Raw genomic sequence first — 506,930 nt, 5'->3', positions numbered from 1 at the left:
TACATTCTGTCTCTCCCTGGCCACTTTTAAGATTCTTACCTTGTCATTGGAGTTTGCCAGTTTAATTATTGTGTGCCTTTGGGTCGGCCTTTTGTGGTTCATTTTGTTTTGGACTCTGTGAGCTTCTTGGATTTGTTTGAGTTTTTTATTCCCTGTATGAGGGAAGTTTTCTGTCATTATTTCTTCAAACAGGTTTTCTATTCCTTGCTCAGTTTCCTCTCCTTCTGCCACCCCTATTATGTGGATGTTTTTTGTTTCGTGTTGTCCTGAAGTTCCTTAGGCCAGTGGTTGGCAAACTTTTTAGTCAACAAAGCGGCAAACCGTGTATCACGAGTCACATGTGGCTCCGAGCCGCGTTTTGCCGACCACTGCCATAGGCTCTCCTCCTGCTCTTTAGTATTTTCTCTAGAAGCTGCTCTGCTTGCGTACTTTTTCCTTCCTGTCTTCTAGCTCACTGATGTGGTCCTCTGCTTCTTCTAGTCTACTGTTGATGCTTCCTGTTGAGTTCTTTATAGCAGTGATGTCATTTTTCATTTCTTCTTGGTACTTCTTCATTTTCTCTTGGTTCTTACACATATTGTTGAATTTGTCTTCCATTCTTTTCAGGGACCTTATAACCATTTCTCTGAATTCTTTTTTGACAGGTTGCTTGCCTCCATTTTGTTTACTTTCTTTTCTGATGATGCCAGCTTTTCTTTCATATGCGGGCTGTTTCTTTGTCTCTCCATGATTGATCTTCTCTGGGTGTTTGGTTATGTAGTTCTCTCTCTCCTTATCCCAGGCAAAATCTGACCTCTCTGTGAGGAGGCACAGAGCTCCTCTGAATCCACGTGCTCGCGCCACTTGGGGACCAGTGTTCTAGGGTTTGCTGCTCTTCACTTGGTGCTGGTATTGTAGATCTCAGTGTTTTCAGCCTTCTGACAACATCCACTTTCCTCTTCAATATGGCACAGTCTCCGCCTCAGAGTTGGTCCCTCTAATGTTATTATTGATAGGTCCTTGTTTGTAGCCCTTTTTTGTATTTTATGCCTCTGTTCCTTCCTGCCTTTATATTTCTTCTTTTTACAGCATTCCCTTTAGCTTTTCTTGCCATGCTGGTTTGGTAGTGGTAAATACCCTTAACAATTTTTAGTCTGTGAAGCTCCTGATTTCTCCTTCAATTTTGATTGATACTCTTGCTGGATATAGTATTCTTGCATTCACTCCTTTGCTTTGCATAACTTTGTATACCTCCTTCCATTCCCTCCTAGTTTGATGTGTTTCTGTTGAGAAATTATTTGATAATCTGATGGGGGATCCTTTGTAGGTAACTCTCTGTCTCTCTCTTGCAGCCTTTAAAATTCTCTCTTTGTTGTTAACATTTGCCATTGTTATTATGATGTGTCTTGGTGGGGGTCTTTTGGGATTCATCTTTCTTGGGACTCTGTACTTGTGTAACTTTTTTCGTTCCCATATCAGGGAAGTTTTCTGTCATTATTTCTTCAAATAGATTTTCTAATCTTTGTTGCTCTTCTTGTCCTTCTGGCACCCCTATTATACGTATGTTACTTCATTTTCCCCTTTCCCAAACTACCTTAGGCTCTCCTCCTTGGTTTTTTTATTTTTTTTTCTCCAGTTGCTGTTCAGATTCGGCTTGTTTCAGTACCTTATCTTCTAACTCACTAATTCAGTCCTCTGCTTGTTCTACTCTACAGTGGAAACCATCCATGGTGTTTTTGGTTGTAGCTATATCACTTTTGATTTCTTACTGATTTTTGCATAGTTTGTTGATTTTCTCCTCCATCCAGTATATGAACTGTAAGAGCATTACTTTGAATTTTTTTCTATCATGTTGCATGCCTTGGTTTCACTTATTTTCTTTTTTGGCAATGCCTCCTTTTCTTTCCTCTGGGGATTGTTTTTCTTTCTCCCCATTCTAACTATCACCAGAAGGTGCAAATGTTGAGTTGCAGGGGCCTGGGCTGTGTGCAGTGGAAGCTTCGCACCCCCCAAGTGTTAGTATAGAGCTCCAACCCCAAGACATGTGGCTGCTGTGGGCTGGTTGGAACCACATAGCCCAGCATCAGAATCACTGGCGCTTAGTGTGGCCTCGAGTGTGCACTTAGAATTAGTGATCCCGGGAAAAACCAAGATGGTGGCATAGGTAAAAACCTAAACTGCTGCCTTGGACAACAATTTCAAAACTACAACTAAAAGACAAAATGGATATCATCCAGAACCACAGGAAGGCTGGCTGAGTGGAAATTCTACAACTAGAAGGAAAGATAAAAGCACACTGAGACTCAGAGGAGCTGCAGGAGGAAGAGGTACGGAGACGCACAAGCGGAGAAGACTGGCAACTGAGTGTGTGGCTGGCTTTCTCAAGCGGGAGGGAGACAAAAACTCCTGACTGCACTGAACTCCAGTTCCGGTTGAGACTCTGAAGACCCAGACTCATTCGGGGAGAAACTGGACTGTCAGGAAAGAGAAAAGCACACTGAGACTCAGAGCAACTGCGGAAGGCAGAGGTACTGAGGCGTGCGCGTGGAGAGGGCGGGCAACTGAGTACGCGGCTGGCTTTCTCAAGTGGGAGGGAGACAAAAGCTCCCGACTGCACTGACTTTCAGTTCCGGTTGAGATTCTGAGGACCCAGACTCATTTGGGGAGAAACTGGACTGTCTGACAGCGGGCAGAACTTGAGGGCAGCTTTCTCTCAGAGGTGCTTGCAGCGATTACCATGGGACACTGAGACACAGGGCTCTATTAGGTCAGGGCTGACAGGAAACCAATGTTGTCTGGTCTGCCCTGAGACTCCGCCCCATCCAAGCTGAGTGCAGAGGCTTTTGCAAGTCTTGTCTCATAAGGCTGTCTCCAGCACAGAAGTTCTCCCAGCATAGACACTGCTGATCCTCACAGCCAATTAGCCTGGAGGTCAATTCCTCCCAGTGATACCAACAACAATCAAGGCTTAACTACAACAAGACTGTGCACACAGCCCACAAAGGGGTGCACCAAGAGTGTCCACCTCAGGTAACTGGGGAGGCTGAGCCATTGGGCCCTATAGGACACCTAGCACACAAAGCCACTCTATCAACTCAGGGAAGCAGCCAAAATGCGGAGACAAAGAAACAGATCACAAATGAAAGAAATGGAGGAAAGCAAATGACTGGATATAGAGTTGAAAACTATGGTTATAAGGTTTTTCAAGAATTTTCTAGAAAAGGCTGATAAATTTAGTGAGACCCTGGAGGATATGAAAAAGGACCAACTAGAAATTAAACATACACTGACTGAAATAAAAAATATTATACAGAGATCTAACAGCAGCCTAGAGAATCACAAGAATCAAGTGAAATATTTGAAATGCAAAGAAGCAAAAATCACTCAACTGGAAAAGCAAAAAGAATCCAAAAATATGGAGATAGTGTAAGGAGCCTCTGGGACAACTTCAAACATGCCAACATTCGAACTATTGGGGTGCCAGAAGAAGAGAGAGAGCAAGATACTGAAAACCTATTTGAAGAAATAATGACCAAAAACTTCCCCCACCTGGTGTAAGAAATAGACTGACAAGTCCAGGAAGTGCAGAAAACCCCAAGCAAGAGGGATCCAAAGAGGACCACACCATGACACATCATAATTAAAATTCCAAGTACAAAAGAGAAGAGAGAATATTAAAAGCAACAAGAGAAAAACAGTTAGTTACCTACAAGGGAGCACCCATATGACTGTTAGCAGATTTCTCAACAGAAACTATGCAGGCCAGATGGTAGTGGTAAGAAATATTCAAAGTGATGAATAACTAGAACGTACAACCAAGATTACTCTACCCAGCAAAGCTATCATTCAGAATTGAAGGGCAGATAAAGAGCTTCACAGATAAGAAAAAGCTAAAGGAGTTCATCACCACCAAACCAGTATTATATGAAATGCTGAAAGGTATTCTTTAAGAAGAGGAAGAAGAAGAAAAAGGTAAAGATAAAAATTATGAACAACAAATACATATCTATCAACAAGTGAATCTAAATATCAAGTGAATAAAAAAATCTGATGAACAGAATCAACTGGTGAATATAATAGAATCAGGGGCATAGAAAGGGAGTGGACTGACAATTCTTGGGGGGAAAGGGGTGTGGGGGGTGCGGGCAGAGACTGGACAAAAAACGTACCCCTATGGATGAGGACAGTTTGGAGGCGGTAAGGGCAGAGGGTGGGGTGGGAACTGGGTGGAGGGGAGCTATGGGGGAAAAAAGAAGAACAATTGTAATAATCTGAACAATAAAGATTTATTAAATTACAAAGAAAAGAATCAGTGATCCTGCCTGTGCCACACTGAAACAGAGACCCCGCTTGCGTGTGCCAAAAATCGGAGTCCCCTAGTGTGTGTCAGGGGTCAGAGACGCACTGTGCTCGCGCCGAGAATCGAGTATCAGAGTTTCTGTTGTTTGATGTGGCCTCGTGCCAAGAATCAGGGTCCCTATGTGTGCATGTGCCAAGAATTGGAGCCACTGGCTCTTAGTGTGAATGCACTAGGAATCAGGGATCCCAGGTCTGCACGATGAGAAACCGAGTCTAGTCACTGGTTCTCAGTGCTGCCTGTCATGCATAGAATCAGGGTCTCTGGTCTGCTTGGGGGACCGGGTTGCACAGTTGCCCTGTGTCAGCAGGAGGTCCACTCTTGCACTGTGCAAAACAGCCTTCCGTGTGCACTTGACCTGAATCAAAGTCAGGTGGCACTTCCACCCTGTGTGGGCATGGGGTCTGGTTGCAGGAAACAAACTCCCTGAGTTCACACAGCTAGGCTCAAATTCAGTGCAGCCTCCTTGTGTGGGTGCGGGGTCTGTTCGTGGGAAACAAACTCCCTGAGTTTGTGTGCCCAGGCTTAAATTCAGCGCAGCCTCCCTGTGTGGGCGTGGGGTCAGGTTGCGGGAAACAAAAACTCCCAAAGATCACATGTCCAGGCTCAAATTCAGCACAGCCTCCCTGTGTGGGCGTGGGGTCAGGTTGCGGGAAACAAAAACTCCCAAAGATCACATGTCCAGGCTCAAATTCAGCACAGCCTCCCTGTGTGGGCATGGGGTCTGGTCACGGTTAACAAACTCTCCTAGCTTGCACACCCAGGCTCAAATTCAGTGCAGCCTTCCTGTGTGTGCGCAAGGTCTAGTTGCAGGAAACAAACTCCCTGAGTTCACACACCCAGGCTGAAATTCAGCTCAGCCACTCTGTGTGGACATGGGGTCTGGTCACGGGAAACAACTTCCCGTGTCCGCGCACCCAGGCTCAAATTCAGGTAGAGCCACCGCTGCTGTGCATGGGCAGGAGGCCTTTTTGAACAAAGCGTGTCTGGCAGTTCCTATGCCACTGCCGTGGTCCGGCAGGGAGGAGGATTGGCTCTGTGACTCACAGAAATCTGTGGCCAGGGTACCTGGGGTCTTGGTGTCCTTGGGTCTGCAGCTGTGGTTGTAGGTCTTTTACCCGAGTGACTGTAGGGTACCAATTTGCGACTGAGACCAAAATTTTTCTTTTTTTCTTATCAATATATGGCTAAGACTTCTAGTACTATGCTGAATAGGAGTGATGAAAGTGGACATCCCTGTCTTTTTCCCATTCTTAGGGGAAACGGTTTTAATAAACAACTATATGCCAACAAATTGGACAAACTTGGTGAAATTGACAAATTCCTAGAAACATACAATTGTCCAAAATTGAATCAGGAAGAATCAGAAAACCTGACTACGCCAATGAGAACTAATAAAATTGAAGCAGTAAAAAAAAATCCAGTAAAAAAAAAAAAGTCTAGATCTGATGGTTTCACAGGGTAGTATTATCAAACATTTAAAGAACAGCTAACACGTATCCTCCTCAAACTATTAAAAAAATTCAAGAGGAGGCAAGATTTCCAAGCTCTTTTTATGAGGCCAGCATTTTAATAATTCCAAAATTACAGGCCAATATACCTGATGAATATAGATACTAAAATTCTCCTCAACAAAACATTGACAAATCCGATCCATCAATAGTTTATAAAGATCATTCATCATAAACAAGTGGGATTTATCCCAGGGATGTAAGGTTGGTACAATATTCACCAATTAATAAATGTGATACATCACATAAGCAAAATGAAAGATAAAACTTGGTGAAATTGACAAATTCCTAGAAACATACAAATGTCCAAAATTGAATCAGGAAGAATCAGAAAACCTGACTACACCAATGAGAACTAATAAAATTGAAGCAGTAAAAAAAAGGTGGCTTAGGCCAAGAGGCCACCCAAAATCCAGTGGTGTGCACCTTCCCTTGACCTAGCGTTTTTCTCTTCGGGGGTACAGAAGTCCTGCACATGTCCCCAGATTGTTAGAAATGGCTCATCTATTTAAATTTCCAATGACGGACCGGGAAACAAAAGGATGGAGAAAATAGACTTTTAATAACACTCCTGAGAGCAGACGTCTATTTTACAGGATCACCAAGAGACCTAGTAATTAATGGGCTGGGCCTTTTTTACTCACCTCTACCTCCCTTTGTCTAGGGGAATCTTTCTAGGACCTATGCTATTGGCCACGTGTACCACTCATATTCTTTCTCCCCTCCCCCACATCCTGTTTGATCTGGGGAAATTCAGTAATGGCCTGGTCACCTACTATTTCTTTTCTATGAAGATAAATCGAAGGCATGCTTAATAGACTAATAATAAACAAATTAAACCAAACAAAGACAGATAAAACAACAATCAGCAGACAAGTGCACATAACACATAGACAAGACTTAATAAATCAGCGTTCTTTTCATGGATCTTTCAGATGATGTACAATGCCTGGGACTTACAGCCAGATGTGACCCAGAGGGCTCCCAGATAGGGTCCCAGTAAATACCCACAAACAGCCTATTTACAGGTTTTATCATATTTCGCTCTCCATAGCATTGACTAGCATCTAAAGTCATTTTAGCTAAAATCCGCCAGTCCCAAGATGTCATGTGGTAATTTTAAGACAAAGCATTAAAGAGTCCTTTTTTAAATGGACTGTTAGCCCCATTTTCTCTAGTTGATGAGCCTTCCCACACCAGTGGCAGAGGATCGGGAGGCTTTACATGCTCTACCTTAGGAGGAGGAGGAGGAGGAGGAGGAGGGGTGGTGATAAATCCTCCTGTCATTCTATAGGCTATTGATCCTCAATATGAAGTGGGCAATATATAGCTCGAACAAGAGCCCACGTAGTTAAAGATGACAAGGGCACTCATTTTCCTTGAACCTGATTTCTCCTTAACAGTCCATTTAAAAAAGGACTCTTTAATAGTGATGCTGAAGAAATCTCCTGTAAGTAGACTACAGCAAGCCTTAATTACCTTACATTTTTTCACTTGTAATGCTGATGGCAAGACATCAATGAAATTACACTGGTGTCATAATAAGCCAAAGGAAAAAGGTTTGGTTAGATGGAAAAATCCTGAGTCTGGTTTATGGAAGGGTCCCAATCCTTTATTAACCTTTAGTTGAGAATATGCTTATGTATTTCCAGAAAACTCCTCCAAGCCCATGTGGATGCCTGCAAAGAACATCAAACTCCAACATGAAGCCATGGAAGGGAGTGACCAAACTAATGAGGAACTTGCAACTGAAGCCACATCCTGTACCTGTGGCCACAGACAGATGACTACTCCAGCCCCAAAAATCAGAAGCCCCAAGCAAACATACAGACTAATTCCTTAGATGGCTGACAAAAATTTTAAAAGGACATTAAAGAACTCAATCTTTTTCATTGGATCTCCCTACATTTGACTCTTAGCATAACCACTTATTGTCTATCTCATTCTTGGACTTATATGCTTATTTCTAGTCTGCAGATGCAGAATAAAGAGTCTTAAAAAGACTTGAGCCCTACGGAAGGCATACACTTTTTAAGATTTATTAAGAAAATAAAAAGGGGGAAATGCCGGAGGCTACAGCAAACAGCAATTAGCATAAAAGTGCAAAAGAGACATTGGAAGGCCAATAGACTTTGATATTCAGCGGGGCTGAATATCAGCACAAGACCTGCTGTGATTGCAATGGCTCGAGGCAATTTCCCGAGCTGTTAATCTTTACATTGTATACCAAACTTTACTTTTGATCTGCCTGTATGCATTGATAAAGGGCAAATTTGTATTCAGAGTGAATAAAAAGCAGTCGGGACACAGTCTCGGTGAGCCTCTTCATGAAAGAGGTTTCTACCTGGCCCCCCATGCCTTCCAAATTCATATTTCTTGTATAGCATTTTCATGTGTGCAAAGGCCCCTCCTTCAGATCCTGAACCTCGCCATGCAAGTCATAGCAGTCTGGCATCCCAAGGAACACTCACCCAGGTCTACCCAATGCAAAGCAAGGAGCAGGTGGGGCACATTGTGCCTCTGCTGGCACCTAAAATTGGTCTGGGTCTGCAAGGTGGGTCTGGGTGGAATCCTGCCACACTATGCCATAAGAATATCCAACTCATGATTTGAGTCACTGCCCTATTATGTTGGTTGAGGCAAGTATGGCACCAGGAGTTATACCAGTGAGGTCAGACTGGACCTTGGTTCAGCTATCTTGGTATTTGAGTTCTGGATAGGAAACAATTCAGAGCCAAGACTCATACTATACGAGAAAGTTTATTTATAAAGTCACAGAGGAAGAAGAAGTAAGTGGTAACATAAATGGGCACAGGAAACAAGTTATAGAGGCAAAAGAAGGGGCCCTTGGAGCTTAGGAGAGAGAAGGGTAAAAGTAACATGCCTGGGGGGTGTGAGAAATGGCTCACCTGTCCAAATTTCAAATGACAGAATAGGAAAAAGAAGCATGGTGAAAGTCAGACTTTCAATAACACTCTCGAGAGTGGGCATTCATTTTACAGTATCACATGTAGGGCAAGGAACATAGCCTATTTACTTAGGCCCTTCTTCAGTTCCTCATTGGCTGAGTACTGTTTGATAACCTATTTCCTAATAGGTCACCTAGGTCTTGCTGTCTCCCATTGGGTTATTTTTAAAAATGGGCTGGGGCCTTCTCTAGTTGCCTCCACCTCCCTTTGTCTAGGGCCGTGGTCGGCAAACTGTGGCTCACGAGCCACATGCGGCTCTTTGGCCCCTTGAGTGTGGCTCTTCCACAAAATACCACGGCCTGGGTGAGTCTATTTTGAAGAAGTGGTGTTAGAAGAAATTTAAGTTAAAAAAATTTGGCTCTCAAAAGAAATTTCAATCGTTGTACTGTTGATATTTGGCTCTGTTGACTAATGAGTTTGCCGACCACTGGTAGGGGAATCTTCTTAGGACATGTGCTATCAGCCACGTGTACAGCTCTCATCGTCTCTCCCCACCCCCACATCCTGTTTGCTCTGGGGAAATTCAGCAGCAGCCTCCTGGTCACATGCTGTTTCTTTTTTTGTGAAGATAAATCAGAGGCATATTTCTTACAGGGGTGACAGAGGAGGGAGAGGGGAAATGTGCAAGCACACTCCCATGAGAGAGAGTGTGCTGGGTCCTCCATCCTAAGGGTTTTTAAGGGTGGAGATTTTAGTGGAGGTCCCAAGGGAAGGATCTCAATAGAATATTCATCAGCTTTCCAGGTGTGACCTTTCAGGGTCACAGTCTCTAATGATTTGTTGGCACCAGGGCAGGGTGTAATTAGTCAATGCAGCTACTCCTGAGGTTAGCTGTGGCATTGCTGGTTTTGTTGCTTTTTTGGGTCTGGAGCTGAAACATAACTGAAGCATATATGTATTTGATGCGGTCAGAACCTTATTGTCCTGGAGGCTGTTTTCTGTCCCCCTTACTCCTTTGACCTCTAAGAGGGTCTAACCCTCATATTTTAGGGGAGGTCACCTTGGCCATGAGATCATTGTTTTTCCAGTTCTGCCCAATGCAAAGCACCCTGGGCATTCTACCCTAATGATTTTCTGTACCAGGTCCATCATCCTTGGTCTGCTCATGTTTGTCTAACTGCTTATCACAATTGTAGAGCTTCCATTCATCCATACTTCAGGCAGTTCTGATTGATTATTGTTTTACTAGTGGCCCAGTGGCCAAATTAATGCATGGGTGGGGTCCCTCGGGGTGGCCTGTGGAAATCGGGCTGAAACCTGCAGTCCAATACTGCCTGCTGCTCCAGCCTACCACTCCTGCTCATCCTGGCCCCGCTGCACCTGCCATGGGCTCGTGCCCAGTCAGTCCTGATCAGGAGAGCCTTGCAATGCCTCAGTGGTGCTCATGGGCTGTGAGCCCTGGGGCTGTCGCCCATCCCAAGGGAAATGGGGGGGGGATGGGATGTTACTGGCCTTCTGGGCAGGCGGTGGACACCCTTGCTGGCCTGGGATCCAGATACATCCCTCTGATGTTCCCGCTGGTTATTGGGAGCCACCTGGCGGCTGCTTTTATATCGTTTCTTCCTTGCGGAGTGTTTAGGGAGAGTAAGCAGCCTCGGTGCCTGAGGCCAACTTCCAGGAGGCTGGTGGTGCTGTCAGGATTATGCCTGTGGAGCCAGTCCAGCAGTGCCTGGCCCAAACTCTGGAGATTGGACCTGCAGGACTACTGAGGGAGTGAGTGGCTGCTGCCAGGCTGGTGGGCTACTGGGCTGGTGGGCAGCTCTAGCATTGAGCGTCTGACCCTGGTGGTCAGTGTGCATCATAGTGACCAATCGACTAGTTGTTTGGTTGCTTAGACTTTTATATATATAGACTAGGGGCCCAGTGGACGAATTCGTGCACCTTGAAAGGAACTGTGGGCCGCGAGGCTGCGGTGGGCACAGGAGCAGGTCTCAGCCCATCCTCTTTGCCCCCACCCAGTCCCTCTTGCCCTGGGCCCTGGTCTGCTCCACTCCCGCTGCCGCTGCTCCCATGCACTGATTGTGCCAGCCCCTCTCACACCCGCTGACAGTGTGAAATGATTGGGGCTGGTGCCAGCGGTGGATGTGAGTGGGGCTGACACTGTCAGTGGGTGCAAGCACCGGGTGGGACCGTGGCACACGGGAGCAAAGAATTTTCAGTAACCACCAGAGGCTTGCCCCGGTGACAGTGACCGCCTTGGTCTGGCGCCTCCGCTCACCTACTCCACCATCCTGCGGCGGCCAATGCCTTCCATGTTCTGCACGCGCCCCCTGGTGGTCAGTGCACATCATAGCGACCGGTTGTTCGGTTGTTCCACTGTTCGGTCTATTTGCATATTAGCCTTTTATTATATAGGGTAGTTTTGTTGTAATTTTGATGTCTCATAAGTATTGTTTTTAAGCTTTGTTGAACAGGTTGAGAGCACACTTTATTCTAGACATATTTTCCCCCACTACTCACTACATAAAACCCTGTGAACATTTTAGCCCATTGTCTATGAATTACCAGATGTTTCTATGTTGGGAGTATGCAAAATGAATTGTTTCTGGCCCTGAGATCCAGAAATTGTTTCCATTGTTCCTTTCCTTTCCTTTCCTTTCCTTTCCTTTCCTTTCCTTTCCTTTCCTTTCCTTTCCTTTCCTTTCCTTTCCTTTCCTTTCCTTTCCTTTCCTTTCCTTTCCTTTCCTTCCCTTCCCTTCCCTTCCCTTCCCTTCCCTTCCCTTCCCTTCCCTTCCCTTCCCTTCTTTTCCTTTCCTTTCCTTTCTCTTTATATTTTTATATTACTTTTTATTTTCTTATTGTACTTTAAAGGATTACATATGACTTCTTTTTCCCCTGATTGAACCCCCCAGCCACTCCCACCCCCAAGGGCAAGCCACCACTGCCCCAGTGTCTATTGGTTATGCTAATATGCATGCATACAAGTCCTTTGGTTGGTCTCTAACCTCCCTCCTCCCCTGCCTTCTCTCTGAAGTTGGATGGTCTATTTGGTGCTACCTTGTCTCTGGATCTATTTTTGTTCATCAGTTTATATTAATCATTATATAGCACATATTAATGACATCATGTGATATTTATCTTTCTCCAACAGGCTTATTTCTCTTAGCATAATTCTTTTCAGTTCCATCCATGCTGTTAAAAATGGTAAAAGTTCCTTCTTTTTTATAGCAGCATAGTATTCTATTGTGTACATGTACCACAGTTTTCTAATCCACTCATTTGCTGATGGGTACTTAGGCTGTTTCCAAATCTTAGCTATTGTAAATTGTGCTGCTATAAACATAGGGGTGCATATAGCCTTTCTTATTGGTGTTTCTGGTTTCTTGGGATATAGTCCTTGAAGTGGGATTACAGGGTCAAATGGGAGTTCCATTTTTAATTTTTTGAGGAAACTCCATACTGTTCTTCACAGTGGTTGCACCAGTCTCCATTCCCACCAGCAGTGTATGAGGGTTCCTTTTTCTCCACATCCTTGCCAGCACTTTGTTTCTTTTGGATAGTTCTTTAGGGTCTCCATTTTGAGAACCACTGCCATGTAGCATTAACTCATACACAAATAAAAGAGCTATTAAAACTTTAGTCATGCAACTTACAATATACAATAAATGACAAAGCGTTTGAGAACAAAAAGATGCATAATGCTTATAATAGAAAAATCTCTTTAAAAACTGATTTCTGACATTTCAAAACCAATACCAGTGTCAATAAAATAACACTTATGGAGAGATCCTGTAAAATGGCAGCATAGGTAAATGCCTGTACTTGCCGCCTCCCACAACCACATCAAAATTACTACTACAATACAGAACAACCATCATCCAGAACCGCTGGAAAGCTGGATGAACAGAAGTCCTACAACTAGAGGGTAAAGAAGAAAGCACACTGAGACTGGTAGGAGGTATAGAGGTGCGGAATGGGCTGGTCCAGCACCCACAGGTGCCACTTTTTTAATCAGGAGGGAGATTGTCTCTGCAGAGGCCACCTGGAGGATCAAGGGGTCCCAGCCCCACACCAGATCCCCAGCCCAGGGTCCCAGAGCTGGGAAAAGAAGTTCTTACAGGCAGTAATAACTACAGGTTGTAAAAACCAGTGTGGATTAGGGCTCAGTGACACAGAGGCTGCTCAGTGACACAGAGGCTCTTAAAAGGCCTGCACTATGAACTGAACTTACAAGGTCCTGCTTCCTCTGAGATCCAGCACCAGGGAGATGCTTTTGGGAACACAAACATATACGAAGAAGAACTGGATTGTTTGGCATCAGGACAGGAACTGAGGAGCAGCTTTCTCCCAGATGCAGGTGCTCATAGGGATCATTGTTCCTATGCTGTGACCTCCCTAGTCTGATTCCCTAAGAACCCGCCTCATCCAATTTACAACCCCACCCAAGCTATGGAAAGCAGCTTTTGCATATAAATGGCTGGTCCTTGCTCAGGCTAAAATCTCTCAAACAAGCTGCAGCTGGGTTAGGGACCCCCAAACCTATCAATAAAAGGCCCAAGACCCAGCGCCAGCACCAGATGCCTTGCTTCATAGCTGGGCCTCATCTGGGCACTTCCAAACCAAATACAAAGAGGAGGAATCTACAGATCTCTATGTAGCTCCTGCTGGATGGCTCCATGCAGTGGCTGACTTTATACCTCCCTGGAGACCCAGGAACCAGTGAATGCAGTAGTCAGTGTCAGACCATACCAGGTTACAACTCTGCACATCCATAAGTGACACACTCAAGGGGCAGACTCAGTAAGCGCCAAGGCCCCACTGAAGCAAGTCCTGCTCCATAGAGGTGTCTCCTGCATAGCAGCTCTCCCACTGTAGTCACAGCTGGTCCTCACAGCCAATTGGCCTGGAGGTCAATTCCTCCCAGTGACACGAACAACAATCAAGGCTCAACTACAACAAGACTGTGCACACAGCCCACAAAGGGGTACACCTAGAGCTCCCAGCTCAGATGACTGGGGAGACTGAGCCACTGGGCCCTATAGGACATATATTACACAAGGCCACTCTACCAACTCAAGGAGACATCACAGCTCTACCCAATACATAGAAACAAACATAGGGAAGCAGCCAAAATGCAGAGACAAAGAAACATGTCACAAATGAAAGAAATGGACAAAAAAGCAAACTATTGGATATAGAGTTCAAAACCATGGTTATAAGGTTACTCAAGAATATTTTAGAAACCTCAAAAATGGAAATTAAGTATATACTGACTGAAATAAAGAACAATATACAGGGATCCAACAGCAGAGTAGAGGTTTCTGCTAATCAAATCAATGATTTGAATTTGAGGAAGCAGAAAACACCCAACCAGAAGAGCAAAAAGGAAAAAGAATCTAAAAATCTGAAGATAGTGTAAGGAGCATCTGGGACAACTTTAAGTATATCAACATTCGCATTATGGGTGTGCCAGAAGAAGAAGAAGAAGAAGAAGAAGAAGAAGAAGAAGAAGAAGAAGAAGAAGAAGAAGAGAGAGAGAGAGAGAGAGAGAGAGAGAGAGAGAGAGAGAGAGAGAGATTGAAAACCTATTTGAAGAAATAAGGACAGAAAACTTCCCCTACCTGGTGAAAGAAATAGACTTACAAGTCTAGGAAGCACAGAGAGTTCCAAACAAGAGGAACCCAAAGAGGACCACAACAAGACACATCATTATTAAGATGCCAAGGGCAAAAGACAAAGAGAGAATCTTAAAAGCAGCAGGAAAAAAAGCAGTTAGTTACCTCCAAGGGAATGCCCATATGACTGTCAGCTGATTTCTCAACAGAAACTATGCAGGCCAGAAGGGAGTGACAAGAAATATTCAAAGTGATGAATAGCAAGGACCTACAACCAAGCTTATTCTACCCAGCAAAGCTATCATTTAGAATTGAAGGTCAGATAAAGAGCTTCACAGACAAAAAAAAGCTAACGCAATTCTTCACCACCAAACCAGTATTATATGAAATGTTGAAGTGTATTGTTTAAGAGGAAGAAGAAGAAAAAGATAAAAAATATGAACAACAAAATGGCAACAAATCCATACCTATCAACATTTGAATCTAAAAATCAAAATAAATGAATAAGAAATCTAATGAACAGAATAAACTGGTGAATAAAATAGAATCAGAGCCATGGAAATGGAACAGATTGATGATTCTCAGAGGGAAGGGGGGTCAAGAAGAGATTAAGCAAAGATCTTATATGCATATATGCATTACCTATAGAAACAGACAATAGGGTGTCGAAGGCCTGGAGTGGGGCGGGAACTGAGTGGAGAGGGGCAATGGGGGGAAAAAAGAGGAACATCTGTAATAATCCCAATAATAAAGATTATAAAAAATAACGCTAACATGAGCTAAATATCCCAACAGTCGTCATCTTAAAATTTACTTAATTTGATGAGAAACAGTTGGTCCCCTGTTGTCTAAAGAAAGTATTTCATATAGTACCTGTAATCTATACAGCCCATCTCTCTGATTTTCTTAACAACAACCATTCTGTTGCACACCCAACTGCTCCAAATATTAAAGTAACAGCGTGGAAGATTATGCATATTGCAAATTCTGAAAATATAATAAACTGAATAATAGACTTTGCATTAATTGATAACCTGTATCCTAATTTGATAATGTAACACAGTATCACATACAGATTCGCTTATTTGATTTGATGATTCTATAAAAGTGGGACACAATTTAAGGTAGGATTTTTTAAATTTAAATTTTTGTTGTTGAAAGTATTACATATGTTTTCCCCCCATTGACCCATTGTAGCTTGCCCCCAGGCCTCCACCACCCTATTGTCTGTGTCCATGCATTATGTATATACACATACAAGTTCTGCATACAAGTTCCTACCCACCCACCTTCCCCCGCCTTCCCTCTGAGATTCCACAGTCAAGGTAGGAATTATTAACTAGGGCATATGAATATAATTCCGAGTCTCTGGGAACCCTCTGAAATTGTAAAATTCTCTGTGTGTATTTATGTATTTGTATGTGGGAGTGTTGATATCTTTTTTTAGATTTCAAAGGAGTACAATAATGAAAATAAGGCTTAGGGTCCCTGGTTTAAGGCTACCTCAAATGAGTTCAACAACATCCCTGTCCCCCCTTCTCCCTAGTATCCCCTTCTCCCCATTTTCTTTTTTAACAATAGTGTCCACAAAGATGATAAATGAAGCAGTAAAAATTATAATTGTGAGGAAATAGATTTAAAAGCTAGATTGCATAGCAATAGAAAGATTCCAAGGGGGATATCCTATATAATAAATGCCTAATATGCAAATTGTCCCCTTGGGTGGTCGTTTGACTGGGAGACCGTGAGTTTGACCCCTCGCTATGACCACCAGGGAGCGGTGTAGAACATGGCAGGTGTCAGCAATGCGGTGCTGGCAACGGGCAGCAGTGGAGGTGCTGCCAGCCCCTATGGGCCCTGACCAGAGCGGGACTGCAGCAGGATGGTGGAGCAGGTGAGCAGTCAGTGCCAGGCCAAGGCAGGTGTGAGCAGGGACCAATTGCCCTGCTGATCACCCTGCAGATGGCAACCAGCAGTGGCGGCAGGGAGCAGGGCCGCCACCTGGCTCCCAAGCACTGAGGGAGCTGGGTGGTGGGGCCCTGCTCTGATTGATCAACCCTCAGGTGGGATGGTGGAGCTGGTGAGGGGGCAGCACCAAGCCAAGGTGGGGTGCCAGGCGAAGTTGTGAGGTTGGGAGCACGAGTGTGGGCCCGATCTCTACAGGCCACCCCGAGGGACCCCATCTGTGCACAAATTCATGCACCAGACCTCTAGTATTCAATAATAGTGTGATAACTTTGCATGGTGACAGATGGCTACTTGACTTAGTGTGGCGATCACATTATAAGATACAGAAATGTTGAATTGCTATGTTGTACACATAAAAGTAATATAACATTATATGCCAACTACATTTTAATAAAAATAATACAATGAGATATCACCCATTAGGTTGGCTATAATAAAGAAGACAAATAATTTTGAAATGTTTGCAAAGATGTGTAAGGATTAGAATCCTCATACATGACTAGTGGGAATGTAAAACGATGCTGCTGCTTTAGAAAACAGTTCTCTGGAACAGACAGCAAAAAGGATAGACATAGAAGAGGTAAATTAATTTTACCCTTAACAACATTACAATTTTAATAGATTGAAAATAGAAGGCTTCAAAATTTAAGGGAAATTATAATCATGTGGAAAGGGGTTTAAAATGCCAATGTGTTTTACCTTATCTTGGCTTATTATACACACTATCCTTCCTCAATATTTTACATCTCACAGAACTTTTAACCATCAACACCCAGTAGCCCTGACACACAGACTCTTGTGATTCAGAAGCAACTTTAGATTTGCATTTCTTTTGGGTTCTTCTGGGCCACATTAATAAGTGCTTTTTAATTGTCCAAGGTAATTTATGAATGGTATGACAGCGGATTGGTAAGTATAATTTAATGACATTTTTTTACTAATTAGTAACCTACATTCTTTAATGTTCTAAGAACAAAACTCTCCCCCCTTGTGCAAAAGGTTTATTGAACTTTAGAAGCATGTAATCATTAAATAGGACTGGACATGAGATACAGGCCCTGGGGGAGCTGGAGTGACCTGCCTGAGCTCCTTCCTAGGACTTCCACATGCTCCTGGGAGTGGCCAGTGTGCTCACTGGTATTTCTGCTTTGACATTTCTCTGGTCGAAAGGCTGCTCTGGCCTTTTGGCCCAGGGTCCCTTATCACAATTGATGTTCAGGATCCTCCAGATGGATACCTCGAGCGCTCAGTGGGAGATGCTGGGTGGGGAGTCACTGCTGCTCCCTCAGGTACAGCTGGACATTTCCATAGTAATCATTCCAAAGTACAAGTCTCAGAGTCACTTAAACCTACCCTTGAGTGCTATGGAGACCATATAAACCACAGTCAGGGATACCCTACAAAATCAAACAGCTATATTTTCTAAAATAGTTTTTACAGCCCTTTGAATAATTTTTTTAAAAGCTACAAAAATTGTATTTACCAGGACACATGTTAAATAAGGGCATTGTTTCCCATTATTGTACACATGTACAGAGTGGATACAGTGTCTTCCATAAGAACAAAACTTTTATTTTCTCTGTAGAGTGAATTGTATTTCATTTTCATTGAAATATTTTTTTGTAGTCGTCACATGCTTATTTATTTAAGTACTAGAGGCCTGGTGCATGAAATTTGTGCACAGGAGGGGTGTCCCTCAGCCCAGGCTGCACCCTCTCCAATCTGGGACCCCTCGGGCGATGTCTGACTACTGGTTTAGGCTCCTAATCACTCACCTGCCTGCCAGCCTGATCACCCCCTAACCCAGCCGTGGGCAAACTATGGCCCGCGGGCCAGATTCGGCTGTTCTATCCGGTTCTCTTGCTCTCCCCTCTGCTCCTTTACTTTGAATTTATATTAATTCACACAAACACTCCATCCATGCTTTTGTTCCGACCCTCCGGTCCAGTTTAAGAACCCATTGTGGCCCTCGAGTCAAAAAGTTTGCCCACCCCTGCCCTAACCACTCCCCTGCTGGCCTGATTGACGCCTAACTGCTCCCCTGCCAGACTGATCGCCCACAACTGCCCTCCCCTGCCAGCCCAATCGCCCCCAACTGCCCTTCCCTGCCAACCCGGTAACCCCTAACTGCCCTCCTTTGCCAGTCTGGTGGCCCCTAACTGCCCTCCCCTGCCAACATGGTTGCCCCCAACTGCCCTTCCCTGAAGGCCTGGTCACCCCTAACTGCCCTCTCCTGCTGGCCTAATTGCCCACAACTACCCTCCCCTGCCTGCCATCTTGTGGTGGCTATCTTTGACCACATGGGGGTGGCCATCTTGTGTGAGGGCATGAGGGTCAATTTGCATATTACCTCTTTATTATATAGGATATTCAACATACAATATTATACTAGTTACAGGTATACAACATAGTGATTCAACATTTCTATATCTTACAATGTGATCACCACACTAAGCCTAGTAACCATCTGTCACCATACAAAATTATCACACTATTATTGACTATATCCCTCTTTATCTTTTCCACCCACCTTCTCCCTTATGGTGGGATTTTGTCCTTTCTTTCTGTGAGTCTGTTTTTGTTTTGTTTATTTGTTTTGATTTTTTAAAAAATTCACTTAGAAGTGAAATCATGTCTTTCTCTGTCTGACTTATTTTGCATAACACAGTACCTTCTGGGTCCATCCATGTTGTCACAAATGACATTGAAATTCTTACATGCAACAGCCAGATTTATTTTGGAGTTTACCAACATTGTCAGGGTCTGGGTCTGATATTGTCCTAATTTGCACAATTAATTTAAATATTTCAGTTAAGTTTCATGAGGGAAGTTTCTTTCAAAAACCACAAACATATTCAAATACCTTTGAAAAAGCTTGCTTAAAATGTAGTTTTTACTATCATAAAATTTTCACCCCTGTAAAGTTGGAAGTATAACCATTAAAACATTATGCTACTGTGTGAGAATGAATATTTTAATATTCAAACAGAAACTGACTAGTTTTTGAATGCCCCTGTATATGGTGAGAAAATTAATTTGAAAATTTTATTGTTTATAACATGAAGAAATGCATGTCAATATGTTTATACATTCCTGTATAAACCATTATACATTCCTGTATAAACCATTATACATATACTAGTGGCCCAGTGCATGAAATTTGTGCATTGGGCGGGGGGGGGGGCGTGGTTCCTCAGCCCAGCCTGCACCCTCTCCAATCTGGGACCGCTCGAAGGATGTCCTACTGCCGGTTTACAGGGATCAGGCCTAAACCAGCAGTCAGACATCCCTCCACCCAGAGTTGCACGAGCCAGAGAATACCAAGCATAAGGAGCTAAGAATGCTTCAGAAATGTTATTCATAAGTTCTCCTGTAAAAAGGAGCTGCTGGACCATTCTGAACCATGCTCTCATGCAAGGCCTTCATCATTTTAAAGTCAAATTTTTCATGGTGTCTTATTATATGATCCGGGAGCTGTGGGTCAGCTGCCTGTATAATAGGAAAAGCAAGTCTTTCCATCACCGATATGTCCTTTAATCCTTCTTGGATAGTTCTTTGCATAGGTGATTCTATTAACCGTGAATTAAATGTTTCAGGATTAGGTCATGGAGGTGGGGGGGCCATGAAGGCCATTCTTCCAATTTTTTTTGCTCCTCTTTAGGAGTGGAGGGTGCAAGGGGAGGGGGTTTATCCTCCTTAGCCTCTCTAAAAGGCTCTAGCAAATGCAATACCATGTTCCACAAGGAGAAACAATTTGGAGGTAAGTTTTTCCCCTGCTGCTGAGCTTTTTTCAAGTTTTGACCAACTCTTTCCCAACATTAAAGATCTAATGTACCTTCTTCAGGAAACCAAGGGTTATGTTCTATAATAACATGCAAAAACTGTAAGAGAATACCTTCTGACATTTTATTTCCTTTATCCTTAAGCATGCAAACCAAAAGTCTACTTACTTTTTAAACAAATTCTGCCCCATTAGCCTGGCTAAAAAAAGACCTTCCCACCCTACTTACAGACCATGACTTCTGCAGCTGGCCCTGAGCTTTGCATGTGGTGAATTTCCTCACCTATCCAGTGAATTTTCCCCACCTTTCTGGTGAAACTTCGTTTTTCTGCTCTAGGCAAAATTTTCTCCTTCAGATGTCCCTCGTCGAGGCACCAGATGTGCAAACCACGTCCTGCATGGTTTAGGGTTTGGGATCTGGAGAAGGGCCACGCGCAAATGACAGAGACGAGACAAGAAATAATAATTTGGAAATATTGGGGGCCAGGCAGAAAGTCCAATGCAAGGGGAAGGACTTCCACTGATACCTGGGCCTTGCCAACCTTTTATTCAATTTTGGATACACATATAGCCCTTAGTTAGGCAGGCAATTCTGGTAACAGACAGACTATCTTAAAGGTCAGTAAATATTAGTAAAGATTTACTCTGAGACTATTTGGTTAGGAAATTGCTTGAGCTACCATTGTCTAGCCAGCCATGGGCAAACTACGGCCCGTGGGCCGGATCTGGCCCGTTCGGCTGTTCTATCCGGCCTGCGGAACCGAAAGAGCAGAGGGTTCTCTTGCTCTCCCCTCCTCTCCTTTACTTTGAATTTATATTAGTTCACACAAACACTCCATCCATGCTTTTGTTCCGGTCCTCCGGTCCAGTTTAAGAACCCATTGTGGCCCTCGAGTCAAAAAGTTTGCCCACCCCTGGTCTAGACTAAACAATTTGTGTATAGCTCTGGCCCTTGCCAGAGCTCAAGGTTCACCAGCATTCCAGGATCCTTGTTTACACTTCTCTGATAGTGAAGACAATGGGTAGCTTTCAACAGTTGAGAAGCAGTCCCTAATAGATTTAGTCATGTCTAGTATTCTTTCAAATGATATGCTTGCCACAATCCATTTAATTTATGATAAAAGTCTTATCCTGACCAAAATTACCTAGAGGATCAAAATAATCAGGAATTTTGTTCTATAAGTAGCTGGATTGATCATTTTTTCAACTCCACTGGAACCTGAACACTGAATTGTTTGTGGCAGGCAACTCTTTCTACTCAATAAGGTTTTAGGGAAAATAATTTAGTAAACCTAACATCCCTCTAGGAACTCAACTCCTTGATATCATAAGATGCCCATAACACTCACTGATCGCTGTAAGAATTGGGACTTCTATTGTGAACAGCTGGGCACTAGAGCACAGCTTGAGAAATAAAAATCATTAGTACTCTTAGGTATCCTATATAATAAAAGCCTAATATGCTAAGTGTCCAGTGACCGGTCGACTGTTCAACCAATCAAAGTGTAATATGCTAATGATATGCTAAGGCCGCTCAACCGCCAGCTATGACATGCACTGACCACCAGGGGGTAGACAGTTGACCAATCGACCAGTTGTTATGATGTGCACTGACCACTAGGGGGCAGACACTCCAACTGGTAGGTTAGCTTGCTGCTGGGGTCCAGCAGATCAGGATGAGCAAGATGGGACCAGACACGTCCTAGAGCCCTCCCTGGTCACTCCCTGGTCCCGATCATGCATCGGTGGGGTCCCTTGGCCTGGCCTGTTCCATCTCGCTATCCAGGACCCCTCAGGGGATGTTGGAAAGCTGGTTTCATCCTAATCCTGCAGGCCACTTCTCTCGGGAGGGCGCCAGAAGCAGGGAGGCTTGAGCCTCATCCGATTGGGACTGATTAGGTGCGAGCTTGTGGCAGGCGCAGTGGGGCCGGGATGAGTAGGAGCCTGGCAGGTAGGAGCTACAGTCTGCGTTGGACTGTGGGTTTTGGCCTGAGCCCTGCAGGCCACCCAGAGGAACCCCACCCGTGCATGAATTCTTGCACTGGGCTTCTAGTTATTACTATAAATAAGCAGCATTAGTGTCCATACTCATTGATTCAGGCACTAGGACTAAAAGAAAGAATGATTATAAATAAATTGGGAAATAGATGTAGACTATATTAATGGCAGAATTACCATTAAAACAAAAAAAGGAAAAAAATACAAAAAAGGAATGTCATCTTACCATTAGATAGATTATCACTATCTGTATACTAACCTTGCTGTGAAAACACAGATCTTTAGTGCTAATCCTTATGCCAATTTCAACTATGAAATTTTATCCTGATGAATATTATTGAAATTAAACTTGAAATCATTATTAAAACCCTTAACAAAATCTATGGCCCATAACTTATGCTTATAGTTTTTTTTATCATGACAATAACTCATAAAGGCTAAAATAAAGCTAGATGGCAAAGAAAATAAAAGTAATTAGATAATTTTACCCCAAGTTGGCATTGAAAGTCTGTAAAACACTATTATATTTAGTAGAGTGGAAATCTGATCTGAACTTACTTTCAGGAACACCACACATCTATGAGAGAGATCAGGTTTTACATTTACATTGCTGTTCAATTCCCAATTTGATTACATAGTCTGTTGAATCTTGAATTTTAGATACCTGATATAGGGGTGGTATTCACAGCTCAGCATATATTTAAATTGTTATTTAGGAAAAAAAACATGATTGAATAAAAACCTCAGATTTTTAAAAACTTGATTTTCACAACACCACAGCAGAATTGTGTGCAAATGTACTGCACGTATGCATGCTTGTAAATGCACATGCACACAAATAGCACATGTAGTCTGAAGTTTGACTACCCTCAATACCACAAAGACCCTATAGAAATGATTAATGGACTTTCCAGGGAAGTTAAAGACTCCATGAAAGTCTTTTTAATTCCACTTTACCTTAGAGAAGAATGAAAAGAGTCTTTGGAAAGATATATATGCATTTAGGCTTTCACAGATTAGGGGAGGGAAAAGGAATAAATATAGAGAGAAAGACCATATTTAATTAACTGCTATGGGATTGATGAAGTCAGTCAGTAAATTAAATTACTTGTAAAGTCCTGAAACACCTATCTGCACAGCAAGTATTTGATAAAATGCTTTTATATTGTGAAGCTTTCAATCCGCCATGGTCACTTATTTTGAAGATTCGAATGGTTCCCAATATTGAACTCTGTAAGCTTCATGGGAGATAGTGGGTCCTGGGAATAAAAAGAAGAAATCTACATGTGAGATGAACAAAAATATATACATGGTAACAACTACTGACAATAATGTGCAATTTTTAAAAATTATGTTTATAAAGAATATGGATCAGCATTAAAAGTATTAAGTAATAAACACAGAATGCAAAATTAAATATGCAATATTATAATTATTTTACCCCAGAAATTGTATCTGGAACAAAAGCCTAAGAAAGTACACTAAATTGTTGCAAGTGGTGAATTCATGAGTAATTTATTTTCTCTACTTTCTACTTGTATTTTTCACATTTTCTACAGTAAATATATAATAATTTCATAAGGCAAAACATTTTTTTGAAATCCATATGGAAATAACATGAGCTTTGGAATTGGGCAATTCTAAATTTGAATTCCAGCTTGGCTACTTGTTATTTCTGTGACTCTGTTTAAATAATATAAATGAACTTTAGTTTCTTCATCTGAAAAATAGGCATAATAAAATCTATCTAAAATAATATTTGGCATGTAACAGGCACTCAGGTAGCTTTTATTAGTATCAGCTTTTTTGGAAAACAATTTGGCATATACAGTATATTGACTCTTTTAAAAATTTATGCCAGTAATTTTTCTTTTAGGATTTCATCCTAAGAAAATGATTATAAACAAGGAAAGAGATTTATGCCCAATGATATTATTATTATTTTTTTAAATATACTTTATTGATTTTTTACAGAGAGGAAGGGAGAGGGATAGAGAGTTAGAAACATCAATGAGAGAGAAAAATCAATCAGCTGCCTCCTGCACTCTTCCTACTGGGTATGTGCCCGCAACCAAGGTACATGCTCTTGACCAGAATCGAACCTGGGACCCTTGAGTTTGCAGGCCGAAGCTCTATCCACTGAGCCAAACTGGTTAGGGCTGCCCAATGATATTATTGACAGCTTTATTCATAATAGTGAAAATTAGATGAAATCTTAATGTTGTAAGCAGTGAGTTGGTTAAATAAACAACAGTGCCTTGGTATAATGGGAAATTACTTTCAGCATTAGTGAAAAAAAGCAGAATTCAAAACTGAATCCAGCCGAAACCGGTTTGGCTCAGTGGATAGAGCGTCAGCCTGCGGACTGAAGGGTCCCGGGTTCGATTCCGGTCAAGGGCATGTACCTTGGTTGCGGGCACATCTCCAGTGGGAGGTGTGCAGGAGGCAGCTGATCGATGTTTCTCTCTCATCGATGTTTCTAACTCTCTATCCCTCTCCCTTCCTCTCTGTAAAAAAATCAAGAAAATATATATTTTTAAAAAAACTGAATCCAATATTGTCTCAATGTTTAAAATATATATTCATAGAAAACATTGGAGAGGATATGACAAAATGTTAATGTGAGTAACCTTTTAGTGGTAGATTATGGGTGATTTTAATTTTCTTCAAAATTTTTAATCTTTTCTATTATATGTATGTTTAATGTACTTTTATTTTTTATTGTTAAAAGTATTACAAAGGGTAGTGCATATGTCTCCTTTTTTTCCCCCCAATTGACCTTCCCCAGCCTCCCCTACACCCTGGCACATGCCCTCACCCCCCTCCCAGTGCCTTGTCTCCATTGGTTATGCTTATATGCATGCATACAAGTCCTTTGGTTGATCTCTTACCTCCCCCACTTCCCCCAACCATCCCCAGCCTTCCTGCTGTCATTTGACATTCTGTTTGATGCTTGTCTGCCTCTGTATCTATTTTGGTTCATCAGTTTATAATGTTCTTTATTATCCATAAATGAGTGAGATCATGTGGTATTTTTCTTTCACTGACTGGCTTATTTCGCCTAGCATAATGCTCTCCAGTTCCATTCATGCTATTGCAAATGGTAGGAATTCCTTCTTTTTTATAGCAGCGGAGTATTCCATTGTGTAGATGTACCATAGTTTTCTAATCCACTCATCTGCTGATGGGTATTCAGGCTGTTTCCAAATCTTAGGTATTGTAAACTATGCTGCTATGAACATAGGGGTGCATATATCCTTTGTGATTGGTGTTTATAGCTTCTTGGGATATATTCCTAGAAGTGGTATTACTGAGTCAAATGGCAGTTCCATTTTTAGTTTTTTGAAGAAACGCCATACTGTTTGTCACAGTGGCTGCACCAGTCTACATTCCAACCATCAGTGAAGGAGGAGTCCTTTTTCTCAGCATCCTTTCCAGCACTTGTGTTTGTTCATTTGTTGATGATAGCCATTCTGACAGGTGTGAGGTGGTAGCTCATTGTTGTTTTGATTTGCATCTCTTGGATGATTAGTGACTTTGAGCATGTTTTCATATGTCTCTTGGCCTTCCTTCTGTCTTCTTTTGAAAAGATGCTATTTAGGTCATGTGCCCATTTTTTGATTGGGTTGTTTATCTTCCCTTTGCTAGGTTGTATGAGTTCCCTGTAAATGTTGGAGATTAAACCCTTATTGGAGATAACATTGGCAAATATGTTCTCCCATGCAGTGGGCTTTTTTGTTGTTTTGTTGATGGTTTCTTTTGCTGTGAAAAAGCTTTTTATTTTGATGTAGTCCCATTTGTTTATTTTCTCTTTAGTTTCCATTACCCTAGGAGCAGTATCAGTGAAGATATTGCTGCTGGGGATGTGCCTGCAACCCAGTGACATCCCTGTCTTGTTCCTGTTCTTAGGGGAAATGGTTTTAGTTTCTGCCCATTGAGTATGATGTTGGCTGTGGGTTTGTCATATATGGCTTTTATTATGTTGAGGTATGATCCTTCTATTCACACCTTGCTGAGAGTGTTTATCAAGAAAGGGTGTTGCCCTGACTGGTTTGGCTCAGTGGATAGAGCGTCGGCCTGTGGACTGAAGGGTCCCAGGTTCGATTCCGGTCAAGGGCATGTACCTGGGTTGCAGGCACATCCCCAGTGGGAGGTGTGCAGGAGGCAGCTGTTCGATGTTTCTCTCTCATCGATGTTTCTAACTCTCTATCCCTCTCCCTTTCTCTCTGTAAAAAATCAATAAAATATTTTTTTTAAAAAAAGGGTGTTGGATTTTGTCAAATGCTTTTTCTGCATCAATTGATATGACTATGTGATTTTTATCTCTCAATTTGTTTATGTGATGTATCACATTTATTGATTTGTGGATATTGTACCATCCTTGCATCCACAGGACAAATCCTACTTGGTCAGTGTGTGTGATATTTCTGATGTACTGCTGGATCCGATTTGTTAGAATTTTGTTGAGGATTTTGGCATCTATGTTCATGAGGGATATTGGCCTGTAAATCTCTTTCATTGTGTTGTTTTTATCTGGTTTTGGTATTAGGGTGATGCTGGCTTCATAGAATGAACTTAGAAGTGTTCTTTCCTCTTGAATTTTTTGGAATAATCTTAGGAGAATAGGTTTTTAGTTCTTGTTTGAATGTTTGGTAAAACTCCCTTGTGAAACCGTTTGGCCCTGGGCTTTTCTTTTCTGGAAGATTTTTGATGAGTGCTTCAATTTCTGTCATAGTTATCAGTCTATTTAGATTTTTAGAATCTACCTGATTGAGTTTTGGAAGGTTGTATTTTTCTAGGAATATGTCCATTTCCTCCAGGTTGTCTAGTTTGTTAGAATAGAGTTGTTCATAGTATTTTTTTTTAAACAATCCTTTGTATTTCTGTGGGGTCTGTTGTTGTTTCGTCTCTTTTATTTCTGATTTTGTTTATTTGGGTCCTCTCTCTTTAATTCTTGGTAAGCCTGGCTAGAGGTTCATCAATCTTGTTTATTATTTCAAGGAACCAGCTCTTGGTTTCATTGATCTTTTGTATTTTTTTTGTCTCTATGTCATTCATTTCTGTTCTGATCTTCATTATTTCCTTTTTTCTGCTCACTCTGGGCTTTCCTTCCTGCTCTCTTTCTAATTCTTTGAGTTGTAGAGTTAGATGATTTATTATCATTTTTTCTTGTTTTTTGAGGTAGGCCTGTAGAGCTATAAACTTCTCTCTCAGGACTGCTTTCATTGTGTCCCATAGATTTTGGATTGTTGTGTTTTTATTGTTATTAGTTTCCAGGATATTTTTAATTTCTTCTTTTATCTCTTTGGTAACCCAATCATTGTTTAATAGCATGCTATTCAGCTTCCAAGTGTTTGAATTTTTTGGAATGTTTTTATTGTAGTTTATTTGTAATATTATGCCATTGTGGTCTGAGAAAATGCTTGATATGATTTCAATCTTTTTGAATTTGGGGAGACTTTGCTTGTGACCCAATATGTGGTCTATTTTTGAAAATGTCTCATGTGCACTTGAGAAGAACGTATATTCCATGGCTTTAGGGAGAAATGTTCTGAAGATGTCAATTAAGTCCATCTGATCTAGTGAGTCATTTAGGATTGCTGTTTCTTTGCTGATTTTTTTTCTCTAGAGGATTTATCCAGTGATGTCAGTGGTGTATTAAAGTCCCCTACTATGATTGTATTATTGTTGATCTCTCCCTTGATATCTTCCAGGAGTTGTTTTTTTTTTAATGTATTTGGGTGCTCCTGCATTGGGTGCATATATGTTTATCAGGGTTATATCCTCTTGTTGTATCAATCTCTTTAGTATTATGAAATGGCCTTCCATATCTGTTGTTATGGCCTTCACTTTGAAGTCTATTTTGTCAGATATAATTATTGCTACCCCAGCTTTTTTTTTCATTTCCATTTGCTTGAAAGATATTTTTCCATTCCTTCACTTTCAGTCTATATGAGTCCCTTGTTCTGAGATGGGTCTCTTGTAGGCAGCATATATATGGGTCATGTTTTCTTATCCATTAATTCATTCGATGTCATTTGATTGGATCATTTAATTCATTTATGTTTAATGTTATTATTGATAGGTACTTGTTTGTAGCCATTTCTGTATTTTATGACTGTGTTCCTTCTTCCCTTTCTATTTCTTCTTTTTACACCAGTCCCTTTAGCATTTCTTCCATTGCTGGCTTGTTAGTGATAAACTCCCTTAGCCTTTTTTTTTTTTTTTCTCTCTGAAGCTTCTGATTTCCCCTTCAATTTTTATTGATAGTCTTGCTGGATAGAATATTCTTGGATTCACTCCTTTGATTTGCATCTCTTTTTATACCTCCTTCCATTCCCTTCTAGCTTGATGTGTTTCTGTTGAGAAATCATTTGATAATCTGATGGGGATCCTTTGTAGATAACTCTCTGTCTCTCTCTCGCAGCCTTAAGATTCTCTCTTTGTTGTTAACATTTGCCATTGTAATTATGCTGTGTCTTGGTGTGGGTCTTTTGGGATTCATCTTGCTTGGGACTCTCTGTACTTGTATAACTTTTTTCTTCCCCATATCAGGGAAGTTTTCTGTCATTATTTCTTCAAATAGATTTTCTAATCCTTGCTGCTCTTCTTGTCCTAGTGGCAGCCCTATTATATGTATGTTATTTCATTTTGTGTTGTCCTAAAGCTCCCTTAGGCTCTCCTCCTGCTTTTTATTTATTTTTTCTCCAGTTGCTGTTCAGATTGGGCTTGTTTCTGTACCTTATCTGCTAACTCACTAATTCAGTCCTCTGATTCTTCTAGTCTACTGTTGAAACCTTCTATGGTGTTTTTGATTGTAGTTATATCACTTTTGATTTCTTTCTGGTTTTTATATAGGTTGTTGATTTTTCTCATCCATCCAGTGTATGAACTGTATGACCATTACTCTGTATTCTTTTTCTGTCATGTTGCATGCTTCCTTTTCACTTATTTCCTTTCTTGGTGATTCCTCATTTTCTTTCCTCTGGGAATTGTTTTATTGTTGCCCCATTCTGTCACCAGAAGCTTCAAATGTTGAGTTGCAAGGGCCTGGGCCGTGTGCAGTGGGAGCTTCGCACCCCCCGAATGTCACTAAATAGCTCCAACCCCAAGACTTGTGGCTGCTGTGGGTTGGTGGGAGCCATGCTCACCCAGGACCAGTCACAGGCACTTAGTGTGGCATCTTGTGCACACCTATTATCAGGGACCCTGCCTGTGCCGCACTGAAACAGAGACCCCGCAGGCATGTGCTGAAAATCAGAGTCCCCTAGTGAGTGTCAGGAGTCAGAGACCCCCTGTGCCCGCGCCGAGAATCGAGTATTAGAGTCTCTGTTGCTTGGGGCAGCCTTGCACAATCAGGGTCCCTGTGTGCGTGTGTGCCAACAATTGGAGTCACTGACTCCTAGTGTGAATGCACTGGGAATCAGGGATCCCAGGAGCACGCGTTGAGAAACAGAGTCAAGTCACTGGTGCACAGTGCTGCCTCTTATGCAGGGAATCAGGGTCCCTGGTCTGCTTGGTGGACCAGGTTCCACAGCCGCACTGTGTTGGCAGGAGGTCCACTCCTGTCCTGCGGAAAACAGCCTTCCATGTGCGCTTGCCCTGAATCAAAGTCAGGTGGCTCTACCATCCTTTGTAGGCTTGGGTTCTGTTTCTGCAGGTGTGCACTGTGGGAAACAAACTCCCCGTGCCCGTGTACCCAGGCTCAAATTCAGTGCATCCTCCCTGCATGGGCAGGGCTCTGGCCGCAGGAAACAAACTTTCTTTGTTGGCACACCCAGGCTCAAATTCAGTGCAGCCTCCCTGAGTGGGCGCAGGGTCTGGCCACAGGAAACAAGCTTCCCGTGTCTGCACATCCCGGCTCAAATTCAGGTAGAGCCGCCACTGCTGTGTGTGGGCAGGAGGCCTGTTTGAGCGTAGAGGGTCTGGCAGTTCCTATGCCACTGCCACGGGGCCGGTGGGGAGGGGGGTTGTCTCTGTGACTCACAGAAATCTGCAGCCAAGGTGCCTGGGGTCTTGGTATCCGTGGGTCTGCAGCTTTGGTCGCAGGTCTTTTACCCGAGTGGCTGTAGCATCCTGATTGTGTCTGAGACCAGATTGGGTAGTGGCGAGGTTAGGATCCTAGTCTCAAGCAACTCTGTTTTTCAAGATGGCGTGATCTCTGTGCCTGTGCTAGCTGCCCCCAGAGTGTCCGTCATGGCAGTGAGGCTCCACTGTCTAAGACTGCCCGGTTTGGCAGCCCCTTGGAAGACCTGCAGGATCTAACTGTCCCTAGCTCTCACTCACACACACACCACACACGTCCACACACTTCTTTTATCGCTCCCTCACTCTCTCACACACTCTCCCTCCATACCTTCTTGCTGGTCACCATCTAATACTCTCATTTAATGTACTTTTAAAATGGATTCTAGGTTAGAGGAATGGCAGCAAGAGAGATCTCCTTGGTCTCTCCTCTTGAAGTTTTGACAATTTGAACAGCTATAGTTAAACAAAGGATTTCCTGACCAACACACAAACACATCTAACAGATCAGTGCATTGAAACTTATGGTGGCCAAATGGGAGAGATCTGGGGAAGCGAGAAGCGAGAAAAGCTGATATGAGCAATTGATGCAGCCTTGCAGCAAGGAGCATACTGTGTGACTCAGTCCAGAGAGGGGAGGAATCAGGTTGCCTCTGGTACTCGCTTCACCTGGAGGAGCAAAGAAATTCAGTGAGCATTCCTGCAGGAGTGGGCAGTGAACTGTGGCTGAGCCCAGGGACCTGGGCAGGGATGAAGCACAGAGGTGAGGCCACAGTTGTCTAGCAATCTGCATTCCAGATGGAGAAACAAAGCCACAAAGCCTGACTGTTTCCCCCAGACATCCAAGAACTCTCCTCCGCTCACCCTTTGTGTTGGGTTAAAGAGCACATCTTTTTCAAACCCAAGAAGTAGTGTAACCCACCCCACTATTCTCTTAACATTGTTTCTCTGATGACTGGTAAATTCACATGTAAGCTACAGATGAACTACCTGTTTGCTTAAAGGATTCCAGGAGCTAATCTCAAAGGAAGCAGACTCCAGCCTCCAGAAATCTTGGCTTCAAGAGATTTTCTCACCTTCCACCATAAAAACAAAATGGCAAACACCAGACCAACAGTTGACCCGTGGTTATCAGGGAATACTGTGCTGACTCGCACACAGCACCCTCAATGGAGATCGGATAACCCCCTCCCTCCCATCATTTTCTTTTGTTCTACTTTCCTTGTACCACCTCATAAAAACCACAGCCTGCATTGAGATGTTAAGATGGTCATTGTGACATTAGTGTGCCCTCTTCTCAGGCTGCTGGCTCTCAAATAAACTGACTTTCCTTGTACCAGCCTTTGCCTATTGATAACTGGCTTTGGGTGGCAGGAAGCTAAACCTAGGTTTGGTGTCACTGGTACTACAGAAACACTTTTTCCTTGAATGACAAGTGAACTCTGCCCGCAGGCTTCAGGGCCAGTGGGTCTCCGCCCTGCTCTCTGGGGGCATTGGGGGTCCTTGCAGGGGACCTGGGCGTGGCCATGCTGCAAGTCGATGGCTTCAGTTTGGATTTTCACAGACACCGAGATGAGGACATAGGACAAGTCCTTTGTTTGGGAGGTAAAGAAGCACATGTGTGGGGGAGCAGGGCCCTGAGACCGGAAAGGAAGGCACCACTGCAGCCCATGACACTTGCTCCCATTTGGGGAACTCGGGGAACCAGTGTAACACACACCTCCACTGGTTGTCCCATTGGAGACACGACAGAGCTGTGGTGTGTGCATATCACCCCCCCCCCCCCGTCATCGGTGGGGACACAGCAACTCCCAGCCCTCAGACCTGCCCCTGGGGACAGAGTGGGCTCCAGTGGTAAGAGGGTGGCCTCCATCTTTATGCAGAGACACCCAGGCGCTGGAAGTCTGAATGCAGGGGACATGGGTAGGGCGTGCACAGTGTTCATAGCCCATTATAATATGGGAAGCAGGGAAAGGCTTTGGAATCCGACCATGTGGCTGGAAATTCCAGCATTGCCCTTCCGCAGAGGACTGCCCTTAGCCAAGTTACCTAATCTTTTATATCTGATTTCTTCATGTGAACACACACACACACACACACACACACACACACACACACACACACACACACACAGAGAGAGAGAGAGAGAAATGGCAGTGCATGGACATGTCTGGAAGGGCTGAGGTAATGCCTGAAAGAACAGAATGAGATCATCCATGCGATGCCCTGAACGTTTGCCAAACGCTCAATAAATGCTAGTTATTAGTATTGTTAGCCACTCACATGATCAGGGCCAATACATTAATATGTCAGAGAGGAGTGCGTTTCTGAATGTAGGGGGCCTAGAACAGGTATGTGGTACAGCCTGCCCGGCAACGAGCAGTCAGGCCCCAGTAACTGTTCAGGAGCATTTGGGGAACTTTCTCGAATGCCTATCTTCTTCATGATTCACGTGGTTGGTCCCAAAGTCCATCTACCATTGCATAAAAGGTGACTACTGAAAAGCTAGTCAGATCTTAAGGACACGACATCCTCTAGATTTTAAAGAAACACCCTCCTCTAGTTCCTTGAGTATGTGGCTATAAAACAACATGTAGCTTTCATCTTAGCCAATTCTCACCTGACTGTACCACTGGGAAAGATAAGAAATGGGGGTGCACAAATACTTGGATCATTCAAAATTCTGTACAATTAGCCTGTAGGTGCTTTTAGGCACAGTGGATTATCTGGGGCCAATGTGACAATGGGGCTCTCTCTACCGGTATTCCCTAGTGCATACACCCCCTGGTGTTTGGACAAGGCAGGTCAGAGCCTTCTGTATGGTGAAGGATGCCATCTGGGAGTTACAGCTCTGCCATTGATGCAGAACCACAACACAGGAGCATCAGGCAAAGCCTGTGGGCCCCAGGAAAGAATAAGAGTCCTGGGTGTCTGGTTAAGACCTTTCTGAGGTGACTGTGTTGGAATTTCCAGCGCACGCTTCCCACAACTCAACAGCAGTGGAGTATGTGTTCATTCCTTTACCCAGAATGAAAAAATTATTATTTTTTCCCCCAAAGTTAAAAGTCTTGAATGGGGAAATGGCCCAGTTAGTTTATACAGCAAACACTAATATTAAAAGTTCAAAAGCCATTTACAATCCATTTATTAAGTCCATAGGACATGATGAATGTAATGTAATTGGGGATCTGTCATCTCGGCCTTTACATTGTGCATGGTGCAGCCCAAGAGCAGAGAAGTAAATGGAGTTGGAGAACAATGTGATAATCACTGAAGTAAAAGCAGAGGCAGAGATCTCTCGAAGGAAAGGAAGGCACTTAATACATGGCAGCAAAGAGAAGTCTCCCCTGAGTTGATGATGCTTGAACCAAATTATGAAGCAAAAGACTTTTTTTAGGAGGAAAGTTGGGTAGGGGCAATAGTGGGCCCCTTTTCCTAAATTTAAAAAATATATATTTTTATTGATTTCAGAGAGAGATAGAAACATCAATAATAAGAGAGTATCATTGATCGGCTGCCTCCTGCATGCCTCACATGGGATGGAGCCTGCAACCTGGGCATGTGTCCTGTCCAGAAATCGAACCATGATCTCCTGGTTCATAGGGAGATGCTTAACCACTGAGCCATGCTGGCTGGGCAATAATGAGTACCTTTTTAGAGCTAAGGAAGCAGCCTGTGCAAAGAAGAGAAGTGTGAGAATGCCCGAGGGCCTGTGAGTAGCCGTCCAGGGTGAGGTGGGGACAGAGGGCAGCAACAGAGCAGATAAATGACTGCTGAACCAGAATGCCACGAAGTGTTCTCTATTTCTTACAGAAAGTACTTAGCAACCTTTCAGTGTGTTCTTATTGCCAATGTTTCAAAGCAAGAAGTTATATATTGCTACAGAAAAACATTTGATGTCACTATAGAAAATAAATTGGTGGTGGCAAGTTTGGAGACAGAGGGACCTACTGAAAATTATTTTTCAAGCTAGAAATTATGATTGTAACAGTGGGGATGGTCAGGAGAGGACAAATTAAAAGCCTGTAGAATTGCCAGGGGTGGTGGCAGCAATGACACGGAGAACAAGAATAGGGAGTAAATGAAAGTGACACCCAGGCCTTGGACTTTGGCATGGCACATTATGCCGACAGCCATGATCTGGACTGTAAGACAGAACTAGAATGAAGATAAAAGAGAGATAATGACATCAGCTTTTGTAGAAATGAATTTAAGATTTCTGTAGAAACGCAAAAGAAACCATCACGTGCAAAACTGGGTAAATAAATCTAAAGCTTAGGAGAGAGTTAGCACCTAAAACTACAGCCACAGAACAGACTGTATAAGCAAATGATTAAAAATGAGAAGAGAGGCTAAAGGATGCCCTGAACAACAACACCGTATGAAGGGTAAGCTAGAAGCGAAATTGAAAACCCTGAGCACTAATCTGTTTTCTCTCCCAGTATTTTTGTCTTTCTAAAAAATGTCATACAAATTGAATCATACAGTATGCAGACTTTTTGAGACTGGGTTTTCATGCAGCATAATGCATTTAGCTTCATCTATGTTGCTGCAAGTATCTTCAATTTGATTGTTAAGTAGTATAGTTGGTCCAGGTGTCCTCAAACTACATGCGGCCCGCCGAGGACATTTATCTGGCCTGCCGGGTGCCGCTGCCTGTCCTGCTTAGCGCCGACTCGTCCCGGGCCCACAGTGCGCATAGGAATTTGTTCAGTTTTTTTTTTTTTAAACTATAGTCCGGCCCTCCAATGGTCTGAGGGACAGTGAACTGGCCCTCTGTTTAAAAAGTCTGAGGACCCCTGGTAACCATTGGCCCATTGAAGAACATTTGTTTTGTTTTTCAGTTTGGGGTTATAAACATTCAAACAAATTTGTATGTGAGCACCGGTTTTACCTTTGGGGAAAAATAATCAGGACTGGGATTACAGGGTCATGTGGTAAGTTTATGTTTAGTAATTTTATAAAAAAGCTAGAGGCCCGGTGCATGAAATTCATGCACAGGTAGGGTCCCTAGGCCTGGCTGGCTATCAGGGCCAATAAGGTTCCCCACCTCCTTGCCTCCCCGCCTCCCCATTCCCTCATCACCTGTGCACCACCAACACGTGTTTCCTGCCCCCCTGCCTCCTCCTTCCCGTACTCCCTCAGTGCCCCACCATGTTCTGCGCTACCCCCTGGTGGTCAGTGCACACCATAGCGAGTGATCAAACTCCTGGTCTCCTGGTTGAACTCCCAAGAGGACACTTTGCATACTAGCCTTTTATATATATATATATATATATATATATATATATATATATATATATATATATATATATATTTATAAGAGATTGCCAATTGTTTTTCAGAGTACCCATGGTATTTTGCATGCCCACCAGAAATATATGAGAATTGCAATTGTTCTACATCCTTGCCAGCACTTGGAATTATGACTGTTTTTAAACATTTTACCCACTCCAGTATGGGTGCAAAGGAATCTCCTTGTGGTTTTAATGTAAATTTTCCTAGTAGCTAATGATGTTTAGCATTTTCTCTTGTGCTTATGTACACTTTTTTGGTGAAGTGTCTACTCAAACCTTGAGTCCATTTTTTATTATGGTGATTGTTTTCTTATTTTTTTAGCTTCTAGAATATTTTCTATATTCTGGAGAAAAGTCCTTTACCAAATACTAGAGGCCTGATGCATGAATTCATGCACAGGTGGGGTCTGGTGGCCCACCCTGAATGGGCCCATTCGGGCCAGGCCGGCAACGGGGAGGGGACGTGGGAGGTTGGCAGGCCAGTCCTGCCCCCAACCAGGGTGGGGAGGCGATCGGGGTGGGGCTGTCCAGGGGGAGGGGCCATGGGCGGTTGGCAGCCCGGGCTGGCCCCCTGGTCGAATTCCTGGTCGAGGGGACAATTTGTATATTAGCTTTTTATTATATAGGATGTGTTTTGCGAATATTTTGTCCTGGTCAGTGGTTTTATTTTTTATTCTCTTAACAGTGGTCTCCTTAGAGGAAATATTTTAAATTCAAGTCCAATTTGTAAATTTTTCTTTTATGTCTCTTCCTTTTGATGCTATATCTAAAAACTCTTTGCCTAACTTAAAGTGATAAAGATTGTTCCTGTGTTTTCTTCTAAGAGCTTTATAGTTTTACATTTTATAAGTAGGTTTATAGTTCACTTTGAGTTAAACTTTGTATATGTTGAGAGGTGTACTAGTACATGGTATAGGGATGTCCAATTGTATTAACATCATTGATTGAAAAGATTGTTTGCTTCATTGGATTGCCATTACATCCTTGTGTTAAATTAGTTGACCATCTTTATGTGGGTCTACTTCTGTATTTTTTTTTGTTCCCTTTTATTTCTGGTTCATGGGTCTGTCCTTTTGCCAATACTACACAATCTTTACTACTGTACCAATATAATATGTATTTTTAAATGAACAGTTTGGGTCTTCCAGCTTTGGTTTTCTTTTTCAGAATTGTTTTGGCCATTCTAGTTCCCTTATTCCATATAAATTTTGGAATCAGCTGCCTAGATTTAAATAAAATCTGTTAGATTTTTAAAATTTTATTTTTTTTATTGGCAGTATCACAAATGTGTCCCATTTTCTCCAAATTTTTCCCCTCCACCTAAAGTCCACCCCACTCCAGGCCATCCCCATGCTATTGCCTGTGTCCATGGGTTATGCATAGAAGCATACACGTATGTTCTTTGGTTAATATCTTCCTGACCCCTCCCCCCTAAGCCCCCCTCCCAACTGAAATCTGTAATTTTATTACATGAGTCACACCTCTGGACATATTTTGTTCTTTAGATTCCACTTAGAAGTGAGATCATGTGATATTTATCTGTCTCTGACTAGCTAATTTCATTTAACATAATAGCCCCCAGGTCCATCTATGCTGTCTCAAAGGGTAAGAGATCCTTCTTTTTTATAGCTGCATAGTATTTTATGGTGTAAATGTATCATAGCGCTTTTATCCACTCTTCCACTGATGGGCACTTGGGCTATTTCCATATCTTAGCTATTGTAAAGAATGCTGCTATGAACACAGGGGTGCATATATTCTTTCTAATTGGTGTTTAGGGATTCTTAGGATATATTCCCAGAAATGGGATCATAGGGTCAAACAGAAGATCCATTTTTTATTTTTTGAGGCATTACCATACTGTTTTCCACTTTTACAGTTTGCATTCCCACCAACAGTGTAGTAGGGTTCCCTTTTCTCTACATCTTTGCCAGCACTTGTTGCTTGTTGCATTATTGATGGTAGCCATTCTGGCAGGTATGAGGTGATATACCTTATTGTCATTTTAATTTGCATCTCTCCGATGATTTGTGCTGTTGATCATTTTTTTCATGTGTCTATTGGCTATCTGTATGTCTTCTTTGGAAAAGTGCCTATTCAGATCCTTTGCCTATCTTTTAATTTAGAATGTTTGTCTTCCTTTTATTAAGTTGTATGAGTTCTTTGTATATTTTCAAAATTAAACCCTTGTCTGATGTATCATAGCCAAACACATTCTTCCATACAGGTAGGTTCCTTTTCATTTTTATGTAGCCCCATTTGTTAAATTTTTTCTTTGTTTCCCTTGCCCTCGGTGATGTATCAGTGAAAATACTGCTACATGAAATGTCTGAGATTTTACTGCTAATGTTTACCTCTAAGATTTTTATGGTTGCATGATTTACATTTAAGTCTTTTATCCATTTTGAGTTTATTCTTGTATATGGTGTAAGCTGGTGGTCTACTTTCATTTTTTTACATGAAAATGTCCAATTTTCCTAGCAACATTTATTGAAGACACTATCTTTACTCCATTCTATGCTCTTACTTAGTTTGTCAATATTGGCCTGGGTCAATATCTGAGGTCTTTGTTCTGTTCCATTGGTCTATATGGCTGTTCTTGTGCCAGGTGCAGGCTGTTTTGATTACAATGGCTTTGTAGTATAGTTTGATATCTGGTATTGTGATCCCCCCAACATTGTTCTTCTTTGTCAAGATTGCAGTTGGTATTCAGGGTCTTTTTTGGTTCCATATAAATTTTGGGATTTTTTTTCTAGATCTGTGAAATGTGCAATTGGTATTTTAACAGGGATTGCATTGAACCTGTAGATTGTTCTGGGTAGTATGGACATTTTATTGATGCTAATTCTTCCATTTTGTGAACATGGTATATGTTTCTATTTCCTTTATGTTTTCCACTATTTCTTTTTTCAGTGTCCCATAGTTTTATGAGTACAGGTCTTTCACCTCCTTTGTTAACGTTATTCCCAGTTATCTTTTTGTGGTTGTTGCAATGGTAAATGGGATTGTTTTACTATTTTCTCTTTCTGAGGGTTCATTATTGGTGTTTTAAAAATGTTGTTTTCTATCCTGTCACTTTCCTAAATTCATTTTTAAAACTTTTTAAAAAAAATTCTTTATTGTTTAAAGTATTACGTAAGTATCTTTTTCCCCCCATTGACCTCACCCTGGCCGACCCCATCCCCCAGCATATGCCCTCACCCCCCCTACTGTCTATGTCCATTGGTTAGGCTCATATGGATGCATACAATTGACCTTTTACTCTCTCACCCCCTGCCTTCCCTCATAGGTTGGACAGTCTGCTCGATGCTTCCATGAATATAGTTATATTTTTTTATTTTATTTTCAATAAATCTTTATTCAGATTATTACAATTATTTCTCCTTTTTCCCCCCATAGCTCCCCTCCACCCATTTCCCACCCCACCTTCTGCCCTTACCTCCCCGCCACTGTCCTCATCCATAGGTGTATGATTTTTGTCCAGTCTCTTCATGAACCCCCCATACCCCCTTCCCCCTGAGAATTATCAGTCCACTCCCTTACTATGCCCCTGATTCTATTATATTCACCAGATTATTCTGTTCCTCAGGTTTTTAATTCACTTGATTTTTAGGTTCACTTGTTGATAGATATGTGTTTGTTGTTCATAATTTTTCTCTTTACTTTTTTCTTCTTCCTCTTCTTTAAGAATACCTTTCAGCATTTCATATAATACTGGTTTGGTGGTGATGAACTCCTTTAGCTTTTTCTTGTCTGTGAAACTCTTTATCTGCCCTTCAATTCTGAATGATAGCTTTGCTGGGTAGAGTAATCTTGGTTGTAGGTTCTTGCTATTCATCACATTGAAAATTTCTTGCCACTCCCGTCTGGCCTGCATAGTTTCTGTTGAAAAGTCAGCTGACAGTCGTATGGGTGCTCCCTTGTAGGTAACTAACTGTTTTTCTCTTGCTGCTTTTAAGATTCTCTCTTTGTCTTTTGCTCTTGGCATTTTAATTATGATGTGTCTTGGTGTGGTCCTCTTTGGATTCCTTTTGTTTGGAGTTCTGTGCGCTTCCTGGACTTGTAAGTCTATTTCTTTCACCAGGTGGGGGAAGTTTTCTCTCATTATTTCTTCAAATAGGTTTTCAGTATCTTGCTCTCACATTTCTTCTGGCACCCCCAGAATTCTGATGTTGGTATGCTTGAAGTTGTCCCAGAGTCTTCTTACATTATCTTCAACTTTTTGGATTTTTTTTTTTTGCTTTTTGCTTTTTCAGTTGAGTGTTTTTTGCTTCTTTGTATTTCAATTCTTTGACTTGATTTTTGTGTTCCTCTTGTCTGTTTTTGGGTCTCTGTATAATATTTTTTATTTCAGTCAGTGTATGTTTAATTTCTAGTTGGTCCTTTTTCATATCTTCGAGGGTCTCGTTATATTTATTGGCCTTTTCTAGGATATTCTTAAAAAGCCTTATAACCGTGGTTTTGAATTCTATATCTAGTCGTTTGTTTTCCTCCATTTCTTTCATTTGTGATCTGATTCTTTGACGCCGCATTTTCACTGCTTCCCTGAGTTGGTAAGGTAGATTTGTGTGCTAGGTTTCCTATATGACCCAGTGGGTCTGCCTCCCCAGTTAACCTGAGGTGGACACTCTTGGTGCACCCCTTTGTGGACTGTGTGTACAGCCTTGTTGTAATTAAGTCTTTATTGTTGTTGGTATCACTGGGAAGAATTGACCTCCAGGCCAGTTGGCTGTAAGGATCAGCTGTGTCTATGTTGGGAGAAGTTCGGTGCTGGAGACAGCCTTATAGGATTAGACTTGCCAAATTGCAATAGCCTCTGTGCTCAGCTTGGATGGGGTGGGGTCTCAGTCTTGGTTTCCCGTCAGCCTTGCCCTTGGGCGCATTTGCGCGCCTTCAGACCTCTGCCTTTCCCAGCTCGAGTTTCCACCTGAGAGTCCAGACTCCCCCGACAAGAGCGTGGGTCTCCAGGGGCTCGCCTGGAACTGGGGTTCACTGCAGTCAGAACTGGGGCTTAGTGCAGTCAGGAGCCTCTGACTCCCTTCCACTAGGGAAAGCCTGTGGCAACCTCCACAGCCTTTGTGCGCACTGGCACGTGCGTGCGCGCTTTCAGTCCTCCGCCTTCCCAGGCTCCCGAGTCTCTGCCCGAGAGTCCAGACTCCCCCCGTAAGAGCGTGGGTCCCCAGGGGCTCGCCCGGAACTGGGGTTCAGTGCAGTCAGAACTGGGGTTCAGTGCGGTCCAGGGCTTCCTTCCCCCTTCCGCCAGAGAAAGTCAGCCAGGCTCTCAGCCGCCCTTCCCTCTGCAAGCACAAAGACCCTTTGCCGTATCTCCAATTCTCTGTGAGCTTTTCTCTTTCCTTCTAGTTGTAGAATTTTCACTCAGCCAGCTTTCCTGTGGTTCTGGATGGTGTCCGTTCTGTCTTTTAGTTGTAGCTTTGAAATTGTTGTGCGAGGCAGCAGTTTAGGTGTTTACTTATGCCACCATCTTGGTTTCCTCTATAGTTATATTTTTTGTTCATCAGTTTATGTTGTTCATTATAGTCCACAAATGAGTGAGATCATGTGATATTTATCTTTCTCTGATTGGCTTATTTCACTTAGCATAATGCTCTCTAGTTCCATCCATGCTGTTGCCAATGGTAAGAATTCCTTCTTTTTTACAGCAGCGTAGTATTGGTTGTGTAGATGTACCATAGTTTTCTAATCCACTCATCCACTGATGGGCACCTAGGGTGTTTCCAAATCATAGCTATAGTAAATTGTGCAGCTATGAACATAGAGGTGCATATATCCTTTCTGATTGGTGTTTCTGTTTTCTTGGGATATATTCCTAGAAGTGGGATTACTGGGTCAAATGGGAGTAATTTTCTGAGGAAATGCCATACTGTTTTCCACAGTGGCTGCACCAGTCTGCATTCCCACCAGCAGTACAAGAGTGTTCCTTTTTATTCTTATCCTCACCAGCACTTGTCGTTTGTTGAATTGTTGATGATAGCCAATCTGACAGGTGTGAGTTGGTACCTCATTGTTGTTTTCATTTGCATCTCTCAGATGATTAGTGACTTTGAGCATGTTTTCATATGTCTCTTGGCCTTCCATATGTCCTCTTTCAAAAAGTGTCTATTTAGGTCCTTTGCCCATTTTTTTATTGGATTATCTACCTTTTAAGTTGTATGAGTTCCCTATAAATTTTGGAGATTAAACCCTTATTGGAGATAACATTGGCAAAAATGTTCTCCCATACAGTGAGCTTTCTTGTTGTTCTGTTGATGGTTTCTTTTGATGTGCAGAAGCCTTTTATTTTGATGTATTCCAATTTAAAAATTTTTCTCCTTAGTTTCCATTGCACTAGGAGTGTGTCGGTAAAGATATTGCTATGGCAAATGTCTGCTACTTTGCTGCCTATAGCTTCTTCTAAGAATTCTATGGTTTCCTGTCTTACGTTTAAGTTCTTTATCCATTTTGAGTTTATTTTTGTGTATGGTGTAAGTTGGTGGTCTAGTTTCATTTTTTTGCATGTATCTGTCCAATTTTCCCAACACCATTTATTTAAGAGACTGTCTTGACTCTATTGTATTATCTTGTCTCCTTTGTCAAATATTAATTGAGCATAATGGCTTGGGTCAATTTCTGGGTTCTATGTTCTGTTTCATTGCTCTATATGTCTGGTCTTGTGCCAGTACCAGGCAGTTTTGAGAACAGTGGCTTTGTAGTACAGCTTAATATCTGGTATTGTAATTCCTCCAACTTTGATCTTTTTTCTCAAGATTGCTGCAGCTATTTGGGGTCTTTTTATTACAGATGAATATTTTGGAGAGTTTGCTCAAGGTCTTTGAAGTATGCATTGACATTTTAATGGAGATTGCATTGAATCTATAGATTGCTTTGGGTAGTATGGGCATTTTAATGATGTTGATTTTACCAATCTATGAACATGGTATATTCTTTCATTTGTTAATGTCTTCCTCTATCTCTTTTTTCAGTGGCCTGTAATATTCTGAGTACAGGTTCTTTACCTCCTTGGTTAAATTTATTCCTAGGTATCTTAATTTTTTTGTTGCAATGGTAAATGGGATTTGTTTTTTTGTTTTTTTTTTTGTTTTTAGTTTCTCTTTCTGTGAGTTCATTATTGGTGTATAAAAAAGCCATAGATTTCTGGGTGTTAATATTATATCTTGCTAAATTGCTGAATCCTTTTATTAAGTCTAGTAGTTTTTTCATGGCGTCTTTAGGGTTTTCAATGTACAGTATCATGTCATCTGCGAATAAGGACAGTTTTACTTCTTCCTTTCCAATTTGGATGCCTTTTATTTCTTCTTCTTGTCTGATTGCTATGACTAGCACTTGCAGTACTATGTTGAACAGGAGTATGGAAAGTGGGCATCCCTGTTTTCTTCCTGTTCTTAGGGGAAATGATTTTAGTTTTTGCCCAATGAGTATGATGTTGGCTGTAGGTTTGTCATATAAGGCTTTTAATAAGTTGATATATAATCCCTGTATTCCCATTTTGCTGAGAATTTTTATCAGGAAAGGGTGTTGGATTTCGTCAAATGCCTTTTTGGCATCAATTGGTATAATTATGTGATTTTTATCTCTCAATTTGTTTATGTGATGTATCACGCTTATTGATTTGTGGATATTGTATCAGCCTTGCATCCCTGGAATAAATCCTACTTGGTCATGGTGTATGATCTTTCTAATGTAATCCTGGATCCAATTTGCTAGTATTTTGTTGAGGATTTTAACATCTATGTTTATCAGTGATATTGGTCTGTAATTCTCTTTCATTGTTTTATCTTTATCTGGTTTTGGTATTAGGGTGATGCTGGCTTCATAGAAAGAGCTTGGAAATGAGCCTTCCTCTTAAATTTTTTGGAATAGTCTGAGGAGGATAGGTTTTAGTTCTTCTTTGAATGTTTGGTAAAACTCGCCTATGAAACCAATCAGTCCAGGGCTTTTGCTTGCTAGAAGTTTTTTGATTACTGTTTCAATTTCATCCTGAGCTATCAACCTATTCAGGTTTTTTTATTTTTCCTGATTCAGTTTTGGAAGCTTGTATTTTTCTAGGAATATGTCCATTTCATCAAGGTTATCCAGTTTATTGGAGTAGAGCTGTCCATAGTATTTTTTTTTACAATCCTTTGTATGTCTGTGGGGTTGGTTGTGACTTCACCTCTTTCATTTCTGATTTTATTTATTTGGGTCCTTTCTCTTTGTTTCTTGTTGAGCCTGGATAGAAGATTATCAATCTTGGTTATCCCTTCAAAGAACCAGTTCTTGGTTTCATAGATCTTTTATATATATACTGGTAGCCCAGTGCATGAAATTCATGCACGGGGGAGTGGGGGTCCCTCAGCCTGGCCTGCACGCTCTCCTATATGGGATCCCTCTCGCAATCCAGAACCACTGGCTCCTAAGTGCTCACCTGCCTGCCTGCCTGATGCCCCTAATTGCTCCCCTGCCAGCCTGATGGCCCTAACTGCTCTCCCCTCCTGGCCTAAACCCTCTAACTGCCTATGTGCTCTCCCTTCCTCTCTGTGCCTTCAGAGCCCGGCCCAGGAGTGCTGAGAGCTCTCCACCGAGGCACTGCCCCATCCTGACACCTCCCTCAGTGCTGGGCGGCACCGCCGGGAGCCTGCGAACACCTCTGCCAGGGGGGGCCACCCCCAGTGGCATCCTCATGTCCTGGTGGTACAAGTCCCCGACCAGCAGCTCCTGCCTGCAAGTGCCTCCATAGGGAGCGGCTTCTGCCTCCTGCCTCGAGTCAGCATTGCATTAGCACTGGGCAGGCCTGTGCATGCCTGCACGGGGGGCGGGGGGGGGGGGGGCAGAAGTCCCTGCCCCCGTCCCCGCCCACCAGCTTCTGCCTGTTGACCGGTTCTGACTGGGACACCATTAGGACCAATTAGCATACTCTCTCTCTCTCATATATATATATATATATATATATATATATATATATATATATATATGTATGTATGTATATATATACATACATATATATATGTGTGTGTGTGTGTGTATATATATATATATATATATATATATATATATATATATATGTATGTATTTCGTCTCTATATAATTTATTTCCACTCTGACTTTTATTATTTCCTTCCTTCTGTCACTCTGGGCTTTTCTTATTGATCTCTTTCTAATTCTTTAAGTTGTAGGGTTAGATAACTTATTACCATATTTTGTTTTTGTGTTTTGAGGTAGGCCTGTGGAACTATGAACTTCCCTCTCAGGACTGCTTTTATGGTGTCTCACAAATTTTGGATTGTTGTGTTTTCATCGTCATTTGTTTTCAGGATGTTTTTAATTTCTTCTTGATCTCTTTGATAACTCAATCATTGTTTAATAGCATGCTATTCAGCTTCCAAGTGTTTGAATTTTAAAATTGTTTTTATTGCAGTTTATTTCTAATATTATGCCATTGTGATCTCAGAAGATGCTTGATATGATTTCAATCTTTTTGAATTTGGAGAAACTTTGCTTATAAACCAATATGTGGTCTATCTTTGAAAATACCCAATGTGCAGTTGAGAAGAACGTGTATTCCGTGGCTTTGGGGTGAAATGTTCTGAAGATGTCAGTTAAATCCATCTCATCTAGTGAGTCATTTACGATTGCTGTTTCTTTGCTGATTTTTTGTCTAGAAGATTTATTCAGTGATGTCTATGGGGTATTAAAGTCCTCTACTATGATTGTATTGTTGTCAATCTCTCCCTTTTTTCTTCCAGAAGTTTTTTTTTTTTTAATGTATTTGGGTGCCCCTGTGTTGGGTGCATATATGTTTACCAGAGTTATATCTTCTTGTTGTATTGATCCCTTTAGTATTATGAAGTGGCCTTTCTTATCTCTTGTTATAGCCTTTACTTTGAGGTCTATTTTGTCAGATATAAGTATTGCTACCCCAGCTTTTTTTTTTTTCATTTCCATTTGCCTGAAAGTTATTTTTCTATCCCTTCACTCTTAGTCTGTGTGCATCCCTTGTTCAGAGGTGGGTCTCCTGCAGACAGCATATATATGGATCATGTTTTCTTATTGATTCAGCCACTTGATGTCTTTTGAATGGAGCAGTCATTCCATTTACATTCAAGGTTATTATTGATATGTACTCGTTTGTAGCGATCTTCATTTTTTATGCCTGTGTTCCTTCTTCACTTTTTATTTCTTTTCACAACAGTCCCTTTAGGATTTCTTGCATTACTGGCTTGGTAGTGATAAACTCCCTTAGGCTTATGTTGTCTGTGAAGCTCTTGATTTCCCTTTCAATTTTGAATGATAACCTTGCTGGATTGAGTATCCTTGGACTCAGTCCCCTGACCTGCATCACCTTGTATATTTTCTTCCATTCCTTTCTAGCCTGATGTGTTTCTGTTGAGAAATCTTTTGATAAACTAATGGGAGATTCCTTATAGATAACTCTCTTGCAGCCTTTAAGATCCTCTTTGTCATTAATGTTTGCCATCATAATTATGATGTGTCTTGGTGTGGGTCTTTTGGGTTCATCTTGCTTGGGCCTCTCTGTGCTTTTGTGACTTTCTTCTTCCACAAATCAGGGAAGTTTTCTGACTGTTTCTTCAAGTAGTTTTTCTAACCCTTGCTCTTTTTCTTGTAATTCTGGCACTCCTATTATACTTACGTTGCTTTGTTTCATGTTGTCCCAAAGCTCCCTTATGCTCTACTCCTGTCTTTTAATTTTTCTCTCCAATTGCAGTTCAGATTGGATGTGTTTTGTTGCCCTGTCTTCTAATTCACTAATTTGGTCCTCCACTTATTCTAGTCTACTGTTGAAAACTTCCACAGTGTTTTTTATTGTGGCTATATCACTCTTTGTTTCCTCTTGATTCTTACATAAGTTGTTGATTTTCTCATCCATCTGGTTTATGAACTGTATGATCCTTATTCTGAATTTTTTTCTGATAGACTACATGCCTCCTTTTCATTTAGTTCTTTATCTGGTGATTCCTTATTTTCTTTCTTTTGGGGGTTGTTTCTTTTTCTCCCCATTTTTGCTCTCACCAAAGGATCTTGGTGTCGAGTCGCACTGGGCCTGTGACTGCAGCGGCAGGCTTGGTGGCAGGTCACATGGTCTCCAGGCCTGGGGTCGATGTGTTGGGCTTGGCAGCGATTCACATGGTTGCAGCATCCAGATTGCTGTGTGAGACATGCATTGTTGCTGTGCAGGGCTTGACTTCTCATATTCGGTTGTGGTGCCTGGGGTTGCTGCATTGGGCTTGGTGGTGGCCTGCGTCTGGGCTTGCTCCATGAGGCATCTGGGTTTCTGTGTATGGCTTGGCTTTTCACTCATGGACATAGTGCCTGAGTTAGCTGCATAAGGCTTGGCTGTTCACGTATGTCCATGGTGCCCAGGGCTAAATCATCTGGCCAGCTGGAGGAGAGTGATCTGGAACTCACAGGAGCCCACAGCTGAAGAGGCTGGAGTCTCGGTGTTTGTGGGTCCATAGCCGAAGCAGTAGGTCCCTGGCCAGAGTGGCTTTAGGGTCCTGGGTGTTGTGCAAGGGCACCCTAGGTAGAGGTGAGGCTGGGCTCCCAGTCACAGATCTCTCCCCTTCAAGATGGTGTGGCCTCTGCTCTGAATTCACTTATTAACTCTAGCATTCTTTTCTAGAACCTTTAGGATTTTCTATGTACAAATCATGTCATCTTCAAATAATGACAGTTTTACTTCATCCTATCCAATTTGGATGCCTTTTATTTCTTCTTCTTGTCTGATCACTGTGGCTAGGACATCCAGCACCATGTTGAATAAGAGTGGTGAAAGCTGAAATCCCTGTTTTATTTCTGATCTTAAGAGAAATGCTTTTAGTTTTAGCCCATTGAGTATGATGTTGGCTATAGGTTTTTCATATATGTCCTTTATTATGTTGAGGTATGACCTCTCTATTCCCACTTTGCTGAGAGTTTTTATCAAAAATGGGTGCTGGACTTTGTTGAATGCTATTTCTGCATCTATTTATATAATCATATGATTTTATCCTTTATTTTGTTTATGTGGTGTAAAACATTTATTGATTTGAAAATATTGAACCACCCTTGCATCCCCAAAATAAATACCACTTGATCACGGTGTACTTTACCGTATTGATTGATTCACTTTGATGATATTTTGTTGATGATTTTAGCATCTATGTTTATCAGTGATATTGGTCTATAATTTTCTTTCTTTGTAGTGCCTTTATTCTGGTTTTGGAATAAGAATAATGCTGGCTTGTAAAGAGAGCTTGAAAGTATTTCTTCCTCTTAAATGTTTTGGAAAAGTTTGAGGCAAATTTGTGTTAATTCTTATGTGGATGTTTGGTAAAACTCACCTGTGATGCCATTGGATCCAATACTTTTGTTTGCTGGGAGTCTAATGACTACTGCTTCAATTTCATCACTTATTTTGAGCCTATTCAGCTTTTCTGATTCTTCCTGATTGAGTTTTGGCAGATTGTATGTTTCTAGGAATTTTTCCATCCTTCCCAGGTTGTCCATTTTGCTGGCATATAGATGTTCAAAGTGTTTCCTTGCAATCCTTTGTATTTCTGTGATGTCAGTTGTTACTTCACCTCTTTCATTTCTGATTTTATTTATTTTAATCCTCTCTCTTTGTTTCTCAATAAGTCTGCCTAAATAAAGTTTCATCAATCCTGTTTATCTTTTCAAAGAACCAATTCTTGGCTTCATTGATCTTTTGTATAGTTTTTTTTTTTAATCTCTATGTCATTCATTTCCATTCTGATATTTATTATTTCTCTCCTTTTACTTACTCTGGAATTTTCTTGTTATCTTTCTAATCACTTTGTTTGTAATATTAGATAATGTAGGACTCTAATGCTATGAACTTTCCTCTCAGAACTGTGTTCTCTATGTGCCATAGATTTTGGGTTGTTGTGTGTTCATTTTCATTTGTTTCCAGGAAGCTCTTTATTTATGCCTTGCTTTCATTGGTATTTCATTTATCCTATCTAATAAAAGAATAATATGCAAATTGACCATACCTCTGCTACACCCACAAGCCACCAGCCAATCAGGAGGGAGTATGCAAATTAACCCAACCAAGATGGCTGTGGCCACAGAGTGAGCAGGAGGCTTGGGTTTCCCCGGCAACGGAGGAAGCCAAGCTTCCTGCACACCCTGGCCAGCCCAGGCCTCTGCTCAAGGCTACAAAGTTTCAATTATAGAAGATAAATAAATCCCAACAAAAATGGCTGCGGCCATGGAGCAAGCAGGAGGCTTGGGTTTCCCTGGCGATGGAGGAAGCCAAACTTCCTGGCCAGCCCTGGCCTCCGCTCAAGGCTACAAAATTTAAATTATAGAAGATAAATAAATCCCAGATACCAGGGCCTCCCCTTGGGTCGCGGGGGGGGGGGGGGGGAGGGCGTGGCCGGCCTGCAAACCACCACAGGCCCCTCTCCTAGGCTGCCCCATGCTCCAAGGGAACTCCCACCCTGATCCAGGACACCCTTCAGGGCAAACCAGCTGGCCCCCACCTGTGCACCAGGCCTCTATCCTATCTAATAAAAGAGTAATGTGCAAATTGACCATCACTCCAACACACAAGATGGCTGCCCCCATGTGATCAAAGATGGCTGGCCCCATGTGGACACAAGATGGCCACCACAAGATGGCCAACAGGGGAGGGCATTTGGGAGGGACCAGGCCTGCAAGGAAGGGCAGTTAGGGGTGACCAGGCCAGCAGAGGAGGGAAGTTGGGGGTGACCGGGCCTGCAGGGAAGGGCAGTTGGGGGGGGGGGGACCTAGGCCTGCAGGGGAGAGCAGTTGGGGGGGACCAGGCCTGCAGGGGAGGGCAGTTAGGGGTGACCAGGTCTGTAGGGGAGGGCAGTTAGGGGTGACCAGGCCTGCAGGGGAGGGCAGTTAGGGGCAATCAGGCCCCCACCCAACATTGAGGTATGTCAGTTGGTTCAATGCCTCCACGCTTTGGGTCTTATTTTTTTGGCCAATTCATATTGTTCATTAGATTCCATAAATCAGTGAGATCATGTGATATTTATCTTTTTCAAATTAGCTTATTTCATTTAGCATAATATTTTCCAGGTCCATCCATGCTGTCCCAAAGGGAAGAGATACCTCTTTTTTACAGCTGCACAGTATTCCATTGTGTAAACGTCATAAAGCTTTTTTATGCATTCATTTACTGATTGGCACTTGGGCTGTTTCCAAATCTTAGCTACTGTAAATAACATTGCTATGAACACAGAGGTGCATGTATTCTTTCTGATTGGTGTTTTGGGACTTTTAGAATATATTCCCAGAAGTGGGATCACTGGGTCAAATGCCAGTTTCATTTTTAATTTTTTGAGGAAATTTCATACTGTTTTCCATAGTGGCTGAACCTATCTGCATTCCAACCAGTAGTGAACTCGTGTTCCCTTTTCTCCACATCCTTGCCAGCATTTGTTTTTGTTGATTTTTTGATGATACCCATTTTGACAGGTGTGAGGTAATATCTCATTGTGGTTTTAATTTGCATTTCTCTGATAATTAGTGACTTCAAGCATTTTCCATATATCTCTTGGCCATTTGTAAGTCCTCTTTGGAGAAATGTCTATTCAGATATTCTGCCCATTTTTAAATTGGATTGTTTGTCTTTCTTTTGTTGAGTTGTATGAGTACTTTAATATTTTGGATACTAATCCCTTATCAGATGTATCATTGGCAAATAAGTTCTCCCATAGAGTGGGTTCCTGTTTCATTTTGATGGTAGTTTCTTTTGCTGTGCAGAAGCCTTTTATTTTGATTTAGTCCCATTTGTTTATTTTCTCCTTAGTTTCCTTTGCCCTATGTATCCATAAACATATTGCTACATGAGATGTCTGAGATTTTACTGCCTAAGTTCTCCTCTGATATTTTTATGGTTTCATGCCTTATATTTAAGTCTTTAATCCATCTTGAGTTTATTCTTTTGCTCACCTGTCTCTTTATATAGCCTTTGTTTTGAAGTCTATTTTGTAAGATATATGTATTACTACACCAGCTTTTTTTCAAAACCATGAAATAACTTATAATTTATTTTTCTGAAAGCTTTAAAACAAAGAATTTATACCTAGGTGTTTAACACCTTTCCGTTTTCAGATGAGCTACTATATCCAGATAGATTGAACACATATGTAGCTTTAGACATCTATTGAAGGTATTTTAAAATTTCTATCACAGCATTGAAAATCAGAGATCATAAAGAATAATATCGAAAAAGGAGGGAATAATGGCGGCGGAATAGACAGACGTGTTCTGAGCCTTGTCCCGGAGCAGAAAGAAAGAACAGCTGAGGGTCGCACAAGGAGTGTTTGTTGGCTGGTTGGGAGACAGCTGAATTCCAGAAGGAGGCGGGGGACTGCTGAACGGGGTTCCCCTGACCTGGCAGCACCCACTGCGGCTGGGTCCCCTCCCGGAGCTGCGGGCTTGGACGCGGAGTCTGCGCCATCTTGATCCGGAAAGTGGAGCTTATCTGAAGCCTGAGAATCCACAACTGCGGCACCCCAGGAACAGCTGCGAGCCCCAGAACAACGCTCCCCAACTGGCGCAAGCACACGGGTTCAGAGGAGCTCTACACTCCACCACGGAAAGGTCAGATTTCGCCTGAGATAAGGTGAGGTCTCTGGTCCCGGCAGGAGAGAGGAACGCGCGTTTCGCGGGAGCTGGAGGACCAGGGAAGTCTGTGCCTAGAAAAATCCGTGGCTGTAGGGGCTGGCGTGATCTGTGAATGTGGAAAGGGGTCCTCAGAGCTGCTAAGAGAAGGGCACTCTAAAAAGCAACCCATTTTGATCTGAAGTGCAGGGACACCCTAAGAATTTCAGGCAGTCCAGACTTACGCGCAGCCCCTGCGTTCCCTGGGTGCCTGGGTTTACGCGCAGCCACGGAGTGCGCACACTTGGGCTTTTTCCTCTTGAAATTCTGGCTTCTGATTACTAAGCCCAATACATAGGATCACCCAGTTGGGGACACCCTGGGAGACTGCAGGGGAAGGTTGTTTTTCTGGAACCCGGGGATCGGAGCGGGGAGTGAACATCAGAGAGTCAGCTCTGAGGCAGACCACTCCCACAGGCCGGTGGGAAAGAGTGCCACAGGGAAAGAAGGCTCTAACACTGCCTAGAGAGGCCATAGATAGACCCGGAAGTCAATCCAGAAACACTGCCACCCAGGGGCTGAATCACAAATTGACTCTTGTGTAATCAAAAATAAAGGAATACGAGAAATTAAGACACACCGCCTGCTTAAAATCAGGACTGGCTTACAACACCGAAGAGCAGTGGATCGCAGGGAACTGCAATACTGTCTGGACTGAGAAACAGGCGTGCCAAACAGAAAAACAGAGGAAGTGAATGACCTTCACTACTTCACATTTTATTTTTACCTTTTATTTTTTTATTATTTTTATTTATTTTTTTTATTTTCATTTTTTGCATCTTTTAATCAAGAAACTTTTTTTTTCTTTTTTCATCACTTGATTTTACCTTTTTAATGATTACATTTTTATTTTCAATCCGTATTATTACTACTGCTATTTTATTTTATTTTATTTTATTTTTTTAAGTGTCATTTTACTTTCTCTTCATTTTATTTTGGGATTAGGGTTCTACATTCTATTTTTATCTTTCCTTTAGCATCGTTTTACTCTATCTCAACTCTACCTTTAGGCCATCACTCTCTTCCTAACCTCCCCCTTTTCAGTGTCCTGTTTATCTTACCCTTTTACTGCTTTAGATTTTCCCTATTCTTTCTGTTTACCCCTTGTTAAAATTTCACCCTACTTACATATCTAATCTCCAATCCCCTGCTCCAAGTCCACATACACCTCTCCCTTCACTGTCTGAGCTATCCATAAACTTGTGCTTCTCTCTGTCCTTTTGTTGTTGTTTGCTTGAATGTAGATTATACCCAATTTTTATGCTTTTTTGTGAGATTGTTTTGCTTATTCTTCTTTTGTTTATTTTTTTGTTTGTTTTATGCTTCAGCTTTCCCTTGCCTCACTCCGTATTAGTTGGTGTTGTAGTTTGTACTAATCCCCAGGCACTTGTTGCTGGCATTTGCTGGGATTAGTGATTGTTCTATTGGAGTTTTATCCCCAATATATATAGTCTGTTCCCCTTTCTCTCTTAGTCACTTCCTTGTCTCTCTTACTTTTTTTTTTCTTTTTCTCTTTACTTTCCCTTTTCCCAATTTCATTTTCACACTCCTTTTTTCTTTTTTTCTTTCTTTCTTTCTTTTTTCCTCTTCTTCTTTCTCTCCTATCACCTAATTTGCCTTTCTCTGGTGGTCACCGTTATTGGAGGTTATTAATATCGTGAATACATTCCTGTTCAGTGCCTTGTGAGTTGTACCTGGTAGTGCTGTATTTGTGCCTTTAAATCAACCCAGGAGAGAGAGAACTACATAACCAGACACCCAGAGAAGAGAGACCATGGGGAGACAAAGAAGCAGCCTGCATATGAAAGAAAAACAGGCATCACCAGAAAAGGAAGTAAACGAAATGGAGGCAAGCAACCTTCCAGAAAAAGAATTCAGAGAAATGGTCATAAGGTGGCTGAAAAGAATGGAAGACAAATTCGACAATATGAGCAAGAACCAAGAGGAAATGAAGAAGAACCAAGAAGAAATGAAAAATGACATCGCTGCTGTAAAGAACTCAATAGAAAGCATCAAGAGTAGACTAGAAGAAGCAGAGGACCGTATCAGTGAGCTAGAAGACAAGATGGAAAAAAATACCCAAGAAAAGCAACTTCTAGAAAAAAAAATTAAAAGGCAGGAGGAGAGTCTAAGGGAACTTTGGGACAACACGAAACAAAACAACATCCGCATAATAGGGGTTCCAGAAGGAAAGGAAGCTGAGCAAGGAATAGAAAACCTCTTTGAAGAAATAATGACAGAAAATTTCCCAGATATAGGGAAGAAAAAACACACACAAATCCAAGAAGCTCACAGAGTCCCAAGCAAAATGAACCCCAAAAGACCGACGCCAAGGCACATTATAATTAAATTGGCAAACACCAACGACAAAGTAAGAATCTTAAAAGCAGCAAGAGAGAGACAGAAAGTTACATACAAAGGAACCCCCATCAGACTAACAACTGATTTCTCAACAGAAACTCATCAGGCCAGAAGGGAATGGAATGAAATATACAAAGTCATGCAAAGGAAGGGTCTGAATCCAAGAATACTGTACCCAGCAAGGCTATCAATCAAAATTGAAGGTGAAATCAGGAGCTTCACAGACAAAAAAGGACTAAGGGAATTTATTACCACCAAACCAGCAATGCAAGAAATGCTAAAGGGTCTGCTGTAAAAAAAAAAAGAAAGAAAGAAAGAGGAAGCGAAGAAATAACACAGGGGTAAAGAATAGGAATGGCGACAAATAAGTACCTATCAATAATAACTTTAAATGTAAATGGATTAAATGCCCCAATCAAAAGACATAGGGTAACGGATTGGATAAGAAAACACGATCCATATATCTGCTGTCTACAAGAAACCCACCTCAGAAAAAAAGACGCACACAGACTGAGGGTGAAGGGATGGAAAAAGGTTTTCCAGGCAAATGGAACTGAAAAAAAAGCTGGGGTAGCAATACTTATTTCTGACAAATTAGATCTCAAACTGAAGGACATAACAAGAGATAAGGAAGGCCATTTCATAATACTAAAGGGAGCAATCAAACAAGAAGAAATAACTCTGGTAAACATATATGCACCCAATACAGGAGCACCGAAATACATAAAAAAACTCCTGGAGGATATCAAGGGAGAGATTGACAGCAATACAATCATAGTAGGAGACTTTAATACCCCACTATCACCACTAGACAAATCCTCTAAACAAAACATCAGCAAAGAAACATCAATCCTAAATGACTCACTAGACCAGATGGAATTAATTGACATCTTCAGAACATTTCACCCCAAAGCCACAGAATATACATTCTTCTCAAGTGCACATGGGTCATTTTCAAAGATAGACCATATGTTGGGACATAGGCAAAGTCTCTTCAAATTCAAGAAGATAGAAATCATATCAAGCATCTTCTCAGACCACAGTGGCATAAAACTGGAAATCAACTACAATAAAAACAACCCAAAGAAATCAAACACATGGAGACTAAACAGCATGCTATTAAACCATGACTGGGTTACCAGAGAGATCAAAGAAGAAATAAAAAACATCATGACAACAAATGACAATGAAAACACTACAATCCAAAATCTATGGGACACAGCGAAAGCAGTCTTGAGAGGGAAGTTCATAGCTCTACAAGCCTACTGCAAAAAACAAGAAACAGGGGTAATAAATTACCTAACCCAACAACTCAAAGAGTTAGAAAAAGAGCAACAAGAAAAGCCCAGTGTAAGCAGAAGGAAGGAAATAATAAAGATCAGAGCACAGATAAACGACATAGAGATCAAAGAAACAATACAAAAGATCAACAAAACCAAGAGCTGGTTCTTTGAAAGGATAAACAAGATTGATGAACCTCTTGCCAGGCTCACCAAGAAGCAAAGAGAGAGGTCCCAAATAAACAAGATCAGAAATGAAAGAGGTGAAATAACAACAGATCCCACCGAAATACAAAGGATTGTTAAAAAATACTACGAACAACTCTATTCCAACAAACTGGACAACCTGGAGGAAATGGACAGATTCCTAGAAAAATATAACCTTCCAAAACTCAATCAGGAAGAATCTAAACAGCTCAACATGCCAGTAACTATGGAAGAAATTGAAGCAGTCATCAAAGAGCTTCCGGCAAACAAAAGCCCGGGGCCAGACGGCTTCACAGGAGAGTTCTACCAAACATTCAAGGAAGAACTAAAACCTATCCTCCTCAGACTATTCCAAAAAATTCAAGAGGAAGGAACACTTCCAAGCTCCTTCTATGAAGCCAGCATCACCCTCATACCAAAACCAGATAAAGACAACACAATGAAGGAGAATTACAGGCCAATATCCCTCATGAATGTAGATGCCAAAATCCTCAATAAAATTCTAGCAAATCGGATCCAGCAGTACATCAGAAAGATCATACACCATGACCAAGTAGGATTTATCCCAGGAATGCAAGGATGGTTCAATATCCGCAAATCAATAAATGTGATACATCACATAAACAAATTGAGAGATAAAAATCACATAGTCATATCAATTGATGCAGAAAAAGCATTTGACAAAATCCAACACCCTTTCTTGATAAAAACTCTCAACAAGGTGGGAATAGAAGGATCATACCTCAACATAATAAAAGCTATATATGATAAACCCACAGCTAACATCATACTCAATGGGCAAAAACTAAAACCATTTCCCCTAAGAACAGGAACAAGACAGGGATGCCCACTCTCACCACTCCTGTTTGACATAGTACTGGAAGTATTAGCCACTGCAATTAGACAAGAAGAAGAAATAAAAGGCATCCAAATTGGAAAAGAAGAAGTAAAGCTGTCCTTATTTGCAGATGACATGATATTGTACATAAAAAACCCGAAAGACTCCATCAAAAAACTAACAGACTTAATAAATGAATTCGGCAATGTAGCAGGATACAAAATTAACGCCAAGAAATCTATGGCATTTCTATACACCAACAATGAACTTACAGAAAGAGAGACTAAAAAAGCAATCCCATTTTCCATCGCACCAAAAAAATTAAGATACTTAGGAATAAACCTAACCAAGGAGGTAAAAGACCTATATGCGGAAAACTACAGGACCCTGAAAAAAGAGATAGAGGAAGATATAAACAGATGGAAGAACATACCATGTTCATGGATTGGTAGAATCAACATCATTAAAATGTCCATACTACCCAAAGCAATCTATAGATTCAATGCACTCCCCATTAAAATACCAACGGCGTATTTCACAGACCTAGAAAGAACTCTCCAAAAATTCATCTGGAATAAAAAAAGACCCCGAATAGCCACAGCAATCCTGAGAAAGAAGAATAAAGTAGGAGGGATCTCAATACCAGATTTCAAGCTGTATTACAAAGCCACTGTCCTCAAAACAGCCTGGTACTGGCACAAGAACAGACATATAGATCAATGGAACAGAATAGAGAATCCAGATATCGACCCAAACCAATATGCGCATTTAATATTTGACAAAGGAGGCATGAGCATACAATGGAGTCAAGACAGTCTCTTCAATAAATGGTGTTGGGAAAATTGGACAGATACATGCAAAAAAATGAAACTAGATCACCAACTTACACCATACACAAAAATAAACTCAAAATGGGTACAGGACTTAAATATAAGACGGGAAACCATAAAAATACTAGAGGAATCCACAGGCAGCAAAATCTCAGACATATGCCAAAAGAACTTTTTCAGTGATACTGCCCCTAGGGCAATGGAAGCCAAACAGAAAATAAACAAATGGGACTACATCAAAATAAAAAGCTTTTGCACAGCAAAAGAAACCATCAACAAAACAACAAGAAACCCCACTGTATGGGAGAACATATTTGCAAATGGTATCACTGATAAAGGTTTAATTTCCAACATCTACAGGCAGCTTATACAACTTAATAAAAGGAAGATAAAGGATCCAATAAAAAAATGGGCAACGGACCTAAATAGAATCTTCTCGAAAGAAGACAGAAGGAAGGCCAAGAGACACATGAAAACATGCTCAAAGTCACTAATTATCCGAGAGATGCAAATCAAAACAACAATGCGATACCATCTCACACCTGTCAGAATGGCTATCATCAACAAATCAACAAACGACAAGTGTTGGCGAGGATGCGGAGAAAAAGGAACCCTCGTGCACTGCTGGTGGGAATGCAGACTGGTGCAGCCACTGTGGAGAACAGTATGGAGTTTCCTCAAAAAACTGAAAATGGAACTCCCATTTGACCCAGTAATCCCACTCCTAGGAATATATCCTAAGAAACCAGAAACACCAATCAGAAAGGATATATGCACCCCTATGTTCATAGCAGCACAATTTACAATAGCTAAGATTTGGAAACAGCCTAGGTGCCCATCAGCAGATGACTGGATCAGAAAACTATGGTACATCTACACAATGGAATACTATGCTGCCGTAAAAAAGAAGGAATTACTACCATTTGTAGGCACTTGGATGGAATTAGAGAACATTATGCTAAGTGAAATAAGCCAGTCAATGAAAGAAAAATACCACATGATCCCACTCATTTGGGGATAATGAAAAACATTATAAACTGATGAACAAAAAGATAGTTACAGAGGCAGTAAAGCATCAAACAGACTGTCAAATTACAGTGGTAAGGTTAGGGAGAGGTGGGGGAAATAAGAGATCAACTGAAGGACTTATATGCATGTATATAAGACTAACCAACGGATGCAAAACATTGGGGGGTGAGGGCATGTATGGGAGTGGGGTGGGGGGGGCAATGGTAAGATATGTACACATATAATACCTTAATAAAAATTTGAAAAAAAAAATAAATCAGCAGAAAAAAAAGAGAAGATATTCTCTTTATGTAGAACAATCATACATTCCAAATAAATCTAAGACAATTGTGGTTTATACATAAAAAAAAACAAAAAAAAAAGAATAATATCAAGGAAATTCAACAAAAGTGATTTTGCTTTTAGTCGTTGCTTGCATGTCATCTTCTAAATGAGGCCTCTGTTGAAATTCTTTTAAAAATTCCAATACCCCCTCAGCACACCTCATTTCCTTATGTGCTCAAATGCCAACATCAGTGGCATGGTCTCTCTTACACTTCCCGGTATTTCTTCTAATGTATCATATATTTCAATGATTTATTATGTTTATTTACTGATGGATCCCTGGCACCTAGAACTATACTTGGCACATAATAGGTGATCAATAAATATTTGTTTAATCAATTAAATTGTTATATCATTTTTAAAAAGGAAATTGGATTCTTTTGAAGAACAGGGAAACAGTAGGCATCCAGATGTTTATAAATTGTATATTTACAAATACAAGCATGCCTGCATATCTATACCAGTGCATTTATTTTTTTATTTATCATTGAAATTATGACAGATGTCTCATTTGTTAGTTTGTATTTTTTTCCATTGAACACATACAATCCATAACTTCCCCTCTTAGCCCTTCACCACTCTATTGTCTGGGTCCATGTGCTATGCATATATGCATATAAGTTCCCTGGTTAATCACTCCCCTCCACACATACGTTCCCTCTGAAATTTGTCTGTATGTTCCATGCTTCTATGTCTCTGGTTCTATTTTATTTATGAGTTTATTTTGTTCATTAGATTTCACATATGCCTGAGTTCATGTGATACTTGATCTTTCTCTGACTGGCTAATTTCGCTTACAATAATACTCTCCAGGTCCATCCATGCTGTTGCAAATGGTAAGAGTTCTTTTTTACTACTGTGTAGTATTCCATTGTTTAAATGTATCAGAGGTTTTTATCCAACTATCTACTCATGAGTACTTGGACTGTTTCCAAATCTTAACTATTGTAAATTGCACTGCAATGAACGTAGGGGTTTCTGGTTTCTTAGGATATATATATATATATATATATATATATATATATATATATATATATATATGAACAGAGGGTCAAATGGGAGTTCCATTTTTGTTTTTTGTTTTTGAGGAAAGTCTATACTGTTTTCAACAGTGGCTGCACCAGTATGCATTCCCACAAGCAATGTACCATGATTTCTTTTTCTCCAAATCCTCACTAACATGTCGTTTATAGATTGTTTATGACAGCCATTCTGACAAGTGTGAGATGATACCTCATTGTTGTTTAATTTGCATCTCTCCAATGATTAGTGACTTTGAACATTTTTTCATATGTCTCTTGGACTTCAATATGTTCATTTTGGAGAATTGCCTATTTAGGTCCTTCGCTTATTTTTTAATTGGATTGTTTGTCTTCCTTTTGTAAAGTTGAATGAGTACCCTATATATTTGGGAAATTAACCCCTATTGGATGTGTCATTGGTAACAAAGTTCTCCCATGCAGTGGACTCTTTATGAACACAGAGGTGCATATATTCATTTTGTTTATGGTTTCTTTTGTTGTGCAGAAGTTTTATATTTTTATGTAGTCCCATTTGTTTATTTTCTCCTTTGTTTCCTTTGCCCTAGGAGATATATAAGTAAACATATTGCTAGGAGAGATGTCTGATATTTTGGTCCCTATGGTTTCTTCTAAGGTTTTTATGCTTTCAAATCTTACATTTAAGTCCTTTATCCGTTTTGAGTTTATTCTTGTGTCTGGTGTAATTTGGTGTTCTAGTTTCATTCCTTTGCATGTGCCTGTCCAATTTACCCAGCACCATTTATTGAAGACACTGTCTTGAGTCCATTGTATGTTCTTGCCTCCTTTGTCAAATATTAAATGAACATAATGGCTTGGGTTGATTTCTGGGATCTATGTTCTATTCCATTGGTTTATATGCCTGTTCTTGTGCCAGTACCAGGCTGTTTTGAGTACAGTGGATTTGTAGTATAACTTGATATATGGTATTGTGATTCCTCCAACTTAGTTCTTCTTTCTCAAAATTGCTGTAGCTATGCAGGGTCTTTTTTTGTTCCATATAAATTTTTGGAGTGATTGTTCTAGATTGATGAAATATGCCATTGGTATTTTTTCTTTTCTTCACTTTTTTATTGTTTAAAGTATTACATTTGTCTCCTTTTTCTTCGATTGACCCCCCCCTGGCCACTACCACCCCTGAGAGCAAGCCACCAACACCCCAGTGTCTGTGTCCATTGGTTATGCTAATATACATGCATGTAAGTCCTTTGATCTCTAATCCCCCTCCCCTGCCTTCTCTCTAAGGTTGAATGGTGTGTTTGGTGCTACCTTGTCTCTGAATCTATTTTTGTTTATCAGTTTATGCTGATCATTATATCCCACATGTGAGTGAGATCACGTGATATTTATCTTTCTCTGACTGGCTTATATCACTTAGCATAATGCTCTCAAGTTCCATCCATGCTGTTGCAAATGGTAAAAGATCCTTTTTTTATAGCAGCATGGTATTCCATTGTGTAGATGTACCATAGTTTTCTAATCCAGTCATCTGCTGATGGGCACTTAGGCTTTTTTCAAATCTTAGCTATTGTAAATTGTGCTGCTATGAACATAGGGGTGCATATATCTTTCTGATTGGTGTTTCTGGTTTCTTGGGATATATTCCTAGAAGTGGGATTACTGGGTCAAATGGGAGTTCCATTTTAAACTTTTTGACGAAACATCATGCTGTTTTCCACAGTGGCTGCACCAGTCTGCATTCCCACTAGCAGTGTAAGAGGGTTCCTTTTCCTCCACATCCTTGCCAGCACTTGTCATTTGTTGATGATAACATTTCTGACAGGTGTGAGATGGTACCTCATTGTTGTTTTGATTTGCATCTCTTAGATGATTAGTGACTTTGAGCATGTTTTTATATGTCTTTCGGCCTTCTGTATGTCCTCTTTCAAAAAGTGTCTATTTAGGTCTTTTGCCCATTTTTTTGATTGGATTGTTTATCTTCCTTTTGTTAAGTTGTATGAGTTCCCTATAAGTTTTGGAGATTAGACCCTTATTTGATATAACATTGGCAATATAAGTTCTACCATGTAGTGGGCTTTCTTGTTGTTTTGTTGATGGTTTCTTTTCCTGTGCAGAAGCTTTTTTTTTTAAATAAAAGGTATTTTTATTTATTTCAGAGAGGAAGGGAGAGCAAGAGAGAGATAGAAACATTAATGATGAGAGGGAATTATTGATTGGCTGCCTCCTGCACATTGGACCGAGCCCGCAACCCAGGCATGTGCCCTTGACCAGAATTGAACCTGGGACCCTTTGGTCCACAGGCCAACACTTTATCCACTGAGACAAACCAGCTAGGGCTACAGAAGCTTTTTATTTTGATGTAGTCCCATTTGTTTCTTTTCTCCTTAGTTTCCATTGCCCTAGGAATTGTATCGGTAAAGATATTGCTACGACAAATGTCTGCTATTTTGGTGCCTATGGCTTCTTCTAAGATTTTTATGGTTTCTCATTTTATGTTTAAGTCCTTTATCCATTTTGAGTTTATTTTTGTGTATGGTGTAAATTGGTGGTCTAGTTTCATTTTTTTGCATGTATCTGTCTAATTTGCTCAACATCATTTATTGAAGAGATTGTCTAAGCTCTTGCCTCCCATGTCAAATATTAATTGAGCATAATGGCTTGTGTCAATTTCTGGGCTCTCTGTTCTGTTCCACTTCTCTGTGTGCCTATTCTTATGCCATTACCAGGCAGTTTTGAGAACAATGGCTTTGTAGTATAGCTTGATATCTAGTATTGTGATCCCTCCAACTTTGTCCTTCTTTTTAAAGATTGCTGCAGCTATTAGGGGTCCTTTTTATTCCAGATGAATTTTTGGAGAGTTCTATCTAGGCCTGTGAAATATGCCATTGGTATTTTAATGGGGAGTGCATTGAATCTGTAGATTGCTTTGGGTAGTATAGACATTTTAATGATGTTGATTCTACCAATCCATGAACATGGTATGTTCTTCCATTTGTTTATGTCTTCCTCTATCTCTTTTTTCAGTGTCCTGTAGTTTTCCAAGTACAGGTCTTTTACCTCCTTAGTTACATTTATTTCTAGGTATCTTAATTTTTTTTTGTTGCAATGGTAAATGGGATTTGATTTTTAGTTTCTCTACTGTGAGTTCATTATTAGTGTATAGAAAAGCCATAGACTTCTGGGTGTTAATTTTGTATCGTGCTACATTGCTGAATTCATTTCTTAAGTCTAGTATTTATTTATTTTTTTTTTTGTTGGAGCCTTTGGGGTTTGCTATGTACAGTATCATGTCATCTGTGAATAATGAGTTTTACTTCTTTTCCAGTTTGGATGCCTTTTATTTCTTATTCTTGTCTGATCACTATGGCTAGTACTTCCAGTACCATATTGAACAGGAGTGGTGAAAGTAGGCATCCCTGTCTTGTTCCTTTTCTCAGAGGAAATGGATTTAGTTTTTGCCCATTGAGTATGATGTTGGCTGTAGGTTTGTCACATAAGGCTTTTATTATATTGATGTATGATCCCTCTATTCCCACTTTGCTGAGAGTTTTTATCAAGAAAGGATGTTGGATTTTGTCAAATGCTTTTTCTGCATCGATTGATATTATTATGTGATTTTTGTCTCAATTTGTTTATGTGATGTATCACATTTATTGATTTGCAGATATTGTACCATTCTTGCATCCCCAGAATAAATCCCACTTGGTCATGGTGTATGATCTTTCTAATATAATGCTGGGTCAGATTTGCTAGAGTTTTGCTGACGATTTTAGCATCTATGTTCATTGAGGATATTGACCTGTAGTTCCCTTTTTTTTTTTTTGTATCTTCATCTGGTTTTGGTATTAGGGTAATGCTGGCTTCATAGAAAGATGGGAAGTGTGCTTTCCTCTTCAATTTTTTTGGAACAGTCTGAGGAGGATTGGTTTTAGTTCTTCTTTGAATGCTTGGTAGAATTCCCCTGCAAAGCCCTCTGGACCAGAACTTCCGTTTGCTGGAAGATTTTTGATTACTGCTTCAATTTCTTCAGTAGTTATTGGCCTATTCAGGTTTTTTTTATTCTTCCTGATTGAGTTTTGGAAGCTTGTATTTTTCTAAGAATATGTCCAGTTTATCTAGGTTGTCCAGTTTGTTGGAAAAGTGTTGTTCATAGTATTTTTTTCATAATACTTTGTATTTCTGTGGGGCCAGTTGTTACTTCACCTATTATATTTCTGATTTTGTTTATTTGGGTTCTCTCTTTGCTTCTTGGTGAGCCTGGCTAGAGGTTCATTAATCCTGTCTATCCTTTCTAAGAATCAGCTCTTGGTTTTGTTGATCTTTTGTATTTTTTGTTGTCTCTGTGTCATTTATTTCCACTCTGATCTTCATTATTTCCCTCCTTCTGCTTACTCTGGGCTTTTCTTATTTCACTCTATCTAATACTTTGAGTTGTAGGGTGAGATAATATATTACCATTTTTTTGTTTTGTTTTGTTTTTAATGTTTTTCTTTTAAAAAAATATATTTTATTGGTTAAAGTATTACAAATAGTAGTACATATGTCTCCTTTTTTTTACCCCATTGACCTTCCCCTGGCCTCCCCTAACACCCAGCACATGCTGTCGCCCCCCACACTGCAGTGTCTTTCGTCCATTGGTTATGCTTGTATGCATGCATACAAGTCCTTCGGTTAATCTTCTACCTGCCCCGCCACCAAACCTCCCCAGCCTTCCCGCTGTAGTTTGACAGTCTGTTTGATGCTTTTCTGTCTCTGTATCTATCTTTTGTTCATCAGGTTACAATGTTCTTTATTATCCATAAATGAGTGAGATAATGTGGTATTTTTCTTTCACTGACTGGCTTATTTCACTTAGCATAATGCTCTCCAGTTCCATCCATGCTGTTGCAAATGGTAAGAATTCCTTCTTTTTATAGCAGCATAGTATTCCACTACGTAGATGTACCATAGTTTTCTAATCCACTCATCTGCTCATGGGCATTTAGGCTGTTTCCATATCCTTTCTGATTGGTGTTTCCATTTTCTTGGGATATATTCCTAGGAGTGGGATTACTGGGTCAAATGGCAGTTCCATTTTTAAATTTTTGAGGAAACGCCATGTTGTTTTCCACAATGGCTGCACCAGTCTGCATTCTGACCAGCAGTGAAGGAGGGTTTCTTTTTCTAGGCATCCTCTCCAGCACTTGTCGTTTATTGATTTGTTGATGATAGCCATTCTGACAGGTGTGAGGTGGTACATCATTGTTGTTTTGATTTGCATGTCTCTGATGATTAGTGACTTTGAGCATGTTTTCATATGTCTCCTGGCTTTCTGAATGCCCTCTTTTAAAAAGTGTCTATTTAGGTCCTTTGCCCATTTTTTGATTGGATTGTGTATCTTCCTTTTTGTTAATTTGTATGAAGTTCCCTGTAAATGTTGGAGATTAAACCCTTATTGGAGATAACTTTGGCAAATACATTGTCCCATGCAGTGGGCTTTCTTGTTGTTTTGTTGATGGCTTCTTTTGCTATGCAGAGCTTTTTATTTTGATGTAGTCCCATTGTTTATTTTCTCCTTAGTTTCCATTGCCTTAGGAGATGTATTTTTAAATATATTGCAAGACAAATATCTGCTATTTTGCTGCCTATGGTTTCTTCTAACATTTTTATGGTTTCCCATCTTAAGTTTAAGTCCTTTATCCATTTTGTGTTTATTTTTGTGTATGGTGTAAGTTGGTGATGTAGTTTCATTTTTTTGCAAGTATCTGTCCAGTTTTCCCAACACCATTTATTGAAGAGACTGTCTTGACTCCATTGTATGGTCTTGTCTCCTTTGTCAAATAATAATTGAGCATAATGACTTGTGTCAATTTGTGGGTTCTCTGTTATATTCTACTGGTCTATATGTCTGTTCTTGCACCAGTACCAGGCAGTTTTGAGAACAATGGCTTTGTAGTATAGCTTAATATCTGGTATTGTGATCCCTCCCACATTGTTCTTTTTTCTCATGATTGCTTCAGCAATCGGGGTCTTTTTTATTCCAGATGAATTTTTGGATAAGTTTTTCCAGGTCTTTGAAGTATGCTGTTGGTATTTTAATGGGGAGTGCATTGAATTTATAGATTGCTTTGGGTATTATGTACATTTTAATGATGTTGATTCTACCAACCATGAACTTGGTGTGTTCTTCCATTTGTTAATATTTTCCTCTATCTCTTTTTTCAGAGTCCTGAAATTTTCTGAGTACAGGTCCTTTATCTCCTTGGTTAAATTTATTCCTTGGTATCTTAATTTTTTGTTGCAATGGTAAATGGGATTGCTTTTTAAATTTCTCTTTCTGTGAGTTCATTATTGGAATACAGAAAAGCCAAAGATTTCTGGGTGTTAATATTGTGTCCTGCTACATATCCAAATTCATTTATTAAGTCTAGTAGTTTTTTGATGGAGTCTTTGGGGTTTTCTATGGACAATACAATGTCATCTGCAAATATGGATAGTTTTACTTCTTCTTTTCCAATTTGGATGCCTTTTATTTCTTCTTCTTGTCTGATCGCAATGTCTAGTACTTCCAGTACTACGATGAACAGGAGTGGTGAAAGTGGGCATTTCTTTCTTGTTCCTGTTCTTAGGGGAAATGGTTTTAGTTTTTGCCCAATGTGTATGATGTTGGCTGTGGGTTTGTAATAATGGCTTTTATTTTGTTGAGGTATGATCCTTCTATTCCCACCTTGCTGAGAGTTTTTATCGGGAAAGTTTGTTGGAAAGCTTATTCTGCATCAATGGACATGATTATATGTTTTTTATCTCTCAGTTTGTTTATATGGTGTATCACATTTATTCATTTGCAGATATTGTACCTTCCTTGAATCCCCGGAATAAATCCCACTTGGTCATGGTGTGTGATCTTTCTAATGTAATGCTAGATTGCATTTGCTAGAATTTTGTTGTGAATTTTTGCATCTATATTCATGAGGAATATTGGCCTGTATTTCTCTTTCCCTTTATTGTCTTTGTCTGGTTTTGGTATTAGGGTGATGCTGGCTTCATAGAAAGAGCTTGGAAGTACTCCTTCCTCTTGAATTTTTTGAAATAGTCTGAGGACAATAGGTTTCATTTCTTCTTTAAATGTTTGCTAAATCTCCCCTGTGAAGCCGTCTGGTCCAGGGTTTTTGTTTGTTGGCAGTTTTTTGATTACTGCTTTAATTTCCTCCATAGTTATCAGCCTATTCAGATTTTTTGATTCCTCCTGGTTGAGTTTTGGAAGGTCGTATTTTTCTAGGAATATGTCCATTTCTTCTAGGTTCACCAGTTCATTGGAATAGAGTTGCTCATAGTATTTTTAAATGATTCTTCATATTTCTGTGGGGTCTGTTGTTATTTCACCTCTTTCATTTCTGATATTGTTTATTTGGGTCCTCCCTCTTTGCTTCTTGGTGAGCCTGTCTAGAGGTTCATCAATCTTGTTCATCCTTTCAAAGAACCAGCTCTTGGTTTCATTGATTTTTTTTTTGTTGTTGTTGTTGTTTGTTTTTGTTTTTGTTTTTTTTTTTTTTGTCTCTATGTCATTTATTTCCATTCTGATCTTTATTATTTATTTCCTCCTGCTCACACTGGGCTTTTCTTGTTGCTCTCTTTCTAATACTTCAAATTGCATAGTTAGATGATTTATTACCAGTTTTTCTTGGTTTTTGAGGTTGGCTTGTAATGCTATGAACTTGACTCTCAGGATTGCTTTCACTGTATCCCAAAGACTTTGGGTTGTTTTGTTTTCATTGTCATTCGTTTCCAGGATGTTTTTTTTTATTTCTTCTTTGTTCTCTTTGGTAACCTACTCATTGTTTAATAGTATGCTATTCACCCCTCAAGTGTTTGAATTTTTTTATTGTTTTTACTTTAGTTGATTTCTAATTTCATGTCATTGTGATCTGAGAAATTGCTTGATATGATTTCAATCCTCTTGAATTTGGAGAGACTTTGCCTGTGTCCCACTATGTGGTCTATCTTTGAAAATGTCCCACGCGCACTTGAGAAGAATATATATTCAATAATTTTGGGGTTGAATGTTCTGAAGATCTTGATTAAGTCTCTGATCTAGTGAGTCATTTAGGATTGAAGTTTCTTTGCTAAATTTTTGTCTAGAGGATTTATCCAGTGATGGTAATGGGGTATTAAAATGTCCTATTATGATTGTGTTGCTGTCAATCTCTTTCCTGATAACTTCCAAAGTTGTTTTTATGTATTTGGGTGGTCCTACATTTGGTGCATAAATGTTTACCAGGGTTATATCCTCTTGCTGTGTTGATCCCTTTAGAATTATGAAGTGGCCTTATTTGCCTCTTTTTATGGCCTTCACTTTTAGGTATATTTTGTCAGATATAGGTATTGCTACCCCTGTTTTTTTTCATTTCCATTTGCCTGATAGATATTTTTCCATCCCTTCACTTTCAGGCTGTGTGAGTCCCTCGTTCTGAGGTGAGTCTCCTGTAGACAGCATACATATGGGTCATGTTTTGTTATCCATTCAGTCACTCAATATCTTTTGATTGAAGCATTTAATCCATTTACATTTAATATTATTATTGATAGGTACTTGTTTGTAGCCATTTCTGTACTTTATGCTTGTGTTCCTTCCTCCCTTTATATTTCTTCTTTTTACAGCATTCTCTTTAGCATTTCTCACAGCACTGGCATGATAGTGATAAACTCCCTTAGCCTTTTTTTGTCCCTGAACCTCCTGATTTCTCCTTCAATTTTGATTGATAGTCTTGCTGGATAGAGTATTGGATTCAGACCTTTGCTTTGCATCACTATGTAAACTTCATTCCCTTCCCTTCTAGCTTGATGTGTTTCTGTTGAGAAATCATTTGATAATCTGATGGGGGATCTTTTGTCCCTCTCTTGCAGCATTGAAGATTCTCTCTTTGTCGTTAACATTTGCCATTTGTAGAAGAGAAAACCAAGATGGCAGCATAGGTAAACACCTGAACTTGCTGCCTTGCACAACAACTTCAAAACTATAACTAAAAGACAAAACAGACATAATCCAGAACCACAGGAAGGCTGGCTAAGTGGAAATTCTAAAACTATAAGGGAAGAGAAACGCACACTGAGACTCAGAGGAGCTGTGGAAGTAAAGTGCAGAGTTACAGAGGCTCGCATGCAGAGAGGGCGGGCAACTGAGTACGTGGCTGGCTTTTTCAAGCTGGAGGGAGACAAAAGCTCCTGACTGCTCTGAACTCCAGTTCCAAGCAAAACTCTGGGGACCGACACTCATACAGGGAGAAACTGGACTGTCTGGCAGTGGGCGGAACTCGAGGGCAGCTTTCTCTCAGAGGTTCTTGCAGTGATTACTGAGGGACACTGAGACCTGGGGGCCTCTTAGGGCAGGGCTGACGGGAAGCCATTGCTTTTTGCTAAGCCCTGAGACTCTGCCCCATTCAAGCTGTGTGCAGAGGCTTTTGCATATGAATGGCCTGGTCCTTTGAAATCTAAACTTACCTAGCAAACTGCAGTTGAGTCAGAGAGACCCAGAACATCCAAAAGAAGGCCCAAGGCCCCACAGCAGTTTGCATTGCTTCACAACTGGGCCTCATCTGGCCACCTCCAAAACCCAAACAAAGAAGAGGAATAGCCAAAACTGGTTTGGCTCAGTGGATAGAGCGTCAGCCTGCGGACTGAAGGTTCCCGGGTTCGATTCTGGTCAAGGGCATGTACCTTGGTTGCGGGCACATCCCCAGTGGGAGGTGTGCAGGAGGCAGCTGATCGATGTCTCTCTCTCATCGATGTTTCTAGCTCTCTATCCCTCTCCCTTCCTCTCTGTAAAATATCAATAAAATATATTTAAAAAAAAAAGAAGAGGAATATGCAGATCTCTCCATACCTCCTGCTGGGTGGCCTCAAGCGGAGGCTAAAGTAGCATCTCTTTGGATATCCAAAATCCAGTGTACCCAAGGGCCACAGTAGGACCATCTGATTACAACTCCTCAGATCCATAAGGGACACACTCAGGGGGCAGACTCAGTGAGCACCAAAGCCCCACTGAAGCAAATCTTGCCCCATAAGGGTGTCTCCAGCACAGAAGTTCTCCCATCATAGACACAGCTGATCCTCACAGCCAATTCGCCTGGAGGTCAACTCCTCCCAGTGATACCAACAACAATCAAGGCTTAACTACAACAAGACTGTGCACACAGCCCACAAAGGGGTGCACCAAGAGTGTCCACCTAAGGTAACTGGGGAGGCTGAGCTACTGGGCCCTATAGGACACCTAGCACACAAAGCCACTCTATCAACTCAGGGAAGCAGCCAAAATGCGGAGACAAAGAAACAGGTTATGAATGAAAGAAATGGAGGAAAGCAAACTACAGGATAGAGTTCAAAACCACGGTTATAAGGTTTTTCAAGAATTTTCTAGAAAAGGCTGATAAATTTAGTGAGACCCTCAAGGATATGAAAAAGGACCAACTAGAAATTAAGCACACACTGACTGAAATAAAAAATAATATACAGATATCTAACAACAGACTAGAGGATTACAAGAATCAAGTCAAAGGTTTGAAATACCAAAAAGCAAAAAACACCCAACCAGAAAAACAAAAAGAAAAAAGAATCCAAAAATATGAAGATAGTGTAAGGAGCCTCTGGGACAACTTCAAACATACCAACATCCAAATTATGGGGGTGCCAGAAGAAGAGAGAGAGCAAGATACTGAAAACCTATTTGAAGAAATAATGATAGAAAACTTCTCCCACCTGGTGAAAGAAATAGACTTATAAGCCCAGGAAGCAGAGAGAACCCCAAACAAAAGGAATACAAAGAGGACCACACCAAGACACATCATAATTAAAATGCCAAGAGCAAAAGACAAAGAGAGAATATTAAAAGCAGCAAGACAAAAACAGTTAGTTACCTACAAAGGAGCAGCCATACGACTGTCAGCTGATTTCTCAACAGAAACTATGCAGGCCAGATGGGAGTGGCAAGAAATATTCAAAATGATGAATAGCAAGAACCTACAACCAAGATTAATCTACCCAGCAAAGCTATCATTCAGAATTGAAGGGCAGATAAAGAGCTTCACCGATAAGAAAAAGCTAAAGGAGTTCATCACCGCCTAACCAGTATCATATGAAATGCTGAAAGGTATTCTTTAAGAAGAGGAAGAAGAAGAAAAAGGTAAAGATAAAAATTATGAACAACAAATACATATATATCAGCAAGTGAATCTAAAAATCAAGTGAATAAGAAAATCTGATGAACAGAATAAACTGGTGAATTTAATAGAATCAGGGGCATAGAAAGGGAGTGGACTGACAATTCTCAGGGGAAAGGTGTGTGGGGGGTGCGTGAAGAGACTGGACAAAAATTGTACACCTATGGATGAGGACAGTGGGGGGGAGCGCGTAAGGGCAGAAGGTGGGTGGGAACCAGGTGGAGAGGAGCCATAGGGGGGAAAAAAGAGGAACAATTGTAATAATATGAACAATAAAAATTTATTTAAAAAAACACACAAAAAAGAAAATTTGCCATTGTAATTATGACATGTCTTGGTGTGGGTCTTTTGGGATTCATCCTGGTTGGGACTCTCTGTACTTGTGTAACTGTTTTCTTCCCCATATCAGGGAAGTTTTCTGTCATTATTTCTTTAGATTCTCTCAACCTTGCTTCTCTACTTGTCTGTGTGGCATCCCTATTACATGTATGTTACTTCGTTTCAAGTTGTCCCAAAACTCCCTTAGGCTCTCCTCTTGCTTTTTAATTTTTTTTCTCCAGTTGCTGTTCAGATTGGGCTTGTTTCTGCACCTTATCTTCTAACTAACTAATTCGGTCCTCAGCTTCTTCTGTCTACTGTTGAAACCTTCCATGGCATTTTTTGATTGTAGCTATATCACTTTTGATTTCTTCCTGATTCTTGCATAGTTGTTGATTTTCTTGTCCATCTGGTTTATGAACTGTACGACCATTACTCTGAATTCTTTTTCTCTCATGTTGCATGCCTCAGTTTCACTTATTTCCTTTCTAGGCAATTCCTCTCTTTCCTCTGAAGATTGTTTCATTGTCTCCCCATTCTAGCTATCACCAGAAGGTCCAATCACCAAGTTGTAGTGGCCTGGGCCATGTGCTCTGGGATCTTTGCTCCATCTAAGTGTCACTGAAGAGCTCTGACTCCCATATGTGTGGCTGCTGTGAGGCTTTGGAAGCCCCACTTGCCCAGTATCAGAGTCACTGGTGCTCATTTTGGCCTTGATGGGTACATGTAGAATCAGTGACCCCGCCTGCACCATTCTAAAAAAGAGACCCCACTGTTGTATACTGAAAATCAGAGTCCTCTAGCATTTTCCAGGAGTCAGTGTCCCCCTGTGCCCGTGCTGAGAATCGAGTATTTGAGTCTCTGTCACTTGCTGCAGCCTTATGCTGAGAATCAGGTCCCTGTGTGAGCATGTGCCAGGTATTGGAGTCACTGGGTCTTAGTGTGCATGTACTCAGAATCAGGGATCCCATGCACGGGTGATGAGAAAAGAAGTCAAGTCACTGGTGCTTAGTGCTGCCTCTTGTGTGGAGAATGAGGGTCCCCGGTCTGCTTGAGGAACTGGGTTGCACAGCTGCCCTAGGCTGCAGGAGACAGACTTCCATGTGCCCTCACCCAGAATCAAAGTCAGGTGGCACAGCTGCCCTGATTGGGCCTGGGGTCTAGTTGCAGGAGTGCGCACTGTGGGAAACAAACTCTCCATGTCTGCATGCCCAGGCTCAAACCCAATGCAGCCTCCCTGTTTGGGCGTGGAGTCTGTTCACGGGAGTGCAAGCTCCAAGAAACAAACTTTCCATGTATGCGTGCCCAGGCTCAAATTCAGCCTCCCTGTGTGGGCAGGAGGCCTGCCTATTCAGAGAGGGTCTAGCAGTTCCTATGCTGCTACAGTGGGCCGGCTGGTAGGGGAATGGGCTCTGTGACTCACAGAAATCCACAGCCGGGGTGCCTGAAGTTTTGGTGTCCCTGGGTCTTTTACCCGAGTGGCTGTAGGGTCCTGGTTTGCATCTGAGACCAGATGGTGTGGTGGCGAGGCTAGGTTCCTAGTCTCAGGTAGCTCTGTTCTTCAAGATGGCATGGTTTCTGTGCCAGCAGTGTCCTCCCCTGATTGTTTGTGGTGGCAGTGGGGTTTTGCCGTCCAGTACTGCCCAGTTTGGCAGCCCCCTGGAAGACCCGCAAGATATGACTGTCCCTATCTCTCTCTCTCTCTCTCTCTCTCTCTCTCTCTCTCTCTCTCTCTCACACACACACACACACACACACACACACCGCTTGCACACACTCCTCTATTGCTCCCTCACTCTCTCAGACACTCTCCCTTCCTACCTTTTTGCTGGTCACCATCTTTTCTCTCTTCTGTTTTGTTTTTTGAGGTAGGCCTGTAGAACTATGAACGTCCCGCTCAAAACTGCTTTTGCTTTGTCCCATAATTTTTGAATTGTTGTGTTTTTATTTTTGTTTGTTACCAGGATGATTTTTATTTCTTCTTTGATCTCTTTGGTAACCCACTCATTGTTTAATAGCATCCTATTTAGCCTCCAAGTGTTTGATTTTTTCATTGTTTTTATTGTATTTGATTTCTAATTTTATGCCTTTGTGATCTGAGAAGATGCTTGATATGATTTCTATCTTCTTTAATTTAAAGAGACTTTGCTTGTGTCCCAATATGTGGTCTATCTTTGAAAATTTCTGATGCGCAGTTGAGAAGAATGTATATTCTGTAGCTGTGAGGTGAGATGTTCGGATGATGTCAATTCCATCTGATCTAGTGAGTCATTTAGGATTGATGTTTCTTTGCTGATTTTTTGTTTAGAGGATTTATCCAGTGGTGTCTATGGGGTATTAAAGTCTCCTACTATCACTGTATTGCTGTCTTTCTCTCCCTTGATATCTTCCAGAAGGTTTTTTATGTATTTGGGTGCTCCTATATTTGGTTCATATATGTTTACCAGAGTTATATATTCTTGTTGAATTACTCCGTTTAGTATTATGAAGTGGCCTTCCTTATCTCTTGTTATGGCCTTCACTTTGAGGTCTAATTTGTCATATATAAGTATTGGTACCCCAGCTTTAATTTTCATTTCCATTTGCCTGAAAAAATTTTTTTCCATACCTTCACTATCAGTCTGTGTGAGTCCTTTGTTCTGAGGTGGTTCTCTTATAGACAGCAGATATATGGGTCATGTTTTCTTATTTATTCAGCTAACCTATGTCTTTCTATTGGAGCATTTAATCCATTTACGTTTAAGGTTATTATTGATTAGAGGCCCAGTGCATGAGATTCATGCACTCAGGGGGTAGTGCAGGGTCTCTCAGCCTGGCCTGCACCATCTCACAGTCTGGGAGCCCTTGGGGGGATATCCGACTGATGACTTAGTCCTGCTCCCCATGCAGAGTGGTCAGTGCACATCATAGCGACTAGTCATCCCACCGTTCAGTTGGTTTGCTTATTAGAGTTTTATTACATAGGATAGGTACTTGTTTGTTGTCATTTTAATTCTTTGTGCCTGTGTTCCTTCTTCCTTTCCTATTCTTCTTTTTACAGCAGTCCCTTTAGCATTTCTTGCATTGCTGGCTTGTTGGTATTAAACTCCCTTAGCTCTTTTTTGTCTGTGAAGCTCCTGATTTCACCTTCAATTTTGAATGATTGCCTTGCTGGGTATAGTATTTTTTGATTCAGTCCCTTGCTTTGCATCACTTTCTATACTTCATTCCATTCCCTTTTGGCCTTATGTGTTTCTGTTGAGAAATCAGTTGAGAGTCTAATGGGAGATCCCTTATAGGTAACTTTCTGTCTGTGTCTGGCAGCCTTTAAGATTCTTACTTTGTCATTGGTGTTTGCCAATTTAATTATGATGTGTCTTGGTGTCAGTCTTTTTGGGTTCATCTTGTTTTGGACTCTGAGCTTCTTGGACTTGTGTGTTTTTTTTCCCCAATATCAGGGAAGTTTTCTGTCATTATTTTTTCAAACTGGTTTTCTATTTCTTGCTCTGTTTCCTCTCCTTCTGGCACCCCTATTATGCAGATGTTGTTTCATTTCTTGTTGTCCCAAAACTTCCTTAGGCTCTCCTCCTGTTTTTCAAGTTTTTTTTTCCAGTTGCTGTTCTGCTTGGGTGTTTTTTCCTATCTTGCCTCCTAGCTCACTGATGTGGTTCTCAGCTTCTTCTCATCTACTGTTGATGCTTTCTATTGTGTTCTTTATTGAAGCTATGTCATTCTTCATTTCTTCCTGGTTCTTCTTCATTTCACCTTGGTTCTTACACATGTTGTTGAATTTGTCTTCCATCCTTTTCAGAGTCCTTATGACCATTGCTCTGATTTCTTTCTTTGAGAAATTGCTTGCCTCCATTTCATTTACATCCTTTTCCTATGATTCCTCCTTTTCTCTCATATGGAGACTGTTTCTTTGTCTCCCCATTTTTGCTCCTCTCAGTTTGTCTGGTTATGTGGCTCACTGTCTACTACGTTGACCAAAAGGCACAAAATAGAACTCGACAAGACACAACACAGCAGGAACACAACACAAATGTATTCACGACACCAGTATCTTCAAATAAAGGTGACCACCAGAGAAAAGAGAATTATAGGAGAGAAAAGAGTGCAAAAATGATATTGAGAAAAGAAAAAAGGTAAGAGAGAAAATAAAAAGAAGAAAAAAGAAGGGGAAAAATACGTATATGGGGAGAATACTCTGCAAAACCACAACAAAGGAAAATATGCAAACAACAAACACCCTGTAAAAGAGGAGGTGAGCTAAATCTGAAGAGGCAGAGCTTATTTCCAGAAGGTAAGTTCAAGGAATTGAATGAATGGGGGAATGGCCACGATTCAGTATAGAGGAGGTAGAAAGAGAATGAGTGTATAAGAAGAAAAGTAAATACAGAATACTCATTTAAAAGATAAAAAAATAAAATATATATTACAATATATATAAATATATATAAACAATAAAAAATAATAAAAATTTCTGCTTTCTTTAATCTATCTATATATTCATCTATTTTTGTAAAAGGAGAATAGAGAGCAAATAGGAGTGAGTTTGGTGAGTGAAACTAATTAAGCTATTAGTAGAAGAAGAGAACAGGCAATAAGAGGAAAAACAAAAGGATAAAATAAAAAACAAAAACAAACTAATACACAACAACAATAACAAGAAAAATTGGCTATTAAAGAAACAAAAGAGAAGGGTGCATGGACTTGGAGCAGGGGAGAGGAACTTAGATATATGAGTAAGCCAATAGAGACTACTATAATAGTAATACATCAATAAAGCAGATAAAGAAGATCAATTTTTAACAAGGAGTAAAAAGAAAGGAGAGGGAAAAACTAAAGCAGGAACAGAAGAGAAACAGGATGAAAAAAGGTAGAAGTGAGGAAGAAAGGGTTAGTATAAAGGTAAAATGTGATAGAGTAAAATAATGATAAAAAATAAAAATAGAATGTAGAACATTAATCCAAAAAAAGGTGAAAGGTTAAAAAATAAAAAAATAAATAATAAAAAATAAAAATACTAATAAAAAAAGAAAAGAGAAAAAATTTAGTTTCCTAAGAAAAAGATAAAAAATAAAAAAGTGAAGTAGTGAAGTTTGTTCGCTTCAGCTGACTTTTAATGTCTCATGGGGGCTGGTTTAAGACCCCTCTCTACTGTTCTGTCTATCACGTCTCAGTATCCTGTTATATATTTAGCACTGTGTTGAAGTTCCCAGTGATTCCCTGCTCCTCTGTGTCAGATACCACAGCCTTGCTTTCAGGCAGGTGGGATAAATCTGCCTGCTTTGTTTTTCTGTCTGCTTTCAGTCATATTCACACAAGTGTCTATTTCTGACATGGCTTCTAGGTGGTGGTGTTTCTGTATTAATTTCCAGGACCAAATGGCCCCTCAACCCAGTCTGTGAGGGCTCCCTGGGGGTATTTCGAATCTTTGTTTCCCTACCAAGCTGAAGGCTGGGTGCCACTTTGCTGCTAGGAGGGATCTGGTCTTTCCAGACATGGATTGTTTCACCAGCTGTGTTTAATTTGCCAACTCTGGGTGGATGTTATTAGATTCAGCTGTTCCTTCTACCTGCTCTGTGAGAAGGCACCAGACCCATCTATTTGGCCACAATTTTGTCTCCCCCTGGACAAACTTTTTAGGAGCCCGCGGCTGGGGAGGCTGGAGTCTCAGTGTTCGTAGGTTTGCAGCCGAGGCAGCTGGTACCTGGCTGGTGTGGCTGTAGTGTCCTGAGTGGTGTCTGAGGTCTCCCCGGGTGTAGGTGAGGCTGGTCTCCTAGTCACAGCCACTCTCCCCTTCAAGATGGCAAGGTCTCTGGGGCAGAGCTGGCTGCCCTGAAGAGATTTCAGCAGTAGCAGAGGCTGCCTGGCTAGGGGAGCCTGGTCTGCTAGTCCCCAATGGTCCTGTGGAATATAACTGTCCCTCACTCACACATACACACACGCCCCACACATCCATGCACTCCCCTTTCCCTCTCTCACTCACACTCTCACCTCACTGCAGTCCTGTTGGCTGCCATCTTGGATCTCTGCCATTGGTATTTTAATAGGGAGTGCATTGAATATATAAGATTGCTTTAGTATGGGCATTTTAATGATGTTGATTTTACCAATCTATGAATACGGTATATTCTTCCACTTGTTTATATCTTCCTATATCTATTTTTTTGTCCTGTAGTTTCTGAGTACAGGTCTTTTACCTCCTTGGTTAAGTTTATTTCTAAGCATCTCAATTTTTTTGTTGCAATAAGCAATGGTATTTATTTTTAGTTTATCTTTCTGAGAGTTCAGTATTGGTATGTAAAAATGCCCATCAATTTCTGGGTGTTAATTTTGTATCCTCTGTTGCTGATTTCATTTATTAAACCTAGTGAATATAATATATTTAAAAAATATATTTTATTGATTTTTTACAGAGAGGAAGGGAGAGGGATAGAGAGTTAGAAACATCAATGGGAGAGAAACATCGATCAGCTGCCTCCTGCACACCTCCTACTGGAGATGTGCCCACAACCAAGGTACATGCCCTTGACCAGAATCGAACCTGGGACCTTTTAGTCCACAGGCTGACGCTCTATCCACTGAGCCAAACCAGTTAGGGCCTAGTATTTTTTGATGGAGTCATTAGGATTTTCTATGTAGAATATAATGTCATCTGCAAAAAAGGAGAAGTTTTACTTTCTATTTTCCACTTTGGATCCTTTAATTTTTTCATCTGATCGCCATGGATAGGACTTACTGTATTATGTTGAACAAGAATGATGAACAAAAGTGTTGTCTTCTTAGAGGAAATTGTTTCAGTTTTGGTGCATTAGGTATGATGTGGTGTAGGTTTTTCATATATGGCCTTTTTATCGTGAGGTCTGATCACTCTGTTCCAACTTTGCTGAGGGTTTTATTAAAACAGTGTTGGATTATGTCAAATGCTTTTTCTGCATCTATAGAAATGACAATGGAATTTTTGTCTTGCAATCTGTTTATGTGATGTATCACATTCATTGATTTGCAAATATTGTACCAGCCTTGCATCCCTGAAATAAATTCCACTTGGTTGTGGTGTATGATGTTTTTAACTGCTAATCTGATCTGATCTGCTAATATTTTGTTGAGGATTTTAGCACCAGGAATATTGGCTTGTAATTTGCTTTCTTTGTAGTGTCTTTATTGGGTTTGGGAAGTAGGGTGACCCACAGGTTGAGAACCGCTAGCAGTGACCCACAGGTTGAGAACTGCTAGCAGGGTCGCCTAAGACCATCGTAAAACACAGATATTTACATTATGATTCATAACAGTAGCAAAATTACAGTTATGAAGTAGCAACGAAAATAATTTTATGGTTGGGGGTCACCACAACATGAGGAACTATATTAAAGGGTTGCGGCATTAGAAAGGTTGAGAACCACTGGTCTAGAAGATCTATCCAGTGATGTCAGTTGGGTTTTAAAATCCCCTACTATGATTGTACTGCTGTCAATATTACCTTTAATATTCCCCAGTTTTTTTTTATATATATTCAGATGCTCCTGTATTACATGCCTATATGTTTACCACAGTTATATCCTCTTGATCCCTTTAGTATTATGAAGTGGCCTTCATTACCTCTTGTCATGGCCTTCACTTTGCAGTCTATTTTGTCAGATATGAGCAGTGCTACACCAGCTTTTTTTAAAATTCTGTTTGCTGGAAAAATATTTCCATCCCTTCACTTTCATTCTGTGTGAGTCCTTTGTTCTGAGGTGAGTTTCTTGTAGACAGGGTATATATGGGTCATATTTTCTTATCCATTCAGCTAACCTGTCTTTTGATGGGAGCATTTCAGCCATTTATATTTCAGGTTATTATCGATAGTTACTTTTTCTAATTGCCATTCTTATTCTTTATGCCTGTGTTCTCTTCCTTTCTATTTCTTCTTCTTTCTACAGTACTTTTAGCATTTCTTGCAGTGGTGATTTGTGGTAATAAACACTTTTATCCTTTTTTTTCTGTCTGTGAAGCTCTTCATTTAAGATTCAATTTTGAATGATAGCCTTGTTTGAGAGAATAGTCTTGGTTTCAGTCCCTTGTTTTTTTTTTTTAATTTAATAAATCTTTATTGTTCAGATTATTACAATTGTTCCTCTTTTTCCCCCATAGCTCCCCTCCACCCGGTTCCCACACCACCTTCTGCCCTTACGACCCCCACCCCACTGTCCTCATCCATTGGTGTATGATTTCTGTCCAGGCTCTTCCTGCACCCTCCACACCGTTTTCCCCCCGAGAATTGTCAGTCCACTCCCTATCTATGCCCCTGATTCTATTATATTCACCAGTTTATTCTGTTCATCAGATTTTTTTATTTACTTGATTTTTAGATTCACTTGTTGATAGATATGTATTTGTTGTTCATAATTTTTATCTTTACCTTGTTCTTCTTCTTCCTCTTCTTAAAGAATACCTTTCAGCATTTCATATAATACTGGTTTGGTGGTGATGAACTCCTTTAGCTTTTTCTTATCGGTGAAGCTCTTTATCTGCCCTTCAATTCTGAATGATAGCTTTGCTGGGTAGATTAATCTTGGTTGTAGGTTCTTGCTATTCATCATTTTGAATATTTCTTGCCACTCCCATCTGGCCTGCATAGTTTCTGTTGAGAAATCAGCTGACAGTCATATGGGTGCTCCCTTGTAGGTAACTGTTTTTGTCTTGCTGCTTTTAATATTCTCTCTTTGTCTTTTGCTCTTGGCATTTTAATTATGATGTGTCTTGGTGTGGTTCTCTTTGGATTCCTTTAGTTTGGGATTCTCTGCACTTCCTGGACTTGTAAGTCTATTTCTTTCACCAGGTAGGGGAAGTTTTCTATCATTATTTCTTCAAATAGGTTTTCAGTATCTTGCTCTCTCTCTTCTTCTGGCACCCCCATAATTCAGATGTTGGTATGTTTGAAGTTGTCCCAGAGGCTCCTTACACTATCTTCATATTTTTGGATTCTTTTTTCTTTTTGTTTTTCTGGTTGGGTGTTTTTTGCTTTTTTGTATTTCAAACCTTTGACTTGATTCTTGCAATCCTCTAGTCTGCTGTTGGATATCTGTATATTATTTTTTTATTTCAGTCAGTGTATGCTTAATTTCTAGTTGGTCCTTTTTCATATCCTTGAGGGTCTCGCTAAATTTATCAGCCTTTTCTAGAAAATTCTTGAAAAACCTTATAACCGTGGTTTTGAACTCTATATCCCATAGTTTGCTTTCCTACATTTCTTTCATTCATGACCTGTTTCTTTGTCTCTGCATTTTGGCTGCTTCCCTGAGTTGATAGAGTGGCTTTGTGTGCTAGGTGTTTTATAGGGTCCAGTGGCTCAGCCTCCCCAGTTACCTGAGGTGGACACTCTTGGTGCACCCCTTTGTGGGCTGTGTGCACAGTCTTGTTATAGTTAAGCCTTGATTGTTGTTGGTATCACTGGGAGGAGTTGACCTCCAGGCGAATTGGCTGTGAGGATCAGCTGTGTCTATGATGGGAGAACTTCTGTGCTGGAGACACCCTTATGAGACAAGACTTGCAAAAGCCTCTGTGCTCAGCTTGAGTGGGGCAGAGTCTCTGGGCGGAGCAGACAGCATTGGTTTCCCGTCAGCCCTGCCCTAATAGGCCCCTGTGTCTCAGTGTCCCATGGTAAACGCTTCAAGCACCTCTGAGAGAAAGCCGCCCTTGAGTTCTGCCCTCTGCCAGACAGTCCAGTTTCTCCCCGAATGAATCTGGGTCCCCAGAGTCTCACCCGGAACTGGAGTTCAGTGCAGTTGGGAGCTTTTGTCTCCCTCCCGCTTGAGAAAGCCAGCCGTGTACTCAGTTTCCCACCCTCTCCACGCGCACGCTTCAGTACCTCTGTCTTCCACAGTTCCTCTGAGTCTCAATGTGCTTTTCTCTTTCCTGATAGTCCAGTTTCACCCCGTATGAGTCTGGGTCCCCAGAGTCTCGCCCAGAACTGGAGTTCAGCACAGTCAGGAGCTTTTGTCTCCCTCCAGCTTGAGAAAGCCAGCCGCACACTCAGTTGCTAGTCTTCTCCACGTGCGCATCTCAGTACCTCTGCCTCCTGCAGCTCCTCTGAGTCTCAGTGTGCTTTTCTCTTTCCTTCTAGTTGTAGAATTTCCACTCAGCCAGCCTTCCTGTGGTTCTGGATGATGTCCGTTTTGTCTTTTAGTTGTAGTTTTGAAATTGTTGTGCGAGGCAGCAGTTTAGGTGTTTACCCATGCCACCATCTTGGTTTCTCCAGTCCCTTGGTTTTCATTACTTTGTATACTTCATGCCATTGCCTTCTGGCTTGAAATGTTTCTATTGAGAAGTCAACTGACAGTGTAATGGGAGCTCCCTTGTAGGTAACTTTCTGTCTCTGTCTTGTGGCCTTTAAGATTCTTTCTTTGTCTTTAATATTTGCCATTTGAATTAATATGTGCCTATGTGTGGGTCTTTTGGGGTTCATTTTGATTTGGACTCTGTGTTTCCTGAGCTTCAGTGACTTTTTCCTTCACCAGGTTAGGGATATTTTCTGCCATTATTTTTTTCAAACAGGTTCTCTATGCCTTTCTCAGATTCTGTTCCTTCTGGTACACCTTCAATAAGAATGTTGTTATGATTCATATTGTCCCAAAGCTTTCTTACACTCTCCTGTTCCTTCCCCCCTGCTTTTTTTTTGTTCTGAATGGGTGTTTTTTTCTACCTTCCTTTCTAATCAGCAAATGCAGTCCTCATCTACTTCTAGTCTTCTGTTGAATATTTCCAGGGTGTTCTTTATTTCAACTATGTCATTCCTCATTTCCAATTGGTTCTTATTTATTGTTTCAATCTCTCTTTTCATGTTGGTGTAGCTCTCATTAAGGCCCTTATACTTTTCACTAAGTTGCTTGTAGTTCTCACTGAATTGTTTGTGTACCCTTGTTACCATTACTCTGAATTCTTTATTTGACAAATTGTTTACCTCCATTTCATTTAGTTCCTTCTCTGGTGATTCCTCCTTTTCATTCATTTGGGGTGTGTTTCTTTGTCTCCCCATTTTTGATGTCCTTTTGTTTTTGTTTCTATACATTAGATCAAACTGTTATGCCTCCCAGATTTTGTGGGGTGATCTTATACAGTAGGTGTTTTGTGGGACCCAGAGGTGCAGTCTCTTAGATCTCCTGAGCTGGGTGCTCTAGTAAAGCCCCTTACTAGAGTTATTTGGATTATCCTATTATAGTTGGTTCTTGAATATTACTGTCCCATTCATGAATGGAGTCTCTCCTCAGGTTGGCTGGCTATGTGGATCACCCCCAACCACATCATGTGAGCTGTTGTGGAGGTCCTGACCAGACATAACAAAATACAACACAAAATACAAAACAGAAGAAACAAAACAAAAATGTACACAAGACCCCTGCTGCACCAACAAAAGCAACCACCAGAGTAGAGAGAATTAGGAATGAGAAAAGAGAGTAAGAATGATAGGAAAAATATGAGAAAACAGAATAAAGCAAACAAACAAAGCACAAACAAAAAAAAAAACACACCAAAAGGGGGGCAGAATATGTAGATGCAGAGCTGAAATAAAGAAAATAAGAATAATGAATTAGGGCAATCATGAAAGGAAAATGGTTTAATATAGAGGGAATAAATAAAAAAATAAAATGAAAGGACAGGTAAAAATCTGAAAAGGAAAATAGAGGAGAAAGCAAATAGACCTAAAATAAGAAAAGGAAAAGAGATGAGAAAGCAGGAGAAAAGGAAAACAGAGACAGGAAAGAGAAAAAAAATTTTGAGTAGTGAAAAAAAAGTGAGTAGGAAAGGGGAAGAGGAAATTTTGATATATGAATGAAAAACAGAGACTATAATAATTATAAATTAATACAGCAGACAGATAAAGAAGATAAAATTTAAAAGGTATAAAAAGAAAGGAAAGAGAAAACATTATAAAAGAAAAGAGAAGAAAAAGGGAGGAAAAAAGAAAAAGGAGGAAAAAAGTAAAGAAAAAGTAAGTGGCTTTTGTTTCAGCCAAGTTTAGTGTCCCATAAGAACTCACTTAGAATCCCACTCTTCTATCTACCAATTCTGGGTTTCCTGTGGGGTATGCAATTGCTTACCACTTTCAGGAACCAAACTCCTTTGATTTTCAGCAACCTGCTTGAGTCTCTAAGTGATCCCCTGATCCAACGTTTTTGTCTGTCTCCATAGGACTTGGCTGCAAGCAGGAGGGGCCAGACTGCCTTCTCAAGTAGATTTGGTGGCAGTATTGGGCCCAGGGCTAAGTCAGGAAACTTCCTGTGTTCCTCGTGCTCCACCTCTGTCCACCTTTGCCTGCTAGCCAGCTGTTAATCTTAATCACTCCAAAGTCTGTTTGTGAAAAGGCTTTAGGTGGGGGAGGTACTGATCAGCTTTCAGGAAATATGATGGATTTTTTTTCCTGTCTCAGAGCTACTTCTCCACGAGTGGCCCAAAATATTACTCTGCCCTTGGCTGGACAGAGATCCTTGTATGGAGACAAGCAGGGTCAGCTGGAAACCTGGAGCTTTTATCAGCTCATCTGTGCAGGAAAAGTAACAGTCAGGTTTCCAGCAAAGTGGGGTGGATGGCCCCTCCCCCAATCCAGTCACTGAGGGTTCCTGAGACTGTTCAAACCTGTGGGCTTGGCCCTGCTTTTGTTTCCTCTGGAAACATCAAATTGCAGAATGTGACAGGCAGGGCTCAGAAGGGTGATGCAGGCTGTATTACCTAGGGCGAGTTATTTTCTTTTCCTGCCCTGAAGCTACTGGGATTGACTAGCCCCTTTCAGAAAAAAATGGCTGTTTCAGTTTGGGGGCCCACAACTAAATGCTCATGGCTGCTACTTTTCCACATCTCCCCACAATGCTTCCCACCCCAGCCTCTCCTTAGGCACCTCAAGTTCACGCCTCCCTCCCTGCACCAAAACCTCGAGTGAGTAGCTGCAAATGAAAACTCCTGTGCTCTGGGTAAAACAACAACAACAACAACAACAACAACAACAACAACAACAACAACAGAAAAATGAAATGAAACTGCAGCTTTCTCTCTGACTGGCTCTGGTCTACAGGCTCCAGACTCCGCTGTGGCCATCAGCCCTGTCACCTTTCATAGCTGTATGTTACATGGGCCACCAGACTCTGCTCTAGTGCTCTGGGCTGTGGAGCCCAGCCTGGGTTCTGGGCCTCTATCTTTTGCAGGAACAGACCCTCCAGTAGACAAGAGCTCCCTCCTCACTCTTGGCCTGCCAGCCTTCTGCTCCTGGGAGCTGAGTCAGCTCCTCTCACAACCTCGCCCCCTACCTACTGGTCTCCGGGTGTTTTCTGTCCTTTCTTGATATAAGTTTCCTCCTCATATGGACCTCAGTTGCTAATTCCAGGTGAATGTTCTCCAATTTAGTTGTATTTCCAGTCTTGCCCTAGTGCATGATAGGGCTGCCTGTTCAGCCACCATCTTTTTTTTTTTTTCCATTTCCATTTGCATGAAATATCTGTTCCATTCCTTCACTTTCGGTCTGAGTGAATCTTTTGTTCTGATGTGGGTCTCTTATGGACAGCATACGCCTGGGTCATGTTTTCTTTTCCATTCAACTACCCTATGTCTTTTTATTGGAGCATTTAGTATATTTACATTTAGGATTATTATTCATAGGTACTTAGTTACTGCCATTTTTTTTTCTTTATGCTATGTTCCCCTCTATCTTTATTTCTTCTTCTTAAAGCACTCACTTTAATATTTCTTGCAATGCTGATTTGGTTTTAATGTACTCCTTTAATTTTTTTTTCTGGGAAACTATTTATTTCACCTTCAATTTTAAAGGATAGCCTTGCTGGTTAGAGTAGTCTTGGGTTCAGGTCCTTGCTTTTCATTACTTTGAATACTTCATGTTAATCCCTTCTGGTATGATGTGTTTCTATTGAGAAATCAGGTGAAATTCTAGTGGGTATTCCCTGGTATATAACTTTCTGTCTTTCTCCTGCTTCCTTTAAGATTCTTTCTTTGTCTTTAACATTTGTCATTTTGATTATGATGTATCTTGGAGTTGGTCTCCTTGTGTTCATCCTGATTGGAACTCTCTATGCTTCCTGAACTTGTGTGAATTTTTCCTTCACCTGGTTAGGGAAGTTTTCTGTCATTATTTCTTTAAATAGGTTCTCTATTACTTGCTCACTTTCTTCTACTTCTGGCATCCTTATGATATGGATGTTGTTGTACTTCATGTTGCAAAGTTCCCTTCAACTATCCTCCTTCTTTTTAATCCTTTTTTCCTTTTTGTTACTCTAATTGGGTGTTTTTAGACCTTGTCTTCCAAATCACTGATTTTATATTTGCCTCATTCAATCTAATTTTGATTCCTTCCAGTGTATTCTTGATGTGAGATGTGCTATTCTTCACTTCCAACTGGTTCTTATTCATGGTTTCTATTTCTTTTTTCATGGTGTTTGGGTTCCAATTCAGTTGATTAAAATTTATACTATTATACTAAGTTCCTTTAGCATCCTTATAACCGTTAGTTTGAACTCTACATCTGATAAATTTCATTTAGCTCTTTTTCTGGAGTTTCCTCCTTTTCTTTCATTTCAGTTTTTTTTTAAAATTTTGTCTCTGTATTTTTGTTCTCCCTTTGTTTTTGTTTCTATGTATTAGATCAAACTTATATGCCTTCCAGTCTTTGTGGGTTGGCCATATTTAATAAGTGTTTTATGTGACCCAGTGCTGCAGTCTCTTGGATATTCTGAGTTTGGTGCTCTAGGAATGTTCCTCATGTGTGTTATTTGGGCTCTCCTGTTGTAATCAGGTCTTGAATGTTGTTGTCCCATTCATGGGTGGGATCTTGTCTCAGGTTGGCTGACTGTGTGGCTCACCCATGACCATGCCATTCAAGCTGTTGTGCAGTGCTGACAGGACAAAATAAAACACAGAAAAACAAAACAAGGAACAACATAAAAACATACAAAAGATCCCTACAACAACAAAAGCAACCACAAGTAATGAGGGAATTAAGAAAAAGGAAAGAAAACAAGAATAATAAAAGAAAAGGAAAAAATACAAGGAAAACAAGGGGAAGAAAAAGGAATATGAAAGGGCAGATGTGAAAGGAAGAAAATAAAATGAAGAATAGGGGAAAGAAACTAAATAAAAGAAAAGTGGAAGAAAAATATAATGAACAGGAAAATAGAGGAGAAAACAGAAAGAAAAAATAAAAGGAAAAAAGAAGAGAAAGCAGGTGAAAGAAGAAAAACAGAGTAAGAGGAATTAAGAGAAAAAATCAGATATATGAAAGAAAAAAGACTAAAATAATAAATCAATAAAGAAGATAATGCAAAAAAGAAAAGAAAAGAAAAATGAAGTGGCATTCATTGCAGCTGAGTTTAGTACCTCCTGGGAGCTAACTTTGGATCCTGCTCTTTTGATTACTGAGGCCGACTGTTTTACCTGCCAATACTGGTCCTCCCAGGAGGTACTTAGGAACTATCCATGGTCAGAAACTGTCCTTGTTTGGCTCGCAGCAACCTGTTCAAGCTTCAAGTGATCCACAGTTTGTGTCTTTCTCCACAGGGCTTGGCTGCACATGAGCGGGGCCAAGCTTCACTCTATGGCTGGCTTAATAGCAGCATGGAGCACATGGATGGGTCATCAAACTTCCCCTGGCTCCCTGGGCTCTACCTCTGCCCGCCTTTTCCTGCTAGTCAGCTGTCGATCTTAATCACTGAAAAGTCTGTTTCTGAAAGGGCTTTAGGCAGAATGGGGAGTATAAGACCTCTGGGTTTCCCATGATGGCTAGGTGCCATTCACATTTCAGGGAGAGTGATGGGTATATTTCCCCATTCCTGAGATACTCCTCTGAGAGTGTCCTAGAATATTTCACTGCTGTTTACTGGGCAGAGATCCTCATATGCAGTCCACTGGGTTCAGTTGGAAACTGGGTTTCTAGCAGCTCTCCTGTGATAGGGAAGCACCAGTTAGGTTCCCAGGTCAGTGGGGCGGATTGCCCTACCCCCAAGCTAGTCACTGAAGCTCCCTGAGACTGTTCAAACTTCTAGGCTTGGCCTCTACTTCTGTATCCTCTGCAGTGTATAATAGGCAGGGTTCCTGAGGGTATAGCAAGCTGTATCCCCTAGGGTGGGCTATTTTCCCTTTCCTGTGCTGTGGATTCTGGGAGGGGCCTATGCCTCTCAGGGAAAATGGTTGCTTTAGTTTGGGGGGGGGGGGTACAGCCAAATACAGGTCTCCAAGCCACCACTTTTTCATGTCTCACCCAATGCTTTATACTCCAGCCTCTCCTCAGGCACCTCCAGTCCACACTGCCCTCCCTCTACTGAATCCTTAGGTGAGTAGCTACAACAGAAAATCCTGTGCTCTGGATTGTTTTATTAAAACACACACACACACACACACACACACACACACACACACACACACTCACACAAGACCCGTGGCTTTATCTCCAACAAACTTCAGTCTCCTTAGAGGCCTAGGGAAGTCAGTCATTCAGAGAAAGAAAAATGTTGCATGATTTCACTTATATGCAGAATCTAAAAAACAAAACAAGTGAACAAATATTGACATATTTGCTATATTGAGTCTTCTGACCCATGAGCATAGTATGTCTCTCCATTTATTTAGGTCTTATTTGGGCCTTTTCATCAGTGTTTTGTAGGTTTCCACATACAAATCTTGTATATGATTTATCCTATATAATAAAACCCTAATATGCAAATCGACTGAACGGCCGAACAACTGGTCGCTATGATGCACAATGACCACCAGGGGGCAGACACTCAATGCAGGGAATACCCCCTGGTGGTGAGTGCACTCCCACAGGGGGAGCACTGCTCAGCCAGAAGCTGGGCTCACAGCTGCCGAGTGCAGTGGTGGTGGTGGGACCCTCTCCCACCTCCATTGCAGGAGGGCGGTAAGGAGCGAGGGTCCCAAAATGCAAGAGCCCTGGACTGTGAGAGGGATGTCTGAATGCTGGCTTAGGCCTGATCCCCCCGGTAGGTGGACATCCCTCGAGGGGTCCCGGACTGTGAGAGGGTGCAGGCCGGGCTGAGGGACCCCCCAGGACACAATTTTCATGCACTGGGTCTCTAGTTAGATTTATATATAACTAAAATTTTGGAGTTATTGTAAATGGTATTGCAGTTTTTTTAAAAAAAATTCAGTTTCCTAATGGTGCATTGCTAGTGTATAGAAACACAATAGATGTTTGTGTGTTGACTATTGGTGCTGTTAACTTTTTAAACTCACTTATTAGTTCCAGGAAATTTTGTATTTTTTTTTTTGGATTATTTATGGAGACAATTGTGTCATCTGCAAATAAGGATATATTTTTTTTCTTTTCAAACAGAATGCCTTTTAGTTATTTTTAGCCCTATTGAATATGTTAGTATTCTCATTATGATATGGGATAGGAGTGTATAAGTGACTGTAAGAAGTTGTGGTTAATAGAGGAAAGAACTACTGTTAAGTAGGTAAGTAGTGAAGACTTATCAGACCAGTTTAAGATTGAGACCATGAATGTGTAATATCAGTTTTGTTATTTGTAATCAGTTCCTATCAGTATTTATAATCAGTTGTGTAATTTTGGGACTAGTTCTCAATAGCCTGAGTATAGGAATGGAGAATCTAAGATGGCTGGATTGAACCTGAAATTTGGGTTTTGCAGGCTACATAGCAAAGGAGTTATGGAGATAGGAATATTGGCAAGAGAGAGTTTGGAGTCAAGGCTGAATAGCAAAGAAAGAAATCCATGTAAAAATGTCTTTACTTATACTTTTGGTATATTTCCTTTTAGCATTTCCTTACATATGAGGATATATTTTTTCCTTTGTTATTGAATGTATCAGGGAGACATTAGATAATAGAATTATGTAGGTTTAAGGTGATACAATTCTATAATATATCTCCTGTATATTGTATTGTGTGTTTCCCACCTCAAGTCAAATCTCCTTCCATCATCATTTATATTCCCCTATACCCTCTTCTCCCAATGCCACCCCCTTTCCCTATGGTAATCACTATGTGAGAGTGAACCAGTGATCTTTTCTGTCAATGAAAGGAGCTCACAGCCATCTTAGGTTCTGCTATTTTGATAAGCTCTTCAGATTCTCAGGGGGCTGCCATCTTAGACCCTGTCTTACGCCTCCTCTTCCTCTGAATTAGCCAATCATGCAATAATGGGAACCCAAGCTCTGAGCCATAACCAATCAAGTCAGAGTTCAGAATGAGGGGCAGGGCAGACCTGCATTAGGAAATAAAACCCAAACAGACTTCCCATTCGATGTGCTTTGCCCATGGTTTCCAGCTGGCAAGAGCACCCTTCTGCACAGGAGTAAATTTGCCTTGCTGATCCAGTTTTGAGTGTTTGTCTCATTCCTGCAACATAGTTGAGAGAATTTCTAACAATTTGGAGGCTTATGTCTGGGATTTAACCACTTGAGAGGGTCATTTGGACCCCCCTGCCTAGAGGAGGTGTGCCCCAACATCTTGTTACAGTGGCCTCTGAGAGAGGGAAACCTACAACACTCTGAGCTGGCAACAGACTCTGGATTGAAAGTTGATTGGCAATGCAGAGGAGGGGGCCCAGGAAACCACAGCCACCAGGCCATTCTGTGCACAGACCAAGTAATGAAAGTCTTTGGAGAGAAGTAAATAGTGCCTCGGTGGTTGGGACATTCCTGAGGTTGTGTGTGTGAATGAGACGCATCCCAGACATGAAGCAAGTGTGGAGTCCCGATCCGCAGTCCCGTGCATATCCTGTGGTGACCTCATATAGCATAAGGTAGTCCTTTTGGATCTGGGGGGAGGGGGTTATACCGACCTACCAGTAGCTACGATGCACTCGCAATAAGATATATTACTGCAAGGGACACAGCTGGAGATGGATGAAGCGACTCTGGAGAGGAGTGTAAGAAACCTCCAAATTGGGGGAATTGAGCCTCTAGTAGACACACAGTAGAGTGTGAGAAATCTCTAACTGCAAAGGGGGTTTGAGCCTCTGGAATACACACAGTTAAACCATAAGGATGGACAACAAAATTACTCCAGAAGTAAGATCAGAGACAGGGGAAGAATCATCAGATTCTCCCAGATGTTCTGGGCTGCAAACATTGCACAGCTCCTCCATTGCCTGGGGCAGGATGCCTTAAGACAGAGGGAGATGGAGTAGGTCACCGAACAATGGGTCGGTTGGAGTTTGGAAGGAGGTAGTGGTTCACGCTCCGGTCAAGTGTGCCCAGGTGTTGCACCTGTGCCCTGAGTTTCTTAGAAACGGCTGAAATAGCTTTTGTAACCTTTGGGTTGTCATTGTAACTATCCTAACTCCCTCTTGTGGTTCCCGAGTATAAATTTGCTGTAACACCTGTGGTCTGCACTGCAGTTTGGCCTTTACCGCGGTGAAGTGCTGCAACTGTAGTTGCTGGCCAGCTTAATAAAGGCTCATAAATTTTGATCTCAGTCACTGGTGGTCATCTCTTGCGGGTCGCCCCATAACATTTGGAGGCCCCAGTGAGATACACACTGGCCATGTTGCCGGTGGATGCCCCAGGTGAGGACACTCCAGTCTGTGTCCCAGGTTCCAGGGAGGCGGAGTGTCTCCTCCAAAATTCGCAATCTGAAAGTGAGAGCCACCTGGACCTCCAGTGGGGAGGTAAGCACCTGGTTTCTGTTTGTGGAACGTTCCCCTGGTGGACTACAGGAGGGCTGGATGCAGCGGAGCCTCCGAGTCCGGACACCCAGCGCGACGGCGTCTGGGGTCCTTGTTACGTGTGACCTTAGGGTGCACGTGTCTGGTTTGTCTTGTCTTTGTTGTCCTTGTCTTTGTTAAAGTGGGTCAGGGCCAGTCATCTACGTCTACCCCCTTACAATGTTTTCTTAAGAATTTTCAGGACTTCAAACGGCGTGGAGAGGACTACAGGACGTCGGTTAATGGTTTTGATTTGCAAAAATTGTGTGAATTAGAATGGCCCACATTTGGGGTTGGGTGGCCGTCCACCGGGACCTGTGACTTAGGAATGGCTTATAGGGTTCATCATATTGTTTATGGCCGTCCAGGTCATCCTGACCAAATCCCTTATATTCAAATTTGGATTGACATCCTCACTGAAAAACCCTGGTAGCTGAAAAATTGCCAGGGCCGAGAAAGGAAATTGGGACAGAGACAGACCGTTTTATTGGCTCGTCCCCCAAAAGGAGACAAGAAGGTAGACCCTAATGATCCAGAGGATGGGGCCCCTGACCGCCGGCCTCCCCTTTTGTTCCCCCTCCGAAGCCCCAACTGGAGGTGGGCCCCTAGGCCTCGCGAGAGGCCCCATTGCCCTCACAAATGCCTACTATTTCCGTTGCCCTGCCGCCTTCAGCACCAACATTATCAACGGGACAGACAGGAGGAGCCCCTGGTAACCCGACCCCGGCGACACCCCTCTACCCGGTGCTCCCGCAGGCGCCTCCACCCGGAGTGAGAGAAAATCCGGACCCAAGTCCATGGCCCCTGGGGGGCCCAGACAATTGACCTCCCACTCAGACTCTGTCCGCGAACAACCCTTTCAGTCCGCCCCACACCCGGACCGGGACCCCTTATGGCCCACCGGACATGACCAGCAGAAGAGAGAGAGAGACAGGTCTTGGTGGCCCTGCTCCTATATTCCCTCTACGCCAGGCGAGTCCCCCTGATTTAGGACCTGATGGTCACCCTTTTATGGTCTATGTCTCATTTTCAACCAGTGACCTATACAACTGGAAGAACCAAAACCCATCGTTCTCCCAGAATCCCCAAGGTTTGATTTCGCTCCTAGAGTCGGTCTTTTTCACCCACCAGCCGACCTGGGACGACTGCCAGCAGCTACTTCAGACCCTTTTTACCTCAGAAGAAAGAGAGAGAGTAAAAGGGGAAGGGAGGAAGTTAGTCCTTGAGCCAGATGGCCAACCCACCACAGACCCAGGGAGGATCGAGGCTGTTTTTCCATCTGGAAGGCCACAATGGGATCACAACACTGATCGGGGAAGGGAGGCTCTCGACAGGTATCGCCAGACTCTCCTGAGGGGCATCCGAGCGGCAACTCGGAAGCCCACCAACCTTTCCAAGGTAACAGAAACAGTCCAGGGACCAAACGAGAGCCCCACCACCTTCCTCGAGAGGCTCTGTGAGGCATATCGGGTGTACACCACAATAGACCCTGATGCCCCAGAGAATCAGCGGGCTATCAATATAGTGTTTGTGTCCCAGTCAGCCCCAGATATTAGAAAAAAATTACAGAAGTTAGAAGGCTTTGAGGGGAAGTCACTTTCAGAACTGGTCGAGGTTGCCCAGAAGGTCTTTAACAACCAAGAAGATCAGACTGCTAACCTAAAATGGCAAAGGTCCTTCTAGCCATGAATGAAGTGAAAGGACAGCAAAGAGGGATGGGAAGAAAAGAATGGGAGAAGAGAGGACAGAACCAAAAGACCTGGCTGGGGGAAAACCAGTGTGCCTACTGTAAGAAAGAAGGACACTGGAAGCGGGAGTGTCCTGAGCGGCCAGGGAATAAGGCAGTCCCGGTGTTAGTGGAAGAAGTGGACTGAAGGTGTCAGGGCTCTGTGGGCTCCCAGGAGCCCTGGGTAACACTAAATGTGGCGGGGGCAAGCCAGTAGATTTTCTGATAGACACCGGAGCCACCTTCTCTGTACTGCAACACACGGCCGGGCCAGTTTCTAAGGACAGAACTCCCATCCAGGGAGCCACAGGACGAGTAAAGTCTTACCCCTGGACACAAGCCCGGATTGCTAACCTCGGGAAAAAGACTGTTACCCATTCCTTCCTCTTTATTCCTGAATGCCCCATCCCCTCTTAGGGAGGGATCTGCTCAGCAAACTCCAAGCCACAATTTCCTTTGAAAAAGGGGAGCCTCAGGTGCTTCTTTGGGCACCTGCAGACCAGGAAAAAATGATCCTCCTCCTCACTTGCCCCTAGAAGAGGAATACAGGCTGCATGAAGGACCTTTGGAGGCCCCTCTGCAAGATCCCTACCTCGGGAGGCTCCGAGAGGAAATACCGGGGGTCTGGGCGGAAGGGAACCCACCTGGATTAGCAGCTCACAGACCCCCTATAGTGATCCAACTAACCAGTATGGCCACCCCAGTTAGTGTGCGGCAGTACCCTATGAGCCAGAAGGCGAAAATAGGGATAGCAAAGCATATCCTAAGATTAAGGGAGGCCGGGATCCTGATTCCCTGCCAGTCGGCATGGAACACCCCTTTACTCCCCATCCAGAAGCCTGGGACAGAGGACTTTAGGCCAGTCCAGGACTTACGAGAAGTTAATAAAAGAGTAGAGACTATCCACCCAACGGTGCCCAACCCATACACCCTCCTGAGCCTGCTCCGGCCTGAGCACCGATATTATACGATCTTAGACTTAAAGGATGCCCTTTTCTCCCTCCCATTGGCGCTGCAGAGCCAGCCAATCTTTGCTTTTGAATGGACAGATCCAGAAGAGGGGGAATCAGGACAGTTAACCTGGACAAGGCTTCCCCAGGGATTCAAGAACTCCCCTACCTTGTTTGATGAGGCTCTGAACCAGGACTTAAAGGAGTACCGTCATAGTTACCCAGGCGTCACCCTACTCCAGTATGTTGATGACCTCCTACTTGCTACTGGGGACCGGGAGAAATGTTAACAGGCAACCCGGGACCTGCTGGTGACGCTGGATCAACTTGGGTGCCAAGAAGGCTCAGCTCTGCTCAACCAAGGTAACGTACCTAGGATACATCGAAGAAGGTAAGCGGACCCTCTCGAATAGTAGAGTTCAGGCCATCCTCTCAATACCCACTCCAAAGACGAAGCGGCAGGTACGGGAATTCCTGGAAGCCGTAGGGTACTGCAGACTTTGGATCCTGGGTTTTGCTGAAATAGCCAAGCCCCTATATTCAGCTACAGGGGGTAAAAACCCAAGCCTCTCCTGGACGGATGTAGAGGAAAAGGCGTTCCAAAAGTTAAAGCAGGCCCTCGTGAGTGCTCCAGCTCTGGCACTGCCTGACCTCACCAAACCCTTCTAGCTTTATGTGGCAGAATCTCAGGGGGTTGCCAAAGGGGTACTAACACAAACTCTGGGGCCCTGGAAGAGGCCAGTTGCCTACTTGTATAAGAGGTTGGACCTAGTGGCCGCAGGATGGCCGAGCTGTCTGAAGGCTATAGCAGCCACGGCCATACTGGTTAAAGAAGCCTTTAAACTGACTTTTGGCCAAGACTTACAAGTGGTTGCGCCCCACGCAGTAGAAACCCTACTGCACAGCCCACCTGAGCACTGCTTATCAAATGCTCCTATTACCCAGTACCAGGTGCTCCTGCTAGACCCCCCGAGGGTAAGCTTCTTGAAGACTACAGCCCTAAACCCGGCCACTCTCCTCCCCGATGAGGGAGCTGAAACTCATTTCCATGACTGTTAAGAGACCCTGACTACCCTAACCTCCTTGAGGGCTGACCTAACAGAACAGCCCATCTCCAACCCTGAGGAGACCCTGTTCACTGACGGGAGCAGCGTTGCGGAGGACGGTATCAGGTATGCCGGGGCAGCTGTAGTTACACAAGAAAGAGTCATATGGGCACAATCCCTAGGACATGGGACTTCAGCACAGAAGGCAGAACTCATAGCCCTCACCCAGGCCTTACGGTGGGGAAAGGACAAGAGAATCAATATCTACACGGACAGTAGATATGCCTTTGCCACAGAGCATATACATGGAGCCTTATATCAGGAGAGGGGCCTCCTTACTTCAGGGAGGAAGGATATTAAAAATGCTCCAGAGATACTAAACCTCCTTTCAGCCATTTGGGGCCCTAAAGAAGTTGCAGTCATCACTGCAAAGGGCATCAAAAGGACAATTCCCCTGTGACGAAGGGAAACCAATTTGCTGACAAAACGGCTAAAGAGACTGCAAAAAGACCAGTAGGGCCCCTAGAAGTACTGGCAGCCATACCTACTCAGAATCTGGAGCCCAACCCCAGGGACACCCCTGAGGAAGAGGATACATCCAGGAGGTTACAGGCGAAGGAAGCCACCAATGGGTGGCTACAGTTACCAGATGGGAGACCATTAGTCCCAGAAGCCCTTGGACGGACTATCGCCTCCCAAATGCACAGGAGCACACATTTGGGAGGAACTAAGTTAGGTGAGCTTTTAGGAAGAGAATACTATATCCCTGGGTTGCATAAAATGGCCCAGGATATAGCCAGGAGATGCCAGATCTGTGCACAAGTGAACCCAAGACCTCCGATTTCGAGGTTCAAGCCCTGGTGAACACTGGGAAGTCGACTTCGAGGTTCAAGCCCTGGTGAACACTGGGAAGTCTACTTTACTGAATTGCCCAGTGGATTGGGAGGATACCGATATCTCCTAGAATTTGTGGACACTTTCTCCAGTTGGCCAGAGGCATACCCGACCAGGGCTGAAACAGCACAGGTAGTAGTTAAGAAACTCCTCTCTGAAATTCTCCCCCAGTTTGGCCTACCTTTATTCATGGGGTCCGACAATGGCCAGGCGTTCATCGCTAAGGTAACCCAATCTTTAGTTAAGGCCCTTAATGTCACATGGAAATTACATTGTGTTTATAGACCTCAGAGTTCTGGACAGGTAGAGACAATGAATCAGACACTTAAGGAAACCCTAACTAAACTAAAATTAGAGACTGGCGAGAACTGGGTAAGTTTCCTCCCCTTTGCCCTACTCAGGGCTCACTGCACTCCATATGTAAAAGGGCTGACTCCTTTTGAAATCATGTTTGGCCGTCTGCCACCTCTTCTCCCGTGGCTGAGGGAGGAAGAGCTAGCTGTGTTATTTAATAGAAATCTCCTCAAGTCTTTGCAGGTGCTCCAGAGCAGTACAGCGGCTGCAAGGCGAATCATCAGGGCAGCACACCAGGAAGCCCATCCACTGGACCCGGATAGCCCACCTGTGTGTGCTCCTGGCGACCTAGTCTGGGTGAAGAGGCACGACCCAGGTACTCTTGAGCCACGGTGGGAAAGCCATTCCAGGTCATCCTGAGCACCCCAACTGCCGTTAAGGTTGGGGGAAAGAAGCGTTGGATCCATCGGACTCAGGTCAAGAGACTGCTGAAAGATGGACAGCAAGGCGCACCGAGAATCCCCTCAAGGTCAGACTAACGCGGGATCCCACATAAGTACCCTTCTTTTATGCCTCCTTGCCTATGCAGAGAATACCCAAGCAACTGGAAACCCCCACCAAGCTCCAGTTTATACGTGTTAAGTCACCCCCACCCTCGATAGAAAAACCATCGGTAGGGTAACCACTTCTGGAGTCCCCACAATTGGGGCTGACCTATGTAAGATATTCGGAGAAGGATGGAATCGCCCCCCTACAGTAAGGGGTATGGGGATATCTAGAGGAAATACCGGGTATGTTGCTACAGAAACCTATGGGTGCGGGACGCTAGACCTTGAAAGGGGACTTTGGAGAACCCAACATTATATATGTCCTCGAGAAGGACCCCCCGGGTGTGGAAGTGAAGAGGACTATTTTTGTGCCTCGTGGGGATGTGAGACATTAGCCCTGTGGAAGACAGTTGACCCGATACTCCGGCTCACCCGGGTAGTAAGGCCAGGGGCCCCCACCGCTAATTGCACAATCGGGAACTGTAACCCGATTATAATCCAACCCTTAAACTGGAGGGCAGACTATTGGGAGAGAGGTAAGACCTGGGGTAGCCGGCTATATGTCTCAGGCCGAGACCCTGGAGCACTTTTTTCCGTCCAGAGACGGACCCTACCCCGGGCCCGAAACCCTGTAGGTCCCTTACGTCCCATTCTTCAACCCGAACCTCCGAGACCCCCTAAGGGGGTCCTCCCAATGGACTATACCCCTTGAGAGAGGTACCCTTGGGAGGAGGGGAAATAGGCTTTGTAAATGCTCCGCTCACCACTTCAGAGGTGAGGGGACTTAAGAAAGAGTTAAAGCCTCTACTGGAAGACACACATGATGTAGCTGACCAATTAGATAAATTTCTAGGCCCACAAGTATATATGTGGACTGAATTAATGTCCATTTTAAGAATCCTATTCTTGGGAGAAGAGAGAGGAATAATTAGAAGGTCAGCTATGGCAGTCTGGGAATGAGAACAACCAACTAGCCCTGGAGCACTTCCAGCAGATGTAAAATTTCTAAACCAGGAGCTTCAGTGGGACCATAACAACCTGGACCATAGAGGGCACATGAGAGACCTTGGGGAGCTAATCATTAAAGGAATTAGGGAAGCAGTTCCCAGGTCTCAGACCTAAATAAAGCCTTTAATATTCAGCAAGGCAAAGAAAGAGGGCCTTCCAAACTTTTATCAAGACTAAAAGATCAAATGAGAAAATACTCCGGGTTAGACCCCGAGGACCCCTTGGGTCAAGGATTGTTAAAATTACATTTATTTCATTAATAGTTGGCCTGACATTCAAGAAAATTACAGAAATTAGACAATTGGAAGGACAAAGGCTTAGAGCAGCCGTGGGCAAACTACGGCCCGCGGGCCGGATCCAGCCCGTTCGGCTGTTCTATCCGGCCTGCGGAGCTGAAAGAGAGGAGGGTTCTCTTGCTCTCCCCTCCGCTCCTTCGCCAGCAGCAGTGCTAACATGGCAATGTTGGGAAACACGGCCGCAGCTCCTTCTTCTGAGTGGGCGGATTTATATCCGCCCATTCAGTAGAAGGAACAACCTCTCAATCTTCCAGAGGCTCCTTGTAATGCCCGTGGACGCGTCCCCCGACATCACCCTGGGAATGCGTAGACACGTTATCGTGGTGATGTAGGGAGACACGCCCCTGGAGAGCACAGTATCAGAGCATTAGCTAAAAAGGAGACCAACAACACTGTTCCCACTGAAGTTGATGTTTTAAAGACCAAAAACCTTTCAACCCAGTCTACATTGCCATCTACATCTACATCCCGGGCATAATTTGGAAGTTGCACTAAAGAAAATGTTTAATTTACTGTTTACACATTTTGTTCTTTTCTATTTGTTTTAGTTTTAAATTATTTTATTATATTTAAGTTTAATTTGAAAGGCTTTTGTACCTTTCCTTTGTTAGGCAATTTTCTTTTGCCTTTGCCATCTTCAATATAAGGTATGTTATTGTGCTATGATTCCTCCATTTTTTGAAGTTTCAAATTATAATAATTAGTGTTTACATTCTTCTTGTTAAAATGTTTGAAATGAATAAAACTATTGAAATAATAAAAAAAGACTGTACCCTTTTATGTAATGATGTTTGCTTTGAATTTATATTAGTTCACACAAACACTCCATCCATGCTTTTGTTCCGGCCCTCCGGTCCAGTTTAAGAACCCATTGTGGCCCTCGAGTCAAAAAGTTTGCCCACCCCTGGCTTAGAGGAACTATTAAGAGAAGCCCAAAAGACATATGTACATAGAGATGAGGAGAAACAGAAACAAAAGGCTAAAATAATGCTCACCACTATAGAACAAGATCCCCAGAAAAGGACTGGCCCTGAGCCAAAAACAGAGACCACCAAAATGGGGGCTCCCTAAGGGAAGAGAAGCACCAGAGCTACAGAAGGGAAAAGGAAAGAATAAATGCTATAGATATGGGAAGGAGGGACACTTCAAGAGGTGATGCCCAGAACTAAAGAGAGAGGAGAGGGTAGTACCTCTCATGACTTTTAATGAAGACTAGGAAAGTTAGGGGCTATTTTATGTTGAAGGGTCCTACCAGGAGCCCTTGATAAATTTAGAAGTGGGACCCAATATGGAGGAAATAATATTTCTGGTCAACTCAGGGCAGCCCTTTACTCTCTAGCATATCACCCACAGCCCTGAGCCTATCCAATGAACATTTATTTATTTCAGGAGTGAAGGGTGAAGGCTTTTTAATGTGCCCATCTTCAAGGAAACACAAGTCATATACAAAGCCCAACAGGCCCAGACAGAATTCCTTTTTGTGCCTGAGCCTGGGACCAATCTCTTAGGTAGGGATTTAATGACAAAATTAGGAATTGGACTAACAATTGGACACAAGAAAATTCAGGTCTCCCTTAAGCTCTTGTCTACCAAAGAGGAGGAGAAGATCTTCACTGAAGTCTGGACCAGGGAACGAAACCTGGGAGGGTTAGATATTCCCCTGATTCAAATTGAGTTAAAGAACAAAGGGGAGTCAGGAGGAGACAATACCCAAACCCATTAGAAGATAGAATGGGGTTGCAACCAATTATAAAAGGCTTGTTATGGGATGGCCTCCTTGAATCCTGTAGGTTCCCTTTCAACACCCCTATACTGCCAGTAAAGAAACCAGATGGATCTTACAGACTAGTTCAAGACTTAAAGGAAATCAATCAGATTGCTCAGAGTAGACACCGTGTAGCTCTAAACCCATACACTCTTCTCAGCAAAATACCTCACGATCATACTTGGTTCAGTGTAACTGATTTAAAAGACACTTCCTGGGCTTGTCCTCTGGCAAAGGAAAATAGAGATATTTTTGCTTTTGAATGGGAAAATCCTATTACTTGGAGAAAACAACAGTATCACTGGACAGTTTTGCCTCAAGGGTTTACAGAATCATCCAGTTGGTTTGGGCAGATTCTTGAGCAAGTCCTGGATAAATTTGAGACTCCCCTTTCATTTAGACTACTCCAATATGTATATGATCTATTACTCTCAGGAATTAACAAAGACAAAGTTACTGATACTATTATAGGCTTATGTAACTTCCTAGGTCAATGTGGTTTAAGGGTCTCAAAAACAAAGCCACAATTTGTGTGAAAAAAAGTAAAATATTTGGGACATTTAATAAGTGAAGGGAAGAGGAGATTAAGTCTGGAAAGAATCTCAGGGATTACTAGCATGCCACTCCCAAATACTAAAAAGGAACTTAGAAATATTTTAGCACTAGTGGGATACTGTAGGTTTTTAGATGAGGAACCGGATCCCCTTCTTTGGAAACCTAAGATCAGTTAATGGAAGCTCTCAAACAGGCCTTAGTTACTGCCCCAGTGCTGGTGTTACCCTCATTGGAGAAATCATTCCATTTATATGTTAATATGGATAAGGGAACTGTCCTAAGAGTTCTAACTCAAGAGCATGGGGGAGGAAAGAGACAAAATGGCAGCAGAATAGGTACATGTGTCCCGAGCCTTGTCCTGGAGCAGATACAAGGAGCAACTAAATCAAATAACATCCACCCTGAATTGGTGAAGTAGACACAGCTGGTGAGACAATTCACAGCCGGGAAGGGCAGAGGATGCCTGGAGAATGGTAAAATCAGGGATCTGGGCTGTAGAGAATTATGAGACCTCCAAGCCCAGAGGGTCAAAAGGAAGCTGCATGGCACCAAGGCTGCATCCCTTGGGACAGGCGTAACATCTGACTGTGGAAAGGAAGTCCACAGGGTTGCTGGCAGCAGGGGATTCTAGATCTAAGCCCATAACCACGAGAGGCTGAGCCTGGAGGTGGCAGCCCGAACAACAAGCCATGCCTTGCCGGGGGGAGAGGGGTTTGCAGTGGCACAGTTTTTTCCCCTCTTTGGTCTTTGCTTTTATTCACTAAACCCAGTTCATAGGACCTTTTAAATATAAACACTCACGCTGGCTGAGGTGCTAACTTGTGGAGTCTGGGGAGCAAAGCAGGTCGGGGAGAGGTGGCCAGGACTCTGTCACTGAGACATACCTGACATGCTGGACCTAAGCAGCCATTTTCCCCTGAAGAGACAGCCCCTCCCTGCAGTCGCCAGGCAACCAATACAACCACACCCAGAATACACCCTGAGTGCTACAAAGGATACAAAAAAATCTGAATAGTCCCTGAGAGCCCTCAGTCCCGGAAAGCCATATGACAACCTCCCCAACTATAGCCCTGTCAGAAACAGCCACTTGAGAGATTAAGATTGAAAGTGGGTAGACAGGAGGGGTGGACCGCTTGTAACTTCAACAATCTAACAGGAAACTGAGAAATGGCAGACAGTGTAGAAGAAAGGGATCTTAAACCAGCCCCCATGGGGCATTAAAACTTGGCAGACACTTCACTTTTTCATTTTCATTTTATTTTATTACTAGAGGCCTGGTGCAAAATAATTTGTGCACTTGAAGGGGTGGTCCCTCAGCCTGGCCTGTGCCCTCTCACAGTCCAGGAGCTCTCAGGGTAAAACATACTGACTCCTTAGGCCTGTTTCCCAGGAGGAGCAGGCCTAAGCTGCAGTCTGACCTCCCTCTGTGGGAGGTGACCAGGTGGGCCAATCAGGGAACAGTGCTGACACCATCACCCTGCCAGTGCTGCTGCTGGCCTCCCTTTGTGGATGGCCACTGGGTGGGCGATCAGGGGACAGTGTTGCCCCCATCACTCCACTGCTGCTGCTGCAGCTGCCCTCCTTCTGTGGGAGGCAACTGGGGCAATCAGGGGAAGGTGCCACCCCATCACCCTGCCACTTCCGCTGCCACCAGCCTCCCTCCGCTGCCACCAGCCTCCCTCTGAGGGAGGTGACTAGGCAGCCAATCAGGGGATGGCACCGGCTGGCACAGCCCTGCCCCACCCTCCATTGCCCCTCCACTGCTGCCTCCCACCCATTGCCTTCCCATCCCTCTACCCACTAGCACATGCCTTGGCTGGACTGGTGCCACCTGCTTGCCAGCCCTGCCCCCCCACCAACTGATCGCTCCACTGTTTGGTTGATTTGCATATTACACTTTTATTATATAGGATTAATTTATTATCCCTCTTTTCTTTTTCCTATATTTTCTTTTTGTAGTTTCTTTATTTTTATTTCTTCTCACATTATTTGTTCGTCATTCTATTTTTATTTTTTCAATTTTTAATTTTTATTTTATCCTATTTTAAAATTAATTTTTAAAATTTTTTCTTTCTTTCTCTTTCTCTTTATTCTTATCCACTCATCCTCTTTCCACTTCCTCTATACTGAACTGAGTACCTCCCCATATTTATCCAATTCCTTAATCTTATTTTCTGTATATAAGCTTGGTCTCTACAGATTCTACCCCCACCCTCTTTTCTGGGTGTTTGGTGTTTGCATTTTTTTGGTTTATCTGTTTGTTCTGTGGTGTTTTCACACACACACACACACACACACATATATATATATAGTGTGTGTATATATATATATATACTCTCTCTCTCTCTCTCTCTCTCTCTCTCTCTCTCTATATATATATATATATATATATATATATATATTATATATAAAATCTTTCTTCCTTTTCCTTCTTTTTCTTTTCTCTCTTACCATTTTTTCTCTCTCCTTGATATCATTTGTGCTCTCATTTCTCTCCCTTAATTCTCTTTTCTCTGGTGGTCACTTATATTGGGGTTATCGGTGTCATGAGTACATTCGTGTTTTGTTCCCTTTCTGTTGAGTCTTGTCAAGTTGCATGTTGTCCTGTTTGGCCAATGTAGTAGAGAGCAAGCCATATAACCAGACACCTGGAGAGGAGGCTACATCCACGAATGGGTCAATAACACTCCAGACCCAAATATAGAGGCAGGAAGATGGCAGTAGTGAGGGAGAGAGAATGAGTGAGTGAGTGAGGGGGCCAACGGGGAGTGTGTGGATGGGTGGGCTATGTGTGTGTGTACATGAGTGAGGGACAGTTATATCCCACAGGACCTTCGGGGGCAGGCAGACCAGGATTGTCTAGCCAGGCAGCCTCTGCTACTGTTGCAAACAGTCCCTGGGTGGCTGGATCTACTGCAAAGGCTGTAATTTCTTGAAGGGTAGAGCTGCTGTGACTGGGAGCCCAGCATCACCTCCACCCAGGGTGCCCTCAGACACCACCTGGGACTCTACAGCTACACCTTCCAGGGATCTGCTGCCTTGGCTATGGTCCCACAGACACTGAGACTCCAGCCACTCTGACCACAGGCTCCTGTGAGTACCAAAGAGTGCTCCCCTCTAGTTGGCCCAAGCCACTTCACAATACTAGAGATAAATACAACAAGAGGATATAACTCTGGTAAACATATATGCACAAAATACAGGAGCACCCAAATACATAAAAAAACTCCTCGACAATATCAAGGGAGATATAAACAATAATACAATCATAGTAGGGGACTTTAATACCCTACTGCCATCAATGGATCAATCCCCTGCACAAAAAAATCAGCAAAGAAACAGTAATCCTAAATGCGTAACTAGATAAGATGGACTTAATTGACATCTTCAGAATATTTCAGCCCAAAGCCACAGAATATACGGTCTTCTCAAGTGCACATGGGACATTTTCAAATATAGATCACATATTGGGTCACAGGCAAAGTCTCTCCAAATTCAAGAAGATTGAAATTATATCAAGCATCTTCTCAGACCACAATGGCACAATATTAGAAATAAACTACAATAAAAACAATAAAAAATTCAAACACTTGGAAGTGGAATAACAAGCTATTAAACAATGATTGGGTTACCATATAGATCAAAGAAGAAATTAAAAACATCCTGGAAACGAATGACAATGAAAACAAAACAATCCAAAATCTATGGGACACAGTGAAAGAACTCCTGAGAGGGAAGTTTATAGCTCTACAGGCCTACCTTAAAAAAATAAGAAAAAATGGTAATAAATCAGGTAACTCTACAACTTAAAGAATTAGAAAAAGAGCAATAGGAAAAGCCCCAAGTGAGCAGAAGGAGGGAGATATTAAAGATCAGAGAAGAAATAAATGACATAGAGACAAAAAAGACAAATGAAACCAAGAGGTGATTCTTTGAAAGGATAAACAAGAGTGATGAACCTCTTGTCAGGCTCACCAGGACACAAAGAGAGAGGACCCAAATAAACCAAATCAGAAATGAAAAAGGCTAAATAACAACAACCTCACAGAAATATAAAGGATTGTAAAAAAAAAAAATACTATGAACAACTCTATTCCAACAAACTAGACAACCTGGAGGAAATGGACATATTCCTAGAAAAATACAACCTTCCAAAACTCAATCAGGAAGAATATAAAAATCTCAATAGGCTGACAACTACGGCAGAAATTGAAACAGTTATCAAAAACTTCCAGCAAACAAAAGCCCGGGGCCATACGGCTTCACAGGGGAGTTTTACCAAACATTCAAAGAAGAACTAAAACCTATCTTCCTCAGACTATTTTAAAAAATTCAAGAGGCAGCAACACTTCTAAGCTCATTCTTTGAAGCCAACATTACCCTAATAACAAAACCGATAAAGACAACATAAAGAAAGAGAATTATAGGCCAATATTCCTCATGAACATAGATGCCAAAATCCTCAACAAAATTTTAGCAAATTGGATCCAGCAGTACATCAGAAAGATTATACACCATGATCAAGTAAGATTTATCCTGGGGATGCAAGGATGCTACAACGTCCGCAAATGAATAAACGTGATACATCACATAAACAAATTGAGAGCTAAAAATCACATAGTCATATCAATTGATGCAGAGAAAAACATTTGACATAATCCAACACCCTTTCTTGATAAAAACCCTCAGCAAAGTGGGAATAGAGGGATCATACCTCAACATAATAAAATCCTTATATGACAAACCTACAGCCCACATCATACTCAATGGGCAAACACTAAAACCATTTCACCTAAGATCAGGAAAAGGCCCCACTTTCACCACTCCTATTCGACATAGTATTGAAAGTGATAGTCATGGAGAAACCAAGATGGCGGCATAGGTAAACACCTAAACTGCTGCCTCGCACAACAATTTCAAAACTACAACTAAAAGACAGAACGGACACCATCCAGAACCGCAGGAAAGCTGACTGAGTGAAAATTCTACAACTAGAAGGAAGGAGAAAAGCTCACAGAGAATTGGAGGTACGGCAAAGGGTCTTTGTGCGCGCAGAGAGGAAGGGCGGCGGAGTGCCTGGCTGGCTTTCTCTGGCGGAAGGGGGAAGGGAGCCCCCGACCGCATTGAACCCCAGTTCTGACTGCAGCGAACCCCAGTTCCAGGCGAGCCCCCGGGGACCCACGCTCTTGTGGGGGGAGTCTGGACTCTCGGGCGGAGACTCGGGAGCCGGGGAAGGCGGAAGACTGAAAGTCCGCTCGCGCCAGTGCGCACAAAGGCTGCGGGGGCTGCCGCAGGCTTTCCCTAGCGGAAGGGAGTGAGAGGCTCCTGACGGCACCGAACACCAGTTCTGACTGAAGTGAGCCCCAGTTCTGACTGCAGTGAACCCCAGTTCCAGGCGAGCCCCTGGAGACCCACGCTCTTGTGGGGGGAGTCTGGACTCTCGGGCGGAGACTCGGGAGCCGGGGAAGGCGGAAGACTGAAAGTCCGCTCGCGCCAGTGCGCACAAAGGCTGCGGGGGCTGCCACAGGCTTTCCCTAGCAGAAGGGAGTCAGAGGCTCCTGACGGCACTGAACACCAGTTCTGACTGAAGTGAGCCCCAGTTCTGACTGCAGTGAACCCCAGTTCCAGGCGAGCCCCCGGGGACCCACGCTCTTGTGGGGGGAGTCTGGACTCTCGGGCGGAGACTCGGGAGCCGGGGAAGGCGGAAGACTGAAAGTCCGCTCGCGCCAGTGCGCACAAAGGCTGCGGGGGCTGCCGCAGGCTTTCCCTAGCGGAAGGGAGTGAGAGGCTCCTGATGGCACAAAACCCCAGTTCTGACTGAAGTGAGCCCCAGTTCTGACTGCAGTGAACCCCAGTTCCAGGCGAGCCCCCGGGGACCCACGCTCTTGTGGGGGGAGTCTGGACTCTCGGGCGGAGACTCGGGAGCCGGGGAAGGCGGAAGACTGAAAGTCCGCTCGCGCCAGTGCGCACAAAGGCTGCGGGGGCAGCCACAGGCTTTCTCTAACAGAAGGGAGTCAGAGGCTTCTGACGGCACTGAACACCAGTTCTGACTGAAGTGAGCCCCAGTTCTGACTGCAGTGAACCCCAGTTCCAGGCGAGCCCCCGGAGACCCACGCTCTTCTGGGGGGAGTCTGGACTTTCGGGCGGAGAATCGGGAGCCGGGAAGGCAGAGGACTGAAGGCACACACGTGCTAGCAAGGGCAAGGCTGATGGGAAGCCAAGACTGAGACTCCACCCCATCCAAGCTGAGCACAGAGGCTATTGCAATTTGGCAAGTCTAATCCTATAAGGCTGTCTCCAGCACCGGACTTCTCCCAGCATAGACACAGCTGATCCTTACAGCCAACTGGCCTGGAGGTCAATTCTTCCCAGTGATACCAACAACAATAAAGACTTAATTACAACAAGGCTGTACACACAGTCCACAAAGGTGTGAACCAAGAGTGTCCACCTCAGGTTAACTGGGGAGGCAGACCCACTGGGCCAAATTGGAAACCTAGCACACAAATCTACCCTACCAACTCAGGGAAGCAGTGAAAATGCGGCGTCTAAGAATCAGATCACAAACGAAAGAAATGGAGGAAAACAAACGACTGGATATAGAATTCAAAACCACGGTTATAAGGCTTTTTAAGAATATCCTAGAAAAGGCCGATAAATATAACGAGACCCTCGAAGAGATGAAAAAGGACCAACTAGAAATTAAACATACACTGACTGAAATAAAAAATATTATACAGAGACCCAAAAACAGACAAGAAGAACACAAAAATCAAGTCAAAGAATTGAAATACAAAGAAGCAAAAAACACTCAACCGAAAAAGCAAAAAGCAAAAAAAAAAATCCAAAAAGTTGAAGATAATGTAAGAAGACTCTGGGACAACTTCAAGCGTACCAACATCAGAATTATGGGGGTGCCAGAAGAAGAGAGAGAGCAAAATACTGAAAACCTATTTGAAGAAATAATGACCGAAAACTTCCCCCACCTGGTGAAAGAAATGGACTTACAAGTCCAGGAAGCCCACAGAACCCCAAACAAAAGGAATCCAAAGAGGACTACACCAAGACACATCATAATTAAAATGCCAAGAGCAAAAGACAAAGAGAGAATATTAAAAGCAGCAAGAGAAAAACAGTTAGTTACCTACAAGGGAGCACCCATACGACTGTCAGCTGACTTTTCAACAGAAACTATGCAGGCCAGACTGGAGTGGCAAGAAATTTTCAATGTGATGAATAGCAAGAACCTACAACCAAGATTACTCTACCCAGCAAAGCTATCATTCAGAATTGAAGGGCAGATAAAGAGTTTCACAGACAAGAAAAAGCTAAAGGAGTTCATCACCACCAAACCAGTATTATATGAAATGCTGAAAGGTATTCTTAAAGAAGAGGAAGAAGAAAAAAGGAAAGATAAAAATTGTGAACAACAAATACATATCTATCAACAAGTGAACCTAAAAATCAAGTGAATTAAAAACCTGAGGAACAGAATAATCTGGTGAATACAGTAGAATCGGGGGCATAGAAGGGGAGTGGACTGATAATTCTCAGGGGGAAAGGGGTATGGGGGGGTTCATGAAGAGACTGGACAAAAATCATACACCTATGGATGAGGACAGTGGGGGGTAGATAAGGGCAGAAGGTGGGGTGGGAAATGGCTGGAGGGGAGCTATGGGGGAAAAAGGAGAAATAATTGTAATAATCTGAATAAAGATTTATTAAAAAAAAAAAAAAAAGAAAGTGATAGTCATAGCAATTAGACATGAAGAAGTAAAACTGTCATTATTCACAGATGACATGATACTGTATATAGAAAACCCTTAAGACTCCATAAAAAAATATTAGTCTTAATAAATGAATTTGGCAATGTAGCAGGATACAAAATTAATGCCAGAAAAATCTATGGCATTTTTATACACCAATAGTGAACTTACAGAAAGAGATTAAAAAGATAATTCCAGGTACCATTGCACTAAAAAAATTTAGATACCTATGAATAAACTTAACTAAGGAGGCAAAAGACCTGCACTCAGAAAACTGCAGGACACTGCAAAAGAAGTAGACGAAGACATAAACAGATGGAAGAACATATCACGTTCATGGATTGGTATAATCAACATCATTAAAATTTCCGTACTACCTAAAGCAATCTGTAGATTCAATGCACTCCTCATTAAAATACCAATGGCATATTTCACAGACATAGAAAGAACAGTCCAAAAATTCATCTGGAATAAAAAAAGACCCAAAATAGCTGCAGCAATCCTGAGAAAGAAGAACAAAGTAGGAGGGATCTCACTACCAGATATCAAGCTGTATTACAAAGCCACTGTTCTCAAAACTGTCTGGTACTGGCACAAGACCAGACATATAGACCAATGAAATAAAATAGAGAACCCAGAAATTGACCCAAACCACTATGCTCAATCAATATTTGACAAAGGATGCAAAAATATGCAATGGAGTCAAGACGGTCTCTTCAGTAAATGATGTTGAGAAAATTGTTAAGATACATGTAATAAAATGAAACTAGACCACCAACTTACACCATACACAAAAATAAACTCAAAATGGATAAAGACATAAATGTAAGACGGGAAACCATAAAAAGCTTAGAGGAAACCACAGGCAGCATAATATCAGACATATGCCGAAGCAATATCTTCACTGATACAGCTCCTTGGGCAACGGAAACTAAAGAGGAAATAAACAAACAGGACTACATCAAAATAAAAAGCTTCCACACAGCACAAGAAACCTTCAATAAAGCCCACTGCATGAAAGAACATATTTGCCAATGTTATCTCAATAAGGGTTTAATCTCCAACATTTACAGGGAACTCACACAACTTAACAAAAGGAAGATAAACAACCCACTCAAAAAAAATGGGCAATGGACCTAAATATATACTTTTCAAAAGAGGACATAAGTAAGGCCAAGAGACATATGAAAACATGCTCAAAGTCACTAATAATCCAAGATATGCAAATCAAAATGACAATGAGGTACCATCTCACACCTGTCAGAATGGCTATCAACAACAAATCAACAAATGACAAGTGCTGGCGATGATGCAGAGAAAAAGGAACCCCCGTGCACTGCTGGTGGGAATGCAGACTGGTGCAGCCACTTGGAGAACATTATGGAATTTCCTCAAAAAAAAAAAAAAAAAAAAAAACCCAAAAACTAGAAATGGAACTCCCATTTGACCCAGTGTTCCCACTTCTAGGAATATATCCCAAGAAACTAGAAATACCAATCAGAAAGGATATATGCACCTCTATGTTCATAGCAGCACAATTTACCATAGCTAAGATTTGGAAACAGCCTAAGTGCCCATGAGCAGATTAGTGGAGTAAAAAACGTTGGTACATCCACACAATAGAATACTAAGCTGCTATAAAAAGGAAGGAAGTCTTACCATTTGCAATAGCATGGATGGTCCTTGAGAGCCTTATGCTAAGCGAAATAAGTCAGTCAGAAAGATAAATATCTCATGATCTCACTCATTTGTGGAATATAATGAACAACATAAAGTGATGAACAAAAACAGATCAAGCATTGATCAGATGCTCAAACCTCAAACAGAAGGTAGGGGAGGGTGGGGGTAAGGGGGAGAGATCAACCAAAGGACATGTATGCATGCATATAAGCATAACCAATGGACACAGACACCAGGGGGCTGAGGGCATGAGGCGGGCAATGGGGGGCTAAGGACACCTATGTAATACCTTAATCAATAAAGAAAGAAAAAAAAAGAGCATCGGGGAAAAAAAGCAACTGGTTGCATACTTTTCTAAACTACTGGATCCAGTTACTAGAGGATGGCCTGAGTGCCTTCAGTTTCTAGCGGCAAGGGCCCTATTAACTGAAGAATGCAGAAAGCTGACCTTTGAGGGAGCAATAGTTGTCAGCACTCCACATCAAGTTAGAATCATTCTCAATCAAATGTATGCAGGTGGCTAACTAACTCCCGGATATTAATATATGAGGCCATTTTATTAGAAAAAGATGATCCAGTACTTACTACTGACAGCTGTCTAAATCCCGCTGAATTTCTAACTGGAGGAGGGACACTGGGTCCTGTTGAACATGATTGTGTGGGTCTCATAGACTACCAAACAAACGCGAGACCTGACCTCAGGGAAACCCCTTTCTCCACAGGGCTTAAATATGTTGTAGATGGTTCCTTCTGAGTGTTTGAGGTAAAAATTGAATCATGGTTTTGATTTGCATTTCCCTAATGGCTAATGATGTTAAGAATCTTTTCATGTGCTTATTTATTTTTTGTATATGAAGAAGTTTTCTTTATAATACAGAATTGCAGAAGTTATTTTTATATTCTGCATATAGTTCACTTATCAGATACTTCATATTCAAATACTTTCTCGTAAAAGACCACAAATTGTATGATGCCATGGAATCATGGATTATATGAAATGTACTAGTACAGAATAGGCAAATCCATAAAGAAAATAGACTAGTGGTTGCCTAGAGCTGAGAGTAGAGGAATGTGGAGTGGATGCTCATAAGTATGGGGCTTCTTTTTTGGGTAATAAATATATTCTAAAATAGGTTTTAGTGATGGGTGTACAACTTTGTGACTATTCTTTTTAAAAATTCTTTATTGTTTAAAATGTTACCTATGTCTCTCAACCGCCCCCCATTGACCTCTCCCTTGCCACTCCCACCCCCCAACATATGCCCTCAAACCTCTAGCATCTGAGTCCATTGCTTATGCTCATATGCATGCATACAAGTCCTTTGGTTGATTTCTTATTCCCCCCGCCTCCACTGATTTGCCTTTGAGGTATGAAGGTCTGTTTGATGCTTCTCTGTCTCTGGATCTATTTTTGGTCATCAGTTTATGTTGTTCATTATATTCCACAAATGAGTGAGATCATGTGATATTTATCTTTCTCCAGCTGGCTTATTTCACTTAACATAATGCTCTCCAGTCCATCAATGTTGTTGCAAATGGCAAGAATTCCTTCTTTTTTACATCAGTGTAGTATCCATTGTATAGATGTACCACAGGTGTTTAATCCACTCATCTTCTAATGGACACTTAGGCTGTTTCCAAATCTTAGCTATTATAAATTATGCTGCTATGAACATGGGGGTACATATAACCTTTCTGATTGGTGTTTCTGATTTCTTGGGATATATACCTAGAAGTGGGATTACTGGGACAAATGGGAGTTCCATTTTTAATTTTTTTGAGTAAACGCCATACTGTTTTCTACAGTGGCTGCACCAGTCTTTAATCCCACCAGCACTGCAAGAGGGTTCCTTTTTCTCCACATCCTCACCAGCACTTGCATTTGTTGATTTGTTGATGATAGCCATTCTGACAGGTGTGAGATGATACCTCATTATTGTTTTGATTTGCATCTCTCAGATGGTTAGTGACTTTGAGCTTGTTTTCATGTGTCTCTTGGCCTTCTGTATGTCCTCTTTCAAAAAGTGTCTATTTAGGTCCTTTGCCCATTTATTGATTAGATTATTTATCTTCCTTTTGTTAAGATGTATGAGTTCCCTATAAATTTTGAAGATTAGACCCTTATTGGATATAACATTGGCAATATATGTTCTCCCAATTAGTGGGCTTTCTTGTTGTTTTGTTGACGGTTTCTTTTGCTGTACAGAAGCTTTTTATTTTGATGTAGACCCATTTCTTTATTTTCTCCTTAGTTTCCTTTGCCCTAGGAGCTGTATCAGTAAAGATATTGCTATGACATATGTCTGATATTTTGCTACCTGTGGATTCTTCTAAGATTTTTATGGTTTCCCATCTTACGTTTAAGTCTTTTATCTATTTTGAGTTTATTTTTGTGTATGGTGTAATTTGGTGGTATAGTTGCATTGATTTGCATTTACCTGTCCAATTTTCCCAACACCATTTATTGAAGAGACTGTCTTGACTCCATTGTATGGTCTTGCCTCCTTTGTCAAATATTAATTGGGCATAAAGACTTGGGTCTATTTCTGGGTTCTCTGTTCTGTTCCATTGGTCTATATGTCTGTTCTTGTGCCAGTACCAGGCAGTTTTGAGAATAGTGACTTTGTATTATAGATTGATATCTTGTATTGTAATCCCTCCAACTTTGTTCTTCTTTCTCGGAATTGCCTTGGCTATTTGGGGTCTATATTCTAGTAAACTAGATAACCTGGGTGAAATGGACAAATTCCTAGAAATATTCAACCTTTCAAAACTCAATCAGGAAGAATAGAAAAATGTGAATAGGCTGATAACTATGGAAGAAACTGAAGCAGTAATAATAAAAAAAAAGCTTCCAGCAAACAAAAGCTGTGGGCTGCAACTTAACAAAAGGAAGATGAACAATCCAATCAAAAAATGGGCAAAGGACCTAAATAGACACTTTTCAAAAGAAGACATACAGAAGGCCAAGATACATATGAAAACATGCTCAAAGTTACTAATCATCTGAGATATGCAAATCAAAACAACAGTGAGGTACCATCTCACACCTGTCAGAATGGCTATCGTTGCTGGGAGCCAATTCTAGCATGTCATAATTGCAAGAGTTTCATCAAAAGGTTGATGGAACTTGGGGACTCAACACGGGCTAAGTCACATATGTTGTCACCTGTTGGAATGGCTGAAAGGCATTTCCCCCAAACCTGAATAGGATGATTGCTTGCTGCCAGACAGCTCAGGGCATCTTAATCTACATGTTATTGCCTCCTACTGGCTAAACACCTGAACAGCCATAGGCTACTCCCCAATCTGACAATGCTTCTGTACGAAACCCTTTGAATTGTATTATTCTCCACCTTGCCTTAGGACAAATTGTGTTAATAAAAAGCAAGGGGTCCTGAGACAAGAAAGAACTTAGCTCCTTTAGCTAAAGCTCCTCTGACCCCCAATGCCTTTCAAAATTATCTTTTGTCTTTGGATTACTACTTCATCTACACACAGCCTTTCTCCAGATTACTGAACCCTTCTTAATGCTGGAACAGGAGGAGACAAAATGGCGGTAGAATAGACAGACGTGTCCTGAGCCTTGTCCCAGAGCAAATAGAGTGAGCTGCTAAAATGAATAGAATTCAGCCCGAATTGGCAAAAACGACTCAGCTGGTGAGACAGTTTGCAGCCTGGAAGGGCAGAGGTCCCCTGAAGAAAGGTAAAATCAAGCATCTAGGCAGGAGAGTCTGCCGGACCTCTGTGCCCAGAGGGTCAGGGTGAAACTGCATGGTGCCAAGCCGCGTCCCTGGGGACAAGCAAAGCGTCTGACTGTGAAAAAAGGGTCCATGGGACTGTGGGAGGCAGGGGATTTTAGACTTTGAATTTTGGATTTTGGATCTGAGCTCAGAGGTAGCCCTAAAGGGCTGTCTGGACCGTGCATTGCCGGCAAGAGAGGAGCATGCAGAGACGCAGTCCTTCCCTGCTCTGGGGCCTGTGCCTTTCTTCTCTGAACCTAGTTCATAGGACCCTTCGGATACAGACACTTACCCATGGCTGAGGTGCAGGAGAAGTTGTGGACTTGTGGAATCTAGAGAGAGGAGGCAGTCCAGGAGAGGTGGTAGCAAGTCTGGTGCTGAGTCATACCTGAGCCCGAGTCCTGAGCCACCATTTTCTCCTGAGAGATAGCCCCTCCCTCCAGTCACCAGGCAACCAATACAGCCACACCCAGATTCCACCCTGAATGATACAAAGGAATCTGAATAGTCCCTGAGGTCCACAGGGACTAGCCTAAAGAGAATCCTTCAGCCCAAGCAACAGGAAACTGAGAAACAGTACAGGGCAGACGACTGGGATCATAAACCAACCAAAGGAATGGCACTTCACTTTTTTCACTTTTATTTTTTTATTATTTTGTTATCCCTTTCTTTTTCTTTTTTTCCTTTTTTTCTTTGTTTTTCCTGTTTTTGTTTGTTGCTTTATTTTCTATTTCTTTTCACATTATTTTTCCATCACTATATTTTATTTTATTTTTATTTGCTATTTTTAATTTTTTATATCAATTTTTTTGTAAATTTATTATTATTATTTTCTTCTCATTCCCTTTCTTCTTATCCACTCATTCCCTTTCTACTTTCTTAATACTAAATTGAGGTCCTCCCCATATTCATCCAATTCTTAATCTTATTTTCAGTATATAACATCAGCCTCTATAGATTCTGCCCCAACCCTCTTTGCTGGGTGTTTGTATTTTTTTGGTTTATCTGCTATTGGTTCTGTGGTGTCTTAACCCCATATATATATGTATTCTCCTTTTTCTTCCTTTGTCTTTTATCTCTTATCTTTTTCTCTCTCTTTGATATCATTTGTGCTCTCTTTTCTCTCCCTTAATTCTCTTTTCTCAGGTGGTCAGTTATATTGGGGTATTTGTATCATGAGTACATTTGTGCTTAATTCCCTTCGTGTTGTATCTTGTCGGGGTGAATTTTATCCTGTTTGCCCAAGGTGGTTGAGAGCAAGCCACATAACCAGACACCTGGAGAGGAAACTCCATCCACAAACAGGTCCATAACACCCCAGACCCAACTACAGAGGCAAGAAGAATGCAGCAGTGAGGGAGAGAGCATGAGTTAGTGAGTGAGGGAGAAAAAGAGGAGAGCGTGGTCAGGTGGTGTGTGTGTGTGTGTGTGTGTGTGTGTGTGTGTGTGTGTGGCACAGTTAGATCCCACAGGGTCTTCAGGGGCAGGCTAATCAGGCTAGCCTAACTAGGCAGCTTCTTCTACCATTGCAAACAGTACTGGGAGGCCAGCTTATCCTCAGAGGCCTAGCATTTTTGAAGGGGAGAGCTGCTGTAACTGGGTGCCCAGCCTCAACTCCAACCAGAGTGCCCTCAGATAACACTTGGGACTCTACAGCCACCCCTGCCAGGGAACTGCTACCTAGCCTGTGATCCCATGGTCAATGAGGCTCCAGCCACCCTGGGTGCAGGCTCCTGTGAGTTATGAAGTGGACTGCCCTCTGACCAGCCCAACGCTTTAGCTCGGGGCACTGCAACCACGTGAACAGCAGATACGTGAGTAGCCCGCTCCTGTCCCAGGACCAGCAGCCCCATGAGCAACCCACCCCAGGCCTAAGAGCAGCAGCTTCACGTGGCCTGCCCCTGTCCAAGGAGCAGCATCTGTGTGAGTGGCCTGGCCCACCATCTGAGGAGCAGCAACCATGCAAGCAGCTCGCCCCATCCAAGGAGCAGCAACCACATGAGCAGCCCACCCACGACTGAGGAGCAGCAGCCCCACGCAGCCGGCCACCATCTGAGGAGCAGCAGCTGCATGAAGCCCACACCCTGCAACTGTCAGAAGAGCAGCAGCTGTGCAAGCAACCTGCACCTATCAAGGAGTAGCAGCTGCATGAGCAGCCAGTGCCCTTCCAAGGAGCAGCAGCTGTGTGAGCAGCCCACCCCCGTCCGAGGAGCAGTAGCTGTGTGAGTGGCCTTCTCCCATCAGAGGAGCAGCAGCTGGTTGAGCAGCCCACCCCCATACGAAGAGCAGCAGCTGTGTGAGCAGCCCATTCCTGTCTGAGGGGCAGCAGCCACATTAGAAGCCTGCCCCCATCCGAAGAACAGCAGCCACCCAAGCAGACTGCCCAAATCTGAGGAGCAACAGCCCTGTGCAGTCCACACTAGTCCGAGGAGCAGCAGCCACATGCAGCCTGCACCTGTCCAACGAGAAGAAGCCATGTGAGCAGCCCACCCCTGTCTGAGGAGCAGCAACAGCACGTGCAGCTCACTCCCACCCAAGGAGCAGCAGCCGAGCAAACAGCCTGACCCCCATCTGAGGAGTAGAACCTGCACAAGCAACCTTCACCCGTAAGAAGAAAAGCAGCCTTGCAAGCAACCTGCCCCTGTCCAAGGAGCAGCAGCATCATGAGCAGCCCACTCCATCTAAGGAATAGCTGCAGCATACAGCCACCCCCCATCTAAAGAGAAGCAGCTACGCAAACAGTCTGCCCCTGTCCAAGGAGCAGCAGCCACGTGAGCAGCCGGCCCACATCCGAGGAGCAGCGGCCGCATGCAACCCGTCTCCATCTGAGGAGCAACAGCCTCATAATCAGCCCACCCCCATCCAAGGAACAGCAGCTGTGTGAGCAGCCTCCCCCACCAGCAAGAAGAGACACCACTGCTGTGAAAAGCATGCACCAGAGGAGCCACTGTCAACTGAGAAGCAGCTGCTACCATGACTGACCGTGGAGCAAACACAGCCTGAGGAGCCACTGTTACCCAAGGAGCAGCCCCTGCACAATTCGACATCTAGATCAGTTGGTGAGACCAAAAATGGGTAGACAAAGATACCACCAAAGGAAAGAAAAGGAGGAATCGACAGAAAAGCAGTTAAGTGAAACGGAGGGATAATATGTCAGAAAAAGAATTCAGAATAAGGTCCATACACGTTATAAAACGGAAGGAGGAAAAAATCAACAACTTATGTAAGAATCTAGAAGAAATGGATGAAAAAATCAATAACTTATGTAAGAATCAAGAAGAAATGAAGAGTGATATAGCTGCAATAAAAAACACCATGGAAAGTTTCAACAATAGACTAGGAGAAGCAGAGGACCGAATTAGCAAATTAGAAGACAGGGAAGCAAAACACAGCCAAACTGAATTGTAAATAGAGAAAAAAATTAAAAGACAGGAGGAGAGCCTAAGGGAGCTATGGGACAACATGAAACGAAGCAACATACGAATGTTAGGGGTGCCAGAACAACAGGAAGAGGAACAAGGGTTAGAAAACTTATTTGAAGAAATAATGTCAGAAAACCTCCCTGATGTGGGGAAGAAAAAAGTCACACGAGCACAGAGAGTCCCAAACAAGATGAACCTAAAAAGACCCACACCAAGACACATCATAATTACCATGGCAAATGATCAGAACAAAGAGAGAATCTTAAAGGCTACAAGAGAGAGACAGAAAATTACGCCCAAGGGATCTCCCATTAGATTATCAAATGATTTCTCAACAGAAACATATCAGGCCAGTAAAGAATGGAAGGAAATTTACAAAGTGATGCAAAGCAAGGGACTGAATCCAAGAAAACTCTATCCAGCAAAACTATCATTCAAAATTGAAGGGGAAATAAGATGCTTCACAGACCAAAAAACAAGCAAAGAGAGTTAATCTCTACCAAGCCAGCAACGCAATAAATGCTAAAGGGACTGGTGTAAAAAGAAGAAATAAAAAGGTAAGATGAAAAACAGGCATAAAAAATAAAAATGGCTACAAACAAGTATCTTTCAATAATAACTTTAAACGTAAATGGACTAAATGCTCCAATCAAAAGACATCGGGTGGCTGAATGGATAAAAAAAAAAAACAAAAAACACAACCCATATATATGCTGTCTACAAGAGACCCATTTCAGAACAAGAGACTCACGCAGACTGAAAGTGAAGGGATGGAAAAATATCTTTCAAGCAAATGGAAATTAAAAAAAGCTGAGGTAGCAGTACTTGTATCTGACAAAATGGACCTCAAAGTAAAAGCCATAACAAGAGATAAAAAATGTTATTTCATAATAATAAAGGGATCGATACAACAAGAGGATATAACCCTGAAAAACGTATATGCACCCAATGCAGGAGCACCCAAATACATAAAAAAACTCCTGGAAGATATCAAGGGAGAGATCGACAACAATACAATCATAGTAGGGGACTTTAATACACCACTGACATCACTGGATAAATACTTTAGATAAAAAAATCAGCAAAGAAACAGCAATTCTAAATGACTCACCAGATAAGATGGACCTAACTGACATCTTCAGAGCATTTCACCCCAAAGTCACGGAATATAAGTTCTTCTCAAGTCCACATGGGACATTTTCAAAAATAGACCACATATTGGGTCACAAGCAAAGTCTCCCCAAATTCAAGAAGATTGAAATAATATTAAGGATTTTCTCAGACCACAATGGCATAATATTAGAAATAAACTAAAATAAAAACAATCCAAAAAATTCAAACACTTGTAAGCTGAATAGCATGCTATTAAACAGTGATTGGGTTACCAATGAGCAAATGCAGCCTGAGGAGCAAAGAAGAAATTAAAAACAACCTGGAGTCTAATGACAATAAAAACAGAAAAATCCCAAATCTATGGGACACAATGAAAGCAGTCCTGAGAAAGGTTTATAGCTCTACAGGCTTACCTCACAAAACAAGAAAAAATGGTAATAAATCCTTTAACTACAACTCAAAGAATTAGAAAGAGAGCAACAAGAAAAGCCCAGAGTGAGCAGAAGGAAGGAAATAATAAAGATCAAAGCAGAGATAAACGACATAGAGACAAAAAAATTACAAAAGATCAATGAAACGAAGAGGTGGTTATTTGAAAGGATAAACAAGATTGATGAACCTCTAGCCAGCTCACCAAGAAGCAAAGAGAGAGGACCAAAATTAGCAAAATCAGAAATGAAAGAGGCAAAATAACAACAGACGCCACAGAAATACAAGGATTGTGGAAATATACTATGAAAAACTCTATTCTAAGAAACTAGACAACCTGGAGGAAATGGACATATTCCTAGAAAAACACAACCTTCCAAAACTCACTCAGGAAGATTCTAAAAATTTCAATAGGCTGATAACTATGGAAGAAATTGAAGCAGTAATCAAAAAGCTTCCAGCAAACAAAAGCCCAGTTCAAGACGGCTTCAAGGGGAGTTTTAACAAACAATCAAGGAAGAACTAAAACCTTTCCTCCTCAGCATATTCCAAAAAATTCAAGAGGAAGGAACACTTCCAAGCTAATTCTATGAAGCCAGCATCACCCTAATTAAAAAACTAGATAAACACAACACAATGAAAGAAAATTACAGGCCAATATCCCTCATGAACATAGATGTCAAAATCCTCAACAAAATTCTAGCAAATCGGATCCAGCAGTACATCAGAAAGATTATACACCATCACCAAGTATGATTTATCCCAGTGATGCAAAGATGGTACAATATTCACAAATCAATAAACGTGATACATCACATAAACAAATTGAGAGATAAAAATCACATAGTCATATCAATTGATGCAGAAAAAGCATTTTACAAAACCCTACACCCTTTCTTGATAAAAACTCTAAGCAAGGTGGGAATAGAAGGATCATGACTCAACATAATGAAAGCCATATATGACAAACCCACAGCCAACATCATACTCAATGGGCAAAAACTAAAACCATTACCCCTAAGAACAGGAACAAGACAGGGATGGCTACTCTCACCACTCCTCTTAGACATAGTGCTGGAAATACTAGCCATTGCGAACAAACAAGAAGAAGAAATAAAAGGCATCCAAATTGGAAAAGAAGAAGTAAAACTGTCCTTACTAGCAGATGACATGATACTGTACATAGAAAACCCTTAAGACTCCATCAAAAAATTATTAGACTTAATAAATGAATTTGGCAATGTAGCAGGATACAAAATGAATGCCAAGAAATCTATGTCATTTCTATACACCAATAATGAAGTTCAAGAAAGAGATACTAATAAAGTAATCCCATTTACCATCCCACCAAAAAAATTAAGATATCTAGGAATAAACTTAACTAAGGAGGTAAAAGACCTATACACGGAAAACTAGAGGACACTGAAAAAAAGATAGAGAGAAAAAAAAAACAAATGGAAAAACATACAGTGTTCATTGATTGGTAGAATCAACATCATCAAAATGTCCATACTACCCTAAGCAACCTATAAATTCAATGCACTCCCCATTAAAATACAAACGGCATATTTCACAGATCTAGAAAGAAGTCTCCAAAAATTCATCTAGAATAAAAAAAGACCCCGAATAGCTGCAGCAATTCTGAGAAAGAAGAACAAAATAGGTGGGATCACAATACCAGATATCAAGCTGTATTCCAAAGCCACTGTTCTCAAAACTGCCTGGTACTGGCACAAGTACAAACATATAGACCAATGGAATAGAATAGAGAACCCAGAAATTGACCCAAACCACTATGCTCAATTAATATTCGACAAAGGAGGCATGAACATACAATGGAGTCAAGACAGTCTCTTCAATAAATGGTGTTAGGGAAATTGGACAGATACATGCAAAAAAAATGAAACTAGGGGGGAGATCCAAGATGGCGGCGTAGGTAAACACCTGAACTGCTGCCTCGCACAACAATTTCAAAACTACAACTAAAAGACAAAACGTCTATCACCCAGAACCACGGGAAAACTGGCTGAGTGGAAGTTCTACAACTAGAAAGAAAGAGCAAACAGCATTGAGGGGTGCACAAGCGCTGAAAAGCTGAGGTAAGGAGATGCGCAAATCGGGCTGGCGACGGGTGACTGGGAGCGCTGCTGTTTTCAACCCAAAGGGAGATAAGCTCCTGATTACTCCGAACTCGTTTCTGGGGAGACGTGGGGGACCCAAACTCCTACGGGGAGAAGCTGGACTGTCTGCTGTGGGGTCGGAAAGTGAGGGAGGCTTGCTTGCAGGGCTGTGCGCAGGAACAATTGTTTATTGTGCTGGGGCGCAGAATGCGGGGACACGGTCGAAGACGCAGAGCCGCAGATCCGGCTTACTGGCAGCCATCGCTGTTTGCCACGCCCTAGCCTAGTCACGCCCTGAGACCCTGCCCTGCACAATCTATGAACCCACCCAAGCTCCAAGCAGCGGCTTTAGCATATGAATGGCCTGCCCTATTGCAGCATAACCTAGCAAACTTGCAGCCCGGGTCAGACAGCTCCAAAACCTCCAAACCCCAAGAAAAGAGGAGAAAACTGTAGTTCTTGCTGTAGCTCCTACTGGGTGGCCTCAGACAGTAGCTGACCTGTACCCCATTGGAGATGCAGAAGCCAGTGTACCTAGTGGTTAGTGTGAGACACCAGATTTCAACTCCTCACATCCATAAGTGACACATTCAAGAGGCAGACTCAGTGAGCACCAAAGCCCCACTGAAACAAGTCCTGCACCATAAACGTGTCTCCAGCACAGCAGTTCTTCCATTATAGACACAGCGGGTCCTCACAGCCAATTGGCCTGGAGGTCAATTCCTCCCAGTGTACCAACAGCAATCAAGGCTTAACTACACCAAGACTTTGCACTCAGCCCACAAAGGGGTGTACCAAAGGCGTCCACCTCAGGTGATTGGGGAGGCTGAGCTACTGGCCCCTATAGGTCACCTACCACACAAAGCCACTCCATCAACACAAGGAAGCAGCAAAATGCAGAGACAAAGAAACATGTCACGATAGAGAGAAATGGAGGAAAGCAAACTAATGGATGACATAGAGTTCAGAACCACATTTATAAGGTTACTCAAGAATCTTCTAAAAACCACCGAGAAACTTGATGAGACCTCTGAGGAGCTTAGTGAGACCTTCAAGGACCTTAATGAGAATGCCAAAAAAATGGAAAAGGACCAGTCAGAAATTAAGCATACACTGTCTGAAATAAAGAATATACAGAAACTCAACTGTAGATCAATGTACCCCAAGAATCAAACCAAAGATCTGAAATATGAGAAAACAAAAAACACCCAACCAGAAAAACAAAAAGAAAAAAGAATCCAAAAATATGAAGATAGTGTAAGGAGCCTTGGGGACAACTTTAAGCATACCAACATCCGAATTTTTGGGGTGCTAGAAGAAGAGAGAGAGCAAAATATTGAAAACCTATTAGAAGAAATAATGACAGAAAACTTTCCCTACCTGGTGAAAGAAATAGACTTACAAGTTCAGGAAGCACACAGAACCCCATACAAGAGGAATCCAAAGAGGACCATACCAAGACACATCATAATTAAAATGCCAAGGGCAAAAGACAAAGAGAGAATCTTGAAAGCAGCAAGAGAAAAACGGTTAGTTACCTACAAGGGAGCACCCATACGACTGTCAGCTGATTTCTCGGCAGAAACTATGCAGGCCAGAAGGGAGTGGCAAGAAATATTCAAAGTGATGAACAGCAAGAACCTACAACCAAGATTACTCTACCCAGCAAAGCTATCATTCAGAGTTGAAGGTCAGATAAAGAGCTTCACAGACAAGAAAAAGCTAAAGGAGTTCATCACCACCAAACCAGGATTACATGAAATGCTGAAGGGTGTTCTTTAAGAAGAGGAAGAAGAAGAAAAAGGTAAAGATAAAAACTATGAACAACAAAACGACATCAAATATATACCTACCAACAAGTGAATCTAAAAATCAAGTGAATAAAAATCTGAAGAACAGAATGGACTGGTGAATATAATAGAATCAGGGACATAGAAAGGGAGTGGACTGACAATTCTCAGGGGGGAAAGGGTCTGAGGGGTGCGGGAAGAGACTGGACAAAAAGCTTACACCTATGGATGAAGACAGTGGCGGTCGGTAAGGGCATGGGGTGGGGTGGGGAATCAGGTGGAGGGGAGCTAGGCGGAAAAAAAGAGGAACACCTGTAATAATCTGAACAATAAAGATTTATTTAAAATAAAAAATGAAACTAGACCACCAACTTACACCATACACAAAAATAAACTCAAAATTGATCAAGGACTTCAACATACGATGGGAAACCATAAAAATACTAGAGGAATCCACAGGCAGTGAAATCTCAGACATATGCCGAAGCAATTTCTTCACTGATACTGCTCATAGGGCAATGGAAACGAAAGAGAAAATAAACAAACAGGACTACATCAAAATAAAAAGCTTTTGCACAGCAAAGGAAACCATCAACAAAACAATAAGAAAGCCCACTACATGGGAGAACATATTTGCCAATGTTATCACCGATAAGGGTTTAATCTCCAACATTTACAGGAAACTCATACAACTTAACAAAAGGAAGATAAACAACCAAAACAAAAAATGGGCAATGGACCGAAATAGATACTTTTCGAAAGAAGACAAAAGGAAGGCCAAGAGACATATGAAAACCTGCTCAAAGTCACTAATCATCGGAGAGATGCAAATCCAAACAACAATGCAGTACCATCTCACACCTGTCAGAATGGCTATCATCAACAAATCAACAAATGACAAGTGCTGGTGAGGATGCAGAGAAAAAGGAACCCTCGCACACTGCTGTTGGGAATGCAGACTGGTACAGCCACTGTGAAGAACAGTATGGCATTTTCTCAAAAAATAAAAAAATGGAACTTCTATTTGACCCAGTAATCCCACTTCTAGAAATGTATCCCAAGAAATCGGAAACACCAATCAGAAAGGATATATGCACCCTTATGTTCATAGCAGCACAATTTACAATAGCTAAGATTTGGAAACAGCCTAAGTATTCCATTGTGTAGATGTACCACAGTTTTCTAATACACCAGAAGACAAGGGGATTAGAAAACGGTGGTACATCTACACAATGCAATATTATGCTGCTGTAAAAAAAAAAAAAAAAAAAGGAACTCTTATCATTTGCAACAGCATGGATGGCCCTGGAGAGCATTATGAAAGGCGAAATAAGCCAGCCAGAGAGAAAATAAATATCCCATAATCTCACTTATTTTTGAAATATAATGAACACATAAACTGATGAACAAAAATAGAACCAGAGTCATAGAAGCATCGAACAGACCATCCTATCTAAGAGGAAAGGCAGTGGGGGGGTGGGTAAGAGATCAACCAAAGGACTTATATGCATGCATATGAACATAACCAATGGACACAGACAGTAGGAGGTTGAGAGCATGTGCTGGGGTGGGAGAGGCTGGGAAGAGGTCAATGGGGGGGGGAGGGAGAAAAGGAGACTTATGTAATACTTTAACCAATAGAAAATTTAAAAAAGAAAAATATTAAGATAACATTAAGAAAATACCAATCGCTTATTCCACAGACCTAGAACAAATGTTCCAAAAATTTATATGGAATCAAAAAGACCCTGAATAGCTGTAGCAATCTTGAGAAAGAAGAACAAAGATGGAGGGATTACAATACCAGATATCATGTTATAATAAAAATGTACCTTTAAAATTAAACTGCACTCAGAGATTTTTCACATAAACCTATTAATTATTATTATTTTTGAGTTTTTAAAAAATGTTTTTTTATATATTTTTATTTTTTATTAAGTTATTCCATATGTGTCCTTATCCTCCCATTTCCCCCCCACCCCACTCCCGTTCATGCCCTCACCCCCCTGGTGTCTCTGTCCATTGGTTATGCTTATACACATGCATACAAGTCCTTTGTTTGATTTCTCCCCTTTGCCCCCACCCTCCCCTACCTTCCCTCTGAGGTTTTAGCATCTGATCGATGCTTCTCTGTCTCTGGATCCATTTTTGTTCATCAGTTTATGTTGTGCATTATAATCCTAAAATGAGTGAGATCAGGTGATATTTATCTTTCTCTGACTGACTTATTGCACTTAGCATAATGCTCTCCAGCTCCATCCATGCTGTTGGAAATGGTAGGAATTCCTTCCTTTCTACAGCAACATATTATTCCATTGTGTAGATGTACTACAGTTTTTTAATCCACTCATCTGCTGATGGGCACTTAGGCTGTTTCCAAATTTTAGCTATGGCAAATTGTGCTGCTATGAACATAGGGGTGCATATATTCTTTCTGATTAGTGTTTCTAGTTTCTTTTTTAAAATTTCTGTGGAAATGTTTTTATTTACATATTCAATTTCTTTTTTTTCTTTTTTAATTTTTTTATTGATTAAGGTATTACATGTGTCCATACCCCCTATTGTCCACCCACCCCACTCCCATACATGCCCTCACCCCCCAGTGTCTTGCGACCATTGGTTATGCTTATATGCATGCATACAAGTCCTTTGATTGATCTCTTACCTCCCTCCCCCCTCCCCGCCTTCCTGCTGTAATTTGACAGTCTGTTCGATGTTTCTCTGCCTCTGTATTAATCGTTTTGTTCATCAGGTTATAATGTTCTTTATTATCCATAAATGAGTAAGATCATGTGGTATTTTTCTTTCATTGCCTGACATATTTCGCTTAGCATAATGCTCTCAAGTTCCATCCATGCTGCTGCAAATGGTAAGAATTCCTTCTTTTTTTAAAGCAACTTAGTATTCCATTGTGTAGATGTACCATAGTTTTCTAATCCACTCATCTGCTGATGGGCACTAAGGTTGTTTCCAAATCTTAGCTATGGTAAATTGTTCTGCTATGAACATAGGGGTGCATATATCCTTTCTGATTGGTGTTTCTAGTTTCTTGGGATATATTCCTAGAAGTTGGAACACTGGGTCAAATGGGAGTTCCATTTTTAGTTTCTTGAGGAAACTCTATACTGTTCTCCACAGAGGCTGCACCAGTCTGCATTCCCACCAGCAGTGAAGGAGGGTTCCTTTTTCTCTGCATCCTCGCCAGTACTTCTTATTTGTTGATTTGTTGATGATAGACATACTGACAGGTGTGAGATGGTACCTCATTGTCATTTTGATTTGTATCTCTCTGATGATTAGTGACTTTGTGCATGTTTTCATATGTCTCTTGGCTTTCCTTATGTCCTCTTGGAAAAGTATATATTTAGATCTGTTGCACATTTTTTGATTGGGTTGTTTATCTTCCTTTTGTTAAGTTGTATGAATTCCCTATAAATGTTGGGAGATTAAACCCTTACCAGAGATAACATTGGCAAATGTGTTCTCCCATGCAGTGGGCTTTCTTGTTTTGTGAATACTTTATTTGCCGTGCAGAAGCATTTTATTTTGATGTAGTCCCATTTGTTTATTTTTTTGTTGGTTTCCCTTGCCATAGAGCGGTATCGGTGAAAATATTGCTTCGGCATATGTCTGAGATTTCGCTGCCTGTGGATTCCACATATATTTATATGATTTCCTGTCTTACATTTAAGTCATTTATCCACTTTGAGTTTATTTTTGTGTATGGTGTAAGTTGGTGGTCTAGTTTCATTTTTTTTGCATGTATGTGTCCAATTTTTCCAACACCATTTACTGAAGAGACTGTCTTGACTCCATTGTATGTTTATGCCTCCTTTGTCAAATAGTAATTGAGCATAGTGGTTTGGGTCAATTTCTAGGTTCTCTATTCTATTCCATTGGTCTATATGTCTGTTCTTGTGCCAGTACCAGGGAGTTTTAGAACAGTGGCTTTGTAATAGAGCTTGATATCTGGTATTGAGATTCCTCCTATGTTGCTCTTCTTTCTCCGGATTGCTGCAGCTATTCGCGGTCTTTTTATTACAGTTGAATTTTTGGAGAGTTTGTTCTAGGTCTGTGATATATGCCATTGGTATTTTGATGGGGAGGGCATTGAATCTATAGATTGCTTTTGGTTTTATGGTAATTTAATGATGTTGATTCTACCAATCCATGAACATGGTATGCTCTTCCATCTATTTATGTCTTCCTATATCTCTGTTTTCAACGTCCTGTAGTTTTCTGAGTAGAGGTCTTTTACCTCCTTAGTCAAGTTTATTCCTAGGTATCTTAATTTTTTTTTGGTGCAATGGTAAATGGGATTGTTTTTCAGTTTCTCTTTCTGTAAGTTCACTATTGTTGTATAGAAATGTCATAGATTTCTTGGCATTAATTTTGTATACTGCTACACTGTCAAATTCATTTATTAAGTCTAAATTTTTTTGATGGAGTATTTAGGGATTTCTATGTACAGCATCATGTCATCTGTGAATAATGACAATGTTACTTCTTCTTTTCCAATTTGGATGCCATTTAGTTCTTCTTCTTGTCTGATTGCTAGCACTTTCTGTACTATGTTAAACAGGAGTGATGAAAGTGGGCATCCCTGTATTGTTTCTGTTCTTAGGGGAAATGGTTTTAGTTTTTGCCCATTGAGTATGATGTGGGCTGTAGGTTTGTCATATAAGCCTTTTATTATGGTGAGGTATGATCCCTGTATTCCCACTTTGCAGAGGGTTTTTATCAAGAAAGGGTGTTGGGATACTATGGAGGGAATAATAGACAGAAGTGTTCCGAGCCTTGTCCCGGAGCAGAAAGAAAGAACAGCTGAGGGTCGCATGAGGAGTGTTTGTTGACAAGTTGGGGGACAGCTGAACTCCAGAAGAAGGTAGGGGACTGCTAGACGGGTTCCCCTGACCGGGCAGCCCCCACTGCAGCTGGGGCCCCTCCCAGAGCTGCGGGCTTGGACGCGGAGTCTATGCCATCTTGAACCGGAGAGTGGAGCTTATCAGAAGCCTGATAATCCACAACTGCGGCACCCACGGAACAGCTGCGAGCTCCAGAACAACGCTCCCCAATTGGCGCAAACACACAGGTTCAGAGGAGCTCTACATTCCACCATGGAAAGGTCAGATTTCGCCTGGGATAAGGAGAGAGAGAACTACATAACCAGAATCCCAGAGAAGAGAGACCATGGGGAGACAACGAAACAGCCCACATATGAAAGAAAAGCAGGCATCATGAGAAAAGGAAGTAAACGAAATGGAGGCAAGCAACGTTCCAGAGAAAGAATTCAGAGAAATGGTCATAAGGTGGCTGAAAAGAATGGAAGACAAATTCGACAATATGAGCAAGAACCAAGAGGAAATGAAGAAGAACCAAGAAGAAATGAAAAATGACATCGCTGCTGTAAAGAACTCAATAGAAAGCATCAAGAATAGACTAGAAGAAGAAGAGGACCGCATCAGTGAGCTAGAAGACAAGATGGGAAAAAATACCCAAGTAGAGCAACTTCTAGAAAAAAAAAAATTAAAAGGCAGGAGGAGAGCAAAAGGGAACTTTGGGACAACACAAAACAAAACAACATCTGCATAATAGGGGTTCCAGAAGGAAAGGAAGCTGAGCAAGGAATAGAAAACCTCTTTGAAGAAATAATGACAGAAAAATTCCCTGATAAAGGGAAGAAAATACCCACACAAATCCAAGAAGCTCACAGAGTCCCAAGCAAAATGAACCCCAAAAGACCGACGACAAGGCACATTATAATTAAATTGGCAAACACCAACGACAAAGTAAGAATCTTAAAAGCAGCAAGAGAGAGACAGAACGTTACATACAAAGGAACCCCCATCAGACTAGCAACTGATTTCTCAACAGAAACTCATCAGGCCAGAAGGGAATGGAATGAAATATACAAAGTCATGCAAAGGAAGGGTCTGAATCCAAGAATACTGTACCCAGCAAGGCAGTCAATCAAAATTGAAGGTGAAATCAGGAGATTCACAGACAAAAAAGGACTAAGGGAATTTATTACCACCAAACCAGCAATGCAAGAAATGCTAAAGGGTCTGCTGTAAAAAAGAAAAGAAATAGGAAGCGAAGAAGGAACACAGGGGTAAAGAATAGGAATGGCGACAAATAAGCACCTATCAATTATAACTTTAAATGTAAATGGATTAAAAGCCCCAATCAAGAGACATAGGGTAACAGATTGGATAAGAAAACACGACCCATATATCTGCTGTCTACAAGAAACCCACCTCAGAAAAAAAGGAACCACACAGACTGAGTGTGAAGGGATGGAAAAAGGTTTTCCAGGCAAATGGAACTGAAAAAAAAAAAAAGCTGGGGTAGCAATACTTATATCTTTTAAATTAGATCTCAAAGTGAAGGACATAATAAGAGATAAGGAAGGCCACTTCATAATACTAAAGGGAGCAATCCAACAAGAAGAAATAACTCTGGTAAACATATATGCACCCAATACAGGAGCACCCAAATACATAAAAAAACTCCTGGAAGATATCAAGGGAGAGATTGACAGCAATAAAATCATAGTAGGAGACTTTAATACGCCACTATCACCATTGGACAAATCCTCTGAACAAAAAATCAGCAAAGAAACATCAATCCTAAATGACTCACTAGACCAGATGGAATTAATTGACATCTTCAGAACATTTCACCCCAAAGCCACAGAATATACATTCTTCTCAAGTGCACATGGGTCATTTTCAAAGATAGACCATATGTTGGGACATAGGCAAAGTCTCTTTACATTCAAGAAGATAGAAATCATATCAAGCATCTTCTCAGACCACACTGGCATAAAACTGAAAATCAACTACAATAAAAACAACCCAAAGAAATCAAACACATGGAGACTAAACAGCATGCTATTAAAGAATGACTGGGTTACCAGAGAGATCAAGTAAGAAATAAAAAACATCATGGCAACAAATGACAATGAAAACACTACAATCCAAAATCTATGGGACACAGCAAAAGCAGTCTTGAGAGGGAAGTTCATAGCTCTACAAGCGTACTGCAAAAAACAAGAAACAATGGTAATAAATTACCTAACCCAACAACCTAAAGAGTTAGAAAAGGAGCAACAAGAAAAGCCCAGTGTAAGCATAAGGAAGGAAATCATAAAGATCAAAGCAGAGATAAACGACATAGAGACCAAAGAAACAATAGAAAAGATCAACAAAACCAAGACCTGGTTCTTTGAAAGGATAAACAAGATTGATGAACCTCTAGCCAGGCTCACCAAGAAGCAAAGAGAGGGGACCCAAATAAACAAGATCAGAAATGAAAGAGGTGAAATAACAACAGATCCCGCCGAAATACAAAGGATTGTTAAAAAATACTATGAACAACTCTATTCCAACAAACTGGACAACCTGGAGGAAATGGGCATATTTCTAGAAAAATATAACCTTCCAAAACTTAATCAGGTAGAATCTAAACAGCTCAACATGCCAGTAACTATGGAAGAAATTGAAGCAGTCATCAAAGAGCTTCCGGCAAACAAAAGCCCGGGGCCAGATGGCTTCACAGGAGAGTTTTACCAAACATTCAAGGAAGAACTAAAACCTATCCTCCTCAGACTATTCCAAAAAATTCAAGAGGAAGGAACACTTACAAGCTCCCTCTATGAAGCCAGCATCACCCTAATACCAAAACCAGATAAAGACAACACAATGAAGGAGAATTACAGGCCAATATCCCTCATGAATGTAGATGCCAAAATCCTCAACAAAATTCTAGCAAATCGGATCCAGCAGTACATCAGAAAGATCATACACCATAACCAAGTAGGGTTTATCCCAGGAATGCAAGGATGGTACAATATCCACAAATCAATAAATGTGATACATCACATAAACAAATTGAGAGATAAAAATCACATAGTCATATCAATTGATGCAGAAAAAGCATTTGACAAAATCCAACACCCTTTCTTGATAAAAACTCTCAACAAGGTGGGAATAGAAGGATCATACCTGAACATAATAAAAGCTATATATGATAAACCCATAGCTAACATCATACTCAATGGGCAAAAACTAAAACCATTTCCCCTAAGAACAGGAACAAGACAGGGATGCCCACTCTCACCACTCCTGTTCAACATAGTACTGGAAGTATTAGCCACTGCAATTAGACAAGAAGAAGAAATAAAAGGCATCCAAATTGGAAAAGAAGTAGTAAAACTGTCCTTATTTGCAGATGACATGATATTGTACATAAAAAACCCGAAAAACTCCATCAAAAAACTAACAGACTTAATAAATGAATTGGGCAATGTAGCAGGATACAAAATTAACGCCAAGAAATCTATGGCATTTCTATACACCAACAGTGAACTTACAGAAAGAGAGACTAAAAAAGCAATCCCATTTTCCATCGCACCAAAAAAATTAAGATACTTAGGAATAAACCTAACCAAGGAGGTAAAAGACCTATACCCGGAAAACTACAGGACACTGAAAAAAGAGATAGAGGAAGATGTAAACAGATGGAAGTACATACCATGTTCATGGATTGGTAGAATCAACATCATTAAAATGTCCATACTACCCAAAGCAATCTATAGATTCAATGCACTCCCCATTAAAATACCAACGGCATATTTCACAGACCTAGAAAGAACTCTCCAAAAATTCATCTGGAATTAAAAAAGACCCCGAATAGCCACAGCAATCCTGAGAAAGAAGAATAAAGTAGGAGGGATCTCAATACCAGATTTCAAGCTGTATTACAAAGCCACTGTCCTCAAAACAGCCTGGTACTGGCACAAGAACAGACATATAGATCAATGGAATAGAATAGAGAATCCAGATATCGACCCAAACCAATATGCGCAATTAATATTTGACAAAGGAGGCATGAGCATACAATGGAGTCAAGACAGTCTCTTCAATAAATGGTGTTGGAAAAATTGGACAGATACATGCAAAAAAATGAAACTAGATCACCAACTTACACCATACACAAAAATAAACTCAAAATGGATACAGGACTTAAATATAAGACGGGAAACCATAAAAATACTAGAGGAATCCACAGGCAGCAAAATCTCAGACATATGCCAAAAGAACTTTTTCACTGATACTGCCCCTACGGCAATGGAAGCCAAATAGAAAATAAACAAATGGGACTACATTGAAATAAAAAGCTTTGCACAGCACAAGAAACCATCAACAAAACAACAAGAAACCCCACTGTATGGGAGAACATATTTGCAAATGTTATCACTGATAAAGGTTTAATCTCCAACATCTACAGGCAGCTTATACAACTTAATAAAAGGAAGATAAATGATCCAATAATAAAATGGGCAACGGACCTAAATAGAATCTTTTTGAAAGAAGACAGATCGAAGGCCACGAGACACATAAAAACATGCTCAAAGTCACTAATTATCCGAGAGATGCAAATCAAAACGACAATGCGATACCATCTCACACCTGTCAGAATGGCTATCATCAACAAATCAACAAACGACAAGTGTTGGCGAGGATGCGGAGAAAAAGGAACCCTCCTGCACTGCTGGTGGGAATGCAGACTGGTGCAGCCACTGTGGAGAACAGTATGGAGTTTCCTCAAAAAACTGAAAATGGAACTCCCATTTGACCCAGTAATCCCACTCCTAGGAATATATCCTAAGAAACTAGAAACACCAATCACAAAGGATATATGCACTCCTATTTTCATAGCAGCACGATTTACAATAGCTAAGATTTGGAAACAGCCTAAGTGCCTGTCAGCAGATGACGGGATCAGAAAACTATGGTACATCTACACAATGGAATACTATGCTGCCATAAAAAAGAAGGAATTACTACCATTTGTAGGCACCTGGATGGAATTAGAGAACATTATGCTAAGTGAAATAAGCCAGTCAATGAAAGAAAAATACCACATGATCTCAGTCATTTGTGGATAATGAATAACATTATAAACTGATGAACAAAAAGATAGATACAGAGGCAGTAAAGCATCAAACAGACTGTCAAATTACAGCGGTAAGGTTAGGGAGAGGTGGGGGAAATAAGAGATCAACTGAAGGACTTGTATGCATGCATATAAGAGTAACCAACGGATGCAAAACATTGGGGGGTGAGGGCATGTATGGGAGTGGGGTGGGGGGGCAATGGCAAGATATGTTCACATATAATTCCTTAAAATTTTTTTTTTTAAAAAAGGAAATACTATATTTACTCTGAGAATCTAAACTGCTTATTATGGATAACAATAATACAAATGAATAATGTAAATGAAAACATCATGTACATACTAAAGCACTACATTATATTCAGGGTAAACTAAATGACAAAGCTGATTACATGAAAGTTTTGCTAAGGAATTGTAGATTTCCTGGCCCAGGCTACAGTATTTGAGATGTCTACTCAGAGAAGCTAGAGGCAATGTAATTAAGGGGGTATATATCATTCTTGTGGTCAAGAAGGGAAGTCAGAAGTCAAGGCCACAGAAGACACAGGAAACATCATTTCCAGAGTGTGAGACAAAACTGTTAACAGGAAATTATTTATAGAGTCAAGAGCCAAAAGAAACAGGAAAAAGACAAGGAATCTATCACCTATGGTGATGAATGGTTCTGAGGGAGGCTGTTGACAATTGGAGGGCACAAAGGGCACTTTATTGTGCTTATTTTATGACCCTGAGTCTGGAGTCTGATGAATTAAAGGGGTAATACTGTTCTGGGTGACATTTAAGGGAGAATACCTCTAGGCGGTAACTTTCACATTAACCCTCATAAGGTTGGTGCCATTCTATCCTTTAGGGCATGAACTAGAAATGTTATTACTGTGTGAAGAGAGGATATACCCACCTTGTCCTAGTTAATAGTTATAGCAATGTGCCCCATCCAACCTGTATGTTTTTGTGTTTAGAATATTTGGAAAGGCATAGTTACCTATATCCTTCTGTTCATTTAAAGTTTATTTTCAATGCTGCAAGCCAATTAATTTAGACTTATACTGTATTTGTTACAATAAAGTATGAAATCAACTAAAAAAAACAACAACAAAAAAAGAAAGGGTGTTGGATTTTATCAAATGTTTTTTCTGCATCAACTGATAAGACTATGTGATTTTTATCTCTCATTTTGTTTATGTAATGTATCACGTTTATTGATTTGTGGATATTGAACCAGCCTTGCATCCCTGGAATAAATCCCACTTGGTCATGGTATATGATCTTTCTAATGTAATGCTGGATCTGGTTTGCTAGGATTTTGTTGAGGATTTTAGCATCTATGTTCATCAGGGATATTGGCCTGTAATTCTCTTTCTTTGTATTATCTTTATCCGGTTTTGGGATTAGGGTAATGCTTGCTTCATAGAATTAGCTTGGAAGTGTTCCTTCCTCTCGAATTTTTTGGAATCATCTGAGAAGGATTAGTTTTAGGTCTCTTTGAATGTTTGGTAATACTCCCCTGTGAAGCCATCTAGTTCAGGGCTTTTGTTTGCTTGAGGATTGTTGATTACTGTTTCAATTTTATCAGTAGTTACCAGCCTATCCAGGATTTTTTAATCTTCCTCGTTAAGTTTTGGAAGGTTGTGTTTTTCTAGGAATTTGTCCATTTCATTGAGGTTATCGAGTGTTTTGGAGTAGAGTTGTTCGTAGTATTTTTTTTTTTTTTTTACAATCCTTTGTATATCTGTGGGGTCAGTTCTTACTTTGCCGCTTTCATTTCTGATTTTTTTTTATTTGGGTCCTCTTTCTTTGTTTCTTGGTGATCCTGGCTAGAGGTTAATCCATCTTGTTTATCCTTACAAAGAACCAGCTCTTCGTTTCATTGTTCATTTGTATTTTTTTTGTCTCTATGTCATTTATTTCTGCTCTGATCTTTATTATCTCCTTCTTCTGGTAACTGTGGGCTTTTCTTGTTGCTCTCTTTCTAATTGTTTAAGTTGTAAGGTTAGATAATTTATTACCTTTTTTTTGTGTTTTTGTGTAGGCCAGTAGAGCTATGAACTTCCCCCTCAGGACTGCTTTCATTGTGTCCCACAGATTTTGGACTGTTTTGTTTTCATTGTCATTTGTTTCCAGGTTGCTTTTTTTAAAAAAATTTAATAAATCTTTATTGTTCAGATTATTACAATTGTTCCTCTTTTTTCCCCCATAGCTCCCCTTCACCCGGTTCCCACCCCATCCTCTGCCCTTACGCCCCCCCCCACAACTGTCCTCATCCATAGGTGTACGATTTTTGTCCAGTCTCTTCCCTCACCCCCCACACCCCTTACCCCTGAGAATTGTCAGTCCACTCCCTTTCTATGTCCCTGATTCTATTATATTCACCAGTTTATTCTGTTCATCAGATTGTTTTATTCACTTGATTTTTAGATTCACTCGTTCATAGATGTATATTTGTTATTCATAATTTTTATGTTTACCTTTTTCTTCTTCTTCCTCTTCTTAAAGAATACCTTTCAGCATTTCATATAATACTGGGTTGGCGGTGATGAACTCCTTTAGCTTTTTCTTATCTGTGAAGCTCTTTATCTGACCTTCAATTCTGAATGATAGCTTTTCTGGGTAGAGTAATCTTGGTTGTAGGTTCTTGCTATTCATCACTTTGAATATTTCTTGCCACTCCCATATGGCCTGCATAGTTTCTGTTGAGAAATCAGCTGACAGTCATATGGGTGCTCCCTTGTAGGTAACTGTTTTTCTCTTGCTGCTTTTAATATTCTCTCTTTGTCTTTTGCTCTTGGCGTTTTAATTATTATGTGTCTTGGTGTGGTCCTCTTTGGATTCCTTTTGTTTGGGGTTCTCTGCACTTCCTGGACTTGTAAATCTATTTCTTTCACCAGCTGGGGCAAGTTTTCTGTCATTATTTCTTCCAATAGGTTTTCAGTATCTTGCTCTCTCTCTTCTTCTAGCACCCCCATAATTCTGATGTTGGTACGCTTGACATTGTCCCAGAGGCTCCTTACACTACCTTCATATTTTTGGATTCTTTTTTCTTTTTGCTTTTCTGGTTGAGTGTTTTTTGCTTCTTTGTATTTCAAATCTTTGACTTGATTCTTGCGATCCTCTAGTCTGCTTTTAGATCTCTGTATAATATTCTTTATTTCAGTCAGTGTATGCTTAATTTCTAGTTGGTCCTTTTTCATATCCCTGAGGGTCTAAATAAATTTATCGGCACTTTCTAGAAAATTATTGAAAAACCTTATAACCGTGGTTTTAAACTCTATATTCAGTCGTTTGCTTTCCTCCATTTCTTTCATTTGTGATCTGTTTCATTGTCTCTGAATTTTGGCTGCTTCCCTGAGTTGACAGAGTGGCTTTGTGTGCTAGGTGTCCTACAGGGCCCAGTGGCTCAGCCTCCTCAGTGACCTGAGGTGGACACTCTTGGTGCACCTCTTTGTGGGCTGTGTGTACAGTCTTGTTGTAGTTAAGCCTTGATTATTGTTGGTATCACTGGGAAGAATTGACCTCCAGGCCAATTGGCTGTGAAGATCAGCTGTGTCTATGCTGGGAGAACTTCTGTGCTGGAGACACCCTTATGGGAGAAGACTTGCAAAAGCCTCTGTGCTCAGCTTGAGTGGGGCGGAGTCTCTGGGTGGAGCAGACAGCATTGGTTTCCCATAAGCCCTGCCCTAATAGGCCCTTGTGTCTCAGTGTCCCGTGGTAATCACTGCAAGCACCTCTGAGAGAAAGCTGCCAGACAGTCCATTTTCTCCCTGAATGAGTCTGGGTCCCCAGAGTTTCAACTGGAACTGGAGTTCAGTGCAGTCGGTACCTTTTGTCTCCCTCCCACTTGAGAAAGTCAGCCATGCACTCAGCCGCCTGTGCATTCAGCCACCCGTCCTCTCCGTGCATGCGTCTCCATACCTCTGCCTCCTGCAGCTCTTCTGAGTCTCAGTGTGGTTTTCTCTTTCCTTCTAGTTGTAGAATTTCCACTTAGCCAGCCTTCCTGTGGTTCTGGATGATGTCCGTTTTGTCTTTTAGTTGTGGTTTTGAAATTGTTGTGTGAGGCAGCAGTTTAGGTGTTTACCTATGCCGCCATCTTGGTTTCTCCTCCAGCTTGCTTTTTATTTCTTCTTTGATCTCTTTGGTAACCCAATGATTGTTTAATAGCATGCTTTTTAGCCTCCAACTGTTTGATTTTTTTCATTGTTTTTATTGTAGTTGATTTCTAGTTTTATGCTATTATTATCTGCAAAGATGCTTGTTATGATTTCTATCTTCTTGAATTTGACGAGACTTTTCCTGTATCCTAATATGTGGTCTATGTTTGAAAATGTCACGTGTGAACTTGAGAAGAATGTTTATTCTGTAGCTTTGAGTGAAATGTTCTGAAGATGTCAATTAAGTCCATCTGATCTAGGGAGTCATTTAAGATTGCTGTTTCTTTGCTAATTTTTTGTTTAGAGGATTTGTCCAGTGGTGTCTGTGGGGTATTAAAGTCCCCTATTATGATTGTATTGCTATTGATGTCTCCCTTGATATATTCCAGAAGTTGTTTTATGTTTTTGGGTGCTCCTATATTGGGTGCATATATGTTTACCAGAGTTATATTCTCTTGCTGAATTGCTCCCTTTAGTATTATGAAGTGGCCTTCCTTATCTCTTGTTATGGCCTTTACTTTGAGGTCTATTTTGTCAGATATAAGTATTGCAACTCCAACTTTTTTCTCATTGTCGTTTGTCTGAAAAAAAAAATGTTCCATTCCTTCACTCTCAGTCTGTGTGAATCCTTTGTTCTAAGGTGTGTCTCTTGCAAACAGCAAATATATGGATCATGTTTTCTTATCCATTCAGCTACCCTATGTCTTTTGATTGGAGCATTTAGTACATTTGCATTTATTTTTTTTATTGACATGTACTTGTTTGTTGTAATTTTTATTCTTAATGTTTGTTTTCCTTCTTACCTTTCTGTTTTTTTCTTTTACTGCAGTCACTTTAGCATTTCTTGCATTGCTGGCTTGGTGGTAATAAACTCTCTTAGCCCTTTTTTTTGTGTCTGTGAAACCCCTCAATCCACCTTTAATTTTGAATGATAGCTTTGTTAGGTATAGTATTCTTCTATTCAGTCCCTTGCTTTACATCACTTTGTATATTTCATTCCATTCTCTTCTGGCCTGATGTGTTTCTGTTGAGAAATCAGTTGATATTCTAATGGGAGATCCCTTGTAGGTAACTTTCTGTCTCTCTCTGGCAACCTTTAAGATTCTTACTTTGTTGTTGATGTTTGCAAGTTTAATTGTGATGTTCTTGGTGTAGGTCTTTTTGGATTCCACTTGTTTGGGACTCTATGTGCTTCTTGGACTTGCATGTTTTTTTTTCTTGCCAATATAAGGAAAGTTTTTGTCATTATTTCTTCAAACAGGTTTTCTATTCCTTGCTCAGTTTCCTCTCCTATGGCACCCCTATTATGTGGAAGTTGTTTCATTTTGCGTTGTCCCAAAGCTCCCTTAGGCTCTCCTCTTTCTTTTTACGTTTTCTTTCCAGTTGTTGCTGTGTTTGTGTGTTTTTTCCTACCTTGTCTTCTAATTAGCTGATGCGGTCCTCAGCCTCTTTCGGTCTACTGTTTAAACCTTCCATTGTGTTCTTTATTGCAGCTATGTCATTCTTCATTTCCTCTTGGTTCCTTTTCATGTTGGTGACATTCTCATTCAGCTCCTTATAATTCTCTGTGTATTTGTCATCCAGCCATTTGAGCATCCTTTTAACCATTACTCAGAATTATTTCTCTGACATGTTGCTTGCCTCTATTTCATTTAATTACCTTTCTGGTGATTCTTCCTTTTCTTTCCTTTGGGGATTGCTTTTTTGTCTCCCCATTTTTTGCTGTAATGTTTTAATTATTTCTGTTTCTTAGATCCAACTGCTTTGCTACCCAGTTTCTTTTGGTGGTGGTGCTAGAGGTGTGATCTCTCAGGTCTCCTGGGCTTGGTGATCTAGCAGAGCTCCCTACTTGAGCTATTTGGGTTCTCTTGATGTAGTTGGATCTTGAATGTGTTTCTTATTCATGGATGAATTCTTGTCTCAGTTTGGCAATGTGACTCACCCCTGGCTTCGTTGTACACACTGTTTGGGATGTGATTGTGGTTCTGCCTCTTGTGGGAAAAGTTGTCTGAGTTCTCACTTGTATGTGCTCACTGTGGGTTCCCTGAGTCCATGGCCTGAGAGGAAGGAGTCTCGGGGCCTGAGGCTCAGGTACTGTGGCTTTCACTGGTGTGGTGTGACTCTTGCTAGATTAACGTCACTCTGCAACTCCCTATGGGGGGGCAGAGCCCATGATAGTAGGGGTGGGTGGGTGTCTCTGAATCACAAGGGCATTCAGGATCCAGCAGCTGGAGATGTGGGAATCTCTGTGTTTTAAATAATGTGACCTTGTCCAGGGAAGCAAATCTTCAGTAATTCACGGAGCTGTCCAGAGGTAGGTCACCAGAAGACGGATGTCTTGAGTCCTACTGAGGGAGCTGTGCATTCTTGGTTGGAGAGGCACAGGCTCAGTGGTAGCACACAGAGGGTCCCAGGAGCCATCTGCTTGGGGGCTGAGCTTGTGGGGCCCACACACTTGATTGGAGTGATTGTGGTGTGCCTCAAGCCCCATGGAGGGAGAAGTCCCAGTTTTTGCTTCAGGCGATGTGTGCCCTTGGTTGGATATACATGCCCAATGGCTGCTTACAGAGGTGCCCAGGAGCTATCTTCTGGGGCAGTGGGCTCAGGAGGCCCTTGTGCCGGAGCAGCACTACCACGGGGACTTGATGCCAGCATCTGGGGTTGTGCTTTGCAGCAGTTCAGAGAAGCCTCTGGGGGCCACCTGCCTGGGCAGTGGGCTCAGGGGGCTTGCATACTGGATCGGTGTGACTGCAGTGACTGGAGGTTGGCAGCTGAGGAGAGGGAAGTCCAAGTTTCTGCTGCGAGTCCTTGAGCCCTTGGTTGGATACAAGTGCACCTAGTGGCAGCTCACAGAAGCACCTGGGAGCTGTTTGCCTGGGCAGCACACTTAGCGTGGCCCTCGTGTTGAAGCTGTGTGACCAAGGTGTCTGTGAGCTGGTATCTGGAAAGGGAGAATTCAGAGTTTCTATTGCTGGGGCAGTGTGCCCTTGTTTGGATAAGAGTGCGCCCAGCGGGGGCTCACAGAGGAACCCAAGAGCCGCCTTTGTAGTCTTGGGTTCAGGGGGCCTGCAAGCTAGCAGAGCATAACTGTGGAGTCCAGAAGTCTTCAGCTGTGATGTGGGGAAACTCAGTTTTTGCTGTTGCACCCTTGGTTGAATTCGCACGTGCCCAGTGGTGGCTTACATGGTTACCCCAGGGCCAATAGCCAGGGCAGTGCACTCAAAGGGGCCCTTGCGCTGAAGCCGCGTGATTGAGGTGCCTGTGGGAAGGCAGCTGGGAGTGGGGGAAGTCAATATTTCTACTGCTGGGGGTCTTGTGCCCTTGGTTGGGTTTGCACGCACCCAGTGGTGGTGCACTCAGGCACTCAGAGGAGCCCTGGCGCTGAATCCGTGAGACTGAGGTGACTTTGGGGAGGTATCCAGGAAGGGGGAGTTCAGAATTTCTACTTCTAGGGCAGTGGGTCCTTGTTTGGATAGGAGTGTGCCCAGCGGCAGCAGCCACTAGTGGCCTGTGGAGTGGTGGGCTCAGCATGCTTGGAAAGTGCAAATGTGGTGCTGGAAAAGCACAACTGTGGCATCAGGAGTTCAGCCACTGTGGAGGGGGAAGTGACACTTTCTGCTGTGGGAGCATGCACCCTTGGAAGTGGAGGTCCTAGGGTCTGCAGGTCTGTGGGTGGGGCAGCAGGATTTGGGCTGGAGTGGCTGCAGGGTCATGGGAAGTGTCCAGGGGCTGTCTGGGTGATAGTGCTGATGAGTTCCTAGAAGAGGCTGCTCTCCCCTTGAAGATGATGTGGGCTCCATGCCCAAGTCCTGCAGCCCAAGGAGTGCCCACAGTGGTGGTAGGTGCTCCCTGTTCAGGAGAGCCTGGTCTGCCAGCCCCTGCTACTCCTGCCAGATTTAATTGTCCATCCCTCACTCACACACACACCACACACATCCACAAACTCTCCTTTTTCCCCCTCATTCACTCACACCCTCTCCCTCACCTCCGTCCTGCCTGCCACCATCTTCTCAAGGTCTTAATTATTTATAAAAATAATTTACTTTCAATACTATATAATATTTCACCACAATGATGCAGCTATTTACTTTATCATTCCTCCAATTTTAGGTATTTCATTTTGTTTTTAATTTTCTGCTATTATAATAAATTGATGATGAATACCTGATTATTTAATTAAAATACATACCTAAAATGAAGTTATCAGATAAAATTATAATAAAATTTTGAGGTTTTTATGTTGCCAATTTGTCATAAAAAATGATCTGTGAATTTAACCTTACCTCGGTAGTATCTAAGAGCACCTGTTCTCCTTTGGCAAGATGGTTGTGCAGTAGTTGGAAACTATGCTCATATCCTCCCAGAGCCAGGCTGGTTTTAAAGCTAAATTATAGAGCAATCAACCTGAATAACCAACTGAAGTTTACCTGAATAGAAGTCTTATAACCAAGTATTTATAGAAGAAGCCACATGGAGACTGGTAAGAGGGGTAGAGATCTGGAAAGGGCTGGCTCCCACTCCCATGTGCGGTGGTTGAGAACCTGGAGGGATATCTAGGCTTTAAAAGTCCCCCCTGAGAAGTGCAGCATTAACCCCATACCAGGTTTTCAAACCCAGAGCACCAGAGCTGGGAATAGGAGTCCAAATATCATCTGGCAATGAAAATCAGTGGGGACTCTGACTTCCTGGAAGAAGAGGGAGTCTGCTATAAACCTAGGTGCCCTTTTCAAGGATCAGTGCACAGGGTGTGGCTCTTGAACACTCACCCAGGGCTATGTAGAGGTAAGGCAACTGAGTAACTATGGGAGTCATACAGAGAAGATCTGAGTGGAGTGGCCCTAGGAGAGATCTGGAGGGTGAACCACAAAGGTGCCTGTGCTTTGTTTCTATCCTACACTGCCACCATATACCATCTTCCCAGGGTTGAGTACTCCTATTCTTATAGGAGCAGCCTGCAAAGTGCACTAGCCTGGCTCTCCAACTACAGGCAACACCAACCTGCTGATTTTGAGTCCTGCCAAAAGGACTGCTGGTTGCATTCAATAGCATCTTTGGTATGCTCCTATTCTGGGGAATGTCTTGGCAGAGACTCACAAAGTCATTGATCTGTGTAGCTTGGGAATAGTGGCCATTCTTCCTACACTCACATGCACAACTAGTGCCTGATCCACAAACCTGTTGATTCTTTTGGCCTGTACTTCCAACTCCCAGTGGCTCTGTGCAGTTAAGCTCAGTACCATAGGGGGATTGCAGTGCTGCTCAGACCTGGGACATTCAGAGAAATTCTCCCTTAGAGGATCTTGTACAAGATTCAGACAGGCACTGGGTTGTGCAGCTACAGCCAAGGTGTCCATTCTTACCCACATCCAAAGCCCTGAATCCATAAAATATATGCACACTGTAGTGTTATTTACAATAGCCAATATTTGGAAGCAGCCCAAATGCCCATCAGTAGATTAGTGGATTAAAAAGCTGCAGTACATTTACATAAGGGAATACCACTCAGCAATAAAAAAGAATGTAACCTTATCTTTTGTGACAACATGCATGGACCTAGAGGGTATTATGCTAAGTAAAATAAGCTAGAGAAAGACAAATACTATATGGTTTCATTTATATGTGGAATCTAATGAACAAAATAAACAAAAAAAAATAGAAACAGACTCAATACAAGGGGCAGACTGAGCTGTCAGAGGGGGGTTTGGGAAGCTCTGTGAAACAGGTGAAGGGATTAAGCAAAAGAAACCAAACACACAAAACAACTCATAGAGACAGACATCAGTATGGTGGTTACCAGAGGAAAAGGGTGGTGGGGGCAGGTAGAAGAAGGTAAATGTGGGATAAATGGTGACTTAATGAGATTAGACTTTGGCTGGTAAACACATAATAAAATATACACCGAGTGGCCAGATTATTATGATCTCTGAACGCATAATAATCTAGCCACTCAGTGTGTGTTGAGTGTGTGTGTGTGTGTGTGTGTGTGTGTGTGTGTGTATATATATATTAGAGGCCCAGTGCATGAATTCGTGCGAGGTTGGGGTCTGGTCAGCCTGGCCAGGGGGAGGGGACATGGGCAGTTGGCCAGCCTTCCTGCTGGTCGAACTCCTGGTCGAGGGACAATTTGCATATTAGCTTTTTATTATATAGGATATACACTGAGTGGTCAGATTATTATGTGTTCAGAGATCATAATAATCTGGCCACTCAATGTATTAATAGATGTATCATAGAATTATACATCTGAAATGTACATAATTTTATTAACCAATATAACCCCACTAAATTCAATGAAAAATTTAAAATACACATGTTTTCCATATATCCTTGCCAACACTAGGTACACTAATTTATACAAATTGGCTGCTTCAGTAGACAAATTTTATATTTTGGGATATTTTTTATTTTTTTTTAATTTTTATATGTTTTTACTGATTTCAGAGAGGAAGGGAGAGGAAGAGAGAGATAGAAACATCAATGATGAGAGAGAATCATTGATCGGCTGCCTCCTGCACACCCCACACTGGGAGTCTAGCCCACCCATGCCCTGACTGGGAATTGAACTGTGACCTCCTGGTTCATAGGTCGATGCTCAACCACTGAACCATGCTGGCTGGGCAATTTTGGGATATTTTAATTTGTATTTCTTTCTAGTGAAGTTGAACAAGTTTATGTTCCTTTTTAATGTTAACTTTTACTAGTATTTTGTCAATTGTACCTTTGCACATTTTCTAACTGTTGTGTTTATCTTTATTTACTGCTTTCCAAAATTTTTATAAATTAAGGACGTTACATTTTTTGTTTTCTATATATTTTCAAATTTCTCCAAGTTTTTCTTTTCATTTTGAAGAAAATATCATGTAGAATCAGTATATTTTTGTGTAAAATTTATAGCAATAATTTTTATATACAAAAATTTGAGTCAAAATAAAAATATGTTAGCATTTGTTAATTCTAAGTTGTAAATAGTTGGGTAGCCTTCATACTTTAATTTTTAAAACTTTTATAATAAAACAAAGGAAAACATGTATAAAGTATCTAATAGTTTGGACATATATAATTTATTCAACCATTTTTTTATTGATGGACATTCAGGTTGTTTTTTATTTGGAACTTTTACAAAGTTCACTATAGTAATTATCCATATACATTAAAATTTTTTCATATTTTGTTAAGTTTTGAAATGATTCTCCTACTCTTCATCCTATGTTCCCAAATACATTTCTATTATCTGAATAAGACTGTTGTTCCCACAAAAATTAATTAATTTATTTTAACAAATTGCCCTGGGAAAAGCATTGATTAAAAGCAATTTTGCTTATCAAAGAAATCATATAAAAATATATTTTATGATTTAATATTTACTCAAGATGTTCTGAAAAGAAGTTACATGTTAATATAAGTTTGGGTAAACTTATTCTACTTTTGGGGATTGACAAGGTTACTTAGCATATTATATGTCCCGATAAGTACTGCATGAAAGACAATGTTCCATGATCTGCACATAATAAAATAAGTTTAGTCAAATAGTTTCAGAGAACTACTACATCCTCTTCTTAAAGAGTTACAAAATTCATTTGTATACTACAAGTTTTGAGAATCCTTATGGTAAAGGCAACTCTCTAATTTTGCTTATACAGGGTTTCCTAAATTTATTTCACTAGAGAACTTTATTCCTTTTTAACATCTGTTAACATTTCAAATGCTTCATAGACTATCCATAGTAAAATGTGAAAATAAGAATATGTGAGAGGTTCACAGCATGGATAACTGAAATCCAAATACTGTCATACAAGTTGTCTCACTTAAACATCAAATATTTCATCAGGTCTTTGGAGAAAAAAAACATTTAATTCTTCTCGCTTTTTAACCTTTGATTGTAAGTGAAAGTACACAGTAAATAAGCTGAGTCAGGTTTTTAAATGTAGTGGCATAGTGGTAAGAGTATGCTCTAAGGTCAGACAGACCTGGGTTGCAATCTTAGTTTAGCCACTTACTAGTTGGACAGGTAACTTAATATCTCTGGACTTCAGTTTTCTCATAAGTAACATGGGAATAATAACATTCACTTCACAGAGTTGCTATGAGGATTAAATGAAATAACACACATCAAGTACACAGCAAAGTGGCTGACATATACAAGGTCTCTTACAATATCCATACTGGTACACACAGGGTTTTATAAAGGAAAAAAAGTGAAGACCCAAGAGTCCATAAACAGATCAATAGGCTTCTGAATAGCTTTTCCATGGGAATAAAATTGGAAGGCTTATCAGATCAGAGCTTTGAACTCCATGATATTTCTATCACTAAAATTCTCCATTTAATGATGAATTACACTAGGTTATTTATCCGTGAATGCTGCAAAGAGAAGGCTGTTTAGCTTTTCACTAGACCAAAGAGAATCCTGTGTGTAAGACTGCCTGCCACTGTGAACAAATTAGTAGCATTTCGGGAGAATTGGAGTGTAGGGATCGTACTTTTTGCCTGTGAGTGGATAAGAGTAGGTTGTTAACTGACATATTAGAGCCAAGCAAAAATAACCTGTTCATAATCTATATCATCTTAGAGGCCTGAAATGCACCAAGGCAAGATTTAGAATACATAGGTTGAAAGCACATAACCTGAATGGAATGTTTGGCTGTTTCTGGATACCTTGGGTGGTCTTTTAGCCCAAGTGAATAGTGTGAGTTTTACAGGAAATAAAGGCATCTTTTTCAGTACATCACACAGGGAAATTATGTCTAAAATTTCTACTTATGTGAATAATACAAGAGTGGAGAATTTAACATCTTGTTCACCAGGGTGAAATCTTACTCATTTGCTAGTACCTCCCAAGATTGCCTCTTAGCAGTCCAGGTTGCACTGTATGTACCTCCTTCAAATATTGACCTGTTGCCCTGGCTAGTGTTTCTCAGTGGATAGAGCATTGGCCCACTCACTGAAGGTCGTGGGTTTGATTCCCAGTCAAGGGAACCTAGCTGGGTTGCAGGTTTGATCCCCGGCCACAGCCATGGTTGGGGCTCATGTGGGAGGAAACCAATCGATGTGTCTCTCTAAAGCCAATGTTACTATCGCTCTCTCCCCCTCCCTTCTTCCCTTCCACATTCTCTAAAAATCAATGGAAAAAATATCCTCAGGAGAATTAGCAACAACAACAAAAATTTTTAAAAGAGGAAAGAATACTGACCTGTCTTAGAGATGCAGGAAATGTGAAAATTGCTATGTTTCTGTTTCCACTGCAAGAGATGATAAACCTTCTGGATAATCTGTAAGGTTGAAAAATGAAGGTGATCAAATGTCCCTTTCTCTTATATAGGTAGGTATTTACTCACTGGAATATTTATTTCTTTTTCAATCCCTAGAAGCAGCAGACATCTGCAAATCTCTAAAGACTTGTGTGCTATACTGAATCATTTATAACCAGCTCAGACATTCACATTCCAAGAGTAGTCAGCCTGCTGTACTATGAACTAAGATTATTTTATCAGGATTATCTATAATAATAAAAGGGTAATATGCTAATTAGACCAGACATCCTTCCTGACTAAGCCAGGATGGAGGGAAGCCAGCCTGGGTCCTGGGTGCCAGAGAGAAACTGGTGCCAGCAGCCAGGGGAAGTAAGGCCTACTCTTGCACAGATTTTGTGCATTTGGGCCTCTAGTCTAATCTATAATACTGGCTGGTATTTGACTTAAATAGCTGTGATGTCAGTTCCACATCGTATGGCTTTAAATGGAATGTTTTGGGTTTTATTACTCACAAAATGACCCTGTCTTGCTGTGATTTTACTGGATATACTTGAGATAGTTATTATAGTATTTTAAGTGTTGGTGTTTCTAAAAAGAATGAAATATCTAGAAAATAAGTGCCTTAGGAATTAACAACCAACATCATTTATAGTACATACAAATGTTTTTGTTTCCAACCTCCAGCCTTTTGGGTGCGCAAAGTGAACTCTGAATCAGCTTGCTTAATGTGCAGTCATTTTCTTTATACTCCCTGCATACAAATGAACTCGGCACCTTGAGATTTAAAAAAAAAGTTGACAGTTCTTGACCCTTACAGTTTCTGCTTAGTGAAGTCAGTGTGCCATTCAGAGTGCTCCAGTAAGTGTGAGGTCTGGATTCCAGAAGATAGAGGTTAACCAAGGTATGTTACCCTCGCCACAGTTAACCAGGTAGATTCCAGACACAAGGCTGCTTTCTTCCAGGAAGAGTAAAAAAAGTAAAAGTGGCTCTGAGAATGTCTTTTGGAATCAAGGCTTCATAGTGGGTATAGCATTTTGTTTTGTCTGGAATCCCAGATTTAGTGTATTCTTGATCTAAAGTCTGAACAGAAAGCAGCTATACTGGACCAGCTCTTCAGTGAAGGACAGAGAATAATTCGTTTGTCAAATAACTGTAAATCTCTAGTCATTCAATAAATGTTAGTTGTACTCTTGGAATCAAACAATGATCTATATGCAACCTTATTTTGCTAAGGAAGCAGAGAATAATGAAATGAAAGTGATAAGCTCTCTGACCTCAAGTAATTGCTATTCAGTTCCCATTCAAACTTTATGTTGGAACCAGTTACTTTTTCATCAGTTAGCTTGAGGTCCTGTTCATTATTCATGATTTTTCTTGTACCTTCTCCTTCTTCATTCCTTTCCACCAACCCACATCCTATATAATCTTTAAGACACAAACTTTACTTCCTCTGTAAATCCTTTCTTACCAGCCCAACCTACAGGAATCACTACCCTTTGAATTCATATAGCACAAACTTTATGGTTCTACTCATTCAGTCAAACATCATATCCTGTATTGTGTTTTGTCAGGCAACTTTTCATGTATGTGTTTTATCTCCCCAAATAGATTTCACAAATGTTAGTCTCTCCCTCTCACCTCTATAACCAGCCAGACATGCTCCCCCAGAATGGTACTGCCTCCTATACACTGAGTGGCCAGATTATTATGATCTCTGAACGTATAATAATCTGGCCATTCAGTGTATATCCTATATAATAAAAGGCTAATATGCAAATTGTCCCCTCGACTAGGAGTTTGACCAGCAGACAGGCTGGCCAACCGCCCATGTCCCCTCCCTCTCGCCAGGCTGACCAGACCCCACCCATGCATGAATTCATGCACCTGGCCTCTAATACACACACACACACACACACACACACACACACACACACACACTGAGTGGCCAGATTATTATGTGTTCAGAGATCATAATAATCTGGCCACTCAGTGTATGTAGGAATGAGAAAAAATAACCTTGTGGAAAAGAACCAGCACCTAATAATTCCAAATATCATATATAATAAAAGCCTAATATGCAAATTGACCGAATGGTGAAACGACCAGTGGAAAGACCCGTTGGTACGATATGCACTGACCACCAGGGGGCAGACGTTCAATGCAGGAGCTGTCCCCAGCCTGCAGGTCCCAGGCCAGTGCCCCCAGCCCACAGGTCCCAGGCCAGCCAAGGCAGGTGCCAGGAGAGGCAGGGCCGGCCGGTGAGTGGGCAGCAGCAGGGAGCAGGGCCAGCTGGTCAGCAGGCCGGTGTTGCCCTCCGATTGCCCTGCTGGATGCCTACCACAGAGGGAGGTGACTAGTGGTGGTGTGTGTGGGGGGGGGTGGGGCAAGCGAGAGGACGGCACCAGGCCAGCCAAGGTGGGTGCCAGCGGGATCCCCTCAATTGCCCCACTGGACGCCCCACAGATTGACCCTGATCACCGGCCAGGCCTAGGGACCCTACCCATGCATGAATTTTGTGCACCGGGCCTCTAGTCTTACCTAACAATAGAGAAACATGTAAATTGACCGTACCTCTGCTACACCCACAACCAATCAGAGTGAGTATGCAAATTAACCCAACAAAGATGGCGGTTAATTTGCATACATACCTGGGTCCCAGGAACCTCCTCAGCACCCAGGTCACTCCCAGCCGGCCATCGGAGGGGCAGGGGGGCCCCTTCCCAAGCCTAAAGCCTGGGGCGGAGGCTTTAGGCTTGGGAAGGGACCGAGCCTGCAATTGGAGGGAAAGGGGAAAAAAATCAATGGAAACTTATCCTCAGGTGGGGATAAAAAAAAATAAAGAAAGAAATGTCATATTCTATGAAAGACACATTTTGAAAATGCTTAAAGAAAGTTGTCATTTTTTCATGGTGAAGGGACTGGAGTCCATGTTGATCAAAATACCTTGGTGGCTGCGGTGACTGGCAGTGGCTGCAGCAGCGGGGTGATGGGGCTGGTACCTTCCCCTGATCAGCCCGGTCGCCTCCCGCAAAGGGAGGCCAGACTGGGGCTTAGGTCCGCTCCCAACAGGGAGCGGGCCTAAGCCATCAGTAGGAAATCCCCTGAGGTCTCCCAGTATGTGAGAGGGGGCAGGCTGGGCTGAGGGAACCCTCCCAGTGCACGAATTTCGTGCACCAGGCCCCTAGTATAATCATAAGTATATTACCCATGGGATGATCAGGTTGGTAAGATATTAGTATAGACCTAGGTATCTTGAATTCCTATCTAGAAAGCTGGTAAAGAATTGACTGAGACTAAGGACTCTTTGATATCTACCTATTGCTGCTATGTATGGGAATAAATAAGGTCCATTTGGTGCCCTTGAAGAAATACACTGAGTGGCCAGATTATTATGATCTCTGAATGCATAATAATCTGGCCACTCGTGTGTGTGTGTGTGTGTGTGTGTGTATAATATATATATATATATATATATATATATATATATATATATATATATATATATATATATACATTAGAGGCCCGGTGCATGAATTCATGCATGGGTGGGGTCCGGCCAGCCTGGCCAGGGGGAGGGGACATGAGCGGTTGGCCAGCCTGCCTGCTGGTCGAACTCTTGGTCAAGGGGACAATTTGCATATTAGCCTTTTATTATATAGGATATACACTGAGTGGCCAGATTATTATGGGTTCAGAGATCATAATAATCTGGCCACTCAGTGTATATTCTTTGAGGCAGAAAGCATTAATTTAACTTAGAACCTTGCTTAAATCTTGTGGTAGTATCTTAATTTTCCTCATGCATAATCACAGAGGTCTGGTTAGGCCTCAACAAATTAACTGATAAGGTAATTTTTTCTTCAAGCAAGATTCAATGGTTGTCTGACTGGGAGGTGATTGCACAGCCCAGAGATCCTTTTAAAAAACTAATCTCTTGATGTGAAAGGTCTCTTATCTCAGAACCAGTGCTCTTATACACAGTATGTATTTGGAAAATCTGAGTTATGATGAGGGGACATGCTCTTATCTATCTTCTAAAAGGTATAGGGATTAGAGCAATATCTGTCATAGGATAGAAGTGTGCTTTGATAGGAGTGTCACTTCATTATCTTCCTAAAACAAGATTTTCCTTACATCATGCTCCTTCTCAAAAACCATTATAGTTCCTTATCATGCATAAAATAGAGTTCTTGTCTTATATGTAAGGACCTACCTGATCTGACACCAATTTACCTGCTGAATTAATCTAGCAATAATCTTCCATAATGCAAGCCTATTTTGCAAAGGTTGCAGAGAATACTGAAATAAAGGTGAGGAGTTCCCTTTCATCCTCTGCCATTTAAACTCTAGACTACATTCTTCATATCCCTTGTATTTAGTTTGGAGTTTTATGCATTACAATCTGTGACAGTACAATCTGTACCATCTTCCTCTTCATTTCTTGCTGTTAATTTGAATCCTATGTAATATTTAAGGCCCTGATTCTACTTCCTCTGTAAAGTCTTTCTTGACTAGCTGAGCCCATAGGAATCGCACTCTCCTTGGAGTTCTTATAGCACAAACATTATGGTTCTATTTATTTGGTCAATAACATATCTTGTACTGTGTTTTGTTAGGCAACTTTTCATGTATGTGTCTTATCTTCCCAAATAAATGTAAGATCCTTGAGTTCAGAGAAAATAATGCATAACTCCTCTTATTGGCCCAATGTCATACCTTTAATAAATATGCTCTCAACAAATACTAGTTTATTTCTTATATTTTTCTGATGGATTATTTATCATGCCAGCAGCAAATACAAAATTGAAAGTAAGTCATAAACCTCTTTTACCTTGAGCAGTTACAAATGGTCTCAAACAAAAAATTTACATCTGCCCAAGTGAAGGAATAGGAAATTAGGGTATATTTAAAACCCATAATGTGCCAGAGTTTGAAGTCAATATTTTTTCTGGATAAGTGTCTAACATTTGACAAGAATGAGATTAATTCTTCTAAGCCCTGATTATCATTAACACCAAAACCTGTATTAGCAAGTGCAAGCAAATTTTTGTTTTTGTATTATAGAGACTTTTTACTTGATAAAAGTACCTCTTTGGGGATATTTAATATTCTATTAAAATTATCAAAATAAATTAAAGAGTTGATTTTTAGTCTCATTTCCTGGAACTAAAAAACAATTTTGTTGTTAAAGAAAACTCTTGTTTTTTCCTGCTGAATTCTTTAAAAATGTTGTTCTTGTCACAGTTAGTGCACTGATATAGAGTAACTGGAATTGGTTATGCATAATTATTTTGTACCTTACAACTTGATCCTGACCTGGAGCCACCTGCTCTATTCTTAAACCAGGAAGATGGTTTAAGCCAGTGGTTGGCAAACTGCGGCTTGCGAGCCACATGCGGCTCTTTGGCCCCTTGAGTTTTTAGCAAAGGCCAGCTTAGGAGTACCCTAATTAAGTTAATACAATGTACCTACCTATATAGTTTAAGTTTTAAAAATTTGGCTCTTAAAAGAAATTACAATCATTGAACTGTTGATATTTGGCTCTGTTGACTAATGAGTTTGCTGACCACTGGTTTAAGAGAAGAGCTTGATGGAAGAACAAGGTGATAAGAGAAAAGAAACCAGCTCTTCCTATATTACTTGGAAATAAAGGAGCTAAGCTTAATGGATAGAAGTCCTATAGTTACAATTGACAGATGCTAACCTTGGTATTTCTATCAAAAACAAAACTGAGTTTAGTTCCTGTCAGATAACTAAAAAATAGATGTGGTTGACAATATTTTCTGAAGACTCCAATCTGGGTCCTGGCTGGGGAATATTTAAAAGGAGATTAATGAGTTTAGGTTCATTCTGTATAACAGGGGGATCTGGGAAGTTCACTGTAAATTCTGGGACAACTTTTCTCTGGGAAGTTCTAACCCTCTCTGTCAAGGTTAAGTCTAGACTCATAAGAAATTTCATGAATACCATTCAGAGCTTAGGTGATTTGCTTTCCTTACAGCTTGGGCAAATTAAGATCTGTAGGAGTACTTATTCCTTGAACCTGCTTGACTACGCCAATTATGGAAGTTCCGCCTTGATTCTGCTCAGCTATGCCAACTGTGGAGTCTCAGTTCCCCTGCCAGGATCTGGACCTCCTTGGACGCTGGACATTAGATGAAAAGACATATAGGCATATAGAAGAGTCTTTATTGCAGCCCAAGTAACCATTGCTAACAAGGAGCTATCAGACAAAACAGTACTTCAAAGTAGCTTACAAAGTATCTGCAAATGTAGGAGCTAGTATAGGAGGCCCCAACATAGGAGCTATACAAAGCAGCCTCACTAACACAGTAGCTATCCTATCTAATAAAAGAGTAATATGCAAATTGATTGTACCTCTGCTACACCCACAAGCCATGCCCACCATCCAATCAGGAGCGAGTATGCAAATTAACCCAACCAAGATGGCTGCAGCCACAGAGTGAGCAGGAGGCTTGGGTTTCCCTGGTAATGGAGGAAGCCAAGCTTTCCGCACACTCTGGCGGGCCCAGGCCTCCACTCAAGGCTACAAAGTTTCAATTATAGAAGATAAATAAATCCCACCAAAATGGCGGCAGCCACAGAGCTGGAGAGAGCCGGAGACTTGAGTTGCCCCTAGTGATGGAGGAAGCCAAGCTTTCCGCACACCCTGGTCGGCCTAGGCCTCCACTCAAGGCTACAAAGTTTCAATTATAGAAGATAAATAAATCCCAACAAAAATGGCTGCAGCCATGGAGCAAGCAGGAGGCTTGGCTCCGCTCAAGGCTACAAAGTTTCAATTATAGAAGATAAATAAATCCCAGATACCAGGGCCTCGGCTTGGGTCACTGGGGGCGTGGCCGGCCTGCAAACCACTATAGGCCCTTCACCCAGGCCACCCCATGCCCCAAGGGAACCCCCATCCTGATCCGGGACACCCTTCAGGGCAAACCAGCTGGGCCCCACTTGTGCACCAGGCCTCTATCCTATCTAATAAAAGAGTAATATGCAAATTGACCATCACTCTAACACACAAGATTGCTGCCCCCATGTGGTCAAAGATGGCTGGCCCCATGTGGACACAAGATGGCTGTCACAAGATGGCCAGCAGGGGAGGGCAGTTGGGAGGGACCAGGCCTGCAAGGGAGGGAAGTTGGCGGCGCCTGGGCCTGCAGGGAAGGGCATATGGGGGGGACCCAGGCCTGCAGGGGATAGCAGTTGGGGGGACCAGGCCTGCAGGGGAGAGCAGTTGGGGGGGACCAGGCCTGCAGGAGAGAGCAGTTAGGGGTGACCAGGCCTGCAGGGAAGCAGGTAGGCATCAATCAGGCTGGCAGGGGAGTGGTTAGGGGGTGATCAGGCTAGCAGGCAGAAGCAGTTAGGGGCAATCAGGAAGGCAGGCAGGCGAGCAGTTGGAAGCTAGCAGTCCTGGATTGTGAGAGGGATCCTACCGGGATCGGGCCTAAACGGGCAGTTGGACATCCCTCGAGGGGTCCCAGATTGGAGAGGGTGCAGGCTGGGCTGAGGGACAACCCCCCTGTGCATGAATTTTGTGCTCCGGGCCTCTAGTTATAAACATAGTAGCTGATCAAGCAGCTGCACCCTACATAAAAGCAGCCTCAGCAAACATAGGAGCCATACCAAGCAGCCACAAACATAGTAGCCATTGCAAACGAAGTAGCGCGATCAAGTGGCCTTGCATTGGCTGGTCAACAAACACATCTTTATACTAACTTACATAAAAGAGGCTTCTTGCCAAATAGTGACATCAGTACTTGGGCTACAGACAGGCACGCCTGTGCAGTGTATACAGTGTAATCTCTGTGCCCTTGCTTTTATACCTGCATATGACAAATTGGCCTTGAACATCTGGTGTACTCTGGACAGGGACCCCACACTCCAACTGGCCTTGAACATCGGTGTACTTTGATGAGGGTCCCCACAACACCTTATGGCAGAGTGTGTTGGAAGATGTTGTCTTGAAATTATAGTATACATTATTACATAGTTCAACTTGGGAGTCTCTGTGGCTGAACACCAGCATGACAACTGCAGGTCACTTGAAGTTGCTTAATTGAGTCAATATAAAAACAAACCTCTCACACCTTTTTGGTAAGATATTACGGAGTAAATTTTCCTAATGAGTAGGTTGTATTTCCATTTATCCTGAAGTATTTCTGGATGAAAACTTCTCTGGAGCTAGCTAATATTGTTATTCAATCAGTGGTGTTGATAAAAGAGTTACTCCCTTGCAAATGAAAAAAAAAGGTAATTGTTCTATTGTTTGAGTCTTTGTCAATATCTCTGTTAAAGTCACTGCTTAAAGAGTATACAATGGAATCAAGACTGTCTTCAATAAATGGTGTTGGGAAAATTGGACAAGATACATGCAAAAAATGAAACTAGACCACCAACTTAAACCATACACAAAATAAACTCAAAATAGATAAAGGACTTAAATGTAAGATGGGAAACCATAAAAATCTTAGAGGAATCTACCGGCAGCAAAATATCAGACATATGTCCTAGCAATATCTTTACTGATACAGCTCCTAGGACAATGGAAACTAAGGAGAAAATAAACAAATGGGACTACATTAAAATAAAAGGCTTCTGCACAGCAAAAGAAACCATCAACAAAACAACAAGAAAGTCTGCTGCATGGGAGAACATATTTACCAATGTAATCCTCAATAAGGGTTTAATCTCCAAAATTTACAAGGAACTTATACAACTTAACAAAAGGAAGATTAACAATCCAATCATAAAATGGGCTAAAGACCTAAACAAACACTTTTGAAAAGAGAACATACAGAAGGCCAACAGACATATGAAAACATGCTCAAAGTCACTAATCATCTGAGAGATGCAAATCAAAATGACAATGAGGTACCATCTCACACCTGTCAGAATGGCTATCATCAGCAAATCAACAAATGACAAGTGCTGCTGAGGATGTGGAGAAAAAGGAACCCTTGTGCACTGCTGGTGGGAATACAGACTGGTGCAGTCACTGAGGAAAACAGTATGGAGTTTCCTCAAAAAATTAAAAATGGAACTCCCATTTGACCCAGGAATACTACTTCTAGGAATATATCCCAAGAAGCCAGAAACACCAATCAGAAAGGATATATGCGCCCCTATGTTCTTAGCAGCACAATTTATCTTAGCTAGGATTTGGAAACAGCCTAAGTGCCCATCAGCAGATGAGTGGATGAAAACCTATGATACATCTACAAAATGGAATACTACGCTGCTGTAAAAAAAGAAGGAAATCTTACCATTTTTAACAGCATGATGGACCTGGAGAGCACTATGCTTAAGCGAAATAAGCCAGGAGGAGAAAGGTAAGTATCACATGATCTCACTCATTTGTGGAATATAATGAACAACATAAACTGATGAACAAAAATAGAGCCAGAGTCATAGAAGCATCAAACAGATTGTCCAACCTAAGAGGAAAGGCAGGGGAAGGGTGGGTAAGAGATCAACCAAAGGACTTGTATGCATGCATATGAGCATGACCAATGGAACAGACAGTAGGGGGTGAGGGCATGTGCTGGGGGATGGGAGCGGCTGGTGAGAGGGAAAAAGGAGACTTATATAATACTTTAAACAATAAAGAATTTAAATTTAAAAAATTCACGGCCTAGAGAATATTGATTGTAGCTAGCTGCTTTATGTACCAAGGATGCTGTATTTTAAATACCGTAAATGTCCATTATAAAATACTTCAGCAACTAATATGAAAGGGACAATGGGCGAAAATGGCATAGGCTTTGTCACCTGCTAAAAGAATAAAAGGACACAGAGCATTCAGAAAGCATCAGAGCCATGAAGATAAAAAAAATATTGAGAAATCACCTAGATAAGAAAATATTAGGCAACTATAATTACCTTCCAGAAGGCTGGGGGCTTCTTTATGGGTTTCACATAAAGGCAGACTTTCACTTACAGAAGCTTAAATTTATGAATCATACCCATATTATTTTGCATGATATTTATGGGAGGCAGGGACATAAATGCTACCCATCAAATTTGGAGGAAATAGATTCCACTTGAATAGAAAAGAAAGACACATTGTCCCTAGCTGGTTTAGCTTAGTGGATAAAGCGTTGGCCTGTGAACCGAAGGCTCCCAAGTTCAATTCTGGTCAAGGGCACATACTTCGGTTGCAGGCTCCTCCCCGGCCTGGGCCCTGGTCAGGGCTTATGCAGGAGGCAACCAATTGATGTGTTTCTCTCACATTGACATTTCTCTCTGTTTTTCCCTCTCTTCCACTTTCTCTAAAAATCAATGGAAAAATATCCTCGGGTGAGGATTAAAATAAAAGAGAAAGACATATTGTAATCTATAATGTTTTTTATAAGTGACAGGAAAATTTGTAATAAGTAGTGGGTTCAATTCCCAATCTGGGCACATACCCAGATTTTGGGTACAATCCCTTGCCTGGGCACATATGGGAGGCAACTGATTGATGTTTCTCTCTCACTACTTTTTCTCTCACACCTCTCTCTCTCTCTCTCTCTCTCTCTCTCTCTCTCTCTCTCTCTCTCTCTCTCTCTCTCTCTCTCTCTCTCTCCTTCTTTATAAAATCAATAAATCTTCCAGAGAATATTTAAAAATAAACAAGAAACTTAAATGTAGCCCTATGTCTCTCAAAAGACTTTTTTTTAATAAATCTTTATTCAGATTACAATTATTTCTCCTTTTTCCCCCCATAGCTCCCCTCCACCCAGTTCCCACACCACTTTCTGCCCTTACCTCCCCCCCACTGTCCTCATCCATAGGTGTATGATTTTTGTCCAGTCACTTCATGAACCCCCCCCATACCCCTTTCCCCCTGAGAATTATCAGTCCACTCCCTTTCTATGCCCCTGATTCTATTATATTCACCAGACTATTCTGTTCCTCAGGTTTTTAATTCACTTGATTTTTAGGTACACTTGTTGATAGATATGTATTTGTTGTTCATAATTTTTCTCTTTACTTTTTTCTTCTTCCTCTTCTTTAAGAATACCTTTCAGCATTTCATATAATACTGGTTTGGTGGTGATGAACTCCTTCAGCTTTTTCTTATCTGTGAAGCTCTTTATTTTCCCTTCAATTCTGAATGATAGCTTTGCTGGGTAGAGTAATCTTGGTTGTAGGTTCTTGCTATTCATCACATTGAAAATTTCTTGCCACTCCCGTCTGGCCTGCATAGTTTCTGTTGAGAAATCAGCTGACAGTCATATGGGTGCTCCCTTGTAGGTAATTAACTGTTTTTCTCTTGCTGCTTTTAATATTCTCTCTTTGTCTTTTGCTCTTGGCATTTTAATTATAATGTGTCTTGGTGTGGTCCTCTTTGGATTCCTTTTGTTTGGGGTTCTGTGCGCTTCCTGGACTTGTAAGTCTATTTCTTTCACCAGGTGGGGGAAGTTTTCAGTCATTATTTCTTCAAATAGGTTTTCAGTATCTTGCTCTCTCTCTTCTTCTGGAACCCCCAGAATTCAGATGTTGGTACGCTTGAAGTTGTCCCAGAGTCTTCTTACACTATCTTCAATTTTTTGGATTTTTTTTTTTTTGCTTTTTGCTTTTTCGGTTGAGTGTTTTTTGCTTCTTTGTGTTTCAATTCTTTGACTTGATTTTTGTGTTCCTCTTGTCTGTTTTTGGGTCTCTGTATAATATTTTTTATTTCAGTCAGTGTATGTTTAATTTCTAGTTGGTCCTTTTTCATATCTTCGAGGGTCTCGTTATATTTATTGGCCTTTTCTAGGATATTCTTAAAAAGCCTTATAACCGTGGTTTTGAATTCTATATCCAGTCGTTTGTTTTCCTCCATTTCTTTCGTTTGTGATCTGATTCTTTGACGCCGCATTTTCATTGCTTCCCTGAGTTGGTAAGGTAGATTTGTGTGCTAGGTTTCCTATATGGCCCAGTGGGTCTGCCTCCCCAGTTAACCTGAGGTGGACACTCTTGGTGCACCCCTTTGTGAACTGTGTGTACAGCCTTGTTGTAATTAAGTCTTGATTGTTGTTGGTATCACTGCGAAGAATTGACCTCCTGGCCAGTTGGCTGTAAGGATCAGCTGTGTCTATGCTGGGAGAAGTTCGGTGCTGGAGACAGCCTTATAGGATTAGACTTGCCAAATTGCAATAGCCTCTGTGCTCAGCTTGGATGGGGTGGAGTCTCAGTCTTGGCTTCCTGTCAGCCTTGCCCTTGGGCGCACGTGCGCGCCTTCAGACCTCCACCTTCCCTGGCTCCTGAGTCTCTGCCCGAGAGTCCAGACTCCCCTCACAAGAGCGTGGGTCCCCAGGGGCTTGCCTGGAACCGGGGTTCAGTGCAGTCAGGAACCTCCGACTCCCTTCCACTAAAGAAAGCCCATGGCAACCTCCGCAGCCTTTGTGCGCACTGGCACGCGCGCGCGCGCTTTCAGTCCTCCACCTTCCCCGGCTACCGAGTCTCCACCCGAGAGTCCAGACTCCCCCCACAAGAGCGTGGGTCCCCAGGGGCTTGCCTGGAACCGGGGTTCAGTGCAGTCAGAACTGGGGCCCAGTGGAGTCAGGAACCTCCGACTCCCTTCCACTAGGGAAAGCCTGTGGCAACCTCCGCAGCCTTTGTGCGCACTGGCGCGTGCGCGCTCTCAGTCCTCCACCTTCCCTGGCTCCCGAGTCTCCACCCGAGAGTCCAGACTCCCCCCGTAAAAGCGTGGGTCCCCAGGGGCTCGCCTGGAACTGGGGTTCAGTGCAGTCAGAACTGGGGTTCAGTGCGGTCGGGGGCTTCCTTCCCCCTTCCGCCAGAGAAAGTCAGCCAGGCTCTCAGCCACCCTTCCTCTCTGCGCACACAAAGACCCTTTGCCGTACCTCCAATTCTCTGTGAGGTTTTCTCTTTCCTTCTAGTTGTAAAATTTTCACTCAGCCAGCTTTCCTGTGGTTCTGGATGGTGTCCGTTCTGTCTTTTAGTTGTAGTTTTGAAATTGTTGTGCGAGGAAGCAGTTTAGGCGCTTACCTATGCCGCCATCTTGGTTTCTCCCTCTCAAAAGACTTTTAAAATCTCTTTAGAATACATCAATCTGTCACTTTTGATTTGCAAATTTCATGCATTAATACATTAATTAAAGACTGTAAAAATCTCATCACAGAAGCTTATTTAAATCTCTTAAGAGGAATGGCAGCATGGCAGATTCCTTTGATATCTCCCCTTGAAGTTAAAACAATTTGAACAGCTATAATTCAACAAAGAGTTCCCGGCTCAATGCACAAACACATCAGCAAGATTCATGCATTGAAAGATGTGAAGTCGGGTAAGTAGGAGCAAACGGGGGAGACTGGAAGGAAGAAGAGCTGATACCAGCCATGGGCACAGCCCTGCAGCCCAGAGCTCTCTGGATGGCTAGCACGGAAAGGGGAGGAATCAGATTGTGGCTGGCACGCCCTTCAGTCAAGAGGAGCTAAGAAGTGTAGTAAGCATTTCTGCAGGTGTGGGTGGTATGAGCTACAGCTGAGCACAGAGACCTGGACAGAGATGAAGCACAGATTTGTGGCCATGGTTATCTGGAAATCTATATTTCAGACAGAGAAACAAAGGCAAAAAGCCTGGTGGCCTTCCCCACCCTCTCAGAGCTCCCCTCCATTCATTCTTCTTGTCCAGTTGCAGAGCACATGATCTGAAAACACAGGAACTGGTACTAAACACTTTTTCCTGGAGTGAAGGACACATTCTGCAACTAATTCCAGTGTCAGATGGAAGTGAAATAAGGCAAAGCAACAAAGGAGGAGACCAGGTTCCCTGAGCACACCCCAACTCCATGCATTACACTGTGCAGCTGGCAGTGTCTGGCTGTGGAGCACAGCACTGGGATTTCACAGAATTAGAACTCAATTGCTCACTGCAATCACCTGCATTGTTAGTCCCCTGGGCCCTGGGTGACCAAGTCACAGGGAGGTGTCCACCTTCTCAGGGAACACAACCATTTTCCACCACCCTGAAGATATCTGAAAAGCCAGAGAAGTGCATGAGAGCTAAAAAAAAAACTTGTGATTCAGTGCCACCTACTGGAAAAAAATAGAATGACTTCTTGTTATCAGTCTACTAGAGAATTGCCACTTATACATAAATGCCTAGACAGACAAAGAATTCATCAAACGCTATGAATAACCAAGGCAGCTCAGAAAGAAAATGAAAAAATATTCAGAAAATAAACTTAAAGACATAGAAATATGTGATTGAAATAAAAGAGAATTCAAGATTGCTTTTCTGAAAAAACTCAGCTAGATGCAAGAAAATACAGATAGGCAGTTAAATTAACTCAGAAAATAAATAAACAAAAGGAGAACTTTACCAAAGATACTGAAACTTTAAAGCAGAACCAAATAGAAATTCTAAAGATGAAGAACTCAAAGAGATAAACAATAAACTAGTGATCAAAGGACATAGAGCTGACTAGAAAGAGAAAATAATTAGTGACATCAAAGATAGAAATCTAAAAAAAGATAGAAAGCTAGAAATGATACAGAGGAAAAAAGAGGAGACTTGAGAAAAAAATTAAAGAACTCTATGAGAACTATCTGACTCCATAAAAAAGAGCATTATAATAATAATGGGCATAATAAAAAGAAAAGTGAGAGAGAAGGAAACAAAGACCCTATTAAAACAAATAGTTGAGCCCTAACCAGTTTGGCTCAGTGAATAGAGCATCGGCCTGCGGGCCCAAGGGTCCCGGGTTTGATTCCGGTCAAGGGCATGTGCCTTGGTTGTGGGCACATGCCCAGTGGGGAGTGTGCAAGAGGCAGCTGAATCGATGTTTCTCTCTCATCGATGTTTCTAGCTCTCTATCCCTCTCCTTTCCTCTCTGTAAAAAATCAATAAAATATATTTTAAAAACAACAACAACAATAAAAAACAAAACAAAACAAATAGTTGATGAGAACTTAGACCTATGGAAATAACTAGATCTTCAATTTCAAGAAGCAAACAGAACACCTAATTATCTCAATCCAAAGAGGCCTTTTCCAAGGAACATTGTGTTAAACAGTAGAAAATTAAGGACAAAGAATGAATTTTCAAGGAAGCCAGGGAAAAGAAGAAAGTAACCTATAAAGGAAAGCTCATTAGTTTATCATCTAACTTCTCCGCAAATCTCAACAAGCAAGAAGAGAGTGGAACCAAATATTTAAACTATTGAAAGAGAGAAATTACCAGTCAAAAATAATATATCTAGGAAAGTTGGTTTTTTTGTTTTGTTTTTGTGGGTTTTTTTGTTTGTTTGTTTGTTTAAAGGAGAAATAAAGACTTTGTAGATATACAGAAGTGAGGGAACTTACCACCAGAAGACCTCCACTGCAGGAAATACCTGGAGACTGGTAGGGAGGAGAGATCGGAAGAGGAGCTGACACAGCAATCAGGGGCAGCAGGCCAAGAGAGGAGGGAGTGCTAGGCTATGGGAGGGTCTGTTCCCTCAGAAGATAGAGGTCTGGAACCCAGGCTGCACTCCACAGCCTGGAGCACTGGAGCCAAGACCTGCAGCACATGTAACATCCAGCTGTGAAAGGCAGCAGGGCTGCTGGCCCTAGCGGAGTCTGGAGCTGAACAGAGAGAAAGTCTCCATTTCATTTCGTTTTTGTGTTTTGTTTTGTTTTTTAGGAAAAGGAAAAACCCTGTCCTAGATGATAGAGCACACACCACCTGCAGGAGCCCTGCCTGCTACACCCTGCATTTTAAACTTTTCAGAGGAAACAAAAGCAGAGGCCAAACCTACAGGTTTGAACAGTCTCAGGAGCCCTCAGTGACTGGATTGGGGGAGGGCCTATTTGTGCCACTATCCTAGGCACCAGTCTAGTCTGGTACTTTCCCTGCAAAGGAGAACTGATAAACGCTCCCAGTTGGTCTCCATACAAAGATCTCTGTCCAGCCAAGGGAAGAGTAATATTTTGAACCACTTGCAGAGGAGTAGCTTTGGGACAAGGAAACACACCCACCATATACCCTGAAATCTAAACAGCACCTCCCCACCTAAAGCCCTTTCAGAAATAGACTTTTCAGTGATTAGGACTGACAGTGGACTAGCAGGAAAAGGCTGGCAGAAGTAGAGCCCAGGGAGCCAGGGGAAGTTTGCTGACCTAGTCCGGGGCCCTTTGCTGCTAACAAATGTACTTTAGAGGGCATATTGGCTCCTCTTGGAGGCAGCCAAGACCTGCAGAGACAGACTCAAATGGTGGATCAGTAGATTGCTTGGAGCTTCAAGCTGGTTTCTGAAAGCCAAAGTATACTAGTAGTGCCTGACAGTGGTTAGCCCATACATACCTAACAGGAAGCCCAGAATTGCAGAGAGAACAGAAGAGTGGGATCCCAAACCATCTCACATGAGACACTAAACTCAGCTTAGAGGAATGTAACGTGACTTTTTTTAACGGGGTTTTTTTCTGTCCTTTTTTTCCTCTCTCTGTTTTCCTCCCCTTTTTTCTTCTGTTTTACCTTTTTTTCTCTTTCCTTTCATTTTTTTCCATTTTAAAATTTATCTTCTTTATCTATCTGCTTTATTGATTTGTTATTATTCTAGTCTCTGTTGTTTCATTCATATATCTAATATTCCTCTTGACTTTTCCTATTCAGTTGTTTTCCTGTTTCTTTTATTCACTACTCCATTTTTTCTCTTTTCTTTCTCTCTGGTTTCACATCTTTTTTTCTTTTCCTTATTTTTGTTCTATTGGCTTTCTCCTCTATTTTCCTTCTCAGGTATTTTTCTTGTCTTTTATTTTTATTTATTTTCTCCCTCCTTTATTTTAAACAGTTTTCCTTCCCCTATTCTCTTAATACTTTATTTTTATTTCCTTTGTTTCAGATCTGCATCTACATATTCTGTTCTCCCCTTTTTTGTTGTTTGTTTTTTGTGTTGTTTGTTTTGTTTGCTTTCTCCTCATATTGTTCTTTCTCTTTTTTTTTTCTATAATTCTTGCTCTCTTTTCTCTTTCCTGATTGTCTCTGGTGGTTGCTTTTATTGGTGCTGCAGGGGTCTTGTGTACATTTTTGTTGTTGTTATTTCTTCTGCTTCATATCTTGTAGCATTGTATTTTGTTCTGTTCGGTCAGCACCTCCACAACAGCTCACATTATGTGATTGGGGGTGAGCCACATAGTCAGCCAACCTGAGACAGTCCATTCACGAATGGGACAATAACATTCAAGAACCAACTACAATAGAATCATCGAAATAGCTCGAGTAAGGGGCTTTACTAGAGCACCCAGCTCAGGAGATCTAAGAGACTGCACCACTGGGTCCCACAAAACACCAACTGCATAAGACCACCCCACAAAATCTGGGAGGCACAGCAGTTTGATCTAATATATAGAAACAGAAACGAAGGGACAGCAAAAAATCGGGAGGCAAAGAAACAACCCCAAATGAAAGAAAAGGAGGAATTGTTAGAGAAGGAACTGAATGAAATGGAGGTAAACAAGTTGCCAAATAAAGAATTCAGAGTAATGTTAAGAAGAGTATTCAAACAATTCTGTGAGAACTACAAGCAACTTAATGAGAATTATAAGGGTCTTCATGAGAGTGACATCAACATGAAAAGAGAGCTTGAAGCAATAGATAATAATCAATTGGAAATGAAGAATGACATAGTTGAAATAAAGAACATCCTGGAAAATTAAACAGTAGACTAGAACAGTGGTTGGCAAACTGCGGCTCGCGAGCCACATGCGGCTCGCGAGCCGCGGTTCGCAGCTCTGTTGACTAATGAGTTTGCCGACCACTGACCCAGACTCTCGATTCCAATAATTACAGGCTGTTGTTATTCCTTGTGATTAAGCCCCTATCCCAGTGGTTGGCAAACTCATTAGTCAACAGAGCTGCAGTTTGCCAACCACTGGACTAGAAGAAGCTGAGAACCAAATCAGTGAATTAGAAGACAAGGTAGAAAAACAACAACAACACCCATTCAGACCAGTAAATGGAAAAAAAAATTAAAACAGGAGGAGAGTCTAAGGGAGCTTTGGGACAACATGAGATATAACAACATTCACATTATAGGTGTACCAGAAGATGGAGAATCCAAGAAAGGCATAGAGAAACTGTTTAAAGAAATAATGGCAGAAAATTTCCCTAACCTGGTGAAGGAAATAGTCATTAAAGCTCAGGAAACACATAGAATCTCAATCAAGATGAACCTCAAAAGACCCACACATAGGCACATATTAATTAAAATGACAAATATTAAAGACAAAGAAAGAATGTTAAAGGATATAAGAAAGAATCAGAAAGTTACCTACAAGGAATCTCCCATTAGACTGTCAACTGACTTCTCATTAAGAACACTCCAGGCCAGAAGGCAATGTCATGAGTAATGAAAACCAAGGGACTGAACCCAAGACTACTCTATCCAGCAAGGCTATCATTCAAAATCAAAGGTGAAATAAAGATCTTCACAGAAAAAAAAGGCTAAAAGAGTTTATTACCACAAACCACCACTGCAATAAATGCTAAAGGGGCTGTAGTAAGAAGAATAAAGAGAAAGAGAACACAGGCATAAAGAATAAGAATGGCAATAAATAAGTACCTGTCAATAATAACTTGAAATGTAAATAGCTAAATTGCTCCAATCAAAAGACAAAAGGTAGCTGAATGGATAAGAAAACACGACCCATATATATGCTGTCTACAGGAGACCCACCTCAGAACAAAGGACTCACACAGAATGAATGTGAAAGGGTGGAAAAATTTTTTCCAGACGAATGGAAATGAAAACAAACAAACAAACAAACAAACAAAACCTGGGGCAGAAATATTCATATATGTCAAGTGAGACTTCCTAGTGAAGACCATAAAAAGAGATAATGAAGGCCACTTCATGATACTAAAGGGATTGATACAACAAGAGGATATAACTCTGGTAAACATATATGTACCCAATACAGGAGCATCCAAACACATTAAAAAAACAAACCAAACTTCTGGAGGATTTTAAGGGAGAGATTGATAGCAATACAATCATAGTAGGAGACTTTAACACTCCACTGACTTCACTGAATAGACATTCTAGACAAAAAGCAAAGCAATCTTAAATGACATACAAGATCAGATGTATGTCATTAATTGACATTTTTAGAACATTTCATCCTAAAACTTCAGAATATACATTCTTCCCAAGGGCATATGGCACATTTTTATTTTTTATTTATTTTTTATTTATTTTTTTTATTAAGGTATTATATGTGTACATATCTTACCATTGCCCCCCCACCCCACTCCCATACATGCCTCACCCCCCAATGTTTTGCATCCGTTGGTTACTCTTATATACATGCATATAAGTCCTTCAGTTGATCTCTTATTTCCCCCACCTCTCCCTAACCTTACCGCTGTAATTTGACAGTCTGTTTGATGCTTTACTGCCTCTGTATCTATCTTTTTGTTCATCAGTTTATAATGTTTTTCATTATCCCCAAATGAGTGAGATCATGTGGTATTTTTCTTTCATTGACTGGCTTATTTCACTTAGCATAATGTTCTCTAATTCCATCCAGGTGTCTACAAATGGTAGTAATTCCTTCTTTTTTATGGCAGCATAGTATTCCATTGTGTAGATGTACCATAGTTTTCTGATCCAGTCATCTGCTGACAGGCACTTAGGCTGTTTCCAAATCTTAGCTATGGTAAATTGTGCTGCTATGAACATAGGGGTGCATATATCCTTTGTGATTGGTGTTTCTACTTTCTTAGGATATATTCCCAGGAGTGGGATTACTGGGTCAAATGGGAGTTCCATTTTCAGTTTTTTGAGGAAACTCCATACTGTTCTCCACAGTGGCTGCACCAGTCTGCATTCCCACCAGCAGTGCACGAGGGTTCCTTTTTTCACGCATCCTCGCCAACACTTGTCGTTTGTTGATTTGTTGATGATAGCCATTCTGACAGGTGTGAGATGGTATCGCATTATCGTTTTGATTTGCATCTCTCGGATAATTAGTGACTTTGAGCATGTTTTCATGTGTCTCTTGGCCCTCCTTCTGTCTTCTTTCGAAAAGATTCTATTTAGGTCTGTTGCCCATTTTTTTATTGGATCATTTATCTTCCTTTTATTAAGTTGTATAAGCTGCCTGTAGATGTTGGAGATTAAACCTTTATCAGTGATAACATTTGCAAATATGTTCTCCCATACAGTGGGGTTTCTTGTTGTTTTGTTGATGGTTTCTTTTGCTGTGAAAAAGCTTTTTATTTTGATGTAGTCCCATTTGTTTATTTTCTCTTTGGCTTCCATTGCCCTAGGGGCAGTATCAGTGAAAAAGTTCTTTTGGCATATGTCTGAGATTTTGCTGCCTGTGGATTCCTCCAGTATTTTTATGGTTTCCTGTCTTATATTTAAGTCCTGTACCCATTTTGAGTTTATTTTTGTGTATGGTGTAAGTTGGTGATCTAGTTTCATTTTTTTGCATGTATTTGTCCAATTTTCCCAACACCATTTATTAAAGAGACTGTCTTGACTCTATTGTATGCTCATGCCTCCTTTGTCAAATATTAAATGCGCATATTGGTTTGGGTCGATATCTGGATTCTCTATTCTGTTCCATTGATCTATATGTCTGTTCTTGTGCCAGTACCAGGCTGTTTTGAGGACAGTGGCTTTGTAATACAGCTTGAAATCTGGTATTGAGATCCCTCCTACTTTATTCTTCTTTCTCAGGATTGCTGTGGCTATTCGGGGTCTTTTTTTATTCCAGATGAATTTTTGAAGAGTTCTTTCTAGGTCTGTGAAATATGCAGTTGGTATTTTAATGGGGAGTGCATTGAATCTATAGATTGCTATGGGAAGTATGGACATTTTAATGATGTTGATTCTACCAATCCATGAACATGGTATGTTCTTCCATCTGTTTACATCTTCCTCTATCTCTTTTTTCAGTGTCCTGTAGTTTTCCGGGTATAGGTCTTTTACCTCCTTGGTTAGGTTTATTCCTAAGTATCTTAATTTTTTTGGTGCGATGGAAAATGGGATTGCTTTTTTAGTCTCTCTTTCTGTAAGTTCACTGTTGGTGTATAGAAATGCCATAGATTTCTTGGTGTTAATTTTGTATCCTGCTACATTGCCGAATTCATTTATTAAGTCTGTTAGTTTTTTGATGGAGTCTTTCGGGTTTTTTATGTACAATATCATGTCATCTGCAAATAAGGACAGCTTTACTTCTTCTTTTCCAATTTGGATGCCTTTTATTTCTTCTTCTTGTCTAATTGCAGTGGCTAATACTTCCAGTACTATGTCAAACAGGAGTGGTGAGAGTGGGCATCCCTGTCTTGTTCCTGTTCTTAGGGGAAATGGTTTTAGTTTATGCCCATTGAGTATGATGTTAGCTATGGGTTTATCATATATAGCTTTCATTATGTTGAGGTATAATCCTTCTATTCCCACCTTGTTGAGAGTTTTTACCAAGAAAGGGTGTTGGATTTTGTCAAATGCTTTTTCTGCATCAATTGATATGACTATGTGATTTTTATCTCTCAATTTGTTTATGTGATGTATCACATTTATTGATTTGCGGATATTGTACCATCCTTGCATTCCTGGGATAAACCCTACTTGGTCATGGTGTATGATCTTTCTGATGTACTGCTGGATCCGATTTGCTAGAATTTTGTTGAGGATTTTGGCATCTACATTCATGAGGGATATTGGCCTGTAATTCTCCTTCATTGTGTTGTCTTTATCTGGTTTTGGTATTAGGGTGATGCTGGCTTCATAGAAGGAGCTTGGAAGTGTTCCTTCCTCTTGAATTTTTTGGAATAGTCTGAGGAGGATAGGTTTTAGTTCTTCCTTAAATGTTTGGTAGAACTCTCCTGTGAAGCCGTCTGGCCCCGGGCTTTTGTTTGCCGGAAGCTCTTTGATGACTGCTTCAATTTCTTCCATAGTTACTGGCATGTTGAGCTGTTTAGATTCTTCCTGATTGAGTTTTTGGAAGGTTATATTTTTCTAGGAATATGTCCATTTCCTCCAGGTTGTCCAGTTTGTTGGAATAGTGTTGTTCGTAGTATTTTTTAACAATCCTTTGTATTTCGGCGGGATCTGTTGTTATTTTACCTCTTTCATTTCTGATCTTGTTTATTTGGGTCCTCTCTCTTTGCTTCTTGGTGTGCCTGGCTAGAGGTTCATCAATCTTGTTTATCCTTTCAAAGAACCAGCTCTTGGTTTTGTTGATCTTTTGTATTGTTTCTTTGGTCTCTATGTCGTTTATCTGTGCTCTGATCTTTATTATTTCCTTCCTTCTGCTTACACTAGGCTTTTCTTGTTGCTCTTTTTCTAACTCTTTGAGTTGTTGGGTTAGGTAATTTATTACCCCTGTTTCTTGTTTTTTGCAGTAGGCTTGTAGAGCTATGAACTTCCCTCTCAAGACTGCTTTCGCTGTGTCCCATAGATTTTGGATTGTAGTGTTTTCATTGTCATTTGTTGTCATGATGTTTTTTATTTCTTCTTTGATCTCTCTGGTAACCCAGTCATGGTTTAATAGCATGCTGTTTAGTCTCCATGTGTTTGATTTCTTTGGGTTGTTTTTATTGTAGTTGATTTCCAGTTTTATGCCACTGTGGTCTGAGAAGATGCTTGATATGATTTCTATCTTCTTGAATTTGAAGAGACTTTGCCTATGTCCCAACATATGGTCTATCTTTGAAAATGACCCATGTGCACTTGAGAAGAATGTATATTCTGTGGCTTTGGGGTGAAATGTTCTGAAGATGTCAATTAATTCCATCTGGTCTAGTGAGTCATTTAGGATTGATGTTTCTTTGCTGATGTTTTGTTTAGACCTTTGGCACATTTTTAAAGAAAGACTATATATTACGACACAAACTAAGTCTCTTCAACGTCAAAAAGACTGAAATCATATCAAGCATCTTCTCAGATCAAAATGGCATAAAATTATAAATCAAGTACAATAAAAACACTCAAAAACATTCAAACACATGGAGGCTAAATAGCATGTTATTAAACAATAAATGGGTTACCAAAGAGATAAAAAAAAAGAAATAAAAAACATCCTGGAAACAAATGAAAATAAACATACAACAACCCCAAATCCATGGGTCACAGTGAAAGCAGTCCTATGTGGAAGTTAATAGCACTACACACCCAGCTCAAAAACACAAGAAAAATGTTTAATAAATTATCTTACCATACAACTTAAAGAATTAGAAAGAGAACAAGAAAATTCCAGAGTAAGGACAAGAAAATAAATGACATAGAGAGCAAAAAAATAATACAAAAGATCTATGAAATCCAGAGTTGATTCTCTGAAAATATAAACAAGATAGATGAAATTCTAGCCAGACTCATCAAAAAACAAAGAGAGAGGACCCAAATAAACATAATCAGAAACAAAAGAGGTGAAGTAAAATTGATACAACAGAAATACAAAGGACTGTAAAAAAATACTATGAGCAACTATATTCCAATATATTGGACAATATGGATGAAATAGACATATTCCTAGAAAAATACAATCTTCCAAAACTAAACCAGAAAAAAATCAGAAATCAACGTCATTAAAATGGCCATACTACACAAAGCAATCTATAGATTCAATGCAATCTCCATTAAAATACCAACGGCTTATATCACAGACCTAGAATAAACTCTTCAAGAATTTATATGGAATAAAAAAAGACCCCAAATAGCTGCAGCAATCCTGAGAAAAAAGAACAAAGTTGCAGGGATCACAATACCAGATGTCAAGTTATAAAGCCACTGTTCTCAAAACAGCCTGGTACTGGTGCAAGAACAGACATATAGAGACCAATGGAACAGAACAGAGAACCTAGAAATTGACCTAAACCATTATGCACAATTAATATTTGACATAGGAGGCAAGAGCATATAATGGAGTCAAGACAGTCTCTTCAATAAATGGTGTTAGGAAAATTAGACAGATACATGCAAAAAAAAAATGAAACCAACTTACACCATACACAAAAATAAACTCAAAAGGGATAAAAGACTTAAACGTAAGATGAGAAACTGTAAAAATCTTAGAAGAATCCATAGGCAGCAAAATATCAGATATAGCTTGAAGCAATATGTTTACCGACACATTTCCTAGGATGATGGGAACTAAGGAGAAAATAAACAAAAGGGATTATATCAAAATAAAAAGCTTCTGCACAGCAAAAGAAACCATCAACAAAATAACAAGAAAGCCCACTGCAAGGGAGAACATATTTGCCAATGTGACATCTGATAAGGGTTTAATCTCCAAGATTTATAGGGAACTCATACAACTTAACAAAAGGAAGGTAAATAATCCAATCAAAAATGGACAAAGGACCTAAATAGACACTTTTTTGATAGCAGACATACAGATAGCTAAGAAACATATATAAAAAAACTAGAGACCCAGTGAATGACATTCATGCACTCGGGGGGGGGGGGGGGCGCGGTGGTCTCAGCCCAGTCTGCACCCTCTCGCAGTCTGGGAGCCCTCAGGGGAGGTCTGACTGATGGCTTGGGCCCACTCCCTGCAACCAGATATCCCTGCAGTTGGACATTCTTCCATGGAGGAGGGAGAGGCTCCTACCACCGCCGCTGTGCTCGCCAGCCGTGAGCCCAGCTTCTGGCTGGGTGCCACTCCCCCTGTGGGAGCACACTTACCAACAGGGGCAGCTCCTGGGTTGAGCGTCTGCCCCATGGTGGTCAGTGTGCATCATAGCAACCGGTCATTCTGCAGTCTGATTGATTTGCATATTAGCCTTTTATTATATAGGATGCTCAAAGTCACTAATCATCTGAGAGGTGCAAATCAAAACAACAATGAGGTACCGCCTCACACCAGTCAGAATATCTATCATCAACAAATCAGCAAATGACAAGTGTTGGTGAGGATGTGGAGACAAGGGAACCCTCATACACTGTTGGTGGGAATGCAGACTGTTGCAGCCTCTGTGGAAAACAGTATGAAGTTTCCTCAAAAAATTAAAAATGGAACTCCGTTTTGACCCAGCAATCCCATTTCTAGGAATATATCCCAAGAAATCAGAAACACCAATCAGAAAGAACATATGCACCCCTATGTTCATAAGCACAATTTACAATAGCTAAGATTTGGAAACAGCCTAAGTGCCCATCAGCAGATGAGTGGTTAAAAAGTTGTGTACATCTACACAATGGAATACTACGCCACTGTAAAAAAAGAAAGAACTCCTACCATTTACAACAGCATGAATGGACCTGGAAACATTATGCTAAATGAAATAAGTCAGTTAGAGAAAGATAAGTATCACATGATCTCACTCATTTGTGGAATTCAATGAACACATAAACTGATGAACAAAAATAGATCTAGAGACACACAATCATCAAACAGACTCTCAAACCTCAGAGGGAAGGCACAGGAGAGTGAGTGGAGGGATTTAGGCGGTAAGAGATCAACCAAAGAACTTTTATGCATTTAAGCATAACCAATGGACACAGACAATGGGGGGAGGGGAAAGCTGGGGCTGGGGGTGGAGCCAGGCTGGGAGAGGACATGGGGGGGAGGGAAGGGAATATATGTAATACTTTCAACCATAAAGAATTTTTAAAAAACTACAATGAGACAGCATTTCACACTTGTTACATGGCAGGTATCAATAAGGAAAAACCTAACAATTGTTGCAGAGGTTGTAGAGAAATAGGAATTCTCATTTACTGTTGGTGAGAATGTAAACTAGTATAGCTACCATGGAAAACATTATTGAGGCTCTTCAAAAAATCAAGAAAAAAGTTATCATATGACCTGCAATTCCACTTCTGAGTGCCAAAATACCTGAAAACATTTATTTGCAAAGATATGTGCACCCCTATGTTCATTGCAGCATTATTCATAGTGGCCAAGACATGGAAACAATAGATATGTCCTTCACTAGGTATTGGATGAAGAAGCTGAGGTACATATGTACAATGGAATACTATTCAGCCATAAGAAAAGATTAAATATTGCCATTTGATCCAACATAGATGGATCTTGAGTTTATCATGCAAAGCATAATAAGTCAGACAGAAACCATATGATTTCACTCATATGCGGGCTATAAAACTGAAAGTAACAAATGAAAAAATGAGAAAGGCAAACCAACAAAAACTGATAGACACAGACAACAATATGTTGGTTACCAGAAAGAAGGGGTTGGAAAGATACCGTGTTCCCCGAAAATAAGACAGTGTCTTATATTAATTTTTGCCCCCAAAGACACGCTAGGTCTTATTTTCAGGGGATGTCTTATTTTTCCATGAAGAAGAATACAGTACACATTTATTGTTAAATGAAAATACAGGAAATTTATTACCTGTATACGGTACAGTAGTACAGTAGTTGTCAACACAAACCAGACAAACTGTGAATCCTACAGTATCAAGAATTTACTCATTTATTCAATGACAATCATGTCATCATCTTCTAGAACATCATCATAACAATCCAATTCCTAAATTTCCTGGTGAATTTCTTGTGACTCCATTTCTTTCAGAATCAGTGGACCAAATCTCTAATGTTTAGCAATAGCACTGTCTTTAAATGAGTAGTTCTGGTCAAGGTAGCCTGCTCGCAGTGCATTTGCAATGCAACTGTCAGTGATTTTCTCCCATGAATTCTTCACCCAAGTCACAACTTCTTGCAGTTTAGGTTTCACAAAGTTTCCACGCTGATTTCTCTCCATTCTATTTTCAATGTAGTCATTAATTTCCATGCGCAAATTGTCTTTGAATGGCTTGTTTATTGCAATATCAAGAGTCTGGAGATAGGCCGTCATTCCTGCGGGAATCATTATCTGATCTATTTTTCTTTTGTGAAGAAATGTCTTCATGTCTTTAGCGCGGTGAGTGCTGGCTGCATCCCAGACTAGCAGACCTCTTTGGCTCCCTCGCATAACAAGCGGCAGCATCAAATCGACCCACTTCCTTATAACTACTTGTGTGGCCCAGGCTTTTTCAGTTTCAAGAATAAAAACGCCTAAAACACTTTCAATCTTTTCCTTCTTGCCCTTAGAAATGATTAAAGGTGGGATTTTAGTGCCATCCAGACGAATTGCCAAAATACAGGAAACACGTGCACTTTCGTAAGCAGTGGAGGGAATGTACGCTAAGGAGGCACCCCACTGTTCAATTGTTGTTTGAGATGATTGGCCCATAAACACTGCAGTTTCATCCATAGCAATCATGTTGGAAAGATTGTATTTAGAGAAGTCAGCATCATCAATAAAGGACTTGAATGCAAGTGCTCGCTTAATAACTTGAGTATCTTCCAACCTAAACAATGTTGTAGATCTTCTTAAAGACAGTTCACTTCGCTGAAGGAAATTATCCAGCCAGTGTTGTGATGCTTTGAAGTCTTCGGGGGCTATGTCAAACTATGGTGCCATTGCAAGGGCAAATTCTTGAATCTGAGCCCTATTCACAACCAAAGCCTTTGCTCTCCTGTCAACAACCCATTCACAGATCAGGTCTTCCAGCTCGGAAAATAATGGTTGCCGACCTGATCCACACTTGCGTTTTTCAGCATTTCCCTTGTCCACTTGTTCAATGAGGTTACCATACTCTGCTCGCCATTTTCGGACCAGTCGGATACTCAACATCTTCTCTTTGCAGAAAGCAGTAAGATTTTGGCCCCAAGAGTCTTCCACGATTCCTTTCTTGTACTCCACGGAGTAGCTTTTTCTTTTTGCGCTCATTTCTAGGGGTAAAATAAAGGAATTGGGGTATCAAGGTGGGGGGAGGGGGATCACTCAAAATGACACAGGGGGGATGAAAGGGGGCAATCAAAATGGCACAGGAGAATCAGAGGGGGGATTACCATTTTAGTAACCCCTTTTGATCCTCCTGTGTCATTTTGATTGCCCCCTCTGATCCTCCTGTGTCATTTTAAGTGATCCCCCTCCCCCCACCCCTGTGCCACTGAACACCTTCACCAGACATCCCCCCTACCCCTTTATCAGACATTTACCCCCTGGGGCCTGCCTGGGGACTGTCACTGGGCTTGCTGGGGCCTGGATCTGGGCTGGAAAAGGGTCTGCCACTGACTGAGAACCTTCAGTCATCATGAAGGCGGCCGCGAGCATCAGGTCGTGTCACCAGAGACAGAGCAGCACTCACCACCTTCGCCGCATCCCGTCCGCTCTAATCCTCCTGTTCTTCTACACGCATCTGCGAAAGTCTCCTCCTCTCTCCTGCCCCCGCGCTCACCACTCACTTTGACCTCCGCTCCGCCTCCACACAGCAGTGACATCAGGACTCCGCGTAACGTCACTGGTTGCTAGACGCCAGTCGGGGTGGCCCTAGCGACCAGTTTATGTTAAATTAATTTTCATTCTGAGACAGAGCCTGGGGCCTTATTTTTGGGGGATGCCTTATATTTCACTCAGAAGGAAAACTCTAAGTAGGTCTTATTTTCGGAGGATATTTTATTTTCGGGGAAACACGGTAGTAAAGGGTAAATGGGGCCAAATACTAGTATATGGTGATGGAAGATGATTTGACTTTGAGTGGTAAGCACACAATGCAGTATATAGATCATGAATCATAGAAATGTACACTTGACGAATTTCAGGATGGCAGTGGTGTAGGTGGATCTTTCTCACACCTCCTCTCAGAAACCAAACTGGAAATAAAACTAAATTGGGGAACATTCACCCTGAATTACCAATTGAAGACTATCTGAAGGAGATACAAAGAAGGGCAAAAACCACCTTGAGATTCATAGGAAGGGGCTGATCCTGCTCCCACAGGTGGCAGGCCAGCCGAGGTTGCAGAGGGATATCTCAGCTGCAGAGGATTTTCCCTGAGAGGAGTGAAGCCTGGATGCCAGGCTGGGTTCTCCAGCCTGGAGCATCATAGCCGAGAACAGCCATATCCAGTGGTAAAAGGCCATGGAGCTTCTGTCTGTCAGGGACAGACAGAGCTTGCTGTACACAAAGCCACTTTTTTTAAAGGGCCAGAGCACAGGATTTTCATTCACTTTGGTGGGGGAAGAGTTGCCTGAGGAGAGTATGGGGTGGGAGACATTGAGAAGAAATGGGAGAGTGGCTGCCAGAATCCAGTGCTTGGACATCACCCCTCTGAGAACACAGCTGCCACTTTTCCTGAGCAGCTCAAGCCCCTCACAGCAGCAACAGCTTGGGAAAAGGCAATTAATTACCCAAACCTCTGGGATATAGGTTGCCCCACACTCTGGTATCCTGCTGGCCCCACCCTGCATCTCGACCCCTACTAAGCAGGCAGTAGTGGAGGCAAGGTCTATGGATCTGGGCAGACTCAGCGGGTGTCACTGACGGGCTTTGAGGTGAGGCCATTCACCCCACTTTCCTGGGAACCTGGTTTGAATTTTCCACTCATAGGAGAGCTGATTGAAACTCCTGGCTTCCAACAGATACCACAGGCCTGCCGATGAGGTGCTCTGCCATGCTGAGGTCAGGGAAATATTCTGGAATGGATAGAGAACACACCCACCATATTCCATGAAATCTGAACAGCAGCTAGCCCTCATGGGAGATCCAGAGGTCCCATACTCCTGATTCTGCCAAAAGTTCTTTAGAAACAGCCTTTTCAGTAATTACGTTTGACAGACAGCCAGGAGGCAGAGACAGGTGGAGGCAGATTCCCAGATTCCTTGGGACATTAGTTGACCTTTCACAGGGCCCCAAGCTGCTAAATACCAGGCCTTGGAGCTCAGCTGGGCCCCTCCCATGCACAGCCAGGCCCAGTGGAGGCAGCTACAAACTGTAGATTGCTTGAAGCTTTGAACAGGTTGCCTAGAGCCAAATGTGGACAGCTTCTGACACTGGCTAGCACAAAAGTAACTCCAGGAAGGCCTGGAAACTGCACATAAAACCTTTATCTTGTTCATTATATTCCATAAATGAGTGAGATCATGTGATATTTATCTTTTTCTGCCTGGCTTATTTCACTTAGTATAATGCTCTCTAGCTCCATCCATGTTATTGCAAATGGTAAGAACTCCTTCTTTTTTACTGCAGCGTAACATAAACTGATGAACAAAAACAGATCCAGAGACAGAGAAACATCGATCAGAATGTCAAACCTCAGGGAAGGTAGGGGACGGTGGGGTAAGGAGGAGAGATCAACCAAAGGATTTATATGCATGCATATAAGCCTAATCAATGGACACAGACAACAGGGGGGTAAGGGCATGCATTGGGGGGTTGAGGAGTAATGGGGGAATAAGGACGCATGTGTAATACCTTAATCAATAAATAAATTAAAAAAACAAAACACCTTTATCCTCAAACAACATATGAGTGTGGATTCAAAGGGGTAGCCCTGCAGGAACTAAACTTTGCAGAGACAAACTCAACTTTGATTTTTCTCCATTATTTTTTAATGTTTTCTTTCTTGTTGCTTTGTTATTATTTTTTCTCTTTTTTCTTTCATATCTCTTATTTTTCTCTATTCTTTTCTTACTCCACTAGAGGCCTGGTGCAAAAAATTCCTGCACAGGTAGGGTCCCTAGGCCTGGCTGGTGATCAGGAGCAATCAGGGCCTTCCAGCTGCTGGCTGGGGCCTTCCTTCATTCCGTGCTGTCCCCTGGTGGTCATCACACATCATAACAAGTGATAGAATTCCTGGTCTCCCGGTAGAACTCCTGTGAGGACACTGTATATTAGCCTTTTATATATAGAGATTTTTCTCCTTCTTTCTCTTCTTTTTGGCTTTTCTGAATTTTTGGTTTTCCTCTTTTTTAATTTTATTTTTTTCTTTGCTTTACACCATTTTTCTTTTCCTATTATTTATTCTTATATTCATCTCCTATCTTTCCTCTTATATCATGTTTTATATTCTTTCTTGTATTCTTTTATTTTTTATATTGTACACTTTCTTTTTAAATATGTTTTTGTTGATATTATTAGAGATGTCTCCCATGTTCCCCCCCTCTTTACCCCCTTCTGTCCAGTCCCTACACACCCACCTCAGTTCTTCACCACCCTAATGCCTATGTCCATGGGCTATGCATATCTACATATATAAAAGCCCAGTGACCAGTATGGTGGAATGACCAGAATGACTGGTTGCTATGATGCACACTGACCACCACCAGGGGGCAGATGCTCAACGCAGGAGCTTCCACCTGATGGCCAGTGCACTCCCACAGCAGGAGTGCTGCTCAGCCAGAAGCCAGGCTCATGGCTGGCAAGTGCAGCTGTGGCATGTGAGCCTCTCCTGCTTCTGGCAGGTGCAATCTCCAGTGAACAGACTGCAGTCCTGATGCCCAGGTGGTGGGGTTGTAGGTGGAATGAACACAGATCAGCTGCTGCTGGTCCCTGGAACTCGCCCTTCAGACCCTGTGGTTGCACCGCACCCCTTACCTATTACCCTCTGGGTCTCTGGATGCGGGCTCTGGAAAAACCCACAGAGGCGCTTCATGCACATACTGCCTAGGCCGGTCCCTATCTCAAGAGTGCTACAGTAAAAAAGAAGGAATTCTTACCATTTGCAACAGCATGGATGGAACTGGAGAGCATTATGCTAAATGAAATAAGCCAGTCAGAGAAAGATAAATACCACATGATCTCACTCATTTATGGAATATAATGAACAACATAAACTGATGAATAGGGAGAGATCCAGAGACAGAGAAGCATTGATCAGACTGTCAAACCTCAGAGGGAAGGTAGGGGAGGGTGGGGGCAAGGAGGAGAGATCAACCAAAGGACTTGTATGCATGCATATAAGCCTAACCAATGGACATGAACACCAGGGGGGTGAGGGCATGAGTGGGGGTTTGGGGGGTTAATGGAGGGATGAGGACACATATGTAATACCTTAATCAATAAAGAAATTAAAAAAGAAAAAGAGTGAGTGCTGGTGAAGTCCAGCCCAACACTGACACCCATGCGTGTCTGCGGGCAAGTCCTTTGCAACTTCCACCTACCACCCAGCCCTGGCTCCATCTTCCAGAAAGGTCAGTGTCCTGGCACCGAATACCTGCTCCTGGATCCCTGCAGAGTGCTGGTCAGCTCCGGTGGGTGAAGGGGAACCAGCTGGTGCTAGCCTGACCTGTTCAGTTCAGGCAGCCCCATGCTTGGGCCCAGAGTTGTCTGGGAAAAATACCCCCTATACCCTGCAGGTAAAATCTACTGTGAACAAACGCAATGTGGAATGTTCATGCATGACCAAGTTGACTTTGATACCGATGCCAGCCCCTTGGAACTTCCCCTTGGGCATCAGGGCCATGTTCCACCCCTTAGCTATTGCCGTTTCTTTGGATGCGGAACTGAAATACTAAGAATGTGCCTTACCAAGGACCATGATCAGCCTCTCCCTCCTTCCTTTCTACCACCCCCAGCTGCCACTGCCAAGCCAGACTGGTTCCCCACCTTCGGAGAGAGTCCTGGAAAAAGTGAGAAAATTCCAATCCAACAAGCGGGTCTCCCACTCATGTCTGCAGCCGAATCCATTGTGCCCTTCCCGGGCTTGGCTGGCATCTGGGCTCCCGCATTCCCCACAGATCCCCAGCAGCTCCTGTAGACGGACCGCCCCTGCCCCGCCCCGCTAAGCAGTGCTGGTACCCAGCCCCAAGGATGCCCACAGCTCAGCCAGAACTTGCCGCTTGGCACATACCCCATAAGCCTACAGGTACAATCTCCAGGGAACAGGTGAAGCACAGACACTCAGAGTAACGGGGATGAGCCTGATATCGCTGCCAAGCTCCTGGAACTCTGCCTTGGGCATCGAGATCAAATCTCATCCCTGACCGATTGCCCCGGAACTGCAGAGGAAGGCAGCAGTATAAAAATGGCCACAAGGTGGCGACTGACAATCAGGGTAAAAGTCAGAGAGATGGATTTGAAGGGTGGGGGCGTGGGTGAAAGAGCACCCCCGCCCTCCAAGATCCCCAATTTTGTATTGTTCACCTCGGAGCGTCTCTTATCCGGCTTCGAGTGTTGGAAAGTGTCCAGCATGGCCCAAGGTGTCCACTGGGGATCTCCCGGCTGACAAGGCGTGGCCCTGGCTGCAGAAGGGACATTTGGAAATATTTTTTTAGGAAGTTTCGGGGCCTGAGCATTTTTTCATGACCATTTGTATGTCCTCTTTGGAGAAATGTCTACTCAGTTTTTTTAAAAAATATTTTTAATTTTATTGGGGTGACATTGGTCAACATGAACCTATAGGTTACATGTGTGGATTACTAATTTACAAAATATGTATATAGTACCATGTGCTCACCACCCAAAGTCAAATCTTCTCCTGTCACCTCAAATTAAGACCCCCTTCTTCACTGCCCTCCCTCTGGCAACCACCACACTGCTGTTTGTGTTCATAAGTTTCAGTTTTATATTCCACATACTAGTATGAGTTAAATCATATAGTTCTTAGCTTTTTCTGTTTGACTTATTTCACTTTGCATAATGTTCTCAAGGTCCATCCATGTTGTTGTAAATGATGCTATTTCATCCTTTCTTATGGCCGTGTAGTACTCCATAGTGTATATATACAAGATCTTCTTTACCTAGGCCTCTATTGTAGCACACTTTGACTGTTTCCGACTCTTGGCTGCCATGAATAATGCTGCAATGAACATAAGGGTGCATATATCTTTGCATATAAATGATTTTGAATTTTTTGGGTATATACCCAGGAATGGGATTGCTGGGTCGTATGGTAGCTCTATTTTTAATTTTTTGAGGAATCACCAGACTGCTTTCCATAGTGGTTGTACCAGTCTATCTATATTCCCACCAGCAGTGAATGAGAGTTCCATTTTTTCCACTATCTCTCCAACACTTGTTGTTGCTTGTCTTGTTGATAATGGTCACTCTAACTGGTATAAGGTGGTATCTCCTTATAGTTTTAATTTGCATTTCCCTGATTGCCAGTGAGGTTGAACAACTTTTCATATATCTATTGGCTGTTTGTATGTCTTCTTGGGAGAGGTGTATTTTCAGGTCCTCTGCCCACTTTTTGATTGGATTATTTATTTGTTTGGTATTGAGTTTTACGAGTTCTTTATATATTTTGAAAATTAAACCTTTGTCAGAGCTACTGTTTGCAAATATCATCTCCCATATGATTGGCTGCCTGTTTCTTTTGTTGTCTATTTCTTTTGCCATGCAAAAGCTCTTCAGTTTCATGTAGTCCTATTCATTTATTTTTGCCTTTACTTCCCTTGCCTTTGGGGTCAAGTCCATAAAATGTTCTCTACCACCCAGGTCCATAAGTTTGGTACCTATATTTTTTCTATGTGACTTATAGTTTTGGGTCTTATGTCTAAGTCTTTGACCCATTTTGAATTAATTTTTGTACATGGAAACAAACTGCAATCCATTATCATTCAATTTGCATGTGGCTTTCCAGTTTTCCCAGCACCATTTATTGAAAAGACTATCTTTACTCCAATGTGCATTTCTGGCTTCTTTGTTGAAAATTATCTGTCCATATATGTGTGGTTTTATAGCTGGGCTCTCTATTCTGTTCCATTGATCTGTGTAACTGTTTCTCTGCCAATACCATGCTGTTTTGATTATCGTAGCTCTAGTATATTTTGAAGTCAAGTAGTGTGATACCTCCCTCCAGCCTTGTTCTTTTTTTTTTTTTTTTTCAGAATTGCTTCTTCTATTCTGGGTCTTTAGTGGTTCCATACAAATCTGGTGATTTCTCGTTCTATATCTTTAGAAAAAATGACATTGGGATTTTGATGGGGATTGCATTAAATCTGTATATTGCTTTGGGTAATATGGCCATTTTAATTATGTTGATTCTTCCAATCCATGAACATGGGATATTTTTTCCATTTTGTTGCATCTTTTTCAATCTCTTTTAATAATGTTTTGTAATTTTCGGTATATAGGTCTTTCACATTCTTTGTTAAGTTATGCCTAGGTATTTTATTCTTTTGGTTGCAACTGAAAAGGAATTGTTTTCTCCACTTCTTTTTCTGAAGTTTTGTTGTTGGTATACAGGAAGGCAATGGGATTTTTGTACATTGATTTTGTATCCTGCAATTTGACTGTATTTGTTTATTGTTTCCAGTAGTTTTTTGGTAGCGTCTTTAGGTTTTTCCACATACAGTATCATGTCATCTGCAAAAAGTGACAGTTTGACTTTTTCCTTCCCTATTTGGATGCCTTTTATTTCTTTCTCTTGCTTTATTGCTCTGGCTAGTACTTCCAGCACTATGTTGAATAAGAGTGGTGAGAGTGAGCATTCTTGTCTTGTTCCTGATCTTAGGGGAAAGGCTTTCAGTTTTTCACCATTGAGTATGATATTGGCTGAGGGTTTATCATATATGGCCTTTGTTAGGTTGAAGTACTTTCCTTCTATTCTTATTTTATTGAGTGTTTTAATCATAAATGAATGTTGTATCTTATTAAATGCTTTTTCTGCATCCATTGACAAGATCATATAATTTTTATCCTTTCTTTTGTTAATGTGGTGTATTACATTGATTGATTTGTGAATGTTGAACTATCCTTGTGCCCCTAGAATGAATCCCACTTGATCATGATGTATTATTTTTTGGATGTACTGTTGTATTCAATTAGCTAGTATTTTGGTTAGGATTTTTGCCTCTGTATTCATCAGTGATATTGGTCTGTACGTTTCTTTTTCTGTGTTATCTTTGCCAGGTTTTGGTATTAGGATTATATTGGCCTCGTAGAATGTGTTAGGAAGTATTGTCTCTTCTTCAATTTTTTGGAAGAGTTTACAAAGAATAGGTTTTAATTCTTCCTTGAATGTTTGGTAGAATTCACTGGTGAAGCCATCTGGTTCTGGACTTTAGTTTTTTGGGAGGTTTTTGATGGTTGTTTCAATTTCCTCACTGCTGATCAGTCTATTTAGACATTCCACTTCTTCATGATTTAGTCTAGGAAGGTTATATATTTCTAGGAACTTATCCATTTCTTCTAGATTATTGAATTTGGTAGCATAAAGGCTTTCATAATATTCTAGTATGATCCTTTGTATGTCTCTGATGTCTGTGGTGATTTCTCATCTCTCATTTCTGATTTTGTTTATATGAATCTTTTCCCTTTTTTACTTAGTGATTCTAGCCAAGGGTTTGTCAATTTTATTAATCTTTTCAAAGAACCAGCTCTTTGTTTTATTGATTTTTCTACAGTCTTTTTGTCTCTATTTCATTTAATTCCGCTCTGATTTTTATTATTTCCTTTTTCTGCTAACTTTCGGTTGCTTATGTCCTTCTTTTTCTAGTCTTTTAGGTGTGATATTAGGTTGTTTACTTGGCATTTCTCTTGTTTCTTGAGATAGGCATGTACTGATATAAACTTCCCTCTTATTACAGCTTTCAATGCATCCCAGTTTTGATATGTTGTGTTATCATTCTCATTTGTCTCCATATATCTTTTGATCTCATCTTTTATTTTTTCTTTGACCCAGTCATTTTTTAGTAGTATGTTGTTTAATCTCCACGTATTTGTAGGTTTTGTTTACCTCTTTTTTGCAGTTGATTGCTAATTTCATGGCATCGTGGTCAGAGAATATACTTGGAATCATTTTGATCTTTTTGAATTTGTTGATGCTTGTTCTGTGATCCAACATATGGTCTATCCTTGAGAATGTTCCATGTGCACTGAAGAAGAATGTATAGTCTGATGTTCTGGGATGAAATGTTCTGTAAATTGATTATATCTATTTGGTCTAGTGTTTAATTTAAGGCTGATATTTCTTTATTGACTTTTTATTTGGTTAATCTGTCTAGAGCTGTCAATGGAGTATTAAGGTATCCAGCTATAGTTGTGTTTTGATCTGTTTCTCCCTTTAGTTCTGTGAGTAGCTGTTTAATATATTTCAGTGCTCCCTGGTTGGGCACATATATATTAAGAAGTGTTATGTTTTCTTGATGTAATGTTCCCTTTATCACTAGAAAGTGTCCATCTTTGTCTCTTGTTATCTTGAGATTTATTTTATCAGATATAAGTACAGCTACACCTGCTTTTTTGTGGATGTTATTTGCTTGGATAATCATTTTCCACCCTTTTACTTTGAATCTACTTTTGTCTCTGCTGTTTAGATGTGTCTCTTGTAGGCAGCATATGGTTGGGTTTTATTTTTTGATCTATTCTGCTACTCTGTGCCTCTTTACTGGTGAATTTAGACCATTTACATTTAGGGTAATTATTGATGTATAAGGATTTCCTATAGCCATTTAATCTTTTGTTTTCTGGTAACTCTGTGCCACCATGGGTTTTTTTCCTTTATGCTTCTATCTCTTGTTTTTGTTTGGTGGTATTCCATACATATTTCTTCTTCTTTTTTTTTTAAGCTATTTGTCTTGTTTGGACAATTTCTGTGTGTGGTTGCCATTAGTTTTATAAAAAGTGAAGTTGCATATATACCATTGTTTTTTCCCTTTTGAGTACATCTGATCTTCATCTTCCTTTGACTGTTCATACCTGTCCCTCTTCCCCTTGTATGTTTTTATTGTCACAAATTATTCTTGTTTATGTGGTGAGTTTTTGGCAATCCTACTGGTAGTGTTATGACCTTATGTTCTTTGTTTCAGGTCGAATAACTCTCTTGAGTATTTCCTGCAATGCAGGTTTTCTAGTGATAAAATTCCTCAGCTTCTGTATGTCAGGGAATGTTCTTATTTCTCCTTCATATTTAAAGGATAATTTTGCTGGATATAATATGTGTGGCGGGTAATTTCTCTCTTTCAGACGTTTAAATATTTGGTTCCACTCTCTTCTTACTTGTAGAGTTTCTGCTAAGAAGTTGGGTGAAAATCTGATGGTTTTTCCTTTATAGGTCAATTCCTTCTTTTCCCTGTATGCTTTGAGCATTTTTTCTTAGTCACTATTTTTTTAAAATATTTTTTTTATTGATTTCAGAGAGGAAGAAAGAAGGAAAGAGAGATAGAAACATCAGTGATGAGAGAAAGAATCATTGGCTGCCTCCTGCATGAACCCCACTGGGAACAAGCCCACGACCCAGGCATGTGCCCTTGGCCGGAATTGAACCCAGGACTCTCCAGTTCACAGGCCAAGGCTCTATCCACTGAGCCAAACTGGCTAGGGCTTTGTCACTAATTTTTGACAGCTTCATTTCTAAGTGCCTTGGAGAGGGCCTCTTTGGATTGAGGTAACTAGGTGCTCTGTTTGCTTCTTGGATTTGAGGGTCTAGTTCTTTCTTTTTTCCTTTCTTCCTTTCTTTCTTTAAAATACTTTATTGTTTAAAGTATTGCATGAGTCTCCTTCCTCCCCCCCCCATTGACTTATCCTCCCCCAAGCAAAAGCCCTCACCTCCCTACAGTCTTTGTCCACTGGTTTTGCTCATATGCATGCATACAGGACCATTGATCACTTATCTCCTCAACCCCACCTTCCCTCATAGGTTGTACAGTCTGTTCGAAGCTTCCATGTCTCTGGTTCAATTTTTGTTCACCAGTTTATGTTGTTCATCATATCCAAGAAGCTGAAAATCACACCGACCCCGAAGAAGAAGGAGAGCAGAAGGCAGGTGACCAAGGCCACCCAAGAAGCTAGTGTCCCCACTTGGGGCCAACTGAAGAAGCTGACCATTGATACTTGGCAAATGGTGAAAGAACAGGGGGTTCAGGTAACCCCTCCACCCTTTTTGTTGTTATGATAGCACTTGTCAGCTGCCAGGTAAGTATGGCTGCAGCAGAAACTTACTGGACACATGGTCCAGACACCCCTGTGGTCAATCCAGCCACCTGGACCGGGGAATCAATGCCAGTGTTTAGTAACAACACCAATATGGTCGGGGTAGCTCCGACAAGCACATAACTCCTTCTTCCTGGAGAGCTCCCTATTTGTTTATCTAAAAAGGGGACTTCAGGATGTTTACAGCTTGGCCAAGAAAATAAGACATCCTATGGAGGCGCAGATGTTGCTAACCTTGTAGGCCCCTGGGACATAGGAAAATATATTCAGACAGTTACTAAACTAGGATTTCCTAAGGAAACCCGAAGCCTGGCTGCTAAGCATCCCCCACTTCCCTACTGTCCTAATAGCACCACTACTGAACTGGGAGCATTCCCTCAATGGCAAGATTGTGCCAACCCTGTACCAGTGAGATATAATATTTCTGACTCTGACTTGTATGGATTGGATTGGTCTCATAGGCTTGATACTAAATATCCCAATCATGAGCCTATGTCACCAGGAGGGTTTGTGGTTAACGCCCTGATCACGAAAACAGGAGATTTGCAGAAAGATCGTTGGCATTTAGCCACTGCCCTTGACTTTCTTAATTGTACTGGCTCTTTTTTATTTATTTTTATTTATTTACTTATTTTTTAAATCTTTTATTTTTTTTTTATTTTTTAAAGTATTACATATAGTAGTACATATATCTCCTTTTTTTTTCCATTGACCTTCCCCCAGCCTCCCCTAACCCCTGTTGCATGCCCTCATCCCACCCCGCAGTGTCTTGTGTATGTATGCATACAAATCCTTTGGTTTATCTCTTTCCCCCCATCCCCAACACTTCCCAGCCTTCCCGCTGTAATTTGACAGTCTGTTCAATGCTTTACTGCCTCTGTATCTATCTTTTTGTTCATCAGGTTATAATGGTCTTTATTTTCCATAAATGAGTAAGATAATGTGGTATTTTTCTTTCATTGCCTGGCTTATTTCACTTAACATAATGCTCTCCAGATCCATTCATGCTGCTGCAAATGGTAAGAATATCTTCTTTTTTATAGCAGCGTAGTATTCCATTGTGTAGATGTACCCCAGCTTTCTAATCCACTCATCTGCTGATGGGCATTTAGGCTGTTTCCAAATCTTAGCTATGGTGAATTGTGCTGCTATAAACATAGGGGTGCATATATCCTTTCTGATTGGTGTTTCTAGTTTCTGGGGATATATTCCTAGAAGTGGAATTACTGGGTCAAATGGGAGTTCCATTTTCAGTTTTTTGAGGAAACTCCCTAATATTCTCAACAGTGGCTGCACCAGTCTGCATTCCCACCAGCAGTGCAAGAGGGTTCCTTTTTCTCCGCATCCTCACCAGCACTTGTCATTTGTTGATTTGTTGATGACAGCAATTCTGACAGGTGTGAGATGGTACCGCATTGTCGTTTTGATTTGCATCTCTCGGATATTTAGTGACTTTGAGCATGTTTTCATATGTCTCTTGGCCTTCAATCTGTCTTCTTTTGAAAAGTTTCTACTTAGGTCCGTAGCCCATTTTTTTATTGGATTATTTATCTTCCTTTTATTAAGTAGTATTAGTTCCCTGTAAATGTTGGAGATTAAACCTTTATCAGTGATAACATTTGCAAATATAGCTTTCTTGTTATTTTGTTGATGGTTTCTATTGCTGTGCAAAAGCTTTTTATTTTGATGTAGTCCCATTTGTATATTTCATCCCTAGTTTCCATTGCCCTAGGAGCGGTATCGGTGAAGAAATTGCTTCAGCATATGTCTGAGATTTCTCTGCCTGTGGATTCCTCTAGTATTTTTATGGTTTCCCATCTTATGTTGAAGTCCTTTATCCATTTTGAGTTTATTTTTGTGTATGGTGTAAGTTGGTGGTCTAGTTTCATTTTTTTTGCATGTATCTGTCCAATTTTCCCAACAACATTTATTGAAGAGACTGTCTTGACTCCAATGTATGCCCTTGCCTCCTTTGTCAAATATTAATTGAGCATAGTGGTTTGGGTTGATATCGGATTCTCTATTCTGTTCCATTGGTCTATATGTCTGTTCTTGTATAAGTCACAGGCAGTTATGAGAACAGTGGCTTTGTAATACAGCTTGATATCTGGCATTGAGATCCCTCTTACTTTGTTCTTCTTTCTCAGGATTGCTGCAGTTATTCTGCGTCTTTTTTTATTCCAGATAAAAATTTTTGGAGAGTTTGTTCTAGGTCTGTGGAATATACTGTAGGTATTTTAATGGGGAGTGCATTGAATCTATAGATTGCTTTGGTTAGCATGGGCATTTTAGTTATGGTGATTCTACCAATCCATGAACATGGTATGTTCTTCGATCTGTTTACGTCTTTCTCTATCTTTTTTCAGTGTCCTGTAGTTTTCCGCGTATAGGTCTTTTTCCTCCTTAGTTAAGTTTATTCCTAGGTATCCTAATTTTTTTGGTGTGATGGCAAATGGGATTGCTTTTTTAGTCTCTCTTTCTGTAAGTTCACTATTGGTGTATAGAAAATGCCATAGATTTCTTGGCGTTAATTTTGTATCCTGCTACATTGCCGAATTCATTTATTCAGTCTAATAGTTTTTTGATGGAATCTTTAGGGTTTTTTTGTACAGTATCATGTCATCTGCAAATAAGGACAGTTTTGCTTCTTCTTTTTCAATTTGGATGCCTCTTATTTCTTCTTCTTGTCTAATCACAATGGCTAATACTTCCAGTACTATGTTGAACAGTAGTGGTGAGAGTGGGCATCCCTGTCTTGTTCCTGTTCTTAGAGGAAATGGTTTTAGTTTTTGCCCATTGAGTATGATGTAGGCTGTGGATTTATCATATATGGCTTTTATTATGTTGAGGTATGATCCTTCTATTCCCACCTTGTTGAGAGTTTTTTTTCAAGAAATGGTATTGGATTTTGTCAAATGCATTTTCTGCATCAATTGATATGACTATGTGATTTTTTTCTCTCAATTTGTTTATGTGATGTATCACATTTATTGATTTGCGGATATTGTACCATGCTTGCATCCCTGAGACAAATCCTACTTTGTCATGGTGTATGATCTTTCTGATATAATGCTGGATCCTATTTGCTAGAATTTTGTTGAGTATTTTGGCATCTATGTTCATGAGGGATATTGGCCTATAATTCCCTTTCATTGTGTTTCTTTATCTGGTTTTGGTGTTAGGGTGATGCTGGCTTCATAGAATGAGCTTGGAAGTGTTCCTTCCTCTTAAATTTTCTGGAATAGTCTGAGGAGGATAGGTTTTAGTTCTTCCTTGAATGTTTGGTAAAACTCCCCTGTGAAGCCGTTTGGCCCCGGGCTTCTGTGTGCTGGAAGCTTTTTGATGACTGCTTCAATTTCTTCCATAGTTATTGGCCTCTTGAGATGTTTAGATTCTTCCTGATTGAGTTTTGGAAGGTTGTATTTTTCTAGGAATATGTCCATTTCCTCCAGGTTGTACAGTTTGTTGGAATAGAGTTGTTCATAGTATTTTTTAACAATCCTTTGTATTTTGGTGGGATCTGTTGTTATTTCTCCTCTTTCATTTCTGATTTTGTTTATTTGGGTCCTCTCTCTTTGCTTCTTGGTGAGCCTGGCTAGAGGTTCATCAATCTTGTTTATCCTTTCAAAGAACCATCTCTTGCTTTTGTTTATCTTTTTTATTGTTGTTTTTCTTTTTTTTTTTTTTTGGTTTCTATGTTGGTTATCTCTGCTTTCATCTTTATTATTTCCTTCCTTCTGCTTACACTGGGCTTTTCTTGTTGCTCTCTTTCAAACTCTTTGAGGTGTAGGGCGAGGTAATTTATTACCATTGTTTCTTGTTTTTTGCAGTAAGCTTGTAGAGCTATGAACTTCCCTCTCAAGGATGCTTTCGGTGTGTCCCACAGATTTTGGATTGTTGTGTTTTCATTGTCATTTGTTGCCATGATGGTTTTTATTTCTTCTTTGATCTTTCTGGTAACCCAGTCATTGTTTAATAGCATGCTATTTAGTCTCCATGTGTTTGATTTTTTTTGGATTGTTTTTTATTGTAGTTGATTTCCAGTTTTAAGCCATTGTGATCTGAGAAGATGCTTGATATGATTTCTATCTTCTTGAATTTGAAGAGACTTTGCCTGTGACCCAATATATGGTCTATCTTTGAAAATGACCTATGTGCACTTGAGAAAAATGTATATTCTGTGGCTTTGGAGTGAAATGTCCTGAAGAAGTCAATTAATTCCATCTGATCTAGTGAGTCTTTTAGTATTGATGTTTCTTTGCTGATTTTTTGTTTAGAGGATTTGTCCAATGGTGATAGTGGGTATTAAAGCCCCCTACTATGATTGTTTTGCTGTCAATCTCTTCCTTGATATCGTCCAGGAGTTTTTTTAATGTATTTGGGTGCTCCTGTATTGGGTGCGTATATGTTTACCAGAGTTATTTCTTCTTGTTGGATTGCTCCCTTTAGTATTATGAAGTAGCCTTCCTTATCTCTTGTTATGTCCTTCACTTTGAGATCTAATTCGTCAGATATAAGTATTGCTACCCCAGCTTTTTTTTCAGTTCCATTTGCCTGGAAAACCTTTTTCCATCCCTTCACCCTCAATCTGTGTGTGTCTTTTTTTCTGAGGTGGGTTTCCTGTATACAGCAGATATATGGGTCGTGTTTTCTCATCCAATCAGTTACCCTATGTCCTTTGATTGGGGCATTTAATCCATTTACATTTAAAGTTATTATTAATAGGTACTTGTTTGTCGCATTTTTATTCTTTACCCCTGTGTTCCTTCTTTGCTTCCTATTTCTTCTTTTTACAGCAGACCCTTTAGCATTTCTTTCATTGCTGGTTTGGTGGTAATAAACTCCCTTAGTTCTTTTTTGTCTGTGAAGCTCCTGATTTCACCCTCAATTTTGATTGATTGCCTTGCTGGGTACAGTATTCTTGGATTCAGACCCTTCCTTTGCATGACTTTGTATATTTCATTCCATTCCCTTCTGGCCTGATACGTTTCTGTTGAAAAATCAGTCGCTAGTTTGATGGGGGATCCTTTGTAGGTAACTTTCTGTCTCTCTCTGGCCACCTTTAGGATTCTTACTTTGTCGTTGGTGTTTGCCAATTTAATTATAATGCCTTGGCATCAGTCTTTTGGGTTTCATTTTGTTTGGGACTCTGTGAGCTTCTTGGATTTGTGTGGGATTTTTCTTCCCTATATCAGGGAAGTTTTCTTTCATTATTTCTTCAGTTAGGTTTTCTATTCCTTGCTCAGTTTCCTCTCCTTTTTGCACCCTTATTATGCGAATGTTGTTTTGTTTTGTGTTGTCTCAAAGTTTCCTTAGGCTGTCTTCCTACCTTGTCTTCTAGCTCACTCATGCGGTCCTCTGCTTCTTTCAGTCTACTCTTGATGCTTTCTGTTGTGTTCTTTATAGCAGCGATGTCATTTTTCATTCCTTCTTGGTTCTTCTTCATTTCCTCTTGGTTCTTACACATATTGTTGAATTTGTCTTCCATTCTTTTCATCCACCTTTTGACCATTTCTCTGAATTCTTTCTCTGACAGGTTTCTTGCCTCCATTTCATTTACTTCCTTTTCTGGTGATGCCGGCCCTTCTTTCATATGCGGGCTCTTTCTTTGTCTCCCCATGATCTCCCTTCTAGTTATGTAGTTCTCTCTCCTTATCCCAGGTGCAATCTGACCTTTTATGAGGGGGTGCAGAGCTCCTCTGAATCCTCGTGCTCATGCCATTTGGGAACCGGTGTTCTCTGGTTCGCAGCTGTTCGTGTGGTGCCATAGTTGTAGATTTTCAGGCTTCCGTTAACATCCTCTTTCCCCTTCAAGATGGCGTGGTCTCCGTGTCTGAGCTGGTCTCTCTGAGAGGGAACCCTGCAGCAGTGGGGGCTGCCTGGTCAGGGGAACTCCATTCTGCCATCCCCGACAGTCTCCTGGAGTATAGCTCTCCTTCAACTCACTAACAAACACTGCCTGTGCGACCACACTCTCTCCCTTTGTTCTCTCACTCACACAGTATCTTGCAGTCTGCCTTCCCATCGGCAGCCATCTTCCCTTCTACTGGCCTTTTTTAGCTAATATTAAATGAGCATGTTCATCAAGCCCTTGCTATGGCTTACGAGCTTGTGTCCAGCCCCCATATTTATTGGTGACTGGAAATGTGAACATTACCAGATTAGACACCCATTATGCTGTCCAATGCCATCACTGTAACCTTACCAGTTGTGTTCCAGGCATAACCTGAATGAAGATATATTAATTTTAAAGCAGCCTTCTTTTATTATGCTTCCTACTAACATAACAGGAAAATGGTATCAAGATGAATGCATCCAGGCATTGCAGGAATTACACAATCAACTGTCCTGGGAAAAGCGTGCTTTGGGACTTACTATTTTTGGTATTGTTACCCTAGTTACTGTTATCGCATCTGCTGTAACTGCGTCTCTTGCATTGACCCAAAGCATCCAGAATGCAAAGTTTGTCAATGAATTGGCTCAGAACACCTCAACTATATTTCATGATTAAGAAGATACAGACAAAAAGCTAGAAACAAAGCTAAATGCTTTGGAAGCTATAGTAATAGGACTAGGTAATCAATTAGAAAATGTCAAGATTAGAGAGCAGCTGCAATGCCATGCTGCTTTTACATATATTTGTGTGACTCCAGCCCATTATAACAGCTTTCTATGGGATTGGAGTAAAATAAAAATGCACCTACAGGGAACATGGCATCACCATAATATCAGTATAGACTTAGAATACTCATAATGAAATTACATCTTCAGTGAAACTGGCAAAATAATTGCTACATGATTTAAAAGAATTTAATCTGTGAAAAATGTTAAAACACACCACCTGGTACCTAATAAGATTCCTTTGTATACTACTAATTTTATCCTGCTTTCTTTCAGTCAGCAGTAAGCTCCTGTGATCTCAAGTCTGAAGGCTCCAACTAGATGTCCATAAGCTACATTTGAAAATAAAGAAGGGGGAGATGTAGAGAGCACCTGGGAAGGCACACTGAACATTTCTTTAATTATTGTCAGCTGAATCCAGTGGCGTTGGCAGAGCCACATCCTGGAGATGTACTGTGCCAGAGGCAGGTACGTTGTCAGCCTGACTCTTAGCTCAGGTGCCAGGGGGTGGGTTTTATTATCTAAGTTCAGCCAGGCGCAAGGAATGGATGCAATTATCTGCACTTAGCCAGGAGTGACAATTTCAAAGAAGCCACAAAGAATGAAAATTTACAGCTTGATCTTTAACCATGATTTCACATAATTTCCTTTGTTTTAAACTCTAGTAAAACTTCCTGGAATTATACTGTATATCATAAATGTGCTGCACTGGCTCTGGGTCACTGTGTCTCCATCAGAGGGCCAGATGTCCCACCCGGTCCCAGCTTTTCCCCTCTGTCTCTGTGTCTGTCTCTTTCATTTTCTCAATCCCCAGCTGCCCCTACTCAGGATTCATTGACCACTCTCTAGCTGCTCTGGTCGTGGTCTGAGAGAGAAATACTTAATACAAAACAATCTACAGATTCAAAGCAATCTCTATTAAAATACTAACAGCATATTTCAGAGACATAAAACAAACCCTCCAAAAATTTATATGAAACCAAAAAAAGATCCTGAATTGAGGCAGCAATCTTGAGAAAGAAGAACAACATTGGTGGAGTCACAATACAAGATATCATTATACTACAAAGCCACTGTAATCAAAATAGCCTGTTACTGGCACAAGAACAGGCATATAGATCAATGAAACAGAGAACCCAGAAATCAACCCAAGTCGTTATGCTCAATTAATATTTGACAAAGAAGGCAAGAGCATACTTTGGAGCAGAGACATTCTCTTTAATGGTGTTGGGAAAATTTGACTGATCCATGCAAAAAAAATGAAACTAGACCACCAACTTACACCATACACAAGAATAAACTCAAAATGGATAAATTACTTAAATGTAAGACGTGAAACCATAAAAGTCATAGAATAAAACGCTAGGCACCACAATCTCTGACATCTCTTATACCAATATGTTTACATATACATCTCCTAGGACAATGGAAACTAAGGAGAAAATAAACAAATGGCACTACATCAATATAAAAGGCTGCTGCACTGCAAAAGAAACCATCATCAAAATAACAAGAGATGCCACTATATGGGAGAACATATTTGCCAATGATACATCAGATAAGGGATTAATCTCGAAAATATATAGGCAATTCATACAACTTAACAAAATGAAGACAAAAAATCCAATTAACAAGTGGGCAAAGGACCTAAATAGACATTTCTCCAAAGTGGACATACAGAAAAAATGCTCAAAGTCACTAATAATCTGAGAGATGAAAATAAAAATGACAAGGAGATATCACCTCACACCTGCCAGAATGCCTATCATAAACAAATCAATAAATGACAAGTGTTGGGGAGGATGTGGAGAAAAGGGAACCCTGGCATACTGCTGGTGGGAATGCAGCTGGTGCAGCCACTGTGGAAAATAGTATGGAGTTTCCTCAAAAAATTAAAGATGGAACTCCCATTTGACACATTCATCCCACTTCCAGGAATATGTCCTAAGAAACCTGAAACACTCATCAGAAATAATATATGCATCCCTATGTTCATAGCAGCACAATTTACAATAGGTGAGACTTGGAAACAGCTGAAGTGCCCATCAGCAGATGAGTGGATAAACAAAACTATGGTACATTTATACAATGGAATACTACACAGAAATAAAAAAGAAAGAACTCTTACCATTTACAACAGCATGGATGGACCTGGAGAGTATTATGATTAGCAAAATAAGCCAGTCAGAGATCAAAAATAGACTGATAGTCATAGAAGTATGAACAGACTGTTGAACCTCAGAGGGAAGGCAGGGGATGGTGGGTCAGAAGACATCAACCAATGAACTTGTATGCATAACCTGTGGGCACAGACAATTTGGTGTTGAGGGCCTGGTTGTGGGGAAGGGAGCAGGCTGGAAGAGGTTAATGGTGGTGGTGTGGGGGGGGGGGAAGAGTACCTTTGTAATACTTTCAACAATAAATATTTTTTAAAAGAAAAAAAATAAGATTCTTTCTTTGTCTTTAACTTTTGTCATTTAATTATGATGTGTTTAGGTGTGAGTCTCTTTGGGTTCATCTTGATTGGGACTCTGAGCCTCCTAAACTTGTGAGATATTTTGTTTCACCAGTTAGGGGAAGTTTTCTGTCATTTTAAACAGGGTCTCTGTTCCTTGATAATTCTTTTCCCCTTCTGGGATTCCTGTAATGCAGATGTTGTTAAGTTTCATGTTGTCCCAGAGCTCCCTTAAGCTATTTTTCTGCTTTTTAATTTTTTTTTCTATTTGCTGCTCTAATTGGGTATTTCTACATTGTCTTCCTAATCACTGATTTGGTCCTCTGTTTCATGCAATCTACTTATAATCCCTTCCAGTGTGTTCTTCATGTCAGATACATCATTCTTCATTTCTGTCTGGTTCTTGTTATGGCCTCTATTTCCCTTTTCATGATGTTGTAATTTGCACTGAGTCCCTTAAGGTTTTTATAACCATGCTTTGAACTCTATGTCTGATAGGTTGCTTGCCTCCATCTCATTTAGTACTTTTTCTGCAGATTCCTTCTTTTCTCATTTGGGGTTTGTTTCTTTGTCTCTCCATTTTAGCTGTCTCTTTGTATTTGCTTCTATGTGTTAGATATAATTGCTATGCCTCTAGTCTTTGTGGGATGGCCTTATATAGAGAGTGTCTTGAGGGGTCCAGTGGTGTAGTCTCTTTGTTCACCTGAGCTGGATGCTTTAGGAATGCATCTTGTGTACATTGTTTGGGCTCTCCTATTGTAATTAGGACTTGATTTTTTATTTCCCATTTGTGGGAGGGATCTCCCCTCCAACTTGCTGCCAGTGAGGTTCAACCTCAATGTGGTCTTTCCAGCTGTCCAGTGGTTGAGGACTCCTTATTCCAGAGGCTGGATATGCCTTGAGTTTCAAACATTGATTGACCTTATTTCAAGTTGTACTTCCTTCCCTCCTGGAGCAGGTCCTGCAGGCACTTGGGGTCCTGATGGCTTTTGCCTCGCTGAGCAGTCCAGGATGGTGTCTGTGGTGGGGACCCAAACTGCTTTTTCAGACTAACTAGATCAGGCAAAGACTCAAAGCCTCCAGAGAACCACCTCTGCCTGCAGATTGATTGGATTCAGTCTTGAGTAGCCCTCAGGCAATCGTACACAGGTTGGGTGAGAGGTTTTCCAACAGGGAGGGACAATTACTTCTGCATGGAGGCTAATTGTTATTCTCAGTCTCTTAATGGGCCTCAAAAACTGCATATGGGGCAGGAAATTTCCAATAGGGTGGGTCAACAGTCTTCCCCCCAGGCAAAACCTGCAGGATAGCAAAGGTTTGCCTGAGGAAGATGACCTCTGCAGTGTGAGAGAATGACTCAGCACAGGAAACCAGGGTATCTGCCTTCTGAGCTCTAACCCCAGAACCCCCGATCCTGGCTTATTCTCACACAGCTCCAGTCCACACTGCCCTCCTTCTGCCAGAGCCCAAGGTGAGTGGGTATACTCAAAATGTTATGTGTTGGCCTTTTAAGAGTGTGCCTGCATTCACAGTTGTCTCTTCCTAGCAGTGTTTTTCACTGCCAGATGTTATGTTGGCACCTTTCTCAGTTCTGATGCTCTCTGCTGGGGGGGGCCCAGCTTGGGGTTAGACCCCAGAGTTCTCAGCGGCAACCCTCCACAGCTGAGCCATCTCTTCAGAACTTCAGTTGCTGTCTGTGGGAGCCCAGCCAGCCCTTTTGTGCCTCCTCCATTCTTATCAGTCTCTATGTTCTCTCTGTTTTCCATCCTTGGTTATCAGGGTTCTCTCCAGCTAGTCCTCTGTTGATTTTTCAGGGTGGTTCTTCTGTATTTTAGTTGTAATTCCAGTTTGGTCCTGGGAGCATGTCTGTGAGTTTCCACTTACTCTGCCACCATTTTAAGTTCTCTCTCTCTCTCTCTCTCTCTCTCTCTCTCTCTCTCTCTCTCATCAGAAAGAACATTTGTCTGTTTCATTGGTCCTTTAGAATAGAACCAACTTTTTTATTTGTATTTTCTTTCATTGATTTCTGCTTTTATCTTTAGTAATTACTCACTTTTATTTTTGTTTAGCTTATGTGTTTTTCCCTAAACATGTATTATTAACTGTACTAGTAAAAAATTGAAATTTTGAGAGAATAGTAAAACAAAAAAGCATGCTAGTTGCTGCTGTTATTCACATTTTGTATTGCTTTTGAGTTTTTATTAAGGTACTGAAGTATGCATGTGTGTTTGTAATCCCGATAAAAATATTAAACGTACCATTAAAACAGTTCATTAAAAAACAAAAACAAAACAAACACACAAACAAAAAAGTTTAATTTAATCTTCAATATTTCTTTTTTTTAATAATTGCATATTTCAAACCATTGCTTTGTTGGTAAATGTAAATTTTTTTTCTTGTGGTTAATATGTGGCTTTATATGTTTTTTATTATTTGGGATTTGCTGAGATTTCTCTTGTGGCTTTATACACCATTCATTTTTTGTAAGTGCTAAATGTGCATTTAAAAAGTGTGTGCATTTCCTGTATGTTAATACAAACACTCACATGTTCAAGTTTGATAATTGAATTATAAATCCTATATGTCCTTATTTAGTTAGTATGTTAGTTAGTAAGTTAGCACTTGATGTGACAATTTCTGCAAAAGGTCTGTTTTTACACTACAATTGTGAATTGGCTGATCTCTATTTTAAACCTATGTTGTAAAGGCTTACAGTTATCTTTGTGATAGCCTATTATCAATGAAATACCTTTTATTTTGTAATGCTTTTGTTCTGAACTCTGTTTTGTCTGGCATTGTTATTGCCACACTCATATTCTTTATATTGGCATTGGTGTATATTTTTCAATTTTTTTATTTTCAAGATGTTTTGTGTTATTTTGTTTTACATGTATCTTATAGTTTTAAAAGTATGTATTATATTTCTAAGCTGCTAAGGTTTACCTGTGCATTATTAATACACATACTAAAACATACACATTCTCAGTCTGTCAACATTTAGCATTAATCTGATCTCTATTCTCCCTCCAAATGAGGCAAGAAGCTTGGTATGCATTTTTTTTTTTTTAGCTCTGCTCCCTCTTTGACATTCCCTGTCCATGCTGCCACCCTAATCACTGCTTGCGTTGACACCTTCTTTTGCTGATTGGCTGGTTTCTTTGCTCATTGGCTCTTTCATCACACTTCTTGTGCTTAAATTTATTGTATTCCTTGGTGCAATATTGTTTATGTCAGAGAATTTGAAGCATTTGAAGTACTGATAACATTTTGAGGCACTGGAATGTTAGAAAATACCTTTATTTCACCCTCCTCATGGTCTCTTGGTATTGGGCACCAAGTGTATTCCAGAATGGTAATGAATTTTTAAATATATATAGTATTTATCATTTCTAGAGATACAGGATATGAGGAGTGTATTAGATATACTCAGTTCACCACTTTACTCTCCCCATACTTGTTTCTTAACCCAGGTCTCATTAATATTTATAGGCCAGGTCTGGGAAAGTCATCCTTCTACTATTCCTTTCTTTGATATCCTGTCACCACCAGGAAAATTGGTCAATATCAGGAATATTATTGGACCAATAAGTGGGTCAAGTCAATATGCATCACGTATCAGGATAAGAGTGTGGATTGCTCGTCTTTCTCTTTTGCCCATGTGGATGATGGGCTTTTAATCAGCCATTACATGTGTTTACTTTTTTCTTTAATGAAGCCAATAGGAGTGAGCTAAGATCTGAGATTCAGGTTTGGCCTTGTGATAAGAGATTTTAGGCTAGGCTGTACAATCTTGCCTGGTGTACTAGAGCTTGCACTGAGGTTTGAGGCCTAAAGCCAAGCTAAAAATAAAGTGCTACTTTGGTTTCCTTTGCCTTTGTCCTATGTGGATATATGTCTCCTGGGACCCTTGTGGAGACAGCTGGTTTTTGTCTGGGCCAATATTTTGGTATTCCCAGTCCCTTGGTCACAACAGAGCACTAATTGCACTATAAACTGAGTGGCCAGATTATTATGATCTCTGAATGCATAATAATCTGGCCACTCAGTGTATATATATATTAGAGGCCTGGTGCATGAATTTGTGCATGGGTGGGGTCCGGCCAGCCTGGCCAGGGGGAGGGGACATGAGCGGTTAGCTGGCCTGCCTGCTGGTCAAACTCCTGTTCGAGGGGACAATTTGCATATTAGCCTTTTATTATATAGGATATACACTGAGTGGCCAGATTATTATGTGTTCAGAGATCATAATAATCTGGCCACTTAGTGTATATCCAACCATAGCTTCATAGTAACATTATTCTTGCAGTTCTACTTCTTTAACAATATAAAGAGAAAAACTGAATATGCCTTCAGTGAAGAAGGCATGGGTATCAATTTCAATGTACCACAGCCCTAGGGGTACTGTGTAAGTTTGTACAAATTATGGAGTACATGGCTCTAGAGTGCACCCTTCTCATCATAGACTATGTGAATGGCACCACTGGAATTGTGCACCACAACCCTATGTGGTATCCCTGCCCCAGCTGCCTGTAAAGATGTTTGCCAATCCCTTTGCCTTTAGCAAATGGCCCTGTAAATGTCTGCTGTCGTAATGTTCTTGTATTATCTTGTTATGGTGCCGTATTCCATGCTCCTTGGATTAGACCTATAACTTCTTTGACATCTGCTTGAGTTAAACCTGAGGCTTAGACAGAAAACATGCCCCAGTTTATATAGATGGGGGATGAGGAAACCAGTGTTCAAAGCCAGGTCTATCTGACCGAAAAGCCTACACATTTTTTATTTCAGATAAGGGCCTGGAGGAATGCTGCTGATAAAATGGCTGAGGTTTTATTCCAGCCCATGAAGGGCATGGTTATCTCAGACTCCTTTATGCATTCATTATATTTTTCTAAATCTCTACTGGGCAACTCCTTAAGATCTCTTCCAATTCTACCATTGGTGATATATTTCCAATCTCTCTTACGTTAGTGAGGCCCCTTTTGTTTGCACATGGAAGGAATCCAACTAAAACTGGTTTAAGCCAAAAGGGTATAATGTTAGTTCACAAAAATGAGAAGTACCAGGGTGGTCTGTTCGGGCAATATTAGATCTTAGGCTCAGAGGAAGCCAGTCTATCTTTTGGATGCCCATTTCTCTCTGTAGGCATCATTGTCAGGCAGACTCTTCTCACAGGGCTCCTGAAATGCTAGGCTTATATCTTCTAGCTGATCAATCCCCAATGTCTCTTTCCTTATATTTTTACCAGAAGTTCCAGGGAGGATTTGTATTGGCCCAGCTGGGGTCATATGATTCTGCATAAACGAATCACTTGGTTCGGTGTGGTGGAATGTTCTGCTTGGCCTGTGCCATCTGGCAATCCTTGGAATTGACTCACATAGACTCACAGTGTGGGAGGAGTGGTTTCCCAGGAAAATTTGGGTGCTGTTATTAGATAAGAAGGAATGGATTTGAGTAGATGAAAGCAATGGCCTCCTGTATTTCTGATTTCACAGATGAGGAAACAGACCCAGAGAAGGGTGGGGATTAGCTCATAATTATATGGCCTGTGTGTCAAGCACTTTTAAGTGACCTTTATAGGCCAGGATTAATGAGATGCTGCATTCTGCTTTTGTCCAAGCATCACAGATGCTAGGACATCTCTGATGGCAAGTTTGAAGTTTTCAAGGTCAAGGGAATTGGTAGGTCTAACAGGATTGCAAATGTGCACTGTGAAAACAACACTGTGGGCTGGAAATCAAGAAACCTGGATCCTTGTCCTAGCTCTGCCGCTAGCTTGCTGAGTAAATTTAGGCAAGCCCATTCTTCATTCTAGGCCTCGGCTTTCCTATATGTAAGTTGAGACGGTTGGATTGAATGGTCTGAAAGCATACTATAAATTGATGCTTTTGTTCCACTATTGGAGAGTGAGGAAGAGAAGGCAGAAGGCTGAGAGGGAGTCCCTCTTCTCCATCTGGGATTTCTGCAGTGGAGACATTTAACCTGACTTTAATTTGAGTTGAAACATCTGATATTTCTGATAGTAATAACATGCCCTGGATAGAGTGGGTGGGTGGGGGAGCAAGGGCCCCTGAAAAGAATACAAAAAAAAACCCCTTTCTGTTCTTTCTCTTGAAGCACAGCTCCTGGCAGGCGGGGGTCCCAGCACCAGGGCCTGGGGAAGTGGGTGTTCCTGAGATTCTGGTCAGAGGAATATGTCCTGGGCTGGCAGGCAGCTATGCTGGCTGCATGGTGGGCTTTTGGCACCACCTTCTCCCTTCAGCTTGCCCCGTCCTGCCTAGCTAGGCATGTTGGCTGACTTTATGCTGGGACAGGAGCATTGGAATGCTAGGGTAAGGGCCAGACAGTGTGTAGTGCATGTGGTGCCACCTGAGATGTTAGACTCATGCCCTGGTAGAGCAGACAAGGGAAGTGGTGTGAGAACATGTGTGTGTGTTGGGGCTGGGTGGGGGCAGTGTTGGTGGGATAATAGCCTTGGTGGCATCTACTAGGTGTGCTGGTCCTTTCCTAGATATTGTGGACGAAAGGGGCCACATGCTGACCTGACAAGCTCAGGGGAGGCCTGCATGACAGTCTTGCAAGCTCAGAGACCTAAAGTAACCACAAAGGATGGTCTGAAATTAAACTTTAACTAAACGCAGTTATGGTGGGCAGTTACATCCTAGGCCAGTATCTTCACTGACAAGGTCAACCTTTACCTTAACTGAGCCTATCTGTCTTTTTGCATCTATGATAACATACCCTTGAAATGTCTGGGTAACTTGTAACTTTTTCTGGAGCCCCTGGGGCACAACTAAATGTGGTGGGCGCCAGGACAGATGCCACAAATTCCTTCATTATCTTCTTAATTGTTCCTGCACCCACCTAAGTATGTGTCCATCATTTTACTTTTTATCCAATCCCAGGGGTTTCCTCCGCTTTGCTTTATCCCACTCCTTAATCTATCACCAATGAATTTCATGTAACCCACCTATGTCCCTCCTTTGATTGCAATGTATAAATACAAACGTAACCCGCCATTCTCTGGAGCATTATCTCAATTCATTGAGGTTCTGCTTCCCGGCATATGTCGACAGTTTGGCTCAAATAAACTTACAAAAATTCTTTACAGGTTTCAATGGTTTTTTACGTTAACAATATCCACTCCCCCAACTGGGTTCATCTTTCCACACAAGCATCTCCTCTTCAATGGGACACTCCCTTGACTGCTACCCCATCTTCTTCTGCTGAGACATAGATGTTTCATCTTAACCCTCCCTCTGTCACAAAGTAGTCCCTCCATAGCCCAGAGAGGTGCAGGGATTGGGGTCACTCATTCATCTAGGGATGCAGCTAAAATGTCTCAATTCTTTTCACTACTGGGCCAAGTGAACAGTATGTTGAACAGAGAAAGTGGAAATCCTGCCTGGTGTCTAACTTTATCCCTTCATACTGTATTTATTCTCCTATGGAGATAGTAAACTTCTGGTCACCAGCCACTACATAAACAGTGCCTGGAGTCCGTTAAGTGGCGCCCCTCCTCCAGGTTTCCCAGCTCATCCCCAGACTGTTTTCCTGCTTTAATGATCCTTCTGTGATGGGGTGATGAGTGGGCACTGGAGAACCCATGCTGACTGACTAGCCCAGAACAGGCAGCCCTCCAATTACCCACAGCGCTCAGACAAGGGGCAGGTGAGGGATGGGGAGAGAGGGCTTTCTTCCCCTTTTAAATATATATATTTAAGCAAGGAAACAGATTTTACTTTCAATCTTGTTTCCAAGAGATTGTTATAAACAAAAGCAGGTCTGGGGCAGGAGGAGGAGCGGGAAGAAAGGAAAATGATTTGGGAGATTAAGGAGGCGGCCACGACAGCGTCCCCTTTTAAACCTCTATAAGGTTGTTTTCCTTGGTCGTTTTTTCCTCCTTTCCTCTCCAGCCAGCATTACTTAAAAGGAACATTATGTTATCACAAATCAGATTTCCAAACATCATCTCCAGGTCACTGTGAACAGCTCAGCAATTTGGCTACAGATTCCTGGAGAAGACATCTCCTTTAACCTCAAACTCAGGAGGGAGCTGCCCCCATCACAAATACTGGAGAAGCCCTCCTGACTGAGAGAGGAGAGAGGCAGGGCCTGGGGGGCTGGGAGGGGCTGCTGTGCCTTCAGGGAGGAGGATGTCCAAGGAGCACCACTCCACCCCACCTCCAGATGCCTTGAGGTGATAGCTGGGGACTACTGATACCTGTTGGAGGGCATCCTTAGCTCTGCTGGGTGGGGGCTGGTCCCTGGTGGGGTAACGTGGGTTTCATTTTTCCTCTGCCATAAGCTTGGGGCTTATCCGTGCCACGGAGCTGCCAGGAGAGATTAAGTCAAGGCTGGTGCTCTAGTTCTAATGCACAGTGAGAGATCACAAGTATTCCAGCTAGGACGGTGTGGACCAGAGTGAGATACAGGTGAGGCTGACGGTGTGTCGGCAGATGAAGGGCTTCTGGCCAGGTACAAGGGAAGATTTTGTCCTCAACCCTACTCTCACCTTCTGAGTCAAGGGCAAGAGTTGAGGGGAAGAGGAAATTTAAGGCAAGCTAGGAGTGTCTAAGGTATGTAGACCCAAGTTGGAACTGTAGCAGGAAGGATTTGGGCTAGACACAAAAGATTTCCAAACAGTAGAGATTGGGAACCAGTGGAGTAATTTTTCTCATAAATAATTGAGGTGAAACGGTGAACTATAAGGAGCTGGCGATCTTGACATCTAACAAAATGGAAACAGCTGAGTGACAAAAATTGTGACTGGGGTTCCTGCATGTTCTGTGTGTCCTGTACTGCCATAGAACTGAGCTGAATTAGTGCAAGAATTAGGACTTCCATTTTATAGATGAAAAAACAGGTTCAAAAAGGAAGTGGCTCATGAAGACCATATAAAGAATGAGCCAAGGAATTGAAACTAAAACTAAGATTTCCTGGCCTTCATCCCAGGCTCTTTTCTTTGCCCTTACCATATGGGTGAACCTTTGCAGGCTAGCCATTGCTCCAAAGACTTCCTAAATGAAGCAGATGACAAAGCAGGCCAAGGAGTGGGTTCTTGGCTTTGAACAGGATAGAGATGGTGGGATAGTCCAAAAGACAAAGAATGGCCCTGACATGTGGAACCCAAAGAAATAGTTCCACAGGCAAGGTCAAAACTCAGTCATGAGAGCTGCCAGAGAGGCCTGCTCCACGCTGTAGGGAAGGCCACGCGAGTCTGAGATGTCAGAGATGGCTGTGAACAGGGACAGCCCAGGGCCTGAAGGTTTGCTTGGGGAAAACCTCCTTTGTGCAACACTCCTGTGCCTGGAGAGTCAGTGAGGTCAATCCAGCTGGCCCATGTGGCAAGGACCTGAGTACCCCCATAGTCACAGAATGACCTTGGGAGTAAAGAAACCGAAGGGACTTCTTGGGGTCAACCCAGGAGTCACTGTTGGCCGAGAGCTCCTCCTTCCTGAGCATTGCAGTTTCATGCCCCAAACGGTGTATGAAAGGAAAAGCAGTTCTCACCTACCATGGGTCAGGCCCTTGCACATCATTATCCCATTGATTCCTGCCTACAGTCCTGTAAGGTGGACATTGTGTTCTCCATTTCATGATAGAAAAAGTCAGACTTTAATTCTAAAGTAAAGGAAGGGGCTTGCCCAGGACTCATCAATAATACAGCACAGAGGTGGGATTTGAACTCAACTCTCTGACCAAGACTCATGCCCTTTCTCCCTCACTACCACCTCAAAGGTTCAGTTTGAGATCCCTCAGGGGTCAGGGTGGAAGGTGGCCAGCAGAGGCCCCAAGGAACCCTCATTTTGGGCGGGGGGCGGTCTGGTCCTTTGGTCCTCCAAAATCCCCACTCTAAGCGACCTCAGACTCTCCAACCTCAGGAAGTAGACCTGGGTCCTGGGCAGGCCAGACACCAGCATTGCGGAGGCAGTGGGGGAACTGGGGGTCTAGTAGGGACAGCCTCCTGCCACTCCTCCATCTCCAGACTCCTCTCTCCTCCCAGGCTCCCTTGCTCTCCCTCCAGAGCTCTCAGACTCAGCCAGCTATGGGTAAATGGCCTACCTCCAGGACTAGGATTGCACAGCCGAGCAGAATTGCCAGCCCTGAGAACCAGTTTGAAGGGTCTTCTGTCCAGGCCAATAGGACGGAGGGTCTTGCTGGCCTGCCTGGGGCTCCATAAAACTCCAAGCTTGCATTTCAAGAGCCCATTTGCCTCAGCAGAGCGGCCCCACCACGGAGTCCTTTCCAGCTTGTTTGCACTGCTGGAAACCCTGTCTCCAGTTATCGTGTCTCCCGCCACACCCAGCTCTGTCCTTCAGCCAAGCTACACACATGGAACTGCTTTCACCTCCCTCCTTTGATGGGCCTGCCCTTTCCGAATGGCTCGGGGACTTCACTCTTCTGATTCCCTCCAATTTGTCCCCATTGTCCCCATGCTCATGGACATCCAGCTGCACAGTGGCCTCAGAGGAGAGGCGGGAAGCTTGGGAGCTGCAGCAAGCTTGCCTGTTCCCCAGGCCACACTAACATCAAGGAGGGGAGGACATTTTGTGTGTCTCTCTGCCTCCCTCCTTCTTTCAGGAGCCTGAGGTGGTGGCGGGGGTAGACCAAAGGGATCTGACTTGGTTCCTGCCCATGAGGGCCTGGCAGACCAGTAAAGAGGTCATATTATTAATGACAATAGTAATAATAATACCATGACAGCACTTGCCCTGAGGCAGGCACTTCCCTTAGCACTACACACAGATTAATCATTTCCTCCTCATAAGAGCCCTATGAGGCAATAACTATCTCTCCATTTTACAAGTTAAGAAACTGAGGCTCTAAGAGGTTATGGACATTGCTCTAGGAACTAGGGAGTATCAGAACTGGGGTTACATACCCAGGGTAGCTGACTCTAGGGCCTGTGCTCTCAACTTAAACCTGCCCAGGACTTATCAATAATACAGCACAAAGGTGAGATTTGAACTCAACTCAATAAACCTGGCCCAAGCTCAGCAAAGCTTTAAAGGAGAGACAGGCATTTCCAATAGTGAGGGTCCAAAAAGACTTCCTAGAGGAAGCAGCATTTTCCAAGAGCCTTGCAGGGAACTTGAACAGGCAGAGAGGTAGGAGGTCATGCAAGGTGAAAATAATAGGAGCAATGAGCAGGGAATAGGACTTTGCCAATCAGGTTCAGAGAAGGCAAGGAGCTCAGCAAAGCAAAGATTGGGGAAGCAATGGGTCCTCTGGATGGCCAGCTTCAAGGAGGGACAGAACTGCATCAGAGGCTGCTTTCAAATCTCACTGGAGCTGTAGGGAGAGGATATGGTAATTGTCAAGCAAAAGATTACCCTGTTCTGTTCTGTGGTGACTATAGTGAGAAATGTCAGAAATAATGGCGTGATTGGAATTGGTCCTGAAATAGATGCCAGGTGTAAAGGAGAGTGAGGAGGCAGGACACTGTGGATAGGAAGCTGGATACTGTAGAGGGAGAGCAGGACACTGTGGAGGGGGAGCAGCTGGGTCAGTGGACCATTTAGTTTAGGACTTGGGGAGTCTGAGGTACCTGTGGGGAAACCAGCAATGAACAAGGGGAGCCTTTCATAGCTTCAGTGTAGAGTCCATGACTTCAAAGGCTGAGAAACTGTGCCAGGAAGGAAGGCTGGAGCCCTGAGTACCAAGTTACTTAGTTAGGACTTGACTCTTTAGGTAGTGGGGAGCCTTCCAAGGGTTTTTGAATAGGGGCGTGATACAATCGGATTTGCATTTTAGGAAGGCCGCTTTGCCATGGCCACCCAGACCCTAGTGTGGACTTTTTCTGTTTTGCCAAGGATTTGGCTTCAGGCCTTTGCAGTAAGCTTAACACCCAGACTCTTCAACTGCCCAGAGCAGTTTCCCAAAGGACAGACATAGCATTTTATTGGAAAGAATCCAGGATTTGGAACCAGGATACCTTACTTTAAATCCAAGTTTTGCCTCTTTCTTGTTATGTGATAAGTTGTTTAACATTTCCAAATTTCAGTTTCCTAAATTATAAAATGAGAATGGTATTAATAATAATGCCTAGTGAACCTGGCAGTTGTGAGAGACCAAAATATGAAAAAAGTATATGAAAGTACTTTGTAAATTATAAAATTGTATACCTTTTTATGATTGAATATTTTTAAACAAGTATGGAGTTAAAAACTGGCTCAAGAAAATAACTTCTTTATAATGTAGTGCTACATCTATACTTAAAGTATTCTGCTTGTCAACACCAAGCTCAGATGTGAATAGTTTTTTCCATTGTGGATATATTTTAAATAAGGTTAAGACCCTATAAGACTCTAATTTCTATTGGTTTGGGTTTTTTAGTACCAAAATAAAAGCTATTACCTTTACTAGTAACTGTTATAAGTTAAAGTATTTTAAGGAAAGACTGATAGCCAAAGGAAGGTAAGTAAAAAATACAGTCAGTTTTTCAATGAAGAGTAAGCAGGAGAAAGTAAGGGAGTTTCTTGTGTTACAAGTTCTTTGGGCTGGGCAAGAACTCTTTCCTTTTGTAAATATGGATTTTGGACTGTTTTGCCTTCCTTAGTCTTAACATAACTCACTCTAAAACTGGACTTCCAGGTATAGAATCTGGGCCTAGATAACCTAACTAGGTGAACGTTTATGAAGGCTTGTTTCCCAGCTCTGCTCGCCACATTAACAAGCCTCAAGTTATTACTAAAAATTTCTGTCAGCTACTGCATGATTGGGACCAGCCACTAAAAATTAATCTATGAAGCCTGTTATTAGTAACATAAACAAATGGTGGAGGCACACTAGAAAGCATAGCATTACATGAAGACAAATAATAGGTGGCAATGGGGGTACATGGCATGAGAACTTTACTTTCAGCTCTTCACAAAAAAAAATCTCAAAATGACCCAATAATATGGTGGGAGAAATGCGGAAGGGCAAAGTTCTGTTTCCTTATTTTTACTTTGCTCCTCTGCCTCTCAGAAAAGTAGACTACATGCATGTGTAGCCTTGCCTGCAATGCTATCTTTTTTTTTTCATGTAATTAAGCCATTTTAAAAGAGAATGAGAATGAAATTTCAGAGAAAATTTGAACACTGTGAATGAATCAGGGTGGAGAAAGGTAAGCTGCTGCCCACTGATTGAATTAACTAAAGCCAAGGACAATGGGTGACCAACTGCCAAAACTATTTACAAAAATTCACAGCACAGTTTATTATATTTTCTGATTTATCTGATTGGTTATAATCATGGTATCAGAAAGCTGGTAATGAAATGCCCAAGATACCATCTAATCCTGCCTACGCCTCTCATATTTGCTAATAAGTTGCTGTGAATTGGTGATAGGTAATAATGTCTGAATGCCCCACTATTTGGCTTGCATGGCAGAAAGGTTATTAGGAACTGGGGGGAAGAGCCAAAGTGAAGCATTCCTAAGAGGGCAGATTTACAAATCTGGCCACAACTGTCCTCTATCCAAAGGGCACTTATGAAGTTGGTATGTTATATAATCTTTCTGAACAAAATTTTCTCACTTGGTCTTTATTAGTTAACATGGTTTTTATTAGTGCTTTGTCTGCTGGATGGAGAAAAGAATTCCTTTCTTTTGAGCCTACTTACCTGGGTTGTCATAATCATTGTCTCCCCAGTGTTCTTCATTTGCCAGCAGTGGGTTCTGTGATTCATTTATGCACCTCATAGGGAAGGAGTGTCCATCACCAGGGCTGGTGGGGAAAGGAGGTAATGAGCTCTTGTGTCTAAGAGATATTTTTGTAAGGTAAAAGCCCTATTAGAAATAAGAAGGGAGTTCTTAGCAAGATTTAAACCATTTAGATTATTGGCTAGAACCATAATGGAACAGAATCTTACAATATCATCATTTACTTGCTTTATTGCTTTCAATATCTATATCTTCTTTTTCTGCATGAGTGTTGACTGAGCATTGTAAGAAACAAGTTAAAGAGTTGCTTACAAACAAAAACATTCTATGTGTGCAAAGAACACATCATAATATTTAATGTTGATGATCCCAATTTATATTCCACTATTTTATTGATTGCTTCTAAATTTTTAAGAGAATTAGCAGATTCAGAATCATTGAATGCAGTGGAAATAAGTTGCTGTGAATTGGTGATCTGTACTAATAATAGAGGAATATGCAAATTGTCTGGGATGCCATCACAGTAACAGTAATGACCGAATAGCAGGCTGCATGGGGCGACAAGACTGGCAGGGGGGTTAGTGAGAGACAACCAAATGACTGAACAGCAGGCTGTGTGGGGTGACCAGGCAGGCAAGGGGTTAGTGAGGGATGACCAAATGACTGAACAGAAGGCTGCATGGGGCAACCAGGCCAGTGGGGGGAGGAACAGTTGGGGGTGACCAGGCCAGCAGGGGGGCAGTAAGGGGCAACCAGACCAGCAGGGGGGGCAGTTAGGGGCAACCAGTCTGGCAGAGGGGGGCAGTTGGAGGTGACCAGGCTGGCAGGGGGGTAGTAAGGGGCTACCAGGCTGGCAGAGGGGGGCAGTTAGGGGCGATCAGACAGGCAGGCAGGTGAGCAGTTAGGAGCCAGCGGTCCTGGATTGTGAGAGGGATGTCTGACTGCAGGTTTAGGCCTGATCCCCGGAATCGGGCCTAAACCAGCAGTCAGACATCCCCCAAGGGGTCCTGGATTGGAGAGGGTGCAGGCTGGGCTGAGGGGACCCCCCTGCACAAATTTTGTGCACCAGGCCTCTAGTATATAATAATGTCTGAATGCCCCACTATTTGGTTTGTACAGTATAAAGGTTATTAGGAAATGGGGGAAAGAGCCAGAGTGTGGCATTCCTAAGAGGGCGGATTCTGTGTGCAATTTTCTGCATGTGGAATCCACCTAATGGATATCTATGTTAACCTAGGATCACCTCCCAGGTTACTCTCTAGCTACTAAGAGATGGGATGCATTGGAAGAGACTGAACTGGCTAAAGTAGGTTACAATTTGAACATTTAAGTTTTTATATCTGAATGCACTCCATATTTGTAGGAGTGACATTTGCATTATTCATTTTATATTACCTAAGCCTTTTATCCTGTTCACAAATATGTTTTACTGAAAATCCTCTACCCACTTTTTAGTTAGATTGTTTGTTTATTTGGTGTTGAGTTGTATGAGTTATTTGTAAATTTTGGATATTAACACCTTATCAGATGTATCATTAGTGAATATCTTCTCCCATTCAGTAGGTTGCCTTTTGTTTTGTTGATGGTTTCCCTTGCTGTGCAAAAACTTTTTAGTTTGACGTACTCCAATTTGTTTATTATTTCCTTTGTTTTCCTTGTCTGAGGAGATATATTAGAAAAAATATTGCTAAGATGTCATGGATTTTACTGCTGATTTTTTCTTCTAGGATTTTTATGATTTCATGACTTATATTTGTCTTTTATTCATTATTAATTTATTATTGTGTATGTGTAATTTGGTAGTCTAGTTTCATCTTCACATATCTGTCCAATTTTCACAATACTATTTATTGCATAGACTATCTTTACCCCATTGTATATTCTTGCCTCCTAATTTATAGATTAATTGACCATATAGGTGTGGATTTCTTTTGGGGCTTTTATTTTGTCCCATTGGTCTCTGTGTGTGTTTCTATGCCATTACCGTGCTGTTTTGATTATTATTGCCTCGTAGTATAGTTTCACATCAGGTAGCATGATAATCCCAACTTTGAACCTCTTCTTAAAGTTTTTAAAGATTCAGGGTCTTTTGTATTCCCATATAAATTTTAGGATGATTTGTTGTATTTCTGTAAAAAATATCATTGGTATTTTGATAGGCATTGTATTGAATCTATAGATTGGTTTGGATAATATGAACATTTTAATGATGTTAATTCTTCCAATCCATGATCATGGTATATGCTTCCATTTATTTGTGTCTTCTTCAATTTATTTCCTTAAGGTCTTACAATTTTCCAAATACAGGTATTTTACCTCCTTCGTTTAATTTATTCCCAGGCATTTTATTTGTTTTCTTAATTTCCCTTTCTGATAGTTTATTATTGGTATGTAAAAATGCAACTGATTTCTGAACACTAATTTTGTATCCTGCTACTGTACTTAATTCATTTATCAGTTCTAATCGGTTTTGTTGGGGTCTTTAGGATTCTCTCTATATAGAATCATGCCATTGACAAATAATGACAGTCTCACTTCTTTTTTTCCAACTTGGATACTTGTTATTTCATTTTCTTGTCTGATTGCTGTGGCTACAGCTTCCAATACCAGGTTGAATATGAGTCATGAAAGTGGACATCCTTATCTTGTTCTTGATCTTAGTGAAAATGCTTCTAGTATGTACCATTATTGCTGTGAGTTTGTCATATATGGCTTTTATTGTGTTGAAGTATGTTCCCTCTATTCCCATTTTGCTGAGTTTTCATCATAAATGGAGGTTGAATTTTCTCAAATGCTTTTTCACATCTATTGATATGATCATATGATTTTTATCCCTCATTTTTGTTTCTGTTGTGTATCACATGAATTTATTTGTGGACATTGAGACAACCTTGAATCCCAGGAATACATCCCACTTTTTAATGTATTGTTGAATTCAATTTGTTAACATTTTCTTGAGGATTTTTATATCTAATTTCACCATGAATATTGGCCTACAATTTTTATTTTTTAAATGTCTTTTTCTGGTTTTAGAATCAGGGTAATGCTAGTTTTGTAAAATGAGCTTAGGAGCCTTCCCTCCTACTGAAATTTTTTATTAGTTTGAGAAGGATACGTATTATTTCTTTGAATGTTTGTAAAAAATTAATGTGTGAAGCCATCTGTTACAGGACTTTTGTTTATTGGAGTTTTATTTTTTTAAATTACTGATTCAGTTTCCTAAGTAGTTATTGGTCTGTTCATATTTTCTGTTGCTTCTTGATCCAGTCTTGCAAGATTGTATGTTTCTAGGAATTTACCTATTTCCTCAAGATTGTACATTTTGGGGAGACAAAATGGTGGCAAAATAGGTGGTTGTGTCCCGAGCTTTGTCCCAGAACAGATAGAATGAGCAAGTAAATCGAATAACATCCACCCAGAATTGGCAAAGTAGACACAGTTGGTGAAACAATTCACAGTCAGGAAGGGCAGAGGATGCCTGGAGAATGGTAAAATCAGGGATCTGAGTTGGAGAGAACTGCAAGACCTCCAAGCCCAGAGGGTCAGATAGAAGCTGCACAGCACAGAGGCCGCGTCCCTTGGGACATGCGTAGCATCTGATTGTGGAAAGGAGGTCCGTAGGACTGCTGGCAGGAGGGGATTCTAGATCTAAGTCCACAGCCATGAAAGACTGAGCCCAGAGGGGACAGCCATCCAGGTGGGAGAGGGGCTCACATTGGTGCAGCTCTTTCCCCTCTTTTTTGTCTTTGCATTTATTTTCTAAGCCTAGTTCATAGAACCTTTCAAATACAAACACCCATAGCTGAGGTGGAGGTGGAGGTGCAGACTTGTGGAGTCGGGGGGAGGCTGGGGAGAGGAGAGGGTTGGAAAGAGGTGGCCACAAGTCTGGCTCTGAGTCATACCTGACATGCTGGACTTAGGCAGCCATTTTGTCCTGAAGAGATAGCCACTCCTTGCAGTCTCCAGGCAACCAATACAGCCACACCCAGACTACACCCTGAGTGGTACAAAGGATATAAAAAAATCTGAATAGTTCCTGAGAGTCCTCAGGGACTGAGAGTCCTCAGGAACTGGCCTAAAGAGAGGCCATTCAATCCCAGCAGCAGGAAACTGAGAAGCGGCAGACAGTACAGAAGAGTGGAATCTTAAACCAGCCCTCATGGGGAATTAAAACTCAGCAGAAAGGAACGACACCTCACTTTTTCATTTTTATTTTATTTTATTTTATTATTTATTTTATTATTATTTTGTTATATCTTTTACCTTTTTTCTTTATTTCCTTTTTTGTTTGTTTCTTTATTTTCTATTTCTTTTCGCATTATTTTTCATCATTCTAATTTTTTTATTTTATCCTATTATTTAATTTTTTAAAATTTGTTGTTATTATTTTTTTCTTCTCTTTCTCTTTCTTCTTATCCACTCATTCTCTTTCTACTTCCTCTATATTCAACTGAGGTCCTCCCCATATTCATACAATTCCTTAACCTTACTTTCTGTATATAAACTTGGCCTCTACAAATTCTGCCCCCACCCTCTTTACTGGGTATTTGGTGTTTGTATGTTTTGGTTTATCTGTTTATTCTCTGGTGTTCTCTCTCTCTCTCTCTCTCTCTCTCTCTCTCTCTCTCTCTGTCTATCTCTCTGTATATGTACACACACACACACACACACACACACACACACAGGCAGTCCTCAGGTTACATCAAACTCAATGTATGTTGTTTCATGGTTACATCACCATCTCCCATTTATTTATATAAAAAAAGTTCCAGAAGGAGAGAAAAATGGCGGCAGAATAGACGGATGTGTCCTGAGCCTTGTCCCAGAGCAGATAGAAGGAGCAGCTGAAACGAGTGGAATCCAGCCTGAATTGGCAAAGGAGGCACAGCTGGTGAGAAAGTTTGCAGCCGGGAAGAGTAGAGATCCCCCCGATAAAGGTAAAGTCAAAGATCTAGGCAGTAGAATCTACTGGACCTCTGAGCCCAGGTCAGGGAGAAACTACACAGCGCCAAGCCGCGTCCCTGAGGACAGGCAAAGCGTCTGACTGAAAAAAAAAGGGGGGGGGGAGTCCACGGGACTGCGGGAGGTAGGGGATTTTAGACCTTGGAGTCTGGATTTGGGATCTGAGCTCTAAGGCAGCCCTGAAGAGCTGCCGGACCGCGCAGTGCCGGCAAGAAAAAAACTTGCAGAGACGTGGTCCCTCCTTGCGCTGGGGCCTGCGCCATTCTCCACTGAACCTGGTTCATAGGACCCTTAGGATACAGACGCTTACCTGTAGTTGAGGTGCAGAAGAGGGAGTGGGGTTGTGGAATCTGGGGAGAGTAGGCAGCGGATGGTCCAGGAGAGGTGGAAGCAAGTCTGGTGCTGAGTCATATCTAGGCCCCGCCGCCATTTTCTCCTGAGAGATAGCCCCTCCCTCCAGTCTCCAGGCAACCAATATAGCCACACCCAGATCCCACACTGATTAACACCATGGAATCTCAATACTCCCTGAGGCCATAGGGTCTGCCCTAAAGAGAAATCTTTAGAAGTTAAGCACCTCAGTTACACAGCTACACTGCCAGAGCCCTTCAGAGTGCTTCAGTGTGCCTCACTGGCAAACTTACCACGGGTGCTCCTGTGCGCCGCCACTGGGAGTAAGCGCCTATCCACCACAGGTGCAGCAGCGAAAGCTGAGTCTGCCCACCCCATTACTACAGAACTCTGGGCATCACAGTCACACCTTTCCAGAGTGCAGGCTCCCTGAGCCACATCACCCCAACAGACAGTTCCTTGGTGCCACTGTGAGTCCCCACTGGGCATGCCTGGTTTCAATTAAGGGTGCAAGACAGCAAAAATTGGGATACTCGCCTCCACGGTTGCTGACTTCTAGACACCGCATTTGTGCCTCTCAAGCTCGCTGGCCTACATCAAGAGAACCCAAATAGCTCAAGTAGGGAGCTACACTAGATTACCAAGCCCAGGAGAACTGAGAGATTACACCAGTAGCACCATCACCAAAAGAACCTGGGTATCAAAGCAATTGGATCTACAATTAAAACATTACAGGAAAACATGGGGAGACAAAAAAGCAACTGCCAAAGGAAAGAAAAAGAGGAATCACCAGAGAGGGAGTTAAATGAAATTGAGGCTAGTAGCATAACAGAGAAAGAATTCAGAGTAATGGTTATAAGGATGTTTAAACGGATGGATGACAAATACACACAACTCAATGAGAAATATACGGAGCTGAATGAGAATGTCACCAACATAAAAAGAAACCAAGAAGAGATGAAGAATGACATAGCTGCAATAAAGAACACATTGGAAGGCTTAAACAGTAGACTACAAGAGTCTGAGGACCGCATCAGCGAATTAGAAGACAAGGTAGGAAAAAACACACAAACACAGCAGCAACTGGAAAGAAGACTTAAAAAGCAAGAGGAGAGCCTAAGGGAGCTTTGGAACAACACAAAACAAAACAATATTAGAATAATAGGGATATCAGAAAGAGAGAAAGAGAAGCAAGGAATAGAAAACCTGTTTGAAGAAATAATGACAGAAAACTCCCCTGATATTGGCAAGAAAAAAACTATGGAAGTCCAAGAAGTACATAGAGTCCCAAACAGGTTGAACCCCAAAAGACCGACACCAAGACACATCATAATTAAATTGGCGAACACTAATGACTAAGTAAGAATCTTAAAGGCTGCCAGAGAGAGACACAAAGTTACCTACAAGGGATCTCCTATTAGAATATCAACTGATTTCTCAACAGAAACACACCAGGCCAGAAGGGAATGGAATGAAATATACAAAGTGATGCAAAGCAAGGGTCTGAATCCAAGAATACTATACCCAGCAAGGCTGTCATTCAAAATTGAAGGTGGAATCAGGAGCTTCACAGACAAAAAAGGGCTAAGAGAGTTTATCACTACCAAGCCAGTAATGCAAGAGATGCTAAAGGGACTGCTGTAAAAAGAAGAAAGAGAAAGGCAAAAAGAAACACAAACACCAAGGAAAAATATGACAACAAACATGTACTTGTCAATAATAACATTAAACGTAAATGGATTAAATGCACCAATCAAAAGACACAGGGTAGCTGAATGGATAAGAAAACATGACCCATATATTTGCTGTCTACCAGAGACCCACCTCAGAGCAAAGGATTCACACAGACTGAGAGTGAAGAGATGGAAAAACATTTTTCAGGCAAATGGAAATGAGAAAAAAGCTGGGGTTGCGATACTTATCTCTGATAAAATAGACCTCAAAGTAAAGGCCATAACAAGAGATAAGGAAGGCCACTACATAATACTAAAGGGAGCAATTCAACAAGAAGATATAACTCTGGTAAACATATATGCACCCAATGCAGGAGCACCCAAATACATAAAAGAACTCCTAGAAGATATCAAGGGAGAGATCTACAACAATACAATCATAGTAGCAGACTTTAATACACCACTGACATCACTGGATAAATCCTCTAGACAAAAAATCAGCAAAGAAACAGCACTTATAATGACGCCCTAGATCAAATAGACCTAATTGACATCTTCAGAGCATTTCACCCCAAAGCCATGGAATATACGTTCTTCACAAGAGCACATGGGACATTTTCAAAAATAGACCACATACTGGGTCACAAGCAAAGTCTCCCCAAATTCAAAAAGATTGAAATCATATCAAGCATTTTCTCAGACCACAATGGCATAATATTAGAAATAAACTATAATAAAAACATTCCATAAAATTCAAACACTTGGAAGCTGAATAGCATGCTATTAAACAATGATTGGGTGATCAACGAGATCAAAGAAGAAATTAAAAACATCCTGGAGACTAATGACAATAAAAACACAACAATGCAATTGCTATGGGACACAATGAAAGCAGTCCTGAGAGGGAAGTTTATAGCTCTACAGGCCTACCTCAAAAAACAAGAAAAAATGCTAATAAATGATCTAACTCAACAACTCAAAGAATTAGAAAGAGAGCAACAAGAAAAGCCCACAGTGAGCAGAAGGAAGGACATAATAAAGATCAGAGCAGAAATGAATTACATAGAGACCAAAAAAAAACAATACAAAAGATCAACAAAACCAAGAGCTGGTTCTTGGAAAGGATAAACAAGATTGATGAACCTCTAGCCAGGCTCACCAAGAAGCAAAGAGAGAGGACCCAAATAAACAAAATCAGAAATGAAAGAGGAGAAATAACAACAGACCCAACCGAAATACAAAGGATTGTTAAAAAATACTATGAACAACTCTATTCCAACAAACTGGACAACCGGGAGGAAATGGACATATTCCTAGAAAAATATAACCTTCCAAAACTCAATCAGGAAGAATCTAAACAGCTCAATAGGCCGATAACTATGGAAGAAATTGAAGCAGTCATCAAAAAGCATCCAGGAAACAAAAACCCGGGGCCAGATGGCTTCACAGGGGAGTTTTACCAAACATTCAAGGAAGAACTATCCTCCTCAGACTATTCCAGAAAATTCAAGAGGAAGGAACACTTCCAAGCTCCTTCTATGAAGCCAGCATCACCCTAATACCAAAACCAGATAAAGATAACACAATGAAAGTGAATTATAGGCCAATATCCCTCATGAATATAGATGCCAAAATCCTCAACAAAATTCTAGCAAATCGGATCCAGCAGTACATCAGAAAGATCATACACCATGACCAAGCAGGGTTTATCCCGGGGATGCAAGGATGGTACAATATTCGCAAATCAATAAACGTGATACATCACATAAACAAATTGAGAGAAAAAAATCACATAGTCATATCAATTGATGCAGAAAAAGCATTTGACAAAATCCAACACCCTTTCTTGATAAAAACTCTCAGCAAGGTGGGAATAAAAGGATCATACCTGAACATAATAAAAGCCATATATGACAAACCCACAGCCAACATCATACTCAATGGGCAAAAACTAAAACCATTTCCCCTAAGAACAGGAACAAGACAGGGATGTCCACTCTCACCACTCCTGTTCAATATAGTGCTAGAAGTATTAGCCATTGCAATTAGACAAGATGAAGAAATAAAAGGCATTAAAATTGGAAAAGAAGAAGTAAAACCGTCCTTATTCGCAGATGACATGATACTGTACATAGAAAACCCTAAAGACTCCATCAAAATATTATTAGACTTAATAAATGAATTCGGCAATGTAGCAGGATACAAAATTAATGCCAAGAAATCTATGGCATTTCTATACACCAATAATGAACTTACAGAAAGAGAGATTAAAAAAGCTATCCCATTTACCATCGCACCAATAAAATTAAGATACCTAGGAATAAACTTAACTAAGGAGGTAAAAGACCTATACGTGGAAAACTACATGACACTGAAAAAAGAGATAGAGGAAGACATAAACAGATGGAAGAACATACCATGTTCATGGATTGGTAGAATCAACATCATCAAAATGTCCATACTACCCAAAGCAATCTATAAATTCAATGCACTTCCCATTAAAATACCAACGACATATTTCACAGACCTAGAATGAACTTTCCAAAAATTTATCTGGAATAAAAAAAGACCCCGAATAGCTGCAGCAATCCTGAGAAAGAAGAACAAAGTAGGTGGGATCTCAATACCGGATATCAAGCTGTATTACAAAGCCACTGTTCTTAAAATAGCCTGGTACTGGCACAAGAATAGACATATTGATCAATGGAATAGAATAGAGAACCCAGAAATTGACCCAAATCACTATGCTCAAATAATATTTGACAAAGGAGGCACGAACATACAATGGAGTCAAGACAGTCTCTTCAACAAATGCTGTTGGAAAAATTGGACAGATACATGCAAAAAAATGAAGCTAGATCACCAACTTACACCATACACAAAAATAAACTCAAAATGGATAAAGAACTTAAACATAAGACTGGAAACCATAAAAATACTAGAGGAATCCACAGGCAGAAAAATCTCAGAAATATGTCGAAGGAACTTCTTCACTGATACTGCCCTTAGGGCAATGGAAACTAAAGAGAAAATAAACAAATGGGACTACATCAAAATAAAAAGCTTTTGCACAGCAAAGGAAACCATCAATAAAACAACAAGAAAGCCCACTGCATGGGAGAACATATTTGCCAATGATATCAACAATAAGGGTTTAGAAAGTGAATGGAGGAGGGAGAAAAATGGCGGCGGAATAGACAGACGTGTTCCGAGCCTTGTCCCGGAGCAGAAAGAAAGAACAGCTGAGGGTCGCACTAGGAGTGTTTGTTGGCAAGTTGGGGGACAGCTGAACTCCAGAAGAAGGTGGGAGACTGCTAGACGGGGTTCCCCTGACCTGGCATCTCCCACTGCGGCTGGGTCCCCTCCCGGAGCTGCGGGCTTGGACTCGGAGTCGCTGCCATCTGGAACCGGAAAGTGGAGCTTATCGGAAGCCTGAGAATCCACAACTGCGGCACCCACGGAACAGCTGCGAGCCCCAGAACAACGCTCCCCAATTGGCGCAAACACACGGGTTCAGAGGAGCTCTACACTCCACCACGGAAAGGTCAGATTTCGCCTAGGATAAGGTGAGGTCTCTGGTCCCAGCGCCAGAGAGGAAGGCGCGTTTTGCGGGAGCTGGAGGACCAGGGAAGTCTGTGCCTAGAAAAATCGGTGGCTGCTGGGGCTGGCGTGATCTGTGAATGTGGAAGGGGGTCCTCAGAGCTGCTAACAGAAGGGCTCTCTAAAAAGCAACCCATTTTGATCTGAAGTGCAGGGACACCCTAAGAATTTCAGGGGTGTGCTAGACTTACGCGCAGCCACGGAGTGCGCACACTTGGGCTTTTTCCTCTTGAAATTCTTGCTTCTGATTACTAAGCCCAATTCATAGGTTCACCCAGTTGGGGACACTCTGGGAGACTGCAGGGGAAAGTTGTTTTTCTGGAACCTGGGGATCGGAGCGGGGAGTGACCATCGGAGAGCCAGCTCTGAGGCAGCCCACTCCCACAAACCGGTAGTGAGTGCCACAGGGAAAGAAGGCTCTAACACTCCCTAGAGAGGCCATAGATAAACCCGGAAGTCAATCCAGAAACACTGCCACCCAGGGGCTGAATCACAAATTGACTCTTGTGTAATAAAAAATAAAGGAATACGAATTAAGACACACCGCCTGCTTAAAATCAGGACTGGCTTACATCACTGAAGAGCAGTGGAACGCAGGGAACTGCAATACTGTCCGGACTGAGAAACAGGCGTGCCAAACAGAACAACAGAGGAAGTGAATGACCTTCACTACTCCACATTTTATTTTTATTTTTTATTTTTTTATTTTCATTTTTTGCATCTTTTACTCAAGAAACTAATTTTTTTCCTCACTTGATTTTACCTTTTTAATTATTACATTTTTATTTTCAATCCGTATTATTACTACTGCTATTTTATCTTTTTTTTTTTTTTTAAGTGTCATTTTATTTTCTCTTCATTTTGTTTTGGGATTAATGTTCTACATTCTATTTTTATCTTTCCTTTAGCATCATTTTACTCTATCTCAAATCTACCTTTATGCCATCACTATCTTCCTCACTTTTCCCTTTTCAGTGTCCTGTTTATCTTACCCCTTTCCTGCTTTAGATTTTCCCTATACTTTCTGTTTACCCCCTTTTAAAATTTCACCCTACTTATATATCTAATCTCCAATCCCCTGCTCCAAGTCCATACACACCTCTCTCTTCGCTGTCTTAACTATCCAAAAAATTGTTTTTCTCTCTGTTCTTTTGTTGTTGTTCGTTTGAATGTAGATTATATCGAATTTTTATGCTTTTTTGTGAGATTGTTTTGCTTATTTTTCTTTTGTTTATTTTTTTGTTTGTTTAGTGCTTCTGTTTTCCCTTGCCTCACTCAATATTAGTTGGTGTTGTAGTTTGTATTAATCCCCAGGTACTTGTTGCTGGCATTTGCTGGGATAAGTGATTGTTCTATTGGAGTTTTATCCCCAATATATATAGTCTGTTTCCCTTCCTCTCTTAGTCTCTTTCTTGTCTCTCTTACTTTTTTTTCTTCTTTTTTTCCCTTTTCCCAATTTCATTTTGACACCCCCTTTTTTTTTTCTTCTTCTTCTTTCTTTCTTTTTCCTCTTCTTCTTTCTCTACTATCCCCTAATTTGCCTTTCTCTGGTGGTCACCTTTATTGGAGGTTATTAATATCGTGAATACATTTCTGTTCAGTGCCTTGTGTGTTGTACCTGGTAGTGCTGTATTTTGTGCCTTTAAATCGACGCAGGAGAGAGAGAACTACATAACCAGACACCCAGAGAAGAGAGACCATGGGGAGACAAAGACACAGCCCGCATATGAAAGAAAAGCAGGCATCACCAGAAAAGGAAGTTAACGAAATGGAAGCAAGCAACCTTCCAGAAAAAGAATTCAGAGAAATGGTCATAAGGTGGCTGAAAAGAATGGAAGACAAATTCGACAATATGAGCAAGAACCAAGAGGAAATGAAGAAGAACCAAGAAGAAATGAAAAATGACATCGCTGCTGTAAAGAACTCAATAGAAAGCATCAAGAGTAGACTAGAAGAAGCAGAGGACCGCATCAGTGAGCTAGAAGACAAGATGGGAAAAAATACCCAAGTAGAGCAACTTCTAGAAAAAAAAATTAAAAGGCAGGAGGAGAGCCTAAGGGAACTTTGGGACAACACGAAACAAAACAACATCCGCATAATAGGGGTTCCAGAAGGAAAGGAAGCTGAGCAAGGAATAGAAAACCTATTTGAAGAAATAATGACAGAAAATTTCCCTGATATAGAGAAGAAAAAACCCACACAAATCCAAGAAGCTCACAGAGTCCCAAGCAAAATGAACCCCAAAAGACCGACGCCAAGGCACATTATAATTAAATTGGCAAACACCAACGACAAAGTAAGAATCTTAAAAGCGGCCAGAGAGAGACAGAAAGTTACATACAAAGGAACCCCCATCAGACTAGCAACTGATTTCTCAACAGAAACTCATCAGGCCAGAAGGGAATGGAATGAAATATACAAAGTCATGCAAAGGAAGGGTCTGAATCCAAGAATACTGTACCCAGCAAGGCTGTCAATCAAAATTGAAGGTGAAATCAGGAGCTTCACAGACAAAAAAGGACTAAGGGAATTTATTACCACCAAACCAGCAATGCAAGAAATGCTAAAGGGTCTGCTGTAAAAAAAAAAAAAAAAAGAAATAGGAAGCGAAGAAGGAACACAGGTGTAAAGAATAGGAATGGCGACAAATAAGTACCTATCAATAATAACTTTAAATGTAAACGGATTAAATGCCCCAATCAAAAGACATAGGGTAATGGATTGGATAAGAAAACATGACCCATATATCTGCTGTCTACAAGAAACCCACCTCAGAAAAAAAGACGCACACAGACTGAGGGTGAAGGGATGGAAAAAGGTTTTCCAGGCAAATGGAACTGAAAAAAAAGCTGGGGTAGCAATACTTATATCTGACAAATTAGATCTCAAACTGAAGGACATAACAAGAGATAAGGAAGGCCACTTCATAATACTAAAGGGAGCAATCCAACAAGAAGAAATAACTCTGGTAAACATATATGCACCCAATACAGGAGCACCCAAATACATAAAAAAACTCCTGGAGGATATCAAGGGAGAGATTGACAGCAATACAATCATAGTAGGAGACTTCAATACCCCACTATCACCATTGGACATATCCTCTAAACAAAAAATCAGCAAAGAAACATCAATCCTAAATGACTCACTAGACCAGATGGAATTAATTGACATCTTCAGAACATTTCACCCCAAAGCCACAGAATATACATTCTTCTCAAGTGCACATGGGTCATTTTCAAAGATAGACCATATGTTGGGACATAGGCAAAGTCTCTTCAAATTCAAGAAGATAGAAATCATATCAAGCATCTTCTCAGACCACAGTGGCATAAAACTGGAAATCAACTACAATAAAAACAACCCAAAGAAATCAAACACATGGAGACTAAACAGCATGCTATTAAACCATGACTGGGTTACCAGAGAAATCAAAGAAGAAATAAAAAACATCATGACAACAAATGACAATGAAAACACTACAATCCAAAATCTATGGGACACAGCGAAAGCAGTCTTGAGAGGGAAGTTCATAGCTCTACAAGCCTGCAAAAAACAAGAAACAGGGGTTAGAAATTACCTAACCCAACAACTCAAAGAGTTAGAAAAAGAGCAACAAGAAAAGCCCAGTGTAAGCAGAAGGAAGGAAATAATAAAGATCAGAGCACAGATAAACGACATAGAGACCAAAGAAACAATACAAAAGATCAACAAAACCAAGAGCTGGTTCTTTGAAAGGATAAACAAGATTGATGAACCTCTAGCCAGGCTCACCAAGAAGCAAAGAGAGAGGACCCAAATAAACAAAATCAGAAATGAAAGAGGTGAAATAACAACAGATCCCGCCGAAATACAAAGGATTGTTAAAAAATACTACGAACAACTCTATTCCAACAAACTGGACAACCTGGAGGAAATGGACATATTCCTAGAAAAATATAACCTTCCAAAACTCAATCAGGAAGAATCTAAACAGCTCAATATGCCAGTAACTATGGAAGAAATTGAAGCAGTCATCAAAGAGCTTCCGGCAAACAAAAGCCCGGGGCCAGACGGCTTCACAGGAGAGTTTTACCAAACATTCAAGGAAGAACTAAAACCTATCCTCCTCAGACTATTCCAAAAAATTCAAGAGGAAGGAACACTTCCAAGCTCCTTCTATGAAGCCAGCATCACCCTAATACCAAAACCAGATAAAGACAACACAATGAAAGAGAATTACAGGCCAATATCCCTCATGAATGTAGATGCCAAAATCCTCAACAAAATTCTAGCAAATCGGATCCAGCAGTACATCAGAAAGATCATACACCATGACCAAGTAGGGTTTATCCCAGGAATGCAAGGATGGTTCAATATCCGAAAATCAATAAATGTGATACATCACATAAACAAATTGAAAGATAAAAATCACATAGTCATATCAATTGATGCAGAAAAAGCATTTGACAAAATCCAACACCCTTTCTTGATAAAAACTCTCAACAAGGTGGGAATAGAAGGATCATACCTCAACATAATAAAAGCTATATATGATAAACCCACAGCTAACATCATACTCAATGGGCAAAAACTAAAACCATTTCCCCTAAGAACAGGAACAAGACAGGGATGCCCACTCTCACCACTCCTGTTTGACATAGTACTGGAAGTATTAGCCATTGCAATTAGATAAGAAGAAGAAATAAAAGGCATCCAAATTGGAAAAGAAGAAGTAAAGCTGTCCCTATTTGCAGATGACATGATATTGTACATAAAAAACCCGAAAGACTCTATCAAAAAACTAACAGACTTAATAAATGAATTCGGCAAGGTAGCAGGATACAAAATTAATGCCAAGAAATCTATGGCATTTCTATACACCAACAGTGAACTTACAGAAAGAGAGACTAAAAAAGCAATCCCATTTTCCATCGCACCAAAAAAATTAAGATACTTAGGAATAAACCTAACCAAGGAGGTAAAAGACCTATACCCGGAAAACTACAGGACACTGAAAAAAGAGATAGAGGAAGATGTAAACAGATGGAAGAACATACCATGTTCATGGATTGGTAGAATCAACATCATCAAAATGTCCATACTACCCAAAGCAATCTATAGATTCAATGCACTCCCCATTAAAATACCAACAGCATACTTCACAGACCTAGAAAGAATTCTCCAAAAATTCATCTGGAATAAAAAAAGACCCCGAATAGCCACAGCAATCCTGAGAAAGAAGAATAAAGTAGGAGGGATCTCAATACCAGATTTCAAGCTGTATTACAAAGCCACTGTTCTCAAAACAGCCTGGTACTGGCACAAGAACAGACATATAGATCAATGGAATAGAATAGAGAATCCAGATATCGACCCAAACCAATATGTGCAATTAATATTTGACAAAGGAGGCATGAGCATACAATGGAGTCAAGACAGTCTCTTCAATAAATGGTGTTGGGAAAATTGGACAGATACATGCAAAAAAATTAAACTAGATCACCAACTTACACCATACACAAAAATAAACTCAAAATGGATACAGGACTTAAATATAAGACGGGAAACCATAAAAATACTAGAGGAATCCACAGGCAGCAAAATCTCAGACATATGCCAAAAGAACTTTTTCAGTGATACTGCCCCTAAGGCAATGGAAGCCAAAGAGAAAATAAACAAATGGGACTACATCAAAATAAAAAGCTTTTGCACAGCAAAAGAAACCATCAACAAAACAACAAGAAACCCCACTGTATGGGAGAACATATTTGCAAATGGTATCACTGATAAAGGTTTAATTTCCAACATCTACAGGCAGCTTATACAACTTAATAAAAGGAAGATAAATGATCCAATAAAAAAATGGGCAACGGACCTAAATAGAATCTTTTCGAAAGAAGACAGAAGGAAGGCCAAGAGACACATGAAAACATGCTCAAAGTCACTGATTATCCGAGAGATGCAAATCAAAACGACAATGCGATACCATCTCACACCTGTCAGAATGGCTATCATCAACAAATCAACAAACGACAAGTGTTGGCGAGGATGCGGAGAAAAAGGAACCCTCGTGCACTGCTGGTGGGAATGCAGACTGGTGCAGCCACTGTGGAGAACAGTATGGAGTTTCCTCAAAAAACTGAAAATGGAACTCCCATTTGACCCAGTAATCCCACTCCTAGGAATATATCCTAAGAAACCAGAAACACCAATCAGAAAGGATATATGGACCCCCATGTTCATAGCAGCACAATTTACAATAGCTAAGATTTGGAAACAGCCTAGGTGCCCGTCAGCAGATGACTGGATCAGAAAACTATGGTACATCTACACAATGGAATACTATGCTGCCATAAAAAAGAAGGAATTACTACCATTTGTAGACACCTGGATGGAATTAGAGAACATTATGCTAAGTGAAATAAGCCAGTCAGTGAAAGAAAAATACCACATGATCTCACTCATTTAGGGATAATGAAAAACATTATAAACTGATGAACCAAAAGATAGTTACAGAGGCAGTAAAGCATCAAACAGAGTGTCTAATTACAGCAGTAAGGTTAGGGAGAGGTGGGGGAAATAAGAGATCAACTGAAGGACTTGTATGCATGCATATAAGAGTAACCAACGGATGCAAAACATTGGGGGGTGAGGGCAGGTATGGGAGTGGGGTGGGGGGGGGGCAATGGTAAGATATGTACACATATAATACCTTAATAAAAATTTGGAAAAAAAAAAAAAAACAATAAGGGTTTAATCTCCAACATTTACAGGGAACTCATGCAGCTTAACAAAAAGAAGATAAACAACCCAATCAAAAAATGGGCATCTGATCTAAATAGACACTTTTCGAAAGAAGACAGAAGTAAGGCCAAGACACATATGAAAACCTGCTCAAAGTCACTAATCATCAGAGAGATGCAAATCAAAACAACAATGCGGTACCATCTCACACCTGTCAGAATGGCTATTATCAACAAATCAACAAATGACAAGTGCTGGCGAGGATGTGGAGAAAAAGGAACCCTCGTGCACTGCTGGTGGGAATGCAGACTGGTGCAGCCACTGTGGAGAACAGTATGGAGTTTCTTCAAAAAACTAAAAATGGAACTCCCATTTGACCCAGTGATCCCACTTCTAGGAATATATCCCAAGAAACTAGAAACACCAATCAGAAAGGATATATGCACCCCTATGTTCACAGCAGCACAATTCACCATAGCTAAGATTTGGAAACAGCCTAAATGCCCATCAGCAGATGAGTGGATTAAAAAACTGTGGTATATCTACACAATGGAATACTACGCTGCAGTAAAAAAGAAGGAGTTCCTAGCATTTGCAACAACATGGATGGAGATGGAGAGTATTATGTTAAGTGAAATAAGCCAGGCAGAGAAAGATAAATATCACATGATCTCACTCATTTGTGGAATATAATGAACGGCATAGACTCATGAACAAGAACAGATCCAGAGACTGAGAAACATCGAACAGCATGTCATACCTCAGGGAAGGTAGGTGAGGGTGGGGATAAGGGGGAGAGATCAACCAAGGGACTTGTGTGCATGCATATGAGCCTAATCAATGGACAGACAACAAGGGGGTGGGGCATAAGTGGGTGTAGGGGGTTATGGGGGAATAATTTGTGTTTTTGCCTCCCTGACAAAGTTTATATAAAGTTACAAAAAGAAATTGTCAGCCAGTTTGAAATTGAATTGCCATGGCCTAGAGCAAAGAATATCCTTACATGATATTATTCTACAATGTCATTATAATTTTAGATATTTTACAACAGCACATTGTACAATTATCCCAAACAAACTTACAAACTAATTCTTGGAATGTTTGGCAGCAATTTAAAATATAAAATAAAATAAAGAGGACATGAAAGGATTTAATCCCTTTCACAAGGAATTAAGGCACTGGGAAGGCACTTGAGCATTCTATATTGGCCCCTCTTGCCTTTTGTGCCAAGAGGGACCCTCTTCTCACAATCCAATTGCCCTCAGGTGTTGCCTGAGCTTTCTTTTCATGCTGAGCTTGAAGCCTCATGGTGGCTGGTACCATGGATCTGTCTCTCGCCCAATCATGTGAACTGGGCCCTCCCTGGTGAAGAAACCTGAGTTCCCCGAGATATGTGATCAGTTCTGGGGCCCCGCCAGCAGGCCAGGGGATCCCAAGGCAGGTGCTGGGCGTGGAGGCCATGGGGGCATAGGCTACCAAGGAGACAGAACTGAACCTCACATCACCCTGCTTGGCCCCGGAGGATGACTGGTTAGCCAGTGACGGGTAAGATTCCTCAGGGAAGGAACAACCTAAGACAGGCACAGTCGCAGAGGGGCCATCAGGAGAGAACTTGGGGATCATCAGAGGTGGGGCACAGACCCCCACCCTCCCAACCTTGCAGGGGCCTGAACCCTCGCCCCGTCTGAGGGAGGTCTCCTGCTCTCATGGCTGCTTTGCTTCCCATGCCCAGCTCAGAACGGGACACAGGTGACAGACAGTGTGACTTGGCCCAGCTCAGATTGGGACCCAGGTAACAGACAGAGACTTGGCTGACAGCAGCTGCCCTATATCTAAATCCAGCCTAGCACCAGGAATGCTCTGGGCCTACTCAAGAATGCAAATAGTCCTTTCCACTAATATTTACAAGGTAAACTAAGATTGTTGGTAGAGTATTAAATTTGACAGTAAAATAATAATCAAGTTTTCAGATTAAATTAAATAGGCTAATTCAAATAAGTGAATATTCAAGAAAATTTAATTGTACTGGACAAAAAGCTGTTCCTAAAGTGTTAACTAAAATTTCTATTGGTAGTTCATCTCATGGTAAAATTCCTGAACATGCAATGAAACTAAAGCAGTCATATTTTTGTGCAAAAAATTAAAATTTAAAGTTATCAAGACTGCATTATAAAATTTACAAAAGCCTCCATTAATCAAAAAAGGGGGAAAGTAGGGTAATATCATGTAAGGAAAAATATCCTATAAGTAAATTACATCTAGAAAATTTTTACTTTACAAAATTAATTTTTATTTGTAATGCTAACAGCAAGACACCCATGAAAAACACACATGGTGTCTAAATAAGACAAAGGAAAGTCGTTTGGGCAAAAATAAAAAGGATCCCAAATCAATTATATAGAAAAGATTCCTTTATTAAATTTTGGTCGAGAATATGTTTGTATATTTTCAGAAAACAACTCCAAGACCATGTGGATTCCTGCAACAGAGAGGAATTGACAGGTCTACTCCAACCACGAAGACAAGAGGAGAAACAGTCCAGAGATGGGAGACGCTGACGACGCCTTGCCACGCTAGCAGTCAGAAGCTGTGCGACGCAGCAGCTTGCCTGGGACCAAACCGGAGAGGGTCGGACCTGCATTGCCACCATGCGCCACCATCCAGATATCATTGCTGACATGTACACATAAGAAACTGTTTGACATTGAAACGGGGACTCAAACATTTTTTGTCATTATATGTTTATTTCTAGTCTGCAGAGGCAAGATTTTTTAAAGGAAAGAAAAGGGGATAAAAATAGATACAGAAGCAAAGAAGCATTGAACAGACTGTCAAACTACAGCGGGAAGGCAGAGGAGGTTTTTGGTGGGGGGGGCTGTAAGAGATCAACTGAAGGACTTGTACGCATCCATATAAGCATAACCAATGGATAAAAGACACTGGGGGGGGGCAGGTATAGGCATGTACTGGGGGGGAGGGGAGGCTGTGGGGAGGTCAATGGGGGAAAAAAAGAGACATATGTACTACTATTTGTAATACTTCAAACAATTAAAAAAATATAAATTAATTTTAAAAAAAGTTCCATCATTTCGACATATGTACATATGTGCTTTATGTTTTTTATTTACCACAAGTAAAAGTCAGGAATTGTTATCTTTCTCTTAAATTTTTTTATACTGTTTCACTTCATTACTGCTGTGTATGTGCTCCATGTGAGTGATGTAGTTGGGTTCCGACTTATGGTGAAAATCGTGTTACATTGCACTGTTGGAACGGATCTTCGACGTAACCTGAGGACCTACTGTATATATTTCCTTTTACTTTTTTTTCTTTTCTGTGATACCATTTTTTCTCTCTTTGATATCATTTGTGCTCTATTTTCTCTCCCCTAATTCTCTTTTCATTGGTGGTCACTTATATTGGGGTTATAGGTGTCATGAGTACCTTTGTTTTTTGTAGCCTTTGTGTCATGTCTTGTCGAGTTGCATTTGTCCTGTTTGGCCAATGTGGTAGAGAGCAAGCCACATAACCAGACACCCAGAGAGGAGACTCCATCCACAAAAGGGTCAATAACACTCCAGACCAAAACGATAGAGGCAGGAAGATGGTGGCAGTGAGGGAGAGAGCATGACTGAGTGAGGGAGTGAAAGAGGAGTGTGTGGATGTATGGGGTGTGTGTGTGTGTGTGTGTGTGTGTGTGTGTGTGTGTGTGACAGTTAGATCCCACAGGGCCTTGGGTGGCAGGCTGACCTGGCTCACCTAACCAGGCAGCCTCTGCAACCATTGCAAAGAGTCTCAGCTCTTCTGCAGAGGCCACGCATTTTTGAATGGGAGAGCTGTTGTGACTGGGAGCACAGCCTCACTTCCACCCAGGGTGCCCTCAGACAACAACTAGGACTCTACATCCACTCCCAGCAGGGACCTGCTGTCTCGGCTGTGGTCCCACAGTTACCGAGACTCCAGCGAACCCAGGCTCAGGCTCCTATGAATTCTGAAGCGTTATTCCCTCTGGCCAGCCCAACACTTTAGCCCAGGGCACCATGACCATGTGAGCAGCAGCCAAGTGAGCAGCCCATCCATGTCTGAGGAGCAGCAGACCTGCAATAAGCCCGCCCACATCCAAGGAGCAGAATCCTTGTGCAGCCCGCCCATGTCCAACGAGCAGCAGCAATGAAAGCAACCTGTCCCTGTCCAAGAAGCAGCAGCCATGCGAGCAATCTTCCCCTGTCCAAGAAGCAGCAGTCGCGTGAGCAGCAAACCCCCGTCTGAGGGGCAGCAGCCACATGAAGCCTACCCCCATCCAAGGAGCAGCAGCCACGTGAGCAGCCTGACTCCATCTGAGAAGCAGCAGCCATGCAAGCAGCCCACCCCATCTGAGGAGCAGCCTGCCCCCATCCGAGCAGCAGCAGCCTCATGAGCAGCCTGCTCCCGCCTTCCAGAAAAGCCACTGCTGCTGTGAGCAGTGCCCACCAGAGGAGCTGTCATTAACTGAGGAGGAGCTGCTGCTGCAACTGCCTGAGGAGGAACTGCTGTCAGAGGAGCCACTGCCAACCAAGGAGCAGCCCCCACATGACTCGACACCTAGGTCCTTCAGTGAGAGCTAAAATTGGAGGACAAAGACACCCCCAAAGGAAACAAAAAGAGGAGGAGACAAAATGGTGGCAGAATAGACAGACGTGTCCTGAGCCTTGTCCCAGAGCAGATAGAGGGAGCAGCTGAAACGAGTGGAATCCAGCCTGAATTGGTGAAGGAGGTGCAGCTGGTGAGACAGTTTGCAGCCGGGAAGGGCAGAGATCCCCCCGATAAAGCAAGACACCCATGAAAAACTCACATGGTGTCTAAATAAGACAAAAGAAAATCGTTTGGGCAAAAATAAAAAGGATCCCAAATCAATTATATAGAAAAGATTCCTTTATTAAATTTGGTCGAGAATATGTTTGTATATTTTCAGAAAACAACTCCAAGACCATGTGGATTCCTGCAACAGAGAGGAATTGACAGGTCTGCTCCAACCACGAAGACAAGAGGAGAAACAGTCCAGAGATGGGAGACACTGACGACGCCTTGCCACGCAAGCAGTAAGAAACTGTGCGACACAGCAGCTTGCCTAGGACCAAACCAGAGAGGGTTGGACCTGCATTGCCACCATGTGCCCACCATCCAGATATCATTGCTGACATGTACACATAAGGAACTGTTTGACATTGAAACAGGGACTCAGAACTGTTGGACATTGAAATTGGGACTCAAACATTTTTTGTTATTATACGTTTATTGCTAGTCTGCAGAGGCAAGATTTTTTAAAGGAAAGAAAAGGGGATAAAAATAGATACAGAGGCAAAGAAGCATTGAACAGACTGTCAAACTACAGCGGGAAGGCAGAGGAGGTTTTTGGTGGGGGGGCTGTAAGAGATCAACTGAAGGACTTGTACGCATGCATATAAGCATAACCAATGGATAAAAGACACTGGGGGGGGGCAGGTAAAGGCATGTACTGGGGGGAAGGGGAGGCTGGGGGGAGGTCAATGGGAAAAAAAGAGACATATGTACTACTATTTGTAATACTTCAAACAATTAAAAAATAAATAAATTTTAAAAAAAAAGAGGAATCACCAGAAAAACAGCTAAGTGAAACAGAGGTATGAAATATGTCAGAAAAAGATTCAGAATTTGGGTCATACAGTTCATAAACCGGATGGATGAAAAAAGTCAATAACGTATGTAAGAATCAAGAAGAAATAAAGAGTGATATAGCTGCAATAAAAACCACCATGGAAAGTTTCAGCATTAGACTAGGAGAAGCGGAGGAATGAATAAGCAAATTAGAAGACAGGGAAGCAGAACACACCCAAACTGAACTGCAATTGGAGAAAAAATTAGAAGCAAGAGGAAAGCCTAAGGGAGCTTTAAGACAACATGAAATGAAGCAACATATGAATAATAGGGGTGCCAGAATGACAGAAAGAGGAACAATGGTTAGAATACCAATTTGCAGAAATAATGTCAGAAAACATCCCTGATGTGTGAAAGAAAATATCACACAAGCACAAAGAGTCACAAACAAGATGAACCCAAAAAGACTGACACCAAGACACATCGTAATTACGATGGCAAATGTTCAGGACAAAGAGAGAATCTTAAAGACTGCAAGAGAGAGACAGAAAGTTATGTACAAGGGATCTTCCATTAGATTATCAAATGATTTCTCAACAGAAACACATCAGGTCAGAAAGGACTGGAAGGAAATATACAAAGCAATGCAGGGCAGGGGACTGAATCCAAGAATACTCTATCCAGCAAGGCTATCATTCAAAATTGAAAGGAAAATAAGGATCTTCACAGACAAAAAAAGGCTAAGGGTGTTTATCACTACCAAGCCAGCAAAGCAAGAAATGCTAAAGGGACTCCTGTAAAAAGAAGAAATAAAAAGGGAAGAAGGAACACCGACACAAAAAATAAAAATGGCTACAAGCAAGTACCTATCAATAATAACTTTAAATGTAAACAGACTAAATGCTCCAATCAAAAGACATCGAGTGGCTGAATGGATAAAAACATGACCCATATATATGCTGTCTACAAGAGACCAACCTTAGAACAAGGAAGTCACACAGGCTGAAAGTTAAGGGATGCAAAAATATCTTTCAGGGAAATTGAAATGAAAAAAAAAAAAAACTGGGGTAGCAATACTTATCTGACAAAATAGAACTCAAAGTAAAGGCCATGACAAGAGATAAGGAAGGCCACTTCATAATACTAAAGGGATCGATAAAACAAGAGGATATAACCCTGATAAACATATATGCACCCAATGCAGGAGCACCCAAATACATAAAAAAAACTCCTCAAAGATATCAAGGGAGAGATTGACAACAATACAATCATAGTATGGGACTTTAACACCCCACTGATATTATTGGATAAATCCTCTAGACAAAAAAATCAGCAAAGAAACAGCAATCCTAAATGACTCACTAGATGAGATGGACTTAATTGACATCTTCAGAATATTGCACCCCAAAGGTACAGAATATACGTTCTTCTCAAGTGCACATGGAACATTTTCAAAGATAGATCACATATTGGGTCACAGGCAAAGTCTCTCCAAATTCAAGACGATTGAAATCATATCAAGCATCTTCTCAGACCACAATGGCATAATATTAAAAATAAACTACAATAAAAAAATGAAAAAATTCAAACACTTGGAAGCTGAATAGCATGCTATTGAATAATGATTATGTTACCAAAGAGATCAAAGAATAAATTTAAAACATCCTAGAAATGAATGGCAATGAAAACACAACAATCCAAAATCTATGGGACACAATGAAAGCACTCCTGAGAGGGAATTTCATTGCTCTACAGGCCTACCTCAAAATAAATAAATAAATAAATAAAAACCTACAAGAAAAAATGGTAATAAGTCATCCAACTCTACAACTTAAAGAATTAGAAAGAGAGCAGCAAGAAAAGCCCAGAGTGAGCAGAAGGAAGGAGATAATAAATATCAGAGCAGAAATACACTGAGTGGCCAGATTATTATTATGATCTCTGAACACATAATAATCTGGCCACTCACTATATATATATATATATATATATATATATATATATATATCCCGGTGCATGAATTTGTGCATGGGTGGGGTCCGGCCAGCCTGGCCAGGGGGAGGGGATATGGGCGGTTGGCTGGCCTGCCTGCTGGTCAAACTCCTAGTCGAGGGGACAATTTGCATATTAGCCTTTTATTATATAGGATATACACTGAGTGGCCAGATGATTATTCGTTCAGAGATCATAATAATCTGGCCACTCAGTGTAAATGACATAGAGACCAAAAAAAACCACACAACAATACAAAAGATCAATGAAACCAAGATCTTTGAAAGGATAAACAAGATTGATGAACCTCTAGCCAGGCTCACCAAGTGGCAAAGAGAGAGGACCCAAATAAACAAAATCAGAAACGAGAGGCGAAATAACAACAGACCCCACAGAAATACAAAGGTTTGTTAAAAAAACACTATGAAAAACTCTATTCCAACAAACTAGACAATTTAGAGGAAATGGACATATTCCTAGAAAAATACAACCTTCTAAAACTCAATCAGGAAGAATCTACAAATCTCAATAGGCAAATAACTATGTAGAAAATTGAAGCAGTCATCAAAAAGCTTCCAGCAAACAAAAGCCAGGACCCAGATGGCTTCATAGGCGGGCTTTACCAAACATTCAAAGAAGAACTAAAACCTATCCTCCTCAGACTATTCCAAGAAATTCAAGAGGAAGGAGCACTTCCAAGCTCATTCTTTGAAGCCAGCGTTACCCTAATACCAAAACCAGATAAAGATAACACAATGAAAGAGGATTACAGGCCAATATCCCTCATGAACATAGATGCCAAAATACTCAACAAAATTCTAGCAAATAGGATCCAGCATTATATCAGAAAGATCATATACCATGACCAAGTAGGATTTCCCAGGGATGCAAGGATGGTACAATATCCGCAAATCAATAAACGTGATACATCACATAAACAAATTGAGAGATAAAAATCACTTGGTCATATCAATTGATGCATAAAAAACCATTTGAAAAAATCCAACATGCTTTCTTGATAAAAACCCACAGCAAAATGGGAATAGAGGGATCATACCTCAACATAATAAAAGCCTTATTTGGGTCCTCTCTCTTTTTCTCTTTATGAGTCTGGTTAAACGTTAACAATCTTATTTCTGTCTTTAAAGAACCAGTTACTGGTTTTATTGGTGTTTTGTATTATTGTTTAGACTCTATTTCATTTATTTTCACTCTTTATTATTTGCTTCATTCTACTCACTTTGGGCTTTGTTTGTTCTTTTTCTAGTTTCCTTGGGTTTAAGTAGAGGTAGGCTTGTAATGCTATAAATTTCCCTCATGCGATAGTTTTCACTGTGTGCTATAAATTTTTGGTGTTTTGTCTTCAATTTAATTTTTTTGAGGTGTCTATTGAGTTCTTACTTCATCTCACTGTTATCCTATTCACTGTTTCATACCATGCTAATTAGTCTCCATGTAATTTTTTAAAATATATTTTATTGATTTTAGAGAGGAAGGGAGAGGGAGAGAGAGATAGAAACATCAATGATGAGAGAATTATTGATTGGCTGCCTCTTGCATGTCCCCCACTGGGGATCGAGCCCCCAACCCAAGCATGTGCCCTTGACTGGAATCGAACCCAGAACCCTTCAGTCTGCAGGCCGATGCTCTATCCATCGAGCCAAACCAGCTAGGGTTCCATGTAATTTTTTCCATGTTCTTTATGTAATTGATATCTATTTTTATACCATTGTGATCAAAGAAGATGCTTGTTGCAATTTCAATCTTCTTAAAATTATTGAGACTTGTTCTGTGGCCCTAATATGTTGTCTATCCTAGACAATGTTTCATGAACACTTGAAAAGAATGTATATTCTACGGCATTGGGGTAAAATGCTTGAAAATATCAATTAAATATCTGGTCAAATGTGTCATTTAAGGCTCTATTTCTTGTTGATTTTCTGTTAGTTGATCTATTGTTGATGTCAATGGAGTGTTAACATTCCCTACAATTACCATATGACTGTCAATCTCTTCCTTCACGTCCATCAATGTTTATATATTTAGATATTGGGTACATAAATACCTAACTTAAAAGGGTTATATCCTCTTATTGGATTGATCTTTTTATAATTACAAAATTTTCTTCTTTGTCTCTTGTTTTAAAGTCTATTTTGTCTGATATATAAATATTGCTACCAGAGATTTTTTCACTTCCATTTGCATAAAATATCTTTTCCCATCCCTTTACTTTCAGAATGTGTGTCTTTCAACGTGAGGTGGGTCTATTGTTGAAAGTATATGTATGGGTCTTAACTTTTTATCCAGTTAGCAACCCTATGTCTTTTAACTGGAAAATTTAATTCATTTACATTTAAAGTGATTGTTAATAGATATATACTTATTGCCATTTTATTATTCATATTCATGATCTTTTCCTCCTTCTCCTTAAAGAAGTCCCTTTATTTTTATTTTTTTGGTGGTTTAAAAAAGATAAATATTTATTAGGAAACAAAATAGCACATTATAAGAAAATTTTAAAAATAGGTCACGCTGTTTCATACTTATAACTCTTACAGGACATGCCTCATTTAACTTAATTTCATACTTATAAAATTTACATTATATTGAGGGTTGGGCAGAAGTTGAAGTCCACATCCAGGCATGGGTGTCATGAACAATCACAAAAGGCTTTTGGAGACAATTCAAGGCAGTAAATGAGTGTGCTGTAAACATGAATTTATAGCATTGAAGGCACTACTTCAAAATAAAAATTGTTAATATTTCATTTCTTGGTGTCATTTATATTTGAGTGTGAATATATTTGGTATTTATTTCAAATTTCTTTCCACGTTTTTCTTCTTCATGGTATCTAAGAGAATTTTTCAAATAGCATTTCACCACACAAGCATCAAATGGTGCAAACTGGTTAAGTAGTGATGAGCTTCTTTATCTTTTACTTGTCTGGGAAGCTATCTGCTTTTGATTCTAAATTATAGCCTTGCTGAGTATAGTAGTCTTGTTTTTAGAAAAGTAGAGCACTACTTTTCATCATTTTGGATATTTTGGGCCAAACCCTTCTGGCCTTCAAAGTTTCTGTTGAAAAATCAGTTGACAGTTTTATGAAAGCTCCATTTTAGGAAACTAACTTTTCCTTGGTGCTTTTAAGATTCACTCTGTCTTTAACCTTTGTCATTTTACTTATGGTGTATCTTGATGTGGGCCTCTCTGGGTTCCTCTTGTTTGGGAATCTCTGCACTTCTTGGACATGTATGTCTTTTGTTTTGCCACATTTGGGAAGTTTTCACTTATCATTTCTTCAAATAGATTTTCAATACCTTGCTCTCACTCTTTTTTTTTTCTTGTACTCCTATGATGCAAATTCTTGATACTGCTCTGAAGTTTCCTTAAACTATCCCCATTTATTTTCTTTTTGCTGTGCCGATAGGGCATTTCCCACTGCCTTGTTTTCTAAATCACTGATTTAATTTTTGGCTTCATCTAATATACTACTCTTTATTCTGGTTTATTCATTTCTTTGTTGTTGTTAATCCTCACCTAAGGATATTTTTTCCATTGACTTTTAGAGAGAATGGAAGGGAGGGAGAGAGATACAGAGAGAGAAACATCACTGTAAGAGGGACATAGCTATTGGATGCCTCCCACAAGTGCCCTAACTTAGGCCAGGGATTGACCTGCAACTGAGGTATGTGCCTTTGACCAGAATTAAACCCAAGACCCTTTGGTCTGCGGGCCTACATTCTAACCACTGAGCTAACCGGCCAGGACCCTTCCGGTTTATTCTTTTTTCTGAAATCTCTATTGTTTTGGATTTTTTTTGCACTAGAAGTTATTTTTTTAAAGTATCTTTATTGTTTAACAATAAAATAAAATTAAAAAATCTTTATTGTTTAAAGTATTACATATGTCCCATTTTTCCCCCATTGACCTCTCTCACCCCACCCCTAACCCCCACCCCAGGCCTTCAGCACCCAATTGTCTGTGTCCATGGGTTATGCATATATGCATAAGAGTTCATTAGTTGATCTCTTCCCCCGTCCCCGAACTCTTCCCTGCCTTCTCTCTGAGGTTTGACAGTCTGTTCAATGCTTTTATGTCTCTGGGTGTAATTTTGTTCATCAGTTTATGTTGTTCATTAGATTCTACATGTGAGTAAGATCATGTGATACTTCTCTTTCTGTGACTGGCTTATTTCATTTACCATAATGCTCTCTAAGTCCATCCATGCTTGTGCAAATGGTAGGGGTTCTTTCTTTTTTTATAGCTGGGGGTAGTATTCCATTTTATAGCTATACCACATTTTTTTAATCTGCTCATTTGCTGATGGGCAAGTAGGCTGTTTCCAAATCTTAGCTATTGTAAATTGCACTGTTATGAACATAGGGATGCACATAGTCTTTCTGATTGGTGTTTAAGATTTCTTAGGATATATTACTAGAAGTGGGATCACTGAGTCAAATGGGAGTTCCATTTTTATTTTGTTGAGGAAACTTCATCCTGTTTTCCACAGAGGCTGTACCAGTCTTCATTACCACCAGCAGTGTATTAGGGTTCCCTTTTCTCCACATCCTCGCCAACACTTGTTTGTTGATTTGTTGATGATAGCCATTCTGACAGGTGTAAGGTGCTACCTCATTATCTTTTAAATTTGCATTTCTTGGATGATTAGTGGCTTTGAGCATTTGTTCATGTCTCTTGGCCTTATATGTCCACTTTAGAGAAGTTTCCATTTAGGTCCTTTGCCCATTTTTTACTTGGATTTGTTTATCTTTCGTTTGTTAAGTTGTATGAGTTCCCTACAAAATTTGGAGGTTAAACCATTATCCGATGTATCATTGCCAAATATGTTCTGCCATGCAGTGTGCTCTCTTATTATTTTGTTGATGGTTTCTTTTGCTGTGTAGAAGATTTTTATTCGGATGTAGTCCCATTTATTTATTTTCTCCTTAGTTTCCATTGTCCTAGAAGATGTATGGGTAAACATATTGATGTGAGAGATGCCTGGTATTTTGCTGCCAATGATTTCCTCTAGGATTTTTAGGGTATAACATCTTACATTTAAGTCTTTTATCCATTTTGAGTTTATTCTTGTATTTGGTGTAAGTTGATAGTACACTTTCATTTTTTTTGCATGTACCTGTCCAATTTTCCCAGCACCATTTATTGAAGAGACTATCTTGACCCCATTGTATGCTCTTGCCTCATTTGTCAAATATTAATTGAGCATAATGGCTTGGGATGATTGCTGGGTTCTCTGTTATATTCCATTGGTATATATGCCTGTTCTTGTGCCAGTACCAGGCTGTTTTGAGTACAGTGGTTTATAGTATAACTTGATATCTGGCATTGTAATCTCTCCAACTTTGTTCTTCTCTCTCAATATTGCTGCGGCTATTCGGGGTCTTTATTGATTCCACATACATTTTTGGAGAGTTTGTTCTAGATCTGTGAAATATGCTGTTGGTAATTTAATAAGGATTTCATTGAATCCATAGATTGCTTTGGATAGTATGGACATTTTAATGATGTTGATTCTACCAATCCATGAACAAAGTATATTATTACACTTGTTTATATCTTCATCTATTTTTTAAATGTCCTATAGTTTTCTGAGTACAGGTCTTTTACCACCTTGGTTAAGTTTATTCATAAGTCTCTTAATGTTTTGTTGCAATAGAAATGGGATTGATTTTTTTTGTTTCTCTTTCTGAGAGTTCATTATTGATGTATTAAAATACCATTGATTTCTGGGTGTTAATGTTACATCCTGCTACATTGCCAAATTCATTTATTAAACTTAGTAATTTTTTGATGGAGTCTTTAGGATTTTCTTTGTACAATATCATGTCATTTGTGAATAATGACAGTTTTACTTCTTTTCCAATTTGGATGCCGTTTATTTCTTCTTGTTGTCTGATTGCTATGGCTAGCACTTCCAGTGCTATGTTGAACAGGAGTGGTGAAAGTGGGAATCCCTGTTTTGTTCCTGTTCTTAGGAAAAATTTTTTAGTTTTTGCCCATTGTGTATGATGATGGTTGTAGGTTTGTCATATAAGGCCTTCATTATGTTGAGTTATGTTCCCTCTATTCCCACGTTGCTGAGAGTTTTTATTAAAAAAAGGTGTTGGATTTTGTCAAATGCTTTTCCTGCATCAATTGATATGATCATGTGGTTTTTATCTTTCAATTTGTTTATGTGTTGTATCACACTTATTGATTTGCAGATACTGTACCAGACTTGCATCCCTGGAATAAATCCCACTTGGTCATGGTGTATGATCTTTCTAAGGTATTACTGGATCTGATTTGCTAAAATTTTGTTGCAGGTTTTAGCATCTATGTTAATAAAGGATATTAGCCTGTGATTCTCTTTCTCTTTAGTGTCTTTATCTGGTTTTGGGATTAGGGTAATGCTGGCTTCATAGAAACAGATTGTAAGTATTCCTTCCTCTTGGATTTTTTTGGAACAGTTTGGAGGATAGGTGTTAATTCTTCTTTGATTGTTTGGCAAAACTTCCCTGTGAAGACATGTGGACCAGGGCTTTTGTTTGCTGGAAGTTTTTTGTTTTTTTTCATTACTGCCTCAATTTCTTCAGTAGTATCAGTCTAGTCATGTTTTCTGATTCTTCCTGATTGAGTTTTGGAAGGCTGTATTTTTCTATGAATATGTTCATTTCATCCAAGTTGTCCATTTAGCATTTTGTTGGAATAGAGTTGTTTATAGTATTTTTTTTATGATCCTTTGTATCTCTGTGGGGTCAGCTGATACTTAATCTCTTTCATTTCTGATTTTGCTTATTTGGTTCTTCTCTCTTTGTTTCTTGGTATCTCTGTCAAGAGGCTCATCAATTTATCCTTTCAAAGAACCAGCTCTTGTCTCTATTTCATTTATTTGCACTCTGACCTTTATTATTTCTTTCCTTCTACTTCCTCTGAGGGTTTTTTGTTGCTCTCTTTCTAATTCTTTAAGTGGTAGTGTTAGATAAATTATTACAAGTTTGGTTTTTGTTTTTTTGGTTTGTTTTTTGAGGAAAGTTTGTAGTGCTATGAACTTTCACTGTGTCCAATAGACTTTGGATTGTTGGTGTGTTCATTATTACTTGTTTCCCGGATGTTTTTTAATTTCTTCTTTGATCTCTTTGGAAACTCATTGTTTAGCAGCATGCTATTTAGCCTCCATGTGTTTCATTGCTTTTGAGTATTTTTATTGTAGTTTATTTCTAACTAGAGGCCCAGTGTACAAAATTCGTGCACGGGGGTGTGTGTCCCTCAGCCCAGCCTGCACTCTCTCCAATCTGGGACCCCTCAAGGGATGTCCAACTGCTCGTTTAGGCCCGATCCCAGTAGGATTGGGCCTAAACGGGCAGCCGGACATCCCTCTCACAATCCAGGACTGCTGGCTCCCAACTGCTCGCCTGCCTGCCTTCCTGATTGCCACTAACTGCTTCTGCCTGCCAGCCTGATCACCCCCTAACCACTCCCCTGCCAGCTTGTTTGCCCCTAACTACCCTCCCCTGCCAGCCTGGTCACCCCTAACTGCCCTCCTCTGCAGGCCTGGTCCCCCCCAACTGCTCTCCCCTGCAGGCCTGGTCCCCCCCAACTGCTCTCCCCTGCAGGCCTGGGTCCCCCCGAACTGCCCTTCCCTGCAGGCCTGGTCACCCCCAACTTCCCTCCTCTGCTGGCCTAGTCACCCTTAACTGCCCTCCCCTGCAGGCTTGATTGCCCCCAACTGCCCTCCCTTGCAGGCCTGGTCCCTCCCAACTGCCCTCCCCTGCTGGCCATCTGTGGCGGCCATCCTGTGTCCACATGAGGGCAGTCATCTTTGACCACATGGGGGCAGCCATCTTGTGTGTTGGAGTGATGGTCAATTTGCATATTATCCTTTTATTAGATAGGATTACATAGGATAGAGGCCTGGTGCACAGGTGGGGGCCAGCTGGTTTGCCCTGAAGAGTGTCCCGGATCAGGTGGGGGTTCCCTTGGGGCGTGGGGCTGCCTGGGTGAGGGGCCTGTGGTGGTTTGCAGGCTGGCCATGCCCTCCGGTGACCCAAGCGGAGGCCCTGGTATCTGGGATTTATTTATCTTCTATAATTGAAACTTTGTAGCCTTGAGTGGAGCCAAGCCTCCTGCTTGATCTGTGGCTGCAGCCATTTTTGTTGGGATTTATTTATCTTCTATAATTGAAACTTTGTAGCCTTAAGCGGAGGCCAAGGCAGGCCAGGGCAGGTAGAAAACTTGGCTTCCTCCATTGCCGGGGAAACCCAAGCCTCCTGCTCCCTCCGTGGCCGCAGCCATCTTGGTTGGGTTAATTTGCATACTCACTCCTTACTGGATGGTGGGTGTGGCTTCTGGGTGTAGTGGAGGTACTATCAATTTGCATATTACTATTTTATTAGATAGTATTTTATACCATTGTGATCTGAGAAGTTGCTTGATATGATTTCAATCTTCTTGAATTTCTAGAGACTTAGTCTATTTCCAAACATGTAATCTATGTTTGAAAATGTCCCATGTGCACTGAAAAAGAATGTATATTCCATAACTTTGGGGTGAAATGTTCTGAAGATGTCAATTTTTTCCATATGTTCAACTGTGCCATTTAGGATTGTTGTTTCCTTGTTGATTTTTTATCCAGAAGATTTATCCAGTGATGTTAATGTGGTATTAAAGTCCCCTACTATGAATATATTGCTGTAGCTCTCTCCCTTGATATCTTCCAGAAGTTTTTTTTTTTAATGTATTTGAATGATCCTGTATTGGGTGCATGTATGTTTATCATAGTTATATCCTCTTGTTTTATCAATTCCTTTAGTATTATGAAGAGGCCTTCCCTATATATCTTATTATGGCATTCACTTTGAGGCCTATTTTGTCAGATAAAAGTATTGCTTCCCCAGGTTTTTGTGTTTTGTTTTTTTTTCATTTCCATTTGCTTGAAGAAGTTTCTTCATCCATTCACTCTCAATCTGTGTGAGTCCTTTGTTCAGAGGTGGGTCTCTTGTAGACAGCATATATATGGATCATGTTTTCTTATCCATTCATCTACCCTATGTCTTTTGATTGGAGCATTTAATCAATTTACACTTAAGGTTATTATTGAGAGTTACTTGTTTCTTACCACTATGTTCTTTATGCCTGTGTTCCTTCTTCCCTTTATATTTCTTCATTATACAACAGTCCCTTTAGCATTTCTTGCATTGCTGGTTTGGTGGTAATAAACTCCCTTAGCTTTTTTTTTTTTGTCTGTGAAGCTCCTGATTTCACCTTCAATTTTGAATGATAGCTTTGCTGGATAGAGTATTCTTAGGATTAGTCCCTTGCTTTTCAACACTTTGTATACTTCATGTCATTCCCTCTGACCTGATCTATTTCCATTGAGAAATCAGCTGATAATCTAATGGGAGATCCCCTGTAGGTAATTTCCTGTCTCTCACTTGCAGCCTTTAAGATTCTTTCTTTGTCTTTTACGTTTGCCAATTTAATTATGGTGTGTCTTGGTGTAGGACTTTTTGCGTTTATCTTGATTGGTACTCTCTGTGCTTCTTGGACTTGTGTGACTGTTTTCTTGCCCAAGTCAGGAAAGTTTTCTGTCATTATTTCTTTAAACAGGTTTTCTATTCCTTGATCATCTTCTTCTCCTTCTGATACCCCTATTATGAGGATGTTGTATTGTTTCATGTTGTCCCAAAGCTCCTTTAGATTCTCCTTCTGCTTTTTAATTTATTTTTCCTATTGCTACTCTGCTTGGGTGTTTTTTCTACCTTGTCTTCTAAGTTGCTGAATTGGTCCCCAGATTGTTCTAGTTTACTGTTGAAACCTTCCATTGTGTTCTTTATTGCAGCTATATCATTCTTCACTTCCTCTTGATTCTTATTCATGGTGTATTTCTCATTCAGCTCCTTATAATTCTCATTGTGTTGCTTGTAATTCTCAGTCAGATGTTTGAGCATCCTTATAACCATTACTCTGAATGATTTCTCTGACAAATTACTCGCCTCCATTTTATTTAGTTCTTTTCTGGTGATTCCTCCTTTTCTTTCATTTGGGGATTGTTTCTTTTTCTCCCCATTTATGCTTTCCCTTTGTATTTGTTTCTGTCTTAGATCAAACTGCTAAGCCACTCAGATTTTTGGGGGGTCATCCTATGTAGTAGGTGTTTTGTGTGACCCAGTGGTGCAGTCTCAGATCTCCTGATCTGCGTGTTCTAGGAAAGCCCACTACTTGAGTTATTTGGGTTCTCCTAATGTAGTTGGGACTTGAATGTTATTGTACTGTTCATGGATGGAGTCTCCTCATAGATTGGCTGACTATGTGGTTCAGCTCCAAACTTGTCATGCAAGCTGTTGTGGATGTGCTCAGGGTCCAGGCTCCCATAGTAATAGTTGCTTGTAAGGTCCCACTGGCAGGTGACTCACTGTGCTGTTCTGGAACAGGCTGCTGGAGTGGTGTGCATCTCTGGGACTCACTATGGGGTTCCAGAGCCCATGGTGGGGTGGCACACGACTCTGCCAATCACTGCAGGGGGTTCTGGAGCCTGCAGCCAGGGTGGTGCGCTGCTCTGCATCAACCCACTGTGGAGGTCATGGGGCCTGCAGCCGGTGCTTAATTTCTGACTGGTCCTTTTTCATGCCTTTGAAATTCTCACTCAGATCCTTGAAAGTCTCACAAAGTCCCTTGAAGCTCTCATTGAAGCTCTCATTAAGATCCTTGAGCAGCCCTGACCGGTTTGGCTCAGTGGATAGAGCATCGGCCTGTGGACTGAAGGGTCCCGGGTTCGATTCCGGTCAAGGGCATGTACCTGGGTTGCAGGCACATCCCCAGTGGGAGGTGTGCAGGAGGCAGCTGATCGATGTTTCTCTCTCATCGATGTTTCTATCTATCCTCTCCCTTTCCTCTCTGTAAGAAATCAATAAAATATATTTAAAAAAAAAAAAAGATCCTTGAGCAACCTCATCACCATTGTTTTGAACTCTGTATCCAGTAGTTTACTTGCTTCCATTTCATTTATTTCTTTTTCTGGAAATTTCTTCTGGTCTTTCATTTGTGACATATTTATTTATTTTTCTGTATATTGGCTACTTCCCTGTGTTTGTTTCTATGCATTAGGTAGAGCTGCTATGTCTCCTGGAATTGTTAGAATGGCCCTGTGTAGTAGGTGCCCTGTAGGGCCCAGTGGCTTGGTCTCCCCAGTCACCTGAGCTGGGCATTCTAGGTGTGCCCCTGTATATGTTATGTTTACAGCCTTGTTGTAGTTTAGCCTTCATTGCTGTTGGTATCACTGGGAAGAGTTGATCTCAAGGCCAATTGGCTGTGAGGATCAGCTGCATTTACAGTGGAAGAGCTGCTGTGTAGGAGACACCCATATGGAGCAGGACTTGCTTCTGTGAGGCTTTGGTGCTCACTGAGCCTGCCCCTTGAGTGTGCCACTTGTGGGTAGAATTATAATCTGGTATGGTCTGAAGTTGTCCACCAGGTTCACTAACTCTGTGGCCTCCTGGGATGTGCAAAGTCAGCCACTTGCTGGCGCCACCTGGGAGGAGCTACAGAGTGATCTTTAGATAGCTGCTATTTGTATTGGGCTTAGAAGTGCTCAGGTGAGGCCAAGTTGTGAAGCAAGGTACACTGTTGCTAGTGCCAGGTCTTGGGCCTCTTATGGGTAGGTATGGGGCACACTGATGCCAGCTGCTGCTTGTTTGAGAGATTTCAGGAAATTTTCAGGCCTGAGCCAGGATAGGCCTTTCCTATGGAAAAGCCACTGCAAGCCACTTTGGTGGGGCTGAAAGTTAGATGTGGTGGGGTCTCAGGTAATCACCAATGTGGAGGGAACTGTGTGAGCCACACTGATGGAAACTCAGATATGGCTGCAAGTCAGCTCTGTGATGGGGGAGATCCCAGCACAGGAACAAGATCCCTATGAGTACCCCCATCTTGGAGAAAGCTCTGCCTGAGTTTCTGCCCAATGCCAGACAATCCAGTTCCCCTTCATATGTCCCTGGTTCCCCCAATGCTGTCACTCAGTGCTGGAGATCAGACAGAGTAGGACCCTGTAAGTTCATGCACTGGCCCTGTAAGAGGAACTGCCTAGGACTTCAGCAGCCTCCTTGTCACTCAGCCACAATCCTCGCTGGTTTTAATAGCCTGAAGTTATGGGGACTTCTCTTTCCAGCTCTGGAACCCTGGGCTGGGGGTCTGGTATGGGGCTTACACCCCTCGCTTCTCATGGGAGGCCTCTGAACTGGATATATCACTCCTGATTTTAAAAATCACCACTGGTGGGTGTCAGATCAGCCTGTTCAGTGCCTCTGACCCTCCTACCAGACTTGATGTGTTTTGTTCTTTACTTCTCTAGTTGCAGAACTTCCATTCATCCAGATTTCAGGCAATTCTGAATGATGGTTGTTCTTCATTTTAGTTGTAATTTTGCTGTGGTTGTGGGAGGCGGTAGTACCAGCATTTACTTACACTGCTATCTTGCTTCTCTGGTTTATTCTTTATTTCAGATATTGCAATCTTCATTTCTGACTTATTTTTTTAATGGTTTATTGTGGTTTTAAAATATATTTCCTTTCTCTATGTTCATATTTTCACTGAGATAATGTATTCTTAGCCTTAGTTCCTTAAATATCCTTATAACCCATGTTTTAAACTCTGTATCTGATAGATTGCTTGCCTCCATTTCATTTAGTTCTTTTCCTGAAGATTTCTCCTGCTCTTGCATTTGGGACTAGTTTCTGTGTCTCCTCATTTTGGCTCCCTCTCTGGGTTTGTTTTCATGTATAAGGTAGATCTGCTATATATACCAGTCTTGGAAGAGTGATCTTCTGTAGTATGTGTCCTGAGGAGCCCAATGGTGTAGTCTCCTTGGTCACTTGAGTCAGGTACTCCTGGGATGTCTTTTGTGTTGGTTGTGTGTGCCCTCTTATTATAGTTGAGCCTTGACTGCTGTTGGCCTATCAGTAGGTGTGGTTGACCCTCAGGCTGACTAGCTATGAGGCTTGGCCAGGATCACAGTGTATGAGCTGTTGTATGTGGGCTGACCCCACGGGGCAGGGTTTACCCCATTGGTGCTCCAGTAACTGCTGAGACCACCCTTTGGGTATGCTGTTTGTGAAGCCAATTTGGTGGTGTTATTTTGTGGTCTGAACCTGGTCGCTGGGTATGTTTGTTCTGTGGCTTCTTTTGAGGGGCTCTGGTGCAAGGCCAGCTCAGGCTCTGTGTTCCCCTAGGGCCACCTGTTAGAAACTACAAAGTGATGCATGATTGGTACTTGCCTATACTGTGCCCAGAGTCACGTGAGAGATGCCATGCTACCTAGGCGAGCTGACAACAGTTCTAGGCCTTAGACCAATCAGCAAGGGCACCAGTCACACAGAGGCCAGCAGTCACCTGCCTGGGGCTTGTGGAGCTTTTAGAGTCTTTAAGAAAGTCTTCAGCATGGGCCATAGTCCACTGCCTATAAGAAACAAGTGCTGAAAGAGACTTAGGTGGTGCTGGAGTTGGATGGGGTGGGGTCCCAGGGAGTCACCAGGGTTGGACCAGGGGTATTCACCAGGTTAATGCAGATTCTGATTTGGTGCCTGACTGCAACTGCAGGCAGTGTGGGGAGAGGGCTCAACAAAGGAACAATAGTGGCTGCCCTTCAAGCTCTTGCCTTGAAGCCACACAATTCAGTTTATCCCCATGTGTCCCTGATACATTTTGAGCTGTTATCTCTTCACTCAAGCTTAGGATGAGTTTTTGTGATTGAGTGAGTCGGACTCAGGCCCTTTAAGAAGATGCCTGGGTCTATAGCAACCTTCCATCTCACCCATACAGAATCCCCACAGATTTTCAAAGCCAGACGTTGTTGGGACTCCACTTCCCAGCACTAGTGTTCTGAGCCAGGGTTTATAGTGTGGGTCTGAGACCTACTGCTCCTCAGTGGGAACCTCCACATCTGAGATATCCCTCCAAATTCATTACGTGGTTGTGGAACCAGCCTGTTTCCAGTCTCCACCCCTCCTACCAGTCTTGATGTGGCTTTTTTTTGTATTCTTATTCCATTCAGCTAGTTTTCAGATGATTCTTCATAGTGATTGTTCTATAATTTAGTTGTAATTTTGATGTAGTCATGGGAGGAGAATAGCACAGCATTTACTTACTGTTCTATATTGACTAGAAGTCCTATTTGTATATATTTTTATTTTACAAATTTATTTTTAAATGTCAGCTTTAAATAAATATTATAGTGCTCTATAATAAATAAAAATGTGTTTCTTCACTATTCAGGTTGCTTTCAAGTTAACACAAGTGAACCATATCTCACTGAAATAATATTACAGTATACATACCATTTTGAATTCTACATTTTTTCACTTAAAATATAATAAACATTTTCCCTTATTGTGACATAGTCTTTATAACCATTACTTTTGAGATATATATATTCTCATATTGTCAGACTTTAAGTTGTATCCTAATTATTGCTGTGGCAAACATTTTTGTATCTAGACAATGGCTTTGTAGATTCTTAGGATTTTTAAGTACATATTACCAAATTCATTTATAAAAGAGTTGTACCAGTTTACACTGTCAGAAAAAATGGCATAAGAATGCCTATTTTATCATACCCTTACCTCCTGTTTGTCTTTGCTAACTTAGAAATGAAAAACTTAGGGAATAAAATTTTACATTGAACTGATACCTGCTGCATTTTACAATAAAAATTGAATCTGTTACTTCAAGGTATGGTCCAGCATAAACTTATTTCAGTGGTAATAATTACCTACCTGGACCCAATAGGTATTAACCAGAACTTCTTGTTGTCTCCAAACACCTGCTGGATATTTTTGATGAAGCCAAGATTGAATCCATTTTTCTTTGGACCACTTATAAACACTGGAGTACAGAAGGCCTCTGGGACATATAGGGGAGTTGAACAAAAGAGGAAGAAAACAATAAAGGAAAAAAAAGTTTCAGGAAAGTCATGATTTTACAGTTCTCCATGAATGCAACTTGGTTTTATGATACCTTTCTGCTGTGGTAGCATAGGATTTTCATTCTTATTTACTTAGTAAAAACTATTTTAACCACTTAACACAAAGTAAGTTTGTTATTGAATACAAAGAATTGGTACTCTTTTTTATTTAAAAAAGGCAGAAAAATGCATGATGGTAGAAAAATTAAGCAGCCATGGCCATAATATATATTTTGTAGTGCTGCATGTAAGGAGTAAAATAATAGATTTAACAGAACTTTATTTAAATCTTATTGGCAACAACAGCCAAATGGTCTCCATCTTTAGAACTGGAACCAAAGCAATAACATAAAGAGATAGTAATAACATTGATTTGGTTTTGAAATATTTCAGAAATGAAGATGTTCACATTGAAGCACACAATGTAAGAAGCTGAATTTTACTCCAGAAAAAAAAATGTGAATGGGTGAACTATAATCAGACTTAAAGACTAAGAGAAATTTAACCATATTAATGCATATTATATTTAAACACATTTATTCCATTAAGCAAATACTTTCCCTGATGGGCTCTGGCTGCATCTGGTCATTTCCTACTTGTTCTTTGTTTTCAGACTCTTTTATCATGAAGCTTTTAGTTCTTTTCTACTTTGCAGCATGTCTAAGCCAAAAGTGCTAATCTACCACCCTAGCAACTAAGTGCTACATATATATTTGGTTTGGAAAATGAGTGCAAATGCCTTCTTACTTGTTAGTGTAATTAGCAAATGAGTTTAAAAAGTATAATGGATTTTGTATTAAACTTTCTTCAAATCTATTTTAGCTAAACATTCAACATTTTGACATTTTTTCTTCACTTGTCATGAGTTGATTTGAATACAATGTAAATATTTCTTTCACCATAGATAAAAAAAATTGTTGCACTGGAATCCATCAGAAATATAGTTCTTCAAACAACAGACCAGAGTATAGTATAATAGACAGAAAAAGTTAATTTATTATATTAATTTTCTAGAAACTCACTTGTTCAATGTGTTCATCTCACACCCACATTCCTACACAGCTCCTTGATGATTGTAGATATTCAATGATTTTTTTGGCTTGAATTCTTTCTTAGGACTCTATTTTTGTATGTGCTCATTAAGTTAGATTCTTCTATCTTTATTGACCTTTACCTCCAACTTCTGGTATTCCCTTCTGTACTTATTCTTTCCTTCATTTCCTCATGTGAACACATAAAAATTTCAAGCTATAAATCTAGAGAGCTATTACCCAAAATGAACTATAAAGAACAGTGGTCATTTTTGGTTTTGTGTGAGGCTTCATTCACTAATGTTCTCTTTCCCTTGTAAGCTTCATTCACCATGGCTCTCCTGTTTGGTAAAACTTGTTTGCATTTATCTCAATAGGGGGCAAATGAATGTCACTGCAGCTAAAAAGCTTCAATGGAAGTTTTTCTCTTTCTTGGGGTTAATCCACAGGTCACTGATATACATTAATAATTTTTTATAGTCTTAATATCACATCTTACCTAAAGTGGTTTTGTTTCTGCTGACAAGCCAACAATGGTAACCAAAGAGAATCACAAGGCTGACAAAAAACATGCAGGCCACAAATAGAAGAAAAAGGACATGGAACTTAGAGCGAACACTGGGTAATTCCCCCTAGAAAAGAAATAATGAACAGAAACAAAAGATTAAAGTTGTAAGGCTTGGCTAGTTTTTTTTTTTTTATAAAGGTTAGTAATTTTTCATATGTTTAAAATGTCTAGCTGTAATTTAAAAGTAGATTTTGTAAAATTTGTCAAAACTTTCTTTCTTTTGATGACCATGCCTCTTATAGATATGCTTTCTGCTTACAAAGCCTAAAATGGATTCTTGCTTAAGTGTAGGTCACTGTAAAATAGAGCATATAGTGTACCAATTAGAAAAAGATAATGTGTAAAGAGTATACTCAGTCCTTAATTGGTATGCAATGTCTTAGTTTTATAATTAGTTTCTAAATTATGAATCACTGAGTAGAGGTAATTTTGAGATCTTATGGTTCATCCTCTTGTTTCAAGGTGGGTTACTCTGGAATACTTTGTATGTCATATTTCCTTGGACACATATGTGTGTTTAAAAATGTCATGATGATATATGTAGGAAGTTAAAACACATAGGTAGAATTTTTTAAATGTTCTGCTCATAAGTCATGAACTGATTTTAAAGCTACTACAAGTTTTGTATGGTTGTGTGTGTTTTTTTTTTTAAAGCTGAAGTACAATGTGCTGATATATTGCATCCTGTAAAATTACTATCTAGACAGTAAAATTATGCAGATTTGGCAGGATAATTTAAAAGCAAGTAGCTAAATATTTTTATAGTTAGCTGGGACATCTTATTCTCCATGTGTCACCAGTTTTTTAAAAATATGCAGCCCTAGGCCAAAATGAATTTTCTAAAGTTCTATAGCATGCACAGCTCATAACATTTTGTCTTCTATAGATAATCTTAGAAAAAATTTCAATTTTGGAGTGAGAAATTGTGGTAATGACTTTTCTTTATCCCCTCCTTTTCTTGCTGATCATTGTTTTGGCTTGATGAATTGTTTTGAAATATTTACGAATGATCTCAAGTGATAAAGTTAAAGCTACATTATGATCTGGTTCTACTCTAGCTTAGAAGAAGAAAGTTAAGGCTGGGAAACATTTGGCAAATTTAAATAGTACCGATTTATTTCTTCTCTTAGAGAAGATTTTTATTCATTTAGATGTGAGGAAATATTGGGAATCTTCCTGTGCGTGTTTGAAGGCTAAAGATAAGAGAAAGTAAGCCAGTGAGATGCTTTCATATGAGGGGTGGGCTGGGTGAAAATTGCATAAAATTTGCTCCCTTTTGAAATGATTGTTCTTGGCTTAAGCATCCAAACTGAATTTGATTGGTTTTTGTTTGTTTTGTTTTGAATTTATAGGAAACAAATGTATCAGTTTATAGGGGTTTTTACCTGGCTGGGTTTTTTATTTCACATCTCCACTTTTTGAATATGTTTTTTAAAATCTTTTAAAACTCATTTATTTTAATTCTTACCATTTATGTTTAAATGGAAAATAAATAACCGTGCAAGAGGGACTGATATAAAGTCAGTTCACACCCTGGGTGGCAGAGCTGAAAATCTTTCTCTGCTCTAATTACTCTTACAGGACTCTCTTGTGTCTGCCAAATCATATCTACTGTATTGTCTCTTGATAAAGTACTTAATATTTAACTTTTCTTGTTAGAAGAAGATGATGGCCCTATGTTCAAAATTAACTTCTCAGAAGATAACCAAGCTAAATTACTCAAAGCAATAACCACCAGAAACATTTCAGGGGAATACTAGTGGAATAATATGTATTTTATTGGTTCTAAAATAATTCATAGCCTCTCTGATGAAATTCATGGCCCAGAATGGGAGATGTAAGTTACTAATTTTTCCTAACAAAGTAGCTACTCTTTAAGTTAATATTAATGGGAGAGACATAATGTGGTGGTCTTCTGAAATCTTTATTCTAAATGTGCTAGAGCTTTTCCACAACAGTACTATAATGGACAGTAAGACATGGTACCATGTTTAAGATCAATGGGCTTTGAGTCAGATTCAAATCCTGATTTTGAAACTTATAAGCTGGGTGATCCCAAGCATGTCACCTAACTATTATGAGCCTCAGTTTTATCATCTTAAATGAGGCTAATGATTCCTGCTTTGTCTACTTCACAAGGCTGTGGTGAGGATAAAATGAGGTAATAGATATAAAAGTGCTTTAAAAATAGTAAAGTACCATACAAATAGATGTTGCTGTTCTTAGGAGCACAGCCAGCTTTCTTGATACATAGCTTTTAAAATAAATGTCAGGTAAGTGTTCAGGGTGGTATGGTGATTATGAGGGGATGAGGGGTGGATGGCAGCAGAAGAGGGTATAGAGGCATAAATGGTAATGGAAAAAATAAAATAAAGAAAACATAAAAAATGGCAGTGTTTACATTTAATTTCAAGGGAGACTAAATTTACACTGAGAAAGCCATCTCTAGCCCACATCAAAGTGCTCTCTGGCTGGAGAAACTGAAAAGAAGCATTTCTCTGAATGTTCTTTTCATTATGAGGGCAAGACAAAATAAGTTTAATTGCCTCTCTCTCATATGTCAGGCATAAGCTAGTATATTGTGGAGAAGACATGAGGGCATAGGAAAGGACAAGTCTATGTTCATCCCTGATGTTGCTTGTGAATACTGACATATTTCTGGTGATTGATTCATGTCCAACTATTATCTTTCAAGAGTTAAAAAAGCATATGGCACCTGGCTGACATTTTTGTATTTGATTATTGGCTGACTAGGAAGGCCAAAGGCAAAATGTGTAAAATGTAACATTGTTTACTCAGTTATGAGAATAAAGAGGGTTCTTAAACAGTAGCCTACTGTGTTAAGGTCCAAGAAAGTCAGTAGTGAAGACCAAGGCTGACATTTTGCCTAATGAATTGTATGCAGTTATTTTCTTTACTTCCAGGGTAGTAGCACAATGTGTGAATAAAATGCCAGACATATCATAGAAACCTGAGCAATAGATAAGAGATCCTGTGTTGTGGAAAGGGACCAATGAAGAAACACCAAGATGGTGAAGCATTTTATATCTGGGGAAAATACAAAATTTATGAGAAAACTTCATTTCTGTTTATATTTTTGTATCTCTGAGTTGAAGATTTCTATATCCATTATATTATTTCTGACTCTTAATATTATTAAATATCTGAATTGATTAAGCAAGTGGAAGGAAGAATGGAAAGCACATCCTAATATGTCAAAACCCTGGGTTGTAACTACCAGTAACGACCAGAGGCTGACCAACAGGAAGTCAGTGCTGGCCCGCCCGCAAGCAAGCGGTAAGGGGCAATTAGGCAGGCAGGTAGAGGGGTCAGGGGTGATCAGGTAGGCATACCAGTGGTTAGGGGTGATCAGGTAGGCAGGCAAGTGGTTAGGAGAGATCAGGTAGGCAGACAGCCCCTCTGGGCTGGCCCTGCCCCCAAGCAAGCAGTTAGGTGCAATCAGGCAGGCAAGCAGAATGGTTAGGGGTGATCAGGTAGGCAGACCAGCGGTGAGGGTTGATCAGGTAGGTAAGCGAGCGGTTAGGGGCAATTAGGTAGGCAGACAGCCCCTCACAGGGCTGGCCCCACCTCCCAGCAAAGAAAGAGGGAGGCCTAGGCCAGCCAAGCCATTGCACCCCAGCCTGTTGCCTGCAGAAGGAGGCCACCAGTGGCAGGGGAGGAGGGGCAGTGCTGTACAGACAGCAAGCAGTGGCAGCTGCGGAGGTGGGGCCAGCTGCCTGCAGCCCAGGAAGGAAAGGCCCAATAAGCCCTGATCTCAGGCCAGGTCTAGGGACCTTACCTGAGGGGTCCTGGATTGTGAGAGGGTGCAGGCTGGGCATGAATTTTCGTGCACTGGGCCTCTAGTATCACTATAATTTTCTACACTAGTAGGGATGAATCACTATTTGATAATTTAAATCTCAGCTACCTAGAGGCTCACTGCTGTGCCTTTCTCTCCCCTCCCCGCTGGTTTATTATAATCCATATTCTGGTCATAGGATTCTTTCCCTGCTGCTTTACCTCTCTACTTGAGGTAAGATATTCCTGTTGTACAGGCTCTTGTGCAATTCCTAAAATAATAACTAGTAGCTCTGCTTACATCTGTCTTTTGTTATTCAGGTTCAGGTTGGACAATCCTCTTCATGGAACATTATGATATCTTAGTAATTATACTAGAGTTGTATGGAGGTAATGTCTTCTGGAGTCCATTGCAATGAAATAAAACAAAATATTTTGTTATATTGCTGCCAGAACCGGTACACATATGTAAACTGAAAATCTACATTCAATTATTTTGGAAATAGACGGGTTATGATGGATATCTTCAAGTAGAAGAAAGATGAAAGTAGGATTTCTTTAGATTTCATTATAATTATCGGAATCATATTTTGAAAGGCAGAGTACTTCCAACAACTGTTTCACTTGATTTTGTTAATGAGCCTGTGAATCAGGTAACAGAGCCAATTTTAGAATCCCAGTGTTTGTTATACAAAGTTCAAATAAAACTCCTCATTTCATTTTGGCAATATGTGAAGATAAGTTAATGTATCTTGCTTTCCCTGTAGGAATTTTGCAACTCTCCTTTAAACAAGGAATTAGAAAGTATTTTCTAACAATGAAGGAGTACTTTGTTACACCTTTTCTTGGGAAACTAAGGATATAGAATTTGTTTCAACATTTGTCAAGTCTATAATTGGTAAATGTGACTTTTTGAAGCTTGACTAAAGAAGTACATTGTAAAGAATCAGTAAGAATCAAGAAGTTAGGTTCTTGAAGGCCTTAAAAAGATTCTCATATGACAGGAACTTTTTAAATAGGAGTCTTTAAATAACAGCTCCTGATAAAAAAATGGGCGACTGATCTAAATAGACACTTTTTGAAAGAAGACAGAAGGAAGGCCAAAAGACATATGAAAACATGCTCAAAGTCACTAATTATCCGAGAGATGCAAATCAAAACAACAATGCGGTACCATCTCACACCTGTCAGAATGGCTATTATCAACAAGTCAACAAATGACAAGTGCTGGTGAGGATGCGGAGAAAAAGGAACCCTCGTGCACTGCTGGTGGGAATGCAGACTGGTGCAGCCACTGTGGAGAACAGTAGGGAGTTTCCTCAAAAAAATAAAATTGGAACTCCCATTTGACCCAGTGATCCCACTTCTAGGAATATATCCCAAGAAACTAGAAACACCAATCAGAAAGGATATATGCACCCCTATGTTCATAGCAGCACAATTCACCATAGCTAAGATTTGGAAACAGCCTAAGTGCCCATCAGCAGATGAGTGGATTAAAAAACTGTGGTACATCTACACAATGGAAAACTACGCTGCGGTAAAAAAGGAGTTCTTACCATTTGCAACAACATGGATGGAGATGGAGAGCATTATGCTAAGTGAAATAAGCCAGGCAGAGAAAGATAAATATCACATGATCTCACTCATTTGTTGAATATAATGAACAACATAAACTGATGAACAAAAATAGATCCAGAGACAGAGAAACATCAATCAGAACGTCAAACCTCAGGGAAGGTAGGGGACAGTGCGGATAAGGGGGAGAGATCAACCAAAGGACTTGTATGCATGCATATAAGCCTAATCAATGGACACAGACAACAGGGGGGTGGGGGCATGAATGGGAGGTGGGGGGTAATGGGGGAACAAGGACACATGTAATACCTTAATCAATAAAGAAATTTTAAAAAAAGAATAAATAAATAAATAACAGCTCCTGAATCTCAGAATATTCAGCATGGGAAATTTGTTTCTGGTGCTTTCCCTTGTGGTTATTTCCATATTAGTTATTTCAAAATGTATAACAAAATAAGGTAAAGAATGTCACAGCCTGGAGTATGTGTGTGTTTGTGTGATTTGGGGGGGGGGGGCAAGGAATTCAGGATTTTTTAACTTACTCTCCAGTATTTGATGAAATAGCTGAAGACTGTTGTAGCAATGTACAGGCAGTAGAGAACAGAATAACCTAAGAACTGAAGGAAGAATTTATAGTTGGAAAATCCAATGCAATTATTAACCCTAAAAAAAAAAAAAGAAAAACTAATTTGAAATCAGGACCCATTTATTGAGAGCACACTGATACATAAGTGAATTAAGCAATGGAAGTATGTTGCTCCTACTGTTTCATTATGTGTTGTGTAGAAATTCAAGAGAAATAAAACTCCCTTAAGAGGAACAAACTAGAAAAACAAGTTAACATCTCATTTGTTCTTCCTTTTATTTGCAGGGACAGAGACACCTGACCAATCTAATTATTCTGAACTGCTTCCTGACACACCCAATCAAACCTAGATCTTGGATGCTGAAAACCTATTAAAATCTCAGCAGCTACATTTAGTACAGTGTGGCATGTTCTCTTTGTAGTTAGATGATTTCAGACTAGTTCTCTAGATCAGACAGAAAATTTGGAGAATTGCTGATGCTAACAATCTAAAGTATTTCAAACATCAAGACAGAAAAAAACACCTGATTGTGTAATGTCAAAAGGAAGAACTATTTGTGCTCTATTTCATTACTATGACTAATTGTTAAAGCTAATCGACAAGAGACCATTAGCTTTGTAACCCCAAGAATTTACCACCATACCTTACATGGTATATTTATTCTTGCTTTAAAATGTTAAACCCCCTGTCCCTGACACAAATAAAAATCCCAGTGAATAGCAGAAACAGGCATGTTACAACTATGCTTACTAAAGTAGGCATATTAAGCAACTTTGACTCTTTTTGGAGGAAAGAATAAAATAAAAGGGACTTACCAAGGGCAGTGATGGTCCATTTTTAAAACACACCTAAAAAGGGAGCAAAATATGGTGTGATAAGTAGGGCTATGGAAATGAAGCAACACCTCATAATTTAAGTCAATTTCTCACTAGTATTTTTTACATGGTATCAGTACATTCATTCTTATAGCTACTCTATGATTATTGTGTTCTCAGTTATTCCTTGTATTAGCCAATCACAACAATTTATAGGATCATGCTGGCAACAAGTTGCATGCCTAAAAGTCCAATCTATGAAAGGGGCTGGGAAATCTAGGATATTGATACAGAGAAAAGGTCTAGGATATTGCCCTTCATTTTGCTCAATATACAGTTAATTAAAACTACAGAAGAAACTATATGGCTACATGTGTGTTTGAATCAAGGGTAAGATAAATACAAGTGGAACAAGCACTCAAGAAGAAAGATATGAAGATTATATCCAATTAACATAAAAGTGTGGTTTTACAAAGCTGGAACAATTAGAGTAACAAAATAATGTAGTACTGAGTTATAACACAAAATGTAGAGAATGAAGCATCAATGATGAGAGAGAATCATTGATCAGCTTCCTCCTGCACTCCCCCTACTGGGGATTGAGCATGCTACTTGGGCATGTGCCCTGACCAGAATAAAATCATGACATCCTAGTATATAGGTCATGTTCAACCACTGAACCACACTGGCTGGGCAAGAGTAACTTGATAGTTGAGAAATCTGACAAACACTACCTCACCCAGATGATCAAGATTAACATTACAGTGATGTCATGTTTATATTATATACCCTAGGTATGATATAATGAGCATGGTACTTTACCTCTATGGTTTTCCTCCCCAAAACACATTACCCAAGTCTAATCTAGAGAAAAATTTCAGCTGAAATATATTCTACATAATATCTGACAATCCTAAAAGCTGTTAAGGTTACATAAAAGACAGTAAATTCTGAGAAAGTATCACATCTAAGAGGAGCCTTAGGAGATATGGCAAATAAATGTAATGTGGTGTCCTGAATGGGATCTTGGAAGAGAAAAAGAACATTAGGGGAAATCTGAATAGAGTATGGATTTAAGTCCAAAATAATGTATAAATATTTGTTCATTAATTGTAACAAATTTATCATCCTGTATAACAAATAGGTAATATGCAAATTACCCCTCACGCCCACACAAGATGGCTGCCTATGACCAGGCTGGCAGAGGGGTTAGTGAGGGATGACAAAACGACTGAACAGCAGGCTGTGTGGGGCGACCAAACTGGTGGGGGGCCCGTGAGGGGCAACCAGGCCGGCAGAGGGGGGAAGTTGGGGGCGACCAGGCTGGCAGGAGGGGCAGTTGGGGACAATTAGGCTGGCAAGGGGGCAGTGAGGGGTGACTAGGCCAGCAGGGGGGCAGTTGGGGGTGACTAGGCCAGCAGGGGGCAGTGAGGGGCAACTAGGCTGGCCGGGGGGGGGGGGCAGTTGGGGGCGATCAGGCCAGCAGGGGGGCAGTTAGGGGTAACCAGGCCAGCATGCAGCGGCAGTGAGGGGCAATCAGGCTGGCAGGGGGGCAGTTATGGGCGACCAGGCAGGCAGGTGAGCAATTAGGAGCCAGCAGTTCAGGATTGTGAGAAGAATGTCTGACTGCCGGTTTAGGCCCCATCCCGGGGATTGGGCCTAAACCTGCAGTTGGACATCCCCCAAGGGGTCCCGGATTGGAGAGGATGCAGGCTGGGCTGAGGGGATCCTCGCCCATGCACAAATTTTGTGCTCCGGGCCTCTAGTATTAATATAAGCTGTTAATAATAGGAAAACTGTGTGAGACTTATTAGAATTATCTTTACAACTAGAGTCCTGGTGCATGACATTTGTGCACTGCGGGGGGGGGGGCGAGGAGGGTCCCTTCAGCCCGGCCTGCGCCCTCTCACAGTCTGGGACCCCTTGGGGGATGTCTGCTTGCCAGGCCCCAAGGGGTCCTCAGCCCTGTCTGGCTTCTGACCACCATGGGGCAGCTCCTGCATTGAGCATCTGTCCCCTGGTGGTCAGTGTGCATCATAGTGACTGGTTGTTCCGCTGTTTGGTCAATTTGCATATTAGCCTTTTATTATATAGGGTAATTCTATTCATCTAATACAGTTCTAAAATAAAATGTTTATTTATTTTTATTTTTTGTTAATCCTCACCTGAGGATATTTTCCCATTGATTTTTAGAGAGAGTGGAAGGGAGGTGGAGAGACAGAGAGAAACATCAATGTGAGAGAGACACATCGATTGGTTGCCTCCCAGGTTGAGCCTGCAACTGAGGTATGTGCCCTTTACCAGAATCGAACCTGGGACCCTTCTGTCTGCAAGCCAATGCTCTATCCACTGAGCCAAACTGGGTAGAGCTAAAATATTTATTTTTTAAATGAGACTTTATTTTTCTTTCCTATCTTTAGAATAGTTTGAATTATCATCCCTAGGAGTGTGTTTGGCATGTGCTCATTATAATTGAAAGGAAATACTCTTATCTAGGAATGGTTACATGTTAAGATCAGTCACATTGTTGTCTTGGCAACGATCTGTTGCAAAGCTTAGTCCAGGGAAAATATAGCTGTCACTTACATAGCACAGACAGAGCAGTGGTGGCAGCGATCTGGCTTGATCAAATGGCACTGGTCACAGAATCTTACAGCTATAGGAAAAATAAGATGGTTAGCACTGATTAGAGCTCAATGTGACACCATCTATCTTTCTAGCTTATCTGAATGGCTTGATATATATATATTGATTACAGGTAGTCAAACTCATTTCAAGTTATCAAGCAAAAGGCAAATTGCATAAGAGAATTGTGGTATGTATGTTTTTTCCTGTTGTATCAATCTTTATTTTCAAATACAAGCAAAAGTTCATTTAGAAAGTCACAGAAAGCTGAGCCAACTGGTCTGCACGGGCTCAGGAAACAAGCTACAGAGGCAAAAGAAGGTCCCTTGGAGCTTAGGAGAGAGAGTGTGCACAAAGGTATGCTACTTCAGGGAAGAAGAGGGGGAATGGTGCCAGCATGCGAGAGAGAGAGAGAGAGAGAGAGAGAGAGAGAGAGAGAGAGAGAGAGAGAGAGAGAAAGGAGGTGCCCTGGCAAAAGTAGGGGCTGGGTAAGGGCTCAGGAATACTTAAGAGAGAGAGAAAGTGTACCCTATTGTATCAACCTTGAAAGTACAAGTACCTTTTTGGGAATGAAGGTAAGGGGGAAAGTTTTCAGATCATAGGATTAGACACAACACCTAATCATAAGATGTGTTATAAAACTATACTGTCAACTGCTTGAGTGATCTTGGGACAATTATTTAGCCTCTGTTTACTTTAACTCTAGTATCTGAAAACTAGGATTCATATTTTATCTTCTGGTTTTTTCTCAGACATTTTATTCTATGAGGTAAATAAAATTCCTAAAGCATAGAAAATATAGTGGTTTTTAGAATAACTGTTTGGAAAATAGAAGAGACATTGTAGAAAAATAGTTCAAGTGACCATTTCATAGATAAAGGAAGTAAAGACCTGAGTCAAACCAAGTTAATTATACAAGGTCACACAGTGAGTGAGTGGCAGGGCTGTGACCAGTATACGTTTTCTGACCCCATAGTTTAGTGTTCTCTTCACACTGTAAGTCCCATATAAATATCATTTCTCCCCCGCTCCTTCCTTTCTTATTTCCCTTAGATAAAAGGCATTTTTAAAACTTTTTTTCAATTACAGTTAACATACCATATTATATTAGTTTCAGGTGTACAACATAGTGGTCAGATATTTATATACCTTACAAAGGGATTACCTTGATAATTCTAGTACCTAGCTGAAACCATACATAGTTATTACAATACTAGAGGCCCAGTGCATGACATTTGGGCACTGGGGTGGTGGGTCCCTCAGCCCAGCCTGCACCCTCTCACAGTCTGGGGGAGTGGGCCTAAGCATGCAGGTGGACATCCCCCGAGGGTCCGTAGAGCTGCCACAGAGGCAGGAGAGGTGAGCCCGACTTCTGGCTGAGCTTCACTCCCCCTGTGGGGGCACATTGACCACCAGGGGGCAGCTCCTGCATTGAGTTTCTGCCCCCTGGTGGTCAGTGCGCGTCACAGCCACCAGTTGTTCTGCCATTCGGTCTACTTGCATATTAGCCTTTTATTACATAGGATAATTGACTATGTCCCCTGTGGTGTACTTTATAACCCCATGACTATTTTGTAACAATGAATTTGCATGTCTTTTTCAATTTTTAAAAAATGTTTTTTTGATTTCAGAGAGGAAGGGAGAGGGAAAGAGATAGAAACAACAATGACAGGGAATCATTGATTGGCTGCCTCCTGCATGCCCCCCACTGGGGATCCAGTCCACAACTCAGGCATGTGCCCTGACTGGGAATCAAATCATGACCTCCTGGTTCACAGGTCAACACACCCGCCTGGCACCAATTTGCACATCTTAATCCCTTCCCCTTCTTCTCCCATCACCCCAAACTACCCTTCTGACAAACATCAAAATGTACTCTGTATCTATAAGTTTGTTTCTGTTTTGTTTACTGTTTTTAGATTCCACATACAAGTGAAATCATATGGTATTTGTCTTTCTTTGATTTATTTCACTTAGCATAATACCCTTTATATCTATCCATGTTGTTACAAATGGTAAGATTTCATTTTTTATGGCTGAGTTATATTCCATTATACAAATATATCATATATTCTTTATCTACTCATCTATTGATGGACATGTAGGTGTTTCCATATCTTGGCTATCTATCCTATCTAATAAAGAGGGAATATGCTAATTGACCGCCACACTATCACAAAGAAGGCAGCACCGACAGCCAATACGGAGGGAATATGCTAATTGACTGCCACTCCCTCAAAGATGGCGGTGCCCACAGCCACAAGATGGTGGCACCCAGTCCCCTCAGCCCCGCTGGGGCTGCAGGCACGTGGCATGGCTGGGCCCGTCCCCAGGCAGATCTGGCCACTCCGCACGCCTGCCTCCGGAGTCTCCCAGGCCCCTCAGCCTCCTTGCCACCCAGGGCCGGCCTGAGGCACAGGCAAGCCTCAGGTGGTGGCTGCCCAGCCAACGCCCAAGGTGAAGGCAAGCCTCAGATGGTGGCTGCCCAGCCGCCCAGGGCCATCCCGAGGCTCAGATAACCAGGGCTGGGACGAGACTTGTGCTGCCAGCAGTGGCAGCAGCAGAGGTGTGATGGGGCATCACCTTCCCCTGATCACCGGGTCACCTCCAGCCCCTGAGGGCTCCTGGATTGTGAGAGGGGGCAGGCCGGGCTGAGGTACCCCCCCTCCAGTGCATGAATTTTCATGCATTGGGCCTCTAGTTATATATAAAACCCTAATATGCAAATAGAATGGCAGAACAGCCGGTTGCTATGACATGTGCTGACCACCAGGGGGCACACGCGGAACATGGCGGGCATTGGCAGCAGGTGGCAGAGCGCAAAACATGGTGGGCATTGGCTGTGGCGGGAAGGTAGACCAGGTGAACGGGGGCTCTAGACCAAGGTGGAGTGCCGGTCGCTGTCATCGGGGCAAGCCTCTGGTGGTTACTGAAAATTCTTTGCTTCCGTGTGCTGAGGTCCTGCCCGGTGCTTGCACCTGCTGCCGGTGCTGGCCCCACTTGCACCTGCTGTTGGTGCTGGAGCCACCACTCGCACCCGCTGCCAGCACCCAGTGCCTGCCCTGATTGCTTGGCGCCATCAGCATGTGCGAGTGGTGGCTGCAGGCCACGATCGCCCCTCAGGGCTTCTCCACCTCTCCCTGCTCCTGAGGGATGACCAGGGCTGGCAGCCACCTCTCTCACCTGCTGCCAGTGATGGCCCTGCTTGCACCCACTGCTGGCACAAGAGCTGATGCTCACACCACTTCCAGCGCAGGCCCTGCTCACATCCACAGTCTGTGCCAGAGCTGCTGCTCACACCCACTGCCAGTGCCCGGCGCTGGTGCTGATCTCTTGGTGCCATCAGTGTGTGCAAGTGGTGGCTACTGGCCCAGATTGCCCCTGAGGGCTTCTCCACCTCCCCTTGCTCCTGAGGGGTGATCGGGGCAGTAGCCACCATTCGCACCCGCTGCTGGCGCCAGCCCTAATCATGGCTTCATGCCATCAGCAGGTGGGAGCGGCAGCAGCGGGAGTGGGGCTGCCAGCAGACAGGGGATTGGGGGCTGCCGTGAAAGGTGCTGCGAGAAAGCTTGGAGGATGGGCCAAGACCTGTCCCTGTGCCCACCACAGCCTCGTGGCCCACAGTTCCTTTCAAGGTGCACTGGTCCCCTAGTAGTAAATAATGCTGCAATAGACATAGGGTTGTATATATCTTTTTGAAAAAGCATTTTCTTTTCCTGCTCATTTTCTCTGTATTTATTGATAGAGTATGACTGTGTTTAATGACATTAAGTGTAACAACTAATATTATGAATAATTTGAGCTAATATCATAATTTCATCAAAAGTGTACACTAAACACACACAACTGATTCAATATAATAGACTTCTAATTCAGCACAGTATGTGTTCATTTCCAATGATAGATAGTGATCAAAGTTTGATACAATTGAGGCAAGAAAGAAGGGTACTTGCCTGTTTGACTCTTTCAGCATATTTTAAAATTTTATTTTTAATGAAATTTTTGGGGGGATATAGGTTAATGAGATTATATAGGTTTCAAGTGTACATTTCTATGATATATGATCTATATATTGCATTGTGTGCCCAACCAAAAAGTCATATCATCTATCACCAGGTATTTGGCCCCCTTTACTCCCCCCAACCTCCTTCCCTCTGGTAATGAGCATACTGTTGTCTATGTCTCTGAATTTCACTTATATCCCACATATGAGTGAAATCATATGGTTCTTAGCTTTATCTGACTGACTTATTTCACTTAGTACAATATTCTCAACCTCCATCCATGTTTTCTCAAGTGGCGTATTTTATATTTTCTTATGGATGAGAAATATTCCATGGTATATACGTATCACATCTTCTTTATCCAATCATCTATTGATGGACACTTTGGTTGTTTCCGTGTCTTGGCCACCATGAATAATGCTGTAATGAACATAGTTGGGTATATATCTTTGCGAATAAATGTTTTCAAATTTTGGGGGTAGATACCCAGGAGAGGTTTGTTGGGTCAAAAGGTAATTCCATTTTTAATTTTGAGGAACCGCCATACTGTTTTCCATAGTGGCTGTACCAGTTTATATTCCCATCAGCAGGGAATGAAGGTTCCTTTTCCTCCACAACTTCTCCAACACTTGTTATTAATTTCCTTATTGATAATAGGCATTCTAACCTGTGTGAGGTGGTATCTCATTGTAGTTTTGATTTGCAATTCTCTAATAGCTAACCAAGTTGAGCATCTTTTCACATATCTATTGGCCATTTGTCTTCTTGGGAGAAGTGTCTGTTCAGATCCTCTGTCCTTTTTTTCCTCTATTTTTTTAAATATATATTTTTATTGTTGATAGCATTACAGATATCTCCCATTTTCTCCTCCTTCCCCCCTGCCCACTTCTCCCAGCCCCTACCCACTCCCATATGTCTTCACCACCCTAGTGCCTGTGTCCATGGGCTATACATATCCTATCTAATAAAAGAGAAATATGCAAATTGATTGTACCTCTACTACGGCCCACAAAGCCACGCCCACCAGCCAATCAGGAGTGAATATGCAAATGAGCCAACCCAAGATGGTGGTTAATTTGCATATCCAGGTGCAGAGCAAAGACTGAAAACAGTGTAGAAGGAAGCCAAGTGCTGGAGAAGGGAGCGAAGCTGCAGAGAAGCAAGTAGGGCGGCGAGACTGGAGGGAAGCAGGTGGGGTGGTGGAGACTAGGGAAGTAGGCAGGGCTGCAGAGAAGGGAGGGAAGCAGGCTGGGTGGCAGAGACTGGAGGGAAGCAGGCGGGGCTGGGGAGAAGGGAAGGAAGCAGGTGGAGCAGGGAAGAAGGGAGGGAAGCAGGCAGGGCGGGGGAGAAGGGAGGGAAGCACGCGAAGCGGCAGAGACCACTGCAGGAAGCCCTATTGCAGGAATCCTCCTGCAACGGGCCTCTAGTAAGTATATAAGTTCTTTGGCTTATCTCTTCTTATCCCCCCAACCCCACATCCAGGTATGTCAGTCTGTTCCATGCCTCCCTGCTTCAGGTCTTATTTTGTTGGTAAATTCCTTTTGTTCACTAAATTCCACAAATAGGTGAGATCATGTGATATTTCTCTTTCTCAGTCTAACTTATTTCACATAGCATAATATTCTCCAGATCCATCCATGCTGTCCCAAAAGGTAAGAGATCCCTATTTTTCACAGCTGCATAGAATTCCATAGTGTAAATGTCCCACAGCTTTTTTATCCATTCATCTACTGATGGGAACTTGGGCTGTTTCCAAATCTTAGCTATTGTAAATAATGCTGCTATGAACATAAGTGTACATATATTCTTTCTGATTGGTGTTTTGGGGTTTTTAGGATATATTCCCAGAAGTGGGATCGCTGGGTCAGATGGAAGTTCTATTTTTAACTTTTAAAGGAAACTCCATACGGCTTTCCAAAGTGGCTGCACCAATCTGCATTTCTACCAACAGTGAACTTGTATTCCCTTTGTCCTTATCCTGGCCAGCACTCGTTGTCTGTTGATTTTTCTGATGATAGCCATTCTGACAGATGTGAATTATCATTATCATTTTAATTTACATCTTTCTGATGATCAGTGACTTTGATCCTTTTTTCATGTGTCTCTTGGCCATTAGTATGTCCTCTTTGGAGAAATGTCTATTCAGGTCTTCTGCCAATTTTTAAATTGGATTGCTTGTCTTCTTTTTGTTGAGTTGTATGAGTAATTTATATATTTGGGATATAAATCCATTATCAGATATATCATTGGCAAATATATTCTCCCATTCAGTGGGTCTTCTTTTTAATTTGATGGTGGTTTCTTTTGCTGTGCAGAAGCTTTTTATTTTGATGTAGTCCCATTTGTTTATTTTCTCCTTAGTTTCCTTTGCCCTAGGAGATGTATCCATAAATATATAGTCAAGTGAAATATATGAGATTTTACTGCCTATGTTTTCTTCTAAGATTTTTATGGTTTCATTAATTACATTTAAGTCTTTTACCCACTTTGAGTTTATTCTTGTGTATGGGACAAGTTGGTGGCCTCGTTTCATCTGTCTTTCCAGTTTTCCCAACACCATTTGTTGAAGAAACTCTTTACTCCATTATATGTTCTTGCCTCCTTTGTCAAATATTAATTGAACACAATGGTGTGGGTCAATGTCTGGGGTCTGTGTTCTTATCCATTGCTCATTATGCCTGTTCTTGTGCCCCATACCAGGCTGCTTTGGTTATAATGGCTTTGTAGTGTAGTTTGACATCCAGTATTGTGATCCCCTCTACTCATTCTTTTTTAAAAATTCTTTATTGATTAAGGTATTACATATGTGTCCTTATCCCACCATTACCTCCCCAAACATCCCCATTCATGCCCTCACCCCCCCTGTTGTCTGTGTCCATTGGTTAGGCTTATGTGCATGCATACAAGTCCTTTGGTTGATCTCTCCCAGGTTTGATGGTCTGATTAATGCTTCTCTGTTTCTGGATCTGTTTTTGTTCATCAGTTTATATTGTTCAATATATCCCACCAATGAGTGAGATCATGTGATATTTATCTTTCTCTTACTGCTTAACACTTAGCATAATGCTCTCCAGTTCCATCCATGCTTTTGCAAATGGTAAGAATTCCTTCTTTTTAAACGCAGTGTAGTATTCAATTGTGTAGATGTACCACAGTTTTTTAATCCACTCATCTGCTGATGGGCACTTAGGCTGTTTCCAAATCTTAGCTATGGTGAATTGTGCTGCTATGAACATAGGGGTGCATATATCCTTTCAGATTGGTGCTTCTAGAGTCTTGGAATATATTCCTACAGGTGGGATCGCAGGGTCAAATGGGAGTTCCATTTTTAGTTTTTTGAGGAAACTCCATACTGTTCTCTACAGTGGCTGCACCAGTCTGCATTCCCACAAGCAGTGCATGAGGGTTCCTTTTTCTCTGCACCCTCGCCAGCACATGTTGTTTGCTGATTTGTTGGTGATAGATACTCTGGCAGGTGTGAGATAGTACCTCATTGTTGTTTTGATTTCCATCTCACAGATGATTAGTGATTTTGAGTATGTTTTCATATGACTCTTGGCCTTCCTAATGTCCTCTTTTGAAAAGTGTCTATTTAGGTCCTTTGCCCATTTTTTTGATTGGATTGTTTTTTTGTTTGTTTGTTTGTTTGTTTTGTTTTGTTTTATTTTTTTTATTAAGGTATTATATGTGTACATATCTTACCATTGCCCCCCACCCCACTCCCATACATGCCTCACCCCCAATGTTTTGCATCCGTTGGTTACTCTTATATACATGCATATAAGTCCTTCAGTTGATCTCTTATTTCCCCCACCTCTCCCTAAACTTACTGCTGTAATTTGACAGTCTGTTTGATGCTTTACTGCCTCTGTATCTATCTTTTTGTTCATCAGTTTATAATGTTTTTCATTATCCCCAAATGAGTGAGATCATGTGGTATTTTTCTTTCATTGACTGGCTTATTTCACTTAGCATAATGTTCTCTAATTCCATCCAGGTGCCTACAAATGGTAGTAATTCCTTCTTTTTTATGGCAGCATAGTATTCCATTGTGTAGATGTACCATAGTTTCCTGATCCAGTCATCTGCTGACGGGCACTTAGGCTGTTTCCAAATCTTAGCTATGGTAAATTGTGCTGCTATGAACATAGGGGTGCATATATCCTTTGTGATTGGTGTTTCTAGTTTCTTAGGATATATTCCCAGGAGTGGGATTACTGGGTCAAATGGGAGTTCCATTTTCAGTTTTTTGAGGAAACTCCATACTGTTCTCCACAGTGGCTGCACCAGTCTGCATTCCCACCAGCAGTGCACGAGGGTTCCTTTTTCTCCGCATCCTCGCCAACACTTGTCGTTTGTTGATTTGTTGATGATAGCCATTCTGAGAGGTGTGAGATGGTATCGCATTGTCGTTTTGATTTGCATCTCTCGGATAATTAGTGACTTTGAGCATGTTTTCATGTGTCTCTTGGCCCTCCTTCTGTCTTCTTTCGAAAAGATTCTATTTAGGTCTGTTGCCCATTTTTTTATTGGATCATTTATCTTCCTTTTATTAAGTTGTATAAGCTGCCTGTAGATGTTGGAGATTAAACCTTTATCAGTGATAACATTTGCAAATATGTTCTCCCATACAGTGGGGTTTCTTGTTGTTTTGTGGATGGTTTCTTTTGCTGTGAAAAAGCTTTTTATTTTGATGTAGTCCCATTTGTTTATTTTCTCTTTGGCTTCCATTGCCCTAGGGGCAGTATCAGTGAAAAAGTTCTTTTGGCATATGTCTGAGATTTTGCTGCCTGTGGATTCCTCCAGTATTTTTATGGTTTCCTGTCTTATATTTAAGTCCTGTACCCATTTTGAGTTTATTTTTGTGTATGGTGTAAGTTGTTGATCTAGTTTCATTTTTTTGCATGTATCTGTCCAATTTTCCCAACACCATTTATTAAAGAGACTGTCTTGACTCCATTGTATGCTCATGCCTCCTTTGTCAAATATTAAATGCGCATATTGGTTTGGGTCGATATCTGGATTCTCTATTCTGTTCCATTGATCTACATGTCTGTTCTTGTGCCAGTACCAGGCTGTTTTGAGGACAGTGGCTTTGTAATACAGCTTGAAATCTGGTATTGAGATCCCTCCTACTTTATTCTTCTTTCTCAGGATTGCTGTGGCTATTCGGGGTCTTTTTTTATTCCAGATGAATTTTTGGAGAGTTCTTTCTAGGTCTGTGAAATATGTAGTTGGTATTTTAATGGGGAGTGCATTGAATCTATAGATTGCTTTGGGAAGTATGGACATTTTAATGATGTTGATTCTACCAATCCATGAACATGGTATGTTCTTCCATCTGTTTACATCTTCCTCTATCTCTTTTTTCAGTGTCCTGTAGTTTTCCGCATATAGGTCTTTTACCTCCTTGGTTAGGTTTATTCCTAAGTATCTTAATTTTTTTGGTGCGATGGAAAATGGGATTGCTTTTTCAGTCTCTCTTTCTGTTCACTGTTGGTGTATAGAAATGCCATAGATTTCTTGGTGTTAATTTTGTATCCTGCTACATTGCCGAATTCATTTATTAAGTCTGTTAGTTTTTTGATGGAGTCTTTCGGGTTTTTTATGTACAATATCATGTCATCTGCAAATAAGGACAGCTTTACTTCTTCTTTTCCAATTTGGATGCCTTTTATTTCTTCTTCTTGTCTAATTGCAGTGGCTAATACTTCCAGTACTATGTCAAACAGGAGTGGTGAGAGTGGGCATCCCTGTCTTGTTCCTGTTCTTAGGGGAAATGGTTTTAGTTTTTGCCCATTAAGTATGATGTTAGCTGTGGGTTTATCATATAAAGCTTTTATTATGTTGAGGTATGATCCTTCTATTCCCACCTTGTTGAGAGTTTTTATCAAGAAAGAGTGTTGGATTTTGTCAAATGCTTTTTCTGCATCAATTGATATGACTATGTGATTTTTATCTCTCAATTTGTTTATGTGATGTATCACATTTATTGATTTGCGGATATTGACCCATCCTTGCATTCCTGGGATAAACCCTACTTGGTCATGGTGTATGATCTTTCTGATGTACTGCTGGATCCTATTTGCTAGAATTTTGTTGAGGATTTTGGCATCTACATTCATGAGGGATATTGGCCTGTAATTCTCCTTCATTGTGTTGTCTTTATATGCTTTTGGTATTAGGGTGATGCTGGATTCATAGAAGGAGCATGGAAGTGTTCCTTCCTCTTGAATTTTTTGGAATAGTCTGAGGAGGATAGGTTTTAGTTCTTCCTTAAATGTTTGGTAGAACTCTCCTGTGAAGCCGTCTGGCCCCGGGCTTTTGTTTGCCGGAAGCTCTTTGATGACTGCTTCAATTTCTTCCATAGTTACTGGCATGTTGAGCTGTTTAGATTCTTCCTGATTGAGTTTTGGAAGGTTATATTTTTCTAGGAATATGTCCATTTCCTCCAGGTTGTCCAGTTTGTTGGAATAGTGTTGTTCGTAGTATTTTTTAACAATCCTTTGTATTTCGGCAGGATCTGTTGTTATTTTACCTCTTTCATTTCTGATCTTGTTTATTTGGGTCCTCTCTCTTTGCTTCTTGGTGAGCCTGGCTAGAGGTTCATCAATCTTGTTTATCCTTTCAAAGAACCAGCTCTTGGTTTTGTTGATCTTTTGTATTGTTTCTTTGGTCTCTATGTCGTTTATCTGTGCTCTGATCTTTATTATTTCCTTCCTTCTGCTTACACTGGGCTTTTCTTGTTGCTCTTTTTCTAACTCTTTGAGTTGTTGGGTTAGGTAATTTATTACCCCTGTTTCTTGTTTTTTGCAGTAGGCTTGTAGAGCTATGAACTTCCCTCTCAAGACTGCTTTCGCTGTGTCCCATAGATTTTGGATTGTAGTGTTTTCATTGTCATTTGTTGTCATGATGTTTTTTATTTCTTCTTTGATCTCTCTGGTAACCCAGTCATGGTTTAATAGCATGCTGTTTAGTCTCCATGTGTTTGATTTCTTTGGGTTGTTTTTATTGTAGTTGATTTCCAGTTTTATGCCACTGTGGTCTGAGAAGATGCTTGATAAGATTTCTATCTTCTTGAATTTGAAGAGACTTTGCTATGTCCCAACATATGGTCTATCTTTGAAAATGACCCATGTGCACTTGAGAAGAATGTATATTCTGTGGCTTTGGGGTGAAATGTTCTGAAGATGTCAATTAATTCCATCTGGTCTAGTGAGTCATTTAGGATTGATGTTTCTTTGCTGATGTTTTGTTTAGAGGATTTGTCCAATGGTAATAGTGGGGTATTAAAGTCTCCTACTATGATTGTATTGCTGTCAATCTCTCCCTTGATATCCTCCAGGAGTTTTTTTTATGTATTTGGGTGCTCCTGTATTGGGTGCATATATGTTTACCAGAGTTATTTCTTCTTGTTGGATTGCTCCCTTTAGTATTATGAAATGGCCTTCCTTATCTCTTGTTATGTCCTTCAGTTTGAGATCTAATTTGTCAGAAATAAGTATTGCTACCCCAGCTTTTTTTCAGTTCCATTTGCCTGGACAACCTTTTTCCATCCCTTCACCCTCAGTCTTTGTGCGTCTTTTTTTCTGAGGTGGGTTTCTTGTAGACAGCAGATATATGGGTCGTGTTTTCTTATCCAATCCGTTACCCTATGTCTTTTGATTGGGGCATTTAATCCATTTACATTTAAAGTTATTATTGATAGGTACTTATTTGTCGCCATTCCTATTCTTTACCCCTGTGTTCCTTCTTCGCTTCCTATTTCTTTTTTTTTTTTTTTTTTTTTTTTACAGCAGACCCTTTAGCATTTCTTGCATTGCTGGTTTGGTGGTAATAAATTCCCTTAGTCCTTTTTTGTCTGTGAAGCTCCTGATTTCACCTTCAGTTTTGATTGACAGCCTTGCTGGGTACAGTATTCTTGGATTCAGACCCTTCCTTTGCATGACTTTGTATATTTCATTCCATTCCCTTCTGGCCTGATGAGTTTCTGTTGAGAAATCAGTTGCTAGTCTGATGGGGGTTCCTTTGTATGTAACTTTCTGTCTCTCTCTTGCTGCTTTTAAGATTCTTACTTTGTCGTTGGTGTTTGCCAATTTAATTATAATGTGCCTTGGCGTCGGTCTTTTGGGGTTCATTTTGCTTGGGACTCTGTGAGCTTCTTGGATTTGTGTGGGTTATTTCTTCCCTATATCAGGGAAATTTTCTGTCATTATTTCTTCAAAGAGGTTTTCTATTCCTTGCTCAGCTTCCTTTCCTTCTGGAACCCCTATTATGCGGATGTTGTTTTGTTTTGTGTTGTCCCAAAGTTCTCTTAGACTCTCCTCCTGCCTTTTAATTTTTTTTTCTAGAAGTTGCTCTACTTGGGTATTTTTTTCCATCTTGTCTTCTAGCTCACTGATGCGGTCCTCTGCTTCTTCTAGTCTACTCTTGATGCTTTTTATTGAGTTCTTTACAGCAGCGATGTCATTTTTCATTTCTTCTTGGTTCTTCTTCATTTCCTCTTGGTTCTTGCTCATATTGTCGAATTTGTCTTCCATTCTTTTCAGCCACCTTATGACCATTTCTCTGAATTCTTTTTCTGGAAGGTTGCTTGCCTCCATTTCGTTTACTTCCTTTTCTGGTGATGCCTGCTTTTCTTTCATATGCGGGCTGCTTCTTTGTCTCCCCATGGTCTCTCTTCTCTGGGTGTCTGGTTATGTAGTTCTCTCTCTCCTGGGTTGATTTAAAGGCACAAACTACAGCTCTACCAGGTACAACTAACAAGGCACTGAGCAGGAATGTATTCACGATATTAATAACCTCCAATATAGGTGACCACCAGAGAAAGGCAAATTAGGTGATAGGAGAGAAAGAAGAAGAGGAAAAAAGAAAGAAAGAAAGAAAAAAAGAAATAAGCAGTGTGAAAATGAAATTGGGAAAAGGGAAAGTAAAGAAAAAAAAATAAGAGAGACAAGAAAGTAACTAAGAGAGAAAGGGGAACAGACTATATATATTGGGGATAAAACTCCAATAGAACAATCACTAATCCCAGCAAATGCCATCAACAAGTGCCTGGGGATCAGTACAAACTACAACACCAACTAATATGGAATGAGGCAAGGGAAAGCTGAAGCACAAAACAAACAAAAAAATAAACAAAAGAAGAATAAGCAGAACAATCTCACAAAAAAGCATAAAAATTCGATATAATCTACATTCAAGCAAACAACAACAAAAGGACAGAGAGAAGGACAAGTTTATGGATAGCTCAGACAGCGAAGGGAGAGGTGTATGTGGACTTGGAGCAGGGGATTGGAGATTAGATATGTAAGTAGGGTGAAATTGTAACAAGGGGTAAACAGAAAGAATAGGGAAAATCTAAAGCGGTAAAAGGGTAAGATAAACAGGACACTGAAAAGGGGGAGGTTAGGAAGAGAGTGATGGCCTAAAGGTAGAGTTGAGATAGAGTAAAACGATGCTAAAGGAAAGATAAAAAATAGAATGTAGAACCCTAATCCCAAAATAAAATGAAGAGAAAATAAAATGACACTTAAAAAAAAAAGATAAAATAGCAGTAGTAATAATACGGATTGAAAATAAAAATGTAATAATTAAAAAGGTAAAATCAAGTGATGAAAAAAGAAAAAAAAGTTTCTTGATTAAAAGATGCAAAAAATGAAAATTATAAAAAAATAAAAAAATAAAAGGTAAAAATAAGATGTGAAGTAGTGAAGGTCATTCACTTCCTCTGTTTTTCTGTTTGGCATGCCTGTTTCTCAGTCCAGACAGTATTGCAGTTCCCTGCAATCCACTGCTCTTCAGTGTTGTAAGCCAGTCCTGATTTTAAGCAGTTGGTGTGTCTTAATTTCTCGTATTCCTTTATTTTTGATTACACAAGAGTCAATTTGTGATTCAGCCCCTGGGTGGCAGTGTTTCTGGATTGACTTCTGGGTCTATCTATGGCCTCTCTAGGCAGTGTTAGAGCCTTCTTTCCCTGTGGCACTCACTACCGGTTTGTGGGAGTGGGCTGCCTCAGAGCTGACTCTCAGATGGTCACTCCCTGCTCCGATCCCAAGGTTCCAGAAAAACAACTTTCCCCTGCAGTCTCCCTGGGTGTCCCCAACTGGGTGATCCTATGTATTGGGCTTAGTAATCAGAAGCAAGAATTTGAAGACGAAAAAGCCCAGTTGTGCGAACTCCGGGACTGCGCGTAAGCCCAGGCACCCAGGGAACGCAGGGGCTGCGCATAAGTCTGGACTGCCTGAAATTCTTAGGGTGTCCCTGCACGTCAGATCAAAATGGGTTGCTTTTTAGAGTGCCCCTCTCTTAGCAGCTCTGAGGACCCCTTTCCACAATCACAGATCACGCCAGCCCCTACAGCCACGGATTTTTCTAGGCACAGACTTCCCTGGTCCTCCAGCTCCCGCAAAACACGCCTTCCTCTCTCCCGCCGGGACCAGAGACCTCACCTTATCCCAGGCGAAATCTGACCTTTCCGTGGTGGAGTGTAGAGCTCCTCTGAACCCGTGTGTTTGTGCCAATTGGGGAGCGTTGTTCTGGGGCTCGCAATCGTTCCTTGGGTGCCGCAGTTGTGGATTCTCAGGCTTCCGATAAGCTCCACTTTCCGGATCAAGATGGCGCAGACTCCGCGTCCAAGACCGCAGCTCCGGGAGGGGACCCAGCCGCAGTTGGTGCTGCCAGGTCAGGGGAACCCCGTTTAGCAGTCCCCCACCTCCTTCTGGAATTCAGCTGTCTCCCAACCAGCCAACAAACACTCCTTGTGCGACCCTCAGCTGTTCTTTCTTTCTGCTCCGGGACAAGGCTCGGAACACGTCTGTCTATTCCGCCGCCATTATTCCCTCCTCCGATTGGATTGTTTATCTTCCTTTGTTAAGTTGTATGAGTTCTCTGAAAATGTGGGAGATGAAATCCTTATAGGTGATAACATTGCCAAATATGTTGTCCCATGCAGTGGGCTTTCTTGTTGTTTCGTTGATGGTTTCTATTGCTGTGCAGAAGCTTTTTATTTTGATGTAGTCCCATTTGCTTATTTTCTCTCTAGTTTCCATTGTCCTACGAGCAGTATCAGTGAAGAAATTGCTTTGGCATATGTCTGAGATTTTGCTGCCTGTGGATTCCTCTAGTATTTTTAAGATTTCCCGTCTTATGTATAAGTTCTTCATCCATTTTGAGTTTATTTTTGTGTATGGTGTAAGTTGGTGGTCTAGTTTCATTTTTTTTGCATGTATCTGTCCAATTCTCCCAACACCATTTATTGAAGAGACCGTCTTGCCTCCATTGTTTGTTCTTGCCTCCTTTGTCGAATATTAATTGAGCATAGTGTTTTGGGTTGATTTCTGGGTTCTCTCTTCTATTCCATTGGTGTATATGTCTATTCTTGTGCCAGTTACAGGCTGTTTTGAGAATAGTGGTTTTGTAATACAGCTTGAAATCTGGTATTGAGATTGCAACAACTTTGTTCTTCTTTCTCAGGATTGCTGCAGCTATTCGGGGTCTTTTTTCATTCCAGATGAATTTTTAGGAAATTCGTTCTAGGTCTGTGAAACATGCTATTGGTATTTTAAAGGAGAGTACATTGAATCTATAGATTGCTTGCGGTAGTATGGACATTTTGATTATGTTGATTCTACCAATCCATGAATATGGTATGTTCTTCCATCTGTTTATGTCTTCCTCTATTTCTTTTTTCAGTGTCCTGTAGTTTTCTGCGTATAGGTCTTTTACCTCCTTTGTTAAGTTTATTCCTAGGCATCTTAATTTTTTTTGGTGTGATGATAAATGGGATTGCTTTTTTAGTCCCGCTTTCTGTAAGTTCACTATTGTTGTATAGAAATGTCATAGATTTCTGGGCGTTAATTTTGTATCCTGCTACATTGTTGAATTCATTTATTAAGTGTAATAATTTTTTGATGAAGTCTTTAGGGTTTTCAATGTACAGTATCACATCATCTGTGAATAAAGACAGTTTTACTTCTTCTTTTCCAATTTTCATGCCTTTTATTTCTTCTTCTTGTCTGATCGCAATGGCTAGTACTTCCAGTACTATGTCAAACAGGAGTGGTGATAGTGGGCATCCCTGTCTTGTTCCTGTTCTTGGGGAAATGGTTTTAATTTTTGCCCATTGAGTATGATGTTGTCTGTGGGTTTTTCATATATGGCTTTTATTATGTTGAGGTATGATACTTCCATTCCCACCTTCCTCATAGTTTTTATCAAGAAAGGGTATTGGATTTTGTCAAATGCTTTTTCTGCATCAATTGATATGACTATGAGATTTTTATCTCTCAATTTGTTTATGTGATGTATCACATTTATTGATTTGCGAATATTGTACCATCCTTGCTTCACCGGGATAAATCCTACTTGGTCATGGTGTATATACTTTCTGATGTACTGCTGGATCCGATTTGCTAGAATTTTGTTGAGGATTTTGGCATGTATGTTCATGAGGGATATTGGCCTGTAATTTTCTTTCATTGTGTTGACTTTATCTGGTTTTGGTATTAGGGTGATGCTGGCTTCATAGAATGAGCTTGGAAGTGTTCCTTCCTCATGAATTTTTTTGGAATAATCTGAGGAGGATAGGTTTCAGTTCTTCCTTAAATGTTCGTTAAAATTCCCCTGTGAAGCCATCTGGCCCCGGGCTTTTGTTTGCTGGAATCTTTTTGATGACGGCTTCAATTTCATCCATATTTATCAGCCTATTGAGATTTTTAGAATCTTCCTGATTGAGTTTTGGAGGATTGAATTTTTCTAGGAATATGTCCATTTCCTCCAGGTTGTCTAGTTTGTTAGAATAGAGTTGTTCATAGTATTTTTTAACAATCTTTTGTATTTCTGTGAGTTCTGTTGTTATTTTGCCTCTTTCACTTCTGATTTTTTTTTATTTGGGTCTTGTCTGTTTGCTTCTTGGTTAACCTGGCTAGAGGTTCATCAATCTTCTTTATCCTTTCAAAGAACCAGCTCTTAGTTTCATTGAGCTTTTGTATTGTTGTTGTGTGTTTTTTTGTTGTTGTTGTTGTTGTTGGTTTTTTTTTTTTGTCTCTATGTCATTTATTTCTGCTCTAATCTTTATTATCTCCTTCCTTTTGCTCACTCTGGGCTTTCCTTGTTGCTCTCTTTATCATTTTTTGAGTTGTAGAGTTAGATGATTTCCTACCATTTTTTCTTGTTTTTTTGAGGTAGTCCTGTAGAGCTATAAACTTCTCTCTCAGGACTATTTTCATTGTATCCCATAGATTTTGGATTGTTGTGTTTTTATTGTCATTAGTTTCCAGGATGCTTTAATTTCTACCTTGATCTATTTGGTTACCCAATCATTGCTTAATAGCATGCTCTTCAGCTTCCAAGTGTTTGAATTTTTGGCTTGTTTTTATTGTAGTTTATTTCTAATATTACGCCATTTTGGTCTGAGAAGATGCTGGATATGATTCCAATCTTCTTGAATTTGGGGATACTTTGCTTGTGACCCAATCTGTGCTCTATTTTTGAAAATGTCCCTGTGCACTTGAGAAGAATGTATATTCCTTGGTTTTGGGGTGAAATGTTCTGAAGATGTCAATTAAGTCCATCTGATCTAGTGAGTCATTTAGGATTGCTTTTTCTTTGCTGGTTTTTTTTGTCTAGAGGATTTATCCAGTGATGTCAGTGGTGTATTGAAGTCCCCTATTATGATTGTATTGTTGTCGATTTCTCCCTTTATATCTTCCAGAAGATTTTTTAAAAATTTATTTGGTTGCTCCTGCATTGGGTGCATGTATGTTTATCAGGATTATGTCCTCTTGTTGTATTGATCCCTTTATGAAGTGGCCTTTCTTGTCTCTTGTTATGGTCTTCACTTTGAGGTCTATTTTGTCAGATATAAGTATTGCTACCCCAGCTTTTTTTCATTTCCATTTGCCTGAAAGATATTTTTCCATCACTTCACTTACAGTCTGTGTGAGTCCCTTGTTCTGAGGTGGATCTCTTGTAGACAGCATATATATGGGTCATGTTTTTTTTTGTTTGTTTGTTTTTTTTTTACCATTGAACCCCTCGATATCTTTTGATTGGAGCTTTTACTCTGTTTATGATTAAAGTTATTAATTAAAGGTACTTGTTTGTAGCCATTTTTATTTTTTGTGCCTTTGTTTCTTCTTACCTTTTTCTTCTGTTTACTCCAGTCCCTTTAGTATTTCTTATATTGCTCTATTAGTACTGGTAAACTCCCTTAGCCTTTTTTTTTTTGTCTGTGAAGCTCCTGATTTCCTCTTCAGTTTTGAATGATGGTCTTGCTGGATAGAGTGTTTTTGGAATCAGTCCCTTGCTTTGCATCACTTTGTAAACTTCCTTCCATTCTTTTCTGTCCTGATGTGTGTCTGTTGAGAAATCATTTGATAATCTAATGTAAGATCCCTTGTACGTAACTTTCTGTCTCTCTCTTGCAGTCTTTAATACTCTCTCTTTGTCCTGAACTTTTGCCATTGTAATTATGTTGTGTCTTGGTGTGGGCCTTTTCGGGTTCATATTGTTTGGGACTCTCTGTGCTTGTGTGACTTCTTTCTTCCCCACATCAGGGAAGTTTTTTGACATTATTTCTTCAAATAGGTTTTCTAACCCTCATTCCTCTTCCTGTTGTTCTGGAACCCCTATTATTCATATGTTGCTTCGTTTCCTGTTTTCCCATAGCTCCCTTAGGCTCTTTTCCTGTCTTTTAATTTTTTTTCTCGAATTGCAGTTCAGTTTTGGTGTGTTTTGCTTCCCTGTCTTCTAATTCCCTAATTCGGTCATCTGCTTCTCTTATTCTACTGTTGAGACTTTCCATGGTGTTTTTTATTCCAGCTATATCACTCTTCATTTCTTCTTGATTCTTACATAAGTTGTTGATTTTTTCAACCATTCAGGTTATAAACTGTATGACCGTTATTCTGAATTATTTTTCTGCCATATTGCATGCCTCTGTTTCACTTAGCTGCTTTTCTGGTGCTTTCTCCTTTTCTTTCCTTTGGGGATTTCCTTGTCTACCCATTTCTGATCTCACTGACTGATCTAGATTTCAAGTTGTGCAGGGGCTGCTCCTTGTGTGGCAGTGGCTTATCGGGCTGCAGTTGCTCCTCGGGTGATCTCAGTAGTGCTGGGTCCTCAGTTGGGATCTGCTCCTATGGTGGGTGCTGTTAGCAGCAGTGATGGCTCCTCTGGCTAGTGGGGGGAGACTGCTCGCACAGCTGCTATTCCTTGGATGAGTGTGGGCTGCTCACATGGCTCCTGCTCCTCAGACGGGGTGGACTGCTCATGTGGCTGCCACTCCTTGGATGGGGGCTGGCTGCTCGCTGTTGCTGTTCCTCAGATGGTGCGGGGTGCTCGTGAGGCTGCTGCTCCTTGGACAGGGGTAGGTTGTTTGCAGGGCTGCTGCTCCTGTATAGGTGCAGGCCTCTCTCACAGCTACTGCTCCTCAGACAAGGGATGTCTGCTTACGCGGCTGCTGCTCCTCGGACGGGGGATAGGCTGCTCACATGGTTGCTGCTACTCGGACCGGGAGTGGGTCACTCACACAGCTTCTGCTTCTTTGACAGGGGCAGACCACGTGAGGCTGCTGCTTTTAGGCCTGGGGCAGGCTGCTCGCCAGGCTGCTGCTCCTTGGACAGGAGCAAGCTGCTCACGTGTCTGCTGCTTGCATATTTGCAGTGCCTTGGGCTAAACTCTTGGGCTGGTTAGAGGGGAGCATGCTTCAGAACTCACAGCAGCCTGTGCCCGGGGTGTCTTGAGACTTGGTGTCCGTGGGACCACAGCTGAGGTAGCAGGTCCCTGGCAGCGGTGGCTATCAAGTCTCAGGTGTTATCTGAGGGCACCTTGGGTGGAGGTGAGGCTGGGCTCCCAGTTACAGCAGCTCTCCCCTTCAAAAAGTCTAGGCCTCTCAGGACAAGCCGGCCTCCTGATACTGTTTGTAACAGTAATAGAGGCTGCTTAGTTAGGCAAGCCAGGTTAGCCTGCCCTCAAAGGTCCTGCAGGGTCTAACTGTGCCTCACTCATACACACACACACACACACACACACACACACACACACCCCACATGACCACACACTCCTCTTTTGCTCCCTCACTCACTCACACGCTCTCTCTCACTGCAGCCTTCTTCCTGCCTCTGTAGTTGGATCTGGGATGTTATTGGCCTATTTGTGGATGGAGTTTCATCTCCAGGTGTCTGATTATGTGACTTGCTCTCTAGCACATTGGCCAGACAAGATAAAATTCACCTCGACAAGGCACGAAACAAGGGAACAAATCAGGAATGTACTCATGACACTGATAACCCCAATATAAGTGACCACCTGAGAAAAGAGAATTAAAGGAGAGAAAAGAGAGCACAAATGATATCAAAAAGAGAAAAAAAGATATGAGAGAAAAGAAAAAGGAAGAAAAAGGAGAATATATCCTATCTAATAGAAGAGTAATATGCAAATTGACCATACCTCCACTATACCCACAAGCAACGCCCACCAGCCAATCAGGAGCAAGTATGCAAATTAACCCAACCAAGATGGCTGCGGCCACAGAGGTAGAAGGAGGCTTGGGTTTCCCCGGCAATGGAGGAAGCCAAGCTTCCTGCACACCATGGCCAGCCCAGGCCTCCCTCCACCCAAGGCTACAAAGTTTCAATTATTGAAGATAAATAAATCCCAACAAAAATGGCTGTGGCCACAGACCAAACAGGAGGCTTGGGTTGCCCCTGGCGATGGAGGAAGCCCAGCTTCCTGCACACCCTGGCTGGCCCAGGCCTCCCAGTGCTCAAGGCTACAAAGTTTCTTTTATAGAAGATAAATAAATCCCAACAAAAATGGCAGCAGCCACGGAGCTGGAGGGAGCAGGAGGCTTGAGTTGCCCTGGTGATGGAGGAAGCCAAGCTTTCTGCCTGCCCTGGCTGTCCCAGGCCCCTGCTGAAGGCTACAAAGTTTCAATTATAGAAGATAAATAAATCCCAACAAAAATGGCTATGGCCACAGAGCAAGCAGGAGGCTTGGGTTTCCCCGGTGATGGAGGAAGCCAATTTCCTGGCCTGCCCTGGCCTCTGCTGAAGGCTACAAAGTTTCAATTATAGAAGATAAATAAATCCCAGATACCAGGGCCTCTGCTTGGGTCGCTGGTGTGCGTGGCTGGCCTGCAAACCACCACAGGCCCCTTGCTCAGGCTGCCCCATGCCCCAAGAGAACCCCCACCCTGATCCAGGACACCTTTCAAGGCAAACCAGCAGGCCCCCCCATGCACCAGGCCTCTATCCTATCTAATAAAAGAATAATATGCAAATTGACCATCACTCCAACACACAAGATGGCTGCCCCCATGTGGTCAAAGATGGCTGCCCCCATGTGGACACAAGATGGTTGCCACAAGATGGCCAGCAGTGGAGGGCAGTTGGGAGGGATCAGGCCAGCAGGGGAGGGCAGTTGGGAGGGACCAGCCCTGCAAGGGAGGACAGTTGGGGATGATCAAGCCTGCAGGGGAGCGCAGTAAGGGGTGACCAGGCTGGCAGAGGAGGGAAGTTGGGGGTGACTGGGCCTGCAGGGAAGGACAGTTTGGGGGGACCCAGGCCTGCAGGGGAGAGTAGTTCAGGGGGGGACCAGGCCTGCAGGGGAGGGCAGTTAGGGGTGACCAGGCCTGCAGGGGAGGGCAGTTAAGGGTGACCAGGCCTGCAGGGGAGGGAAGTTAGGGGCAATCAGTCTGGCAGGGGAGTGGTTAGGGGTGATCAGGCTGGCAGGCAGAAGCGGTTAGGGGCAATCAGGAAGGCAGGCAGGTGAGCAGTAGGGAGCCAGCAGTCCTGGATTGTGAGTGGGATGTCTGAATGCCCATTTAGGCCAGATCCTACTGGGATTGGGCCTAAATGGGCAGTTGGACATCCCTCAAGGGGTCCCAGATTGGAGAGTGTGCAGGCTGGGCTGAGGGACACACCGCCCCCATGCACGAATTTGATGCACTGGGCTTCTAGTGTGTATGTATGTATATGTGTTTGCATATATATATATATATATATATATATATATATATATATATATATATATATATATGAAAACACCACAGAACCAATAGATAAACCAAAAAAAATACAAACATCAAACACCCAGCAAAGAGGGTGGGGGCAGAATCTGTAGAGGTAGAGCTTATATACAGAAAATAAGGTTAAGAATTGAATGAATATGGGGAGGACCCCAATTCAGTATAGAGTAAGTAGAAAGGGGATGAGTTGATAAGAAGAAAGAGAATGAGAAGAAAATAATAATAATAATGATAATAATAAATTTACAAAAATTCATTTAAAAATGGTATAAAAATAAAAATAGCAAATAAAAATAAACTAGAATAGAGTGATGGAAAAATAATGCTAAAAGAAATAGAAAATAGAGCAACAAACAAAAAAAGGAAAACAAAGAAAAAAGAAGAAAAAAAGAGATAACAAAATAAAAATATATATATATAAATAAAAATAAAAATGTAAAAGTGAAGTGTCATTCCTTTGGCTGGCTTAAGATACCAGTCTTCTGTACTGTCTGCAGTTTCTCAGTTTTCTGTTGCTTGTACTGAAGGCCTCTCCTTAGGCCAGACACTGTGGACTCTCAGGGACTATTCAGATTTTTTTTTAATCCTTTGTACCATTCAGGGTGGAATCTAGGTTTGGCTGTATTGGTTGCCTGGAGACTGGAGGGAGGGGCTATATCTTCAGTACAAAATGGCTTCCCAGGTCTCAGGCTCAGGTATGACTCAGCACCAGACTCACTGCCACTTCTCCTGGACCCCCTCCTTTCCCCTGACTCCACAAGTCCGAACCTTCTCCTGCACTTCAGCCATGGGTAAGCCTATGTATCTGAAAGGTCCTATGAGCTAGGTTCAGTGAAGTAAGGCTCAGGCCACAGAGAGGGGAAAGACTGTGCCCGAACGAGCTCCTCTGCTGGAAACCAATCATTGTCTCACTAATTAGAAAGGTGTGGACAAGGAACCTGGAAGGCTGGTCAACCTTGAAGCTCTGAAAGGTCAGAGCCAACCACTCCCTATCTAATTGAGACAATGGTAGCTGAAGCAACTTCCCCACCAAATAATCATGTAAATCCTTACTGATAAGACAATCTGCTTGTTACTGGAATTGCCTGCCTAAGGGCAATGTGTGTATCCCAAACCTGAATAAAAGGGATGTCAAGGCCAAAGCAAAGCATAGTCCTCCCACTAGAGTTGGGCTTCCACCTGGCCCCCATTTCCCAAATTAATATTTTTCTAGTCTCTTTCATTTGTGTGTGGCCTCCTCCAGAACCTGAGCCTTGAACCTGAACCCTGAACCACGTGGGATGTGAAAGAGGTTCCCATACTCCTCTACTGCTGTCACTGCGTGGTCTGGTCAGCCCTTTAGGCGGCCCCCTCTGGGCTCAGCCTTTCATGTCTTTGGACCCAGATCTAGAATCTCGTGCCTCCAGCAGTCATGTGGACATTCTTTCCACAGTCAGACACTGTGCCTGTCCCCAGGGATGCGGCTCAGTGCTGTGCAGTTTCCCTCTGACCCTCTGGGCTCAGAGGTCTGGCAGACTCTCTTGCCCAGATGCTTGATTTTACCTTTCTCCAGGGGTCCTCTGACCCTACTGGCTGCAAATTATCTCACCAGCTTAGTCTCCTTTGCCAATTTGGGTTGGATGTTATTCATTTCAGCTGCTCATTCTGTTTGGTCTGGGATAAGGCTTGGGGCATGTCCGTCTATCCTGCCGCCATTTTGTCTCTACTCATTCTTTTTTCTTAAGATTGCTGCAGCTATCTGGGTCTTTTATGTTTCCATATACATTTTTGAAGTATTTGTTCTAACTCTGTGAAGTATGCCATTGGTATTTTGATAGGGATTGCTTTGAATCAGTAGATTTCTTTGGGTAGTATAGACAGTTTAATGATGTTCATTCTTCCAGTCTATGAACATGGTATACACTGTTTGCATCTTCATCTATTTCTTTTTTCAATGTACTTTAGTTTTCCAAGTACAAGTCTTTTAGCTCCTTTAAGTTTATTCATTTTTTAAAAGGATTGTGTGTTTGGTGTTGAGTTGTATGCATCCTTTATACAATTTGGATATTAAAGAATTGTCAGAGCAGTTTTTTGCAGATATCTTCTCCCATTTGATTGTTGCTTTTTTGTTTCATTGTTAATTTCCTTTGCTGTGCAGAAGCTTTTAATTTGATATAGTCACATTCATTTATTTTTGATATAGTCACATTCATTTATTTTTGCTTTGACCCCTTGCCTTTGGGGTCAAATTCATAAAATATTTTCTAAGACCAAGGCTAATAAGTTTAATATGTATGTTTTCTTCTATGTAATGTATTGTTTCTGATCTTATCCTTAGGTCTTTGATCCATTTTGAATTAATTTTTGTACATGGGACAAACTCTACTCTAGTTTTATTCTTTTGCATATGACTTTTCAGTTTTCCCAGCACCATTTATTGAAGGGGCTTTCCTTTCTCCATTGTAGGTTTTTGGTTCATTTGTCAAAAATGTATTTGTCCATATACATGTGGTTTTATTTCTAGGATCTCAATTCTGTTCCTTTGGTCTGTATATCTGTTTTACTGCCAATACCATGTTTTTTTTAATATGTTTGTTCTGTAGTATAATTTTATGGCAGGTAGTGTGATACCTTCAGCTTGTACTTTTTTTCTGATGATTGCTTTGTCTCTTTAGTTCCTTTTGTAGTTCCATATACATCTGATGAATTTTGTTTTATTTATTCTTAAAATGTCATTGAAATTTTAATGGGATTGTAAAATTCTGTACATTGCTTTGGGTAATATGGACATTTAACTATGTTGATTTTTCTAATCCATGAACACAGAAAGTCTTTCCATTTCATTGTGTCTTTTCCTATCTCTTTTAATAATGCTTTGTATTTTTCAGTAGATAGGTCCTTCGCTTCCTTTGTAAGTTTATTCCTAGGTGTTTTATTTATTTATTTATTTACTTATTTACTTACTTACTTATTTTGTAATTGCAAAATTAATTTTTTTTCATTTCTTTTTCTGAAATGTCATTGCTAGTATATAGGAATGCAGGGGATTTTTGTACATTGAGTTCTGTATCCTGCTACTTTACTATATTTGTTATTGTTTCTAATATTTTTGGTGGAGTCTTTAGGGTTTTATATGTAAAGAATCATGTCATCTGTCAAAGTGACACTTTCATTCCTTCATTTCCAATTTGGATGCCTTTTATTTCTTTCTCTAGCCTGATTTTTTAAAGATATGGTTAATGTCACTGCCCAGTGTAAGCCACCATCATCGTTCACATGGATGACTGCAATAACTGCTGCCTATTTACTCATTCTGTTTTCATTATTGACCCTCCTCCACCCACAGTATATTTTCTACAAAAGAGCCAGGTGATCTGTTAAAATGAAAATCAGATCATATCACTTTCCACTTAAAGTCTTCAATGGATTTTCAACACCCTTAGAAAAATATCCAAACTCCTTACCATGGCCTGCATCATCTGGCCTTAGCCTACCTCTTCAATCTTAACTTGTGCCACTCTCCTACTACAGTACTCCAGTCACGCTGGTTATCTGTCTTTTCTCCTATTAATGCAAGTTAGTTCCTATCCCAGGGTGTTTTGTATTTTCAGTTCCTGTTTATTTTCAAGTCTCTGATCAAATGACATTTATTTAGAGAACCCCGCTATCATAGGGGCTGCAAAAAATGCTTCAAGGGTCCAGGAAACAGGGAGTAGTGAGTGAAGCAGCTAGTTGAAGACTGTGGGAAAACCTGATAATCCATGCCCTATTTAAAGAGAGATTTACTACTCAGCTTTAGCTAATTTCTGCATGTAGAAATGCAGATTGTTTGAGTTTTCAAGAGAAGCCAGAAATCTGGATTTTCATTTGGTAATATTCTAATTGTTAAAAATTAGTAACAAATGCAAAGTTTTAACAGACACAAAGATCAGACAAAATATAATCCTGAACCCAGTACGTCCAATATGCCTCTTCTTTGTAATCACTGCTTTATCACATCATTCTGTTTTCTACTATCTGAAACTGTATAATTTGTGTCTGTCTTCTTTTCAGAATATATTAGTATGCCTAAAGACTTTGCTTAAAAATCATAATCACCATATGACATTAATGATCTAACAAAATTAACAGCAAGTCCTTAATGTCATCCAATACATTGACCATATTAAAATTTCCCTATTTGTCATATAGGATCTTAATAAATATTTATTGAATAAGTAAATGACAAATGAACATAAATAACTAAAGTACACTTCCTAAAGTGTTGAAATAGAATATTTTGGTCAAAAGAGCCTTAGTTTTCAAATTTTAAAAAGCAAACAATTAGTTCAGCTAGTATCATTCTAGTCATGCATATAAAAACTAACAGTAAAACTCCACAGTAGATATTTACCCAAGAAAAATGAAGGCATATCTCTCCACAAATACTTTTACAAGAATGTTCTTAGCAGATTAACTCATAATATCTAAGCAGCAGAAATAACCCAAATGTGCATTAATGTGTAAATGGATAAACTATGATATTTTCACACAATGAAATATTACTCAGCAATAAAGGGAATAACATACACAGCAATGTAAGTCTCAGAAGCATTATGCTGAATACAATAAGGCAGACAAAACAGTAAATGCTGTATAGATTTATTTATATAAAATTCTAGAGCAGGTAAAATAATATATGGAGGAAAAAATATCAGAATAGTGGCTGTATTTAGTGAGATTTACTGGGAAGGAGCATGAAAGAACATTCTGGGGTGTGGAAATATTTATGGAGATTTTGGTTACACGAGTGTGTACATTTGTGGAAACACTGAATGGTACATTTATGATTTGTGCTTGTTTTTATATGTATATTTCAGCCTCAAAAGAATGATAAAATATTTAATTGGATGTGTACTGATATCTGCTACTTACATTTAAATGCACCAAAAATAATTAAGCTTTATGAATTATGGATAGAGGAATGAGTTTGTGAACAGATGTGTGATAAATCAATATAGTTCAATGTTAGTAGTGGACTGTAGTGGTGGGCATACAAATGTTTATTGTATAATTCTTCCATCTTAGATAGAAGTTTGAAACTTTTTATAATAAAATGTTGAGAAAGACTCCATAGTGTTTTTCAGAAGAGAAGAGAAAAAAAGGGGCTAGCCTAAGGATATACTGTATATGACATAGACTTTCTGAGACACTTGCTGATCTGCCTCTCTGGTTGACTTTAGATGAACTGACCTCCACTTCCGGTTCTTGTGTAAACTGGTAGCTTCTTGGCAATATCAATGAGCATCTGCTTTTGGACCTCAGGTCTCTCTTCATTTTCATAGCGTTCCTTGTCTGTATAGGATAAATAAAACTGGAAGCAGAAGTGAGAAGCAAGTATTTATTTCCCAAGGTTCACAAAAAATTAAAAACAACAATAATTATTTAGAAGAAATTTGTTACCTATACTGAAGCTCAGTTGCCTATTTGGCTTATAACTTTCTCTGGATAATTATCTCAATTAGCTATCTGGCTTTTATCTCAACCTTTATAACTCTGCATGATAGGCAGTTTTGTTTTATAAGTAAAATAAAACTTATATTAAGTAACTTGAGCATTGTTACACTCACTCAGCCAGTAAGTAGCAAAACTAAGCCCAAACCCAGTTCACCTTACTCTAAGACTTGTGCCCTTTATACTACAATATGATATTGCATTCAGATGTGTGATGTCTTAATGACAGGATCCTAATAACCATGAATAACTATGCTTATTATTAAGTTTTGAGTATTTTTCATAGGTGACACTTTTGTAGGATCTGGATGAAACTGCTTGTGACATTATCTGGATATTCTAATTTTGAAAATAAGTAGAAATTTGGATATTCTCACTATTTCAATAATTTGTACTCTGGTATGAAGCTTTTTGCCATGTTTGCACCATACCTTGCTAATCTTGCAAAAGATATTCCAACAATTTTCAAAATAACACAGACCTTAAAGCTTTCTTCTGTCTGGACCAAAGTATAGGTAAAAGTGAAAAAAGAGAAGGATCTGTGTTCCTATTTTCTGGGTTTAAACCTCATATCTGAAACTTGATAGTTTAAAAAATTACTTTGGAAAATCAGACTGTCATTCTAAATCTATCCAACAGTAAAACAGAGGTAATAATAACTATTTAACACACACAATAATAAATGTTACTAAGCTTGAAAAAAATATGGATTTCTCTGGCTGGAGAAAATTAAATTTCAAAAAGTGGTATGCCAGGCCACAAAATATACAAAATTATATGGCCTTTGATACATATTACCAAACTATCTTCTAGTTATTTAACAATTTACATTCTAACCAGTATATCATTTTTATTGTCTTTTGTGATTTTCTGAATTTCATACAAAAATCATGTATTACTTTATAATGAAGAAAAAATAAATTATTTTTAATGGTAAAAAAAAAATAAAGTTTTGTTGGCCCAGCTGGTGTTGCTCAATAGTTGAGCATCAACCTATGAACCAGGAGGTAATGATTCGATTCCCGGTCAGGGCACATGCCCAGGTTGCTGGCTGGATCCCCAGTAGGGGTGTGCGAAAGACAGCTTATCAATGATTGTCCCTTATCATTGATGTTTCTCTTTCTCTCTCCCTCTCCCTTCCTCTTTGAAATCAATAAAACATTTTTTAAAAGTAAAAAAAAGGTGCTATATAGTAACAAGTTATTAAAATTCTCTTTTAGGTTATTCATAACAGCAGGAGAGTAGGTAGAAGTTATACTCACCTTCTCCCCAGACCCAACTGGAATTACAACTTAAATATAGAATAATTAGCCTGAATTACCAACCAAAGACTGGGTAAATAGAAGTCTTATAACCAAGGATTTCCAGAAGAAACCACATAGAAACTGCTCCAAAAATGAAGGCTAGGGCCAGTGACAGGCAGCATGTGATATGGATCTGCAACACAGTCTCTCTCAAGAGTCCCCAGAGCCAACAAACCAAGTAGACACCTTCAGACAACATCAGAGCAGGATCCAGTAAGTTTCACAAGCAGCATATTCAAAGGAAGATGTTGGCAGGTTCCAAACCCAGATGAGGGGAATTCCACTTCATGTGATCAGCACCTACACTGCAGTAGGTACACAGTGGTCAGGGTTGATCCTCATAGTCAGTGAGCCTGAGGGTCAGATTTATGCATAAACAGGCCAATAGCAATCAAGACTCAACTACAAACAGGAGGGCTGACATAAACTACACAAGGGATATTACTGCAGCACCCAGCTCAGGTGATCAAGGAGACTGCTCCACTGGATCCCACAGGACACATAAGGCCAACCAACTAAGCCTGGGAGACAGAGAAGATCTACCTAATACATAGAAACAACCAAAAACTAGCCGCCAAAATGAGGAGAGAAAGAAACATTCTCTAGATGAAAAACAGGAAAAATCTCCAGAAAAAAAGAGCTAAATGGAATGCAGCACAGCAATTTATCAGACATTGATTTCAAGTAATGGTTATAAGGATGCTCAAGGAACATGGTGAGAACTACAAGGAACTTAATGGGAACTACAATAGCATGAAATAGGACATGGAAACCATAAAAAATTACCAGTCAGAAATGAAGAATGTCATTTCAGAAATGAGAAAAATACTAAAAAAGTGGGAGAAAATGGCTGCCAAATAGGCAGAAGTGTTGCGTACCTCCTCCTGGGGACAGGCCAGAAAAGCAACTAAATCGGAGAACATCCACCATGAATTAACAAATTAGACACAGCTGAAGAGACAATTTTCTATAAGGAAAGGCAGAGGACGCCTAGAGAACACCGCTTGCCAGCCATAACCCACATGAAACCACCACCGTGTCCCCGCAGTGAGTGGTGCAGTACCTCCCGGCAGGCTCCCAGACATTGGCAGTGAGCACTCACCAGAGTGATCTCCTGCACCAGGCCTCCTCACCAGCCTGATGGGACCCAGTGTCCCAGGATCTGGCTCCAAGACCCTGGAGTGAGTACAAGCCAGTGGAAACCCAGTGCTCCACCCCCACCCCAGGCCCCAGAAATGTGCTGGCTAGTTTGACCCAGAGCCACTCAGCGCCCACTCCACCATGAGCCCTGGGACCTACTTTGAGGGCAACCTAGAGCAACCCAGTGCGCTCCTCACTCCGGGCCACAGGAGAGCATGGACTGTGTGGCCCAAAGCAACTAGCACCTGCTCCACCCTGGCCCCTGGGACAGCCTTGCTGGGGCAACCTGGAACAACACAGCACATGCCCCACTCTGGGTCAGAGGAGAGCATGGACTGTGTGACCCAGAGCAATCCACTTCATCCAGGGCTCTGGGAGGGGCAACCCCAAGCAACCCAGCATGTGCCTCACTCTGGGCCACAGGAGAACACAGACTGTGTGACTCAGAGCAACCTGCCCACACTCCACCCCAGGCTTGGGATGGGAGACCCAGAGCAATGTAGCTCGTGCTTCACTCAGGGCCACAGGAGAGATCTGACTCTAGCCCATGCTCCTGGGACAGTCTTCCACCACTGGAGGAACCCAGTGCATGCCTCATTCCAGGCCACAGGAGAGCACAGACTATGTGACCCATAGTAACCCACCCCTGCTTGACATGGGGGAGGGGCTAACTGGAGCAACCCAGTGCACACCTCACTCTGGGCCTCAAGAAAGTGAGGACTGGAGTCAAGATGGTGGCCAGCAGGACAGCAGTGAGGTAGAGAGTGTGAGTGAGTGATGGAGTGAAAGGGGAATGTGTGGACATGTAGTGTGTGTGTGTGTGTGTGTGTGTATGTGTGTGTGACAGTTAGATCTTTCAGGAATCTAGGGGGCTGGCAGACCAGGATCTACTAGATGAGGAGCCCCTGCTACTGCTGTAAGCACTCCAGAGGCAGATAGCTCTGGCACAGAAACCGCACCACCTTGAAGAGGAAAACTGCTGTGACTAGGAGCCCAGCCTCACCACCACCCAGACTGGCCTGAAACACAATCCTGGACCCTACAGCCACTCTGGCAAAAGACCTGCTACCTCATCTGTGGACCCACAGACACCAGAACTCCAGCCTCCCCAACTGCAGGCTCTTATGAGCCCTGGAGTGCACTCCTCTCCCAGCAACCTGTTGCTTCAGCACAGACTCGGTGCATGACTCAGCAACTGAACCCTTTGTGCACCTGAGCACCTGGGTCCCCTGGTGATATCCTGGGGTGCACAATTCTCCTACCAAGCTGGCTGCTTCAGCCACAGACCCCATGCGTGACTCAGCAACTGGACTTTTTGCATGACTTGGTGCATGGGCTGCCCTCAAGTGAGGCCTGGAGTGCATGACCCTCCCACCAAGCCTGCTGCTTCAGCCACAGGCCCCGAGTGTGACTTGTCAACTGGACCCTTCAGGCGAATCAGCATCTTGGCCCTCTGGTGAGGCTCAGAATGTGCAACCATCCTGCCAAGCCCTGCATCAGCCACAGTCTCCACATGACTAGGCAACTGGACCATGTGGTGAGAGCAAAAATGGGGAGACAAAGAAACAACCCCAAAAGGAAAGAAAATGAGGAATCTTCAGAAAATGAACTAAATGAAAAGGAGGTATGCAATATGTCAGAAAAAAGAATTCAGCATAAGGGTAATAGACTTCCTAAACAGGCTGGATGAGAAAATCAACTTATGTAAAAATCAAGAGGAAATGAATAATGATACAGCTACAATAAAAAACACAATGGAAGGTTTTAATAGTAGACTAGAAGAAGTGGAGGACTGAATTAGCAGGTTAAAAGACAGGGCAGGAAAATACACCCAATTTGAATAGCAATTGGAGAAAAAAATTAGAAATCAGGAGGAGAGCCAAAGGGATTTTTGGGACAACATGAAAGGAAGTAACATATGTATAATATGGGTGCCAGAAGGACAAAAAGAGGAATAAGAGTTAGAAAACTTATGTGAAGAGACAATGACAGGAAACTTCATTTATTTGGGGAAGAAAAAAGTTACCACAAGCACAGAGTCCCAAACAAGATGAACCCCAAAAGACCCACACCAAGACTAGTCTTAATTACAATGGCAAATGTTAACGATAAAGGGAGAATTTTATAGACTACAAGAGAGAAACAGAGTTACCTACAAGGAATCTACCATTAGATTATCAAATGATTTCTCAACAGAAACACATCAGGCCAGAAGGGAATGGAATGAAGTATACAAAGTGATGCAAAGCAAGGGACTGAATCCAAGAATACTCTATCCAACAAGGCTATCATTTAAAGTTGAAATGGAAAGCAGGAGTTTCTCAGACAAAAAAAAAAAAAAAGGCTAAGGGAGTTTATCACTACCAAGCCAGCAAGAAATGCTAAAGGGAATGCTGTAAACAGAAGAAATAAAAAGGTAAGAAGTAACACAGGCATAAAAAATAAAAATGGCAACAAACATGTACCTATCAATAATAAACTTAAACATAAATGGATTAAATGCTCCAATAAAAATACATCAAGTGGCTGGATGGATAAGAAAACATGACCCATATATATGTTGTCTACAAGAGATCCACCTCAGAATAAGGGACTCACACAGACTGAAAGTTAAGGAATGAAAAAAATATATTTTAGGCAAATGGAAATGAAAAAAGAAAAGCTGGGGTAGCAATACTTGTTTCTGACAACACAGACCTCAAAGTGAAGGCCATAATAAGAGATAAGGAAGGCCACTTCATAATACTAAAGGGATTGATAAAAAAAAAAGAGGATGTAATTCTGGTAAATACATTTGCACCCAATGCAGGCGCACCCAAATACATAAAAAAAATTCTGGAAGATAAAAGGTGAGGGATTGACAGCAATGCAATAATAGTAGGAACTTTAATACCACACTGACACAACCAGATAAGTTCTCTAAACAAAAAATCAGCAAGGAAACAGCAATCCTAAATTACTCACTAGATCAGATGGACTTAATTGACATCTTAAGAACATTTCACCCCAAAGCCAGGAAATAAACATTCTTCTCAAGTGCACATGGGACATTTTCAAATATAGACCACATATTGGGACACAGGCAAAGTCTCTTCAAATTGAAGAAAATAAAAATCATATCAAGCATATTTTCAGATCACAATGCTGGATGTTCTCCGATTTAGTTGCTTTTCTGGCCTGGCCCCAGGAGGAGGTGTACAACACTTCTGTGTATTTGGCCACCATTTTCTCCCACTTTCTTTTAGTAATATTCTCATATTTTAAATTACATTATTCATTTCTGACTGGTTCTTTTTTATGGTTTCCATGTACTATTTCATGCTGTTGTAGTTCCTGTTAAGTTACTTGTAGTTCTCACCATGTTCCTTGAGCATCCTTATAATCATTACTTTGAAATAAATGTCTGATAAATTGCTATGCTGATAAAATTAGAAATCAACTAAAATAAAAACAATTAAAAATTAAACACTTGGAGGCTAAATAGTATGTTATTAAACAATTATTGGGTTACCAAAGAGATCAAAGAAGAAATAAAAAAATCCTCAAAACAAATGACAATGAAAACACAACAATCCAAAATCTATGGGACACACTGTAAACAGTTTTTAGAGGGAAGTTCATACCCCAGCTTTTCTTTTTTCATTTCCACTTGCCTAAAATGGATAAGAAAACATGACCCATATATATGTTGTCTACAAGAGACCCACCTCAGAATAAGGGACTCACACAGACTGAAAGTTAAGGAATGAAAAAAATATATTTTAGGCAAGTTTTTCATTCCTTAACTTTCACTCTGTGTGAGTCCCTTATTCTGAAGTGGGTCTCTTGTAGACAACATATATATGGGTCATGTTTTCTTATCCATCCAGCTACTTGATGTATTTTTATTGGAGCATTTAATCCATTACAGGCCTACCTCAAAAAAAAAGAAAAAACTAGTGACAAATTATTTAATTCTACAAGTTAAAGAATTAGATAGAGAGCAACAAGAAAATCTCAGAGTAAGCAGAAGGAAGGAAATAACAAAGAGCAGAGCGTAAATAAAAGACATACAGATGAAAAAAATACGGAAGATCAATAAAACCAAGAGCTGGTTCTTCGAAAAGATAAACAAGATTGATGAACCTTTAGCCAGGCTCACACAGAGGCCAAGAGACAGGACCCAAATAAATAAAATCAGAAATGAAAGAGACAAAATAACAACGGATCCCATAGAAATACAAAGAATTTTAAAAAAAATACTATGAACAACTCTATTCCAACAAATTGATCAACCTAGAGGAAATGAACATATTCCTAGAAATATAAGACCTTCCAAAACTTAATTGGGAAGAATAAAAAAAATCTGAAAAGACTGATAACTATGGAGAAAACTGAAGCAGTAATCAAAAAACTTCCAGCAAACAAAATCCCTAGGCCAGATGGCTTCATAGGGGAGTTTTACCAAGCATTCAAAGAAGAACTAAAACCTATTCTCCTCAGACTATTCCAAAAAATTCCAGCTGAAGGCACACATCCAAGCTGTTTCTATGAAGCCAGCATTACCCTAATTCCAAAACCAGATAAAGACACTACAAAGAAAGAGAATTCCAGGCCAATATCCCTGATGAACATCGATGATAAAATCCTCAACAAAATTCTAGCAAATCTGATCTAGCATTACATTAGAAAGATCACACACTATGGCCAAGTGGGGTTTATTCCAGTGATGCAAGGCTGGTACAATATCAGCAAATCAATAAACGTGATATATCACATAAACAAATCGAGAGATAAAAATCACATAATTATCAATTGATACAGAAAAAGCATTTGAAAAAATCAAACTCCCTTTAGGATAAAAACTCTCAGCAAAGTGGGAATAGAGAGATAATACCTCAACATAATAAAAGCCTTATATGACAAACTTACAACCAATATCATACTCAATGGGCAAAAACTAAAACCATTTCCCCTAAGAACAGGAAGAAGACAGGAATGCCCGCTTTTCACCACTCCTGTTTGACACAGTACTGCAAGTGCTAGCCATAGCAATCAGACAAGAAGAAAAAATAAAAAGCATCCAATTTGGAAATGAAGAAGTAAAACTGTCATTATTTGCAGAGGACATGATATTGTACATAGAAAACCCTAAATACTCTATTAAAACCTACTAGACTTAATAAATGAATTCGGCAATGTAGCACAATACAAAATTAACACCCAAAAATATATGCCTTTCTTTATACACCAGTAATGAACTCACAGAAAGAAAAATATAATAACAATCCCATTTACCATTGCAACAAAAAATTAAGATACTTAGGAATAAACTTAACTAAGGAGGTAAAAGACCTGTAGAAGACATAAACAAATGGAAAAATATACCGTGTTCATTGATTGGTAGAATCAACATCACTAAAATGTCCATACTACCCGAAGCAATCTATAGATTCAATGCAATTCTCATTAAAATACCAACAGCACATTTCACAGATCTAGAACAAAGTCTTCAAAAATTCACATGTAATAAAAAAAGACCCCAAATAGCCACAGCAATCCTGAGAAAGAAAAACAGAGTTGGAGGAATCACAATACCAGATATCAAGCTATATTGCAAAGCCACTGTTCTCAAAACTGCCTGCTACTGGCACAAGAACAGACACACACTAGTAGATGAGTGGAACAAAAGAGAAAATGCAGAAATCGACTCAAGCCATTATGTTCAATTAATATTTGGCAAAAGAGGCAAGAGCATACAGTGGAGTCAAGACAGTCTCTTCAATAAATGGTGTTGGGAAAATTGGACAGATAAAGGCAAAAAAGTGAAACTAGTCCACCAATTTACACCATACACAAAAATAAAATGAATAAAGGACTTAAACATAAGACAATTAACAATGAAAATCTTAGAAAAATCCACAGGCAGAAAGATATCAGACATATGTCGTAGCAGTCTGTACCAATAGAGCTCCTAGGACAATGGAAACTAAGGAGAAAATAAACAAATGGGACTACATCAAAATAAAAAGCTTCTGTACAGCAAAAGAAACCATCAACAAAACAACAAGAAAGTCCACTGCATGGGAGAACATATTTGCCAATGTTATCTCCGATAAGGGTCTAATCTCCAAAATGTAAAGGAATTCATACATCTGAACAAAGGGAAATTAAACAATCCAATCCAAAAAAAAATGTGCAAAGGACCTAAATAGACACTTTTCTAAAGAGGACATACAGAAAGCCAAGAGAAATATGAAAATATGCTCAAAGTCACTAATCATCAGAGGGATGCAAGTCAAAACGACAATGAGGTACCATCTCATATCTGTCAGAATGGCTATCATCAACAAATGACAAGTGCTGGCAAAGATGTGGAATAAAAGGAACCCTCGTGCACTGCTAATGGGAATTTAGACTGGTACAGCCACAGTGGAAAACAGTATGGAATTTCCTCAAAAAATTAAAAATGGAACTCCCATTTGACCCTGCAATCCCACTTCTAGGACTATATCCCAAGAAATAAAAAACACCAATCAGAAAAGATATATGCACCCCTATGTTCATAGAGCACTATTTACAATAGCTAAGATTTGGAAACAGCCTAAATGCCTATCAGCAGATGAGTGGATTAAAACGTTGTGGTACATCTACACAATGGAATACTACACTGCTGTAAAAAGGAAAGAACTCCTACCATTCACAACAGTATAGATGGACCTGGAGAGCATTATGCTAAGTGAAATAAGCCAATCAGAGAAAGATACATATCACATGATATCACTCTTTGTGGAATATAATGAACAACATAAGCTGATGAACAAAAATAGATCCAGAGACAGAGAAGTATTAAACAGACTGTCAAACCTCAGAGCGAATGCAGGGTAGGGTGTGGCAGTAGTAAGAGATCAACCAAAGGACTTGTATGCATGCATATAAGCATAACCAATGGACACAGACACTAGAGGGCTGAGGGCATGTGCTGGGGGTTGGGAGTGCCTGGGGTTGGTCAATAGAGATAAAGGAGACATATATAAAACTTTATATGATACGGAATTTAATTTAAAATATATATACAGTAGGTTGGATAGAGCAGAGCATCAAATCAGTGATTTGGAAGACAAGGTAGAAGAATACACCCAATCAGAGCACCCCCAAATATAAGTTACAAAATAAGTTTAGTTTAAGGGATCTTTGAAACAACACAAGGCATAAAAATCCACATCATAGTAGAAGAGAAAAAGACAAAAAAAGTGAGTATCTATTTGAAGATATATTGATTGAAAAATTCTGTTACCTGGTGAAGGAAAAAGACACACAGTTCAGCAAGCAGGGAGGCATCCAAATAAGAAGAAAACAAAGAGGTCCACACCAATGATACCATTGTAATTACCCTAGTTTTTAATAACAGGAGAGGAACTAAAGGAAGGCCAAATATTATAGGCATGTCATTTGTGCAGCTTTGCCAGGAAGATTCAGTTTCACACTCACCAGGAAGCCACTGGTCTATTCCCCACAGATGACTTCCAGTTGTATTTCTTGGCATGCGTATATTTGATGAGGGGTGGGGGGATTGGAGAATATACACATGCCAAGTAAAGTCTGGGTGACACAGGGAAGGTACTTTTCTGTCAATCACACCTGGAAACAGATGATTGGCCAGAATCGGCATGGCCACTGTGTGTTTTCTTCCTTCACCAGGTAAGGAGGAGATTTGTAATATTTAAACTCCTAAAAAAAGAAGTTTGCCCTCTTGCTTGCTCTTGTCTCTTGGCCCTCTTGGTTCCTGGCTTGAGAGGCTCTCATGCCCCTGATTTCACTAAGATGGCCTGCAGCCATGTGCACCCCACACAATGGACTGCAACTAGCCTAATGCTAAACCAGACCCAATTCCAACATGGAATGGAAACTCTGGACACTGGCTTTGCTTTTAGCTCTACTGAATCCCCAGCTGCACTTCTTCCAGGACTGGATTAAGTGAAATGGGACTTTGGAAACCTAAGGATATAATTCCATGCAAATAAAAATCACCCATCCTCCCGTGTGAGTCTCAGAAAATTCTTTTCTTGAGATATCATAAGGAACCCATCCACAGCACTCAGTGAGGAAAGGGATATCCCACTTCCACTGATCACACCAACACACATCATAATTTAAATGAAAAAGGTTGAAGACAAAGAATCTTAAAAGCAGAAAAAGAAAGGCAGTTACCTACAAAAGAGCTCCCTGATTTCTCAACAGAAATATTTCAGGCCAGAAGGTATTGGCATAAAATATTCAAAGTGATGAAAAGCAAGGAGCTACAACCAATACTACTTTACACAGCAAGGCTATCATTAAGAATTGTAGGAGAAATAAAGAACTTCCCAAACAAAAATAAGCTCAAGGAGTACATTACTATCAAACCAGTACTACAAGAATTGTTAAAGGGTCTTCTATGAGAAGAAGAAAATATACTGAGGGACATAGTTATATAGAATAAAATAGTAATGTCTATTTTTTTCAAACGAGCATAGAACATTTTCTAAAATAGACTACATATTAGGACAGAAAACAAGTTTCAATAAATTTAAGAATATTCATATATATCAATCATCTTCTCTGACCATAATATTATGAAACTAGAAATCAACCATACATATAAAAATAAATTGAAAAACAAAGGCATGGAGGTTAAATAACATGTTACTAAACAATAAATGGGCTAACAATGAGATCAAAGAAGAAGAAAAAATTTGCCTTGAAAAAACTATAAATGAGACTAAAACAAACCAAAACCTATGGGACACAGCAGAGATAGTTCTAAAGGGGAAATTCATAACATTGCAGGCCTGCATCAGGAAACAAGAAAACACCCAAATAAAAAAAATGTTTTACTCTTTGTGGAACTGGAAAGAAACAAACAAAGCCCAAAAAAAGATCAGGGAATAAATTAAAGAGAGTCTAAAATAATAATACAAAAGATAGATGAAAGTAAGAGCTGGTTCTTTGAAAAGATAAAAAAGATTGACAAAACGTTAACAAGATTCATCAAGAAAAAAAAAAAGTGAGAACCCACATAGATAAAATAAAAAAATAAAAGAGAAGTAACAACTGAGACCAAGGAAATTCAAATGATTGTAAAAAAAATATTTCAAATTATTACAGGGCAAAAAAATTAAACAATCTGGATGAAATGTGTAAATTCTTGGAAACATACAAACTTCAAAAACTGGATCAGGAGGAATCAGAGAATGTGAGTAGATAGATTAAAACTAGTGAAATTGAAGCACTGATCAATACTCTCAACAAATAAAAGTCCTGAACTGGATGGCTTCACAGGTGAATTTTATCAAATATTCTAAGAATTAGCACCTATATTCCTCATTCTATTCCAAAACATTCAAAAGGTAGGAAAACTCCAAAGCTCATTTGACTAAGTTATCATTATCCTAATTCAAAAATCAGATAAAGACACTACAAAGAAAGAAAATTATAGGCCAATATTCCTGATGAACATAGATGCAAAATTCCTCAACAAAATATTAGCGAACAAGATCCAGCAATACATTAAAAGACCATACACCATGATCAAGTGTGTTTTATTCCAGGGATGCAAGATTGGTACATCTGCAAATTGATAAATGTGATATGCCACATAAAATGAAAAATAAAAACCAAATTATCATATCAATAGATGCAGAAAAAGTATTTGATAAAATCCAGCACCCATTTATGATAAAAACTCTCAAAAAACAGGAAACATACCTCAACATAATAAAAGTCACATATGACAAACCCACAAACATCATACTGAACAGGCATAAACAAAACGTGTTTCCCTAGAGATCACGAACAATGCAGGAATGTTTGATTTCACCACTCATGTTCACAATACTAATGAAAGTTCTAGCCACAACAAACAGAGAAGAAAATCAAATAAAAGGAATTCAAATTGGAAAGAAGAAAGTAAAAGAGTCATTTGCTGATGACATGATATTGTACGTAAAAATCCTAAAGAATAACCAAAAGGCAACTGGATCTAATAAATAAATTTGGCCAAGTAGCAGGTTACAAAATTAATATTTAGAAACTAGAGGTCCGGTGCATGGAAATTCATGCACTGGAGGGGGGGTCCCTCAGCCTGGCCTGCCCCCTCTCACAGTCCAGGAGCCCTCAGGGGTGGGAGGCAACCTGGCAATCAGGGGAAGGCTACATTCCCATCACACCTCTGCTGCTGCCACTGCCGGCAGCCCAAGCCTTGGCCGGCCCTGGTTACCTGAGCCTCAGGCAGCACTGGGCGGCTGGGAAGCCGCCATCTTGTGGCTGTGGGTGCCGCCATCCTTGAGGGCACAGCAGTCGATTAGCATATTCCCTCCTTATTGGCTGTGGGCACCACTATTGTTGAAGGTGGGGCGGTCAATTAGCATATTCCCAGAGGAAGGAAGATGGTGACTGGCAAAAAGGTAGGGAGGGAGAGAGTGTGAAAGAGTGAGGGAGTGATAGAGGAGTGTGTGGATGTGTGGTGTGTGTGTGTGTATGAGCTAGGGACAGTTAGATTCTGCAGGTCTTACAAGGGGCTGTCAAACTGGGCAGTCTTAGACGGTGGAGCCCCACTCCTACTGCAGACACTCTGGGTCAGCCAGCGTGGGCACAGAGAGCACGCCATCTTGAGAAACAGAGCTGCTTGAAACTAGGATCCTGGCCTCAGCACCACCCAGTCTGGTCTCAGACAAAAAACAGAACCCTGCAGCCACTGAGGACAGAGACCTGCAAACACAGCTGCAGACCCACAGACACCAAGAATCCAGACATCCCGACAGCAGATTTCTGTGAGTCACAGAGCCTATCCCCCTTCCAGCAGGCTTGCAGCAGTGCCATAAGAACTGATAGGCCCGCCCCTCATACAGACCACAGCGCTGCTATAAAAATTTGAGCCTGAGAGCACATGGACACTGGGAATCTGTTCCCCACAATGCAGTCGGGAGACCAAACCCGAAACCCACGCAGGGCATCAGTGCCACCTGACTTAGATTCTGGGCACACACACGGAAGGCTGTTTTCCACAGCACAGGAGTGGACCTCCTGACAACACAGTGCTACTGTGCAACCCAGTCCCCCAAGCTGACCAGGACCTCGATTCCCTGGGCGGGAGGCAGCACTGAGCACCAGTGACTTGACTCTGTTTTTTTATCACGTCCACCTGGGATCCCTGACTCCCAGTGCATTCACACTAAGAGTCAGTGACTCCAATTCTTGGCACATGTGCACACAGGGTCACTGATTCTCAGTTTGAAGCCACACGAAGCAACAGGGACTCTGATACTCGATTCTTGGTGCAGGCACAGGGGAACTCTGACTCCTGGCACACACTAGGACTAGAGGTTTGGGGGAAGTCTGCGCACCACAAAATCCACAGCCTTAGGGGCCAGTGTGATCCACAAATGTGGAAGGAGATCCACAGGGCTGTTGGCAGAATGGAACTCTAAAAATCATTCCATAGCTGGGCTGGGCAGAAAGTTTTACCAGTGTGCCAGCTGCTTAGGGCCAGGGGAAAAAAGTAGTGCATAGAGACATTCAAAGTGTTGACTGCAGTGCTGGAGGGCAAAAGTGGCAAGTTCGTGCACTTACTCTGGCTCTTTTTTTCTCTTTAAATCCTTGCTTTTGATTACTAAGCCCAGTACATAGGATCACCCAACTGGGGACACTCTTAGAGACTGGAGGGGAAAGTTGTATTTGTGGAACCTGGGGATCAGAGCTGGGAGTAACGATCAGAGAACCAGCTCTGGGGAAGTCCATTCCCCCAAAACAGTATTAAGTGCGATGGGGAAAACAAAATTGAAATACTGGCAAGATAGGACTTATAGCCCCAGAGGCCAATCCAGAAACACTGCCACCCAGGGGTGGAGTCACAAATTAACTGTTGTGTAAACACAAATAAAGGCAGTCTAAGAAACAAAGAAATACTGCCTGCTTGAAAATCAGCACTGTGGCTTACAACACAGAGGAGCATTGGAAAGCAGGGAACTTCAATACTGTCCTGACTACCTGACAGGAAACAGGTGTGCCAAACGGAACAGTAGAGGAAGTGAATGAACTTCACTACTGCACATTTTAATTTTTTTATCTTTTACTTAAGAAACTAATTTTTTTCTTTTTTCCTCACTTGATTTTACCTTTTTAATTATTATATTTTTATATTTAATCAGTATTATACTACTACTATTTTACCATTTTAAAGTGTCATTTTGTTTTCTCTTTATTTTATTTTATTTTATTTTATTTCATTTTATTTTATTTTATTTTATTTTGGGATTAGTGTTCTACATTCTATTTTCATTCATCCCTTAGCATCATTTTACTCTATCTCAACTTCACCTTTATGCCAACACTCTCTTTCTCACTTTTCCCCTTTTCTTGTCCTGTTTCTCTTAACACTATTCCTGCTTTAGATTTTCCCTATTCCTTCTTTTTACCCCCTGTTAAAAATTCATCCTACCTATATATCTAATTTCCAATCCCCTGCTCCAAGTCTGTACACACCTCTCTCTTCTCTTTCTTCACTATCCAAATTTTTTTTTCTCGCTTCCCGTTTTTGTTTGTTTTTTGGGGTTTTTTTGTTATTGTTTCTTTGTTTTGTTTTGTTTTGTTTTGTTTTGTTCTATGTTTTTTATTTTATTTTGCCTTGCTTTCTCTCTGTCCTATTGTTGTTGTTTGCTTGATTGTTGATTAGGTTGGGTGTTTGTTTTTTTTGTTTTTTTGCTTGTTGGTAAGATTGTTTCTCTTTTATTGTTTTTGGGTTTTTTTTTGTTTTTTTGATTCTGTTTTTCCTTGCCTCATTTGTTATTAGTTGTTGTTTGTAGTTTGCATTCATCTCTGGGTATTTGATGTTTGCATTTTGGGGGATTAGTGGTTGTACTATTGGAGTTTTCTCCCCATATAAACAGTCATTTCCCCCCTTCTTTTTATTCTCTTTCTTTTCTCTCTTACTATTTTTCCTATTCTCAATAACATTTTTGCACTCCTTTTTTTCCTTTCCCCTAATCCTCCTTTCTCTGGTGGTGACCTTTATATGGGGTTATTAGTATCATAAATACATTTGTGTTCAGTACCTTGTGTTTTTTGCCTCGTTGTATTGTATCTTGTGCCTTTAAATCAATGCAAGAGAGAGAGAGCTACTTAACCAGACACACAGAGAAGAGAGATCATGGGGAGACAAAGACACAGCCCGCATATGAAAGAAAATGAGGCATCACCAGAAAAGGAAGTAAATGAAATGGAGGCAAGCAATATGTCAGAGAAAGAATTCAGAGAAATGGTCATAAGGTAGATGAAAAGAATGGAAGTCAAATTCAACAATATGTATAAGAACCAAGAGGAAATGAAGAAGAACCAAGAAGAAATGAAAAATGACATTGCTGCCATAAAGAATTCAATAGAAAGCATCAACAGTAGACTAGAAGAAGCAGAGGGCCACATAAGTGAGCTAGAAGACAAGGTAGGAAAAAATACCCAAGCAAAGCAGCATCTAGAAAAAAACTTAAAAAACAGGAGGAGAGCCTAAGGGAACATGGGGACAAAATAAAACGAAACAACATCCACTTAAAAGGGGTGCCAGAAGGAGAGGAAACTGAGCAAGGAATAGAAAACCTGTTTGAATAAATAATGACAGAAAACTTCCCTGATATAGGGAAGAAAAAACCCACACATATCCAAGAAGCTCACAGAGTCCCAAAGAAAATGAATCCCAAAAGACCGACACCAAGGCACATTATAATTAAATTGGCAAACACCAATGACAAAGCAGCAAAAGAGAAACAGAAAGTTATCTGCAAAGGATCTCCCATCAGACTAGCGGCTGATTTCTCAACAGAAACACATCAGGCCAGAAGGGAATGGAATGAAATATACAAAGTCATGCAAAGGAAGGGTCTGAATCCAAGAATACTGGATTCAGGAAACTATGGTACATCTACACAATGGAATACTATGCTGCCATAAAAAAGAAGGAATTACTACCATTTGTAGGCACCTGGATGGAATTAGAGAACATTATGCTAAGTGAAATAAGCCAGTCAATGAAAGAAAAATACCACATGATCTCAGTCATTTGGGGATAATGAAAAACATTATAAACTGATGAACAAAAAAATAGATACAGAGGCAGTAAAGCATCATACAGACTGTCAAATTACAGTGGTAAGGTTAGGGAGAGGTGGGGGAAATAAGAGATAAACTGAAGGACTTATATGCATGTATATAAGAGTAACCAACGGATGCAAAACATTGGGGGTGAGGCATGTATGGGAGTGGGGTGGGGGGGCAATGGTAAGATATGTACATAAATAATACCTTAATAAAATTAAAATAAAATAAAATAAAAGGAGATATGAAGTATACTATACTCTTCAATCTTTTTTAAAAATTTGAGAAGCATGGCTGCTAATACTCCTTCAAATGTTTGATAGAATGCACCAGGGAAGCCATCTGGCTCCAAACTTTTCTTTGTTCAGAGATTTATTATTTTTTAGATTAAATTTAGTGTGGTGGCATTGATTAATAAGATTATATAGGCTTCAAATACACATTTCCATGATATATGATCTGTATATTCCCTGTATACCCACCATCAAAATTCAAGTCATTTTTAGTCACTATATATTTGACCCCCTTTCCGTTTAATACCCCGCCACCCCCTTCCATCTGGTAACCACCATACTGTTGTCTCTCTCTCTGAGTTTTTGTTTATTGTTTCAAAATTCTTATTTGTAATTGCTCTGCTCAGATATTTCTATTTTTTCATATTTCCATCTTTGTAGGCTCCTTTTTTTCTGGAAATATCCATGTCTTCTACATTGTGCAATTTATTAATTGTTCATAGGAGTTTCATATGATCCTTGATAATGTCTTTTTTTTTTAATTTCTGACTTTTTCTATTTGAGTCTTCTCGCTTTTAGTCTTAGTTACTCTAGCTAAAGGTTTGTCAATTTTATCTTTTCAAAAAGCAACTCTTAATTTCTTTGAGATATTATATCTTTTACCTAGTATTTATTTCATTTATTCCTTCCTTCTATTAATTTGATCATAGATTCTTATGTTACTGGTTCTTTAAAAAAATAACTTAAGTTGCTTATTTGAGATATTTCTCTTTTTTTTCAATGTAGACATTTGTTGTTATAAAAATCCCTAACAGAGCTACTTTTGTTGCATAACTTAGGTTTTGGTATATTATGTTAACATTTAAATTTTTGACAAGATATTATTTTGATTTCTGTCCTGATTACTTCCTGACCAACAGGCTGTTCAGGGGAGGGGGTTAATTTACATATATGCTTCAATTTTTCAGATTTTTCCTGTTATTGACATTTACATTTATAGATTTATAATAAAATATCTTTAATAAGGTTTTAATTTTCTAAAATTTTAAGAGTTTTTTTTATCTAACATATGATTTCTCCTCGAAAATGTTGTGTGTACATTCTGAGAAGAACATGCATTTTGCTGCTATTGTGTGGAAAACATTTTATATGTCTGTAGAGTTCATTTGGTTTATTAGTATTATACAAAATTATAAATTCTTTATAGATTTTTTAACTTTATTTTTATTGTTGACACTATTACAGATGTTCCCCCCGCCTTAAACTGCCTTAACCTACCCCCCTTCCCCCATCTCTCTGGAGATCACCCACTGTTGTCTGTATTTAAGGGTTATATATATATATACTAGTGGCCCAGTGCATGGATTTGTGCACATTGAAAGGAAATTAATTAGAAGAAATATTTTAATATTGTTATTCGCCCTTTCTCTATAATAAAAGTGTCAGAGATGAAAGAAAAGTAATAAAATGCATACAAAAGCAATATATAAATTGATTAATAAATAAACAATAATACATGATATAACAACAGCAAAGACATGATATAAAAACAACAAAAACATGATATAAAACAACAAAATATGATATAAAAACAACATTGATAAAAACAATGACTGATAAGTTGATTAAACTTATGCTAATATCTCCCTGTATACCACATTAAGAGAAAAAACACATTCAGAGTGCTTGACTAATTTTCCTTGTGATAAAATATTTACAACTTTAACTTTAATGTCACACATTCTTTGAACTCGAGAGAAAGCAACATATAACTGACCATGTCCGCAAACGGGTTCAGGTAGGAATATTCCTACTCTGTCTAGAGTTTGTCCTTGTGATTTATTAATGGTCTTCAGACATATTCTGTTGACAACACTGCTTTCTTTCAGCTTCAGAATGTTAACAAAAACAATGACAATGACAGATCGAAACACATGGGTGCAATTAGCACCAATGAGAGCTTTATATGTATCACACATGCATGAGTCAACATTTATTTTTTAATTGCCAGTGTGCATCGTATGTACTGGCCAGTCAGTAGGTCGGACATATGTATGGTTGGTCACTTAGCCTTTTATATATATAGATATGTTCTTTTGCTTATCCCTTCACCTTCATTCATCCAGTCTCCCTCCCCTCTCTCATCTCATAGCTATTAGTTTGTTCTATGTATCCATGCCTCTGTTTCCATTTTGTTCATTAGGTTCCACATATAAGTGATATCATATGGTGTTTGTCTTTCTTTGACTGGCTTATTTCACTTAGCATAATAATCTACAAGTCCATCCATGCAGTCACAAACGGTTAGATTTCCTTCTTTTTATGCCTACATAGGATTCCATTGTGTAAATGGTCCACAACTTTGTATCCACTCAACTACTGATGGGCATTTGGGTTATTTCCAGCTGTTGGCTATTGTAAATAATGCTGCTATTAATACAGTGTTGCATATATTCTTTCAAACTTGTGTTTCTGTATTCTTAGGATATATTACCAGAAGTGGAATTGCTGGCTCAAAATACAGTTTCCTTTTTATTTTTTTGAGGAAACTCCATACTGTTTTCCACAATGGCTGTACCAATTGGTATTCCCACCAACAGGTATGTGTTTATTGCAATTTTATTTTTTTTAACTCTGTTCCTCTGTTTTTTTTCTTCTACTACTTTCTTCTTCCTCTTCTACTTCCTAAAGCAGGAACTTTAGCAATTCTTTTAATGTTGGTTGAATGGTAGCAAACTCCTTTAGCTCTTTCTTGTCTGTGAAGCTTATTTCTCCTTCAATTTTCAATGATAGCTTTGCTGAGTAAAGTAGTTGTGGTTGTAGGCTCTTGATTTTCAAAACTTTGAATATTTCATGCTAATCCCTTCTAGCTTGAAATGTTTCTGTTGAGAAATCAGCTGACAGTCCTATGGGAGCTCCCGTGTAGATAATTAACTGCTTTTCTCTTTCTGTTTTTAAACTTAGCCATTTTAATTATAAAGTATGTTGGTGTGGGCCTCTTTGGATTTGTCTTGTTTGGGACTCTCTACACTTCCTGGATTGTGTATATTTTTCCTTCACCAGGTTAGGAAAATTTTTGGTCATATTTCTTAAAATAGGTTCTCAATCATTTACTCTTTCTGCTCTCTTCCTGGTACCAATATTATGCAAATCTTGATATACTACATGTAGTCCCAAAGGTCCCTTAAACTGTACTCATTCTTTTTGATACTTTTGTTTTGTTTTTGCTATTCTGATTAGGTATTTTTTGTCAACCTTGTCTCCCATCTCGCTGATTCAGTCCTCTGCTTCATCCAACCTACTTTTTATTGCTTTTAGTGTATTCTTGATGTCAGATACAGTATTCTTATTTTCCATTAGGTCCCTTTTCATGGTTTCTATGTACTTTTTCATGCTGTTGTAGTTCTCACTAAATTTCTTGAGCACCCTTATAAAGATTACTTTGAATTCTATATCTGATAAGTTAACTGCCTCCATTTCATTTTAGATCTTTTTCTCTGGAGAGTTCTTCTGTAATTTCATTTGGGGCTTGTTTCTTTGTATCCCAATTTTGGCTGCCTCTTTATGCTTGTTTTTATATATCAGATAGATCTGCTGTGACTCCAAATCCTAGTGGGGCGGCTTTATGTAGCAGGTGACCTGTGGGACCCAGGGGTGCAGTCCCTTTATTCTTCAATGCTGGGTGCTCTAGGAATGTCCCTTGTGTGGGTTATGTGGGCCCTCCTGTTATAATTGAATTTTAATTGCAATTAGCTCATGCATGTGTAGGATCAGCCCTTAGTCTGGTTGACTGAAAGGCTCAAACCCGACCATGGCATGTGACCTACTATGCAGGTGTTGAGCAAAAAATAAATAAGTAGATAAGAAAAAGAGAGAAAAGTAAGAGAGGAAAGAAGAAACCCATATAAAAGTAAAAGAACAAAGATCCAAGATGGCGATTATTAGATGGAAGCTACACTCACCTCCCAAGACCAAACTGGAATTACAACTAAAGTATAGAAAGATCAGAGTCTCACCACCACCCAGTCTGGTCTCAGATGCAAAATGGGATCCTACAACCACTTCGGACAAAGACCTGCGACCACAGCTGAAGACCAACGGACACCAAGACTACAGACATCCTGGCCACAGATTTCTGTGAATCACAGAGCCCATCCCCCTCCCCACAGGCCCACTGCAGCAGCATAGGACCTGCTAGACCCGCTCCCTGTGAGCAGGCCTCCTGCCAACACAGGGCAGCTGTGCGACTTAACTTTGATTATGGGTGCGTGCACACAAGAGTCTATTTTCCATGATGCAGGAGTGGGACTCCTGCTGCCACAGGGCAACTGTGTTACCTGACTTTGACGCTGGGCACACAGACATGGGGAGTCTGTTTCCCACAGAGCACGTGTGACCAGGCCTCCTGCCAACAAAGGGCAGCTGTGACACATGACTTTGAATCTGGATGCGCGCACATGGGAGTCTATTTCCTGTGACACAGGGCAGCTGTGGAACCTGGCCCCCCAAGCACACAGGGGAGCCTGATTTTCCACACAAGAGGCAGCACTGAGTACCAGTGACTTGACACTCAGCGTGCACATGCAGGGACTCTGTTTCTCATAATGCATGCAAGGGATCCCTGATTCTCAGTGCATGCACACTGAGCACCAGTGACTTCAACTGTCAGCCCACGAGTATACAGGGACCCTGATTCTCGGCACGAGGCCACACCAAGTGACAGAGACTCTGATACTCGATTCTCGGCACATACACACAGGGACTCTGAGTCCTGTTGTGAGCTAGAGGACTCTGATTTTCCGCACATGCTATGGGGAATTTTTTTCATCATGGCACATGTGGGGTCCCTGATTCTGGGTCAATAAACGAGACCACAATGAGTGCCAGTAACTATGATTCTCAGCATGCATGGCTCCTATCAACTCACAGCAGCCACAAATCTCAGTGTTGGAGCTCTTCAGTGACACTTGGTGGCATGATGCTCCCAATGCACACAGCTCAGGTCCCTGCAACTTGGTGTTTGGACCTTCTAGTGATAGTTATAATGGAGAGACAACAAAACAATCCCCAAAAGGAAAGAAAAAGAGGAATCGCAAAGAAAGGAAATAAGTGTAATGGAGGCATGCAATATAACAGAAAAAGAATTCAGAGTAATGGTCATACAGTTCATAAACCAGATGGATGAGAAGATCAACAACCCATGCAAAAATCAAGAAGAAATCAAAAGTGATATAGCTACAATTAAAAACGCTATGGAAGGTTTCAACAGTAGACTAGAAGAAGCAGAGGACCGAATTAATGAGTTAGAAGATAAGGTAGAGAAACAAGCCAATTCTGAACACCAACTGGAAAAAAAAATAAAAATCAGAAAGAGAGAATGAGAGAGCTTTGGGACAACATGAAACAAAGTAATGTACATGTAATAGGGATGCCAGAAGGACAAGAAGAGCAGCAAGGATTAGAAAATATATTTGAAAAAATAATGACAGAAAACTTTCCTGATATGGGGAAGAAAAAAGTCACACAAATACAGAGAGTTCTGAGCAAGATGAATCCCAAAAGACCCACACCAAGACACATCATAATTACAATTGCAAATGTTAACGACAAAGAGAGAATCTTTTTTTTTAATTTTTTTAATTAAGGTATTATATGTGTACATATCTTACCATTGCCTCCCCCACCCCACTCCCATACAAGCCCTCACCCCCCAATGTTTTGCATCCATTGGTTATTCTTATATGCATGCATATAAGTCCTTCGGTTGATCTCAAAGAGATAATCTTAAAGGCTGCAAGAGAGAGACAGAGAGTTACCTAGAAAAGATCCCCAACAGATTATTAAATGATTTCTCAACAGAAACACACCAAGCTAGAAGGGAATGGAATGAAGTATACAGAGTGATGCAAAGCAAAGGAATAAATCCAAGAATACTCTATCCAACAACACTATCAATCAAAATTGAAGGGGAAATCAGGAGCTTCACAGACAAAAAAAAAGGCTAAGGGAGTTTATCACTACCAAGCCAGCAATGCAAGAAATGCTAAAGGGAATGCTGTAAAAACAAGAAATAGAAAGGGAAGAAGGAACACAGGCATAAAGAACAGAAATGGCTACAAACAAGTACTTATCTATAATAACATTAAACATAAATGGATTAAATGCTCCAATCAAAAGACATCAGTGACTGAATGGATAAGAAAACATGACCCAGATCTTGAAGAGGAGAGCAGCCTCTTCTAGGAAATCATCAGCACCACCAGCCAGACAGGCCTGGGACACTGTCCCCGACCCGGCAGCCACTCCAACCAAAACCCTGCTGCCCCACCTGCAGACCCGAGGACCCTGGGACCTCCACCTCCAAAGGTGCACTGCTCCCGAGAGAAACCAATATGGCGGCATAGGTAAGCACCTAAACTGCTGCCTCGCACAACAATTTCAAAACTACAACTAAAAGACAGAACGTCTATCACCCAGAACCACGGGAAAGCTGGCTGAGTGGAAGTTCTACAACTAGAAGGAAAGAGCAAACAGAATTGAGGGGTGCAAAAGCACTGAAAAGCTGAGGTACAGAGACGCGCGAATCGGGCTGGCGACGGGTGACTGAAAGTGCTGCTGTTTTCAACCCGAAGGGAGATAAGCTCCCGTTTACTCCGAACTCATTTCTGGGGAGACGCGGGGGACCCAAACTCCTACGGGGAGAAGCTGGACTGTCTGCCGTGGGGTCGGAAAGTGAGGGAGGCTTGCTTGCAGGGCTGCGCACAGGAACAATTGTTTATTGTGCTGGGGCATGGGACGTGGGGACACGGTTGGAGACACAGAGCCACAGTGCCGGCTTACTGGCAGCCATCGCTGTTTGCCACGCCCTAGCCTAGTCACGCCCTGAGACCCTGCCCTGCACAATCTACGAACCCACCCAAGCTCCAAGCAGCGGCGTTAGCATATGAATGGCCTGCCCTATCGCAGCTTAACCTAGCAAACCTGCAGCCCAGGTCAGACAGCTCCAAAACTTCCAAACCCCAAGCAAAGAGGAGAAAACTGTAGTTCTTGCTGTAGCTCCTGCTGGGTGGCCTCAGACAGTAGCTGACCTGCACCCCATTGGAGATCCAGAAGCCAGTGTACCTAGTGGTCAGTGTGAGACACCAGATTTCAACTCATCACATCCATAAGTGATACATTCAAGAGGCAGACTCAGTGAGCACCAAAGCCTCACTGAAACAAGTCCTGCACCATAAACGTGTCTCCAGCGCAGCAGTTCATCCATTATAGACACAGCGGGTCCTCACAGCCAATTGGCCTGGAGGTCAATTCCTCCCAGTGTACCAACAGCAATCAAGGCTTAACTACACCAAGACTTTGCACTCAGCCCACAAAGGGGTGTACCAAAGGCGTCCACCTCAGGTGATTGGGGAGGCTGAGCTATTGGCCCCTATAGGTCACCTACCACACAAAGCCACTCCATCAACATAAGGAAGCAGCAAAATGCGGAGACAAAGAAACATGTCACGAATGAGAGAAATGGAGGAAAGCAAACTACTGGACGACATAGAGTTCAGAACCACATTTATAAGGTTACTCAAGAATCTTCTAAAAACTGCCGAGAAACTTGATGAGACCTCTGAGGAGCTTATTGAGACCTTCAAGGACCTTAATGAGAATGCCAAAAAAATGGAAAAGGACCAGTCAGAAATTAAGCATACACTGTCTGAAATAAAGAATATACAGAAACTCAACTGTAGATCAACGTACCCCAAGAATCAAACCAAAGATCTGAAATATGAGGAAACAAAAAACACCCAACCAGAAAAACAAAAAGAAAAAATCCAAAAATATGAAGATAGTGTAAGGAGCCTCTGGGACAACTTTAAGTGTACCAACATCCGAATTTTTGGGGTGCCAGAAGAAGAGAAAGAGCAAAATATTGAAAACCTATTAGAAGAAATGATGACAGAAAACTTTCCCTACCTGGTGAAAGAAATAAACTTACAAGTTCAGGAAGCACACAGAACCCCATACTAGAGGAATCCAAAGAGGACCACACCAAGACACATCATAATTAAAATGCCAAGGGCAAAAGACAAAGAGAGAATCTTGAAAGCAGCAAAAGAAAAATGGTTAGTTACCTACAAGGGAGCACCCATACGACTGTCAGCTGATTTCTCGGCAGAAACTATGCAGGCCAGAAGGGAGTGGCAAGAAATATTCAAAGTGATGAACAGCAAGAACCTACAACCAAGATTACTCTACCCAGCAAAGCTATCATTCAGAGTTGAAGGTCAGATAAAGAGCTTCACAGACAAGAAAAAGCTAAAGTAGTTCATCACCACCAAACCAAGATTACATGAAATGCTGAAGGGTGTTCTTTAATAAGAGGAAGAAGAAGAAAAAGGTAAAGATAAAAATTATTAACAACAAAATGACATCAAATACATACCTACCAATAAGTGAATCTAAAAATCAAGTGAATAAAAAAATCTGAAGAACAGAATGGACTGGTGAATATAATAGAATCAGGGACATAGAAAGGGAGTGGACTGACAATTCTCAGGGGGGAGGGGGGAGGGGGTGTGAGGGGTGCGGGAAGAGACTGGACAAAAGGCTTACACCTATGGATGAAGACAGTGGCGGGGGCTAAGGGCATGGGGTGGGGTGGGGAATCAGGTGGAGGGGAGCTAGGGGGAAAAAAAGAGGAACACCTGTAATAATCTGAACAATAAAGATTAAAAAAAAGGTGCACTGCTCCCACAGCAACAACCCAGCTGCACAACTTTAGCGCCAGGGCCCCTCAGAGTGCGTCAGAGCTCTGCGCCAGCAAAAGCACTGCCACAGTCATGCATTTCCAACAAGCAGGCCCCCTGAGCCCATCTATCCATAGGGTGCTCAGGGGAGCAACTGTGAGCCCCGGCTGGGTGCAAACTTGGACAAACAGGGACACACTCCCCCAGCAGAAGAAATTCTGAATTCACTCATCCTGGACACCTGCCCAGAGATGCCTTGATTTTGCGGCTTCAGTGCCAGCGCTCTTCAAAGTGCTTCAGTGCGCTTCACTGGCAAACGCACCAGAGATGCCCCGTGAGCCTCCACTGGGAGTACGCACCTAGCAAAACACAGGTGCAGCAGCAAAAACTGAGTCTTCCCACCCCACAGCTGCACTACTCTGGACACTACAGTCACATGCTTTTCTAGCACACAGGCTTCCCAAGCCCACCCATCCACAGGCAGCCCTTAGGTGCCTCTGTGAGTCCCTGCTGGGTGTGCACTTATACAAACAGGGGCACACTGCTGGGCTGTAGAAACTCTGAATTCCCTCTTTTGGGATACCTGCCATACCTGCCTATAGATGCCTCAATTACGTGGCTTAAGAGCCAGGGTCCTTCAGAGCGCCAGTACACCCTGCTGGTAAACGCACTGTGGGTGCCCCTGTGAGCTGCCACTGGGGGTGTGTTTATCCAACCATGGAAGGAGCAGCAAAAGCTGAGTCTGCCCACCCTAAAACTACAGAACTCTGGACTCCACAGTCACACCTTTCCAGAGCGCAGGCCTCCTGAGCCCCACCACCCCAACAGACGGTTCCTGAGTGCCACTGTGAATCCCTGCTGGGCATGCACAATTTCAACCAAGGGTGCATGACAGCAAAAATAGTGACACCCCCCCTCCACGGCAGCTGACTTCTAGACACCACAGTTGCACCTTTCCAGCTCACAGGGCCACCTCAAGAGAACCCAAATAGCTCAAGTAGGGAGCTATGCTAGATTACCAAGCCCAGGAGACTTGAGAGATCACACCAGTACCACCATCTGCAAAAGAACCTGGGTAGCAAAGCAAATGGATCTACAATTAAAACATTACAGCAAAACATGGGAAGACAAAAAAGAAATCCCCAAAGGAAAGAAAAAGAGGAATCACCAGAAAGGGAGTTAAATGAAATTGAGACTGCTAACATATTAGAGAAAGAATTCAGAGTAATGGTTATAATGATGCTCAAATGGCTGGATGACAAATACACACAACTCAATGACAAATACACACAACTCAATGAGAATTATAAGGAGCTGAATGAGAATGTCACCAACATGAAAAGGAACCAAGAGGACCTGAAGAGCGACATAACTGCAATAAAGAACAAAATAGAAGGCTGAAACAGTAGACTAGAAGAGGCTGAGGACCACATCAGTGAAATAGAAAACAAGGTAGGAAAAAACACACAAACACAGCAGAAACTGGAAAGAAAACTTAAAAAGCAAGAGGAGAGCCTAAGGGAGCTTTGGGACAACACAAAATGAAACAACATTCGCATAAAAGGGATACCAGAAAGAGAGAAAGAGAAGCAAGGAATTGAAAACCTGTTTAAAGAAATAATGACGGAAAACTTCTCTGATATTGGGAAGAAAAAAACTATGAAAGTCCAAGAAGCACATAGAGTCCCAAACAGGATGAACCCCAAAAGACTGACATCAAGACACATCATAAGTAAATTGGCAAACAACAATGACAAAGTAAGAATCTTATAGGCTGCCAGAGAGAAACAGAAAGTTACCTACAAGGTATCTCCTATTAGAATATCAATGGATTTCTCAACAGAAACACACCAGGCCAGAAGGAAATGGAATGAAATATACAAAGTGATGCAAAGCAAGAGACTGAATCCAAGAATACTATCTCCAGCAAGGCTATCATTCAAAATTGAAGGTGGAATCATGAGCTTCACAGACAAAAAGGGGCTAAGAGAGTTTATTACCACCAAGACAACAATGCAAGAAATACTAAAGGGACTGCTGTAAAAAGAAGAAATAGAAAGGCAAGAAGAAACACAAACAGTAAGAATAAAAATGACAAACAGGTACTTATCAATAATAACATTAAACATAAATGGATTAAATGCTCCAATCAAAGAAATGGGGTAGCTGAATGGATAAGACAACATGAACCATATATTTGCTGCCTGCAAGAGACCCACCTCAGAACAAAGGATTCACACAGACTGAGAGTGAAGGGATGGAAAAATTTTTCAGGCAAATGGAAATGAGAAAAAAGCTGGTTGCAATACATATATCTGACAAAATAGACCTCCAAGTAAAGGCCATAACAGGAGATAAGGAAGGCCACTACATAATACTAAAGGGAGCAATTCAGCAAGAGGATATAACTTTAGTAAACATATATGCACCCAATACAGGAGCACCCAAATATATAAAACTACTTCTGGAAGATATCAAGGAGAGATCAATAGCAATACAGTCATAGTAGGGGACTTTAATACTCCACTGACACCACTGGATAAATCCTCTAAATAAAAATCAGCAAAGAAACAGCAATCCTAAATGACTCACTTGATCAGATGGACTTAATTGACATCTTCAGAATATTTCACCCCAACGGTACAGGATATACATTCTTCTTCAGTGCACACGGGACATTTTCAAAGATAGACCACATATTAGGACACAGGCAAAGTCTCTTCAAATACAAGGGGATAGAAATCATAACAAGCATCTTCTCATATCAAAATGGCATAAAACTAGAAATCAACTACAATGAAAACAATGAAAAAAAATCACACACTTGAAGGCTAAATAGCATGCTATTAAACAATGATTGGGTTACCAAAGAGATCAAAGAAGAAATAAAAAGCATCCTGGAAATAAATGACAATGAAAACCTAACAATCCCAAATCTAAGGAACACAGTGAAAGCAGTCTTGAGAGGGAAGTTTATAGCTCTACAGGCCTACCTCAAAAAACAAGAAAAAACTGGTAGTAAATTATCTAATCTTGCAACTTAAATAATTAGAAACACAGCAACAAGAAAAGCCCACTGTATCCAGAAGGAAGGAAATAATAAAATCAGAGTGGAAATAAATGACCTAGAGACCATAAAAACAACAACAACAATACAAAAGATCCAAGAGCTGGTTCTTTGAAAGGATAAACAAGATTGATGAACCTCTAGCCAGGCTCACCAAGAAGCAAAGAGAGAGGACCCAAATAAACAAAATCAGAAATGAAAGAGGCGAAATAACAACAGACCCCACAGAAATTCAAAGCATTGTTTAAAAATACTATGAAAAACTCTACTCCAACAAACTAGACAACCTGTAGGAAATAGACATATTCCTGGAAAAATATAACCTTCCAAAACTCAATCAGGAAGAATCCAAAAGCCTATTCAGGCTGATAACTATGGAAGAAATTGAAGCAGTCATCAAAAAGCCCCGAGCAAACAAAAGCCCGGGGCCAGACAGCTTCACAGGGCAATTATACCAAACATTCAAAGAAGAACTAAAACCTATCCTCCTCAGACTATTTCAAAAAATTTAAGAGGAAGGAACACTTCCAAGCTCATTCTATGAAGCCAGCATCAGGCTAATACCAAAACCAGATAAAGACAACATAATGAAAGAGAATTACAAGCCAATATCCCTCATGAACATAGATGCTAAAATCCTCAACAAAAATTTGAGCAAATCGGCTCCAGCAGTACATCAGAAACATCATACACCATGATCAAGTAGGTTTTATCCTGGGGATGCCAGGATGGTACAATATCCACAAATCAATAAACGTGATTCATCACATAAACAAATTGAGAGATAAAAATCGCATAGTCATATCAATTTATGCAGAAAAAGCATTTGACAAAATCCAGCACCCTTTCTTGATAAAAACTCTCAGCAAGGTTGGAATAGAAGGATCATAACTCAACATAATAAAAGCCATATATGACAAACCCACAGCCAACATTATACTCAATGGGCAAAAACTAAAACCGTTTTCCCTAAGAACAGGAACAAGACAGGGATGCCCACTCTCACCACTCCTGTTCGACATGCTACTGGAGGAACTAGCCATTGTGATCAGACATATATAAAAATTATTGAATTACTGTCTATTTTTCCCTTCAGTACTATAAATAATTTTTATATATTTAAATAATCCAATATTTGGTGAATATATACTGTATTTACAGCTGTTATATCTTCTTGATGAATTTACCCCTTTACCTTTGTATAATTATTTTCTTTGTCTCCTATAACAGTTGTTGACTTAAACTCTATTTTGCCTGATAAAAGTACAGCTATCTTTTTTCTCATTTGACTCCCATTTTCATGGAATATCTTTCTTCATCCCTTTACTCTCAGCTAATGAGCATCTTTAAACCTGAAATGATTCTTTTATAGGCAGCAAGTAGTTGTGTCTTTTTTATTTAATTCGGACAGTCACTCTACGTCTTTTGATTGGATAATTTAAATCCATTCACATTTAAAGTAGTCATATACTATAAATATATACTGTACCATTTAGTTAATTGTTTTATGGCTGTTTTGTAGTTCCTATTTTCCTTTCTTCAATTTTGCTGATTTCCATTGTTGTTTGCTTATTTTCTGTAGTGATGTGCTTTTATTTCTTTCTCTTTATCTTTTGTGTACCTGCCAGGGGTGGGCAAACTTTTTGACTTGAGGGCCACAATGGGTTCTTAAACTGGACCGGAGGGCCAGAACAAAAGCATGGATGGAGTGTTTGTGTGAACTAATATAAATTTAAAGTAAAGGAGCGGAGGGGAGAGCAAGAGAACCAGATAGAACAGCCGGATCTGGCCCGCGGGCCGTAGTTTGCCCATGGCTGTCTAGAGGGTTGTTTGTTATTGTGGTTACTATGGAGCTTACAAAAAAAATCTTATATTTATAAAATTCTATTTGAAGCTTGTAAAAGTTAATTTCAATTGCATTCAGAAGCACTGACATATTTTCTCCCAAACATTTTATATCTTTGATTTCACAATTTATATCTTTTTATAGTATGTCCATTACCAACTTGTTTTAGCAAAGTTATTTTTAACATTTTGTCTTATTAACCTTTATACTAGAGTTAGAAATGATTTATGCACCACCTTTATAGTATTGGACTATTTTAAGTTGGCCTATGTACTAACTGTTACTAGTTGTATTTTAACATTTATATGTTTTCATGTTACTAATTAGCATCTTTTTATTTCAGCTTGAAGAACTCCCCTCAACATTTCTTGTAAAGCAGTTTTCCTGGTTATAAACTCCATCATGTTTTGATTTTTGAATTGTTTGTTTTTTGGTTGCCAAGTCTGTCTTTCATTTCTGAAAGATGTTTCTGTTGACCGAAGCAATCTCTGTTGGCACTTTTTCTACCAGCATTTTTTTGTATACATTCTCACTCTATTGTTTCTTGCAAGGTATCTGTTGAGAAATCCAATGATAGCCTTATGGTGGTTCCCTTGTAAGTGAACAGCCTTTTCTTTCTTGATGCTTTCAAAATTCTCTCTTTGACTTTGATTTTTGAAAGTTTGATTATAATGTGTTCTCATGAAGTCCACTTTTGTTTGAAACTGTTTGGAGACTTTAGAGCATGATGTACCTGTATGACAAAATCTCTCCTCAAATTTGGGGAGTTTTCAGCCATTATTTTTTAAAATAGGCTTTATGTCCATTGCTCCCTTCTCCTTTTATTCCCACAATGCATATATTCTTTTGTCTGATGGTGTCCCACAGTTCTCATGAACTATTTCACTTTATTTATTTTTTTTAATAGAGTTTTCAGTAATTTTTTTTAATCTTTTTTTAATTTTTTTTTATTTTTTTATTAAGGTATTATATGTGTACATATCTTACCATTGCCCCCCCACCCCACTCCCATACATGCCTCACCCCCCAATGTTTTGCATCCGTTGGTTACTCTTATATACATGCATATAAGTCCTTCAGTTGATCTCTTATTTCTCCCACCTCTCCCTAACCTTACTGCTGTAATTTCACAGTCTGTTTGATGCTTTACTGCCTCTGTATCTATTTTTTTGTTCATCAGTTTATAATGTTTTTCATTATCCCCAAATGAGTGAGATCATGTGGTATTTTTCTTTCATTGACTGGCTTATTTCACTTAGCATAATGTTCTCTAATTCCATCCAGGTGCCTACAAATGGTAGTAATTCCTTCTTTTTTATGGCAGCATAGTATTCCATTGTGTAGATGTACCATAGTTTTCTGATCCAGTCATCTGCTGACGGGCACTTAGGCTGTTTCCAAATCTTAGCTATGGTAAATTGTGCTGCTATGAACATAGGGGTGCATATATCCTTTGTGATTGGTGTTTCTAGTTTCTTAGGATATATTCCCAGGAGTGGGATTACTGGGTCAAATGGGAGTTCCATTTTCAGTTTTTTGAGGAAACTCCATACTGTTCTCCACAGTGGCTGCACCAGTCTGCATTCCCACCAGCAGAGCACGAGGGTTCCTTTTTCTCCGCATCCTCGCCAACACTTGTCGTTTGTTGATTTGTTGATGATAGCCATTCTGAGAGGTGTGAGATGGTATCGCATTGTCGTTTTGATTTGCATCTCTCGGATAATTAGTGACTTTGAGCATGTTTTCATGTGTCTCTTGGCCTTCCTTCTGTCTTCTTTTGAAAAGATTCTATTTAGGTCTGTTGCCCATTTTTTTATTGGATCATTTATCTTCCTTTTATTAAGTTGTATAAGCTGCCTGTAGATGTTGGAGATTAAACCTTTATCAGTGATAACATTTGCAAATATGTTCTCCCATACAGTGGGGTTTCTTGTTGTTTTGTTGATGGTTTCTTTTGCTGTGAAAAGCTTTTTATTTTGATGTAGTCCCATTTGTTTATTTTCTCTTTGGCTTCCATTGCCCTAGGGGCAGTATCAGTGAAAAAGTTCTTTTGGCATATGTCTGAGATTTTGCTGCCTGTGGATTCCTCCAGTATTTTTATGGTTTCCCGTCTTATATTTAAGTCCTGTACCCATTTTGAGTTTATTTTTGTGTATGGTGTAAGTTGGTGATCTAGTTTCATTTTTTTGCATGTATCTGTCCAATTTTCCCAACACCATTTATTAAAGAGACTGTCTTGACTCCATTGTATGCTCATGCCTCCTTTGTCAAATATTAAATGCGCATATTGGTTTGGGTCGATATCTGGATTCTCTATTCTGTTCCATTGATCTATATGTCTGTTCTTGTGCCAGTACCAGGCTGTTTTGAGGACAGTGGCTTTGTAATACAGCTTGAAATCTGGTATTGAGATCCCTCCTACTTTATTCTTCTTTCTCAGGATTGCTGTGGCTATTTGGGGTCTTTTTTTATTCCAGATGAATTTTTGGAGAGTTCTTTCTAGGTCTGTGAAATACGCCATTGGTATTTTAATGGGGAGTGCATTGAATCTATAGATTGCTTTGGGTAGTATGGACATTTTGATGATGTTGATTCTACCAATACTATTTCACTTTAATTCTCCCCACCCCCCCACCCCGCACCTCAACTGGGTAATTTCAAATGACTTATCTTTTAGTTTGCAGATTCTTTCTTTATCTTGATAAAGTCTGCTACTGATGTTCTCTATATAGTTCTCCATTTCACTCATTGTACATTCCAGCTCCAGAAATTCTTTATGGTGCTTTTTTATGATTTTTTGTATGCCTTCTTTTTTTGTTCATGTATTCTTTTTCTAAGTTTGTTGAGTTGTCTATCTGTGTTCTCTTATAATTTTCTGAGCTTATTTAAAACAATTATTTTGAGGTTTGTTTGTTTTTTCCCTGAAGATCTCCATGGATTTGCAGTTGGTTACTAGGATATTTGTATTCCTCAGGTGGTGTAATTTTTCCTTGAGTTTTTGTGTTTCTTGAAGTGTTGTATAGATGTGTGGATATTTCATGGAGCAGTCACCTTTTCTTAATTTTAAGGAATGGTTTCAGTGGGGAAATACCTTCACCTGTTGGTGGATGCAAATGTGTCAGCTGAGTGGAATGAGGCAGTTCCAGCTCCAGGGAAGGTGTAGTGTAATAGTATCTGTAAAGCTCTTTCAGCTGTCATCAGCATCAGCAAAGACTGAAGGTGTCCCCAGTGACCAAGACTGCATGTGTATGAAGCAGTCATGAGATCTGTGAGGGTCTTTAGTGGTAAAGGCTGCTACTTTCCTCTTGATTTCTCTCTCTTTTTTAAAAAAAAAATTATATCAGTACAGTGAAACAATTTTAAGACACTGAATGCCATTAGTGTATATATTATTAGTTTATTATAAACAAGACTCAGAAATTGTTTATATGATGAAAGATTTCAGAACTTCAATGAAATGGGCAGCTTCAGGTGCTGCCATTTCAATAGTTCTTCATTTCAGTCTACACACTTTGCAAGAATGTCACCATCTCTAAATAACAAATAATCCTTGTCATCTGGAACTACTTTGATGTCTCCATATTCTGGAAGAAAAAATGTTATCTTCAACTTTCATGCTAACTGGTTGAATCTCTCCACCCTTTCCTTTGGAGGGCAATCCAACAGCTACTACTGTTGCTTGCAAGACTTTCCTTGAGATTTTTCTGGACACATAATGCCTACTTTGGTTACAGTTTCCACAGCACTTCTTTCAACTAATACTCAGTCCAATAAGGGAAGAAACTTTCTAAACATCTTTCCTGCCATGACTCCTGTCTCTTCAGTTTGTACTCTGCTGTAATGCTGTAGCTGCAAAGTTTTATCTCCCATGGTGGAAATCATGGCTGAGGGAATCCTTTGAGCCACTTACAGTAGCTGTGTCAATTAAGTTTGATGCATGGGTGACCATGGAGTGCCCACGGGGTCAGACTGGAGTGGAGGCATACATGAAGCTACTGGAGTGGCTCTTGGTATGGGGCAGTGGTGGTACTAGTGCCTGTGGTATAGGCACTCACACTGCAGTGTTGGCAATAGTGTGTGAGATAAAGATGCTTGGGAAGCAGCCACACAACCTAGGTACAGAACTCAGGCTCACACAGAGCTACAGAGGCTCTGTGGTATAAGGCATGGACTCCATTGACTTAGACAAATGCACTTGCAGAGAAGGTATATGTGATGCATAAATGAGTCTGCTATGGTAGTGCCTTGGGTACCTAAGTTTGGGTATTTGTGGAGAAGCTATGAGTTCTAGAGGACAGGTGGATCCACTGAAGCAATGTTCCAGTTTCCATATTGTGAACACTTGCAAACTGGCCACAGATCCAGAGACCAGAGCACAGGTGTGCATGAAGTGATAGTGTCACTGGGATCTGCAGCATGGGATATCCATTGGTGTCAGTGGCTCTGATGTCTGAGGTACTGGTATATGCACAGTGGCCCTGGAGACAGGATTTGGAACATGGGCATGGGTGGAATGGCTGTGGAACTTGGGTCTGGGGCAGGTGCACATAGCACAGCCTTGATGCTGGGGTCTAGGGCAAGCACAAGGTTGGTGGTGGCAGCCTTAGTACTGGAATGACACAACAGTGCTTCTTTTTCATAGAGAGGTCTCAGAATTCCACTTTAAAGAGAATCTGTGGTAGTTATGGCTGTTGCTAACCTCAGTGGCAAAAGCTGCTAGTATCCTCTGTGGTGAAGGCTGCTGGGGTCTAAATCAACAAACATTTTTGGGGTCTTCTGCTATTAAAGCTGTAGGAATTCATGGCTGTGCTTAGGACTATTGAGGTGTTCAGTGGCAAAAGCTGCCAGGGTCCTCCACAGAGCACACCTTGTGGGTGATACTGTTAGGACCCACTCTTTTTATTTGTTCTTGGCCTTTTCAATCTGTATCCATCATACTGATCTCATCAGCAATCTTTCCTATGTGATCATTCTCTATTTTTTGTTCCACGGTGTTGTTGCAGCTTCTTAATTAGACACTTTACCTCTACCATGACTATTTTCATTCATGCATAGCTGTCATTTTTTGGGGGGAACTGGTATCTTCTACTCTGCCATCTTTCTGACATCACTAAGGAAGATCTTTATCTCTTTGTATCTTGTAACAATTTTTGGCTTAAAACCTCTTCCATGTGACATTAGTATAGCTACCCTTTTTGTTCTCTTTTGGTTACTATTTGCTTGGAATAACATTTTACATCCTTTCACTTTTTACCTCGTTATGACTTTGGTTTTAAGTGACTCATTTGTAGACAGCATAAAGATAGATGATGTTTATCAATTATGCAAATATCTGCCTTTCAATTGGATAACTTAATTCATTTATATTTCAAATAATTACTCATAAAAAGTGCTTATACAAGTTTTCTGTTCAATTTTATGAGCTTATATCTTTTATGTCATCAATTCTTGCATTACTGCCTTCCTTTGTGTTTAATTGGATTTTTCTTGTGCACCAATTTGATTCAATTTTTTAAATATATTTTTATTAATTTTAGAGAGGAAGGGAGAGGGATAGAGAGATATAAATATCAATGGTGAGAGAGAATCATTGATCAGCTGCCTCCTGCATGCTCCACACTGGATATCAAGCCCACATCCTAGTCATGTGCCCTGACTGGGAATCAAACCGTGACCTTATGGTTCATAGGTCAATGCTCAACCACTGAGCGAAGCTGGCTGGGATCTGTTGTATTTTTTTAATGTTTCTACTTTGGATTTGAATCTGTTTTACAGAAGTCACATATTATAAGTGCCTGATATGATTACAAATTATTTGATAAATATTATCAAATATTGCAGAAAACACTTTGATTTAATGGAGCACAATTTTTAAATGATCAATTTAACAATTCTAATTTTTTTCCTAAGTTGTCTTCCAGAGTCTCAATGTGTTCCAAAATAATAATTTACATAATGGAACTAGATGAGTTTTCAAAATTAAAATTGGTTTTTGTTTCTCTAATTATATCACTAATGCAGGCATTGGTTTCCTAGTTTTAAATATATACATGGCTGGTGATTTCACAACTCCTTCAAATAGGCAATATTACATTAATTTATCTTTATTACTAAGAGTTGTTTTTTTTTATTATTATTATTAACTTTTTGCAGAGAGGAAGGGAGAGGGAAAGAGAGTTAGAAACATTGATGAGAGAGAAACATCGATCAGCTGCCTCCTGCACACCTCCTACCAAGGATGTGCCTGCAACCAAGGTACATGCCCTTGACCAGAATCGAACTTGGGCCCTTTCAGTCCACAGGCCGATGCTCTATCTACTGAGCCAAACCAGTTAGGTCACTAAGAATTATTTTTAAAGATTACACTCAATCTCCATTTTGTAGCAGAAGGCTTTTTGCTTCTCTTTTTGTCCTCATCTTGCTATATTGGCATTTCTACTTTCCTCTGTATTTAGCTGTTATGAAGTAACCAGAAGCCTGGTGTATGAAATTGCTGCACAGGTAGGGTCCCTAGGTCTGGCCAGCAATCAGGGCTGATCTGTGGGGCGACCAACAGGGCAATTGGGGGGGGGGTTCCCACTGGCACCCACCTTGGCTGGCCTGGCACCACCTGCTCACTGGCCCCGCCCCTCCACCACTGCTGCTCACCTCCCTCTGTGGTCCATTCACCCATCACCTGCTCTACAAGATGCAGCTTGTGTCACCCCCGCTGGCACCTGCCTTAGCTGGCCTGGGGCCTGCAGGCTGGAGGAAACTCCTGCGTTGAGCATCTGTTCTGTTAGTCAGTGTGCCTCATAGTGACCAGTCGTTCAGCTGGTCATTCCGCCATTCCATCAATTTACATATTAGGCTCTTATTATACAGGACTAGAGGCCTGGTGCATGAAATTCATGCACTGGGGGGGGGGGGAGTGTCGCTCAGCCCAGCTTACACTCTCTCCAATCTGGGAGCCCTCAGGGGATGTCCGACTGACAGTTTAGCCTCCAGGGGATTGGGCCTAAACTGGCAGTCAGACATCCCTCTCACAATCTGGGACTGCTGGCTCCCAACTGCTCACCTGCCTGCCTGCCTGATTGCCCCTAACCACTTCTGCCTGCAAGCCTGATCACCCTCTAACTACTCCCCTGCAAGCCTGATTGACTCCTAACTGCTCCCCTGCCAGCCCAATAGCCCCCAACTGCCCTCCTGCTGGCCTGGTTGCCCCTAACTGACCTCCCCTGCTGGCCCGGTCACCCCTAACTACCCTCTCCTGCCAGCCTGGTTGCCCCCAACTGCCCTCCCCTGCCAGCTCAGTCACCCCTAACTGCTCTCCCCTGCCAGCCTGGTCACCCCTAACTGCCCTCCCCTGCAGGCCTGGTCCCCTCAACTTCCCTCCCCTGCAGGCCCAGTCGCCCCCAATTGCCCTCCCCTGCAGACCTGGTCGCCCCCAACTGCCCAACCTTGCTGGCCCGGTAGCCCCCAACTGCCCTCCCCTGCTGGCCGGTTGCCCCTAACTGCTTTCCTCTGCAGGTCTGGTCCCCCCCAACTTGCCCTCCCTCCGCTGCAGGCCCGGTCGCCCCCAACTGCCTTCCCCTGCTGGTCTGTTCACCCCAACTGCTCTCCCCTGCAGGCCTGGTTGCCCCCAACTGCCCTCCCCTGCAGGCTTGGTTGCCCCCAACTGTCCTCCCCTGCAGGCCTGGTCCCCCTCAACTGCCCTCCCCTGCAGGCCTGGTTGCCCCTAACTGCCCTCCCCTGCAGGCCTGGTCACCCCCAACTGCCCTCCCCTGCTGGCCTGGTCACCCCTAACTGCACTCCCCTGCAGGCCTGGTCACCCCCCCCCAACTGCCCTCCTTCCCCTGCAGGCCCGGTTGCCCCCAACTTCCTTCCCCTGCTGGCCTGGTTGACCCTAACTGCCCTCTCCTGCTGGCCTGATCGCCCACAACTGCCCTCCCCTGCCAGCCATCTTGTGGCAGCCATCTTGTGACCACATGGGGGCAGCCATCTTGTGCAAGAGTGTGACCATCAATTTGCATATTACCTCTTTATTATGTAGGATAAGTTTTCTTACCTTCTGATTTGGCTGTTGAGGGAGTGTAAAAATAGACTTCCAGTAGGTCCAGGTAAAGAACACAAAGATGGCATGGTAGAATATGAGGTAGATAACTGAAATTTAAGAAAAAAGAAAATGTGTTCACACTATCTTTTTGTCCATTTCTAAGAGTTCAAAAAGACATAATGCTCAAAATTAAATTTCCATTTTGTTTTCCTATTACCCAATTTTTTATTATCACTATAAAATTTAAATTGTTTTTCCCATGCAGTGAGAGAAACAATTATAATGCCAAATTTTGAACCAGCAACTTTCTGGAAGTTTCATGTTTGAAAAGTTGCCATGCGATTCTGAGAATAAAGAGAAAATATCCTTTATGACAATATGGGGGAAGGTGCAGTAGCCAGTTGTTATTAACTCTGCCACTGTGGGTGATAAAAATGATAATAATAGTATTTTCACAGCACTATAGAGTTTACAATGTGCTTTCATAATATCTTATTTAATTTTTCAATAAATTTGTGAGATTGCTGATAAAATAGGAATAGTTGATTAACTATAAGGTTAATTGATTATGCCAATTCACACAACTACTATGTAATGTAGTAGTTAACCAGATTTTAAAAAGTGTATTACTGAGAAACCAAGATGGCGGCATAGGTAAGCACCTAAACTGCTGCCTCGCACAACAATTTCAAAACTACAACTAAAAGACAGAACGTCTATCACCCAGAACCACGGGAAAGCTGGCTGAGTGGAAGTTCTACAACTAGAAGGAAAGAGCAAACAGCATTGAGGGGTGCACAAGCGCTGAAAAGCTGAGGTACGGAGACGGGCGAATTGGGCTGGCGACGGGTGACTGAAAGCGCTGCTGTTTTCAACCCGAAGGGAGATAAGCTCCCGATTACTCCGAACTCGTTTCTGGGGAGACGCGGGGGACCCAAACTCCTACAGGGAGAAGCTGGACTGTCTGCTGTGGGGTCGGAAAGTGAGGGAGGCTTGCTTGCAGGGCTGCGCTCAGGAACAATTGTTTATTGTGCTGGGGCGCGGGACGCAGGGACAGGGTCGGAGCCACAGAGCCGGTTTACTGTCAGCCATCGCTGTTTGCCACGCCCTAGCCTAGTCACGCCCTGAGACCCCGCCCTGCAAAATCTACGAACCCACCCAAGCTCCAAGCAGCAGCTTTAGCATATGAATGGCCTGCCCTATCGCAGCTTAACCTAGCAAACTTGCAGCCCGGGTCAGACAGCTCCAAAACCTCCAAACTCCAAGCAAAGAGGAGAAAACTGTAGTTCTTGCTGTAGCTCCTGCTGGGTGGCCTCAGACAGTAGCTGACCTGCACCCCATTGGAGATCCAGAAGCCAGTGTACCTAGTGGTCAGTGTGAGACACCAGATTTCAACTCCTCACATCCATAAGTGATACATTCAAGAGGCAGACTCAGTGAGCACCAAAGCCCCACTGAAACAAGCCCTGCACCATAAGCGTGTCTCCAGCGCAGCAGTTCTTCCATTATAGACACAGCGGGTCCTCACAGCCAATTGGCCTGGAGGTCAATTCCTCCCAGTGTACCAACAGCAATCAAGGCTTAACTACACCAAGACTTTGCACTCAGCCCACAAAGGGGTGTACCAAAGGCGTCCACCTCAGGTGATTGGGGAGGCTGAGCTACTGGCCCCTATGGGTCACCTACCACACAAAGCCACTCCATCAACATAAGGAAGCAGCAAAATGCGGAGACAAAGAAACATGTCACGAATGAGAGAAATGGAGGAAAGCAAACTAATGGACGACATAGTGTTCAGAACCACATTTATAAGGTTACTCAAGAATCTTCTAAAAACCGCCGAGAAACTTGATGAGACCTTCAAGGACCTTAATGAGAATGCCAAAAAAATGGAAAAGGACCAGTCAGAAATTAAGCATACACTGTCTGAAATAAAGAATATACCGAAACTCAACTGTAGATCAACCTACCCCAAGAATCAAACCAAAGATCTGAAATATGAGGAAACAAAAAACACCCAACCAGAAAAACAAAAAGAAAAAATCCAAAAATATGAAGATAGTGTAAGGAGCCTCTGGGACAACTTTAAGCGTACCAACATCCGAATTTTTGGGGTGCCAGAAGAAGAGAGAGAGCAAAATATTGAAAACCTATTAGAAGAAATAATGACAGAAAACTTTCCCTACCTGGTGAAAGAAATAGACTTACAAGTTCAGGAAGCGCACAGAACCCCATACAAGAGGAATCCAAAGAGGACCACACCAAGACACATCATAATTAAAATGCCAAGAGCAAAAGACAAAGAGAGAATCTTGAAAGCAGCAAGAGAAAAACGGTTAGTTACCTACAAGGGAGCACCCATACGACTGTCAGCTGATTTCTCGGCAGAAACTATGCAGGCCAGACGGGAGTGGCAACAAATATTCAAAGTGATGAACAGCAAGAACCTACAACCAAGATTACTCTACCCAGCAAAGCTATCATTCAGAGTTGAAGGTCAGATAAAGAGCTTCACAGACAAGAAAAAGCTAAAGGAGTTCATCACCACCAAACCAGGATTACATGAAATGCTGAAGGGTGTTCTTTAAGAAGAGGAAGAAGAAGAAAAAGGTAAAGATAAAAATTATGAACAACAAAATGACATCAAATACATACCTACCAACAAGTGAATCTAAAAATCAAGTGAATAAAAAATCTGAAGAACAGAATGGACTGGTGAATATAATAGAATCAGGGACATAGAAAGGGAGTGGACTGACAATTCTCGGCGGGGAGGGGGTGTGAGGGGTGCGGGAAGAGACTGGACAAAAAGCTTACACCTATGGATGAAGACAGTGGCGGGGGGTAAGGGCATGGGGTGGGGTGGGAATCAGGTGGAGGGGAGCTAGGGGGAAAAAAAGAGGAACACCTGTAATAATCTGAACAATAAAGATTTATTTAAAAAAAATAATAAAAAATAAAATAAAAAGTGTATTACTGGCTCTAAATCACAAGGTCTTTTTAGTAGCTCCAAAGAATGCACACTATTGAAATGTTAGTTGTACCTTTAAGACAATTTTAAAAGTGGTTCACCACTGCTTTTCTTTGTATATTCTTTGCCTCCTATATGGGAAGTTTCAGTATTCTTCACAGACTTCATTATAAGATTAAAGGTTAGTTTACTGTTTAATTTCGAGTACTTGCATAGTAAGGTCTTAATACTTCCTTTTTACAAACTTTTAAAAATTGATTTTAGAGGGAGAGGAATTAAGATAGACAGGGAGACATCGATGTGAGAGAGAAAAATCCATCAGTTTTCTCCCACACACACCCCTACCAGGGATCAAACCCACAACCTGAGTATATGACCTGACAGGGAAATGATCCTGCGACCTTTTGATGTACCAGATGATGCTCCAACTGAGCCATACCAGCCATGGCTGATTACTTCCTTTAGTAATGTTTTTAATTGACTGGGGTGACATTGGTTAATAAAATTATATGCTTAAAGTGTACAATTCTATGATTCATTTTCTATATATTGGATTTTGTGTTTTAGTGGTGAACACAAGGTCTTATTACCTTGATCCATCAGAAAGACTCAAGGAAGGAGAGGAACCAAGATGGCGGCATAGGTAAACACCTAAACTGCTGCCTCACACAACAATTTCAAAACTACAACTAAAAGACAAAACGTCTATCACCCAGAACTACGGGAAAGCTGGCTGAGTGGAAGTTCTACAACTAGAAAGAAAGAGAAAAGAGCATTGAGACATGCACAAGCGCTGAAAAGCTGAGGTACTGAGGCGTGCAAATCAGGCTGGAGGCGGGCGACTGGGTGCGCTGCTTTTTTCAACCCAAAGGGAGACAAGCTCCTGATTACTCTGAACTCCAGTCTCTGGGGACCCAAAATCCTACAGGGAGAAGCTGGACTGTCTGCTATTGGGTTGGAAAGTGAGGGTGGCTTTCTTGCAGAGGTGCACGCAGCAATCATTGTTTACTGTGCTGGGGCGCGGGACGCGGGGACTTGGAAACACGGAGACACAGAGATGGCCGACTGGCAGCCATCACTGTTTGCCACGCCCTAGCCTAGTGACTCCCTGAGATCCCACCCTGCACAATCTACAAACCCACCAAAGCTCCATGCAGTGGCTTTTGCATATAAATGGTCTGCTCTATTGCAGCTTAACCTAACAAACTGCAGCTCTGGTCAGACAGCTCCAAAACCTCCAAACCCCAAGCAAAGAGGAGAAAACTGTAGTTCTCACTGTAGCTCCTGCTGGGTGGCCTCAGACAGTAGCTGACCTGCACCCCATTGGAGATCCAGAAGCTAGTGTATCTAGTGGTCAGGGTGAGACGACACCAGATTTCAACTACTCACATCCATAAGTGACACATTCAAGAGGCAGACTCAGTGAGCACCAAAGCCCCACTGAAGCAAGTCCTGCACCATAAACGTGTCTCCAGCACAGCAGTTCTTCCATTATAGACACAGCGGGTCCTCACAGCCAATTGGCCTGGAGGTCAATTCCTCCCAGTGTACTAACAGCAATCAAGGTTTAACTACACCAAGACTTTGCACTCAGCCCACAAAGGGGTGCACCAAGAGTGTCAACCTCAGGTGGTAGGCTGAATCACTGGTCACCTACCACAGAAAACCACTCCATCAACACAGGGAAGCAGCAAAATGCGGAGACAAAGAAACATGTCACGAATGAAAGAAATGGAGGAAAGCAAACTATTGGACATAGAGTTCAGAACCACATTTATAAGGTTACTCAAGAATCTTCTAAAACCCGCTGAGAAACTTGATGAGACCTCCAAGGAGCTTAGTGAAACCTTCAAGGACCTTAATGAGAATGCCAAAAAACTGGAAAAGGACCAGTCAGAAATTAAGCATACACTGTCTGAAATAAAAAATATACAGAAATTCAACTGTAGATCAAAGGACCCCAAGAATCAAACCAAAGATCTGAAATATGAGGAAACAAAAAACACCCAACCAGAAAAACAAAAAGAAAAAAGAATCCAAAAATATGAAGATAGTGTAAGGAGCCTTTGGGATAACTGTAAGAGTACCAACATCCGAATTATTGGGGTGCCAGAAGAAGAGAGAGAGCAAAATATTGAAGAAATAATGACGGAAAACTTTAGAAGAAATAATGACAGAAAACTTTCCCTACCTGGTGAAAGAAATAGACTTACAAGTCCAGGAAGTACAGATAACCCCAAACAACAGGAATCCAAAGAGGACCACACCAAGACACATCATAATTAAAATGCCAAGGGCAAAAGACAAAGAGAGAATCTTGAAAGCAGCAAGAGAAAAACGGTTAGTTACCTACAAGGGAGCACCCATACGACTGTCAGCTGATTTCTCGGCAGAAACTATGCAGGCCAGAAGGGAGTGGCAAGAAATATTCAAAGTGATGAATAGCAAGAACCTACAACCAAGATTACTCTACCCAGCAAAGCTATCATTCAGAATTGAAGGTCAGATAAAGAGCTTCACAGACAAGAAAAAGCTAAAGTAGTTCATCACCACCAAACCAGGATTATATGAAATGCTGAAGGATATTCTTTAAAAAGAGGAAGAAGAAAAAAGTAAAGATAAAAATTATGAACAACAAAATGACAACAAATACTCTCTCTTCTTCTGGCACCCCAAATACATACCTACCAACAAGTGAATCTAAAAATAAGTGAATAAAAAATCTAATGAACAGAATGGACTGATGAATGTAATAGAATCAGGGACATAGAAAGGGAGTGGACTGACAATTCTCAGGGGGAAGGGGGTGTGAGGGGTGCGGGAAGAGATTGGACAAAAATCTTACACCTATGGATGAAGACAGTGGTGGGGGGTAAGGGCATGGGGTGGGGTGGGGAATCAGGTGGAGGGGAGCTATGGGGAAAAAAAAGAGGAACACCTGTAATAATCTGAACAATAAAGATTTATTTTAAAAAAGACTCAAGGAAATTATGGTACAAACATGTTAATAGGGCTGAAACTTTCATATATTATAGCTGAATTTAAAAAAAAGCTGTACTATCTTGGTCCAGTGCCCTATAGTATAAAACTTTTTTTATGTGGTTGATTTGTATAATTAGGAAACCTCAGTTTGAAATTTAAGCAACATAAAGTAAATATCCACCACACACAGAAGTCTAACTTTCCACATTCTCTTTCTAAGCTATAATACCTGTTTGGTTTGGTGTTTGATGTGTATCATTCGAATATTCTTATTTTATATATTTATATAAATATGTATGGGATTTTTAATATGTCAAAATTTTTCCACTGTATTTCTTTTGAAAAATAATACAAATACAAGGTTCAAAATTTGAAGGTGTAAATTGTACAGTGAAAGTCTCCCTTCTATCTCTGTTCCTCAGCAATACAGTTTCCCTCCCTGAAAGCAAGAAATGTTACACTGTTGCCGAAACCGGTTTGGCTCAGTGGATAGAGCGTCGGCCTGCGGACTGAAAGGTCCCGGGTTCGATTCCTGTCAAGGGCATGTACCTTGGTTGCGGGCACATCTCCAGTAGGAGGCGTGCAGGAGGCAGCTGATCGATGTTTCTCTCTCATCGATGTTTCTAGCTCTCTATCCCTCTCCCTTCCTCTCTGTGAAATATCAATAAAATATATTTAAAAAAAAAAAGAAAGAAATGTTACACTGCCATGAGTTTATTCTGTATCATTTCAAATTTTATATATATATATAAAAGCACCCAAAGAGTGTGCTTTTTTCACACAAATAGCAGTATTCTACACATAGTTTTTCACCTTCATTCATTTTTATTTACTATAAGTTGGATATCATTCATTTAATATAACTTAGAGTGAGTGAACTTCTTCATTCTCATTTTTAAAAGTTGTATGGGGACCCAAGATGGCAGCAGAGTAGGTAGATGTTACATTCACCCTCCATAGTACCAAACTGGAATTACAACTAAAATATAGAATAATCAACCTGAATAATCAAATGAAGACTAGCTGAACAGAAGTCTTATAATGGAGGATTTACAGAAGGAGCCACATTGAGACTTGTAGGAAAAGTGGAGATGAGAAAAGAGCTGGCAAAACTCCCACCAGCAGCAGCTGTGATCCTGGAAGGATATCTCAGCTGCAAAGGTTCCCAATGAGGAATGAAGGGTCTCAACCACATGCCAGACTCCCAAGTCCAGAGCACCAGAGCCCACATAACTTCTAGCTATAAAAATCAGTAGGGTATTCTGTCAGCCACAGAGAGACAAGTCACTACCAGAGGCACAGGGGCCCTCTTAGAGGGAAAACACATGAAATCTCATTTGCAGCCATTCACCCTGGCAAAGGTGTCTAGAGTTTTGTGAGGCTTTTGGCTCTGGGGAAAGAGTTCAAGGGAAAGCTGCCAGGATCTTTGTCCTGAGTCCCTCTCCCACACTGCAGATGCCATCTTTCTTGGGAGAAGAATTCTCCTCATTATGGGATCAGCCTGGGAGAATGAAATACTTCACCTTCTAAACTCTCTGTCACCTCATATAAACATAGACATGCAGCCAAAATGGAGAGACAAAGAAACATGCCTGAAATTAAAGTACAAGAGAAACCTAAAAAAAAAACAAAGGACTAAATGAAATGGAGGCAAGCAATTTACCAGATACAACGTTCAAAAAATGGTTATAAGGATGCTCAAATAACTTAGTATGAACTGCAAAAAACTTAGTGAGAACTACAACAGCATGTAAAGGACATAGAAACCATAAAAAATAACCAGTCAGAAATGAAGAATATAATATGTGAAATGTAGAATACACTGGAAGAAATAAACAGTAGGTTGAATGATGCAGAGAATCAAATCACCAAATTGAAAGAGCAGTAGTATAAAACACCCACTCAAACACTAAAAAGAAAAAAATATTTTAAAAAGAGGATAGTTTAAGTGATCATTGGGACAACATGAAGCATAGCAATATTCACATCATAGGCACACCAGCAGGAGAAGAGAGAGAACAAGAGAATTAGAACATATTTAAAGAAATAATGACCGAACACTTCCATAACCTGGTGAAGGAAAAAGATACACAAGTCCAGGAAGTACAGGAAGAACCAACAAGATGACCCCAAAGAGGTCATAATTAAAATGGGAAATGATAAAACAAAGAGATAATCTTAAAAGCAGCAAAAGAAAAAGAGTTAGTTACCTATAAGTGAGTTTCCATTAGACTTCCAACTGATTTCTCAACAGAAACATTTCAGGCCAGAAGGGATAGGCATGAAATATTCAAAGTGAGGAAAAGCAAGGGCCAACTAACAAGACTAATTTTTAAAAACTATTTTAAAGTTTATCCTTATTGTTGAAAATATTACAGATATCTTCATCATTCTCCAGTCACCTCACTCCACCCTTTACCGCCCCCACCAGGCTTTCACCACACTATTGTCTGTGTCCATGGGTTATGCATATATGTATATAACTTCTTTAGTTACTCTCTTCCCACCCCAAACCCTTCCTTCTGAGATTCATCTGTCAGTTCCATGCTTCTATATCTCTGTATCTATTTTGTTCATCAGTTTATTTTGTTCATTAGATTTCCAGCAATGCTATCATTTAAAATTGAATGAGGAATAAAAGCTTTATAGACTAGAAAAAGCAAAAGGAGTTCATTATCACCAAGCCAGCATTACAAAAAGTGTTAACAGCTCTTCTTTAGCAGTTATAAAGACTAAAATGTCTCCTTAGCTGGTTTGATTCAGTGGATAGAGCGTTGGCCTGCAGACCCAAGGGTTATGGGTTCAATTCCAGTCAAGGGCATGTACCTTGGTTGCAAGCTCCTCCCTGGCTAGGCCTTGGTCAGGGCTCATGCAAGAGGCAACCAATTGATGTGTTTCTGTCACATCCATATTTCTCTCTGTCTTTCCTTCTTTCTTCCACTCTCTAAAACTCAATGGGAAAATATCCTCAGGTGAGGATTAACAACAACAACAACAACAAAGAATAAAATGTCATTAAATAAGTATCCATCAATAATCACTTTAAATGTAAATGGCTTAAATGTTCCAATAAAAAGATATTGGGTAGAGGGTTCTCCTTGGGAGGACTCTGCATGGAATGACTGTTACATAGGGACCCCAGCCTCTCTGCAGCAGCATGGTGCACCTGGCCCAGCCACCACAACTCAGCACCTCAGGCTGCCTGAACTCACTACCATGACCCATCACAACATATCTGATGCACCCTGTCCCACCGCTGTGACTCCCCCCCGCCAACAGGCCCCACAACTGCTGCAACTCAGTGCACCCAGCCCTTCTGCAATAACCAAGCACTTCTGGCCCCACTAATGTGACCCAGTGCACCCACCTTGCTGCTAACCTCCACAGTGGTCTGCGCCACATGAACCTACTACCAGAAGTCAGGGTACAAAACTGAGAGGTGTTTGTCTGGGAGAATGCTGCTAGAACTGAGGGCCAGGTGGAAAATGAAAAAGCTATAGATCTGTGGGAACTGTTAGCAGAGAACAGGATCTGAACTGACAGTAAGCACCAGGAAGGAAGATCAGTTCTACCTAACTGGAGTGCAGGGGAAGTACCCTTTCTCCCACCAGCAGAACAACTGTTTCTGCCCTCCCTTGCAACAACCCCAGGCAAGGGGGAATGGTGCTGGCCTGGAAATATGCACATATACTAGTAGGTCTGGTGGTGCAGGAGATTCAGACATTGGGCCTGATTAGATGGAGCCAGGACAGATGCCACACCTAGAAGGGGCAAGTGGCACTGAAAGTTTGGAGTGTCACGCTGGGCTGAATTTTAACATTTTCTTTTATTTGTTATTAATATTTTAAAGTGCCTCATGCTTGTGGTGGTAGCAAAGGGGTGTAAGCAAACCAGGCAGAGCTGAGACATTGGAGTAGAACAAGGGCCCGCCCATCTGTCCTACATGCTACAGATGCCACTCCCAACACGAGTCTGTTCAAACCATCTTAACCAAGACCAGATGCCCCACAGAGCTCAGTTCTGTGAGGGCAGGGAAAACAGGACAGAACAGGGACATTCAGAGTGTGATACCCAGGGCATACCCAGTATCTGGGCTACAACCCCACAATCTCCACCATGGTGGGATTCAGCCAGGTTGGCCAGGACCAAGCAGACAGTGACTCACATTGACTGGCACCAGGGAACCTCCAAGGAGGCCCAGGACCAACACACCAAGGGCCAGAATAAACAATACCATTGCAAAATTCAGTGAACTCCACAAATCCAGATCCTAACTTTATTTCTCTTCCTTATTTGCTTCCATATTCTCCTTTTTGGTTTTCCCCCTTCTAATTAATTGGGTCTCTAGCCAATTAGTACTGTTTGTTTTCTTACATTTTCTCTTTTTTTTCAGCCTTTCTTGCCCCCCCCAACTTATTGATTAAGGTATTACAAATGTGTCCTTATCCCCCCATTTTTGTTTTGATTTGTTTGTCATGTTGTTATTTGGTTTGGCATTGTTTTGCTCTGTAAGCACCTGTATAACAGCTGGCACTACATGATAGGGGTTGAGCCTTAGAGTCAACAAGCCTAAAGGGAGACCCCACCCTCAAATAATGCATCAGCAATCAATACCAATTATAACAGAAGAGCTAAATTAACCCACATAAGGGACATTCCTAGTACATTGAACTCAGGTGTTCAAAGGGGCTCCATCACTAAATCACATAAGAGACTTTCTATATAAGGCCACCCCACAAAGACTGGGAGACGAAGAAGTTCTATCTAATAAATGGAAACAAAGAGACAGCTAAAATGGAGAGACAAAAAAACAAATAATACTGTAAGAAATCAACAGTACATTAGAAGAAGCCCTAGTCTGGACCACTTCACAGGGGAGATTTACTAGACATTCAGAGAAGAACATGTATTCACCGAAAAATACTCTGAAAAATTCAAGAGTAAGGAACACTTCTAAGCTATTTTTATGAGACCATCTTAATTCCAAAATAAAAAAATAATCACACTACAAAGAAAATTACAGGCCAATATCCCTAATGAACATAGATGCTAAAATCCTCAACAAACTATTAGCAAATCACATCCAGCAATACATTGAAAAGATGATACATCATTACCAAGTAAGATTTATTTTGGGGATTCAAGATTGGTAAAATATTCCCAAGTAAATAAATGTGATAAATCACATAAACAAAATGAAGGCTAAAAATCACATCATATCAATCTATAATCTATAATAATAAAAGCATAATATGCTAATTAGGCTGGACAGCCAAACAACCTTCCGGACATCATTCCAGATGTCCTTCCTGCTGAAGCCAGAGCGGCAGGGGCTGAGGCAGAGGTGGTTAGGAGCGATCAGACAGGCAGGCAAGCAGTTAGGGGTGATCAGGCAGGAAGGCAGAGTGGTTAGGGGCAATTAGGCAAGCAAGCAAGCAGTTAGGGGCATCAGGCAGGCAGGCAAGGCAGTTAGGGGTGATCAGACAGGCAGGCAGAGGAGTTAGGGGAGATCAAGCAGGCAGGCGAATGGTTAGGGACAATCAGGGAGGCAGACAGAGTGGTTAGGGGTGATCAGGTAGGCAGGTAGGCGAGCAGTTAGGAGGGGTCCTGGATTGGGAGAGGGTGCAGGCCAGGGGGTCCCAGATTGCGAGAGGGTGCAGGCTGGGTTGAGGGACGCCCCCCCCCCCCGCCCCGTGCACAAATTTTGTGCACCAGGCCTCTAATAGATGCATAAAAAGCATCGATAAAATACAGCACTGATTTTTAAAAATATATATTTTTATTGATTTCAGAGATGAAAAGAGAGGGAGAGAGAGATAGAAACATCAATGATGAGCTAAGACAGAATCATTGATCAGCTGCCTCCTGCATGCCCCACGCTGAGAATCAAGCCTGCAACCCGGGCATGTACCCTGACTGGGATTCGAACAATGATCTCCTGGTTCATAGGTCGATGCTCAACCACTGATCCACATGCACCAGGACAGCACGAAGCTCAAGGCAAAATGAGAATAGAGGGATCATACTTCAACATTATATAGTCTATATTTGACAAACCTACACCAATATCATACTCAATGGGCAAAAACTAAAACCATTTCCCTTACGAACAGGAACAGACAGGAATGTCCACTCTTATTCCAAATAGTACTAGAAGTCCCAGCCACAGTGTTCAGAGATGAAGAAAAAAATCAAAAGCACCCAAATTGGAAAGAAGGGAGTAAAATTTCAAATTCTCAGAGGACATGACATTGTACTTGGAAAAACCTAAAGACTGTGCTAAAACTCTACTAGATTTAAAAAATGAATTAATCAAAGTAGCAGGACACAAAATCAACACAAAAATCAATCTCATTTTTATACACCCATAATAAACTCTCAGAAAGAGAAATGGGAAAAAAACACCTATTTGCCATTTCAACAACAAAAAAATAAACAAGATACGTTGGAATAAACTTAACCAAGGAGGTAAAAAACCTGCACCCAGAAAATTACAATACATTGAAAAATTAATAGAGGAAGATACAAACCTCTTGTGGAAGCATATAACCTGTTCAAGTATAGAAAGAATTAACATCATTAAAATGTCCACACTACCCAAAGCAATCAATAGATTCAAGATAATCCCTATCAAAACACCAATGTCACCTTTCATAGATGTGGAACAAACACTCCAAAATTTTTATGGAATAAAAAAGACCCCGAATAGCCGCAGCAATTTTGAGAAAGAACAAAGTTGGAGGGATCACAATACTGATATCAAGCAATACTACAAAGTCACTATAATCAAAACAGCCCGGTACTGGCACAAGAACAGGCATATAGATCAATAGAATAGAACAGAGAACACGGAAATAAACAAGCCAGTAAGTTCAATTAATATTGGACAAAGGAGGCAAGAGCATACAATGGAGTAAAGACCATCTCTTCAATAAATGCTGTTGGGATAACTAGAGAGGTACATGCAGAAAAAATTATAACCAGACAACAACTTACACTATAGCCAAGAATAAACTCAAAATGAATAAATAAAATACTTAAATGTAAGTCATGAGAAAATACCCAGAAAGGAACCAAGGTGGCAGCATAGGCAAACACCTGTACTTGCTGCCTCTCACAACCACACCAAAATTACAACTAAAAGAACAACTATCTTCCAGAACCATGGGAAAGCTGGCTGAGTGGAAGTTCTACAACTAGAGGTAAAGAAGAAAGTGCACTGAGACTGGTAGGAGGTGCAGAAGCGCAGAATGGGCTGGCACCCAGATGCACTGCTTTTTTAATCAGGAGGGAGATACAAGCTCCCACTTGCTCTGAACTCCAGTTCAGAGCAAGACTCTGGGGGACCCAGACACATATGGGGAGAAACCGCACTGTCTGGCATCAGGACAGGAATGGGAGGGCAGCTTTCTTTCAGACAGAGGTGCTCACAGAGGTCATTTTCCCTGCGTGGGGACCTCTCCAGTGCAGGGCTGATTGGCAGCCATTGCTGTTTGCTCTGCCCAGGAGATTCCCTGAGACCTCACCCCACCCAATTCACAACCTCACCCAAGTTGTACACAGTAGCTTTTGCATATGAATGGCCTGTCCTTTTGCCTAAAACCTGTCAAACAGGCAGCAGTAGCAGCAGCCTGCCTTGCTACACAGCTGGGCCTCATCTGGGCACTTGCAAACTCAATACAAAGAGGAAGAATCTGCAGATGTCTCTGTAGCTCCCGCTGTGTGGCCCCAGGCAGTGGCTGACTTTGCACCTCCTGGGAGATCCAAGAGCCAGTGTACCTAGTGGTCAGTGTGAGACCATACCAGATTACAATTCTTCACATCCATAAGTGACACACTCAAGGGGCAGACTCAGTGAGCACCAAAGCCCCACTGAAGCAAGTACTGCCCCATGAGGGTGTCTCCTGTACAGCAGCTCTTCCATTGTAGACACAGCTGGCCTGGAGGTCAATTCCTCCCAATGATACCAACAGCAGTCAAGGCTCAACTACAACAAGACTGTGCACACAGCCCATAAAAGGGAGCACCAAGAGTGTCCACCTCCGGTGACTGGGGAGGCTGAGCCACTGAGCCCTATAGGACACCTACCACACAAGGTCACTCTATCAACTCAAGGAGACTTAGCAGCTACCCAATACATAGAAACAAACACAGGGAAGGAGCCAAAATGCAGAGACAAAGAAAGATGTCACAAATGAAAGAAATGGATGAAAGTAAAATATTGGATATAGAGTTCAAAACCACAGTTATAAGGTTACCCAAGAATCTTCTAAAAACCTCTGAGGAACTTAGTGAAACCTTCAAGGATTTTAGTGAGAATGCCAAAAAAAAAAAAAAAATGGAAAAGGACCAGTCAGAAATTAAGCATACACTGACGAAATAAAGAATAATATACAGGGATTCAACAGTAGACTAGAGGTTCCCAAGAATCAGGTCAAAGATTTTAAGTACAAGGAAGCAAAAACAAACAAACAAAAAAACACACACAAACAAACAAAAAAACACCCAACCAGAAGAGCAAAAAGAAAAACTAATCCAAAAATTTGAAGATTATGTAAGGAGCCTCTGGGACAACTTCAAGTGTACCAACATCTGAATTATGGGGGTGCCAGAAAAAGAGAGAGAGCAAGATACTGAAAACCTATTTGAAGAAATAATGACAGAAAACTTCCCCTACTTGGTGAAAGAAATAGACTTACAAGTCCAGGAAGTACAGATAACCCCAAACAACAGGAATCCAAAGAGGACCACACCAAGACACATCATAATTAAAATGCCAAGGGCAAAAGACAAAGACAGAATCTTAAAAGCAGCAAGAGAAAAACAGTTAGTTACCTACAAGGGAGTACCCATACGATTGTCAGCTGATTTCTCAACAGAAACTATGCGGGCCAGAAGGGAGTGGCAAGAAATATTCAAAGTGGTGAATAGCAAGAACCTACAACCAGGATTACTCTACCCAGCAAAGCTAGCATTTAGAATTGAAGGTCAGATAAAGAGCTTCCCAGACAAGAAAAAGCTAAAAGAGTTCATCACCACCAAACCAGTATTATATGAAATGCTGAAGGGTATTCTTTAATAAGAGGGAGAAGAAGAAAAAGTTAAAGATAAAAAATTATGAACAACAAAGTGACAACAAATACATATCTATCAACAAGTGAATCTAAAAATAAAATGAATAAAAAAATCTAATGAACAGAACAAACTGGTGAATGTAATAGAATCAGGGGCATGGAAAGGGAGCAGACTGACAATTCTCAGGGGCAAGGGGTGTGGGGGTGCAGGAAGAGATTGGACAAAGAGCTTACACCTATGGATGAGGACAGTGTTTGCGGGGGCGAGGACCTGGGGTTGGGTGGGAACCAGGTGGGGAGGAGCTCTGGGGGGAAAAAGAAGAACATCTGTAATAATCTGAATAATAAAGATTTTTTTTTAAATGTAAGTCATGAAACCATAAAAATCATAGAAGAAAATGTAGGCAGCAAAATATCAGACATCTCCTGTAGCAGAATTTTCAAGAGAAACAAAGAAAAAAATAAACAAATGGGACTACATCAAACTAAAAAGTTTCTGCACAGCAAAAGAAACTAGCAATAAATTTAAAAGGGAACCCACTGCATGGGAGAACATATTTGCCAATGATATATCTGATAAGGGGTTAAATTCAAAAATATATACAGTACTCATATAACTCAACAAAAGGAAGACAAACGACCCAATTACATAATGGACAGAAGAACTATATAGATACTTTTCCAAAGAGGACATACAAATGACCAAGAGGCATATGAAAAATTCTCAAAATCACTAATCATCAGAGAGATGTCAATTAAAATGACAATGAGGCATCACCTCACACCTGCCAGAAACACTATCATCAATAAATCAACAAACAACAAGTACTGGTGCAGGATGTGGAAAAAAGTGACCCCTAGTACACTGCTGGTGGGAATTCAGACTATTACAAGCACTATGGAAAACAGTATGGTGTTTCCTTAAAAATTAAAAATGGAATGGCTATTTGACCAGTGATCCCACTTCTAGGAATACATCCTAAGAAACATGAAACACCAATCAGAAAGAATATATTCATAGCAGCATTATTTATAATAGCTAAGATCTGGAAATAGCCCAAGTTCCCATCAGTAGATGAATGGATTTTAAATTGTGGTACATTTACACAATGAAATACTATGCAGCTATAAAAAGGACCTCTTAGAGCTTTGAGACAGCATAGAGGGATGTGGAAAGTATTATGTTAAGTGAAATAAGCCAGTCAGAGAATGTCAAGTACTGGATGATGTCACACATATGTGGAATCTAATGAAGGAAAAAAAAAAAGATGAACAAACTACCAAAAAAAAGAAAATGGTTTCTTCTGTCTGGTAAATGGGATCTTCCCTTCAACATTATTTACCTGATTTAGGATATAAATGAATTTTCAATAAATTGGGTTGTTAAATTGGTGTTTCATTTAATTTTTATCTGTGATAAGACTGGCCTCATGGTCAGACACAATTCTTTTCCTCAGGAAGCCCACAGTCTAGTGAGGGGGGCAGACACTTACAGTAGTGACTAAGAGCGACCATGTGGAAAAACTCTGCAAAGGGTTTCTGCTGCAGCAGGAAGCTTGATGAGAGAGATCCCAGTCCTTGATTGACAAGTCTGCATACAGTCTGAAACAACGACTTCCATTTAAATTCAGGCTCTACCATTAGCTAGCTTTATAACTTTGGGAAAATCACATATTCCCTCTATTTCTCGTCTATAACAGGAAATGAAAAGAATAATTACCTCGCTGGCTTACTTTAAGAATTGAATAGATACATGTCAAGCCTTTAGAAGTATACTTGACAAATAGTAAGTGCTCACTTTTATATATTATACTAGAGGACTGATGCACGAAATTCGTGCAAGCAGCTTGGCCCTCAGAGCCCCAGCTTTGTCCAGAAGGTCATCTGGATGGTCATCCAGAAGGTCATCTGGATGGTCGTTCTGCTGTTCAGTCTAATTAGCATATTAGCTCTTTATTATATAGGATTATATAGGACTAGAGGCCCAGTGTATGAAATTCATGCACGGGTGCAGTCCCTAGGCCTGGCGGGCAATCGAAGTGCGAGAGTCTGGCATGGAAGGGCAGGTCCCAACTTACCTCTGGGCCCTGGGCAGCACCTGGGCCCCCAGACCCCAGTGCATCCCCTCAACTTGAGTCATTGGGCCCCCGCCCAGCTTCCTCAGTGCCTAGGAGCCGGGCAGTGGCCTCGCCCCCTGCTGCCACCCCTGGTCGCCGTCTTCGGGGTGATCAGCAGGGGGGGCATTGGGCCCCACTCGCACCTGCCTTGACTTGGCACTGCCCGCTCACCTGCTCTACCATCCCGTCATAGTCCCGCACTCATTGGGGCCCATCAGTGCCAGCAGTGCCTCCACTGCTGCCTGCTGCCAACGCCATGTCATCGACACCCACTATGTTACACGCCGCCCCCTGATGGTCAGCACACGTCATAGCGAGCGGTTGAACTCCTGGTGGAGAGGACAATTTGCATATTAAGCTTTTATTGTATAGGATAATAATTACAACCCTCTTAAACCAAAAACCCTATGTTAATATTAGCCTATTAAAACTAGAGCATCAAGACTTAAAAAAAGGACCTCTTACCTTTTGAGACAACATGAAGACACCTGGAGAGTATTATGCTAAGAGAAATATGCCAGTCAGAGAAACAAAAGTATCATATGATCTCACTTATATGTGGAATCTAATGAATAAAATAAACTGACAAACAAAAAAGATCCAGAGACACTGAAGCATGGAATAGACTGATGTATTTCATAGGTAAGTTTGGGATGATAAGGGATAAATCAATGAACTTATATGCATAGCCCATGGACAGACAATTGTGCAGGGAAGGTCTGTGGAGGAGATAGGATGGGAGTGGAGGTGTTTAATGGGGGAGAGGGGCAAAAAGGAGACATCTGTAATATTTTCAACAGTAAAGATATTTTTTATAAAAGCAAACTAGCTCATAATTGCTGACATAATTGTAGCTTACTGAGACTTGTTCTTTGCTAGCATAATACATGTCAAAGTTCTATACAAAAAAAAATTATACCTTGGAATAAACTTAAATAAGGAGGTAAAAGACCTGAACTCAGAAAACTATATGACATTGAAAAAAGCAATAGAGGAAGATACAAACAAGTGGAAGCTTAAACCGTGTTCATGGATTGGAAGAATTAACATCATTAAAATGTCCATACTACCCAAAGCAATCCATAGATTCAATGCAATTCCTATTAAAATACCAATAGCATATTTCACAGATCTAGAACAAATACTCCAAAAATTTATATGGAACCAAAAAGAACCCTGAATGGCCTTGGGAATTTTCAGAAAGAAGAACAAAGTTGGAGGGATCACAATACTGGACAGCAAACTATACTACAAAGCCATTGTAATCAAAACAACCTGGTATTAGCACAAGAACAGTCATATAGATCAATGGATCGGAGCAGAGATTCCAGAAATTGACCCACGTCATTAGGGTCAATTAATATTTGACAAAGGAGGCAAGAGTATACAATGGAATAAAGACAGTCTCTTCAATAAATGATGTTGGCAAAATTGGACAAGTATATTTAAAAAAATGAAACCAGATCACTAACTTACACAATACACAATAATAAACTCACAATGGATAAAAGACTAAAGTGTTAGTTGAGAAACCATATAAATCTTAGAAGAAAAGTTAGGCAGTAAAATTTCATATAGCAGAATTTTCACCAATACATTTCCTTGGGCAAGAGAAACAAATGAAAAAAATTTAAAAAATGGGACTACATCAAATTAAAAAGCTTCTACAAAATAAAAGATACCATCATCAAAATGAAAATGTAATCCACTGGATGGGAGAACATATTTGCCAATGACACATCTGGGGTTAATTTCCAAAATATATAAATAACTCATACAGCTCAACAAAAGGAAGAGAAATAACCCAATTAACAAAGGGGCATAGGGCCTGAATAGGCATTTCTCCAAAGAGGACACACAGATGGCCAATAGACATATGAAAAATGCTCAGCATCACAAATCATCAAAGAGTTGCAAATTAAAACTGCAATGAGATACCACCTCCCACCTGCCAGAATGGCTACCATCATTAAATCAACAAACAATAAGGCTGGTGAGGATGTGGAGAAAAGGCAATGCCAGTACACTGTTGCTGGGCATGTAGATTGGTGCACCCACTATGAAAAACCGAATGGAATTTACTCTAAAAATGAAAAGTGGAACCACTGTTTGTTCCATTGATCCCAATTCCAGATATATATCGTTAGAAGCTTGAAACAGCAATCAGAAAAAAAAAATATGTACTCCTATGTTCATAGCATCATTATTTACAATAGCTAAGATCTGAAAACAGCTCAAGTGCCCATCTGTAGATGAGTGAATAAAAAGCTATGGTACATTTACACAATGGAATACTATGTAGCTGTAAAAAGAAAGATTTCTTGTGCTTTGCAACAGCAAGGGTGGACCTGTGTGAAATAAACCTGTCAGAGAAAGACAAATATCACATAACCTCACTTGTAAGTGAAATCTATGGAACATAATAAACTATTGAACAAAATAGGTCCAGAGGCATGGAGGCATGGAACAGAATGACATATCTCAGAGAGGAGGGGGCATAGAGGTGGGAGAAGGTTAACCAAATAGCTTATATACATATATGCACAACCACTGGACACAGACAATAGTGTGGTGAGGGCCTGAGGTGGGACAGGGGCTCAGAGGAAAATGGTAAAGTGAGTGGATATTCAGAAAAATCTGTAATATTGTCAACAATTAAAAAAAGAATAAAGTCAAGAGAGAGCAGTATAAAGCCAAAATAGAAGTACATCTAAATTATTACACCATATCTAATTATAAACTAAATCGGAATCTCAAACTTTAAAAATATTAATAAAACTATATGAATCTATTAAAAAGATATTGGGGCCGAAACCGGTTTGGCTCAGTGGATAGAGCGTAGGTCTGCGGACTGGGGGGTCCCGGGTTCGATTCCGGTCAAGGGCATGTACCTTGGTTGTGGGCACATCCCCAGTGGGAGGTGTGCAGGAGGCAGCTGGTCGATGTTTCTCTCTCATCGATGTTTCTAACTCTCTATCCCTCTCCCTTCCTCTCTGTGAAAAATCAATAAAATATATTTAAAAAAAAAAGATATTGGGTAGCTGAATGGACAAAAAAACAACAAACTTTAGAACTAAAGGTAAACAGACTGAATGTAAAGGAATACAAAATTCACACATATGACAATAAAAATAAAAAACCTGGGATAATAATACTTATATCACACAAAATAAACTCTAAAACAAAGGCTATAATAAGATACAAAGAAGGACATAAAGGGAGAATTTGAAGTAATACAGTCATATTAGTGGCCTTTAACACCCTGTTGACATCATGGATAAATTTTCCAGACCCCCCAAAAAAAGAACCAAAAACAAGGAAACAGAGGCCATTAATGACACAGGTTCAGATGAATTTAATTGCTATTCTCAGAACACATTACCACAAAGCAGGGGAATATATATTCTTTTCAAGTACACATGGAAGAATTTCTAGAATAGGCCACATATTAGGATACAAAATATGTCTCAATTAATTTTAGAAACCAGAAATGACAGAGAACAGACAAGAAGAAACAATAAAAGGCATCCAAATTGGAAATCCTATATAATAAAGAGGTAATATGCAAATTGACCCTCACACTCTCATGTCACAGATGGCCACCCCTATGTCATCACAAGATGGCCGCCCCATATCATCACAAGATGACCGCCCCCATGCCATCACAAGATGGCCACCATAAGATGGCCGCCCCCACATTGTCACAAGATGGCCGGCAGGGGAGGGCAGTTGGGGGTGACCAGGCCTGCAGGGGAGGGCAGTTGGGGGTGATCAGGCTGGCAAGGGAGAAGTTAGGTGTCAATCATGCCAGCAGGGGAACAGTTAGGCATCAATCAGGCTGGCAGGGGAGTGGTTAGGGGGCTATCAGGCTGGCAGGAAGAAGTGGTTAGGGGCAATCAGGCAGTCAGGCAGGCGAGTTGTAAGAAGCCAGCAGTCCCGGATTGTGAGAGGGATGTCTACAGGGATTGGGCCTAAATGCCGAGGGGTCGCAGATTGGAGAAAGTGCAGGCAGGGCTGAAGGACACCCCTCCAGTGCACAAATTTCATGCATTCGGCCTCTAGTGACATAATATTGTACATAGAAAACCCTAAGGACTCCACCAGAAAACTACTAGATTTAATGAATGAATATGGTAATGTAGCAGGATAAAAAATTAATATCCAAAAAAAATTGATGGCATTTTTATACACCAATAATGATCTCTCAGAAAGAGAAACTTAAAAAAAAAAACCAACACCATCCCCCCCCTCCAGCTGGTTTTGCTCAGTGGATAGAGCGTCAGTCTACAGACTGAAGGAAGGGTATTGGGTTCGATTCCAGTCAAGGGCACATGCTCAGGTTGCTGGCTCCATCCCCAGTAGAGGGAGTGCAGGGGCAATCGATCAATGATTCCTTCTCATCACTGATGTTTCTGTCTCTCTCTCCCTCTCCCTTCCTCTCTGAAATCAATAAAAATATATTTTTTTAAAAAACAATCCCATTTACCATTGCAACAAAAAAATTAAGATACTTAGGAATAAACTTAAACAAGGAGGTAAAAACCTGTACTCAAAAACAAGAGAATGTTAAAAAAGACAGAAAAAGATACAGACACGTGGAAGAATATACCGTGTTCACGGATTGGTAGAATTAGCATCATTAAAATATTCATACTACCCAAAGCAATGTATAGATTCAATGCAATCCCTACTAAAATGCCATTGGCATATATCACAGATCTAGAACAAATACTCCAAAAGTTTATATGGAACAAAAGAGACCCTGCATAGTCACAATCTTGAGAAAGAAGAACAAAGTTGAAGGGATAATAATACCGGATATCAACCTATACTAAAAAGCCACTGTAATCAAAACAGCCTGGTGCTGGAATAAGAACAGGCATACAGATCAGTGAAACAGAACAGAGAACCCAGAAGTCGACCCAAGCCATTATGCTCAATCAATATTTGACAAAGGAGGTAAGAGCATACAATGGAGTAATGATAGTCTCTTCAATAAATGGTGTTGGGATAATTGGACAAGTACATGCAAAAAAAATGAAATTAGACCACCAAATTACAGCATACCCAAAAATAAATTCAAAATGGATAGAAGACTTAAATGTAAGTTGTGAAACCATAAAAATCATAGAAGAAAACGTAGGCAGCAAAATATTAGACATATCAGGTAGGAGAATTTTCACAGACACATCAACTAGGGCAAGACAAACAAAGGGAAAAAATAAACTAGTGGGATTACATCAAACTGAAAAGGTTCTGTACAGCAAAAGAAACCAGCATCAAAATGAAAAGAGAACCCATTGTATGAGGGAACTTATTTGCCAATGATGCATCTGAGAAGGAGTTAATGTCCAAAATATATAAAGTACTCATACAAATCAACCATAGAAGACAAACAATCCAATTTAAAAATGGGGAGAACTGAATAGAAACTTTTTCAAAGAGGACATACAAATGGCCAAGAGACTTATGAAAAAAAAAATGCTTAAAGTCACTAATCATCAGAGACATGCCAATTATAATGACAATGAGATATCACTTCACACCTGCCAGAATGGCTATAATCAATAAATCAACAAACAACAAGTGCTGGTGGAGGACATGCAGAAAAGAGAACCCTAGTACACTGCTGGTGGGAATGCAGACTGGTGCAGCCATTATGTAAAACAGTATGGAGTTTCCTCAAAACAATGAATATGGAACTGCCAATTGACCCAGTGATCCCACATCTATGAATATATCCCAAAAAAACCTGAAACACGAATCAGAAAGAATATATGCACCCCTAAGTTCATAGCAGCATTATTTGCAATAGCTAAGATCTGGAAACTGCCTAAGTGCCCATCAGCAGATGAGTGAATTAAAAAACTGTGGAATACTATGCAGCTCTAAAAAGGAAGATCTCTTAACCTTTGCAACAGCACAGATGGACCTGGAGAGCATTATGCTAAACAAAATAAGACAGTCAGAGAAAGATAAGTATCCCATGATCTCACTCATATGTGGAATATAATGAACAACATAAACTGATTAACAAAAATAGATCCAGAAACATAGAAGCTTCGAGCAGACTATCAAACCTCAGAGGGAAGGCAGGGAAGTGCGAGCGGGTGGGAAGAGATCAACCAATGAACTGGTATGTATATATGCATAACCCATGGACACAGACAATAGGAGGGTGAAGGCCTGGAGTGGGGGCCAGGGGTTCGCTGGGAGAGGTCAATGGAGATAAAGGGGACTTATGTAATACTTTTAACAATAAAGATTAAAAAAGAAAAAAAAGTACATAATAAGAAAAAGAAAAACTTTCAGTCCAGCTGAAGTGGCTTAGTGGTTGAGCATTGACCTGTGAACCAGGAGGAAATGGTTCCATTCCTAGTCAGGGCATGTGCCAGGGATATAGGCCCGATCCTCAGTGTAAGGCCACGCAGAAGGCAGCTGATCAATGATTCTCTCATCATTGATGTTAAATGTAAAACATTGGGCAATTCTCTTTCCCTCTCCCTTCCTCTCTGAAAACAATAAAAAATATTTTTAAAAACTTTCAGTAAGCTGGGAATGAAGATATCATATCTAAATACAATAAAGGCCATATATAGCATATCCACAGTCAACATCATACTCAACAGTCAAAAACTAAAAGTATTTCTCTTAAGATCAGAATGAGACAGGGATATGCACTTTCACCATTCTTTTTAAACATAATACTGGAATTCCTATCCACAGTGATCACACAAGAAAATGAAATAAAAGGCATCTAAATTGGAAAGGAAGAAGAAAAACCGTCATTATTTGCAGATGACATGATACTGTATATAGGGAACCCTAAACATTCGACGAAAAAAAACTATCAAAATGTATAAATGAGTTCAGTAAGGTAGCAAGATACAAAATAGATATCCAGAAATCAATTGCATTTTTATACACCAATAATGAGTTATCAGAATGGAAAACTAAAAAAATACCATTTACAATTGCATTTTTTAAAATACCTAGAAATAAATTTAACCAATAATGTAAAATACCTGTACTTGGCAAATTATAAGACACTAAAGGAAGAAATTAAAGAAGATACAAATAATTGGAAGCAATTAATCAACAAACTATGCTATGCCCACAGCCAATCAGAGTGAGTATGCAAATTAACCCAACAAAGATGGAGGTTAATTTGCATATGCAGGCTTGGAGCAGAGCAGAGTGAAGCCTGCTATGAGGGGAAGGGGGGCGGCAGAGGGAGCTACTGTAGTGGTACTTCAGACAGAAGCTAGGACTTGCGGCTCCAGGCGGCCTGGGAGCGAGGAGGTGCTGGCTCCCGAGCGAGCGGCCACAGAGTGGGGACTTGCCAGCTGCTGGGCGAGCTGGGAGCGGGGACTTGCCGGTCCCGGGCGGCCCTGGACCAGGGACTTGCCGGCTCCGGACAGCCAGGGAGTGGGAATTGCCAGCACCCAGGCGGCTGGGAGTTAAGCCAGGGGAAGGAAGGCCTTTTCTTGCATGAATATCGTGCAACGGGCCTCTAGTATGCTATGTTCATGAATAGAAAGAATTAACATAATTAAAACTACCCTAAGCAATCGATGTACTCAAAAAAAGGTTTTTCAGGTGAATAGAAATGAAAAAAAATGCTGGGGTAGCAATACTTATATCTGACAAATTAGATCTCAAAGTGAAGGACATAACAAGAGATAAGGAAGGCCACTTCATAATACTAAAGGGAACAAACCAACAAGAAGAAATAACAACTGGTAAAAGTATACACACCCAATACAGGAGCACTCAAATACATAAAAGAACTCCTGGAGGATATCAAGGGAGAGATTGACAGCAATACAATCATAGTAGGGGACTTTAATGCCCCACTATCACCATTGGATAAAATGGGCAAAAACTAAAACCATTTCCCCTAAGAACAGGAACAATACAGGGATGCCCACTCTCACCACTCCTGTTCGACATAGTAATGGAAGAATTAGCCATTGTGATTAGACAAGAAGAAGAAATAAAAGGCATCTAAATTTGAAAAGAAGAAGTAAAACTGTTCTTATTTGCAGATGACATGATACTGTACATAAAATATCCTAAAGACTCCATCAAAAAACTATTAGACTTAATAAATGAATTTGGCAATGTAGCAGGATACAAAATTAACACCAAGAAATTTATGGCATTTCTATACACCAATAGTGAACTTACAGAAAGAGAGACTTAAAAAGCAATAAAATTTACCATCGCACCAAAAAATTAAGATACCTAGGCATAAACTTAACTAAGGAGGTAAAAGATCTATACACAGAAAACTACAGGACACTGAAAACATATAGAGGAAGACATAAACAGATGGAAGAACATACCTTGTTCATGGATTGGTAGAATTAACATCATTAAAATGTCCATACTACCCAAAGCAATCTATAGATTCAATGCACTCCCCATTAAAATACCAATGGCATATTTCAGAAACCTAGAAAGAACTCTCCAAAAATTCATCTGGAATAAAAAAAAGACCCCGAATAGCCACAGCAATCCTGAGAAAGAAGAACAAAATAGGTGAGATCTCAATACCAGATTTCAAGATGTATTACAAAGCCACTGTTCTCAAAACAGCCTGGTACAGGCACAAGAACAGACATATAGACAAATGGAATAGAATAGAGAATCCAGATATCAACCCAAACCACTATGCTCAATTAATATTTGACAAAGGAGGCATGAACATACAATGGAGTCAAGACAGTCTCTTTAATAAATGGTGTTAGGAAAATTGGACTGATACATGCAAAAAAATGAAACTAGACCACCAACTTACACCATACACAAAAATAAAATCAAAATGGATAAAGGACTTAAACCTAAGACTGGAAACCATAAAAATACTAGAGTAATCCACAGGCAGAGAAATCTCAGACATATGCTGAAGCAATTTCTTCACCGATACCGCTCCTAGGGCAATGGAAACTAAAGAGAAAATAAACAAATGGGACTACATCAAAATAAAAAGCTTTTGCACAGCAAAAGAAACCATCAACAAAACAACAACAACAAAAAAACACTGTATGGAAGAACATATTTGCAAATGTTATCACATAAAGGTTTAATCTCCAACATCTACAATTAACTTATACAACTTAATAAAAGGAAGATAAATGATCCAATAAAAAAATGGGCAACGGACCTAAATAGGATCTTTTCAAAAGATGACAGAAGGAAGGCCAAGAGACATATGAAAACATGCTCAAAGTCACTAATTATCCAAGAGATGCAAATCAAAACGACAATGAGGTACCATCTCACACCTGTCAGAATGGCAATCATCAACAAATCAACAAATGACAAGTGCTGGCGAGGATGCGGAGAAAAAGGAACCCTCGTGCACTGCTGGTAGGAATGCAGACTGGTGCAGCCACTGTGGAGAACAATATGGAGTTACCTCAAAAATTAAAAATGGAACTCCCATTTGAACCAGTAATCCCACTTCTAGGAATATATCCCCAGAAACTAGAAACACCAATCAGAAAGGATATATGCACCCCTATGTTCATAGCAGCACAATTCACCATAGCTAAGATTTGGAAACAGCCTAAATGCCCATCAGCAGATGAGTGGATTAGAAAACGATGGTACATCTTCACAATGGAATACTACGCTGCTATAAAAAAGAAGGAACTTTTACCATCTGCAGCAGCATGGATGGACCTGGAGAGCATTGTGTTAAGTGAAATAAGCCAGGCAATGAAAGAAAAAAACCACATGATCTCACTCATTTATGGAAAATAAAGAACATTATAACCTGATGAACAAAAAGATAGACACAGGGGCAGTAAAGCACTGAACAGATTCTCAAAATACAGTGGGAAGGCTGGGGAGTGTTGGGGAGGGGGGGGAAGAAATCAACCAACGGACTTGTATGCATGCATATAAGTACAACCAATGGACACACAAGACACTGGGAGGTGTGGGATGAAGGCATGTGACAAGGGTTAGGGAGGCTGGGGGAAGGTCTATGAGGGGATAAAGGAGATATATGTACTACTATATGCATTACTTTAAACAATAAAATAAAAATTTTTAAAAAGTAAAATAAATAAATAAGTAAATAATGAAAAAAAAGGTTTATTTTTTAAGCTAATGATTGGGGAATGGTTAAATAAATCACAGTATATCTATACTGTGGAATACCTTGAGATCATTAAAAACTGAATATATACTAAAATGGAAAGATGTCTATGATATATTAAGTGAAAAAATAAGTCATAGAATAATATGCACTCTATCATCTAGTTAAAAAGCAACCAAGCCTATACAGTTTATATATATATATATACACACATATATATATATACATATATATATATATATATGTATATATATATATATGTGTGTGTGTGTGTGTGTGTGTGTTTATATGTAAATACAGAGACAAAGATCTAAAAGGATATAATTCAAGGTAAATATATTAATAATCTGTAAATAGTGATAGGAGAGGAGACAACGTGAGGAGGACTTTAATTTTTATCTCGTACCAGAGGCCCAGTGCATTAAATTCATGAGCGGGTATGACCCCTACACCTGGCTTGAGATCAGGGCCATCTTCCCCGGCTGCCAGCAGCTGGCCCCGCCCTCCACCACCATCCACCCCCCAGTTCCCCATTTGCCATCGGGCTATCAGAGCCTTCCAGCCAGGGGTGGAGGAAAGGGACCGAGAGGATGGTCAGCAGGCCCTAATCAGGCGATCGGGGCCTGTGGGCTGGGGGAAGCTCCTGCATTGAGCGTCGGACCCCTGGTGGTCAGTGTGCATCATAGTGACTGGTCATTCCGCTGTTCAGTCCATTTGCATATTCCTCTTTTATTATATAGGATATTTGTAGCCCATGGACATGGGCAATAGGGTAGTGAAGACCCGGGTTGGGTAGGGAAGGGAAGTAAGAGGGGGAAATGGGAGATATCTGTAAAACTATCAACAATAAGAAATATATTTTTAAAAAAGATACTCATCACATTTCCAATCACATGTTTAATGTCTCTTTCCCATTATTCAAGCTTCAAGAAGGTAGAAACGCAATCTTGTTTCTTTATGTGTTCCTAGCACCAAGGACAGTGCCTCACACATAATAATTATTTGTTGAAAGAGAATGAATGAATAAGGACAACTTTCTTTTTCTGGATAACTCTTATTCACCCATCAAGGACCAAGGCCAAATGTTGTATCCTCCAGGTTGGGTTACAGTCAAATCTGACACATCTTTGGATCTCTAGGGCCTAGTTTGGAACTTGGTACATGATTCATATATCATAGATATTTGTCAAATAATAATAAACTCTTGGCCAGGAGATGATAATTGTTGAAACTGAGTGATGGGTATATGAGTAGGGTTCATTACACTGTTCTTTCTCTTTTCATCTATATTTTTAAATTTTCCATAATAAAAAGTGAAAACATTTATATTCACCTAAAGTCAAGTGAAAGTGTAGTCAAAGATGATCTTGAGGTTTCTGGTGGAAGCAAACCAGTGTATGGTGGTGCGGTTCACTGGGGTGGTTGAAGTGGAGCTGCATTCAGACTCGAATGCGCATGTGCATGGACTATCTTGGAGACGGTTCTTATTCAACTCAGTGAAAGTTCTTCGATAACAGGGATGAAAGAATAAATTTTTATTTCAACACCTTTATTTTTAATTACTTAAGGGCATCTCCAGTCATTGGTGCAATAGTTAGCAGCTACAATAAATTAAAATCTTTGCCTTAAACAATGAGTTATGAGAGAGTTTCTGGATGGTAACCTTCCCCAACATGATCCTCAATGGCCTCTCGGGCACTTATCTGACTGACCATAGGCAACTGCCCCACTATCTAGGGAGACTGCAGTAAATACTGTGCCCCACCAGTACTTCCTTCACACTTCTCATCCACACTCTCCCCTTCTTCTTTACCGCTGTTTTATTTCTACTGGGGAGCAATTTATTGACATTGGTGAGGCCTCAGTGGGTGTCACAGCTTTATTTTCAGTAGCAGGTAGGGTGTCAAGAAAATTCTGGTTCCTTTTTTACTTCACCACCTTCTGACTGCAGGCCGCTTGACCTTTCTGAATCTCAAATGCTGCCTCTGAAAAATAAGGATAACAATCATGGTGACTTCACAGGGCTGACGTGAGGATGAATGCATGCAAAGGGTTCAACACAGAGCCTGGCACAGTGTGAGCGGTTGATAAACAGGAACTATTATTATTGACAGCATGGAGTTCTCCTCGGCTCTCCAACTGGACTTCGGGAGAGCTGCCCTTCTCCACAGCCGCTGGCTCGCACCCAGTGGGTGCATGGTCCTGGGGCATGCATGAAAGACTCCAGGCTGGGGTGTAGGGTGGCGCCAGGATGGCGCCAGGATGGCAGGGCCCGCAGAGGCGGGGGATGCACTGTGGGACCTGGGAACCGTGCGCAGGGTTGGCAGCTGGAGCAGGGTGGGGCCTTGGGCTCACCAAGGCCAGAGGGTCTCACTTGCAGCCTTGGCTGCCTCAGCCCCAGCCCCCGCCACAGCAGCTGGCCCTGCCTCAGCCCCAGACACCCCGGCTTTGTCTGGAAGTTCGTTCAGCTGTTGGGTCTAATTACCATATTAAACTTTTATTATTAGACTAGAGGCCCGGTGCACAAAACTCGTGCATGGGTGTGTGTGTCCCTCAGCCCAGCCTGCACCCTCTCTAATCTGGGACCCCTCGAGGGATGTCCAACTGCCTGTTTACGCCTGATCCCCGGGATCGGGCCTAAACCAGCAGACAGACATTCCTCTCACAATCCTGGACCACTGGTTCCCAACTGCTCGCCTGCCTGCCTTCCTGATTGCCCCTAACCCAGCCGTGGGCAAACTATGGCCCGCGGGCCGGATCCAGCCCATTCCGCTGTTCTATCTGGCCCGCGGAGCCGAAAGAGCGGAGGGTTCTCTTGCTCTCCCCTCCGCTCCTTCACCAGCAGCAGTGTTAACATGGCAATGTCGGGAAACACGGCCGCAGCTCCTTCTTCTGAGTGGGCGGATTTATATCCGCCCATTCAGTAGAAGGAACAACCTCTCAATCTTCCAGAGGCTCCTTGTAATGCCCGTGGACGCGTCTCCCAACATCACCCTGGGAATGCATAGACACGTTATTGTGGTGATGTAGGGAGACACGCCCCTGGAGAGCACAGTATCAGAGCCTTTCTGAGGTAAGATTAAGAGCTCTACTCAAACACAATTTTTTCCTGTTCCTACATTCTGTACATCACAATGACTTGTTAATAAAACAACAAAGACTTTCAGCTTTTAGGGCTTGTATCCACTGCAGTTTTTTTTTTTTTTTTTCCCACTGCGGATGCGCGCAGCAGGGAAAAAGACACACAGAGGACATGTCACACTAGCCATGCTGCGGCTGCATTTTTTTGCTGATACGGATGTGGTATTAGTAACACTACCGTGGCCACTAACCGCATTTACTGTTTACACATTTTGTTCTTTTCTATTTGTTTTAGTTTTAAATTATTTTATTATATTTAAGTTTAATTTGAAAGGCTTTTGAACCTTTCCTTTGTTAGGCAATTTTATTTTGCCTTTGCCATCTTCCATATAAGGTATGTTATTGTGCTATGATTCCTCCATTTTTTGAAGTTTCAAATTATAATAATTAGTGTTTATATTCTTGTTAAAATGTGTGAAATGAATAAAACTATTGAAATAAAATAAAAAAAGACCGTACCCTTTTATGTAATGATGTTTACTTTGAATTTATATTAGTTCACACAAACACTCCGTCCGTGCTTTTGTTCCGGCCCTCCGGTCCAGTTTAAGAACCCATTGTGGCCCTCGAGTCAAAAAGTTTGCCCACCCCTGACATAGATGCTAAAATCCTCAACAAAATTCTAGGAAATTGGAATTGGCATTACATTAGAAAGATCATACACCATGACCAAGTGGGATTTATTCTGGGGATTCAAGGATAGTACAATATTCACAAATCAATAAATGTGATACATCACATAAGCAAAATGAAAAAAAAAACTACATAATCATATCAATTGGTGCAGAAAACGCATTCGACAAAATATAACACACTTTTTGGATTAAAAAAAAAAACTCTCAGCAAAGTCAGAATAGAGATATTATACCTCAAAATAATAAAAGGCTTATATGACAAAACTACAGCCAACATCATACATAATGGGCATATAGTAAAACCATATCCCTTAAGAACAGAAACAAGACAGGAATGCCCACTTACACCACTCCTGTTTGACATAATAATGGAAGTGCTAGCCATAGAGTTCAGACAAGAAGAAATAAAAGGCATCCAAATTGGAAAGGAGGACGTAAAACTGTCATTATTCGCAGATGACATGATATTGTACATAGAAAAACCTAAAGACTCCATCAAAAACTACTAGATTTAATAAATGAATGCAGCAATGAAGAAAGATATAAAATTAAACACATAAATCTATGGTCTTTTTATACATCAACAATGAACTCTCAGGAAGAGAAAACACAAAACAATCCCATTTACCACTGCAACAACAAAAAAATAAGATATTTTTTAATAAACTAAACCAATGATGTAAAAGACCTGTACTCAGAAAACTACATGACATTGAAAAAAGAAATTGAAGTCATAGACAAGTGGAAGAATATACCATGTTCGTGGATTGGGATAATTAATATAATGAAAATGCCCATAATACCCAAAGCAATGTATTGATTCAATGCAATTCTTATTAAAATACCAATGGCATACTTCCAAGACATAGAACAAACTCTCCAAAAACTCATCAGGAATAAAAAGAGACACCGAATAGCTACAGCAATCTTGAGAAAGAAGAGCAATGCTGGAGGGATCAAAATATCAGATATCAAGCTGTACTACAAAGCCACTGCTCTCAAAACTGCCTGGTACTGGCACAAGAACAGACATATAGACCAATGGAACAGAACAGAGAACCCAGAAATTGACACAAGCCATTATGCTCAATTAATATTTGACAAAGGAGGCAAGAGCATACAACTGAGGCAAGACAATCTCTTCAATAAATGGTGTTGGGAAAAATGGACAAATATCTGCAAAAAATCAAAACTATACCACCAACTTACACCATACACAAGAATAAACTCAAAATGGATAAAGGACTTAAATGTAAGATGTGAAACCATAAAAATCTTAGAAGAAGCCATACGCACCAAAATATCAGACATTTGTCGTAGCAATATCTTTACCAATACAGCTCCTAGGGCAATGGAAACTAAGGAGAGAATAAACAAATGGGACTACATCAAAATAAAAAGCTTCTGCACAGCAATGAAACAATAAACAAAACAACAGGAAAGCTCACTGCATGAGAACATATTTTCCAATATTATCTCTGATAAGGGTTTAATCTCCAAAGTTTATAGGGAACTCATATAACTTAACCAAAGGAAGATAAACAATCCAATAAAAAAATGGGCAAAACACCTAAATAGACACTTTTCAAAAGAGACATACAGAAGGCCAAGAGACATATGAAAACATGCTCAAAGTCACTGATCATCTGAGAGATGCAAGTCAAAACAACAATGAGGTACCATCTCACACCTGCCAGAAAGGCTATCATCAATAAATCAAAAACAAGTGCTGGAGAGGATGCGGAGAAAAAGGAATCCTCCTTCACTGCTGGTGGGAATGCAGAATGGTGCAGCCTCTTTGGAAAACATTATGGCTTTTCCTCAAAAAATTAAAAATGGAACTGACATTTGACCCAGTAATCCCACATTTAGGAATATATCCCAAGAAAACAGAAACACCAATCAGAAAGGATGCATGCACCCCTATGTTCATAGAAGCACAATTTATAATAGCTAAGATTTGGAAACAACCTAAATACCCATCATCAGATGAATGGACTGTGGTACATCTACACAATGGAATACTATGCAGCTTCAAAAAAGAAGGTATTCTTGCCATTTGCACCAGCATGGATGGAACTGGAGAGCATTATGCTAAGTGAAATAAGCCAGGCAGTGAAAAACAAATACTATATCATCTCACTCATTTCTGGAATATAAAGAACATTATAAGCTGATGAACAAAAGTAGATATAGAGGCAAAGAAGCATCGAACAGACTGTCAAACTACAGTGGGAAGGCAGGGGCAGGTTGTGGGGGGTGGTTAGAGATCAACTGAAGGACTTGTATGCATGCATATAAGCATAACCAATGGACGCAAGACTCAGTGTGAGTGGGGGTGGTGGTGGTGGTGGGTGAAGGCATGTGCAGGGCGGTAGGGGAGGCCAGGAGCAGGTCAATGGGGAAAAAAGGAGACATATGTACTACTATTTGTAATACTTTAAACAATAAAATAAAATTTAAAAAACAAAAACAAAAAAACAAAGAGGAAAAAAATACCAAGAGCATATTTCACAGACGTAGAATAAACTCTCTAAAAATTTACATGGAAGAAGAAAAATACCCCAAATAGCTGCAGTAATATTGAGAAAGAAGAACAAGTTGGAGGGATCACAATACCAGATAACAAGCTATATTACAAAGCCACTGTTCTCAAAACAGCCTGGTACTGGCACAAGAACAGACATATACACCAATGGAACAGAACAGAGAACACATAAATTGACCCAAGCCTTTATGCTCAATCCAAATTTGACAAAGGAGGCCAGAGCAAACAATGGAGTCAAGAGAGTCTCTTCAATAAATTGTGCTGGGAAATTTAGTCAAATACATGTAAAAAAATGAAACTAGATCACCAACTAACACCATACATAAAAATAAAGTCAAAATGGATAAAAGACTTAAATTTCAGATGGGAAACCATGAAAATCTTAGAAAAATCCATAGTCAGCAAAATCTCAGACATCTCTCGAAACAATATTTTTTTCGATAGGACATGTAAACTAAGAAGAAAACAAATGGGACTACATCAAAATAAAGTGCTTCTGCATAGCAAAGGAAACCATCAAATAAATAACAAGAGAATCCACTGCATGGGAAAATATATTTGCTAATGATACATCCGATAAGGGGTTAACCTCTAAAATTTATTGGGAACTCAAACAATTTAACAAAAGTAAGATAAACAATCCAATTAAAAAATGGACAAAGGACCTAAAAACACACTTCTCCAAACTGGACATAAAGAAGGCTAAGATACATATGAAAACATGTTCAAAGTCACTAATTATCTGAGAGATGCAAATCAAACACAACAATGAATTACCACTTCACACCTGTCAGAATGGCTATCATCAACAAGTCAAAAAATGACAGATGTTGGCAAGGTTGTGGAGAAAAGTGAAGTCTGGTACACTGCTGGTAGGAATGTAGACTGGTGCAGCCACTGTGGAAAACAGTATGGAGTTTTCTCAGAAAATTAAAAATGAAACTCCCATTTGACTCAGTGGTCCCACTTCTAGGAATATATCCCAAGAAATCTGAAACATCAATCAGAAAGAATATATGCAGCCCTATGCTCATAGTAGCACAATTTACAATAGCTAAGATTTGGGAAAAGCCTAAGTGGCCATAAGCTGATGTGTGGATGATGTAGTACATATACAAAATGGAATACTACACCGCTGTAAAATAGAAAGAACTCTTTCTATTTGCAACAGCATGGATGGACCTGGAGAGCATCATGCTAAGTGAAATAAGCCCGTCAGAGAAAGATAAGTATCACATGATCTCACTCATATGTGGGATATAATGATCAACATAAACCGATGAACAAAAATAGTGCCAGAGACAAGGTAGCACTGAACAGATCGTCCAGCATCAGAGTGAAGGCAGTGGAGGGGGGGTTAGAGAGCAACCAAAGGACTTGTATGCATGCATATTAGCATAACCAAAGGCCACAGACACTGTGTCTGTGGGGCTTGCCCTCAGAGGTGTCATTTGGGGGGAAAGGAGACATATGTAATACTTTAAACAATAAAAAAGAAAAAAAAAGGACAAGATGGGAGTGAGAAATTGAGAGAACTATAGTAAATATATAGGAACTGTGATGGTGAAAGACTTAGAAGCCCTCTGTGGAGCCCTTACTCCATGCCTTGAAGACGGGATGATTTGAACAAAAAGACTTTATACCTAAGAAAACAGTGATGAACCAAGAGAGAGCCTGGGGTCACTATGGCCAACTGAATGGTTATCTGTACTTTGCTCCATCATAATTCTTGGTAACTTTCAATTTTTGTTATATAGCCCAAAGACCACTAACAATATGTTCTCCTCTACCTCTTGGTAAGCTTCCTAAAAACCTTCATCCTTAACATTTCACTTACCTCAGTCTATTCCTGGAAAGTTGCAAAAAGTATAAACTTTCATGTAATTAATTCACTTTTAGATAGAAAAAAAGAACACAGTGCTAACCAATACAATTCATAACACTCTCTTACCTTTTTCTGCTGGGCTCAAAACAGTGACTGTGAAAAGAGAGAAAAAGATCAAAATTATTAATATTTAAAAACATTATTTTTCTAATCCACTTCTCCATAGCATTATTTTTAAGATAGACTGTCAATGGTACTTTAGGAAATCATCAGCCTGCTGAGATAAAGGAAGGTACGAATTACATTTCATTCTTTGCTATCTTCCTTTATCTTAAACTTAGAGTATTTAAGAATTTCTACTCATTCAACAAGTATAGGTATAACCTTGTTTAAAATAAAACAGCAAATGGAAATGCCCTAAAATTAAGAACTTAAAAACTTATAAGTTAGGAGATGATTATTCATTTTCAAAAAGTATTCACTGTAGAACATCTTCAAATACCAAGCATTTCTTGTCTATTTAGAGGTAACATCATATGGAGGTTTCATGCCAGCTCAGAAGTAGAACTATCTGGTTGAGAATCTCAGTCACTATTTTGTGGCCCTGTGCAAAATCCTTAACTTCTCTAACAGTACCTACCTCACAAGGTTACCTGAGAATTAAATGAGTTAACACATTAAAATGCTATTCAGCATTTTATCTGGCACAAGGTAAGTGCTTAATGAATATTAATTCCTAGGAGCCTGGTGCACAGAATTTGTGCACTGGGGGGGGGGGTCCCTCAGCCCAGCCTGCCCCCTCTCACAGACTGAGAGCCCTCAGGGGATGTCCTACTGACGGCTTAGGCCCGCTCTCCATGGGGAGCGGGCCTAAGCCACAGTCTGGCCTCCCTCTGCAGGAGGCAACTGGGCTGATCAGGGGAAGGTGCCAGCCCCATCACCCTGCTGCTGCAGCCACTGCCAGCTACTGCAGCCGCCAAAGTGTTTTCATCAACACGGACTCCAGTCCCTTCACCATGAAAAACTGATAACTTTCTTCAGGCATTTTCAAGATTTCTCTTTCATAGGATATGACCTTCCTTCCTTCCTCCTTCCCTCCCTCCTTTCCTCCCTCCCTCCCTCCCTCCCTCCCTCCCTCCCTCCCTCCCTTCCTTCCTTCCTTTCCTCACCTGATAATATGTTTCCATTGATTTTTAGAGGGTGTGGAAGAGAGAAGGAGAGACAGAGAGAAAAATCAATGTGAGAGGGACACTTTGATTGGTTGTCTCCTGCATGAGCCTTGACGTGGGCCCCAGCCAGGGAGGAGCCTGTAACCTAGGTACATGCCCTTGATCAGAATCGAACCCAGACCCTGCGGTTGGCAGGCCAAGGCTCTATCCACTTAGCCAAACCAGCTAGGGCAGGATATGACATTTCTTAGCCCCTCCAGCAGCTGACCTTTGTTTTTTCCTCCAAGAGTGTGGTGGAAAAACCCTAGATCACCTAATTGGATTCTTATTTCCCAAGTCACCACTCCTATTCAACATAGTACTTGAAGTGCTAGCCATAGCAATCAGACAAGAAGAAATAAAAGGCATCCAAATTGGAAAAGAAGAAGTAAAATTGTCATTATTCACAGATGACATGATATTGTACCTAGAAAACCATAATGACTCTATTAAAAACCTACTAGAACTAATAAATGAATTCAGCAATGTAGCAAGATACAAAATTAACATCCAGAAATCTATGGCTTTTTTATACACCAATAATGACCTCACAGAAAGATAAACTATAACAACAATCCCATTTACCATTGCAACAAAAATATTAAGATACCTAGGAATGAATTTCACCAAGGACATAAAGGACCTGTACTCAGAAAATTACAGGATGCTGAAAAAAGAAATAGAGGAAGACATAAACAAATGGAAGAATATACCATGTTCATGGATTGGTAGAATCAACATCATTAAAATGTCCATATCAAAAGTAAACTAGACCACCAACTTACACCGCACACAAAAATAAACTCAAATTGGATAAAGGACTTAAACTTAAGATGGGAAACCATAAAAATCCTGGAAGAAGCCATAGGCAGCAAAATCTCAGACATCTCTCATAGCAATATCTTTATAGATACAGCTCTTAGGGCAATGGAAACTAAGGAAATAAAAAAAATGAGACTACATCAAAATAAAAAGCTTCTGCACAGCAAAAGAAACTATCAACAAAATAATAAGACAGCCCATTGCATGGGAGAACATATTTGCCAAAGTTATCTCTGATAAGGAAATAATCTCCAAAATTTATAGGGAACTCATACAACTTCACAAAAGGAAGATAAACAATCCAATCAAAAAATGGGCAAAGGACCTAAATAGACACTTTTCCAAAGAGGACATACAAAAGGCCAAGAGACATATGAAAACATGCTCAAAGTCACTAATCATCCGAGAGATGCAAATAAAAAAAACAATGAGGTACCATCTCACACTTGTCAGAATGGCTACCATCCACAAATCAACAAATGACAATTGCTGGAGAGGATGTGGAGAAAAAAGAACCCTCTTGCACTGCTGGTGGGAATGCAGACTGGTGCAGCCACTGTGGAAAACAGTATGGCATTTCCTCAAAAAATTAAAAATGGTCCTTCCATTTGACCCAGGATCCCCACATTTAGGAATATATCCCAAGAAAACAGAAACACCAATCAGAAAGGATATATGCACCCCTATGTTCATAGTAGCACAATCTATAATAGTTGAGATTTGGAAACAGCCTAAGTGCCCATCAGCAGATGAGTGGATTAGAAAACTGTAGTACAGCTACACAATGGAATACTACACTGCTGTAAAAAAAGAATAAATTCTTAACATTTGCAACAGCATGGATGGAACTGGAGAGCATTATGCTAAGTGAAATAAGTCAGTCAGAGAAAGATAAATACCACATTGTCTCACTCATTTGTGGAATATAATGAACACCATAAAATGATGAACAAAAATTGAACCAGAGTCATAGAAGCATTGAACAGACTGTCCAAACTATGAGGGAAGGCTGCGCGTGTTGGGGTAAGAGATCAACTGAATGACTTGTATGCATGCATATGAGCATAACCAATGGGCACATATTGGGGAGTGGTGAAGGCATGAGCTGGGGGTTGGGAGCTGCCGGGGAGAGGTCAATGGGGGTAAAAGAGACTTATGTAATACTTTAAACAATAAAGAATTTAAATTTAAAAAGATTAAATTACTAGGTATGATTATCAATCATGAGAAACCATTACATTAAGATAGTTTTATACACAATGATAAACAGTTAAGAACCAGAAAAATTGGGGTTAAAAAAAAGAGAGAATTTAACTATATTCTATGGGTAATTTCCTTAGTTTCTTCATTATTGAGATCTTCTCTTTGTCTTCAATTGCAGGTCTATTTTTGTTGAGTCTTTACAAATTCCTTTAATGATCATTTGAATGGATGTTGCCAAACCTGTTCCATTTTGTCTGTGCTAAAAATCTGACAACATAATGCTCTTTTTTTCTAATAGATCTTGATATCTGAGGATTGACAGCAATTACTTTTTTCCAGTTAAAGAATCTTATTTAAAAATGATGAAAAGAAGCACATACACCACTTATATAGTAAAATTAGAAGTGGAAACAAGAAACCTTGATGGTTCAAACTGGAAACTCATGATTTTTACACACAGATGTTTGGTGAACATTTGGAAGTGCAGGGATAGTGGTGCACATGGAGAGGGCATGAAAGTTCTATGCACCTTTCCATATACCTTTTCTTCTATATCTCTTCCATTTGGCTCTTCCTGAGTTATACCCTTTTAAATAAACCAGTAATCTTGTTTGGCATAACACATGGCATATATAAGCCTTTTAATAAATGATGGCTGAATGGATAAATAAATCAATATTAAGATGGCAAAAAAAGGAGCTCCAGTATCCTCTTTGGAACATTATATTGGAAACCACATTTCTAATCAAGTTTTCAACACTAAATAGTCAATAAGATCAATTTCAGTTTGTAAAAGTAGAGACAGAGCAGCCACACATTCTTGTCTTTATTTAAGAAGTCCTCTGAGTCAACAGAAATCAAAACTCAATTACAAAAGAAGATTCACATAACTCACATCAAAGATACTCCTGGATCACACAGCTTAGGTAATAATGGGGACTGCAGCATTGAGCCCCACAGGAGAAGACCACTCTGAAAAGACAGGGAGATGTAGAAGATATATCTGACACATAAAAATAAATACAGCAAGACAGGTAAAATGAGGAGACAAAGACACATGTCCCAAATGAAAGAAAAGGAGAAAGGAACTAAATGAAATGGAGACAAACAACCTACCATATAAAGAGTTCAAAACAATATTTATAAGGATGCTCAGGGAACTTAGTGAGAACTTCAACAGCATAAAAATGCATAGAAGCCATTTAAAAAAAGAACCAGTCAGAAAGGAAGAATACAATATCTGAAATGAAGAATACCTTAGAAGGAATAAACAGCAGATTGGATGAAGCAGGGTATCAAATCAGTGATTTGGAAGAAAATGTAACAGAAAACACACAATGAGAGCTGCAAAAAGACAAAAAAAAATTTAATGAGGAAAGTTTAAGGGACCTATGGAACAACATCAAGTGTAACAACATCCATATCATATAGGTGCCAGAGGAGAAGAGAGAGGGGAAGGGATTAAGAACCTATTTGAAGAAATAACGATTGAAAACTTCCCTAACATGGTGAACAAAAAAGACACATAATTCCAGGAAGCACAGAGTGCCAAAGAAGATAAACCCAAAGAAGCCCACATGAAGACACATCATAATTTAAATGACAAAGGTTAAAGACAAAGATAGAAATTTAAAAGCAGCAAGAGAAAAGCATTTAGTTGCCTACAAGAGACCCCCATAAATCTGTCAGCTTATTTCTCAAAAGAAAATTTTTAGGCAAGAGTTGAATATAACCAATGCTACTCTACCCAGGAAGGCTATCATTTAATATTAAATAAAAAATACCTCTCCAGATAATAAAAAGCTAAATTAGTTCACACCAACAAACCAGTATTACAACAAATGTTTAAGGCGCTTCAATAAAAAGAAGAAAGAAAAAATATTAAAAAATAAAATGGCAGCATATAACTATCAACAATCACTTTAAATGCAGATGGCTTCAATGCTCCAGTCAAAAGACATAGGGTAGCTGAATGCTGTCTACAAGAGAACCAATTTTGAACTAAAGACACAGACTTAAAGTAAAAGGATGGAAAAATATATTACATGCAAATGGAACCACAAAAAGCTGGAGGAGCTATACTTGTATCAGACAAAATAGACTTTAAAACAAAGGCTATAAAAAGTGACAGAGAGAGATATCACATAATGATAAAGGGAGCATCCCAACAAGAGGAAATACCTCTTGTAAACATTTATGCACCCAACATAGGAGCACCTAAATATATAAAGCAAATCTTGATGGACATAAAGAGAGAAATCAACAGTAATACAGTCACAGTAGGGTACTTCAACACACCACAGACATTAATGGATAGATCTTCCAGAGAGAAAATCAACAGAGACATTAGCCTTAAACAACATATTAGACCAGATAGATGTAATTAATATTTTCAGAGAATTTCTCCCCAAAACTGCAGAAAATACTTTCTGGTCAAGTGTGCATGGAACATTCTCAAAGACATTTCATATTAGGCCACAAAATAAGTCTCAATAAATTTAAGAAGATTGAAATCATATCAAACATCTTTTCCAAACACAATAGTGTGAAACTAGAAATCAGTTACTAGAAAAAAACTGAAAAACACACAAATACATGGAGCTAAATAATGTTACTAAACAATGAATGGGTTAACAATGTGATGAAGAAGAAATCAAAAGCTACCTTGAGACAAATGAAAATAAAGCAAAGCAACCCAAAATCTATGGGACATAGCGAAAGCAGTTGTAAGAGGAAAATTCATAGCAATATAGGCCTACAACTGAAATCTATATAATTTTATAAACTAATGTCACCTAAGTAAATTCAATTTTAAAAGAAGCAAGAAATTTTTTCAAATAAACCATCTAACCATACATAAAGTACCTAGGAAAAGAAGAACATACAAAGCCCAAAGCAAGTAGAATAAAGGAAAAAATAAAGAACACAGTGGAAATAAACAAAATACAGTAGAAACAAATAATGCAAAAGATCAATGCAAACAAGAGCTATCTGATATCAAACTATGCTACAAAACCATATACATCAAAACAGCATGGTACTGCCATAAAAACAGACATAAAGATCAATAGAACAGAATAGAGAACCCAGAAATAAACCCATGCCTCAATAGTCAATTAATGTTTCACAAAAGAGGCAAAATCATACAATGGGGTAAAAATAGTCTATTCAATAAATGGTGTTGGGAAAATATGATACATGTAAAAAATGAAACTAGACCACCCTCTTACACCATACACAAGAATAAATTCAACTGGATAAAAGACTTAGACTTAATATCCAGAAATTGATGGAATTTTATATACCAAAACTGAACTCTCAGAAAGAGAAACCAAGAAAACAATTCCATTTACCACTGCAACAGCAACAAAAAATAATATGGTACCTGGAATATACTTAAACAAGGAGATAAAAGAACTATACTCAGAAAACTATGGTTTACTGAAAAAAATAGAGGGAGATGCAAACAACTGGAAGCATATACCCTGTTCAAGTATAAAAAGAATTAATATAATTAAAATGTCCATACTACCCAAAACAATCTATAGATTCAATGCAAACCCTATTAAAATACCAACGGCATATTTCACAGATCTAGAACAAATATACTAAAAATTTATATGGAACCAAAAAAGGTGTTGAGTAACTGCAGCAATCTTGAGAAAGAAGAACAAAGTTGGAAGGGTCACAATACTGGATATCAAACTATACCACAAAGCCTTTGTAATCAAAACAGACTGGTACTGGCACAAGAACAGGTATACAGGTCAATGGATCAGAACACAGACCCCAGATTGACCTACACCATTAGGGTCAATTAATATTTGAGAAAGGAAGAAAGACCATACAATGGAGTAAAGATAGTCTCTTCAACAAATGGTGTTGGGAAAACTGGACAGACACATGAAAAAAATGAAATAGACCACCAACTTACACCATATACTAGTACATAAACAAAATCAAAATGGATAAAAGACTTAAATGGAAGATGTGAAACCATAAAAATCCTAGAAGAAAACATATGCAGTAAAATATCAGACATCTTATGTAGCAGAATTTTCGCCAATACATTTACTAGGGCAAGAGAAACAATGGGAAAAATAAACAAACGGGACTACATCAAACAAAAAAAGCTTCTACACAGCAAAAGAAACCACCAATAAAATGAAAAGGGAACCCACCATATGAGAGAACATATTCACCTATAAATTATCTGATAAGGGGTTAATCTCTAAAATATATAAAGATTTTATACAACTGAACACCAGGAAGATAAACAATCCTATAAAAAATGAGCAAAGGACCTGAATATACACTTCTCTGAAGAGGACATTCAGATGGCCAATAAATATAGGAAAAGATGCTCAAGGTCACTCATCAAAGAGATTCAAATAAAAATTACAGTGAGGTCCCACCTCATATTGGTCAGAATGTCAACTATCAATAAGTCAACAAACAAGTGCTGGTGAGGATATGGAGAAAATAGAACCCTAGTGCACTGTGGGTGGGAATGCAGACTGGTGCAGCCACTGTGGAAAACAGTATGGAGTTTCCTCAAAAAATTAAAAATGGAACTGCCTTTTGACCTTGTAATCCCACTTCTGGGAATGTATCCTAAGAATCCCAAAACATCCATTAGAAGGAATATATGCACCCTATGTTCACAGAAGTGTTATTTACAATTGCCAAAATCTGGAAACAGCCCAAATGCCCAACATTAGATGAGTGGATAAAGCTGTGGTATAATATGCACCTGTGAAAAAGAAGGAACTCTTGCCTGTTGCGACAGCATGGATGGACCTGAAGGTTATGCTAAGAAAATAAGCCAGTTAGAGAAAGACAAATATCACCTGACCTCACTGATGTGTGGAATCTAAAGGAAAAAAAAATAAACTGACAAACAAAATAGGGCTAGAGGTATGCATAAATGGAACAGACTGGCAAATCTCAGAGGGGAGGAGAGTGGGAGGACTACACAAGATCAACCAAAAGATATATGCATAGACCATGGACACAGATTATACTGTGGTGAAAGCCTAGGAGGGGCTGGCACAGGGTGGAGGGAGGCAAAGTGGGGGTGAATGTGTGATAGCTGTAATAGAGTCAACAATAAAATAAAACATAAGTTAAATACCACAAGGCACCTGAATATTTTTTTGAGAATAAAGACAACACAATGAAAGAGAATTACAGGCCAATATCCTTCATGAACATAGATGCCAAAATCCTCAGCAAAATTCTAGCAAATAGGATCCAGCATTATATCAAAAAGATCATACACCATGACCAAGGAGGATTTATCCCAGGGATGCAAGGATGGTACAATATCTGCAAATCAATAAACATGATACATCACATAAACAAATTTAGAGATAAAAACCACATAGTCATATCAATTGATGCAGAAAAAGCATTTGACAAAATCCCACACTCATTTTTGATAAAAACTCTCAGCAAGGTGGGAATAGAAGGATCATACCTCAACATAACAAAAGCAATATATGACAAACTCACAGCTAATATCATACCAATGGGCAAAAACTAAAACCATTTCCCCTAAGAACAGGGACAAGACAAGGATGCCCACTCTCACCACTCCTGTTCAACATGGTACTGGAAGTACTAGCCATTGGGATCACACAAGAAGAAGAAATAAAAGGCATCCAAATTGGAAAAGAAGAAGTAAAGCTGTCCTTATTTGCAGATGACATGATATTGTACATAAAAAACCCTAAAGACTCCATCAAAAAATTTTAAACTTAATAAATGAATTTGGCAATGTAGCAGGATACAAAATTAACACCAAGAAATCTATGGCATTTCTATACACCAATAGTGAACTTACAGAAAGGGAAACTAAAAAAAAAATCCCATTTACCATCCCACCAAAAAAAAATTAAGATACCTAGGAATGAACTTAACTAAGGAGGTAAAAGATCTATACGTGGAAAACTACAGGACACTGAAAAGAGAGATAGAGGAAGATGTAAACAGATGGAAGAACATACCATGTTGGATTGGTGGAATCAACATCATTAAAATGTCCATACTATCCAAAGCAATCTATAAATTCAATGCACTCCCCATTAAAATACCAATGGCATATTTCACAGACCTAGAAAGAACTCTCCAAAAATTCATCTGGAATAAAAAAAGACCCTGACTAGCCACAGCAATCCTGAGAAAGAAGAACAAAGTAGGTGGCATCTCAATACCAGATTACAAGCTGTATTACAAAACCACTGTTCTCAAAACAGCCTGGTACTGGCACAAGAACAGACATATAGACCAATGGAATAGAATAGAGAATCCAGATATCAACCCAAACCACTATGCTCAATTAATATTTGACAAAGGAGGCATGAACATGCAATGGAGTCAAGACAGTCTCTTCAATAAATGGTGCTGGGAAAATTGGACAGATACATGCAAAAATATAAAACTAGACCACCAACTTACACCATACACAAAAATAAAATCAAAATGGATACAGGACTTAAACATAAGATGGGAAACCATAAAAATACTAGAGGAATCCACAGGCAGCAAAATCTCAGACATATGCCAAAGCAATTTCTTCACCGATACTGCTCCTAGGGCAATGGAAGCTAAAGAGAAAATAAACAAATGGGACTACATCAAAATAAAAAGCTTTTTCACAGCAAAAGAAACCACCAACAAAACAACAAGAAACCCCACTGTATGGGAGAACATATTTGCAAATGTTGTCACTGATAAAGGTTTAATCTCCAACATCTACAGGGAACTTATACAACTTAACAAAAGGAAGATAAATGATCCAATAAAAAAAATGGGCAATGGACCTAAATAGATACTTTTCAAAAGAAAACAGAAGGAAGGCCAAGAGACATATGAAAACATGCTCAAAGTCACTAATTATCTGAGAGATACAAATCAAAACGACAATGCGGTACCATCTCACACCTGTCAGAATGGCTATCATCAACAAATCAACAAACAACAGGTGCTGGCGAGGATGCGGAAAAAAAGGTATCCTCATGCACTGCTGGTGGGAATGCAGACTGGTGCAGCCACTGTGGAGAACAGTATGGAGTTTCCTCAAAAAACTAAAAGTGGAACTCCTATTTGACCCAGTGATCCCACTTCTAGGAATATATCCCCAGAAACTAGAAACACCAATCAGAAAGGATATATGCACACCTATGTTTATAGCAGCACAATTCACCATAACTAAGATTTGGAAACAGCCTAAATGCCCATCAGCAGATGAGTGGATTAGAAAACGATGGTACATCTACACAATAAAATACTACCCTGCTATAAAAAAGAAGGAATTCCTACCATTTGCAGCAGCATGGATGGACCTGGAAAGCATTGTGTTAAGTGAAATAAGCCAGGCAATGAAAGAAAAATACCACATGATCTCACTCATTTATGAAAAATAAAGAACATTATAACCTGATGAACACAAAGATAGATACAGAGGCAGTAAAGCATCGAACAGACTGTCAAATTACAGTGGGAAGGCTGGGGAGTGTTGGGGAGGGGGGGGAAAGAGTTCAACCAAAGGACTTGTATGGATGCATATAATCACAAGCAATGGACACAGACACTGAGGGGGTGGGATGAGGGCATACGACAGGGGGTAGGGGAGGCTGGGGGAAGGTCATTGGGGAAAAATGGAGATATATGTACTACTATATGTAATACTTTAAACAATAAAATAAAATTTTTAAAAAATAAATGTTTCCCTGATAACATGGTTATCCTTGTGAAAATTTAGCTTTTTAAAAAATGAAATTGACTAGTAATGTTCAAAATGCATTGTCTTCTATTATTGTGTGTATATGAATCATTTTACAGTCACAGGAATGTAAGTATTATTCAGTAGTTCCTCATAATAAAATTTTAATGATCATACTGAAGAAGAGAACATATTATTTTGTGAATTTAGTTAATATGATATAACATTCACATTGATGCTGTGGAAATTGGGCAGTGATTTCACAGTTTTATGTAAACGGACAAACTGAATGACTGAGGTTCAAAAAAATTCAAAGAAAAACAATATCAGAGGAACCATCAATAATGAATAAATAAATTTACAAATCTTAAAAACAAAAACTTAACCAAGGACATAAAAGACCTGTACTTGGAATACTACAGGACATTGAAAAAAAGAGATAGAAGAAGTCATAAACAAATTGAAAAACATACCATGTTCATCGATTGGTAGAATCAATATCATTAAAATGTCCATACTACCTAAAGCAATCTATACATTCAATGCAATACCTATTAAAATACCAATGGCATATTTCAAAGATCTAGAACAAACTCTCCAAAAATTCACATCTGGAATAAATAAAAAAAAACTCCAAATAGCCACAGCTATCTTGGGGAAAAAAAAAAAAAAAGTTGGAGGGATCACAATGCCAGACATCAAACTATATTACCAAGCCACAGTTCTCAAAACTTCCTGGTACTGGCACAAGAACAGACATATAGACCAATGGAACAGAGGAGAGGACCCAGAAATTGACCCAAGCCATTATACTCAATTAATATTTGACAAAGGAGGCAAGAGCATTCAATGGAGCCAAAACATCCTCTTTAATAAATGGTGCTGGGAAATTTAACCAAATACATACAAAAAAAAACGAAACTAGATCACCAACTTACACCATTCACAAAACCAAACTCAAAAATGGCTAAATAACTTGAATGTAAGATGGGAAACCATAAAAATCCTACAAGACTCCATGGCCAGCAAAATTGCAGACATATGTCATAGCAATATCTTTACACACACAGATCCTAGGGCAAGAATGACTAAATAGAAAATAAACAAATGGGACTACATCAAAATAAAAAGCTTCTGCACAGCAAGAGAAACCATCAACAAATCAATAAGAAAGCCCGCTGCATGGGAGAACATATTTGCCAATGTTATCTCTGATAAGGGTTTAATCTCCAACATTTACAGGGAACTCATACAACTTAACAAAAGGAAGATAAACAATCCAATGAAAAATGGGCCAAGGAACTAATAGACACTTTTTGAAAGAGGACATTCAGAAAGTCAAGAGACACATGAAAACATGCTCATAGTCACTAAGCATCTGAGAGATGCAAATCAAAGCAATGAGGTACCACCTCACACCTGTCAGAATGGCTATCATGAACAAATCAACAAATGGCAAGTGCTGGAGAGGATGCAGAGAAAAAGGAACCCTCCTTCACTGCTGGTGGGAATGCAGACTGGTGCAGCCATTGTGAAAAACAGTATGGCGTTTCCTCAAAAATTTAAAAATGGAACTGCCATTTGACCCAGTAATACCACTTTTAAGAATATATCCCAAGAAAACAGAAACACCAATCAGAAAGGATATATGCACCCCTATGTTCATAGCAGCACAATTTACAATAACTAAGGTTTGAAAACAGCCTAAGTGCCCATCAGCAGATGAGTGGATTAGAAAACCATGGTACATGTACACAATGGAATACTATGCTGCTGTAAAAAATAAGGGGTTCTTACCATTTGCAGCAGCATGGATGGAACTGGAGAGCATCATGCTAAGTGAAATAAGCCAGGCATTGAAAGAAAAATACCACATGGTCTCACTCACTTATGGATAATAAAGAACATTATAATCTGATGAATTAAGAGATATAGAGGCAGAGAAGCATGGAGCAGAATGTCAAATTACAGCAGGAAGCCTGGGGAGTGCTGGGGTGGGGAGTAAGAGATCAATCAAAGGACTCATATGCATGCATATAAGCATAACCAATGGACACAAGACACTGTGGGTGGTGGCGTGAGGGCATGTGCTGGGGGTACGGGAGGCCGGGGGTAGGTCATTGGGGAAAAAAGGAAACATATGTACTACTATTTGTAATATTTTAAACAATAAAATAAAATGTTAGAAAAATAATTTAAATAAAAAAGATTAAATTAAAAAATAATTTAAGAAATGGGCAAAGCACCTGAATAGACATTTCTCCAAAGAGGACATACAGATGACCAATAGACATATGAAAGAATGGTCTTCATCACTAATCATCAGAGAAATGCAAATTAAAATCACAGGGAGGTATCACCTCACATCTGTCAGAATTTCTATCATCAATAAATCAACAAACAGCAAGTACTGGCGAGGATGTAGAAAAAGGGAACCCTTGTGCACTGTTAGTGGAAATGCAGATTAGTGCGGTCACTCTGGAAAGCAGTACAGAGTTACCTCAAAAAAAAATTTTAAATGGAACTACTTTAATACCCTGTGATTCCACTTCTGGGAATATATCCAAAGAAACCCTAAACACTGATTTAAAAGAATATGTGTACCCCTGTGTTCATTGCAATGTTATTTATATTAACAAAGATACAGAAGCATCCCAAGTGCCAATCAATATACCAGTGGATAAAAAGTCATGATACATATATACAATAGAATATTAATCATAAAAAAGAATGAAATATGACCAATTGTGAGAGCATGGATGAACCTAGAAGATATTATGCTAAGTGAAATAAGCCACACAGAAAGACAAATACCATATGCTTTTACTTCTAGGTAGAATCTAAAGAACAAAATAAATGCACAAACAAAATAAAACAAAACAGACATAGACACAGAGAACATACTGATGGATGGCAGAGGAGAAGAAGGTTGGGGTGCTAGGTGAGTAAGGTGACAGGATTAAGAAGTACAAATTGATAGTTTAAAATAGTCACAGGGGTGTAAAGTACAGTATAGGGAATACAATCAGTAGTTTTATAATAACTATGTATTGTGCCAGGTGGGTACTTGAAATATTGGGGGGGACACTTTGTAAAGTATATGATTGTCTAACCACTATTTATACACCTGAATGTAATACAAAATAATTTTGAATGCAAACTGTAATTGAAAAATAAAGTTTTAAAAATGAGTAGTGGACAAATTGGTATCCCCTTCTACATCTATGGTTGAACAGTCACTGCTAAACAACAAGTGGAGATCCTAACTCCTATTTGCTTGCAAATGCTACAGCACTTTTAAGTGAAGGAAGATTATCCAGTGCTTTGTGAATGTTGGAATGAGACAATGTGTATATAGAGAAATGAGAGTGGGGCAGTGAAATCTCCAGTAGGGAACAGCTATCTCTAAAGAAGTATGACTGGTTTATATGATCCAAGAACAGAGGAAAAAGAAAAATCAATGGGTACAAACTGCAGGTCAAGATATTTTAGCTCTACTATATATAAGAAAAAAATGATGGAGAAGAAAATAATAGCCAAATAGGCAGACCTGTCGTGCATCTCATCCCAGGGCCAGACTGGAAATACAACTAAATTGGAGAACATTCACTTGGAATTACCAACTGAGGTCCAGCTGAGGAGGGGACTTATATCAAGGAAGTACAGAAAACATGTGGAGATTGGTAGGAGGGTCTGTTCCCTCAGAAGACAGAGGCTCAGAACCTAAGCTGGGCTCCATTGCCCCAAGCACCAGAGCTGAGACCTGCAACCCACATAGCATTCAGCTACGAAAGAGAAAGTGGCAGTTCTGTGTGTGTGTGTGTGTTTGTTTGTGTGTTTGTGTGTGTGTGTGTGTGTGTGTGTGTGTGTGTGTGTGTGTTTAATCTCTAAACTCAGAGCCCAGGAGTTTTCATTTGCAACTACTCACCCGAGACTTCGGTGCAGTGAGGGAAAATTGGAATCAAGTTGCTTAGGGTGAGGCTGGGGTGGGAACCACTGTGAGAAGACTTGGTGGAACAGGAGCCAGGAGCATTTGGTCTTAGGAACCCAAACCGAAATAGCCATTTTTTCTAAGAGGATCTAGCTACTCCCAGCAGCCAGAGGGCAGGTAAAGGAAAAAACTCTCGCCCTAGGTGACACAGCCTGCCACACCGTCAGGTGCCCAGCATGCTACACCCTGCACTTTGAGCTTTTCAGAAAAAACAAAAGCAAAGGCCAAGCTTAAGGTTTTTGTTGAATAGTCTCAAGGAGCCCTCTGTGACTGGATTGGGGGAGGGGCCATCTGCCCCACTATCCTGGGAACCAGACTAGTAATTTCCCCATACAAAAGAATTGATGAAAATTCTAGGTTTCCAGTCAACCCCTTTGGTCTCCATACAAGGATTTCTGTCCAGCCAAGGGCTAATATTTTGGGTCAATCTTGGAGGAATACCTCTAGGATAATGAAACGCATCCACCATATTCCCTGAAAGCTAAATAGTACCTCCCCTGTTTAAAGCCCTTTCAGAAACAGACTATTGAGTAATTAAGATTAACAGCTGGATAGCAGGAAAAGGTGGGCAGGGGCAGAGCATGGGGAAACAGGGGAAGGATGCAGACCCAGCCCTGGGCCCCATGCTGCTAACAAACCTACTTTAGAGGGCAGATTGACCCCTCCTGCTTGAAGTCAAGCCCTGTGGAGATAGACACAGCGGTGGATTAGTGGATCACTTGGAGCTTCAAGAAGGTTGCCAAAAGCCAAAAGTCAGAGCCTGACAGTGGTTAGCACCTTAGTAACTAAAAGGAAGCCCAGAATTAGCAGACAGAAGAGTGGGATCCAAAGCAAGCTCACTGAAACTCAGCTGAAACAAAGGACACTTCAATTTTTTAAAAACTTTTTTTCTTTTTTTCCCCTCCAGCTATTCTTCTCTTTTCTTTTTGATTTTTTCTCTTTCCTTTCTTTTTCCCCATTTTAAAATTTATGTTCTTTATCTGCTTTATTCATTCGTTATTATTCTAGTCTCTGTTGTTTTGTTCATTTATCTCATTTTCTCTTCACTTTTCCTAATAAATTGTTTTTGTTGTTCTTTTCTTCCTACTCATTTTTTTCCCTCTCCCTTCTTTTGATGGGGAGAATAAGACATTTTGGGGAGGCTAGCAATATGAATCTGTGCCAGTAACCTAATGTACATTCTTGATAGCCTATTAAAAGTCACTGCCCCTTTCTCCAAAATCTGGTCTTGCAAGACCGGTTTACCTAAGTACTACTCCCATTTTACAGAGGCCATAAACCATGACCAACCCCCAGAGGGGATTATCAGCACTGGCACCAGGCCAAGCCTTTAGGTATTGTCTCACGGCCCCCATCCCAACACATGGAGCTTTTTTCAAAGCCCGCGAAAGGTCCGGAAGTCCCATCCCATATTTGGGGGTATAAAGGAAAAGCTTCCTCCATATTGGTTTGCTCAGAATTTGGAGAGAAACAGTCTCCCCTGAGTCACTGTACTGGTACATGTGAAATATCTGAAAATAAATGTGTTTTTTCCTGTGTCTCCAAGTATTCCTGTGTGTTCTTCGGTCACCTGGTAAATTCTGTAACACTTTCTCTTTTATACTTCTCCTGCTTTCTCATCTTTCTTCTTTTTCTTACTTTAGATCTATCTGCTTTCTCCTCTATTTTCCTTTTCAAGTTTTTTCTTCTTGTCTTTTCTCCCTCCTTTATTTTAAACCATTTTTTGTTTCCCTATTCCTCTAATTATTTATTCTTATTGTCCTTATTTTGAAGTATGGTAGCAATCATCTCAGGTAGAAACTGCAGTTTTTAACTTTAACTTTAACCCTGCTGTTTGGCTTCTGTAATTATTTGCTTGCTAAAACAATAGAAAAGTTATTTTGATTTTCTGAACTTATGTATGCTATCCCAATCGATTGAATACTCCATTGATGGTGGTTTGAATATCCCATTCATTGTGATCTCACTGGTTATCAAAGCACATTCTTCTGGGAACCAGGACAGCTCAACTACCCTAAATTGTCTCAGTAGCTACAGATAATGAGTTTCGGTTGACTCAGTGGTCCTGGAATCAGAACAGCACAATTACCCTAAATTGCCTCAGTAGCTACAGATAATGAGTTTCGGTTGACTCAGTGGTCCCGGAATCAGAACAGCACAATTACCCTAAATTGCCTCAGTAGCTACAGATAATGCATTCCAGTTGACTCAGTGGTCCTGGAATCTGGACAGCACAATTATTCTAAATTGCCTCAGTGATCCCAGATAATGTGTTTCTGTTGATTCAGTGATCCGTAGACCCAAAACTATACTTAATCTTTATAGATAACTAACTTGCTCAATTTCACTTCTGAAACTGCTTTGTGCAAACCAGGTTCCTCATTCCAAACCCAAAGATGTAATTGATACCTTTGTGATATTCTGCCAATATAAGCCAGATGCAGCAAGCTTTTCGGGGCTGCGAGATTTGGAGCACTTTTGCCCCTTGTATGCCGCCGGCCTTTAATAAATGACTCCATAATTCGACTTCTTGCGGCATCCTTTGTGAGATTCGGGGTACAATACAACTATTTTAGCTCTGTATTTACATATTCTGCACCCTTTTTCTTGTTGTTCATTTGTGCTTCATTTGTTTGTTTCCTGCTCAAATTTTTTTCTTTCTTTTTTTCTATCATTCCTGCACTTTTTTTCTTTCCTAATTCTTTTCTCTGGTGGTTCCTTTTGTGAGTGCTGTAGGGGTGTTTTGTAAGGTTTTGTATTGTTTCTCCTGTTTTGTGTTTTGTTTTGTTGTATTTTGTTCTGTTTGGTCAGCACCTCCACAACAGCTCACATGACATGGTCAGAGGTAAGCCACATAGTCAGTCAGCCTAAGAGAAGATTTCATCCATGGAGGGGACAATAACATTCAAGGCATAATTACAACAGGAGAACTCAAATAACTCAAGTAAGCGGCTGTCCTAGAGCACACACCTCAGGAGATGTACCAGTAAGAATCTGCACCACTGGGACCCAGAAAACACCAACTACATAAAACCACCCCACACAATCTGAAAGGCATAGCCATTTGATCTAATACATAGAAACAAAAAAAGGGGGGAATAAAAAAGAGGAGACAAATATAGAATCCACAAATGAAAGAAAAGGAAGAATTGCCAGAAAATGAACAAAATGAAATGCAGGTAAACCATTTGTCAGATAAGGAATTCATAGTAATGATGATAAGAATGATCAAAAAATTCAGTGTGAACTACAAGCAACTTAATGAGAATTATAAGAAAATTAATGAGTATATTAAGGTGCTTAATGAGAGTAACTCCAACATGAAAATAAAGGTTGAAAGAACAAATAAGAATCTGTTGGAAATGAGGAATGACATGCCATAAATGAAATAAAGAACACCCTGGAAGGATTCAACAGTAGAATAAAAGAAGCTGAGGACCGAATCAGTGAGTTATAACACAAGGTAGAAAAAAAAACACCCATTGAGAGTAGCAAATGTAAGAAAATAAAAAATCAGGAGGAGCGTTTAAGGGAGCTTTAGGGCAACATAAAATAAAGCAACATCTATATAATAGGGGTGCCAGAAGGAGAAGAATCCAAGCAAAAAAAAATAGAAAAATAGAGAATGTGTTTGGAGAAATAATGGCAGAAAATTTCCGTAACCTTGTGAAGGAAAAGGTCACTCATCCAGTAAACACAGAGAGTCCCAGTCAAGATGAACCCCAAAAGACCCACACCTAGGGACATATTATTAAAATGGCAAATATTAAATACAAAGAAAGAATCCTAAAGACTGAAAGAGAGAGACAGAAAGTTACCTACAGGGAGCTCCCATTAGAATGTCATATGACTTCTCAAAAGAAACACTTTAGGCCATAAGGGAATGGCACGATGTATACTAGGTAATGGAAGCCAAGGGACTGAACCCAAGAATGCTCTATCCAGCAAAGCTTTAATTCAAAATTTAAGGTGAAATAAAGAGCTTTTCAGACAAATAGAGGCTAAAAGAGTTTAGCACCACCAAAACAGCACTGCAAGAAATGCTAAAGGGTCTTACAAAGAAGAAATAGAGAGAAAGAGAACAGGCATCAAGAATAAAAATGGCAATAAATAAGTACCTACCAATAATAACCTTAAATGTAAATGGCTTAAATGCTCCAATCAAAAGACATAGGGTAGCTGAATGGATAAGAAAACATGACCCATATATATGCTGTCTATAAGAGACCACCTCAGAACAAGGGACTGGTAATACAACATGCTGGTGGGCAAGACAGGAGAGAGAAAGAGAGTGTGAATAAGGGAGTGTATGGATGTGCGTGGTGTGTGTGTGTGCGCGCGTGTGTGTGAGTGAAAGGTAGATCTTTATGAGTCTCAGGGGCTGATGAATCAGGCTCTCCTAGACAAAGAGGCCCTGCTACCACAACAGGAACTCCCCAGGCAGTAGTGGCTCTGGCAAGAAACCACACAGTCTAGAAGGGGGGAGCAGGAGCGGCTAAGAGCACAGCATCACTACCAACCAAACTAGCCTTGGACAGCAGCCTGGATGAGTGCACTGAGTGGGACCTTGCAAGGGACCCCTGACACAGGCAATGGGATCCCACATTGAGTAGCATGCCAAAAGGACGTCCCATGCAAACCCCTCCACAGGCTCTGGGACCTCACAAGGAGTCGCAAAGCAGAAGGATGTCACAAGAGACCCTGCCATGGCTCCAGCACTGCACAGTGGCACACCGGCAGGCTCCTGAACCTCATGGGGGGTCACACACCAGAGGGACTGTGTGCAAGCCCCCACTGACCCTGAGCATATGCAGTTGACAACTGCATGACCAGGTGTGTGGGGGAAGGGATTACAACTCAGAACAGAGACAATCAAGGCATCACACTCAAGGCAGACATAGCCTCTCCGCTAAGCCATCCCTGACCACTGGACTATGAGGAACTTCAAACTCTCGGAACTCAATCAGGTTACCCAAGGCAAGAAAGGGACAGTGACTCACATTCATCTGCACTAGATAAGCTTTCAGGAGACCCAGGGTAGATACACCAACATCATACATGAGATTCAACAACATCAGAGCAAATTCCAGCAAGCCGCAACCTAACTGGCAGCAAGTTGGAGAGGAGATCCCACCCACAAACAGGACATAAACAAGCAAGTCCCAATAACAACAGGAGAGAACTAAGCAATACGCAAGAGAGCACTACTAGAGCATCCAGCTCAGGTGAACAAAGACACTGCACCACAGGACCACTGAGGACACTTTCTACATTAGGCCAGCCCACAAACACTGGGAGACACAAAAGTTCTATTGAATATATAGAAGCAAATACAAAGAGACAGCTAAAATGGGGTGACAAGGAACAACATCCAAATGAAGGAAAAGAAGGAATCTCCAGAAAAAGAACTAAATGAAATGGAGGCAAGCAAACTATCAGACATAGAGTTCAAAGCAATGGTTATAAAGATGCCTAGGGAACTTAGTGCAAATTACAACAGCATGAAAAGGAAAATAGAGGCCATAAACAAGACCCAGACAGAAATGAAGAATGTTATATCTGACAATAAAAACATGTTGAAAGGAATTAAAAGTAGATTGGATGGAGCAGAGGATTGAAACAACAATTTGGAAGAAAATGTAGAAATAAACACCCAATTAGAGCAGCAAATGGAAAATAATAATTAAAAAGCAGTAAGATAGGAGGAGAACCAATATGGCAGCATAGGTAAACACCTATACTTGCTGCCTCTCACAACCACATCAAAATTACAACTAAAATGCAGAACAACTACCATCAGAACCGAGGGAAAACTGGCTGAGTGGAAGTTCTACAACTAGAGTGGTGAATAAAGCACATTGAGACTGGTAAGAGGTGTGGAGGCGTGGAAAGTGCTGGCACCTGGATGTGCTGATCCTTTAATCGGGAGGGAGATACAAGCTCCCGCTTGCTCTGAATTCCAGTTCTGGGTGAGACTCTGGGGACCAGACACATACAGGGAGAAACTGGACTATCTGGCATTGGGTGGGAAAGCGAGGGAAGCTTTCTCTCAGAGGTGCTCGCAGTGATTATTGTTCCTGCTTGGAGGTGTGGGATGCAGAGACCCAGGGAACTCTCTGGTGCAGGGCTGACTGGCAGCCATTGCTGTTTGCTCTGTCCTGGGGATTCCCAGAGGCCCTGCCCCACCCAATTTACAATCCCACCCAAGCTGTGCACATCGGCTTTTGCATATGAATGGCCTGTCCTTTCTCCACCTAAAACCTGCCAAACTGCAGCTGGGTCAGAGAGCCCCAGAGCTTCCAAAACAAGGCCCTAGGCATGGCAGCAGCAACCTGCCTTGCTTCACAGCTAGGCCTCATCTGGGCACTTCCAAACCCCATACAAATAAGAGGAATCTGCAGATGTCTCTATAGCTCCTGCTGGGTGGCCCCAAACAATGGCTGACCTTGCACCTCCTTGAAGATCCAAGAGCTAGTGTACCCAGTGTTCAGAGTGAAACCATACCGTATTACAACTCTTCACATCCATAAGAGACACACTCAAGGGGCAGACTCAGTGAGCACCAAAGCCCCATTGAAGCAAGTCCTGCCCCATAAGAGTCTCTCCTGTGCAACAGATCTTCCTGTGTAGACACAGCTGGTCATTACAGGCAATTGTCCTGGAGGATAATTCCTCCCAGTGATACCAACAGCAATCAAGGGTTAACTACAACAAGACTGTGCAAACAGCCCACAAAGGGGTGCACCAAGAGCATCCACTTCAGGTGACTGGGGAGGCTGAGCCACTGAGCCCTATAGGATACGTACCATACAAGGCCACTCTATCAACTCAAGGAGACTTAGCAGCTACCAAGTACATAGAAACAAACACAGGGAAGCAGCCAAAATGCAGAGACAAAGAAACAAGTCACAAATGAAAGAAATGGATGAAAGCAAAATACTTGATATAGAGTTCAAAAACACATTTATAAGGTTACTCAAGAATCTTCTAGAAACCTCCGAGAAATTTAGTGAGACCCTCAAGGAATGAAAAAGGACCAATCAGAAAACAAGCATACATTGACTGAAATAAAGAATAATATACAGAGATTCAACAGCAGACTAGAGGATCCCAAGAATCAACTCAAATATTTGAAAAACCAAGAAGCAAAAAATTCCAAACTGGAAAAGCAAAAAGAAAAAAGAATCCAAAAATATGAAGATAGTGTAAGGGCCTCTGGGACAACGTCAAGCATACCAAGGTCTCAATTATGGGGGTGCCAGAAGAAGAGAGAGAGCAAGATATTGAAAACCTATTTGAAGAAATAATGACAGAAAACTTCCCCTACCTGGTGAAAGAAATAGAATTATAAGTCCAGGAAGCACAGATAACTCCAAACAAAAGGAATCCAAAGAGGACCACACCAAGACACATCATAATTAAAATGCCAAGGGCAAAAGACAAAGACAGAATCTTAAAAGCAGCAAGAGAAAAACAGTTAATTACCTACAAGGGAGTGCCCATATGACTGGCAGCTGATTTCTCAACAAAAACTATGTAGGCCAGAAGGGAGTGGCAAGAAATATTCAAAGTGATGAATAGAAAGAACCTACAACCAAGATTACTCTACCCAGCAAAGCTATCGTTTAGAATTGAAGGTCAGATAAAGAGCTTCCCAGACAAGAAAAAGCTAAAGGAGTTCATCACCACCAAGCCACTATTATATTAAATGCTGAAGGGTATTCTCTAAGAAGAGGAAGAAGAAGAAAAAAGTAAAGATAAAAAATTATGAACAACAAAGTGACAACAAATACATATCTATCAACAAGTGAACCTAAAAATCAAATGAATAAAAAACCTGATGAACAGAACAGACTGGTGAATGTAATAGAATCAGGGGCACTCAGGGGCATGGAAAGGGAGCAGACTGACAATTCTCGGGGGGAAAGGGGTTGTGGGGGTGCGGGAAGAGATTGGACAAAGAGCTTACACATACGGATGAGGTCAGTGGCGGTGGGGGGGAGGCCTGGAATGGGGAGGGAACCGGGTGGAGGGGAGCTATGGAGGGAAAAAAGAGGAACATCTGTAATAATCTGAACAATAAAGATGTGTTTTTTTTTTTTTTTTTTGAAAAAAAAAAAGCTGTAAGATAGCCTACGGGAGCTCTGGGACAACATAAAATGTAACTACATCGCCATATAGGAATACCAGAAGGGGAAGGGGAAGAGCAAGGAACAGATAACCTATTTAAAGAAATAATGACAGTCAAGAAATCAACAAAGAACAAGTATTAGCGAGGTTGTGGACAAAAGGGTACCCTAATACAATGCTGGTAGGAAAGCAGACTAGGGCAGCCACTATGGAAAACAGTATGGAGTTTCCTCAAAAAATTAAAAATGAAACTCCCATTAGACCCCATCATCCCACTTCTAGGAATATATCCTAAGAAACCTGAAACACTCATCAGAAAGTATATATGCACCCCTATGCTCATAGCAGCACATTTACAATAGCCAAGACTTGGAAACAGCCTAAGTGCCCATCAGCAGATGAGTGGATAAAAAAGTTGTGTTACATTTACACAATAGAATACTACACGACAATAAAAAAGAAAGAACTCTTACCATTAGAAACTGAATGGATGGAAGTGGAGAGTATTACACTAAGTTAAATAAGCCACTCAGAGAAATGTAAGTATCACATGATCTCACTCATAGGTGGAATCTAATGAACCAAATAACCTGATGATCAAAAATAGAATCAGATGCAACAGCATGGATGGAACTGGATAGCATTATGCTAAGTGAAATAAGCCAGGCAGAAAAAGATAATTATCACATGATATCACTCATTTGTGGAATATAATGAACAACATAAACTGATGAACAAAAATAGATCCAGAGACAGAGAAACATCGGTCAGACCATTAAACCTCAGAGGGAAGTAAGGGGAGGGTGGGGGTAAGGGGGAGAGATCAACCAAAGGAATTGTATGCATGCATGTAAGCCTAACCAATGGACACAGACAACAGGGGGGTGAGGGCATGAGGTGGGGACAGGGAGGGTAGGGGGGAATAAGGACACATATGTAATCAATAAAGAAATTAAAAAAAATAGAACCAGAGACAAAGTCCAACACACTTTTCTGATAAAAACGCTCAGCAAAGTGGGAATAGAGGGATCATACCTCAACATAATAAAAGCTATATATGATAAACCCACAGCTAACATCATACTCAATGGGCAAAAACTAAATCCATTTCCCCTAAGAACAGGAACAAGACAAGGATGCCCACTCTCACCACTCCTGTTTGACATAGTACTGGAAGTATTAGCCATTGCAATTAGACAAGAAGAAATAAAAAGCATCCAAATTTGAAAAGAAGAAATAAAGCTGTCCTTATTTGTAGATGACATGATATTGTACATAAAAAACCCAAAAGACTCCATCAAAAAACTAATAAACTTAATAAATGAATTTGGTAATGTAGCAGTATACAAAATTAATGCCAAGAAATCCATGGCATTTTTATACACCAATAGTGAACTGACAGAGAGATGAAAAAAACAATACCATTTACCATTGCACCAAAAAAATTAAGATACCTAGAAATAAACTTAACTAAGGAGGTAAAAGACCTGTACTCAGAAAACTACAGGACACTGAAAAAAGATATAGAGGAAGACATAAACAGATGGAAGAACACACCATGTTCATGGATTGGTAGAATCACCATCATTAAAATGCCCATACTAACCAAAGCAATCTATAGATTCAATGCACTCCCCATTAAAATACCAACAGTATATTCCACAGACCTAGAACAAACTCTCCAAAATTTTTTACCTGGAATAAAAAAAGAAGCAGAATAGCTGCAGCAATCCTGAGAAAGAAGAACAAAATAAGAGGGATCTCAATGCCAGATATCAAACTGTATTACAAAGCCACTGTTCTCAAAACTGCCTGTGACTTATACAAGAACAGACGTATAGACCAATGGAATAGAATAGAGAACCCAGATATCGACCCAAATCACTATGCTCAATTAATATTTGACAAAGGAGGTAAGAGCATACAATAGGGTCAAGACAGTCTCTTCAATAAATGGTGTTGGGAAAATTGGACAGATACATACAAAAAAATGAAACTAGATCACCAACTTACACCATACACAAAAATAAACTCAAAATGGATACAGGACTTAAATATAAGACGGGAAACCATAAAAATACTAGAGGAATCCTCAGGCAGCAAAATCTCAGACATATGCCAAAAGAACTTTTTCAGTGATACTGCCCCTAGGGCAATGGAAGCCAAAGAGAAAATAAACAAATGGGACTACATCAAAATAAAAAGCTTTTGCACAGCAAAAGAAACCATCAACAAAACAACAAGAAACCCCACTGTATGGGAGAACATATTTGCAAATGGTATCACTGATAAAGGTTTAATTTCCAACATCTACAGGCAGCTTATACAACTTAATAAAAGGAAGATAAAGGATCCAATAAAAAAAATGGGCAACGAACTTAAATAGATACTTTTCAAAAGAGGACATAAGGAAGGCCAAGAGACATATGAAAACATGCTCAAAGTCACAACTCATCAAAGAGATGCAAATCAAAACAACAATAAGGTTCCATTTCACACCTGTCAGAATGGCTATCATCAGCAAATCAATAAATGACAAGTGCTGGCGAGGATGCAGAGAAAAAGGAACCCTCGTGCACTGCTGGTGGGAATGCAGACTGGTGCAGCCACTGTGGAGAACAGTATGGAGTTTCCTCAAAAAACTAAAAATGGAACTCCTATTTGACCCAGTGATCCCACTTCTAGGAATATATTCCAAGAAACTGGAAACATGAATCAGAAAGGATATATGCACCCTTATGTTCATAGCAGCACAATTCACTATAGCTAAGATTTGGAAACAGCCTAAGTGCCCATCAGCAGATGAGTGGATTAAAAACCTGTGGTACATCTACACAATGGAATACTATGCTGCTGTAAAGAAAGGAGTTCTTACCATTTGCAACAACATGGATGGAGCTGGAGAGCACAATGCTAAGTGAAATAAGTCAGGCAGAGAAAGGTATATATCACATGATCTCACTCATTTGTGGAATATAATGAACAACATAAACTGATGAACAAAACAGATCCAGAGTCAGAGAAACATCATTCAGAACGTCAAACCTCAGGGAAGGTAGGGGACAGTGGGGGTAAGAGGGAGAGATCAACCAAAGGACTTATATGCATGCATATAAGCCTACTCAATGGACACAGACAACAGGGTGGTAAGGGCATGAATGGGGAGTGCGGGGTAATGGGGGAATAAGGACACATATGTAATACCTTAATCAATGAAGAAATTTTAAAAAAATAATAAATAAAAAGTAAAAATAAAAATGGAACTCTCATTTGACCCAGTGATCCCACTTCTAAGAATATATACCAAGAAAAATGAAACACCAATCAGAAAGGATATATGCATTCTTATGCTCATAACAGCATAATTTACCATAGCTAAGATTTGGAAACAGCCTAAGTGCCCATCAGCAGATTAGTGGATTAAAAAATGTGGTATATCTACACAATGAAATGCTACGCTCCAGTAAAAACGAAGGAATTCCTACGATTTGCAACAGCATGGATGGAACTGGAGAGCATTATGCTAAGCTAAATAAGTCAGTCAGGGAAAGATAAAAATCACATGATCTCACTCAGTTGTGGATTACAATGAACAACATAAATTGATGAACAAAACAGATTCAGAGACAGAGAAGTAGCAATCAGATGCTCAAACCTCAGAAGGAAGGTAGGGGAGGGTGGGAGTAAGGGGGAGAGATCAACCAAAGGACTTGTATGCATGCATATAAGCCTCACCAATGGACACAGACACCAGGGGGCTGAGGGCATGAACGGGGCTGGGGGGGGGGGGCAATGGGGGATAAGGACACATATGAAATGCCTTAATCAATAAAAATAAATAAATAAATAAATAAATAAACAAACAAACCCAGAGTCATAGTAGCATGAACAGACTGTTGAACCTCAGAGGGAAGGTGTGGAAAGTGGTGGAAAGAGATCAACCAATGAACTTGTATGCACATATGCATAACCTGTGGATACAGACAATGGGTTGGTGAAGGTGAGGGAGGACAGGACCAGAGTGGAAGAGGTTAATGGGGGAAAAAGGGGATCTGTGTAACACTTTCAACAATAAAGTTTATTTAAAAACAGAAAAAAGAAATAATGACAGAAAATTTCCCTAACTTGGTGAAGAAAAATGTCACACAATTCAGGAGGCACAGAGAGCCCCAATCAAGAGGAACACAAAGAGACCCACACCTGGACACATAATAATTAAAATGGCAAATATTAAAGACAAAGAAAGAATCTTAAAGAAAGCAAAAATAATATAAAAAATTACCTACAAAGGAGTTTCCATTAAAATGTCAGTGCCTTCTTAATAGAAACACCTCAGGCCAGAAGGAAGTGGCATGATGTACTCAAAGTAATGAAAAGCGAGGGCCTAAATCCAAGATTTCCATATCCAGTGAGGCTATCGTTTAAAATTGAAGGTAACTTTTTTCAGCAATATGACAGCTGGCTGACAGATGTGAGGGAGAGAGTGTGAGTGAGTAAAGGCATGAGAAGGAAGTGTGTGGATGTGTGTGGTGCGTGTGTGTGAGTGAGGGCCAGTTAGATCTCATAAATGTCTTGGTGGCTGATGGATCAAGTTCTCCTGGACAAAGAGCCCTTACTACCGCCACAGGAACTCCCTAGGCAGGTGCAGGTCTAGCATGGAAAAAACACCCTCTTGAAGTGGGGAACAGCAATGGATAGGAGAGCAGCCTCACCACCAACCAGACTGGCCTTGGCTACCACACCAAACCTGAGAAGTAAGCCAAATGCCAGCAGGACCTCACAAGAAACCTCCACCAAAGGCTCTAGGACCCTGCAGTGAGTCGCATGCCAGCCCTGCTGCAATCTCCGGGATTGCACAGTGACTTGCACACCAGTGGGATCACACAGGGAATATTCACTACAAGACCCAGGAACCTGAGCAAATCCACATCAGCTTCCAAGAGGAGGTTGGGGGTGAGCCATATAGTTGGACAACCAGTGTGGACAACCCATCCATCAATGGACAATAACATTCAAGACCCAACTACATCAGGAGAACCCAAATAACTCAAGGAGGGGACTTTCCTAGAAAACAATAGATCAGAAGTTCTGAAAGACTGCACCACTGGGTCCTACAAAACACGTACTATATAGAACTACCTCCAAAAAAAACTGGGTGGTATAGAAATTTGCCAAATACTACGGGGCAGCAACAATGGGGAGACAAATAAACAATCCTCAAAGGAAAGAAAAGGGGGAATCCCCAGAAAAGGAACTAAATGAAATGGAATCCAAAATTTATCAGATAAAGAATTCAAAGTAACGGCTATAAGGATACTCAGACATCTGATTGAGAATTACAGGAAACTCAATGAGAATTATAAGGAGCTGAATGAGAAATACACAAATATGGATAAGAATCAAGAGGAAATAAAGAGGATTGGTAGAATCAACATCATTAAAATGTCTGTACTACCCAAAGCAATCTATAGATTCAAAGCAATCCCCATTAAAATACCAATGGCATACTTCAAATATCTAGAACAAACTCTCTAAAAAATTCATCTGGAATAAAAAAAAAATACCCCAAATAGCTGCAGCAGTCTTGAGAAAGAAGAACTAAGTTGGAGTGATCACAATACCTGATATCAAGCTATATTACAAAGCCACTGTTCTCAAAACTGCCTGGTACTGGCACAAGAACAGACATATAGACCAATGGAACAGAACAGAGAACCCAGAAATGAACCCAAGTCGTTATGCTCAATTAATATTTGACAAAGGAGGCAAGAGCATACCATGGAGTCAAGACAATCTCTTTAATAAATGGTATTGGGAAAATTAGATAGATACCTGAAAAAAACTGAAACTAGACCACCACCAACCTACACCATACACAAAAAAAGAGTAAATGAAGAATAACATAGATGCAATAAAGAACACTGGAAGGTTTCAAGAGTAGACTAGAAGAAGCTGAGGACCAAATCAGCTAGTTAAAAGATAAGAAAGAAAAAAAAACAAAACACAACCAATCAGAGCAGCAATTGGGAAAAATAAAAAGCAGGAATAGAGTTTAAGGGAGCTTTGGGACAACATGAAATGAAGCAACATCTGCATAATAGGGGTTCCAGAGAAGAAGAGGCTGAGCAAGGAATAGAAAACCTGTTTGAAGAAATAATGACAGAAAACTTCCCTGACATAGGGAATAAAAAATTCACACAAGTCCATGAAGCACAGAGAGTCCCAAACAAGATGAACACAAAAACAGCCACACCAAGACATATCATAATTAAAATGACAACCATTAAAGAATTTTAAAGGCTGCAAGAGAGAAACAGAATGTTACCTAAAGGAGAACTCCCATTAGACAATCAGATGATTTCTCAACAGAAACATATCAGGGCAGAAAGGAGTTGCATGAAGTATACAAAGTAATGAAAAGAAAGGGACTGAATCCAAGAATACTCTATTCAGCAAGGCTATCATTCAAAACTGAAGGTGAAATCAGGAGCTTCGCAGTCAAAACAAAACAAAAAACTAAAGGAGTTGATTACAATCAAACCAGCAATGGAATAAATCCTAAAGGGACTGTTGTAAGAAGAAGAAATAGAAAGCGAGGGAGAAACACAGGCATAAAAATAAAAATATCAACAAACAGGAACTTATCAATAAATAACCTTGAATGTAAATGGATTAAATACTCCAATCAAAACACAAAGGGTAAAGAAAAAATGGCGGCGGAATAGACAGACGTGTTCCGAGCCTTGTCCCGGAGCAGAAAGAAAGAACAGCTGAGGGTCGCACTAGGAGTGTTTGTTGGCAAGTTGGGGGACAGCTGAACTCCAGAAGAAGGTGGGAGACTGCTAGATGGGGTTCCCCTGACCTGGCAGCTCCCACTGCGGCTGGGTCCCCTAACGGAGCTGCGGGCTTGGACGCGGAGTCTGCGCCATCTGGAACCGGAAAGTGGAGCTTATCGGAAGCCTGAGAATCCACAACTGCGGCACCCACGGAACAGCTGCGAGCCCCAGAACAACGCTCCCCAATTGGCGCAAACACACGGGTTCAGAGGAGCTCTACACTCCACCACGGAAAGGTCAGATTTCGCCTAGGATAAGGTGAGGTCTCTGGTCCCAGCGCGAGAGAGGAACGCGCGTTTTGCGGGAGCTGGAGGACCAGGGAAGTCTGTGCCTAGAAAAATCGGTGGCTGCTGGGGCTGGCTTGATCTGTGAATGTGGAAGGGGGTCCTCAGAGCTGCTAACAGAAGGGCTCTCTAAAAAGCAACCCATTTTGATCTGAAGTGCAGGGACACCCTAAGAATTTCAGGGGTGTGCTAGACTTACGCGCAGCCACGGAGTGCGCACACTTGGGCTTTTTCCTCTTGAAATTCTTGCTTCTGATTACTAAGCCCAATTCATAGGTTCACCCAGTTGGGGACACCCTGGGAGACTGCAGGGGAAAGTTGTTTTTCTGGAACCTGGGGATCGGAGCGGGGAGTGACCATCGGAGAGCCAGCTCTGAGGCAGCCCACTCCCACAAACGGGGGAAAGAAGGCTCTAACACTCCCTAGAGAGGCCATAGATAAAACCGGAAGTCAATCCAGAAACACTGCCACCCAGGGGCTGAATCACAAATTGACTCTTGTGTAATCAAAAATAAAGGAATACGAATTAAGACACACCGCCTGCTTAAAATCAGGACTGGTTTACATCACTGAAGAGCAGTGGAATGCAGGGAACTGCAATACTGTCCGGACTGAGAAACAGGCGTGCCAAACAGAACAACAGAGGAAGTGAATGACCTTCACTACTCCACATTTTATTTTTATTTTTTATTTTTTTATTTTCATTTTTTGCATCTTTTACTCAAGAAACTAATTTTTTTCTCACTTGATTTTACCTTTTTAATTATTACATTTTTATTTTCAATCCGTATTATTACTACTGCTATTTTATCTTTTTTTTTTTTAAGTGTCATTTTATTTTCTCTTCATTTTGTTTTGGGATTAATGTTCTACATTCTATTTTTATCTTTCCTTTAGCATCATTTTACTCTATCTCAAATCTACCTTTATGCCATCACTCTCTTCCTCACTTTTCCCTTTTCAGTGTCCTGTTTATCTTACCCCTTTCCTGCTTTAGATTTTCCCTATTCTTTCTGTTTACCCCCTTTAAAAATTTCACCCTACTTATATATCTAATCTCCAATCCCCTGCTCCAAGTCCATACACACCTCTCTCTTCGCTGTCTTAACTATCCAAAAAATTGTTTTTCTCTCTGTCCTTTTGTTGTTGTTCATTTGAATGTAGATTATATCGAATTTTTATGCTTTTTTGTGAGATTGTTTTGCTTATTCTTCTTTTGTTTATTTTTTTGTTTGTTTAGTGCTTCTGTTTTCCCTTGCCTCACTCAATATTAGTTGGTGTTGTAGTTTGTATTAATCCCCAGGTACTTGTTGCTGGCATTTGCTGGGATAAGTGATTGTTCTATTGGAGTTTTATCCCCAATATATATAGTCTGTTTCCCTTCCTCTCTTAGTCTCTTTCTTGTCTCTCTTACTTTTTTTTCTTCTTTTTTTCCCTTTTCCCAATTTCATTTTGACACCCCCTTTTTTTTTTCTTCTTCTTTATTTCTTTTTCCTCTTCTTCTTTCTCTACTATCCCCTAATTTGCCTTTCTCTGGTGGTCACCTTTATTGGAGGTTATTAATATCGTGAATACATTTCTGTTCAGTGCCTTGTGTGTTGTACCTGGTAGTGCTGTATTTTGTGCCTTTAAATCGACGCAGGAGAGAGAGAATTACATAACCAGACACCCAGAGAAGAGAGACCATGGGGAGACAAAGACACAGCCCGCATATGAAAGAAAAGCAGGCATCACCAGAAAAGGAAGTAAACGAAATGGAAGCAAGCAACCTTCCAGAAAAAGAATTCAGAGAAATGGTCATAAGGTGGCTGAAAAGAATGGAAGACAAATTTGACAATATGAGCAAGAACCAAGAGGAAATGAAGAAGAACCAAGAAGAAATGAAAAATGACATCGCTGCTGTAAAGAACTCAATAGAAAGCATCAAGAGTAGACTAGAAGAAGCAGAGGACCGCATCAGTGAGCTAGAAGACAAGATGGGAAAAAATACCCAAGTAGAGCAACTTCTAGAAAAAAAAATTAAAGGCAGGAGGAGAGCCTAAGGGAACTTTGGGACAACACGAAACAAAACAACATCCGCATAATAGGGGTTCCAGAAGGAAAGGAAGCTGAGCAAGGAATAGAAAACCTATTTGAAGAAATAATGACAGAAAATTTCCCTGATATAGAGAAGAAAAAACCCACACAAATCCAAGAAGCTCACAGAGTCCCAAGCAAAATGAACCCCAAAAGACCGACGCCAAGGCACATTATAATTAAATTGGCAAACACCAACGACAAAGTAAGAATCTTAAAAGCGGCAAGAGAGAGACAGAAAGTTACATACAAAGGAACCCCCATCAGACTAGCAACTGATTTCTCAACAGAAACTCATCAGGCCAGAAGGGAATGGAATGAAATATACAAAGTCATGCAAAGGAAGGGTCTGAATCCAAGAATACTGTACCCAGCAAGGCTGTCAATCAAAATTGAAGGTGAAATCAGAAGCTTCACAGACAAAAAAGGACTAAGGGAATTTATTACCACCAAACCAGCAATGCAAGAAATGCTAAAGGGTCTGCTGTAAAAAAAAAAAAAAAAGAAATAGGAAGCGAAGAAGGAACACAGGTGTAAAGAATAGGAATGGCGACAAATAAGTACCTATCAATAATAACTTTAAATGTAAACGGATTAAATGCCCCAATCAAAAGACATAGGGTAATGGATTGGATAAGAAAACACGACCCATATATCTGCTGTCTACAAGAAACCCACCTCAGAAAAAAAGACGCACACAGACTGAGGGTGAAGGGATGGGAAAAGGTTTTCCAGGCAAATGGAACTGAAAAAAAAGCTGGGGTAGCAATACTTATATCTGACAAATTAGATCTCAAAGTGAAGGACATAACAAGAGATAAGGAAGGCCACTTCATAATACTAAAGGGAGCAATCCAACAAGAAGAAATAACTCTGGTAAACATATATGCACCCAATACAGGAGCACCCAAATACATAAAAAAACTCCTGGAGGATATCAAGGGAGAGATTGACAGCAATACAATCATAGTAGGAGACTTCAATACCCCACTATCACCATTGGACAAATCCTCTAAACAAAAAATCAGCAAAGAAACATCAATCCTAAATGACTCACTAGACCAGATGGAATTAATTGACATCTTCAGAACATTTCACCCCAAAGCCACAGAATATACATTCTTCTCAAGTGCACATGGGTCATTTTCAAAGATAGACCATATGTTGGGACATAGGCAAAGTCTCTTCAAATTCAAGAAGATAGAAATCATATCAAGCATCTTCTCAGACCACAGTGGCATAAAACTGGAAATCAACTACAATAAAAACAACCCAAAGAAATCAAACACATGGAGACTAAACAGCATGCTATTAAACCATGACTGGGTTACCAGAGAGATCAAAGAAGAAATAAAAAACATCATGACAACAAATGACAATGAAAACACTACAATCCAAAATCTATGGGACACAGTGAAAGCAGTCTTGAGAGGGAAGTTCATAGCTCTACAAGCCTACTGCAAAAAACAAGAAACAGGGGTAATAAATTACCTAACCCAACAACTCAAAGAGTTAGAAAAAGAGCAACAAGAAAAGCCCAGTGTAAGCAGAAGGAAGGAAATAATAAAGATCAGAGCACAGATAAACGACATAGAGACCAAAGAAACAATACAAAAGATCAACAAAACCAAGAGCTGGTTCTTTGAAAGGATAAACAAGATTGATGAACCTCTAGCCAGGCTCACCAAGAAGCAAAGAGAGAGGACCCAAATAAACAAAATCAGAAATGAAAGAGGTGAAATAACAACAGATCCCGCCGAAATACAAAGGATTGTTAAAAAATACTATGAACAACTCTATTCCAACAAACTGGACAACCTGGAGGAAATGGACATATTCCTAGAAAAATATAACCTTCCAAAACTCAATCAGGAAGAATCTAAACAGCTCAATATGCCAGTAACTATGGAAGAAATTGAAGCAGTCATCAAAGAGCTTCCGGCAAACAAAAGCCCGGGGCCAGACGGCTTCACAGGAGAGTTTTACCAAACATTCAAGGAAGAACTAAAACCTATCCTCCTCAGACTATTCCAAAAAATTCAAGAGGAAGGAACACTTCCAAGCTCCTTCTATGAAGCCAGCATCACCCTAATACCAAAACCAGATAAAGACAACACAATGAAAGAGAATTACAGGCCAATATCCCTCATGAATGTAGATGCCAAAATCCTCAACAAAATTCTAGCAAATCGGATCCAGCAGTACATCAGAAAGATCATACACCATGACCAAGTAGGGTTTATCCCAGGAATGCAAGGATGGTTCAATATCCGAAAATCAATAAATGTGATACATCACATAAACAAATTGAAAGATAAAAATCACATAGTCATATCAATTGATGCAGAAAAAGCATTTGACAAAATCCAACACCCTTTCTTGATAAAAACTCTCAACAAGGTGGGAATAGAAGGATCATACCTCAACATAATAAAAGCTATATATGATAAACCCACAGCTAACATCATACTCAATGGGCAAAAACTAAAACCATTTCCCCTAAGAACAGGAACAAGACAGGGATGCCCACTCTCACCACTCCTGTTTGACATAGTACTGGAAGTATTAGCCATTGCAAGTAGACAAGAAGAAGAAATAAAAGGCATCCAAATTGGAAAAGAAGAAGTAAAGCTGTCCTTATTTGCAGATGACATGATATTGTACATAAAAAACCCGAAAGACTCTATCAAAAAACTAACAGACTTAATAAATGAATTCGGCAAGGTAGCAGGATACAAAATTAACGCCAAGAAATCTATGGCATTTCTATACACCAACAGTGAACTTACAGAAAGAGAGACTAAAAAAGCAATCCCATTTTCCATCGCACCAAAAAAATTAAGATACTTAGGAATAAACCTAACCAAGGAGGTAAAAGACCTATATGCGGAAAACTACAGGACACTGAAAAAAGAGATAGAGGAAGATGTAAACAGATGGAAGAACATACCATGTTCATGGATTGGTAGAATCAACATCATCAAAATGTCCTTACTACCCAAAGCAATCTATAGATTCAATGCACTCCCCATTAAAATACCAACAGCATATTTCACAGACCTAGAAAGAACTCTCCAAAAATTCATCTGGAATAAAAAAAGACCCCGAATAGCCACAGCAATCCTGAGAAAGAAGAATAAAGTAGGAGGGATCTCAATACCAGATTTCAAGCTGTATTACAAAGCCACTGTTCTCAAAACAGCCTGGTACTGGCACAAGAACAGACATATAGATCAATGGAATAGAATAGAGAATCCAGATATCGACCCAAACCAATATGCACAATTAATATTTGACAAAGGAGGGTTGAGCATACAATGGAGTCAAGACAGTCTCTTCAATAAATGGTGTTGGGAAAATTGGACAGATACATGCAAAAAAATGAAACTAGATCACCAACTTACACCATACACAAAAATAAACTCAAAATGGATACAGGACTTAAATATAAGACGGGAAAACATAAAAATACTAGAGGAATCCACAGGCAGCAAAATCTCAGATATATGCCAAAAGAACTTTTTCAGTGATACTGCCCCTAGGGCAATGGAAGCCAAAGAGAAAATAAACAAATGGGACTACATCAAAATAAAAAGCTTTTGCACAGCAAAAGAAACCATCAACAAAACAACAAGAAACCCCACTGTATGGGAGAACATATTTGCAAATGGTATCACTGATAAAGGTTTAATTTCCAACATCTACAGGCAGCTTATACAACTTAATAAAAGGAAGATAAATGATCCAATAAAAAAATGGGCAACGGACCTAAATAGAATCTTTTCGAAAGAAGACAGAAGGAAGGCCAAGAGACACATGAAAACATGCTCAAAGTCACTAATTATCCGAGAGATGCAAATCAAAACGACAATGCGATACCATCTCACACCTGTCAGAATGGCTATCATCAACAAATCAACAAACGACAAGTGTTGGCGAGGATGCGGAGAAAAAGGAACCCTCGTGCACTGCTGGTGGGAATGCAGACTGGTGCAGCCACTGTGGAGAACAGTATGGAGTTTCCTCAAAAAACTGAAAATGGAACTCCCATTTGACCCAGTAATCCCACTCCTAGGAATATATCCTAAGAAACCAGAAACACCAATCAGAAAGGATATATGCACCCCTATGTTCATAGCAGCACAATTTACAATAGCTAAGATTTGGAAACAGCCTAGGTGCCCGTCAGCAGATGACTGGATCAGAAAACTATGGTACATCTACACAATGGAATACTATGCTGCCATAAAAAAGAAGGAATTACTACCATTTGTAGACACCTGGATGGAATTAGAGAACATTATGCTAAGTGAAATAAGCCAGTCAATGAAAGAAAAATACCACATGATCTCACTCATTTAGGGATAATGAAAAACATTATAAACTGATGAACCAAAAGATAGTTACAGAGGCAGTAAAGCATCAAACAGAGTGTCTAATTACAGCGGTAAGGTTAGGGAGAGGTGGGGGAAATAAGAGATCAACTGAAGGACTTGTATGCATGCATATAAGAGTAACCAACGGATGCAAAACATTGGGGGGTGAGGGCAGGTATGGGAGTGGGGTGGGGGGGGCAATGGTAAGATATGTACACATATAATACCTTAATAAAAATTTGAAAAAAAAAATAAAAAAAATAAAGATAAAAAAAAAAAAAAACACAAAGGGTAGCTGAATGGATAAGAAAACATGACCCATACATAATGCTGTCTACAGAAGACCCATCTCAGAACAAAAAGACTCACACAGAATGAAAGTGAAGGGATAAGAATAAATTCTTCAGGCAAATGGAAATGAAAAAAAAAAAAAGCTGGGGTAACAATACGTATATCTGACAAAATAGACCTCAAAGTGAAGGCCATAACAAGAGATAAGGAAGGCCACTTCATAATACTAAAGGGACCAATAAAACACAAGAATATAACTCTGGTAAACATATATGCACCAAATACAGGAGCATTCAAATACATTAAAAAAACTTCTGGAAGATATCAAGGGAGAGATCACCAGCAATACAATCATAGCAGAGAACTTTAATTCCCCATTGACATCACTGGATAAATCTTCTAGACAAAACATCAATAAGGAAAGGGCAATCATAATCAACTCACTAGATCTGTTGCCCTTTGGGACAGCACGGATGGACCAGTAAAATATTATGCTAAGTGAAATAAGCCACCCTGAAAAAGACAACTTTAACATGATCTTACTTATTCATGGAATCTAATGAACTAAATGAATTGATAAACAAAATAAGACCTAAAGCATGAAGGCATGTAACAGATTGACATACTTCGATGTAAGGTTGGTGGGATGAGAAGAGATAAACCAAAGAACTTATAAACTAATAGGCATAGCCCATGGATATAGGTAATAGAGGAATGATGACAAGGGTGTGTGGGTAGGGGGAGGGAGATAAATGGAATATTATTAACAATAAAATGTTTATTTTAAAAAAACACAATGGACTTAGAATGAAGGGATGGGAAAAATTTTTCCAGGAAAATGGAAATGAAAAAAAAAAATGGGGGTAGCAATACTGATATCTGACCAAATAGACTTCAAAGTGAAGATCATAAGAAGAAATCATTAAGGCCAGTTCATAATACTAAAGAGATCGATACAACAAGAGGATATAACTCTGGAAAATATATATGAACCCAATACAGGAGCACCAAATATATAAAAATAACTTATGGAGGATATCATGAGAGAGAGAGATGGACAGAAAATACAATCCTATTAGGGTACTTTTAAACTCCACTGATATCACTGGATAGATCTTCCAGAGAAAAAAATCAATAAAGAAACAGCTACCCTAAACAAAACACTAGATCAGACAGAATTAATTGATATTTTGAGAACATTTCACCCCAAAGCTACAGAATATATATTATTCTAAAGTGCACATGGGACATTTCACAGATAGACTACATCAGTGGTCGGCAAACTGCGGCCCGCGAGCCACGGTTTGCCGCTCTGTTGACTAATGAGTTTGCCGACCACTGGACTACATGATAAAAGACACAAATTAAGTCTCTACAAGTTCAAAAGATTTAAATCATATAAAGCACCTTCTGAGATCACAATGGCATGAAGTTAGAAATCAACTACAATATAAACACTAAAAAATTTTAACCACATGGAGGCTAAATAGCATGGTATTAAACAATGAATGGGTTACCAAAAAGATCAAAAGAAATAGAAAACATCCTGGAAACAAATGAAAATGAACACACAACAACCCAAAATCTATGGGACACAGTGAAAGCAGTCCTGAGAGGGAAGGTCATAGCACTACAGGTCTACCTCAAAAAACAAGAAATACTTTTCATAAGTTGTCTAACCCTACAACTTAAAGAATTAGACATTTAACAATTAAAAATCACAGAGTAAGTAGAAGGAAGAAAATAATAAAGATCAGAGCAGAAATAAATGACATAGAGACTGAAGAAACAATACAAAAGATCAATAAAATGAAGAGCTCTTCCTTTGAAAAGATAAATAAGATTATTGAACCTCTAGCCAGACTCACCAAGAAACAAAGAGAGAGGGCCCAAATAAATAAATTCAGAAATGAAAGAGGTGAAGTAACAAATCACCCCAAATAAATACAGAGGATCGTGAAAAAAAAATACTATGAACAACTCTGTTCGAACAAACTGGGCAAACTGGATGAAATGGACATATAACTGGAAAAATACAATCTTCCAAAACTCAGTCAAGAAGAACCAGAAAACCAAGATAGGCTAATAATTACTGATGAAATGGAAACAGTAATAAATAAACTTCCAGCAAACAAAAGCCCTGGGCCAGATGGCTTCAACAGAGAAGTTTCAACAAAGAATCAAAGAGCTTACACCTATTTCCCTAGAACTCTTCCAAAAAAATTCAAGAGGAGGGACCAGTTCCAAGCTCTTTCTCTGAGGCCAGCATTACCCTAATTACAGAACTAGATAAAGACACTTCAAAGACAGAGAATTACAAGCCAATATCCCTGATGAACATAGACACTAAAATCCTCAACAAAATTTTAGCAAATTGGATCCAACAATACATTAAAAAGATGATACACCATGACCAAGTGGGATGTATTCTTGGGATGCAAGGCTGGTACAATATCCGCAAATCAAAAAAATATGATACAGCACATTAAGAGATTGCAAGACAAAAATTACATGATCATATCAATTGATGCAGAAAAAGCATTTGACAAAATCCAACACCTTTTTTCATAAAAACTCTCAGCAAAGTGGGAATAGAGGGATCATACGTAAACATAATAAAAGCCATACATAAATGACAAACCTACAGCCAATATTATGTTCAAAGGGGAAAAAGTAAAAGCATTTCCTCTACTAGATGAAGACAGGGATGCCCACTTCCACCACTCCTATTCCACATAGTACTGGATGTGCTACCTAGAGCATCAGATAAGATGAAGAAATAAAAAGCAACCAAATTGGAAAGGTGGAAGTAAAACTGTCATTTTTCGCAGATGACATGATATTATACATAGAAAACCCTAAAGATGCCATCAGAAATCTGCTTGGTTTAATAAATGAATTAGGCTATGTAGCAAGATACAAAATTAACACCCAAAAATCTATGGCATTTTTTAGACACCAGTAGTGAACTCTCAGAAAGAGAAACTAAAGCTTTTTTTCCGTCTGGCCGCAGCCATCAGGTAAACCAAGATGGGCGCTTACAAGTACATCCAGGAGCTATGGAGGAAGAAGCAGTCCGATGTAATGCGCTTCCTTCTCAGGGTGCGCTGCTGGCAGTACCGCCAGCTCTCTGCGCTCCACAGGGCCCCCCGCCCCACCCGGCCCGACAAAGCGCGCAGGCTGGGCTACAAGGCCAAGCAAGGTTATGTCATATATCGGATTCGCGTGCGCCGTGGTGGCCGCAAGCGCCCTGTTCCTAAGGGTGCGACCTACGGCAAGCCTGTCCATCACGGCGTTAACCAGCTAAAGTTTGCTCGAAGTCTTCAGTCTGTTGCCGAAGAGCGAGCTGGACGCCACTGTGGGGCTCTGAGAGTCCTGAATTCTTACTGGGTTGGTGAAGATTCCACGTACAAATTCTTTGAGGTTATCCTCATTGATCCATTCCATAAAGCTATCAGAAGAAATCCTGACACCCAATGGATCACCAAACCAGTCCACAAGCACAGGGAGATGCGAGGGCTGACATCTGCGGGCCGCAAGAGCCGTGGCCTTGGGAAGGGCCACAAGTTCCACCACACTATTGGTGGTTCTCGCCGTGCAGCTTGGAGAAGGCGCAATACTCTCCAGCTCCACCGTTACCGCTAATATAAGTAATGTTTGTAAAATTCTTACCTAATAAACAATTTAGGACAGTCACGTCTGCTTAAAAGTGTTCTTTAATTTGTTAAAACTAGTCTGCAGATTGTCTTATGAATGCATTGTCACATTATAAAAGTTAAAGTGCAATAATGTTTGAAGACTATAAGTGATGGTGTGTCTCGTTACTCATAAGATAGACGCTTTTGTCTTGGCTTTATGTCAGCGATTTTCAACCTTTTTCATCTCATGGCACACATAAACTAATTACTAAAATTCTGCAGCACACCAAAAAGTATTGTTTTGCCAATCTGACCAAAAATAGGTATTTTGACCCATTCTTTTTTAACTTGACAATCGAAGGGGGCTAGAGGTTAAGTGCCCCTGACTAGTCAGGTACTGCATGTTTTAAAAATAGTGTCCCGCCAGTGTGCCACAGTATACTGATTGAAAATCGCTGCTTTATCTTACTAGGGAGTTTCCTATGTCAGTGTTTGGTATAGGTGTAAAATTCTGTGAAAGAGTGCAAAACTAGCCAGTAGATTTGTTGGTGCATGTGATGAAACCTACAGCTTTATTAGGGTAATGGCAATGCTCTCTGCTTGTTTACTCTCAAGGGGCTGTTTTTTGGAGTTTGCATTTTGCTTGGAAATGTGAAAGATAACCTAATCCATTCTCATGGTCTGTGCAGAAAAATGAAAGTTAAGTAGGGGGTTCACATTTTTTAGATTAACCCAATAAACCGCTGCTTCTGAAAGAAGAAAAGTTAAAAAGAATGCCACCATTTTTTAGGAGAATTGAATGATCCTGTTGAAAGAGGGTTCTCTTAAACATCCTAGTTTACCTAAACAAAACTGGCTTGGTCTCCATAGTACCACTCACTTTCACATCAAAAGCTAGAAGCCCTGACTGAATCCCATGACTGAATTTCATGCAAAGTAGTAATAGTAATTACGTTGGTGTGTATTGAAACTGATGGAAATTGAACAAATGAGAAGGGAATTAACTTTTAAGGTATGTTGTGTTATAACTATTATGAATCCGTTAGCCACCTTAAGGGAGGAAATACAGTTGACTTTATTTAAGGGTATTTGGCTTAGTCCATTTAGTCTTATAAGTCATCTTGGGCCAACCCACTACATCCATTATTCCTATAATGTTACTGAGAATAGTCATGTATTGGTGTCAATACAAGTTTAAGGTTTCCAGTCTAACCTTGGGCATTGTCTACAATTATTTTTCTCATCCTTGGGCAAACTACCTTCAAAATCCTTACCATTCCACAAACTTTCCAGGCCTTCAATTGTGCCCATCTTAATGTTAAATCATACCACCACGTTATGTTTGCCTCTTGTTTTACAATAAACCAGGCTTCTGTTTCCCAGGGTGAATCTGAGCGTGCAGGAAATATAGAAGAGGAATTGGCTCCAATTTCCAATTCTGGGTTTGCTGACTTAAAGGTAGTTTGGTTCTAAAATCCTAATTGCTGGTTTCCTTTTTTAACCAATTTTTCTTATTTTCTTCATGGGTCTTAGAAGGCTTGGTTAAATGATTTCCAGAAAACATGTAGCAAACTCATAAAACCTCTTTAAGACCTAAATTACTTTCCACTCAGATCTCAAACCATCTATTTTGTATGTAGAGGTTGTTCAACTAAAGGAATAAATGTCTGTTAAACTAAAAAAAAAAAAAAAAAAAAAAAAAAAAAAAAAAAAAAGAAAGAGAAACTAAAAAAAAAAAAAAAAAAAAAAAAAAAAAAAAAAAAAAAAAAAAAAATCCCATTTATCGTTGCAACAAAAAATTAAGATACTTAGGAATAAACTTAACCAAGGAGGTAAACAACTTGTACTCAGAAAACTACAGGACATTGAAAAAAAAGATAGAGGAAAATACAAACAAGTGGAAGAATATATTGTGTTCATGGATTGGCAGAATGAACATCCTTAAAATATCCATACTACCCAAAGCAATCTATAGATTAAATGCAATCCCTATTAAAATACCAATGGCACATTTCACAGACCTAGAACAACTGCTCCAAAAATTTGCGTGGAAGCAAAAAAGACCCCAAATAGTGGCTGCAATCTTGAGAAAGAAGAACAAAGTTGGAGGGAACACAATACCAGATATTAAGTTATACTACACAGCCATTCTATTCAAAACAGCCTGGTATTGGCACAAGAACAGGCACATAAACCAACGGAACAGAAAAGAGAACCAGAAATCAATCCAAGCCATTATTTTCAATTAATATTTGACAAAGGAGGCAAGAACATATAATGGAGTCAAGACAGTCCCTCCAACAAATGGTTTTGGGAAAATTGGACAGGTACATGCAAAAAAAATGAAACTAGACTACCAACTTACCCCATACACACACATACACACACACACACAAAAAAAAAAAAAAACTCAAAATGGCTAATAGACTTAAATGTAAGATGTGAAACCATAAAAATCTTAGAAGAAACCATGGGCCGCAAAATCTCAAACATCTCTCATAGCCATATGTTTACTGATACAGTTCCTAGGACAATGGAAACTAAAGAGAAAATAAACAAATGGGACTACATCAAAATAAAAAGTTCCTGCACAACAAAAGAAACCATCAACAAAATAACAAGAAAGCCCACTGCATGGGGGAACAAACTGCCAATGATACATCTGATAAGGTGTTAGTTTCCAAAATATACAGGGAACTCATACAAGTTAATAAAAGGAAGACAAATGATCCAATTAAAAAATGGGCAGATGACATAAAGACAGTTCTCCGAAGTGGACATACAGAAGTCCAAGAAGCATATGAAAAAGTGCTCAAAGTTACTAATCATATAAGAGATGCAATCAAAACTCCAAAGAGGTATCACCTCACACCTGTCAGAAGGCTATCATCAACAAATTAACAAACAACAAGTTTTGGCTATCATCAACAAATCAACAAACAAGTGTTGGCGAGGATATGGAGAAAAGGGAACCCTAGCACACTGCTGATGGGAATGCAGATTGGTGGAGCCACTGTGGAAAACTTTATGGAATTTCCTCAAAAAATTAAAAATGGAACTCCCATTTGACCTAGCCATCCACTTTTAGGAGTATATTCTAAGAAATCAGAAACATCAATTAGAAAAGATATATACACCCCTATGTTCATAGCAGTGCAATATACAATAGTTAAGACTTGGAAACAGCCCAAGTGCCCATCAGCAGATGAGTGGATAAAAAGATTGTGGTACATTTACACAAGGGAATACTACATGACAGTAATAAAGAAAGAACTCTTACCATTTGTAACAGCATGGATGGACCTGGGAAGTATGCTAAGTGAAATATACTAGTCAGGGAAATATAAGTATCACATGATCTCACTCATATGTGGAATCCGGTGAACAAAATAAACTGATGAACAAAATAGATCCAGAGACACTGAAGCATGGAACAGACTGTCATTCTGTGCTAGACATTAGTTAGACAGGGCACTTGACCCTCATTGGGAAGGTAGGGGAGGCTGGGTGATATGTGAAGAGATCAACCATAAAAACTTGTATGCATATATACATAACCCATGGACACTGACAATAGGATGGTGAATGGCTGGGGTGGGGGGGAGCAGGGGCGGGCTATAAGATGTCAATGGTGGAACAAGGGCGACATATTTAATACTTTCAACAATAAAGATTAAAAAACAAAATAAATAAAAAAAGAAAAGAAATGATGATGGTGATGATCATGATGTCCATGTTGACAAACCAGACTGGCAGCATTGGAATGGAGTGGGTTTCCCATTCCAAACATCTGGAAATGTTGTAGAAGATATTTAGACATTAGTTAGGCAGGGCACTTGACTTTTAAAGTCCTTTTTACTCCTAAAATCTGTAAGGAGTCAATAAGTTCAAGGGAAACTATTTTCTTGCAAAATTCTCTGTTGGAAGTTACACATTTCTTAGAAAAAAAAGAGGGCCTTTATTCAAAAACATTGTGGCACTTGGTAATCTTGCCTTTCCTTCATTTTTCTAATATTGCCCTTTGTGTTATTGAAGTAATAGTCTAAGAAAACTTCAGTTATATTTTAAATGAAACTATTATAGCCATACAAAACTCTTACAAAATGAATCTTTTAGTATGAATCTCTTGGCCATTCTGTTTTTAGTCTAAAAATGTATACTGTTAGTCTCTGAAAAAAATAGCAGAGTATGGAATTCCAGGTTTTTGTCCTTTCCCAAAAGCCATGTTTGAAGTGGCAAAAACTGTTAGAATCAACTTTTGACGAACTGTGGAGTCTAGTAAAAAATGTACAATAATCAAGAGGGAAACCTTGATGAAGAAAGGAGCTGTTTCTTTTTGGTAAGAGAATGATACAATATTTTCAATTGCCTGCCTACTATCCTCCACACCCAAGATCTGGAGAGTATGTGTGAATAGCCTAGTGCAGGTAGCCAATGCGAGGGAGCAATATAGCATACAATTCTCCAATTGTGGTTGTGAGTCTTGAATCCTTGGTGGCTCCCTCAACGACTTCTCTGTGTTTTGTCTGTCAGAGCATTCCCAAGCTTGGGGTAGCTTTTTCTGAAAGCATTTATAAGCACAGCTGTTGACTGCAGCAGCCCCCATGAAGCACAGGACAACATTTGAAACAGAACATTTACAGAATAAAAAACTTGGAAAGGAAGACATTGAGTAGAAGGTTGGTAGAGAAATAAATGTTTAAAAACTACCATGTGTAATAAATTGAGAAGGGCATACCCACTAGAATGGTGGGATGCATGGTCATAAAAGGGCTGAGTTTTCATCTCTAACTGACTTTCGGGCACTGCAAAGCATGGAATAAATACTAAGGCAGTCTTAAATAGACTGGAAGAAGTTGAAGGAGTGCTCCCAACCCAGAGCTAATCTGCAAAGTCTGGGAGAGTATATTTTTTCTACCTTTCTATTTCTTATATGACTCATCAAATGACTAACTGAACAAAAGTTTAAGGAACAGAGATTTTTGAGGCCACAAATAACAAGAATAATCTTTAATACAGAAAAGTTACTGAACAAGCAAACAACTCACAACAGGCAACAGAAACAATCTGCCTTCACCACCAGGGGGAAGAATATGATTTCTATTTCCATAGGTAAATATAAAAGCCAGTAGTATTGCATATTTGGTTTTCCACTCTTATTTACTATATGATTTATAAAACAATAATGATAAATCTATGCTAATAGGCACACAATGTTTAAAGATGCAATTCATGAAAATAACAACATAAAGTGGGGACTGGAGCTGTGAAGAAGCAGGACTTTGTATATTATTAAACTAAGGTGATATTCATTCAAATTTTATTACTATAAAATTAACATGTTAATTGTAATACACTGGATAAGCACTACAAAACAAACATATATATATGAAAAGAAAGTACCCGGCTGCTGTGGGTCAGTGGTTGAGCATGGACCTATGAACTAGGAGGTCACAGTTCAATTCTGTCTGGGCATATGCCTGGGTTGTGGGCTCGATCCCCAGTGGGGCATGCAGGAGGCAGTCAATCAGTGATTCTCTCTCATCATTGATGTTTCTAGCTCTCTCTCCCTCTCTGAAATCAATAAAAATAATTTTTAAAAAGAAAGGAAAGCAAAATAGATACACTACCAATAATTAATCAAATAACATTTCAATAAAATAATGAGCTATCACTACACACATATTAGAATGGCAAAACTCTAAAATACTTAAAATACCAAATGGTGACAAGTATGTGGAGTAATAGAAACTCTCATTTATTGCTGGTAAGAATGCAAAATGGTTTAGCAGCTTTGGAAGACAGGTTTTCAAAGATATCCATGTAAATCGTAACCAAAAGAGAGCTAGGGTGGCTATGATAAGATATAATAGAATTTATGTTAAAAATTGATATGAGACAATGGAGGATATCATCTATACACTGAGTGGCCAGATTATTATGATCTCTGAATGCATAATAATCTGGCCACTCAGTGTATATCCTAGATAATAAGAGGCTAATATGCAAATTGTCCCCTCGACCAGGAGTTCGACCAGCAGGCAGGCCAGCCAACTGCCCATGTCCCCTCCCCCTGGCCAGGCTGGCCAGACCCCACCCATGCATGAATTCATGCACCGGCCCTCTAATATATATATATTCTGAGTGGCCAGATTATTATGCGTTCAGAGATCATAATAATCTGGCCACTTGGTGTATATATAAAAGACTAAGTGTCCATTCCACTGGTAGTTATGATGCGCACTGACCACCAGAGGGCAGACAAGGCAGGAGCTGCCATGATGCGCACTGGCTATTTAAAAATAAATGGCACCACGGACCAGGCGCCGACAAATCAACACTCGGCTTTCCCCAAGTGGGACACAGGCCCCGCCACCACCCCAGAGTGACACCCCATCAAATCGCAGCCAGTGCTGCCAAGACCCCATCGTGCAAAACGTGGCCCACAGCCCAGCCCAGCCCAGAAATGGTGGCTGTGGTCACCGTAAAAGACTTCATGTATCAACACCCGGCTTCCTCTCCCTAGCGACTAACCTCCTTGGATTTTCTTCAGCCCAGCAAGCTGACTTGCTTTATAGCCAGGTGCAAACATTTTACAGTTTAACCAAATGTTTGTGAAGCATTTTCCCATGCTTCATCTCATTTGATCCTCATAGAAGTCCTGGAGTAGGTAGATAGGAGACTCAGTAGGATCTATTTTCTTTTCATTAGCAAGACGTGAATAGTGATATTAAAATATTTCTTCTAATTAATTTCCTTTCAATATGCATGAATCCATGCACCAGGACACTAGTATATGGATAAAGAGGCTAATTCATCATGATGACATAACAATTACAAACATATATATGCCTAACAACAGAGTCCTAAATTATAGGAAGCAAACTTTGACAGAATTGAAGGAAGATGAAAAGAGTATTAAAATATTAGCTGGCGACTTCAATACCCACTCTCAACAATGGATATAACTACTAGACAGAAGATCATTAAGAAAATAGAGGACTGGACAACATTTTAAACAATTTAGACGTAACAGACATATGTAGAACACTGGACCCAAAAACAAAATACATATTTTTCAAATAAATATGGAACATTATCCAGTATAGGCTATATGTGAGACCACAAAATAAATCTCAAAAAATTTAAAAGACAAATAATACAAAGTTTCTTCTCTGACAATGAAATTAAACTAGAAATGAGTAACAATAAAAAAAATTCAGGATTATGGGGAAATTAACCAACACACTCTTAAACAATCAGTGGATTGAAGAATAAATTACAAGTGAAATTAGAAAAGACTTAGAGATTGCCCGGATGGCATGGCTCAGTGGTTGAGCATCAACCTATGAACCAGGAGGTCACAGTTTGATTCCTGGTCAAGGCACAAGCCCGGGTTGCGGGTTCCATCCCCAGTGTGGGGTATGCAAGAGGCAGCCAATCAATGATTCTCTCTCATCATTGATATTTCTATCTCTCTCCCCTTTTCCCTTCCTCTATGAAATCACTAAAAACACGTATTTAAAAAAGAAAATACTTAGAGATGAATTAAAAACAAAAACACAATATACCAAATCCTACAGGATACACTGAAAGCAGAACTCAGACAGAAATTTATATATGTAAATTCCAGCATTATTTAAGAATAAAAATATCAAATCAATGATGTTACTTTATGCCTTTGAAAGTAAAACAAGAGCAAAATAAAGTCAAAGCTAACAAAGAGTATGATATAACATGGGAGAGGAAAATGGTGGCCAAATAGTCAGACCTGTTGTTCACCTCCTCCCAGGGCCAGACTGGAAATACAACTAAATTGGAGAACATTCACCTGGAATTACCAACTGAGGTACAGCTGAGGAGGAGACACATCAAGGAAGGACAGAAAACAAACACAAGGAGACAGGTAGGAAGGGCGAGGTCATAAGAGGAGATGACCCACCTCCTAGTGGGAGGCAGGTCTGCAGGCAGAGAGGAGGAAGGCTGGGCTACAGGAGGGTCAGTTTCCTCAGAAGAAAGAGGCTCGGAATGGAGGCTGGTATCCACAGCCTGGAGCACCAGGGCTGAGACCCACAGCACATGTAACATACATCCTTGAGAGGCAGCAGGGCTGTTGGCTGCAGCGGAGCCTGGAGCCCATAGATCAGAGTTGTTTGGAGAGAAAACCACAGTTTACTTTTTCTTTTTCTTCTTCTTCTTTTTTTTTTTTTTAATCTGAGCACAGAAGTTTTCATTTGCAGCTACTCACCTGAGGCTTTGGGGCAGGGAAACTCAGACTTGAGGTGACTAAGCAGAGGCTGGGGTGAGAAACATTGCAGGGAAAGGTGAAAAAGCAGCAGTCAGGAGGATTTGGTTACTGATACATGCCCAAACTGAAATGGCCATTTTTCTTGAGAGAAGCTAGATGCTCCCAGCGGACAGGGCAGGTAAAAAAAAAACAAACAAACAAACAAAAAAACACACACACACAAAACACCCACCCTTAGGTGACACAGCCAAACCCACCCTCAGGAGCCCTGAATGTTACACCATGCATTTTTACCTTTTCAGAGAAAATGAAAGCAGAGGGCAGGCCTGCAGGATTGAATAGTCTCAGGATCCTTAGTGACTGGATAGAGGGAGGGCCCTTCTGCACCACTATCCTGGGAACTAGCCTGGTACTTTCCCCAAATGGGAGAGTTGATAGAAACTCCAGGTTTCTAGCCAATTCCACTGGATTGCATACAAGGATCTCTGCCCAGCCAAGGGCAGAGTAATATTTGGGGCCACTTGGAGAGGAGTAGCTCTGGGACAGGGAAACACACCAATCACATTCCTTGAAATCTGAACAGCACCTCCCCCACCAAAAGCCCTTTCAGAAACAGACTTTGGAGTGATTAAGAATGACAGCTGGCTAACTGGCAAAAGCAAGCAGAGACAGAGCCTGGAGGACAGGGAAAGTTTGCTGATCTAGCCCTGGGCCCCATGTTAACAAACCTGCTTTAGAGGGCAGATTGGCCCCTCCTGCTGGCAGCCAAGTCCTGTGGAGACAGATACAAACTGTTCATCATTTGGAACTTCAAGCAGGTCGCTGAAAGGCAAATGAGGGCAGTGTCTGATAGGGTTATCATCTATATATCGCACCAGAAGCTTTTTTCCTCTCTTCGCTTTTTCCCCTTATTTTTCTTCTCTTTCTTTATTTTCCTTTTCCTGCTATGTCATTGTTTTTCCTTTTCTTATTTTGGGTGTATCTGCTTTCTCCTCTATTTTCCCATTGATTTTTTTTTTTTACTTTTCTTTTTTTCCTCCTTTATTTTAAAGTGTTTTTCCTTCCCTTATTATCCTAATTCTTTGTTGTTGTTTTTTTTAATTTCTTTATTGACTAAGGTATTACATATGTGTCCTCATCCCTCCATGAACCCCCCCAAAACTCCCCCACCACTCATGCCCTCACCCCCCTGGTGTTCTTGTCCATTGGTTAGGCATATATTCATGCATACAAGTCCTTTGGTTGATCTCTCCTCCTTTCCCCCATCCTCCCCTATCTTCCCTCTGAGGTTTGGCAGTTTGATAGATGCTTTTCTGTCTCTGGATCTATCCCTGTTCATCAGTTTATGTTGTTCAATATATTCCAAAAATGAGTGAGATCATGTGGTATTTATCTTTCTCTGACTGGCTTATTTCACTTAGCATAATGCTCTCCAGTTCCATCCATGCTGTTGCAAATGGTAACAACTCCTTCTTTTTTACTGCAGCATAGTATTCCATTGTGTAGATGTACCACAGTTTTCTAATCCACTCATCTGCTGATGGGCACTTAGGCTGTTTCCAAATCTTAGCTTTAGTGAATTGTGCTGCTATGAACATAGAGGTGCATATATCCTTTCTGACTGGCGTTTCTAGTTTCTTGAGATATATTCCTAGAAGTGGGATCACTGGGTCAAATAGGAGTTCCATTTTTAGTTTTTTGAGGAAACTCCATACTGTTCTCCACAGTGGCTGCACCAGTCTGCATTCCCACCAGCAGTGCAAAAGAGTTCCTTTTTCTCCGCATCCTCAGCAACACTTGTCTTTTGTTGATTTGTTGATGATAGCCGTTCTGACAGGTGTGAGCTGATATCACATTGTTGTTTTGATTTGCATCTTTCGGAATTAGTGACTTTGAGCATGTTTTCATATGTCTCTTGGCCTTCCTTCTGTCCTCCTTCAAAAAGTGTCTATTTAGGTCCTTTGCCCATTTTTTGATTGGATTGTTTATCTTCCTTTTGTGAAGTTGTATGAGTTCCCTGTAAATGTTAGAGATTAAACCCTTGTTGGTGATGACATTGGCAAATATGTTCAACCATGCAGTGGGCTTTCTACTTGTATTGTTGATCGTTTATTTTGCTGTGCAAAAGCTTTTTATTTTGATGTAGTCCCATTTGTTTATTTTCTCTTTAGTTTCCATTGCCCTAGGAGCGGTATCTGTGAAGAAGTTCCTTCGGCATGTCTGGGATTTCGCTGCCTGTGGATTCCTCTAGTATTTTGATGGTTTCCATTCTTATGTTTAAGTCCCTTAACCATTTTGATTTTATTTTTGTGTATGGTGTAAGTTGGTGGTCTAGTTTCATTTTTTTGCATGTATCTGTCCAATTTTCCCAACACCATTTATTGAAGAGACTGTCTTGACTCCATTTATGTTCATGCCTCCTTTGTCAAATATTAATTGGGCACGGTGGTTTGGGTTGATTTCTGGGTTCTCTATTCTATTCCATTGGACTATATGTCTGTTCTTGTGCCAGTACCAGGCTGTTTTAAGAACAGTGGCTTTGTAATACAGCTTGATATCTGGTATTGAGATCCCACCTACTTTGTTCTTCTTTCTCAGGATTGCTGCAGCTATTAGGGGTCTTTTTTTATTCCAGATGAATTTTTGGAAAGTTCATTGTAGGTCTGTGAAATATGCCATTAGTATTTTAATGGGGATTGCATTGAATCTGTAGATTACTTTGGTAGTATGGACATTTTGATGATGTTGATTCTACCAATCCATGAACACGGTATGCTCTTCAATATGTTTATGTCTTCATCTATCTCTTTTTTCAGTGTCCTGTAGTTTTTCACATATTGGTCTTTTACCTCCTTAGTTTATTCCTACGTATTTTAATTTTTTTGGTGCGATGGTAAATGGGATTGCTTTTTTAGTCTCTCTTTCTATAAGTTCACTGTTAGTGTAAAGAAATGCCATAGATTTCTTGGCATTAATTTTGTATCCTGCTACATTGCCAAATTCATTTATTAAGTCTAATAGATTTTGATGGAGTCTTTAGTGATTTCTATGTACAATATCATGTCATCTGTGAATAAGGACAGTTTTACTTCTTCTTTTCCAAAATGGATGCCTTTTATTTCTTCTTCTTGCCTGATCGCAATGGCTAGTACTTCCAGTACTATGTTGAACAGGAGTGGTGAGAGTGGGCATCCCTGTCTTGTTCCTGTTCTTAGGGGAAATGGTTTTAGTTTTTGCCCATTGAGTATGATGTTGACTGTGGGTTTTTCATATATGGCTTTTATTATGTTGAGGTATGATCCTTCTATTCCAACCTTGCTGAGAGTTTTTATCAAGAAGGGGTGTTGGATTTTGTCAAACGCTTTTTCTGCATCAATTGAAATGATTATGTGATTTGTATCTCTCAATTTGTTTATCTGATGTATCGCGTTTATTGATTTGCGGATATTGTATCATTCTTGCATCCCCGGAATAAATCCTACTTGGTCATGGTGTATGATCTTTCTGATGTATTGCTGGATCCGATTTGCTAGAATTTTGTTGAGGATTTTGGCATCTATGTTCATGAGGGATATTGGCCTGTAATTCTCTTTCATTGTGTTGTCTTTATCTGGTTTGGGTATTAGGGTGATGTTGGCTTCATAGAATGAGCTTGGAAGTGTTTCTTCCTCTTGAATTTTTTGAAATAGTCTGAGGAGGATAGGTGTTAGTTCTTCCTTGAATGTTTGTATAACTCCCTTGTGAAGCCATCTGGCCCCAGGCTTTTGTTTGCTGGAAGCTTTTTAATGACTGCTTCAATTTCATCCATAGTTATTGGCCTGTTGAGATTTTTAGAATCCTGATTGAGTTTTGGAAGGTTGTATTTTTCTAGGAATATATCCATTTCCTTTCAGGTTGTCTAGTTTGTTGGAGTAGGGTTGTTCATAGTATTTTTTTAACAATCCTTTGTATTTCTGTGGGGTCTGTTGTTATTTCGCCTCTCTCATTTCTGATTTTGTTTATTTGAGTCCTATTTCTTTGCTTCTTGGTGAGCCTGGCTAAAGGTTCATCAATCTTGTTTATCCTTTCAAAGAACCAGCTCTTGGTTCCATTGATCTTTTGTATTGTGTTTTTGGTCTCTTTGTTATTTATTTCTGCTCTGATATTTATTATCTCCTTCCTTCTGCTCACTCGGGGCTTTTCTCATTGCTCTCTTTGTAATTTTTTGAGTTGTAGAGTTAAATGATTTATTACCATTTTTTCTAGCTTTTTGATGTAGGCCTGCAGAGCTATGAACTTCCCTCTCAGGACTGCTTTCATTGTGTCCCAAAGATTTTGGATTGCTGTGTTTTTGTTGTCATTAGTTTCCAGGATGCTTTTAATTTCTTCTTTGATCTCATTGGTAACCCAGTCATTATTTAATGCTATTCAGCTTCCAAGTGTTTGAGATTTTTGGATTGTTTTTATTGTAATTTATTTCTAATTTTATGGCATTGAGGTCTGAGACGATGCTTGGTATGATTTCAATCTTCTTAAATTTGCGGAGACTTTGCTTGTGACCCAATATGTGGTCTATTTTTGAAAATGTCCCATGTGCACTTGAGAAGAACGTATATTCTGTGGCTTTGGGATGCAATGTTCTGAAGATGTCAGTTAAGTCCATCTGATCTAGTGAGTCATTTAGGTTTGCTGTGTCTTTGCTGATTTTTTGTGTAGAGGATTTATCCAGTGATGTCAGTGGTGTATTAAAGTCTCCTACTATGATTGTATTGTTGTCAATCTCTCACTTGATATCTTCCAGGAGTTTTGTTATGTATTTGGGTGCTCCTGCGTTGGGTGCATATATGTTTATCAGGGTTATATCCTCTTGTTGTATCGATCCCTTTAGTATTATGAAGTGACCTTCCTTATCTCTTGTTATGACCTTCACTTTGAGGTCTATTTTGTCAGATGTAAGTATTGCTACCCCAGCTTTTTTTTTTTTTTTTCATTTCCATTTGCCTGAAAGATATTTTTCCTTCCCTTCACTTTCAATCTGTTTGAGTCCCTTGTTCTGAGGTGGATCTCTTGTAGACAGCATATATATGGGTCATGTTTTTTTATCCATTCAGCCACTCAATGTCTTTTGATTGGCACATTTAGTCCGTTTACGTTTAAAGTTATTACTGAAAGGTACTTGTTTGTAGTCATACCTATTTTTGTGTCTGTGTTCCTTCTTTCCTTTTTGTTTCTTCTTTTTAGAGCACTCCCTTTAGCATTTCTTGCATTGCTGGTTTGGTGGTGATAAACTCCCTTAGCCTTTTTTTTTTGTCTGCGAAGCTCCTGATTTCGCCTTCAATTTTGATTGATAGTCTTGCTGGATAGAGTATTCTTGGATTCAGTCTTTTGCTTTGCAACACTTTGTATACCTCCTTCCATTCCCTTCTTTCTTGATATGTTTCTGTTGAGAAATCATTTGATATTCTGATGGGGGATCCTTTGTAGGTAACCCTCTGTCTCTCTCTTGCTGCCTTTAAGATTCTCTTTGTCGTTAATATTTGCCATTGAAATTAGGACGTGTCTTGGTTTGGGTCTTTTGGGATTGATCCTGCTTGGGACTCTCTGTACTTGTGTAACTTTATTCTTCCCCATATCCGGGAAGGTTTCTGTCATTATTTCTTCAAATAGATTTTCTAATGCTTGCTGCTCTTCTTGTCCTTCTGGCAGCTCTATTGTACATATGTTACTTTGTTTCATGTTTTCCCAAAGCTCCCTTAGGCTTTCCTTCAGCTTTTTAATTTTTTTCTCCAGTTGCTGTTCAGATTGGGCTTGTTTCTGTACCTGATCTTCTAACTCACTAATTCGGTCCTCTGCTTCTTCTAGTCTACTGTTGAAACTTTCCATGGTGTTTTTGATTGTAGCTATATCACTTTTCATTTCTTCCTGATTCTTGCATAGGTTGTTGATTTTCTTATCCATCCGATCTATGAATTCCATGACCATTACTCTGAATTCTTTTTCTGTCATGTTGCATGCTTCACTTTCACTAATTTCCTTTCTTGGCAACTCCTCTTTTTCTTTCCTCTGGGGATTGTGTCATCTCCTCATTCTGACCATCCCCAGAAGGTTCAAATTTTGAGTTGTGTGGACCTGGGCCGTGTGCTATGGGAACTTCGCACCACCCGAGTGTCACTGAAGTGCTCCAACACTAGGACATGTGGCTGCCGTGGGTTGGTGGGAACCAGGCTTGCCCAGGGTCAGTGTTACCAGTGTTCAGTGTGGTCTCGTGTGTGCACCTAGAATCATGGACCCCGCCTGCACTGCACTGTTGGCGTGTGCCAAAAATAAGTCCCCTAGCACGTGCCAGGAGTCAGAGTTTCCCTGTGTCTGCACCAAGAATCGAGTATCAGGGTCTCTGTTGCCTCTTGCGGCTTCTCGCTGAGAATCAGAGTCCCAGTGTGCGCATGCACCAAGAATTGGAATCACTGGCTCTTAGTGTGAATGCGCTGTGAGTCAGGGATCCCAGGCACACACGGTAAAAAACAGAGTCGTCAGTGGTGTTCAGTCTGTCTCTTGCTGGGAGAATCTGAGTCCCGGTCACCATGGGGGACTCGGTTGCACAGTAGCACTGTGGCGTGCCTGCACTGTGGAAAACAGACTTCCATGTGCGCTGCAGAAAACAGACTTCTGTGTGCACTGCGGAAAACAGACTTCCATGTGCGCTTGCCCAGAATCAAAGTCAGGTGGCACTGCCGCCCTGCGTGGGCTTCGGGTTTGGTCACCCAATTGCGTTGCGGGGAGCAGATTCCAGCTTCTGTGCATGCTCAGGCTCAAATTCCCATAGAGGCGGTATGGTCCGTGCTCACGCTCCCAAACTCAAATTCCCGTAGGGGAGCTGCGGTCCCTGCGTGCACTCTCAAGCTCAAATTCCCATTGGGACACTGTGGCCAAAGTGAGGGACAGGTCTATAAGTTACTATGGCGCTATCTGTGATCCTGCGGGGAGGGGGATAGGCTCTTTGACTCACAGAAATCTGCTGCCGGGAAGTCTGGATTCTTGTTGTCTGTTGGTCTGAAGCTGTAGTCACAGTTCTCTATCCTAATTCTTTATTTGTACTTTTTTTTATTTCAGATCTGCACCTACACTTACATATTCCTTTATATCTACCCCTCTTATTATTATTTTTTTATTTTTTGTTGTTGTTTTTGTTTGTGTATGGTTGTTTTGTTTGTTTGGGGTTTTTTTGGTTATTTTCTCTTCATATTTATTCTTTCTTTTCTTCTATCATTCTTGCTCTCTTTTCTCTTTCCTAATTCTCTCCTCTCTGGTAGTTGCTTTTGTTGTTGTTCTGGGGTCTTATGTATGTTTTAGTTTTGTTTCTTTTGTTTTGTGTTTTGTTGTGTTGTATTTGTTCTGTTTTGTCAGAACCTCCACAACAGCTAACATTACATGGTTGAGGGTGAGTCAGATAGCCAGGCTAAGAGTAGATTCCATTATGAATGGGACAATAACATTCAAGAACCAACTACAACAGGAGAACCCAAATAACTCAAGCATGAGACTTTCCTACAGTACCCAACTTGGGAGATATAAGAGACTGTACCACAGGGTCCCACAAAACATCTACTACATAATACCGCCCCACAAAATCTGGGAGACATAGCAGCTTGATTTAATACATAGAAATAAATACAAAGGGACAACAAAAATGGGGAGACAAAACAACAGAAAAAAAGAAGGAATCATCAGAAAAGGAACTAAATGATAGATCCTCCTTTCCCCCATTGGTGGGTGGAGTATGACATAACCTACAGCATAGAAATACCTGAGTACTTAACCAGGCACCTTATGTGGACTATACATTGAACCAGCAATCAACACCTGCCAAATACCCTAGCCCTTGATCCTATATGACCATACATTAAGCCACCAATCAGCGCATGCTGAGTACACTAAGCCCCTATTCCTTCCCATTCCTCCCCTCATGAGTTGCTGTTCTCCCCTTGCAAGACAGCCCGGTAGGTCTCTTTCCCCTAATAAATCCTGTAATCCTGGTTTTTGGTTCCAGAATGATTTCTCATTCTGGTGCCGAAACCCGGGAGAGGTGAACAGGAGTGTGGACTATCCTCGGACCTAGCCCCGAGCTTCTCTGGCTCTGTTCAGTGGTATGGTTCTGAGTTGACTGGCCCGCCCCGGACTGTCTCTCAAACCCTGCCGGACCAGGACTTGTGGGGATCTCATCCCTTCCCTCCCACTGGTAGGCTTCAGGGACTTTCCCAACCCCCCTACTTTTTTTCCTCCCTCCCTGTGACCTGGAGGGGCATTAGGGTTTCAGAGTTTCCCGTCTACTTGGCTACTCGTTCTACAAAAGCCCAGGTGTACCTGGCCAGGAATTCTCTTTTACTCCACGGGAAAGGTGTCTTGGGGTGATGATCTCGGAACCTTCTCTCGGCCCCCTCTCGCTACAGGTTGGTTGAGGGAACAGGAGAACGCTCCTCGTTCCTTCCCCAACTTTAGATAGCCCTTCCCTCCAGTCACAGGGACCTCTCAATCCAAACCCCCTCGAAACACACCCTTAGGGTGTCTCCTCGCCAATCTCTCGACCCTTGGTCTTTCTGGCTACATCAAACCAAAGAAGCTCTACCTGGCCACAATATAAACTCGACAATGGCTCTCAGTGGCCTGAAAACGGCACTTTCAATTCCAATATCCTTCAAGACCTAGATAATTTCTGCCACCAGACAGGGAGGCCTCAGAGATCCCTATGAACAGGCTTTCTTTTCCCTCTGCTCCCGCCCCTCGCTTTACTCCTCATGTTCCACTCATCAGATCCTCCTTGCAAAGTCCTCTTCACCCCCTCAAACCAGTCCTCAACCCCTTTCTCTGTCTTCTGACTCTTTCGACCCAGCCAATCATTCTTATCCACTTCTCCCACTCCCGCCCCCCCTTACAACCCTGCCGCAGAATCCACAACCCAAGCTCTACCCTCTGAGAACTCTAACCACCCACCTTCCCCTGTGCGCTCTCCACCGAGAATCTCCACACCCACCCCTGTGACCACCAGCAACCGAATTCACAGGTGGCTGGCCAGTTCCCTTTGCGTGAGGTTGCAGGGGGGCAGGTATTATCTGGGTAGCCATTCCCTTCTCACTCAACGATCTTTCTCAAATTGAAAAATGCCTCAGCTCTTTCTCTTCAGACCCTCTTAACCAGCAGCCGCCTTCTCCCCAGTCCCTGAGAGCCCAAATCCTGAGAACGTGAGTGCCAAAACAGCCTTTCCCATCTAACACTCATTTTCAGGCCACCCAAAGACTGCCTTCCTTAACAGCCTCTTCTATTCCCACATCCATGCTACCCCTGAGGAAGGCAGCAGGAACTGAGGGCATAGTCTGAGTCCATGTCCCATTCTCTATATTCAGCCTCACAGACTGAGAGGCATCTCAGGTTTCTTTTTCCATTTACCTGACCACCTTTACTCCCCCGACATATGCTGCAAACTTCAAAAAATAGATACAGGTCCACAAACTCCTCAAAAAGACCTCATTAACCTGACCTTTAAGGTCTTTAATAATAGAGATGAAGAGGCCCAAATCCAAAATCAAAAGCGAGATCAGGCCAAGGCTGAGGCCCAGAAGGAGGCCTTACAGCTCCTAGCCACCACTCTCATGAACCCCAAACGAAGTGCCGGTCCTCCAACTGCAGGTAAGTCAGGGGCTAAGCCTCCTCTGGGCCCATGCTTCAAATGCAGCAAGGAAAGACACTGAGCCAAGTCCTGCTCAAACCCGAGACCCCCGCCTGGGCCCTGCCCAATGTGTGGAAGGGAAGGCCACTTGGAAATCAGACTGTAGTCTGGCCCCTCTGGGTATGCCATCTTTAGCTCACTTACCCCGTGGCTCCTCCCACTATTAGGCCCACTGGTATTTATTCTTTTAATTTTGCTCTTTTGCCCTGTCTCATGCACTGTTTCATTAGTTTTTTTCAGAAAAGAATGCAGGTGTTCGCCAACCAGAAGGTGGGAGAGATCTATCTGGCCTTGAATTCAGAACCTAGAGATACCTATGTCACAAGAATCTTTGAGACCTTGGGTAGATGCCCCTGACGATGTCCCCTCTCAGCAGGAAGTAGCTACGGAAGATGGACCTTCACCCCCTGACCCTGCCCAGACTCTCAATTTTTTTTTACTATTACCAAAAGCCTGGAATGATAGGTCCTCCCTTCCCCCAACTGGTGGGCAGAGTATGAAGTAACCTCCAGCCTGGAAATACCTGAGTACCTAACCAGGCACCTTATATGGACTATACATTGAACCACCAATCAACACCTGCCAAATACCCTAAGCCCTGGTTCCTATATGACCATACATTAAGCCACCAATCAGTGCATGCCGAGTACACTAAGCCCCCATTCTTTCCCATTTCTCCCCTCAAAAGGCGTGTTCACCTCTGCGCAAGTTGTTGTTCTCCCCTTGTGAGACAACCCGGCAGGTCTCTTTCCCCTAATAAAACCTGTAATCCTGGTTTTCAGCTCCCGATTGGTCTCACACTAAATAAAATGGAGGCAAGAAATTTGTCAGATAAAGAATTCAGAGTACTGCCAATAGGGTACTCAAACAATTTAGTGAGAACTACAAGCAACTTAATGAGAACTATAAGGAAATCAATGAGATTATTAAGGGACTTAATGAGAGCTATACCAACTTGAAAAAAGAAGTTGAAACAAAGAATAAGAATAAATTTGGCTTAAGAATAAATGGTGATGGAGTAAGTGAAAGATCACAGACATGCTGCCAGGACCAAACTGGAATTACAACTAAAATACAAAAAACAAACAAACAAACAGAAACACCCTGAATAATCAACTGAAGACTAACTAGAGAGAACCCTGATAACCACTACAGAAAATGGAGACCACATAGAGACTGGTAGGAAGAGTGGAGAAGTGAAAAGGCTGGTTGGGCTCCAACAACAACAACAAAAAACAGCTGAATTTCCAAAGAGATATCTGAGCTATAGGGGGTTGCCACTGAGAACTCTGTTGTCTAATCCCCAAGCTGGGCCTCCCAGCAGAGAGCACCAGAACTGAGAGAGGTGCCCACATAACATTGGGCAGTGAAAAACAGCAGAGTTGCTGTCTGCCAGGGAGAGACATCTGGAAATGCAGGCAATCCCTTAAAGAGTCAACACACAACATTTTGAGAGCAGCCACTCATTTTGGGGTCTGGCACAGGAAGGGCAGAGTGGACTGGAGCTGTATAAACATAATCCAGGATTGGGAATTCTGGGGTTAGAGATCAGAAGACAGAATCCCCAGTTTAGTGTGCTGAGTCATTCCTTCACGCTGTGGAGGTCATCTTTCACAAGCAAACCTTTACTATACTGCTGATTTTGCCTGGGGGGGAAGACAGTTGACCCACCCTATTGGAAATTCAATTGCCCCATCTTGTGGAGTTTCTGAGGTTGATTAAGAGACTGAGAATAAAAATTAGCCTCTAGGCAGAAGCAACTGTCCCACCCTGTTAGAAAACCTCTCACCCAACCTGTTGGTGATTGCTTGTGGGGTACTCCAGACTGAACTCAATCAGTCTACAGGCAGAGGCAGTTCTCTGGAGGCTTTGAATCTTTGCCTGATCTAATTGGTCAAAATCAGCAGTTTGGGTCCCCACCACAGACACCATCCTGGACTGCTCAGCGAGGCAAAAGCCAGTAGGACCCCAAGTGCCCACAGCTTACACCTGTGAGACCAGCCCCATGGAGGAAGGGCGTACAGCTCAGTACAGAGTCAATCAATGTGTGACACTCAAGGCAGACCCAGCCTCTGGGATAAGGAGTCCCTGGCCACTGGACAGCTGGCATGACAACAGTGGAGTTTAACTTTACTGGCATCAAGTCAGAGGGGAGATACCTCCCACTGAGGGGACATCAACAATCAAGTCACAATTACAACAGGAAAGACCAAACAATGCACACAAGGAGCATTCCTAGAGCATCCAGCTAAGGTGAAAAAAGAGACTACATTATGGGACCCCTCAAGATGCTTTCTACATAAGGCCATCCCACGAAGACTGGGAGGCATAGTAGTTCTATCTAATACATAGAAGAAAATACAAAGAGACAGCTAAAATTAGGAGACAAAGAAACAACCGCCAAATGAAAGAAAAGAAGGAATCTCCAGAAAAAGAACTAAATGAAATGGAGGCTAGCAACCTATCAGACATAGAATTCAAAGCAATGGTTATAAAATTACTTAAGAAACTTAGTGCAAATTACAACAGCATGAAAAGGGAAATAGAGGCCATGAACAAGAGCCAGACAGACATGAAGAATGATATATCAGTCATGAAGAACACATTGAAAGGCATTAAAAGTAGAATGGATGAAGCAGAAGACCAAATCAGCAATTTGGAAGATAAGGTAGAAATAAATACCCAATTAGAGAAGCAAATGGAAAAAAGAATTAAAAAACAGGAAGGTAACTTAAGAGAGGTCTGGGGCAACAAGAAATATAACAATATTCACATTACAGGAATACCAGAATTAGGAGAGAGCAAGGAATAGAGAACCTGTATAAAAAAAATAACAACAGAAAACTTCTGCAACCTGGTGAAGGAAAATGTCACACAAGTTCAGGAGGCACAGAGAGTCCCAAACAAGATGAACCCAAAAAGACCCACACATACACACATCGTAATGAAAATAACAAATGTTAAAGACAAACGAAGAATCTTAAAAGCAGCAAGAGACAGAAAATTACAAACAAAGAAGTTCCCATTAGAATGTCAACTGACTTCACAAGAGAAACACTTCAAGCCAGAAGGAAGTGGCATGAAGTACTCGAAGTAATGAAAAGCAAAGGCCTAAATCCAAGACTACTGTATCCAGCAAAGCTATCATTTAAAAATACAAGGTGAAATAAAAAGCTTTCCAGACAAAAAAGGTTAAAGGTCTACATTATCACCAAAACAGCAATGCAAGAAATGTTCAAAGGGACTGCTTTAAGAAGAAGAAAAGGAGAGAGAGAGGATCATAGGCATAAAGAAAATAAAAATGGTAATAATACCTAACCAATAATAATTTTAAATGTAAGTGTATTAAATGCTCCAGTCAAAAGACATAGGGTGACTGAATGGAAAAAAAAAAAAAACAAACATGACCCATATATATGCTGTCTACAAGAGACCCACCTCAGAATAAAATATATACACAGAGTGAAAATAGAAAGAGAAGAAAGGTGGAGTAACAATACTCATATGAAACTAAATAGACTTCAAAACAAAGGCCATAACAAGAGACTAAGAAGGCCAATTCATAACATTAAGGCAGTGGTTCTCAACCTTTCTAATGCTGCGACCCTTTAATACAGTTCCTCACGTTGTGGTGACCCCCAACCATAAAATTATTTTTGTTGCTACTTCATAACTGTAATTTTGCTACTGTTATGAATCGTAATGTAAATATCTGTGTTTTCCGATGGTCTTAGGCTCTACAGCAGCGGTTCTCAACCTATGGGTCGTGACCCACAGGTTGAAAACCACTAGCAGGGTCACCTAAGACCATCGGAAAATTAGTAGCAAAATTACAGTTATGAAGTAGCAACGAAAATAATTTTATGGTTGGGGGTCACAACAACATGAGGAACTGTATTAAAGGGTCGCGGCATTAGAAAGGTTGAGAACCACTGCATTAAGGGATGATTCCACAAGAAAATATAACCCATGTAAACATATATGAACCCAATATAGGAGTATCCAAGTACATTAAAAAAAAAAACTCTTGATGGACTTTAAGGGAGAAAGTAACAGCAATACAATCATATTGGCGGACTTTAACACCTGACTGATATCAATGAATAGATCTTCCAGACAAAAACATGCCAAGGAAACAGAGGCCTTAAATGACACACTATATCAGATGGATCTAATTGGTATTTACAGAACATTTTACCCAAAGCAACAGAATATACATTCTTCTCAAGTGCACATGGGCTATTCTCAAATACAGACAACATGTTGGGGCATAAAACAATACTATACAAACTCAAGAAGACTGATATAATACCAAGCATTTTCTTGGAAAACAATGGCATGAATTGAGAAATAAACTACAAAAAAAAAAAAAAACACTCAAATACATGGAGGCTAAATAGCATGTTATTAACTAATGAATGGGTTACAATGAGATCAAGCTAGAAATTAAAAACTTCTAGGAAACAAATGAAAATGAACACAAACCACCCAAAACCTATGAGACACAGCAAAAGCAGTTCAGAAAGGGAAGTTCATAGCACTACAGACCTACCTGAAGAAACAAGAAAAAGGACTAATACACTACTTATCCCTATAACTAATTGAATTAGAAAGAGAATAGCAAGAAAAGCCCAGTGCAAGCAGAAGGAAGGAAATAATAAAGATCAGAGTGGAAATAAAGTACATAGATACTAAAACAAAAAATACAAAAGATCAATAATTACAAAAGCTGGTTCTTTGAAAAGATAAACAGGATTGATGAACCCCTACTCAGACTCATCAAGAAACAAGAGAGATGACTCAAATAAATAAAATCAGAAATTAAAGAGGTGATATAACACTGGAATCACAGAAATACAAAGGATTATAAGCAAATACTCTGAACAACATTATGTCAATAAACTGGAAAACTTGGGTAAAATGGACAAATTCCTAGAAATATACACTGAGTGGCCAGATTATTATGATCTCTGAATGCATAATAATCTGGCCTCTCTCTCTCTCTCTCTCTCTCTCTCTCTCTCTCTCTCTATATATATATATATATATATATATATATATATATATATATATATATACACATTAGAGGCCCAGTATATGAATTCATGCATGGGTGAGGTCTGGCCAGCCTGGCCAGGGGAGGGGACATGAGCAGTTGGCCGGCCTGCCTGCTGGTCGAACTCCTGGTCAAGGGGACAATTCGCATATTGCATATTTATTATATAGGATATACACTGAGTGGCCAGATTATTATACGTTCAGAGATCATAATAATCTGGCCACTCGGTGTACAATTATTCAAAACTCAATCAGGAAGAATCAGAAAACTTAAGTAGGCCAATAACAGTTGATTAGATTGAAGCAGTAATTAAAAGCTTCTGACAAACAAAAGTCCTGGACCAGAGGGATTTACACATGAATTTTACCAAACACTGAAAGAAAAACTAATACCTCAAACTATTGCAAAAATTTCAAGAGGAAGAAACACTTCCAAGCTCTTTTTATGAAGTCAGCATTATCCTAATTCCAAAGGCAGATAAAGACACTACAGAGAAAAAAATTACAAGCCAATATCCCTGATGAACAGAGATACTAAAATCTTCAACAAAATATTAGCAAATCAGATCCAGCAATATATTTAAAAGAACACACCATGATCAAGTGGGATTTATTCCAGGAATGCAAGGCTGGCTAAATATTCGCAAATCAATGCATGTGATGCATCACATAAACAAACTGAAGGATAAAAATCACATGATCATATCAATAGATGCAAAAAAAGCATTCAAAAAAATCCAGCACCCTCCCTTTTTAAAATTGTATTGATTTCAGAGAGGAAGGGAGAGGGAGAGAGATAGGGACATCAATGATGAGAGAGAATCATTGATCAGCTGCCTCCAGCACGCCCCACATTGGGGACCAAGCCCACAACCCTAGCATTTGCCCTTGACCAGGATTGAACCTGGGATGCTCTATCCACTGAACGAAACCAGCAAGGGCCCAGCACCCTTTTTTGATAAAACTTTCAGTAAAGTGGAAACAGAGGGAGCATACATCAACATAATAAAGGTCACTGCAGCCAACATAATATTCAATGGGCAAAAACTAAAAGTGTTTCCTTTAAGAACAGGAACAAGGCAAGGATGTACGCTTTCACCACTCTTATTCAGCATAGTATTGGAAGTCCTAGCCACAGCAATCAGAAAAGAAGAAGAGATAAAAGCCATTGAAATTGGAAAGGAGGAAGTAAAACAATCATTATTCAAAGATGACGTTTTACATAGAAAATCATAAAAACTCCACCAGGAAACTACTAGACTTGATAACTGGTTTTTGCAAGGTAGCAGGATTCAAAATAAACATCCACAAATAGATTGCATTTTTTCTCTTTTTTAAAATCTTTATTTTTGAGAGTGTTACAGATGCCCCTTTTAGGCAACTTAATCTCTTCCCTGCCTCTTCTTCCCTCTGAGATTCATCAGTCTGTTCCATTCTTCCATGCCTCTGATTCTATTTTATTCACCAATTTATTTTGTTAATTAGATTTCTTGTCCATTTATTTTGATTTTTAGATTCAATTGCTGATAGATATGTATTTGTTGCCATTTTTGTTCATATTTTTACCCCTCATCTTCCTCTTCCTCTTCCTTCTCTTCCTCCTCCTCCTCCTCCTCCTCCTCCTGCAGCTGCTGCTGCTGCTACTTCTGCCTTCTTCTTCTTCATGAATACCCTTCAATATTTCATATAATACAAGTTTGGTGGTGATGGACTCTTAGCTTTCTCTTAACTGGGAGGCTTTTTAGCTGACCTTCAATTCTAAATGAGAGCTTTTCTGGGTAGACTATTTTTTTTTTTGTGATTCAAACTATTTTTATTTGACTTTTCATTGACATTATTAACCCTTTTTACTTATTGATTCACAGGTAGTTTTATTTCAATACAATGATTTTTTTCTTTATTTTCTTTTTTTCTTTATTGATTAAGGTATTACATATGTGTCCTAATCCCAACCTTTCCTCCCCCCCGCCCCCCGCCCCTCGCACATGCCCTCACCTCCCTGGTGTCTGTGTCCATTGGTTATACTTATATGCATGCATAAAAGTCCTTTGGTTGATCTCTCTCCCTAACCCCCACACTCCCCTACCTTCCCTTTGAGGCTTGACAGTCCGATAGATGAGTATTCTTAGTTGTAGGTCCTCGATAATCATCACTTTGAATATTTCTTGACAGTTCTACTGGACTGCAAAGTTTCTGTTGAAAAATCAGCTGATAGTCCTATGGGCGCTCCCTTTTTTTCTTTTCTTTCTTTTTTTGTTAGCATTTTTTATTGCTTAAAGTATTACATAAAGTAGTACATATATCTCCTTTTTTTTCGTCATTGACCTTCCCCTAGCCTCCCCTAACCCGTGTCGCATGCCCTCATCCCACCCATCCCCAGTGTCTTGGGTCCATTGGTTGTGCTTATATGCATGCATACAATTCCTTCGCTTGATCTCTTTCCCCCGCTCCCCAACACTCCCCAGCCTTCGCACTGTAATTTGACAGTCTGTTTGATGCTTTACTGCCTCTGTGTCTATTTTTTTGTTCATCAGGTTATAATGTTCTTTATTTTCCATAAATGAGTGAGATCATGTGGTATTTTTCTTTCATTAACTGGCGTATTTCACTTAACATAATGCTCTGCAGATCCATCCATGCTGCTGCAAATGGTAAGAATACCTTTTTTTGTAGCAGCATAGTATTCCATTGTGCAGATGTACCACAGTTTTCTAATCCACTCATCTGCTCATGGGCATTTAGACTGCTTCCAAATCTTAGCTATGGTGAATTGTGCTGCTATGAACATAAGGGTGCATATATCCTTTCTGATTGGTGTTTCTAGTTTCTAGGGATATATTCCTAGAAATGGGATTACTGGTTCAAATGGGAGTTCCATTTTTAGTTTTTTGAGGAAACTCCATACTGTTCTCAACAGAGGCTGCACCAGTCTGCATTCCCACCAGCAGTGCACGAGGGTTCCTGTTTCTGCGCATCCAGCAATTGTCGTTTGTTGATTTCTTGATGATATACATTCTGACAGGTGTGTGATGGTACCGCATTATCATCTTGATTTGCATCTCTTGGATAATTAGTGACTTTGAGCATTTTTTCATATGTCTCTTGGCTTTCCTTCTGTCTTCTTTCGAAAAGTATCCATTTAGGTCAGTTGCCCATTTTTTTATTGCATTGTTTATCTTCCTTTTATTAAGTTGTATGAGTTCCCTGTAAATGTTGGAGATTAAACCTTTATTAGTGATAACATTTGCAAATATGTTCTCCCATACAGTGGGCTTTCTTGTTGTTTTGTTGATGGTTTCTTTGTCTGTGCAAAAGCTTGTTATTTTGATGTAGTCCCATTGGTTTTTCTCTTTAGTTTCCATTGCCCTAGGAGCAGTATTGGTGAAGAAATTGCTTTGGCATATGTCTGAGATTTCTCTGCCTGTGGATTCCTCTCGTATTTTTATGGTTTCCTGTCTTAAGTGTAAGTCCTTTACACATTTTGAGTTTATTTTTGTGTATGGTGTAAGTTGGTGGTCTAGTTTCATTTTTTTGCATGTATCCGTCCAATTCTCCCAACACCATTTGTTGAAGAGACTGTCTTGACTCCATTATATGTTCATGCCACCTTTGCCAAATATCAATTGAGCATAGTGGTTTGGGACGATTTCTGGGTTCCCTATTCTATTCCATTGGACTATATGTCTGTCCTTGTGCCTAAACCAGGCTGTTTTAAGAACATTGGCTTTGTAATACAGCTTTGAAATCTGGTATTGAGATCGCATCTACTTTGTTCTTCTTTCTCAGGATTGCTGTGGCTATTCGGGGTCTTTTTTTATTCCGGAATAATTTTTGGAGAGTTCTTTCTAGGTCTGTGAAATATGCCTATGGTAATTTAATGGGGAGTACATTGAATTTGTAGATTGCTTTGGGTAGTATTGACATTTTAATGATGTTGATTCTACCAATCCATGAACACTGTGTGTTCTTCCATCTGTTTATGTCTTCCTCTATCTCTTTTTTCAGTGTCCTGTAGTTTTCTGAGTACAGGTCTCTTACCTCCTTAGTTAAGTTTATACCTAGGTATCTTAATTTTTTTTTTGATGCGATGGTAAATGGGATTGCTTTTTTAGTCTCTCTTTCTGTAAGTTCACTGTTGGTGTATAGAAATGCCATAGATTTCTTGGCATTAATTTTGTATCCTGCTAAATTGCCAAATTCATTTATTAAGTCTAATAGTTTTTTGATGGGGTCTTTAGCGTTTTTTATGTACAGTATCATGTCATCTGCAAATAGGGACAGCTTTTCTTCTTCTTTTCCAATTTGGATTCCTTTTATTTCTTCTCCTCGTCTGATCACAATGGCTAATACTTCCAGCACTATGTCGAACAGGAGTGGTGAGAGCAGGCATCCCTGTCTTGTTCCTGTTCTTCAAGGAAATGGTTTTAGATTTGCCCAGTGAGTATGATGTTGGCTATGGGTTTATCATATATGGCTTTTATTATGTTGAGTTATGATCCTTTTATTCCCACCTTGCCGAGAGTTTTTATCAAGAAAGGGTGTTGGATTTTGTCAAATGCTTTTTCGACATCAATTGATATGACTATGTGATTTTTATCTCTCAATTTGTTTATGTGATGTATCACCTTTATTGATTTGCGGATATTGTACCATCCTTGCATCCCTGGGACAAATCCTAATTGGTCATGGTGCATGATCATTCTGATATACTGCTGAATCTGATTTGCTAGAACTTTGTTGAGGATTTTGGCATCTATGTTCATGAGGGATATTGGCCTGTAATTCTCTTTCATTGTGTTGTCTTTATCTGGTTTTGGTATTACAGTGATGCTGACTTCATAGAATGAGCTTGGAAGTGTTTCTTCCTCTTGAATTTTTTGGAATAGTCTGAGGAGGATAGGTGTTAGTTCTTCCTTGAATGCTTGGTAAAACTCCCCTGTGAAGCCTTCTGGCCCCAGGCTTTTGTTTGCTGAAAGCTTTTTAATGACTGCTTCAATTTCTTCCATAGTTATTGGCCTATTGAGATTTTTAGATTCTTCGTGTTGAGTTTTGGATGGTTGTATTTTTCTAGGAATATGTCCACTTCCCCATGTTGTCCAGTTTGTTGGAATAGAGTTGTTCATAGTATTTTTTAACAATCCTTTGTATTTCTGTGGGATCAGTTGTTATTTCACCTCTTTCATTTCTGATTTTGTTTATTTAGGTCCTCTCTCTTTGCTTCTTGGTGATCCTGGCTAGAGGTTCATCAATCTTGTTTATTATTTCAAAGAACCAGCTCTTGGTTTTGTTTTTTGGTCTCTAGGTCATTTATCTCCACTCTGATCTTTATTATTTCCTTCCTTCCACTTACACTGGGGTTTTCTTGTTGCTCTCTTTCTAACTCTTTGAGTTGTAGGGTTAGGTAGTTTATTGCCATTGTTTCCTGTTTTTTGCAGTAGGTTTGCACAGCTATGAACTTCCCTCTTAAGACTGCTTTCTCCATGTCCCATAGATTTTGGATTGTTGTGTTTTCATTGTCATTTGTTGCCATAATGTTTTTTATTTCTTCTTTGATCTCTCTTGTAACTGAGTCATTGTTTATTTTTTTAATATATTTTATTGATTTTTTTACAGAGAGGAAGGGAGAGGGATAGAGAGTTAGAAACATCGATGAGAGAGTAACATCGATCAGCTGCCTCCTGCACACCCCCTACTGGGGATGTGCCCACAACCAAGGTACATGCCCTTGACTGGAATCGAACCTGGGACCCTTCAGTCCACAGGCCGACGCTCTATCCACTGAGCCAAACTGGTTAGGGCCCAGTCATTGTTTAATAGCATGCTATTTAGTCTCCATGTGTTTGATTTTTTTTTGGATTGTTTTTATTGTAGTTGATTTCCAGTTTTAAGCCATTGTGATCTAAGATGCTTGATATGATTTCTATCTTCTTGAATTTGAAGACACTTCTCCTGTGACCCAATATATGGTCTATCTTTGAAAATGACCCTTGTGCACTTGATAAGAATGTATATTGTGTGGCTTTACGGTGAAATGTTCTGAAGATGTTAATTAATTCCATCTGGTCTAGTGAGTCATTTGGTATTGGTCTATCTTTGAAAATGAACCATGTGCACTTGAGGAGAATGTATATTGTGTAACCTTGAGGTGAAATGTTCTGAAGATGTCAATTAATTCCATCTGGTCTAGTGAGTAATTTAGGATTGATGTTTCTTTGCTGATTTTTGTTTAGAGGGTTTGTCCAATGGTGATAGTGGGGTATTGAAGTCTCCTACTATGATTGTATTGCTGTCAATCTCTCCCTTGATATCCTCCAGGTGTTTTTTATGTATTTAGGTGCTCCAGTATTGGGTGTTTATATGTTTACCGGAGTTATTTCTTCTTGTTGGATTGCTCCCTTTAGTATTATGAAGTGGCCTTCCTTATCTCTTTTTATGTCCTTCACTTTGAGATCTAATTTGTCTGATATAAGTATTGCTACCCCAGCTTTTTTTCATTTCCATTGGCCTGAAAAATCTTTTTCCATCCCTTCACCCTCAGTCTGTGTGTGTCTTTTTTTCTGAGATGTGTTTCCTGTAGACAGTAGATAAATGGGTCATGTTTTCTTATCCACTCAGTTACCCTATGTCTTTTGATTGGGGCATTTACTCCATTTACATTTAATGTTATTCTTGATAGGTACTTGTTTGTCGCCATTTTTATTCTTTACCACTGTGTTCCTTCTTTGCTTCCTATTTCTTCTTTTTACAGCAGACCCTATAGTATTTCTTGCATTGCTGGTTTGGTGGTAATAAACTCCCTTAGTCCTTTTTTGTCTGTGAAACTCCTGATTTCATCCTCAATTTTGATTGATAGCCTTGCTAGGTACAGTATTCTTGGATTCAGACCCTTCCTTTGCATGAATTTGTATATTTCATTCCATTCCCTTCTGGCCTGATGAGTTTCTGTGAGAAATAAGTCGCTAGTCTGATGGGGGGTCCTTTGTATGTAACTTTCTGTCTCTCTCTGGCTGCTTTTAAGATTCTTACTTTGTCGGTGGTGTTTGCCAATTTAATTATAATGTGCCTTGGCGTCGGTCTTTTGGGGTTCATTTTGTTTGGGACTCTGTGAGCTTCTTGTATTTGTGTGAGTTTTTTCTTCCTTATATCAGGGAAGTTTTCTGTCATTATTTCTTCAAACAGGTTTTTTATTCCTTGCTCAGTTTCCTCTCTTTCTGACACCCCTATTATGTGGATGTTGTTTCGTTTTGTGTTGTCCCAAAATTCCCTTGTGCTCTCCTCCTGCTTTTTAATTTTTTTTTCTAGAAGCTGCTCTACTTGGGTATTTTTTACTATCTTGTCTTCTAGCTCAATGATGCTGTCCTCTGCTTCTTCTAGTCTACTGTTGATGCTTTCTATTGAGTTCTTTAAGGCAGTGATGTCATTTTTCATTTCTTCTTGGATCTTCTTCATTTCCTCTTTGTTCTTACACATATTGTTGAATTTGTCTTCCATTCTTTTCACCCACCTTATGACAATTTCTCTGAGTTCTTTCTCTGACAGGTTGCTTGCCTCCATTTCTTTTACTTCCCTTTCTGGTGATGCCTGCTTTTCTTTCATATGTGGGCTGTTTCTTTGTCTCCCCATGATCTCTCTTCTCCAGGGGTCTGTTTATGTAGTTCTCTCTCTCCTTATCCCAGGCGAAATCTGACCTTTCTGTGAGGGAGTGCAAGCTCCTCTAAATCTGCATGCTTGCTACACTTGGGGACTGGTGTTCTCGGGTTTGCAGCTGTTCACTGGGTGCCATAGTTGTACATTCCCGGGATTTTCAGGCTTCCAATAACGTCCACTTTTCCCTTCAAGATGGCGTCGTATCCGTGTCAGAGCAGGTTGCTCCGGAATGAAGCCCAGCAACAGTGGCCCCCACCTGGTCAGGGGAACCCCATCTGGTAGTCCCCCGCAGTCTCCTGGAGTATAGCTGTCCCTCAACTCATGAACAAACACTCCCTGTGCGACCACACACTCTCCCTCTGTTCTCTCACTCACACACTATCTTGCAGTCTGCCTTCCCATTGGCAGCCATCTTTCCTTCCTCTCTGGGCGTTCCCTTGTAGGCAACTAACAGCTTCTCTCTTGCTCCTTTTAAGAATCTATCATTGTCTTTAACTTTTGGCATTTCAATTATAATGTGTGTTGGTGTAGGCCTCTTTGGGTTACTCTTATTTTGGACTCTCTGCACTTCCTGTACATTAAGTATATTTCTTTCACTAGATAGGGGAAGTTTTCTGTCATTATTTCTTCAATTAGGTTTTCAATATCTTGCTCTCTCTAATCTCCTTCTAGCACCCCCATAATGTGAATATTTGTACACTTGAAGTTGCCCGAGAGGCTCCTTACACTATCTTCATATTTTTGGATTCTTGTTTCTTTTTGTGCTTCTAATTGGGTGTTTTTTGCTTCCTAATATTTTGCATCGTTGATTTGATTCTCAGACTCCTCTACTCTACTGCTGAATTTCTGAAAATTATTCTTTATTTCATTAGTGTAAGCTTAATTTCTGAGTGGTCCTTTTTCATGTCTTTAACTTTGTCATTAAGACTCTTCAAAGTTTCACGAAGATCCTTGAGTAACCTTATAAACATGGTTTTGAACTCTATCCAAAAGTTTGCTTGCTTCCATTTCTTTAATTTGTGACAGGTTTCTTTGTCTCCATATTTTGGTTGCTTCCTTGTGTTTGTACCTTTGTATAAGTAGATCTTCTATGTCTCCTGGAATTGGTAGAGATTCCTTGTGTACTAGGTGTCCTGTAGGGACCAATGGCTCAGCCTCCCCAATCACCTGAGCTGGGCACTCTAGGTACGTCCCTGTATGGGCTCTGAACACAGTTTTGTAGTTGAGCCTTGATTGCTGTTAGTGTCACTGGGAGGAATTGACCTCCAGGCCAATTGGCTTTAAGGACCAGCTGCAGCTACAGTAAAAGAGCTGCTGTGAAGGAAACACTTTTATGTAGCAGGACTTGCTTCAATGGGGCTTTGTTGCTAACTGAGTCTGCCTCTTGAGTTTGTGGCTTGTGGATGTGTAGAGTTGTAATATGCTATGGTCTAAGGCTGTCCATCTCATGCCACTGGCTCTGAGGCCCCCAAAGAGGTAAAAAGTCAGCCACTACCTGAAGACCATTCAGCAGGACATACAGAGAGATCTGCTGATGGCTGGTATTTGCTATTTGTTTTGGACTTGGAGGTGCTCAGGTGAAGCCAAGCTGTGAAGCAAGGCAGACTGATGCTAGTGCCAGGTTTTTTGGCCTTTTACTGATAGGTTTGGGGCACAATTACCCAGCTTCAGCTTGTTTGAAAGATTTTAGCAAAGTCTGAAGCATGAGTAAGGACAGGCCATTCATATGCAGAAGCCACTGCAAACAGGTTGGGTGGGGCTGCATATTGGATATGGTGGGGTCTCAGGGAATCACCAAGGGATATGGTTGCCCGTCAGCCTTGCAACTAGGGAGGTCCCAGCACAAGAACAATGACCCCTGCAAGCACCTCTGTCTGAGAGAAAGCTGCCCCATGTTCCTGCCCCAATGACAGATAAACTAGTTCCTCCCTGTATGTGCCAGGGTCCCCCAGAGCCTGGTGCTGGTGCTGGAGCTCAGAGGAAGCAGGGCCTTCTAAGTTCAGTTCATGCTGTGGCCTTTTCAAAGGAACAGCTGGGGCTCCAGCAGCCTCCATGTCACTAAGCCCGATCCCCAATGGTTTTAATACCCCATAATTTTAGGGACTTCTCTTCCCAGCACTGGGACCCTGGGCTGGGGGGCTGGTGTGGATCTGTAACTCCTTGCTCCTTATGGGTGGCCTCTGCAGAGACATCCCTCCAAATTACAGAAACACCACACGTGAGTGCCAGTTTAGTCCATTTCAGGCCTCCACCCACCCTACCAGGCTCAGTGTGCTTTCTTTTCACTTCTCTAGTTGTAGGACTTCCATTCAGCCAGCTTTCAGGCAGTTCTGAATTATGGTTGTTCTGTATTTAAGTTGTAATTTTGATGTAGTTGTGGTGAGTACAGGCATTTACCTATGCCGCCATCTTGGTTCTCCTACCTCAATGGCATTTTTATATACCAATAATGAATTCTCAGAGAAACTAAAAAAGAAATCCCATTTACCATTGATACAAAAAAAAATGATACCTAGATCTTAAGAGAAATCGAGATGGCAGCATAGGTAAACACCTGAACTTGCTGCCGTGCACAACCACTTCAAAACTACAACTAAAAGACAAAACAGACATCATCCAGAACCACAGGAAGGCTGGCTAAGTGGAAATTCTACAACTAGAAGGGAAGATAAAAGCACACTGAGAATCAGAGGAGCTGCGGAAGTAAAGTCCAGAGGTATAGATGCGCGCGTGTGTGGAGAGAGCTGGCAACTGTGTACGCGATTGGCTTTTTCAATATGCAGGGAGACACAAGCTCCTGACTGCTCTGAACTCCAGTTCCGGGTGAGACTCTGGGGACCCAGATTCATACTGAGAGAAACTGAACTGTCTGGCAGAGGGCAGAACTCAAGGGCGGCTTTCTCTCAGAGGTGCTTGAAGCAGCTACGAAGGGACACTGAGACCCGGGGGCCTCTTAGGTCAGGGCTGACAGGAAGCCATTGCTGTTTGCTCCACCCTGAGACTCCGCCCCATCCAAGCTGTGCTCAGAGGCTTTTGCATATGAATGGCCTGGTCCTTTGAAACCTCAGAAAGACCCAGAACATCCAAAAGAAGGCCCAAGGCTCCACAACAGCTTGCATTGCTTCACAGCTGGGCCTCATCTGAGAACCTCCAAAACCCAAACAAAGAAGAGGAATCTTCAGATCTTTCCATAACTCCTGCTGGGTGATCTCAGGCAGAGGCTAAATTAGCACCTCCTTGGAGATCCAAGAGCCAGTGTACCCAGGGGTCAGAGTGGAACCATCCAGATTACAACTCCTCAGATCCATGAGGGACACAATCAGGGGGCAGACTCAGTGAGCACCAAAGCCCCACTGAAGCAAGTCTTGCCCCATAAGGGTGTCTTCAGCACAGAAGTTCTCCCATCGTAGACACAGCTGATCCTCAGCCAATTGGCCTGGAGGTCAATTCTTCCCAGTGATACCAACAGCAATCAAGGCTTAACTACAACAAGACTGTGCACACAGCCCACAAAGGGGTGCACCAAGAGTGTCCACCTCAGGTAACTGAGGAGGCTGAGCCACCAGGCCCTATAGAACACCTAGCACACAAAGCCACTCTATCAACTCAGAGAAGCAGCCAAAATGAGGAGACAAAGAAACGGGTCACAAATGAAACAAATGGAGGAAACCAAACTACTGGATATAGAGTTCAAAACCACGGTTATAAGGTTTTTCAAGAATTTTCTAGAAAAGGCTGATAAATTTAGTGAGACCCTAGAGCAGCCTTGGGCAAACTACAGCCCGCAGGCCGGATCCGGCTGTTCTATCCGGTTCTCTTGCTCTCCCCTCCACTCCTTTACTTTGAATTTATATTAGTTCACAAAAACACTCCATCCATGCTTTTGTTCTGGCCCTCCGGTCCAGTTTAAGAACCCATTGTGTCCCTAGAGTCAAAAAGTTTGCCCACCCCTGCCCTAGAGGATATGAAAAAGGACCAACTAGAACTTAAGCATACACTGCCTGAAATAAAAAATAATATACAGAGATCCAACAGCAGACTAGAGGATCGCAAGAATCAAGTCAAAGATTTGAAATACAAAGAAGCAAAAAACATTCAACCCAAAAAGCAAAAAGAAAAAAGAATCCAAAAATATGAAGGTAGTGTAAGGAGCCTCTGGGATAACTTCAAGCGTACCAACATCAAATTTATGGGGGTGCCAGAAGAAGAGAGAGAGCAAGATACTGAAAACCTATTTGAAGAAATAATGACAGAAAGCTTCCTCCACCTGGTGAAAGAAATAGACTTACAAGTCCAGGAAGTGCAGAGAACCCCAAACAAAATGAATCCAAAGAGGACCACACCAAGACACATCATAATGAAAATGCCAAGAGCAAAAGACAAAGAGAGAATCTTGAAAGCAGCAAGAGAAAAAGAGTTAGTTATCTACAAGGGAGTATCCATATGACTATCAGCTGATTTCTCAACAGAAACTATGTAGGCCAGATGGGAGTGGCAAGAAATATTCAAAGTGATGAAGAGCAGGAACCTACAACCAAGATTACTCTCCCCAGCAAAGCTATCATTCAGAATTGAAGGGCAGATAAAGAGCTTCACAGATAAGAAAAAGCTAAAGGAGTTCATCACCGCCAAAACAGTATTATATGAAATGCTGAAAGGTATTCTGTAAGAAGAGGAAGAAGAAGAAAAAGGTAAAGATAAAAATTATGAACAACAAATACATATCTATCAAGTGAATCTAAAAATCATGTGAATAAAAAATCTGATGAACAGAATAATCTGGTGAATATAATAGAATCAGGGGTATAGAAAGGGAGTGGACTGACAATCCTCAAGGGGAAATGGGTATGGGGGTGGGGGAAGAGACTGGACAAAAATCATACACCTATGGATGAGGACAGTGGGGGGTAAGGGCATGGGGTGGAGTGGTAACCGGGTGGAGGGGAGCTATGGGGGAACAAAAGAGGAACAACTGTAATAATCTGAATAATAAAGATTTTTTTAAAAATTATACCTAGGAATCAATTTAACGAAGGAGGTAAAACACCTGTACTTGGAAAACTATAGGACATTTAAAAAAGAAATGGAGGAAGATACAAACAAATGGAAGCGTATACCATGTTCATGGATTCAAATAATATCATTAAAATATATATACTACTGAAAGCAATCTACAGATTCAATGCAATCCCTACTAATACCAATGGCATACTTCACAGAGCTAGAACAAATACTCCAAAAATGTACATGGAACCTTACAAGACACCAGATAGCTGCAGCTATCTTGAGAAAAAAGAATGAAGTTGGAGGGATCACAATACTAGATATCAAACTATACTACAAAGCCTTTATAACCAAAAAGACCCTGGTGCTGGCACAAAAACAGGCATGCAGACCAATGTATCAGAACAGATGCCACAGTAATTGACCAACATCATTATGGTCAATTAATATTTGACAAAAGAGGCAAGAACGTACAATGGAGTAAAGACAGTATCTTCAACAAATGGTGCTAGGAAAACTGAACAGACACATGCAAAAAGATGAAAGTAGACCACCAGGAGAAACCAAGATGGCGGCATAGGTAAACACCTAAACTGCTGCCTCGCACAACAATTTCAAAACTACAACTAAAAGACAGAACGGACACCATCCAGAACCACAGGAAAGCTGGCTGAGTGAAAATTCTACAACTAGAAGGAAAGAGGAAAGCTCACAGAGAATTGGAGGTACGGCAAAGGGTCTTTGTACGCGCAGAGAAGAAGGGCGGCTGAGAGCCTGGCTGACTTTCTCTGGCGGAAGGGGGAAGGAAGCCTCCGACCGCACTGAACCCCAGTTCTGACTGCACTGAACCCCAGTTCCGGGCGAACCCCTGGGGACCCACGCTCTTACGGGGGGAGTCTGGACTCTCGGGCGGAGACTCGGGAGCCGGGGAAGGCAGAGGACTGAAAGTGCCCGCGCGCGCGCGCCAGTGAGCACAAAGGCTGCGGAAGTTGCCACAGGCTTTCCCTAGTGAAAGGGAGTCAGAGGCTCCTGACGGCACTGAGCCCCAGTTCTGACCACAGTGAACCCCAGTTCCAGGCGAGCCCCTGGGGACCCACGCTCTTGTGGGGGGAGTCTGGACTCTCAGGCGGAGACTCGAGCTGGGGAAGGCGGAGGACTGAAAGCGAACATGCGCGCAAGGGCAAGGCTGACGGGAAGCCAAGACTGAGACTCCACCCCATCCAAGCTGAGCACAGAGGCTATTGCAATTTGGCAAGTCTAATCCTATAAGGCTGTCTCCAGCACCGAACTTCTCCCAGCATAGATACAGCTGATCCTTACAGCCAACTGGCCCAGAGGTCAATTCTTCCCAGTGATACCAACAACAATAAAGACTTAATTACAACAAGGCTGTACACACAGTCCACAAAGGGGTGCACCAAGAGTGTCCACCTCAGGTTAACTGGGGAAGCAGACCCACTGGGCCATATTGGAAACCTAGCACAAATATCTACCTTACCAACTCAGGGAATCAATGAAAATGCGGGGTCAAAGAATCAGATCACAAACAAAAGAAATGGAGGAAAACAAACGACTGGATATAGAATTCAAAACCACGGTTATAAGACTTTTTAAGAATATCCTAGAAAAGGCCGATAAATATAACGAGACCCTCGAAGATATGAAAAAGGACCAACTAGAAATTAAACATACACTGACTGAAATAAAAAATATTATACAGAGACCCAGAAACAGAATAGAGGAACCCAAGAATCAAGTCAAAGAATTGAAATACAAAGAAGCAAAAAACACTCAACCGAAAAAGCAAAAAGCAAAAAAAAAAATCCAAAAAGTTGAAGATAATGTAAGAAGACTCTGGGACAACTTCAAGCGTACCAACATCAGAATTATGGGGGTGCCAGAAGAAGAGAGAGAGCAAGATACTGAAAACCTATTTGAAGAAATAATGACCGAAAACTTCCCCCACCTGGTGAAAGAAATAGACTTACAAGTCCAGGAAGCCCACAGAACCCCAAACAAAAGGAATCCAAAGAGGACCACACCAAGACACATTATAATTAAAATGCCAAGAGCAAAAGACAAAGAGAGAATATTAAAAGCAGCAAGAGAAAAACAGTTAATTACCTACAAGGGAGCACCCATACGACTGTCAGCTGACTTCTCAACAGAAACTATGCAGGCCAGACGGGAGTGGCAAGAAATTTTCAATGTGATGAATAGCAAGAACCTACAACCAAGATTACTCTACCCAGCAAAACTATCATTCAGAATTGAAGGGCAGATAAAGAGCTTCACAGATAAGAAAAAGCTGAAGGAGTTCATCACCACCAAACCAGTATTATATGAAATGCTGAAAGGTATTCTTAAAGAAGAGGAAGAAGAAAAAAGTAAAGAGAAAAATTATGAACAACAAATACATATCTAGCAACAAGCGAACCTAAAAATCAAGTGAATTAAAAACCTGAGGAACAGAATAATGTGGTGAATATAATAGAATCAGGGGCATAGAAAGGGAGTGGACTGATAATTCTCAGGGGGAAAGGGGTATGGGGGGTTCATGAAGAGAATGGACAAAAATCATACACCTATGGATGAGGACAGTGGGGGGGAGGTAAGGGCAGAAGGTGGGGTGGGAAATGGGTGGAGGGGAGCTATGGGGGGGAAAAAGGAGAAATAATTGTAATAATCTGAATAAAGATTTATTTAAAATAAATAAATAAATAAATAAAAATTAAAAAAAAAAAAACAAAAAAAAAACAAAAAAAAAAAAAAAAAAAAAAAAGAAAGTAGACCACCAACTTACACCACACACAAGAATAAACTTAAGGTGGGGAAAAAACTTAAATTTAAGGCATGAAATCATAAAAATCTTAGAGGAGAACATAGGCAGTAAATCTCAGACATCTAATTCAAAATGAAAAGCTTTTGCACAGCAAAAGAAACCACCATTTAATTGAAAATGGAACCCACTGAATGGGAGAACATATTTGCTAATGGTACATCTGATAAGGGATTAATATCCAAAATATATAAAGTACTCCTACAACTCAAACAACTCAACAAACAGAATACAAACAGTCCAATTGAAAAATGGGTAGAAGGCCTGAATAGATATTACTCCAAAGAGGACATACAAATGAAAAAAATGCTCAAAGTTACTAATCACCTGAGAAATGCAAATTAAAACCACAATGATATTACCTCACACCTGTTAGAATGGCTATCATCAAAAAAATCAACAAACAACAAGTGCTGGTGAGGATGTGGAGAAAAGGGAACACTATTTCACTGATGGTGAGTATGCAGATTGGCACAGCCACTATAAAAACAGTATGGAGTTTCCTTAAAAACCTAAAAATGGAACTTCCATTTGACCCAGCAATCCCACTTCTGGGAATATATCCTAAAAAACCCAAAACACAAATCAGAAAAAATATATGCACACCTATGTTCATAGCAGCATTATTTACAATAGCTATGATTTGGAAATAGCCCAAATGCCTATCAGTAGATGAATGGATAAAAAAAGAGTTCTGGGATATTTACACTATGGAATACTATGCAGATGTAAAAAAGAAGATTCTCTTACCTTTGTGACAGCATGGATAGACCTGGAAAATATGCTAGGTGAAATAAGCCAAACTGAGAAAGACAAATACCATATAATCTCACTTATTTGTGAAATCTAATGAACAAAATTAATTAACCAACAAAATAAGACCCAAAGAAGAGAAGCATGGAACAGACTGTAATACCTCAATGTGATTTTGGGGGAATGAGAAGGAATAAACAAAAAAAAAAAACTTATATAATTATATGCATAGCCCAAAGACACAGGCAATAGTGTAGTGAAGACCTGGGTGTGGGGAGGAGACCATCAAGGAAGGACAGAAAACACATGGAGACAGGTAGGAAGGGCGAGGTCAGAAGAGGAGTGGACCCAGCTCCCAGGGGTGGCAGGCCAGCAGGCAGAGAGGTGGAAGGATGCTCTAATTGGGTATTTATTTCTACCTTGTCTTCCAAATTGCTGATTCAGTCTTCTGCTTCATCCAATCTACTTTTAATGCCTTTGAATGTGTTCTTCATGACATAGCCAGATACAGAATTAACACCCAGAAATCAAGGGTATTTTTATTCACAAATAATGAACTCTCAGAAACAGAAACTAGTCCTAACCGGTTTGGCTCAGTGGATAGAGTGTTGGTCTGCAGACTCAAGGGTCCCAGGTTCGATTCCAGTCAAGGGCATGTACCTTGGTTGCGGGCACATCCCCAGGAGGGAGTGTGCGGGAGGCAACTGATCGATGTTTCTCTCTCATCGATGTTTCAAACTCTCTATCCCTCTCCCTTCCTCTCTGTAAAAAAAAAAATCAATAAAATATATTCTAAAAAAAGAAACAGAAACTAAAAAACAAATCCCATTTACTATTTCAACAGAAAAATTTAAGATACTTAGGAATAAACTTAACCCAGGAGGTAAAAAACCTGGACTCGGGAAAACTACAAGACATTGAAAAAAGAGATATAGGAAGATATAAGCAAGTGGAAGAATGTACTGTGTTCATGGATTGGTTAAATCAACATCATTAAAATGTCCATATTACCCAAAGCAATCTATAGATTCAATGCAATCCCTATTAAAATTCCACTAGCATCATTCCCAGATCTAGAACAAATACTCCAAAAATTTATATGGAAAAAAAAAGACCCCAAATAGCCTCAGTAATCTTGAGAAAGAACAAGGTTGGAGGAATCACAATACCAGATATCAAGTTATACTACTATACTCAAAACAGCTTGGGACTTGCACAAGGACAGGCAGATAGATCAATGGAACAGAAACCCTAGAAATGAACCCAAGCCATTATGCTCAATCCATATTTGACAAAGGGGGCAAGAGCATACACTAGAGTCAAGACAGTCTTTTCAATAACTGTTATTGTGAAAACTGGACAGGTACATGCAAAAAAATGAAACTAGACCACCAACTTACACCATACACAAGAATAAACTAAAAATGGATAAAAGACCTAAATGTAAGACATGAAAACATAAAAATATTAGAAGAAACCATAGGCAGCAAAATTTCAGACATCTCTTGTAACAATACTAGTATGTTTACCAATACATGGCCTAGGGCAAAGGAAACCAAGGAGAAAATAAACAAATGGGACTACATCAAAATAAAATGCTTCTGCACAGCAAAAGAATCCATCAACAAAGTAAAAAGAGAACCAACTGCATGGGAGAACATATTTCCAATGATACATCCAATAAGTGGTAAATTTCCAAAATATACAGGGACCTCATACAACTTAACAAAAGGAGGACAAACAATCCAATAAAAAATGGGCAAAGTACCTAAATAGACACTTCTCCAAACTGGACACACAGAAAGACAAGAGGCATATGAAAAAATGCTCGAAGTCACTAATCATCTGAGCAATGCAAATTAAGGCAACAATGATTTATCATGTCACACCTGTCAAAATGACTATCATCAACAAATCAACAAATGACAAGTGTTGGCAAAGATGTGGAGAAAAGGGAACCCTAGTGCACCCCTGGTGGGAATACAGACTGGTGAAACTACTATGGAAAATAGTATGGAGGTTCCTCAAAAAATTAAAAATGGAAGTCCCATTTGACCCAGTAATCCCACTTCTAGTAATATATCCCAAGAAACCAGAAACACCAGTCAGAAAGATATATACACCCCTATGTTCATAGAAGCACTGTTTACAATAGCTAAGATTTGGAAACATCCTAAGTGCCCATCTACAGGTAAATGGATAAAAAAGTTGTGGTACATTTACACAATGGCATATTAAGTGATGGTAAAAAAAATTAGGAACCATTACCATTTGCAACATCATGGATGGACCTGGAGAGTATTATGCTAAATGAAATAAGCCAGCCATAGAAATATAAATATCACATGATGTCACTCATATGAGTGACATCTAATGAACAAAATAAACTGAAGAAAATAGTTCCAGAGACATAGAACCATGGAACAGACTGATGAATTTCAGAATGAAGGTGGGAGTGGGGGGAGATTGTGGGGAGAGATTAACCAGGGAACTTATATGTATATATGCATAGCCCATGGACAAAGACAATAGTGTTGTAAAAGCTTGGCAGGGGCAGGTGCAGGGGGGCAGGCGTCAATGCGGGGGGGGAACAACAACAAAAGGGACATCTGTAATACTTTCAACAATAAAGATAAATTTTTTAAAAAAACAAATATATCTTATGAATATAGGTGCAAAATTACTCAATTACTAACAAACTAAGTTTAGCAACGTATTAAAGGATTATACATCATGATGAAGTGAGATGAATCCAAGAACTGTAAGAGTGATTCAACATATGAAAACCAATGATGTAATATACTACACTAATAGAATGAAGAAAAAACAACATGATAATATCAAATGATGCCAGAAAAGCATTTGATATTATACACACACTTTCATTAAAAATCTTAAAAAAAGAAACAAACTAGAAATAGGAAAAAAGTTCCACAGCTTGATAAAGGGAATTTATGGAAAACCCACAGCTACTCAGTGGTGAAAGACTGAAAGCTTTCTCCCTCAGATAAGAAAACAGGCGAGGGTGGGGGTGGAAAGAGATCAACCAATGAACTTGTATGCATACATGCATAACCCGTGGACACAGATAATGGGGTGGTGTGGGCCTGGCGGGGGCAGGGGGTAACAGGAGCAGGCTGGAAGTGGTCAATGGGGGATAAAGGGGACATATGTAATATTTTCAACAATAAAGATTTTTTAAAAATTTTTAAAAGAAACAAGATCAGGATTAGTGTTTTAACTACTTCTACTCAATATTGTACTGGATATTCTATCCAGTACAATTAGGCAAGGGAAAAAAATTCAAATTGGAAAGAAATTAAATTATCTTTATTTTCAGATGATATGATCCTAACTATATATATATATATATATATATATATATATATATATACATATATATATATATATATATATATATATATATATATATATATAAAAGGCTAATATGCTAAGTATCCGACCATCCGACCAGTCGCTATGATGTGCACTAACCATGAGGGGACAGATGCTCAACAAAGGAGCTGCCGTGAGGCACACTGGTCATTTACAGAGAAATGGCACCATGGACCTGGTGCTGACAAACCAACATTCAGCTTCCCCCAAGTGGGACACGGGCTCCATCACCACCCCGGAGTGACACCCCAACCAAATCGTACCCAATGCTGCAGAGACCCCATGGCACAAAATTTGGCCCACAGCCCAGCCCAGCCCGGATATGGTGGCTGTGGGCACCAGTTAATGATGTCACGTAGCAACACCCAACTTCCTCTCCCTAGATTCTAGCCTCCTTGGAGTTTCTTCAGCCCAGGAACATGATTTGCTTTATAGCCAGGTGCAAACATTTTACACTTTAACCAAATGTCTGTGAAGCATTTTCCCATGCCTCATCTCATTCGATCCTCACAGAAGTCCTGGAGTAGGTAGATAGGAGACTCGGTGGAATCCTATTTTCTTTTCATTAGCTGGAAAATAGAGACTTAGAAAGCTTAGAAAGTTGACCTGACTAAAAAGAAGTAAGAAATGGTGGACCTTGAAAATGACTTCAGGTTTTCTCACTGCACAGAATATAGTCAAACACTGCTGCAGTTAAATATTTTACCCTTTGTTCTACCTGCATGATCTATAATAATCTGCTTCGTGTTGATATTTACTGCTGTATTGCTGACTATTACCTAAAAGAGAAGTTGGGGTACTTCGCTGGGCTGGAAAAAGTTTAGCTAAATCAGAAAACAGGTTTAACTAAGCAAGTTCATCTCTATATATAAAATTCTCGCTGGTACCAATTGCACACATATGTTTCAATCTGTCATTGTTGATCATAAATTTGGTTGACACTTCTATTATAGAGAAAGGGTGAATAAAGATATTAAAATATTTCTTCTAATTAATTTCTTTTCAATGTGCATGAATTTGTGCACCTGGCCACTAGTGTGTAAACAATTCTAAAGAATCCACCAAAAAACCTATCAGACATAATGAACAAATTCATCAAAGTTGCAAAATACAGGATCAGCACCCTATATCAGTTTTATTTCTATGCATAATAAGCAATTAAAAACCAGAACAAAAAATTAAGAATAAATGTGGGGGGAGGGATAAGGGCACATATATAATACCTGAATCAATAAAGAAAATAAGGAAATTAAGAATACTATTCCATTTATAATAGCATAAAAAAGAATAAAGTACTGAGGAATAAATTTAACCAAATAGGCTTAAGATTTTTACACTTAAAATTCCAAAATATTGCTGAAAGTCACTAAAGACCTAAATAAATAAAAAGATATCCTATGTTCATCGGTTGGAAAACTTGATATTGTTAAGATTACAATTCCTCCAAAACTATACACAAATTCAGTGCAATCAAAATTCCACGAACCATTTTGCAAAAGTAGAAAATCTGATCCTAAAATTCATACCCGCTATGATGTCTGTAATAAAAATGGAAAACAAGTATTGGTGAGAATATGGAGAAATCCGAACCCTCCTACATTACAGATAGGAATGTTGAATTGTTGCAACCTATGTGGAAATTATTTTGGAGGTTCCTTAAAAAGTTAAACATATAATACAGACCAGCAAATTCTACCCCTATCTCTGGTATAAAGTCCAAAGAATTGAAAATAAGTATTCAAACAAATACTTGTTTATAGCAGCACTATTTAAAATAGACAAAAGGTGGAAACAACTCAAATGTCCATCAACTAATGGATGGATAAAGTGTAATATGTACATAAAATGGGATATTAGCCATAAAAATGAAGTACTGTTACATACTACAATGAGGATGGACCTAAAAAATATTATGCTAATTGAAACAATCCAGATACAAATGGATACATATAGGGTGGGCAAAAGTAGCATTACACTTGTGAGTACATGAGTGCATATTCTTATATATTATTTACTAGAGGCCCGATGCACAAAATTCATGCAAGAGTAGGCCTTCCTTCCCCCGGCTGCCAGCCCCAGCTTACCTCTTGCACCTGGGACCCAGGCTTCCTTCCAGCTGCCGGCAGGCATCTGGGACCCAGACTTCCTTTGCAGCCCTGGCTTCATCCAGAAGGTTATCTGGAAGGATGTCTGGTCAAATTAGCATATTATGCTTTTATTATTATAGATTAATTATTGTATTAATTTCCATATGGACTACTGTAAGCCTACTTTTGCCCCAACCTGTATTGTGTTTTGTCATTTATGTGAAACACCTAGAATAGGTACACCCATAGGGACAAAAAACAGATTAGTGATTGGCAGAGACCAGGAGGAGGAGAAAATAGCAAGTGACTGTTTAATGACAATGAGGTTCCTTTTGGAGTGATGAAATGTTTTTAAACTAGATATAGCTTATGGTGTACAACATTGTAAATGTACTAAAGGTCAGTGAATTGAACACTTTAAAAATAGTTGTCTTAGATACATCCCGGGAATCTACAACAACAGCACCCAGGGAACAGCTGCAAACCCAGGAACACAGGACTCCAAGCAGCACAAATACGTGGACTCGAATGAGCTCTGCAACTTCTCATGGAAAGGTCAGATTTTGCCTAGGAAAAGGAGAGAGAGAACTACATAACCAGATAACCCGAGAAGAGAGATCATGGGGAGACAAAAAAAACAGCCCGTATATGAAAGGAAAGGTGGCATCACCAGAAAAAAAAGTAAACAAAATGGAGGCAAGCAATATGTCAGAGAAAGAATTCAGAGCAATGGTCATAAGGTCCCTGAAAAGAATGGAAGACAAATTCAACAATATGTGTAAGAACCAAGAGGAAATGAAGAAGAACCAAGAAGAAATGAAAAATGACATCGCTGCTAAAAAGAACACAATAGAAAGCATCAACAGTAGACTAGAAGTCACAGGGGACCACATCAGTGAACTAGAAGACAAGGTAGAAAAAAATACTAAAACAGAGCAGCATCTAGAAGAAAAAAAAAAACTTTAAAAAAAGGAGGAGAGCCTAAGGGAACTTTGGGACAACAGGAAACCAAACAAAATCCACATTATATGGGTATCAGAAGGAGAGGAAACTGAGCAAGGAATAGAAAACTTGTTTAAAGAAATAATGACAGAAAACTTCCATGATATAGGGAAGAAAAAACTCACACAAATCGAGGAAGCTCACAGAGTCCCAAAGAAAATGAACCCCAAAAGACTGACGTCAAGGCACATTATAATTAAATTGGCAAACAACAACGACAAAGTAAGAATCTTAAAGCAGCCAGAGAGAGAAAGAAAGTTACCTACAAAGGATCCCCCATCAGACTAGGGATGGATTTCTCAACAAAAACACATCAGGCCAGAAGGGAATGGAATGGAATATATAAAGTCATGCAAAGGAAGGGTCTGAATCCAAGAATACTGTATCCAGCAAGGCTATCAATAAAAACTGAGGTTGAAATCAGTAGCTTCACAGACAAAAAAATATGGTCTAAGGGAGTTTATTGCCACCAAAGCAGCAATGCAAGAAATGCTAAAGGGTCTGCTGTAAAAAGAAGACATAGGAAGTGAAGAAGGAACAAGGGGTAAAGAATAAAATTGGCCAGAAACAAGTACCTATCAATAATAACTTAAAACATAAATGGATTAAATGCCCCAATTAAAACACATAGGGTAGTTGAGTTGATAAGAAAACATGAACCATATATCTACTGATTACAGGAAACCCACCACAGAAAAAAAGGACTCAAACAGACTGATGGTGAAGAGCTGGAGAAAGGTATTTCAGGCAAATGGAAATGAAAAAAAGCAGGGGTAACAATACTTATATATGAAAATTGGATCTCAAAGTGAAGGACATAACAAGAGATGAGGAAGGCCACTTCATAATACTAAAGGTAGAAATCCAACAAGAAGAAATAACTCTGGTAAACATATACACACCCCACAGAGGAGGACCCAAATACATAAAAAAAACTTTTGGAGGATATCAAGGGAGAGATTGACACCAATAAAGTCATAGTAGGGGACTTTAATAGCCCACTATCACCATTGGACAAATCCTCTAAACAAAAAATCAGCAAAGAAACATGAATCCTAAATGACTCACTAGATCAGATGGAATTAATTGACATCTTCAGAACATAACACCCTAAAGCCACAGAATATACATTCTTCTCAAGTGCACAATGGTAATTTTCAAAGATAGACAATGTATTGGGTCACATGCAAAGTCTCTTCAAATTCAAGAAGATAGAAACATATCAAGCATCTTCTCAGATCACAATGGCATGAAACTAGAAACCAACTACAATAAAAATGATTTAAAAAAATCAAACACCTGGAGACTAAATAGCATAGTATTAAACAATGACTGGGTTACCAGAGAGATCAAAGAAAAAATAATAAGCACCATGGCAACAAACGACAATGAAAACACAACAATCCATAATCCATGGACACAAGGAAAGCAGTCTTGAGAGGGAAGTGCATAGCTCTACAAGCCTACAGCAAAACAGAAGAAACAATGGTAATAAATTACCTAACCCTACAACTCAAAGAGTTAGAATGAGAGCAACAAGAAAAGCCCAGCATAAGCAGAAGGAAGGAGATAATAAAGATCAGGGAAGAGATAAATGAAATAGAGACCAAAAAAACAATACAGAAGATCAAAAAACCAAGAGCTGGTTCTTTGAAAGGATAAACAAGATTGATAAACCTGTAGCCAGGCGCACCAAGAAGCAAAGAGAAAGGACCCAAATAAACAAAATCAGAAATGAAAGAGGTGAAATAACAACCTATCCCACAGAAATACAAACTATTATGAAAAAATACTATGGACAACTCTATGCCAAGAAAATGGACAACCTAGATGAAATGGACATATTCCCAGAAAAATACAAGCTCCTAAAACTCAACAAAGAAGAATCAAAAAACCTGAATACACCGATAACTACTGAAGAAATTGAAACAGCGATTTAAAAATATCGTCCAGCAAACAAAAGCCCTGGTATGGACGGCTTTACAGGGGAGTTCTACCAAGCATTCAAAGAAGAACCAAAACCTATCCTCCTCAGACTATTCCAAAAAATTCAAGAGGAAGGCACACTTCCAAGCTCTTTCTATGAAGCCAGCATCACCCTAATATCAAAACCATATAAAGACACCACAATGAAACAGAACTACAGGCCAATATCCTTGATGAACAAAGATGCTAAAAACCTCAACAAAATTCTAGCAAATCGGAATAAGCAATACATTAGAAATATCATACACCGTGACCAAGTGGGATTTATACCAGGGATGCAAGGATGGTACAATATCTGCAAGTCAATAAATGTGATACATCACATAAACAAACTGAGAGACAAAAATCACATAATCATATCAATTGATGCAGAAAAAGCATTTGACAAAATCCAACACGCTTTCTTGATAAAAACTCTCAGCAAAGTGGGAATAGAGGAATCATACCTCAACGTAATAAAAACCCTATATGACAAACCTACAGTCAACATCATACTCAATGGGCAAACACTAAACCCATTTCCCCTAAGAACAGAAACAAGACAAGGATGCCCACTTCACCACTCCAGTTCAACATAGTATTAGAAATACTAGCCATAGTGATCAGGCAGGAAGAAGAAATAAAAGGCATCCAAATTGGAAAAGAAGAAGTAAAACTGTCCTTATTTGCAGTTGAGATGATACTATACACAGAAAACCCCAAAGACTCCATAAAAAAACTACTAGACTTAAAAAATGAATTTGGCAATGTAGCAGGATAAAAAATTAACACCCAGAAATATATGGCCTTTTTATACACCCACAGAAAGAGCAATGAAAAAAAATTAATCCCATTTACCATTGCATCCAAAAAATTAAGATACCTAGGAATAAACTTAACAGAGGTCGTAAAAGACCTGTACTCGGAAAACTACAGGACACTGAAAAAAGAGATAGAGGAAGACATAAACAAATGGAAGAACACACCATGTTCTTGGATTGGTAGAATCAACATCATTAAAATATCCATACTACCTAAAGCAATCTATATTCAATGCAATACCTTTTAAAATACCAATGGCATATTTCAAATATCTAGAACAAACTCTCCAAAAATTCATCTGGAACAAAAAAAAAGACCCCGAATAGCCACAGCTTTCCTGAGAAAGAAAAACAAAGTTGGAGGGATCACAATACCAGACATCAAACTATATTACCAAGCCACAGTTCCCAAAACTGCCTGGTACTGGCACAAGAACAAACATATAGACCAATGGAACAGAATAGAGGACCCAGAAATCGACCCAAGACATTATGCCTAATTAATATTTGACAAAGGAAGCAAGAGCATACAATGGAGTAAAAACATCCTCTTTAATAAATGGTGCTGGGAAATTTGGTCAGATGCATGCAAAAAAAAAATGAAACTAGATCACCAACTTACACCATACACAAAAACAAACTCAAAATGGCTAAATGACTTGAATGTAAGACGGGAAACCATAAAAATCCTACAAGACTCCATAGGCAGCAAGCTTGCAGACATATGTCATAGCAATATCTTTACAGACACAAAGCCTAGGGCTAGAGAGATTAAGGAGAAAATAAACAAATGGGACTACATCAAAATAAAAATCTTCTGCACAGCAAGAGAAACCATCAACAAAACAACAAGAAAGCCCACTGCATGGGAGAACATATTTGCCAATGTTATTTCCGATAAGTGTTTAATCTCCAAAATTTATAGGGAACTCATACAACTTAACAAAAGAAAGATAAACAACCCAAACAAAAAATGGGCAAAGGACCTAAATAGACACTTTTTGAAAGTAGACAGAAGGAAGGCCAAGAGACATATGAAAGCATGCTCAAAGTCACTAATTATCCGAGAGATGCAAATCAAAACGACAATGCATTACCATCTCACACCTGTCAGAATGGCTATCATCAGCAAATCAAAAAATGACAAGTGCTGGAGAGGATGCAGAGGAAAAGGAACCCTTCTTCACTGCTGGTGGGAATGCAGACTGGTGCAGTTATTGTGGAAAACAGTATGGCATTTCCTCAAAAATTTAAAAATGGAACTGGCATTTGACCCAGTAATACCACTTCTAGGAATATATCCCAAGAAAACAGAAACACCAATCAGAAAGGATATATGCACCACTATGTTCATAGCAGCACAATTTACAATAACTAAGATTTATGAGTGGATTAGAAAATTATGATACATCTACACAATGGAATACTATGCTGCTGTAAAAAAGAAAGAATTCTTACCATTTGCAGTAGCATGGAAGGAACTGGAGAGCATTATGCTAAGTGAAATAAGCCAGGCATTGAAAGAAAAATACCACATGATCTCACTCATTTATGGAAAATAAACAACATTACAACCTGATGAACAAAAAGATAGACACAGAGGCAGTAAAGCACTGAACAGACTGTCAAATTACAGCGGGAAGGCTGGGGAGTGTTGGGGAGAGGGGGGAAGAGATCAACCAAAGGACTTGAATGCATGCATATAAGCACAACCAATGTACACAAGACACTGGGGGTGGGGGTGGGATGAGGGCATATGACAGGGGGTAGGGAAGGCTGGGGGAAGGTCTATGGGGGAAAAAAGGAGATATATGTACTATTCTGTAATACTTTAAACAATAAATTTAAATTATAAATAAATAAATAAATAAATAAATAAATAAATAAATAAATAAAAATGAAAAAAAAACTATGGTACATCTACACAATGGAATACTACACTGCTGTAAAAAAGAATGAATTCTTACCATTTGCAGCAGCATGGATGGAACTGCAGAGCATTGTGCTAAGTGAAATAAGCCAGGCATTGAAAAAAAAAAAATACCACATGATCTCACTCATTTATGGATAATAAAGAACATTATAACCTGATGAACAAAAATATAGCTACAGAGGCAGAGAAGCATTGAACAGACTGTCAAATTACAGCGGGAAGGCTGGGGAGTGTTAGGGTGGGTGGTAAGAGATCAACCGAAGGACTTGTATGCATGTATATAAGCATAACCAATGGACACAGGACACTGGGGCAGGGGAGGTGCGGGCATGTGCCGGGGGGTAGGAGAGCCTAGGGGAGGGTCAATGGGGAAAAAGAGGAGACCTATATAGTACTATTTGTAATACTTTAAACAATAAATATATTTTTTTAAAAAAATGTAAAGAGTTGCCTTAGCCGGTTTCGCTCAGTGGATAGAGTGTCAGCCTATGGACCCAAGGTTCCCAGGTTTGATTCTGGTCCAGGACATGTACCTCAGTTGTAGGCTCCTCCCTAGCCTGGGCCCTGGTCAGGGCGTGCAGGAGGCAACCAATTGATGAGTTTCTCTCACATTGATGTTTTTCTCTGCCTTTCCCTCTCTCTTCCACTCTCTCTATAAATCAATGGAAAAATATCCTTGGATAAGGATTAAAAAAAATAAAAAGTTTATTTTGTGTTATGTGAATTTTACCTAAAAAGTGGATACTCTTACAAAAGTCCCCTGTTATTTTCTCCATACTTTCATCAATAAAGATTCAAAAAACAAGTATCCTACTTGGCACACACACACATGCCAAAGTGGATACTCTTAATTCCCTACATCTAAAAGTCTGAGCTGCTTATTTTCTTCAGACAAGCAGAATTCCTTATATCCACATTAATAATAGTAATAACAAGTTACTATTTAATGTATAATGTGTTCTCAACTATGATGCATTTTTTCATGTACCATATTATTTAATATCTCACAACAATGTTATAATGGCATAAAATAGATGCTAAGCAATTATTTGTGGAATGAATGAACAAGCCCACAAGTAAGGTATATGTGAGTCAACTGATACCGAGAATTTTCTCAACTTTCCCTATGTCTTCTAGTTAGTAAGTGACAGAATTCAAACTCTAAGAACTGTAAGACAAATTTAAGAAAATAATATAAAATAAAAATATACCAGGGGAGGAAGATGGTGGCTAGCAGGATGGAGGTGAGGGAGAGGAAGTGAGTGAGTGAAGGGATGAAAAGAGAGTGTGTGGATGTGTGTGGTGTGTGTGTGTGAGTGAGTGAGGGACAGTTAAATCTTGCAGGAGCAGCAGGGGCTGGCAGACCAGGCTGTCTTAGACAGGGAGAGAATACCACTGCGACGGGCACTCCCCAGACTGTGGGACTCCTTCACGGAGCCCACGCCATCTTGAAGGGGAGAACGGCATTTTTTAGGAACTCATCAGCACCACCAACCAGACAAGCCTTGGAACTGTCCCATGACCCAGCAGCCACTCCAGCCAAAATCCTGCTGCCCCACCCACAGACGCGCGGACCCTGGGACCTCCACCTCCAAAGGTGCATCACTCGGCAGCAGTAAGTGCAACTTCCCCCTCCCCAGCGGCAGAACTCCGGACATCACATTCTTGCATTTCCAGCACACAGGCATCCAGGGCACACCACTCCATAGGCAGTGCCTGGGAGCCACTAGGTGCCCCCGCGGGTGTGATTTTGTACAGACAAGGGCACGCAGCCCTGCAGTAGAAATTCTGAACTCCCTCTCCCTGAATAACTGCCCACGGACACCCCAGCTGTGCAACTTCAGTGCCAGGGCCCCTCAGAGGGCGTCAGTGCTCTGCGAAGGCAAAGGTACCTCCACAGACGCGCAATTCCAACAGGCAGGCCCCCTGAGCCCATCTATCCACAGCACTCTCTGGGGAACAGCTGTGAGACTCTGCTGGGTGTGATACTGCATGGACAAGGGCATGCTGCCCTGCAATAGAAGTTCTGAATTCCCTCTTCCTTAATAACTGCCCACACCAACCACAGCTGCTCAACCTCAGTGCCAGGGAACATCGGAGTGCATCAGAGCTCTGCACCCGCCAGCAAATGCACCTCCACATATCTGCATTTCCAACAGGCAGGAAGTCTGAGCACATTTATCCACAGGGTGCTAATGGCAGCCACTGTGGAGTCTCCCTGGGTGTGATCTTGGAAAAACAGGGGCACACTCCCCCCCAGCAGTAGAAATTCTGAATTCACTCACCCTGGATACCTGCCCACAGATGCCTCAATTACGTGGGTACACTGCCAGGGCCCTTCAGAGTGCTTCAGTGTGCCTCACTGGCAAACGTACCACGGGTGCCCCTGTGAGCCACCACTGGGAGCAAGTGCTTATCCACCACAGGTACAGCAGCAAGAGCTGAGACTGCCCACCCCACAACTACAGAACTTTGGACACCACAGTCACGCCTTTCCAGAGTGTAGGCCCCCTGATCCCCATCACACCAACAGATGGTTCCTGGGTGCCACTATGAGTCCCAGCTGGGCACACATGAGTTAAATAAAGGGCGCAAGACAGCAAAAATTGGGACACCCCCCTCCATGGCTGCTGACTTCTAGATACTAGAGCTGTGCCTCTTCAGCTTGCAGGTCTACATCAAGAGAACCCAAATAGCTCAAGTAGGGAGCTGCACTAGATTACCAAGCCCAGGAGACCTGAGAGATTACACGAGTAGCACCATCCACAAAAGAACCTGGGTAGCACAGCAATTGGATCTACAATTAAAACAGTAGAGGAAAATATGGGAAGATAAAAAAGCAATCCCCAAAGGAAAGAAAAAGAGGAATCACCATAAAAGGAGTTCAATGAAATTGAGACTACTAACATATCAGAGAAAGAATTCAGAGTAATGGTTCTAAGGATGACAAATACACACAACTCAATGAGAATTGTAAGGAGCTGAATGAGAATGACGCCAAAATGAAAAGGAACCAAGAAAAGATGAAGAACAACATAGCTGCAATAAAGAACACAATGGAAGGCTTAAACAGTAGACTAGAAGAGGCTGAGGACTGCAACAGCGAATTAGAAGACAAGGTAGGAAAAAACACACAAAGACAGCAGCAACTGGAAAGAAGACTTAAAAAGCAAGAGGAGAGCCTAAGAGAGCTTTGGAATAACACAGTGGCTGGCAAACTGTGGCTCATGAGCCGCAGTTTGCAACTCTGTTCACTAATGAGTTTGCCAACCACTGACCTAGACTCTCGAGTCCAATAATTACAGGCTGTTGTTGTTCCTTGTGATTAAGCCCCTATTCCAGTGGTCGACAAACTCATTAGTCAACCAAGTGTCAAACTACAGCTCATGAGCCGCATTTGGCTCGTGAGCCGCAGTTTGCCGACCACTTGGATAAGACAAAACGAAACAACATTTGCATAATAGGGGTACCAAAAGGAGAAGAAGAAAAGCAAGGAATAGAAAACATGTTTGAAAAAATAATGAGAGAATACTTCCCTGATATTGGCAAAAAAGAAACCATGCAAGTCCAAGAATCACATAGAGTCCCAAACAAGATGACCCCCAAAAGAGTGACAACAAGACACATCATAATTAAATTAGAAAACACCAACAACAAAGTAAGAATCTTAAAGGCTGCCAGAGAGAGACAGAAAGTAACCTACAATGGTTCTCCTATTAGAATATCAACGGATTTCTCAACAGAAACACTCCAGGCCAGAAGAGAATGGAATGAAATTTACAAAGTGATGCAAAGCAAGGGACTGAACCCAAGAATACTATACCCAGCAAGGCTATCATTCAAAATTGAAGGTAGAATCAGGAGTTTCACAGACAAAAAAGGGCTAAGAGTGTTTATCACTACCAAGCCAGCAATGCAAGAAATGCTAAAGGGACTGCTGTGAAAAGAAGAAAGAGAAAATCAAGAAGAAATACAAACATTAAGGAAAAATATGACAACAAACATGTATTTATCAATAATAACATTAAATATAAATGGATTAAATGCACCAATCAAAAGACATAGGGTAGCTGAATGGATAAGAAAACATGACCCATATATTTGCAGTCTGCAAGAGACCCACCTCAGAATAAAGGATTCACATAGAGAGTGAAAGGATGGAAAAAACATTTTTCAACCAAATGGAAATGAGAAAAAAGCTGGGGTCTATTTCATATCTGACAAAATAAACCTCAAAGTAAAGGCCAAAACAAGAGATAAGGAAGGCCACTACATAATACTAAAGGGAGCAATTCAACAAGAAGATATAACTCTGGTAAACATATACGCACCCAATACAGGAGCACCCAAATACATAAAAAAAACTTCTGTAAGATATCAAGGGAGAGAGTGCTAGCAATACAGTCATAATAGGGGACTTTAATACCCCACTTTCACCACTGCATAAATCAAATAAACAAAAATTCAGCAAAGAAACTGCAATCCTAAATGACACACTAGATCAGATGGACTTAATTGACATCTTTAGAATATTTCTCCCCAAAGCTACAGAATATACATTTTTCTCTAGTGCTCACGGAACATTTTCAAGGATAGACCACATATTAGGACACAGGCAAAGTCTCCTCAAATTCAAGAATATAGAAATCATATCAAGCATCTTCTCAGATCACAAGGTCATAAAACTGGAAATCAACTACAATAAAAACAATCCAAAAAAATCAAGCACATGGACACTAAACAGCATGCTATTAAACAATGACTGGGTTACCAGAGAGATCAAGGAAGAAATAAAAAACATCATGGCAACAAATGACAATGAAAACACAACAATCCAAAATCTATGGGACACAGCGAAAGCAGTCTGGAGGAGGAAGTTCATAGCTCTACAAGCCTACTGCAAAAAACAAGAAACAATGGTAATAAATTATCTAACCCTTCACTCAAAGAGTTAGAAAGAGAGCAACAAGAAAGGCCCAGTGTAAGCAGAAGGAAGGAAATAATAAAGATCAGAGCAGAGATAAATGACATAGAGACTAAAAAAACAATACAAAAGATCAACAAAACCAAAAGCTGGTTCTTTGAAAGGATAAACAAGATTGATGAACCTCTAGCCAGGCTCACCAGAAGCAAAATGAGAGGACCCAAATAAACAAAATCAGAAATGAAAGAGGAGAAATAACAACAGACCACACCGAAATACAAAGGATTGTTAAAAAATACTATGAACAACTCTATTCCAACAAACTGTACAACCTGGAGGAAATGGACACATTCCTAGGAAAATACAACCTTCCAAAACTCAATGAGAAAGAATCTAAAAATCTCAATAGGCCAATAACTATGGAAGAAATTGAAGCAGTCATTAAAAAGCTTCCAACAAACAAAAGCCTGGGGCCAGAAGGCTTCACAGGGGAGTTCTAACAAACATTCAAGGAAGAACTAAAACCTATCCTCCTCAGACTATTCCAGAAAACTCAAAATGAAAGAACACTTCCAAGCTCATTCTATGAAGCTGGCATCACCCTAATATCAAAACCAGATAAAGATAACACAATGAAAGAGAATTACAGGCCAATATCTGTCATGAACATAGATGCCAAAATCCCCTACAAAATTCTAGCAAATCTTATCCAGCAGTATATCAGAAAGATCATACACCATGGCCAAGAAGGATTTATTCCAGTGATGCAAGGATGGTACAATATCTGCAAATCAATATACTTGATAAATCACATAAACAAATTGAGAGATAAAAATCACATAGTCATATCAATTGATGCAGAAAAAGCATTTGACGAAATCCCACACCCATTTTTTATAAAAACTCTCAGCAAGGTGGGAATAGAAGGATCATACCTCAACATAGTAAAAGCCACATATGACAAACCCACAGCCAACATCATACTCAATGGGCAAAAACTAAAACCATTTCCCCTAAGAACAGGAACAATACAGGGATGCCCGCTTTAACTACTCCTGTTCAATATAATACTGGAAGTGCTAGCCACGCAATCAGACAAGAAAAAAAATGCATCCAAATTGGAAAAGAAGAAGTAAAGCTGTCCTTATTTGCAGATGACATGATATTGTACATAAAAAACCCGAATGACTCCATCAAAAAACTAACAGACTTAATAAATGAATTTGGCAATGTAGCAGGATACAAAATTAATGCCAAGAAATCTATGGCATTTCTATACACCAACAGTGAACTTACAGAAAGAGAGACTAAGACAACAATCCCATTTACCATCGCACCAAAAAAATTAAGATACCTATGAATAAACTTAACTAAGGAGGTAAAAGACCTCTACTAAGAAAACTACAGGGCATTGAATAAAGAGATAGAGGAAGACATAAATAGATGGAAGAGCATACTGTGTTCATGGATTGGTAGAATCAACATCATTAAAATGTCCATACCACCCAAAGCAATCTACAGATTCAATGCATTCCCTATAAAATACCAATGGGATATTTCACAGACCTAGAAAGAACTCTCCAAAAATTCATCTGGAATAAAAAAAGACCCTGACTAGCCACAGCAATCCTGAGAAAGAAAAACAAAGTAGGTGGGATCTCAATACCAGATTTCAAGCTATATTACAAAGCTACTGTTCTCCAAACAGCCTGGTACTGGCAAAAGAACAGGCATATGGACCAATGGAATAGAATAGAGAACCCAGATATTTACTCAAACCACTATGCTCAATTAATATTTGACAAAGGATGCATGAACATACAATGGAGTCAAGATAGTCTCTTCAATAAATGGTGTTGGGTAAAGTGGACAGATATATCCAAAAAAATGAAACTAGACCACCAACTTACACCATAAACAAAAATAAACTCAAAATGGATAAAGGACTTACACTTAAGACAGGAAACCATAAAAATACGAGAGGAATCCACAGGCAGAGAAATCTCAGACATATGCCGAAGCAATTTCTTCACTGATACCGCTCCTAGGGCAATGGAAACTAAAGAGAAAATAAACAAATGGGACTACATCAAAATAAAAAGCTTTTGCACAGCAAAAGAAACCATCAACAAAACAAGAAGAAAGCCCAGTGTATGGGAGAGCATATTTGCAAATGTTATCACTGATAAAGGTTTAATCTCCAACATTTACAGGGAACTCATACAACTTAATAAAAGGAAGATAAACGACCCAATTAAAAAAAATGGGCAACGGACCTAAATAGATACTTTTCAAAAGAAGACAGAAGGAAGGCCAAGAGACATATGAAAACATGCTCAAAGTCACTAATTATCCGAGAGATGCAAATCAAAACGACAATGTGGTACCATCTCACACCTGTCAGAATGGCTATCATCAACAAATCAACAAACAACAAGTGCTGGCGAGGATGCGGAGAAAAAGGAACCCTCATGCACTGCTGGTGGGAATGCAGACTGGTGCAGCCCCTGTGGAGAACAGCATAAAGTTTCCTCAAAAAGCTAAAAATGGAACTCCCATTTGACCCAGTGATCCCATTTCTAGGAATATATCCCAAGAAACTAGAAACGCCAATCAGAAAGGATATATGCACCCCTATGTTCATAGCAGCACAATTTACAATAGCTAAGATTTGGAAACAGCCTAAATGCCCATCAGCAGATGACTGGATCAGAAAACTATGGTACATCTACACAATGGAATACTATGCTGCTATAAAAAAGAAGGAATTCTTACCATTTGCCACAGCATGGATGGAACTGGAGAGCATTATGCTAAGTGAAATAAGCCAGTTAATGAAAGAAAAATACCACATGATCTCACTCATTTATGGATAATAAAGAACATTATAACCTGATGAATAAAAAGATAGATACAGAGGCAGAGAAGCATCAAACAGACTGTCAAATTACAGTGGGAAGGTTGCGAGGGGTGAGATCAGACATCAACCGTAGGACTTGTATGCATGCATATAAGCATTACCAATGGACGCAAGACACTGGGAGGTGAGGGCATGTATGGAAGTGGGGTTGGAGGGCAATGTGAAGATATGTGCACATGTAATACCTTAATCATTAAAAAAGAATATTATTTATAGGAATACAAAAAAAAAAATGGCCAAGATCCAAGAAGGCAAAATTAGCAATGTTTTGCACCGAATAAAAATTCCCAGAAATAACTTTTAAAATAAATATACCATTTTTGGCTTCAGCTCTAACTTCACATTAGAGAGAAAGACATCAGGTTCTATTTCTGGAAATAAATTAAATCCTTAATATTAATTTTTTTAGTCATATTGAAACTTAAATCTGTTAATTTGGTTGTATTGCTTTCATATCAGGCAGACTTGACATCCAATTTTCCATTAATTTGACAATGCTAACTTACTCTCCTGTTTGTTTGTTTTTTAAATAATAGCAACTGGTGCAAAATGTTAAGAAAACATTGTTCAGGCCAAATAACAAACATCTGCAGGCTACATTTGGCCAGTAGGTTATAAGTTTTGACCTCTGTATTAGTTGAAAAGAGGCAAAGAGTTAGGATATTGTGGTGATTAAAACATGGACCGTGGAGCCTACTGCCTGGGTTGCCATCCAAGCTTTGACTATTTACTAGCTCTGTAATCTTTGACAAGCTTCTTGCTCTGTCTGTGTCTCAGTTGTTTTGTCTTTAATATAGGAATGATATTATGTACCTCATAAATTTAGTATGAGGATTAAGAGAAAGCAAGAGGGAAGAAGAAGGGGAGAGAGAAAGATGTATAGAGTCATTTAAAAATAGTCTGACATGTAACAAGTGCTCTGCAAATATCTGTAGTAATAAGAGAGAAATATGGTAATTGACTGTCACTCCGTGATGCTCACAGCCAATCAGGAGGGAATATGCAAATTAGCAGGACAAAGATGGTAGCGGCTACGGAGCCAGCCAGAGCAGGTGGGAGGCTTGGGTCATCCCCGGAGAAGGAGGAAACCAAGCTTCCCGCCAGCCTGGGCCAGCCGCCAAAGAAGGGGCCTGTGGGTGGTGGCCACGAAGCAAGCCAGAGCAAGCGGGAGGCTTGTGTCGTCCCCAGAGATGGAGGAAGCTTGGCTTCCTCCATCACCAGGGGCAACCCAAGCTTCCCGCCTGCCCTGGCCAGCCGCTGAAGGAGGGGCCTGTGGGCGGCGGCCATGGATCCAGCCTGAGCGCGCTGGAGGCTTGGGTCGCCCTGGCTGGCCACCGACGGAGGGGCCTGCAAATGGCCCTTAGCCCTTTACCCAGGCTGGCCATGCTCCCATGGGGTGAGGGTCCCCACTGGGGGTGTGGCCAGCCTGCAAACAGCCATCAGCCCCTCACCCAGGCTGGCCAGGCACCCCAGTGGGGACCTCCACCCTGAAGGGGGTGTGGGCAGCCTGAAAAAGGCCCTCAGCCCCTCACCCAGGCTGGCCAAGGACCCCAAGGGGAGCCCTCATCCCAAGGGGCCGTGGCTGACCTGCAAACTGCCCCAGCCCCTCGCCCAGGCCGGCACCAATGGGGGTGTGGCTGGCCTGCAAACCACCACAGGCCCCTCACCCAGGCTGCCCCACCCCCCCAATGGAACCCCCACCCTGATCTGGGACACCCTTCAGGGCAAACCAGCTGGCCCCACCCGTGCACCAGGCCTCTATCTATACTAATAAAAGGGTAATATGCTAATTAGACTGGGAGACCTTCCAGGAAACCTTCTGGACATTCTTCTAGGCAAACGGGACTGAGGTAGAGGCAGTTAGGGGCCAAGAGGGGAGGGCAATAGTGGGTGATCAGGCCAGGATGGGACAGCAGTTGTGGGTGATCAGGCCGGTGGAGGGGCTGTTAGGGGTGATCAGGCCTGTGGGGGGCAGTTGGGAGTGAGCAGGCCAGCAGGGGGGCAGTTGGGGGCGAGCAGGCCATCAGGGGGGCAGTTGGGGGCGAGCAGGCCAACAGGCAGAGTGGTTAGGGGCAATCAGGCAGGCAGGCAGGTGAGCTGTTAGAAGCCAGCAGTCCCAGATTGCAAGAGGGATGTCCAACTGCTGGTTTAGGCCCGATCCCTTTGGGGTCTCCGATTGGAGAGGGTGCAGGCCTGGCTGAGGGACACACCCCCTCCATGCATGAATTTCGTGCACTGTGCCACTAGTATTAAATAAAACAAACCAAAAAAAATAGATCTACATTCCCTTTCAGCTTTTAATATTGTATGGCTTAATTAAAACCTGTAGAAAGCTGATTACCTGCACTGACTCTAAGTTGGTCTTTACCTCATTTTGCTCATCTGTGCCTCAGTTTGCAATATGCACAGTGGACAGTAATAGTACCTGCTTTGTATGGTTATTGTGAGGATTAAATGAGTTGATAGAGAGTTAATATATCTACAGTACTTAGAACATAGTCTGGCAGAGATTAAGCACTATGTATGTATTATCCATAATCATTATTAATTTTTAAAATGTTGCTTGGCAAAGCTCATGTAGGTCAGTATTGAAAAGCTCTAAAATATGTTTAATAGTATTTACAATAAAATCCATACCATAATGATGGAGGTGAACTTTTAACCCTCCTATTAACCCTTCAAAAAAGTAAGGGTGAGGTCTACGAAGAGAAAAACTTCCAGTCAGTCCTTGCATAGCCCACTTAATGCACCTCCATACCAGATTTAAATAAAAAGAAAAACAAAGCTAAAATCTGTATGTATGAAGGCAACTAATTGAATTTAATCTTAATAACTCGTAATGCATTTTCCACAATCAATCTAAGAAAAAGAGGAAAATTCAAACTCTAATGCACATAATTGACTAGAAGAAAATTCTATATTGGAAAAGAGGGGTATCTCCTGCCTCCCTAGTGAACCCAGTAATGGGGTTGGAAAAAGCAGGACCCTAACTATAATTTTTTAAGGTGATAAGAATCTGGTATGAAGAAATAAAGCAATCTTGGAAGGACATGGGAGATAATGTCCAACAGAACAAATAGGAGTCCTAATGTGAAGGGACTGGAAATATACTGGGAGCTCATACTGAATGAGTAGGGAACATTATAGGACACAAGTTTAAAGGTGCTAGAAGTGGGATTCTAGAATTGAAGTGACAATAACTATTAGTAGAATCTCAGAGAAGAGATGGAAATTATTCAATATGAGAGAATAGGGGCAAAGGGAGATATCACTGTGAAAAAGCAGAGGTTCTGTTGTGAGGAGACATGGTATATGAAAAGTCCATTGTGAATTGATAAGGACACTAGTGATAAAGATAAGGAACTAGGGGTTATCCAACTAGGGAAAACACAGAATAGGGTCTTGGGGTTTAAGTCTAGAAATATTCTGAGTTCATAAGAATAGAATATACTGTGTGAACCATTTTATAGATAAAGAGTAGATGGAATACTCCCTAGTGTGAAAAGACAGAGTTCAAGAGGAGACCTCAAATTTATAAAATGAGTGGTCTAATGAAGGGGAGGCAAGAAATTAGGCTCCCATTGAAAGGGGCGGGAAATATTAGAAACTCCCATGGGAACAGACGGTATTTTTCTTGTTTGAGAAGACTGGGTACAAGTGCAATCCTAGTGGGAAATAAGAGAAAATAGTAAGAAACCTCTGAGAAAGAGGATGGCAAAATGTGTAGCTAACAGTGGAAGGAAACTGCAGGAGGCAGGGAGTAGATTTTTAAAAAAAGGTAAAAGGAGAATCATTAGAAAAATTGTGGCCCTTGGAAGGGATATGAGAGCTATTGTTGGAACACTTGTGGGAGAGTAAAGCGGCACTCTAGTGTGAGAAGAAATGGACAAGGAAGGACCTTAGTGTTATAAAAAGCATGGGATGTCAAAAAATAATGTGGAGCTCTTAGGGAAATACTGAATGCTCCTCAAAGCGGAAAGGCAAGAGACTAAGGGAACCCCAGTGTGATAAAGTCAGGGGCTCTAGTGTGAAGGGACAAAGCAGGATATATTGTAGGACTCAAACTCCATTGGAGAGGAGGAAAAATGTTGAAGCCCACTGGGGAAGAGAATGGAGGTCTTGCCAGTTTGTGAAAAGGGGTAACTTCAGTGTGATAGAACAAGGTATACTGGGGGGTCCCAAGTGGGAGAAGATGTAAAGCACTTCATCTAGTGTGAGAGAACATGGGAAAAGGATGAATCCCTGCATTAGAAAAAGGGAGCCTAGAAAGAAAATACAGGAAATATTTTGAGATTCATAGTTAGAGGGTTTTGAAAAATGTGGGGCTCCTAGTTGAATGCATTGGTGAGGCTTGTAATATAAGTGAACAGTTTAAGGATACTGGATATGTTGTTTTCTCACTTTAGTAGGGCAGGAGCCCGCAAAATGAGAACACAAGACACAAGTGTTTGTCCTTTAGGAGAAAGGGGAGCCCTAGTGGGAAGAGCATGAAATTTCTTGTGGGTAAGGCCAGGAAATAATGTAAGAAACCCTATGTGGGAAGCCATGGCGACAAGGTGGGACCCCCTGGGAGAGGGGAGCGCATGGAATATTGTGGGAGAGATTGGAGGTGAGGAGCTCCCCCAAGGAACTAAAGAAAAAACCGCAGTATGAAGGATAGGGCAGACGGTGATGCTGGAGCATAATTTCCCTACCTTAGGTGCCCAGCTCCACTTACCCAGGCAGAGCTCAAAGACGTAGGCATAGTAAGACCAGAGCACGACGAGGACGATGACGAGCACTGGCACCCAGGAAAGTACCCGGCGGCAGCACTGCAGCCCCGCGGACAGAGCCATCTTCCAGCCCCGCTGCATCTTCAGCTCGAAGATCGACCTAGCAGGCCTGCTGGCGCTGGGTCCGGAACTACTGGGGCCGCAGCTGGGAGGCTGCAAGGCGCGTTGTGCGGCGCTCCACTGCCTACCCTGGCGGGAACCTTCTCACTGAGCTGATACCACCTGTGGAGCTGCAGGGCAGAGAGCTCCCAGGCTGGCTCAAAAGGCATGAGTCATGGCGAATAGGAACTGGCCTTTTGGGAGTGGAAGGTGATCTGTCAGGCAGTTGAGGCTGGGCACACTCAGAGAGAGTACAAGCCCTCCCATTTCCTCCTCTCCCACCCACTTGCTACAGCGCTAGATGCAGGGCTAGAAACTGTAAAACAGAAGAAATATGGATCTGCCCATCTGCTCTTGCTGCACTGCGTCCAGGTTCATCTCTCTTAGCTCTGTTTCTCTTTCTCTTTGCACCTGCCCCCCTCACGCATAAATAAGCACACGTAAATGCAGTGTGAAAGATGCAATTTAGCATCTCATGACTAAAATATCATTTAGCTTCGTCGTCCCACTGCTGTTTAAACAATATGCTTTACACGTAATGCTGCAGTCATTGCTTGGGTAAGTCAGTCCATTTGCAGGACGCTTCCTCCTTCCGTCTCCACTTCTCGGAGTTAACTCAGTCCATTTTCAGAATAAATAAACATATTAAAATAGAAAAAAATGGGGAGACATTAATTCTATGAGGGGTCAGGAAAAGCTACAAAATAATTATATTTAATAATAAATATGACTTTGCCAAACATATGAAAATGGAAGGACCTTTAGACAGAGGAATCAGCATTTGCAAGGGCACAGAGTAATGAAAATCCAAGGTTTTCTAGGAACAACTAGTAAGGCTTGAGAAGAGAGTATCTGAAGAGGAGAAGCTGGGTGTGAGATTGAGAATATAGGCTAAGGGCAGGGTTTGAAGGTCCTTGTATGCCCAGACAGAGTGTGTGGACATTGTCTTGTGAAATATATTATGAACAGCCATTAAAGGTTTTGGAACAAAAAAATTACATCATCACTGATGTATTTTTGTAAAAGAACTGGCAGAATTTTGGAGAGGAGGATGGCCTGGGAGCAGAGAGACCAATTAGGGAAGCAATTTAATTCAACACATGTTTTTGCAGAGGTTACTTTGTGTTAGGTCAAATTTAATATAAAAGAATGACAAAATAGGAGCCCTATCCCCAAGAAGCTCATGTTATCATAAGTATAATGTGCTCAATCACACAAGCATAAGTGCAATAATAGAGGTATAGCAAGTTTTTGACATGTATGGATTTGATACTCACTGTTTAATTATTTTCAAAGGGAAATGACAAAAAAATTTGTGATTTTGCTGATGAAACCCATGATTGATTCACATTCTGTATGACTGCAGTGTGAGAGCAAAAATTTCAACAAGGTGGCTCTCTGTTCTTTATTCATGGTTATATATGCAATACATTTCTGGGAGGGAGAAGACCTTAGTTGCTGGTTTTTCAAACTTTATGATTGTATTGCTAAATGAATAATATAATGAAATGCAGACTCATTACAGTTGCAATATTTTGATAGCCCAATTAATTATTTGAGCCCTAAGTTCTGACATGGATAATTAAATGTTATGTTTTTTTCAGCTTTATCAAGATATAATTGACAAATAAAAACTGTATATATTTAAGTTGTATAGCGTGATGATTGCCTATGCATATACATTTTATATTAGAAATGATTGCCACAATCAAGCCAGTTAGCGCATCAATCATCTCCCATAGTTACCATTTTTTGACAAATTTTTAAATCTTTATTGTTTATTCAGATCTTCTGCCCACTTTTTATTTGGATGTTTGTCTTCCAATTAAAAAATGGGCAGAAGACCTGAATAGACATTTCTCCAAAGAGGACATAAAAATGGCCAAGAGGCACATGAAAAAATGCTCAAAGTCACTAATCATCAGAGAAATGCAAATTAAAACCACAATGAGATATCACCGCACACCTGTCAGAAAGGCTATCATCAAAAAAAATCAACAAGTGCTGGTGAGGATGTGGAGAAAAGGGAACACTAGTTCACTGCTGATGGGAATGTAGGTTGTTGCAGCCATTATGGAAAACAGTATGGAGTTTCCTCAAAAAAAAAACAAAAAATGGAACTTGCATTTGATTCAGTGATCCCACTTCTGGAAATATATCCTAACAACCCCAAAACACCAATCATAAAGAATATATGTATCCCTATGTTCATAGTAGTGTTATTTATAATAGCTAAAATTTGGAAACAGCCCAAATGCCCATCAGTAGATGAATGGATAAAAAAGCTGTGGGACAGTTACACTATGGAATATTACGCAACTATAAAAAAGAAGGATCTCTTACCCTTTGGGACAGTATGGATGGACCTGAAAAAATACTATGCTAAGTGAAATAAGCCAAACTGAGAAAGATAAATATCACTCGATCTCACTTATTTGTGGAATCTAATGAACAAAATGAACTGACCAACAAAATGAGACCCGAAGCAGGGATGCATGGAACAGTCTGACATACCTCGATGTGGGGTTGGGGGGGACCAGAAGAGATAAACCAAAGAACTTATATGCTTAAATGCAGATCCGATGGATGTGGGCAATAAGATGATGAAGACGGGGGTGGGGTAGGGGCTGGGAGGAGGGGGGAAGGGGGAATGGGAAATATCTGTAATACTATCAACAATAAAAATATATTTAAAAATGAAAAATATTCTATTTTTGAGAGTATTACAGATGTCTCCCTTCTCCCCCATTGCCCCCCTCCACCCGGTTCCCCGCCCTGTTCCAGGCCTTCACCACTCTATTGCCTGTGAACATAGGTAATGCCTATATGCATATAAGATATTTGGTTAATCTCATCCCACACCCCCTCACCCCTTCAGTCTGAGATTTGTCAGTCTGTTCCATGTTTTCATGCCCCTGGTTCTATTTTGTTTTATTTTTTAATGTTGTTATATTTTAATCAGAACCGGGCATTATGTGGCATAAAATACCCTATATTTCTCTTCACTGTTCCAAATCTCATAAACTTCAAACCCAAATATGACACAAGCAGTTTCAACAATTATTTTGACCGGCCTCCCAGTCCCAAAGGAGATTAAAAAGTAATAATGTAAAAAAGTTAAGGTCAGCGTGTCAATATCACAGCCAATGACTAACCATTTGTGAGCTTCTGAGCTTATCTTGCTGTCAAACAAGTGGTTAGTTATTAATTCCCTGAGGGATTGCCCCTAAACACACCCCACGCTCTGGAGACACAATAGGCATTTTAAGTGAGGTAGTTACCTCTTCCAGGTCAGGTCCAATGTTTGGCTCTCAAGAGCAAGATGAAGAATTGACTGGGATTAAAAATGGTGGAGGAGTAAGTGGATGCTGCACGGACATGCTTCCAAGAACAAACTGATATTACAACTAAAATAAAGAAAAACTTCCTGAATAATCAATGGAAAACTCGCAGAAAGGACCCTGACACCCGAGGAACGAAAGTGGAGACCACATAGAGACTGGTAGGAGGGGTGGAGGCATGTAAGGACTGGCCGGGTGCCCACAGGCAGCAACTGAAGTACTGGAGAGATAGCTCAGCTGTGGAGGGTTGCCACTGAGAACTCTGGGATCTAATTCACAAGCCGCCCCCACCCCAGAAGAGAGCAGCAAAACTTAGGAAGGTACCCACAAAACGTCTGGCTGTGAAAAGCAGCAGGGTGCTGTCTGCCAGAGAGTGACAGCTGAAAATTCAGGCACCCTCTTAAAGGGACAATGCACAAAATTCCCTGGGGAGCCACCCACCTTGTGCTCCAGCAGAGGAAGGGTAAAGTCGACTGGAGCTGTAACAGCAGAAGCCAGGACTGGAGACTCGGGAGATAGAGCTCAGAAGGCAGACACCCCAAGTTTCCTGGGCTGAGTCATTCCCTCACACAGCTGAGGACATCTTTCCTGAGGACATTTGCCTTGCCTGGGGGGAAGACAGTTGACACAACTTACTGGAAAACACCTTATCCTGAAGCCACATAAGAGATTCAAAATAATAATTAGCCTCCAGGCAGAAGCAACTGCCCCACGCTGTTGAAAAAAACTCTTGCAATACCTGATACGATTGCCTGGGAGTCAATTCAAGTACCATGTTTTCCTGAAAATAAGACATCCTCCGAAAATAAGACCTACTCACAGGTTTCCTTCTGAGTGAAATATAAGGCATCCCCCCAAATATAAGGCCCCCAGGCTCTGTCTCAGAATGAAAATTAATTTACAGTAAACTGGTCTCTAGGGCCGCCCCGACTGGCGTCTAGCAACCAGTGACGTTAAGCGGAGTCCTGACGTCACTGCTGTGTGCAGGCGGAGCGGAGGTCAGAGTGAGCGGTGAGCACGAGGCGGGAGAGAGGAGGAGACTTTCGCAGATGTGTGTAGAAGAACAGGAGGATTAGAGCGGACAGGATGCGGCAAAGGTGGTGAGTGCTGGTCTGTCTCTGGTGACACTACCTGATGCTCGCGGCCGCCTTCATGATGACTGAAGGTTCTCAGTCAGTGGCAGACCCTGTTCCAGCCCAGATCCAGGCCCCAGCAAGCCCAGTGACAGTCCCCAGGCAGGCCCCAGGGGGGTAAATGTCTGATAAAGGGGTAGGGGGGATGTCTGGTGAAGGTGTTCAGTGGCACAGGGGTGGGGGGAGGGGGATCACTTAAAATGACACAGGAGGATCAGAGGGGGCAATCAAAATGACACAGGAGGATCAAAAGGGGTTACTAAAAAGGTAATCCCCCCTCTGATTCTCCTGTGCCATTTTGATTCCCCCCTGTGATACCCCCTGTGTCATTTTGAGTGATCCCCCTCCCCCCACCTTGATACCCCAATTCCTTTTTTTTTTTTTACCCCTAGAAATGAGGGCAAAAAGAAAAAGCTACTCCATGGTGTACAAGAAAGGAATCGTGGAAGACTCTTGGGGCCAAAATCTTACTGCTTTCTGCAAAGAGAAGATGTTGAGTATCCGATTGGTCCGAAAATGGCAAGCAGAGTATGGTAACCTCATTGAACAAGTGGACAAGGGAAATGCTAAAAAGCACAAGTGTGGATCAGGTCGGCAACCATTATTTTCCGAGCTGGAAGACCTGATCTGTGAATGGGTTGTTGACAGGAGAGCAAAGGCTTTGGTTGTGAATAGGGCTTGGATTCAAGAATTTGCCCTTGCAATGGCACCACAGTTTGACATATCCCCCGAAGACTTCAAAGCATCACAACACTGGCTGGATAATTTCCTTCAGCGAAGTGAACTGTCTTTAAGAAGATCTACAACATTGTTTAGGTTGGAAGATACTCAAGTTATTAAGCGAGCACTTGCATTCAAGTCCTTTATTGATGATGCTGACTTCTCTAAATACAATCTTTCCAACATGATTGCTATGGATGAAACTGCAGTGTTTATGGGCCAATCATCTCAAACAACAATTGAACAGCGGGGTGCCTCCTTGGCGTACATTCCCTCCACTGCTTATGAAAGTTCACGTGTTTCCTGTATTTTGGCAATTCGTCTGGATGGCACTAAAATCCCACCTTTAACCATTTCTAAGGGCAAGAAGGAAAAGATTGAATGTGTTTTGGGCGTTTTTATTCTTGAAACTGAAAAAGCCTGGGCCACACAAGCAGTTATAAGGAAGTGGGTCGATTTAATGCTGCCGCTTGTTATGCGAGGGAGCCAAAGAGGTCTGCTAGTCTGGGATGCAGCCAGCACTCACTGCGCTAAAGACATGAAGACATTTCTTCACAAAAGAAAAATAGATCAGATAACGATTCCCGCAGGAATGACAGCCTATCTCCAGACTCTTGATATTGCAATAAACAAGCCATTCAAAGACAATTTGTGCATGGAAATTAATGACTACATTGAAAATAGAATGGAGAGAAATCAGCGTGGAAACTTTGTGAAGCCTAAACTGCAAGAAGTTGTGACTTGGGTGAAGAATTCATGGGAGAAAATCACTGACAGTTGCATTGCAAATGCACTGCGAGAAGGCTACCTTGACAAGAAGTACTCATTTAAAGACAGTACTATTGCTAAACATGAGAGATTTGGTCCACTGATTCTGAAAGAAATGGAGTCAAGAAATTCACCAGGAAATTCAGGAATTGGATTGTTATGATGATGTTCCAGAAGATGATGACATGATTGTCATTGAATAAATGAGTAAATTCTTTATACTGTAGGATTCACAGTTTGTCTGGTTTGTGTTGACAACTACCGTACTACCGTACCGTATGCAGGTAATAAATTTCCTTTATTTTCATTTAACAATAAATGTGTACCGTATTCTTCTTCAAGGAAAAATAAGACATCCCCTGAAAATAAGACCTAGCGTGTCTTTGGGGGCAAAAATTAATATAATATAGTAATCTGTGATCTGAGACCAAGTTTACTATATCCAGCCAGGCAGGCTATCATTCAAAATAGACAGTCAAATGAAGAGCATTCCAGACCAAAAAAAAAAAAAAAAAAAAAGGCTAAAGGGGAACATCACCACCAAGAAAACATTAGAAAAAAGGCTAAAGGGATTGCTGTAATGAGAAACAGAGATAGAAACCTAGCCATACAGAATTAAAATAGCAATAAATAAGTACACACCAATAAGAACCCTAAATGTAAATGGAATAGATGCTCCAATCAAAAGGTGCAGGGTAGCTGAATGGATACAAAAACATGATCCAACTATATGCTGTCTACAAGAGACCCACCTCAAAACAAAAGACACACACAGGAAGAGAGTGAAGGGATAGAAAAAAATTTTCCATGCAAATGGAAAATAAAAATAAACTAGGGTAGCAATATGCATAACAGACAAAATAGACTTCAAAATGAAGGCCATCATAAGAGACAACAAATGTCACTACATAATACTAAAGGGATCAATCCAACAAGAGGATATAACCCTGGTAAACATATAGGCACCCAATATAGGACCACTTAAATATTTTTTACAAACTTCTACAGGACTTTAACAGAGAAATTGACAACCATACAGTCATAGTAGGGGACGTTAACACCCCTCTGACTTCACTGGATAGATATTTAAGACAAAAACTTAACAAGGAAAGAGAGACTCTAAAAGACACACTGAATAAGATGGATTTAATAGACATTTATAGAACATTTCACCCCAACACAGCAAAATATACATTCTTCTCAAGTGCACATGGACTATTCTCAAAGATAGACCACATGTTAAGACACAAAACAAGTTCTTACAAATTCAAGAAAATTGAATTCATATCAAGCATCTTCTCAGATCACAGTGGAATGAAATTAGAAATCCACTACAATAAAAAACACCCCAAAACATTCAAACACATGGCGGCTAAATAACATGTGATTAAACAACTAGTGGCCTGGTACATGAAATTTGTGCACAGAGGGAGGGTTCCCTCAGCCCAGCCTGCACCCTCTCCAATCGGGGAACCCTTGGGGGATGTCTGACTGCCGGGCCTAAACCGGCAGTCGGACATCCCTCTGGCAATCCGGGACTGCTGGCTCCTAACCGCTCAACTGCCTGCCTGACTGATCACCCCTAATTGCCTCTGCCTGCCTGCCTGATTGCCCCTAACTGCTCTCCACTGCCGGCTTGATCTTGCCCCCAACTGCCTCTGCCTGCATGATCAACCATAACTTCCCTCCTCTTCTGTCCTGATCTCTCCCCCAACTGCATTCCCCTGCCAGCCTGGTTTCCCCCAAGTTCCCTCCCCTGCTGGCTTGATCTTGCCACCAATGGCCCTCTCCTGCTGGCCTGAACTCACCCCTAACTGCTCTCCCCTGCCGGCCTGATTGCCCCTAACTGCCTCTGCCTGCCTGATTGCCACCAACTGCCCTCCCCTGCCAGCCTGATCACACCCCCAAATGACCTCTCCTGCTGGCCTGGTTGCCCCCAACTGCCCTCCCCTCCTGGCCTGTTCTCATCACCAACTGCCCTCCCCTGCCGGTCAATTTGGTTCTGATTGGTCTGTTTCTATGCCAGTCAGCATCAAAAGCTCTGCCTCCTAGGCAGCCAATGGCTCCTCACAGATCACCCAGATTTGGTTCTGATTGGTCAGTTTCTATGCCAGTCAACATCAAAAGCTCCGCCTCCTAGGCAGCCATTGGTTCCTCACAGTTCACCCAGATTTGGTTCTGATTGGTCAGTTTCTATGCCAGTCAGCATCTCCAGGCCTATCTCTGGACCTGATCAGAGAGGAGGGGCTGATCAGCAGCCCCCATGGAGGCCCAGAGAGAAACAGAGGTGAGGCTGGTGGTGAAGCCCAGAGAGAAAGAGAGAGGCAACAGCTGATCAACAGCTGCCATGGAGGCTGCAGATCAGACCCTGCCTCTCTCTGTGGGCCTCTCTGCAGGCCTGATCCACAGCCCTCTGGGCAGTCAGTGCTGGGTCACTGCACCCACATTGGAGGCAGTCACTGACTGCGGGACTGACATCCGGTCAGTCAAGCCTTCAGTTGTTTTGGACGTTATGGACCCTGGGTTTTTATATATTAGGATGAATTTGTTACCAACTAGATCAAGAAATGAATCAAAATATTCCTGGAAACAAATGAAAATGAACACACAACAACCCAAAATCTCTGGGACATGGTAAAAGGAGTCCTGAGAGGGAAGTTCATAGCACTATAGGTATACCTCAAAAAAAAACAAGAAAAATCAGCAATAAAATATTTAACCCTACAACTTTAAGAATTAGAAAGGGAACAACAAGAAAAGCCCAGAGTAAGTAGAAGGAAGGAAATAATAAAGATTAATAAATGAATTTAGCAATGTAGCAGGATACAAAATTAACACCCAGAAATCTATGGGCTTTTATATACCAACTAGAGGCCCAGTTCATGAAAATTCATGCACTGGAGGGGGGGTCCCTCAGCCTGGCCTGCCCCCTCTCACAGTCCGGGAGCCCTTAGGGGCAGGAGGCGACCCAGAAATCAGGAGAAGGCGATGCCCCATCACACCTCTGCTGCTGGCACTGCCGGAAGCACAAGCCTCAGCCGGCCCTGGTTACCTGAGCCTCAGGCAGCCCTGGGTGGCTGGCCAGCCACCATCCAAGCTTTGCCTGCGCCTCAGGCAGGCCCTGCGTGGCTAGGGGGCTGAGGATATTGGGGGACTCTGGAGGCAGGTGCCCAGCCTTGCTGCGCCCCTGTCACCTTGGCAGTGCTGAGGGGACTGGGTGCCGCCATCTTGTGTCTGTGGGCACTTTCATCTTTGAGGGCAGAGCAGTCAACTAGCAAATTCCCTCCTTATTGGCTGTTGGCACCACCATTTTTGAGGGTGGGACAGTCAATTAGCATATTCCCTCCTTATTGGCTGTGGGTGCCTCCATCTTTGTGACAGTGTGCAGGTCAATTAGCATATTTCCTCTTTATTAGATAGGATAATGAACTCACAGAAAGAGATACTTAAAAAATAATCATATTTACTATTCCAATTAAAAAATTAAGATAACTAGGAATAAACTTAACCAAGGAGGTAAAAGACTTGTACTGAGAAAACTACAGGATGTTGATAAAAGGGATAAAAGAACAGGATTTAAGATGACTGCTGACGGGATGGCAGGCTGCAAGATACTGTGTGAGTGAGAGAATGAAAGGAGAGAGCGTGGACATGTGGGAAGTGTCGGTATTTGTGAGAGAGGGACAGTTATATTCCACAGGACTGTTGGGGACTGGCAGACTGGGCTCCCCTGGCTAGGCAGCCTCTACTACTGCTGAAATCTTTCTTGGATGGGCCAGCTCTGCTGCAGATACTGCACCATCTTGAAGGGGAGACTGGCTGTGATCAGAAGCTGAGCCTTACCTTCAACCAGGGAGACTTCGGATAACTCCTGGGACCCTATAACCACAATGCCCAGGAAACAGCTGCCTCAGCTGCAAACCCACGAACACCAGGACTCCAGCCTCCCCGACCATGGGTGCATAAAAAGTCTGTCCAGCTTGGGGGGTGTCAATTGGGGGAAAAGGAGACATATATAAAACTTTAGACAATAAAAATTAAATAAATTTTTTTAAAAAGTCTGTCCAGGGGGGAAACAAAGTGTCGCCAAATACAGGGAAGGGCCCTGCCCCTTCTCACAGAGCAGATAGAAGGAACAGCTGAATCGAACAACACACACCCAGAATTGGTGAATTAAACACAGCTGGTGAGGCAATCCATGGAAGGAAATGTCAGATATCACCTAGAGAAAAGTGAGATCTGGGAGCCAGGCTGGAGAGAGAAATGCATGTAGTAGGGAAGAGAGTCTCAGAAGAAGACTGCACACCACAAAATCCGTGGCTGTTGGGGTCAGTGTAGCCCTCGAATGTGGGAGGGGGTCCACAGGGCTGCTGGCAGAAGGGGACTCTAGATATTAGCCCACAACTGGGTTGGGCCCAAAAAGCAGTTTGAATTTCTATACCAGATGCACAGTGCCAGGGGGAAAAGACGCGAGTCGGGTGCTTCTTTTGGCTTTTCTCCTTTTTAACTCCTTGTTTTTGCTTGCTAAGTCTAGTACATAGGATCTTCCAAATAAAAACACTCACCAAGAATGCAGGGGAAAGTAGTTTTTGTGGAAACTGGGGATCAGAGTGAGGAGAGATGAATAGCGAACCAGCTCTGGGGCAGTCAGTCCTTCCAACCCAGTATTAAGTGTGGAAGCGAAAGAAGAATCTAAACACTGGGTAGAAGGGCCTTTTAGCCCCAGATATTAATACAGAAACACTGCCACCCAGGGGTTGTATCAGAAATTGACCCTTGTGTATAAACAACTAAAGGCAGGCTGAGAAACAAAGGGAGCAGAGAGATCCCGCCTGCTTGAAAACAGGATTGTGGCTTATGACACAGTGGAGCAGTGGATGGAAGAGAACTTCAATACTGTGCTGACCACCTGACAGGAAACAGACGTGCCAAGCAGAAAAGAGGAGGAAGTGAATGACCTTCACTACTTCACATTTTTATTTTTTATCTTTTACTTAAGAAACAAAATTTTTTTCTCACTTGATTTTATTATTTTATTATTATATATTTATTTTTAATTATTATTAGTACAACTATTATTTTACCTTTTTTGAAGTTTTATTTTATTTTTTCTTAATTTTATTTTATTTTAGGATTAGTGTTCTACATTTTATTTTTCTTTTAGCATTATTTTACTCTATCTCAATTTTTCCTTTATGCCAACACTCTCTTCCTCACTTTTCCCCATTTTTGTCCAGTTTCTCTTACCCCACTCTTGCTTTAGTTTTTTGCTATCCTTTTTTTTACTCCCTGTTAAAAATTGATTTTACTCATATATCTAATTTCCTCTCCCCTACTCCAAGTCCAAGCACACTTCTCTCTTCTCTTTCTTCACTATTCAAATTTTTTCTTTCTTCCTCTCTTTATTTTTTCCTTCTATCTTGCTGTTGTTGTTTGATTGTTGGTTAGTTTGTTTTCTTTTTTCTTCTTTTTTTACTTCAGTTTTTCCTCTCATTGCTTGTTCTCTTCTTCTACTAATAGCTTAATTAATTCCAATCAACAACTCAGGCCTATGAACTCTCTATTCTCCTTTTACAATAGTAAATGAACACATAGATAGATAGATTAAAAAAAGGGGAAATTTATATATATATTTAATATATGTAAGTTGTTTTGTATTTTGTTTTTTACTTTTTTCTTTTTTTAATTTTTTTTATTAAGGTATTATATGTGTACATATCTTGCCATTGCCCCCCACCCCACTCCCATACATACCCTCACCCCCCAATGATTTGCATCCGTTGGTTACTCTTATATGCATGCATATAAGTCCTTAGGTTGATCTCTTATTACCACCACCTCTCCCTAAACTTCCCACTGTAATTTGACAGTCTGTTTGATGCTTTACTGCCTCTGTATCAATCATTTTGTTCATCAGTTTATAATGTTTTTTAATATCCACAAATGAGTGAGATCATGTGGTATTTTTCTTTCATTGATTGGCTTATTTCATTTAGCATAATGTTCTCCAATTCCATCCAGGTTGCTACAAATGGTAAGAATTCCTTCTTTTTTATGGCAGCATAGTATTCCATTGTGTAGATCTACCATAGTTTTCTGATCCACTCATCTGATGACGGGCACCTAGGCTGTTTCCAAATCTTAGCTATTGTAAATTGTGCTGCTATGAACATAGGGGTGCATATATCCTTTCTGATTGGTGTTTCTAGTTTCTTAGGATATATTCCTAGGAGTGGGATTACTGGGTCAAATGGGAGTTCCATTTTCAGTTTTTGAGGAAAAGCCATACTGTTCTCTACAGTGGCTGCACCCGTCTGCATTCCCACCAGCAGTATACGAGGGTACCTTTTTCTCCTCATCCTTGCCAACACTTGTCGTTTGTTGATTTGTTGATGAGAGCCATTCTGACAGGTGTGAGATGGTATTGCATTGTCCCTTTGATTTGCATCTCTCGGATAATTAGTGACATTGAGCATGTTTTCATGTGTCTCTTGGCCTTCCTTCTGTCTTCTTTCGAAAAGATTCTATTTAGTTCTGTTGCCCATTTTATTTATTGGATCATTTATCTTCCTTTTATTAAGTTGTATAAGCTGCCTGTAGAGGTTGGAGATTAAAACTTTATCAGTCATAACATTTGCGAATATGTTCTCCCGTACAGTGGGGTTTCTTGTTGTTTTGTTGATGGTTTCTTTTGCTGTGCAAAAGCTTTTTATTTTGATGTAGTCCCATTTGTTTATTTTCTCTTAGGCTTCCATTGGCCTTGGGGCAGTATCAGTGGAAAAAGTTCTTTCAGCATATGTCTGAGATTTTGCTGCCTGTGGATTCCTCTAGTATTTTTATGTTTTCCCATCTTATGTTTAAGTCCTGTATCCATTTTGAGTTTATTTTTGTGTATGGTGTAAGTTAGTGATCTAGTTTCATTTTTTTGCATGTATCTGTCCAATTTTCCCAACACCATTTATTGAAGAGACTGTCTTGACTCCATTGTATGTTCATGCCTCCTTTGTCAAATATTAATTGCGCATAGTGGTTTGGGTCAATATCTGGATTCTATATTCTATTCCATTGATCTATATGTCTGCTCTTGTGCCAGTACAAGGCTGTTTTGAGAACAGTGGCTTTGGAATACAGCTTTAAATCTTGTATTGAGATCCCTCCTACTTTATTCTTTCCAAGGATTGATGTGGCTATTCGGGGTCTTTTTTATTCCAGATGAATATTTGGAGAGTTTTTTCTAGGTCTGTGAAATATGCCATTGGTATTTTAATGGGGAGTGCATTGAATCTATAGATTGCTTTGGGTAGCATGGACATTTTAATGATGTTGATTCTACCAATCCATGAACATGGTATGTTCTTCCATCTGTTTACATATTCCTAAATATCTTTTTTCAATGTACTGTAGTTTTCTGCATATAGGTCTTTTACCTCCTTGGTTTAGTTTATTGCCAAGTATCTTAATTTTTTTGGCGCCATGGTAAATGGGATTGCTTTTTTATTCTCTCTTTCTGTAAGTTCACTATTGGTGTATAGAAATGCCATAGATTTCTTGGTGTTAATTTTGTATCCTGCTACATTGCCGAATTCATTTATTAAGTCTGTTAGTTTTTTGATGGAGTCTTTAGGGTTTTTTATGTACAATATCATGTCATCTGCGAATAAGGACAGCTATACTTCTTCTTTTCCAATTTGGATGCCTTTTAATTCTTCTTCTTGTCTAATTACATTGGCTAATACTTCCAGTACTGTGTCAAACAGGAGTGGTGAGAGTGGGCATCCCTGTTTTGTTCCTGTTCTTAGGGAAAATGGTTTTAGTTTTTGCCCATTGAGTATGATGTTAGCTGTGGGTTTATCATATATAGCTTTTATTATGTTCAGATATGATCCTTCTATTCACATCTTGTTGAGAGTTTTTAACAAGAAAGGGTGTTGGATTTTGTCAAATGCTTTTTCTGCATGAATTGAAATGACTATGTGATTTTTATCTCGCAATATGTTTATGTTATGTATCACTAGTATTAATTTACAGATATTGTACCATCCTTGCATTGCTGGGATAAATCCTACTTGGTCATGATGTATGATCTTTCTAATGTACTGCTGGCTCCAATTTGCTAGAACTTTGTTGAGGTTTTTGGCATCTACATTCATGAGGGATATTGGCCTGTAATTCTCTTTCATTGTGTTGTCTTTATCAGGTTTTGGTATTAGGGTGATGCTGGCTTCATAGAAAGTGTTGGAAGTGTTCCTTCCTCTTAAATTTTTTGGAATAGTCTGAGGAGGATAGGTTTTAGTTCTTCCTTGAATGTTTGGTAAAACTCTCCTGTGAAGCCGTCTGGCCCCAGGCTTTTGTTTGCTGGAAGCTTTTGATGACTGCTTCAATTTCTTCCATAGTTACTGGCATATTGAGCTGTTTAGATTCTTCCGGATTGAGTTTTGGAAGGTTATATTTTTCTAGGAATATGTCCATTTCCTCCAGGTTGTCCAGTTTGTTCGAATAGAGTTGTTCGTAGTACTTTTTAACAATCCTTTGTATTTCGGCGGGATCTGTTGTTATTTCACCTCTTTCATTTCTGATTTTGTTTATTTGGGTCCTCTCTCTCTTTGCTACTTGGTGAGCCTGGCTAGAGGTTCATCAATCTTGTTTATCCTTAAAAAGAACCAGCTCTTGGTTTTGTTGATCTTTTGTATTGTTTCTTTGGTCTCTATGTCATTTATCTCTGCTTTGATCGTTATTATTTCCTTCCTTCTGCTTACACTGGGCTTTTCTTGTTGCTCTTTTTCTAACTCTGTGAGTTATAGGGTTAGGTAATTTATTACCATTGTTTCTTGTTTTTTTGCAGTAGGCTTGTAGACTTATGAACTTCCCTATCAAGACTGCTTTCACTGTGTCCCATAGATTTTAGATTGTTTTGTTTTCATTGTCATCTGTTGCCATGATGTTTTTTATTTCTTCCTTTATCTCTCTGGTAATCCAGTCATTGTTTAATAGCATGCTGTTTATCTCCATGTGTTTGATTTCTTTGGGTTGTTTTTATTGTAGTTGTTTTCCAGTTTTATGCCACTGTGGTCTGAGAAGATGCTTGATATGATTTCTATCTTCTTGAATTTGAAGAGCCTTTGCCTATGTCCCAACATATGGACTATCTTTGAAAATGATCCATGTGCACTTGAAAAGAATGTATATTCTGTGGCTTTGAGGTGAAATGTTCTGAAGATGTCAATTAAATCCATCTGGTCTAGTGAGTCATTTAGGATTGATGTTTCTTTGCTGTTTTTTTGTTTAGAGGATTTGTCCATTGGTGACAGTGGGGTATTAAAGTCTCCTACTATGATTGTATTGCTGTCAATCTCTCCCTTGATATCCTCCAGGATTTTTTATGTTTGGATGCTCCTGTATTGGGTGCATATATGTTTACCAGAGTTATTTCTTCTTGTTGGGTTGCTCCCTTTAGTATTATGTAGTGGCCTTCCTTATTTCTTGTTATGTCCTTCACTTTGAGATCTAATTTGTCAGATATAAGTATTGCTACCCCAGCTTTTTTTTTCAGTTCCATTTGCCTGGAAAAACTTTTTCCATCCCTTCACCCTCAGTCTTTGTGCGTCTTTTTTTCTGACATGGGTTTCTTATAGACAGCAGATATATGCATCTTGTTTTCTTATCCAATCCGTTACCCTATGTCTTTTGATTGGAGCATTTAATCCATTTACATTAAAGTTATTATTGATAGGTACTTATTTGTCACCATTTTTATTCTTTACCCCTGTGTTCATTCTTTGCTTCCTATTTCTTTTTTTTTCTTTTTTTTTTTTTTACTGCAGACCCTTTAGCATTTTTTGCATTGCTGTTTTCATGGTAATAAATTCCCTTACTCCTTTTTTGTTTGTGAAGCTCCTGATTTCACCTTCAATTTTGATTGATAGCCTTGCTGGGTACAGTATTCTTGGATTCAGACCCTTCCTTTGCATGACTTTGTATATTTCATTCCATTCCCTTCTGGCCTGATGAGTTTCTGTTGAGAAATCAGTTGCTAGTCTGATGGGGGATCCTTTGTAGGTAACTTTCTGTCTCTGACCTTTTTTAAGTTTCTTATTTTGTCGTTGGTGTTTGCCAATTTACTTATAATGTGCCTTGGTGTTGGTCTTTGGGGTTCATTTTGCTTGGGACTCTGTGAGCTTCTTGGATTTGTGTGGGGTTTTTTCTTCCCTATATCAGGGAAGTTTTCTGTCATTATTTTTTCAAAGAGGTTTTCTATTCCTTGCTCAGATTCCTTTCCTCCTGGAACCCCTATTATGCGGATGTTGTTTTGTTTTTTGTTGTCCCAAGGTTCCCTTAGGCTCTCCTCCTGATTTTTATTTTTTTTTTCTAGAAGCTGCTCTACTTGGGTATTTTTTTCCATCTTGTCTTCTACCTCACTGATGCCATCCTCTGCTTCTACTAGTCTACTCTTGATGTTTTCTATTAAGTTCTTTACAGCAGCGATGTCATTTATCATTTCTTCTTGGTTCTTCTTCATTTCCTCTTGGTTCTTACACATATTGTTAAATTTGTCTTCCATTCTTTTCAGAGACCTTATGACCATTTCTCTGAATTATTTCTCTGGAAGGTTGCTTGCCTCCATTTCATTTACTTCCTTTTATGGTGATGCCTGCTTTTCTTTCACATGCAGGCTGTTTCTTTGTTTCCCCATGGTCTCTCTTCTCCGGATGTCTGGTGATGTAGTTCTCTCTCTCCTTATCCCAGGCGAAATCTGACCTTTCTGTGGTGGAGTGTAGAGCTCCTCTGAATCTGCGTGTTTGCGCTAATTGGGGACCGGTGCTCTACGGTTCACAGGTGTTCGGTGGGTGCCGCATTTGTGGATTTTCAAGCTTCTGATAAGCTCCACTTTCCCTTTCAAGATGGTGCAGTCTCCGCGTCCGAGCCCATAGCTCCAGGAGGGGACCCAGCCACAGTGAGGGCTGCCAGAACAGGGGAACCCTGTCTTGCAGTCCCCCACCTTCTCCTGGAGTTTAGCTGTCCCTTAACTTGCCAACAAACACTCCTCCTGTGACCCTCAGCTGGTCTTCCTTTCTGCTCCGGGACAAGGCTTGGAACACATCAGTCTATTCCCCGCCATTTTTCTTTCCCCCTACTTTTTGCTTATACACGCATTTTCTTTCTACCTCATGTATACTGAATTGTGGCTATTTCTCCATTCATTCAATTCCTTGACTTTATCTTCTGGAAATAAGCTCTGCCTCCTCAAATTCATCTGGGTGTTTGTTATTTGGGTGTTTGTTGCTTGAATTTTTGTATTAGTAGTTGTTTATTATTTGCATTCATCTCTGGGTGTTTGTGGTTTGTGTTTTTTGGATTAGTTATTTTATTGGAGTTTTCTTCCCATATACATATATTACTCCATTCTTTTTTCTTCTCTTTCTTTTCTCTCTTACATTTTTTCCTTTTTTCAATATTATTTTTGCTCTCCTTTCTATCCCCTAATTATCTTTTCTCTGGTGGTCACCTTTATTTGCGGTTATTAGTATTGTGAATACATTTGTGTTTGATGCCCTGTGCACTGTGTGTTGTCATGTTGTATTTTGTGCTTTAAGTCAACACAGGAGAGGCAGCTACATAACCAGACATCCTGAGAGGAGCAATCTGGAAGATACACAGAAACAGCCCACAAATGAAAGAAAAGGAGGAATAACCAGAAAAGGACATAAAGGAAAAAGAGGAAAACAATATGTCAGAGAAAGAATTCAGATCAATGGTCATAAGGACGCTGAAAAGGTTGAAAGACAAATTCAACAATATGTGTAAGAACCAAGAGGAAATGAAGAAGAACTAAGAAAAAATGAAAAATGACATCGCTGCAAAACAGAACTCAATAGAAAGCATCAACAGTAGACAAGAAGAAGCAGAGGACTGCATTAGTGAGCTAGAAGACAAGTTAGAAAAAAATACCCAAACAAAGAAGCATCTAGAAAAAAAAAAAAACTTAAAAAACAGGAGGAGAGCCTAAGGGAAATTTGGGACAACATGAAACAAAACAGCATCCACATAATAGGAGTGCCAGAAGGAGAGGAAACTGAGCAAGGAATAGGAAATCTGTTTGAAGAAATATTGACAGAAAAAATCCCTGATATTTCAAAGAAAAAACTCACAAAAGTCTAAGAGGCTCACAGAGTCCCAAACAAAATGAACCCCAAAAGACTGACACCAAGACACATTATAATTAAATTGGCAAACACCATTGACAAACTAAGAATCATAAAGGCTGCCAGAGAGAGACAGAAAGATAACTACAAAGTATCTCCCATCAGTCTATAAACAGATTTCTCAACAGAAACACATCAGGCCAGAAGGGAATGGAATTAAATATACAAAGTCATGCAAAGCAAGGGTCTGAATCCAAGAATACTGTACCCAGCAAGGCTATAAACCAAAATTGAAGGTGAAATCAGGAGCTTCACATACAAAAAAGGACGAAGGGAGTTTATTACCACCAAACCTTCAATGCAAGAAATGCTAAAAGGTCTGCTATAAAAAGAAGAAATAAGAAGCGAAGAAGGAACACAGGCATAAAGAATAAAAATGGTAACAAACAAGTACCTATAAAAAATAACTGTAGGGAGAAACCAAGATGGCGGCATAGGTAAGCACCTAAACTGCTTCCTCGCACAACTATTTCAAAACTACAACTAAAAGACAGAACAGACACCATCCAGAACAATAGGAAAGCTGGCTGAGTGAAAATTCTACAACTAGAAGGAAAGAGAAAAGCTCACAGAGAATTGGAGGTACGGCAAAGGGTCTTTGTGCACGCAGAGGGAAGGACGGCTGAGAGCCTGGCTGACTTTCTCTGGTGGAAGGGGGAAGGAAGCCCCTGACTGCACTGAACCCCAGTTCTGACTGCACTGAACCCCAGTCCCGGGCAAAACCCCGTGGACCCAGGCTCATACAGGGGGAGTCTGGACTGTCAGGTATAGAGAAAGGCACCGGGAGGCTCTGAGACCTGGGGGAGACCCGGGGGAGACCAGGCGGGCAGGGTTCTGGAGGCACGCGCGCCAGTGTACACAAAGGCTGCAGAGGTTGCCACAGGCTTTCCCTAGCAGAAAGGAGTCCGAAGCTCCTGACTGCACTGAACCCCAATTCTGGCTGCACTGAACCCCAGTTCCAGGCGAGCCCCTGGGGACCCGCACTCTTACAGGGTGGAATCTGGACTCTCGGGTGGAGACTCGGGAGCCGGGGAAGGCAGAGGTCTCCAGGCGCGCGCATGCAAGTATGCACAAAGGCTGCGGAGGTTGCCACAGGCTTTCCCTAGTGGAAGGGACTCAGAAGCTCCTGACTGCAATGAACCCCAGTTCTGACTGCACTGAACCCCAGTTCCAGGCGAGCCCCTTGGGACCCGCACTCTTAGGGGGGGGAATCTGGACTCGCGGGCAAAGACTCAGGAGCTGGGGAAGACAGAGGTCTGCAGGCACACACGCGCGCAAGGGCAAGGCTGACTGGAAGCCAAGACAGTCTGCTCTGCCCTGAGACTCCACCCCATCCAAGCTGAGCACAGAGGCTATTTCAATTTGGCAAGTCTAATCCTATAAGGCTGTATCAAACACTGAACTTCTCCCAGCGTAGACACAGCTGATCCTTACAGCCAACTGGCCTGGAGGTCAATTCCTCCCAGTGATACCAACAACAATCAAGACTTAACTACAACAAGGCTGTACACACAGTCCACAAAGGGGTGCACCAAGTGTGTACACCTCAGGTTAACAGGGGAGGCCGACCCACTGGGCCATATAGAAAACCTAGCACACAAATCTACCCTACCAACTGAGGGAAGCAGTGAAAATGCGGCATCAAAGAAACAGATCACAAACGAAAGAAATGGAGGAAAACAAATGACTGGATATAGAATTCAAAACCACGGTTATAAGGCTTTTCAAGAATATCCTAGAAAAGGCCAATAAATATAACAAGACCCTCAAAGATATGAAAATGGACCAACTAGAAATTAAACATACACTGACTGAAATAAAAAATATTATACAGAGACCCAAAAACAGACTAGAGGAACACAAGAATCAAGTCAAAGAATTGAAATACAAAGAAGCAAAAAACACTCAACAGAGAAAGCAAAAAGAAAAAAAAATTCCAAAAAGTTGAAGATAGTGTAAGAAGACTCTGGGACAACTTCGAGCATACCAACATCAGAATTATGGGGGTGCCAGAAGAAGAAAGAGAACAAGATACTGAAAACCTATTTGAAGAAATAATGACTGAAAACTTCCCCCACCTGGTGAAAGAAATAGACATACAAGTCCAGGAAGCGCACAGAACCCCAAACAAAAGGAATCCAAAGAGGACTATATCAAGACACATCATAATTAAAATGACAAGAGTAAAAGACAAAGAGAGAATATTAAAAGCAGCAAGAGAAAAACAGTTAATTACCTACAAGGGAGCACGATTGTCAGCTGATTTCTCAACAAAAACTATGCAGGCCAGATGGGAGTGGCAAGAAATTTTCAAAGTGGGAGAGAGAAAAATGGCGGCAGAATAGATGGACGTGTCCTGAGCCTTGTCCTGGAGCAGATAGAGGGAGCAGCTGAAACGAGTGGAATCCAGCCTGAATTGGTGAAGGAGGCACAGCTGGTGAGACAATTTGCTGCCGGGAAGGGCAGAGATCCCCCGATAAAGGTAAAGTCAAAGATCTAGGCAGTAGAATCTGCTGGACCTCTGAGCCCAGGTCAAGGAGAAACTACACAGCACCAAGCTGCGTCACTGAGGACCGGCAAAGTGTCTGACTGGGAAAAAAAAGGGGGGGAGGGTCCACGGGACTGCGGGAGGTAGGGGATTTTAGACCTTGGAGTCTGGATTTGGGATCTGAGCTCTAAGGCAGCCCTGAAGAGCTGCCGGACCGCGCAGTGCCGGCAAGAAAGGAACTTGCAGAGACGCGGTCCCTCCTCGCGCTGGGGCCTGCGCCTTTCTCCACTGAACATGGTTCGTAGGACCCTTAGGATACAGTCGCTTACCTGTAGTTGAGGTGCAGAAGAGGGAGTGGGATTGTGTAATCTGGGGAGAGTAGGCAGCGGATGGCCCAGGAGAGGTGGAAGCGAGTCTGGTGCTGAGTCATATCTAGGCCCCGCCGCCATTATCTCCTGAGAGATAGCCCCTTCCTCCAGTCTCCAGGCAACCAATATAGCCACACCCAGATCCCACACTGATAAATACCATGGAATCTCAATATTCCCTGAGGCCATAGGATCTGCCCCAAAAGAGAAATCTTTAGAATTTAAGCACCTCAATTACACAGCAACACTGCCAGAGCCCTTCAGAGTGCTTCAGTGTGCCTCACTGGAAAACTTACCACGGGTGCTCCTGTGAGCCGCCACTGGGAGTAAGCGCCTATCCACCACAGGTGCAGCAGGGAAAGCTGAGTCTGCCCACCCCATTATTACAGAACTCTGGGCATCACAGTCACATCTTTCCAGAGTGCAGTCTCCCTGAGCCACATCACACCGACAGACAGTTCCTTGGTGCCACTTTGAGTCCCCACTGGGCACGCATGGTTTCAATTAAGGGTGCAAGACAGCAAAAATTGGGATACTCCCCTCCACAGCTGCTGACTTCTAGACACCGCAGTTGTGCCTCTCAAGCTCACAGAACTACATCAAGAGAACTCAAATAGCTCAAGTAGGGAGCTACACTAGATTACCAAGCCCAGGAAAACTGAGAGATTACACCAGTAGCAACATCACCAAAAGAACCTGGATAGCAAAGAAATTGGATCTATAATTAAAACATTACAGGAAAACATGGGGAGACAAAAAAGCACCTCCCAAAGGAAAGAAAAAGAGAAATCACCAGAGAGGGAGTTAAATGAAATTGAGGCTAGTAGCTTAACAGAGAAAGAATTCAGAGTAATGGTTATAAGGATGTTTAAACGGATGGATGACAAATACACACAACTCAATGAGAACTATAAGGAGATGAATGAGAATGTCACCAACATGAAAAGAAACCAAGAAGAGATGAAGAATGACATAGCTACAATAAAGAACACATTGGAAGGCTTAAACAGTAGACTAGAAGAGGCTGAGGACCGCATCCGTGAATTGGAACACAAGGAAGGAAAAAACACACAAACACAGCAGCAACTGGAAAGACGAATTAAAAAGCAAGAGGAGAACCTAGGGAGCTTTGGGATAACACAAAACAAAACATTATTAGAATAATAGGGATACCAGAAAGAGAGGAAGAGAAGCAAGAAATAGAAAACCTGTTTGAAGAAATAATGACAGAAAACTTCCCTGATATTGGCAAGAAAAAAACTATGCAAGTCCAAGAAGTACATAGAGTCCCAAACAGGTTGAACCCCAAAAGACTGACACCAAGACACATCATAATTAAATTGGCGAACACTAACGACAAAGTAAGAATCTTAAAGGCTGCCAGAGAGAGACAGAGAGTTACCTACAAAGGCTCTCCTATTAGAATATCAACTGATTTCTCAACAGAAACACTCCAGGCCAGAAGGGAATGGAATGAAATATACAAAGTGATGCAAAGCAAGGGTTTGAATCCAAGAATACTATACCCAGCAAGGCTATCATTCAAAATTAAAGGTGGAATCAGGAGCTTCACAGAAAAAAAAGGGCTAAGAGAGGTTATCACTACCAAGCCAGCAATGCATGATATGCTAAAGGGACTGCTGTAAAAAGAAGAAAGAGAAAGGCAAAAAGAAACACAAACACCAAGGAAAAATATGACAACAAACATGTACTTGTCAATAATAACATTAAACGTAAATGGATTAAATGCAACAATCAAAAGACATAGGGTAGCTGAATGGATAAGAAAACATGACCCATATATTTGCAGTCTAGAAGAGACCCACCTCAGAGCAAAGGATTCACACAGACTGAGAGTGAAGGGATGAAAAAATATTTTTCAGGCAAATGGAAATGAGAAAAAAGCTGGGGTTGCGATACTTATCTCTGATAAAATAGACCTCAAAGTAAAGATAAGAGATAAGGAAGGCCACTACATAATACTAAAGGGAGCAATTCAACAAGAAGATATAACTCTGGTAAACATATATGCACCCAATGCAGGAGCACCCAAATACATAAAAGAACTCCTAGAAGATATCAAGGGAGAGATCGACAACAATACAATCATAGTAGGAGACTTTAATACACCACTGACATCACTGGATAAATCCTCTAGACAAAAAAATCAGCAAAGAAACAGCAATTCTAAATGACGCACTAGATCAAATGGACTTAAGTGACATCTTCAGAGCATTTCACCCCAAAGCCACGGAATATACGTTCTTCTCAAGTGCACATGGGACATTTTCAAAAATAGACCACATACTGGGTCACAAGCAAAGTCTCCCCAAATTCAAAAAGATTGAAATCATATCAAGCATTTTCTCAGACCACAATGGCATAATATTAGAAATAAACTATAATAAAAACATTCCAAAATATTCAAACACTTCGAAGATGAATAGCACGCTATTAAACAATGATTGGGTGATCAATGAGATCAAAGAAGAAATTAAAAACATCCTGGAGACTAATGACAATAAAAACACAACAATGCAATTGCTATGGGACACAACAAAAGCAGTCCTGAAAGGAAAGTTTATAGTTCTACAGGCCTACCTCAAAAAAAACAAGAAAAAATGTTAATAAATGATCTAACTCAACAACTCAAAGGATTAGAAAGAGAGCAACAAGAAAAGCCCACAGTGAGCAGAAGGAAGGACATAATAAAGATCAGAGCAGAAATGAATGACATAAAGACCAAAAAAAAAAAAAAATACAAAAGATCAACAAAACCAAGAGCTGGTTCTTCGAAAGGATAAACAAGATTGATGAACCTCTAGCCAGGCTCACCAAGAAGCAAAGAGAGAGGACCCAAATAAACAAAATCAGAAATGAAAGAGGAGAAATAACAACAGACCCCACCAAAATACAAAGGATTGTTAAAAAATACTATAAACAACTCTATTCCAACAAACTGGACAACCTGGAGGAAATGGACATATTCCTAGAAAAATATTACCTTCCAAAACTCAACCAGGAAGAATCTAAACAGCTCAATATGCCAGTAACTATGGAAGAAATTGAAGCAGTCATCAAAAAGCTTCCAGTAAACAAAAGCCCGGGGACAGATGGCTTCACAGGGGAGTTTTACCAAACATTCAAGGAAGAACTAAAACCTATCCTCCTCAGACTATTCCAGAAAATTCAAGAGGAAGGAGCACTTCCAAGCACATTCTATGAAGCCAGCATCACCCTAACACCAAAACCAGATAAAGATAACACAATGAAGGAGAATTATAGGCCAATATCCCTCATGAATATAGATGCCAAAATCCTCAACAAAATTCTAGCAAATTGAATCCAGCAGTACATCAGAAAGATCATACACCATGACCAAGTAGGGTTTATCCCGGGGATGCAAGGATGGTACAATATTCGCAAATCAATAAATGTGATACATCACATAAACAAATTGAGAGATAAAAACCATATAGTCATATCAATTGATGCAGAAAAAGCATTTGACAAAATCCAACACCCTTTCTTGATAAAAACTCTCAGCAAGGTGGGAATAGAAGGATCATACCTCAACATAATAAAAGCCATATATGACAAACCCACAGCCAACATCACACTCAATGGGCAAAAACTAAAACCATTTCCCCTAAGAACAGGAACAAGACAGGGATGCCCACTCTCACCACTCCTGTTCAATATAGGGCTGGAAGTATTAGCCATTGCGATCAGACAAGAAGAAAAAATAAAAGGCATCCAAATTGGAAAAGAAGAAGTAAAACTGTCCTTATTCGCAGATGACATGATACTGTACATAGAAAACCCTAAAGACTCCATCAAAAAATTAGTAGACTTAATAAATGAATGCGGCAATGTAGCAGGATACAAAATTAACACCAAGAAATCTATGGCATCTCTATACACCAATAATGAACTTACAGAAAGAGAGACTAAAAAAGCAATCCCATTTTCCATCGCACCAAAAAAATTAAGATACCTAGGAATAAACGTAACTAAGGAGGTAAAAGACCTATAAGTGGAAAACTACATGACAATGAAAAAAGTGATAGAGGAAGACATAAACAGATGGAAGAACATACCATGTTCATGGATTGGTAGAAACAACATCATCAAAATGTCCATACTACCAAAGGAATCTATAAATTCAATGCACTTCCCATTAAAATATCAACGACATATTTCACAGACCTAGAACGAACTTTCCAAAAATTTATCTGGAATATAAAAAGACCCCGAATAGCTGCAGCAATCCTGAGAAAGAAGAACAAAGTAGGTGAGATCTCAATACCAGATATCAAGCTGTATTACAAATCCACTGTTCTTAAAACAGCCTGTTGCTGGCACAAGAACAGACATATTGATCAATGCAATAGAATACAGAACCCAGAAATTGACCCAAATCACTATGCTCAATTAATATTTGACAAAGGAGGCATGAACATACAATGGAGTCAAGACAGTCTCTTCAACAAATGGTGTTGGGAAAATTGGACAGACACATGCAAAAAAATGAAGCTAGATCACCAACTTACACCATACACAAAAATAAACTCAAAATGGATAAAGGACTTAAACATAAGACGGGAAACCATAAAAATACTAGAGGAATCCACAGGCAGAAAAATCTCAGACATATGCCGAAGGAACTTCTTCACTGATACTGCTCCTAGGGCAATGGAAGCCAAAGAGAAAATAAACAAATGGGACTACATCAAAACAAAAAGCTTTTGCACAGCAAAGGAAACCATCAATAAAACAACAAGAAAGCCCACTGCATGGGAGAACATATTTGCCAATGATATCAACGATAAGAGTTTAATGTCCAACATTTACAGGGAACTCATGCAGCTTAACAAAAAGAAGATAAACAACCCAATCAAAAAATGGGCAACTGATCTAAATAGACACTTTTCGAAAGAAGACAGAAGGAAGGCCAAGAGACATGTGAAAACCTGCTCAAAGTCACTAATCATCAGAGAGATGCAAATCAAAACAACAATGCGGTACCATCTCACACCTGTCAGAATGGCTATTATCAACAAATCAACAAATGACAAGTGCTGGCGAGGATGTGGAGAAAAAGGAACCCTCGTGCACTGCTGGTGGGAATGCAGACTGGTGCAGCCACTGTGGAGAACAGTATGGAGTTTCCTCAAAAAACTAAAAATGGAACTCCCATTTGACCCAGTGATCCCACTTCTAGGAATATATCCCAAGAAACTAGAAACACGAATCAGAAAGCATATATGCACCCCTATGTTCACAGCAGCACAATTCACCATAGCTAAGATTTGGAAACAGCCTAAATGCCCATCAGCAGATGAGTGGATTAAAAAACTGTGGTATATCTACACAATGGAATACTACGCTGCGGTAAAAAAGAAGGAGTTCCTAGCATTTGCAACAACATGGATGGAGATGGAGAGTATTATGTTAAGTGAAATAAGCCAGGCAGAGAAAGATAAATATCACATGATCTCACTCATTTGTGGAATATAATGAACGGCATAGACTCATGAACAAGAACAGATCCAGAGACTGAGAAACATGGAACAGCATGTCAAACCTCAGGGAAGGTAGGGGAGGGTGGGGATAAGGGGGAAAGATCAACCAAGGGACTTGTGTGCATGCATATGAGCCTAATCAATGGACACAGACAACAAGGGGGTGGGGCATAAGTGGGGGGTGGGGGGTTATGGGGGAATAATTTGTGTTTTTGCCTCCCTGACAAAGTTTATATAAAGTTACAAAAAGAAATTGTCAGCCAGTTTGAAATTGAATTGCCATGGCCTAGAGCAAAGAATATCCTTACATGATATTATTCTACAATGTTATTATAATTTTAGATATTTTACAACAGCATATTGTGCAATTATCCCAAACAAACTTACAAACTAATTCTTGGAATGTTTGGCAGCAATTTAAAAAATAAAATAAAATAAAATAAAATAAAGAGGATATGGAAGGACTTAATCCCTTTTAGAAGGAATTAAGGCACTGGGAAGGCACCTGAGCATTCTATATTGGCCCCTCTTGCCTTTTGTGCCAAGAGGGACCCTCTTCTCACAATCCAATTGCCCTCAGCTGTTGCCTGAGCTTTCTTTTCATGCTGAGCTTGAAGCCTCGTGGTGGCTGGTACCATGGATCTGTCTCTCGCCCAATTGTGTGAGCTGGGCCCTCCCTGGAGAAGAAACCTGAGTTCCCAGAGATATGTGATCAGTTCTGGGGCCCCGCCAGCAGGCCAGGGGATCCCAAGGCAGGTGCTGGGCGTGGAGGCCACGGGGGCATAGGCTACCAAGGAGACAGAACTGAATCTCACATCACCCTGCTTGGCCCCGGAGGATGACTGGTTAGCCAGAGACAGGTAAGATTCCTCAGGGAAGGAACAACCTAAGACAGGCACAGTCTCAGAGGGGCCATCAGGAGAGAACTTGGGGATCATCAGAGGTGGGGCACAGACCCCCACCCTCCCAACCTTGCAGGGGCCTGAACCCTCGCCCCGTCTGAGGGAGGTCTCCTGCTCCCATGGCTGCTTTGCTTCCCACGCCCAGCTCAGATCGGGACACAGGTGACAGACAGTGTGACTTGGCCCAGCTCAGATTGGGACCCAGGTAACAGACAGAGACTTGGCTGACAGCAGCTGCCCTATATCTAAATCCAGCCTAGCACCAGGAATGCTCAGGGCCTACTCAAGAATGCAAATAGTCCTTTCCACTAATATTTACAGGGTAAACTAAGATTGTTGGTAGAGTATTAAATTTGACAGTAAAATAATAATCAAGTTTTCAGATTAAATTAAATAGGCTAATTCAAATAAGTGAATATTCAAGAAAATTTAATTGTACTGGACAAAAAGCTGTTCCTAAAGTGTTAACTAAAATTTCTATCGGTAGTTCATCTCATGGTAAAATTCCTGAACATGTAATGAAACTAAAGCAATCATATTTTTGTGCAAAAAATTAAAATTTAAAGTTATCAAGACTGCATTATAAAATTTACAAAAGCCTCCATTAATCAAAAAAGGGGGGATAGTAGGGTAATATCATGTAAGAAAAAATATCCTATAAGTAAATTACATCTAGAAAATTTTTACTTTACAAAATTAATTTTTATTTGTAATGCTAACAGCAAGACACCCATGAAAAACACACATGGTGTCTAAATAAGACAAAGGAAAATCGTTGGGGCAAAAATAAAAAGGATCCCAAATCAATTATATAGAAAAGATTCCTTTATTAACTTTTGGTCGAGAATATGTTTGTATATTTTTAGAAAACAACTCCAAAACCATGTTGATTCCTGCAAGAGAGAGGAATTGACAGGTCTGCTCCAACCACAAAGACAAGAGGAGAAACAGTCCAGAGATGGGAGAAGCTGACGACGCCTTGCCACGCTAGCAGTCAGAAGCTGTGCGACGCAGCAGCTTGCCTGGGACCAAACCAGAGAGGGTTGGACCTGCATTTCCACCATGTGCCCACCATCCAGATATCATTGCTGATATGTACACATAAGGAACTGTTTGACATTGAAACGGGGACTCAGAACTGTTGGACATTGAAATTGGGACTCAAACATTTTTTGTTATTATATGTTTATTTCTAGTCTGCAGAGGCAAGATTTTTTAAAGGAAAGAAAAGGGGGAAAAATAGATACAGAAGCAAAGAAGCATTGAACAGACTGTCAAACTATAGAGGGAGGACAGAGGAGGTATGAGGGGGGGCGTGCTGTAAGAGATCAACTGAAGGACTTGTACGCATGCATATAAGCATAACCAATGGATACAAGACACTGGGGGGGGGGCAGGTAAAGGCATGTACTAGGGGGAAGGGGAGGCTGGGGGGAGGTCAATGGGGCAAAAAAAAGAGACATATGTACTACTATTTGTAATACTTCAAACAATTAAAAAAAATTAAAATTAAAAAAAAAGAAATTTTCAAATTGATGAATAGCAAGAACCTACAACCAAGATTACTCTACCCAGCAAAACTATCATTCAGAATTGAAGGTCAGATAAAGAGCTTCACAGATAAGAAAAAGCTAAAGGAGTTCATCACCACCAAACCAGTATTATATGAAATGCTGAAAGGTATTCTTAAAGAAGAGGAAGAAAAAAAAAGTAAAGATAAAAATTATGAACAACAAATACATATCTATCAACAAGTGAACCTAAAAATCAAGTGAATTAAAAACCTGAGGAACAGAATAATCTGGTAAATATAATAGAATCAGGGGCATAGAAAGGGAGTGGACTGATAATTCTCAGGGGGAAAGGGGTATGGGGGTGTTCAGGAAGAGACTGGACAAAAATCATACACCCATGGATGAGGACAGTGTGGAGGAGGTAAGGGCAGAAGGTGGGGTGGGAACCGGGTGGAGGGGAGCTATGGGGGGAAAAAGGAGAAACAATTGTAATAATCCGAATAAAGATTTATTTTTAAAAAAAAGAATAACTGTAAATATAAATGGATTAAATACCCCAATAAAAAGACACAAGGTACCTAAGTGGATAAAAAAAAAAAAAATACATGACCCATATATCTGCTGTCTACAGAAACCCACCTTAGAACAGACGACTCACACAGACTGATGGTGAAGGGATAGAAAAAGATTATTCAGGCGAATGGAAATGAAAAAAAAAAGCTGGGATAGTAATACTTATGTCTGACAAATTAGACCTCAACATAAAGGCCATAACAAGAGATAAGGAAAGCCACTTCATAATACTAAGGGGAGCAATTTAACCAGAAGATATAACTCTGGTAAACATATATGCACCCAAATACATTTTTTAAAAAAAGCTTCTGGAGGATATCAAGAGCTATTGACAGCAATAGAGTACTATTAGGGGAATTTAATACCCCACTAACACCACTGGACAAATCCTCTAAACAAAAAATCAGCAAAGAAACAGAAATCCTAAATGACTCACTAGATCACATGGAATTAGTTGACATCTTCAGAACATTTCACTCCAATGCCACAGAATATATCTTTTTCTCAAGTGCACATGGGTCATTTTTAAAGATAGACCACATATTGGGACACAGGAAAAGTCTCTTCAAGTTCAAGAAGATAGAAATCATATCAAGCATCTTCTCAGATCACAATGGCATAAAACTAGAAATCAACTACAATAAAAACAATTTAAAAAATCAAACAGCTGGAGACTAAACAGCATGCTATTGGACAGTGATTGGGTAACCAAAGAGATCAAAGAAAAATGAAAAACATCATAGCAACAAAAGACAATGAAAACACAACAATAGAAAAATCTATGGGACACAGTAAAAGCAGTCTTGAGATGAAAGTTCATAGTTCCATAGGCCTATCTCAAAAAAACAAGAAAAATGGTAATAAATTATCTAACCCCACAACTCAAAAAGTTAGAGAGCGCAAAAAGAAAAGTCCAGCTTAAGCAGAAGGAAGGAGATAATAAAGATCAGAGAGGAGATAAACGAAATAGAGACAAAAAGAAAATACAAAATATCAATGAAACCAAGGGCTGGTTCTTTGAAAGGATAAACAAGATTGATGAACCTCAGCGAGGCTCACCAAGAAGCAAAGAGAGGGTACCCAAATAAACAAAATCATAAATGAAAGTGGTGAAGTAACAACTGATCTCTCAGTAATACAAATGATTATGAAAAATATTATGAACAACTCTAGTCCAACAAAATGGACAACCTAGATGAAATGGACACACTCTTAGAAAAATACAAGCTCCCAAAACTCAATCAAAATGAATCAAAAAACCTGAATAGGCCTATAACTACCAAAGAAATTGAAGCAGCATTCAAAAATCTTCCAGGAAACAAAAGCCTTGGTCCGGATGGCTTAACAGGGGAATTCTACCAAGCATTCAAAGAAGAACTAAAACCTGTCCTCCTCAGACTATTCCAAAAAACTCAAGAGGAAGGCACACTTCCAAGCACTTTCTATGAAGCCAGCATTACCCTAATCCCAAAACCAGATAAAGACAGCACAAAAAAGAAAACTACAGGCCAATATCCTTGATGAACATATGCTAAAATCCTCAACAAAATTCTAGCAAATCAGATTCAACAATACATTAAAAAGATCATACAACATGACCAAGTGGTATTTATTCCAGGGATGCAAGGATGGTACAATTTTCACAAATCAATAAATGTGGTACATCACATAAACAAACTGAGAGACAAAATCACATAATCATATCAATTTATGCAGAAAAGCATTTGACAAAATCCAAGACCCTTTCTTGATAAAAACTCTCAGCAAAGTGGGAATAGGGGGATCATGTCTCAACATAATAAGAGCCTTATATGACAAATCTATAGTCAACATCATACTCAATGAGCAAAAACTAAACACATTTCCCCTAAGAACAGGAATAAGACAGGGATACCCACTTTCACCACTCCTGTTCACTATAGTACTGGAAGTGCTAGCCATAGTGATGAGACAAGAAGAAGAAATAAAAGGCATCCAAATTTCAAAAGAAGAGGTAAAACTGTCCTTATTCACAGATGACTTGATAACCCTAAAGACTCCATCAAAAAACTATTAGACCTAATAAATGAATTCAGAAATGTAGCAGGATATAAAATTAACACCCAGGAATCTATGGCCTTTTTATATACCAATAATGAAATCCCAGAAAAAGAAACAAACAAACAAAAAAACAACAACAAACAATCACATTTACAATTGCACACACACACACAAATTAAGTTACCTAGGAATAAACTTAACTAAGGACATAAAAGACCTGTACTCAGAAAACTACAGGACATTGAATAAAAAGATAGAGCTAGATATAAACAAATGGAATAACGTACCATGTTCTTGGATTGGTAGAATCAACATCATTAAAATGTCCATACCACCCCAAGCAATCTACAGATTCAATGCAATCACCATTAAAATGCCAATGGCATATTTCAAAGATCTAGAATAAACTCCCCAAAAATTCATCTGGAATAAAAAAAAGACCCTGAATAGACACAGCAATCCTGAGAAGGAAGAACAATGTTGGAGGGATCACAATACCAGATACCAAGCTATATTACCAAGCCACTATTCTCAAAACTGCCTGATACTGGCACAAAAATGACATATAGACCAATGGAACAGAACAGAGAACCCAGAAATAGACCCAAGCCATTATGCTCAATTAATATTTGACAAAGGAGGCAAGAGCATACCATGGAGTCAAGATAGTCTCTTCAATAAATGGTGTTGTAAAATTTAGTCAGATGCATGCAAAAAATGAAACCAGATCACCAACTTACACCATACACAAAAACAAACTCAAAATAGATAAAGGACTTGAATGTAAGATGGGAAACCATAAAAATCCTACAAGACTCCATAGGCAGAAAAATTGCAGACATATATCGTAGCAATATCTTTACAGACGCAGATGCTAGGGCAAGAGAGACTAAGGAGAAAATAAACAAATGGGACTGCATCAAAATAAAAATCTGCGCAACAAAAGAAACCATCAATTAAACAACAAGAAAGCCCTGCATGGGAGATCATATTTGCCAATGATATTTTTGATGAGGGTTTAATCTCCAAAATTTGGAGAGAACTCATACAACTTAACAAAAGGAAGATAAACCACCCAGTCAAAAAATGGGCAAAGGATCTAAATAGACACTTTTCAAAAGAGGATGTACAGAAGGCCAAGAGACATATGAAAAAATGCTCAAAGTCACTAATTATCCAAGAGATGCAAATCAAAATGACAATGAGATACCATCTCACACCTATCAGAATGGCTATCATGAACAAATCAACAAATGACAAGTGCTGGCAAGGATGTGGAGAAAAGGAACCCTCCTGTACTACAGGTGGGAATGCAGACTGATTCAGCCACTGTGGAAGATAGTATGGAGTTTCCTCAAAAAGTTAAAAATAGAACTCCCATTTGACCCAGTAATCCCACTTCTAGGACTATATCCCAAGAAACCAGAAATACCAATCAGAAAGGAGATATGCACCCCTATGTTCATAGAAGCACAATTTACAATAGCTAAGATTTGGAAACAGCGTAAATGCCCATCAGTAGATGAGTGGATTAAAAAACGGTGGTAAATCTACACAATGGAATACTATGTCTCTATTAAAAAAAAAAGGAACTTTTACCATTTGCAACAGCGTGGATGGAACAGGAGAGCATTATGTTAAGCGAAATAAGGCAGTCAGAGAAAGATAAATATCACATAATCTCACTCATATTTGGGATATAATGATCAACATAATTTGATGAATAAGAATAGATCCAGAGACAAATGGTAGGGGAGGGTTATAGAGCAACCAAAGGACTTGTATGCATGTATAGTAGCATAACCAATGGACACAGACACTGGGGTCATGGGGGCTTGCCCGGGGTGGGAATAGCTGGGGGGGGGGTCAATTGGGGGAAAAGGAGACTTACATAAAACTTTACACAATAAAAATAATTAATTAATTAATTTTAAAAAAGAAAAAAGAGAGATAAAGGAAGACATAAACAAATGGAAGAATATACCATGTTCATGGATTGGTAGAAGCAACATCATTAAAATGTCAATACTAACCAAAGCATTCTATAGATTCAATGGAATCCCCATTAAGATACCAAAGGAATATTACACAGACCTAGTACAAACTCTCAAAAAATTCATATGGAATAAAAAATGACTGCCCTGACTGGTTTGGCTCAGTGGATAGAGCGTCGGCCTGCGGACTGAAAGGTCCCAGGTTCGATTCCGGTCAAGGGCATGTATCTTGGTTGCGGGCACATCCCCAGTAGGAGGTGTGCAGGAGGCAGCTGATCGATGTTTCTCTCTCATCGATGTTTCTAACTCTCTATCCCTCTCTCTTCCTCTCTGTAAAAAATCAATAAAATATATTTTAAAAAAATGACCGCGAATAGCCGCAGCAATCCTGAGAAGGAAGAACAAAGTTGGAAGGATCACAATACCAGATATCAAGCTATATTACAAAGCCACTGTTCTCAAAACTTCCTGGTACTGACACAGTAACAGACATATAGATCAATGGAACAGAACAGAGAAGCCAGAGATCGACCAAAGCCATTGTGCTCTATTAATATTTGACAAAGGAGGCAAGAGCATACTATGTAGTGAAGACAGTCTCTTCAAAAAATGGTGCTGGGAAAATTGGTCAGATACATGAAAAAAAAAATGCAACTAGATCACAAATTTACATCATACACAAAAATAAACTCAAAATGTTTAAAGGACTTAAATGTAAGATGGGAAACCATAAACAATCTTAGAAGACTCCATAAGCCGCAGAATTTAGACATTTGTCATAGCAATATCTTTACCGATACAGCTCCTAGCACAATTGAAACTACGGAGAAAATAAACAAATGGACTACATCAAAATACAAAGCTTCTGCACAGCAAAAGAAACTATCAACAAAACAACAAGAAAGCCCATTGCATGGGAGAACATATTTGCCAATGTTATCTTCCATAAGGGTTTAATCTCCAAGTTTTACATGGAATTCATACAACTTAACAAAATGAAGATATACAATCCAATCAAAACATGGACAAAGGACCTAAATAGACACTTTTAGAAAGAGGACATACAGAAGGCCAAGAGACATATGAAAACATGCTCAAAGTCACTCATTTGCACGCACAAATCCCCTCCCCTTATCTGCCTTATCCACATCTTCTGCAGTAGCTGCTACTAAAGTTGCCAGATCTTCCTCTACCTCCATGTCCTAGTCCATCTTCTCCCCACTCCTACCTCCAATGCAGCCACGGCCTGGGTGGGATCCTCTTCTTTAAAATAGATGTTCAGGACTTCTGTGAACAGCCTCATTTAATGAATCCCAGATTCTCTTCCTAGGGAAGGGCATGTTCATACCCTGCTCCCACATGCCAGGGCACATTTCCTCTGTATGGGGAGGAAGGTCCTCCTTAGGATAGCTTTGAAAAGATATTTTTCTTTGTGATCCACATTGTCTCCAGCTAAGCCCCAATGTTAAGGATAATCTGGGGCTGGTATCTGGAGGATGTAGTCTGGTACTTCCATGGCAGGACATTCTGCCCAGGAAGGGAGTCTGGAATCTCCATTTAGGATGACTGGGGTCTTTTCTGAGGCTCGCAGCCCACAGTCTGTTTACCTGGCACCCCATCTTTTGAGGAAGTGTTGAGTTGGGTGTACTAGTATGCTGTTCGCAGTACTGGTACAGGAACCCATGCCACCCTGTTGGGGCCTAGGATACCCAGTGGGCTGCAGAGCCGCAGCAGGCCCAATGCCATTGATGGCACCACCAGTCTTCTTCTCACAGTGTCCCCCTCCCGTGTCCCCTTGAGGTTGCAGTGCCTGGTGAGGTAAGCAGGGCTCCTGCGGTCCAGCTCTTCTGCTTCTGCTCACAGTCCTCGTTAAGCCCTCACTCTGAAGGTCATTTTTTTGTACCAGGACTTTGCCACTTTGCCTTTTAACAGTATCCTCTTTGTCTAACTTGCAGCTGTTTCTTCATTGACATAGCCAGGGGAAGGTACTTGAACTGGATCAAATAGAAAGTTTTGTATTATTTTACAGTACCTGCACCCCATATGGATTATTTTTTGTATCATCTGTTGTGAGATTATCTATTAGGTTTCTCTAGAAGTTTAACTTCTCTTCCTGGTGCCAGTTGGTGGTGTTGGGGTCTGGGCGCCTATGGCTTTGGGGGGCCAGGAAAACACCAGTGGCTCAGCAGTGCCCAAAGCCCATGGACTGGCAGCTCTGGTTCTATTTTATTCATCAGTTTATTTTGTTCTTTAGATTTCTTATTCATTTATTTTTCTTTTTAGATTCAATTGCTGATATATATGTATTTATTGCCTTTTTATTGTTCATATTTTTTTTATGTTTCTCCTCCTCCTCCTCCTCCTCCTCCTCCTCCTCCTCCTCCTTCTTCAAGAATACCCTTCAACATTTCATGTAATACTGATTTGGTGGTGTACTCCTTTAGCTTGCTCTTCTCTGTAAAGCTCTTTAACTTACCTTCAATTCTAAATGAAAGCTTTGCTGGGTAGAGTAATCTTGGTTGTAGGTCCTTGCTATTCATCACTTTGAATATTTCTTGCTACTCCCTTCTGGGCAAAGTTTCTGTTGAGAAATCAGCTGACAGCCATATGGGTGCTCCTTTGTAGGTATCTAACTGCTTTTCTCTTGCTGCTTTTAAGAGTCTCTCTTTGTCTTTAACCCTTGGCATTTTAATTATGATGCATCTTGGTGTGGGCCTCTCTGGTATGGGGAGCGGCTACAGCATTTGGACAGGTTCAAGCCTGGGACTAATGAGAGGGCACGGTCCTCTCATGGCAAAGCCATGTGCAAGTCCCAGCACAATTATAACCAAAGACTATAGTTGTAAGCTTGAACCTATGGTCTGAACCTGTGGTCCCACGTGGCTGAGTAATATGGGCTGCGGGAGGTGCAGCAAGTAAACAAAGCTTAATCAGGTGCATGTAATATACAAGAAGCCAATATTTTTAATATAAAAGCCAAAGTAAAAAATTTGCATACCAGAAGTCCTGTGAGAAAGTTACTGAAGCCTCCCATAATCCTTTTGAGTATGCAAATGAGCCCAAAAGAATACTGTATAAAAGTAAATTTTAGGCTTAAAAAAAGGAGAAATTTAAAAATTTTTAAATCTCTTCCACTAATATTTACAGGGTCAACTAAAGGTTATTATTCAAGCGCTAAATCTGATCATTAATAGTAGTCACCATGAACAAAAAGGGAGTCATTTAATGCAGAGACATGGCCAAGCAGTATTGGTGTGCATTCAAAAGGCAGCAGCCATGTAGGTTGCTTGGTGTAAAAAAGAAAGAAAAAGATTTTTAAAAAAGAAACTCTCTAAAAGCTGGCCTAAAAATTACTCTGGAATGAAATAAAGAGAGGTTTCTTTCAAATATCTGGAAAACTATAATTAAAAATCAATGTATTAGGCCTCAAAAAGTAAATAATTTGTGTTTTTACCTCCCTAAACAAAGCTTATGTAAAATAGGGAGGCTTGGTGCATGAAATTTGTGCATGGGCTTATGTGTCCCTCAGCCCAGCCTGCACCCTCTCCAATCTGGGACCCCTTGAAGGATGTCCAACTGCCCGTTTAGGCCCGATCCTACGGTAGGATTGGGCCTAAACGGGCAGTCGGACATCCCTCTCACAATCCAGGACTTCTGGCTCCCAACTGCTTGCCTGCCTGCCAGCCTGATCACCCCCTAACCACTCCCCTGCCAGCCTGTTTGCCCCTAACTGCCCTCCCCTGCAGGCCTGATCACCCCTAACTGCCCTCCCCTGCAGGCTTGATCACCCCCAACTGCCCTCCCTTGCAGGGCTGGTCCCTCCCAACTGTCCTCCCTTGCTGGCCATCTTGTGGTGGCCATCTTGTGTCCACATGGTTGCAGTCATCTTTGACCACATGGGGGAAGCCATCTTGTGTTTTGGAGTGATGGTCAATTTGCATATTATTCTTTTATTAGAAAGGATTAGATAGGATATAGGCTTATTGCACGGGTGGGGGCTGGCTGGTTTGCCCTGAAGGGTGTCCCGGATCACGATGGGGGTTCCCTTGGGGCATGGGGCAGCCTAGGTGAGGGGCTTGTGGTGGTTTGCCGGCCAGCCACGCCCCATGGTGACCCAAGCAGATGCCCTGGGATCTGGGATTTATTTATCTTCTATAATTGAAACTTTGTAGCCTTCAGTGGAGTCCATGGCCGGCCAGGGCTGCAGGAGCTTGGCTTCCTCCATCACTGGGGGCAACTCAAGCCTCCTGCCTTCTCCAGCTCCATGGCTGCCGCCATTTTGTTGGGATTTATTTATCTTCTGTAATTGAAACTTTGTAGCTTTGAGTGGAGGCATGGGCCTTTCTGGGTGTGTGGAAAGCTTGGCTTCCTCCATTGCTTGGGAAACCCAAGCCTCCTGCTCACTCTGTGGCCACAACCATCTTTGTTGGGTTAATTTGCATACTCGCTCCTGATTGGCTGGTGGGCGTGGCTTGTGGGTGTAGTGTAGTGATGGTTAATTTGCATATTTCTCTTTTATTAGATAGGATTACTCAAAGACTCATAGAAGAAATTCAATTAGTATCATTTACTGTCCACAGCCAAGGACAAACAAAGTTTAAAAATAAGCCTTATTTCAAATTTATTTAAATTGGCAAATTGAAATAAGTGAATATTCAAGGAAATTCAGTTGTTCTAGACAGGAAACTATTCCTGAAGAATTAACTAATTTGTTACTGATAATTCATCTCATAGTAAAAACTGCTTATCATGCAATGAATCCAGAACAGTCATATTTCTGTACAAAGAATTGAAATTAAAAGCTATCAAGACTGCATTGCAGGATTTCCAAAGGCCTTTTAAAATTATTTAAATCAAAAAAGTAGAGATATTGGAATAATCCCCTGTAAGAAAATTACATCAAACCTTAATTACTTAAATTTTTTACTCTAAAAATTATTTTTCATTTGTAATGCTGATAACAAGACACTCATGAAAACACAGATGGTATCAAAATAAGCCAAAGGAAAATTCCTTGGGCAAAAATCAAAGGATCCCAAGTCTAGTTTAGAGAAAAGATTCCTTTATTAACCTTTGGTTGAGAATATGCTTATATATTTCCAGAAAACTCCTCCAAGCCCATGTGGATTCCTGCAACAATGGACCTGAGAGAGGAACTAGCCAGACTGCTCCAGCCACAGAATAGCAGTGGCCCCAAGCAACATGCTGACAACAAAGGAGAAACAGTCCAGAGATGGAGGATGGTGAAGATGCCTTGCCATGCTAGCAGTCAGCAGCTGTGCATCACTGCAGGTTGCCTAGGACCAAGCCAGAGAAGGTCGGACCTGCATCGCGATCGTTTGTCCACCATCCAGAGCTAGAGTATCATTGCTAGCATGTACACATAAAAAACTGTTAGACATTGAAAAAAGGGCTCAAAGAACTATTGGCCCCCAACAAACTTACTGCAGACTGATTCCTTTGATGCCTGGCAGCTATTTATATATATTTTATTGATTTTTCACAGAGAGGAAGGGAGAGGGATAAAGAGTTAGAAACATTGATGAGAGAGAAACATCAATCAGCTGCCTCCTGCACACCCCCTACTGAGGATGTGCCCACAACCAAGGTACATGCCCTTGACCAGAATCGAACCTGGGACCCTTGAGTCCACAGGCCGATGCTCTATCCACTGAGCCAAACTGGTTAGGGCTGCCTGGCAGCAATTTAAAGAGACATGATAGAACTCTATCCTTTTCATTGAATTTTAAAATCTTAAAACATACATTCTTCTTAAATTTATTGAATCAAAAACGGTGATGTGCTGGAGGCTAATTCCAGCAGGTCATAAATGCAAAAAGATTCATCAAAAGGTTGATGGAACTTGGGGCTTATCAGCAGGGCTGAATCAATGGCCAGGGGCATTTCCCCAAACCTGAAGATCTGCATATATTACTGCCTGTTACCAGACAGCTGAGGGCACTTTAATCTACATGTTATTGCCTCCTGCTGGCCAAACACCTGAACAGCCGAAGGCAGTTCCCCAAAAATTGACGATGCTTACTATATACTAAACCTTAGCCTTTGATATGTATATCTACTTTACCTTAGGGCAATTTGTGCTAATAAAGAGCGAGGGGTCTGGAGATTCCGAGAAACTGGCTACTACAGTTGAGTTCCTCTGGCTCCCCCATGGATTAAAATTTATATTATATTTCTATTCTCTTTATTAATTTATGCTGCAGTGCCTTCTCCAGATTCCTGAACCCTTCTAGATGCTGGATATCACCGCGGCAGCCCCTAACTGCCCTCTCCTGCCAGCCTAGTCACCCCTAACTGCCCTCCCCTGCCCGAGTAGTCGCCCCTAACTGCCTCTGCCTCGGCCCCCACCACCTTGGCTTTGTGCGGAAGGACCTCCAGATGGATGTCCAGAAGATGTCTGGCCTTATTAGCATACTAGTGGCCCGGTGCACAAAATTCATGCATGGGGGGGTGTTCTTCAGCCTGGCCTGCACCCTCTGCAATCTGGTACCCCTCGAAGAATGTCCTACTGCCGGTTTACAGGGATCGGCAGTTGGACATCCCTCTCACAATCTGGGACTGCTGGCTCCAGCCGCTCACCTGCCTGCCTGCCTTCCTGCCTGCCTGATTGCCCCTAACCACTCTGTCTGCCAGCCTGCTTGCCCTCAACGGCTCCCCGCTGCTGGCCAGCTTGCCCCCAAATACTCCCCCACCATCCTGGTCACCCCCAACTGCCCCCCTGCTGGCCTGCTCACTCCAAACTGCCCCCCCCCGCTGTCCTGATCACCTCCAACTGACCTCCACTGATGGCCTGCTCACCCCCAACTGGCCCCCTTGCTGGTCTGCTTACTCCCAACAGCCCCGCCCCCCACCAGCCTGATCACCCACAACTGCCATCCCATCCTGGCCTCATCACCCCCCGGTGACCCAAGCTCCCACCCCCTCCTTTTTTTCTTTTCTTTTTTTTTTTTCATCACCTCCTTGAGCGGAGGCCAGGGCCAACTAGAAGCAAGTATCTGGGATTTATTTATCTTCTATAATTGAAACTTTGTAGTCTTGAGCAGAGGCCAGGGCTGGCCAGGGTGGGTGGGAAGCTTGACTTCCTCCATTGCTGGGCAACCCAAGCCTCCTGCTCACTCCAGCTCTGTGGCCATTGCCATCTTGGTTGGGTTAATTTGTGTACTCGCTCCTGATTGGCTGGTGGCCATGGCTTGTGGGCGTTGCGGAGGTACGGTTAATTTGCATGTTTCTCTTTTATTAGTGTAGATTACCCTTTTATTAGAATAGACTATACAACATAAGCTTTAAGGTAGAATTGTATTAGTAGAAATGAAGAGACATTTCATTAAAAAATGTGTATTGGTTTGATATGATTCAAATCCACTTGTTTATGTCAAAAATCAAGACTTTAAGAAAGGATTGCTTGCCCTAGCTGATTTGGCTCAGTGGCTAGAGCTTCAACCTGAAGGCTGAAGAGTCCCAGGTTCTATTCTAGTCAAGGGCACATGCCTGGGTTGCAGGCTCAATCCCTAGTAGGGCACATGCAGGAGGCAGATGATCAATGATTCTCTCTCATCATTGATGTTTCAATCTCTCTCCCTCTCCCTTCCTCTCTGAAATCAATAAAAATCTATTTAAAAAATAAAAGAATAAGATTGCTTTGCTATCAAAGCCAAGTAAGGTGTGTTATTTGTTGTCCCTGATGAAGTCTGAGCAGCTCAGTTGCTAAGCGACTTTGCTGGGTTCTTATCAAATAAAATCCTTGGAGAAGCAACTACGCCCACCATGCATTTAGGCTATAAAGACTGAAAGTTGGGGATGACAGAGTGCTTCTGGGGTAGGAGATCATGAGGGTCAGCAGCTAGGAGGCAGGGGAGATGCGGGAATGTGCAGTGCCTGGAAGCACCGAAGGGTCTGGGATATGCAAATCTGCTGGGGGCAGGGTCAGGCTCTGTGCTCCGAGGTCAGGTCTGGAGGGAGGGCAGGGGTGTGGTTCTGAGGATCCCCTTCCTGCGAAGCTCCTCCTCCTCCCCTTAACACCCTAACCTGTCCATTTGGATGAGGGGGGTGGAAAGCAGGTATGCAATGCCTGGGCAGGATGCCCCTCAGTCTCCCAGGGTGAAGGGGGGGTGTTTGTATTGGTTTATTTGATTCTTCTTACACATTGAAGGGAGTGTCTGCCAGACACAGTTTCCTTCTGCTTGCTGGCCAGAGCTAGCCCACATGATGCCTTTTCCCTTCCTTCCCTGCTGCCCTAAGCTAACACATATAAGATCTCCAGGGACAAAACTGGGGCCCCTGTTGTATTGTGTGGAGATTGCACGCCACAGGAACCTGCCTGATCCAGGGAGGGTTGGGCTCATTCACCGGGGGAAAGGCTCTATTTAAATGAAGCCAGTGCTTAGATATACACCGGCTGAGCTGTTTATGGAGGGTTTATCATCCCTTATGATTGTTTCCTTGGAAACCACAAACTCAAGATAGCAGAGCTGGAGGCCACCCCCAAGCCGGGTGGCCTCAGGGCCAGGCTGAATGGGGGCTGCCTCCACTGGGAGCTGCCCCCAAGCCGGGCAGCCTCCAGGCTGGGCTGGGAGGGGGCCAACTCTGCCGGGGGCCTCCCCAGGGTGGGCCACGTAGAGACCCTCCTGGTGATGGCAGTCCCTGCCCACCCACTCCTGCTGTGCATTCCTCCTGCTGAGCAGTCATGATGTTACTGCATCCAGGCTAATTTGCATATTCCTCTATTATTATATAGGATGGTTTTTATCTCTGTTTATGGAGTGTATCACATTTATTGATTTGCAGATATTGTACCATCCTTGAATCCTGGGAATAAATCCACTTGGTCATGGTGTATGATCTTTATAATGTAATGCTGGATTAGATTTGCTAGAAATTTGTTGAGGATTTTAGCGTCTATGTTCACGAGGGATATTGGCCTGTACTTCTCTTTATTTTATTGTCTTTATGTGGTTTTTGGATAAGCGTAATGCTGGCTTCGTAGAAAGAGCTTGGAAGTGTTCCTTCCTCTTGAATTTTTATGAATAGTCTGAGGAAGATAGGTTTTATTTCTTCTTTGAATGTTTGAAAAAACTCCCCTGTGAAGGCGTCTGCTCCAGGGTTCTTGTTTGTTGGAAGTTTTTTGATTAATGCTTCAATGTCCTCCATAGTTATAGGCCTATTCATATTTTTTGATTCCTCTTGGTTGAGTTTTGGAAGGTCGTACTTTTCTAGGAATATGTCCATTTCTTCTAGGTTGACCAGTTTGTTGGAGTAGAGTTGCTCATAGTATTTTTTAATGACTCTTCTATTTCTGTGGGGTCTGTGGTTATTTAACCTCTTTCATTTCTGATTTTGTTTATTTGGCTCCTCTCTCTTTGCTTCTTGGTGAGCCTGGCTAGAGGTTCATCCATCTTGTTTATCCGTTCAAAGAACCATCTCTTGGTTCATTGATTTTTTTATTGTTTTTTTTTTTTTTTTTTTTTTTTTGTCTCTATGTCATTTATTTCTGCTCTGATCTTTATTTTTTATTTCCTCCTGCTCACACTGGGATTTTCTTGTTGCTCTCTTTCTAATTCTTCAAGTTGCAGAGTTACATGGTTTATTACCAGTTTTTCTTGTTGTTGTTGTTTTTGAGGTTGGCCTGTAATGCTATGAACTTCCCTCTCAGGATTGCTTTCACTGTGTCCCAAAGATTATGGATTGTTGTGTTTTCATTGTCATTTGTTTCCAGGATGTATTTTTTAAATAAATATTTAATGTTTAGATTATTACAGGTGTTCCTCTTTTTTCCCCCCATAGCTCCCCTCCACCTGATTCCCCACCCCACCCCATGCCCTTACCCCTCATCACTGTCTTCATCCATAGGTGTAAGATTTTTGTCCAATCTCTTCCCGCACCCCTCACACCCCCTTCCCCCTGAGAATTGTCAGTCCACTCCCTTTCTATGTCTCTGATTCTATTATATTCACCAGTCCATTCTGTTCTTCAGATTTTTTATTCACTTGATTTTTAGATTCACTTGTTCGTAGGTATGTATTTGATGTCATTTTGTTGTTCATAATTTTTATCTTTACCTTTTTCTTCTTCTTCCTCTTCTTAAAGAATACCCTTCAGCATTTCATGTAATCCTGGTTTGGTGGTGATGAACTCCTTTAGCTTTTTCTTATCTGTGAAGCTCTTTATCTGACCTTCAACTCTGAATGATAGCTTTGCTGGGTAGAGTAATCTTGGTTGAAGGTTCTTGCTCTTCATCACTTTGAATATTTCTTGCCACTCCCTTCTGGCCTGCATAGAAATCAGCTGACAGTCGTATGGGTGCTCCCTTGTAGGTAATTAACCGTTTTTCTCTTGCTGCTTTCAAGATTCTCTCTTTGTCTTTTGCCCTTGGCATTTTAATTATGATGTGCCTTGGTGTGCTCCTCTTTGGATTCCTCTTGTATGGGGTTCTGTATGCTTCCTGAACTTGTAAGTCTATTTCTTTCACCAGGTAGGGAAAGTTTTCTGTCATTATTTCTTCTAATAGGATTTCAATATTTTGCTCTCTCTCTTCTTCTGGCACCCCAAAAATTCAGATGTTGGTATGCTTAAAGTTGTCTCAGAGGCTCCTTACACTACCTTCATATTTTTGGATTCTTTTTTCTTTTTTTTTTCTGGTTGGGTGTTTTTTGTTTCCTCATATTTCAGATCTCTGGTTTGATTCTTGGGGTACGTTGATCTATAGTTGAGTTTCTGTATATTCTTTATTTTAGACAGTGTATGCTTAATTTCTGACTGGTCCTTTTCCATTTTTTTTGGCATTCTCATTAAGGTCCTTAAAGGTCTCACTAAGTTCCTCAGCGGTTTTTAGAAGATTCTTGAGTAACCTTATAAATGTGGTTCTGAACTCTATGTCGTCCATTAGTTTGCTTTCCTCCATTTCTTTAATTCATGACATGTTTCTTTGTCTCTGCATTTTGCTGCTTTCCTGTGTTGATGGAGTGGCTTTGTGTGGTAGGTGACCTATAGGGGCCAGTAGTTCAGCCTCCCCAATCACCTGAGGTGGACGCCTTTAGTACACCCCTTTGTGGGCTGAGTGCAAAGTCTTGGTGTAGTTAAGCCTTGATTGCTGTTGGTACACTGGGAGGAATTGACCTCCAGGCCAATTGGCTGTGAGGACCCCCTGTGTCTATAATGGAAGAACTGCTGCGCTGGAGACACGTTTATGGTGCAGGACTTGTTTTAGTGGGGTTTTGGTGCTCACTGAGTCTGCCTCTTGAATGTGTCACTTATGGATGTGAGGAGTTGAAATCTGGTGTCTCACACTAACCACTAGGTACACTGGCTTCTGGATCTCCAATGGGGTGCAGGTCAGCTACTGTCTGAAGCCACCCAGCAGGCGCTACAGCGAGAACTACAGTTTTCTCCTCTCTGCTTGTG

General features: G+C 40.7%; 2 protein-coding genes and 2 pseudogenes across 6 annotated transcripts; 1 reads left to right on the top strand and 3 right to left on the bottom strand.

Moving 5' to 3' along the window:
* Positions 1-20,584: 20,584 nt before the first annotated feature.
* On the bottom strand, positions 20,585-462,032 carry ZDHHC15 (zDHHC palmitoyltransferase 15). 3 transcript variants are annotated; one of them, XM_080652621.1, is made up of 12 exons: positions 461,793-462,032; positions 358,324-358,350; positions 322,806-322,900; positions 284,067-284,187; positions 256,782-256,851; positions 254,196-254,228; positions 253,336-253,456; positions 247,349-247,481; positions 245,631-245,757; positions 205,906-206,009; positions 144,566-144,644; positions 20,585-23,377 (listed from the first exon to the last, which is right to left on the bottom strand). In XM_080652621.1, exons 1-11 carry the CDS (start codon positions 461,926-461,928, stop codon positions 144,598-144,600), a joined length of 1,014 nt encoding a protein of 337 aa, XP_080508747.1. In that variant the 5' UTR covers positions 461,929-462,032; the 3' UTR covers positions 20,585-23,377; positions 144,566-144,597. The 3 variants fall into 3 exon arrangements, with proteins under 3 accessions (XP_080508747.1, XP_080508749.1, XP_080508748.1); XM_080652623.1 differs by lacking the exon at positions 358,324-358,350 and having other exon boundaries at positions 461,793-461,935; XM_080652622.1 differs by lacking the exon at positions 205,906-206,009 and having other exon boundaries at positions 20,590-23,377; positions 461,793-461,976.
* Positions 318,257-318,565, bottom strand: LOC308240049 (10 kDa heat shock protein, mitochondrial-like; annotated as a pseudogene). The gene has a single exon. The product of its transcript is annotated as a 10 kDa heat shock protein, mitochondrial-like (transcript).
* LOC308239794 (large ribosomal subunit protein eL15) lies at positions 398,138-398,836 on the top strand. Its single transcript, XM_080652624.1, has one exon. The coding sequence runs from the start codon at positions 398,171-398,173 to the stop codon at positions 398,783-398,785; it is 615 nt and encodes a 204-aa protein (XP_080508750.1). The 5' UTR covers positions 398,138-398,170; the 3' UTR covers positions 398,786-398,836.
* A 34,669-nt stretch (positions 462,033-496,701) lies between the features above and the next one.
* On the bottom strand, positions 496,702-497,555 carry LOC308240116 (uncharacterized protein C4orf19-like; annotated as a pseudogene). The gene has a single exon. The product of its transcript is annotated as an uncharacterized protein C4orf19-like (transcript).
* Between the last annotated feature and the right edge of the window lie 9,375 nt (positions 497,556-506,930).

This window comes from Plecotus auritus, assembly GCF_963455305.1.
Source record: "Plecotus auritus genome assembly, chromosome: X".
Classification (NCBI taxonomy): domain Eukaryota; kingdom Metazoa; phylum Chordata; class Mammalia; order Chiroptera; family Vespertilionidae; genus Plecotus; species Plecotus auritus.
Note: the sequence above shows the minus strand (reverse complement) of the source record. Positions and strands in the feature narration are given on the sequence as shown.

What these genes read in the sequence shown, in the direction of transcription:
- LOC308239794 (XM_080652624.1), top strand. Translation starts at nt 398,171, where the DNA reads ATGGGCGCTTACAAGTACATCCAGGAGCTATGGAGGAAGAAGCAGTCC.
- ZDHHC15 (XM_080652621.1), bottom strand. Translation starts at nt 461,928, where the DNA reads ATGCAGCGGGGCTGGAAGATGGCTCTGTCCGCGGGGCTGCAGTGCTGC. An exon ending in CGTCTTTGAGCTCTGCCTGG is followed by an intron (nt 358,351 to 461,792) that starts GTAAGTGGAGCT and finishes CTCTTTTCACAG; the next exon opens with TCACTGTTTTGAGCCCAGCA. An exon ending in CAATGATTATGACAACCCAG is followed by an intron (nt 144,645 to 205,905) that starts GTAAGTAGGCTC and finishes TCAACCTTACAG; the next exon opens with ATTATCCAGAAGGTTTATCA.